Source organism: Sarcophilus harrisii, chromosome 1 (genome assembly GCF_902635505.1).
Source record: "Sarcophilus harrisii chromosome 1, mSarHar1.11, whole genome shotgun sequence".
NCBI lineage: Eukaryota > Metazoa > Chordata > Mammalia > Dasyuromorphia > Dasyuridae > Sarcophilus > Sarcophilus harrisii.
The window spans coordinates 259,899,329-260,476,044 of record NC_045426.1 but is presented as its reverse complement, the minus strand read 5'-3'; the positions used below and the strand labels follow the sequence as shown (position 1 = coordinate 260,476,044).

General features: G+C 37.8%; 4 protein-coding genes and 1 long non-coding RNA gene across 14 annotated transcripts; 3 read left to right on the top strand and 2 right to left on the bottom strand.

The window, feature by feature from the left end:
- Positions 1-98,794: 98,794 nt before the first annotated feature.
- LFNG (LFNG O-fucosylpeptide 3-beta-N-acetylglucosaminyltransferase) lies at positions 98,795-125,545 on the top strand. The gene is made up of 8 exons (XM_031941194.1): positions 98,795-99,574; positions 115,984-116,032; positions 117,567-117,666; positions 118,174-118,327; positions 118,824-118,909; positions 121,699-121,864; positions 122,121-122,206; positions 123,394-125,545. Exons 1-8 carry the CDS (start codon positions 99,080-99,082, stop codon positions 123,458-123,460), a joined length of 1,203 nt encoding a protein of 400 aa, XP_031797054.1. The 5' UTR covers positions 98,795-99,079; the 3' UTR covers positions 123,461-125,545.
- A 75,691-nt stretch (positions 125,546-201,236) lies between these two features.
- On the bottom strand, positions 201,237-378,887 carry TTYH3 (tweety family member 3). Of its 2 annotated transcripts, XM_031941168.1 has the most exons (15): positions 378,327-378,887; positions 274,556-274,725; positions 262,061-262,172; positions 259,540-259,760; positions 257,448-257,543; positions 254,526-254,598; positions 253,370-253,445; positions 226,193-226,248; positions 223,745-223,837; positions 223,232-223,324; positions 221,108-221,244; positions 211,979-212,155; positions 210,242-210,317; positions 208,312-208,416; positions 201,830-201,891 (listed from the first exon to the last, which is right to left on the bottom strand). In XM_031941168.1, the coding sequence occupies exons 1-14, from the start codon at positions 378,447-378,449 to the stop codon at positions 208,336-208,338; spliced, it is 1,584 nt and encodes a 527-aa protein (XP_031797028.1). In that variant the 5' UTR covers positions 378,450-378,887; the 3' UTR covers positions 201,830-201,891; positions 208,312-208,335. The 2 variants fall into 2 exon arrangements, with proteins under 2 accessions (XP_003761586.1, XP_031797028.1); XM_003761538.4 differs by lacking the exon at positions 208,312-208,416 and having other exon boundaries at positions 201,237-201,891.
- Positions 337,735-519,703, bottom strand: IQCE (IQ motif containing E). Of its 7 annotated transcripts, XM_031941142.1 has the most exons (23): positions 505,314-505,474; positions 498,452-498,508; positions 490,829-490,876; positions 489,867-489,912; positions 478,364-478,492; positions 470,560-470,630; positions 465,157-465,270; positions 462,432-462,482; positions 460,992-461,062; positions 452,263-452,335; positions 451,902-451,951; positions 449,895-450,058; positions 446,944-446,999; positions 438,889-439,088; positions 437,787-437,891; positions 436,973-437,063; positions 431,418-431,603; positions 428,006-428,029; positions 426,286-426,396; positions 425,640-425,764; positions 424,546-424,643; positions 423,411-423,527; positions 414,341-419,645 (listed from the first exon to the last, which is right to left on the bottom strand). In XM_031941142.1, exons 3-23 carry the CDS (start codon positions 490,829-490,831, stop codon positions 419,500-419,502), a joined length of 2,031 nt encoding a protein of 676 aa, XP_031797002.1. In that variant the 5' UTR covers positions 490,832-490,876; positions 498,452-498,508; positions 505,314-505,474; the 3' UTR covers positions 414,341-419,499. The 7 variants fall into 7 exon arrangements, with proteins under 7 accessions (XP_031796996.1, XP_031796991.1, XP_031797002.1 ...); XM_031941136.1 differs by lacking the exons at positions 414,341-419,645; positions 498,452-498,508 and adding an exon at positions 337,735-338,097 and having other exon boundaries at positions 505,314-505,476; XM_031941131.1 differs by lacking the exons at positions 414,341-419,645; positions 498,452-498,508 and adding an exon at positions 409,223-409,637 and having other exon boundaries at positions 505,314-505,476.
- On the top strand, positions 505,564-513,185 carry LOC116419693. The gene is made up of 2 exons (XR_004229978.1): positions 505,564-505,844; positions 513,113-513,185. It is a non-coding gene; the product is annotated as an uncharacterized LOC116419693 (long non-coding RNA).
- BRAT1 (BRCA1 associated ATM activator 1) lies at positions 518,299-541,610 on the top strand. 3 transcript variants are annotated; one of them, XM_012542825.3, is made up of 14 exons: positions 518,299-518,392; positions 519,582-519,725; positions 520,133-520,287; positions 525,257-525,404; positions 534,093-534,465; positions 534,782-534,901; positions 536,859-536,950; positions 537,667-537,785; positions 537,894-538,080; positions 538,646-538,719; positions 539,126-539,228; positions 539,478-539,576; positions 539,927-540,102; positions 540,374-541,609. In XM_012542825.3, exons 2-14 carry the CDS (start codon positions 519,599-519,601, stop codon positions 541,109-541,111), a joined length of 2,511 nt encoding a protein of 836 aa, XP_012398279.1. In that variant the 5' UTR covers positions 518,299-518,392; positions 519,582-519,598; the 3' UTR covers positions 541,112-541,609. The 3 variants fall into 3 exon arrangements, with proteins under 3 accessions (XP_012398279.1, XP_031796970.1, XP_023353256.1); XM_031941110.1 differs by lacking the exon at positions 518,299-518,392 and adding an exon at positions 518,666-519,151 and having other exon boundaries at positions 540,374-541,610; XM_023497488.2 differs by lacking the exons at positions 518,299-518,392; positions 519,582-519,725; positions 525,257-525,404 and having other exon boundaries at positions 520,201-520,287; positions 540,374-541,594.
- Positions 541,611-576,716: the final 35,106 nt, after the last annotated feature.

Below are 576,716 nucleotides of genomic sequence, written 5' to 3'. Positions count from 1 at the left end.
AGGAAATTAAATTGGTGTATTAAGGCAGAAACAGTGAGAATGTGGGTATGTTGGGGGTAGGGTAGGGAAGATTGCAAAATACTGAAGGGAAAAGAGAGCCAAACATGGAGTCAGAAGACCTAAATTCTCATCCCAGCTATGTGACCTTGAGTATGATGCTTAACTCTCTGGGTTTCAGTTTTTCCATCCCTAAAATGGGTTAACAATAGGGAGGCAGGCTTTGGTTGATGGAAAGAATACTGCATTTAGAGTTAGTCAAAGAGGTCCAAATCCAGAAATCCTTTTTCTATGTCCTTGAGCAATTTCCTTAAATTTCATGAGTTATAGTTTCTTCAACCATAAAATGGGGATTTGGACAAGATGGCCTTGGAAACCCCTTCCAGATCTGGATCTATGTTCCTGAGAATTGATGGCTACTGTTTTTTCTCTGGAAATTAATCAGTAAACATTTAATAAGCACCAACTGTCTACAAGTATGAGAAGGTATGAGAAAAAAACATGGGAAAATTTTTCTGAACTGATGCAAAATTAAGTAAAGTGTTTTTTGTTCTTGTTGAGTCATGTCTGACTCTTCATGACCCTATTTGAGATTTTCCTGGTAAAACACTGGAGTGGTTTGCCATTTCCTTCTCCAACTCATTTTATAAATGAGCAAACTGCGGCAAACAGGGTGAAGTAACTTGAATCACATTAGTAAGTATCTAAGGCTGAATTTGAACGTAGATCTTCCTGAATTAGGCCCAACACCCTATCCAATTTGTTGTATTTAATGGGTTCTATCACTGAAAACATCAGGAAAAGAGGGAGGGAAAGTAGTCTCTTTAATATGCTTGAGATAATCCTGGTCTTGGGTTGGGTTGGGAATCTTGTTGAGGTTCTATCACTAATAACCATGTCAAGAAGGGGAGCAGGAACTGTCCCAGAATGGGCATTACAAATAAACTGAGGCAGGAGATTATAGCTAAGAAAGAGAAGAAAGAATTTATGAGGCTATTAAAATAGGTAAAAGCTTATTAGATATAAGCCGGCAGTTCCCAGGCTTCTGGAAGCAGTCAAGATGACTACCATATTTAACCTTCATATGACTAAACAGGAAGACTGGCCCTTCCCAAGAATAGCAAGATCATTCAAGGAACAATTTACCTTCTCTAAGAGTATCACAATTTACAACATACTTTCATGTAATTGAAAAAAAAAATAAAATGCTATTAAAATAGTAAAAAATAATTGGAATTGAAAAATGCTTTCCTTTTATCATAGATGCTGATCAGAGAGGGTCTTTGGATGTCATCAATTCTTACTTCATTTCATGATTGATGAAACATAGGAACAGAGACATTAAGTAGGTTGTCCAAGACCAAATAGCTAGTAAGTGCCTGGGACAGGATTTGAACTCAGGTCTTCCTGATTTCACATTCAGTGCTCTCTCCAATATGTTTACTCTCAATAAATGTTTTCCTCACAATAGCCTTATACAGTATATCATGCTATGATGATTGCTACCCTTCCTTTTACATATGAAGAAACTGAATCTCAGAGAGATGAAGCAACTTGTATCATAAAACTTGTAAGAAGCAGGTCTCAAATCTGCTGGGTTAACTCCAAATTTAGCATCATTTCCAAGAAGTACAGCATTACTCTAGTTTCTGAGTTATTTCTAGCTCTTATAATAAAGCTTCTGACAAGAATGAACATCTGTTGTCTTTGTTAAAAGCAACATTTCTTTTTTTTATTTTCCTAATACATGCAAAGATAGTTTTCAACAATCACTTTTGCAAAACCTTGAAAGTTCCGATTTTTTCTTCCTCTCTGCCTCCCTCAAGACAGCAAGCAAATCAATATAGGTTAAACATTCAATTCTTCTAAACATATTTCCATATTTGTCATGTTGTGCAAGAAAAATCAGATCATAAGGGGAAAAAACACAAGAAAGAAAAAAAAAGAAGTAAAATAGCAACAATAAAAAAAAAAGTTGACAATACTATGCTTTGATTCATATCCAGTCTCCTTAGTTCTCTCTCTGGATGTGGATGGCACTTGCCATCACAAGTCTATTGGAATTATCTTGAATCACCTCATTGCTAAAAAAAAAGAGCTAAGTCCATTATAGTTGACCATCACATAATCTTGTTATTGCTGTGTACAATATTCTCTTGGTTCTGCTCACTTCACATAAGGTTCATGTAAGTCTTTCCATGCTTTTCTGAAAGCAAATAGCACTGTGCTATAATAAGGAATAATGAGAAAGGGGATTTAAGGGGAAAAAACATGGTAAGACTTATCTGAACTGTTGCAAAGTAAAGTAAACAGAACTAGGAGAGCACTGAACATAGTAACAGAGATATCTTAAGGATGAATAACTGTGAAGGACCCTGATAAATACAATGATTTGAAATAATAATAATAAAAAAACCACAACATGATGGAAAATGCTATCCACCTCCAGAGAGAAAACAGATGAACTGTGAGCTCAGATTGAAGCATATTGTTTTTCACTTTTTTGGGGGGGAATAACATAACTAATATGGAAATGTTTTGCATGGCTTCCCATATAAAATGGATATCATATTGCTTGCCTTTTCAATGGGTGGGAGAGGAGCTGAAGGAAAAGAATTTGGAACTCAAAATTCAGAAAAATGAATGTTAAAAACAAATGAATGAACTTATAACCAAATAATTTTAAATTTTTTAAATTGTATTTTATTTTTCCAAATACATGTAAAGGTAGTTTTCAACATTCATTCTTGTAAGACTTTGTGTCCTCTTCCTTCTCCCCTTCCCAAGAAAGCAAGTAATATGATATAGGTTAAATATGTGTAATTCTTGTAAACATATTTTCATGACAAATAAATTTTTAAAAAAAGATAAGTCAAAGAAAAAGCTAGGGAGTAGATAGAGCATGGGCCCTGGACTCAGGAAGAGCTGAATTTAAATCTGGCCTCAGACACTTGACAATTATTAACTGTGTTACTCTGGGCAAATCACTTACCCCTGATTTGCTTGTTAAAAAAATTTTTTTTTAAATTAAGCCAAAATGAGTTGGAGATGCAGAGAGGAAGAGAATTTGATTTGGGAGGGATCTTAGAGGTCAGTCTGGGCTTAAATTAAAAAGACTATAGATTCAGAGTTGCAACTGCCCTTAGAGGCCATCTAGTCCAACTACTGTATTTTCAGATGAAAAAATGAAGAACAAGACAATTAAAGTGATTTTCCAGGGTCACTCAAGTAGCAAGTGTGGGGGTTGGGATCCTAATGGCTAACTCCAAATCCAGTGAACTGTCCAATGCAGAATTAAATTCTTAAAAGGGTAGGGTTGTATTTGTTTTCTTTGCCATCTGCTATGTCCCAGAGGGTTAAGAGGCTTAGAATTGCTTTTCATAGGCGGAACTTGATTTCCTCCACTGTAACTGGACCGCCCCAAAGCGCTTTCTAATCGAATCCTAGGACCGGGACCCTTTTCCTAGCAGCACCCCGCCTCAGACACCCAGACTCAAGCCACCAGTGCACTCCAATTACTCTGGGGGCAATTCGTTCCTCTGATTATCCCACCTCAGAGAGACAAGGGACAGGTGGCAGGCGGAGAAAACAGCGCTGTGAGAACATGGCTGGAGGGGATTGGGGAGGAAAGCGGATTGGCAGAATGAGACAGGTGCAGCCCGTGAGAAGAGGCAGGTTGAAAGGTCTCTAGAGATACTACCCCCAACCACCACCAAGACTTGTTTCCTTGGGGAAATCAAACAAGATAACCATCAGCTCCTGGCGCACAAAATGACCCCTTCTTCCCAGGATGGCCAGACGGCGTGGATTCCCACTGTCTTTAATTGGGACAGAGCTGCCCGCCTGGCCCCACCCTCATCACGGGGAGGGGTTGGGTGCTTGACCCCCTGGGCTACACAACAGGCAGAGGGTGGGAACAGGTCCAGGAACCGGCTGCGCTGGACATTGGAGCTGCCTGAAAGCACCTCCGTGACCAGGTGCTCCCCGGTGGCCCCTGGGAACCTGGTTGACAAGGGCTTGGCTGTCTCCAGAGGCCGCAGGGCTGAGAGGAAGAGAAATCTCCCTTTCCCACCCCACACCTACAGAAGGGCCCCCTGAGAGTGGCGCCTGACAGCCCACCAACAGTAGGGCAGCTTGGGGTCAGCTGGCAGGGGATGGGGGGAGGATGGACACAGAAAAGGAGGCAATACTCTGGTATATCCTGCCGTTTCTTTCTCCCTCCCTTTCTCTCCTTCCCCCCACCACATCCCTCTCTGTCGCACACAGACATACACGGAATTCTTAATTTCTGTACCTGTCATATAGAAAGAATAACCTTTCTCCCCATTCCTGACTCTCTAGGGCACTAGCATTACTGTGACAGCTTTAAAGACAAATCTAGTTTTTTAGAGGTTGGACTAATGGGGAACTCCTGATGCAGAATGACATTTTGGACATAATGTGGGAATTTGTTTTTGCTTGATTATGCATATTTGTTGCAAAGCCTTAGTTCCTTCCCTATGAGGGAGGAGTAGGATGCATTTTATAGCAAGGGAGGATTGGGATAAGGTAGAAAAAGGAAAAAAAAAAAAAGGTCATTAAAGCATTTTTTTAATGGTGAGAAGGAAAAAAAAACACAGAAGAAAAGCCAGGAAGAATTAAAGACAACAAGCAGGACAGCTTTGAAAATTACAGGCTAAACCCTAATAGCCTCCTCTCCTCATCCTCCCCCCACTAAAGAAAAGAAAGAAAAAAAAGCTATACATAATAGACTAACAGAGATCCATTGGCTTGCCACAGCTGACAGGTAAGTAATGGAGGCAGGATTTGAACTCAGATCTTCTGATTGCAGTCAGTGCTCAGATCCTGCCTCTGTTGATACTTGGGTGGACTTATACAAGCTATTCCATCTCTCTGGGCCTCAGTTTTCTCATTTATAAATGAAGGGATTAGACTAAGGTCCCTTTCTAAATCTTTCCATCAAAACACATTGCAAGTACATTATCTCATTTGAAACCCACAAGAGCCCTGAGGATAGGAGTATTCCTTTTTATAGAAGAGGAAACTGAGATTCTACCAATTGAAATAACTTGCCCAAGGTTTAATAGGTAAGGCAAAGCTGGACTGGACCAAAACTTCTTAAAGAATGAGTTGCAATCCCCCGTGGGTTCATGTAATTGAGTGTGGGGGTTGTAAAAAATTTGGCAACCATAAAAGGTTTCTCAATGCTCTGGGTCCTACATTATCAAATATTCCACTAATATTTAATTCTTTTTTGTCCTCAATATTTTATTTTTTCAACTACATGTAAAGATAGTTTTCAACATTCATTTTTCTAATATTTTGAGTTCCAAAATTTTTCTCCCTCCAAGCAGTCTAATATAGATTATGCATGTACAATCATTTAAAACATATTTCCATATCAGTCATGCTGTGAAAGAAAAATAAGAACAAAAGAGGGAAACCATGAGAAAGAAAAAGCAAACAAACAAAGGTGAAAATAACATGCTTCTATCTGCATTCAGTCTCCATAGGATGTGGATGACATTTTCCATAAGATTTAATTGTTTACAAGCCATTCTTCAATTGATAAATGGTCAAAGGATATGAACGGATAATTTTCAGATGAAGAAATTAAACCATTTCTAGTTACATGAAAAAATGCTCTTATATCACTATTAATTATAGAAATGCATATTAAAATAACTCTTAGGTACCACTGTACACCTCTAAGATTGTCTAGGATGACAGGAAAAGATAATAATGAATGTTGGAGGGGATGTGGAAAAACAGGGACACTGATGCATTGTTGGTGGATTTGTGAAGTGATTCAACTATTCTGGAGAGCAAATTGGAACTATGCCCAAAGGGCTATCAAAATGTGCATACCCTTTGATCCAGCAGTGTCTCTACTGTATCTATATGCCAAGGAAATCATAAAAAAGGGGAAAGGACCTACGTGTGAAAAATGTTTGTGGCAGCCCTTTTTGTAGTGGCAAGAAATTGGAAACTGAGTGGATGTGTATCATCTGGAGAATGGCTGAATAAATTGTGGTATATGAATATTATGGAATATTATTGTTCTCTAAGAAACGACCAGCAGGATGATTTCAGAAAGGCCTGGAGAGACTTACATGAACTGATGCTGAGTGAAATGAGCAGGACCAGTAGATCAGTATACACAGCAACAAAAAGACTATACGACAATCAGTTCTGATAGACGTGGCTCTCTTCAACAATGAGATGATTCAGGCCAGAGCCATCTCTGCATCCAGAAAGAGGACTATGGGAACTGAGTGTGGACCACAACACAGCATTTTCACTCTTTTTGTTATTGTTTGCTTGCTTTTTTCTTTCTCATTTTTTTTCCTTTTTAACCTGAGCTTTCTTGTGCTGCATGGTAATTGTGGAAATATGTATAGAAGAATTGCATATGTTGGAGTTATATTGGATTACTTGCTGTCTAGGAGAGGGGGTAGGGAGAAGGGAGGAAGAAAATTTGGAACATAAGATTTTGCAAGAGTGAATGTTGAAAACTATCTTTGCATATATTTTGAAAATAAAAAATTATTATTAAAATAAAATAAATTTAAAATAATTTCATTATATAAAAATAAGCACATCCTTCTTGTTAGTATACAAATTTGCTTTCATCTTTAATAAATGATAATAAATTTATTATCAGTAAATATTTGATTCATATTTCTATATTACTGGAGTCACACAAAAATTTCTTTTTTTCATTATTCTTTTTTCCTTCATTTTTATTGATTTAATATTGTATTTTCCTCAGTTACATGTAAAAACAAAATTTTAAATTTATTTTTATTTTTTATTAAAGCTTTTAATTTTCAAAATATATGCACGGATAATTTTTCAACATTAACCCTTGTGAAATCTTGTGTTCCAATTTTCTCCCTCTTCCCCCTACCCCCTCCTCTAGATGGCAAGTAATCCAATATATGTTAAACATGGTAAAATATCACATAAAAATTCCTTGGGTGGAAAGGGGCTGCAAGTGGATAAGGTTTAAGAAGCCCTGGGCTATACCACCAGGCTCTTGGCTCAAAGCCTAGTGTTCTTTGTACTCTTGACTAACATTGATAGCACGGGGAGTATGTTCTGAGCTCTTAAAGGAGCTGTATGAACAAATGGAATGAGGTGGAGGAAGAGAAAGAGACAGAGAAAGAGAAGAAGATAAAGGAGAAGGAAGAGGAGGAAGAGGAGTGGGACATGGAAGAAGAGATTCATTCAAGGCTTCGGTTTATCAGTGTGTGATTGTAAATAGGCTATTTCCTCTCTAAAGACTTTAATTTCTTTATCCATCAAAGTAGGGGGGTGGACTATATCATGCTCTCTTAACCTAGTGAATTTTTTTAAAAATCTGATTTCAACATGATTCAAAAATTTGTATTTCAGTATAGAATGCCTTGTAATCTTCCATGTTGTATTTGATGACTTTAAAAATATTGTTTTGTATCCCAAAGAGATTATAAAGAAGGGAAAGGGACCTGTATGTGCACGAATGTTTGTGGCAGCCCTTTTTGTAGTGGCTAGAAACTGGAAACTGAATGGATGTCCATCAGTTGGAGAATGGCTGAATAAATTGTGGTATATGAAAATTATGGAATATTACTGTTCTGTAAGAAATGACCAACAGGATGATTTCAGAAAGGCCTGGAGAGACTTACACGAACTGATGCTGAGTGAAATGAGCAGGACCAGGAGATCATTATATACTTTCAACAACAGTACTAGATGATGACCAGTTCTGATGGATCAGGCCATCCTCAGCAACGAGATCAACCAAATCATTTCTAATGGAGCAGTAATGAACTGAACTAGCTATACCCAGAAAAAGAACTCTGGGAGATGACTAAAAACCATTACATTGAATTCCCAATCCCTATATTTATGCACACCTGCATTTTTGATTTCCTTCACAAGCTAATTGTACAATAATTCAGAGTCTGATTCTTTTTGTACAGCAAAATAATGTTTTGGTCATGTATACTTATTGTGTATCTAAGTTATATTTTAATATATTTAACATCTACTGGTCATCCTGCCATTTAGGGGAGGGGGTGGGGGGGGGTAAGAGGTGAAAAATTGGAACAAGAGGTTTGGCAATTGTTAATGCTGTAAAGTTACCCATGTATATATCCTGTAAATAAAAGGCTATTAAATAAAAAAAAATATTGTTTTGAAAATGGGGTCCATAACCTTCGCCAAATTACCAAGGAAGGGTCCATGACACCAAAAAGGGTGAAGAACTCTAGAACCAGAGAATTCTAAGGCCTTTTCATTGCTTTGATATGCTCTGAGTCTATGAGTTAAGAAAGCGATGTAGAGTCATGGTTTTGGTTTGGATTACCAAGAATTTCCCTGAATGGAGCAAAGGCAATTCTTTCTACTTGTGATGTTGAGAGTCAGGGAGGAGGGGAACAGAGATGACCTGAGCTCTTGGATCCTGTCCATCAGTCTGGCCTCCTTGGAATTTGCCTAGATTGCTCTGGGGAAGGCACTTCACCTGACTATTATGAACATTATGTAGAATGGAGTTACTAGTAACCCTCTGACCTCTTCTCTTCCCATTAGCCAGTGTGGGAAAGTTTATAAAGACAAAGTTGTCTCCCAGGGATCCTCAAAAGACAATTCTGAGGCTAACCAGGCAGTTCTCAATGTCATCAAAGCAGCCCTGGATTTCAAATCCAGTCATAGATTTCAAATCTGGCTCTGCTATTAACTTAAGTAAGTCATTCATCTGAGCCTCATATTTCTCATTTATCAAATGAAAATATTCAACTAGATGATATCCAGTGTCCTTCCCAGCTCAATTCAAATCAGCAATGCCACAGAATTTTATGTGCAGAAGTTCTCTTCTTCTGCTTTCGCCAAAGATAGCAACCATAAACTGGAGCAACTGATAAAACTTTATTTCTCCAATTGTTAGGTTCTCCAATTTCTCCTGAGCCCTTCCCCAATTTTAAGATGATTTTATTTTGAACTTGGGATAATCCTTTAAAAGTTTATCTTACTTGTAAGAAAAGCTATCCTGGCTATATTCTTTTTTTTTATAATTTTCAAAAAGTATTTTATTTTGCAAATACATGTAAAGACAGTTTTCAACATTTGTATTTCTTCTCTCTCCTTCCCTCCTTTACCACCTCCTCTCCAAGACAGCAAGTAATCTTATATAGGTTAAACATGTGCAATTATTTTAAACATATTTCCATTTTGGTCATACTGTGCAAGAAAAATCAAACCAAAAGGCAAAAGCAAAATCAAAAAGCAAAAAGTGAAAATACCATCTGGTCATATTCTTACTGTAGCCTAGGATCCAGTATGCCTCATTGGACTCATTACCTCACTCTAATATGGAAGGCTGACTTAGGATAATAATAGCTAACATATGTATGGTACTTTAAAGTTTGCAAAGTACTTTGCCCACATTATCTCACTAAATTCTTATAATAGTCCCATTTTTAACCAGATTTATTAAATATCTACTATACTTTAGGCATAGTGCTAGAACAGTGAGATAGTCCTTACTGTCCAGACACTCATCTTCAACTATGAGGTATATGTTATTATTATTACTATTATTCCCAGTTTATAGATAAGGAAACATCTCATGATTTGCCTATGGTCACACCCAGGCAACTAGGTAACACAGTAGATAAATGTCTGAGGTCAGATTTGAATTCAGATCTTCCTCATTTCAGGCCCAGAAGTTTATTTATTTATTGTTATTTGTTTGATTTTTGTTTTTTTCTCATTTTTCTCCTTTTTGATCTGATTTTTCTTGAGCAGCAAAATAATTGTGGAAATATGCATGGAAGAATTGCACATGTATTGAATTGCTTGCTGTCTAGGGGAGAAAGTGGAGGGAGGGAGAAAGATTTGGAACACAAGGTTTTGCAAGAGTGAATGTTGAAAACTATCTTTGCATATATTTTGAAAATAAAAAAGCTATTTTAAAAAAAGAAAAGAGCTGACTGTAAGAAGAGAACTCTTTTTGGAAGGTAAAAATTGAGCTGTGGAAAGGACTAATTCTAGGGAGAACTGTAGGGGAGATACTGCAGACCCAGTTTCTCTAAATACAGAGTCAATAATGTTTTTTCTATTTCACTACAGGTGGGCTATTTCTATAGTTTTTGACTAAGTAGAGCTCAATCCTGTCTTTGTCACCCTAGTGTGCTCTGAAAGCTTATAGTCACCCTCTTTCCCTGGGATTCAATTTCCCAGAGAGTTCAGCAATCAACAAGCATTTTATTTTATGCTTTTGCCCTTTGCTAAGTATTGGGGATATAGATTTAGGGTTACTCTTTCTATAGCCTAGAATGTTAAAGAAGGAATAATTATAGGTAGAAAAGAATCAGTTTCTATGGCTGTACTTTTATGTTTTTTGAGGGACATAGCATGATACATACAAGTATAAAATAGACAACATATAGACAATAAACAGAAGATAAACCAATGGGTAAGAACTCATGCTTTTAATCTCTTATTTTTCAGACAAAGATGCCAGGGGAAGCTACGAGATCACAGAAAAATACTTGGAACTGTCTGTGCCTATTTAAGCCTTCTGTGAGTCCAAGCACCCCTCTTCACTCACTGGTCATGTCTGAACCTGATGAGTTTAGAGAAACATTTTGCTCTAATTAGAGGTTCATTGAGGAGAATTTTAAAATTGAGTCTTGAGTTTAAAGGGTTAATTTGGTAGTGTTGTTTTTCCCCCTGATACCCATCTCTTTCCTTTCTTCTTTACAGTTCCCAGGTAGAGTTGATGGGTTTCCAGAGTTTTTTCATGGGTCTCTTTGAGGATCCTTAGATGTTCAGTGTCCATACTGGAACTTTAGTATTCATCTCCAAGGCCCTGGCCCTAAGCCAGTTTAAGGCAATTGCAATCTAGGCCCAAACATTCCCCCTGCAAGCTGAACTGGAAAACCTGTTCTAAGAGCCGTTGTCTTGGGAAGGGGGGGAAGTGCCAAGGGAGGAGGCTGCATTCTTTGGCAGGTCTGTACACTACCTTGCATCTTCTCTGTCTCCCTGGAGAGAATCTGTCCTGGGCAGGGAGCCAGAGCTCGGATGGGTGTTGGGGGGAAAGGGATTGAAAAATGGAAGTATAGAGTTAAGTACCCCCTTTATCTTTGGATGATAGTATGGGCTGCTTGGGCTATAGTGCAGGCAGCTTCCCCCAACAGAAATGGGGCTAGGGCTAGAGATTAGCGTTGAACTAATTGACCAAAGTGGGACAACTTGTATAACCCTAGGAAGATCATTTAGTCACTAATTTTCTCTTTTATAAAGTGAGGGGGTTAGGCTAGATTCTCTCCAGCTCTAAATTCTCAAATCTCTAAAAGTGATATCCATCTTTAAACCAGGGAGACACATTCTTTGGATGGCAGAATTTTCTGAAGCACAAGCCACTGACCCTGCTGATCTACTTAAGTCAAATCCTAGTCTCTTGTTCTTGTGCCTCACTTTCCTTCAGGATCACACTCTCTATCCCCTAATAGGCAGAGGGAAGGAAGGAATAATTATAAGTAGAAAGGAAAAATTATTCATCATGGGATAGTGGAGAGGGCACTGGATTAAAGATCGAAAGACATCGGTCCAAATCCCACTGTAGGCACTTACTAGCTATGTGACTCAACCCTAAGCACTTTCAGTACCTCAGTCTCCTTATCTGTAAAATAAGAAAATTGTATTTATTTACCTTGAAGGGCCTTCCAACTTTACATGTGATACTGAAATGATGCCCCTCCCCTTTCTTAGTTATTCCTATTCATCCCCTCCTGTTTCCACAATTCCAATGATTAGTTCTGGGGTCCTGTTAAAGGCAAGGAGTTAATGGATAGGGGAGTGGAGGGTTCCCAGCAGCCCAACACATCCAATTTCTTTCTGCCCCTTCCCACAGAGAGCATCTGTTTGAGAGGATTCATTGATGGTGAACCAACTCCTCCCCCAAGCTCAGGCCCCAGTGCTCAAAGTCCTGGGAAGCTATTCTTCTCCCAAAGCCCTAGAGGGAAGAGGGCTCTGATCTCTCTTTAACCTGTTCTCTGGCCATGAAAGGTAAGGGGGGCAAGCTACTTTTCCAGAATCACTTTGTGTTATTGGGCTTGTGGATGGGAATCTTTAGCCTGGGATATATAACCACCTGTGGTTATATATATTTTTGTCCACCCATTACCCCCACTTGTTCCAGCCCACCCTTTCCACTGATTTATCCACTATTGACTGATATCCCCCCATAGACCTTGTTACTTTCTATGTACTTTCCATAATTTCAAAATACTAACCTTCCTCTGCTTTAGCTTCCCACTACTTTCATACATGGGCCCCCTGCCTTCACCTCTATCTCCTTTAGCATTTGACCGGCAGCTCTACTTAGTCATATTGGTAAATGAAACCAAATATGTGACCCAACTGAGGGAGAGGCGCCCACACTTAAATGTGGAGATGGATCTCCTGCCTGAAAGATTTCCTGATCATCTATAATCTTAGGAGAAGGCACTAGAGTAGAGTGTCTTATTTGGACCTGAGACTATGAAGAGCATATTCTTACAGTGAAACAAAGAGTGAAATCCAAAGTGGATAGGCTATTCACCAATAAAGGCTTCCTTTGGCCTCTTGTCTCGTATCTATACCCTCTAGGAAATCTGTGGTTGCAGTGTGTTGCAAACCAGGCTATATTTAGGTCACTCTCCTGGTCTTAGGTTTGATATTGGAGTAAAATGAAATATTCTTGTAAGATGTGACAGTTGATGTCCTTAACCCTAGGAGAAGAACATCCAACAAGGATGTTCAGCATGAATATCGCCTTGATTCAGATAAAAAGACTCCCTTGCATCTGTTTCCTGTAGCCAATCTAGCTATGGATGGGAGTTGGAATGCCTCAAAAACTCTCGACAATCAGGTAACCAGGAAGAGACCAGAAGGTGTGGTGGATTGAATGCTAGATCAGTCCGAAAGATCTCAGTTCAAATCCTACCTTAGACTTTACTAGCTGTGTGGCCCTAAGTCATTGATTTTTTTCCTCAAACCTCATTCTCCTTTAGCAACTTTTAACAGTGTCGATAACCCTCTCCTCCTTAATATTCTTTTATTCTCTAGGATTTTGGTCTTCTCCTTCTCTGTCTTCTTTGCTGGATCCTCTTTCAGATATCATAGTTTCTAGTCATACATATTTCATCCTGAGCTCTCTTCTCCCTCTTTACTACTTCACTTGGCAATTTTATCAACATCGATGGCTTCAATTAACCTCTCTGTGTTGATGATTTTCAAATCTACCTTTCCTATCCCAATCTGTCTGTTGACCTCTAAACTTGCATCTCCAATTTTCTTGATACATATCTCAACTGGATGTTTAGAGACATCTTAAAACTTAAAAAGAACTAATTATTTGTTTAAAACAGAACTCATTATCTTTCCCCCTACCCTCCTACCTTTCCTATTACTGTATTCCTAATTTCTCAGGTTTACAATCAAGAAAACATCCTGGATTCACTGTCCCCATATCCAAACTGTTGTCTGTCTACTTTATCTTTGCAGCATCTCTCACTCCTTCTTTCCTCTGACACTGCCATCACTTTAGTGGGAGTCCTCATCACTTATAGCTGCTGGATTGGCCTATCTCAAGTCTCTCCACACTACAATTCATTCTCCATTCATCATCAAATGATTTTCCTAAAATGCAGGCTCCATCCTGTCTGCCCCTGCCCCTACCCAATTAAATCCAGTGTCTTCCTATTGCCTCCAGGAGCAAATACAAAATGTTCTGTTTGCCGTTCAAAGCCCTTCATAACTGAACCCCCTTCTAACCTTTTCAGTCTTTTTTGTTTTCACCTCCATATAATTAAGTTTTTCATAAATTAAAAAAGTTCAATCTACAACATATCCTATTTTTTTTGAGTTCACAAGATTTTAAACATATATCCTTTAATTCTTTATCATGAAACCACACCTTTATTTTGGATAACATACCTTTGAGGGAATAGCCAATTTTTACAAGACTGACTTTTATTTTGCCCAAAGATTTTCACTTAAATTAATAACAAGTTTCCTAATCCATTGAAGCTCGCTTATCTCTTGATAAATTTCATATGTGTGGTTTGGTACAAGGTAGTATTAGTATTAGTAGTATTCTATCCCCATTTGGCATTTTTTAAAAAGTAGTATTTTATTTTCCCAAATACATACAAAGATAGTTTTCAACATTCTTCTTACAATGGATTCCCTGACATGTACTTTGATTCAGTGACAGTGATTCCTTAGTTGTTTCATGAGCAAGACATTCCACATCTTGACTTTGAGCATTTTCTCTGGTTATCCCCATTCATGGAACACTATCCCTCTTCCACTCTTAACTTCTGTCCTCCTTGGTTACTTTTAATTGCAAAATAAAATCCTATTTTCTGCAAGAAATCTTCTCCAACCCCTCTTAATTCGAGCCCTTTCTCTCTCTTTTTATTTCTTATTTTTCTTGATATAAACTGCTCAGTATATGTTCTCTCCTCCATTAGATTATAAGCTCCTTGAAAGGAGGGACTACTTTTTTGTCTTTTTTGGATCCCCTGTGCTTAGCACAGTGCTTGAATCATAGTAAGTGCTTGTTAAATATTTACTGAATGAATGAATCTGTTTCTTCTTTTGTAAAATGAAGGGGCTAAATTAGTTGAACTCTAAGTTTCCTTCCAGCTTTGAATATATGATCTTATCTTAACAAGTTTGAACTTTAACACTCTGAGTCAATTAAGTGTCAAGTACAATTTCAACATTTTTTAAAAATGAAAACTTAGAGATGTAGGTTTTTGCTTCTACAGGAGAATGGATATCAGCAAATGGATGCACTGATCAACTCATCTGAAGATGGAGGAATGAAGAGAAGAAGAGGAAATTGGAAATTAGATGCAGCAGATAATTATCTGAATCTAAACATCAGAGTTGATTTAAGGCCCAGAAGCTCAAGAGGTGCCATGGATTTAGTGAGACTAAGAGAACATATACCAGAAATGTAGAACTAGTTCAGTGTTAGGAAAACCATAAGCATGATTAATCGTGTTAACAAAAATAGCAACACTTAGGGGTTATCTCAATAGATGCAGAAAAAGCTTTTATAAAATACATTTATTCCTGATTAAAAAACAAAACAGAACACTAGAAAGAATAGGAATAAATGGAACTTTTCTTAAAATGATGAGTAGCATTAATCTAAAGCCATGAAATTAGCATTATCTGTAATGGGGAGAAGTCTTTCTAATAACATAACAGTGAAGCAAGGATGCCCATTATTATCATTACTATGCTATATTGTACTAAAATTGCTAGCTATAGCAATAAAACAAGAAAAGTAAATAGAAGGAATAAGCACAGGAAGCAAAACTATCACTTTTGTGAATGATATGGTAGTTCATTTAAAAACTTTAGAGAGTCAACTAAAAAATTTAATCCAAATAATTAGTAACTTCTGCAAAGTTGCAGGCTATAAAATAAATCCACATAAATCATCAGCATTTTTGTATATCACCAACAAACCCAGCAGGAAGGATATAGGAAAAGATGTTCTAATTTAAAATAATTACAGACAGTTTAAATACTTTAACTCTACCTGCCAAAATACACATAGGAAATGTATGAGATTAAGAGATCAGAGAATTTTAGTGTTAAATGTTTTAAAAGACCCAAAAGACCAAAGGAAAAGTCTTTCTGTATTCTCCCTGGGCTCTATGAAGTTGAATGTGGTACCCTCCAGGAAACTCACTTGGTCAGTTCAACAAAAAATTTTTTCAGAATATTTTTATTTTATTTTCTCAATGTGAAAACAATTTTTAACCTTTGCTTTTTGTCATTTTTGAGTTCCAAAATCCTTCATTCCTTTTCTCCTTTTCTCCCCTCCCCCATTGAGAAGTCAAATATTTTTATATAAGTTATAAATGTTCAGTCATGGAAAACATATTTCCTCATTAGACAAAACAAAATATTTAAAATATTTATTTATTTTTATGAGGCAATTAGGGTTAACTGACTTGCCCAGGGTCAATAGCTGATAAATACTACATCAGTGGTTCTCAAAGTATGGTCTAGAGAATCCTGGGGATCTCTGAAACCCTTTTAGAGGGTCTACAAATTCAAAAATAGTTTTTATTTCCAATATGGTAAATGTCTATAAATATAATCCAGATAAACAAAAATGCTTTGGAGAGATCCTCAATAAATTTTAATAGGATAAAGATACTGAAAACAAAAGTTTGAGAACCACTGTACTACGTTCTAAGGTTGGATTTGAACTCAGACCCTTCTGACTTCAATATCAGTACTTGATCTATTATGTCATCTAGCTATCCCAAAACAAAATATTTATTAAGCACTCACTGTGTACCAGGAACTATACTAGATACTAAAAATTCAAAGAAAAATGGAATTATCTCTCCCTTTTAAAGAGTTTATAGGGGATTGGACAGATATTGTAATGTAGTGGATAAAGGACTGGCCAGTGGTTCCAGGGAGTCTAAGTTCAAATCTTGCCTCTGATCAAGTCAGTTAACTTTCTTGGGCCTCAGTTTCCCCATCTGTAAAATGAGGCGGTTAAACAACATGATCTTTGAGGTCTTTTCTAGTTCTGGATTTGTGATTCTATTATACAAATAAATAAATATAAATTAATTCTAAGTAATTTCAAATGGGAGGGAATACCAAAAGCTGTTGAGAAGGGCCTGATGTGGGAAGTGATACCTAAACTACAGCTTTGAAGGACTCTGGGGATCTGCCAGGTGGAGATGAGAAGAGAATGCATTCTGGTTACAGAGGACTTCTTGAGTAATGGTCTGAAGACAAACATATGAATTTTTTCTTGCTGTCAATGACCTCAATCAGCCAAGACCAAGAGGTTCAAGACCAAGAACAGTATCCTTGAATATTTTTTGAATCTTACTTAACCAATGCCACGCAGGGCACTGAGTTGAATCTCCAGGGGTCTCTAGCTACTATCTTTTGTTCACACTTCCATCCACCAAAAGTATAAACAAGATATTGATCCCCAGTATCAATGGACCAAGCTGTTCCTTTACCTGGAATATGTTGCTGCAGCTCACTTTTTCTCTCTGGATCAAGGTGATCTTAACAGTCTCCTTCCATCTCAATCCTCTCTTTCTCCAGTACCTCACACAGTCCCTCTGAGGCATCCCCTGTATCCAGAAGAAATGACATCCTGCCTGGCCTGCCACCAAGGTGTCCCTCATCAACATACATATTCACATTGTGTCCAGTTCCTTTCTCCAAGCCTCTGTCCCCATTCCCAGCCCTCATTTCTCTCACTCCAGTAGTCCTCAGAAGTAGCTGGTATAGGATCCGCTTTGGCCACAGGCAGCCCTGGTTCCTCACTCAGCCTAATTAAGGCCTGGCCATTGTCCCAGAATTCCAGAGCCTTGTAGGGCAAGCTCTTCCAGAGAATAAGGAAATAAAAGGATCAGTGTGATTCACAACAACAAGCCAACTCTTTGGGTTTGGAACAAAAGAGCTACATTTGCTCGCCTCATTGTCTCCAGAGCAGAGGGTTGCCTTGTCCAGATCCAGAGAAAAGCCTCTTTCTTTAACCCTTCCAATAGGACTCAGTTAGCCTGGTCTGGAATCTCAGAACCAAACCCCTGAGGATGGATGCAAGAGGAGAGGCTAGAAGGACATTAGAAAAAAAAAATATTAAGCTAAATCTCAGCAGATACAGGTGCCAATCCCAATCTGTCACTCATTTCCTGGTTACCTTTGGACAAATACTTTTCTCTGGGCTGCAAAGTCCTTTTTAAAATTATTATTTAATTAATTTATTAATTTTTTGCAAGGTCCTTTTGAAGGGGTTGGACTATACCATTTCTAAAATCTCTTTACAGGATCAGAGATATAGAACTAGAAATCACCTTAAGGATTATTTAATACAATAACAGTTCTTCCAGAAGATCAAAAAAAATTGAGAAACCCCCCTCCCAAGATCAGTAAAAAATGGAGTAAGGAGGTAGTAAGAAATGGAGCTGGGTTTCAAACTCAGGTCCTGGGTCTCAATGAAATATCCCATCCATTAACTTGGGTGGGAATGACCTCCCCAGCAAGACCAGGACTCATTCCCAAAACAAACCAGGATAGAATTTTCAGGAGTTCCAGGCTGCTGCCACTGGAAGAAGGCAGGTATCTTAACAGGAAAGGGGAAAATGCTGGACTTCCTCTATTTGATCAATACCACCTGTCCTTTTCTTCTATCTCTCTGCCTTATTTCTCCTAAATCTATTTAATAATCCTCACTATGACTTTTAATCCCTTATTCCTCCCTCTTTCCTCATCCCAGTCTCCCTTTCCTTCCTTCAGTCTTGATCCAATAGTTGATCAACTCAACAAGACACTGTACTTCTACTTAAATCTCTTGCTCCTTCTTCTCCCCCTGAGCATGCCCTGCAAACCCCTAATCTTAGATTACGCCCGCCATCTACCTTCTCTGTTCCTACTTCTATGCTTCTCAGACCTTTTAGAAGTCTCAAAAATGCAGAGACTTACTACAAATTTATGTCAATCCAACCTCAACTGGATTTTCATTGATTCAAAGCAATCCTATTCATTTAAAATCAACTCTTTTGCATTACTTCTCAGCACTGCTGTTTCAAATCTTCTCTCTCTTTGAACCCTTAACATCAACAAAGAAACAATCGTTGGGCAGATAATCTTGCATAGTATTTTATCCAAAAAAACCCCGGACATCTGAGATCCTCATTTCCCCTGTTCAAAACCTCCTTACATCTTTTCTCCTCTCCTTACTTCTTTCTTAGGTAGCCCTTATTCCTTATCATAACTAACCTTGCTAATGCTTATGATTTCATTTCCTTCTGTCTTCTCTGGAAATATGCCCATCGACCATTCTTTTGTAGCCACACATTCTTTTTTCCAAATCTTCTTGTTTGCTTCCTTGCTATCTGCAAATACATGTCCCAACCTTAATTTTTTTCATTTGATCCAGCTATACCCTGAAGCTAGCATCCTAGACTCCCTTCCATTTCATTGTTAAATTCTCAAAAAAGTATCTGCTTCCACTTCTTTACCACCCACTCATTTCTTAACCCCTTCCAATCTGGTTTTCCACTTCACCATGCTGCTGAAATTGATTTCTCTAAGATTATTGGGATCTAACAGCTATATCCATATATTTTCAATTTCCTTTACTGGTTTTTCATCAACCTCCCACTGTGTAAGTGTGGATATACCTCATAGCTCTGTCTTGGATCCTCTTCTCTTTATATCAGGCAGGGCCATCTCCAGTATCCTGATCTCTCTCTGGCTGCTGGACCCAGATGGCTCTGGAGGGGAAAGTGAGGCAGGTGACCTTGCCAAGCCCTCTTTCTCTTAAATCCAATTCACCTGCATCTCATGGCATCACTTCCCTGATGTCATGGTTCTCTTTGAAAATAAAAGACAAACAACAACCACCTCTATTCTTTTGACACTTTTGTGTCACGGACCCTATTGGCAGTCTTAGGAACTCTGTGGACCTCTGAGTAAAGTTTTTTTAAATAATATTTTATTTTTTCAAATAACATGTAAAATCAATTTTAACATCCATTAAAAATATTGAGTTCCAAATTGTCTCTATTCCTCCCCGTACTCTGAGATGGTAAACAATTTGATATAGGGTATAGATGTGCAATCATATAAAACATTTCCATATTAGTCATGTTGTAAAAGTGAAAATACAGTCCAAAGGAAAATGCACACAAAAACACCCAAATGAAAAATAGTGTGCTTTTGAACTGCATTCATTGAACTGAGTTCTTTTTCTTTATATGAATAGCATTTTCTTTGTGGAATTTTCTGGGATCATCATATTGCTGAGAAGAGCTAAGTGATTCATAGATGATCATTGTATGATATTGCTGTTATAACATACATCATTCTCCTGGTTACACTCACTTCATTTTGCATCAGTTCATGTAAGTCTTTCCAGGTTTCAAAATAATATTTTAAATACACAAAATCAAATATGTAAGTTTACAAAGAACACCATTTGTGTTGATATATAGCATATACTACATTTTAAACCACTAAGGCTTAAAATTGCACTAAGATTTTTGATAAAAGTATCAAAATATATATTTTTTAAAAACAAACTCATAATCTAGGGTAAGAACCCCTGCATATAACAGTGTATATAACTTTCTTCTTTAGTGAACTTATCTGTTTCCACAGGTCCAATCATCATATCTATCTAGATGACTCTCAAATCTATATATCTAGCTGTAATCTCTCCCTTGAACTAATGGAATTCTTATCTTCACATACTTACTCCCATAAGTTACTTCTCTCACTTCCATACTTCTCTTTTTCTGTGGAGGACATTATTATCTTCTGTTCTAATTTTTCCCCTATTAAGAGGAGGAAATTGTTTTGATTATCTGTTCCCAGGAGCCAACACTAGTCTACAAGTTTCTAGAGAGACTTGGGTTTGCAACTTTAGAGTCATCCTTGATTTCCTTTACTATCCACATTTACTATATGTCCTTTACTATCCATTCAGATGTAAGTTCCTGTCCATGCTACCATTACAACTTCTTGGTTATTCATTTCCCCTTCTCAACTTCCATTGCTTCCTCTCTCATTGAAAGTCTCCTTGCCATTTGTCTGAATTTTTTTAAATTTAAATTTAAATTTATTTTTAACAGCCTTCCAAATCTTTGCCACCTCTAATCACTATTCTTTCCATTCCATCCCACACACAGATACCAAAATAAATTTTTTTTAAAGATATAGGTGTGGCCATGTCAATCCTCTAAAAACTACCCAATTAAATTAAATTGTTTCTCCAAGAACATGAGAAAGCTTTTAACTGCTAAATCTGATGATCTTTCCATAATATTCTTGCTTTGACCCAGAAATATATAATACTGGAAGCTATTCTCCAAGAGTTTGTTAAAGGAGATGAACAAGTTTCAAAGGAAGAATTGCAAATTATTAATCAACAACCATTTAAAAATGTTCCACTATGCTCAAAGGGCTATCTAACTGGGCATACCCTTTGATCCAGCAGTGTTACTATTGGGCCTGTATCTCAAAGAGATGTACAAAAATGTTTGTAGTAGCTGTTTTGTAGTGGCAAGAAACTGAAATTTGAATGGATGCTCATCATTTGGAGAATGGCTGAGTAAGTTATGGTATATGAATGCTATGGAATATTATTGTTCTATAAGAAACGATCAGGAGGATGATTTGAGAGAGTCCTGGAGAGACTTATATGAACTAATGTTGAGTAAAATGAGCAGAACTAGGAGATCATGGTACACGGCAACAGCAAGATTATATAATGATCAATTCTGTTGGAGGTGGCTCTCTTCAACAGCGAGATGATTCAGTTCCAATGGTCTTATGATGAAGAGAGCCATCTGCATCAAGAGAGAGGACTGTGGGAACTGAGTGTGGATCACAACATAGTATTTTCACTCTTTTTGTTGTCATTTGTTTGCATTTTGTTCTTTCTTATTTTTTTTCCCTTATTTATCTGATTTTCCTTGTGCAGCATGATAGCTGTGGAAATATTTTTAGAAGAATTGCACATGTTTAACATATATTGGATTATTTGCCAACTAGGAGAGGAAGTATGAGGAAGGGAGGGAAAAATTTTGGAACACAAGGTTTTGTAAAGGTGAATGTTGAAAATTATCCATGTATGTATTTTGAAAATAAAAAACTTTAATTAAAAGATGTTTCAGATAACTAATAGATAAATGAAATGAAAATGATCATTAAAATAAATGAAAATTAAAACAATACTCATAAATAAGAGCCATGAGAAAATCCCTCTCCTCTCTTCTCTCTCTTTTGCAAAGATGTGCAGAATATACAAATGGAGAACACTGCATGTATTTTCAGATTTTTAAAAATGTATTAATAGATTTTGCTGCTTTTCTTAAAAATATTCTTTATTTTAAGGGATGACTCTGGAAGAAGGGAGAGAAAAGGATTAAGGAAGGAATTTAAGTGATGTAAAAACAAAAGATGTCAATAAAAATTATTTTAAAAAAATTCTAAGGTTTTACTTCTTGCTCATCCAATTGATTAATATGCTTTTTAAAAATGGAAATAATCAAATTGTCGTTCTATGATAGGCCTAATTTAGTTCAGTCTAGTGATTCAGACTCAGGCTTAGGACATAAAGAACATTTTGGGGCCATATAATGCAATAAGAAAAAAAACTTTGCTTAAAGAATTGTAAAGGACATAATTATTAAACTCCAGATGCCCTTAAATTCCTCTGTGCATCTGCACAGAACATTTTCCACTCCTAGTATTCAGTCTCTTTTCATTCCTGCCTTTTGGATTCTTTACTTTAGGGCTTGATTCAGATCCTGACTCCTATGTGAAGTCTTTTCTTATCCCTTCAGTTGTCTGATCTCTCCCTTTACCTCTTTACTTCCTACCTGGTAGTATGCCTGAAAAGCTCTGAATAATAGTTTTTTCTTTAATTAAATACGCTATGGTAATTATTTTTCCAGATTAGCTCTATGATTACTACAACTCAAATTTCTGTCATTTTTGGAGACAGGGAAACCAAAGGCTACACTGTGGGGAATTCCTTCTCTGAATTTAGATGTAAGGAAATTTCCCTCTAGTTTCAATTAATAATCCATAGTGGCTCTCTCAGCTATAAATGTATGGGGTCTTTGGGTTTTAAGATATCTCTGGACTCACCTGGTTCAGTTCTTTCCTAAGGAAGTCTTCTCTGTGACTTTTTGACTAGAGGTCAGTGTAGTTCAATGGAGAGAACATTGATTATGGAATTATAGATCTTGGGTTCAAATCCTACCTGATATTTATTCCATGGGCAAGACACAACTTCTCTGTGTCTCAGTTCTCTTAAATATAAAATGAAAGGATTATATTAGATGACTTCTGAAGTTCCTTTTAGTTTCATATCTGTGACACCTCATCCAGCTATCCTTAGAAGGAAAGGGTACAAGCATTTATTAAGCACCTAGGATGCACCAGGTACTATGTTAAGTGCTTTACAAAAATTATCTCATTTTAGAGAACTCCAAATGATTAGAAATTGATGACCAACTGAAGCAATTCACTCCCCTTGTGGATAGTTCCATTTTAGGAGGGTGCCAAAATCTGGCTCTCTGTGGCTTCTTCCCATTTCTTCTCACTCGGTCCTAAAGGTCTTAGTAAAACCAGTTAACACCTCTTCCACATGACAGCCCTTCTCATACGTGAAGACATCTGGTGTCCATGCAACCTCTGTAACCAAGTCTGCTACTCCAGATAAAATGGTTTCAGGATATCCAATTGATGCTCTTGTGCCATAGTTTCCAGTCTCTTCACCATGCTAGTCATCACCTTAGACACACTCTAGTTAGTCAACATGTGATACTAAGAACTAAACACAATCCTACATATGTGTTCTGACCAGAGTGATTCCATCAGGACTTTCACTTTCTTCCTTCTGGACACCATGTTTCTGTTGAAGCATTCTATTAGCTTTCTTAACTATTGGGTCATATTATAATTCTAGAAGCATTTCCCATTTCTACTTTTATGTAGAAATCTTTCTCATTCATCCCAATTTTCTTTTTCTAATATAATTTTTTCAATGAACATTTTCTCTCCTTCCCCCCTCTAGGAAAAGAAAATGAAAATTCTTATCACAAATATGCATAGTTCAACAAAACAAATTCTGCATTAGCTGTATCCAAAAATCTATCCCCTACTCTGCACCTCACGTTTACTACCTCTTTGTCAGGAGATAGAAACATTCATTATTACTGGTTCTTTTGAATCATATTTTTTCAAAGAGAGCTAACAGAGGCTCAGCAATCACATCCTATTCACTAGAATTTTTGGATTTTCCCCCACAAACTTCTCCCCCATTTTGTATTTATGAAATTGGGTTTTTTTAAACCCAAGCGCTGGGTATTATAGGAAGAGTTCTTGTATCTGGCTTAATCTGGATCTGGAAATTCAGGCTCTGGAACTTCCACTGCCAAATCACACGTGAGCTCCCAGGAGAAGTGACAGGGAGATTATAGATTCTGGGAAGACAAATTCAGAGATACTGGCATCAAGGATAGTGAGGAAAAAATCAGGCAGATGGGAGCCATAGCAAAGAAGTAGCTTAGCTACTCATCTAGGGAGAGTACCTCAAAATCAGATGGGTGTCTTCCATCGATTAAGGTTTTACCTCTACTAGCTCCCTAATGTGACTTCATCTTATATGAAACATTTTTCATAGGATATATCTATCCTTTCCCTTACATTTTTCTCTTTTCCTAGAATGTAAGATATCTACATTTCTGTAAAATATGAATGAATAATGGATTGACTAATGTATTGACAGGTATTAGGAATCTGGCCCATCCCTCTCCAAGGGGTGACTATAAATTTCACCTTGAAGGGAACAGGAGAAAATCTGTCACTTGGTCTAGCAGGTCACAGGGATGGAACCATAGGGAAGTTGACTTATTCTTTCTGAGACCATGATTGGGTTGATTTCATTATATTTTTCTGAGAATGAGAGAGGAAGGGTGGGAAGAAGGAGGCAGTAGGTGGTTGGTGTGAAGAAGGACAGTCCCAGAGCTGGACTTCAAACTGACTGGTTTAGCATGGTCTCTAGAGGTTCAGATTGGATGGGGATGCAGCAACATGGGATCTTTTAAAAAAACCAGAATCCCATTTACACATTTTCCCCTCTGCAGTATCTCTTCTGTTCACCATGATTTTTTTAAAAAATCGTGATCAGTAGCTCATCAATCACATCAGTGAGTACTGTTAATATCTTAAGTTTACAGTTTATCCAAGCCTGGTAATTTTAACTCTGAAGATACATAAGGAAGGCAGTGCTAAGTCCTTAGAGTCTGTTTTGATCAGAAATAATTCCTCCCTTAATATATTCTTTTTATTCTCCTTCTCCCATTTCCCCTTTCCCTCTTCTTTCTATGTTGAGTAAAATACATTTCTGTGCCTGACTTTGTGTGTACATTTTCTCCTCATCTAACCCCTTTAAGATGAAAATGAAGATCAAGTGCCATTCACTTTCATCATGCTTATTTTTCCCTGCACTCCATGTGTTCCTTTCATCTTTCTTTTCTTTTCTTCTTTTGAGATCAACAGAACATTAAAAAAAAAAACCTACACAAAACTTTCATGCCCTCTGTCTTATTAGATTCCTTCTATGATCCTCTGATAATGATAGAGTTCTAATGGTTCATGTACCATTTGCCAATATTGGAATATGAATATTCATCTTTGTTTAATCTTTTATAATTGCTCATTCATATTTATCTTTTTATGTTTTGCTTGACTCCTAGGTTTGCATTTAAAAGTTTCGACTTAGCTTTGGTCTTTTCATCAAGAATCCTTGGAAATCCTTTTTCGTTAAAACTCTTTTTTTCCTTGTAGTATAAGCCTTTATCTCTTAACTTCTAGAATATCATATTCTAGTCTTTCTTATCTTTCACTTGATGGCTGGTAAATCTTGTGTGATTTTGTACTTTATTCTTTTCTTCTGACTATTTGCAGTATTTTTTATTTGACTTGGAAATTCTGGCTTTAATAATATTAATTAACTTAATAATGTTTCTGAGAATTTTTTCCTTAATTTTTTTAGGAGTGACTACTGAATTCTATTTTCACTCACCCCTCTAGTTCCAAGAGATGTGAAGTTTTCTTTTATGATTTCTTGGCTCTATTTTTTGCCATTGTGCTCAAATAGTCCAATGATTCTCGAATTATCTTCCTCTGTTTTCCAGGTTAGGTATAGATATATAGATAGAGACAGACAGATAGATCAATGCACACACATACCCATATGCAATACATTATAATTTTTTCTATTATTTTTTCCCATCTTTTGACTTTGTTTTTGATTTTTAACACTGAAAAGAAAGTGGAAAAACCCTCTTGAAAATAGATAATTAAGTAAAACATTTCCACATTGACCATAACCAAAAATATATGTTTTTCTTTGCTTCTTGAGTCCATCACCTGTCAGTTCTCTCTCTTCTGTATTTGGCTTCTATATACTTTTCCACTTCCTTTTTTAATTTCAAGAACTTTATATTCCATTTATATCCTCTGTATATTCCTACAAACTCAGACTTTCTCATTGCTGGAGTATCCTCCTCATTCCAATGTCTCTGTGTCTTCCTTCAAGGTTAAGCTCAGGTGCAACCTTCTCTATAAAGCCTATCCCAATAGTATTTCTCTCTCCCTTTCAATTTCCTCTTCTGATAAACAAAGAAACTGGGTGTGGGAAAGGGGAGATTAGCAAAAGAGATCCCACTTGTGACAGCATGAATATTGGTGAGAATGCTCCAGGAAGTACATGTTGATTTGAAATGACAATTCTTTCCTTCAGAGCATGTTCACCAGGCAAATTTCAGAAAAACTTGGAAAGATTTATATGAACTATTGTTGAGTGAAGTAAGCAGAATCAGGAGAACATTATGCAATGATCATCTATGATAGACTTTAATTTTTCTCAGCAACATAATGTTTCAAGTCAAATACAAAGGACTCATACTTGAAAATGCTATCTATATCCAGAGGAAAAACTATATAGTCATTCAAATTAAAGCATACTATTTTCAGTTTTTCGTGTTTTTCCCCCATGATTTTTCCTTTTGTTCTGTTTCTTCTATCCCAACATGACTAATGTGGAGATATGTTTAGCATGATCACTCATGTATAATCTATATCAGATTGCTTGCCATCTTGGTGAGGAAGAGGAGGAAAAATTTGGAACAAAAAACTTTATAAAAAATGAATGTTGAACATCATGGACCAACCATGGATTTACCCAATGTTGAAAAGATGAATGGTTCTGAATACAGTGTGTTCTATTATTATATACACTTTCCTTTTAAAATAGCATTTTATTTTTCCAAATATAGGCAAAGTAGGTTCTAAATTTACCTTTGTGAAAACTTGTGTTCCAAATTTTTCTCTCTCTCTCTCTCTCTCTCTCTCTCTCTCTCTCTCTCTCTCTCTCTCTCTCCCTCCTTCCCTCTCCCCCCCTCCCTTAAACAATAAGTCATCCGATTATATATGCTTTCTTGAAATGGAAATTTATTATACACATTTTGAATCCTTTCTTATGTTCTGCTGTACACATGACAATTTTTTTTTCTTTTTCAAAAAACAAGCAAACCAATGAATGTTGAAAATCTTTACATGTAATTAGAAGTATTCTGAAACTGTTTTCTCTCTGTAGTGAAGAAAGGTCTTTTGGATGGTTGATTAGCCAGAACTGGTTGGTTGTTGTCCTTTGTGCTCAGGAAGGACCAAAATTACATCTCTATGTTAAAGTTGAGTTACAGTGTGTCTGATTGTGACAGTTTAGACTAATACATACAAAAGAATCCAAAGGAGAATTTGTTCCTTTTCTTTCCTGCTGACCACAAGATATAAGTATAACTCTCTAAATTCTCAAGAGCCAGTGTTGAGGGAGCAAAGGTACCCTTCCCATGAACACATGACCTTCTAGCCAAGCAGTTTGGGATGGGGTCCCCTTCTATTCATGGCTTCTCCCCTCTGGTATAGATCATTGTGAGATCTGGAAAGATTGGGGGAGCCAAGAAACATACGGAAGTTGAGCCTAGGAAGGAGCACAATTCAGAAAAAAATTGCTTGATCCAGCCCAGAAGTGACTAGAACCAACAATCAAGATGCCAGGTCCTATGCCATGTCCTACAAGTAAGGAAGTGGCTCTGTCCATTGGCGAAGTTAAATTCATAAGTTCACTTGGTCAGGTGAATTCTTTGTAGCAATCACTTTAAGTTTAAATTCATTCTCCCAAGAAACCAAGATGACAGAAAGGAAAATGTGTCTCTGTTTGACAGGGAGGCAAGTTTCATATTTTAGTTCTTGCTATATATTTTTTAGCAAATATCTGTTTATTTGATACTATTTGATTAATCAATGTTGAAGCAAAATCAATCGGTGGTACTAATCAATAATATAGATCAGAGGTGTCAAGCTCACAGCTGCAAGCAACCTGCAAAACTTCTAAATGGCTTGAAATTCAGATTAAAATATAATTAGGGAATGTTTAATGACACAAATAAAAATACAATGTAATATAGATAATTTATTTTTAATATGTGGCCCACAGAGTTCCATTTTTATTGATTTAGATGATGTTGAAGAAATATTAACTGGTGACAGATATTGAGAGGAATGCACTTAAACTGGGATTCAACTTTATAGCATTAGGAAAAAAAATCTCACCACCCCTTAAGGTTGCTCCTAAAATTCTAAAGAGGAGATATAACCAGATCTGGGGGATCTGGGGGTCCAGAGTTGATAAGGACCCAATATATCTATTTGATTATGTGTTGTTTTCATTCCCTCTTCATTCCCTGCCCTATCCCCTCCTCCAGTTTATTGAAAGTTCGTTCATTATAGGATCCATTCTCTTTCTGTTTTTGTATTCCTATCCTATGTGCAGAGTGCCTGGCACATGGTAGGTGCTTAATAAATGCATATTGAATTGAATCTGTTTGTGGGTAGAGTTCTGGATCTGGAGTCAGAAAGACCCATTTTCCCGAGTTCAAGGATGACTTCAGACACTAGTAGTTGTATGGCAAGTCGCTTAACCCTATATGCCTCAGTTTCCTCATCTGTAAAATGAACTGGAGAAGGAATTGACAAACCACTCCAGTATCTCTGCCAAGAAAACCTCAAATGGGTCACAGAGATTTGGACATGACTGAAATGACTAAGCAACAATAACAAGAGAGAGAAGGTTCATACATTAATTATCTTCACAGATTCCCCCATGCCCGGCATAGTCCTCAATAAATAATCATGGATGCATGTAAGGCTGGCTCTTGCTAGGTACTCTGGTAGGTTTGGAGAATGCAAAACTGTGATTTGGTGGAAAGAGCTCCAGACTGGGAATAAGTCATTCCACCTTTGTTTCTTCATGTGCAAAAATACTGGCACCTTTGTGGGGGAGAAGAGAAAAGAAGAAAATCTTTTTTAAACTTCAAAACACTATCTTAAAATGAGTTGTTATTAGTACAAGATGTGAAACCGGCCTCAAAGAGTCTATAGTCTAGTTGGGTACACAAAAATTCATTTGAATCAGACCCCAAGTAAATGTTAAACTGTCAGTAGGAAGTTAGACCAGATTATGGTCAGGCAAGACATTTTGGGGAAGGTGAGAATTCAGCTATACATAAGAGGATGGGGAGCATCTGGCTAAACCCTTTAAAAATCTATTTATATTTTCATCCTATGTTACTTCTTAGGGGAAATGAATTCCATATGGTCACTGCCTGCTCTGTGAACAAAGTCATTTATTTGTCCTAAATTTAGCCTCTTCCAGCTTTAAGGAGGGACCCTCCTTTTTCTAGCATTCAGGAATGAATGAATTCCTGAATTTGTGCTTCCTGTCATAATCTCTCACAACTTTAGGCTGAAAAAGATAAACAGAGTTCATGGAAAGCTCTTCTTTCAAAGATGATAGAAAGTTCATCTCTGCTTCTTGCTAGCTACAGATCCTTGACCTCCCTGAGCCTTGGTTTTCCCATTTGTAAAATGGAGCTAATAATATTTGTAGTATTCACTTTTCCAGGAGCATTGTAAGGAAAAAAAAAATTGAAGTTGTAAAATTCTAGTTATAAATGCAAGTTATTTATGTTACATATTAATTATTAGGAGCTGGGTGAAAAGAATATTCATCATGGAGTTAGCAAACTCTGAGTTAAAATCCTCTCACAGACATTATGTGACCCGGGACAAATTACTTAAAGTTTCTCAGACACAATTTCTTCATTTGTAAAATGAAGATAAAAAATAGTGCCCACCTGATAAGGCTATGAGGATTAAAGGAGATAATATGTGTAAAGCAATTTTTAAACCCTAAATCATTATGGAAATATTAGCTAGTATTATCATTCAGGGTAATAATTGCCGTTATTTCCTTTCTGCTTCTGTTTTTCAAGACTGAAGAAGCCTCATCTCCCTGGTTCATTCTCCATCACTGCCTCCACCCATCCTCTTGATTCCCTCTGGGAGAATTCCACCCTGCTCCTGGCTTTCTGACCTCCTTGGCTCTCTGTTTCCAGACCTTAGACCCCGCTGGGCCTAATAGCAAGCTCCACACAGCCTTGTGGGCTTGGAGTTCCTTAGAGGAGCAACACCCCCTTTCCTCTGGTTGCCTCCTCCCACCCCCACAGGAAGAAAGTGTGTCAGGATGGACTCCAGGGCCCACGCCCTCCGCACCGGCCCTGCCAGGTCTCCTTGCTCCTGGCCAGAACTGGGATCAGAGAGGTTACATCCTTCAGGCTCAGTGTGTTTTTTCCTACCTTGGCTCTGTTCTATTCCGAAGGGAGAGCAAGGGCCATCCTGGCTCTTCCTCTGGAAGTCTGTTTACCGGAGGAGAGGAGCTCATTTTCCAGATGTGCTGGAGGGAAGTAGTTATCTTGGAGGCTGCCAAAATACACGTGTGCACTCACACACGTATACAAATGGATGAAGACACACATGTATCTGCATCTGCATAAATGAGTTCACATAAACACACGTACAGGTGTACCTATGCTCCCATAAACACTGAGTGTCTACACAAGCATGTGAATTCACATAAACCCATCTGTATGGGCATAAAAGGGTGCTTTTGTAGATTTACTTTAGCTGTCACCCTTTCATTTTAAAGGTATTGTAGCAAAATGGCATGCTGCAAAGGGGCAGAGATGGAACCCTAACCCACACCTCTACACATGGATAGATATAGATATATAGATATATATACACACACACATATATATACACATATGTGAGATATAAATGCATTGTAAATTTATAGCTAAAGGGATCTTGAAAGGTCATGTAGGTCAGCCCTTTAATTTTAAAAATATTGTAGCAAAATGACTTGCCCCAAAGTGGCAGAGGCGGGATTCTATACATCTGCACATAGACATATGTACACATATATGGAATATAAGTACACTGTAGATTTGCAGCTAAAGGGACCTTTAACTGCGATTCTTTTCATTTTAATTGTATTATAGCAATATGATATGACTTGCCCCAAAGTGACAGAGATGGGTTCCTAATCTACACATCCATGTATACATACACACACACACACACACACACACACACATATGTGTATATTCATACTTTGGTCATTTTAAAGTTCTGTCCAACTCTTCATGACCTAATTTGGGGATTTCTTGTCAAAGGTACTGGAGTAGTTTGCCATTTCCTTCTCCTTTTACAGATGAGGAAATTGAGGCAAACAGAGTGAAGTGATGGGAAGACTGAGTTAGCAGTCTGGTGCCTGGATGCCTTAGAATTAGCCGGAGTCAGGATAAGCAAAAGTCCTTGGTCTTATTCTTGGTCTTTAGGGGTAGAAGTGAACAGGATGGACACAGGATCTCCAAGACTTTCCTTCTCTTCGTCTACCATCAAAATGTCTCTGGCTTGTGTTTCTCCCCCCCCTAATCCTTCCCACAATTCTCTGTATACACCAATTATCCAGCCAGCACAGGATAATGGGAAGGGCCATTTTCCAAGCATATGCTAATAGAGTATTGTCCAATCGGTAATTAGCCTTAAGTATTCAGTTGTCTGATTCCAGTGCACCTACTCAGAGTTTCAGCCTTTTACAAAGTGACTTGCCAAGGGTCACACAGTTAGTATCTAAGGCTAGATTTGAATTCAAGAATGATGAGTCTTTCTGACTCCTGTCTCCAAGCTCTATCTACTGTGCACATGCACACATATAGGAAAGGACTGTAGGGGATCAAGACTGTGTTATAGTCTCAGCTCTGTTACTTACTAGGTAACCTTGGTCATCACTCCTTTCTCTGAGTCTCAGTTTTCTTCTCTGTAAAAGATAATACATACATATACAAATGTCTAAGGCAAGGATGTGCAGGACCAGCTGATAGGTGAATTTTCAGTGTGAATATTTATACTATCAACACCAGAAAATCCTATAAATCAGGAGTTGAAGTATTATTTGTTTATTGTTCAGACTTAATAAAGTGATGGGGAAAATATTAATAATGTAAACTACATTTTCAAATGTCATGCATACTTTTTTTGGCAAGACATTTGGGATTAAAATCTTGTTCAAGGTCACACAGCCAGTAAGTGTTGTCTGAGTTTGAATTCAGGTCCCCTTGACTCCAAAGTAGGTGTTCTATCCATTATAATATCTAGCTGTTCCCCTCCCCAGTGCTCCCCCCCTCTAGAGAGCCAGTTAAACATTTACAAGTAACTTTTTACTTTAAACCTATGGTTATATTTTTTAAAAATATACATACACACATACATATCTGCCCAGAAAAAGAAACATACCTTTTATGCAAAGGATAGATCAACTCAGCAACTAGCCAGCTGTGGGAAGTTTGGGATGATTAGTCCCAAACACCTCTGACAGGATACAGCTTCTGGCCTCTGGTGAAGCCTCAAGCCTGCACAGCTGCCAAGACAAGACCATGGCTGAAGCTGCAGGGACATTTTAAGAGCCAAATGCTTGGGGAAGTGGGGGGAATCAGCTTAGAATGGATTTCTGTCTCCCCAGTTTACAACAGACTTACCTTTTTCTCCACCCTAACAGCTCAACAAGGGCCATCTCCTTTCTATTTTGGAGAGGAAAAGGTCAGCTCTGTTTTTAGCCCTGATGGAAAACATTCAAGGGAAACCAGAGGGAAGATGTAGAAATAATCATGGATCTTGACACAGACCCACTCACTTATGTGCCTCTATTATCACTGATTAAACACATCCTAGCTCTGAGCCCTTTGATTTTTGTTAAGGGAACTCCTAGTGGTTCAGAGCCTTGACATCTAACAGGTTTTGGTCAATAGAATTCTCAATAGGCAGATACCACTGAGTGGATGATGGGCAACACCATTTACCGCCTTCTTGTGATAGGTCTTTCGTAATTTTTATTATTTTTAGTTCGTCCTTTCTATGCTTCAAATAATCATATACATACTTAGTTGTTTATTTATTCTATTCCCCTTGACCTGCCAGTAGAACATAAGCTTTATAAAGGCAAGGACCATCCCTAGCAACTAGCTAAGTGCCTTACATATAAAGGGCATTGAATAAATAATTATTAAATTATTGGTTGTGTGATCTTGGGCAAGTAATTTCAACTCTTTGAGTCTCCTCATCAGTAACATGTAGATAAAAATACTTACACCAACTATGTGATAGGCTTTGCAAACCTTACAACGCTTTTAATATGAGAGCTATTAATAATATAGCCTTAAAAACAAATTCATAGGGCAGCTAGATTAGTGCAGTGGCTTGAACTGAAGTCAAGAGAACCTGAGTTCAAATCCAATCTCAGGCATTTAATACTAAATAACTGTGGAACTCTGAGCAAAACATTTAAGCCAATTGCCTCACCAACAAAAAACAAATTTGTTTTCTCAGCAGTCATCTCTCTCCTGCAGACTTATAATGAATCCATCAAAATCCCCAAGTCTTTCTTATAGGAACCATGGTAAAGTCTGGAGAAAGCTTTAGTGGGAAGGGAAACGTTAAATATGTGAAAAAATGTGCCCTAGAAGCAGGGACAATATGACTGTTGTGTAGGAAAACAGAGCTAAGATCAGTAGAAGGCAGATCAAATAAAGATAAAATTATTACTAATTATTCAATTATTTTTTATTAATATTAATTATTAATACTCAATAAAAGAACAGGCTGATATAAGGATTTGCTACAGTCATGGATGCTGAGCATTGTCCGTGTTAGGGAGATACCAACAAAACATCCCCACTTTCAAGAATCAGCTCAGTAAGAGAGAAAGTATACCACAGAAAACAGGTACTAACACTGACAAAATAGTCTCACAGTCAGTGTTCAGCATACATATCCAAAAAAAGCCTTCCAAAAAGTCATGTAAGGTTAATCAAGGAAGGCTTCTTGGGGAGGGGAATTGAAATCAATGCAAGAATCTAAAGAAGACTTGGACACTGAAGTGGGAGGAAATAGAATGTTTCAGAGGCATGGAGGTGGGAACAGAGGATCTGCATGTGTGAGAGAGCAAGCAAGATTTTTCTTGATTGACCCAGAGAGTCTTAGCCCTCTCATTATGAAAATGAGTTTGGAAAGAGGAGGAAATAATTAAGCAGAGAATAATCTTTTTTTTTAATTTAGTAGCCTTTTATTTACAGGTTATATGCATGGGTAACTTTACAGCATTGACAATTGCCAAACCTCTTGTTCCAATTTTTCCTCTCTTACCTCCTCCTTCCCCCAGATGGCAGGATGACCAGTAAATGTTAAATATATTAAAAAATAAATTAGATACACAATAAGTATACATGACCAAACCGTTATTTTGCTGTACAAAAAGAATCAGACTCTGAAATATTGTACAATTAGCTTGTGAAGGAAATCAAAAATGCAGGTGGACAAAAATATGGGGATTGGGAATTCAATGTAATGGTTCTTAGTCATCTTCCAGAGTTCTTTCTCTGGGCGTAGCTGGTTCAGTTCATTACTGCTCCATTGGAAATGATTTGGTTGATCTCATTGCTGAGGGTGGCCAGGTCCATCAGAACTGGTCATCATATAGTATTGTTGTTGAAGTATATAATGATCTCTTGGCCCTACTCGTTTCACTCAGCATCAGTTCATGTAAGTCTCTCCAGGCCTTTCTGAAATCTTCCTGTTGGTCATTTCTAACAGAATAATAATATTCCATAATATTCATATACCACAATTTATTCAGCCATTCTCCAACTGATGGACATCCACTCAGTTTCCAGTTTCTAGCCACTACAAAGAGGGCTGCCACAAACATTCGTGCACATACAGGTCCCTTTCCCTTCTTTAGTATCTCTTTGGGATATAAGCCCAGTAGTAACATTGCTGGATCAAAGGGTATGCACAGTTTGATAACTTTTTAAGCATAGTTCCAAACTACTCTCCAGAATGGTTGGATCCTTTCACAGTTCCACCAACAATGTATTAGTGTCCCTGTTTTCCCACATCCCCTCCAACATTGCACATTATCTTTCCCTGTCATTCTAGTCAATCTGACAGGTGTGTAGTGGTAGCGGAGAATAATCTAAGGGGAAACTTGAAGTAGAAGAGGGAACTAGATTCTAAAAGACTTAGAAAATAGCTAATGTCTGATTGTTGGTTTTCCCATCTATAGACATTTTTATCTGGGTAATTAGAACCTCAAGAATGACAGAATAGATGAGTGATCAGAAGATTTTTTTTATTATTTTAGCTTTTTATTTACAAGATATATGCATGGGTAATTTTTCAGCATTGACAACTGCAAAACCTTTTGTTACAATTTTCCCCCTCTTTTCCCCCACCCCCTTCCCCAGATGGCAGGTAGACCAATATGTGTTAAATATGTTAAAGTATATGTCAAATACAATATATGTACACATATCCATACAGTTATTTTGCTGCACAAGAAGAATCGGACTTCGAAATAATGTACAATTAGCCTGTGAAAGAAATCAAAAATGCAGGCGGACAAAAACAGAGGGATTGGGAATGCTCTGTAGTGGTTCACACTCATTTCCCAGAGTTCTTTCACTGGCTGTAGCTGCTTCTATTCATTACTGCACAAGTGGAACTGATTTGGTTCATCTCATTGTTGAAAAGGGCCACGTCCATCAGAATTGATCATCATATAGTATTGTTGTTGAAATATATAATGATCTCCTGGTCCTGCTCATTTCAGGATCAGAAGATTTAGAGCAGAAAGGAACCTTAGAGTTCATCTAATCTAACATCTCAGTTTATAGATGGGGAAATCCAGACTTAAAGAGGTGACTTGACTTATGTCACACAGCTGTTGAAGGGAAGTTAGAATTCAAAGGACCAGAAATTTAGAGGTAGAAGGGATCACAAAAATCATTTAGTCCAACTCTCTATTTTATAGATTAGGAAAATGAGGCCAGAGTGACACAGCTACTTTGTGTTCTATTTAGGATCTGAGTTTGGATCTTAAATCCAAGCCCAGTGCTTTTCTCACGAAGTTAGGATTGCTTGTGCATAAAAATAGGTGTGGTGTGGTATATTTGCATGTAATTTCCATGTGCTTTTGTCTGCACAGACATGTGTGCATGTATCTACATTCCTAACAGCAGTCTCCAATAGAAAGCAGATGCTCCAAACTAGGCCATGGAGAGAGAGAGAAAGAGGACAGAGTTAGAGACACATATAGATGAGAGACAGAGACAGAGAGAGAGACAGAGAGAGAGACGGAGAGAGAGAGAGAGAGAGAGAGAGAGAGAGAGAGAGAGAGACAGAGACAGAGAGACAGAGAGAGACAGAGAAAGAGACAGAGACAGAGAGACAGAGAGACAAAGAATAGAGACACAGAAACTGAGACAGAGAGAGACAGGGAGAGAGAGACAGAGAGAGAAGGAGGGAGAAAAGTAGACAGAGACAGAGAGATGAGAGAGACAGACAGAGACAGAGACAAAGAGACAGAGAGACAAAAGGAAGACACACAGAGAGAGAGAGAGAGAGAGACAGAGAGAGAGAAAGAGAGAGACAGAGAGAGACCGAGAAAGAGACAGAGACAGAGAGACAGAGAGACAAAGAATAGAGACACAGAAACTGAGACAGAGAGAGAAGGAGGGAGAAAAGTAGACAGAGACAGAGAGATGAGAGAGACAGACAGAGACAGAGACAAAGAGACAGAGAGACAAAAGGAAGACACAGAGAGAGAGAGAGAGAGAGAGAGAGAGAGCCAGCTATGAAGAAGAGAGCTCCAGTTGGCAGGATGAACCTGCTGATGAGGAGGCTCTATTGTTGGGAGACCCAGACAAAAACCAGGCTGCCCCATTCCCACAGCCTTTGCACAATGGCCACACAACAGGTCCCTCTGGGGACCAAACCTAATCGGGCAGTGACTGAACCCATGAAAGGTTCTTCCTTAGAAAGTGCATTGAAAAGCCTTCCAGCCCACCTTTCCCCAGGCATGGATACCTGAGATGTTTTCTTTGACTCTAACCTCCCTGGCAGGCATTGTCTGCCCCCGCTTCTCTCCCCCATTTTTGAATATCCCACTTGTTCCCAAATCCCATTGTGGGACAATGTCCGGGTCCAGGGGTCTCTGTCAGGTTTTCTTTAGGTAATTGTGAGCCCTATCCCTTTGGGCCTGCTTCTCTGGCTTCAAAGGAGGAGAGCGATGGGGAGACTAGCAGGGGACAGGGAGGTGGCCCTGGGAAGGAGGTGTTGCTCTGAAAGCCACCCTGTTGAAACTGGGTCATGGTGATAGAGTAACAGTCACAGGGGTAGGGGTGGAGGTGGTGGCAGCTGAGTCGGCCCCCAAGGTAGGTTGTCCTGGGAGGGAAGGCACTGAGGCTATGCCCTCTGTCAGGAGAAAAGGAAACAAGACAGAGTTACTCAAAATAATAGGAGTTTAATAAATGTTTATTAATTCAATGAAGGGATTTTAGAGATTATATAGTCCAAGGGGTCATAACCCAGGGTCCACAGAGCCTTTGGGAACATAGATTTCAAGAAGCCTGTGAACTATAATGGAGAAAAGGGACATCTTTATTTTTGTTAACCTCTAAATGAAGTTTAGCATTTCTTTCAATTATTTAAAAATATTACTCTGTGTTGCAAACTAGTTTTACATGTATTTGAAAAATAAAATGCTATTGAAATTAAAAAAAAATTATTCTGAGAAGAGATCTCCAGACAGACCTTCAAAGGGATCCATGACTTACAAAAAGAATAAGAACCTTGGATTTAGTCAGACCCCTTCATAATCTGAGGAAGCAAAGTAAAGAACCCTGGGTATCAGAATAGTTGAGTTCAAAAGCTACCTCAGTCTATATATTCTTAACAGCTTGGACTAGAAAGCCTCTGAGTTTCCTTGGAAGATGACTTGGTCAATGTTCCACAGCTAGTTAGTGAAAGCATTGGGACTAGAGCTAGGGAGAAGCAATGGAAAGCATATTGAATTTGGAGGACCTGCATTCACATCCTAATTCTGCTTCTTACTTGAGCAAATCATAAGGTATATAGGATATAGGGACAGATATAGGCAACAATTCACCTGATCTTCATATTACAGTAAAGAAACTGAAAAGCAGGTATTTGAAATACTTTGTCCAAGGTCACATAGGTAGTGATAGAGCTAGAACTTGAAACTTGCTGACTCCAAATCCAGCTTTGTTTGCAATATTTCATGTTTCCCTGAGCTTCAGTTTATTTATCTTCAAATGAGGAGGGTGGTAAAGATAAGGAAACAGCTCTTGGCCATGGTCACACAGCTCAACTGGGCTTTTCTGTGAATTAAATATACCACTCAATGACAAGAGATTAATGCAAATTTTAAGATAGAAGGGAAATATATGAGGATATTCATTCAAATTAAATTTGAGAAAATTAAAATCTTCAAATTATAAAGTCTAATTTCAGTAGTAATATCATGGCAACCAAAGAACAGCCAGCACCTTACATTAGCACACTGCCCATATTTAGAATTCCAATTGCTTTAAATGTCATTTATATATCATTTAAATGTCTCAGTGTATGTGTGTTGTCTGGGTTAAGGGGAAGGAGACAAGCATTTATCAAGCACCTACTATGGGCCAGGAATTGTTTTAAGCACTTTATAAATGATATCTCATTGACTTTTCACAATAACCCTGATGGTAGATGCTATTATTTTCTCCAATTTTACAATTAGGAAAACTGAAGTAGAGTGGCTAAATAACGTGCTCAGTGTTTTATAGTAAATTATGAGAGGCTACATTTGAACTCAGGTCTTTGCGCATCTGGATTTGAACTCATTCCCTATTTTCAAACCTAATACTCTATCCACTGTGCTAACTAGCTAACTATTAACACTATGAGATGTATTTACACATTCAAGAATATATGAAGTAAGCCAATTTTTTTTTTCAATTTAGAGATCTCCCAGTGTGGGAATTTCCTCCAACAATGAAGATTGTAGCCTATTTAAACTTAGTACATAAATCTTAAGAATTGACCAAAGAGCATAAAAGTCAATTTAATGGTCCAGCAGATAGTAAGTTTCAGACGCTATATTTGAATTCAGATTTTCCTCACCTTAAGTCCAATACTCCATACTGCCTATATTAATTCATACATGTGTGTAGTTATACATATTTATATAAAAATTTCTAGTTTATTAACTATATTCACAATTATTTTTCAAATGTAGAAGATGGCTACTTGGTTGAAATGTGAAAATTCTGCTTATATAAAAAGGTATTTGTTTTAATAAGTAAAATATCAATTTCAATTGGAGGAAAAAATGAGTCTGTCAATTCACAAATATTAAGCCTCTACTATGTGCAAAATACAAAAGACTGGCTCTGCTCATATTCTAATGAGGAAGACAACATGCAAACAACTCTATACAAATAAAATATAAATAGGATAATTGGAGATAATCAACAGAGGAAAGGTATTAAGAATAAGGAGGCCTGAGAAAGGCTTATTGCAGAAAGTGGCAAACTTTAAAAAAGTCCAGGAAGCAGGAGGAGACATGGAACATGGAGTGCAGCCTAGAGGCTCTTTAGAATAATGTTTTTAAATAATCAAAGAAAATGTTAAATTTCAATTAGAGATCAATGAAAATAAAGGTGTACTTTTTTTTCCTCCAAGTTCACAGATTCCTGAAATCTATCCACAGATAGCTTGGGGGTCTTTAAACACCAGGTTAAGAATCCTGAGATGGTCTCTCAGGATCTTCTAGCTCTAAATCCCATAATCCTGTTAACCCAGGTCTCTTGACTCCCAGACCAATGCTCTTTCTATTATACAATGGTTCTATAGAGCAGCATTACCCACTTGGTATAATCAAGCGATAAATTGCATTATACAGACAAAGAAGAATCAAGCCATGGGGTGTGTCTCTTCAGGAAACACTCCGGGTTCCCCTAAATCTCCTGGCCTGAGCTGACTGTCTCTCTGGATAGGCGTTGCCTGGGCTCTCCCCAAGTACTATTTCCTGAATGAAGGGCTAAGGTTCTGACTGGGCAAAGAATGAGACAGGAATTGGGAAGCTGAGAAACCAAACAGGAACAGTGTTCGGTCACCAGGGCCAAAGGGACACCAGGCAGAATGAAGAGTGGGAGTTAAGGGCACTAGAAAGGAGCCAATTGATGAAGGAAGTACCCCATGAGCCAACCAACTCCCTTTGTCACCTTGGAGGTAAATAGGTTTGTGGCTTCAATTGGGGAGGAGAAAGATGGAGAGGGAAGAGGAGAGGGTTGGAGTGCATTTAAAAAAAAATAAAAAGAAAGAAAGAAAAAAGGATCATTGAAGCATTTCTTTAAATGCACAGAAGGGAACAGAAGGAAAACAGAGAGAAGCAGTATAGCTTTGAAAGTCACATGTTGAATTTATTATGTACTTAAAAGGAAAAGCAAGCTGTACATAATAGAGATTTGCAGATTCATACTTTCCTGCTCTGCTTTGCATATGGAAATGTTCATCTTTTTTTTTTTTTTTTTTTTTTTTTTTGGCCTTGGGTAAGTTCAAAAAAATGTTTTAAGGCAAATTTGAAGAACAATTAAAAAAATACAGCAGCTTCTTTTGATCTGAAAATTGCTTCATTCTTTGTATATGAATCTTCAGTGTGGAGTACAATGTCTGGCACACAGCAGACATTTAATAATCCTTGATGATTACATATATGTATATATAGTTATATATTATATATTGGTAAATGGCAAAATGAGAGTGAGTTTCTGGTTATTTCTGGGGAAGGATCCTGATTGAGGGGGAGAAAGACACAGAAAGGAGAGAATGCTAATGACAAACTCTTTCCCTTTCATGAAATCACCAAAGGATCTCAATGACCCTAAATGGTAAACCAGACCCAGTGAAGACATGGAGTATTGTTTCCAGAAGGAAGAGAAGTATGTCAGGAGTTGAGGAGAAAGATATCCAAATAGAACATTCCAAAAAGACAGATAAGGGCAATCAGGAAGGCTTCCCAATAATTGTGAGAAATGCAGGATTCAAAGAAGACTGAATAAACCAAGGAAGGAGACAGGGCACCACAGGTTAGAGAAATGGCAAATTGCAGAGGCAAGCAAGGAAAGCACGAGATTGGGAAGTTTTAGCAATAACGAGTGCTCTCTTCCCCAAGAAAGCCAGTCTAGACAATAGGGATAGATACCTTGAGGGCAATAGCTGGGGACAAAAAACGTATGCTTTATTATTCTTTGTAAAGGGATAACAGCAAATTTAAATGGGCAATAAGTACATAAAATTTTAATGTGAAATCCAACCACTTTATGGCCTATAGATATTTATTTCTTGAGAAAATTAGGACTTCATTCTCCAAGTAATAAATGGTCAAAGGATATTAACAATCTTCAGATGAAAAAATTAAAACCACTTCTTCTGTTCATACGAAAAAATCACTATTGATCAGAGAAATGCAAAGTAAGATAACTTTGAGGTGCACATCTCTCAGATTGATTAAGAAGACAGGAAAAGATGATAAATGCTGGAGGGGATGCGGGAAAACTGGGACACTGATACATTGTTGGTGGAGTTGTGAACTGATCCAACCATTCTGGAGAACAATTTGGAACTATGCCCAAAGGGCTAAAACCGTGCATACCCTTTGATCCAGCCTGTATCTCCAAGAGATCTTGAAAGAGGAAAAAGACCAACATGTGCAAAAATGTTTGTGGCAGCCTTTTTTGTAGGGGCAGAAAACTGGAAACTGAGTGGATGCCCATCAGTTGGAGAATGGCTGAATAAATTGTGATACATGAATGTAATGGAATATTATTGTTCTGTAAGAAATGACCAGCAGGAGGATTTCAGAAAGGCCTGGAGAGACGTACATGAACTGATGCTGAGTAAAATGAGCAGAACCAGGAGATCATTATATACTTCAACAACAATACTGTATAAGGATCAAATGTGACGGAAGTGACTCTTTTCAACAATGAGATGATTCAGACCAGCTCCAATGGTCTTGTAATGAAGAGAGCCATCTGCACCCAGAGAGAGGCCTGTGGAGACTGATTATGGATCACAACAAAGTATTTTCATCTTTTTTGTTGTTGTTTGCTTCCTTTTTTCTTTCATTTCCCCCTCCTTTTTTGATCTGATTTTTTTTTTTTTTTTTTTTTTTGCAACAGGCTAAATGTGGAAATATGTTTAAAAGAATTACACGTCTTTAACATATATTGGATTACTTGCTGTCTAGGAGAGGGGATCAGAGGAGGGAGGAAAAAATTGGAATACAAGGTTTTTCAAGAGTGAATGTTAAAAACTATCTTCACATATATTTTGAAAATAAAAAGCTATTATTAAAAAAATTTTAAAGAGAGAAAATTAGGATTTCTCACTGCCTGAGATGGTTAGTGACTAACTTTTTGCTCCACTGAACAGAGGTCTTGTTCTAGTAATAGAAATGAGCCAATGGTTGGAATGATAGGAGAAGAAAAGGATATGTTATATTATCCCAACCTCTTTCAATCAACACCCCCGATCAGTCTTGATCTCTTTCTGTATTAAGGCAGCTAACATAAGGAAGACAGAGGTGAAAAGGAAACAGCCTTGTCTGGAACCTGAGGTCTCTGATGGGCCAGATTTTTTCATTGCCATGAAGTAGAGGACAAAATGGAATTGCAGTAAGTGGGGTAGAATCATCCCGCTATGGCACATGCATAATGGACATGTGTATATGTATGTATATGTGCATATGCACACTCTCTTGATGGGAGGAGGAGACAGATTGTAAATATGAAATATTTGAAATACAATTCTGTAGCTGGTTCCCCTGTTCCACTAAAAATTAAATCTTTTTATGCTCCCCTTCCCTCCCCCAAAAAGAATATTTGTTTCTTGATTGCCATATATCCTAAAAAGTTTTAAAGTTTCTGTTAGATTGATGCACTAGTCATTCAGTTTTCAAACCTTACAAGGGATATACAAAAGCCTTGTTGCAGCTCTCTTCCCCAAGAGAAACAGGTAATAGGGCTACTTGGGAAAGAGTAAGGGAAGAGAAAGTAAATTCATTTTGTCCACAGCTAAAAAGCCTAAATTTGCCAATAATAAAATTGCCCATTAACAAACTTACTAAGATTACCCCACTCCTTTGCAGATGTGAGGATGAGGGTGGGAACTTCAAGGAAGGAAAATTTCATATATCGTCAGGGTTTTTTATATGTTGTTTGGTTCTGCTGAATTTGTTTTCTCTTATTCCTCTTTTTTAAAAAAAAATTATAAAGTATGACTGTCTTGGAGGGCAAAAGGGGAAGGATGAAGGGTGGTGGCTTATAATAAAAATCTATTTTTAAAAAGAGAAAGAAAAAGGAAACTTCCTAGGAAAGTAATTTGGAATTATGCTTAAAAAGTGACAAAAATGTCAATGCCCTTAGTTTCTTTCCATTGTTAGGCAGACACTCCAAGGAGGTTAATGATAAGAAGAAAAGTTTTCTGTGCATTGAAATATTCATGACAGCTTCTTTTAACTTAGCTAATTCTACTGAAATTAGATATCCATTGATGGGGGCTTGGAGGGATAGGTGGTTAAACAAATGATCCACTTGATTGTCATGAAATATTATCCTAGCAGTATAAAAATAGTGATTTTTTAGCATATAGAGAATCATGGAAAAACTTATGTAAATTGATGCAAAGAGGACTAAGTAGAATTATGGTGCAAAAATATACACAATGATTATACCAATCTGTATGCAAACAACAACCACAAGAAAAATCAAAACTGAATGTGGTGAATTTATAATGACCACATTTGGCCTAAAAAAGAGAAATGAGATTGACCATCCCTCCCTTCTTCACAGGAATGGAGGACTATGGTTACAGAACACCACTTCTTATTGGGTTTGGTTGATGTGCTATTGATTTTTTTTCTTTTCTTTTTTTTCTTTTGTTTTGTTTTTTATAAGGGATGGAGTCAGAAAAACTTGAATTTAAATCTAGCTCAGATACTCATCTGCTATAAGGGAGCAGAGAGCGAAATGGATATATTGGAATGTGAAGTTGATGTTAAAAAAATTTAAAAGAAATATTCCTAAGAAAACTTGGACTATCTGCATGATCAAGGAATAAGCTATTCTGGCTAAAAGAGAGATACGGGGCCTGGTTTGAGTCCTGGCTCTGATATTTACTACATATGTATATTTATAGGTATAGATAAAGATAGAGATATATCTCTATTTCTTTCTATATATCTATATCTATATCTGTTTATATACATATACATATATATTTCCCTATAGAACTTCATATGTGTTCCTTTTTGGACCTGAGTTTGTTCATCTCTAAAATGAAGAATTTGATTAGATGATCACTAAAGCTTTTTCCTACTGTGTCTACAATGCTATAATGTAAGTCTTACATGAATTCTGGGTTTTAAAAGAACGTGAATGGAACAGTAAATGTTTTATATTAACTATATATATATTAAACAGAATTTTTTTATTTAATAGCTTTTTATTTACAGGATATATGCATGGGTAACTTTACATCATTAACAATTGCCAAACCTCTTGTTCCAATTTTTCACCTCTTACCCCCCCACCCCCTCCCCTAGATGGCAGGATGACCAGTAGATGTTAAATATAAAATTAGATACACAATAAGGTCTCTCACAGTGTCAACCTCTACTTGGAGTTAGAAGACCCACCCCAATATTCATCATTCTCTTTTCCTGTCATCCTAGCCAATCTTGGAGGGGATGTGGGAAAACTGGGACACTTATGCATTGTTGGTGGAATTGTGAACTGATCCAGCGCAATCTGGATACTCCAGATCTTCTGACCTTTTTAAAATAAAAAATAGTTCCTATTTTTTTTTCATCTAACCAGCATTTTAGGGCACAACAGAGTACCAGACCTGGAGTCAAGAAAACTTGAATATAAATCTTAACTCAGACACTTCCTAGCAATATGATCCAGAGCAAATCACTTAATCTATTTGCCTCAATTTCCTCATCTGTAAAATACATATAATAATAGTACTTACATTTCAGGGTCATTATGAGGATCAAATAAGATAATAATCATAAAATGCTTAGGAAAGTGGCTGGCAAATAGTGTTATACATATTTTTGTTACTTTATTTTTTGTTTTTTAAAAAAAATTACTATTTTTTAATCTGTCCCTTTCCACCCATTGAACAATTTTTTAAATCTGAAAAATAAAATCCTTGATACAAAGTTAGAGAGCCTGGAAAAACAAATTTCCATATTAGCCATATCTAAAAATATGTTTCCCTTGAAGTTTTAAACTTCATCACCTCTCTCGGGAAGTGAATGGAATGCTTTCTCTTCACTTTTTTTTTTTTGGACTCATATTATTTACCATAGCATTGACCAGACTTCCAAAGACTTTCAATTTTTTTCCTCTATAGTGCTATTATTGTTGTATAAATTGTTCTCCTGCTCACTCTACTTTGCATCAGTTCATCAAGGTCTTCACAGTTTCAGAGGAAACTTCTCATTTCTTTTTTTTTTTTTTTTTTTTTTATAGCCTTTTATTTACAGGATATATGCATAGGTAACTTTACAGCATTAACAATTGCCAAACCTCTTGTTCCAATTTTTCACCTCTTACCCCCCACCACCTCCCCCAGATGGCAGGATGACCAGTAGATGTTAAATACATTAAAATATAAATTAGATACACAATAAGTATACATGTGAGAAACGTTATTTTGCTGTACAAAAGAATCAGACTCTGAAATATTGTACAATTAGCTTGTGAAGGAAATCAAAAATGCAGGTGTGCATAAATATAGGGATTAGAATTCAATGTAATGGTTTTAGTCATCTCCCAGAGTTCTTTTTCTGGGCATAGCTGGTTCAGTTCATTACTGCTCCATTAGAAATGATTTGGTTGATCTCGTTGCTGAGGATGGCCTGGTCCATCAGAACTGGTCATCATATAGTATTGTTGTTGAAGTATATAATGATCTCCTGGTCCTGCTCATTTCACTCAGCATCAGTTCGTGTAAGTCTCTCCAGGCCTTTCTGGAAATCATCCTGTTGGTCATTTCTTACAGAACAGTAATATTCCATAATATTCATATACCACAATTTATTCAGCCATTCTCCAACTGATGGACATCCATTCAGTTTCAGTTTCTAGCTACTACAAAAGGGCTGCCACAAACATTCGTGCACATACAGGTCCCTTTCCTTCTTTATAATCTCTTTGGGATATAATCCCAGTAGTAACACTGCTGGATCAAAGGGTATACACAGTTTGATAACTTTTTGAGCATAGTTCAAACTACTCTCCAAAATGGTTGGATTCGTTCACAACTCCACCAACAATGCATCAATGTCCCAGTTTTCCCGCATCCCCTCCAACAATCATCATTATTTTTTCCTGTCATCTTAGCCAATTTGACAGGTGTGTAGTGGTATCTTAGAGTTGTCTTAATTTGCATTTCTCTGATTAATAATGACTTGGAGCATCTTTTCATATGACTAGAAATAGTTTCAATTTCTTCATCTGAGAATTGTCTGTTCATATCCTTTGACCATTTTTCAATTGGAGAATGGCTTGATTTTTTATAAATTAGAGTTAATTCTCTATATATTTTGGAAATGAGGCCTTTATCAGAACCTTTGACTGTAAAAGTATTTTCCCAGTTTATTGCTTCCCTTCTAATCTTGTCTGCATTAGTTTTGTTTGTAAACTTCTCATTTCTTATGCTACCATCATATTCCATTACATTCACTTGTCACCATTTGTATAGCTCCAAAATAGGAGGATATACCAGCTTAGTCTTTTTTATTTTTTTTATTTTTATTTTTTTATTATAGCTTTTTATTTACAAGATATATTCATGGATAATTTTACAGCTTTGGCAATTGTCAAACCTTTTGTTTCAACTTTTCCCCTCCTTCCCCCCATTCCCTCCGCCAGATGGCAGGTTGACCAATACATGTTAAATATGTTAAAGTATAAATTAAATACAATATAAGTATACATGTCCAAACAGTTATTTTGCTGTACAAAAAGAATCAGATTTTGAAATAATGTACTATTAGCCTGTGAAGGAAATAAAAAATGTAGGCGGACAAAAATAGAGGGATTGGGAATTCTATGTAATGGTTCATAGTCATCTCCCAGAGTTCTTTCGCTGGGTGTAGCTGGTTCAGTTCATTATTGCTCTATTAGAACTGATTTGGTTCATCTCATTGCTGGACATGGCCACGTCCATACCAGTTTAGTTTATAATTAAGGGTCACTATCATAAGAGCTACTATAAATATTTTTGTACATATGGGTCCTTTTTTCTTTCTTTCATTCAATGACTCAAAGACTCTATGATCTCTTCACATTGGTTAAGGATTTATTCACATGTCATTTTTTTTTTTTATTGATTGGCTGATTCAGTGGAGAGATCTGAGCCTTCTGTGATTAACTGGGGTTACCCATTTGTAATCTTATTTCATCAAAATGGAATATTGCCTTCAAAGATGGATGCAGATTCTTATCTTCCTTAATTCCCCCAGAACCGATTCACCTGGCATCTAGAGGGTTTCTTCTGGTTCCTGTAGTTCTCTAAGGCTGATTGCAAGAGACATGAGATGGAAAATGCTATCCACAGCCAGAAAGAGAACTATGGAGACTGAATGTGGATCAAAGATTAGTGTTTTCACCTTTTTTGTTGTTTTTGCTGTTGCTTGCTTGTTTGCTTGCTTGTTTTTCTTTCTGATGTTTTTTTTTTCCCCTCGATCAGATTTTTCTTGTGCAGCATGCTAAATATGGAAATATGTTTAGAAGAATTATATGTGTTTAACTTATATTGGATTGTTTGTTGTCTTAGATGAGGGAGAAGGAACAAAGGGAGAAAAATTTGGAACACAAAAGTTTTGTAAAAGTAAATGTTGATATTTAACATGTATTGGTCTACCTGCTGTCTAGGGGAGTGGGTGGAGGGAAGGAGGAAGAAAGTTGGTAACAGAAGGTTTTACAAAGGTCAATGCTGGAAAATTACCCACGCACATATCTTGCAAATAAAAAGCTATAATTAAAAAAAAATTTTAAGTAAATGTTGAAAACCATCTTGGCATGTATTTGAAAAAAATAGTATTTAAAAATTTTTTAAAAACATTCTGAGGCTGCCATTGTGGTGCTAGCTTGCTGTCTGTCCACTGCCCCTCACTCAGACTAAAAATCTGGCTAAAATTTTGAAAAAAAGAGGTTGTAATGTCCTTGATTGTGTCTTTTATACCATTATTTGAATAACAGTTCACCACTATATGTTATATAGCAGAGCCTCCTTAGAACTATCTTGCCTCTCTTCATTGTCCATGACTCCTTGTAATAATATATTTTTTTCCCAAATGATCATTTTTCATGATTTGACCTCAGAAGTTTGATGGAGGGAACAAAACATCAGAAGGGCTATATTAAATCTAGGTTGCACAATGTACACACGATTTGATGTCAGGAAGATCTGAATTCAAATCCTGCCTCAGACAGATTCTGAGCAAGTCACTTAATTTCTGCCTGCCTCAGTTACCTTATATGTCAAATGCAGATGAAATGGCTGGATGGAGCCTGGAGTCAAGAAGACCTAAATTCAAATCTAGCTTTAGAAAACAATTAGCTATACACTACTGAATAAGTCACTTAACCCTGTTTGCCTCATTTTCCTCATCTGTCAAGTAGATTAGAGAAGGAAATAGCAAACCATTCCAGTATTTTCCAAAAAACCTCCAAATGCTGTCACAAAGACTCAGATATGACCGAAATGACTGAATAATAAGAACAACAAAATGTACATAAAATAGCATCTGCCTCTCAGTATTGTGAGTATAAAATGAAATAACATGTTTAAAGTATTTTTCATTACATAAATGTTAGTTTTTTTCTGCAATTTAATAACATACTCATTCATATATAGGCAGAATTTCCCTTCTCCCACGCCTAAAACTGACTTATAAAAACCACTTGTGGTCTGTGAACTATTATTTTTTTCTTTTGGTATGTGTATTTCCTCTTGAGGGAATTGCCTTTTAGGGGTATGCCTGTATCAATACTAACACAGCAAACATTCTTCATGCACACCCCATTTAATATTTCATATTTTGGTGGAGAGAATTCACTAACATCTAATTTTTATTACAGGAAATGATTTGCATTGGGTGATCTCACTAGGCTTCCATGGAATCCCTTTTGGAAAGTAATGCTCTCTACACCAGAAAAGCTGAAGAGGGGAATGAGTTTCTGAAATCAGTTCTATTCATCTGAGTCCTTCAGAAAATCTCAGTCTGAGACATCCAGGTAATTTCCAGGCAAGGACTATCCCTATCCCCTCATCTCTATACCAGGCCAGATGGGTGGAAGAAGATTGTTTTTCTAGGATAACATTATGGGATTTAAATCGGGAACAGACTCAGAGGCCATCTGCTCCAGCCTGCTCCTCCATTTGACATTTAAATTCTTTAACAATCTGTTTTTAACCTCCTTTCTAACCTTCATGTAACCTATATATTCCTTTTTTTTTTTTAATTTAATAGCCTTTTATTTACAGGATATATACATGGGTGACTTTACAGCATTAACAATTGCCAAACCTCTTGTTCCAATTTTTCACCTCTTACCCCCCCCACCCCCTCCCCTAAATGGCAGGATGACCAGTAGATGTTAAATATATTAAAATATAACTTAGATACACAATAAGTATACATGACCAAAACATTTATTTTGCTGTACAAAAAGAATCAGACTCTGAATTATTGTACAATTAGCTTGTGAAGGAAATCAAAAATGCAGGTGTGCATAAATATAGGGATTGGGAATTCAATGTAATGGTAACCTATATATTCCTGTCTTTTTACTGGTCTCCATAGTAGGAAACATATCATTTTCTACTCTGGGGTCTTTGTATAGCCTAGCATGCATTCTCTCCTTATGTCTACTTCTTAGAATCCTTCACTTCCTTTAAGATTCAACTCAAATGCTACCTCCTACAAGAGGCTAATATGATCCCCCCTCACTTGTACTCTCTATATCTCCTAATCATTCTATATTTATTTTATGTGATATACATATACCCATATAAATTATATGTATATATGGCATATATAGTATATATACTCTATATGTATATACATATATAGTGCATATATACTCTTGTGTGTATTTTTTAAAAATCACTATGCCACAAAAAACTCAGGGAAGTCAATACAGGTAACTTTTAAAGCCTGAACGTCTTAATCTGTCTTTTTCACAACAGTTCTGGTAGTATGGCAGCCTAAAACATCATATCTAGGCAAGATTTCAGAGTTCTTTTTGTCCAGTTCCTCAGTTTACAGATAAATGAGACTTAGAAGTTAAGTGATTCCCCTCAGCAGTAGAAAGCACACTGAAATGGGAATCAGGAAATCTGCATCCTAATCCCAACTTTCCATTAACTAGTAGTGTGACCTTGAGCAAGCAAGACTTCTCTGGGCCTCAGTTTCCTGTTATGTAAAATAAGAAAGTTTAATAAAATGATCTCTCCCAGTTCTAGTAATGTATGAATCTATCTGTATAGCAATGATAGAGAGGCTTTGCCCCTAGACTGACTTCAGGCCCCTTGGCAAATAGCAAGTGGGGCCTCTAGGATGTACATTCATCTTGGTTCTCAGAAATAAGGGGCAGATGGAATGGGCCCTCCCCAGAGCAGAACGGGAGTTAGTCCATCAGGGATAGTGTAGAGCCAGAGATTGACATCAATTGGGTAAGCCTGGGTCTAAGAGAGCAGAGCAGCCGGGGACAGAGTGTCCTGCTGAGAAAGGAACACTAAGAAGTCTGAAAAAGAGTGAACCTAACCCTGCTTCAATCCATCTCTGGCTGTCAGCCAGGCCTCTGGCCCACTTTTCTGGGTCTGGGACTGGAGGCAGTTTCTCTGAAAGGGCCTGGCCCCTGGTTGTCCCTTGGTGAGATTGACAGGACAAAAGACTCATACCTACTCTTGGCTCCTCTGCTACAGGCACTGACTTGGCTATTCGTGTCTCAGTACAAGGACACAGAGGTTCTGGGCACAGATATTTAAAATAGCTCTGTTCAGGAGGATGACAGCCACAAGACAATTGTTCCCCTGCCTCTCCCCACCCTCATGGCTATTGCCTGAGCCGTCTCTTGGGTACTGATTGTAACTATGGACCTCAATTGAACTTAGAATAAAATATACCTATCTTGTGCTAGAATGGCCCCCCCAAATCCAAAAGAACATTTATTAAGGGCCAGCAGGGGCCAGCAAGAAGGAGTATGAGATGATAGATGATGGGTTAAACACTGGCACACAGTAGGAAGCACATTCATAAGTCCTCAGAGTACTGGACCTAGCTTTTCAGTTGGAAAATGGATACAGAGAACTCTTCTATATTACCTTTCCCAATCTGTTCTTCCACTGATAAATGGCAGCCCCTGCCTTCAAGGTCAAAGGGAAAAATGTGTAGTCTATAGAGTTGCATGATATTACTAACTGGGTGTAACAAGCATAGACTTCTAGAATTTATCTCCACTCCCCCTCAGCCCTATTCCAAGCTGTTAGAGAGATAGACTTTCTACTTCACAAAGATTCAAGGAAAAATGCCTCTGTTCCCATGGTAATGTTTTTCTAGTGTGACACACCCTGGATGGATGGTGACCCAGGGTTCTAGTCCTAATTTTGCCACAGCTAGCTGTATGATTTTGGCCCACACTCTTCCCTTTTTTGCACCATCATTCCCATCTCTGTGAAATGAGGGAGTCAGCCCAGAGGATCTCTAAGGTCTCTAGACCTTATATTCTATGACTCTGTGATAGTTATGTGCATCATAAGTCACTTCTGCAGCAAGGTAATCCTTCATCCTCTCCTCCTATCCTCACCAGGAAAAGAGAAGAGTACTAACCACCCACTCAAGTATCAGCTTTTCTTGGATCCAGAGTTGTCCTTTTTCACTATTCTTTCAGCCATAGTCTGTTTTCTCAGGGAACTGTGATCTGTTTTGACTGGCCATTTCCAGAATCTCATGGAAAAGGCCTTTTGATGCTTGGCCATGACCCCAAGACCTTCCTGAGATGATCTAAATCTCCTCATCTCTAGCATTATAAGAAATTTCTACAGCTGATATTGCCTGTTGTAGTGCCTTCCTGACACAATGGAAATTTCCACTTTGGAGTTTCAACCAAGTTCCCTCTCGAGGTGATTGATCATAGTCCCATTAGTCAACAAAACTGACTTTCCTCGTGACTTTGGCCTATTTCCTTTTCTGCTCTTGAGTTTCCTCATCTGTCAAATAAGTAAATTGGATGAGGTGATCTTGTGAGTGCCTTCCAAGGTTAGCATTCTAGTTTCCTCTCTAAAACAACAAGGCACCATAAGGAAGAGACAGAAAGTGTCACGTGCCAGACAAATCAAATTATCACAACTACTCTGACTATCATCTGTATTCATACCCCAGGGAAGATAGCACAGGACCCTGAGCCCTAGAGTCTTAAGAATAGCAGTATCCTCTCTCTGGTCCCTTAAATAGTGGACTTGCTTCTAGCCTGGAGACCCCAAATCATCATCAAGGTAAACAAACCCTATGGAGAAGTCCATCCTTTTCTTGCTATCACTTCTACCAGGTGCTGACCAACTGTCACTATTGGGTAAATAAATCTAAGGGCCTCAGTTAGGGACAGAAACAGCACCTCTCCCCTCTCCCTGTTTCCAACATGACTGCATAGTCATCATATATCAATCAACCTTATGGAGAGGCTAGAAAACTGTTTCTATAGATGTTTCACTCATAGCTACCAAAGACTCAAGGGGAAAAAGTTATTACCATCAAAATCCTTGATACTTTTATATGGTTCAACATCAGAAATGGATATAATTTTTATCAGTGGAAATGCCATTAAAGAAAAGTCATTTCCATCTACTTTCCTATTGTAATCTAAGAACCAAAAGGTCTTTCCATCTGTAGCTGAAAACTTTCATATGTATTGTCTCCTTATTAAAATGTGACATCCTAGAGAATAAAGACTGTCTTAATTTTATATTTATGTCTCTAGGCTTAGTATACAGTAAGTGCTTAATAAATGCTTTTTAAAAATTCACTCATTTATCTATGTCAATTCCATTCTGCCTTAGCTGTCTTCCTATCCTGGGAATCCCCTTCCCCTATTCCCTTTTGTATGTTGTTTTTCTCCTTTTTGCTTGTATTTGTATAAACTGTGGTTGTGTCCCAAGTGTAATAAATACTTAATGAATACTTGTTAGCCTGACTTGACTTGACAATGTTAATGGTAGGACCACTCAAATTGATATCCATATCTTAGCCCTAGCACTTACAAGTTATGTGATTAATGAATGAAAAAAGGATCTATTAAGTTTATTATATACCAGTCATTGCATTAAATCATATGGATATAAATACAATATCGAAAATAGACCCTGCCCTCAAGGAGTTTACATTTTTTAAAAGGGAAACAAGATATTTAAACGAGTAGTGGCCTAGGAAGTGCCATGGAAAAGTGGTTCAGTGTCTTTGTCCATTAAATGGGGACAATTAATAGTCATAATACCAATTTCACAAAGTTGTTATAAAGTATTTTGTGAACCCTAAAGTTCTATAAAAATAGGCCATTAGTATTACTATCTGCTCAGCAGTATGCTGGGAGATGTGAGGGACAATGTACTAGTTGGACCTAGGAGACCTGGTTTGGAGTTTCAGACATCATTAAGTACTTCTCCCATTTGGGATATGTCTGCCATTCACCCTCTTTCAGGCTAGGACTAATTTCCCCCTCTTGGATTGATTCTAGATTTGTGATCTCATCAATGTAAGTAACTTTCAAGTGAGGAAACTCCTTTTACTACCACAGAAAAGCAATTCCTCAGCAATTTTCAATATCTGAGAGTTGCCTGAAGAGTAAGAAGGGATTAAGTCCAAGTTCATCCTGCCACAAGTGTCACAGAGGGGACTTGAACCCAGGAGTTCTTGAGTTTCAATTCAATACTTCATATTATTTATATAATCCTAAACCTGCCTATCTCCTAGAACTTAGAATTAAGTGCAAACCATCAATCAACAAGCACATGTTAAGCACCTACTATGGGCTAGGCATAGGGTCCATAGTATTAGGCAATGGATAATGAGATAATGGAATTTTTAAGAGTTATATAAACAGGAGGGAGTTTATTTCCCTAGTGATTACAACATTAAAATGCAGATGGTGGTAATTGGACTTCATAAATGCTTAATGGATAACATAGTTTCTTCCCTTATTGAGTTGACCATCAAGTTGGCCAGAAAAGACACAGTGACTGCCATGTAGTGAGCACTTAATATAAACTTGTTGGCTAAGTGACATACACATGAGACAAAGAAACAAGCAATACATGAAAAAATGTATTAAATTAATAGTTGACATGCATATACTACTTTAAGGTTTATATATTGCCCCATTTGCACCTCACAAAAGCTTCCTGTGAAGTAGGGACTCTGGGGACTATTATTCCCATTTTGCAGGAGAGACAGTTTCTGAAGCTTTTTGAGCGAAAGAGAAATTACTATATTTGATTTACTCATCCAAGGGCAAATGACTTTGGATGGTCATTTGCATATTCTTCTATATGCAAAGTCCAGCATGTTCTCTAAAATACCAAGGTGAGTTAGAAAAGACCAATATGACCAAAGTAATCAGCAAAGATTTCCTGGAGGGGATGAAAGAGAGGGAAAATCTTGCTGAATCATTAGAAAATGAGGTTGGATAAAAGAGGAATCAATCAATCAGCAAGCATTTGTTAAACATCTACTATGTGCTAGGCATTCTGTTAAAATCCTGGGGATAAAAATAGAATAGATGGAACATCCCTCCTTGTAAGGATATGTCCTGGAGAGGAACAGAAGCTGATTAAAGTTAAGGTGGGCCCAAGCCAAGTTGATGTATTTTGAGATCATGGATCATAGCGTAAATGCTAAAAGAAATTTCAGAAGTCAAAAAGTCCAACCCCCTCATTTTACAAATGAGGAAACTGAGCCAATTAGTGATTTGCTGAGGATCACCCACTTAGAGTATGAAGATTTGGATTTTTTTATTTTAAGTTTTAAATAAAAATCTATTTTCTCTCCTTCCATGTCCACACATTGGAAAGAAAAAAGAAAAAGAAAAGCCCTTATAAAAATTTTACCTAGCCAAGCAAAACACAGTCCAGCATTTGCCATGTCCAGAAAGTATGTATCTCATTTCATACTACATGATTCTATCCATCACTTTTTCAGTCAGAAAGGTGAATAGCATGTTTAATTTTAGGTCTTCTGAAATCAGAATTGGTCATTGATCTGATCAGAATTCCTAAGATAGGAACACAAAGTTATTCAAAGTTGTTTGTTTTTTACAATATTTTTGTTAATGTATAAATTTCTCCTGGTTCTACTCACTTCATTCTCTATCAATTCATTTCAACTTCCCCGGTTTCTCTGAAACTGTCCCTTTCATCATTTCTTACAGCTCAACAATATTCTATCACATTTATATGTTGTAGTATATTCAATCATTTCCCAGTTGATGAACATCTCCTAACTTTTCCTGAAGTAGCATTTCAACCTAAGTTACTCACTATCAATACAATGCCACAAAAAAATGTAATATGAAATATATGGGGTTTGATCAGGCAGACAAGATGGGGAAAGGCATTGAAGATGTCAAGCAAGATGTGAACAAGCTACAGAGAGCTTTCTTACCATTTTTTTAATTTGCCTGAAAAGAGGTTGAAATGTTCATTACTTTATCACCAACTTCCACTTTTGTTGTTGTTTGCCTGGGTTTCTTTTAGTATTTTTCCCTTTTGATTCAATTTTTCTAATTCAGCAAGATGAATATGGAAATATGTTTAGAAGAATTGCACATGTTTAACCTATATTAGATGGCTTGCTGTCTTGGGGAAGGGAGACAGAAGGAGAAAGGGAGAGAAAATTTTGAAGCACAAGGTTTTGCAAAGGTGAATGTTAAACACTATCTTTGCAGGTTTTTAGGAAAATAAAATACTATTTAAAAAGAGAAAGAAATCAAGCTATCGCTAAAATGGCACCTCTTCCATAAAGTATTTCCTGAATCTTTCCCAGATGAAAGTGATCTCTTCTTCAAAAGCCTTATGATACATTGTCTAATCCTTATCATAGTCTACCTTGTATAGAGCTCATTGTTAATATGCAATGTTTCTCCTCTAGTTAAATCCTGAATTCCTTGAGGATTGGGACTATGTCATCTTTGTATCTTGTTGTTTGTCCTTTGTTTCTGAAGAGGGCCAATGGCATCATTGTAACATCTTGATTCTCATGTGAATTGGATTTAGTTAAGACAGAGTTGTACAAAGTCAACAACCTCACTCTGTCTTCCAGAGGCATCAAAGTCCAGTGGTGGGACAAAAAACAAGACAACTTAGGATGATAGTCCAGACCTCAGCTTCTTCTATGTCTGACCAACATCTGAGCTCTCCACAGTGTCCACTCCATCTCTTCATGGACATTAGAACAAACTGTTCTCATCTGTCCCTTCCAGGAGGAAAGTCTTCTTGGGTTAGACTCCCTACTTAATTTTAATTCATCCATTGGTTATCCTCAAGTTATTTTGGCCCATCTGTTGAAACAACTTACTGAGGTGTGGTGACTGTGTATGGTACAGCTTCTTAGAGCCACAGGTGAGAGCTGGGGACCAGGTGGACACCAGAGGTAGCTGAGCAGCCCTGAAAAGGGATTGGCAACCCTCACACCAGAGATGTGAGTCCTTCCTGTGCACCCCACATCCCTTCACTCTCTTCCAAAGGTCCAATTAAAATATAAAGGTTACCCAACACCTGTTTCCTCTGACCCTCTTACATGAGTCAGATTATTTAGTTCAGGGAATCTCAGCCAGAGGTAACAGAAGATTAAAAAGAGCTATGAAGAATATGTGGTAAATAGCTCTATTATATCCTATTGAAAACAATTTCTTATGTGTATGTGCATGGTAAGGATATCAATCTATTTCATTGATATAAAGGAGCTCCCAGGTGAGGAAACCCCCTCTACCAATGTAGGTCGGCACCTTTTATTCAATTTACAATCTTAGAGTTACCTAGAGGGCTGAGAGTTTAAATGACTTGACTAGAGTCACTCAACCAGATGATATCAGAGGCTGAATCTTCCAGCTCTCTACCATTGCCTCTTCCATATGACTGACAAATCCTATAACTTGCTTCTTTTCATATAGAATCGGGATTATGGGGGAAAGTGCTGAGAGCTGAGAAGCTTAAGGAACAAAAAAGTTTGGGAATGAGCTAATTGATACGTCCAGTCCTTGACAAATGGAGAAAAACAAGGGGAGGAAATGGGATGATGAGTGTTATGGGGTAGGATATGGGCAAGTTTAGGATGATGAAGTACTCACAGTGGGGCTTGGCGAGTTAAGCGTCTGGGTGAGGTTTCAAAGACAAAATATGCTCCTCAACAAAATGGGGAAACTGAGGCTTTAAAAGGTTAAGTGATTAGCCCAGAGTCACACAGCTAGTAAATATTTAAATTTGAATTCAGATCTTCTTGACTCTAAGGCTGGCAACTCTAGACACAGTGGAAGGGAGGATTAAAGGTCTTCCTGGAGAGCCCAAGTCAAAGTCTGTTAGAGAGACATACACAAATACATACACCTTTTATTTAATTCAACAGACTTTTTTAAAAGTGCTTTTTGTGTGCAAAGAACTATGTTAGGTACTGCTATTCAAATTATATATATAAATGCCATATTTATATGATATAATTACATATATATCAATCCATGGCATTTCTTTTTTCAGGCAAAATCAAATTAAACAAAATAGAGGAGGGGGACTTTCCTGTCTCTTTTATGAGGATTCTTGAAATCAACAGGGAGGGTGCTGAAGTACAAGGGACTACGGTCAAGAAAGTGTTGCCCCGCTGTATTCCTCACTCTATGGGGAGTCCTGGCAAATCCAAGAGGAAGAGGATGAATGCTGCCAGAAGCAAACCTGGAAATCTACCAGATAAAATATTACAATCTCTCATAATCTGAAGAGCTGAGAGCCAGACGAGAAACTTAACTCAGTTTGGAATATAGCAAAATATGTAACACGACATGCAAATGTCTATTCTCCATTCAAATTCTACTCCAACACCTCTCTGTGGCACTGAGGTGACCCCGGTTTCTTGGAGACCGTACCAATCCAGCAGAACTGTGGATGGCTCCCACCAAGTTGGAAAGGCTTCAAATACTGGCCTGGCAATAGACTCAATGCTTGTTTTTTTTTTTTTTTCTTTTTTCTTTTCTTTTCTTTTTTTTTTTTTTTTTTTTGACTCAACATTTGTTGACCAAGGACCAGCTTAGCTAAGTTCAGAGAGGGTCATCGCCAGTGGATTGCCAGCCAGGACCTAAATCTTTTTTTTTTTTTTTTGTCCCTCTACAACTCACAAAAAGGGCTTAGTGTATACTAAAAGTATTGATACACAAAGAATTCTCTACTTGATATAGCCTTTTTTGGCTCAGTCAGGCTTATTGGAGAATTTTTCCAAATTTTTTATATTAAAGGAATTTTAAAATTACTTAGTCCAGGGGTTCTTAAGGGATCCTCTGAGCTTGTCTTTCTGAAATATTTAAGTATTTCAAAAGAATTGGCTTCCTTAATATTTTTGTGTGATTGTAAATATATAATCTATATTGGATTGCTGGCTGTCTTGGGGAAAGGAGAGAAGAGGGAGAAAGAAAAAAAAGGAAATCAAAATCTTATAAAAGTAAATGTTTGAAAACTAAAGAAGAAGAAGAAAATAAAAGAAAGAATTGACTTCCTTTTGTAATCTCGTGTATTCTATTTTATTCATTTAAAAACAATATTCTGAAAAGGCTTCCAGGGGCTTTATCAGACTGCCAGAGGGAGTACATACAGGGCATAAAATAATAATAGGTAGCATTTATATAGTGATATAAAGTTTGGAAAGCACTTTATAAAAATGACCTCATTTTATATAAAACACAATAACCCTGAGGGAAAGGTGTTATTAACCCTATTTTACAGATGAGGAAACTAAGGGACAAATAGGGTAAATGACTTACCCCAGGATCACACAGCTAATAAATGTCTGAGGTCATATTTGAACTTCTTGACTGCAGGTCTATTCACTGGGCTACTGATCTACTGTTCCCAAAAATAAATTATAAAATAAGGTTAAGAAATCCTATTTTACTCCCCCTATTTTACTTCTCCAAATATTTTTGGTTCTTCATTGTTCTTCTACTGGGTTAGATGGCAATTCATCTGTAACTGATTGCTATAATTGAAATGTTACCAAAAGTTCAGAGAGATTGTGTCTTGCCCATAAACACACATAGCAAGTCAGTGTTAGAGGTAGAATTTAAGGAATGGCTTCCTCACTGTCCTGTATTCTCTCTGGCAGTCTGATAAAGCCTCTGAAACCCTTTTCAGAATATTGTGTTTAAATGAATAAAATAAAATACACGAGATTACAAAAAGAAGTCAAGTCTTTCTTTTATTTTCTTCTTTTTTAGTTTTCAAACATTTACTTTTATAAGTATTGCATAGGATCATAGATTCAGGACTGCAAACTTGTGTAGCTCAACCTACTCATTTTACAGATAAGAAAAATTGAGATACAATGAAACAGAGGCTTATTGGAGCCATTAAGTTGCAAATTTTTATAATGTACATTTATACATCAGAAATCAGAAATTATACTACAAACCAGGGCATGATTTACTGGTTTGGTTATTGTCTAGATAAAAGAATTAATGGAGAAAATGTTAATGCAGATTAAACATGGAAGTATGTCAAGCTTAAAAGTTCCCCAGAGAATCGGTTGTTAAATCATTTGCCAGCACATCTCTGCAGAAAAAGCTTATCTTGTTTTTCAGTCGTTTTTAGTTATGTTCAGTTCTTCATGACCCAACTTGGGGTTTTCTGGCAGAGAAGTTTCCTTCTCCAGTTCATTTTCAGATGAGCAAACTGAGGTTGGTTCTAATGAATGGTCCATAACTAGACCAAAACATCTGGGGTTTTAACCAGGGTGCATACATCTACAGGACTCCCACAAAATTTCCTCAGCATCAGTCACCTCTTCAGCAATATAATATTGGACTCAAGTCCCTGCCTAATATTCCTGTCTCATTTCCTTCCTTGAGCCAGGGATAAACAATCCTTAACTAAAACTGACCATAATTCTGTATGATTTTTAGGGAGCTGTTCAGCCCATAAGGTGTCATTTGTTCATGTCACAAAATAAAGAATGATTGTTTTTCCTAGCAAAGGAGTATTTCATTTATTTTACTGAGTACTCTATTTGGAAAAGATGGGTGGATATAAAGTGGACTGATTGACTCTGAAGAATTATTTGCAGAGCAAGAGTAAATATTTATATGGCTGATTGAAAGAGATCTTTCTTCCTTAGAAGTAGCAATAGGATTTCTGGCTAAAGAATGATTACAGGTGGCCTACTGGAGGCCTGCTGTAAGAGGGGCAGCAAGATTTTTGGTGATGTTATATCAAGATTTCAGAGGATCTTAAGGATTTCGGTTTAAAGAGAATTCCCAGAATTTTCCAGACCATCTCTGTGATTTGTGTTTTTTTTTCCAGAGTGAAATCACTGGCAGTTCAGTATAAGAGAGAAAACAATAGATTCAGGGCTAAAAGAACCAGATTTAAATCTCAGTTCTGCCTCTTACTACCTGAGGGACTTTAAGACAGTGTCTGGGTTTCAATTTCCTTCCCTGTAAAATGAGGGCATCAGACAACGATCTCTAAGGTCCCTGCCAGCTCTCAATTCCTTAGGACAAAAGTTATATGGGATAGCTGGTTGATACAGCAGACAGAATGCTTGCTGGGCCTAGAATCAGAAAGAGCTGAGTTCAAATCCTACCTTAGACACTTACTAGCTGTGTGACTCTGGGAAAGTCAGTTCACTCTATTTGCCTCAGTTTCCTCAACTGTAAAATATATCTGTGCCAAGTTTTTTTGAGCCAAGTGGGGCCATGAAGAGTCAGACTTGAATAAAAATGAGTGAATAATAACAATAAAGTATAAAAAAAGTAATAGTACTTCTCCTCCAGGGTTGTTATGAGGATCAAATGAAATAATAATTATAAAGCACTTAACAGAGTGCCTGTTCACAATAAGCACTACATAAATGTTAGCTATTATTATATTGTTTTGCAAAGGCTCAGTCCTGCAAAGAGCAGACCATAGACTCAAGAATACCCAGACAAAGTCCTTTATGTTCCAGAGGCAAAGAGTACCCTCCTTGTACAATCTCATCCCCCTACCCCTTTGACCACCACCTCATATCTAGGCAGGTATAGACAGAAGCAGAACTGTCATCCTGACAATGTCCCTGGGATCAGAAAGGGTGATTCCAACCTGAAACTGCTGGTAGTTCCCTTCTGTTTGCCTCTGAAAAACATGTGACTTCCTGTTTTGAAGATAAAAGGCCTCTGAATAAAAAAAAAACAAAAAACAAAAAAACAAAAACAAAAACCTGAACTCCCTAGACAGAGCCTGCCTTTCCTCCTCTACCTCCTCCCAAAGAGCTCAAGGACTGCCTTCGGAAACCTCCTGGATGCTCTCTCAGACCCCAAAATGCAGAGGGATTTCAGGGTGCCTGCCCCTCCTACTCCTCCTGCATCTCAACCGGAATGCTGGGAGGGACAGGGACACAGCAGATCTCATCCTGGCTTTTCTTTGTCTCCTGCCACCCCTCCCACCCCACTTCAGGAAGTCTTAGTGCAATCTTTCCGTTGGGCCGGCTTCATTTCCTGCAGCATCCTTTGCCCTAGTCTAACCTCTCCAAGGGCAGGAGATCTTATACATTCTGAGCTGACATTAGGGGGAGCATCCTTCTCTAATTAAGCAATCAACCCATATTTAATTTTTTCAGTAACAGCAACAAACTCATGTTTGATTTTTTCATCATCACCAGCAGCAGCAGCTGTAGTATCAAATATTCACCAAGCACCTACCATGTGCAAGGTGAGAGAAAGAGAACTTTAGGATTAATTGTGATACATGGGACAGGATGCTGGCACGGGATCACCCAGCATCCATGAAGGTGCTCTGTGTTCTAGGAACAAAGCAGAATTAGTATAGTAGTATTCAAATTAGTATTGTAATATTATTTCAAAGAAATACAAAAGGTAGAAATTTAAAGCCATCTCCAAATTTCCACATGGACTGCTTGTGTCAGACCTGTGTGCAGTCTTCTGAACTACCCAACATCAAGTCATTGGTCCTCTTCAAAAATGAAGGACTACCTGTGTGATTATGATGGGAAGTTATTGTTCTGTGAGAAATGATGAGCAGGATGCTCTCAGAAAAACCTGATAAGTTCTCTATAAACTCAAGCAAAGGGAAATGTACTATGTACAAAGTAGTAGAAATGTTGTGGGCTGATGAACTATGAATGACTTTGCTATCCTCAACAATACAATGATCCAACACTACTCTGAAGGATTTAGGATGAAAAATGCTATCCATATACTCAGAGAAAGAACTTATTGTATGTGAATACAGATTGAAGCATATATTTTTAATTTATTTTTTCGTGAGGGTTTTTTTTGGGGGGGGGAGATCTATGTTTCCCTTTACAAGGTGACCTTTATAGAAATGTTTTGCATAATTTCACACATGCCTTCTCAATGGTGGGGAGGATGGAGAAGGAGGAAGGGAGAGAATCTGGAACTCAAAGTTTTAAAAACAAATGTAAAAAATTGTTTTATATGTAACTAGAGAAAATGAAATTTTTTTTAAATGAAGGATCATCACCAACAGCAATAACTATGTGCAAAGCACTAAGCTAAGATACAAGAGATAAAAGATACAAATCATTGGATTTAAGAAGCCAAGAGTACAGTTAGTGAGAAACAAATCAACTCCATTTCATATATATATATTATATAAGCAAGAGTTAAAAGGGACTAGTCATCGAAACCAAAGTTCACATTTTTTAAGATTTGTAAAGTTCTTTATTTCTATTATTTCATTTGATCCTCACAACCTTATGATAATTGCTATTATTTTTTAAATTTTTTGATTAAAGCTTTTTATTTATAAAACACATGCATGGGTAATTTTCCACCATTGACCCTTGCAAAGCCTTCTGTTCCAAATTATCCCCTCCTTCCCCCCACCCCTTCCCCTAGATGGCAGGTAGTCTAATACATGTTAAATATGCTAAAGTATATGTTAAATACAATATATGTGTATATATATTTATACAGTTATCTTGCTGCATAAGAAAAATCAGATAAAGAAGAAAAAAACCTGGAAAAGAAAACAAAATGCAAACAAACAACAACAGAAAGAGTGAGAATACTATGCTGTGGTCCATACTCAGCTCCCACGGTTCTCTCTCTGGGTGTAGATGGTTCTCTTCATCACTGAACAGTTGGAATTGGTTTGAATCATCTCATTTTGAAGAGAGCCACTTCTATCAGAATTGGTCATTGTATAGTCTTCAAACTCCACATTTTTACAGGTGAGGAAATTTGGCACAAGGGAATAAAGATTTATACAATACAAGTCTGTTGTACTGGTCTTGTACTATGTCAGGTATCTTATAAATCTCTGATTAATCCTCATAACAATCCTAGGAAATAGGTGGTGGTGTTATCTCCATTTTGCAGATAGGGAAAATGAGTCTCAGAGAGATTAAGTGGCTTGCCCCAGTAACAGTTAGTAAATGTCTGAGACTAAATTTGAACTCAGGTCTTCCTGACTCCAGGCTCAGGTCTCTATCCACTGTATCACCTAGCTGCCTTCACTTGAAGAATATTGTTTCCCAGAAGCTCAGGTATTGACTCTGGTTTGGATCCAGAATCCCCAGAAAAATCCTCCAATCTAGAATAGATTTCTCAGTTTTTTCCCTCCCTAACCAGGGGAAGCTGATCCCTGGGGAGGAGGGGGTTGCCTAAAGTGACCCTTCTCTAGCCATTGTTTTCCAAATGAACCTTCCCTCCGAGGATTCCTACACAAACAGAATCTCCTTTTCCTTCCTATCCCCTATTTACTAGAATCCTACCTTTCTATTTTAACCGACTTTTTAGTCAACCTGCCTCCTTTGTCTTCCTGAGCAAAGCAAATCCTTCCTGGATTATATTTTAATATATAGTAAAACCTGAAGCCAAGAAGAAATAAAAAAAAAAGGGGGGGGGGGAACCAGCTTCCACATCCTTCTTGCCATCCTCCAACAGTTATTTCAACTCCCAACCAAAAATAATCCAAAGGAAAATGGAAGATAAAAATGGGAAATGAGGGTGAGCAACTGTCATTTCCAGAAGGTAAATGGAATATAAATTCACTACTGTGGAAAAGGTAGAAGATGGAAAGAACTGAAGACAATGGGGCTCCATGAGCCTAGGGATGAGAGGAGAGAGGTTGAATTGAATTTCTCTTGTGTGGCAAATCATCAGTACACTGAGTTCCTATCCCAGTGGTATGCTAGAGCCAGCTCACAGGAGTATCGATCTTTAAATTTTCAGTGTGATTATATATGTCATTATTGTTCAGTCATTTCAGTCATGTTTAACTCTTCATGACCCCTTTTGGGATTTTCTTGTCAAAAAAATATACTGAGTGGTTTGCCGTTTCCTTCTCATTTTACAGATGAGGAAACTGAGGCACAATTAAGTGACTTTTCCAAGATTACTGAGCTAATCTCTGAGACTGGGTTTGATTTCAGGTCTTCCTGATTCCAGATCTGGAACTCTAAATTAGATTTCAATCTTAAGACTTAAGAAAATGATAGAGAAAAAGTTAATGCAAATTGAATTTAAAAGTGTGTCACTTGTCCTCCCCTCCCCTAATTTGTTTTTAAACATTTACTAGGACACCCAAGCCCTGGTCCTGTGCTCACTGATCTGTCCTGCTGAGAGACAGTTAGATATAGATATTGATACATACAGAAACACACACATATATACATTTGCTACCTGTTTCAGGTACTCTCCCCAGAACCATTTGGAAGTCTTTATTAAGATACATGCTCTCAGACAGAGAGAAAACTTACAGGAACATAGGACCATAGATCTAGAATGGGAAAGAACCACAGAAGCTATGGAGTCCAACCCCTTCATTTGACAGATAAGGAACTGAGGCCCAGTAAATCAATCTACCCATGGATCCATAGTAAGTGGCAGAGCCAGAACTAGGAGAGTCTTTTGGCAACCCACAGCTCTTTCCACTATTCCATTGTTGCCTTGACACAAATAGCTTCAGTTTCCTTTATAAAAAAAAAGATTTATTGCTATCTTTTGTTTTTACATCACCTTCGTTTCCGAATGTATCCCTCCTCCTCCCCTACCAGAAAACCATCCCTGTGACAAAGAATAAAAAAAGAGAAAGGGAAAAAAAAGAAATATTTTAGCAAAACTAACCAATTCACAAAAAAAACCATATATATATAAGATTTCCTGCTCATCATCCTCATGGTACAAAAGACAGAAGGGAATGGAATATTTTTGTCTTTTTCTAACTCATCAGCAAACTCATGTATACATAATTTCCTAATCATCCTCATAGCACAAAGACTGAAGGGAATGGAATATTTTCATCTTTTTCTGAGCCACGTTTGGTTGGGTTTCCTGGACTCTAAGATTTCTTGATACAGCAAGTCTTTAATGAGAACACAGAGGCAGCTTTGGGGCAGTGGAAAGAGCTCTGGCTCTGAAGTCAGGGGACCTCAAATTCTTCCTCAATGTTCAGAAAAACTGCACTTGTTTAACCTATATTGATTACTCGCTTACTAGGGGAGGGAGGGGAGAGGAAGGGAGGGAGAAAAATTTGGTACACAAGGTTTTGCAAAGGTGAATGTTGAAAATTATCTTAGCATGTATTTTGAAAATAAAAAACTATTATTATCAAATCCTCCCTCAGATGCAGGTCCTATGTAATCTTGGGTAACCTCTCTTCTTTGGTTTCCTCTCAAAATAAAAAGTTGGACTCAATAACTATTGAAGTTCCTCCTCCTATACCTTTCATCTCAAAAATCTATGATTCCACAATCTTAGCAGAAATTAGTTGATCAGGCCCCTCTACTTATGATGCTTAGAAAGAAAAGAAGTGGATAAAGGGGAGATTGAAGAAACTATCAGGGAGTTAGGAACCTAATTAGAATAGGTGAAAGGAGGAGAAGGAAATGGGAAAGAAAGGAGAAGAGCTGGAAATAAATCTCACAATCTTCATGCTTCTTCACTTTTCTACATAGGATACTCCTCAGGATACAAATATCTAGGCAAGGTTTGCAGAGCACTTTACATATATTTGATACTCTGGGAGATAAGTGCTGTCATTATCTCAGTTTTAGAGATGAGGAACCTAAGATAGACTTGCCTAGGATACACAGATAGTAGTGTCTGAAGCAAGGTTTAAATATGGGTTTCCTGACATAGGGGCAACTAGGTGCACAGAGAATAGAATGGTGGGTCTGGAATTGGGATGTAATCTTCCTGAGTTCAAATCCAGCCACAGACTGTGACCTTGAAAAAGTCCCTTAACCCTATTTGCCTCAGTTTCCTCATCTGTAAGATAGACTGGAGACTGAAATAACAAACTGCTCCCATATCTTTGCCAAGAAAATCTTGAATGGGATCATGAAGAATCAGACTCATCCAAGTCCAGAGTCTGTCCACTGAACCACCTAGTTGTTTCCTAATCTATTAAGACTCCTCCAAGAGCTTCAGTATTCTCACAACTCACTGAAAACAAAGCTAAATCCCAGAGGTCTGGCCGGGCTCCTGCTTTCTGGCTTAGAAACTGAGGCATTAGGGTTCAAGGCACATTTTCCAAAGCTGTTGCACTGACTGGGGGAAGGCGGGGTTGGTGGGCAGGAGGTCAGGACCAGGACAGGGGCGGGGGTCAGCCTATGTGGTCCTCAAAGGCAGAGAGTGGACAAACGCAGCTTCTCTCCCCTGCCCCTCAGGGAGGGGACCTCACAAAAGCATCCTTTCTTTCCAAAACAAAGCCCTGTACAGTGTGTTCTCTGGATCCTGCCCCCATATTATCTGATTGCGGCTGCTTTATTAAATGGGGCTCGCTCAGACAGGCTGCAGACTCATCGGCAACTCTGACCTCCCTTTAGGGGAAGGATGGGTGGGAAGGGTGGGGAGGGTGGGTCCCCCCTCCTTTTTAATAAGGATTGAAAATCAGATTAAACTTATTTTTTGCCCTCTGTCCTTCCTCAGAGCAGAATAGGAGCCCCAGAACAGGCTATGTCCATCCCACACTAGGGGCCCTGGCAGTTGATCATCGTCAATCTCTGGGATTTGCCTGAAAACTCTGTTTGAAGGCCTGAGTCACACAGAAAGGAATTTGGGGTTGGGCCTCCAGAAGCAGACACACTGATGGCTCCAGTCTCTGGCCTCCATGGCTCCCCAGCAGAATCAGCCACATGTGGCTTCCCTGGAACTAGGGCTTTCCCTAAAGGGGCACAAGCTCCGGCTCAGGCCACTGATACCTTCCTCCTTCCATTCTCATTTCTCTCTCCCCAATTCAGAACAGCAACAAAAATACGTCCTCCATAATTTATTAAGCAATATTCAACCTCCTTTTGAGATTGCCCAAAAATAGTAAGGGAAAGTGTTCTTGGTTACTGGGACCAGGGCTATGCTAGACTATGTTCCATTCTGTCTGGTACAATAGACCTTTCCTGCTGACCTTCTATATTGTCTTGGGCAAGAAAACTGTTTCTCTGCATCTTCTTGTGGATTTTGCTCCCTAGAATTTGTTTAGAATCATTATTTAAAGATATTTGGGTGAAATTCAGGTGAGTCCCAGCCTTTACTCTGCCATCTTGGTTCCACCCTCAGGAAAATGTTCTTAAGAAAGAATTGAAAGCCTTAAACACAAAAGCAAAAAGAGGAGGCAGAAGTCCAGACTGATGATCACAATGGCCATAAGAACAGAGATGGAATGCCAGATTCCTGCTGGTATTTGGTCATGAAATTGATTACCTTATAGAAATCTGTTCCAATTCTTTCCCCTTATTTAAAACTCTTAGTTTTACCATTCGATATAAGACTCATTTGCCTCTTTTTTAAATCAAACAATCAATATTTATTAAGTATGCCAATTACTGTGTTAAGTACTGGGAATACAAAAAGAGGCAAAAGATATTCCCTGCCTTCAAAGAATTTAGAATTTTCTGACAAAGGGCATGCCATCTTTTAATGCAAGATCTATTTGCCCAAAATCAGTTTGCTTTGTTGTATGCCATGGACCCTCTTGATATTCTGAACTCATTGTCTTCTTTGGGATTGAATTTAGCAGATTTATAATAAATCATCCTTTCTTTTTTGGTTTAGTCAGTCAACAAGTAAGCATTTACTATGTACCAAAAACTATGCTGAGTACTAGGGATTTTCAAAGAAAGGCAAAAACACAGTCTCTGATCTCAAGGGACTGTTCCAAGTCCACTCTAATTGAGGAGACAACATACAAATAACTAACTGTATACAAGATAGATAGAGAATAAATAGGTCATAGAAAGGATAATGGATTCAGAGTTTGGAAGATACCTTTAGGGTCATGGGAACTGAACTGTTTTCAGGAGATAGATCAATCTATTGAAAAATACCACACTATAACCTGAATACCTCTGGAACCAATTGGGGATCTGCCCAGTATCCTTGTAAACTGAATGAATACCTTCTATTTCCTTAGTGTCTTACAGTACATGGAAAGTAAGTGGGATTTGGTCTGAAGACTGAAGACTTCAATGGAAGGCCAAGTCTATAGCTAGGATTTCCTGTTTCAGATTTGAAAGATTAAAGAACTCTGGTCAATGTAATGCTCAACCACCATTCCAAAAGACCAGTAATGAAATGCGCTACCCATCTCTTGACTGGGGGTAATAAACTCAAGGTGCAAAATGAAACATATTCTTGGCATTACTAATTTATTTGATTTGCCAATGCGTATTTGTTATAAGAGTTTTGTTTCTTTTTCTTTTAGAGGAATATAAATATTTAATTAAAAATAATTAATAATTAAATTTAAAAGCCTGAGCCTTTAAACCCCCTGCCCAGGGCATGCACCCTTTCTGAATGCTTTTCCAGTCGTGTACTCAGACTCCAAGAGGAACCAACTCTGGGGAGCTTGTGCCCCTTTGGGGAGAGCCCTAGTTCCAGGGAAGCCACGTGTGGCTGATTCTGCTGGGGAGCCATAATTAAAAAGAATATAAATATTTAATTGATTTTTTTTAAAGAACCATCTGTTTTCCTTTCTCATCTACCTGGATTTACCTGATTTCCAAAGCCTTTATCTCTCTGCTTGGCTCCATTTCCATGAAGGGCCTGGCTTGGCTTGCCTCAGATGCTACTTGTCACCCACTTATTCCTAGTCTCCAATGCGGTTCCAAGTTTGATTCACCACTCCAGGTGTTCATAAACCCTGGCAGAGATAACCACCAAAAATCCATCTTCTTGGCAGGAAAAAATATCTTTGCCAGGCTATTTTACTGAGAGGAGGAGCAAGAGCGGCTCTTCCCTTTCTGTAGGTAGGAATATTTCTTCTCCAAGTCCCCAAACATTCAAATTGAGCCTCTTAGAATTTACATGTACAAAATTCCTCCTTTTGTGTAGTGCCAAAGAACTGAAAACTAAGGGGGTGCCCTCCCCAGTTAGGGAATGGCTGGACAATGTATAGGAGATGAACTATTATTTCATTAAGAAATGATAACAGGAGTGCCTTCAAAGAAATCTGGGAAAGCTTTGTGAAGCAATACAGAAATTTCTATAACAACAACATTATAAAGACAAACAACTTTGAAAGTTGTAAAAACTGATCCGTTGACCAATCATTATTCAAAGGGAGTGATGATGAAACATACTCCTGCCTCCTGCCAGAGAAATGATGGAATCAAGATGCTGAATGACGTATATTTTTTGACATGGACATTGTATGAAATTGTTTTTACTTATATATGTAAATTAGATACTAGGGCTTTCCTCTAATTTTTTTCCTATTAGGAAAAAGAAGAAAGAAGGGAAAGGAAGAAGGGAGAAAGGTTTGTATTAAGAGAAAAATAATTTTAAGTAAAAAAAAAAACAAAGTTTCAACCTCCTTATGGAAGGGGATGCTCTGTACAGGATGACCCAAGGAATCTCTACCTACATATAGAAACAATGGCAACCTCAACATGGGCATAAAGGATTTGCAAGGACATACAACCTCTTTCTAAAAGTACATGTGGCTCAGTAGTTTAGTGATCCAAGGCAATCCCAATTAACTTTGGATACAAAACACCATCTGCATCCAGAGAGAGAATTATGGAGACTGAATGTAAATCAACATGTTATGTTCACTTTTTTTTTCTTCTGTTTTTTTTTTCCTCTCTTGGTTTTTCTCTTTTGTTCTGATTTTTTCTTTCCCAACATGATTCATAAAGAAATATATATTAAAGAAATCAATGTATAACCAGAAAAAAGTAAAACAATTTTTTAAAAAGTACATGTTGTGACACAGTGAATAAAGTGCTAGGCTTGGAGTCAGAAGTATCTGAATTCAAATTCAGCCATGGAACAAATCACTTAATCTCCGTTCGCCTAATCACCTGAAGGAGATGGCAAATAATTCTAGTATCTTTGCCAAGAAAACCCCATATTTAATAACTAAAAGTTGAACATGACAGTAATTGTATCTCAGTTCAATTGTGCAAAAGGAGCTAGAATACTTAATTGGCATCCAGCCTTCCCCAGCCTTCAGTTTGCCTAGATGCTTCTAGATCATAAATTCAATGAATACAATGAAAACATTCTCTAAACTTTGTATCTCCCCAGTGCTCTACACACAGTAGATTCTTTATGAATGTTCCATTCAGTCAGGACCATAAATCTGAAGCTGGAAAAGTCCTCAGAAGCCTCTGATCCCCTTATTTTATAGAACAAAATAACAAGGATCAATGATTTATTCAAGCCTACACAAGAGTAGAGATCAGAGGCAGGATTTGAACCCAGGTTCCCTGATTTCAGAGTCATTCCTGTTTCTCCCATACGTCAAGATATTCCTACTTTAATTATAAATCATTTAAGGCCATGTCTTCAGTCTATCCCTATTTCCATGTTCATATTTTCCTCTTTCCAATGAAGCCTAAAATGTTGCTTTTCTTCTAGAAAAAATCATCCAATATTGGGTGACAGGGACATTTCTTTCTTTTTTGTAAACTTTGTTGTAAGTTTTATCTGAGTATAACAATAAATTCAGCCTGGTCTTCTCTGTTGCTCCCGGAATATAGTCATTTGCTTCTTGTTTTGTAGTTCATTTTAATTGTGTATGACTTTCGGTGATTCCTTTTGTGGTTTTCTTTTGGTTTTTTTTTATTTTCAAAACATATGCATGGATAATTTTTCACCATTAATCCTTGCAAAACCTTGTGTTCCAAATGTCCTCCCCTTTTTCCGCCCCCTCCCCTAAATGGCAAGTAATCCAATATTTGTTTAACATGTGTATGTATATATATATACACATATATATGTTAAAGCAAGATAATTGTATAAATATGTATATCTATATTTGACTTACATATATTTTACCATATTTAACATATAAAAAATATGATCCTTGCTGATGGTTTTGAATAAATGCTACTGATTATTTTAAGGAAAACTCTCAAAAATACATGTTAAATCCAATATATGCATACATATTTATACAATTATCTTGCTGCACAAAAAAATCAAATCAAGCAGGAAAAAAATGAAAAAGAAAACAAAATTGAAACTAACAACAACAAAAAGAATGAAAATATTATGTTGTGTTCCATACTCTGTTCCCATACTTCTCTCTCTGGGTATAGATGGCTCTCTTCATCACTCAACAAGTGGAACTGGTCTGAATCATCTCATTGTTGAAGAGAGCTATATCCATCAGAATCGATTATTGTATAATCTTGTTGTTGCTGTGTACAATGACCTCCTGGTTCTGTTCATTTCACTCAGCATATCAGTTCACTCAGAGCAGTTCCTCAGCATCAGCTGATGTACAGCATCAGCATCAGTAAGTCTCTCCACGCCTCTCTGTATTCATCCTGTTGGTCATTTCTTACAGAACAATAATATTCCATAACATTCATATACCACAATGTATTCAGCCATTCTCCAATTGATGGGCAGTCACCCAGTTTCCAGTTCTGGCCACTACAAACAGGACTGCCACAAACATGTGGGAGGGACATTTATTTCAAAGCTGGAAGGCAACTCACAAATTTAAGATCTTACATAAAATGGGCCTTTGAGCCCATACCAGTCGGCAGTGTCAACACCAGGCCAAAGCATCCCTTTTAAAGAGATGACCTTTCTCTGAATGATTAATCTCTGATTAATGATGGGTGGAACCTTGCTAATGTTCCTTCTGACAGGGGACCCCGGAAGCTAGTGGAAAGCACCAAGGCAGCAGTTTCGAAACTCAAAGGGTTGAGAAGTTAGGCTTAATTGAGACCAGAGTAAGGACAAGATAAATTTGCTTAGGGGGTGGGGAAGGAAGAGAATGCCTCCAAGCCACCTGATTGGTCCAGAGCCAAATTTAAGTTTTGTAGGAGTAGGAGCAGGACTAATTAACCTAGGGAGCATGTGCCTGCTTTCATGACTTAATTAGGAGCATCTAAAGATAAAATGACTCTGCTTTATTATTTATCAGGTCTCTGAAGTAAAGAAAAATTCCATGACTACTGAATCAAAATACATAGGCCTGGAATTAACTATTTGTATGATGTTGGACTGTTTGTTTCAATGCTCTAAAGTTCAGTTTCCCTATCTGCCAAAAGGAAAACACAGTCCACATTCTAATCCTAATCTAGGGTCATTGTTCCATCTTCCCTCTTTGTCCCCCATGCCTGGATACACTCACCTTGGTTTCTTAGACCAAAAAAAGACCAAAGAGGTCTTTTCTGACCCCACCAGCTGTGGGTGCCTCCCATTCCATATCCCCATTGCTTTGTATATATTTTGTTACTTTACTTTGTCTACATTTTATATATAATTAGAAGGCTTCTAATTATTACTTTGTACATATTTTGTATATAATTAGAAGGTTTCTCAGGTATGTTGGGAAATGTTTAACAACTGACTTTCCTAAAGAAAAAATACACGGTGAGCACTTTTAACTTTAATTGCATTATTAATTTTCTCTATCACTTTCTTAAGTCTAGACAATTGGCAAAACAATAAATTGAGCCCCAATTTTTTTGTTTCGTTTTTTTAAACATGTTGAAAATATATGTAAATCCAATATAGGCATATATATTTATAAATTATCTTGCTGCATAAGAAAAATCAGATCAAAAAGGGAAAAAATGAGAAAGAAAATAAAATTCAAGCAAACAACAACAAAAGAAGTGAAAATGCTGTTTTGATCCACACTGAGTTCCCACAGACCATTCTCTGGGTCCAGATGGCTCTCATCATTATAAGATCATTGTAACTGGCCTGAATCACCTCATTGTTGAAAAGAGCCACATCCATCAGAATTGATTGTTGTATAATTTTTCTGTTGTCAAGTACAATGATCTCCTGGTTCTGCTCATTTCACTTAGCATCAGTTCCTGTAACTCTCTCCAGGCTGCTCTGTAATCATCCTACTGGTCATTTCTTATAGAACAATAATATTCCATTATCTTCACGTACCATAACTTATTCAGCCATTCCCCAACTGATGGGCATCCACTCAAGTTTCCAGTTTCTGGCCACAACAAACAAGACTGCCACAAACATTCTTGCACATGTGGAACCCCAATTTTTAATGTTTGCCAGTTTCTGAAGTAAAAATGTTCACACTGAAAATTGAACAATCCACTCTTTCCAGATAGAATATCTGGCTCCAAAACTCTGCTTGATATATTGAGGGAAAGAACTGTTTCCTTTTTTAAACTTAGCATCCCCAGGGTTTAGCACATTACCTGATGCAGAGAAGGCATTTCATAAATGCTTGGCAATTGAGAAAAATGCTCTGGGAAGTTTAATATGTCACAGAAATGTGAGCCATTAAGTGATTTATTTTTCCTTCCTCCAAAGTCTTAGTAAAATTTTTGTCTCTGGTATGGGAAGAAGAAAAAAGAGAAGATATCTACTTTAAGATTATATCTGGGAAATCATAAAACTCTTCAAATCAGTTTCATTTTTTGTTTTGTTGATTTCTAGATTCAATGGAATGATGGAGAAAATGTTAGTGATAAAAATTAAATTTCAAAATGTCTCTGAATTTGGGGGGATGGGGAGGGGGATAAAATAAATTGTTAAATTTATCAGCACAGCCTTGGAATCCACTATTATATCAGGATAATCTCTGGGAACTGGTGTGCTCAGAAACCCCAGCAAGAGCTGTGGCAATATGACTAGGCAGTTCAAGTGGATATGAAGCCAGAGAAACTGAGCTCACAAATTCTTTTCACTACCAAGCAGCTGTATGATCTCAAGTAAAACACTTCCCTTTTCTGAGATACAATCTCCTCTGTAAAATAAGTAGGTCGGACTTTAATGACTCCTAAAACCTAGCTACTTCTCTAAATCTCATGGCAGAACTCTATAGAGAGGGTCATGGCCTCAGAAGCTTTGCATGGCAGTCAAGTCACTGTGAAGCAAAGAGTTGACAAGGAAGCAAGTTCTAGGTGAGATTGGGTTTAGCCAGTTCCCTTCTATCCTGGGCACATCACTTTTCTCACACTGAAAGAGCAAAAGAAGCAGTGGGTAAATCAAGGATTTCATTTATTTACCAAAGAGATAAACGTTTGACTAGTCAGTCAGCTAAAATTTATTAAATGCCTGCTATATACCAATATATATATATATATATATATATATATATATATATATATATATATATTGTTAGAAGTGGCTCCTCCCCTTTCTTGTTTGATCCCATGGATTCTTAAATAAAAAGGTGTAAATTGTTTAATTCTGGGCTCACAAAGAAAGGTTAAAAAGACAATCTCTTTTCAAGGAACTCATGAGACACAACATGCAAACAACTATATACAAACAAGAGTAAATTAGAGATAATCAACATAGGGGAAGACCAAGAATTAAAGGAGACTAGGAAAAGTGGGGTTTAGCTGGGACTTGAAGGAAGCCAAGGACACCAGTAGTAGATAAGAAGGAAGATTATTCCAGGTATGGAGGACAGACAGAGAAAATGCCCATAGTAAGGAAATTAAGGACGGGTTTTGTGAAAGAACTGCAAGGAGGCCATTGTCATTGGATGGGACCTTAGGCAAACTAAGTATCCTATCTGGGTTTTTGTGTTTGTTGGTTTTTTGTCATATGGAGACAATGATAATATTTACCTTACTGGAATGAGGATTAAATATAATAATGGAAGTAAAAAAGCTTTGTCAAGACTAAACATACTCTGCAAATGTGAAGGATTAGTGTAATTCTGTAGGGGGAAGAAACTAATTCTGAAATCTGCCCTGAAGGGAGTCGAGGGACAGTAGAACAGTCCATCTGCACCCCATTGTCTCTTCCCTTTGTGCCCACCCAAACAGCTGCTCTTCTTTTTTTCTGCAACCCACGGGTGGGCAAGGGACATCTGAACACAGCTGGAGACCTCCTGTTCTTCTAGCGGGTGGCAGAGCCCACCCTGGTTGTAGAAATGGAAATCACTGGAGTGGCCCAGCCCTGCCTTCCATTTCATGGGCCTTGGGTTGGGTATCTGTCCCTGTAAACATTCCATCTCTGCTCCTGCCTCTGCACAATTCCCCTCAACATCCCTATTGATGGAGGCCCGCAGAACCATGAGGCTAGGAAGCATTCACAAGTCCAATAGAACAATCAGAACCAAGGTGATTTCTTATTGCAAGTTAATGTGTTAACAGTTACAGTGATGGCCTCTTTCAGAGGCACCAAAAGACATAAAACCCACCCAAGCCTCCAGAGCTGGCCCCTAGGGAAATCACTGTGAAATTAGTCCCAAAAGCATTTCCTTAGTCAATTCCCTATTTCTCAGTGCCAGTCTTGAAAAAGGAGGGTCTGGTGGGATCAGAACTCCCACATTAGATCCCCAAAGGTAGAGAAAGACAATAGAAAGCTATTCCAGGCTCAGTGGATTTGTATGGTTTTGGGGGGGTGGAGGGAAGGGAGACAACACATTTCCTGCGTCCTTATTGTCACTAGCTCCTCTGAACAATGGTGCCCACCACTAGGGAGAACCTTGAGGAACCGGCCTGGACTGAGAAAGCTTGGGACCTTCCTGCTGTTGATCAGGAAATGAACTGAGGGGGGTGATATTGTGTATTGTTCCCTCTCCTTCAGAATCCTCCATATCCCTGCCCCCTACACACACACAAGCATAGGAACATAATCATGAACCTAGGAGTTTTTGTCTGACTTTATATAATATCCCAAGATTGGTCAGAGAGTGGCCTAAAAACTCAGGTCTGAGACACCCTCACCTCAGGGCAGTATTTCTCCATATTGGATATGTCTAATTATGCTTTTAGCCCAGTGATTCTTAATTTTTTTGTGTGTTATGTACCCCAATTTAGTGAAGCTGCAGGATCCTTTCTCAGAATGTTTTCAAGTGCATAAAATAAAATATAAAGGAAGCCAATTCTATTAAGAGAGTTATCACAATTATTTTAAAAACAAATTCATGAACCCCATGTTCACCTCTTTTTGTATCCCCAGTGCTTAGCACAGTGCCTGGCACATAATAAGTGCTTAATAAATGTTTGTTGACTGATTGATGTTAGAGGTGCTTCCTCCCCTTTCTGGTTTGATCCCATGGATTTTTAAATAAAAAGGTGCAAATTGTTTCTGTGATGGAATCATTCTGGGGGGCATGGAAAAGAGAGGAGGAAGAAGCAGCCAAAATTATTAGGATGTTCAGGACTCTGTTTCTCGTAGAAGAAGAAGAATAGGAGTGTTTTAACACTCTCCTCCTTCTATATAGAATCCCTGGTCTTCAAGACTTCAATGCTACTTTCTTCAAGAGGACTTTCTCAATCTCCTTCCACCACCCCGACTGCTGGGCCCTTCCTTTCCTTTCCAAGATTATCTTCCATGTATGAGGTGGGGCAGTAGACAGATCACTGATCTTGGAGTATGGCTCTGATCCATTGATATATCAATTAATAAATACTAGTTAAGTGCCAGTCACTGTGAGATATGTGGTAGAGATATAAAAGACAAGATCTCAAGCTTACAATCTAATACTACAAATCAACAAGTACAGTTATGGTGGTACAATTAACACTGAGCTTGGAACCACAAAGACTCATCTTCATGAGTTCAAAACTAACCTTAGATACTTACTAGGTGTGTGAGTAAGTCACCCAACTCTGCTTGTCTCAATTTCCTCATCTGTAAGATTAGCTTTAGAAGGAAATGGCAAACCATTCCAATTTCTCTGCCAAGGAAAATCCCAAGACTCTGTGCAAAGCACTGGAAAATGGAAAGAAAGGTAAAACAATAATTACTGTTTTCAGGGAGTTCACAATCTCTTTATCATCATTATTTTTACCCATAATTAGTTTCATTTGATCCTTGAATCCTTCCTGTGGAGATAAATGCGGCAGAAATGATTATTGACATTTTACAGCTGAGGAAACTGAGGCAGAAGGAGAAGGAAAATGGCATCTGAGGTCACACAGAGCTCAGACTAGATTGGAATCTCCCATCAACTCCAATCACTCATCAAAAATCTTCATGAGGAAGGGAGAGGGTCTGTCTCAGTCTCCTTCCGCCCAGGAGATGGATCTGACTTCAACCCAGTGAAGTTGTCTTGATTTAGCTGCTGTCCAGGGACTGGGGCTTTTGAGATCCTGAGATTCAGCCAGAGGTTATGGGATATGGCTACAGCTGAGAAGAGGAGGAGGGGAGCGTGGGAGGGGTCAGCCTGGGAAACGAAGAAAAATTAGGTAGCGCCCCTCTTTGAGGGAGAAGCCTGAGTCTCACACACACACGCACCCCAAAAGGGGACCAAGTAGCAGTATAGCTCCTAAGCCATTGGGGCAGTCTCCCTGTCACACGGACTAGTGGCTGTCCCCACTGGCTGGAGCCAAGGTCTGAGTGAACTTCTCAGAAGATGTGGCAGTCTCTTGCCCCGTTCCCAGAGTCCCCAGCCTCCCCCTCATTTTCAGCTCTGTTTCTAATTCCCAATTAAATTAAAAACTGTGGTGGGCTCCAGTCCCAAACTCCGAACTTCAACGGAGCAATTAGCCCGGCTGAGTGGGAAACAATGCGGGCTTCTCTCTGGAATGTGGGCATTGTTCCTCTGATTGTATATTTCTTCGTGGCCTCAGGGGATGGGGAGGAGAGAGCATGGAGGAGAGATTTGGGGCAAAAGAGTCTAGGGGCCCGGTCTCAGAGGGGGACAGACATTTGTGGGGGTCAAGAATGCATTTTTGTGCTCTGAGTCTGAAAGGATGTTTAGAGATAACAATTCTCCAGCACGGCCCCTCCTCTCGAAGCTAAAATCACCCTCCCCCACCTTCTCTTGCCTCCATATTCCCAACAAGATTGAGAATCCCAGAGTGCTAAAGTTAAAATCATTTTCCACGGGAGGAAACTGAGGACCAGAGAAGGAGGTTAGTTGCCCATGGTCTCGAAGCTCTAACTCGCAAAGCCGGGACAAGAACAAAGCTATCCTGACTCCCATTTCCCCCTATCCCCTAAGGCAGTGTTCCTCCCACAGCATCACATTTCTCTCTGTACAGCAAGGTCCTTTTATTCACCTCCCAGAAACTCCTTTCAGTAGATTTGAAGCTCAAAAGGACCCTAGAGATCCTCTAAGACAGAGGTTCTTAACCTTTTTTTGTGTGTCATAGACCGCTTTGGAAGCCCGATGAAGTCTTCTCAGAATAAAGTGTCTTTAAAAAAAAATTCACTTAAAAAAAAAAGATGCTAAATTTCCTTTCCAGTTAATGAAAATAAAGATTATTTCCCCATCCAAGTTCACCTAAAAACTGTTCATGGACTTCTCTGGTGGCTCATGTAACCCCATTCAAGAACTTCTGTGTTATTTCAAAATCTTTATTTTACATATAAGGAACTTGAGGCTGATAAGAATTACTATCAAAATTGTGAAAATGTGTATAGAAGAATTGCACGTGTTTAACATATATTGGATTACTTGCCCTCTAGGGGAGGGGGTGGGGGAAGGGAGGGAAAAATTTTACAACACAAGGTTTTGCAAGGATGAATGCTGAAAATTATCTATGCATATGTTTTGAAAATAAAAAGCTTTAATTAAAAAAAGAATCACTATCAAAAATATAGTAAGTGGTTGAAAGATTTGAATTTGGATCCTCTTATGTCAAATCCTAGGCACCTTACCTTTTACAACACTTCTTCCATGAGAACTCCCACCAACAGACACTATTACTGTCCTTCCTTCAGAGTATAATGGATAATTTAAGTTCTTAACCCAGGTTGAGGACAAAAATAGGCTTCAAAACCCTGTGCTGGGTTAGGGGAGTACCTACTGAAAGCATGGAAAGATTTCCCCAGTGGGATGGGAGGATGGGAACAATTTCCAGTTTTCTAGTGGCTATGAAAGCAGTTGAAGCAGGTACTTGACCAGACACGGAAGATTCCAATGTCATCTACTGGCCATCACCAATTATCTTTTGTGCCTCCACTGAATTTGGATGATTCAGGAAGAGAGAATGAGTGAGATCATTCTGGTCCTCTAAAAATAAAGAACAATAGCCAATCAACCAACCTTTTCCACTCTAATAACATGAGAGATAAATCATTCTTTTTCCTCACCTCTTGCCTAATTTCTTGATGGTGGGCAATGGGGGGGGGTGATAGTTGGATCAATGGAAATAGATTTTTTTGGATGGGGAGAAAATTGGAATTAAATTAATAAGTATCTAAGGTCATATTTGAACTCAAGTCCTCCTGAGTCCAGGGTGGGTCCATCTAGCTGTCTTTGGAAATAGATTTCTTTTTTTCCCCTAATTAATTAATTTTTGATACACATTGCTTTAAGAGTCATGCTGGGAGAGAAAAATCAGAGTGAAAAGGAAAAACCATGGGAGAGAGAAAAAAAAACAGAAAAAAAGAAGTGAACACAGCATGTGTTAATTTACATTCAATCTCCATAGTTTTGTTTTTTTTTTTTTTTTTTTTTTTTTTTTTTCTGGATGCAGACAGCATTTTCTATCTAAAGTCTATTGGGATTGCCTTGGATGGAAATAGATTTCTTAAAAAATCCAAAACCTTGATTTTGTTTGTGCAACTCTACCTCATTTAAATCCAATTCATCTATGAGTCAAGACATCACCCCATGATGTCATCCTCTTCCAATTGAAGGACACGCTAGCACTAGGATTCTCACAGCCTAGAGGCTGCAAGATGATACAGTACAGAGAGCTATGAATCTGGACTCAGAATACCTATGTTCAAAATCAGCTTTGGACCTTTACGAGGGCAAGTCACTTAAATCTGCCTCAATTTCATCATCTATAAAATGGGAATAATAAAAGTACCCTAAGAGATAAGGTGGTTGTGAGAACCAAATGAAATAGCATGTATACAGCAGTTAGCACTATGCTTAGCAAAGAGTAGGTGCTTAATAGATATGTATTTCCTTCCTTCTCTTTCTTTACCCTGGCTCAAATTCTCCACTCCAAATGAAGAAAACAGCTCACTGTTAGAAGTCCTTCTCACTGCCCACCATTCCACACATCCATAGTCATGTGTAAGATTATGCACAGGCTTCCTCCTGGAGCGTTGTGTGCATAGTAGAAAAAGAACCAAGTCTGAAGTCAGAAAACCTGAATTTGATCCCAGCTCTACTACTTTACTCTGTGGTCCTGTTTCCTCCTCTGAAAAAGGAAGGGATTCGATTAGGTGATCTCACAGATCTCTTCCAGTTCTAAAATTCTATACTACAGTGAAGCAAGCAAGCAACAAATATCTATTAATTGCCTCCTGTATGCAGACTGCCCTCAAGAAGCTTACGTTCCATCCTGAAGCAGACATTCCTTCTCTAGCTCATTTGACAAATAAGGAAACTGAGGCAAACAGAGTTAGATGACTTGCCCAGAATCACATAGCTAAATATAAGTTGTTACAACTAAAAAGGAACCTAAGATATCATTTAGTCCAACCCTGTTTCCTCTTATTTTACAGGTAAAGAATCTGAGGTCCAGCAAGAAGTCATTTGTCCAAGAACATACAGGCTATAGCAGAGCCAGGATTTGAACCCAGGGATCTTCCTCTAAACCCCACTGCCCTCCTTTTAAGGCAACTGGTGCTAAAGAGGTCAAGGTCAAAGGTTCTATCTGTGTGTGGTCCAACTGACTTTGTCCCATGGCAACAAATCATAACCCTCATTCTATCCACCCATTTTATAAATATATGTCTAGCCTTGATTCCACCACTAATTTACTTTGTGCCTCTAGGCTAATCAGCTTCTCCAGAACTATATTTCCTGGGGAATCAGCATGAGTGGCTCATTGTAACTTTCCCTCACCACTGAAAAAACAACTCAAAAACAGTCCTCCTCCCTACCAAGGTCATTGAGTATCTTGGTAAACAGAGGCTGGGTTGTTAGCCTTGAAATTATTTTTATGGATGGACTTTACAATACTTTCAAGGCTCCATTCTTTTGGCTTAAAGGTGTTTCCTGGTTGATTCTCAGGTGTAGTTTGGATTCCAGTAGCCCTGCCTGCCAGGTCACATCAGACCATCTCACATGTATCTATTCTAAGTAGATTGCTAAGAAAATTCTCCCACAGGGCTATGTTGGCACAGAGGGAAAAAGGGTCACCTAATACAATCATATGATCTGAGGGGACACAACCACACCATATTTGCCCCCCGATTCTTCTACCAGCCTATCTGTTATGTCCTTCCATGGGATTTACATTGTCTTCCAAAGAACCTGTTAAAATATAATATCTGAAAAGGGGTCTCCCATGAACACTTCAGGAGGAATTAACCAGATCCACTAGCCAGCAACTGTATTGTGAACACATTGCTATTCAAGACCAGTTTGAGGTCTATAATAGGGTGGTACACAGGTTGGGGATTTTTCTTTTAAATATCAGGGAGAAAGTAGGACAGGAAATGGTTATTTAGGACCCTAGACAGAAGGATCTATGTGTGCTTAGTATACATTCATGCAAATATACAAATATATAACCTATGCATGTATATAAAAATCTAGCTGTGTATATGCACAATACTATACACACATATATACATACATGGATTATGTGCACACTGGACAGACATACAAACATATCACACCAATATATCTATACACCTACATGCACATATGTGTATTTGTACACACAAAAATGATATGTAAATAACAACCATATACACATATATCTATATTTGTGTGTACACACACATAATATATATATATATATATACACACACACATATAGCCATATGTGTGTATATACACACAAAACTATACATACACTTTTATATATGCCTATATACATCTCTCTCTCTCTATATATATATATAATATACACACACACATACATACACCTATATGTATATACATACACATACCTATATATGATATATAGCATCTATGTGTACATACATATACCATGATACCATGGTGCACACATGCCAATATACACTTAATTATATCTACATGTGTGCAATAGTGTACATGTATCCACACACATGTACATACATGTATATGTGTGTATATCCATACACAGGGTTTTTATGTGTGTGTGTCTATATAAACATATAGACACACACACATATATACTTTAAATGTATGTATATACTATTCATTTAGTCAAAATTATTGAATGAGTTTGTACCTGTGGATTGACTCATCTTATAAATACCTTTCATACTACAAATAATGAATCATTACCCTGGGGGAATGTCAGAAGGTAGCTGAGCTCTGGAGGAAAAAAAGGTAGCAATATATTTCTACATATACTACTCCATACTATGTATTTTGCTAGGGAACTCAAAAACACCAAAACATAATCTCCATTTTCAAGAAGCTTACATTCTACAATGAATAGTAGCTCTAAGCAGTGGTTCTCAAACTTTTGTTTTCAGTATCTTTATCCTATTAAAAATTATTGAGGATCTCTCCAAAGAGTTTTTGTTTATCTGGATTATATTTATAGAGTTACCACATTGGAAATAAAAACTATTTTTTCAATTTGTAGACCCTCTAAAAGGGTTTCGGAGATCCCCAGGATTCTCTAGACCATACTTTGAGAACCACTGCTCTAAGGAATATATGAGTTTCTCCCTTATCCTAAATGTAGATACAGGCAGACAAACCTTCATTGCTGGCCTTTCTTTACTCTAAATTCTCCTGCTTCTCTTTCCTGCCCTAGATATCACTCTTCAGAACCAAGCTACATCTCCCAAGGGAACAATTGGATAATTTGGATATCTATTATCCAATCTACAATCTATTGACTGAAAGCAAAAAAAGCATTCCTTAGAATCTTCCTTTTAGGTCTTGGGTTTTTTTAGCATTCATTTTTTAAATAAAATATTGAATTTTATATTTTCTTTCTCTTCCCCTTCTCTTCCTCTTCCCTAAGAGAAAAAGTAATTTGATATAAGTTACATATGTGCAATCATGGAAAACATATTTCCATATTAGTCATATTGTATAAGAAGAAATAGAACAAAAGGAAAAAAACTATGAAAAATAAAATTAAAATAGTATGCTTCAATCTGCATTTAAAATCCATCAGTTCCTTGTCTGGAGGTGGACAGCATTTTCCATCTTGAGTCTTGGTCTTTGTACTGTGGAGAAGACCCAAGTCAGTCATGGTTGATCATTATACAATGTGGCTGTTACTGTTTACAATGTTCTCCTGTTTCTGCTCACTTCACTTTGCATCAGTTCACATAGTAAGTCTTTCCAGGTTTTTCTGAAATTTGCCTGCTTGTCAGTTGTTATAGCATGATAGTATTCCACTACATTCATATACCACAACTTGTTCAAATGTTCCCCAATTAATGGGCATCCCCTCAATTTTCATTTCTTTGCAGTAGTTATCTTCTGCATAAAGCAACATAGGAATTGCTGAGGACTCCAAAAGTGTAGCCTGAATGATTGGAAAACCCAATAACTCCCAAGCTAGCTACTCTTGAAATACCCATCTCAGGAACTCTATTCTATCACCATAGATTAGAAAAAGAAACAGAAAACAAGAGAAGTAGCCAGACACTTGCCTTGCCAAGACCTTGCTGTAGCTGCCACATAGGAGTAGTAGCCATTTTTGCTGCCCAGTCCTCCAAGAAGAGACTCAAAGCATCCTAACTTACTGGACAGATGGGAGGGGTGAGGAAGGAGGAAGGAAATCTGCCTGACCACCCAGAGTTTGCTACATCATTCCAAACCACCAATTACTTCAGCATTGAGATTGTTATCCCCATAAATGCTATGGGAACTCTGCAGACCTCCATTAGATGATTATTGCAGTTTCAGTTCCAAATATGTTCCATAGGATGCTCTCCAATATAACCCCTACTGCCTCTAAATATCAGGAGAAGTAATAGAAGATGCCCAACAGGTTGAGTGCTTTCTTGAGGCAAACTAATGGGAAGAATCTGTGGGATGGGTGGGCATGGATGAGTTATAAGCAGCATCATTGGAAGGAATACATACTTCAGTGAGATCACAGATCCAGCGGAGTTTAATGGATAGCAGTTCTCAAAAAATGTTCTAAGTATATGACAAATTTCTCTGCTCCTTTAAGAATACTACAGGTAGGGAAAGATCCAGATAATGGAGCACTACTGAGAAGGTTGTTGGGGAAGGTGGAGAGGGAAGTGGTTACCGTCGTAACAAGGGGTATTTGAAGATGAGAAAGACTAAAAATACTTACTTTACCATTTTTGCAAACTTCTGTCCCACTTAATCATAGATTCAAATACCTGTTTTTGCAGGCACATGAAGAGGATTAACTGGTTAGTAATGGCAAAACAGCTATTTCAGAGGAAAAGGTGCTACCCTAGAGACCGAGAGAGAAGATTTGCCATCTGACGCTGACACTAATTCTGTGTATGATTTGAGTAAATTGCTTCCAGTCTGTGAGTCTCAGTTTCCTCATCTGTGAATTGGAGAAGTTGGTTCTAAGGTTTCCTCTGGAAGCTTGCCTACCCAATTAGGTGATTCTTTATTTAGCGGGAGCCATCCTCAGACCCCTCCCCATCACTTCCCTCTCCTCCTTTCCCTTCCTCTGGGCACACTAAATCCAGACCTCAGAACAATGAACTGGAGCAGCCCCAAAACTTGTCCTGGCCAAACAGTTTTGGTTCTGAAACTCCCTTTCTTTTTTCTCTCTGTCTGCCTGTCTGTATCTATTTCTGTGTCTCTCTGTCTCTGTCTCTTGAATCTTTCTATGCTTCTCTCTGACTCTCTCTCTCTCTCTCTCTCTCTCTCTCTCTCTCTCTCTCTCTCTCTCTCTCTGTGTGTGTGTGTGTGTGTGTGTGTGTCTGTGTGTATCAGTCTCTGTCTCTCTGCCTGAGTGTATATGACTCTCTCTCTCTCTCTCTCTCTCTCTGTGTGTGTGTGTGTGTGTTTGTGTGTGTGTGTATGTGTGTCTCTCTCTATGTGTGTGTCTTTCTGTCTCTGTGTATCTGTCTCTGTATATCTGTCTCTGTCTCTCTCTGTCTCTATGTCTTTCTATTTCCCTGTCTCTGTCTCTAACTCTGTCTCTCTGCCTATGTGTGTATTGACTTTCTGTCTGTCTCTCTCTATCTCTGTCTCTCTGTGTCTCTCTCTGTTTCTCTGTCTTTAATTATCTCTGTCTGTCTGTCTGTCTCTCTGTAGGAAACTTACCTAGCCCTATCTCACACACTGCTCCTCATCAGCAAAAATACAAAAAGAAAAACAGAGACACACATAAAGATCTATATGTACACATATACACCCTAAAATATACACTTATACAAATAGACATACATATATAGACATAGAGCTATAGTTATGGGAATTTGCTTTTACAAATACAAACAAAAATACAGAAACATACATATATGCATAGAAGGATATCTTTTCTACCCACCCACCCCACATACACTCATCTGCACACAAGGAGAGGAGTAAGAATTAAGGGATTTTGGCACCTTTGGGAGCAGGTCATAATAATAACTAGTGTTTATGTACTTTCCTCACAACTCTGTAAGGTATAAATACTATTAGCAGCCCATTTTATAGATGAGGAAAATAAGGAATAAGAGAAATAAGGAGCTCATCAAAGATCACAAAGTTTTCAGTGTTGTCTCTGCTCCCAGCCTAGATCTATTTTTTTTTTACCATTTTGAATAATAAAAACACTTTCCCCTCTCCTTTATACCCCCCACAAAGATCTCTGGGCTGCTTTTCTGGGCTGAATCAGAGGTCCAATCTCAATCCTGATCCCACCCCACAGCCCTTAGGAATGGGAAAAGGGGGGAAGGAAGAGAAGAGGGGAAGCTGCTATCTCACCATCAGCTCGGCATTTCCTGCTGTCTCTTATGGAGAAGTAGCTCACCAGCAAACAGGACCAGAGACATAGAGATGACCTCTCGTCCCAGACCTGCTGGGGCTGAAGTGCTGAGGTCTATCCCCCTATAAGGAAAAGTTATCCTGTCCTTTGCCTTGCAATTTCAGCCTTTCCAGATGGGACTTATTCTTGATTCCCTGGCCTTGAATCTGGGGTTATTTCCCTTCTGACAAGAGTGGGCATCCAACTGGGCATTCTGAGGCTACTTATTTTCAAGGTATAGGAATTCTGAGAGAGGGATTAGGGCAGGGAATGGTTTTATTGTATCATCAGCCCTTAACCTACTTCTCCAACCTTATTAAGTAGCATGGATGTCATCTGAGCTATACATAGTCAAAGACACTGATAGATACTATCTGGGATATAACGGAATCAATCCCAAATTTGCAATTTACAGTTCTCCATTCTGCTGCTCAGACAAGTCAATTTTCTTTTCTGGGCCAAAGTATTTCTTCCTCATAATAACTAGATGCCTTCTAGTTTTAGCACATTTTCACAGTGATTTAAGATTTGCAATGGACACTTCTCAGCAAACCTGTGAGATAGATAGAGAAAAGTACAATTATAAATAATAAATAAGTAATAATGGTTGGGCTGACTTTGACTTAGGAACAAAGGATGCCCTGATCTTCTTGCAATTCACTGCTTACCTTTGAACCTCACTTCCTCTCCCACAAAAGGAGAGAGAGTTAGATTAGATCAAAGATTCCTAACCTTTTCTTGTCATGGATGCCTTATCAGAAGAATGTTTTTTAAATATACAAAACAAAATACAAATGATAACAAAGATAACCAAAGGTCAGTAAAAATGAAGATACATTTTCTCCATACATGTGCACAGGCCCCAAATTAAGAACCCCTAAGTTTATGAGCTCCCTAACATCCCCTCCAACTCTAATATTAGAATTGTGAACTACCTAAGAAAAATGGTCTCATAAATGGGCAGCTGGAAGCCATGAGAAAACTGCCCACATATGATTAACCTATTGGTTTTTCTTCTCATTTTTTCACTAATTCCTTTGTTCCCCCAAATCCTTACACTCCAATCTCCTGCTCTAGTCCTATGTCAGGACTTATTCCTGACAGCCCTCATTCCTCATTCTCCTCTTCCCATCAGGCAGCTCTCAACAATAAAATGTCAGAACTGGAAAAGACACTGGAGATCATCTAGCTCCCTTCTCTATCTCCCATTTTGCAGAAGATAAAACTGAGGCTCAGAGAAGAAATGACTAGCCCAAAGTCATACAGATAGCAAGCAGTAGAATGGGAATTTCCAACTCCAGATTCAGGACTCCGATGGTATCAAGTAGCTATACATAGTTAAAGAGCCTATCTGGAATACAGTGGAATCAATCCCGAATTTGCAGTTTACAATTCTCCATTCTGCTGCTCAGACAAGTCAATTTTCTTTTCTGGGTTACAATATCCTCTTCCTCAAAACAACTGGATACCTTCTAGTTTTAGTACATTTTTACAGTGATTTAGGATTTGCAGTGACAAATAAAAGATAAAGATAAAACTGAGGCTCAGAGAAGAAATGACTAGCCCAAAGTCACACAGATAGCAAGCAGTAAAATGGGAATTTCCAACTCCAGATCCATGATTCTGATGGTATCAAGTAACAGTGTCTTTCTCTGTCGGGAACTGAGCTTATGGTGAGGGTGGGGGAGGAGGTGGAGATGTGGCATCAGTATGCCCGGGGTCTGGGGATGTGACCAGCCCTTATTCTCCACCTCCCACACACCTCCCCTCCCCCCTTTTAAAATTCTTAGACCTCAAGGAGTCACCACGGAATTCCATTCTCCTGACAGCAAAGAAATCAAATCGTTCTCGCCAGAACCCAATTTCCCCACAAGAATGTTTGGTTGGCCTTTGTCATTGCAGAAGGAGCTGGGCTGATCCATTAATGGGTTTAACTCATTTGTTGTCAGGACCCTGCCCTTCCCCACCGCCCACCATCCTCCCAGACTCTGCTGCTGCCACTCAAGCTGTCTCACCCCCCTCCCATCCCTCCCACTTCCCAAATCTTCACTTCTAAGCCTCCTTGGCCATGGCCTTTTCTAACACACACTCCTCCACTGCTTCTCCAGAGGCAGCTGAGTTTGGAAAGACCGTGGGAGAGAAGAGACCCAGGTTTTATTGATGATAGATATCTCTGTGGAGCCAACCTCTCTGAACCTCAGTCTCTCCATTATGAAAAATGGAGGGTAGTCATACGTCTTCCAAACAGTCACAAAGGATTGTTTCTGGAAGTTAGTCTTGAAAAGATGTTATGATAACACATTTACAGAGAGATCTCTACAAAGCACCTTAAAACAACACTGGGGTAGTACATTTTTTCCCCACTGAAGAGAGAAGTTCAGTTAACATCAGATCATGGTGTGTTGACCTGGAAGGAATTTTAAGAACCAGCTAGTCCAGCCTTTTTATATCATGAACGCTTCTTCTTATTAGTCAGTTCCTCTTTTAAAGAAAATGATCAGTCCATTAATATTATCTCCTTCATATCTTCCTGAACTCTGCATTTAACTCTCCAGTGCTCTCTCTCCAACTGGTCCACAAAGATACATTTTCCCCATCTCACTCTTTGACATTCAGCTTCCTTTATGAATTGATGTCTCCCATTAGAATATATACTTCTTCTAGACAGATCCTGTCTTCTTTTGGATTGGTAATCTTAGTGCTTATATAATGTCCCAGCATATAGTAGACATTTAATAAACGCTTGTTAACTGCATGCAGTAGTTGCTTAATAAAAGTTTGTTGAGGGACTGACTGAAGAGACATCATTCTTTTCCTTATTAGCACATCTATTACGTGGGTCAATAGAAAGAACACTCTGTGGGAACCTGGCTTCTAATAGAATTCTGTCACTAACTTCCTGTTGAGAACTTCAGCAAGTCATTTCATTCTTTTCCACGGTTTCCTTTCTTATAAGACAGAGGTGTTAATAATACTTGTAGTTCTCAAGGTCATTATGAGGAAAGTACTTTGTAAATGCTTGGGGCAGCTAACAAACACGAGTTATTATTGTCAACTGCCTAGCTCCTGAAGACCTTGGATATGTCACTTTATTTCTGGCCTCTATTTCTTCATCGGTGAAATGGGAAAAATAAATAATAATAATAATAATATTACCTTCCCTGCTTATCTCTCAGGGTAAGGATCTGGCATAATAGATTCATTCACTCAACAAGCACTTATTAAATACTTATTACACTAGTTTAGGAAAAACACAATCCATATCCTCATGAAGACTGTAGACTGATATAAGAGGGATAAGACACAAAATACAAATAATTATAACATACAGTTTTTGTTATTGTTGTTTAGTGCTTTTTAGCTGTATCTGACTATTTGTGATCCCATTTGGAGTTTTCTGGGCAAAGATACTGGAGTAGTTTGCTATTTCCTTCTCCAGTTCACTTTACAGAGAAGAAAACTGAGGTAAACAGGATCACACATGTCTTGAGGTCATATTTGAACTCCAGGTTTTCTGATTGTAGACCTGACACTCTATACACTATGCTATCTACCTCTTAAGTATATTGGATTGGTATAAATAAAATATTACATGAAATTCAAAGGTGAAGAGCATCCCTGACTAGGAGTATCAGGGAAGCTTCATGAAGGAGGAAATATTGTGATTTGGGTTTCAAAGGACAAATAAGAATACAACAGGTAAAGGGAGAGAGAGGAATGACATTCTTGGCAGAGGGGATGCCATGAACAGAGGCATCGAAGTGGGAAGGCTCACATTTGAAGGGTAAAAAGTAAACCCATTTGGTTGGAGTATATGGAGGACAGCAGCATGAACAATGTGCTTTCATTCATTTTTCTTTGTCCACATTTTTTTTTTGATACATAGCTTGTGGACTTTACTCAGGAGGTAATAGGGATCCACGGAATACTTTTGAGCAGAGGAACAGCATAACCAGTCCCATGAATAGAAAAGAATATTCTAAGTGACAACTTGAAAAATTATTTCAAAGAAGAAGAAAGTAGAGACTTGTTAGGAAGTATTGTAATGGTAGCTAGCATTTACATATATTTGCTATGTGCCAGGCATTGTGCTGAGCGCTTTACTTTTATTATTTGATTATCTTATTTGATCCTCATATCAACCCTGAGAGGGAAATGCTATTATTATCCTCACTTTACACAGAAGGAAACTGAGGTTAAAGGACAAGCCCAAATTCACTGAGCTAAGTGTCTGAGGCTAAATTTGAACTTTAGTCTTCCTGTCTAGATCTACCACTTTATTCACTGAGCTGCCTAATTACTATTAAGTCCTAAATAGTAGTCTTATTACAATAATGGCAGTGGTGTTTGTGAGGGACTATTAGCTTTAGTGTCATTCAGTGGACAAAACATTTCATTTGTCCTGGACTTTGGTTTCCTGGGTTGACATCAGTAAAATGACGGGATTAGTCTCTGAGCTTGATTTCAGCTCTAGATTCTGTGACAGAGAGCAGTGGCTCTGAACTTGAAATTTGCCAGATGTGAGTCTTGGGTCTGTTAGTACGAAGGTGAGGATGTTGACTGGGGTGGAAGGGGTGATACTGCAAAATCAACACCTAGTTTGTTCCCAGGATAGCTTCTCTCCCCACTCCTCCTTCCTCCTTCTCATTTTGCTGCCTGCCTCTGATTTCTCCTTCTGTGCCTGCAAGTTACTGGGAGTTGAGTTCAGAAAGAAATGGAAACACAGCATCAGTAAGGTCTTGTCCCTTTTATCAGCAGTCTTCCGATGAGTTTTGAGGGTGGTTGACATATCTGGTTCCAGTGTGGCTGGGAAATTAGCTATGGTTTTGAGTTACTCAGACTGCTCCAAGTCTGCCTATAATGGGGATGATACTGAAAAAAGCCAGCCCCAGTAAAGGAAAGTGAAGGCGGATTTATTGCAGGAGGTGAGGTCATGAGAGATTTCTCACTTTGGTTCTAAGGGTAGGACCATCTGCTCTGTGATCCCCCTGCCTGGTGCTGGGGAGACCCCTTGCCTGCAATTAACTCTCAGTAATCCACATGCAATTATCTACTGAAGAGGGGAGCCAAAGAATGGACTTAAATTTTTTTAAAGTGATTCCCATACTTTATCCTCCTCCCAGAGAGTGAATTGACTATCTAGCTGATCCAAGGTCCAAAGTCTGATCTTAGCAATAGCTAGCTTCTTATAGAACTCAGGTTTCCAAAGCATTTTACATCATTTGATCCTCAAAGCAGTCCAGTCCAGGGCCATTTCCATATGACAGATGAGGAAACTGAGGCTGAAAGACATTAAGTTACTTGCCCAGGGTCTCATACTTAATAAATCACTGAGGCAGGTTTGGAACTCTGGCTCCAAATTCTATATTCTCTCCACTTCACCAAAGCCTAGCTGACCCTTGACCATTTAGGCAAAAGGAATTAACTTCCTACCATTAAGCTGATTCTCACTATTGAGCAGCCCTCTCTTCTCCTCTTTAGGACTGTTATTCTTTTTTGGCTGTGGGGTAAGCATTAAGATAGGCTTAAGTGAATTCTTTTCCCAGACTAGACCAGCCTAGCCCATCCTGCTGTCCTGGGAAACCCCCAAATACCTACTCATTATTTCTGATGCTTCTCCTTGTAGAAAGCACCTGGGGCTGAGAGTTTTTTCCCTTCACAAAGTTCTGAGTAAAAAGATAAGAACTTTTAGAAGTGAAACCTCTAATTCACATACACACACACCTGTGGGAAGGGTCAGTCACCAGCCCTGGGGCCTTGACCCCTCATCTGCTCACAAGTCTCTGGGCGTTGCCAAGTAGACAACTTCACTTGTTTCCTCTGATGCATGTGATGGGAAGCTGAACAAGTCTTTTTTTCTCCACTAGTCTCTTTTGGGACCCAGGAGGAAATAGTCTCAGATGCACCCCCTATTGGTATCTCCCTTCTGCCCATAAAGTTTCACTTTCCTCCTATGCTAGCATCTGCAAGAGATAGAGGAAATATGGGGACCTTTTAGATGAATTACTTAACTCATTTTCTGTGCTAAGCACCAGAAGCAAGAGAGGATGATCTGGTGCTGGCACACTAGTATCATAGGAAATTCTAAGAATACATTGCCCTCCACTTCAGAGAACTTCTGGTCAAATGAGGAAATATAGACCAAGCATATATGGAAAAATGAAAAATGCTTAGAAAACATTATTTAACCAAGAGAATTAAATATAATTATTTTTTCAATCAATAAGCATTATATTTTTTCCTACCTTTCCCTTACTCCCAGCTGAAGAGAAAAGGAGGAGGAGGAGGAGGAGGAGGAGGAGGAGGAGGAGGAGGGAGGAGAAGAAGAAGAAGAAGAAGAAGAAGAAGAAGAAGAAGAAGAAGAAGAAGAAGAAGAAGAAGAAGAAGAAGAAGAAGAAGAAGAAGAAGAAGAAGAAGAAGAAGAAGAAGAAGAAGAAGAAGAAGAAGAAGAAGAAGAAGAAGAAGAAGAAGAAGAAGGAGAGGGGAAGGAGAGGGGAAAGAAGGAGACAGAGAAGGAGAAACAAATTAAGTTCAGGAAACATGTATTAAATGTTTATTTGGTACCAAGCATTATGCTAAGCATTGGAAATACGAATAGAAACAAAAAGAAAGTCAGTCTCTGCCTTCAATATGCTTATATTCTAATGGAGGAAGATATTCGTGATAAAAAAAAACTGAGCAGGGAAGTGGGTAAGGAGAAGGTGACTCATTGCATTATGATGAAAAGAAGTTCACAAAGTCGTACAAAGACCAGAGAAATAAAGGATAAAATATGGTCTTGGGTCTGTTACAATAAAGAGGAAGAGTCCCAAAGAGAAAGAAGGCAAGAAAGTTACTTGGGTAGGGTAGCTTTGGCATTTTGCCTTTGAGGAGAAAGAAAAAAATTTAAAACAAATATTTATGGTCAAGCAAAGCAAATTCCCCCCATTTGCTATGTCTCATTCAATGCAATTAAATATAAAGCCGACCAGATCCATGAGTATGAGTAATTGAGGGATAAGAGACAGGTGGGAGTAGATCTGGGAAAAACTTCCTGGAGTTTAAGGCCAGATTTTATAATAAGGCAAGTGGCCAAATGATGTCAGAAAAATGATTAAACTTAAGTGAGGAGACTTGGTTTTTAATCCTGGCTCTGATCAAGGACTCTGAAATCAAGGACAAATTTTTATTTTCTCATTTTCCTCTGTTAGAAGATAGGATAATGAGGTTTAGAAACTCTATCTCTCAGGATTATTGGCAAGTGCTTTGTAAACATTCAGTGCTACCACATATATGTGATGTTATTATTCTAGGTGGGGAGAACCATGGATCAATAACCAAAAAGAGGGCATCCAAAATCTGTACAGTTGATAAGAAGGGCCTACTCCCACCTAGTTCAACTTTCAGGGCCACTTAATCTCTCTGAGTGATTTCATGCTTTGCTGCCTCCCTGAATTCCCTGGATTCAGTATGATTCTATATTGAATCATAGAATCACTGAGCTGGAAAGTACCCAAGAGCTCTCTCCTCCAACCCCCGCATTTTTCAGGTGAGGAAACTGAAGCCTGAATAGGGGAAGTGACTTAGGCAACTGCATGATATAGTATAGAGAGGCCTGAACTTGGAGTTACAACCACTGAATTCAAATCCACGGTATGATGCTTAACCAACTTTGTGGTCTTGGATAACAATCTCTGTGAGTCTCTGTTTCCTCCTCTGTAAAATGGAGATACTATTTGTAGGACTTAACTCAGGGTTACTCTAAAGAAATTCTACCTGAATGTCATAGGATCATGGAAGGGACCTTAAAAGCCAGCCCCATCATTTTAGAGAAGAGGGAAATGAATCCCAAGAGCCACTGACTGGGCAAAGAGATTAACTGGAAAGTACCCAAGAGCTCTCTCCTCCAACCCACATTTTGGTTAGCTTAGCTGAATTCACCCCAGAAGAGCAACAGGATTCAGCACGTGCAAGGTAAATCAAACCATTACCACCACTTTAATTACCTACCAATAGCACAGAATCTTGAACTCACGATTGAACTCAATGAATAGAAGTTCATTCCTACACATTCAAGGATCAAGGGAGCAATTACTGGGGAAACACAACCTAGCAACTTCCTCTGTAGATGCTACAACAACAATCCTCCTCTCCATCCCTTTAGCAGCCATAGTTACCAAAAACATGGAAATAATACCATCTGCAGCTACACCTTGTATCTGACTTGCAACTGAAATATGGTGTGTGTCCTCCTCCCTTAGAACATGAGTTCTTGTTTGTATCCCCATTACTGTCCAGAGTACTCAATAAATTCATTCAGATTATAAGATCGTGGATCTAGAGCTGGAAAAAACCTCAGAGGCCATCTCTTTCAAACGACCTCATTTTACAGGTGAGGAAACTGAGACTTAAACAGATTCAAGTGAATAGTAAGTAACATATCAGGAATATTAAGTGCAAATCCAGTCCACTTTTCCATCTTTAGAGGAGCTCCTGCTTCCCCAACCCACTGCTGTATCCACTAAATGAAGCACACTTTTTCTCTCCCATAAATTCCTGTCATAAAGTCTTCACTATAAAATCTGACACTTCTTCCTATGTAGTGCCTTCTGTTCTTCTCTAATTATTACCTCTGCATTATTCCTTTCCAAATGTACTATAAAATTTTAAAGGGCAGTGGTTGTCTTTGTTTGCCTTGTTCTTCCCATAATGTCAATTATAGTGTTGGGTATACTGCCATGAGGGTTTAGTTGTCAAGGAAGACTTCATGAAGCTTCGGACTTCAGCTGCACTGGGAAGGATGGGGAGATATTCCCAATGGCACCAGCTGAGTGGTCTGGGCTTATGGATTCCGTCTTGCACACAGCTATATTCTTGTTCTCAGAATCCATCCATTCATCACGTCCTAAGCCTTCAAGAAACAGAACTTAGAACTTGAGACCTTGTTTCTTGGGCTGGTGAGTCCTGGACTAGAAATTTGCTTGCCCCTTTAATACACATTATGGACTCCATAGGACACAAACTTGCCATTTCATTGCTGCAGGTCTCAGCACAGGGAAGAGAATGCTAGGTGGGCAAAACCTAGCCCGGTTAGCCACCCAGCAACTCACAACTCCTCTCCATCTAGCTACTGCTCAGTTATTTTTAAGACTTAATGAGAGTATAGGCAATGGAGAGCCATACTGTCCACAAGCAAAATTTGTGGGCTCTTCTTGTAAAGGGGCTCTCTCTTCTTGAACACATTGAAAGGTGGGCTGAGAGAAGAAAAAAAAGAAAGAAAACACTGTTGATGGACTTTGGCAGGAGAGTGGAGAAGCCCCAAAAGGCAAATGTCCCCTCCATCCTTGGGCCATATGGGGGCAGCCTGAGCAGTTTTACTTAGTTTGGTTTCAATAAGGCCCCTTTTGTTTCCCACCCTCTGAGCAGACAGCAAACCCTAAATGGCTGCCCTTTCTCTCCCCCATCCAGCTGTTTTCCACACATTCCTATCAGAGGCACACTCTCAGAGCTGGCCTGTCAGACTTCTCACCCAAGCTTACCCTGGCCAGCCCCCTCAGTCCCAGCACCTTTGGGGCCCTATATCAAAGCTCCATTTTGCCTGCCCTGGCCCCATCTAGGACAAATGTCCCCCACACCAAGAAGTGGGAAAGGGAAAATGGGAGGTGGGGCACACTTCACAGCAGGGGAATCCATTCTGTGTTCTGACACCAAGTTGCGAGGAGGGGCTGAGGATTACTGTTCCTCAGCATCTGGCCCCACAGCTGCCACACATCAGGAAGAAAAAGAGCAAAGCTAATGGGGGGAGGAGAGAAGGGTCATTTAACGTGAGAGCCACTAATATTACTGTATTATCACTATTAATACTATTGATTATTGTCCTAACAACGATAATGATAGCATAGGATATAAATGTCTTCTGTCTGATAGAATAAGTAGGTCTCAAGGATTTCAGGAACTTAAAAGGAGAAGTCTTATTGTCAGCATTCCATTATTTAGTGAAAAGAGTCTAAATCTTCACTCCAGTCCTGATCTGCCAATGACTAACTGTGATTTTAAGAAAACAATCAACTAATCAATCAACAAGAATTTACTGAGGTATCAACAAGAATTTACTGAGGTAGCTGCAAGGGGAAGGAGAAGGAGGAGGAGGAGGAGAAAGAGGAGGAGGAGAAAGAAAGAAAGAAAGCTTAAGGAAGCTAGAAATTCTAAGAAGCAAAGGGGAAGAAAGATTATATTACATTCCAGAAATAGGAGAGAGTTGTGCAGACATGGAAATAGAAGAGGATCTAGTTTGGTTGGAGAATAGAGTTCATGAAGGTAATAATATACAATGAATCTAGGCAGATAGATTGGAGTCAGATTGTGAAGAGCTTTAAATGTCAAATAGAAAAGTTAGTATTTGATCCTAGACACAAAAATGAGACAGAAACTATAGAATAAAAACTCTAGCAACAGCAGCATTCCTGAATACAGCCCTAAACTAGATTAAAATGTAATTGGGAAATATTTGACAAAAAATAAAAATACAGTAAAACATGAAGTCAATATGTGGTAGGCATATGAGATTGACACTACTGCTCTAGAGGACCTCAAAATCTCTTAATTTTATATATGAGAAAACTGAGGCCCCAGAAAATAAAGCTACCTGTTTAAGATCAAATGAGAGCAAGAGAGAAACAAGAGTGACACAGGCAGACCTGTGCTATAGGAATTTCACTTGAGCAGTTATGCAGAGCATGGGTTGGAGAGGAAAGAACCAATTTTTTTCTCTGGATGTCAATTTCTTCATTTGAAAAATGAGAGTAATAATCCTTTCTTGCCAACTTCAAATGATAGTTATGAGGAAATAGATATATACATGTGTGTTGTGATTATTACTGATATTTTAACTTAGGTGGGAAAGGTTAGTAAATCAGCAAAGGCTGGATACTTTCTAATTACTCAGCTCTCTTAGGTCTAAAGCAATTATATTTTGCAATCAGGCCACATGGTCTGGCCAAAAAAAAAAAAAAAAGGCAAATACATATTCCTGTTGCAAAGCCCCATTAAAAGTGCAAGCATGGAATTGTGAGTCCAGAGTTTTAGCTAGGGTGAAAAGATGAAATCTGAAGAATACTTCTCTAGTCACCTGATGAGGGAGGAGAGAGGGCTCAACTTTAAGAGCTCTCAGAAGAAAAGGACTGGAAAAGGAGCTGGAAAACTCACCAGAATAGTAAAGATCGGAGGCTGGAGTTGTATTCTGTGTAGCTGTTCTGCTCAATCACTTCCCTTATGGGATTCTATTCTTCCTCGTGTCTCTATATTTCCTATCTACTTTATATGTATATGTTGTTTTCCCCATAGAATCTAATCTCCCTGAAGGCAAAGAGTATTTCTATTTTTGTTTTCTTCGAAAGCCAAAGCCAGCATAAGACTAGTGTATGCACTTAGTAAGCACGAAGAAGGAAGGGCTCCTTAGTTAATTTGCAAAATGGTTTGGAGAAGCGTCTCTCTAGAGCCGTGAAGTCAGCCAACCTAAGGTACTTTTCGCTTATAAAGGTCACCTCCTTCTCCCTCCGTCCTTGCCTGCGACCTAGGTGTCTGATGGCTTGGGGCAGCTGTGAGGGTAAGAGTACCACAGTTAAAGTCAGAAGCGCTGGGTTCCATATCCCGTCTCTTCTTTCCAACTGTGTTATCTTTTTGAGGCACAATTTCATCATCTGTGAGATGATGATACTAATATTTCTGATATCGGGTCACCCCTCATATGGGGCGTCCCGAGGATCACATAAGATCATGTGTGAAAAGCCAGCGCTCTGTAAATGCGGATTCTCGTCCCCATTTCCCCATTGAATCTGAGAACCTCGCGGTGGAAGGAATTCGAGACTGGGTTGTTTTGCCCAGTCTGCGCCGGAATCTCCTCTACACCACTAGGGACGTAAATGGGGGCAGAAAGGAGAAGCTGTGTGTGCTCCAGCTAGGGAAAGGGCGATGGCGCAGAAAACCAAGTCTGTCCACTTCCCAATTCTGTCTCCCGTAACAAGTAGAGAAGGAGCCTCTTACATTCCGAGAGGCAGAAGACAGACAGAGGTGGGAAGGGGGAGGAGAGAGAGGGGAAGGAGGAACAGTGGGAGGAGAAGAAAAGAGGGGGGGGTGAAAGTGTGTGTGTGAAAGAGCGTGCGTGTGTATATGGTGTGCAAAGAGGGCGGGAGGCACAGGGGGCCACACAGCTGCTCCAGCCGCTTCTCCCAGCCCCCCGCCGAGGACCCACGTGGGACTGAAGGGGACAAGGGAGGGAACGAGCTAGACCTGGAGGCGGAGCCCCAGCAGTGCGCCCCACACACCCCAGCAGACCTAGAGCCGGCTTTACTGGAAAAGAGGCGGGACCCAAACCATAGACCACCACCCCTGAGAGGCGGAGCCAAAGAAAGGAAGCATTAAATAAGGGGGTTCTGCTAGTCGCTGGCGGCTAAAAGCTGCAGCAGAAGAAGCCGGAGGGTCAGAGGCAGTTAGGGCTAGAGGCTGACCAGGGAAGCTAAGGTAGGGAGCCTAGAGTTGGAGGACAGGCAATCCAGGAGTCCCTGAGAGATTCCCCGCGTTGCCATCTCCCCATCCCTTCCTTCGGCTGCCTCTCCAAGCTACAAGGGTGACTGGGAGCTGGATCGCCCTCGGGGTGCCCCTCCAGTTGTGTGTGCACATTGGGCCAGCTGTGTTCTGAGACCAGGCGGCTGGAAGATGCTTAAAGGCTGCGGCCGCCGCCTGCTCCTGTCCTTAGTTGGAGCCCTGCTCGCTTGCCTCTTGGTGTTGACGGTGGATCAGAGGCAGCAGCTGCGACAGCGGTTGCCGCAGCCGCCGGCGGCGGAGGAACTCCCGGGGGGCGAGGTAGGACGTCGAGCTCTGCAGAGTCTGGCTGGTCCCAGCGAACCCCAGAGGCAGGGACCACCGCCCCCGCCGCAGCCCCAGGAGGAGCCCGCTGCCTCGCGGGCTGGGGCGTCTGGTCCCTCCGGGGATGTCCGCAGCTTCTCGGAGTATTTCGGCCAGCTGAGTCGAGCTAGAAGGGACGTGGGGCCCCTTCCTGGGGTAGCCCCGGTGCGCGACAGCGTCCCCAGGCCCCAGATGGAGCAGCTCTTTCCTAGAGACGTCTTCATTGCAGTCAAGACCACCAAGAAGTTTCACAGATCCCGCCTGGACCTGCTTATGGACACCTGGATCTCCAGGAATAAAGAGATGGTGAGTTGGACAAAAGATTCCGGCACTTTCCTTGGACCTCAAAACATTTGGCTAAGGGCATCACATCTTCCAATCACATACACCCCTTCTCAAAAAAAAAAAAAAAAAATCTGGAAGAAGAGCATCATGCTCTCTTCATTCCTCAAAATTTAGGAAATGGGGAAACAAAACACCTTTTCCAAAGCGAAGGGGAAATCTTGCCTCCTTACTAAGGGAAGCAATTTCATTCCATTTTTCTTCTTATGAGAGTCGTATTTTTCTCTTCCGACCTCTCCCTCCCCAACAAAAAAAGACCTAGAAGGGAATATTCACCCCATTCCTATCCTCCCGCTCAAAATCTGTAGCCCGGGGTTGTTGTTTCAAATCTCCCTTCCACATCACCTATTTTAGGCATGAAGGGCCTATGGGGCCCCAGAGGCATAAGGCCTGGCCTTCCGCCTGGCAAAGGTAAGTGGGCCTCGGTGCCAAACTATGCCAGGGATGCGCCGAGTCAAGTGCCGGGACCTGTTGACGAGTGGCGGCCCGCCCGCCCGCCCGCGGGGCCCGTCTCCTTCTCCACTCTACCCCCAGACACCCCCCCTTTTCCAACCAGACACACTTCAAGCCTCTGCCGCCCGCCCCCGCCGCTGCTGCACCAGGGTACCCTCAGGGGGTGGGGAGGGAGTCTTGGAGTTAACGCTCCTGAGGGGTTTGAATGAGATACAATCTCCAGAGCACAGCTTTTCGCTTGGTAGAGGGGGATGTTGGCTCCGAGGGATGGGTCTCACCTCAAGCGACCGCCCACACACATATGAGATTGTACTTTTATCACAGGTGGCTTTTTCGATACCAGCTTCTCTTCCATCCGCCACTTTGATGAAAAAAAACTAGGGTCCTTCCTGAGGACCCCAGCTAATAGGCTTGAAGGAAAATCTGATCCTCCACCCTAGCAAGTTAGCCTTTTCTCAACTCTGCTTCCCCTCAGGGTGGCCTTAGTGACCTGAGGAGGGTCAACTTAGTCCCCAGACTTGGAAACTGCCGGCAGGCAGCCAAGGCAACAGAATGAATGAAGATCTGGGAGACCTCAGCCTAGTTCTATCTGGCTTCAGTCCTCCCTTCCCACCCCCTAGAGGCAGCCTAAGAGAGGGAAAAACAAAAGCCCCAGCGAACCCTTTTCCTTTGGTTGCCTAGGGGCACCGCGGGCGTGGATGCGGAGTCTTAGTTGGGCAGACTGATTATAGCCTGGATTTAGGTTCCTGTTAATCGCTTCCCACATCCCAAAAGTGTACGTGCGTTTCCTAATGTGTTTCTTTTTGTGTTGGGGGAAATGGGTACTGCGTGAGTTTAAAGATTCACCCCCCCCAAAAAAATTATACTTTTTCATGCTTTTAAAATAAAGCCTCAAACCCATAACTTAACTTGAAAGCTGTAAAGAACAGTTGGAAATCAGGGAGGGTTGTCATGACTGGTTTAGGAGGTTTGGAGGAGAGGAGCAACATATGCTATAAAGGCTAGTACTGAACTGGAGTTTGGAAAATCTGGCTTTAGAACGGCCCTATAACCTATAACCAAGGTTGTCTATTTCTCCAAGACTCAATTTTCTCCTCTGTAAAATGGTGAAAATAGATGCAGTTTCTATTTCCCAGGCTTGTTTGGATGGATCCACTCAGATGTTAGCTAAGGTTTGAAATGCTAGTGTTATGTAAATGTTAGCTATTGTTAGTACTTTCTGCTGGTTAATACCTGTAGCTTTCATCTACTTCCCTTGGTACTCTATCTTGGCTGGAGGGCTTTGAATTGTGTTCTGAAAGGCCCCAGGAACTCTATCTTTTCCGGGTGTATGGAGAGAGGTCTTTCATCCTTAAGCTTTCAGGTGACCCCAGGACAGACTCCTTAGTGAAATGATAATCCACCAAAGTGGGGAGCGGAGACAGGCCCTGGTGACAACATCATCCACCTAACTTCTGCTGTTTCAGAGCCATTAATTAAGCTGTGTGAGCTAGGCTTCTATCTTCATCTATAAAGCTGAAATTCTTTAACTCTATCCACAGCCTGGTGTGGGGTGAGGAATTTAGGGATCTGGTCCGGAGTTTGATCCTCTCATTTTTCGATGAGTAAAGCAGGACCAAAGAATGGAACTGACTTAACTTCCTATCACATAAATAGGCTGCAGTGTCAAAATCTGAATCCAGGTCCATTGATTCCTACATGTTGTGCTCTTTCCATGATACTCTCTTGTATCTTGGAGAGAAATGAATCAAGAAAGTAAAGAAGTAGTGAATGGGAAGAATCACAGCATTACAGAAGTTGAGATGAAAGGTCTACAATGACCATCTGGTGTTGCCTTCTATAACACAACCAAATGGCTTTCGTGTCCTTGCTTAGAGACCCTCAAATAGAGGGAATTCCCTTCACTCCCTCCTCCCCCTCTTCTTTAGAGATGGCAGATCCTGAATGGTCTGACTTTGTCTTTCTTACAGCCCCAAGACTGTCATTTTCCCACCAGTTTGTTTTGGGAAATGGATTAGTCCAGAGTCAGAAGTCCCCTCTCTCCACATCAAAAGAGCAAACTGCTACCACTCCCCTTCCACTTTCTCCTAATCTAAAGGAAATAGGCAGCTGGGAATCGTGGCACAGAACAGGGCCTTGCAGAAAGTATAATCTGTGTCACCTAGCAAATAGTAGGAAGATTGGAGGAGGATGAGAAAGATTTAACTCTGTGTGTGTGTGTGTGTGTGTGTGTGTGTGTATTTTTAAACATGCATATTATTTCTGAACCATCCCTCAGCTCCTATTGCTTGGTCCCCCGGAATGGGCTTTAGGATGAGGAGGAGGAGGGAAGGGTTTGTGAACTCAGCCTTCAATCCTGTGGGCACTTAGTGCCTAGTCTTTGGTTACCCTGAGAATGCCTTGGTCCCTTTTCTCAAGAGCTGAAGCTTTCTTGAGGGGTGGGCATATGAGTGGGGGAGGGGGGGAGGCAGGGAGAATGCAGTTTTTTTGTTTCCTCTGTCCTAGCTGTTTGGATTCCCAGAGTCCCCAGGCTCAGCTCTCACGCTGTCCCCCCTGGGCAAGTTAACAAAGCCTCTTTCTCTGGGCGCAGAGAAAAGGCGTCGGGCCTTCTTGTGTGCCGCTTGCCATGGGAACCCGGGAGCTCCGAGCCCCAGTGTCCCGGTCAGGTTGCCTAGAGATAAGGGGGCCTGGCAGGCCTGGGAGGGGGGCTATTGGCGTTCCCAGCATCCCCACTGGGCCCCACTGAGTGACAACCCTTGTGAGACCACTTGAACTTGAGGGACAGGCGTTTGGGGGAGAGTTGAAGCTGTCAGAATCCCCCAGGCTGGCCTAAGAGGAGAGTGTGGGCCAGAGGGTGGGAATCATCCTGGCTCTCCACACTGACCTGGCCTTCAAGCCAAGAAAGTGACCTAGGGAGAGGAGGGAAGATGGCAGTGGGGGGGGGGACGATTAGGGAGGAAGGAGGGGTTCCAGGAAAGGGCTGACAGGCTGCTTTTGTTCCCCTAGCTTCTCAAAGAAGGGACAGCAGGCGTCCTCTCTCAGCCTGGGAAATGGGGATCCCTCAGCTCAAAGGGAAGGGCTGAGGGGGCTGGGCTATAGATGTGTGGATACTGCCCTCTCACACGTCCTCAATAGCCTCTCCCTTTCAAGTCAGCACATGGAGTCATTTACCTACCCTATCCAGCCAACTGGCCAAGTGTTAGAGATTCTAATCAAGTCATCCCTTCATTCTGGAATCTTCAGTGGTTTTCCATTGCCTACTAAATAAACAGAGACTTCTGATGCTATTGATGCTTCACAAACTAACTCCGACCTCCTTTTTCAACCTTAAAGCATCATATCAACTTAAGACATTAGTCTTAACCTGTTCCCTCTTATTGCTCTGCTTGCTCTTGTTCATGTTGGTCTCACATCATCTTCCTTACCCCTTGCACAAACACCCACTTACATCTCATCAACCCCTTTCCAACAGTCTCTTCCTTTCCCACCCTCCCACTGTTCTACCTAGAATTTATCCTTTGCCAGGGTCTCTGCTTTGCATTTCTTGGTTTCCCTTATAGCAAGTTCTTTATGTGCATTCTGGATTCCCATCTGCAGCCAATCCCACTACCCCACCATAAAACTGTAAGCAATTTGAGAGTAGGTCTATACTTTAACCTAATTGTATAATCCATGACCCAGTTCACAGTCTTGCCACAGGTCTCTTGGCATATGATAGGCACTTGTGTCCCAGTGATATTAATTAGCTGGCCCAAAGTCCAAAGTCACACAGTAGCTCATTTTCCATTGTGGAGGATGAATTGGTCCTAGTATTATTTTGGGGAAGGGGCTTTTCATGGGGTGACATGGGTAGCTCTGAGAGGGACGAAAGCATCTAAATTGGAGAGGAAGTGGGTAGACCCAAGCAAGCATCATCAGTTTTGCTTTCTGCATGATTCTATCACGGAAGCATAGGTTAGCTTCCTCATCATCTCTCCTCTTCCTGTTCTGTTCATAAGAGTTTTGACCATGCTTTAGGTAGCAGGCAATCCTTTAAATGATGATGATGATGATGATGACAACGATGATGATGTGTATGTGTGTGTGTGTGTGTGTGTGTGTGTGAGAGAGAGAGAGAGAGAGAGAGAGAGAGAGAGAGAGAGAGAAAGAGATTAACTATTTTTAGGAATGTGCTATGCCTTCTCACCACCTCCCTCCAACCCCCCAAATCTACCCACTGGGAAATCTGCCAGATGAATTTACATCCTGGGGATTTCTCTGGTCGACACGAAGGAGGTAGTCTCCTGTCCTCGTGTAGCATTCAGACAGACAGAGAAGAATGTATAACATTCCCTTATCTCTCCTCTTTGAAGAAAATTTCTCTAAACTGGGACTGAGGCTTGAACAAAAAGAAGGAGGATGTAAGACATTTCAGTAGAAGACCAAGGATAAATATAAACTGTAGGAGAGAAAGGTGAATTCCAGATATACTGGACTACATTTTTTTAAAAATAGCTCCAGACTTAAGTCACTGCAGAATCAATAATCTTTGGGGGGAGTACACGGAGAGCAGCCGTGTCCTTGCTTTGGGGAACAACAAGATCAAGGGTAGTGGACAACAAGTTACTGATGAGAACCCGCAGGCAAGATGCCAGCATCCCAGAATTATCCAGGGCCAATAATTGGCTGATTTACCATGGAGAAGTCAATCACCCTCTCTGTGTCACACCCTATTCCCCACTCCACCCCCAAATCTCTCTGAAGGAAAGGTCAGGATTTTGGCCTTTGAAGATCATCAGATGAAAGCCTTATTGGCTTCCCAGAACAGAAAAAGAAGATGACTTTCCCTGCTGGTTAGAGGGAAAGGACCATGACTGGCTGGCCAGCCTTCCTTCCGGAGCACACGCTTCACTTCCCCAGCCAGCCTGGCAAACTCTTTGGGTTTGGCCCCTGGCCCCATCCTGAGGGCTAACGACTTGGCTTGACTTAACTTAGTTTAGCCACAATCCCCCAGTGCCCACTTGGCAATGACCCCGCCTCTTCCCCAGTAAGGCTAGGCTACTGTGAACACAGCAAACTGGAGTGAGAGCAGCAAGCTCTGGATCTTCCAAAGTTAGGAAGGGGCTACCTGAGCCAGTATCTGGGCTGTTAAGACACTGTTGCATGATACATGATGGGGGGGGGGAGTAGGGTGACCCCTACCTCTTCAATAATTCCCTATCTCCCATCCCTTTATGTAGAGGTAACTACCCTAACTGGGTACATTTAAGGAGCATTCTTCAAAAGATAGAAGTAGATGGGTTGGTTTTAGGGAGCTCTAGAATGAAGGAATAACTAGTATTTACATACAGCAAAATTCTCTAGGTTTGCAAAATTCTTTGTAAATTTTCACTTGATTCACACAAAAATCCTGGCAGGTAGTTTTTTTTTTTTTTAATTGTCCCATTTTACAGATAAAGAAACTGAGGCTGAGAAGTTAAGTGCCTTGACCAACCTATATCATATAGCTAGTGTTATAAGTTCAAACTCGGATGTCTTTAACTGCAAGTCTAATATAGTCTACCCACTTCACCACTTTGCTGCTCCTAGGAGATATCAGCTGATGGGACCTTCAGTCCGAAGCCTAGGGATGTTGCTAATGGCCAACTCAGCAGAAATGGTGATAAGAGTCAGCATACAGCCAACAGGAAATAAAAATGATTCTTGGGTTATGCAAGATGCTGGTAGTCTCCCTAGAGGGATAATTAAAATAATCGGGTTGGGAAATTACGAAGGACCCTGACTTTTCTGAATGATAGTCCATTAGGGGATTCGTGACCCATAATGGGGTAGGGAGAAGAGAGATGCTTCTTAGCCCTGGCAAGCAGAATGTTATACAGTAAGGAGGTGCTTGGCAGCTGAGAACTGTTTCCTCCCCCTCTCTGAAGCTACATGTTCATAAGTGGCTTTTTCAGGGACCAAGGATGGGGAGGGGGGAGAGTAGAGAATACTGTCATTTCCTGATGAGCAATCTGCTTGACATTTGGTTATGCTTTTCCCTTAGATCGAAGAATGGTGGAGGGCAGTATAAGTGAGTGTGAATGAATAGGTCTTCAAATCTAGAAGGGAATTCAGGCAGCTTGTTCTCCTGAGGGCAAAGCCAGAAAACATAAGTTTGTAAGATCCATTTTTACAAGCCATTTTTACAGCCTAAGCACTAGGACAGGTTTCAGAAAGTGGTTAAGGACCAATAAACTATACCTGGTTTGTTCAATGCAGGGGGAGGAGCATCATCTAGACTGTGGGGAAAGATGGATTTTGAATCCTGGTGCTTGCCACTTAACTACTTTCTCATACATGAAACAATAGAGAACAGAAAAATGATTTGTAGCCTGTGGAATTATGGGACCTGGATTCAAATCATGCCTCTGAGACTTTTATTATTTGTCAGATTTTAGGAAAATCACCTTCCTTGGGCATCAGTTGCTTCTTCTGTAAAAATTAAGATTTTGGAGAAAGTGACCTCTGGAGTCCCAGCTCTTAAACAAGTCTAGGATTTCTCTCACCTTTGTAATTCAAACTTTCTCATGTTGGATCTTTTGTGGCAGGAATCTGTTCTGACTGACCCCTCTGGAAGATTCCAAAGAGCAGGGTTCTTTTCTCATTCTCTTTGGAAGGCTTTTCTAGCTTAGACACAAGACTCTCACTCTTATTCTACAGAGAGGTCAAGTTGTTTGTCCAAAGTCAGGCCATAGGAAATAGCAGTCAGGATCCTAAATCATCTTCTGGTTCTAAACAAATAAACAAACAACGGTTTACTGATCCTTTGATAAAACCTCTGAGCTTTCCTAGACCAACCCCTTCCCTTTATAGATGAGGACCCAATCTTATGAAGGTTAAATGACTCAAGTAGTAAATAGGAGGGCAAGACTTTGAACCCTAATTACAAATCTATTTCTCTTATACCCCTTATACCCATGTACATTCAATCATTAAATCCATGAGAGCTCTCATTAAATCAGTGACAGCAAGGGTCAGGAGTTACTTCCTGTTAGTCCATGTTAATTCATCAGTAGCACCTGCCCTTGGACCAGACCACTACTTGAATCAAAGGCCCTAGGGACATCTTGACAGAGAAGAGAAAGCCGGGTAAACCCCTACCTACCACACAGAGTGACAAACTTCCTCTTCCTGTCTTCAGAACCACCCAGCTAAAGACTTAACAGCTTTTGTGAATGGTTGTATCATCAGAGGCCAAGGGCTACCGCTAGGATTGCACAGGGGATGTGATCTCCATCATAAACTACCATAGAAGTAAGAATAGGATGGAGATTCAATATTCCTTCTTTAATCAGAATGGAACTATATCTAGGGACAAGGATGATTTCTTTGAATGTGAGGCTGTAAAGATGGATTAAAAATATTAGGCCTTTTCAGGTAGGGAATTGACAGTATCAAATCCCTTAGGTGAACACAGACTCCATCAATAAATTCTGGTTGATCTAAATTTTTCCCTGGGATCTTCAAGAATCGAATATTCAGCACAAATGAAAAGAGAATCCTAGAGCAGTGTGGGCCAGTGTAAAGGTATCAGAAGACCTGATTCTTTCACTAATTTGTTGTTTTGTTGATATGAACTCCTCCTTCCCCTACTCCTACTCCTCCCTTCTTCTCCTTTTCCTCTTTCTTCTCCTCGTCTTCTTTTTCTCTTTCTCTTCCTTCTTCTCCTTCTCCTTCTCCTTCTCTTTCTCCTTTTTCTTATCTTTTTCCTCCTTTTTCTCCCCTCCCTTCATTTTATAATGAAGCTGGATTATATAATCAACAGCTTTATTAAGCATCTACTATATGTCAGGCTCTGTGCAAGATGCTAAAGATTTTTTTAATTGATTCAGAGAATATCCTTTCTAGTTCTCCATCAGAATTTTAATTTTTTTTAACCAAAGAAAAAATAATTCTGATGATCCTTAGTCTGAAAAAGGCTTAGGTTATTAGTTGCTATTAATTATAGCCATCAAGTATTCAATATCCTCTTCTTCTTCTCCCTCCTCCATCCCCAAGCTTTCAATGAAAAAGACAATTCTTCCCTGGTTAATAGAAGTGGGGAGCCAGGGCTTATCCTCAGGATTTAGGGAAGAAGGCTCAGCTCTCTCTTGCTAGACCAGGGCATGCAAAGGCCAAGGCATTGGCTGGTATTTCCCCCTCCCCATTCCTCCACCTCACTCTAGCAACCCAAATCTAGAGGGAGCCTGCCACCATGGGGGCCTCCTTCACCGAGGCTACAATTGTTCCAAGCCAGAATTTGGCATCCTGTGTTTCTTTCAATTGCAGCTTGTCGAACAATGCTGTTTCCTGTGTGTCTCCCCCACCCCCACCCCCAACAGACAATACAACCAGGCAAGGCTGCCAGAAGTCCCCCGGGGTCCTGCTCTTTTCAGGGACTGGTTACTCAGTGGTCCATTCAAAAAACTTGGGATGAAAGGGGTGGGCCGGGAAGGAAGTGTAGCAGGTAAGCTTAAGAGGGGCCCATCCCAACCCCTCAATGTAGGAGTCATTGCTTCTCTGAGTGGGGAGAGGATAAAGCTGGAAAGTCAGATAAAACCTATTTTCCGCATGGATGAAAGCTACATCTTTGGAATGGGACCATGGGGGAAGATTTGGCTAATATCAACCAGGTTAGGTTCCATGGGGAAGGAAAAGGGAGAAGTGATGGCTTAAGTTAAAGGACTCAGGGAAGCTGAAAAGTGAGGGCCTTAAGACTCCCAGTTCTTTCACTGACAGTGTGCCTTTGGGGGAATGATTTAGAGAAACCCCCTAAATTATATACTTTAGAGCTGAAGGTCGTCCCTGTCCCCCTCCTTTTTACTGAAGAAGAAAACTTAGGCTCAGAGGAATGAATCAAGCCATTGAGAATCATGGCATTTTTGAAGTCTTCTTTATTTCTCAATGGGGAGAAGGAAAGTAAGATGAGGTAGAAGGAGGAAAAAGCTGATTTTCATTCATTGGAAAAACAAACAAAAAAGAAGACATTTTTCAGGGCTTTGCAGTTTCAAAACTCTCCGATATTCAACATCTCATTCATTCTTCACTACAAATGTATCAGGTATTGTCCCCATTTTGCTGATAAGGAAACCGAAGAAAAGAGATTAAAGGATTTGTCCATTATTATATAACTAATGAATGGTAAAGCCTAAACCCCCAGGTTGGGCAGTTAGGTGGTAGAGTGGTAGAGGGGAACACTGGGTCTGAAGTCAGGTTCATCTTTCTGAATTCAAATCTGCTCTTAAAAATTAGCTTTGTGGCTGGGCAAGTCACTTTACTCCATTTCCCTCAGTTTCTTCATCTGTAAAATGAGTTGGAGAAGGAAATAGCAAACACTCCAGCATCTTTGGCCAAAAAAAGCCCCAAAATGGGGTCATGAAGAATCAGACAAACTGAAAATGACATAACTATATCATCTTCCTCCTCCCCCCAAAAGGTCTCTGGTCTTCCAATTTAATATTCTTTCCACTTCTTCCCAGATCCATCTTGAATTATTTTAGAGGCTTCTAGAACAAGGAAGAATCTGCTTTTTCAAAAGCTCTCTTGAAATCTTATATTAGATTTGGAGTACAAAAACCTGGTTTCAGAACCAAGCTCTGCCCTTTTCCTGTGTGATTCTGAGAAAGTTTCTTTCTTTATTATTTATCTGTAATATCTACAGTCCATATGACAATTACCCATCTGCAAGCAGTGTACAGACTTATTTTTTTAAATTGAGGCTATTTCTTATATCATTATTTCCCAGTCCCACCCAACTGAATTCTTCTGTTTAATAAAATTAAGGGTGGAAAAAAGCAAAACAAAACTCTGAAATTAAAGGGATAAGACGGGGCAAAAAGGAGTTAAAACTAGCCCTTTTTTATCAATGAGATAGTTTACTTAGAATATTCTAGGGCATTAACAAGTATGTTTTAATTGAAATCATTTAGCTTTAGCAAAATTGTAGGCTACAAAATAAACCCACAAATCCAAGAGATAATTATAGAAAGGGAAATCCCATTAAAAAAAAAAAAAACATTTTGACCATCTATGTTTGGCACATATCTGGTTCCTCACTTTTCACTTCTACTGACAGGAAGGAGGTGTGTGTGTGTGTGTGTGTGTGTGTGTGTGTGGTTTTTCAGTACTCCAAAATCAAGACTGCCTTTGTTATCAATCTGCGTGTCTTACAGCATAATTCACATAGGCCAACTCATTTAATCTTCAAGACAACCCCTTTAATGTAGATATTGAAAGTATTATCCCCATTTTATACATGAGGAAACTGAGCCTTCCACAGCCTACTCACAGTTACATAATTTGCTGGGCAGCTAGGTGGCTCAATGGGCAGTAAGCCAGGGCTGGGGTCAGATAGATTTGGGTTTAAATGCAAATTCAGACACTAACTGTTTAACTCTGCCCAAGTCACTTAGCCCTATTTACCTCAGTTTCCTCATCTGTAAAATGGGGTTACTGAAAAGTCAGTCACAACTTTAACAACTGAGCAAGAACATAATTAGCAACAGAGATTTCCCACCTCATGGGGATATTCCAGTGTCTCATGTAGTGGCCAGGGCGATTTTGCCTACAATTTCTATGTTTTCCCATTTTTCCCACTGTACACAAGCCAAAAAGGTAGGTTTAAGGAAGGCTGGGGAGAATTCATTCAGCAGAAGAGCTACTGCCTATTGTAGAATCAAAGGCTTTAGCCACAGGACCTGAGTTTGAATCCTTCCTCCCCTCCCAATTTATTGATGTAACCCCCGGCAAGGCATTTAATTACCCTGAGCTGGACTGGCCACCTCAGTTCTAAATCCTATGATGCTATGCACTGTGAGCCAATCATTAAAAAAAAAAAAAAAATGAAACAAAAGTGGAGGAGAGGGGCCGAAATGGTTTGGATTTGAATTGCTTCTCTTGGCTGGCTTCCTACTGCTCAGAGCCCGGAAAGAACTGGGGGGTGGAGAGGAGGGGAGTCAGTGGGGTTGGTGAGGAACCTGCAGGCCCAAGATAGGCCCAGAAAGGTGACACCCAGGGCTCTGGACCGACGGTACCCTTCCTGCCCTGAGCTGTAGGAGACAGGCGGGCAGGCTACAACTTTCCGGAGTTTCTTTTCAGGCGGGTCGTGTGGCCCTTTCCTGTTGGGAGGTTGGGGTGGGGAGGGGGGGAGTGGTGGTGTGGTGAAGCTCTCTGTTTAGAGTGGTGGGGGCCCAGACGGGCTGGTGAGCGCCAGGGTGGCTGGACTGAGTGGTTGTGGTGTGCTGTGTACATTTGTGTATGTGTGTGTGTGTGTGTGTGCTTGTGCATTGTTAAAATAAAAATGACTTTCATCTCCTAGATAGCTGAAAGGATTCCCTTTCTTTCTTTCTTTCTTTCTTTCTTTCTTTCTTTCTTTCTTTCTTTCTTTCTTTCTTTCTTTCTTTCTTTCTTTCTTTCTTTCTTTCTTTCTTTCTTTCTTTCCTGAACCTCTTGGTCTAATTTAGAAAAGAATTTTTCTTTCTTTCTTTTTTTTATTATACTATGTCTTGATGGAACTCATCCCCTTTTGTTGCTCTCCCACTCAAATTCCTCAGTGTGTAAGAGATGGTTTGATAGCATGCATACATGCTTGGGGAAAAAGACAGGATACCAAGGGGGTGAGGGGAGAAAACTGCCTCCTACCTCTCCTAAGGGGGGGGGTGATTTCCCAGACTCTAGGGAGCAGTCTAGATTTTTGTACTCAAAATCCCCATCTCCCCAGCAACCGGGGCTACACTTTGCCCTGAGTGTGATATTAGAGGGAGGGCAATGAAGTCTAGATTGGAGACCAGGTAATAACAGAATAGGGAATTTTCAAAAGCTGACCAGTGGAGCGCAGGGATCTTATCCTAGTTTGAGGAAGAGATGAGGAGCAAAAGAGTAGACGGCTACTGTTTTACATACATAGCCCAGTCCAGCACTTGGGCTCTGAAGGGCACAAGAAATACATAGGAACAGAAGGAACATTCCATTCTGGTGAGCTACACATCCCCTACGGCAGGAGACTTGCTTCTCTTAATCTCTACTTGACTAGAACTGGGGTTCCATGAAAAGCTCAGTTTTTGTTGACACAAAACGATCCTACAAGGCAGTTAGTTTCTTCTTGCCATCCTGTCTGTGTTGGGGAGGAGCCCTGAGGAGGGAACACTGTCAACAAGTAGCTGGGTCTTGATTCTTATACCTTGGGCCTTAGATTTTAGGATTTTGTGAATCTTAAATAATTTTGAGACAACTAGGGCAGCACAGTAGGTACAGTTGGACTTGGAATCAGTTTAAATCCTGGCTCGGATACTAGCTGTATCACTCCTAAAGAGGTCACTTAACCTCTGCCTGCCTCAGTTTCCTCATCTGCAAAATGGGAATAATAATAGCAATTACCTTCCAAGGTTGTTGTAAAGATCAAATGAGAACATCATTAAACATCCTTTGTAAAACTTAAAGGGCTTTATAAACACTAACTTAGTCATTCTCTTATTTAGCAGATGAGAAAACTGAGGCCTGAAATCAGGCATTGACATGTAACCAAGGTTATTCAGGTAAATAAACATTTATTCAATCTTCTACTGTGTGCTAAGCATCAGGTTAAGCGCTTCCTGATAAATAATAATATAGTAAGGTAATAAAGCTAAGGTAATAACAGTAGATAGATCCTCAGTCCTTGAGTGGGGAAGAGGACCAGAATTCAGAGGCTTAATAGCTATGTGACCCTGAGCAAGTCATTTAACCTTGTTTACCTCAGTTTCCTCATCTATAGAATGAACTGGAGAAGGAAATGGCAAACCACTGCAGTGTTTTTGCCAAGAAAATCCCAAAAGGGGTCATGGCTTTAAAAAGATTGAACAACAGTAAGCAATAGCATCAGGATTCAAATCCAAGGACCCAGGACTTTACACTGCATTCTTTGGAAGCAAATAGGGCATTTGTGTGGCCTGGATATGATTTGAAAATTGCTGTGATGCCCCCCCCCCAATGCAAATTGCCCCTGCTGTCAATTCAGGGAGATTGCTTTCATCCCCCAACTGAAGTAATTAATCAATAAACATTTACTAAGTATTATTAGCAGCGTGCCATGAAGGTACTAAACGGGGTGTTTTGTAACCCTTAAAGCAGTATAGAACCATCAATTGTTGTATCTTTAACAAGGTGGATACCTCAGTGATCATCATTTTTGGCATTAGGAATATGTACATTTATTTATGTTTATAAGCACTATTCTTTGCGCTGCTTCAGCACAGGCATGTGCCTGCCTTGCCTAGCGATAATCTTGGCCCTGCCTCTTCCTGGGTGCCCTGCCTCTCTGGGGCCCAAGGGCCTCTTTGTCCTGCCTCTGCCCACCTGGAAAATAACTCCTCTCCTCTTTCCTTCCCTGCCTTCAGGTTGCTTCCCACTCCCCCCCTCAAAAAAAAAAAAAAATCCCGTTGTTTTCCTTCCAAACCAGCTCTGCCTCCAGCCTGCCGGGCTTCCCCTTCCTCCCTCCAGGATGGCTATTTATCTCCCAGAAAAGCCTCTATCGGCCTCCCCAGGGACCTAAGCAAACAATTTTAGCCTTTCTCTCTGTCCCCTTTCTTCCAGTTAACCAACCCAGCTGTATGCTAATGGTGTAGCAAACTATTGCTACTTAACTCTCCTGGACTGAGTAAAAGTTGGGGTGGGGGGTGTGATGGACCCTGGGACATTGTTACAGCCCTCTCCCCTCCCTCTTGCTTGCAAAGCACCCCCTCCCCCTCTGGACAAAGCACAGCCCTGAACAATAGCCTGCTTCCAGTTAGTTCGCTTGTAATTCATCGCTCTAAGGATCCCTGCGCAGCCCCGTTCTCCTTTGTCTGGTTTGGTTTTTTTTTTTTTTTTCTTTTCCCTTCTTCTTCTCTGCCCCCATTGTCCCAAGTTGGGTTTTTTGCTGGGCCTTGGCAGCTGACCAGGGACGCTTTTCTCCTCTACGAGGCTTTTGTCCAGCTTCTAATTGAGATTTTTTTTTTCTTCCCACAACCAAAGCCTCCCTTCCTTCCCTCCCCCTCCTCGAAGCATCACCCTTACTCCACTAAGAAGGGGAGCCCCACCCGGGACAACCACCAGATGCTGGGAATTAGCTATGTAAATAAGGGAGTGCTGGCAAGGCAGGTGGCGCAGGTACCCAGTGGGGGCAGGCAAGGGCCTCTGGCTAGGCTCCAAGCTGCCGGGGCTGCGGATGGCTCAGAGAGTTACCTGGCCGGGGGTGGGAGGGAGCAGGCCGTGTGTCTGTGCGTGTGTGCACAGGTGCAGGCGGGCCGGCCAGGTTGGGCTCGTGCCGGAGAGGGAGCAGCTGCCAGGCGTGACCTTCGGTTGTTCAGCAGATGGGTGAGGCTCACATGGGTGTGGGACGGGGCTCTGAGGCCCTCTCTTCCTAGGGGAGGGAAGCGGGGAGTCACCACAGCTCACTGCCACCAGTGGAGAGAGTCCTCCTCTCTGAAGGAGAGAGAGGGCAGAAAGTTGGTGCCTTTATTAGCGACATAAAAAGTCTGTAGCCAAAACTCAAAAAAATTCAGGTGAAATTATTAGAACTAAGAATACTCAGTTTCTTTGAACACTATCAGGTTAGAAGTCCTAACCGTTCCTACTTCTGAATGCCAATTATCACAACTAGAAAACACTTTCTCTTCTAGTCCAAACATGGACAACAGCCCCAAACCACCCGTTTTTTCTGGAAGGGTTTCCGACTTAACGTCAAGATTCTTTCAGTTAAACCTTGCTGCTCCTATTTCAACAAATATTTATTTAGTACTCTCAAGATACTAAGTGGAGGAAGGAGATTTGGGAGGAGGAAGATCACAATGGATAGAAGATCTGGGATTTAATTGCAGCTCTGACACAGATTTTTTCATCTACAAAATGGGGTTAATAATTCCTTTCAGTATTATTGAGGATCAAGGAAGATAATTATGTAAAGCCTTTTGCAAATTTGAATGGGATAGGGATTGGGAGGGGGGAAAACAATGACACTTTCATTACTTTGCTACTACTTTTGGTTTTTGAGAATTACTTTTAAAAAAAAATGTCCTATTACTAGCCTGGGGCCACAGAGCCCATATGTCAAAGATAGGCTTTGAATCCAGCTTTTTTTTTTTTTTTTTTTTTTTAACTCTTAGGCTCTGCTCTCTATCCATTAAGTCTAGCTGCTTCTGCTCAAACCCAAAGCTTATCTAAATGTGAGCTTTTGTTTTTATGATGTACTTTGTAGGTTTGTTTGCACCCACTCCAATTGTGGAGGTGGTAGAGATCTAGTCCCTGCCCTCCAGGTAAGCAGTTAGGGAGATAGGGAGATAAGAAACAGTTAGAGAAGATGTCAGTATTCTAGACTTCAGAGAAAAGGGAGATTAATGCCCGTTGGAGTGGTCAAGAAAGGTTCCCTGGAAGAAGTGGTAAACTGAACCTTAAAGGGCAAGTAGGGTTTAGATGGGGCAGCTTGGTGGTTCAGTGAATAGAGCATCAGAATCAGGAAGATCTTAAAAAAAAAAAAAATTCAGCCTCAGACATTTAATAGCTTTGTGATTCTGGACTCCTATTTGCCTCAGTTCCTTTTCGATAAAATGAAGAAGGAAATGACAAATGACAAACCCTTTTGCCAATCCTTTTCTCAATTTCTTGGGCTTCCATGGGGTCACAGAGTCTTTTGTCACTAAACAATAACTTTAGACAGGTGAGAGGCTTTAATACTTATATGCTTGTAGGAATGTCTGTAAGCCCCTAATAATACAGCTTCCTCTAACTTTCCTAAGACTGAGAAGAGCTGTTCCTCTGATTTTCAGCACTTTCGTGCCTCAAAGCTCTTAAGAAGAAGAGCTAAAGATCTGAGTGGGGCGTACCTAAATACATAATAGCTAAAAACTCTCAAAATAGAGATTTGGGAACCAGGTGTGTGGCTCATAGAGATGTTTTCTTTTTTCTTTCAGACTTTCATCTTTACAGATGGGGAAGATGAAGTACTGAAGCAACATACAGGTAAATCTCCCAGTCACTGAACATTTATTTTCCTTTTTGGGGAAAAGAATCTTGAACCTCCTAGTTCACTTTCTGTCCAAGTACCAAGGATGGTCCTTCCTCATCCTCTGAAGAAAGAGTAGGGAAAGGGGTTTTAACAGGTTGTGTTAGGAGTGCCTCAAAGGAGGGAATCAGTCTGGGAGTAGGGATATTTGGGGAGGGCGGGAGAATTCTGGCCTTATTACATAGAAGAGGAGGTAATCATTGGTCTCAGGGAGAGCATATACCTTCTTTGCTTAGTCTCCCTTGTTCCAAGAACCTGTCATAGTCAGTCTAATGTTCCCTCCCTGCAAAGGAGAGAGATTCTCTACCGGAGGGGGTGGGGGTGACTGGGTAGATGGGAAGAGGTTTACTCATTGAGTGTTTATTCAGCAGTCCCGCCCCTCCAGTCTGGGTCAGGTCTCCCCATTTTTCTCATGTAAATGATTCCCTTTCAGGCCTTGAATTAATTCCCTTTGAGAGGGCCCAGCAAGTAACAGGTGGCTAGTGCTGGGAAAATGCAGGCTGAATAGGGGAGGGCTGGGCTCTGGCTCCCACAGCCCTCCTGGAGCCTCCTGGCCTTCTTCTCTCCCTTTTCCCTGGGAACAGTCCTCCACAGCGCCCTCTCTCTTGGCGGCTGGGGTCCCCTGGTTCTCCCTTCCCTTCTAATCTCCAACCAGTCTTTTAACTACCTGAACAGAGTGTGTGAGAAAGTGGATCTAGGCCTGAGACTGGCCCTGCTTTACGCCACCCAGAACAATTTAGCTAATTGGTTAAAATCAAACCTGGGACATTTACCAAGTGTGTAGCCTCAATTTTCTCAATGTCAAATGGGAATCATAATAGCACTTCCCTCCATACCATGGTTGTGAGGATCAAATGAGATAATATTTGTAAGAAGCACATAAAACAGTGTTTAGCACATAGTAGGTACTTTAAAAACATTTATTTCTTTCTATTGGCTGTTTATGTTGTCAAATCATTTCAGTCATGTTGACTCTTCATGACCCTGTTTGGGGTTTTCTTGGCAAAAATACTGGATTTTTTGCCATTTCCTTCCATTTTCTATTGGCTCTAAATGCCAGTCTTTGGCTATTATATCTGGGATTGGAGAATCATAAAATGTTGCAGCTGGAAGGGGCCTTTAAAAAATCATCTGATTGCCCACTTCTACCCCTTGAATTTCTGAGACACTAATTATTTTCCTTTCCTTCTCTCATCCCACACCAACAAATCTTTAACATCTAGTTGTAATCAAGTTGGCTAGGTAGTCTTCAGAATTACTAGTTCTTGATATCGTGTGGTAGAAATAGCCCAGGGCAGGAGGTTCAGAAAATTTGTAATACAGTCTTGAAGCCCATTCTAATTTATTGTGTGTTTTTAAACAAATCTTATCCCTTCTGAGCCTGCAAAAAGCAGATATTCCCTTTCTCAGTGAGATATTGCTCTGAAATATATTAAGGATGCCTCAAAGCCCTCAGGGATCATTACTCACAGATGTCTTCTCCCTCCACAGGCAATGTCATCAATACCAACTGTTCTGCGGCCCATAGCCGCCAGGCTTTATCCTGCAAGATGGCCGTGGAATATGACAAGTTCATTGAGTCAGGAAGGAAGTAAGTAACATTTGAGAACTCCTGGAATTCTAGTTCTTCCTATTCCTTCCATTCCTTGTTACCTTTATCTTCTCTTTCCTCTCCCCCACAAGTGCCATTATCCCTATTTTATAGAAGAGAAAATTGAGACTCAATAGTGTATAGCCATTTGTTCAATATTATAAAACCAGTAAATAAGAAAATAAGAAATGGATTCTAGGTCTCTTCTATCATACCTACTGACTTCAAGAGTACTTTCCTCTTTAAAGCATAGTCCCTTTGTGACAAAGGCATCCAAATACAAGATTCTGGATGAACTAGTTCAGTTCAACTGCTAGAATATATCCCTTTTCTCTGCTAGGTGGGGAATGTCTTCCATATATTGTATGGAAGGGAAGAAGGAGATAGTTTTCTGTGGTTGCCCTAAGGGCTCAGATGACAAGCCTTAAGGATATTTAGTTTCCTGACCCCCACCCAGCATGCCCACCAGAATCTCTGTAACCACCTCTCCTCCTATATTTCCTTCAGGTGGTTCTGCCACGTGGATGATGACAATTATGTCAACGTTCCAATGCTTGTCAAGCTGCTATCCAGCTACCCTCACACTCAAGATGTCTACATTGGCAAGCCCAGTTTGGATCGACCCATCCAAGCCACAGAGAGGATCAGTGAGAACAAGATGGTAAGCACACAGAGACTTGGGATGAAGCTGAGACAATAGCCTTAGAATCATAGAAAACTTCAGACCACTTGGTCATCTAGTCTGAACTCATTTAAAGATAGTAAAATTGAGGGGCAGCTAGATGGAGGAGTGGATAGAGCACCAGCCCTAGAGTCAGGAGGACCTGGGTTCAAATCCAGCCTCAGACAATACTTAGTATATGTGAACCTGGATAAGTAACTTAACCCCATTTGCTCACCTCCCCCCCAAAAAAGGACGATGAAATTGAGGTCCAGACCTAAGAGTTAAGTAATAAGTGCCAAAGGTGGTAACTTGCTCAAGATCCCATGGCCAAACCATAGGTTAGAACCTAGTTTTTGTTATTGTTTGTTCTTTTAAATTATCCTGGAACTAGCACATCCCTTTCTGGAACAAAGGGTCTCCATTGCCCCTAGCTTAGAAGGACCACCTACAGATAGTTTTACATAGAAATGACATTGATATGTTTTCCTTACAGCGTCCTGTTCACTTCTGGTTCGCAACTGGTGGGGCTGGTTTCTGTATCAGCCGTGGACTGGCCTTGAAGATGAGTCCCTGGGCAAGGTAAGAGGGTTTCACTCAATGTCTGAAAATTTCATTTTTCTTCAGTAGCACTCAGAATGGGCAGGGTATGGCAGGAGGGTCCAGGGTCTTGCCCTTCTTCCTCCATTTCTTCTTTCTCTGTCTCTATCTCCTGTTACATATTCCTAAGACATTCAGCTTAAAAAGAGGTCCAAGGACAAAGTTAAGGACATGCTATTTGCCTTTTTTTTAAACATACCTCAGTGGATTAGAGAGAGATGCTGATGAAACCTAAGACATGCCCTTGAAGCTCCATTTTGGTGGTGACAGTAGTAATAATCGTAATTAACAAATTATAAAATTTATATTTTATAACTAAATTTTATACTTTATAATTTTTACTATAGTGTATATGTAGCATATATACTTTATAATTTTATTCTATAAAATTTATACTTTATAACATTTTATACTTTATAATTTTATACTATAGTGTATATAGCATATACGCTATATACTTTAAAATTTTATACTATAAAATTTATATTTTGTAATATTTTATAAATTTCCAAAGTACAACTTAATATATTTGGGATAGTAGGAAAAGCCATAGATATACTTAAAACTAAGAGAAGCCTGGATTTGAATATAAACTGTGTGACTTTGGATGAGGCACTTAGTCAATGTGCCTCAATTTTCTTATCTATAAAATGGATAATAATAATGATTGCACTGCCTACTTCACAGATTTGCAAAGAGAATCAAATGAGATAACATTTTAAATGTTTAAAACATCATGTAAATTGGAATGCTCTCTTAGGATTTGGTTAGTTTTGTAGAAATTTTTGAGTGGTTACAGATCAGAGCCTATATGGCCAGTCTTTACTATTGGTCACTAGTGCATCAAAAGAGAGGGTATAAATGACTCTGGATAGTCTGACCCATCTACATCTGGACTTTTGTTTTACCTAACACATATATTTTAAATTATTTTTAACTGGTGTTTTAAATACTCCAGGAGATCTTACCACTTGAGAGAAGACTATTGTGAAGGTTTGTTTGTAAAGCAAGTAATCATTCCCAATTTACCTTTTGTATAATTTAAATTTTAACATAGTCATTTTATTTCAGCTCATGCTGAAAAAAAATTCTGAGAGCTCTGTTATGAGGGTGGGGTGGACTCTAAGTCCAAGCCCCTCTTCAAAAATAAGGGAAACTGAAGCATAGAAAAGGAAACACTTGATCAGAGTCTATAGCTAGTAAATGGAGGAACTTGGATTTGAGCCCAGAATAATAGTCATTTCAATATGTTATGCCACATGTCCTTCTGAGAAGCAAGTCAGTAGCTGTTGCCCATTATTATCATTTCTATATATCATTGTGATTAGGGAATGAGACATTTGTGTTAGTCCAATACTTTGGCTAAGTGGGACTTAGCTGCATAGAACCATAGAGATTAGAATCTATGTAGTGAATGAATTCCCATGATAGTATACTTTATAAGCAGTCACCTATGGGATTATCATTTTTAATGAATAAAATATAATAATTTCCTGGATATGGATTCTCCCAGTACTGATGCATATGCCAGACTTCCTAATCTCATGAGCAATTGTGGTCCCCCAAAAAATTAATTTCTGAGTGGCTAGCTTTCAGGGGAGAACCCTTTTCATACAAGCTTGGTCTTTAGGAGATAATCACAAGATTTATCACTGGGCACTAGATGGCATAGTGGATAGAACTCTGGATGACCTGAAGTCATATTTGTCCTCAGATACCCAAAGGTTAGTTACCTAATATCTCTCAGCCTCAATTTCTACTTCTATAAAATGGGGGTAATAATAGCACTTAACTCAGGAGATTGTTGTACAGATCTGATAAAATGTTTGTAAAGTGCTTTGCAAATTGTAAAGTCCTGTTATAAATTATTATATTACTGTATAAATTATTACTACTGTTACCATTATCATTGTTACCACTACGACCATCACCATCACCACCACTACTATTTCCTCTCCCTCCTCAATGAATTGCTCTAATGTCTCACAGTAGTCCTATCTCATCTATCCATAGCTGTTTACTTGTTCTTTCTTCATTACAGTCCTAGGAAGGAAGCTAGTCAAAAGTATTGTTCCCATTTTACATTTAAGGAAAATAAGGATCACATTGCCTAAGAGACTTGGTGAGGTGCTCACGTTCTGCTAAAAATGTCAAGAGTTAAGATTAGAACCCAGGTTTCTTCATTTACAAGTCCTAACTAACCCTTCTTTCTACTTTATTATACTGCCTCTGAGAACTTCAGGGCTATTTTAAAATTTCTCCTCACTGGAGCTTTTCTGTTAAGTTTTGAGTTTCGGATAAATTGGTCATAATTTGTGTAAGCTTTTATTTGATAGGGTTTTCTAGGCTATATCCATAGAAGTTACTTAATTCTTCCATCCTCTTCTCTTATCTCTCCCTTGGCTGTTTCTCAGATAAACAATGATGCCCTGGGGTATAAATTCGTGAGGATCCAGTAGGTTATAACGTTTGTGCAACACTGTATAAATGTCAGCCACTGTTGCCACTAATGTGGTGTGAATGATGTATAATTTTCCTGGACTTTGCTTTCCCTTGGGATGGGTAAAAGGAAAAGTCATGGGTATACTCACTCTCCAGCCAATTATATTCCTTCCACCATTCTAAGAACAGTCAGTTCTAGTAGGCTAACCTAGGATGGTTACATTCATCTTGCTCTGACTTCTCTGGGGCTCCTCACTGTCTGGGAATTCAGAGTAGGGGTTAAAAAAGAGAGAACACCCTCTACATTCATCTCATCTCTTCTTCCTCAGTGGGGGCCACTTCATGAACACAGCAGAGAAGATCCGACTGCCTGACGATTGTACCATTGGCTACATCATTGAATCTGTGTTGGGTGTGAGGCTCATTCGAAGCAACCTGTTCCATTCCCACCTGGAAAATCTTCAACAGGTGCCCAAGTCAGAGCTCCATAAACAGGTATTTAATCCATAGTTCTCAACTCTTAACCAACTCTTAAAAGCCACAGGAGGGTCAGAAATCAGCCACCAATTGTAGGCTAATAGATTTATTGGCAATTATCAGAAATCAATTATATGCCAGGCATTAAGGATCCAAGTACCAAAATTTTCTAGATAGTCATTACCCTCAAGGAGTTTACATTCTGTGGGCATCATCCTTAACCCTAAAACTGTTGATCCAGCTATTGATTGTTCCTTTCATTTCTGGTCATTAGGTAACACTGAGCTATGGAATGTTTGAAAACAAGAGGAATTCCATTCATATGAAAGGTGCATTCTCTGTGGAGGCTGATCCATCCAGGTAAGACTCAGTTCCCCAAACTAAACCCTTCTTCCATCTATTCACTAGAGGCCCAAGTGCTGAAATACAGATTTTGAGACCAATCTACATACAGTCCTCCCAGAGTCATAAAAACATTCATCTGACAGTCATGGGTCAAGACTTTACCATTTGGGCTAGGTGATATCAGGTTCAAAATAAAGGAAGATTTTCCAAGATTTACTGTTGCCTCAGAGTATGACTTACCTAAAGAGAAATGTAGTGGTGAATTCCTATTATTGGAAGTCTTTTAAGTGGTAATTAGTTGGATAGCTACTTCCAGAAGATCATAGAGGCAATTCTTATTTACTTTAGAGATTGGCACCAGATGGCCTCTGAGGTTCCATTAAAATTTTAAAATCTCAGCATCTTACTTTTTGGGTTTAAAAATATACATATTGACATTGTTGCTAGTTCTGAAAGCATCTTCTGAGGCTTTTGTTTCAGAGAGGGCACTAGGAAAAGAGACATTCCTTAATCCAAGATGAGTTCATCCTGGTTTTAAGTTACATATACCAGCCAATGAAGGCATCTCCTATGCTTTTGCTCCTAAAGACTTTCCACACACAAATTTTTCATTATAAAACCTTTAATTTCTTCAGGATAAATCCACTTTTGTTATTTTTTATTCACTGGAAAAATACAATTTAATTAAATTTTTAAAATTATTTATAGTCTGAAAGAGTTGCTTGGGGTTCTGAGAGCTTGTCAGTCAATCAAAACAATTTATTGAGTACTTAACTGTGTATTAAATAGTGAGGGTTTTCAGAGAAAGGCAAAAACACAGTCTCTACCTTCAAAGAATTCTCATTGGAATGGAGGAGATAGTATGTAAACAAATATGTTCATGAGATAGATACAAAGTAGATAGAAGATAATCCAATAATAAAAAAGGCACTAGTAGGGTAGGGGAAGAGACTGGGGAAGGCTACGTTTCTGGTTATTTCAGATGTGGCCTGGAACTCAGTCCTTTTTGACTGAGGGCTAGGTCTCACTCATGATGCTATATTGCCTTGCCACAACTTCCAAGTTTCTGGGTCTGTGATCTGATGGAGAAGCAGAAAAAGACATATATAAGCAGCCCCTTCATGGTAGCCACATGATGATCTCATAATCTATGAGATCTACGTTCTCAAAAATCACCCTTGCTTTTCTCTTTTGTTCCACAGGTTCCGCTCTATCCACTGCTTGCTATACCCGGATACTCCGTGGTGTCCTCGTAATGTGGTCTACTAGGAGACTTCTCGTCTGTCCTGTAACCCTCGTCCCTGAGTTCCCCTGGTATCCAAAGGGCTCATGGGACCTGCGTCCTGTTCTTGTCCTTGCTGTGCCCGTCATGCACAGTGTGTGGGTGTGTGTGTTTGTATAATAGGCTGCTGTGTGGCCCATGGTTACTGAGCTGGGGTGGGGAGGGAGGCAAGGAGACAAGAGCTGTCTCTCTGGACTCCGTCTACACCATGTCTTCTCGTGCTGGAGGAAGAGGAGACGCTAAAGCCTGGATGAAAACAAAGAAGAATTAGACAGGGGAGGTCTTGCCATCAATGAACTTGGAACACTTCCTGATGGCAGTGCTGGAACTTGTCCCAGGATGGTCCTGGAGCTATGTGCTCTGTCTCCTGTATCAGCTGTTTTCTTTCCAACGGGACCAATTTTTCTCTGGTTGCTGCTGTCTTTAAGCCACTCCTGGGTGACTTTGCAAAGCCTTGACTATTCCTGTGACATCTGAATCATCTCTTCCTCTCCTGCTTCTTCTTGTGTTGTATTCCAGGCTCCGGTTCCTATCCAGATGAAGGTTTTTATTTGTAAGAGGTCAATTGGGGTGGGAGGGGCAATATGAGTGGGAGAGAGGAGGGCTAGAAAATGAGGGGAAAAGATCTCTGTATGTCTTTCCTGGTTTGAAAGGATGGGGATTACATTGCTAGATGCTGCTGAAAGTGAGGAGAGAAGCGGCTCTCTTTTACCCAAGATCCTAAATCTCTTGGGAAATGACATATTAAGAGAAGAGAGAAATAGAGAGAAAGTGAGCGAGTTAATGTGTATGTATGTGTGTGTGTGTGTATGTATGAGTGTGGGAGCTGTGGCCTCCTCTCAGGACCCCAAGTTCACCAAAGGGGAAAAGGTCTGAAAGGAGACAAGGCCTGGGGCAGAGGAAGAGGAGAGCCCAGAATCATTTGCTCCAGCCATTGGGGCTTACTATTATTGACTGAACTATTTTCAGTCCCAGATAGCTATGCAGTATTTATATGCAATTAACCATCAGCGGTTAATTGAAAAGAAATAGAGAAATGTATAATGGTATTTTGTTATTGTTCTAAGGGATGTTAGGTTTAGGGTAGAGAGAGACAGATGGACATATGCCAGGATGCATATCAGTCATTCTGTCTTGGGGTTCAGTATCTTCCTTCAGGACCAGGAGTCTGCCCAATTATACCTTTGGGAAATCTTTCTTAATGGGAAGGGGATAGAAATGCCCTGTAACTTCCCTGTCACTTTTATCAGTTCAAAAGTGAGCTGAGCAGTGCTTAGGCCCAAGGAAAGGACAAGGTCAGCAGTCCAGAATGAGAGCCCTCTTGGGCTGTGGACTCAGTTCCTGCCACCATCCCAAGCTGTGAGGAGCCATTGGGACCTTCTGCTGTTCCAAGCACCTGACCACATCCTGGGGCTGGGGGTAAGCTGGGTCTGGCTACTTCTAAGGTAGCTCCTGAGGTGAGGATCTCCATCTTTGATTATGTAGTTGGGGTCCTCAAGCTAATATCTGAATATTCCTGGGTGACTGATCCCAGAATCTTTGCTTTGTCTCCTTCCAATAACTGGGCAGAGGCAGAGCTGAATATTCCCTATCTGAGGTTGAGTGAATTGGCCCATACTGGGTGCGTCTGTAAATATTGTACTTGAACAGTATTTTTTTTACTGTTATCTTTTAAAAGAGGAGGAAAAAAAAAGAAAAAGAAAGAAAAGTAGTGGTTTTTTGTTATTGTTGTGTGTATTTTACCTTTTCTGTGGATCGGAAAAACAAAAACCAAACTTCTGATAATCTTGTTTTTAAAATGAAATTGGAATATCTTATAACTCTCTACTTATTTATATGTTCCAGTATCTGGAATTTATCTGTTCTTTTTCCTACTTAGTCCCTTTCCTGTTTGTATGTTTTGTTTTTGTTGGATTTTATTGTTTATTGTTTTGTTTTTTAATAAAAACATAGATAGGAAAAAAACAAGGGAAAAAAGTTCTCAGGGAATTAAACCTTATTGTTACTACCATGGTCACCCTGTGGTATCCAGCATTCTTTGCTTTCAATAAAGCAGCTTTATTTGCTGATAACAAATATGCGATGTGTCTTATTTGCCTGTGCTTACTCACTTGTTCATATTCCTAAAGATTCTTTCATGATCACCCTTTGAGGTAGGCTTGAAGATACTATCATTCCCATTATACAGATGAGAATACTTCAGGTTCATGAAAACTGTAATTTGTCATAGGTCCTTTAGCTAATACATGGCACCTGACTCAATCTATTCATTAATCATATGAACACTAGATCACACACCTACATCTATATATGCAACTGAAGCTTTGTACTATTCAGTTTCCTCATCTTAGTTTCTGTGTAGCAATAAAAATCTGAATTGAAAGAACCTCAATAGCCATCTACATCCAATTATAACCAAAAGAAAGATCTCTCCTATAACACAATCTGACAAGGGGTCATATAGGCTCTTTTGGAAGATGTTCAAGGATAGAGAACCCACTACTTCTCAAGGTAATTGGACATTCTGCTTTTGAACACCTTTGGTTGACAGGATGGCGGTAGTGTCTTCCCCAGCAGCCAAAATGACCTTTTTTTTTTCACAACTTTTACTCATTTGTCTTGGTTCTACTTTCTGAAATCAAGCAAAACAAGTTTAATGACCCTTATTTGTTGATAACCCTTCAAATATTTGAAAATTACTGTGAGACTTCTTTCCAGTTAAGTAAATATCCCTTTTCCTTTTGGTGGTCTTGATATGACATAAAGGGCATATATGTAATGCCTCAAAACTGAACACTCACTGTTTAGACTCCACGCACTTTCCATATGAGAGAGTCCAATGCATCTTGGAAACTGAATGGTAGCAAATATGCTTGTGACCTAACCCCAGTGATTGGCAATTGCATGGAGAAATCCTGCAATGCTAGTTCTGTAATAGGGATAAATTAAAACATCTCCTGGGCCAGGAAGTAAGGTGGGAAGAGAGTCCTGTGGAAAGCTGAATAATGAACTGGATTTCCTAATGCACACATGAGCATAAGGTCTGATTACATAAAACAGGTTTGAGAAAAATATGGCACCATCAAACAACTTTAATCAGTTGTTACCTAGTCTGTTTCAGTGTTATGGCATTGAAAGTTAGGAATTACAACTTGTGTTTGCACAGAGGATAAGAGAGGAAGAACTCCTGTTAGAAATGACCATTAGGATGATTTCAGAAAGGCCTGGAGAGACTTACACAAACTGATGCTGAGTGAAACGAGCAGGGCCAAGAGATCATTATATACTTCAACAACAATACTAGATGATGACCAGTTCTGATGGACCTGGACATCCTCAGCAATGAGATCAACCAAATCCTTTCCAATGGAGCAGTAATGAACTGAACCAGCTACGCCCAGAGAAAGAACTCTGGGTGATGACTAAAAACCATTACATTGAATTCCCAATCCCTATATTTTTGCCCACCTTCACAAGCTAATTGTACACTATTTCAGAGTCTGATTCTGTTTGTACAGCAAAATAACGGTTTGGTCATGTATACTTATTGTGTATCTAATTTATATTTTAATATACTTAACATCTACTGGTCATCCTGCCATCTGGGGGAGGGGGTGGGGGGTAAGAGGGGAAAAATTGGAACGAGGTTTGGCAATTGTTAATGCTGTAAAGTTACCCATACATATAACCTGTAAATAAAAGGCTATTAAATAAAAACAAAAACAAACAAAACAAACAAAAAAAAAAAAAGAGAGAGAGAGGAAGAACTCAATCTCTAAAAAGGGAGAGGCATTCCATGCTTTCTCTTTATCAGGCAGCATGGTGAATGTGGGTAGGATTTGAGCATTTTTAAAAATGTTTTCATTCTTTTTTGAGAATAGTATTTGAGAAAGTAGATCTTTTTCTCAGTTGAGTAAGGAAGGATATAGTATATAGTCAATGGAACTGAAGATTCTTGCCCTAGAGGATCTCTATGATCAATTTGGGAGACAAATAGGAAGAAAAATCTTTGAAAGCAATCTTCAGCTCTTCCTCCAAACCACATAGTTGGAGGTCTTTGTCTACAATACACATGATGACGAAGGAGGAGGTAAATACTACCTTTACCCCTTCCCACACTACATGTACACAGAAAGACAGGTCTGAAAAATTCTATTCTTCCCCAAGGATTAGTGGGTATGGCAAAGTCTACCAACTTCAGGGTGATCCATGTACTCATATTGTCTGACTTCTCCAATACTCCACCACCTCTTAACCAAATGTGCCTCAGATGCTTGAATTCCATGGTTTTGCTTTGAGTCCTACACTCCAAAACTCCCCTGTCATATCTTTCAGGAACACAGGCTCAGTCACTACTTTTTCCCCTGACTACTAACAGCAGTCATACACTAAGGAGTAAATAATCTGCAAGACTAAAGACACTTGGGTAGGAGTGAGTTTGCCTCTAGAGTTCAATAGATTTTTCATGATTTGCCATAAGGAACCTTAGAAATAATATGATCCACTTTCCTTCTCCATACAAGGGAATTCCAGATACCTGGATACCTGAAGTATTTCCTCTTGCTCTGTTTTCTTATTTTGTTGCTGATCCAAAAGAGTAGTTAGAAAATGTAAGGTGTATTTTGTCTATTTCAATTGGGGGAAAGGAGAGAACGTTTGTGGAGGAAAAGGAGAACAATTGACAGTAATACCCAAAAGAAAAAGAAAAAGAAGGTCATCAAAGCACTTTTTAAAAATAGCAAATATTGGGGCAGCTAGATGGCGCAATGGGTAGAGCACCAGCCCTGAAGTCAGGACAACCTGAGTTTAAATCTGATCTCAGACACTTAAGACTTCCTAGCTATGTGACCCTGGGCAAGTCACTTAATGCTAATTGCCTCAGCAATAATAATAATAATAATAATAATAATAATAATAATAAATAATTTAAAAAATAAAATAGAAAATATTTTTCCAATACATGCAAAGTATTTTCAACATTCACCTTTACTAAATCTTGTATTCCAAATTTTTCTCCCTCTCTACTTTCTCTCTTCTCCCGAAGACAGCAATAGATTAAACATGCAATTCTTCTAAATACATTTCCATATTCAGCATGCTGCACAAGAAAAATCAAATCAAAAGAGGAAAAAACATGAAAAAGAAAAAAAATTAAGCAAATAACAACCACAAAAAGGCGAACATACCATATACTTTGATGCACATTCAGTCTCCATAGTTCTCTCTCTGAATGTTGGCACTTTCCATCACAAATCTATTGGAAATGCCTTCAATCACCTCATTGTTGAAAAGAGCCAAATCCATCACAGTTGTTCATCACATAATCTTGTTATTATGTATGATGTTCTTTTGGTTCTGCTCACTTCACTTAGCATCAATTCCTATAAGTCTCTCCAGGCCTTTCTGAAATCATCCTGCGGATCGTTTCTTAGAGAACAATAATACTCTATAACATTCATAACTTATTCAGCAATTCTCCAATTGATGGGCATCCACTCAATTTCTAGTTCCTTGATATTATAAAAAGGGCTGCTATCATAGCACTTTTCTAAATGCAGAGAATAGGAGACACTGTGCTAATCACTGAGATTACAAATACAAACAAAAAACCAGTTCCTGCCCTCAAGAAGATTACATTCCTTTTTTCTTTTTTTATAAAGCTTTTTATTTTCAAAACACAAGCATAGATAGTTTTCAACATTCAGCCTTGCAAAATCTTGTATTCCAAAATTTTTTTCCTGCCTCTCTTCTCCTCACCTCCTCCCTTAGATGGCAAATAATCCAAGATATGTTAAAAATGCAATTCTTCTATACATATTTCCACAATTATCATGCTGCACAAGAAACATCAGATCAAAAAAGAAAAAATTGGTAAAGAAAACAAAATGCAAGCAAACAGCAACAACAAAGGTGAAAAACTATGTTGTGATACACACTCAGTCCCCACAATCCTCTCTGGGTGCAGGTGGCTCTCTCCATCACAAGTCTATTGGAATTGGCCTGAGTCATGGTACTATTGAAAAAAGCCATGCCCGTCAGAATTGATCATCACATAGTCTTGTTGTTGCAATATACAATGTTCTCCTGGTTCTATTCACTTCACTTAGCATCAGTTCATGTAAGTCTCTCCAGGCCTTTCATCCTGCTCATCCTTTCTGACAGAATAATAATATGCCATTACATTTATGTGCCATAATTTATAAAGCCATCCTCCAATTGAGGGCATCTGTTCAGTTTCCAGTTTCTTGCTTAATATATTACAAAAAGGGCTGCTACAAACATTTTTGCACATGAGTCCCTTTTTTATGATTTCTTTGGAATACAGCCCCAGTAGAGGCGCTGCTGGATCAAAGGGTATTCAAGGTTTGATAGCCCTTTGGACTTAGTAAGTAACTTACATTTTTAATGGATTAAGATACATATAATGTGAAAGTAAAAAGCTAGATGGGAGCTAGGAAGAAGGCATGGCAGTTTGGGGAGAAACAGCATGTACACAGAGAAAAGTTAATAGAAAATATAGAGAATAATACTGAAGAATGGGAGGGGGAATCAGTAAAAAAAAAAAAAAAAAAAAAAAAAAAAAAAACTTGCATATTAGATAGCATTTGAACTGAACCTTGAAGGAAGCTAGGATTTTAAGAGAAGTAAGGATGAGGGGAAAACTATAAGGGAAGATTGTGAGCTGAGACTGGCCACAAAGTATATAGTTGAGCAGAAAAGGAGCTGTTACTTTTGTTTGTTTGTTTTAGTTTATTTCAAAAGGATATATGCCTCTCCATTCAATTTCCCCTGCAACTCCCCCAACATCTTCTCCACACACAGTGACTGAATTTATAATGAGAACAAATATTATAAATAGAAAAACTCTTAATGATTCCCAGTAAGTCCACTCCTGTGAATATATTAAACATGATAGAATACACTAAGAAATAAGGTTAAATTTCTCAACTAAACAAGTTATATGTTCCATAATTTGATTTAGTTCAGAGCTGTTAGTCTTTAGAAGTTCTGAGAAGCCCCCAGTCCACCCAAAGTTGAGAGAAAGGGCTGACAGTTTAGCTAATTCTATTTCCAGGAGGTCTGACATTGCAGTAAAGCCGCCAATTTAGGGTTTGTGAAAACTTCCTGGACTAAAGTTTACCTTTGATTTGAAAAATGTTTCCTTTTAGTAATTAGAAGTGTGAAGAAAAGGAAAACTGGTCTAGGCCTAGGAGCATCTTTGTTTTCAGAAAACTCATTGATCTGCTAATTATGCATCCTGGAAACACTGTCTCCCTAAGGAATCAAAAACCTTGAATTATAGGTCTGATTCTACCAGTAAGGACTATTTCCACCTATGGCAACAATTTCACTTGTTTGGCCTCAGATTCCCTTTCTAAAAAAGAAAGTACTTGGAGTAAATAATCTCTAAAGCCTCCGGGTCCAAAATTAGGAGATTCAATGATATACTTTATCAAGACAGAGTTCTAGGAACTTCTGTAGACATTAAAAAAAACCTTTTTATTTTCAAAATATATGAATGATAGTTTTCAACTTTTACCCTTGCAAAACCTTGTGTTCCAAATTTTTTTCTGCCTCTCTTTCCCCCCTCCCTTCCTTAGATGGCAAGTAATCCAATATATGTTAAAAATGTGGGATTCTTCTATACATATTTCCACATTTATCATGTTGCACAAGAAAAATCAGATTGAAAAGAAAAAAAATGAGAAAGAAAACAAAATGCAAGCAAACACCACCAAAAAAAGTGAAAATGCTGTGTTGTGATCCACACTCAGTCCCCACAGTCTTTTTTTTTTTTTTTTTTTTTTTTTTTTTTTTTTTTTTTTTTTTTAATTTAATAACCTTTAATTTACAGGATATATACATGGGTAACTTTACAACATTAACAATTGCCAAACCTCTTGTTCCAATTTTTCACCTCTTACCCCCCCCCCCTCCCCTAAATGGCAGGATGACCAGTAGATGTTAAATATATTAAAATATAACTTAGATACACAATAAGTATACATGACCAAAATATTATTTTGCTGTACAAAAAGAATCAGACTCGGAATTATTGTACAATTAGCTTGTGAAGGAAATCAAAGATGCAGGTGTGCATAAATATAGGGACTGGGAATTCAATGTAATGGTTTTTAGTCATCTCCCAGAGTTCTTTTTCTGGGAATAGCTAGTTCAGTTCATTACTGCTCCATTAGAAATGATTTGGTTGATCTGTGTTGAGGATGGCCTGATCCATCAGGACTGGTCATCATCTAGTATTGTTGTTGAAGTATATAATGATCTCCTGGTCCTGCTCATTTCACTTAGCATCAGTTCGTGTAAGTCTCTCCAGGCCTTTCCCCACAGTCTTCTTTCTGGATACAGATGGTTCTTTTCATCACAAGACCATCGGAACTGACCTGAATCATCTCATTGTTGAAAAGAGCCATGTTCATCAGAACTGATCATTATATAATCTTGCTGTTGCTATGTACTATGTTCTCTTGGTTCTACTCACTTCACTTACCAACAGTTCGTGTAAGTGTAGACAACATTTCTAAATGTTTACACTCAGCCTACTGGAATTCCATGATTCCTTCTGTCTGCTTAATTTGATCAGAAAACCATATAGTAAAGATTGGAATTCATAGACAAAAGGCTGTTGGTCAGCTCACCAGGTTCCACAAGTTTAACGATCATTCTATTTCCTAATATAATACCTAGCATATGTAAATACTTAATATATACTTTTGACTCTATATAGATGACTTACAGATCTATGTATTTACCATAGTTTTTCTCTAGAACGCTGGTTCTATTAGGTTGTATATTGGATATTTCAAACTGGATGTTCTTTCTGGAAAAGTGAGCAATCCAAACTCAACCAAAAGAGAACTCATTATCTTTTCTGCCCACTCCTCCTTTTGAATTTCTCTATTTCTGTAAAAAGCATGACCATCTTTCCAGTTCTCCAGCTTTGAAACCTTTCAATCCTCTTACCCAGAATAATCAAGCACTTGCTAAGGTTTGTTGATTTTACCTCCCCTTCTTCCCTTTTCTTTTTACTGATGCAACAGCAAGTTTCAGTAAAGCCATCATTATTTCTTGCCTGGACTCTTAGAGTATGACCTCCTCATTGGTCTCTTGGTCTGAAATCTTTCCTCTTTCCGATTCATCTTCCAAACAGCTGCCAAAATGATTTTAAAAAAAGCACAATTCTTATCATGTTATTCAGACATCTCCTATGATTCCCTATGGCCTCCAGAGTCAAGCACAGGCTTTTTCTGCTTGCATTTAAAGCCCTTTGAGATTTTATAAAATATTTTTTCCACAATAACTCTGTGAGATAGTGAGAATATTACAAATCCCAACTTACAGGAAAGGAAACTGGGGTTCAGAAAATTTTAAGGATTAAACCCAGAGAGGGCTCCAAGCTTCTTACTGATATGAACACATACGCAATTGCAATTTTCCTCCTTTTTTCCTTAAAAAACCCCCCAACATGGCTATCTTTTGGTTTTATGTCATTTTCATTTCCTAGTAAAAGGATAGCCATCCTGTTTCCCCACCCTAGAAAAACCATTTTTTATACCAGAGACAGAATGGCAGAGAAAGGAAGTGGAAAAGAGGTGGGGGAGAGAGACAGAGATAGAGACAGAGAAACAGAAACAGAGACAGAAAAACAGAGAGAAAATGACAGAGACAGAGAGACAGACACAGAAACAGACAGAAAGACACATAAACAGAGGGGAACACAGAGTAAGACAGAGACAGAGAAAGAGGGACAGAGTCAGAGATACACAAAGAGACAGAGAGAAACAGAGACAGAAAGAGACAGAGACAGAGATAGACAGAAACAGAAACAGAGAGATGGGGACACAGAAAAAGAGAGAAAGAGACAAATACAGGACAGAAACAGAGAAAGACAGAGAGAGAAACAGACACATTGAGAGAAAATGAAGAAGGGAAAGAAAGAAACAGAAAGAGATGGAGGGGGGAGATAGGGAAATGAAGAGAAAGAGACAGATCCAGAGACAGAGAGAAAGAGAAGGAAGGGAGGTAAAGCACACTAACATTTCAACCTAGAGTTTACGTAAACTCCAACAGCTCTCCTCTGTGACCTCGGCAAAGAAAAGCTGAAGAGGGGAACACAGTTTTCAAACCTTACACACAAATGACCTGCCCAGATCCTAAGGGCTCCTTTGTCTATATCTGGATAAATCCAAATACCACAAACACCAGTTTGAATAGTTGGATTTAAGAGGAGTTACAGATCTTTTTTTTTTTTTTTTTTAAACACAGCTCACCTCTGTTTTCCGTTGAGAGACTTTCATTGAGTTGATGCTACTGGGAAATGGGTTCTATTCCTTATAGGGCTTGAAAGGGACCCTGGAAGGGAAATAGTAGATGAAAGAGTTTAGGGTCAGGAGATCTGGGTTCAAGTCTTTCCTGTGCTACTCACTAACTCTGTGACTTGGACTGGTGACCTTCCTGTGCTGGGTTTCTGTCAAATGAAAGGGATGGGATCTCTAGGAGATCTTCTCTAAGGTCCCTTTCAGCTCTGACACTCCAGAGCAATATGAAAAGGAAACAATGAAAAAAGTATCACATATCATCATCATTTTACTCAGAAAATAATTTTCTGTTTCTCAGAATGAAATAATGCTGTCAGACAAAAGGATAAAAACTATATTGCTTCTAGAAGATGTTGTAATTAAAACTTTCCACAGATCTTGTCCCCTTCCTTTGACCTCTGAGCTTTCCCCACTTCCTATTAGTGGAGGAGCAGACTCCCCCCACCCTCTGCTTGGGCCATGGAGAGAATCAAACATCTCCCTGCAGCAAACACACGCCCACACACTCAAATTCCCATGAAAAGCCAAACCAAGGGGATTGAAGAAAGAGAGAAAGAGTGAGTCGGAGAAACAAAGAGACAGACAGAAGGGAAAGATAAGAAGAGAAACAGAGAAACAGATACACTGAGATAAAGATAATAAATTGAGATAGAGACACAGAAAGAGAAAGAGAAATAGTGACACAGAGAGGTTGAGACACACAGAAGCAAAGACAGAGAAAGAACAAGGGACAGAAAGACACACAGAGAGATAGAGGTAGAAAGACTGAGAAAAAGGAGATAGAGACACAAAGAAATAGACTGGGACAGAAACAGAGAGAAGGGGAGAGAGAAAGAAAAAGGGGAGGGGAGAGAAAGAAAGAGACAAGGTGGGGAAAGAAGGGGGATGTGAGGGAGAATGTCCGAGCGTGCGTGTGGTTGCCTGAAATGGGAAATGGGCTAAAAAAAAAATTCAAAAACCTAAATTCACACTGCGCTAAGCTCAGGGGGAAAGATTTAGAGGGAAGGAAGTAACAAATAACAAACATTATCATCTAGTCTAGAAGGTCATGGGTGGCAGTGGTAAAGAGGTTAATTATGGCTCGATATCAAGAAAAACTTCCTAACAATTAGAACTGTCCAAAATGGCTTGCCAGGTGAGATCCTTCTCCCTTCTTACCCTCTTCTCTGACCCTTTTCATGTCCCACTCCTCCAAAGGCTTGGTTGGCTCTAAGGTGAGGTATTTAATCCTCAGGCCTGGATAGATCAATTAACTCTGTTTGCCTCACTTTACATAACTGTAAAATTGAAATAATAACACCATCTACTTAGCAGGATTGGGAGGAACAAATGAGATAATATTTATAAAAAAAGACTTAGCAGAGTGCTTGAAATGTAGTAGGTACTGTATAAATGCTTACTCCCTTCCCTCTTTGCCTTTTAAGACCAAACAGAACAAGGCCTCCTTTTTCCAAATAGTAACCCTTCAATCCCTTCACCATCCTAGTTACCCTCCTTCTGACACTCTCCTGATAATCAACATCTTTTTTTAAAAATAATAGTTTTTTGTTTTCAAAATACATGCAAAAATAGTTTTCAATATTTTCAATAAATATAGTTTTTTTTCAAAAATAGTTTTCAATATTCACCCTTGCAAAACCCTTGTGTTCCAAGTTTTTTCACCTCCCCTAAACAGCAAGCATCCAATATAGATCAATATCTTTTTGAAACAAAGAAGTCCTGAGCTGAATTTGGATTCAGGTGTAACGAGATCATAAAGCAGGGGGGTCATCACTTCCCTTTTCTTGGAAGCTGTGCCCTTCTGAATGCAGTCTCAAGGTGATTCTATTAACTTTGGGAACTGCTGCATCATGGTGGACTCAATGAGCTTGTAATCCATGAAAGCCTTCAGGATAACTATTGTCTAACCATTTTGTACCCAAGCAAATGCAAGATTTATATTGATTTCAATTAAAGTTCATCCTATTAGATTCAGCCCAGTGTTTTAAACCTATCAAAATCAGATCCCAAATCATCTTTCTATCCAGTTCTTGCCTTTACTCTGTCTCCTTTCTACCTAGTATTTTACCAGGAATGGTCCAGAGGGCAGGTCTCCTGATAGAGAAGTATACCTCAGGGACTAAGAGAAGGAGCAAGGGGCAAGAACTTGCAGAGAAAATGATCTAATTCTTTTAAAAAATAAATAAATAAATAAATAAATAAATAAATAAAAAGGTGGGCGAGCATCCAAGTTGGGTAATGGATAGAGTCTCCAAATCCAAATTCAGCCTTAGTTAGATCCTTATGAGCTGTGTGATACTAGGCAAATCACTTAACTCAGATTGACTCTCCATGTCCCCCATAAAAGCCTACCCAGAACTTGGCCTAAGATACATCAAACTAGACCCTTTGGATTCATGCTTTGGGCAGCTAGGTTGTAATATAATTAACTTTCACTGCCTGGTGTAGAATAAATGAATGAAAAAAATAGATGAATTAATGAATTTATTTTTAAAAATTTAAGTTCCTATTATATGCCAGAATCTGGATGCTGGGGATACAATTACCAAAGGGAGATTCTTTTAGGGAGAAGACAATAAATCTAGGGGAGTGGTACCCAGGAAAGGGGGTTTGGATTAATATTCCTCTACAATATAAATGAAGTTACCTTGTATTCTGACAGGTGATCTTCAACCTTAGATACCCTGGAATCAGACCACTACATCTCTTTCTGGCCATGGGCATCCATCTGCCTTCCTCCTTCCCATCCTACCTTTTCTTTTTAGAAGGTAACTTCCTTAAAGACAAGGATTGTCTTTCTTGTTCATATTTATACATTGTGAATGCACAGTGCCTGGCTTAATAAATACTTTTATTTATTGTCTTGGGGTTGTATGATTATGCACAAATAAATAAATGCAAAATAAAGTCATCAAATACAACTTGAGGGAGGAAAAGGAGAGCCAGAACCACTTGGGGATGCGTGGGTGAGGGTATCAGAAAGGCTTAGGAAACATTGGAGTTGATCCTTGAAGGAAGTTAGGAATTCCAAGAGGAGAAAGTAAGGCAGGGGAACATTCCAGGCATGGGAACAGGCTTCTTACAAAGCTCTTGTTCAGAAGAGTGCTTATAGATAATAAGGACCTAATGAAAGTTTGTTGAATTTAAATAAATTAGGAACATATGAGCATAAATTTAAAACTACCAGGGACCTTAGAAGTTACTGACAATACCAAACTGCTTATTTTATAGATGAGAATTTTGAGGCTGGTGCAGTTAAAAACAGTCTGAATATACAAACCCAATCCTGACATCAAATGCTTTTGTATGAATTGCCTCTGATTTATAGAAAAGAAGAAACCAGATTGTAATTTATCTATGGTTATTCATGCAGCTAGTCAATGATAGAATACAAATTTCAATTTAGATTTTCTGGCTCTAACAACAACATTTTTCTATCTTTTTAGAACTTTAAAATAACTCTGGGAGGGCAAATATTCTATTTTATAGATAAACAAATTGAGGCTGACAGAGGTGATATGAGGCTGACAGAGGATGTCAGAGAAACAGAATCTAAACCTTGATCTCCTATTTCCAAGTTCTGTCCCTCTATTCACTTTGCAACTCTACTTCCCCCTTCCCCAAGTATTTGAAGGGTGTCATGTGAAGAAAGGATTAGATTTCTTTTATTTGACCCTGGAGGGTCCAACCTGGGGCAATGGGTAGGAGCAGCAAAGGCTTGAAATCAGGGAAATTTTAGAACTATCCAAAAATGGTATGGATTGCCTTGAGATGTTTACTCCTAACAAAATTATGTGATGATCAAATGTGATGGACTCTTTTCAACAATGATGTGATTCAAGGCAATTCCAATAGTACTGTGGTGAAAAATGTCATACACATCCAGAGAGAGACATATGGAAACTGAATGTGGATCAAAATCTAGAATTTTCACGTTTTTGTTGTTGCTGTTTGTTTCCTTGTTTTTTCTTTCTTTCTCATTTTTTCCCTTTTGATCTGATTTTTCTTGTATAGCATAACAAATACGCAAATGTGTTTAGAAGAATTACACATGCTCAACTTACATCAGATTGCTTGCTGTCTTGGGGAGAGGGAGAAAAATTTGGAACACAAAGTTTTGTAAAGGTGAATGTTGAAAAATATCTTTTCATCTATTTGGAAAACTAAAAAGCTATTATTTAAAAAAAAAAGAAAAGAAAAGAAAAAGAAAAATGCATGTTCCTGCATGGTGGTCCTCCAGCAGAATGTGGACAATCATTTGTGGGGTGTGTTAAAGTGAGGATTCCTTTCATGTAGAGGGTAGACTAGATGGCTGCTAAGTTGTCTCCCAACTCTCAAATTCTGTGATTCTTTGCCCATTCTATTTCACCACGCAGCCTTATAAATTCAGCCTTCCCACCCACCCCCCAGCCCTCCTCATCAAAAGCACAAGTGTAGGCCTGTCCTTTGCCTGCTTTGCTCCTGTACTCCTCCCCTTTCCCCAACTCCCCAGGCTACCCTAGTCTGACTTCTCTTGGGAATGAGAGCCAAGTCAGGAGTCAGGAGACCTGTGCTCAATGATGACTAACTGTATGGCCCTGGGCAAGGACCACAACCTCACTGACCCTCAGTTCTATAATCTAGAAAATGGGGCTAATAACTGTGCTACATTCCTCACAGAGTTGTAAGGAAAGTACTTTGCAAACCCTAAAGTCAACATAGCCGTGAATTGTCATTAAACCTGTATCCAAGGCATGCTGGTTTAACAAATGGACTTCCAGGTCCCCAAAGATGTGTGCATGACATACTTTTAACTTTAATCTCTCATTAACATTTCTCCCTCAATTTCTTAAGTCTAGACAATCAAGGAAACAAATCAAGCCCTGATTTGTGGCATTTGCCATTTTCCAATGTATAAATGCTCACACTGAAAATATAATTATCGGTTCTGGGAGATGGTTAGAATTGGCTTTAACATTCCTTTTTTTTTAACTTATAAAACACACAAATATATATATATATATATATATATATATATATATATATATATGCAGATATAAAATATATGCCAAAGTGTTGGGGGCAGAATTTGGAAGAGTGGAAGAAGTAGGTGGGAGTGAGTATCAGAAAGACTTAATGCAGAAAGGGGCATTGACTGAGATTTGGAGGAGTTTAGGGATTCTAAGCAGAGATCAGGAGTCCGTTCAAGTAATGGTGATGGTCCAAGAAAAGACACAGAGACCAGTGTTAAGAGTCAGTCAACAACTTTAGTATCAGGGGTAGCTATGATGGAGGTTGGAGGTTATAAAGGAATTGTTTCAGGGGCAGCTAGGTGGGGCGGTGGCCAGAGCACCAGCCCTGAAATCAGGAAGACCTGAGTTCAAATCTGAACTCAGACACTTAACACTTCCTGGCTATGTGACCCTGGGCAAGTTACTTAAACCCCATTGCCTCAGCAAAAAAAAAAGAAAAGAAAAGAAAAGCAAGAAAGGAATTGTTTCCTCTGGACTCACCATTGTAGAATTATTAGATCCAGAAATGGAAGGGATCTTAGCAGTGAATTTGCCCAACTCCCTAATCTTACAAAGGAGTAAACTGAGGCAAAGATAGAGGAAGCTAACTCATCAAATTCCTGTTATTTTAGTAGCAAAGACTGAACTCATGATCTCCTACTCATTTTAATCCAAACTCTGCCCCTTGGCAATACAGGGTTTAAAGTTTAATGAGATCTTGGAAAAAGCAAAGTGGAGTCCTGGGAAGATCTTTGGTTCCAAAGTCAGATGTTCTGGACTCTGGACATGTAAGTCAAATTACATGTGAACTTGGGCAAGCCAAGTAGTATTTGCTAAGGCCCTACTATGAGCTGGGTACTGTGATATAGTAGAGCCAGATATCTGGTCACAAGGGCCAAATTTGAGATATTGACTATTATAGATAGAGGCTGATGATAAGAGGGCTCTTGAGTGTAGGTCTTGATATGCTAATTAGGCAATCAACTTGTCAGGAAAGAATTCAGCTATGAAAAGAATGAGTTATACTGGAGATCCCAGAGTAACTGGGCTATATTAACCCTGTTAATTCAAAAAACAATAAAAATAATTCCTATTCTCAGGGAGTTTATAATCTAATAGGAGAGACAACAATCAAACAACCACTATGTACAAACAAGATACAAACAGAATAAACTGGGGATCTTCTCAGAGAGAAGGCATTAATATTAAGGGGAGCTGGAAAAGTTTCTTGCAGAAGTATTTCCTTTCATCGAATCTCAGTTTCCTCATCTGCAGAGAAGTGATAGTATCACAGATTTCGAATTAAGAAGAGACCTCAGAGTGAATGGCTGAATGAATTGTGCTATGTGAGTATGATGAAATAATATTGTATTTTAAGAAATTATGAAAAGGATGCTCTCAGAAAAACCTGAAAAAACTTCCATGAGCTCAAGCAAAGTGAAATGTTCTGTGCACAAAGTAATAGCAGTATTGTGGGATGATCAGTTGTGAATGACTTTGCTGTTCTCAGTAATACAACGATCTAAGACTTACTCAGAAGGACTTAGGAAGAAAAATGCTATCCATAACCAAAGAAAGAACTGATGGTGTCTGAATGCAGAATGTAGTATACTTTTTAAACACGTATTTTTCTATGTTTTATTCTTCGAAATGTTTTGCATGACTACACATGTATAACCTATATTGAATGCTCAATGAGGGGGCATTTGGAAAGAGAGGAAAGAAGAGAATCTGGAATTCAAAGTTTTAAAAACAAATGTTCAAAATCGTTTTTACATATAACTGGGGACAAATAAAATATCAAATGAACAAAAAGAGACCTCAGAAACAACCTCATTCAGTTCCATTATTTTTTAATTTTATTTTTCTTATAACCACTTATTTCCCTCTCACTGCCTCTCTAATAAAACTTTTTTTAAAATGCCTGTACAGTACATACATTTAGCCCAGCAAAACAAGTTGCCACATAGACCATGTCCAAATATGCATATCTCACTCTGGATTTTCGTGTGATTCATCTGCAGTCCTCTCTCTCCATCAGTTATCATTGTATCAATCAGAGATCTATGGTAATTCAAAAGTTGTTTTTCTCTATAATTTTATCATTATCAATTGTTTTCAGTTCTACTCACTTCAGTCCGCATCAGATCATAGAGATTATCTCAGTTTTCTCTGAAATTGCCTATTTTGTCATTTCTTATGGCACAATAATGTTTCATTATATTTAAGTATCACAATTTGTGTAGTTACTTCTTAATAAGTCACCCCTTTAATTTCTAGTTTGGGGCTATGATGTAAAGAGTTGCAGTAATTTTTTTTTTTTTTGGCTGAGGTAGTTGGGGTTAAGTGACTTCCCCAAAGTCACACAACTAGGAAGTGTTAAGTGTTTGAGATCAGTCAATTCTACAGATGAGACAACTAAGGTGTAGAGAGTTAAATAACTTTATTCAATGATACGTGTGATACGATAAACATTATTGAACCCCCAAACATAAGACTTTAGAACTAATACTCTTTCCATTTTGTTTCTTTAACAGTTCCTTTTATCTTTAAAGCCTTTAAACCTATAATCCATTTTGTTGTTGTTGTTGGCTTCATTGTAACTTTTTATTTTAAAAAATAATATTTTATTTTCCCCAGTTATATATAAAGGGAATTTTAACATTCATTTTAAAAATTGCATTCCAAATTTTCTTTCTCCCTCCCTTACCTTTCCCTTCTCTGAGATACTAAGCAATTTGATATAGGTTATACATGTTCAATCATCATGCATTGTCATCCCAATCATATATTGTCATCCCATGATGCACTCTTTTTTTAATAATAGCTTTTTATTTTTCAAAACACATGCAGAGATAGCTTTCATCACTCACCCTTGCAAAATCTTGCGTTCCACATTTTTCCCTCCCTCCCCACCTCCCCTTCAGTATAGGAGTATAGGTTAAACATAGCATATCATGCTGTACAAGAAAAATCAGATCAAAAGGAGGAAAGAGAGAGAGAGAGAGAGAGAGAGAGAGAGAGAGAAAGCCAAGCAAGCAAACAACAAAAAAAGGTGAAAATACTATGTGGAGATCCACATTCAGTTTCTTAGTTCTCTCTCTAGATGCAGATGACTCTCTCCATCACTAGTCTATTGGAATTGGCCTGAATCATCTCATTGTTAAAAAGAGCCATGTCCATCAGAATTGATCATCACATAATCTTGTTGCCTTGTACAATGTTCTCTTGGTTCTACTCACTTCACTTACCACCTGCTCATGTAAGTCTCTCCAGGGCTTTTCTGAAACCAGCCTGCTAATCATTTCTTATAAAACAATAACATCCCATTACATTCATATACCACAATTTCTTCAGCCATTCCCCAAATGATGGACATCCACTCAGTTTCCAGTTCCTTGTCACCACATAAACAGCTGCTACAAACATTTTTGCACATGTGGGTCCTTTTCCCTTTTTTATGATTTCTTTGGGATATAGACCAGTAGAAACACGGCTGGATCAAAAGGTATGCACAGTTTCATAGCCCTTTGGGCATAGTTCCAAATTGCTATCTATAATGATAAGATCAGTTCCCAACTCCACTAACAATCCCTAGTCTTCTAGAGACACTTGTACTCGTTTAAGTCACTCAATGTACATTTATTAAGTGCTTACGGTGTTTTAGATACTCCCTGTTTTCAAGGAACTTACAGTCTAATGGGGGAATACAAAATGCAAACAAGTGCACACAAACAAGGTATGTGCAGGATAAATTGGAAATAACAGATTGAATTACTAGAATTAAACGGCTTGAGAAAAGCTATCTATAGAAGATGAGATTTTATTTTATTTTTTATTGAAGTTTTGTATTTTCAAAACATATGCAAGGATAATTTTTCAACACTGACCCTTGCAAAACCTTGTGTTCCAATTTTTACCCCCTTCTCCCACCCCCCATATGGCAAGTAATCCAATATATGTTAAACATGGTAAAAATACATGTAAATCAAATGTAGACATACATATTTATACAATTATCTTACTGCACAAGAAAAACATGATCAAAAAGAAAAAATGAGAAAGAAAATAAAATTCAAGTAAATAACAAAAAGAGTGAAAATGCTATGTTGTGATCCATATTCAGTTCCCATAGTCCCTCTCTGGATGTATAGATAGCTTTCTTCATCACAAGATCATTGGAATTGGCCTGAATCATCTCATTGTTGAAGAGAGCCATGTCCATCAGAACTGATCTCCACATAATCTTGCTGTTGCCATGTATAATGATCTCCTGGTCCTGCTCATTTCATTCAGCATCAGTTCATATAAGTCTCTCCAGGCCTTTCTGAAATCATTCTGTTGGTCATTTCTTACAGAACAATAATATTCCATAGCATTCATATACCATAATTTATTCAACCATTTTCCAGCTGATGGGCAAGAAGGGGAGATTTCACCTGGGACCTGAAGGCAATTAGGGAGAGATTTTTCCACCAAGTGGGAAGAGTCAGGTTAAATGCCCCCGATAAGGAGACCTTATGACAGAAACAGCAAGGAGGCCATGTCACTATCACTAGATTGCTGTGGAGTTATAAGATCTAAGGAGACTGGACAGGTGGGGGATGAGGTACAAGGTCCCTCTGGCTTTGAACGCCCAGCAGAGGATTTTATATTTGATCCAGGAGGTGACAGGAAATTCCTGGAGTTTAGAGCCTGGGAGTTTAGTTGATCACTCCAGACACTGCACTAAATGCTTGTTTGGATTCGATTTAGACCTTCTGTCCCTGCACTTAGCCCTGGCCGGATCGTGCTGGATGCACGGTCAAGGTCCCTGTACAAAGCTGCTGCTTGAAAGCCGGAAGCAAAGGCCCAGTGTACCCCTCCCTTTGCTCCCTCCTCTTGTGGGTGATAAAACAGGGTGCCAGGGGCGGTTGCTTGCAGGGTTTCCGTTGGAGGAAGAGAATGCTTCAGAACATCTAGTCCTGCTGAAGATGTGGCCCCAGATAAGGCTATTGGTGGTGCCCGCTGACCTTTTCCCCTGCTGTGCGCGTGGGGGGAGGAAGTGGGAGGTGGGAGGGAGGGGAAAAGGGGGTGCTGGCTGCTGGTGATGAGTGTGCCATGCCGGGGAGGCAACAAGGGGGAGCGAAGGCCCCCTCTGCCCCATCCCAAGACACTGGGCGTTCTAACTACTCCAGCCCATTTTCCTCATGTCCAGACTGCTCTCTGTCCATAATACAGGAACATTTCCTTTCACCCCTCAAACCATCCCCATTTCCCCCAAGGCAGCCCCTACGTGGAAATGAGTGGAATGAAAAGAACAAATATTGGGAAAGAGACATTGGGGGCCAGCTTTGTCAAGGGGAACCAGAACTGCAGAATTGAAGACTAGGTCCTGCCTGGGTAACTACTAGTGCAAATAACACTGGGAGCCCCCTCCCCAATGCTCTACCTTTAGACATTCATTATGCATTATTTCCCTTTTTTCACTTTGGTCCCCTATTGTTTCTAGCATCATATACAAACTCTTCTTGTATTTAAAGCCCTTCACAATCTGTTTCCATCTTATTTTACTAGTCCTTTCACTGTCTTATGCACTCACTAGTGAAACCAGACTCACTTCCAAAGGTAAGTTTACATCTCTCAGGAACATTATGGGTAAAATGAGGGATCGGACTGAGAGCAGGGAGGAGAGTAGAAAGAATGCAAGACCTGGAGTCAAGAAGACCTGATAATAATAAGCTAATAAGTAGCTGTATGACCCCGAACAAGTCACTTCACCCTGTTTACCTCAATTTCCTCAGGTGTAAAATGAGGGGGAGAAGGAAATGGCAAACCACTCCAGTATCTTTGCCAAGAAAACCCCATATAGGATTACAAAGAATCAGAAATGACTGGACAACAATTATTATTGTTGTTATTATCAACAATGTTAGGGTTCTCTTTGAGACAGAATTGGGAAGGACAAGAATTTTCACACTGTCTGGAATTTAGAATACAGAAGTTTAAAAACTAAGAAGACTGGAAAGATGGAGGCAAGGGGATCCAGGTAAAAATACAAGAAAATGAGTTCTCAAAGGTAAGAGATGAGTTGTTGGGAGTGTTGAATAACAGGATCAGGAATCTATTTTATTAGATAAACAATGAGAAAGTCATTGAGTAAATGATCAATAAGTTGGTAGTGGTAAGATTACTTAGGCAATCAGTTGGGAAATAGCTGAATAAGTTATGGTATATGAATGTAATGGAATGTTATTGTTCTATAAGAAATGATGAGTAGGCTGATTTCAGAGCAGCCTGGAAAGACTTACATGAACTGATGCTGAGAGAAATGAGCAGAATCAAAAGAACATTGAACACAGAAATAGTAAATTTGTGCATTGATCAACTCTGGTGAATTTGGCTCTTTTCAATAATGTGGTGATTCAAGGCGATTTTAATAGACTTGGAATGGAAAATGCCATCTGAATCCAGAGACAGAATTATGGAGACCATGGATTGAAGCATAGTATTTCCACCTTTTATTGTTTATTTGTTCAATTGCTTTTTTTCTTTTTCATGGTTTTTTCCCCATTTGTCCTGATTTTTCTTGTACAACATGACACATATGGAAATATGTTTTAAAGGTTTGTACATATTTTAACTTATATCAGATTGTTCTCTATCTTGGGGAGGGAGAAGGTAAGGGAGGGAGGGAGAACAATTTGAAATCCAAAATCTTACAAAAATGAATGTTAAAAAACTATTGTTATATGTATTTGGAAAAAATAAGATGTTATTGAAGGGTGATAAAAAGATGACTTGGGCAATGAAGTAGAGGATTGATTGGAGAGGGGATAAACTGGAAGCAGGAAGACCAATTAGAAGACTATTATAAAGACTGAGCCTAAGTCCCAAGGATGCAATAGGATTGAAACTGCTTTTATAACGGGCAGGTAAAAATGGGGAAAAGATTTTCTGTGTGGCTACCTCTGGAGTTTAGGATACAGCTCCATGGGAACCATCAATATAGCCCAGGGCTTTCTAAAGATCCTCTGAAGGTCATGTAGACATGGGAATCTCATCCAAACTGCATTTGTTGGGTGTACAATGAAAGAATCAGCATGGGAGAGTAGAGAGGATTTCTTATTAATACGAAGGAGAACTCATCTCATCTACTTTCTGTGTGACCCTGGAAAAGTTACTTCCAAATACTCATCAGCAAAATGATGGGGTTCTCTTCCAATTCTGACATTCTGTGAGTCACATGTTATTCACCACCTCCTACGTCTTTTCACAACTCCCTGAAAAGACCTCACACAACCAGCTTCTGCATCATTAGCCGTAATAACACCTTCTATTTGTACAGTTCTTTTAACTTTTCAAAGTGCTTTTACAACGACTATCTTATTTGATCCTCAACATTCTATGAGCTAAGTCAGGAATTATTATCCTCATTTTATAGATGAGAAAAATGAGGCTCTGAGATATTATATGACTTTCCCAATATCACACATTTAATTAGTGAGAGCAGGAATAGAACACAGATCTTTCATTTTTCAATTCGAGGCTCTTTCACTGATATAAAAGCTCAAATTCTGAGTGTTTATCTAGCAGAGTCCAAGTAGAACTTTCTTGTCTAAAGGTATATATACTTATATTTATGTGTGCATATTTATACATACTTACATATGTTTACATATATGATTGTGCATATATGCAGGGAGGTACATGAGAGTATATAAGAAGTACCCTATTGAGTACTATTGGGGAGTCTGGAAAGCATTTGGCAGAAATCAGGCTTAGATCAGCATCTCATACACATACCAGAATGAATGAGTCACTGATAGAGTATAAAAAGTCACATCACTAAAAAAAATTAGAGAACAAATAAGATACCTTTCATAGTTAAAAGATAAAAAAAAAATTGAAAATTGAAAATCATTTGGATAATGGATAAATAAATAAGTGAAGAATTCTCATCCAAATTAAGATTAGAGGTGAACTCTTGAATTTTTTGTAATAATAATAATTTTTATTAAGTAAAATTCATGAAATTTTTTGTATTAATAAAATCAATACAGATATAATGAGAGAAATTAGGCAGCCAGTGACTTAATGGATAAAGCATGAGAACTGGAATCAGGAAATCCTGAGTTCAAATTCAGCCTCAGATACTTATTAGCTGCATTTAGGGTTGAACAAGTCACTTTGCCTCAATTTCCTCATGTGTAAAATGGAGATAAGACTAGTATAGTACCTAACTTCCCTACCCCCAGAGTTTTTGTGAAGCTCAAACTAGATGTTAAAAAGCACTTAGCATAGTCCCTGGCATGCAGTAAGTGCTATATAAATGCCAGTTGCTGTTATTATTAACTGCCAAATGGGGAGGAAATCTTTGCATCAACAAATGTCTAATATCCAAGATATATTGGGAATTGATAAAAATATAAAAAGACAAAGGATGATTTACCTAATTGATAAGTGGTTGAAGGATAAGAACAAACTATGCTACAAATAACAAATAATAAGAGAAATGCAAATTCAATTACTTCACCCTCAGTATATTGACTAAAATAACAGTCAATGAAAGAGAAACTGTGAGAAGATAGGCATATGAATCCACAGTTAGTGAAACTGGACTGGTCCCACCCATCCTGGAGTTATATGAGAAAAATTACTAAACCATTTATATCTTTTACCCAATGATTCTACTACTTGCTACATGCCCCAAGGTGATCAAAACCTCAGGAAAGATCTATATACTGAAATATCCATCTAGCATTTGGCTGGGAGGAGGGGCGGGGAGGATATACCTAAGAGCAGAAAATAAAGTTAGTGATCATCAGTTGAGGAGCAAATTGTGATATATGAAATAATGAATATGATTCATTGAATCATTATTGTATATTGATGAAAATATTGTTGTATGATGAAATATTATTGTATAATAAGAAATTGTGAAATCAAAGAATTCAAAGAAACCAGAAATTTCATGCAAATTGATGCTAAATCAAATATACACTATAGAATCAAAATATACACTATAACAATGTGAAGGAAAAGAATACTATAAAAGAATTGAACTCTGAGTGACTATAAATACCAATATTTGTCCTGCAAAATAGATAAGATATACTTAATTTTTTCAGAAGAAGAGTGAAAAAGTATAAGAAGAGTATGTTTCATACATTATCCATCCAATGCAGACATTTGTTGGGAATTTTTAAATTAACTTTTTTTCTCATTTGCAAGAGGGGATTTCAGTTACAATGGGGATAAGGGCTTGTATATGTGAAAATAATTTAAACAGAAGTACAAAAGACAATAGAAAAAGGTTCTTAAAGAATATTTTGGAAGATGCTTTTTCCAAGGACAAAATACAGTGCAAACCAGAAAGTTTTACTGCACACACAATACACACACACACACACGTATATCTATACACATCCATACACATACTACAGTATATATATCAATTCTGTTTTTTTTTTATTATAGCTTTTTATTTACAAGATATATGCATGGTAATTTTTTAGCATTGACAGTTGCAAAACCTTTTGTTCCAATTTTTCCCCTCCTTCCCCCCATCCCCTCCCCCAAACGGCAGGTAGACCAATACATGTTAAATATGCTAAAGTACATGTTAAATACAATATATGTATACATGTCCATACAGTTATTTTGCTGCACAAGAAGAATCAGACTTTGAAATGATGTACATCAATTCTGTTTTATTATTATATTTAGAGAATATATATAGTAATATATCTATTTTGTAATATGCAATTACATATTTCAAATATATAAATTACTGTTTTTATTGTGTGTACATAGAGTATGGATATAATATTCTATATTGTATACTATGTATACAAATTATAAATATTAAATATACAGATTGCTGCTTTTATGTAGAAAGTAGATTATGTAAATATAGTAAATTGTTTTATATATAAATTTGTAAATATAAATATTATATACACAAATATATAAATTGCTATTTTTATCTAAAAAGCAAATATAGTATCATCTATATAAATTGCTATTTTTATCTAAAAAGCAAATATAGTATCATCTAAATTGTTTTATATAAATATGTATGTATATATACATATATAATTATATGCACACATAATAAAGAATTTATGTGTGATAGTAACAATGAAATTGCCTCTTTCAGTTGGCTTATGTTCTGGGTTAAATTTATTTAGGTACCATTCCAGAGAGAATCTTGGAAGTTTTAAACAGCTAATTAGCTCAAGATACCAAGTTCCAAAAAAGAGCCTAAGGGCATTTTGTGCTTGTTCAGTATGGGTATGGTGTCTCAAAGCTCTGGTTATGACCTCAAGTCACTCTGATTTTATTAGAGAGAGGTTTTCTGGTCATTTCACCCTATAGATAGAAGCTGAGAAAATCAAGAGATGATTTGGATGAGCTGAAATCCAGAATCTGATAGCAGGGAGAAGATTGGTGATCACATGCTCAGAAGTGACTGTAAGATAGTGGAATGATGTTCCCAGGGGAGTATTGTAGCCAATGGTGAAGAGGGACAGCCAGCAGAAAATAGTGGAAGGCAGCATGACAATATCAGCAGAGGATAACGGCAAAGCTGTAAATATGAATAATCTCTTCTCTCATGTGCCCTTGGCACGTGTATCCCCCCAGATCCTTGGCACTGTCAAATGACTCAATATCAGAAATAGATATGGTTTTATCACTTGAAACAGTACTAAAGAGAATGCTTTTATACATTAGCCTTATCTCCATACTCTTTTTCTCTTAGAATTACAGCCAAACTGGATTACTAGGCCATGTCATTCACCTTATTAAGACAATAATTGCAAAGCACTTCATACAGTGCTTGGAACATAGTAGGTATTTTATAGCTGTTAGCTAGTAGTAGTAGTATAGAGGAACCCTAAAGACCACTGGCCTGTTCTTTTTAAAAAATATTTTATTTTTCCCTAATTACAAGTAAAAACAATTATTAACATTTGTTTTTTAAAATGTAAAATTCTAAATTCCTTCCTCCCTCTTTTTTCTCCCCCATCCTTGAGCAACCAAGTTTATATAGGTTATACGTGTGCAGTCATGCAAAACATATTTCCATAATAGTCATGTCCACTGGGCTTTTCCATCTGCACTTCAACTAACCTCTCCTATATTTATGTATTATCTTGCTATTATTGTTGTTCAGTCATGTCTGACTTTTCATAACCCCATTTGGAATTCTCTTGGAAGAGACACTAGATTGGTTTGCCATTTTCTTTTTCAATTCATTTTAAAGAAGAGGAAACTGAGGCAAATAGGGTTAAGTAACTTGCCCAAGATCACACAGCTAGGAAACCCAAGAATCTTGCTTTGAATTCAGGAAGGCTAGTCTTCCTGACTACAAGTCCAAAGCTCTACCCATTGTATCAGCTGGCTGTTCCTATCTTGTTATATTAGAATGTAAATTCCTTGGGAAGAAGGACTGCTACTTTTTTTTATTATGCTATTTCATTAAGTATCTTTATGTTAAATTCTCATACCCTCTGATCAATAAAAGTAAAAACATCTGTAGCAGTTTATGAGCTGTGGTTTTAAGTATAGACCCTACATTACCTTGAAGTTTAGGTAGGGCTCCAAGTATGAGGGGTCCAGGTGTTATAAATACATAACTTCCCTAGACTAGTTGAAACTCAAAGCAGGTTGTCCCTGCCACCCCCATTTCTATTAACTGCAGAACTTCCCTCTGCCCCTCTATTTTTTTCTTTTTTACTGAAACAAACTTGTTCTTTTCATTTCTGGGGAGGGGAGGAGGGAGGCAATCAGAGTTAATCTTTTCAATCAAACAACTAAAGCCCAGAACACAGTGAAACTCATCGGGCAAGTGAGAATGCAAAATTTCAGTGGTCCAGTTATTAGCCCTTGAAAGGCAATAAAATGATCCGAGGGGCAGCAGTGATATCTTATTGTGTCTCTAATCCCATCTAATTCAAAAAGCATTTATTAGTCACTTCCTATGTTCCAGACATTGGTTTAGGTCAGTACCAGACCTTCATAAAATTTTTGAATGCTTTAAACCCTTAACTATTTGGACGTAAATAGAATAGAAACAACTTACAAACTACATTTTAAAAACTTTTTTTAATCTTTGGTACAATCACTTCATAGAATCAGCTAAGTGGCTCAGTGAATGATACACAGGACTTGAAGTTAGGAAGCTCTATCTTTGTGAGTTCAAATCTGGCCTCCAACACTTACTAGCTGTGTGACCCTGGGCAAGTCACTTCACTCTGTTTGCCTCAGTTTCTTCATCTGTAAAATGAGTTGGAGAAGGAAATGGCAAACCACTCCAGTATCTCTGCCAAGAAAATCCCAAATGAGGTTACAGAGTATCAGATATAACTGGGGAAAAAGTTGATTGAGCAGTAACAAACAACCTACAGCTAGACACTATGTACTCTTATTTTGGATGAAAAAATGAGAAGTAAATTACTTGTCTACTATAGTTCTGGGTTTGTTTGTTTGATTAGACCTGGGATTTGATCAGTGAAGCAAACTCCCATTGAGGAGCTTCCTCTACCAAGACAGATGCTGCGACTTTTATTTTGCAACTTACAGTCTAACATAGAATCACTTAGGAGGCCTTGAGAGGCTAAGTAATTTATTAAGGTCACACAACCAGTGCCAGTTAGAGGTAGGACCTGAACAAAGATCTTTCTGACTCCTAGACCAGCTCTCTAAGTCATTCCACCATATTGCTTCTGCTCTAAATAATAAGATAAATATGGCTTAGGTGAATTGAAGCCTATTAGGAGCTGAGATGAAATTTGATTTTCCCTTTAAATGTAGTCCATAGATTGCTTCTATCATTCCTATAAACTATAATGAAAGTTTAAGGGTTTTAGTCTTTATAAAGACAATATAATTAAAATAAGGTTTTGAATAAAAAAAATCATTGCGTTCTTTGGTTCAAATCCTGACTCAGTGGATTTTGAAAAGGATATTTAAAATTCTCTATTTAAAATTCAGTTTCCTCATGAGGAACATAGATTAAGGCCTCTTAGGTTCCTGGTTTAGATGGATAGACAGACAGATAGACATTCAGATAGATAGATAGGTAGACAGACAGATAGATAGATAGATGATATGACTGAGGGTAGCATGGATAAGTATGATTTGAGGTTTAATCAATCTCTATTGGGAGTGGGACAAGGACTTGGCTGACACTATCAACAGTTTACCTGAGAGAAGGGCACAGGATAGATCAAGGACCACTAAGGTTGATAATCGCTCCTGCAGTATCCAAGAAGGGTGTTGGGCTTAGAATTATACTTATGTGCTATTCCTCAAATATCTCTAGTGTATAGGTAATAGGTTTAGAATGAGAGCCATTTTCCTGAATGCTTAAAGGGAGAGGATAGCCCTTAATCTATATTCACCAGTTCAGCCCCTTCAGAGCAATCAGTTGGTTACCCAAATTATTATCACAAATAATAGAGAAGAAATTATCCTATTTGTTCAAGCAAAACATCAAATAGAAATATGAGCAGTTTTATAGATTAGAATATACCAAAGTGGCACCCGAACAGGGATTCCTGAACGTGGGGTAAAAATTACAAGAAGAACCAGAGCTGTTCGTACAAAGGATCCTTCCGGAGTTAAGGAAGAAGAGCCCTGATAAGACTTTTTTAGTCAGGTTAATTAAATGGGCCAATACAACAAAGGTACGAGCCAGGAGACTGATGAGAGACTTAAATGCTTGTTCTGACTAAAATCCTCTTCTCCATTTGAAAGTTTGCCTCCGTGTTATTTCATAAGATCAATACCTGTTACAATCATCCAGAAATTATAGTGCTGCTTGCATTCCTCAGTGTGCGAGCTATGCTGTGGGTGGGGAGGGAGGAAAGTAACAGCAAAAAACAAAAACTGGGGAATTGTTAAGGGACAGGTCAATTCTCTGAGAGCCTCCACAGCTGTGGATCATAACATCTGAAGGAGTTGCAGGGCAGCCTTTGCTGACACAGGTGTTGCAGACTGGGAATGACATAAATTGAAGGTAGAGGGAAGAGGAGAGAAATCAGACAATGCAATTGCTCTCAGTCAGAGAGGTCAGAGAACAGCAACTGCCTCTCAGTCTCCTTGTATCATCCTCTCACAAAAGGCGATCCATTCTGGGTTGGATCTCCCCCAGCCACTGTCAGGTGGCTCCCGTGTATTCCAACACCAAAGGAACCACGGGAATTTATGAATTCTTAAATTGAGAGTGGGGATGATCTCATTCAGGGGAAGTTCACTCTCAACAGGCTCTAAATTTACAAGCTCTGAGTCCAACTTCCCATACATGTCAGTGGCTGGATTCTGGTTTGTCATTCAAAAGTCTGTTCCTCTTCTCTCTCTCTATCTGTTCTCTGTCTATGTCTGTCTCTTTTTCTTTTTTATTCTCTCTTTCCTAACTGTTTATCCTTCAGATCCTCGAAATGTGTTTCCAATCAACTGAAGTCTCTCCTGCAAATGTGCAGAATCTCTCTCAGCTGCCTCTCAACCATTGTTGTCTTCTTTTTGCATAGACAATGTAAGTCACACAGCTATATTTCAGGAAAACTGCTCCTAACTTGAATAGAAATAAGATTATATTTGTAATGGTCAGCTGGTATTAAGGATATTAGAATTTATGGCTTAAGGGAAGGGATGGGCAAGAAAAAATGCTGCTCGGTATGCATAAAAATGGAGTCATGATCTTATTAGCTCTATTCATCAAATGTTGAAGTGGAGGATTGTTCATGGAGAAAGGAAAAATGAATAAAAGTTTTTGTCCTTCATTTTTTAAAAGGATCTTGATATCCAATTTGCCATTCAATTGGATTTAAGTAAGCCAGAGCTGTGCAAAGTCATCAACCTCATTCTTTTCCAAAGACATCAAAATCCAGTGGTAAAACAAAAGTCAAGTAGACTTGTCAGTGGTCCAGGTTGGAATGGACAACATTGATATCTTAGATGTCTGATAGAGCTCTAAGTATTCCACAACACCAGCTTCAGCTACCTTCATGGGCATTGGAACAAATTGTTTGCATCCACGATTCCTGGGAGGTTGGGGATGAAAATTTTCATATGCTTGAGGTAGACATCCCCCTAACTCACCTACCATTTTTAAGCCTGTCAATTACCCTCAACTTGGTTTAGCCCTATTTGCCCAAATGGTTTTTTACCAGGGTATGGTCATGTTGAAAAACCTTCCTTTTATCTCAGGAGTTCTTAATCTGGGATCTATAAACTTGATTTTTGTTCTTGTTCTTTTTGTTTTTTAACATGTAAAATATTTTGATAAATGTATTTCAACATAACCAATTTTCTTAGTAATCTTGTATATTTGTATAAAAAAAAATCTCTGTTCTACCTAATGATACAATCACCATATAAAGAAAAACAACATTGGGAAGAAAGAGAGAAAATAAAGAAATGTTTTCTAATTAAAAAAAAATTTAATTTAAAGAAGATATGGATTTAACTCCATTAACACTGTGGAAGAAAATAACACTAAATTATCAGCTGTGCTATAAAAAAAATTAATGTTAGAAAAATTTTTATCTGGTATTCTTAATCCCCTTAACTCCCTATAATTAGAAACCATATCAAGATAGGGAGTATATTTCATATCTAGATAAGATGTGTGCTTAGTTCCCCCCAAGAGATCAGAAGCAGTGATTAGATAGAGGAAACTTCCTTTTCTTAACCAAAGGAAGTGTTCTTTACTTGAATGTGGACTATGCTTAGTTAAGAGAATTGACCTTTTGTCTACCCTGAACCTGACTAAAAATGGGAACTCTTTAGGTTTTAGGGAAGGCATTTGTCCAAGGGTGGGCCTTGAACATTTATGTTATTATTGCTCTATTGGGTTAATTTAGAAATAAAAATCTAAACTGAAAAAGGTATCTTTGTTTTTGCTTTGCTTTGTAATTTTATTTTCTATTTCACAATTACTATGAAATGCATTTTGGAAGAGGCTTAGAAAAAAAGGGAATTCCAATTAGCAAATGAATTTTACCAAGCAGAAATGTTTGAATATTAATAAATTATCTCTTAGATTTAGAATTTAAAAGCAAGGCATAAATCCCTTTCTTCCATAATACCAAATTAGCTGTCACTCCATTGAATAGCTAAACTGCACTCCTTCCTCCGGTCAACTGTCCCACAGATGCTGCCCATTGCTTTCAGGAATGGATGAATGACTAGCTAAATAAACTCCACTTCCTATTCCAAACAGGACAGCTAAGTGGAACAAGTAAATTGGGTCTGGATCAGGAAGGCCTGAGTTCGAATTCGAGTTCAAACACTTAAACGGTGATCCGGTGATTTAACCCTGTTTGCCTCAGTTTCCTTATCTGTAAAATGAACTAAAGAAGGAAATGGCAAACTATTCCAGTGTCTCTGACAAGAAAACCCAAAAGGAGGAGTCAGAGGCAACCGAGAAAGCACTCAACTCAACAATAGTACCCCAAAAATGAATGAATTCATGTTTTTCTGGAATTCAATTTAATCCAGATTTTTAAAAAAATCATTAACCACCTATTATATTTATTTGTTTGTTTTAAATTAGCATTGTTCCTTTTATTATATTAGCAGAATTCAACAATGAAAATGAATTTTTTTCAATGTGCTTTTATATTTATATGATTCTTATATCTTCATAGCTGAACTCCTAGATATTTTCTTTTTTTATTATAGCTTTTTATTTACAGCTTGGGTAATTTTGCAACATTGACCTTTGCAAAACCTTCTGTTGCAATTTTTCCCCTTCTTTCCTCTATTTCTTCCCCTAGAGGGCAGGTAATCAATACATGTTAAATATGTTAAAGTATATGTTAAATCCAATATATGCATACATGTTTATAGTTATCTTGTTGCATAAGGAAAATCATATCTAGAAAGAAAGAAAAATAACCTGAGAAGGAAAACAAAAATGCAAGCAAACAATAGCAGAAAGAATGGAAATGCTATATTGTTGTCCACACTCATTTCCCATAATTCTCTTTCTGGGTGCAGCTGATTCTCTTCGTCACTGAACAAGTGGAACTGGTTTAAATTATCTCATTGTTGAAGAGAGCCACATCCATCAGAACTGATCATTGTATAATCTTGTCATTGCCGTATATAATGATCTCCTGGTTCTGCTTATTTCACTTAGCATCAGTTCATGTAAGTCTCTCCAAGCCTCTCTGTATTCATCCTGCTGGTCATTTCTTACAGAACAATAATATTCTATAGCATTCATATACGACAATTTATTCAGCCATTCTCTAATTGATGGGCATCCATTCAATGTCCAGTTTCTTGCCACTACAAAAAGGGCTGCCACAAGCATTTTGGCATATACAGGTCCCTTTCCCTTCTTTAAGATCTCTTTGGGATGTAAACCCAGTAGAAACACTGCCGGATCAAAGGTTATGCACAATTTGATAATTTTGAGCATAGTTCCAAATTGCTCTCCAGAATGGCTGGATTCGTTCACAATTCCACCAACAATGTATTAGTGTCCCAGTTTTCCCACATCCCCTCCACCATTCGTCATTATCTTTTCCTTTCATCTTAGCTATTCTGAGAGGTGTGTAACCACCTATTATATTTAGAACACTGTACTAGGTGCAAAGGATTATGAGAATGAGAGCTTACATCCTTTTTTTCTAGATTAATTTTTTAAGTGAGCAAAAAGTATTTTTTCTCTCTTCCATCTCCTTCCCCGGGGTGGTGGCATAAGGGGAAATAATTCCCTCGTAACAAATATGCATCGTCAAGCAAAACAAATTTCTTCACTGGCTACACCCAAAAATGTTTTTCTCCTGCATCATGAGTCCATCTCTAATCTGTTTAGGAGATGGGTAGTGTGAGTCATCATCAATCCTCTGGGATCAGGGTTGGTCACTATTTTGTTTTTGGTTCTTAAGTTGTTCAAAATTGTTTGTCTTTACAGTTTTTTATTGTTTGTGTTGTTCTCCTGGTTCTGCTCACTTTCCTCTGTATCATTCATACAAATCTTCTCTAATTTCTCTCTCAGATATCTCCTAACACTATTCCTTACAGCACAATCATATTTGCTTATGTTAATATAATTGGTTTAGCTATCTTCCAACTGATAGGCACCCTTTTAGTTTCCAGTTCTTTTACCATTTCAAAAATAACTGCTACAGTTTGGTAGCTATTGGTCCATTTCCTCTTTCTTTAATCAAGGGGCTTCCATTTTTCCAGATGGGTGGGTGGAGACACAACAAGTGTATAGATCAGTGCATATTAGAGGTAATTTGAGGTAACAAACAAACTACAAACAAAAGCCTTAACGGATAGAGGATCTAGGAATGCTATATAGAAGAAATATCTAATGTAGATCTTAAAAGATGATAAAGACTATGACATGAAGAGGCCCCATTAGCACAGAGGAGATAGCTTGTCTGAATACTCGAGGCAGGTGATAGAATGTCAAACTTGAGGATCATTTGGCACAAAACTTCTAAAATTGTGGGTTGCAATCTAATACGGAGTCTGGCAACTGAATATGGGAGTTGCAAAAAATTTGGCAACAGTAAAAGGTTTCTGAACGTTCTACATCCTACAATGTCAAACATTCCATCAAGATTTAATTATTTTTAAAATGTTATCCATATTTTGGGGTTATACATGTATGTTCATTTTTGACATATTTCCATATGAGTCATGTTGGGAGAGAAAAATCAGAACAAAAAGGGAAAAATCAAAGGAAAAAAACAGAAGGAAAAAAGGTGAAAATAGTATACATTGATCCACATTCAGTCTCTATCTCTGGTTGCAGATGGCATTTTCCATCCACAGTTTATTGGAATTGCCTTAGATCACTAAATTGCTAAGAACTAAGTCTATTATATCTTAAAATTTTATTTATTTTTAATACATACTGCTTTATGAATCATATTGGGAGAGAAAAATCAGAGCAAAAGGAAAAACCCTGGGAGATATAAAAAAAAAAAAACCCAGAAAAGAAGTAAACATAGCATATGTTGATTTACATTCAATCTCCATAATTCTTTTTCTGGATGCAGATGACATTTTCTGTCTAAAGTGTGTTGGGATTGCTTTGGATCACTGAACAACTGAGAATAACCATGTGTTTCATAGTTGATCATCGCACATTCCTGCTATTATTGTATACAATGTATTCCTGGTTCTGCTTGTTTTGCTGAGCATCAGTTTATATAAATCTTTCCTAAAATCAGCTTGTACATCATTTTTTATAGAACAATAATATTCCATTATCTTCATGTTCAGCCATTCCCCAATTAATGGGCATCTATTCATTTTCCAATTCTTTGCTATCACAAAAAGAGCTTCTACAAATATCTTTGCATAGGGGATCCTTTTTTCCCTCCTTTATGAATTCCCTGGGTTACAGGCTCAGTAATTGCACTGCTGGGTTAAAGGGTATACATAAATTAAGACAACTCTAAGATACCACTACACACCTGTCAGATTGGCTAAGATGACAGGAAAAAATAATGACGATTGTTGGAGGGGATGTGGGAAAACTGGGACATTGATGCATTGTTGGTGGAGTTGTGAACGAATCCAACCATTTTGGAGAGTGATTTGGAACTATGCTCAAAAAGTTATCAAACTGTGCATACCCTTTGATCCAGCAGTGTTACTACTTGGCTTATATCCCAAAGAGATTATAAAGAAGGGAAAGGGACCTATATGTGCACGAATGTTTGTGGCAGCCCTTTTTGTAGTGGCTAGAAACTGGAAACTGAATGGATGCCCATCAGTTGGAGAATGGCTGAATAAATTGTGGTATATGAATATTATGGAATATTATTGTTCTGTAAGAAATGACCAACAGGATGAATACAGGGAGGCCTGGAGAGACTTACACAAACTGATGCTGAGTGAAATGAGCAGGATCAGGAGATCATTATATACTTCAACAACAATACTATATGATGACCAGTTCTGCTGTACCTGGCCATCCTCAGCAATGAGATCAACCAAATCATTTCCAATGGAGCAGTAATGAACTGAACCAGCTACGCCCAGAGAAAGAACTCTGGGAGATGACTAAAATCCATTACATTGAATTCCCAATCCCTATATTTATGCCCACCTGCATTTTTTATTTCCTTCACAAGCTAATTGTACAATATTTCAGAGTCTGATTCTATTTGTGCAGCAAAATAACGGTGTGGTCATGTATACTTATTGTGTATCTAATTTATATTTTAATATATTTAACATCTACTGGTCATCCTGCCATCTGGGGGGGGGGTAAGAGGTGAAAAATTGGAACAAGAGGTTTGGCAATTGTTAATGCTGTAAAGTTACCCATGCATATAACCTGTAAATAAAAGGCTATTAAACAAACAAACAAACAAAAAAAACAAAAAACAAAGGGTATGCATAGTTTGATAGCCCTTTCGGCATAGTTCCAAATTGTTCTCCAGAATAGTTGTATTATTTCATAACTCCATTAACAATGCATTAGTGTCCTAGTTTTCCCACATCCCCTCCAACATTTATCATTGTCTTTTCCTATCATCTTAACCAATTTGAAAGATGTGAGGTGGTATCTCAGAGTTGTTTTAATTTGCATTTCTCTAATCTATAGTGATTTAGAGCATTTTTTCATATGACTATAGATATCTTTAATTTAGTCATCTGAAAATTGTTCATATCCTTTGACCATTTATCAATTAGGAAATGACTTGTATTCTTGTAAATTTGATACAGTTTTTTATATATTTTAGAAATTCGATCTTTATCAGAAACACTGTAAAAAAATTTTTTTCTCAGCTTCGTACTTCCCCTTTAATCTTGCTTCTGTTGGTTTTTGTTGTGCAAAATCTTTTTAACTTAATGTAATCAAAGTTATCCAGTTGCCTTTCATAATGTTCTCTAGTTCTTCTTTGGTCATAAATTCCTCTCTTCTCCAAAGGTCTGATAGGTAAATTATCTAAATGTGCACTGTTTTATAATATAGTTTTAGGCTTACTACTGCTAAGCCACCATCCTTTGTATTTTTTTTTCATTAATCTCCTTGATATTCTTGATCTTTTGTTCTCTCAGCTTATTTTTGTTATTATTTTTTCTAGTTCTATGAAACAATTTTTTGGCAATTTAATTGGAATGGCACTGAACAAGTAGACCAGGTTAGGCAGATTGTCATTTTATTGTTTGGCCAACCCATGAGCAAGTGTTATTTTTCCAATTGTTTAGATCTGATTTTATTTCTGTGAGAAGTGATTTGTAATTGTGTTCATATAGTTCTTGGGTTTGTCTTGGCAGGAAGATCTTCTAAAATGTTATTTTGTCTATTTTTTCATTTTATATGGAATTTCTCTATCTCTTCCTGATGGGCTTTGTCAGTAACATATAGAAATGCTGATGATTTATTTTGCAGGATATAACAACTGTGAATTGTTTCAGGTAGGTTTTTGGATGATTTTCTAGGATTCTCTAAATATAGCATCATATTATCCGCAAAGAATGATGGCTTTATATCCTCATTGCCTATTCTAATTCCTTTCATTTGTTTTTCTTTTCTTCTTTCTAAAGCCAACATTTCTACAATAATGTTGAATAATAGTGGTGATAATAGGTATCCTTGTTTTTACCTGTAATTTTATTGGTAATGTATCCAGCTTCTCTCCATTACATATAATGTTTGCTACTGGTTTTAGATAGATACTGCTTAATATTTTAAGGAGAGATCCTTTTATCCCTATACTCTCTAGTGTTTTTAATAGAAATGGGTGCGGTATTTTGTCAAAAACTTTTTCTACATCTATTGATTTTATCATATTTCTGTTGGTTTTGTTATTGATATGGTCAATTATGGTAATATATTCCTAATATTGAACCAGGCCTCCATTCCTGGTATACATTTTGCTTGGTCATATTGTATTATCCTGCTGATAAGTTGTTGTAATCTCTTTGCTAATATTTTATTTAAAATTTTTGCATCAATATTCATTAGGGAGATTGGTCTGTAACTTTCTTTTTTTCTGTTTTGGTTCTTCCTGAGTTAGGTATCAGTACCATATTTGTATCATTAGGACTATATTGGCAAGACTTCTTCTTTACCTATTTTTCCAAATAGTTTACATAGTATTAAAATTAATTTTTCTTTAAATGTTTGGTAGAATTCACTTGATTTTTTCTTACGGAGTTCATTAATGACTTGTTCAATTTCTTTTTTAAAATGAAACTATTTATTTCTTCTTCTGTTAATCCCGGGAAATTTATATTTTTGTAAATATTCATCCATTTCAGTTAGATTGTTGGATTTACTGCCACATAGTTGGACAAAATAACTTCTAACTATTGCTTTAATTTCTTTTTCATTGGTGGTAAACTTATCCTTTTCATTTTTGATGCTGGTGATTTTTTCTTTTCTTTTTCTAATCAAATTAACTAAAGGTTTACCTATTTTGTTGGTTTTTTCATAAACCAATTCTTAGTTTTATTTATTAGTTCAATAGTTTTCTTAGTTTGAATTTTATTAATCTCTCCTTTGAATTTCAGAATTTCTAATTTGGTATTTAATTAGGGGATTTTAATTTGTTCTTTTTCTAGCTTTTTAGTTACATGCCCAATTCATTTACCTCTTTCTCTATTTTATTCATGTAGCTATTTAGAGATATAAATTTTCCCCTAAGAACTGATTTGGATGCATCTCATAGGTTTTGGTATATTGTCTCATTATTTTGGATGAAATTATGGATTATTTCTGTAAATTTTTGTTTGATCCACTCATTTTTTAGAATAGATTGTTTGATTTCTAGTTGGGTTTTAGTCTATATTTCTCTGCCCCTTTATTGAATCTGAAAAGGAAGGATTTATTATTTCCACCTTTCTGCTTTTGGTTGTAAGGTTTTTATGCCCTAATACATGGTCAATTTTTGGGTAGGTGCCATGTATTATAGAGAAAAAGGTGTATTCCTTTCTCCAAAGACCTATCATATCTAGGTTTTCAAAGATTCTATAAGCTTCCCTAGTTTGTTTCTAATTCATTTTGTGATTAGATTTGTCTGATTCTAAGAGGGAAAAGTTGAGGTAACCCACTAGCATAGTTTTGCTATTTCTTCCTATAACTGACTTAAAATTTTCTCCAGGAATTTGGCTGCTCTATTACTTGGTGCATATACATTTAGTATTGTTACTACTTAATTGTTTTATCAAGATGTGCTTTCCTTCCTTATCTCTTTTAATAAGATCTATTTTTATTTTCTCTTCATTTGAAAGCAGAATGGTTAGTTTTTTTTTTTTAATATCAGCTGAGTATAATAAATTTTGTAAACAACATATTGCAGGATTCTGGTTTTTAATCTACTCTGCTACATGGGAGAGTTCATCCCATTAACATTCACAGTTGTGATTACCATATCTGTATTTCCCTCTCTCCTATTTTCTCCCCTTTATATATTTTTGTCCCCTCTTTCCATTCTTAGTAGTGTTTTTTTTTTAAACACCCCATCCACTACCTTATCTTCTAGCATTCCTTTCGCTTTTTCTTATCTTTTTTTCCTAGTGTTTTTGCCCTCCCTTATAAACTGTTTCTCCTTTTTCCTTTCTTTTTTCTCCTACTTCTTTATAGGATTAGATAAATTTCTGTACTCAAATGATTAAGTTATTCTCTCTTAGAGCCAAAACTGATGAGATCAAACTTCAGACAATGTGCACACCCCTCCCTTCTTTACCTCAAATGTAATAAATCTTTTGTGCTTCTTCATGTGACCCAATTTTACCCATTATATCTTTCCTTTCTTCTTCCAGTACAGACCTTTTCCTATCCCTTAATGTCTTTTTCTTTGATATCATCACATTAGGAGCCCATGTAATGTTCTCCTCTGTTTTCCCCAATGACAGATAAAATTCTCAAGAGCTACAGATATCATTTTCCCATCTAGAGATGTAAACAGTTTAACCTTTAAATAATACATATTTTCTCCCTGTTTACCTTTCTATGCTTCTTTTGATTCCTGTGTTTGTAGACTAAAATGTCTGTTTAGTTCTGTTTTTTTCCATAGAAATGATTGAAAGTCTCTTACTTCATTGAAGATCCATCACCTCCCCTGAAAGATAATGCTGAGTCTTGCTATGTAATTAGTTCTTGGTTGTTAACTCTAGATCCTTTGCCTTCTGGAATATGGTGTTCCAGGCCTTCTGATCCTTTTTGGAACTTTATTGAAACTGCCAGATCCTAAGCAATCAAATTGATATTTGAATTGTTTTTGTCTGACAGCTTGCAGTATTTTTTTTTTTTTGAAATTGTAGTTCTGGAGTTTCACAACAATGATCCTTGGGGTTTTCCTTGTGGGATCTCTTTTGAAGGTGATCAATGAATCCTTTCAACGAGTGTTTCTCCTTCTGTTTCTAGAATATCAGGGCAGTTTTCTCTTGAACAATTCTATCCAGCCTAACTTCAGTTAGGCTAATCATTTTTAAATTGTCTCATCTGTATTTATTTTCCAGGTTAGCTGTTTTTCCAATGAGATATTTCACATTTCCTTCCATTTTTTCATGTTTTTTTTTAATTTGTTTGACTTATTCTTGCGGTCTCATAGAGTCATTGCCCCATTTTAGTTTTTAATGGGTGATTTTCTTCATTTAGATTTTCTCTCTCTTTTCCCATTTGATTAATTCTACTTTTGAAGGTGGTGTTTCCTTCAGTGGATTTTTTTTTGCATTTGGCCAATTGTATTTTTTAAGTATTGTTTTCTTCAGTCAATTTTTTCCCTTCTTTTTCCAAAGTATTAATTCTCTCTTGCATACCTCCCATTTCTCTTCTCATTTTTTCTTTTACCTCTCTTATTTGCTTTTTTAAATCTTTTATGAGCACTTCTAAGAAGCCTCTTTGGGATTCAGACCAATTCATATTGCTCTTTGAGATTTTCTCTATGGACATTTTGTCTTTATCTGAGTTGGTGTTTTGTTCTTCCCTGTCACCATAGTAGCTTCTTATGCTTAAGATTCTTTTCTATTTCTTGCTCCTTTTCCTTTTCTTTTCTTTTGGTATTTCCTCTTTTTTTACTTTTATGGTCGAGTTCTGCTCCTGGAGTAAAGGGAGTGCTATCCCAAGCTTCCTGTGCAGCTCTGAGCCTTGGTTTTGAGCACAAGGGTCCCTTGTGTCTGCAAGGGATAACTTTGCCTTCTCTTTTCAAGAAACAGCCTAGTTTCCCAGAGTTTGCCTTCTGAGCTGGTACTGGAGGCTGTCCCACTGGTCTGCTCTCTACTGAGCCAGGACTAAAGGTCTCAATTGGTGATCTATTGTGATTAAAACCCTTTCACTGACTTTCTCAGAGTCTGTTCCAGCTGGGCTGAACACCCTTTTCACCCCAGTGAGATTGACTTTTCTTGAAATTTTTCCATTCTATCTTGACCTGAAGAGTGATTTCATTTCATCAGATTCTGTTCAGAGGATTGATTTTATGTAGTTTTTGAGGGAAACTGGGAGAGTGCAAGCAGCTTCCTGGGTTCATTCTACCATCTTGGCTCCACCAGCTAAGTCTATTATAGCTGATCATCACATAATCTTGTTGCTGTGTACAATGTTTTCCTGGTTCTGCTTGCTTCACTCAGCTTCAGTTCATATAAATTTTTCAGGCTTTTTAAAAATCAGATCTGTTCGTCATTTTTATTATATTCCATTATTTTCATAATAATATTCCATTATTTTCATATATCCTAACTTATTCAGTCATTCCCCAATTGACGGGCAGCCATTCATTTTCCTGTTCTTTGCCACCACAAAAACAGCTGCTACAAACATTTTTGTACGTGTAGGTTCTTTTCCCTCTTTTATGATCTCTTTGGGATAGAGACCCAAGATTGAAGAGTAAACATAGTTGTGTAGCCTTTTGGGCATAATTTCAAATTGCTCTCAAGAACAGTTAGATCAGTTTACAACTCCACTAACAATGCCTTGGTGTCTCAGTTATTCCACACCCCCTCCAATATTAATCATTACCTTTTCCTGTCACAAGGCTTAATTCTTTATGTAAAAATAAACAAGCACAACCATCTTATTAGCATGAAAATTTTATTGTTTCTTTAATAAATGGTAAAAATTATATGTATATTAAAGAGTTGTTTTAAAATATATTTCTTTATGATTTATTATAAGTAAATGTTTTATTTGTATACCTATTTCATGTACCTATATACCTGGGGTTGCATAAAATTTTTTTCAGGCAAAAAAGGTGTCATGAGTGGAAAAAGTTGAAGAAGCCCTTATTTAGCAGACCAGTTTTGTTTGAACTTTGAACATAGAATGCTTGAAGGGAAGTAACATAAAATCAGGCTAGAAAAGTCAAAAGGAGACAGGCTGTGAAATTTACATTTTATCCTTTAGGAATTAGGGAACCAATGAATAATTTTGAGCAGGGATTTTCATGGTCATATCTATATCTTAGAAATATAATTTTATCAGTTTTACAGGAGAAAAAAATTGAGAAGGGAGTGACAGGAAGCAAAGAGACCAATTATGAGGTTCTTGCCATAGTCCAGAAGAAAGATGGTTAGAACCTAAAGTATGGTAATGGCCAAGGGAGTAGAGAGCCAGAAACATAGCTAAGTTGGTATGGAGATAAGACTCCAAGGACTTGGCAAATGGTTGGTTATCAGGAATAAAGGAGAAGGGAAACCCAAGGTATCTAATATGAGTGGCCATGGCAGGTAGGTGTTATAGTAGAAAGAGATGGACTTGGAGTCACTTCTCTCTGCCTCAGTTTCCCCATTTATAAAATGTCAATAATAATAACATGTGCCACATAACTTTAAAATCTATACATTTCTCTCTCTCTCTCTCTCTCTCGCTCTCTCCCCCATATGTTAATTATCTAAGTATAAGGAATTGTTATACCTTTTGCAGATAGAAAAATGGAGGTGTTCCATCAGCTGCTTTCAAAAAGTAACCCAAGTCTAGGAATCAGTTGGATTGAGTAACTCATTACTTTGATCATGAATTCTCCTGATCAAACATCCTTTGCCCATTGCATATTTAATAAGGCATTCTCACAATTACTATCTTATTGGATCCTCATGACAGTTCTCAGAAGTAGGTAAGGCATGATAGAATCTTATTGGAGTCTTAAAGTTAGAAGATATTATCAGAGCATAGATTTAGAGCTAGAAGTGATCCTGGATCAAATTCCCTCATTTTACAGATGAGGAAGGTGAGAGCAAGAGTAGCTAGATGAATTGTACAAGCTCACAGAAGTAGTATTTAAGTGGAAGAACTGGGATTTGAACTCAGTTCTTCAGTAACTCCAAATCCAACATTATTTCTGTAGTACTGTATATAAATCATGAATCCTCTTTAGAGTAGTTTCCCAAGAATAGCCTTTACACCTCTACATTCCATATCTCATATTAGGAGAGGCTGATGGACTTGCCAAAGCTGAAGGTTCTATGGATCACTATGATAACTTTTCTCTAGGACTCAGATGACTTTCTCATTTGCCCTAATCTTGGACCTAACTTTTTATTTAACAATGCTTATCCAGCTTTATTTGTTTACTTAATGATGGTTATCCAACTTCTGGAGCAATTAGGTGGCACAATATTATACAAAGTGCTGGGCCTGAAGTCAGGGTCATCTTCCTAAATTCAAATCTGGCCTTAGGCACTTACCAGTTGTGTGACTCTGGGTAAGTAAATTAAACCCTGTTTGATTCAGTTTCCCCATTTGTAAAATGAACTGGAGAAGAAAACAGCTAATGACTCCAGTATCCTAGCCAAGAAAACAGTCAGACAAGACTGAAAAATGACTGAACAAAAATAACATCCAATTTTTGATGATGGGAAACTCAATATTTATTATGGCAACCCAATTCCATTGTTTGAATAGTTCTAAACAACAGAAGAAATTTCTCTCTATGAAGTTCCTACCAATTGTCTCATGTTCTACTCTCTGAAACTAAGCAAAATAATCTCAATAGCTCTTCCATTAGCCCTTCCATTCAAATATTTGAAGATAGGAGACATTCCTTAGTGCACTACTGAATGTGAGCTAAGTTTTCCCTGGTTCTTGACGTGGGCAAATATCAGGAAGAAAGCTGACTATGGGGGTGGAGTCTGGAATTGCAAATTCTCCCCTCTATGCCATGAGTTAAGAAGATCAACGGTTCAAATACTGCCTTCTACACTTGCTGTGTGACCCTGTGTAAAGCCTTAATTTTCTGTGCCTTAGGTTCCTCATCTATTAAATGAGGAGGGTGGATTCAATGGCCTTTAAGTTTTATTCTAGCTTTAAATATATAGTCCTTTAAGTAAACTTTTTTCTTTTTGGTGAGGTAGTTGGTGTTAAGTGACTTGCCCAGGATCAGACATTGTGTTAAAGATCCCAGGCCAATAAATAAACTTTTTTAACTTGAACCAGTGATTTTATTGGCATAGAGAACTAATTCCCAGTGAGGGCCTCCCTCTCTCAATGCAGGTGCATGCAACTGCTCTGAATTTATAACTTAAAGAGAGCAGCCTGAAGTACTGGAAGATAGGTGATGACATAAACAATATGTACCAGGAAAGAGAGGACATGAAACTAGGTTGTCCTGACCTCAGTGCTAATTTTCTCTCCATTATATCATAGTATTTAATATTCAAATCTGATAAACCTAAGTCAGGAAATCAGCAAGCATTTTATTGAGATCCCACTCTTCTAGTGCAGAAGAAACTTTTGGTTTTTCTAGCTTGGTTTTTCTTCGATCCATAAGAAGTCTCCAAGTCCAGCCTTCTACCACCTTATTCCTGCCTTGATCCCTTTTTTGGGAATATCCTTTATCTGAATCCCTTAGATCTAGAAGCTTCCAAACTAGAGGCTTCCACTTTCCCACCTGACTGGTGTCTATCTAACAGTTATGTTAAGAACTCAATCAGACTTAATTGAGAAGGATCCCTTCTCTTCTCCAGATAACACCTGGTATACTCTCATCCTGGAGCTACCATTATAACCCAAAAGAATGAACCCAGTAGTTCCAAGCAGAGCTTGCTATTGTCAAGAGCTGAATCATGGGATTGGCCCCTCACTAAACCAGGAATTCTTATTCTGGGATCCCCAGAATCCCAAAGGGTCTATGGCTAGTTTTCAGAGGTTTTGTGAATATGGATGTGAAAAAAAATTCCATCTTGATTTTTTATTAATCTTTAATCTATTTATTTTATGCATCTAAAAGCATTTTGATATGGGGTCTTAGACTTTAGCAGACTGGCCAAAGGAATTCATAAAACAAAAGATGTTAAGAACAGAAGCACTGAACCATTATGGACTCCTTCTTCCTTGCCCTAACCAAGAGACTGATTATGTATATAATCCTCTGATTTTCTTCCTTCCTTTAGCACTGGAGCTGTTAATTTCAAGCCTATTGGAAAACAGTGATGGTCTCCTCCTGCTAGGAAGTATTAAATGCCCCTGGATGAAGGAAAGGGCGGTGGGTTTTTCTAGTACCTTCTCTCCATCTTGGGTATCCCTGGTTAAGCCTCATTGCCTTTGCTTTTAGGTTTTACCATAAATACCCCAAATAAAAGGACCTGTTGCCTTCAGTCCTGACCATCATGTCTAATTTTTCTTTTTTATTTTTATTATAGTTTTTTTTTTATTTTTCAAAATACATGCAAAGATAATTTTCAACACTGATCTTTGCAAAATTTTTTGTTCCAATTTTTCTTCTTCCCTCCCCTAGACAGCAAGTAATCCAATATAGGTTAAACATGTGCAATCTTTTAAACACATTTCCACATTTATCATGTTGTACAAGGAAAACCAGGCCAAAAAGGAAGGGAAAAAATGAGAAAGAAAAAAACCCAAGGAAACAACAAAAAGGTAGAAATACTATGTTCTGATCGGCATTCAGTGGTTCAGTGAGTTTATTGGAATTTCTGATAAAACCTCATCTTTCAAACGAAGGGAACTGAGCCAAACTTATAAAAACAAAAAAAAAAAATAAGAGTTATAATTTGCACCATGGAAAGGAAATCCCATACCAATGATCTGTATAGTTATATTCCAAGCAAGAGTGACATGATACTTACAGACATCAATACCTTGAGGGGTATTAGAAGGTGCATCTATTCAGTTTTCCCTCCTCATCCTAGTATCTAAAATCCTTACCACTATGCCATCTAGAAAAGAAATGAGCTATGTAGAATAATGCAAAAAAATTATCTTAGAATTTAGGAGAATTGAGTTCAAGACTCTACTGCTTAATTCAACATAAAGAAGATTACAAATATAACAAATTAATAATATGAGTAATAAAAACTATATGATTATAAAAAACAGACAAACCCAGATCTACTAGAATTGGCTTGAATCATCTCACTGTTGAAAAGAGCCAAGTTCATCACAGTTGATCATCACAATCTTCTTGTTGCTGTGTACAATGTTCTCTAGATTCTATTCATTCATTCTATGCCTCTTTAGTTGTAGCAACAAACCCCATCATCCCCATTTCTTTGTATCTCTGAAAGACTATCCTTTCCTTCTTCTTACCCTTTTCTTTTTTTCTTTTTTCTTTTGTAAATTTTTTTTTAATTTACAAGATATATGCATGGGTAATCTTTCAACATCGACCCTTGCAAAACCTTCTGTTCCAAATTTTCCCTTCCTTCCCTCTACCCCCTACCTACATGGCAGCTGGTCTAATATATGTTAAATCCAATATATGTATACATATTTATACAGTTTTCTTACTGCACAAGAAAAATCTGATCTAGAAAGAAAAAACCTGAGAAGGAAAACAAAAATGCAACAAACAGTAATAGAAAGAGTGAAAATGCTATGTTGTGTTCCACACTCAGTTTCCACAGACCTCTCTCTAGGTGTAGATGGCTCTCTTCATTACTGCACAATTGGAACTGGTTTGAATCCCTTCATTGTAGAAGAGAGCCACATCCATCAGAATTGATCATCATATAGTCTTTTTTTAAAAATTTAATAGCCTTTTATTTACAGGTTATATGCATGGGTAACTTTACAGCATTAACAATTGCCAAACCTCTTGTTCCAATTTTTCACCTCTTATCCCCCACCCCCTCCCCCAGATGTCAGGATGACCAGTAGATGTTAAATACATTAAAATATAAATTAGATACACAATAAGTATACATGACCAAAATGTTATTTTGCTGTACAAAAAGAATCAGACTCTGAAATATTGTACAATTAGCTTGTGAAGGAAATCAAAAATGCAGGTGGGCATAAATATAGGGATTGGGAATTCAATGTAATGGTTTTTAGTCATCTCCCAGAATTCTTTCTCTGGGCGTAGCTGGTTCAGTTCATTACTGCTCCATTGGAAATGATTTGGTTGATCTCGTTGATCATCATATAGTCTTGTTGTTGTTGTGTATAATGATCTCCTGGTTCTGCTCATTTCACTTAGCATCCATTCATGTACTTCTTACCCTTTTCTTGCCTGAGACGTAGCCTAGATTTTCATAGGATCATGGATTTAAAATGATCTTAGAGGCCATTAAATTAAACCCTGTCATTTTCCAGATGAAGAAACTGAGATACAGGAAAGTTACGTGACTTGTTTAGAGTTATCCTACTAGTAAAAGCCTGTGTTAGAATTCAAACAGGTCTTCCTGTCCTCAAGCCCAGCATCCATTCTCTAAAGCACAATGTCTCTCACTCAGAAACCTCTGCTCAATTCAGACATGTCTCTGTCCTAGTGGGTTTAGTTACACATGGCTGTTCTCTCCCAGGCCTGAGTACTCTGGGCCTCCCACATGAAATGAAGGAGTCACTATGGAGACATTCCTCCAGCTCATTCCTTGGGACAAATTAGGGAGCCTGAGGAGGGTGGGAGGGAATAGAACTTTCTCCCTTCTGTTTTTCTTTGTAACTTATTATCCAGGGACAAACTATGTAAAAGAACTATCGGCGTGTTAATAAAATGACAGGGACCAGAGGAAAGAGAGTCTGTGGGGTTGCAGAATAGCAACTGAGCTGCTAAGTGATACCATGGATAGAGTTCTGGGGCTGGATTCAGGATGGCTTATTTTAATGAGTTCAAGTCTGGCCTTAGGCACTTAGCTGTATGATCCTGGGCAAGTCCTTTAACCAGTCTCTGCCTCAATTTTCTGCCCTATAAGGTGCCAACCAACATTTGATGAAGTCTATTTTCTCCTCCTAGAGCACCCCACACAATGAAATCACCAGTCTAGTCCCTGTCCCTAATTGTCAATTATAACTCTCTTGAATACTATAGAATGACAGACAGAAAGGCACAGTAGAGTATAGTGGGGAGGGCAATCAATTCAATATATTTATCTATGTGATACTGAACAAATCAATTAATCTATTGGTGACCCATTTGCACAGTCTTCTCTCACTTGCACTCCTTGATGTCATGGTCCTCTCCAAGAACAACATCTGTAAAATGAAAAGATTAAAGATCCTAAAATCCTAAGATCCATTTCTAAATCTAAATGTATGATCTATGAGATGGAGCTAAATGGAGATGAACTTGGAATCAGGAAGACCCGAATTCAAATCCAGCCTTAGATACTTAACTAACCACGTGAGCTATATACCGGGTGCTAACTGGATAAATTATTTAACTTTCATCTCCCTCAGTGTCCTCATCTGTAAAATAGGGATAATGATAGCCACTATCTCCAAGGATAAAATGAGATAATATTTATAAAGCCCTTTGCAAACCTTAAAGTGCTACACAAATGCTATTTATTGTTATTTATATCTTATTTAAGGTTATATATCAAGTTAGTGACAAAAATAGGACTAGAATTTAGGTCTTCTATATCTTGGTTTACTGTTCTTCATACAATGTTACTTATTTTGTAATCTTCTTTCTAATTTTTTTATTCTGAACTTAACAAACACAACATAAACTTAGCATTACCAGGTACAAAGGAAAACCACAAAGAATTTGTACATGAAGTTGTAAATCTCTATTATGTCTTACTTGCTTTTTAAGTATATAACAAATTTAACATGCAACTTTCAAAAGTGACCCATTTGTTTATATTTCTTTCTGACCTTCCTTCTTTTCCCTTTTATACATTTTTTAAGCCTCAGTGACGTTCTTCTTTTTTTGGCAGTCCTATAGCTAAGTTGTTTCTTCATCCCACCCACCCCCACCCTCACACACATCAAAAAGAAAAACAACAAAACCCTTGCAACATATAAGGATAGTCAAGCAAAACTTATTCCCACTTTGACTATGTGTGAAAATATTTGCTTCAATTTGCACCTTGAGTCTGTCACCTCTCTGTCAAAAAGTAGATAGCATATTTCATCATTTACTGGTTGAAATAGTTCTTAAAGCTTTCAAAGTAGTCATATAAATTTTTCTCTGCATTATGCTAATTTTATTCTGTATCAATTTATACTAATCTTACCATCCTTTTCATCCCTGATCCTTTTTAGGGAAGGTAGGGAATAGCAATGAATAGATTAATGAGCCTGGAATCAGGAAGTTTTGAGTTCATATTTGAACTCACTTAGTAGCTTTGTGACTGTAGGTAAGTCACTTAACCCTGTTTGCCTTAGTTTCTCATCGTTAAAAAATTTAAAAAATGAGCTTGTGCAAACCACTCCAATATCTCTTCTAAGAAAACCCTAAAGGGGCCCACAAAAAGTCAGACATGACTGAAATGACTTGACAAAACAAAATACCTTTCATCATTTCTTCTAGAACCATAATAACACATTCTACTTTTATGCCCCACTTTGGTAGACATCCTCCAGTTGATGGGCATCCCCTTAGTTTTCAGTACTTTGTTGTAACAAAAAGAGTTACAATAAAGATAGCTGACATTTATATAACTTTTGTTGGTTTTCTTTTTGCAAGGCAATTAGGGTTAAGTTACTTGCCCAGAGTGACACAGCTAGGAAGTGTCTGAGGCTGTATTTGAACTCAGGAAGATGAGTCTGTACCACCTAGCTGCTGGGGATACCATCATCCAACATTCTATGCAGGGTACTACCTAGCTGCCTTAAGGAAAAAAAGGGACATTCCTAAATGCACTTGTGCTGGTAAATGTTTACCACTTGGCTTGCTGGGAAACCTGTACCAAAGCTACAGCATTAGTATTTTCTACATCACTTTCTTAAGTTTATACAATGAACCAAACAAGAAATCAAGCCCTTATTTGAAGCTTTGCAGGTGTAAGTGCTCACTCTGTATGTTTAACAATCCATAGCTAGCTTCATGAGCTAGCTCCAGCAAAGCTTTTGGTGATATCACACCTCCTTTCACACTGACACCACTAATAGACCTAAGAGATTATTCCTCAATTTTAACAAACCTTTATTAAATGCTTATAATATGCAAGGTACTCCATCAGAGGACTGAGATTATCTTTCTAAGAGGAAAGAAAAATAAAACCTGAATTTCTACTTTCTTACTTTCAAATCCTTGGTATAAATGATAAGATGTGTATGCAAATACATTCAAATTCATCATTGGAGCCACATGCCTGGAACTGGATCTTCCATCCAGCAGTTAGAGAGAATTGAGACACAGCTGAGAGGGCAGGGTTCTACACTGTGTATAGACAGCCAAGATAGGAAGCAGATCTAGAATCTCTAGCCAGGACTGGTCCTTATTCTAGCAACAGGGAGAGAGAATAAGGCCCAGCAGTCAAGAGCTGAGTTGTAGAGAGAATTGTCCTAGGAGAGAAATGACTTGGAGTCCTTGCAATTGCAGAGTTGTGAATTGTCTTGGCCTGTGCACTCTCTGTGCAATGGTGTGCTAACAAATGTTTAACAGCTGGCTCTCCCAAAAAGTGTATAGAGAGGACAATTTTACAATGATTCTGAATTATAAACATTTTCTTCATCACTTTCTTGAGACAGTCAACAAAACTGTAAATTAAGACCTGTCTGATTTCAGAGGTGTAAATAAATGATCACACTGAGAATCTTTTTATTTTATTAATAAAGCTTTTTAAAAATTTTTCAAAACACATGCATAGTTAATTTTCAATATTTACCCTTGTAAAACCTTGTGTTCTCATTTTTTCTTCTTCTCTTCCCTCCACCCTCTCCCCTAGATGGCAAGTAATCCAATGTATCTTAAACATGTGCAATTCTTCTATATATATTTCCACAATCATCATGTTGCACAAGAAAAATTAGGTCAAAAAGAAAAAGAAAGAAAACAAAATGCAAGTAAACAAAAACAAAAAAGTGAAAATATTATGTTGGACCCACACTTAGTCCCCTAGTCCTTTCTCTGGATGCAGATGGCTCTCTTCATCACAAGATCATTGGAATTGATCTGAATCATCTCATTATTGAAAAAAGCCACATTCAACAGAATTGATCATCATATAATTTTATTGTTCCTGTCACACTGAAAATTTAAGTCAACTCTCACAAGACATCAAGGTGGCTCTAACAAAACTCTGAAAGGACATGTATACCCCATACCATTATTATCTATTGAGGTCTACATTTCCAAGGAAAATATGTGTATCTATGAGAGAATACACTCCAAGATTATAGGAAAATATTTTTTATAGCTGCTAGTCTTGCTATACCACTTTCAATACCTTTGCTTAGAATTAATTAGATTACTGGTTGATTATTAATGAGAAATAGGGATTCATGGATTATATTATAGGTAGAAGTGGATTCCCTGGGTTTTACTAGAACTCAAGAGTAGCAACCACCCTGCAAGTATGAATACAAATTGAAGCATATCTCAGACTGGGCTTATTGGTAAATATTTAACAACTGTCTGAGGGGGAAGAGACTATACATATGATACACTTTTAAATTTAATCTACATTATTAACATTTTCTCCATTACTTTCTTAAGTCTAGACAGTCAACAAAACCATAAATCATTTCCTAATCACTGTGAAAATTTAACACTCTTGTGCTGAACTAGCCTTACCTAGGATGGTAACTCAGCAATGAAACTGATTGGATGGGGGTTTTTAATTGTCTCTAGCATCTATTCACAGAATAAGAATATGCAGTCCACCAATGTGACTACATTAAAGAAAACAATACCCATTTGGATGAAGAAATTCTCCTTTCATATGAACAGGCAATTTTCAGATAAAGAAATTAAAGCCATCAGGGCAGCTAGGTGGCCCAGTGGATAGAGCACCAGCTCTGAAGTCAGGAGTACCTGAGTTCAAATCTGAACTCAGGCATTTAATATTCCCTGGTTGTGGGACCCTGGGCAAGTCACTTAACCCCAATTGCCTCAGCCAAAAAACAAAAAAGAAAAAAGAAATTAAAGCCATCTATAGTCATGTGAAAAAAATGCTCTAAATCCATATTGGCTAGAGAAATACAAATTAAAACAACTGTGAGGTACACCTCACACCTGTCAGATTGGCTAAGGTAACAGGAAAAGATAGAATGCTCAAGTACATTAGAGGACACTAATGCATTGTTAATGGAATTGTGAATTGGTCCAGTTATTCTAGAGAACAATTTGCAATCATGCCCAAAGGGCTATACAACTGTGCATACCCTTTGTCCCAGCAGTGCCATTAATGGGTCTGTATCCCAAGGAATCCTAAAGAAGGGGAAAAGACCCATATGTACAAAAATGTTTATAGCAGCTCTTTTTGTGGTAGCAAGGAATTGGAAAATGAGTGGATGCCCATCAATTGGGGAAAGACTTAGTAAGTTATGGTTTTGAATGTAATATTATTGTTCTATAAGAAATGATGAGCAGGATGGTTTCAGAAAATCCTGGAAAGACTTATATGAACTGAAGAGAGAAGAACCAGGAAAACATTGTACATAATTCTCAGCAATACACTGATCCAAGATAATTCCAATAGATTTTAGATAGAAAATGTCATTTACATTCAGAGAAAGAACCATGGAGACTGAATGCAAATCAAATCATGCTGTTTTCACTTTAAAAAAAAAATTCCCTTTTGTTCTGATTTTTCTTTCACAACATGACTAACATGGAAATATGCTTAACATGATTATACATGTTTAACCTATATCAGGTTGCTTGCTATCTTGGAAGAGTGAGGTAAAGGAGGGAGGGAAAAAAGAAAATTTGGAATTCAAAAATTTTATTGCATATAATTTTTATAGCATCATGATCTGAAAAAAACACATTTACTATTTCTGCCTTTCTGCATTTGATTTTGAGATTTTTATGCCCTAATATATGATCAATTTTTGTATGGATTCCATGTACTGCTGAGAAAAAAGTATATTCCTTTCTGTCTCCATTCAATTTTCTCCAAAGGTCTATCATCCTTAACTTTTCTAACATTCTATTTACTTTCTAAACTTCTTTCTTATTTATTTTGTGGTTCAATTTATCTAGTTCTGAAAGAGCAAGGTTGAGATCCCCCACTAGTATCATTTTGCTGTCTAATTCTTCTTGAAGCTCTCTTAACTTCTCCTCTAGGAATTTGGATGCTATAGCACTTAGTGTATATATGTTTAGTATTGTTATTACTTCATTATCTATGGTGTCTTTAAGTAAGATGTAGTTTCCTTCATTATCTTTTTTAATTAGATCTATTTTTGCCTTTGCATGATCTGAGATCAGGATTGCTACCCCTGCTTTTTTTTTTTTTTTTTAACCTCAATTGAAGCATAATAGATTCTGCTCCAGCCTTTTACCTTTATTATAAACTTATCAGTCTGCTTTAAATGAGTTTCTTGTAAACAACAAATTGTAGGATTCTGGCTTTTAATCCAGCCTGCTATCCACTTCTGTTTTATGGGAGAGCTTAGCCCATTTACATTCACAAATAAAATTACTAGCTCTGTATTTCCTGCCATTTTCTTTACTCCCAGTTGTACTTTTTCCTTTTCCCCTTTCCCTCCTCCCCAGTATTTTGTTATTGACAACCCCCTCCCTCAAACAACCCTCACCTTTTGCAGTCCCTCCCCCTTCTTTCACTTTTCCCCTTCTACTTCTGCTCTCTCTTCTATTTGCCTCCTTCCTTCCTTTCCCTCTCCCCTTCCTACTTCCTTATAGGCTGAAACAAGCTTCTCTGTGAAACTAAATGTGTCTAATATTCTCTCTTTGAGCAAAATCTAATGAGAGTAAGATTCACACAATGTTCCCCTCTTTCCCTCAATTGCAATAGGTCTTTTTTTGCCTCTTCATGAAATGGTAACTCCATTTCCTGTTCTTTCGGTAGAATCACCTTTCCTCTTCTAGTTCTTTTAATACCATCACAATAAAATCAAATTATATCTACACCCTCTAACTATTCCTGTAACCGAGATACAGATCTCAAAAGTTAAACAGATCATCTTCCCACATAGGGATATAAGCTTTTTAACTTTTAAAAGAAAGTTTTTTCCCCTTTTTTCCCTTTTTATGCTTGAGTTCTGGATCTGAAGACCAAATTTTCTATTCAGCTCTGGTCTTTTGATCAGAAATAGATGAAATTCACCTGTTTCATTGAATGCCCATCTTTTCCCCTCAAAAATTGGATAGTATAATGTTTTGGTCATGTATACTTATTGTGTATCTAAGTTATATTTTAATATATTTTAACATCTACTGGTCATCCTGACATTTAGGGGAGGGGGTGGGGGGGTAAGAGGTGAAAAATTGGAACAAGAGGTTTGGCAATTGTTAATGCTGTAAAGTTACCTATGTATATATCCTGTAAATAAAAGGATATTAAATAAAAAAAAATTTAAAAAAAAATTGGATAGAGGTGTTATCATCATCCCTATTTTATTGTTGAAAAAATTGAAATCTTCTCTTTGGGGTTTTCTAAGAAGTTTTTGCCAGTCTTAAGTCTTGTGGCTATCACGATTTTTTAACTTTTTAACTATGATTTCATTAATATTGGTACTTCCTTGGGTGATAAAAATTGCCACCCATTTATCCATGCTTGATCATCCTGGACAAAATGTATTTATATCCTCTTAAGTCCTCCACATTCAACATAAAAGGCCTTCCTCTATGAATGTTCTAGAAAAAAACCATTAAATTCTTTCTACATATAAGCACTGTGGATACAAAATTCTGATACATAGAAGTCCTGAGGATAAAAATACAAAAAAAAAAAAAAGCAAAGGGGAGTGGTGGACAAGAAGGGACATTTTGGTTCAGAAAGTTACAGGCATGGTGAATGGGGATTTTGGGATAGTAAGCTGACATATCCCATCCAGTAATAATGACAGAATTGATTTGATCATGGTTCATAGTTTATGATTTCAGCACCTGAGGCTGTGAGGAGCAGGAAAGAAGAGGGAGTAAGAAAGGAAAAAACAGGAGAAAAAGTACCCAAGAAAGAGCAAGGTGCCTAGAGGAAACAGCTGGAGGGGATTTCTCTTGATGTTAAATGGAAGTGATTTTTCACTATCACTATATGACTCACCTAACTTCTATTTCTGTTTCTTTGCCATCTTTTTCTTGTGAAATTCTTGAATGGAAGGGTGTAACAGCCTCTGAAGGAAAAGCAATTTTAAATACTGAAGTAGCTCATGACCCTAGCAAAACTGGAAAAATATTGTTGTTAGGAAGATGGTAGAAGCTTTTGATCATTAAAAGCACTGCATAGCTTTCCAAAGACAATCCAAATTATTCCCTTTCTTAAATCTGATTTTGAGATCAGAAATTGTTCATCCAGAGATTCCCTCCAAGGTAGATTTACTGATATGCCTGCTTTATGGGTTGCCCATCCAATTGCATATTATAACCTGGATAACAAACCTTTTTCACCCATTTTGTTTTTCATATGTGGATAGTTAGGGTGAAATAACTTGAATAGTTATAGATTTCATTTAGGAGGATATGTAATTTCCCAGGTCTTGATGAAATCATCACAATGCCATCTGCAGACGATAATTTGGAGAATTTCACCATCTTTAGGGAATTCCTCTTCCATTTAGGCTCTGGTGGCAAACATCTTGACAAGCATTCATCTCTTTATTTTATGTTTCAATTAATACTACTAATCAAATTTATTTTGTGAGTCATTAGGTAGTTCACTTGTTAATCTGAAGTTATGACTGCTAAAATGATGCTCATAATATCTGAGAAACACTTATTAATAGGATTTCTTGGAGGTTTGGATTCATGACAAAGTGGTATTATTTTCAAGTTATATAATCACACTCAATGATTCAATGAAACCTAACAAGCATCTAGAAAGGAAGGAAACAAATATACGTTGTAACTACTATATGCTAGGTACCTTTAAATGCTTTATAAATATGCTCTCATTTGATTCTCACAACAGTCCAATGAGGGAGGTGCTATTATTATACCCATTTTATAGTTGGGGAAACTGAGGCCAATGGGAGTTAAGTGAGTGCCCAGAGACACTCAGCTAGGAAGTGTCTGAGGTTAGATTTAAACTCAGGTCTTTCTGACTCCAGCCCCAGGTTCTATCTGTTGCTCTAGTTAGTAGTAAAATATTAAGTACCCACAAAGACAAAATGCAAAACAGTCCATGACCTCACAGAGCTTATATGCTCCTGGACCTAGTTATTTGGTTATACTACCTAGCTTACAGGGTCTCTATGAAACTTAGATAAGATAAAGTAAGTAACAAATTTTACAAACCTTAAAGCATTATGGAAATATCTATTGTAATTACTATTGCCTCTATACAGTTAGGGAGGAGAATGGGCCACCATTTTCCCAATCCCATAGGCTTACAACCTCAGGGTCACTTTTGCCTCTTCATTCACAGTTACCACATATATCTGTTCTGTTGTGAAGATTTGTCCTTTTCACCTTCACACATCTCTTATACCTGTATCCCCTTCTCTCCACTCATGAGATCATTTTCCTGGTGAGGGGCCTCCTTCCCTCATACCTGGAAAGCTGAGGAATCCCCACTCAAATCCATCCTTACTCAGCTGTCAAAATGATTTTTCTTTTCTTTTTCTGACCAATTTTTATTTTTTAATAATAGCTATTTTTATTATACAAAGATAGTTTTCAACATTTACCCTTGCAAAACCTTGCATTTCATATTTTTCTCCCTCTCTCCTTATCTCCCCAAGACAGCAAGCAATCCAATATATGTTAAACATGTGCAATTCTTCTAAACAAATTTCCACATTCATCACGCTGCACAAGAAAAATCAGATAAAAAAATGAAAAAAAATCAAGCAAGCAAACAACAACAACAAATGTGAAAATACTATGTTGTGATCCACACTCAGTCCCCCATGGTCCTCTCTCTGAATGCAGATGGCTCTCCCCATCACAAGTCTATTGGAATTGGCCTGAATCACTTCACTGCTGAAAAGAGCCACGTCCATCAGAATTGATCATTACACATAATCTTCTTGTTGCCACGTACCTCCTGGTTCTGCTCATTTCACTCAGCATCAGTTCATGTAAGTCTCTCCAGGCCTCATGTCATGTCAGTCATGACAAGGTTGGGTGACATAGTCTATCAACTTATACAGCCTTAAATTCTCCAATAAAGGCTCTACCCTACTTGTAAATCCATCCCACAGAGTAGTCCCAGACTTGGATCATCAAAATTCAGAACTGAAAGGTTCCTCATACTAGGCAGTGAGGTGGTACAGTAGATGGAGCACAGGACCAGCAGTAAACAAGACTTGAATTTAAATCCTACCTTGGACACTTAATAGTTGTGTGACCCTAAACCAGTTAGCCTCTGTCTCATTTTCCTCAACTATAAAATAGGAATAATTATAGCACCTATCTTCCAGAACTAGTGTGAGAATCAAATGAAATATTATATATTGTATTTTTATATTATATACTTTATATTATATATACTATATAACAGCATACATAATATATAATGTATAACATATAATTATATATTATACTTACAGGTATACTTATCTAGTATACCTACTATGTGCTAGGCACTATACTAAACATGTTACAACTATGATTTCATTTGATAAGAAATAAAATTTGTGAAGTATTTAGTACACTGCCTAGCACATAGTAGATGCTTACATACTTCTATTTTTCAATTCTTTCTCTGGATGCAGATAGTGACTTGCTTCATATGTTCTTTATAAGTTTATTTGGGTATTCATAACAATCCTATTATATCTTTAAACAGACCTAATTGTTTTCTTTAGATGGAACTGAAATTGGACTTCCTATAACCATCACATATTGCTCCTTACACCAGGGACAAGATGACCCAGTGTAAATTGCATAGCTGCCTTTCAAATGCTTGAAAACATAATTAAGGTAGAAATAATGGCTTCATTTCTCCAACTTGAAAATGTCCAGTCCTTTTAACCCATTCTCATATATTGTGTAGTATTCAATCCTCTTACCATTCTATTTGTCTTCCTCTGAATATACTCCAATTTGTCAATATCCTTCCTAAAATGGGGTACTCAGAACTGAATATAATATGGTAGATGTCTTCCAGAATAGTGAAATGGCATAGTATGGGGAATGCTAGACTTGGAGTCAGGAAGATCTGAATTCAATCCAGAGTCAATCATTAGCTATGTGGCTCTAGGAAGATCACTTAATCCTGCTTGCCTCAGTTTCCCCATCTCTAAAACAAGTTGGAAAAGGAAATAGCAAACCATTATAAACCATCTTTCCCAGGAAAACCCCAAATGGGGTCCTATAGAGTCAGTTGTGACTAAAACAATAGAACATGATGTGTTCTGACCAGAACAGAAGACAATAGCATTATCATTCTCTACCTTTCACCCCCTTCCTATTCTATATACCATGTCTCTATCATTGCACCTTTCTGAAATAACCAAGCCCTATAGTAGGTGCTTTCACATCACTCCCCCTATCTTTGTCTTCTCCACCCCAAGAGACTTACCACTCCAGTTAGGAAATTTCTTTTCCTAGCCTTCCTAACTTAAACCCCGCTACCAGTCCTATGCTCATGCTTCTCATTACTTTAAGGATGCTCTACCCAGTTCTCTCTGCTTAATCAAATCCTACACATCCATCAAAGCGCAGTTCAGGTCCTACTTTTTCTAGGAAATCTTCCTCTTCTTTAATCAGAATCTATTACTCTCTTCTATGCAACTCTCAAATAACAAGTTGGGCTCTCCCCATCCCACCCCAAGATAATCTTTCTTCTGTTCTGTATGTATCTTATATAAAGATACTTATTTATCTTTTGATTCCTCCACTAATTAATACATATGTTTTCTGAGGGGGCTGCTAAGTGCTGCGGTGGATAGAGTACTAGATTTGAAGCCAAGATGATTCCTGAGTTCAAATCTAACTTCAAACATTTCCTGGCTGTATGATTCTGGACTTAATCCTGTTTGCCTCAGTTTCCTTATCTGTGAAATGAGCTGGAGAAATCTCTGCCAAGAAAATCCCAAATTGGGTCATGGATATAATTGAAATGACTAAATGACAAAAAACTTCATGAGAATAAGACTTATTTTGTACTTGTTTTCTATTTTAGTCTGGGACTTAGCAGAGTGACTGGCATATAGCAGGCACTTTATAAATGTCTGTGAAATTATTGTTACCTATCCTGTGCTTCAGCATGTCTCTCAATTGTATAAATATTAGTCTCATTACCTCAACAAGATCCTAAGCAGGATCCTGGGCAAAGATCTTGCTTTTTAGGTTTTTAAATCGTAGATCTGGAAGGATCCACAATTCAAGACCCTTAAAAAGATCTCCATTCTAAAACATGACTAGAATAGGTGTTTTCCCCTAGATATTATGATTTTTTTTCAAATATTTCAATAACGATCTCAATAAAACTAGTTTTATTTTGTGTATTTAAAAACATCCTTCTAAAAAGGAGTCCTTAGTCTTTACCATACTGCCTGAAGGGTCCATGACCCAGAAAAGGTTAAGAAATCCCTGTTCTAGAGGCTTTCTCAAGTCCCTTTCTAAGTCTGCCATTCTTTGAATCTAAGCTTGTATTCCAAGGTGGTAGGAAGCCAATTCCTGGCAGTTGGGGGCACCAATCCTGGCAGCCTGGGCTTGCTGCCCCCAATTTGCATTGTAAATGAAAATGCAAATCAGACCATTGGCTTAAAGCTTGAGAAGAGGGAGGGAAGCCCCTTTAGTCAACCGATTACTTAATGAAATGCAGGAAGTGGTGTTGACTCAGAGAGCTCAGCCCAAGACAGGAAGTCTCCTTTCTCTTTGTTGTCTGATTATTTTAATAATCATTTAAAAAGAAAAGGAAGAAAAAAAAATCCTGGACTGCCTTACAATCTCCTCCCCTTTTCCCCTCCTGACACTTTTTGATGTTATTTAGCCTCTAACCCAGAGTTCTTGGCTGAGGTTCAAGAATAAGCAAGAGGATTTTGGGGAGCTCTGCAAAGGCTTCTGGGGAGTAGAGATTGCCATAGATTTACTGGAGGTTCCCTGGGGACTTGCTTTTTAATAATAAGCTATGAATGGAGCAGGGAGAAGCTTGGGCTAGGAAGCTGAAGGACACAGCCCTGGCCAGCTTTTCTTCTGGTCCCAGCCAGCTTGGTCAGGGAGGATGATGTTATTTCCAGCCTGAAGTTGCTTTTCTAGCATCACAGACTTTGAGAAGAGGAAATCAATAGACAAGGAAGGAAAGTAACTGGCTCAAGATTTACCTAAGTCTGGATCAGGGGAGGAGCTTGCACTGAGCCTGGACCTTAAAAGCCTTTGACCAGAAGAGGGGATCTTGGAGGTTTTTGTTATGTTGTAGACACTCTGTCAGATCTGTGGGTCCCTTCTCAGGATAATGTTTTAAAATGTATAAAATAAGACAAATAGAACTGCAAAGGAAATCAATGATAATCAAACAGATTTATATGTACACATGTGCATGTATGTATATGTTGCATACATGCATGCACACGTATATATATTATGTTTAAATGTATGTGCTTGTATGTATGTACATGTACGTATATGTTGTGTATCTGTTTTGTGGTATTTAAGCATTTTTCAGTCTTGTCCAACTCTTTGTGATCCCTTTTACAGTTTTCTTGGTAAAAATACTGGTAAAAAAAAAAAAAAAAAGTGGCTTGCCATTTCCTTCTCCATCTCGTTTTTTAGATAGAAAAAAAAAAACCAAGGCAAACAGAACTAAGTGACTTGTTTAGGGTCACACTAATAGTAAGTCTCTGAAGCCAGATTTTAATTCAGGAAGAGGAGGTCTGCTTCTAGGTCAGCACTTAGATGGATATACATATATACATACATACTACATGCATATGCCCACTCAGTACATGCAGACACACATCTCTACATATGTTTGTGTGTGTGCACATATGCATATATACATATGTGAATATTTATACCTACATGTGTGTATATGGGTGTGTACATATAGATATCCATGTCCATATAACTCTATCTATCTGTCCATTTATGCAAAATTCATGGAACCCCTCAGCTAAAGCTATTCTTGGAGGAGTGGGGAAAAAATTATTTTCTAGCATGCAAGTATAGTTAGATTGAGGAAACAGGGAGAACAACAAGCATTTCTTAAATGTCTGTTATATGCAAGACACCATCTCATTTGATTCCCTCAAAATAAATATATAATTATCCCCATTTTGCAGCTGAGGAAGCTGAGGCATCTGGAATCTGAGTGTTTTGCCCAAGGAAATATCTAAATCTAGTTTTGAACTCAATTCTTCTTGATTCCAGACCTAGAACTCCCTCCACTGCCCCTACACATCCAGCTGCCATTTAGGTTTAGGATCAATGGTTCCCCCATTTTGCACCAAAATGTGTACTTTAAAATCTTCATCCTATCTTTGGCAAGGGAAGAAGAGTCTCCCAAGTTTCTGGGATTTGAGAAATACCTCTCCACAAATTATATTTGAGAATTAGAAGAGAGTCTTAGAGATGATGTAGTCCATCTCCTCTTGGTCTTTCCCTTTAAGCAGGTGTCTTAATTGTATTCCTTATAGCACGGCCAGGGCTGAGAAGCCCGTGGGTAGCCAACCACAGGCATCCTAGATAAAGTGGCCCTGAGCCTGGGTTGAAGCTCCAAAACTTTAGGACACCTGGTCAAAGTTATCTGCAGTATTGGGAAATGGAAAGAACACTCTGACACCTGCTTCATCTCCCTCATCAGACTGTGTTAACTGTCTAATGAGGAAGCTGAGATAGGTAAGCATTTTGAAGGGGAAAAAAAGCATGACAGTCTATAGAAGTGCCAGATGGTGTTATTTACTGTCTTTTACCGAACAATTCAAAAGTATCTTGTATCAGCTGCATATGAGTTCTATTATATAGGTTTAAAATTCAATGAGCCAAAATGAACCTTCTGGGTACTCCTTTAAGTAAGGATCACAATCTGGTATTGAGAAAAAATGGAAATTTAGGAGAATTCCTTATCTCTCTCTCAGTCAGCTTCCTCTTCTCTGTCTTTCCATCAGCCAGCCCTGATTGGGGCAGGACTAGGCCAGGGGCTGTCCATCCTGACCACTCTTGCCAAGCTGCTGTCTTTCAGAAACAATGACCCAGAAAGTAAGCTTGTCAATCATCTCTCCCAAGGGGTTGTTCTCACCTTTCACTAAAGCATTGAGCATGGGAGGGAGAAAGAAAACAATCAATTCTTCCCTACCCCAGCGTGATCTTTTTGGTCCAACTCTCTTGCTTTCCTAGTTTATGGTACAGTAGAAAAAGCAACAAATTTAGAACCAAAGGGCTGGGTTCAAAAGTCTTCTCCTTTCTGGTTCTCAAGTTTCCTTTTGTAAAATGAGGGAGCTGTTCTTGTGATTCAGTTATATACAACTCTCTGAGCCCAACTGGGATTTTCTTGAGACCTAGTACTATATTCAATGTAACAATTAGCTGCCCTTAATGAGGGGCATTGTTTTTGACATATTGCTAGGTAACAAAGTGGATAGGATAGTCATGAAGTCAAGAAGATCTAAGTTCAAACCCAGTTCTAGACACTTCCTAGATGTATTTCCCTGTTTACCTCAGTTTCCCCATCTGCAAAATGGACTGGAGAAGGAAATGGCAAACCACTCCAGTATCTTTGCCAAGAAAATTCCAAATAGGCTCACAGAGTCAGGCACAATTCAATAATAATGACAAAAATGACTATTTAAAATACAATAAAAATAAAATTTAAAATTTAAATCAAAAAAAGATAAAAAAAAATTTAAAACCTTAAGATTTCTTCTAATTCTAGACGTGTGTTGCTATGGCCTTTCTCAAGCCTGCACCTCCTGGGTTGGCAAGGAATTAAGGGCAGGTGTTTGCTGAAGCCCTGGCAACTTCCTTCACTCCACACCAAACTAAGGTTAATCATTGCAAATAGAAACGGTTAATCTGAGCTAGTCAACATTCCCCCCTGCTGCTCCTGCCAGCTGCCCTCTCCATATACCCCCTTCTACTTCCTACCCTCAAAGTGGCTTCCTGGGAAATGGTTCCAATTCAGGTCTGAGGAGAAAGGATAAACTAGGTCACTTGGCTCCCAAACCTGGAGATCTCAACCATACTCCAAGAAGAAACTGTGCTTGAAATTAGAAAACCCACATCTGAATTCCAGTTGAGATACCTCCTAAATCTGTGATACTGACCATATACATTTAACTCTCTAAAGCTCACTTTCCTCATCTGCAAAATGGGAACTATGTTATATTATTTATCTCACAGCATGATTGAAGTTGATGTACTTTAGAAATTTTGTAGCCCTATAGAAATTCGAGTTGCTTATTTTTGTGGTTTTGAATTGGCCTGTGAATACATTAGAATATGCATCTCCACTTAGAAACTCCACCACTGCAAATCTGCACTTTTTCCCCCTTTTCTTCCTTCCTTTCCTTTTCTTTCCTTTCTTCTTCTCTCTGTCCCTGTTTCCTTACTTCCTTTCTTTCTTTTCTTCTTTCTTTCTTTCTTTTTCTTTCTTTCTATCTTTCCTTCCTTTCTTCCTTCCTTTCTTTTTCTTTCTGCCTCCCTCCTTTCCTTCCTTCCTTCCTCCCTCTTCCTTTTTTCCACTCTCTTTCTATTTCTCTCACTCTCTTTTTTCTTCCTTCCTTCTTTCCTTTTCTTTTCTTTCTTCTTTCTTTTTTCTTTTTTCTTTCTTCTTCCTCCCTTTCCCTTTCTCCTCCTCCTCCTCTTTTCTCTTTTTCTTTCTTTCTTCCTTTTTCCTTCTTTTTTAAAAACAATTGCCTAAGGTAATAAGAATTTGAGTGACTTGTCCAAAATTATACAGCCAGCACGTGTCATAGCCAGTTTTTCCTAACTCTGAGACTTCATTTGCAACGCTAGGTTGTTATTATTATTTTTTTTCCTCTGAGACAATTGGGGTTAAATGATTTGCCCAGGGTCACACAGCCAGGAAGTGTTAAGTGTCTGGGGATTTGAACTCAGGTCCTCTTGACTTCAGGCTGGTGCTCTATCCACCACACCACCTAGCTGCCTCTCTTGTCATTATTATTTTGACTTCCCTGATCCTCTCCTCAAATCAGGCTACAGAAAATCTGTAAAGGAGTTTGAAGGTAACCTTCAAGTCTGATCTTTTTAGATAATTAGGAGTTTTCTAGTTCATTCAATTAAACCAGAACTTATTAAAGGCCTCCTATGTACCAGGCACTATACTAAGTACTGGGTGAAAAAGATTAAAAAATGAAAACATTCTTGACAATCTCTGAGAAGTTCACTTTTTTTTTCAGAACTTTTTTCTCAATAGTATTTTATTTTTCCAGATATATGCAAAGATAGTTTTCAACATTCATTTTTTGTCCACTTTTTCTCCCTCCCTATTACCTCCCTCTCTTATCTCCCCCTCCCCAGAACAGCAAACAATCTCATAAAAGTTAAATATGGAGGTCACTTTTTAATTATAGAAGAGCAGACCACAATTCTGCACAGCATTGTATGAATTTTGTATTTCCCTGGTTTTCCTTTTGAGGAAAGGGGCAATCAGTTAAATAATACCAAGTACTTTGGGATGGGTATGAGAGGTGATGTTCTTGATTGGACAAGAGCATTAAAAGAATGGAATAATGAGAACCAGATCAAAAAGCCCAGATGAAACCAAAATCAGTTTGGATTTGTCCTGAAGGGAAGATACCATTCTAGGACAATGAAATAGATATGTTCAATCCAAGAGAAAATCAGTGTAAGCCAGGAGAGTCCTAGAGATTATGTTAGAAAGTCTTGACTGTCACTCTTCTGAGAATCTGCAGCCTTTAAAAGGTGAGACAGCATGACTTAATGGACAGAGAGCCAGCCATGGCCTCCAAGGCAAGAAGATTAGATTCTTGACTCTCATATACATTGGCTATAGCACCCATGGGCAAATCTGTTAACCTTTTAGTGCTCTAGGCAACTCTCTAAAATGATATATTCAGAGAAGGTATTGGTATGCCACAGGGGAATTCAAAGGTGCAATTTCCTATCCCTGATGAGAGAGATATCTCATTTTGGTTCAAAAACCACTGCATTTAATTAGGAGATATGGATTCAAATCTTAACTCTAATACTCATTAGTTAGGTCACCCTTGGCCTCCAGGGGCCTCTTTTCCTTACCTCTAAAATGAAAGGAGATGTCTATCCTACTTCTTTGGGAGAGGGTTATAGTAATGGTGTTTTGCAGATTTTTTTTTTTTGATATGTTGATCAATTATGTTGACTTTCCTCTTCTTTTAATAAAAATCACTTGTTTTATGAGAAAGCTCTCTGGGAGAGGATGGGAGAAGAATACTGGTTAAAATTCTGGTAATGAAAATGATTTTTTAAAATTTATTTATTTAAAACTTAAATGAAAAATAATAATAAAAAAAACAAAATGGAAAAAGAAAGAGAAAGAAAAAATATGTCATGTACCCAGCAAAACATAAGGAAGGATTCTAAATATGTAACAATAAATTTCTATTTTAAGAAAGCTATACAATAAGAAAAGACATTGTATTCATAACTGTCCACATTTTCTTTGCTTTCTTGTGGGTTTTCTTTTGTTCCCTACTGTACACTTTTTTCTTTTTTTTCCTCTTACTAAAACATTTTATTTTCAAAATATATACACAGATATTTGACAACACTGACCCTTGCATAGCCTTGTGTTTCAGATTTTCTCCTCCTTCCCCCATCCCCTTCCCTAGATGGCAAGCAATTCAATATATGTTAAACATGTTAAAATATGTTAAATCCAATATGTATAAAAATATTTATATAATTCTCTTGCTGCACAAGAGAAATCAGATCAAAAAAAGAAAGTAAATGAGTAAGGAAACAAGCAAACAAAAACAAAACAAGTGAGAATGTTATATTGTGATCCACATTCAGTTCCCACAGTCCATCTCTCTGGGTTTGATGGCTTTCTTTAGCAGAAGATCATTGGAACTGGCATCAATCATCTCATTGTTGAAAAGAGTCACATTCATCAGAATTGATCATCCTATAATATTAATGTTGCTGTGTACAATGATCTCCTGGTTCTGTTCACTTCACTTACCATCAATTCATGTAAATCTCTCCAGACCTTTCTAAAATCATTCTCCTGAACATTTCTTATAGAACAATAGTCTATTCCATAACATTCATATACCATAACTTATTCAGCCATTCTCTAATTGATGGACATCCACTCAGTTTCCACTTTCTAGCCACTACTAAAAGTGCTGCCACAAACATTTTTGCTCATCTGGGTCCCTTTCCTTCCTTTAAGATCTCTTTGGGATACAAATCCAATAGAAACACAGCTGGATTAAAAGGTATGCACAGTTTAATAACTTTTTGAACATAGTTCCAAATTGCTCTCCAGAATGGCTGGATCCGTTCACTGTGAACTTTTTACTTTATTCTTTTTTCCCAAAAAAAAATTATTTTAAAAAACAAAAACAAAGGGGATGATCAGAAAGCCAGGTCAGGAGTTTTTAACCTTTTTTTGGTGTTATGAACCCATTTGGTAGTCTAGTGAAGCCTGTAGATTCCTTAGAATGTTTTTAAATGCATAAAACAACATATATAAGATTAGAAAGAAAACCAATAAGATTGAAAGACTAATCAAAATATTTTCAAAAATACATTCCTAATCCCTAAATTTAGAACATTTGGAAATAATCTCTAAAGTTCAAAAGCCTCTGTTGTGTGAGGAAAATAAACTTTCTTCTAGGACTCAAAGGCCATCATTCATTACTTGGGAGATGCCTTTTTTTTTTTTTTGGTGGTTGCTTTCCCAAGATCATACTGGGAAGGAAATGGCAAAGCTGGGATTTGAACTCAGATCCTGTAACTTTCAATTTCACTACTCCAAGGTCAAGGCTATCTCTACTGCATCACCCTGCCTCAGCATAAAAAGGGATGTGATTAAGGTCAGGTATAGGAGACAGGTGACCCCAAGAAGCCAAGCGGCTCTAAAGAGCGTAGATTTGGGGGTTCAATAATCAGGAAAACTGAGCAAAGAATGAAAGCTGAAAGTTTTAGGACCACATTTCTGTTGATGGACACTTTGAAAAACTATCAGAGGATCACTGGAGTCTAAGGTTCAAGACTGGCTCTTTGTACCCTTCATCCAGTCCAGACCTGAGGTCCAGTCGATGGTCCTGCTGGAGAGCTCTGAAATGTCTAGGATCTGTGTAGTAATTCCCCACGTAAGCCCCTGGTGCCACCTAGTGGTGCCTATTTCTCTCTGTCTGGAAAGAGCTTTTAATGCTTCTTTATTGGATGAATTAAATTGTTATCATTTAGTCTTCAACCAATCATGGGCATAGCATTTTATAATTCTAGCACCTCCTTTTTTTTTAATCCCTTTGCCTAGCCATGTGGAAAAGGAGATGACATAGTATTTTTTCTTTCTGATCTTAAATATATATATATATATATATTTTTTTTTTTTTTTTAAATTAGGAAAAATATTTTCTTTCCCTCCCATTTTTTTCTCTTTTAGGGCTAAGGAGTGGGAAAGAGCAGAACCTCTCACAGCATATAAAGCCAAAAAAAAAAAAAAAACAATTCCCACATTGGCTATATTTAAAAATTATACATCTCAATCTGCACCATCATCTCTCTGTCAGGAGAGCATAGTTCATTACCTAGGATTGTGTTTGGTCGTTGCACTGATCAGAGTTCTTAATTTCAAAGTTGTATTTCCGATCTTTTATTGTTTATATTGTACTCCTCGCTTTGTTCATTTAGTTTGTTTCATTTCAAACAAGTCTTTCCAGATTTCTCTGAAACCACTCCTTTCATAACTTCATTTAGCATGCTAGTATTTCATTATATTTGTATTCCAAAGTTTGTCAGCTATTTTCTCATTGATGAGCATCCTTTTGGTTTCCATTTATTTGCCACCACAAAAAACCCTGCTAGGAATGTTTTTGTATTTTTAAATCCTTTTCCTTTTTAAAAATCATTTCTTTGAGATATAGATGCAGTAGTGGTATTGCTGGATCAAAGAGTATGCACAGCTTACTAACTTTTGATGCATGCTTCTAAATTGATTTCCAGAATAGGTAAACCAATTCTCAGCTCTACTAATGGTGCAGAAATGCACCTTTTATTTCAGCCCCCTCCAGCATTTGCCATTTTCCTTTTTTCATCAACTTTGCTAATATTTTGAGAATGCTATGGAATCTCAGAGTAACTTTATTTTGAATTTTTCTAATGTTAGTGATTTAGAGCATTTTTTTTTCCCTAATGACTATTGATTGCTTAGATTCCTTCCTTATAAACTGCTTGTTCATAATGCTTTTTCTCCTCAAGATGGCAGTTAGTTTAGTATGATTTTTATGATTTCGCTTAGGAAAGAGGGCTGATTTTTCCCATTTCTCCCTTTCACAACTAACATATCCTTTATAAGCTCATTTATTAATTAGATTCATGCTGAATTTTTGTTTTTGTGTTTTATTGTATTTTGACCCTGTGTTTATTTTACATATGGATCTCCTGTTAGAATGTCAGCTCCTTGAGGGTCAGACTGTTTCATTTTTGTCTCCCAGTGTCTGGTACACAACAAATTCTTTACAAATATTGCTGATTGTTTGAGGGAAATGAGAGCTTCCCATTTAGTCTTATTATAAGCTAGGTAGGCAGATAAGATTATGAATATATTCTACTTTAATTTAAGGAATCCGTTTCTTCACTTTTGGCTTACTCAGCAATGCAGATGATGACTCGATCTCCAGCTCTTTCCTCTCCCTCATCAAGTATTAAGGGACTGCTACATACTAGGGATTTTGCTAGGTGATGGTGAGAGAAACAAAGACAAACAAAACAACCAAACCGTGTCCTCAAGGAGTTTACATTCGACTGGGGTCAATAACATACATAGAGATAAATACAAAAAATCTATAGTTTCCAGGTTTCTGAGTGGAGTTATAGAGAATTAAGTTGCTCCACTCTTTACAATAATGTGGATTTGATGACCAGTCCCTGAATAAGAGATAGAAAGCACCATTGGGGACTCAATGGAAGGGCAGGTGGGGAGTATCCCTTGTCCTGTGTGATGGTCGGGGCAGTAGCCAGTGGAGTCCTTGTCCCTGAGTGATTATAGAAGGGAATGTGTTTGTGCTACCCAGGCTCTGACCCTTATGCAGCTTTGTCTCAGGGGTAATTTCCCTTAGAAGGTGAGGAAGATGGCCTCATCCACTCTCATTCTGATCCCTCTTGTCAATACTCATGTAGAGATATCCCATTTCTCCCAAGATAGCAACTAATTTAGTAGACTGATTTCTTAGGAGAGAGGGCTGGTTTATCCTATTTCCTTTCCCAATTAACAAGTATATGAAAAGGACTCAAAACAAGGCGCAGAATAGAAAGAATCCCAGGCTCCACAGGGAGTCTGGAGGTAGAACCTGGGTGCAAGAAGCATCTGAGAGTGGCTCTGGAATTCCATTATCCCCATCACTTGGAGATGGTCCAGGGCAGACCCTAAGCTTCTGAAGCACAGGCCATTGCTGCCATCTAGTGGAAACTTTGAATCTAACCACTCAGGGAATGTCAGGATCTGTCCTCTGTGGCAATGATGAATGTCGGGACGCCCTTCTCTGGCTTTTCTCATTTGTCATTTGGCTTCATCAAATTCACCAGAGGCTCAGAGGACGCCATTAACACCTGGATTTTTTTCCCTGTCCTTGTCTACCCTGAAAAGGATGTCAACCAGTCCTCTGGCATTATTGCCATATTTATTCTAAGCTAAATCACTCCATATATTTAGAATGTAGACTGCTAGACCCTATTTATTCCAAGTCTGTAGCTAAATCACTCTGTATATTAGAATGTAGACTGGTAGGCCTGGAAAAAGAAAACAGAAATCACATATCTACCCCTGCTTCTCCATTTCACAGAGGAGGAAACTGAACCCCAAAGGAAAGAAAATGACTTGCCTATGGCCTCAGAGTTCAGAGGACTATGACTTTTGAATTCATCTAAGACAATCCTCTCATTTTGTAAATTAAGAAAGAGATTAGGTAACTTGCTCATGATCACATAATCTATTTTAAGTAAACAAGCCAGATTTAAACCCATGTTCTTTAACTCCAAAGCTATTATTCTTTATAATATTTATCATTTGTAATATATTTAACATATATAAAAATATTTATGCTACAGTATAAGTAAATATTCATGTACACACATATATGTTATAGGTACACACACATACATATATATACAGATATTTATTAGAAAGTCTGTTGGGAAAGAATTAAAAATGGAATATTTATTATTTGTAATATTTACTTAATATTTTCCCCAGTTACATTCAAAACATTTTTACATTAGTCTTTAAAAATTTTGCATTCTAGTTTCTCTCCCTTATTCCCATCTATAATTAAGAAAACACATGTGAAATTCTGCAAAACATTTCCATAAAAGTTGTGGGAAAAAATATATCTAATTTTAAAAACCTTCAAGAAAAATTAAGTTAAAAGAAAAAGACAGAGACAGAGAGACAGACAGAGACAGAGATAGAGACAGAGAGACACACAGAGACATACACACACAGAGACAGAGACAGAGACAGAGACACACACACAGAGTGGGGAAGGAGGGGGAGAGAGACAGAGACACAGGGAGAGAGAGACAGTGATACAGAGACACGGGGGTGGGGGAGGGAAGGAGAGACAGAGACATAGAGAGACACAGAGACAGAGAAACAGAGAGACACAGAGAGAGGTGGGGGAAGGAGAGAGAGAAAGAAGGAGAGAGTAAGAAAAAGAGCTACATTCAGACACATTCTTTGGGTAGGGATAGGATTTTTATAAGTCTTTCAGACGTGGATGATTGTACTACCGAGCGCTATTACCCTTTCTTTGGTACTATACTGTCTCTTTAAAATATGGTCATAGGTATCCCAACTCTTCTTGCAGGCTGTAAGCTCTTTGAAAATATGGAACAAGCATGATGTGGCAGATATAATAACATGACAAAGAATAAGGAGGAGGGGAATCATTTCAACAAAACTAACATCTATTGTATCTTACCCATAATATACATTTAATAGATGGTTATCAATTGATAGGGAAGGCAACATTTCACTTCCACAATCCACCTCTATCAGGGAAGTTTCACTTTCCCAACACTTCCCCCAGGTCAAATTTATTCGTTATAATCAGTGCTCCATTTTTAATCCTTTCACAATAGACTTTCAGCCTAATATATATATGTGTTTATGTATATACTTATAACATGTATGTGTGTATGTAAATATTTATATGGCTTAAACACTATAGTATAAATATAAAGTATATACACATGTATAGTATAAGGTAAAAGCACATGCATGCATGTGTTTACACATGTATTTGTTTACATACAGAATGTATGGGACACCTACATATTGTATCTTATGTACATATATACATTCACACTCAAACACACAGAGTGTCCCAAAGGTGTTAGTGAAGTTTTAAGCTTTGATCGTGTAAGATTGCACCAAGACTTTAAGAATACCCTGAATAGCTCTCTTCTAAGAGAGGCAAGGACTGTGTAATGTACTGTGTAAATGCTGTACCTCTTTTTATTTGCCCCACTATTATCTTTTTTGAATTTCGAAGAGGTCCTTGCTCCCCACTTGTGTAACCATAGCTGTTAATGATTTTTAGAGAATTGTAATATTCCAGGCTTTTTAGACCCCAGGGACTCTTCCCCGGACCTTTGTTTTCACTGAAATGGAAAACTTTTTACATGTTCATCTTCACATACCAACCCAGATTTCTTTTTTCTTCTCTGGTCTGTTTTCTAAAACCATTTACAACAATTATATCACAATTTTCATCTATTTCTTTAGTTTCACAATGCTTTGGACATGGTGCTAAAAAAAAAAAATCCCACCCAGGATCCAAAGGCCATAACTGTGAAGGATGGCTGGGGTTGGGACTCCTCTCTTTTGCACTCATCTGTTAATGTTATCTGTACTACATCCTCAGGGCTGGGAGATGGGTGTGGATGGGAGAGGCTATCTGGAGTAATTCAGATTCAAGAAAATTATATATATACACACATACATATATACATATCTATGTTTAGAGCTAGGAAGGATCTTAAGAGATCTTCGGGCCCTACCTCTTTTTGCCAATGAAAAAGCAGAGGCACACAAAGGCAATGGGATACCATGACAGCCAATGTAGTGCAATCTTGAATTCGGGTCTGCCTGATTTGAAAACTAACATTCTTCACTCATCAATCAGTCATCTCTGCAACTGGGAAAATTTGAAGGCATGGCAGATATCTACTTAGGCACAGAGTGAGAAACACTGGTAGAAATAAATTTGATCTTATAGTCTAGTCCTTTTTTTTTTTTCAGGTTTTACCCATTTCTTGAGTCTTTGTATAAATGCAGGCCCAAAAGATTGGATCTAGGTTATCTGGTTCACTAATAAGCAAATTCAGATCTAGGTCTTTCTATCCATTCTGTTTTGGGGAAAACTAACTCAGCTTTCTCTAGTCATCTTCTATACCATCAAGAAGAAAAAGGAGATCATTTAAGAAAAAGAGACAGCTTATTTCTTTCACTTGTTTATTTTAAAACATTAAACCCAAGCTGAATAGAAACCACAGAAATTACATTGAAGAGATTGTTTTTAGTATTTGCCAAAAAAAAGAAAAAGAAAAAAAGAATAAAACAAAAAGAAATCAACCAAAAAAACCCAGTAAAAAATAGCTACAGTACATCCATGAAACTACCAAGGTTAAAGGAAAAAAAAAATACAAGAACAGGTTCAAGCCTTAGTTCAACCCTCACAATTTAAAAACATGTTGGGGCAAGTTTAGGGACTTGCAGGGAAAAAAATCTAGGAAGTTGAGCATTTTCTTAAAAAAAAAAAAAAAAACCACATATTTATATATTATATATAACGCATATAAAGTGGTATGATATACAACCATTATGGTTAAAAACACAACAAAACAAAATCAGTACAAAAGGCTCAAGGTCAGGATAACCAGTCAAGACCCACTACCACCCTCTTGTCAGAGAAGCTGTTCTCTATGGCCTTGACCTTGGGGCCTGGCCTCTGAGGGGGTCCCTGGGAGCTGATTGGGGTCAAGAGAGGCATCCATTGATGGGGCTTGGGGTCTGGAAGGAAAATGCTGTTTTGGAATTGCATAGTGAGATGGGTAAGGGGCAGTCCTCAGGGATGTTTGTCCTCCCTCCCACCTTCCTGCCCTCAAAGTCAAAGGGAGCAGGAATGGTGTCCTTCTCCTTCTGCATCCTGTATTGTTTACAGCAATCGACCTCTGCCTTTATGGCAAAGTCATGAAGATCAGTTGCTGGGACCAATGGAGATGTTCTACAAACTCCCTCATTCTAAGAACTCAATCAGAACAAAATCAAATTGTGTTCGAGGGTGGAGATCCTCCAGTGATCTCGGACAATTACTCAAGAAGGGTCAGTCTGGGGTCTAGGACATTCAGCAACATCCCTCCACCCATTGGGGAGACTTTGGAGCAAGAAGCAACACACGAGTTAGGGGATGGTAAGGCCGGTGGGTTTGCTGGGAAGCAACCTTTTCCTTGAGTTGGGCTATAATCTTTGAGCCAAGCTGGGGGACAAAGGCAGGATTCACTCCAGGGAGGGACAGAGTGGAAGGACAGGGAAACCTCTGTCTCCTCTCAGCCTAGTGAGTTACTAGGGAGAGAGGGAGAGGATGGAGCAATCCCTGCTCTCTCCCTCACTGGAAGAAATCTGGGCTTATCCAAAACCACTCCTATTTCTTTTCATAGCCCAGGATTCCTAAGTACATCCTGCATATGACTCAGGTAGTGATTCTCCCTTCCCTCAGGCTGGACCACTTGGAGGAAAATGTGAATTAATACTTTTTATTCCCAAAGTCCAGTCGGAGATAATCAAAACTCCCTCTCAGGCTTTCTCTTCCCCATTCCTGTGTTGCTTCTTGGGCTGAAATCAGATAAAAAGATTTCCACGCTAAAGGGAGAACTGGGATGTTTCCTTTCCTATTACACCAGAATCAGTCTGACTATGGGCCCCACAGTGAAGCAGGAATCTGTGACTGCCTGGTTCCTTCTGGTTGGGTAGGAGGAGAAGGAATGATATACTGAGAATATCATAGACATAACTAGTATTGTTTGTCTCTGATATGGGGAAAGATTACCTCAGTTGAGGGGCAGTCATCAGGAAGGTAGGATCCTGGGATAGTTTTTTGGCACCCTCTAAATCTTAGAGCCTTGGGGGGAAAGTCCCAACCACCTTGCCTTTGTTACAGCCCTAGAACTACTTCTCTTTACCCCACCAAGCAATGGCCATAGAATCAGTTCCATGGGACAGATGGAAGACACATTCACTTCTAGGATAAAGAAAACTCATATTAGAAGTCAGGTTGGGATCTGAGAGGGACAAAGGATACATTTGGGGGGGGATGGGTTAAAAACAATTCAAACCAATCTAAGGTAGCAGCCTAAGGCACTTTGCCTAGGATGCTAGTAAGGTATTGCAAAAGCCCCATTCCAAGTGCTGAGTTTTCGGTTTGAACCCCCTTTTTTTCTTTTCCATATAGGCAAGTAAAATTAACTAAGTTAAAAGATTACAGACATGATACAAACACTACAGTTAAAGATTCCCAAGACAGCACGAGAAATTCACAGCCAAATCTGGAGTTTGATTTCTTTTAACGAGTACAATGCAGTCTTGAACACTGGACCCAGGAGTTCGACATGCTATTTACATTCACATTGTGGAGATGTCCATGTGCTTGGGAAAAAAGTCCACAGGCCCCCATCCCTCCCTGAACTGGAGGGTTTTTTGTTTTTTTTGCTTGTTTTGTGGGAGATTGGTCTGATCAGTGGTGGCTTTTTTTTTTTTAATTCTTTTTTTTTTTTTTTTTTTTTTTTTTTTTTGCTCATGAGGAAAAAAGAACCAAACATACCAAACAAAGCTGATAATTAATATTTGTGCTTCTAAAAAAAAAAAAAAGACATAGAGACAGCTAGGCTCAGTCACATCCATGTCCAGAATGCAGGATAGAAGGGAAGAGAGGAAACTAGAGATGTTTCACACAGAGGAAGGAAGTTCCTGACGGCAGCTTCCGAGATGTCCTAGTGATAATGTTCAGGAGGCTGTCTGTGGCCCAGAGATGCGAGGCCAACAGCTCATGAGTGGTTTTAAAAACAAACAAAAAAAAGGTCCAGATGAACCAACAGGAAATTCTTGCCTTGCTCCTAACTCCACTGCTAGGGATGCTGGAAGGGAGCTGGGAGCTATAGCAGCATCCCCCTGGGGAAATGGGCACCTTGCTAGGCTTAGAAAACCATGGTTCCTTTCCTGAAGGAGTCTGAGGTCAGAGAGGGGCTGAGTAAAAGGATCTGCCTTCCAGATACCCCCTGAGGTTCTCAGTGGTGCTGGAGGACCACCAGCTGATTCTGAGTTGTTGTGCTGTTGCCATCCTACCCCGACAGACTTTGGAGCAGGTCTGAGAAGAGATGGACCACATCATCATGGTACAGGTTGATTTCTCCCCTGATGTACTGATTTCTCTCTTCTGGCCTCTGAAGCACAACCTCCGTTTCCAGGAGCTCCATTCCAGAGGTGGTCTTGTCCTGTGCATTGAGGAGCTGAGGTCTCTCTGGAGAGAGACTGCCCTGCCTGCTTCCTTTTTGAGTCATCAGGTGGAGTTGTGGGGGTGTAAAGAGGAAGAGGGGACAGCATGTAGTCACAGCTCTCAGTGATGGGTATTTGGTAGGGTTTGGTCACTTAAACCCCGGCTCCACATGGGACTCTTGTCTTCCTGCTGCTGCCATGAAACTAAAGACCCTTACATCCTTCTCTAGACAGGCCACGCCAACCCCTTTGCATCCTAGAAACTTTCTTGTTGTCAGAAATGGAGACAGCCATTGTGATCCTCCCTTGTTTTTTTAGGCCCAGGGTCTGAGGACCCTCTTACAACTTTCTTAAAAATTACTAAGGTCTCCCTCCAAAGAACTTTTGTTCATATATGGGTTACATCTATGGATGGTCACCCATGTTAAAAATTAAAACATTTTGGAATAATGAAAAGTTTTTTTTTGATGATCCTGTGAGGTCCCCAGACCATACTTTGAGAATTGCTGTTCTAAAATGACTCAAATGCCCGAGGACCAATAATGAGGGATGGGGGTATACAGATAGGTGAGGAAAGAGTTTTAAAACAGCCCAGGGAAATGTCAGCATTGGTCATTTCCAGTAAAAACAGGAATGTAGGTCCTTTCATCTGCCTTCCACGGAAAGGACCAAATCATATGAATTTATAGTTGATGTTTATTCTCTTCACTACACAAAACTTTATTTAAAGCTCCCTGTGGCCTGTAATAGATGGGACTCGGGCATGGTCCCCAACCCTGAAAGTCCATAGCTCCTCCCACTCAGTGGTCAGCGACTAAATCCTGGCCTTAATGCTTTGGATCTATTCTAGGCTTTTTGGGCCCAGACACCTTATATAAATCTCTGGTAAACAGTTTGCCAAGTAGGTAGATGATATGAGGGACAGGATCTGGGACAGAGGAAAGGGAGAGCTTTCTGACAAAAAGGACAAGGAAGGCAGAATAGTAGACTTATAATGTGCCACAAATCTTCTGTACACTGAGGCAGCAAGTACGTTATGGTAGATGTCTCATTCCCATTTCACAGACAGGGAGACTGAGACACAGAGCTTCAGTGGCCAGCCCTCACTCATTCTTCAAACCAAGGAACTTAGATGCCTGTTCAGTTGTTTTGTGGGATACTCTTCTCTCAGGTCTACAGGGCAACTACAGAGAGGCCATTCAGAATGGCTGAAATGACCAGGAACGGTTGGAGGCAGACTGCTCATAGCATCTCTGAACAAGGAACATTGTGGCTGCTCCTCTCTCTTGAGCACTGTGCTGAAACAATTTTACCCCATCAGTAGAAGGCCCAAATCTCTCCTTCCTCCGTGTATCCAGATTTGTTGCGTTCTCCATGCTGGAAACCTCAATGTGGGTAATGCTTCTGGATGAGGAAGGGGTGCACGTGGAAGGAACTCTCTCTTCTAGGAGCAAGGACCTTGGACTCGAGCTACCCTCAAAGCCACTGGTCCTGGCCCTGCTCCTCTCTGCCATTCAGGCCAGTGATTTGCAAGGAGTCCAGGGACATGTGGGATTAGTAGTTAGAGGCAGGAAGATCAGGAGGAGGGAGGAAACACAGATTCCCCGTTTCACAGCGGGCTCGTGAGTCCTTGGCTTTCTGTTTCTGATGCAAACAGAGGCTAGAAAAGCAGGGACCTGAATCCCCATCTCCCAGAGAAATCTCTGAGAGAGCAATGCTTCTATTCCTGGTTTTAAAAAGTGAAAAAAAGGAGGAGGGAGCAGGGAAATAGATCAGCAGCAACTACTACACTCTAAGGATCTCTCATCTGGCCCATATATCTGGAAAACCATTCGACTGTTCTGCCTAGAGATTACAAATGTGATTAGTGCAAAAAAAAAAAAAAAGCTGGCAAGTATTTTGCTAGAGGGAATTTGGCACCAAGGTGGATGGCCAGCTCCTGCTGACTCTTGGTCGATCCTGGATGACCACACCGGAGAGGAGACGCTGCAGAGGGGCAACCCAGGATTGGGGGAAGGCCAGGGAAGTGAAGGGCCCAAGCCTTCAGTTTGGCACCAGGCACCTGATGCTCACTCTAACATGGTCGAGGAATTTAAACACTTTTGTCTCAGAGGCCCCGGAGACAAAGGTGAAAACCAGGAAAGGGAAAAGAGAAGGCAGTGAGGGACTGACCTTGGCTTTGAAGGGCAGGGGAAGGAGAGGTTCTTACTGAGACTCATAAGCCACCTCCCCATAGATGGAGACTAACTTTCTGGAGTAAGGCCTCTAACCAGAAGCTAAAAGTGGTGAGCTGGGGAACATGGACTGTGTGTGTGTGTGTGTGTGTGTGTGTGTGTGTGTGAGAGAGAGAGAGAGAGAGAGAGAGAGAGAGAGAGAGAAACAGAGAGAGACAGAGAGAAAGAGAAAGACAGAGAGAGAAAGAGAGAGACAGAGAGACAGAGAGAAAGAGAAAGAGATAGAGAGAGACAGAGAAAGAGAAGCAGAGAGAGACAAAGGGGGAGGGAGGCAGGGGAGGAGGGAGAGACAGAGACAGGAAAACAGAGATACACAGAGACAAAGTGTGTGTATGGGTCCCCTCATGGGTGGGAGAGGAGCTTATATTTGATGGCAAAAAAAACATGTGTCAAAGTGAGCATCTCTCTGGTCAGCATAAGGACATATATTTAGATCAATGAGGGTGCTTGGGTCAGCATGAGCACGTGTACATCTGAGTCAGTGCGTGTATGTTTAGGTCACAAAAGGATGCATATGAGACCGTTTTCCTGACCAGGACAATGACGCCCCGGTCTCAAAGCCCTCCTAACTTGAAGCTGGTCCAGAATGAATGAGAGAAGCACCGTTAGGAATCACTCCAGAGCCCAGACCTCCAAAGCATCCTTTCCTTCTGCAGAAGGGACAGAGATGGATGAGGCAGAGGAAGAGGAGTAGGAAACTGATCTATTAATATTCCCATCTGGCTTATGGAAGAAGCACATGAATCTGGGCCCGCGGCCTGTGCAGCTCGTGCAGCTGGAAGGTGAGTCCTTGGCTGCTCCAGGAGCCCCTGCCCGCTCTCTGGGCTCATTCCCTGGCGGTCCTTGGCCTTTCAGGGTCCCAGATGCCGGGAGCAGCAGAAGCGGGAGGTACAGCGCCAGCATCAGGAGGAGTGGAGGGAGGGAAGCAGAGTGGTTTGGCAAGGGAGCACGGGGGACAGGGGGCAGTTGGCACATTTGCGATCGGTGTCTAATGCCCGCTGCTGGAGTCAGGGCGAGGTTGGTTGGTAGCGAGGTATTTGGCTCTCATGCTGGAGGTGTACTAGAAGAAGAAACAAAACAAAACAAAAAACAGAAACAAAAGATCAGTGTCGTGACAGCTTGGTCGGGAGGGAGTGTGTGTTTGGAGCAAGCCCAGCTTTGTCAGCGCTCTGGTCCCTGATCTTTGTGCCCATCCAACAACAGCCTCATCAAGAGCCACAGCCGCATATCTGTCACCCTCTGAATCCCTCCCAGGCACCTTTGAGCCTCCTTACCAGGGGTCAGCCTCCACCCAAAGGAGAGCAATCAAAGTCACCTGCCAGTCCCACAAAGGGAACAATCTCCTTGGCTTCAGTTCCTGAGTTCTGGGGCCACAATGGGCCCCAGAAGAATCAGAACAGTTTTTGCTTGTTGTACTTCTGGCTTATTGTTACAGGTTTTGACTTGTAATTTCATTTCATTTGTACGGGAAAGTAACAGACAATAATTTCCTCTACTAGTGAAGACCAGGACCTTCCCTGTGATTCATAATCTTAGAGAACTAACTGTCCAGGGCACTAAGGAGGGTTATAGATATGCTGGAAAACACCAATTAGGATTTGAACTCAACTTCTCCCCATTCCAAGTCCAGTTCTTTGTTTACTAGGCCATGATGCTTCTCTAGAGGCAGTTTGGAATCTCCACACCTGAAGGGCAAAAAAGGCCATACTCTGTCTATCAGATAAAAGATGGAGGCTCTGGTGCCTTATAGTAGGAATCCATAGAGACCAACCCACTCATTTTCTCCCCCTCTCGTTTTATTCTCTTTTGCCTCCTCTCTTCTCTCCCCCTTTCTCCTCCTCCTCCTCCTCTTCCCCTTCTTCTTTTTCTTCTTCTTCTTTATCTTCTTCTTTCTACTTCTTTCTTATTTCTTCTTCTTCTTTCCCTCTTCCCTCCCTCCTCTTTTCTTTCTCTCTCTCCCTACCTAGGTGCTGGAGTTGGCAAAGATATTGGTAAGGGAAACAACTAGTCTTCTATAGAGGCAAGACTACTCAAGAGAAAGCAATGGCCTGACTTCTAGTAGTACTCTGGCCTCTAAACTGGGGGAACCTCAGATGTTTCTAGGACTTCCTAGAGGAGAGGAAAAGAGACTGCAATAGACTCTTATAGTCAAAAGACTTGGATTCACTCCACTCCATGTTTACCACCAGTGAGATCTTGGGGCAAATAATCTAATTGCTCTAGGCCTTAATTTCCATAAAAGGGGGATGTTGGAAAAGATGAGCTTTGAGGTCTTTTCCAGTTGTAAATCTCAGTGCCCTATAATGGGGTATTCAGAGCAGAGAACATAGGGAAAGCCTATAAGCAAAGGAATTTTTACATTATTGCCTAAGGCACTCTTCCAGTACTCAGGCCAAATATCCATAGTGGTTCCCTTGTAGTTCATGGAAGAGATGACTCTTTCATATCCTCCAGTTTCTTCTTGAGATTATTCCTAAAAAAGATATCATCAGAAAAAGAAAAGGGGAAAGGCTGAAGATACTTCCCCTCCAATCCACCATGGAAATTTCTCTTAAGCAAGATACAACTATCAGCTAGTGCCCCAAGAAGTCACTCCTTTCACATTGGTCCAGAGCTGTGATAATATTCTATAATTCCTGGAAAAATTGTCTCCAGCATTTTCCTTTGTCTCATACCGCAGTTTACAAAGAAAGGTCAAGAACTAAAATGCTGGAAGAAATTTCTTATAGTTGAGGAGATCAAACTCATTCACCTTTAGGCAGAAGAAAAGCGCCCTCCCCCCCAACAATCTACCAAGGCCAGATAATAACCTGTTCTCTTCTTGAGGTTCTCCAAGGTGAAGAGAATCTACAACCTCCTTTCACTGCCCCTATTCCATTGCTTTTTGGCCATGTGGAAAGCTCAAAGGATTCTATTTCTCAAAGAAAAATGAGCATCACCCAAGTGGAAGCAAAATTTAGAAAATGGCAGAGAAAAGGTGAGAGGACCATACTAGTAATCAGTATCTTATGCAGGAAACTGGCCTTTTGTCAAGGTTTATGGAGGTATATCAAGTTACAGACTAGATATCAGAGAGGCTATTGAAACGAAGAGAAAAGATGAAATTATTTCTTGTACACTCAAAACAAGCACAGGAGAATCTCCTTCTTGAAGGTTGAGGGTAAAGTGGATGCCTCCATGACTGAGACATTATGACTAACAAAGGAACTAGGGAACTGAGATCAAGCATTTGAATACCGCTATGATGAAATAGGAGGTTTGGTTGGATGACTCTAAGGTTTCTTTCAGACCTAGATTTCTCAGACTCTATGAAAATGGTGGGGAAGAGATTAAATTGTGCTAAAGCAAAAGATAGGGTGTCCTTCCTGATGGCCACACAAACCACTCCCAAGCAAGAGGAAGATGGACCCATGATGAGACATGATAGGTCTGAGAAGAAAGGAACCCAAAGAAATTTGTCAAAGTCCATCAAAAAGATGCTCCTGAAACAATATGTGAAAGACCCCCAAATTAGGTGAAAGGAATAAGTGTCAAGTCCATAAGAAAAACATCAAACAAACAAGACCATAAATCCTATCTCTCTTCTGTTAAGTCAATGTCGAACAGATTCGTGGAAAAGTAAAGGCAGGATAAGATTCCCACAAAGTCAAATACCATACATCTAAAATATCCTGAAACCTTCTGTGCTTCAATGGCTAAAAGAATAAAAGTTGGACTTCACCCTCCTAACTATAAAAAAAACCCTGTGGCTAGAGCTACTGTGGGACTAGTAAACACTTGATGAGTGGATGGAAGGATGGATGGATGGATGAATGGATGCATGGGTGGATGGATGGATGGATGGATGGATGCATGGGTAGATGGATGGGTGGATAGGTGGATGGATGGATGGGTGGATGGACGGACTGGAGTCTCAAGGATACAATCAAACTTTCTCAGCTATAATCCAGAACCCTAATCTAAGAAGATGAGGAAAACTCTACCTATGAAATCTTCTGTGCTCACCCAGCAGTAGGCTCTGAGGTCAAACCTGCAACTAGTCTGCTTAGGGTGACTCAGGGATGATAAATTCTTGTAGGGTTTATGACTTCTGCTTTTCCCTTCTTTTCTTCCTGAGTCTCCTTCAACTGCATCTCTGCTGAATGGTATTAAGCATAAAATCAAGTTCCTAATAGGCTACTTTGTTGCCCGTGAGTAGTTCTGGGTCAAAGGAAACCACTAATAAAATGGAAACTTCTGAATTAAATAATTCAGGGCCATCAAGTCACCCCCAGATTACTTTGTCTCAACTGTCTCATTGGGATGATGATGATGGGGGAGAAGGTGAATAGACATTCAAGAACTCTGTGCACAGGGAAGAGGCTATCATAGAGATAAGAAAGCCAGTGGCTGGAAAAGGTAATTTTTTGCATGACTTGTTTTGTCTGCAGCCTGCAATCCATGTAGGAAATAGCAGCTTATAGACTATGCCAGGAAAAAAGCCCATAAAAGCCTAGTCCTGTGACCACTAGCTGTTATCTCTATGTGAACTTCTCAGGCTGGCTGGCTCTCAGTTCTCTCTTGCAGAGGGCTATCAATGGACCACAACATGAATCATGGACTATAACATGAAGCCAAAGACAAAGGAGGTTTCTGTGCATGCATAAGGGGAAGGAACCCCTTAGACAATGAAAAGCTTCCAAGTGGAACCTCCACCAATAATAAAGCAAATCCAATCATCTACTGCATTAGTACAGTGAGTTTATAACTTTCCAAAAGTTCTTTTACAGAGATTTTTTTTCATTTTGCTTTCATAAATATTCCCCCAAAAGGATCATTTCCATTTTTATAGAAAAGGACACTGAGGCACAGGAAAACTAAGTAATTAGAACACATGAAGCAGAGGCAGGACTCAACACAGGGCTCCCCACTCTTAGCCCAATATTTTTCCTATTAGAACACAGCTGTTAGAAAGAGTTAGTTGCTTTCTCAAGTGAAGAAAGACTAAGTCTATATAAGACCAGTCCTAGAATAGCATGCCCATCACAGCGGGGCTGGTGATAATACCCAACCCAGCCCAGGCACTTCCAGGGCACCTGTGGGGGTAAGGAAGAAGCAAGAAGCGCTCAGAGCAGATGGCACAGGAAGTGGTAAGGGGGAGGAGGAATGGAGCCAGGTCATTCCACGAAGCACCAGCAACATGCAGAGGGCAGGCCAGCCCTTGGCATTCCTGCCCATGCTCACCTCCAGGTGCCCTGGAGCTGGGGAGCCCCTGTCCTTGAGAGCCCCCCAACCCAGCAGAGCCCCCATCCAAGATGCAACCCAAGCAGGCGACCATGGCATCCAGAGGGAGTTGAGAACAGAGGTAGGAGAAAATTAGGGGAAAGGACAATGAAGAGGGAGCAACTCAGACCTTCTGACATACAGATGGGCAATGTGAAACAGACAGTGACCTAGTATGGCACCGACACCAACCCCACCCTGGCTCTGGGGGGAAGGCCCACCTCTCTCCCCATGGCTGCCCTTCTCTGGGTGAGCTCTCTTTCTCTCTCTCTCTCTGTCTCTCTCTCTCTGTTTCTGTCTCTCTTTATCTCTTTGTTTCTCTCTGTCTCTGTCTGTCTCTGTCTCTCTCTCTTTCCCCCCCTTCTCCCTACTTGCCCTTAGTTCTATTTATCTGAGGTCACACCTGGCTAATCTCACTGAGTTAGCAGAGCTGTAGTGCCTGTAACACTTCCTTTCTCTTTCCCTGGGTACCAAGAATAAAGGGAGTTTATGTGCTAGAAAAGGCCAGAATTATGAACTGAGAGCCTGAAGGTAGGAGGGAGGCAGAATCTACAAGGAGGTTGGAATCAGGGGGTTTCACAGGGTTTGGAGAAATGAGCTTGAAAGTATATCTCTTATTTTTTTTTTTTTTTGGGGGGGGAGCAATTGGGACTAAGCGACTTGCCCAAGATCACAAAGCTAGTAAGTTTCTAAGGCTGTATTTGAACTCAGATTCTCCTGACTCCAGGGCCAGTGCTTTATCCACTGGGCTACCTAGCTGCCCCAAAAGTATTTTTTAGTAAGAATACTTTTGTTTTTAATTCTTGGTATAGTCAGAATTTATACAACTACTTAAATTTTTTTTATACCTGCTATAGGTTTTTTGAATGGTGTTTGTATTACCATGCTATTCATAGTAATAATAGTAATTTAAACAATGCCTTAAGATTTGCAAAGCAATTTACCTAGGATGACTCTTTGATTCTCACCACAACTTTGTAAAGTAGGAGCTATTTTTTCTATTTTATTTTATTTCTATTTTACAGATAAGGAAACAGGTTGAGAAAGGATAAATGACTTGATTAAGGTCACACAACTAGGTATGTATCAAAAACAGGATTTGAATTCCTGATTCTAGGTCCATCATGTGCTGTCTGGCTATCTGAATGATAATCACAATAATGTCTAAGAAGATGTGACATTAGAGATTTCTCTTGTGGGATTACAGACACAGAAAAATGCTCATTTTTTGGAAGCATCTGGGATAATATTTAGGTAAATCTGAGAGCTTGAATAAAGCGCTTTCTCCCACTCTGCTTCACATACTACTGGGGAAGGTTCCCTTTGGCCCCTTTAAAGGGACTAAGAGGGCTCTAAGACTTTTGTTAGAAAAATGAGGCTCAGAATAGAAAGGGAATACACATCAGTCCTGTACTGAGATAAGGGGTTCCTACTGCTTTTAAAAAGAGGAATATATGTAGTTTTCAGGTGCCTAAGATACCACTAACAAGTCCCTCGGAGGTGTGGGTGTGTGCAGAGCCCTGCAGAATTGGACATTATGTGGACTGGAAAAGTCCTTCTCTTGGTGACAAGCAGAGAAGGGCCAGAGTCAACTGGAATGGGCCAACACTACAGATCAGGCTTTGATTTAATGTTTTGCTAATTATTTCAAATTTTAAAAAATGATGGGGAAAGTGTTAATGTGTATGTATGACAGCTGCTCTTGTGGTACTGTTGATTTTTCAGAGAAGTGGATCTTACACATTTACCAGCACATCACTGGTGATATGGATCAAGCATACATCAGTCCAGCAAGGGGGCCATGTGAGGTGATGGGGCCAGGAAAGAAATCAGGCTCTATCTGATCCTAGCATGTCCTTAGGGGAAAGGGGACTTTTCTCTCACAATGAGGACAAAAGCAGCAGTTCACGAGCTCCAGACAGAGTACGAGTGGAGAGAGGGGGCATGACTAGGTGCCCTGCAAGCCCAGAGACCCCTGGGCAGCTGGGGCCTGGGAGCCAGAGGTGGATGCTGCCTCCTTCACCAATCACTGGCTGAATCCTGCAATGGGCTTTGCCCCTGGTGAGAAGGGTGTGGAGAAGGAAGATGCAAGGATGGAAGTAAAGGTGAAAAGTAAAGGCCTGGCCAGAATGGGGAGAAGGAAGAGGAAGAGGAGGGAGAGGAGGAGAGTGCAGGGATGAAAGGGAGAGGTGGAGCGAGAAGGACCTTATTTCAGTACCTGTTCCATTTGAGGGCGCTGCTGTTACCAGTACGTCCTTGAACTGTCCGAGGGCTTAAACTGCCAGCTCATATGGCTACTATTGTCCAAGGCAGCCAGATATAGCTGTGATGTCGCAGGAGAGAGAGAAAAAAAAGAGGGCAGCCTCAACCGGAATGAAAAACACAGAGCAAGCGAGATGGGTCCATGATGGGCAGAAGGGCAAAAACCCCCTGCAGGAATGGAGAGGGGGGGAGGACAGAAGGATCAAGGGAAGGAGGACAGGAATGATGGGGGTATAGGGGAAAAAGGAGAGAGCAGGAGAAGACAACCAGAACAGACTCATCCATCATCCAGCCGCGTCATTGCAGTACTGCCCCAGTGGGGAGTGACTTCTTTCCACCTCTCCTTTTCCCCTCTGGCAGTGGAGGCTGCTGAAATGTCACACTGGTCATGCTGCAGGGGTTTGGGCCCTCCTCTCTGCCTGGAAGATCTTACCAAGTCTTCAAGAAACCCAACTCGACATTTTCCTTCATGAAACTTGGTTTTTTGACTATTCTACCTGCCTACCAACCACTGCGCTCTTCCTTCTGGAAGCTCTTATAGTATCTGTACCAATCACTTTGGCCCCTCATGACATACTGTCTTATATTGTCATGTTCCATCTTATCCCAGATAGACTACAAGCCCTCTCATATACTTCTTTCCTACCTTACAGCCCAGGGCACAAGGTAGATACTCATAGTGTATCCATTGAATGAATGAATGAGTGAAATGCCTGAGTGACTCTGGCAGCCCATGTAGATGGGTTTCGGAAGGGAAGGGTATTCTGTCCTGTCTTTCTGAAATTTTTTGATTTGGAAAACCACAAGAAGATGACTGGGATCACTATATCAAGTAGAAAATTCTGTCCCTTTTCAGGGTCTTCTCCCTGCTTCCCAAGGGCAGGAGGGAAGCTTCCTGCCTGGGAGAAAACCGTATAATCCAGCTTGTTAAGAGATCCAGGAGCTTCTTCCCAGATGGACAACTCTCTTGCCAGTGTCTCTCCCCCCCAAACCAGATCCCGCAACTTACATTCACCTACATGTTGAAATTCATGAGTAACCACCTAATTCAACAGATGAGAAGTGCAGGCCTGTGGAGAAAAACCCATTTGTCTTGGTGGCAATGGAAGTCATGAGGCTGAGAAAGGAAGAATTTCCCCTTTTCCAGAGGGGAAATCAGAACCAGGACGATGTAATCAGAAAGAGAGGGAGAAGGGACTGTATATCTGCCCACCCTTTGGGGTCCATGGAAGAGGCCCAAGTGCCCATAGTTCCTCGCCTACTCACCGTGCCATTTTAAATTTTGAGACCTTACAGTCTCCCGAGTCTGTGGATCTCTGATCAGCAGACCTCAAACTCCTGAGGCCAGTACTAAGCGCAGTAGACTGCGAGGGTGGCCAGTCTAGCTTTGAGATGGCTCAGCACTTTAACCAACCCCACTGCCTAGGCCCAATGCCCCCGGCATCAGGGCTGCCTGCCTGAACCTGGATGTGAGAAGAAATAAAATCCGACTCAAGAGGAGACATTCGCTACGCCCAGTTGGAAACAGGAGCCTTGTCCGGTCTCTCCCCCTTCATCCTGTGCCAGAGGCTTTTTCACAGATGCTTATAGGGAAAGAGCCATCCATGTTACCCTCCCATCCCTGCTTTCCCCAAGACATAAAACCACAACTGAACAAAAGGCAAGTCAGAAGAGAGAAAGCCGGGTGTAGGGGGTAACCTTCCCCCATCCTGGAGGCCTCCGTGTGCAGCCCGGAGAGAGGCCTGGGGCGGACCCCCACGTAGAACTCTGGATACAAGTGATGGAGGGAGACACGCAGCTGGCGCTCCCCAGGGTTTAGATGTGCCAGAGGCTGCAGGCCACGGCTCTGCCTTGCCTCTTAATGCTCTGGGTAGAGTTAGACTTACTGAAGGCGGTGGGGATTCTCGGCCAATCAGAGGGGTGTTCTCGCATCGAGGATTCTGGAAATTCGCATTCTGGCTCCTGTGGAAAAGAGCAAGAACGTGAACTTGTGGGAGCTAAGCATGGCCCTGAAAGGTTTCTGGGGGGATTCCTCCTTCCCATACCCCACAACTGTTGGGAAAAAAGATATTTCTATTACTTCTTTGGACCTTGAGGATCCTGCTTCACAAGAAATGGATATTTTTGTAATCCTACTCCCCAAAATATATTTTATTGATATTTTATTTTTAAATCTCTCTTCCTCTTTTCTCTCAAGAGACCCATCTCTTACAACAAAAACAATTAAAGAAAAAAAAAGTGGGGAGAAAGTCAACAAGATCTTTCAATACTTTGAAAAAATAACATTCTGTGTAAGAGTCTATCTTGGGGGACCCACTTCCCAGCACCTCTGCAAAGGAGTGAAGGGGAAAGATCTTCTCCTGTCTTTTCTTTGGGACCAAGCCTGTCCTTGGCAATGTTGCAATATTCATTTTGGATTGTTTTGTGGGGGTTGTTTTTGCTACTTGGGCTGCTGGATTGTGTATATAGTTTTCTTAGCAATATTTAATTCATTAGGTATTTTGATGAGATTTTCAATCATGGATTTGAAAAAATAGATACCTGTGCTGTCAAGGTTGGAGGGAGGACATTGGGGAGGAGAAGGAAGAGACAGGTCCTGTTCCTGCCCAACTAAACCTCCAGTAATAACCAGACTTCCAGCACAGACCTGTGGCTCACCAGCCTCTAACAACAACTCTCATTGGTACACCAATATGTAGTTAATGCTGTTTCTTTTACCTGTGAGATAGGCAGCTCACAGGTTATTAAATATGAGAAAATTGGGGTTCAGAGGGTTTGCTGACTTGTTGATAGTTACACAGCTAGTAAAAGGAGAGCCTGGGTTCAAATTCAGGTCTTTGAAGTCCAAATCTTAAGTGTTCTCCGTCTCTCTGTCTCTTTGTCTCTGTGACTCTGTCTCTGTCTTTCTGTATCTGTCTCTATTTCTGTGTGACTCTGTCTCTCTCTGTGTCTCTGTCTCTATCTCCCTGTCTCAGTGTGTCTGTGTCTCTCTCTCTCTTTCTCCCTCCTTCCTTGTCTCTATCTCTTTCTTAGTTCCCTTGATGGGGATTAAAGATGATTCTTTAATCATGATACTTGTTAGAGCGAGAAAGGACTTGGGGGATCATTCAATCCTTCCCTTAACATGATATAGGTGAGCCAGAAATGGAACCAGGTTTTTGGAGTCTATATTCAGCTCTTTCTAGGCCCCATTTTAATGCCCTCTGTACATTTAAGGGCTAGCTAGGAACACTATCCACAATCCAACAGGTACCTACGTGGTACAATGAGAGAATAGTGGACAGATTCAGGAAGATCAGTATTCAAATCCTGTTTCTTTTTTTTTTTTTTTTTTTTTTTTTTTTTTTTTGCTAGCTGTGTGATTCCAGGCAATCTATTTAATTCTTTTAGCTTCAGTTTTTTCCTTCACAAAGTGGAACCATAATAGTACCTCCACCAGAAAACTATTTGAAATGAAGAAATATGAGGATTAGGAACGATGTCCAGCACTTTGCAAATCTGAAAGTATTATCTGAATTATCTGAAGCATTGGGTCAAGAGTTAGAGGAAGGGAGGATTGTTAGCTCAGAGGACTTCAAGCTCTGGATGTTGGGGGTGGGGAATACTCTGCCCCATGGACTCACATGTACTCCGTGACAGGGGCATTGCTGACTGTGTGTGCTGCTGCAGGGATGCTGGTCTCACTACCATAGCTGCTCCCACAGCTGTACAGACTGGGCATGTGTACTCGATACAGGTTGTCATGGGTCTGCCTGGTTCCTGGAGCTGCAGACTCTTCCTCCCCATCATCATCAGCAGCCCTAGATGAGCAAGTCGCATTGGGAGAGTGAGTGAGGGTGGTCAAAAAGGAAAAGGTCTTACAGCACATAAAAGACTGGCACTGGAAGGTCAGGCTCTTGTTTCCCTGGGCGGCATCAATTAGTCAATCAAAAAACATTCATTAAGCTTCTACAATGAGACAGCTACCATGCTAGACAATGGAGATATTCTCTTCAAGAAACTTACATTTTTGCACATGTTTAATTTATATTGAATTGCTTGCTGTCTTGGGGAGTAGAGATGGAGGGGGAGAAGGAGAAAAATTTGGAACACAAAGTTTTGCAAAGATGCATGTCGAAAACTATCTTTGATGTATTAGGAAAAATAAAATTAAAAAACAATAAAAAAGGTGTATAGAATACAAAAAAGAAAAGAAAAGAAAAACTTGCTATTGGAAGATGCAATATGTATACATGGGAGCATATGTATTCAAGATACATTCAAGGTAAATACAAGATAATTATATCATTTCTAGTTATTTCATTTTCCAAAGTCCATTTTCTTAATTTGTGAATAAAAGTACCTTAGAGCAGAAGTATCAAATTCCTACTTCCTCCACACACATACATAAACATTCCTGAATTCAGCCCGAACCAGATTAAAATGTAACTAAGAAATGTTTAACAAGATAAATAAAAATACAACAAAACATAGATAATGTCAATATCTGTAACTATTAGGGACCCCTTTCTATTTTAGTTTGATGCCACTGCTTTAGAAGACAGTCCCTAAATCATTGGAAATAGTGTTAGATTTGGGGAAACTAGAACTTTGTGATATCACTTCCCCTTCCTCAAAGTGGACTAAATAGTCTCTCAGGTCTCTCCCAGCTTTGACACACTACAGCCTACATGCTGGATCTAGCTTTATTCAAAACACAGAATTAAGACAGATGTCACATCAAATATCTTCTCTGTTTCTATCTTTCCACTCCCTCATCTCCCATACCTTCCCACCACTCCTTTCTAATTCCAGGTCCATAGATTCTGAAATTCCTTTTTTTTCTGATTGTAAGCTTGTGTCATTCCACCTCTCCACTGGCCTTATCCCCCTAACACTGATTTTCTTCCTCATCATGACCTTACTCTATTCACCCCTAATTTCTTGCCCTATGCTCACTATACTCTTCCCTCTCTTGATCCCTTGGTGAACCAGTTCAAATCTGTATTTGAGTACTATGCCCCCTTCTTACTCATTATGCTTTGCTAAGCCCCAATTATGGATTATTTCTAACACCCTCTGCCTTTACTTTCATTCTTGTGCTGCTGAATGAAGCCCAATAAAAATCATAAAACCATACTGGGTAGATCCTTTGCAAATTTACATTACATAATCTCAAATGGGCCTTCACTGCAGCAAGGCAATTACTAATTAATTCACTGTCCCAGTAACCATAGCAATTATTCCAAACCTCTTCATCCCTTTTCAAATTTCTCATAGCATTCATACACCCTTAACCTTTCACCCCCACCATAAGAACCTTGATTCATATCTCACTGAAAATACTTGGGTCACTCCTCCCCTTTAGCTCATATTATATCACTCATCTGTATCCTCCCATTATTTCTTTTGGCCTTTCCTTAGAAACAGAGAAGATAGAAACATGAAAAGGTAGTTCTTTTCCTTACCAAGACAAACCCCTCTATGTTTACAATGACCCCATTCTATTCTGTCTTTATTAGCAGATTGCCCCTTTATTTCTTACTCTCATACTAATCTTCAGTTTTCCCTGTCAACTGGCTTCTTCTCTGCTGTCTATAAGATACCTGTATCTCTCGTCATCCTTGTCTTTTTTTTTCTTTATAAACTTCCTTTCAAGGCTAAACTTTTTGAGAATGTCATCTAAAATTAATGCCTCAATGCAATGACTCAAGATAATTGTAAAGGACTCATGATAAAAAAGGCTATCCATCTTCAGAGAAAGAATTTACAGTCTGAATGCAGATAGAAACATACAGTTTCTTTAATTTCTTTATTTTTCTGGGTTTTTTTAAACCATTTTCTTTCACAGCATGGTTAACATGGAATTATGGCTTGGATGACTGCACATGTCTAATCTACATCAAATTGCTTGTTTTCTCAAATATGATAGGGAGGGGAGGGAAGGAGGAAATCTGGAACTCAAAAAAATTTTATAAATGTTAAAAATTGTTTTTTCATGTAATTGGGGGAAAATAAAATATCAAAATAAAAGTGATATTCCACGTATAACCTATATCAAATTGCTTGCATTCTCAATGAAGGGGGAGAGGAGAGAGAGAAAAAAAGAATTTGGAACTCAAAAAATTTTAAAAAGAATGTTAAAATGTTTACATGTCATTAGGGAAAAAATATTAAAAATAAAATTGGTGTCTCTCCTTCCTCTCCTTTTATTCTCTTCTAGATTCTCTGCAGTCTAGCTTTAAAACTCATTATTCAATTGAAATTGCACTCTCCAAAGTTACCCAAGGTCTTTTCTCAATGCTTATCCTTCTTGACCTCTCTGCTGGGGAAAATGACGTCAATCACCCTCTTCTTGGTTCACCCCTCCTTCTCAGCTTGTTTAAGTCTTCATCCAAGGTTCTGTCCTTGACTCTCATCTTTTCTTCCTCTATACTATCTTGGTTTGATCATCTCCTCAAGCTCTCACTGATTCAATCATCATCTGTATGCAAATGATTCTCAAATCTATTTATTCACTCCTAATCTCTCTTCAGACCTCCACTCTTCCATCACCAAAACCGGATATATAACAATGGACATCCCACAGATATCTTAAATTCAAATTCCCTGCACCTGGAACTTTACCTGCCCTGCCCTATTATATTTCTTTCCCTATTTCACATTTCCCTATTATGGGGAGAGTACCTCTCTTTTCCCAGTCTCCCAGGCTCACAATTTAAAGGGAAGGGGGAAAAAAATGAACATTTATGTAGCATTATTATATGTGTCAGCTATTATACTAATTATTTTACAAATATTATCTCATCTGATCCTTACAACAACTCTGTAAAGTACATTATTATACCCATTTTACAGCTGGAGAATCTGGGATAAATTGAGATTAAGTGACTTGCCCAGGTTTGAATTGAGACCAGATTTGAATTCAAGTGTTTTCCTGAATGCTGTGTTTAAATAGCTGTGTGACCCTGGAAAAGTCACTAAACTGCTATCTGCCTCAGTTTCCCATCTGTAAAAAGGGGATAATAATAGCACCAATCTCTCAGGATAGTAGCCAGGCAGTGCCATAGTCATAGAGTGCTGGGCATGGAGTCAATAAGACTCATCATCCTGAGTTCAAATCTGGCCTTAGACTAGCTATGTGACCCTAAGCAAATCCCTTACCCCTGTTTGCCTCAGTTTTCTTGTCTGTAAAATGACTGGAGAAGGAAATGGCAAACCACTCCAGGATCTTTGCCAAGAAAACCCCCAGTGAGGTCACAAAGAGTAGGACATGATTGAAAACAATTGAACAATATTTCCTGACTCGAGGCCCAGCGCTCTAATCTACTGTACCAACTAACTGCCATCATAATAATAGCTAACATTTATATAGTGCCCACTATGTGCCAGGCCCTGAAAGGGTGCTACCTAGCTGCCTCAAACATCATCCTCAATGTCTTCATTCACATTCATTCCAAATATCCAATCTGTTACCAGTTCTACCTTCACAATCTCACTCAAATACATCCCATTCTCTCTCCTGGCATTGCTAATACTCAGGCCTTTACTAGTTCTCAACAAAAATATTACAACAGACTTCTGCTGATCTCCCACCTAAATTCTTCTGCCATTCCAGATTATCTTCTACTCATCTGCAGCACAGATCTGATTATGTCACTTCCTTATTCAATAAACTCTAGTGGCTCCTTTCAGAACTTAAAAAAAAAATTATCCTCTGGTTTGCTTTTTAAATCCTTTCCAATCTGTATTCCAGAATAATTATAAAGGAGGAAAAAGGGCCTATGTGAGCAAAAATGTTTGTAGTAGCTCTTTTTGTAATGGCAAAGAATTGGAAAGTGAGTAGATGCCCATCAATTGGGGAATGGCTGAACAAGTTACAGTATATGAAAGTAATGGAATATCATTGTTCTATTTAAAAAATGAACAAGCTGATCTTAGAAAGTCCTGGAAAGATTTATACAAACTGATGCTGAAGCAAAACAAGCAAAACCAGGAATACACTGTACCCAGTAACAGCAATTCTATTCAGTGATCAACTATGACAGACTTGGTTCCTCTCATCAGTTTAGTGATCCAAGGCAATCCCAGTGAACTACAGGTGGAAAACATCAAACACATCCAGAGAGAAAAGTGAATGTAAATCAACACATGCTGTGTTTACTTTTGTCTTCTGTTTTCACTTCTTTTTCTTCTGTTTTATTTTTCTCTCATAGTTTTTCTCTTTTGTTCTGATTTTTCTCTCCCAACATAATTTATAAGGAAATATGTAAGAAAAAAGGGTGTACATGCATAACCAAAAAAAGGTAATTTTTACCTATAACTGAGGAAAAAACAAACAAACAAACAAAGGACAGAGGGTGGGAGGAAGAGAGAAAGGAAAGAAGGAAAGGAAGGAGGGAAGAAGGGAGGGAGGAAGGGAAGGAGGGAAGAAGAGAGGAAAGAAGAAAGGGAAGGGAGGGAGGAAGAGGGAAGGAAGGAAGGGAAGGAAGAAAGGGAGTGAAGGAAGGAGGAAGGAAGGAAAGGAGTGAAGGAAGGAGGGAGAAAGGAAAGGAGGGAGAAAGGAAGGGGAAGGAAGATAAAAATAATATTCTTCCTAATCTGGTCCCTTCCTACCTTCCTAGTCTTCCTGTACTTTAGCCCTTTCCACATCCTGTACAATTCAGTGCTCCCTGCACATAACAGTCTTTCTCCCAGCTCTCTATCTTTTAACCAAATGTTCCTCACACCTGGAATGCCCCCCTTTCTCATCTCTACCTCCTCATTTCCTTCCTTCCTTCAATATTCAGTTCAATCTCTTCCTTCTGCAGGAAGTCTTTCCTGCTCTTCTTCCCACACTGCTAATGCCTTCCCTCTGTGATGATGACCAGTTCACTCTGTATATACTTTGTACATGACTGTTAACATATTGTCTTCCTTTGGATGTGTGGGCAGGGACTGCTTCTGCTTAGCCCTCAAGTGCTAAGAGGCACTTAGTGCCTCAAATAAAGCAAGCACATGCCTCCTGGTAAATATTCTCATGAGCTCACTTTCTTGGACTTGCCCCTACTGCGGGCACCCTTCCCATGTCTCTTTCCACCCAACATACAACCAAGAAACCCATAGATAATTGGAACAGATCACAGTCCAGAGAGAGCCTTCCAGGAGCCCTGTTTCTTTTATCCATACAGCTCTGATCAGATAACAGGAACTTATCTGAAGACCTTACTCTCAGCCACTCAATCCCCTTCTGTCCTCTTGACAGCTAGAGCCTTTCATTTTCCTTGGGTGTTTAAAACACACACACACACACACACACACACACAACCTAGTGTGACAAAAATGTTCATCCCAGCTCTGCCTGAAAGTGGGGCAGTCATCACAAAGGTACCTGAGTAAACCAACAAATTCATATTGTGGGACTCAGACCATTCTTGCCCCACCCCCCCAGACAGCAACAAGGATAGGTCATCCCACAGCCACTCCAGAGTGAACCTCATGTATTGACCAAGGCCACCTGTCCAAGACTTATAGAAAAAATACTAGATCTGCTGTGAGGGACCTTGGATTTGAGTGCTAACTGGCTCTGTGATCATAAGACATCATTTTTCTTTGTCTCAGCCCTAAAAATGATAAGAATACTACCTGAATTGCCTGCCCCATAGGTTGTTATGAGAATCAAATAATCACATAATAAGCATTTATTTACCAGACACCTTGCTGGACCACAATAATACAAAATGAGCTTACATTTTACTGGGGAGAAACAACTGTACACAAGCAAATATGGAAGACATAAACATACATATTACATATGCTACATATATACATAAGTATGTACATCTATGTACACAATATATATGTGTATATTTATACATACCCACAGATATACAACATATAAAATGTTATATATGCACATATATACATGTGTTTATATTTTATATATATATATATATATATATATGCATATACATATTAAATAGGTTTTTATATATACATATATGTCATATATCTATATACACATATAAAATGTTTTATATATACATGTGTGTATATATACATGCACACACATATATTAAATGTTTTACATATAGACAGATATATGTATATACACACACACACATATAAACCATATTAAATGTGTTTTATATGTACATACATCTATGTGTATCTATCTACACATACAAATACACACATATACACATGCATAAAATATTTTATATATACATACATAAATATATGTGTATGCCTATATACACACATATAAATATATTTTATATATATACATGTGTGTATCTCTTTATATACATATACACATACACATATATAAAATGTTTTAAACATACACATATATGTATGTACATTTATGTATACATAAATGTGTGTATACTTATCTATACACACACACACAGACACACACACACACACACACACACACACACACATATAGTCAACATGTCCAAAATAGAGTCTATTATCTAAGGGGTGAAGTGGAGAGAGAACAAGACCTGGAGTCAGGAAGACCTAAGTCCAAATTCCACCTCAGATGAGTGTATGAGTCTGGGCACATCACTTAATTTCTGTCTGCCTTGTTTGTAAAATGGGGATAATAATAGCACTTACCCTGAAGGGCTGTAAGGCTCAAATAAGATATTAATTATAAAGCATTTAGCAACACTGACTGGCACATAGTGAGTGCTATTATAAATGCTAATTATCATCATCCTCATTATTATTACTATTATTTCTCCCAAAGTCCAATACAAGGCAATTGGGGGGAGGGAGGGAGGAGTGAGAGGAATACACAAACAGTTGGAGGAAATAGAAGAAAGCCTCGTGTAGTAGGTGGCCTATGAACTAATATTTGAAGGAAATTGAAGATTTTAAGAGTTTGAAGTGAGATATGTATAACCTCTATCAAACTGCTTGCCTCCCCCCCCGCCACCACCATCTTTAAGGGAAAGGAGGAGATGGAGGTAGGGAGAGAATTTGGAACTCAAAAAAATTTTTTTAAATGAATGTTAATTTATAACCTATATCAGATGGCTTGCTGGTTTTTTGAGAGGTAAGGAAAGGAAAGGAGGGAGGGAGAAAAAATTTTTTTACAAAAATGAATGTTGAAAACTATCTTTACATTTACATGTGTTTGAAAAATAGAATACTATAAAATTGAATTGGGAGAAAAATAAAATATTAAATTAAAAAAGAAAAGAAGTTTGAGATGAGAAAAGAATGTCATTCCAGACAAGGAGACAGCTTGAACAAAAAGGGATGGGAGAAGGAATGTCATGTGTGAAAGACAGAAAGGAGGTCAATCAATTGGAGTTGGAGGGTTAGAGATGGCATACACAAAAAGCCTGAAAAAGTAAGTTGGAGCCAATTTGTAAAGGGGTTTAAATGCCAGAGAGAAAAGAGCTACTGGAATTAATTGAGGAGCAGTCAATAACATGGTCAAAGAATGAGCTTTCGGAATATCATGTTAGCTACTGTGAAAGACACAAACTAGGGAGGGAAAAAGACTTGAGACAGACCAATTAGGAGAATTTTGCAATAGTTTAGAAAGAAGGTTATGAGGGCCCAAATGAAGTGGGAGCTAATGGAGAGAAGGAGATGGGTGTGAGATGCTGTAGAGGAAGACTCGACAAGTAAATAACTAGACATGTGACATCACAGACAGTAGGACTATGGGAAGAATGGTAGCACCCTTGACTGAAAAAAATAAAAAAGAAATTTGATAGAGGGGAAGGTTGTGGGGAAGGGAGGAGATCAGTTTTGTTCTAGACACATCCAAAATGCCAATAGGACATCAAATTTGAAATGTAAAAATTCTTTGAATATTAAGAGTGCAACACAAATATACAAGATTATTATTACTTTTCAACAAGACTTGATATTTTCCCATGTTATATTCCAACTAGCCAGCAGGTGGCAGGCAAAATCCAACAATGTCAGATTAATATTCTAGTACCTGGGCTCCCAAATGAAATCTTTAAATATTAAAGAGCTGAAATGGTTTTAATTGTAATTTAATTGTTATAGGGAAACTTAATGTAAGTTGGTACTATTATTTCAACTTATAATCTTATAGAATTGATGGGGACATTCAAAAGTAATTAGTTCAGGGTAATTGTCAGCATATTCTAAAGATAAGATGTGAACCCAGGAGTCACAAATAGTGGAGATCTCTCTCCATCCCACTATGCCACCTTAAAAGGCAATATATTTTTTAAAAAAATTTTTACTACCTCTGGGCTTGATATTATAATCTGACCCTCAGATGGAATATGGTAACTTAGAAGTCATAATTTTGTCAATTCAAGAAATTTGAGGAGGAATTCCACAAGGACCTACTATAATAAAGGTCCACTTAAGGATAACAAAAGGTCTAAACAAAAGACCCACTTAAAGATAGGATAATTCTGTCAGTGCTCTTCTCTATTTGTCTTAGGGAATAACTTGGCTTCCAAATTATTAAAAGGCAATTTAGATCCCTTCCTGGAGGCATGGTTCTTCCATATAATATTCTTAAATAAGGAAACCATAATTTGAACATCTGGGCTATCAGAAAACTCACTACCTAATGAAGCAACTTTTTTTGGGGGGAGGGCAATTTTTTAAAATATAAAATGTCTTTCATAGTTTATTGAGTCAACATCTATCCGAACTATGCCTTCAATTTATCTGTCCTGGGCTTTTTTCTGTAGAGGCTAGAATTTTACCTCCAAATAACACAAGTGCCCATTCCTTGACACAGTCCTTTTCCTGTATTAGCCTCTAGGTTTCCCATGTCTCACCTTTTCTGCTGCCAGGTATGAGGAACACTGCACACGATAGAGCTGAACATGAGGGCAGTGACAAAAGAGAAAAGCACCAGGTAGATGAGACCCTCTACTCCATCATAGCAGAAGCCAGTCAGAGCCTGGACATAATCCTAAAGAGGGACAGAATCAAAAGAATTCTTAGTTTAGCCAAACCACCTTTTCTCTAAAACCAATGATCCTGTATACTTATTTTGTATTTAATTTATATTTTAACATATTTAACATGTATTGATCAACCTGCCATCTGGGAGAGGGAGTAGGGGGGAGGAGGGAAAAGATTGGAACAAAAGGTTTGGCAATTGTCAAGACTGTAAAATTACTCATGCATATAACTTGTAAATAAAAAGCTATTTAAAAAAATAAATAAATAAAATAAAACTGATGATCCAAGTATCTAAGATTCATATTGGTCTATAACCAATTTTGACATTTTTTGTTTGGGAGCAGCTAGTTGTCACAGTGGATAGAGCACTAGCCCTGGAATCAGGAGGACCTGAGTTCAAATCTGGCCTCAGACACTTAACTCACTCTAGCTGTGTGATCCTGGGCAAGTCACTTAACTCCAATTGCCTCAGCAAAAAAAAAAAAAAGGACTTTTTAAAAAATTTCTTAGTCTTGTGTAGCTACTCTTATTTGGAATTGCTTTCAAGGCCATATATGCTATTGTTATTCTGGCCCACGGGGCTTTCTTGGCAAAAATACTGGGGTAGTTTGCCATTTTCTTTTCCAATGGATTAGGATTTGGAGTCAAAGAACTCAGACTAAAAACCCCAACTCTGCTATTAAACTAATTTTTGATTTGGGGCCTTGTTGTGAGCCTCAGTTTCCTCCTCCATAAAAATGGAGTAGTTATGTGGCCCAGTAGATAAAATGATGGTTTTGGAATCAGGAAAACATATTTTTATGAGTGAAATTCAGGCTCAGACATTTACTGTGACCCTAAGTAAGTCATTTAACATTGTTTGTCTCAGTTTCCTCATTTGTAAATGAAATGGAGAAGGAAATAGCAAACTGCTCTGGTATCTCTGCCAAGAAAACCCCAAAATAGGGTCACAAAGAGTCAGAGACATGACTGAAACAAGTGAACAACAAAAATTACAAAGTTGGACTAGATTAACTTTAGGGTCCCTTCTAGCTCTGACATCCCATGATCCTACAGGTCCTTCTTCGACAGCCCACAGACCAAGGTCTAAGCCCACTCAGATTCAACATGTATGGTATGAGCCTATTATTTTAATCAGCTTTGGGGGAACCGAACCCAGAGCTGGATCAGAAATGTTCACCTTCTGAAAAGACAATAGTAGAGAGCAGAAAATCAATTTATGAACCCTTCCAAGCTTTTCTAGGCCTTTGCTCATGCTATTTCTCTTGACTGAGATGTCTTTCTCTCTTCTATGCTTATTGAAATTCTACTCATATGAGCATCTAGATGGTAGAATGGATAGAGGGCAGAACCTGGAGTCAGGAAGACCCGGCTGAGGCAAAGAGATGATTGACTGCCTGTATATATCCTTCAAGTTAATTGTCATAGAGAATAATAACAAAAAGGAAAGAGAATTGCAGTTGAGATACCCAGAAATTCACAAGAAATAAAATCTAAGAAAGAAGCCAGAGTAGAGGTCACGGCTTCAAATATTTATACAAAATGCTCAATCTTGAGCTGCTGAATGGTGCAGTAGATAGATCTCTGGGCATGGAATCAAAAAGATTCATCTTCATGAGTTCAAATCCAACATTAGACACTTACTAGCTGTATGTCGTCCAGCTGTCCCATGCTACCAAGTAGCAAATGGCATTTCTCTCTTGCTATGGTACTACTATTACCATATTAGTCCCATTTTACAAATGATAGAAATACCATCACTAACCTCAGAATCCAGTGGAATAACAGATGTAAATATAAAAATAATATTATATAACAACACAATATTATATCTTTATCTATAATGTTTATATATGTGATAAATATAATTTTATATAAACATATATACAAATATATATGTGATGTAGATAATGTATATTATATAATCTACATTTTATATAACATATATAATCTATATAATATTATATAGCGTAACTTCCATAATGGATACTCACCAGATGCAGGCTACGGCAATCCACCAGTGCAGTCAAATGCTGTAGATTGATTTCTGTGGAATTCAGAACTTCTTGGATGCGTATTAGATAATCCTGGAAATAATAAGGTAGGAGAATAAAATATGACCATCTTTAGACCCAGAGGGTATGCACTGTGTCTATTGTGGATGAGTTATGGGACTGGGATGACTTCTTCCTCCTCCCATCAGTGATGGGGATGAATTATAATTAATCCATTCATACCCTCTCACACAGACTTCTTCAATGAAGATGTGATCTGTCTAAGATAAATAATGAAGGTGATGGCCACCGAATAGAATAATGTTAACCAGCTCAACACTTGGGGAGGGAACCCCTAAATATGCTCAACAGCATTGTGCTCTAATTGCTAAATAAACTAACCACCAAAAAGTGACCATTAAAAACAGAGTGGAGATTTGGAGAGGGAGTTTATCACCTGTTTATGAGTAAAGGAGGGTTTAAGAAACTATAGGACCTTTTCCCAATTCTTACCTTAGAGGTGGGGTATTCTCTAAGTGCAGACCTTAAGAGCTCCAGAACATCATCTTGCATTTCCACCAGAGCTTTGTGACTCCCAGACAGCTTCTGTTCAATACAAATGTAGCCAGTTCAGTCCCCAGAGAGAGAAGGAGCTGAACTGTTTTTAAACCTCTCCCCAAATGCCTCCCTTATGTCTTAGGTGAAAGACTTTCCCACAAAGGGAAGGACCAACTTCTTTATAATCACTTATCTATTCACATCACACACCCTGGAATTATATCACCCAAAACGTCCCTCAAAATAGGATCAAAAGATAGGCTGTGATATGACAGCTAGTGGGTTTGCCACTATAGGTGACAGTCTTTTCCTGCCCTCCTTGTACTTAACTGGTTGCCAATTAATCACTTCTCAGAAAGTAATAAAGGCAGTGGAAAGAAAACTGAACTGGTAGTTAGTTACTCTGCCATTTTAAGAATAATAATAACAATAATAATGATAGACAGTTATATGGTGTAGTGGACACAACATGGGGCCTGAAATCAGCCTTCTCCTAGCTTTGTGATTCTGGGCAAATGACTTAACATCTGTTTGCCTCAGTTTCTTTATCTGTAAAAAAGGAACAGAAATAGCACCCATCTTGAAGGGTTGTTGCAAGGATCCAATGAAATAATATTTGTAAAGTACTTAGCATGATACATGGATATAACATATATAAATATTACATATATATATGTATATATATGTAAATGTGAGCTATAATGATGATCATGATGATGATGATGATTATAATTGGATCCTCACAACAAACCTTTCAGGTGGGTGCTATTATTATCCTCACTTTACAAATAAGAAAATAAATCAGAGGGGCAGCTAGATGGATAGAACACCAGCCCTGAAGTCAGGAGGACCTGAGTTCAAATCTGGTCTCAGACACTTAACATTTCCTAGCTGTGAGACCTTGGGCAAGTTATTTAACCCCAAATGCCTCAGCAAAAAAAAAAAAAAAAAAAAAAAAAAAAGATTAAGAAAACAAATCAGGAAGAAGTTAAATGGTTTGTCCAGTATCACCTATAGCTAAGTAAATATCTGAAGCAGAATTTGAACTTGAGTCACAATGACTGCTGATTGGGGACACTTACTCACTACATCACCTTGTGTTCTACAAGTCACTTAATCTTTCCAAGACGGTTTTCTTCTGTAAAATGGGTATAATGCCACTTACCCTATCTAACTTTATGGACTGACCATAATAAATAATCAAATACAGTAAAGGATGTGAGATTGCTTTCCCAATTCAAAAAAAGCACTGTAGTAAGTAATATAATCCACTACCAGGAGTAGAAGACTCCCTTTCTTTCTCCATTCTCTGGTTATTTCCCTTCTCATTTTAACCATGTTGATTTTTCTTCTACAAAAGCTTTTTAAATTTTATGTAACCAAAATTGTCCATTTTCCTTTGGTCATCATTTCTACTCATTGTTTAGTTAAGAACTCTGCCTCTATCTATAGTAGTGAAAGGTACTACCTTTTCCCTCCTCCAATTTGCAATCTGACTTTTTATATTTGGGTCATTTTATAGAGCTTATTCTGACATACTGTGTGTGACAGATCAAGCTAAACCTAATTTCTACCTTCTGGCTTTCTGATTTTACCAGAAGTTTTTGTTGAATAGGGAGGTCTTACTGCAGTAGTTGATGTCCCCTGGCTTTTTAAAATACATTTGATTATTGCCCCCTCCCCCCCCCTCCCCTTTCACTATTGCCCACTGCTGAGACTTATTCATGAACAGTACTCAACTTCCTCCAGAGAATTTGCTACTACAAGTGATCAGCAGTTCCTTTTCTCACAGGAACTCAATCTTAGCATGCTATTGGGCTCAGAGCAATTTTGTGAGAATCAATTCATCCCCGTGGCAACCTCATCAGTTTTCTCACTGGTACCCATGAGCCAGGGCTCTCTCTAAACTTCATAAGAATAAAACATAAGAGGCAATGATCATCATAAGAGATGGAATGGTCATTTCTGGAGAAAAGCTGGATCAGCCTCAAGAAATCAAGATAAGATTCAATAGGAGGGAAGGTTCCCTTACGGAGAAGCTGGCCTGTCCCAAGACTCTACTCAGGCTTGCCTTCCCTATGACAACCCAGTGACCTCCTGATACCATCTGGGGTTCTGTTTTTTACCACAAGGACAATCATGTTTCTGAGGTCTAAGAGTTTCATCTTTGAATGGATTTGGCAGGGGGAGGGGAGGTTAGGATCAAGCTGGCTCAGTCTTTGAGTGCCTTCCCTCTCCATTGGGAACCAGAATAAGAAAGGAAGGCTATTTTGTTCCTAGACGTGGTGAAGATCAGATGGAAAACTCCAAAGATCCCCCTTTCCCAGAATGCTATGGTTTTAGCGTATAAGTAAGTATATCTGTCCTCAGAGAAATACAGATCATTGCCAGTGAACTACTCACCTGCTGAAAGGGGTTAAGGTATCCAGCAGAACAGTCCAGGTAATAGTGAAGGATCTCTGGGAAAAGAAAGAAGAGACTTCTGAATGCATCTATCATTGCCAATGGATAACCACTGATTACCCTTGAGGAAGCATGTATTAGGCAGACCCTCATGTCTCAAGACACATAGATGAAGCTTAGAAGGCCTAGTATCCACAACACTTGGATCCAGATCTAGCCTCAGATGTCTACTATTTGGGTGATTCTGGTCAAGTCACTGCTTGCCTCAATTCTTCAAATGTGATGGTGAGGTTAATGATAGCACCTAACTCCCAGGGTTGTTAGATCAAAGGAGATATCTGTAAAATATTTAACTTAATGCTTGGCACTGTATGTACTTAATAAATGCATATTTCCTTCTTTCCTAGGGAGTAAAAGGAACGTTAAGAACTATTTAATCCAATTTTAATCCAATTGTTTTATGATGAGGAAACTGAAGTTCAAGGAGATTATGTGACTTGTTACTGATCACACAGGAAATCATAGATTTAGAGAAGGGACCCTAGAGGTCATGCAATTCATTCTCATCTGCCATTCCAAAAGAAACATTTGATCTTGGGCAAGGCATTTCAGATCTCCTGGCCTCAGTTTCCTCATCTGTAAAATAAGGAGGATGAACAACGTGAGCTCTGAAGTCCCTTTTTGCTCTAAAGTTATGATGTGTTAATTTTCTGAGAAATATTCAAGGACTTTCCTGTTATATATCATGAAGCCAAAAGAAACCTTTACTTGTGTTGATATATTTTATTTTTATATCATATTCATTTCTGAAAATACTCCTGCCCCCACTCTCCTATTTGATAAGTCTTACCTTGTAACAAAAGCCAAAAAAAAAAAAAAAAAAAAAGGCCAGTAAAACAAACTAACATCTCAGAGAATATATACCATTCCTCAATACTAGTCCCTTACCTTCCACATAGGAGGGAGATGGCAAAAGTTTTAATTAACTAGTTATGTGACCTTAGGCAAATCTCTTTGTTTCTGTAAATTTTAGCTTCTTCGTCTATGAGACAATAATACTAAGAAACCTTGTAGGTTTTTTGTGAGGAAAGTGCTTTATTAACTTAAAGGGCCATATAATGTGATGTATTGTTATTATCACTTTCTACAATATAGACAAAGCTTAATTATGCACACTATGGAGAGGTGGCAGTGACATGGATAATCAACAGCATTAGATAACTTGTGATAACACTATTTGACTTTGGAATATAATCGGTGATTAAAAAAAAAAAAGTTGAACTTCCTAATTATGCCTTCTCACACCACCAGATGGTGTGCTCAAGCCTGGAAGTATTTGTGTCAGGCAGAGAAATGCCAGTTTGGGATTTTACAGATGATCCAAAGCAATAAGCAACAGGTGGATAATGGAACATTTACTTTAAAAAATCATTCAATAAAATAACCTTCATATGTTCATGGACAAGGTTTGCTTTTAAACCTCGCTCCCTCCCCATTCATTCTATGATTAAAAAGAAACATAACCAAGCTGGGGACATGGGACAAACCAGGATGCTATAGAGATAGAGGACATTCTGGCAAGGTTTTTTGGAAGGAGGCAATAAGATGGCTCAGTGGATAGAGCACTGAGCCAAAAATCAAAAATATTTGAGTTCAAATCTAGCTTTGGATACTTATTAGCCATGTGACTCTGGGTAAATCACTTAATCTATATTTACCTTAACCACTGGAAAAGAAAATGAAAAACCATTTCAATATATTTGTCAAAAAAAAACCAAAAACCTTCTAATAGGGTTACAAAGAGTCAGACACAACTGAATAATCACCATAAGGATTCTCAGAAAAGAGGGATGATGAGCCCTCCTGTTCAGTCCATGTAGGGTTGGACTAAGGGAGGATCAAAAGGGATGACAGATGTGAAAGCACAAATGCAGTCTTAGTCTGCAGGACTTCTAGTTGTTTTCTTAAAATATTCCTGCCTGGTACCACTAATTCTCCATCTCCATGTCTCATACTGAATATGAAGAACCCAAGAAGACTTGAGTTCAATCTAGCCTTGAACACTTACTTAAAAGTCATTTAATTTAATTCCCTCATTTTATAGATAAGGGAACTGAGGCAAACAGGTTTAAGTAATTAGTCTAGGATCACACAACTAGGAAGTATCTTAGGTCTGATTTGAACTCCAGAAGATGAGTTTTCCTGACTGTAGGCCAGAGACTCTATTAACTGTGCTACCTACTTGCTACATTGTAGCCAGATTCATAAATACAAAATATATACCAAGTAAATGCAAAACTATTTCAAAGGTGAGAACAATTATTAGCTGAAGGGAGGAAGGAATTAGTAAAGGCTTAGTATAGGAAGTATCACTTCTGTGGAGCCTTGAATTGAGTAAAAGGATTCCAAGAGGCAGAGGAGAGAAGCAAACAGAGTCCAGACATGGAGGAAAGCCTGTACAAATGCACCAGGCTAGATGAGAGCAGGAAACACAAAGTCATGGTGGCTGGAACTGGATGCCAGAGTTAATATTAAATAAGTTTGAACAGATAGACTGGAGCCAGTCTGTGAAGGGCTCTAAATGCTTAAGAGCAGCATCATACTTAATACAAAAAGAACAACCCAGTCCTTGTGAACAAGAAATTTTCATTCATTGTTTCTAGCTCCCTTAGCTTTCTTCCTCATTCATTCATTCCATCAAAAACACCTACTATATACTGGACACTTGGAATACAAGGACAAAATTAAAGACCCTGCCTTCAAAGAATTTTTATTTAATACACAAACACAGATATAAGTATTTACAAAATAAATAAAAAGAAATTGGGAGATAATGATGATAATAATACAAAGGAGAAAAAAGAGAAGAGGAAGAAGGAAGAAAAAAGAAAAAAGAGGAAGAGAAAAAAAAAAGAGGAGGAAGAAGAAAAGGAGGAAAAGGAGGAGGAAGAGGAAAAGAAAGCACTGTCCATATCATTTGATCCATTGTTATTAAGTAGGTATTATCATTATCCCCTTAATCAGAAAAAGGATCAGAAAAGGCTCAATATACAAAAAGGAGTTTCTAGGGATCCAAGAAAGAAGTAAACAGAGAGTATACTACAGACATTGGGAATATCGAACATGTGGTAGAACTGTGACTGGATCCAATCATTCTGGAGAGCAATTTGGAACTATACCTAAAGGGTTATCAAATTGTGCATACCCTTTCATCCAGTAGTTTTTCTACTGAACTTATATCCCAAAAAGAGATCTTAAAGGAGGGAAAGGGATCCACATGTGCAAAAGTGTTTCTGGTAGCCCTCTTTGTAGTGGCAAGAAACTGGAAACTGAGTGGATGCCCATCAACTGGAGAATGGCTGAATGAGGTAAGGTATGTGAAGATAATGGAATAGTATTGTTCTGTAAGAAACGATCAGCAGGATGATTTCAGAGAGGCCTGGAGAGTCTTAAATAACTGATGCTACGTGAAGTAAGTAGAACCAGGAGAACATTTTACTCGACAACAGCAATGATCAATTCTGATGGATGTGGCTCTTTTCAACAATTCAGACCAATTCCAATGAGCTTGTGATGAAGAGAGCCATTTACACCCAGAGAGAGGACTGTGGGAACTGAATGTGGTTCACAACATAGAATTTTCACTCTTTTTGTTATCGTTTGCTTGCATTTTATTTTCTTTCTCATTTTTTTCAGTTTGATTTGATTTTTCTTGTGCAGCAAGATAATTGTATAAATATGGTGTGTGTGTGATTTAACATATATTTTTCACCATGTTTAACATATATTGGATTACTTGCCATCTAGGAGGGAGAGGGGGGAAAGGGAGGAGAATTGGAACACAAGGTTTGGCAAGGATTAATGTTAAAAAATTATCCATGCATGTTTTGAAAATAAAAAAGCTTGAATAAAAAAAAAAAGAAATAGCCAACATGAAGTCTAGAGATAGGGGACAGAATGCTCTGTGTTCACATATACCATTGTATCTACTCCCCTAGACTTACTTTATTAATATAGACTGTCTACTTTGATAATAAATAAGAACTAGCTCTTGGTATTTATTATGAGTCATAGTGAAACTGGGATTATATCCCAAAGAGATTATAAAGAAGGGAAAGGGACCTGTATGTGCACGAATGTTTGTCGCAGCCCTTTTTGTAGTGGCTAAAAACTGGAAACTGAATGGATGTCCATCAGTTGGAGAATGGCTGAATAAATTATGAATTTATGAATTATGAATATTATGGAATATTACTGTTCTGTAAGAAATGACCAACAGGATAATTTCAGAAAGGCCTGGAGAGACTTACACGAACTGATGCTGAGTGAAATGGGACCAGGAGATCATTATATACTTCAACAACAATACTAGATGATGACCAGTTCTGATGGATCAGGCCATCCTCAGCAACGAGATCAACCAAAGCATTTCTAATGGAGCAGTAATGAACTGAACTAGCTATGCCCAGAAAAAGAACTCTGGGAGATGACTAAAAACCATTACATTGAATTCCCAATCCCTATAATTTATGCACACCTGCATTTTTGATTTCCTTCACAAGCTAATTGTACAATATTTCAGAGTCTGATTCTTTTTGTACAGCAAAATAACGTTTTGGTCATGTATACTTATTGTGTATCTAATTTATATTTTAATATATTTAACATCTACTGGTCATCCTGCCATCTAGGGGAGGGGGTGGGGGGGTAAGAGGTGAAAAATTGGAACAAGAGGTTTGGCAATTGTTAATGCTGTAAAGTTACCCATGCATATATCCTGTAAATAAAAGGCTATTAAAAAAAATAAAAAATAAACTGTTACAATAACTTATTTAAAAAAAAATGAGTCATAGTGAATTGTTTTAAGTGTTATGGGAGAGATTAGGAAAGAAATGATTTGAGTTCTACCAACAATTGGAATATGAAGATTCCATAAGAGTCTCAAACTTAAGTTTATGAATGTCTGTAAATTTAGGATGCTCAGATTTGTTCAGTCTGCTTCACCTTGGAAATAGGTGAAATTGATTAAGTATCTAAAGATTTCTTAATGATGACTATTTTCAGCGTTGAATACTTTAAAAAGAATGAGTTGAAGGTCTGTTTTTTTTTTTCTAAATACACTGTACAAGAGTAAAAGCATTTTAGCTACGGGAAGATATTAGCAGCATGGCCTATAAAGAGTTGATCATTTGGCAAGGGCAAACATTTTCTCTGCTAATTATCATGTTAATATCTTCTTGATTCCATTCAGCATTTGAGTCATTGCATGTAGAATATAATAATGACAGCAGCTAATATTTATATGGTGTTTCACTTTGCAAAGTGCTTTGCAAATATTATCTTACATGAGACTGACAACAACCCCAGAGGTAGGAGCTATGATTTTCTCCATTTTACAGATGATTAAAATGAGGCAGACAGAGGTTAAGTGACTTCCAGCTAATATTTGAGGCCAGTCTTTTTGACTCCAGATCCAGCACTCTGTCAGTTACATATTGACTTATAAAACCACAAATTAATATTATCAATTTTATGGTATATCAGTCTATTTTGTCAGACATTTCTCAAAAGCAACTTAATCTAGTTCAGGCTGCACTTAGGAGTACTGGGCACTACAAGTGGAAAATTTGACACCTCTAATTTACTAAATTGCCATTATCTGGCTGTTTCCTGGTCCACTTAGCCTCAGAGACTGGACCAAAGGGTAGAAACTCATTATTTAAAAAAAAATACTTTCTAACAACTTTTTTTTTTTTGGCTGGAGTGGGCAAGCATGATGTTATATAACCATTTCATCAGGTTTGAAACTCCCTCTAGCAAGGCAGATCCACAACCCATCTTCAAGAGTTCCTAAAAACAGTGAGTTAAATAACTGCCCAAGGTAATATAGCTAATATATTATCAGTAGAATTTGAACTCAGGTCCTCTTGAATCCAAAGCTGAGCCTTTATCCACTATGCTATTCATTTCTTAATGGTCAGTAGTTATACAGAAGTAGAGTTTACCTCCCTTTTACATTGAAATAATTCTTAGTAATTTGGGTTGGCTAAAAACTAATCAAAAGTAGAATGGGCCACTTTGTGAAGTAACAAGTTCCCTATCAGTATTCAGAGAATGGATGAGAACCACTTGTCAGGGATACTGGAAAAAGGCTTTATGTATCACTTAGAAGAAGTTGGATTAGATGATCCTTGTCATTTCTTCCAACTCTGAAATGCTATGAAACATATCTGATCCTTCATGACCCCATTTAGGATTTTCTTGGCAAAGATATTGGAGAGGCTTGCCATTTCCTTTTCCAGCTCATTTGACAGATGAGGAAACTGAGGCAAACAAGATCAAGTGTCTTATCCAGGGTCTCACAGCTAGTAAATGTATTTAATGTTTATTATTATATTTAATTTTAATGTATTTACAGCTAGACTGTTATTTAAACTCAGGAAGATTAATCTCCTTTGCCTCCAGCCAGTCATGCTATTCATTTTACTACCTAACAATAACTACCTAACACATAAGGGAGAGACCACATTTGGATTAAAAGAACAGGAAAAGCTGCAGGAAGGTGGCATTTGAGCTAAGTCTTGAAAGCAGTTTTCAACAGGTGGTAATCATCACAATAAATGGCATTCATACAGTGTTTTGAGGTTTGCAAAAGCCTTTATATTATGTCATCTGATCATTTTAACAATTCTATGAAAAGGTATTATCCCTATTTGGCAGATGAGAAAACTGAGGGAGATTACAGATCATAGAATAAATAACAAAAGTGAAATCTGAACTCAGGTTTTTCTTAATTATTGATACAGAGCTCTTTAACTACACACACCTCTCTCAGAAGATGGGAAGAATCAAGAGAAAAAAGAAATGTTTCAGAAATTAGTGAGCAAAGGCAGAAAAAATAGGGCAGCTTGGCTACCCCTAGAACACATGAGAGTAGGGTCAGAAAGGCAGAAGAGCGACTCAGAGAGACATCAAACAACAAAGCAAGAGCGGAACTAACTGCTTCATCCCTGGATTCTTTGGGTTCTCCAGTTCAACTACAGCCCAGTTTGCAAACTTGACTGATTCCAAATTCCCAAAGCACCTACTGGCTGGTCCACTTCTTGGGTACTTATGAAAATGCTGCCTTGTGACACCTTATGTATGGCTGTCTTATGTCACTATTTACCTTCTCAAGTGTGTGTCTTGTACTCCCAAGGAGATTATAAGCGCCTCTAGAATAAAGACTGTCTTCTTCAGTAACCCCCAACAGTTCCTGGCATATCACGGATACCCAACGACTGCTTGTCGAATGAATGAGTTTGTTGGCTCAATAATGCAGGAAATGGGCTTCCCTCCCTTGTTCCCCGGCCTCTGTGGTCTGAGAGGGAGGAAGGAGGGAGAGAGGGGGCTGCCAGCCAAAGGAGATAAAAGCCCCACTCTCTCAGCAGTAATAACCATCATCTGTCTCCATTGTGAAATGCTTCCATCTGAAGAGTGAAAAGCACTTTAACTAAAAACACCATCCATCATTGAGAGCTGGAGGCCCCCTCTCCTCCCCCCAGAGAGCCTGGGAACAGGGCAGGAACAGGATCACTATCACCTAAAGGAATACCCAGCAATTAGTTTGGGGGATCAGTCACACCCACTTGCCATATTCCCTTAGGGGAAAAACATAGCCTTTCCACCTGTCTCCTTGGACCCTGGTATTTTTTCATTATGTTATTTTTTTTTAAATTTACAATAATATATTTTTTTATTTTTCAAAATACATGCAAAGAGTTTTCAACATTCACCCTTGCAAGACCTTATTTTCCAAATTTTTCTGGCCCTGAGAGGGAGGCCGTGGCATAGTGAAGTGGGCCACACTTTGAGTCTGCATTTCAAGTCAATTACCTACTATCAGTATCACTGTGGGCAAATCCCTTAGGCCTGCTGGGCCTCAGTTTCCACATCTGTAAAATGAGGGGTCTGTAGGTCAACTAATGGCACTATGGGCTCCCAGGTGTGTGTCTGGGGCCTTTCCCTGCAGGAACAAAATAAATACTTTCTCTTTGTACCTGAAGATGTCTCTGATCAGTTAAGCCGTCTAACACCCTCCCCACACAATACTCTCCAAAATAAAAATCCTGATCTTGATTCTCTCATGTTTTCTTTTTCATCCTTAAACTCCAACCTCTGCTCATGACCTTAGTCCATAACCTAATTTTGTCTTCTATTTTGTTCCTTCTTCTGATTTCAGACCCTGACCACACCAGGCATATTCTCAACGGGCACCCAAACTTCAATGAGCAGGAGCTTTTAGAGACAAGGAAAGAAGCAGGGGAAGCAATATGGAACAGGAGAAGAATTCAAATTTCCGTTTTCCCACTGACTGTCAGCTTGACCTGTTGCTTAACTGGATAGGGCCTGGAGCATAGAGAGATTGCATTAGATAGTCCCCGAGGCCCCTCCCAGATCTGTGATTCACTATTACCTTAGACCTTGGTTCCAGCAGAACATACCTCCCAAAACTGATTAGATTATAGGATCAACAAGCTGAAATCTAGAGCAGAAAAGGACATGGAAGGTCATCTAATCCAACCTTTTATCTTCCTGAGAATGGATAAGATTATAGGACAAGTTCAAGGTGACAAAGCTGAAATTTGAATTACTCTCATTCAAAATCCAACTTTTTTTTTTTTTAATTGCATCACACAACTATCTCCAGATGTCCAGGAATAGTTGGGATCAAGAAGGGTCATCCCTATGAAAAGCAGCTATTCGGTACAAAAATAGAGCAATAGGCCTTAAGAAAATCTGAGTTTACGGAGACTGGTGTGAACATAAATGAGCAGAACCAGAAGAACATCATACACAGTATCAGCAATATTGTGTGATGATCAACTATGAATGATTTAACTCTTCTCAGCAATACAATAATCCAAGACAATTCCAAAGGACAATGAGTCCAAAGGACTCATGATAGAAAAATGCTATCCATATCCAGAGAAAAGAACTGTGGAGAATGAATGCAGATCAAAGCAAACTATTTTCACTTTTTTTTTTCATTTTTCCCCCCTTTTGATCTGTTTCTTCTTTTACAACATGACTATTATTGAAATATATTTTACAAGATTGCACATATATAACCTATATCAAATTGTTTACTGTCTTAGATGGGGAGGGGAAGAAGGGGAGAAGAAAATTGGAAGTCAAAATTTTTTTTAAATGAATGTAAAATTGTTTTTACAAGTAGTTGGGAAAAAATACTACTTTAAAAGGGAAAAAAAGTAAACCTGAGTTCAAATCCATCTTCAGACTTTTACTAACTAGACTCTCTCAATCTCAGTTTGCTTATCTGTAATAAAAATCATATTACCTACCTCCTAGGAAATAACAGCACCTACCTCCCAGAGTTGTTGCAAGAATCAAGTAAGATAACTTTTGAAAAGTGCTTTACAAACCTAAAGCACTATAGAAATAGTAGTTATTATTATAGTAAGTATCTTTCCCCTCAAATTATCCCTATACTATCTAACATGGAAATATGTTTTGCATGATTTCACATGTATAATTAAAATCATATTGCTCACCTCAGTAGGTAAGGGAGTGGGATAGAAGGGAAAGAATCTAGAGCACAACATTTTTTTAATGTTTAAATAATAAAATTTTGAAAATTATTCATATTTACTCATCTTTGCATATGCTGTATTTTCCTAGTAAAGGCAAATTCCTTTGCAAGGAGGAGGGGGAGGGAAGATAGGGAAGAGAATGATTTCTTTTTTTGTCTTTGTATCACCAGCCCCTTGTGTAGTGGCTCACAGAGTAGGCATTTTACTAAATTAGTTAAATTGAAATAATAGTAGTATGTTATAAATTGTGGAGGATGCATAGAAACTACTGGGCTCAAGGCCTTCATTACTCTTCATTATCTACCCTTCATTACTCTTTGGTTCAGGAACACTGACTTCCTTGATTCTCCTTGTATTGATTCTCTATTTCCCAATTCTCCAGGTATTTTTATTGGTGCCCTTCTTGTCTTAACTCTCTCCCTCCTCATCTCCATTTCCAAATTTCCCTCATTTTTTTCCAAGTCTCAAATAATATCCCACTAATATTCCTTAATCTCAGTGCTTCCCTCTGACAATATCCAATTATCTCATCTATATCTTGTTTGCACACCTATTTGCATGCTGTTTCCTCCATTAGATTCTGAGCTGCCTTGAAATATGATTTTTTTTTTTTTTTGCCTTTCTTTGTATTCCCAGCACTTGGCACAGTACCTGGAACATGGTAGGTGTATAATAAATCCTAGTTGACTGCCTGACAAAATGAGACTGTTGAATTGTCATTTTTGTTCAGCTATGTCTGACTCTTTGTGATCTCATTTGGATTTTTCTTGACAAAAATACCAGAGTGGCTTGCCATTTCCTTTTTAGTTCATTTGACAAATAAAAAAACTGAGGCAAGCAGGGTTAAGTGCCTTACCAGGGTCACACAGCTAGGAAATATCTGAGGTTAGATTTGAACTCAAAAAAAGGAAGCTTTGTGATTTCAGGCTCAGGGGTCTGTCCATTGTGCCACTGACTGATAACAAGAAGAGAATATTGGATTATCTAACTTTGAAGGTCCCCTTTAACTTTAACATTCTGAGATTTTTCATTTTAAGACTTTTCACTACCATTTCTGCCAAAAGGGAGCTAAGCGTCTCATGAGGAAGGCAAAATTAGATTCATGAAATGATAACAGCAGAAGGCAATAGCTGACAAGTGCCAAATAACTGGCACAGACAGCAAGCAAAGGGATTAGACCCTGGGCTTTCCCATCAACTGGATGACTGGTCATAGGGGATAGACATCCTCTGAGGGTATACAAAGCATCTGATGTTATGGAATCTCATAACAATTCCTTTGCAGCAAATCACTCTAAGTCACAAAAAGGACTCGGAAAACTAAAGGTTGGGTGGTCTAGCAGACATTCAATGTTCAGTGACTTTTAATTTGTGTCTTATTCTTTGTGAGCCCATTTTGGTTTGGTTGTTGTTTTGACAAAGATACAGGAGAGATTTGCCATTTCCTTCTGCAGTTCATTTTACAGAGGAGGAAACTGAGGCACACAGAGTGAAATGACGCTACATTTGAACTCAAGAAGAGGAGTTTTCCTGACTCCGGGACCGGAACATCCTCTGACTGCCCTTTGACAGAGACATTAAGGATGTTCATATGAGAATATTAAGTGGTTGCTAAGGAGGATAGAGCTCTGGGTGAGATTCTGGTGTTAAAAAACAGGCCAAGTCTAGGTAAAGAGAGGAGAGGTATAGAGAGAGCTATCTAACACAAATGCATACGGTGTATATTGTTCTTTAATGGTTTCCTGGGTAGGAATATGAATAGCTGGATAAACCTTAGACATAGTTGTGTGGCTCTGTCAAATTGATTAAACTCTTTAAGTCTCAGTATTCCCATTTGGAAAATGAAGGAATTGAATTCAGTAATCTCTAAAATGTCTTTTAGATCTAAGTCTATGATTCTATGAATTTGTCTGCTTAAAATTATAGAAGGCAGAGATCTGTCTTAGTATTCCCCAATATACCTAAGCATACAGCTAGGCACCGAGTGGTATCTGGTGAATATAAGTGAATTCTTTAGATTTTAGGGTATATAGTATCATTTTGAAGGGGGAAAAAACACTAGTAGATTCAAGAAAGAAGAAGAGAGATGGACACAGTGAGGACAGTGAGTAAACCTCTAGGACAAGTCATAGTATAAAACCAGCACACCCTTCCCTCAGTTAATTAAAACTGAGCTCCCTGACTAAATTTTAACAAGGTTGCCATGTTTCCTTCCTCTGTCTCTGAGTTTCTTTTCATATCAAGATGTATGAGCAAACACCATTGAGTTGCCCAATAGTATTGCCTATGGGGCAAACAATGGCAGCTGTTACAGAGACACCTCAGCTCTGAAAAGCGACTGAATTCCCCTTCCCATCCCATCCCCACAAACCCAGTGGATAGTTCCTTCCCTGATACTCTTGGTAATTTCTCAGTTAGGAAAAAACTAGTTCTCATTCAGACAGCTGAAAGACAAAGAAGAATCAAGGTTTGTCCCTTGGCACCAACTGGGAAACTCATAAAAGATACTGATGATTAAGTCAGTGAAAAGTAGACTGGGTTAGGAGTCAGAAGACCCAGGTATGGGCCCCAGTCTGTTTTTCACTGTGTAAATAACAGAAGTCTCAAATTCCTTTTCTATGAAAACAAGGAGTTGATCCCTTCTTTGCAGCTGGGGAGTGGGATGGGGTAGGGAATAGCACATATCCCATATTGAACAATATTAGTTGGTTTTGTTGATTTGTTGTTTTTATTGTTTTCCTTGAAATATTATTTCCCAGGATGGTTTGTTGAGGGGATAGAGGTTTGTTGAAAGGGTAGGAATATATCTTGACATGAATTTGATGCAAAAGCATATATTAATAACATTTTTTTCCCAAAGAAAAAGAAATGATGGAAGTACTGAGATTAGCTCTCAGGGCCCTTCTAGCTTGAATATTCTATAAGCATCCCTGGCTCAGGAAGTCATAATTGCATAGATCTTACAGTTGATGGTCAAGGCCTCTCCCAAATGGATGGGACAGAACTCAAAGCATCATGCCCCTTCTAAGTTTTGTACTTGAGGCTCTTTTTCATGACCTTGGAGAATCCAGAGTCATTTTTGTGTCACAATGGGGCAGAAGAATATTTATTTGTCATTCCTCCCCATACACTCATACATATTCTTTAAAAAAAAATTTAATAGCTTTTTAATTTCAAAATACATGCAAAGATAGTTTTCAATATTCATCTTTTAAAAATCTCAACACACTCTTTTAAAAAAGAAAGCCATGAACCTTAAATTATTTGCAATTTGTTTAAAAATATATAATTATTATATATATATATATACTATAATGTAAATTAAAAATACACTTCTGTAGTACTTACTATGTGCCAGGCATTGTACTAAGCACTTTATACTTACTATCTCAATTTTATCTTCACAACAAACCCTGGGAATTGCTATTATTATCCACATTTTACAGATGAGGAAATGGAAGCAAACCAGAGCTAAATGACTTGTTCAGGATCCCACAGCTATTATTTGAAGCCAGATTTGAACTGCTGCTCCTGATTCCAAATCCAGGACTCTACTTACTGCAATCACCCAAAAGCTGCTGTGTGTTACATACACTGTGCATAAAAAGCTGACCTGAGATTCAGGAGGATCTGGATTCAAGAGGATGGCCACTTACTAAAGATGGTGAAAAATGCTTCTGCTAAGGCATGTGAGAGACAAGATGGTCCAGTAGCTGGAGTGCTAATCCTAGAGTGAGAAAGGCATCTGACACAAACTAGAGGGGTAACAAGTCACTCAGCCTTTAAGGACTGGAAGACCATTTTCATAGGTGAAAATGAAAGCTGCAGAAGGACTCTATCTATCTCCTGCAAATAAGTAGCCACATGTCAAAATAAATCATGGAAAAAGAGGCTGGAATGGGACAAAAGGTAGACCTGACCAGAGAAATTGTCAAAGGCTAATGTCATAAGTGGGATGGGTAGAAGAGTCCTTCTCCAATCCATTCAATCTTTAACACATTGATTTTGTTTGTGACAGAAAAAGATAAAAGTGTATCTCTTTTGGGGAGGGAAGGAAGATGCCCACCTTCAGATCCTTCACAAATTCCCATTCTGCCCCTACAGTATGCTGAGGCAAGGGGTGAGATTGCCTCCTGTTGGGAGAATAGAGAGGGGCAATTTCCAAATCAAGGGAAGACCTTCTTGCCTTTTAGTAATGCAGGCTGGAGATGGAACCCGACAGCTGTTATTTATGATTCATTAGACCACTCCCAGGCTGCTCACACCAGCTGCCACCGTTCTCCCCATTGCACACATCTCTCTGGGACAACGTCTGTCTAGAGCTCATCAGAGCTAGTAAATGGCAATTAACCAGGTCTCAGCTAGGAGAAAGAAGATGGAGAGGGAGAAGTAGGGCTATGGGTGTGTTTTTAAATTCATACCCAATAGAAGATAGGATCCTTGCAACTATCTTCCAGTGGATATACCTCTCATTGCCATGAGGGTTATAGAAAAAGCATGTGACCAGGAGGCACCAGATGCATATCACCCTATTCCATTTCAATTTTGGATAAACTCAGGAATTCTTTCCTTTATCTACAAGTGAGTTAAACTTGTTCAACTTCTCTCATGTGATTATCATAAAAAAAAAAAAAGATAATTAATGTACTCTGAAAAACTTTATGATTTTGAACAAATTTAAGTTATTAGCTATTTTTTTTATAAGTAATTACTTGTGCCCAGAGTCAAACTCCCAGCAATGCCTCTACACCAGGGATACTTAATGAAGGTCTATATACTTTAAAAAAATTTTTTTTCTCTTTTAATACTATCATTTTATTTTAAAGAAAATCCAAACAAACTAAAACCAAAACCAACAAAATAAAACAATCTTAGCACTGGGGAGGAGGAGTTATATTTTCATAACTTTAATATAACTGGCTTCCTTGGTAATTTTAGAGCCTTTTTTAAAAAGTATTTTAAAACTTTCTGAGAAGATCCATAGGCATTATCAGAAATCAAAAAGATTGATGACAAAAAGGAAATTTCAAACCACTTCCCCAAAAGAATATGCTTGGTTAGAGCTAAAGACATGATTAGGGAATTGAGCTATAGGGGCTCAGCTCCTCATGAGCACAGCCTGGGTTCCTGGTATGTATGAGTAGTCTGAAAGAACAATGGATCTAGAGAGCTGCATTTAGATCCTAGCCTGGTCATTTAATAAGCTATGTGATCCTAAGTAGTTCACTTAATCTCTAGGTGCCTCAGTTTCCCATCTGTAAAAGTAAAAAGGTAAGTTTCTTGAGAAACTTGAGGCCATATCATAAATATGAGTCTTCCTGAATCCAGGCCTGACCTTCAAAAACCTTAGCTTTCTTTCTAATTCTTTGTTAAAAGACTTGGCAGAGAGAGAACTATGGAGACTGTTTCCTTTTAAGCCTACCTAACAAATAGCCCTTAAGAAATGTTCTTCCACTGATTATATAGATCTTGCTATGCCAAAAGAAATAACAAATTTCAAGAATGCAGAGAAGCATCTAAGAATACTTGGTGAACCAATGCAGAGGAAGTAGAGCCAAGAAAACAATATACACAATATCTATAAGAATAAATGAACTAAACAAAATAAGCTTATGTATATTATAAAATCATGACCAAGTTGATCCTCAGGGAAGAGTTGAGAAAATAAACTTCCTCCTTCCCTCTTTTTTTTTTCTTTCTTTTCTTTTCTTTCTTTCTTTCTTTCTTTTTTTTTTTTTTTTTTTTTTTTTGCTTTTTGTTTCAGTCTGAACATTGGTGGTAGAAAATACTGCATTTACTGAGAGACATGGTTGATATAATGGCATGTTGTTGATATAATGCTTCTTCCCTCTTTCTTTCTGTCTTCCTTCCTTTCTACCTCCCTCACTTCTTCTCTCCTTTCTTTTTTGTTGTCTGTTTTCCAGTTATGTACAACTCTTCATGACCACATGTGGCATTTTCCTCTCAGAGATAATGGAGAGGTTTGCTATTTTCTTCTCCAGTACATTTTACAGATGAGGAAATTGAGGCAAAGAGACTTAAGTGACTTGCCCAGCATTACATAATTAGTATCTGAGGCCATATACTCATAAATATGAGTCTTCCTGACTCCAGGCCTGACCTTCAAAACACTGTAGTATCTTAGCTTTCTTTCTAATTCTTTGTTAAAAGACTTGGCTTACATCCACAATCAAAGAGAGAACTATGGAGACTGAATGTGAATCAAAGCATGATATTTTCACCTTTTTTTTTAATGTTTGTTTTTTTCTTTCCCGTGATTTTTTTCCCTTTTGGTCTGATTTTTCTTGCACAACATGACAGATTTGGAAATATGTTTAAAAGGATTGCACGTGTTTAGCTTATATCAAATTGCTTACTACCTTGGGGAGGGGGAAGGGAGGGAGGAAAAAAAATTTGAAACGTAAAATCTGAAACAGAAAAATGAGGCAGAATTCACTTAGAAGTTTTTTTTTTAATTATTATTTTACTACAAATTAAAGATACAGGAGAAAGAGTTCTGAACTGGCTATTCAAAGCAATCTGGGCAAAATTAATCCAAGCTTTGTTACCAATTCACCATGTAATCCTGAGTAAGTTACCTACACATTCTGTCCTAACCTGGTATGGATGACTAGACAAGGTATTGTTGTCAATTCAGTTACTTCTCTATGATGAGGCATCAACATATTTATTTGTCTCTTCCATACCTAACCTTTTAAATAAAAACATAAATTCTAAGTTATTTACAACTGTTTCAAATATATCCATTCATCAGAGAAGCAATTATGGTATATTAGGTAGGGAGAGCTAACCTAGGAATCAGGAATTCTGCTTGTGCTACAGACTAATTTGCAGGAGCTTAGACAAGTCATTTCACATCTAAGTGTGACAGATATAAAACTGAAGAGTATAAAATTTCAGCGCAATTACTGATCTACATTAGTAGAGGAAATTTTCTTACCAAGAGTCCCCTTTTACTGATCCATTTGAAAAAAAAAAAAAATGTGCACATGAATAAAACAATTAAAATAAAAACAATAAAATTAAATAAACAACACAAAACAAAATGATTAAAAACAACTTGTAGTATCTTCCTATTTAACAAAACAACACTGTATTGATGTATTTTGCTTGTAATACATGTTCTAGTCTGAATATATCCCTTCTCCATCCAGCTAACTTTCCCTCATAACAAAGGTTTAAAAAACAACAAATAACAGTTCAGCAAGGCTAACTGCTACATTGTGTCTGACAGAAAATTCAGCACCCATAGTTCTCTACCTTCCCAACAATAGAAATGAGTCACATATAGTTAGTTTCTCTTCTCTGGAGTCAAATTTGGTCTTTAGAATCACACTGACTCACTCTTCTGATCTCTTGTTTTTGCATATTTTTGTTGTTGCTGTTGCAGATACAGTTGTTACCAATGATGAAATTTTACATAATTGTAGTCAGTTTTACATCCTTATTCTGTTTTCTTTACTCAAGATTCTTTCATATGCAACCTATACTTGTTATTTCTTATGGTACAATCCTCTACCATACCCATATATCACATTTCTGTAGCCATTCATTCTCCAGTCATTGAACCTATGAACCATTTTCAGTTTGGGGTTTTGAGGGAGGTATAGGCTATCATGGATAAAACCACTAAAATCTATTGCCTTTCCTCCCTCCTTTGCAATAGCATTCTTAAGGGATAGAGAGATCGCTGAGTCAAATGTTGTACAAATACTTATTGTATATGAATATTGCTTTTCAAAAATGCTGCACCAATTCACAGCTCTAACAACAATATTAGTCTTTCTACAACCCTACCAATTCTAAATTTTATAGATTTTAACTACTTTTATCAATTCAAGGTTTACCTCTCAGAGTTGTTTTAACTTGAATTTCTCTTTGTTATTAATTCCTATTTTTTCCAGGTAGTTATTAAAAATTTGTTTCTTCTTTATAGAACTTCCTATCCATATCCTTCAACAGCTTATCCACTGGGGAATGGTTGTTAATGCTTAAAAATTTGTGTAAATTCCTTACAAGTTTTAAATACCAGATTTTTCACGGAAGTTATTTACGGCTTAGACTTTTCCCCATTCTGTTTCTTTCCTTTTTATTATGAATTTTGTTATTTTCATATGAAAATCAAAATTGCCACATTGAATCAGACCAATGATCATCCAGATTTGTAATAAGGTCTCTGATTAAAAATATCTTAATCTAGTGACAATAATGTTGTACATCTTTTTTTTTTTTTTTCTTCAAAAATGGAAGTCTAGAAGTATGGAATTATGCATATTCTTTTAGGCACAGTTATGCTGGTTTTGAAGAATTGTCTTTTTTTTTCCTTTTTTTTTTTATCCTTTATAACAAAGGACAACTTGTTATATGGGGAGGAGAAAGGATATGTTTTGAAATTAAAATAATATAAAAATATATTTATCAATCAAAACAAACAAATTTTATTTTGGGGGATTGTTTTGGGGGAAAGAATGATGAGATACAAGTCAGGAATTATGGGTTCATATTCTGGTTCCAACACTAACTTAAGTTAGGTAAGTAGGTAATTTTACCTTTCTCAGACTGTTTTGCCACCTGTTAAAGGGGGATATTAAATTTGTTTTACCTAACTAATACAGGTTTTTTGTTTTGTTTTGGTGAGAAAAGCACTCCATCAACCTTAAAACTTCCTACTTCATGTCCCAAAAGTTTTAGTGCTATTAAAACTTAAAACTGTACTGTGGCTTTTGGGACACATTCTATAGATGTGAGAAACTATCAGGGGAAGATGAAAGGAAGAGAATAAACATTTATTAAGCATTTACTATTTGTCAATCACTGTGCTAACTACTTTACGGATACGTCTCGATTCTCACAACCATCGTGGGAGATAGGCGCTATTATTTTCTCATTTTACAGGTGAGGACACTAAGACAAGCAGCAATTTAATGATTCACCCAAGGTTACACTGCTAATAAGTGTTTGAGGGTGGATTTGAACTCAGGTTCTATGTCCAGTCCCCTATGCGTTTTGCCTCCTAACATTACTAAAAGTCATATTGGAGGCAGGTTGGAACAGGGTTGTCCAACACAGTTCAGCAGAAAGTGCACACAATTATTCAATTTTCTCAATGGATTGGATGGCTTCTGAGGTCCATTCCTGTTTTAAATCTATGGTCTGGCTCTCATATTTTGTTGGTGGAGTTGTGAACTGATCCAACTATTCTGAGAGCAATTTGGAACTATGCCCAAAAGGCAATCAAACTGTGCATACCCTTGACCCAGCAGTGTCTCTACTAGGTCTGTATCCCAAAGAGATCATAAAAAAGGGGAAAGAACCCACATGTACAAAAATGTTTGTAACAGCCCTTTTTGTAGTGGCAAGGAACTGGAAACTGAGGGGATGTCCATCAGCTGGAGAATGGCTGAATAAGTTATAGTATATGAATGTTAAGGAATATTATTATTCTGTTAAAAATAATTAGCAGGATGATTTCAGAAAGTCCTGGAGAGACTTACAAACTGGTGCAAAGTGAAGTGATCAGACTCAAGACAACATTGTACATAGCAATAACAAGATTATGAGATACACTTGGCTCTTTTCAATAGTGATATGACTCAAAGCAATTCCAATAGACTTGTGATAGAAACAGTCATCTGCATTCAGAGAGAGAACTATGGAGACTGAATGTGGATCAAAACATAGAAATTTCACCTTTTTGTGGTTGGTTGTCTGCTTGGTTTTTTCTTTCTCATGTTTCCTTCCCCTCCTGTGCCTCCCCGCCTCCCCCCCCTCCCGCTTTTGATCTGATATTTTTTGTGCAGCATGACAAATGTGAAAATGTGTTTAGAAGAATTACACATGTTTAACCTATATTGGATTACTTGCTGCCAAGGGAAGGGAAAGTGGGAGAGAGAAAATTTGAAACACAAGATTTTGCAGGGGTGAATGTTGAAAACTATCTTTACAAGTGTTGGGAAAAATAACAAGCTATTATTATTAAAATAAGTAAATAATCTATGGTCCCAGGATCTTAATGACAACTTCCCAACGTTAGAGAAAGATTTCCCAAAAATTCTAATTCCTCCTGAATGTACTAAGTCTCTCATCCACAAACTTATCTAACTCTTCCCTGAACTCTATGATCATAGAATTGTGTATCAACTGCCACCCCCTAAAATGAAACCTCATAGAAGGGGAAAGTATCCAAACACGTTGAAAGATATCTCTGATTAAAGGTTGTACTGTAGTGATATGATATGTCTATTTTCAGATACACTGAGGCAGTATAACAAATTCTGTAAGAGATTATTTATTGTAGCCAGCTGGACTTCCTTTATTTGTCCTCAACTTATCTTTTTGAAGGGATATCTCTGTGTCTCATGCTTTTTCTTTGTCAGTTTTCACATGCTGATCATTTCCCCTATCTTTGGGGGGGTTTGTTCTTCCTCCACCCACCACCCTCAGGCCCTGTGGCACAATGAAAAGAGATCTGGCTTTGCAGTAAGAGGTTCAGGTGATTTCATTTATCTGACTTTAGAGGAGAATATGAAAGGGGATTGATTTCATTGATTAAAGGAAACTCCCAGATGAGGAAAGTCCCTCTACCAATGCAAATTGACACCTTCTCTATACTTTAAAGAGATGTCTAGAAAGCAATGAGGTTAAGTGACTTGCAGTCATTTGCAGAGGGTTGGATGTAGGTCAATGTGCAAAAATAGGACCCAAATCCAGATTTTTCTGGTTCCAAGGCCAGCTTCAGTCATAGGTCATACTGACTCTCCTAAAAAATAAATACAAGATCATTTTTGGGGAGGAGCAGGGAATCTCAAAGAGTCAGACGTGACTGAAAAGCTGACTGAAATTTTACTGATAGCATAGTGGGTAGAGAACTAGGCCTGGAGGAAGGAAGACCTGAATTCAAATTCAGCTTGAGATATTTATTAGCTGGGAGAACTTGGGCAAGTCAATTAGCCCTGTGTGCCTCAAGTTTCCTCTTTTATAAGATGAGGTAGAGAAAGAAATAGCAAACTATTCTATTATCTCTGCCCCCCCCCCAAAAAAAAATAGGGTCATGAAAAGTCATACACGATTGAAAATGACTGAATAATAGTTTGGGGGGTAGGAAGTCACCAGTACCCACGAAAAAAGCCAAGACCTATTGTAGGATAATGGCTTTTGAGCTAAATTTTGAAGGAAATTTGAAATTTTAGGAAACAGAGATGGTATCTATTTCTCTATCTATGCCCAGTTTCCTTAATTAATCTCTAAACTCCATTAGGGCAAGGAACAATTATTTAGCCTTTGTTTTTCTCCCCCCTCCTCCCAGCTCCTGGCCCAGGTCCAGGCCCAAGCCAGAATGAGCTCTCTTAATTGTTCTGAATGAAAGCTCAGTGAACCGTGAACCCCCGTGATGGAGAGGAGGAGGGAGAAGGAGGGAATGCTCTCTAGCTGCAAGGACAAGGGGATAGGAAGGGTTGCCCCGGGAAAGAGAAGGGTGAGATCCCAGGACAGCATTCTCCACTCCCCACCCCCCACATTCCAGTTTTATAGAGGACACAGTCTAGAGTCTGAATCTCAATAACTATCCACACAGAGGCTGGAAGGGCTGGTCTCCAGGCTCTCACGGCACTTCCGGGTAGACAATGGAGACAGAGCCTGGCTTGTTCTCTCCCAAGTGGCCACTCACTTTCCCTGGGGCCAAGTTCGCTCCCAGTGGAAAGGAGAAGCACACCCCCAACAGACATCAGACCCCACCTCCCAACAGCTCTTCCAGGCTGAGCTCACTGGACTCAACTGTTTAATTTCATTGAATAAATCACCCGCAAAATTGCCACATTGTCAGCGGAAATGACTGATTAGACTGGAAAATAAGTCTCCAAGCCTGTAAAATAAAGCTGCCATTGTACCTTTGTGTTTATTTTCCAACAGGAAACCAGGACTCAGGCCTGGGTCCGGTTTGTCACAAAGGCACCTCAGTTGATGAAAGCAAGCTGGGGGCATGCCGGAGGCTCCCTAGCCCTGGGGCAGCTTGGTTAGAAAAGCCTCAAGCTATTACCTGACTCTGTAGAGGATCCTATCAAAAACAGGGTGAGAAGGGTTTGAGGGTTGGTTGTTGGGGCTTTTTAGATCAACCCAAAACACATTAATCTGTCAGTTCCAAAAGGAAAGAGGGTGGGGGTTCATCCATAATGGACCATAACAGATTAATTCAAGGTCATTAATTCTGCCTCATTATTGGACAATTGGTAGAAGCAGCTGAAAGAAAAATGGACCTCCATCTGTCCCTAATGTGTTTGTTCATGGAATCCCATGGTCAAGGTTGTGTCTCTGAACCTTGTTTCTCTGCTTTAGGGCAAAGGAAACAGTCTCAGCCCGATTGCGGGGAGGGGCTAGTTGTCAATGAAACCTGCTAGAGAGACTTATGTTGCCATGTATCTGCTCTGTGCTATACTTCTGACTTGCCTTGAGGAAATCTTGTAAAAAAAAATCCAGCATTTCCACCCCACATGTGTATACTTATCCACCTACACTGTACAACTGACTGCTCATCAGGGAATAACAATAATAACAACAATAATTATTATTGTTATAGCTCAAATTCCTATAAACCCTTAAAGTTGGCAAAGCCCTTTACATATAATATCGCATTTGACGCAAACATATTGTTGTTTTCTCGAAGAGGACCATGACATTAGGGACATGCAAGTGAACTGGATTTCAGTGAGGGAGGCTATGCAAGGACATACTTTCTTCCCCAGAGCCATCTGGGTCCAGTGACCAGACATAGATCAGGATGACTGGAGATGGTCCTGGATACAGTGGGAGACCTTGGCCTTTTTAAGCTCAACTCTTACTGGTTTCAATTTGAGGTTAATCACTTAACCACATAGTGCTTAAGGCCAGGTAAGAGCTGAGGCAAAGAATGGCCTTTTTCACTTTATCAAAAACCAATCAAACAGGCATAAATCTAAATAAATAAATCTGAGAGGGAAAGACCCTCAGGATGTAAGTGTTTATTGACTTTTGATTGTTTAGTCTTTTTTAAGTCACATCCATGTCTTCATGACCCCATGGTACAAACATAGGGACACAGATTTAGAACTCAGAAGGGATTTTAGAAATCAGCTAGTCCAATTCTCTCTCTTTTTTTTTTATTAAAGCTTTTTATTTTTTCAAAGCATATGCATGAATAATTCTGCAACATTAGCCCTTGCAAAACCTTGTGTTCCAGTTTTTCCCCACCTTCTCCCACCCCTCCTCCCCTAGATGCAAATAGTCCAATATATGTTAAACATGATAGAAATATATGTTAAATCCAATATATGCATACATATTTATACAATTATCTTGCTGTACAAGAAAAATCAAATCAAACCAGAAAAAAAATGATGTAGAAAATAAAATGCAAGCAAACAACAACAGAGTTAGAATGCTGTTGTGAACCACACTCAGTTCCTAACCAATCCTCTCATTTTACAAAAGAGAAGACTGAGGTTCAGAAAAATTAGGTGACCTTTTCCAAGGTCACAAAGGCACAAAATAGCTGAACCAGGTTTCATATCCTGGCCCAAATGATTGCAAGACTATCCCAATTTCTACTGAACCATGTTGAATGAATAGCAAAGTGTACTCTTCTACTCACATGATGTCTTCTGGGACCTTGCCTAACAGGATTGTGGAACAATAGAAAGAACATGAGTTTGGTACAAACCCTTTACCCATGTGCTCTTGGGCAAATCACTTTGTGTCTATCTGGGCCCGTTTCCTCATCTGTAAACAAAGGGATAGGACTAGCTAGCTTCTAATGTCCCCTTCTGGCTTTGAATTTGTGATCCTGAATAGGTAAGGCATAGTAAACACATTACCCCTAGATCTCGAGGTCTCTGTCTATCTGTCTGTCTGTCTCTGTCTCTGTCTCTGTCTCTCTCTCTCACACACACACACACACACACACACACACACACATACACACACACACCCTTCCTCTGCCAGCTTCTCCAAAGACTTAACCAGAATCTTTTCATAAAGAAATGAGTTAATGTCCCAAAAAGAGGTGAGGGGTGGAGAAACAAGCATTCCCTTCGGTGGGAAGCAGACCTGGCTGAGCACTCCTACAGAAGCCTTCCCGTATGTATCAGCATCATAAGGGCTCTGAAGATAAAGGAGATGGGTCAATATGCCAAGAAGATAACTTTTCTGGCTGGCTTACCAGTCACCAGCAAAATAACCCAAATGGGGAGAAGTAACAGGAGACAACTCTTATTTGTCCCTTCGCTTTCTCACTTCTATCCTTGCTCTCCTCCACCTTTTTAAAAATCTTAGAATTATAAAATGTTAGAAAGGAAAGGGATTAAAAAAAAAAAAAAAGGTATTCTGGCTATGATCTGGCAAATCTCCCCATTTTTATAAATGAGAAAACTAAGGTTTAAATGAACAAAGGAAAGTACATCCAGGCAATAAAACTGGAAAAAGGGACTCGGCTCCTGTGCTTGTTTAATTTGGTGTTTTCTTGGTTGCTTCTTCCTTTTTTCAGAAGCTATTCCCTTTTTTCTCAATATACTATTTTCTGATTATCTCTCTTGCTTTATCCTCTATAGACCAGGCTCAGTATCACTGAATCCTAACACTAATGCTCTTTCTACAAAACAACCAGTGTCCTACTTTAGCTTCCAGCATGTAACTTAGAAAGCATGTTACCATAGGTAAAATATAGGATATTTAATATCAAGGTTAGATAAAATTTCCAGAGCAAGCAGGAGCCTAGAGACATCAATATTGATTTTTAGTCTTATCTCACACATTCATTCATCTACCAGGACACTAGAGCCCATGGCCCAGATACCTTGCCAAATGCCCTCCTGAAGTCTCCCCCCCGCCCCTTTTCCCTCACCAGGAGCAGAGACTCTCCAGATTAGACCTCTTAAAGACCAGTTCTCCATTTCCACCCTCTGTGCCCAGGGGACTTAATCTCAGTTGGGTCATTTCTGGATTGGAAAAACCTGAAATCGAAGTTCATTCAGAGTTCTAGTGACTGCTCAGAGCTCTGGGATTCCAGCTGTCATTCCCACAATGGTGAGGAAATATTGGTCTCACTCCTGCCAAAATGCAGTGAAGAGAGTTCCATGGTACCATATGGCCCTTTCCCTTGTGACACTGCAAAGAGAGACAGCATCCTTCAGAGCACAGATGTCCTTCCTTCCTCATCACACTGAGTTTCTAGGCATATCATAGAATTCAGAGATGAAAGAGACCTTGAGTTAGCATCTAATCTAAGTTTTCCATTTTAACTAAGGTCCATTTTACGGATGAGAATGCTGAAAGCTAAATTACTTGCCTAAAATCACACAAATAGCAAGTTAGCAACATTTGGGACTGAAATCCTAACAGTTTCTATGGCTGTGAACTCTGGCTTTATACTTGACTCATGATAATCATTCTGCCTAGTGTGCTCTCTCTAAACCCATACCTGTCTTCTTAGATAAATTCTACCCCAAATATAAAGACTCAGATGAAACGAGGCAGCTAGATGTTGAAGTGATTAGGGGACTGCATCTGAATTCAAATCTGATCCCAAATTCTTACAAGGCAAATAAATTTTTGCCTGCCTTAGTTTCCTCAATTGTATAATGGGGATAAAATAACATCATCTTCCCTCCAGGATTCTTGCAAGGATTACATAAGTTAATATTTGTAAAGTGTTTAGCACAGTTCCTGGTATGTAGTAAGACTTAATAAATACTTGTTTCTTTTTATAATGCCTCTAAGCTTAGCTGTCAGGTGATAATTAATAAATGAGGTAGGCAGTTAGATACAATAATAAGTGCTCTGGCCCTGGAATTAGAGGACATATTCAAATTCTATCTCTAAAGCTCACTCCTGTGTGAGCAAAATCACTTAACCCCTCTGACTTCATTCTCATTTGTAAAATAAGGAAATTATAATAGATGGCTTCTAAATAAGTTTCCAGAACTAATTCTAGAAATGGGACAGAAGGGGAAGAGGAGAGAAGAGGCAAATTAATCTAGTAGAAGGAGTTGGGGCCTGAGTTCCCATCCTCACTCCAACATTAATATGAAGCTATTTCATCCCTGCAGACTTTGGTTTCCTCATCTGTAAAATGGAGGTACTTGCTTAGCCCTACAGAAATAGGAATATTGTGAGAATCAAACCAGATAAAAGATTATAAAAGTGTTTTCGGGATGTTTTCAGGCGATAATTTCAAGTGCTTTCTTCAATCCTTGCCTGTTAAATCCCGGGTCACAATGACCTCTCCTCTTGGAGGTCCTTAGAGCTATCACATTCAGAATTGAACAATGGGGGACTTCATTACACATTATTATGAATACATGTAGTTTTAGGTATTCTGAAAATAGACGACATACTGCTCAAGAGTAGGGCACCAATCTTAATCAATTTTTCCCCTTCCTTCCAACACAACAGAGACTCAGAAAATGGACATAGAATTTCTTTTCAATAGGCAATTCATTTTTACCAATGCTGTGTGTGTGTGTGTGTGTGTGTGTGTGTGTGTGTGTGTGTGTCTATTACCAATATACAACTGCTCTGCAACTGAAAATTTTAGAAAAGGATAGTTTTTGTCTTTTTTTTTATAAAGAGTCTTTAACCTGAGATCTATGGTCTTTATATATTTAATAACATTATTCTAAGACAAAGTCCATAGACTTCCAAGCATTCATTCATTTCAACCAAAGGATTCCATGACATACACAAAACAGTTTAAAAAATAACATAGAGAGTTTTTTGTTTTTTTTTAAACTGAGGGGGTCAGAAAACCAGTATGTATCAGAGACAAGATTTGAACCACAAATCTTCCTAAGCATTGAAATCAGGTCTTTTACCATATACCACATTGCCGCTCCCCTGTCATACTAGCTCACTCAAATTCAAAAAATGCCAAAGACTTGTCAATTTAAACACCATGACGCATTCCAACTCCCCTCCTTCCTCTAGAACCTTAACAAGCTACCAAGGAACATTCCTCATTGGCAAGGCCAGGCACTCTAATACAAAGGCTTTTTTTTTTTTTTTTTTTTTACTTTGTTTGTTATTAAAGCTTTTTATTTACAAAACATATGCATGAATAATTTTTCAATACTGACCCTTGCAAAGCCTTGTGTTCCAAAATTTCTCCTTCTTCCCCCCCCCACCTCCCCTAGATGGTAGGTAATCCAATATATGTTAAATCTAATATATTTTCACAATTATCATGCTGCACAAGAAAAATCAGATCAAGAAGGAAAAAAATAAACTGAGAAAGAAAAAAAATGCAAGTAAATAATAACAGAAAGAGTGAAAATACTATGTTGTGATCCACACTCAGTCCCCACAGCTCTGTCTGGCTATAGATGATTCTCTTCATCACAAGATCATTGGAATTGATCTGAATCATTTCAGCTGAAAAGAGCCATGTCCATCAGAATTGATCATCCTAATACAAAGACTTTCATGTAAACTCTGGGCTCAGCCTATCAGGGGCAATGATTGTGTCTCAGTTTCTTCAGTTCCTTTCTCCACTTGGATAATTAATACCTATGAGGGCATTGACAGGAATGGAATCAGCTTACCTGCACTAAGTACTGAGTGATCGTCCACCATCTTAGTCACATAGGTATCAGGGTCCACACAAAAGTCACTGGAACCCTAGAGCAAGGGGAAGGAAGGGAATGAAGATGTTAAAAGATTGCTATGAAAAATGGAACAGGGGCCTTGGAAATAAGGGTCCCTACATCCCAGGCCCAGATTTTACTAAGCTGTCCCTGGAAAGAAAGCAACTTGCTACATGAATTCACACTGTAATATGTATAAAGGCACATGCATATGTATAAGTGCCCATATCCCTCTTGGGGATGTGTGAAGGGCCACCCAAAGCAATGACTCACAAATGGCAGAATTTCAGACCTTTTGACAGATAGCTGGAAAAATCTGAGGGTAGACAGACCAGACCGTTTCCAAAACTTTCTGCCAAGTTGTGAAATGATCCAACCAAATGATTCTGGAGAGCAATTTGAACTATGCCCAAAGAGCTATAAAACTATGCATACCCTTTTTATCTGACAGTGCCTTTATTGGGTCTGTATCCCAAAGAGGAGAAAGGACCCAAACGTGCAAAATATTTGCAGTAGCCCTTTTTGTGTGGCAAAGAATTGGAAAATTAATAGATGCCAATCAATTAGGGAATGGCTGAATAAATTATGGTGTATGAAAGTAATGGAATATTATTGTTCTATAAAAATGATGAACAGGCACATTTTAGAAAAGCCTGGACAGATTTACATGAACTGAGTGAAACAAGCAGAACCCAGGAAAACATTGTATATAGTAAAAGCAAGATTGGGCTATGACCAACTATGGCAGACTGGGTTCTTCTCAGCAGTTCAGTGATCCAAGGCAATCCCAATAAACTTTGGATAGAAAATGCCATTCACATGTAGACAAAGAACTATGAAGACTGAATGTTAATCAACACATGCTATGTTCACTTTTTTTTTCTTGTTTTTTTTTCCTCGTGGTTTTTCCCTTTTGTTCTTATTTTTCTCTCCCAAAATTATTCATATGTAAATATGTAAAAATGAATGTACATGTATAACAAAAAAAATGTTGTTTTACATGTAACTGGGGAAAATAAAAATTAAGGGAAAAAAAAAAAGATTTTCCACCATTGTAGTCAGCCTCAGAGTGACTATTTAGGGAAAAAGATGACTTTGGCATCAGATCACTTACCACAGAGACTGCAAGCTCAAGCCCTAGAGATCCCCAGCTGATCACCAAGGCTAACACACCCAGCAAACATACCCTAAAGAGAAAGACAAGATATGTCAGGAGGGTCCCATATCCCATTTCCCCAATGACAGCTATAGTTCCTTACCCAGCTACTCCAAGTGAGATGATTTCCCAAATTTGGTGAGAAATAAAGTCTGATTCCTGGTGGAAGCTGGGTAATGGGAAATGGGAGCTTTATTTGTTAGAGAATTGGATCATATTTGCCTTCACCAAGAATTTTCACATAGTAAATAATGTCTGGGCATAGATAAAACCAGGGCCTGGTTCAGAGAAGCTAGCTTTTCCTCTGTGCTCAGTCCTACTCGCCAACTCCCACAAATAAACTAGCTTAAGAAGCCTTCTGCTCTGGGGGTGGCGAAGGTATTCCCTCATTTATCCCAGCCAGTTGTATATATTCCAGTTGTCCACAGCTGGGCCGGGTTCCAGCACAGACTACATGACTTAAAGGAAGTGGGAGTAGCCAGAATTTTGCTCTTACCCCATTCAAGTCACTCCCTTTCTAAAAAGTTAACCTACCCTCAAAAGGCCCTCATTTCCCATTGTTGGGGGCAACTGTGGTGTGCACGAGACATACCCCCAACCCCCAAGCAAAATCTTGGTTTTTGCTAAAACAGCTGCACAAAACTCTGCTTGCTTACAAAGCAGCTAGCAGAGTGATTGACTATTTGGAAGCATTCAGCCAAAAAGGAAATGCTGCTGAGTACAGGACAGCACATACGTGGCGTGGAAAAAGGAGAGCCAGACCGCCAAAATGATGAGTCTCTCTCCAGATCTGGCTAAGAGCTCCGTATATTTCATTTACTTCCCCTATGGTGAATACCAATTTTAATGTGAGGTGAGAAGGGCAGGAGACGGTATGAACAAAGGCATAAGCTATCATTTCTATAGAGCTGTCTTTCAATCTTTCTCTTCTACAGGTCACAAGCTAGGGTTCCCAAGGGGTATAACATTCAAAGCTTCCAACCCTAGTTTACAGGTACCCATTAAGAAGAAAGAAAAGAAGAGGGATCCAACAAGAATTTTCAGTTGCAATCATTTCAAATATTAAGAGCCCCTAGCATTGTGCTAGGGTCTACAAAGACAAAAACCAAGTATTCCATATTTTAAAATATATATATATATATATGTATATATATGTATATATATATATGTGTGTGTGTACATATAAATGCACAGATATATGTATGTGTATATATGTATGGATGTGTGTATCACACATGGCCTCATGGAGCTTATGTTTTGTTGAAAGAAGAAACAGAAAAATATGATAGAAGGAGCTTGGGGTTGGATTCTTGGAGTTTCTCTGGCAAGTTAGGGAGGTCACTTAAGCTCAGAAGATAGAGCCAGAGTTGGGATCTCCTGTGACAGTTACTGGCTATGTGACAAAGGCAAGCCACTTAATCTCCAAGTGCCTGAGGCAACTTTTTTAGTCAACAAATTGCAAAGATGCCAATTTATATTATATAAATAGATAGGAGGAGTTTTCTAGGAGTTAGTTCTAGATACCAGTGAAATTCAGGTCTAGTCTATCCCTGTCCTTTCTAAGAACATTGTGAGGATCAAATAAATAAAGAGATGTGAAAAGTGCTTTGTAAACATGTCAGTCATTTCAGGCAGATAGTGTTGGTTTCTTAGTTAAAGAACAAAACAAATTTTTAAAAAACCCTGGGCTCTCCAATTATACTTGAACCAGGAATAGGAGCTTAAAGCAAAAACCTCCAATTTCATTATGTCTTGTATAATAGTCTCATGTGCAAGAGATCTTTCTGTCCTTTCCAACAAAATGTTTAGAACTGTGGGCTCACAAACATGCTGATATCTAAACCTATGGGACAGGAAGAATACACAGCACTGCGGAGACACACAATCTCACTTGGTCTGTTTCCTTTTCTGAAAAATAACAGGGGGTTACTTCTTTAATGAGACTTGAGACAGCACGTGTGAAATAAGACCTTTACTGTCAGACACAGTTGAGCTTTACTAGTTGGTTTTGCTGACCTGACTTCCCCTCCTCCCTACCCTTTTCTTATTTTATTTCTGCTCAAAGGGAAGATCTGACAGATTGTAGGGCAGGAACATTTTCATAAATTAAGGGAAAGTATAAAAACAAAAAGGTATCAATAAAAATATTATTTTAAAACAGGAAGTGGTAGTTAGAATAAAACTTCTTAAACTGTGGACTCCAACCCCATATGGGATTATGTAACTGAACGTGGGGATCACAAAAAGTATGATTTACAAATCATATAATTCATAAATTATAAACTAGTGAATGTTTGATCTGTATATCTATTTTATATACCTATATATCCAGGGTCATATAATAATTTCTCAGCTGAAAAGGGCTCAAGAGTGTAAAAAGTTTAAGAAGCTCTGCAATAAATAGATGAACTCCAAGGTTTCTTCTTGTTCTGACATTTATGATTCCAGATTGATAAATCATCTTTCCCAGTTTAACCAATGTCCGCTGAAGAACCAAAGACAATTTGTGGGGTTTTAAGTTGTTACTATATAGAGATTACAAAAGTAATCGATTATATTGAGATAGTTATAAAAAGATTTTTAAAAACAGGTTCAGAAACTCCAGGTTAGGGAACCTCTGCCTATAGGGGAATATTTTTTCCAAATTTAAAACCCAACCAAGTCCCTAGAGAATATCTTTATTGGACTTTCTTTTCTATAATCTTTCTGGGTGCTAGGAATCTGGCAGTCAGTCCCATTAATAGTTGGGATCATCCTAGGGCCTAATGAAAATTAATTGATTGGTGAGATCAAAGCAATCCACAGCCTTCCCTCCACCCATCAGCAGACACCTTCCCATCCCAAATCTGCTGAGCTTTAGTCAAGCTCCCCAGGACATACCCTACAAGGATGGCCTTGGAATTCCGGATGAGTCCAAATAGCACGAGCAAACAGATCAAGACATCAAAAAGGAGGAGGCCCAGGTACCCCAGCCACCTGAGGATGAGGAAGCAGACAGATACAGGCTTTCTGAGAATACCAGTACTGCTGAGACAGAGGCTGCCCACTGCCTGTATCAGCCAGAATAAATATATCAACCTCAAGAGAGACTGATTGCATTTATTTTCATTTTTCTGTCTCAACATGGAACATTCCCACTCTTGTTCCAAAATTAAAACTTCCCTTCCCCACTTTCCCTTTTCCAACTCCTATTCCTTCTAGATCTATATCTCCAGTTATAGGAGAAAAAGGTAGCAATCTTAATTTTATAATAAAGTTTTGGAAACCTAGTAAGTTACTCCTTCAAGGAAGTATTTTTATTTTAAAAGAGCATATCAGTAGTTTTCTTCATCCTAAGGAATGACTTCCTTAATTGGGGTTCTTAACCAATTTTTTTTAATAACCTGGATCTTTTTGGTAGTTTAATGAAGTCTATAGATCCTTTCTCATATTAATGTTTTTATATAAATAAAATACATAGAATAACAAAAGAAACCAGGAATATTAAAAATGCAATCTTTTTTTTCCAATCCAACTTCACAGACCCCCTGAAATTTATCCACAAACTCCTTAGGTGTCCATAGACTGAGAGTTAAGAACACTTGGTCTAAATAGCAAATTTCCATGCAGAGAAAAGAACAGAAAAAAAGCCAAAAGTAGGCCAGCTTTGAAACTTACAGGTTTGAACTTCTTGTTGTTGTTATTGGTTAACAATAATATGTGCAACTTGTCATGACCCCATTTTTGGTTTTTCTTGGTAAAGTTTGACATTTCCCTTTCTGGCTCATTTTACAGATGAGGCAAACAGAGTTAAATGTCTCACCCTAGGGTTACAGAACTAGGAAGTGTCTGAGGCCAGATTTGAACTCAGGAAAATTCTAAGCCCTATGCTCTATCCATTTTGCCATCCAGCTGCCCTTGAATTTCTGTATTTACCACCAAGAAAAAAAAAAGCAATTGTACACAACAGGGATCTGTAGTCTTATGTACTATTCTCTTTTTCTATTTTACTGTGCATCTGAAAGGCTGCTAGATGGTACAGTGCACAGTGTGTTGGGCCTGAGTTGAAAAATCATCTTCTTGAGTTCAAATCTGGCCTCAGACACTTCCTAGCTGTGTGATCCTGGGCAAATCACTTCACCCTGCTTGCCTCAGTTCCTTACCTATAAAATGAGATGGAGAAGGAGAAGCTAGAGACTACAACTGATCTTTGTCCCTAAATGGGCTCATAAATAGTCAGACATGAGTAAAACACTATTGAAAAACAAAATGTATTTGGAAATGTCCATTCTATTTGATACGTGTTAAATTCAAAATTAAAAAAAAAATTAAGTGAATTTTGGGTTTCAGTGGGAGAGATCTTTGTTAGCAGGTACTTTACCAAGAACCAACCTCTGACAGCAAAATATTTTGAATCTTCAAGTGATTAAAACACAAGGAAATCTGAAATGGACTGATCTTCCCAGGGCTTAGGATCTACCCTGAGGCTCAACACTTTCAGCAGAGAAACAACTTCCATTAAAAGATAAAGAACCAGGCAGAAATCATAGAGGCTGGTACTCCAACCAAGCTAGAGGTCCCCTAGAATTGATCTCATTCTCTATCACTGTTATGTCCAACATGAAAACTAAGGTAGAAGAGAATTGGAATGAGCAAAAACGGGTAAGCAGTGCTCAGAACAGAGAATTGAAGAAAACAAAAAAGCAGATCTCCTCCCTGACTCCATCCCAAAAGCCTCCATCTCCTTCCAATGTAGCTACTCCATCCCCATGCCCACCCTGAGGCTACTATAGTCAATACTCTTCCTTCCCCCTTTCTCCCTGGTCCCACTCTCTCCTAATTCTCTGCTTCTGTCCATCCAGAAATTTTTTTACTAGCCCCCACTCAATAAGTTGCCCAAACCCAGCCTGGTAGAGGAAAATAGACCTCAGAAGGCAGCTGCTCTAACTTCCCAGCCACTCTGAGCCAGAGCTTAAGAGAAAGCTGTTTTTACCTGTACCAGTCATAGAGGTCAACCTGCACAGCCAGATCCTCCAGTGATACTGCGTTGTTCTTCCAGAAGGGGATCTCTGTGGTCTGCCGCACCAAGTCATACAGAAGCCCCTGGAGCTTCTGGACAATGTGCAGATAATCAGTGTGCTTTGTGTACAGCTTCTCCAGGGTCTGAAGGCTGGTCTCCACTGTCTGATTGAGGGCCATTGTGGTGTCTGTCACCTGAGAAGGAGAAATCGGGGCAAAGAGATTAGGGAGAAAGAGGATAGGGCAGGTGATGAGTTCTGTCTCAGTGAGCGATGGAGAGGGGCAAGGGTAGAGTTGGTCCTGGGGCAAGTTTCAGAAACTTACCACCTCAAGAGGGTATTTTTATTTAGAAAGAGAATACCAATAGTTTTGTTAGGGGACTAGGGAAGTCAATTTGAAAAACTGGGAAATTGATATCTCTTATTCTATGAAAAAATGGGGTTGGAACAAGGCAATTGGGTGAAGAAGTAAATAGGGTGCTGGAATTGGAGCCAAGAAAGTCTGACTTCAAATTTAGCCTCACACACTAACTGCAGCCCTGAACAAGTCACTTAAGACAGTTCGGTCTGAGTTCAAATCTGACCTCAGAGAATTACTAGCTGGGTCACCTTGAGCAAGGAGGCCTCATGTATAAAACAGAGACAATAATAGCATCTACTTCCTAGGTTGTGAAGAGAAAATGATATCATATTTGAAGGGCTTGACAATTCTTAAGCCACTATATAAATGCTTGCTATTATTAGTTAATGGTGGGAAGAGTGCTGGATTTTATGCTCTGAGTAAATCACTTCTCCCCAAGACATAGCTCATGTGAGGGGTCTACTTTAGATAATCTTGAAAGCATAGGATGACAGAGATGAAGGACACCTCAGAAGCCATTGAGTACAAGGCTCTCCCCCATTTTGAAGGCAGAAAAATTAAGGCTGAAGAAAATAAAATGGATTACCTAAAGTCACAAATATAGTTTAGAAGAATTACACATGTTTAATCTATATCAGATTGCTGTTTTGAGGAGGGGAGAGGGCAAATCACTCCAATATCTTTGACAAAAAAATCCCAAATGGGATAATGAAGAGCTGGACATGATTGAAAAATGACTGAACAACACCTGAAGTTCAAGGAGGGTGACTTGCCCAAAGTCACAGAAGTAATAATTATCAGAGATAGGACTTGAACTCAGATCATCAGATTATAGGTCTAGAATTAAAAGGGACCTTGAAGGTGACCACATAATCCAACCCCTTCATTTTACAGATAAGGAAACTGAGTCTTAGGTTAAGTCAACTGTCCAACATCATACATGAAGCATATATCAAAATTTGGACTTGAATCCAGCTCTTTTGACTCTAGGGTCAGTATTCTTTTCTGTCCAACATTTAACTTTCTTCTATTCAGAGGTCCCTGTGAGAAGAAGGGAGTGATCACTTGCTTCAGCTAGAGGTCAGGAATAAGGCAAAATGGAAACTCTCTATGCCCACCCCAATTCAGGAACTCCAAAGATCTGCTATTCAGTTAACATTAAATACATCACTTGAACAAAACCACTCATTAAAGAGTCTCTCCTGACTAATGAAAAGGTAAAACTCTGGTCGTTGCTTTTCTCAGGAGTGTTAGCCATCCTATTCACACACCTCCTCTTTTCTCTCTCACACTCCTACAAAACCCACCTTTCCCTCTCACTTCTACAATTGCCACATCTCTTTTACACATCCATCCATCCCTCCCCCCTTCTCCTATTTATGCAAATCTATCTCTGTCTCTCCCAGTCTGCCTTTGTCTTTCTTCACAGATCATGGAACTGGAGCTAGAAGATACCTCTGAGTATCATTTAATCCAATTCTTTTGTTTTATAGTAAGGAAACTGAGGCTTATAGAGATTAAATGATTTGTCCAAAGTCACACGGGTAGGAAGAATTAAAGATAGAATTTGAACTCCCTTCCTGAATTTCAGAGTCAATGTTTTTTCCATTATAATTATATTATTATATAACATAGTATATGTTATAACATAACATTTAATCTATGTTATAGGCTATATATTGTATTTCATCAATTCCATAATGACAATTACATTTTATATAATAATTATGCTATTATTATATAATAATTTCCATCTCTGTCTTTCCATTACACACACATACACACACACTTATTTTTTCGTACATAAAACTAAATCTTCCACTAGTCTTACCCATAAATACTCTAAACCTCACTTCTCTACATCTCCCCCTTACACACACACACACACACACACACACACACTGTCAGTGAAACATATCCTTTGATTGGCAAACTGCAGCACTCTCAGCATGAGGTTTCTTGGGAATGGGAAGAAAGAAAACAGCAAACTCTCTCTCTCACCAAGGCCATGGCAACCCTCATTCTGAAGGCCAGAATGGAGAGAGATGAGCTGAACATCCTTCAAAGAGATGGCTTCTCTTGGCTTCCCCTAAACCCTACAGCTAGTTCCCAGGCCCATTCTTCCCCTAACTTACCCGATCCTGGACTCCAGCCACAGTGCGGTTTGCATGGCGAAGCGAATATGTGACCCGGTGAATGCCGTCACTGGTCTCTCCATTGCCATAGAATCCCACTGCGATGCCAGCACTAAGAAGAAGTTGAGGAGCTGGTTAGGAAAATGCTATTCACCAAGAATTGACAAGCTCTCTTTCTCTCTCTTCCACCAGGAATAGCCTTCCTGTCATATGAGCTGAAAATACAGTTAAGAAAACAGAGGAAGCCAAGGTAAGACTCCCCAGCCTTCTAGAGGGACCAACTGACTTCACCTCCAGGTAACAAGAACTACAAATATCCAAAAGGGAAGGAATTTAAATCAATCAAATAACAAATATTTATTGATGGCCCACTAAATGCAAAGGGTGGTAGGGAATTTGCAAAACATAAAACAAATTAAATGACAATTTGTAGAGTATTTTAAAAGTCTACAAAATACATTACATAATCAACAAGCTTTTATTACACGCTACCTTTGTGCCAGGCACGGAGGAAGAGCTGGGAATGCAAACACATAAACAGCTCCTGCCCATAAAAAGCTTAATTCTAATGGGGAAGACAATATATCATTAATATTAATATCAATTAATTACTTAGTATTGATTTATAATTATAATAGTATTGATATACTTCTCACAACAATCAAATTATCAACAAGCACTAAGTACACTCAATCAAATTATCCCCATTTAAGAGAAATGGAGACACTAAGGTTCAAAAAGAGGTTAAATGATTTGATTCTTAATCCCTCGGTTCTGATCTTTTGAATTGTAAGGGCCTCTTCCCTCCCATTACCTTATATTTATTTTGTTAATATTTGTTATTTTCCTATATGTTCTGTGAGTTAGTTAGCTTCTTAAGGATAGGAACAGAACACAGCAAAAGGAGCATGAGATCATAGATTTCAAAGTGGAATCCAATCCTTCATTATGTAGATGAGGAAACTGAGATTAAGTGACTCACTCAAGGTCACAACTGGAAGGAGTGGGGTGGAAATAGACCATCTCTATGATGGCCAGAGGCTAGGGATTGGAATCAGAAGATCCCATCAAAGATGGAACCTGAAAGTCAGGCTGAATTTAAATTGACCTACAGTAGAGGAAGCAAGCTATAAAGTGAACAGGGCATTGGGTTGTCAATCCAGGTTATTTTTCAGAGAAGAAAACTGAGGTAAACAGGGTTAAGTGACTTGCCCAGGATTACACAGGCCTAAAGTTTTATCCACTGAACCATCTAGCTCCCTACCCCCAGGGCTATCTAAGGATCATCGAGTCTAACCCTCTTATTTTAAAGAAAATTGAGACCTCTTATTTTATTTTTTAAATAATAGCCTTTTATACAAACATATGCAAACATATACAAAAATGGTTTTCAATATTCATCCTTGCAAAACCTTGTTTTTCAATTTTTTCCTCCCTCCCTTTTTCCCACCTCCTTCCCTAGATAGCAAATCATACAATATATGTTAAACATGTGCAATTCTTCTAAACATATTTCTATAATTATCATGCCGCACAAGAAAAATCAGATCAAAAAGGGAAAAAATTGAGAAAGAAAACAAAAAGCAAGCAAACAACAACAAAAAAAAAGTAAAAATACTATGTTGTGATTCATATACAGTCCCTATAATTCTCTTTCTGGATGCAGATGGCTCTCTCCACCACAAGTCTGTTTGGAATTGCCTGAATCTCAAGTCTTCTTATTTTAGAGGAAACATGAGATCAATTTGTCATACAGATATTAACCATTAAGGAGTAACATTTCAACTCAGGTTCTTTGACTTTATAGGTAGTGCTTTTCCCACTGTACTGCCTGCACCAAAATACCTCTGTAATCATAATTAAATCATAACTCTATAACTAAACTTTTTCTCCATCCTGCCCTGCTCCATCCTAACAAACCCCAACTTAGAATCACAATTTCTTCACACTGATCCAATCTGCCAACTCTCTGGGAATGAGAACTAAGCTATGAAATCAAGGCACAGGAGTCTCTTTGGATTTAAAGTTTATCTGTAGCCATTCCTTTCCTATCCCTACATATTCTTCAATCCAGTGCTTGCTCCTCCTTGAAGATGACATCCCATCTCCTAACTCTGGGCATCTTCCTAGGCTCTCTTGGACATGTGGAATACTCTCCCTCCTCATCTCTGCCTCCTAGTTTCCTTCAACTTCTAGCTAATTCCAGAGCCTTTCCTATGTTGATTACTTCCTATTCTGTATATAGTGTGTTTCTACATAGTTGTCTTCCCCCACTGGATTGTGAAGGTGGGGACTGTCTTTTGTTTTCTTTGTGTCACTGGTGTTTAGCATAGTGCTCAATACATAATAGCTTAATAAATGTTTACTGACTTGATTTTTTTTTGTTCAGTCATTTTTCAATCATGCTCAACTCTTCATGATCCTTTTTGGAATTTTCTTTGCAGAGCTATTGGAATGATTGGCCATTTTCTTCTCCATGTCATTTTACAGATGAGGAACTGAAGGCAAACAGTTAAATGACTTTCCCAAAGTAAGTATCTGAAGTCAGATTTGAACTGAGGAAATTGAGTTTTCTTGACTCCAGGACTGGTGCTCTATCCTATATGCCATCCAACCTCTCCTTTATGGACAGGAAATGAGAAGGAAATGCTATTGATTCACAAAATAATAGCTTCTTTGAATAAGAAACAATCTCATAAAATCATATCATCTCAGGGTCCTTAACCTTTTTGTATGTATCACAGACCCCTATTCAGAATATTTTTCTAGTATAAAGGACATAAATATATGTATAAAATATATATATTTATATATAAAGCATATTATGAAATACAGATTTATATATAAATATATGCACAATATATATTTATATATAAATATACATATAAAAAATAAAATAAAGGACACCAATTATATTGAAATGCATTTTTAAAAAAGTTTTTTTTTAAGTTCAAGGATACCAGGTTAAAATGTCTGATAGTTAAATTCCCTCATTTTACAGAGACAGAAACTGTGACCCAAAGATCAATTGGGACTGGCCAATCCCACCTTCTTCCCTCCCCTCTTTTGACTTAAAGAATCAAGCAATACCAATACATCCTTAATTATAGAACTTTTAAGGCTGGAGGCCTTCAAAGGCCTTCAATTCTCAGGAGAAGCATTAACTAATTTGCCTGTGTAATTACCACCTTAATACTCCAGGAGGAGAGGAGAGACACTATTTTGGAAAACCCTTTCTCACTAGCTCTGCCCCTCCCCAATTCTCCCTCCCAATTTTATTTCCTTTTAGTTGGGTTACTATTATACACTGACAAGTGGAGCTTCATATCTTTGACACTCCATATCTTAAAACTACTGTGATAAAAGTAAGGGTTGCCCTTTTGCCCTAGGGTCCACCCAGCCACTGAGAATCATAGAGATTTGGTCTCCACAAGATAGGGAAGAAGAAACTTAGAATGAATTTGCCCAAGGTTCCATCATAATATTTGAACCCAGGTTTCCTGATTCTCAATAGAGAACCCCTTCTCTTACGGAGAAATTAGGTCAAAATGTCCTCCCTGGCAACAATCTAAAAAGTCAGGAAATCTCCCCATCTCCCTAAATATTCCCAATAGTGTTTATAATAATATAGAGTACTAGACTCAGGGTCAGGAAAATCTGAATTTATATCCTGCCTCAGACCCTCACTGATTGTCTAACTTTGGACAAGTTACTCCATTACTTTCAACCTCAGATTATCTATAAATTGGGAATAATTTTAGCATCTCTCTCACAGGGCTGTTAATGAGATCATAACATATATAAAACTCTTTGCAAACCCTAAAGCACTATAGTGCTTACATATCATATTATTTTATTATTATGCCTTATATATTAGCTGTAACCCAGTGTTTTATAACTCATTACAACTTTGCCTTCCATCATTTTCTCTAAATCTTCCTTGAAACTATTCTCCATATATTCTCCAAAATATTTTACCTCAGAGTTAAAGGTTATATAAGTTTATTCTCCATTATATAAAATGACATCTTTTCTTTTATATTGTTCTAAATTCATTTTTTTTGGAGTTCAAAGAAAATAACCTCCTAATTGTTAAATTAGAATTTGGGGAACTAAGTCCACCATCATCCTTTACATTTTTTGCATCCTATCTCTATATTCCCAAACAGAATTGTTGGGGGCATGCTATAAAACTCGCAATAATAATAATAGTAACAATCATAATAATACTACCTAGCATTTATAAAGTGCTTTAAGGTTTGAAAAGTCCTTTACAAATACTTAATTTTTAACAAATAAGTATTATGAAGTACCAATTAGGTACTGTGATAAGCCTCAGTCCTCAGAGGCAGGTACTGGTATTATCCCCATTTCAGAGATATGGAGATGAGGAAGACAAAGCTTAAATGACTTACCCAGATCATAGAGCCAGCAAGGTAGGATTTGAATTTGGGTTTCCCTGGCTCCAGGCCCTACTCCCTGATCATGGCACTACCTAACTTATTTAATAATCTATTGGGTATATAAGGAAGAAGCATTAAAGATAAGAAAAGGCAAAGACTTTCCATTGTCTATTGAATAATGTCCAAATTCTTTAACCTTCCATTCAAAATCTTTCATGATCTGGTTCCAACTTACCCTTAAATCCTGCCTCATATTACTTCTACTTCAGGTGTATAATATGTCAACCAAGCCATTCAAACTCACCATTTTCCAAACAAAACCCTGTTGAAATGATTTGGATTCATTCAAATGTCTTTGTCATAAAGTCTTCTGTCATTCCTGTCTATGACACCAAATCAGTGATCCTTCCTCTGATTCCTGGAAGCACTTTGTTTAGAACTCATTAGAACCCTTAATCAAGAGCTCTGTACTCTAGCCCTAACTCTGTCATTGACTATGTGATCCTGAGCTGATCATTTCCCCTAATTACAGTTAATTTTCTTTATCTGTAAAATGATGCCATTGAACAAAATTATTTACATATCTATGTTTCTTTCCATGGATCAAAGGAAAGGCAACTTAAAGAAGACACAGAATGAGTGAGATTCTCCACAGGGGCAGCTGCCTCTAGTTCTCTGGATTTTAAGTGTAATATGCAGCTGTCCTAGGCCACAATCTCATATCAAGATTTCAATCATCTTTGATGTCCACTTACTACACATACAGTATAATCCCTTTATGCTAGAATTCTGATTGGCTTGAGGCAAATAAGGTTTTGCCCAATGTCAATGATACTGGAAGGGGTGGAAGGCTGAAGTAAGAAAATATTTCTAGCTTGTTCCCCTTTTCAGCCAGTGATTATAGCCCTGAGGTCAATTATTGGTACAACTATCCTGGACTAAGAATAATCTGAGGGGACAACTCAAAATGTAACTACCTCCAAGAAGCCCTCCTTGACTCTAGTAATATGTGATTTCTCTATTATTAAGGATTTCAATGATACTTAGGCCATCTATTATTTGTCAAAATGTTGTTTTGATACTTCAGGAGCTGAATTAATCAGTGCGGGTAATCAATTACTCAAAGTGTATATTTGGAGGGACTTGCAGGCATTATTATTCTGCCTTAGTAGAGAGGCAATGTGCGTTCCTATACTTGAAAACTGTATCACTGTGACCCACCTGGCTATGAATCTCTCCAAAGTTAGCTAAAATGGTCTATGAACTGTACGTCTCTGTCACTAGGCAGAGGGCATTTTTGTTTGTGTGTTGTTTGTTTTTTACTTTTGTTTTTAATAGCATTTTGTTTTCTCTAATTGCATGTAAAGACAATTTTAAACATTCATTTTTCACTAAGATTTTGAGCTTCAAATGTTTTCCCTCCATCTTTCATCTCCTTCCTCCCTAAGATGATAAGCAATTTGATAAAGGTTACATATGTTCAATCATGTAAAACATATTTTCATATTAGTCATATTGTGAAAGAAGAAACAGGCCAAAACAAAAATCAAGAAGGTAAAAATAATATGCTTCTATATGCACTAAGACTCTATCAGTTCTTTCTCTAGATGTAAAGAGTCTTTTCTATCATGAGTCTTTTGGAATTGTCTTGGATCATTGCATTGCTGAGAACCAAGGGAATCATAGTTTATGCTAACACAATGTTACTGTTCCTGTGTACACTGTTCTCCTGGTTCTGTTTACTTCACTTCTCATCAGTTCATATAAGTCTTTCCAGATTTTTCTGAAAGAATCTTGCTTGCCATTTCTTATAACACAATAGTATATTATACTATTATTTGTTCAGTTATTCTCCAATCGATGGACATCCCCCCCAACTTCCAATTCTTTTCCACAACAAAAAGAAGTGGTATAAATATTTTTGTACTTGTAAGTCCTTTCCCCTTTTTTATTATCTCTTTGGCATACAGACCTAGTATAGTGGTATGGTTGAATCAAAGAATATGCACAGTTTATTTTCATTTGGGCATAGCTCCATATTGTTCTCCAGAATAGCTGGATCAGTTCACAACTCCACCAACAATCAGAGGGCACTGTTTTGAGGGGGGTTTTGCTTGACAACTGGGGTTAAGTGATTTGTCCAGGGTCACATAACTAATAAGTGTTAATTGTCTGAGGCTAGATTGAACTTAGGTCCTCCTGACTCTAGGGCCAATGCTCTATCGACTGTGCCATCTAAGCTGCAATATTATTATGATTTTCTAATATTTTATAGGTTTATTTCAGATACCTAATGACAAAGCATTCTAGGCACATCCTGACAAAGAAGTGATGGATATCAGGTGCAGAGTGACCTATTTTTGGGACACAATTAATGTAAGAATTTGTTTTTTGTCTATCCATAACTGTTTTAAAAGAGGGGACTTGTTTTTCCAAAGGGGAGAGAGAAAGGAGGAGGGAAAAAACAGATTTTTTTTTTTGTTCATTAAAAAAAAAAAAATTACTTTAAAAAATTGTTTCATGGGTATATGTATACTTTAACTCCCTCAACCAGATTGTAAACTCTTTGAGGTGTGGAACTGACTTTTAATTATTATATAACTAAATTTTTTCTCCATCATGCCCTGCTCCACCTTAACAAATCCCAACTCAGAATCACAAATAAATGTTCTTCTTACTGGAAGAAACCTTAGAGATCATTCAGTCCAGTTTCTCTCATTTTATAGATGAAATGGAAGTTAAGAGATGTTGTATGTTGTCTTGGATAAAAGGGATAGAAAGGAGCAGAGCTGAAACTGGAAAGCAGGTCTGACTCCCATCCAATGCCCTCTCCACTATAGTCCCAGTGCCTCTCTCAAGGCCCAGTAGAGAGCCAAATTTAATGGTAGAAGACTATAGATTTCTTTTGTGTCTTAGAGCCCTTTGACAGTTTGTGATTCCTCAGGAGATTATTTTTAAATGCATAAAAGACATAAGATTACAAAGGAAAAAAGTATATTGAAATGCAGTTCTATATGTGTATATATATGATAAACACAGAGACACATACATATTATTGCTTGTTCTTCTTTCTCGAAGATGACTATGACATAAGGGAGGTGATGCCATAACGTGCAACTAAATTGGATTTAAGTGAGAGAAGGCTGTTAAAGGTTACCTCCCTCATTTTCTCCTTCAGAACCATCTGGGTCTAGGGTCCAGGTATCAATCAGGAATGATTGGGATGGCTCTGGAGTATATAGATATAAATAAAAATGATCACAGACTCTAGATTCAGAACCTTGTCTGAATTAACCCCATTCCTAGGCACAAAAATCTCTTTGTCAAATTATTTCATGACTCATGAAGATGACCAAGATATTAATAAATAAGCGAGACAGAACAACAGAGACAGGGATTGAAATAAGCAAAGTGACAGAGATACTTTGTTAATCCTAACATTTTGTTATTGTTTCCTAGAGCACTAAAAGGTTAAATGACTTTCCCAGTATTTTCCAGAGGTGGTATTTAAACCCAAGTTTTCCTGGAATCTACGCCAGCTTTCATCTACTACACTATACTATGTATCACAGATGAAGACTGACATCATCAGAGATAGGAAAGAGATTATGACCAAATTAAGGGGCTGGCAAGTAAAGTAGCATAGCATAGTGGGAAATCCACTAAATTTGGAGTAACAAAATGTGAGTTCGACTCCAGTCTCTGTCATTTAAGACTTTTGTGACAACTTTTTAAAAATAGTATTTTATTTTTCCAAATACATGTAAAAATAGTTTTCAGCTTTTAATTTTTTTTAAGACTTTGTGTTGTGACACCTTTGTAATACTTTGGATATAGCACATAACTCTTACTATCCCTTAGTTTCTTCATTTTAAATAACAGACTTAAATAAGACTTAATAATGATTCAAATCTTTTCTACACCTAGATTTCCTTATTTTACAAAATCAAAAGCCTTTGGAAGAGGGGCTTAGTTTTAGGGGCAACAAGCCTCCAGTTCTACTCGGATGAACTTAGTTCTATATGGAGGAAGACTAAGAAAGCAAGAACAAGGAGGGAGGAAAGGAGGAGGTTCCCAGAAAACTCCTGGTGGGCTCCCCCTGAGGCTCCAGTGGCAGACTAGGGAACCAACCCTCCTACTGACACAAAGGGAAGTTTGCCATGAATGAGCCAGGCAGGGGCAAAGAAATGGACCCTGAGGTGCCGTCCATCTCCACCAGAGCAGATCAAATAGATCCTAATGCTTACTGTGGAAGCACTTAGCAGCAATAATGGGCCTCTGAGGACTCCTGAAGAGGAGAACCACTGGAGGCCATTATCAGAGAGAGGAAGAAACTGTGCTGAGGGGTAGCAATGTCAAGACAGAGATAAAAACAGGGGTTAGGGGGAGGGGCAGTGAGAACAGTATTTGGAGACAAACCCATTAGGAGAATAGGACAAAAGAATCTACGGAGTACTCCTTCCAGATTTAAAGCTTTGACTTGAAGTCCCCGATCTGTCCCTTGTTATTAACTGTGTAACCACAGGCAAGTCACAAACTTTCTGAGATTCACTTTCCCCATCTCTAATTCACTACTTAACCTCATAGGGCTGGTTTAGGGAAAGTATTTGAAAATCCAAAGAACATCATATAAATGGGACTCACTATCAGGAGAGGCAGTACAGTGCAGTAAATGAAAGCTGGCATAGATGCCAAGAAAATCTGGATTCAAATTCTCTCTCTGGAAAATACTGGGAAAGTTATTTAACCTTTTTAGTGCTCTAGGAAACCTAAAACCTAAAAGAAAATAAAGTTGCAAAGGAGGTGCTGACCGGCATCAGTTGAAGGAGTTTTCTCACCTGGGAGTTTCCCTAAATCTGTGAAATCACAAGTCCGGTCCCTATCATGTTCATCATTCATGTAGGTTGCTAGGTCATTTCACTTTTGAGTGCCTCTTGAGCTAAACAGATCTTTGACTCTATTATGACAAAACAAGTTAAAGGTAGGGACGAGGACCGCAAAGGCTGATGAGGAATTAATAAAGGTAGAGTAAAGGGGAATTGGCTCCTCATTTTACCTTTTGTGTACACTGGAAATGTCTAATACCCTGAGGCTAGATTAAAATGCAATTGGGAAATGTTTAACAAAGCAAACACAAATACAATAAAACATATATAATGTAATGTTACATTTTGAAACTCAATGTGCAGTTTGTGGGGATTTTTGTAGCCACTGAGTCATTTCAGTTGTGTCCAACTCTTCATGACCCCATTGGGTTTTATTTTTTTGGCAAAAATTCTAAATTGATTTGCCATTTTCTTTCCCAGCTCATTTTACTGATGAGAAAACTGAGGCAAACAGAATTAAGACTCTTTCCCAGGATCACAGAGCTAATAAGGGTCTGAGATTAGATTTGAACTCAGGAAAAAGAATCTTCCTGACTCCAGATCTGGTACTTTATCTACTGCACCATCTAGTTACCCCATATCTGGATTAGTGGCCACAACTACTATTTGAGTTTGACACTAGTAGCATATATTCCCAGTGGCAAGCAAGAATGATGATGGTGCAGAGGAAGGAATCAATTATCGCTTTCACCTGCATGGTTCTGAAACACTCCCCTCATGTCTTACCTATCCCTGAATCCTGGACCATTCTCTTGCCAGGCCCAGCAAGCAGTACCCCTGCCTCCTCTAGGTTGGGGTCTCCCTAGGACACTCATTCCATGTTAACAATAGCTTCAGGAGTCTGCAGGCAGGGTAGCAACAGCAGCAGTCTCCAAGACATTGCTACCACCAACCATCAGGCTAAAAATAGAAGTGGGGAGGCCTACTGGAAGAAAGGGTGAGGAACTATGGCACCTGCAAAGGATCAGGATTAGCTCTTGTGGCAGCTGATGCTAACTAGCTAGAGGAAAACCCTCCAGTTCTGGCAAGGATGGAGAGTGTGGGAATTCTCTCTTCCTGCAACCCTGCCTTCTCTAACCTTAGCCATGGTAATACCAGGTAGGGCATCCTAGAAGTGCAGGCTAGGTCAGAGAGGCTGCCACTCCCACCCCCACCCCCCAAAATCAGGGATCCTGGGCCTCCAGAGGCTGATCCATCTCTGGATTTTGCTGCACCTCCGTGCTACGGATTCGCTTGGTGTCTCAGCAACTGTTCCTGCAAAGGGATGGGGGGACAGGGGGCTCCCTGTTGCCTTTGACAGTGCGTTTTGCAAAGGAGGACCGAAAATACCCAAATGATCAGAGCTAACCTCAAGCAGAGCAGCCTGGCTTTGTCCCTAATGAGCACTCCTCAAAATCCAGGGTAACCTATCCACAGTCACGTTGCAGGCAATGAATCTGGGAAGGGACCTATTCCTTCTTAGCCTCCTCTTTTTTCTCAATCAACTTCACAGTCACCCCTGAAATCTATCCACAGATTCCTTGGAAGAATATGGCCCCCTGGTTAAAAATAGTCCTAAAGGAAGCTAGCACCCAGATGGGGAATGTACCTGCAAGACTAATGAGTGGGGGAATAGTTCTTCCCTCTCAACCCTCCCCCCAACACACATATATTGATCCATAGAGTCACTTGCCTTTAGAACAACAAAATATCATTCTTATACCAATAACAAGACACAGTTTAGTCTATGCTGAGTAAATAGATGATAAGATGCTCTCTGAGCTGGAGATGTTGGGAGGAGCCATTTAGTCCATCCCTATGCCCACACTCCAAGCAGAGCCAAATACCTAGATTGCTAAGATTCTACCCTGACTTTTCTGAGGTTTTCAGGAAAAGAAAACTCAATCATCCATGCTAAAGCTTAAAAGCCATCAGACAAGCTTGCTTTAAGTCTAACCCCAAGTTTCTCATGATGCAGGAGCTTAAAGCTGAACTCTCTAGTTCTGCAAAAACAGAAAGGACCAACACTAGTTACCATTCTCTGAATGGCAGTTTCTCCTAGGTGAAAGGAATATTAATAAATTAAAAATAAGTCACCTGAGTATCTACTGGACAATAAAACTGGAAATTCTTTATCACAGGGGCCCACAAATCCTGCCTTCCAGGGAGTCAATTAATTTCTTTTTTCTTTCCTTTTTTCTGTTTTTGGAAAGCAATTAGGATTAAGTGATTTTCCCAAGGTCACACAGCTAGTAAGTGTCAAAGCCAGATTTGAACTCAGGAAAATGAATGAATATTCCTGACTTCAGGCCCAGCAGTATTCACTACACCATCTAGCTGCCCACTTAATAAATACTTGTTGATTAATTGGGTTCCACCCATATACAGATAGCATAAGTAGATAGATGTGCTCTTTGGTACTATTGGGTCCTTCTGAGCACCTCCAGTGATCCTAATTTGGGTCTAGACATGAGTTTAGGAACTAATATATCAAGTCAACAATAATTTCTTAAGCACCTGCTATGTGCCAGACACTATGCTAAGAGTTAGAGATATAAAGAAAGGGAAAAAGTAGTTCCTGTTCTCCAAGAGATCACAGACTAATGAGTACGAATAAGCAAACAACTACGTATGAACAAGATACAAGCAGGATAAATTAGGGGTAATATCAGAGGGGAAGATCTAGGAGAGTCAGGAGAAGAGATGAGGAGGGAGAGAGTTGAAGGCACTGGTTAGCTACAGAATGTAAGGAAGCCAGTATCTCCAGATTACAAAGTATACGAAGGGGATTATTCATGCATTACAGGAATATTTGGTTTAGCTTTCACAAGCCGTCTCCTCCAACCCACACAGATCAGGAAACTGAGGGCCAAATAGCTAAAGTGATTGTCTAGGGTTAAACAGATAATAAGCATCCAAGGCATAATCTGACACCTGTTGCAGCTTGAGAGTCAAAACGAATGTGTTCCCTGTTTTAGCAAATCTCCAGGAAAAAAAAATAAAATAAGGAGGCTACTCTATGAGAACCTCCGCACACCATGCCCCATCCAACCCATCAGCATTACCACTCCCCAGGCCTAAAATCTTGAGTTCAAAAGCCAGAGATCTATCTTTGTAACTCCCACAGAGCCAAGCCCTGCACCTGGCACAGAGGAGGTGATTTGTACATGTCAAATGAGAGGAGGGCGGAGACGGAGAAAGGAGGGAGGGCCAAGACAAGAGCTCACCTGCAGACCAGGGTAGCGATAATGACACACCAGGCTGTACAGCAACAGTCAGCATCGAGATGTTCCTCACTTTTCCGATGGCGACAACACAGCCAGAAGGAGTAGAAGAGGAGGAAGAGGAGGTCCAGAGCCAGGCAAGATAGGGCTACACTACCCAGCAGCAACAGGGCCTACGAAGAGAGAGAGGTGGGAGATCTGTTAGAAAATCACCGGCCATCAAGGTCAACCTCTGGATTTCACAAATGAGGACAAGGGGACTTAGGAGGGATTAAGTGATTTGTCCATGGTAAGTATGTTATACAGAATTGGAACTCAGGTCCTCCTGACTCCAAACCCAGTACTGCATTTGTTAGTCAAGAAAAATCTATTAAGCACCTACTATGTTCCAAGGACAAAGCTTGGAACATAGCAGGTGCTTAATAACATTATACCATGTAGTTCCTAAATATTATACCATGTATTCTTAGGGAAAGGGACATACTGGAAGATAATATCCTCCTCACCCCCAAGCCATTAAAGAACTCAGAAATGGAGGTAAGAGCTAAGAAGAAAGAATATGATAGGAAGAAGGGAAGGAGAACAGGTTGGCACAAAGCTGATGACATAGTGATTTAGATATAAACAGCCTGGCCCACTGGCCTATTTCTTTCAAAGAAAGATGCCAAGAGCAAACCAATAATTAATATTGAACACACAGGCAGCTCTGCCTATGTGCAAAGTGCTCCAGAATCGTTAATTAATCCAACTCTAGGCCATCTGCAAACAAACCCCTCCTTCTTATTTCCAGATAGCCCTGCCTCCCTCCAACTGAACTGTAAGTGTCTGGGGGAAAAGTTCTACAGAGAACTGATATGATATAAATAAAACTAGCTTCCTGAAAGCTTGCCATATTGTTTTCCCACCTTCTTTGACAGTTTTTTCAGTGATGTCAGTACCACTGGCAGGCCAAAGGTACTGGAAGATGGGGGTGGGAGTGAGGAAGGGGAAATAGGTGAAGGAGGGATTAAGGAAGGAAAAGAAGAGAGAAAAAAGAAAGGAAGGTGAGGAGAAGAGGAAGGGAAGACATACAGAAAAGAGAGATAGAAATAGACAAAGTGGAAGAAGGATTGAGAAATGGGGAGAGGAAGAGAAATAGAGAGAGGAAGACAGAGGAGAAGAGAGAAAAGGGACAGAAACAGAGACAACGACACAGAGAGAGAGACAGAAAGAGAAAGACAGAGAGAGAAAGAGAGAGAGAGAAAGAGAGAGTGAGTGAGTATTCGGTGGACCACTAACTGATTGCCTGCCTTCATATTACCTCTCTCCCTAATCTCTTAACACCCTGATCCTCTCACTATGTGCTTAGTGTTCATTTATTTCACACAAATTTGCAACTGGCCTGTTGCAGTGCCATATCATGGCATGAGAACATTCACTGGGTTCCCAAAAGCTATAGCCAGTAGGGCACAAACTCTAACAGGTCTTTCCAGATTGGAACTTGGTTCATGTATGGGCTTAGTAACAGATTGTGTGTCATCTGCGGAAAAGCTGAATACAGAGAAAGTCACTCTCAAAAGACTGGCCACAGGGTGTGGAGAAGTGATTTGTATGGATGGACAGGAAAAATCCATACCAAAGAAATCAAGGTTCTTTGGCATAATGGTGTATCTGTGTGGGTACAGAACAGGTGACCCAGTTCCTGCCTTCTAGGAACTTGTAGTCTATTACCAACCTTTTTTCTAGGTTGTCTCCTCTCTACCTCACTTCCTTGGGAATCCCCTTTTTTGTTTCCAAGTGAATACTGGAGCTATGCTTTTGAGGGTCGTACAAATTCTTTCTGAGTGGCATCCAGCACAAGATCACACATAATAGCACCTTAGTAAGATTTCCTATTGCTGATGAAGTTTACAAGACAAAGCATTTGCCTGCACACTTTAGCAAGGATCACACTAGCTCAGAGGGAGATGACTTGCCAGGTCTCTATCCATCCTTCCAAAGGTAAGAGAAATGAAAGGTAATTCCCATCAGAACATCCCTTGTTTCTCCAAAACTCATCACTCATCCTTCCCAACCCCCAGTCCCTCTAAGCTAAGAGGGAATCTGACATCCAGATAATGATAGTGATCTCACCGCTACCTACCCTCCTAACCACAAAGAAATAACAATGAATCACCCAAGCTGAGAAGTAGGACACTCCCACAGAGCTTGTGAAAGCCCATTGTTAGACTGTCTTATAGTAAATGCTTGGGAAAGATTCAGCTTTTCCACTGGCTCCCATTCCAGGGTTAACTGTTTTCATACAATTGCCAAAAAATTTTTCCTAAGGCATAAGTCTAACCATATCTCATTCCCTACTCAATAAATTCCGATAGCACATTACCACCAGGATATGATTTACACAAGTGCTTTACAACCTGAACCTTTACTATCTTTCTGGGCTCACATTTTGCACTTCCCATCTATCCCCCAATTACTTTATAATCTAGCCACATATAGAACTATTTGTTGTTCCTTGTTTGAGACATTTCCATCTTCCATTTCCATGTCTTTTCACTGACTTTCCCCATTACCCCTACCTGGTTGGTCTTTTAAGATCCCAGGCTTCCTTCAAAACTCAGCTCCAACAATATCTTCTAGAAGCATTAGGTCTTTTTTTCCCTCTCAACTGTTAGGGTCTTGCTCAATACATAGGGCTGCATTTCACCTACTTAGTATGAATCCAGTATATTCCTCTTTTTTGTCATCTTCTACCCCATTAGAAACTTGTAAGCTCCTCTAAGGCACAGGCTATTTTTGCTTCTCTTAGAAGCACAAGAACATAGCAGCAGAGTACCGACACATATAATACTTAACAAATGCTTGTTGATTCTTTAGCCCTCCTGTACCAGTCCTCTTCAAAATCTGCCAAGCAGAGAAAAACAACCTAAGACTTATCAGGGAAACTCAAAACTGCTAGCAGAGTTTCCAAGATTGCCTTTCTTACAGATATCACTTCTCCCTTCCACAGGAAGGGGAACCTCCCATTGTAGCCAACTCTCCTGAGAAGGCACATCCCCTTCCAACTCTGTAGTACAGGAGGAACGCAAACCTTGCTACCTGGGGTCTTTCTCCTCCCAGAGAATATTGGAAGGGTAGACCAGTAGGTTTCTTTCTCACTCCCCAGAAGTGCTAGGGTGTCAATGTTCTTCCCAAATCACTAATATGATGGACCATGAGATTATTGCATTTAGTGTACATGTGCAAAGCATTGAGCTAGGTGCTCAGATACAAAGAGGTATAAGATAATGAATGAATCTGGCTCTATGAGACTTACAACCTGAGAAAGAACTTTTTATATGCTAGCTGCTAAATGGATGCTTCAGACAATACATCCTGAAGATTAAAGAGTAACGCTGGCAAAGCTCACCAAGTTAACCCTGTGATGCTTTGGCCCCAAATCCAATTCACTTGCATGTCATGGCATCCCCTCCCCATTCTTAAATGAATGAAGGAAATTCAACAACCTTAAAGTTAGAAAAGACAACCTAAGACACTAAAAAATTATAAAGTACCATTGTAAATAATTAACATCATATAATCAGTCAGCCACAAACAAGGTCTTGGCTCAAAGCAAACCAACCTTTTACAGTCGATCAAAGGAGCTCTGTTGGCTCCAGTTTCCCAATGCTGGCAGGACCATGTTATTCCCTAAGCAGGCAGAAGGCCTAACTTCTGGGAACAAGAATCTTTCTAAGTCAGGCTTTAGATTAGGGAAAAAAAAAAAGAAGAAGAAGAAGAAGCCTAATTGAAGAATGCGAGAAAGAAGGGAACAAACATTTCTATAGCACATACTCTATGCCAGGCACCATACTAAGCTTTCTCTCATTTGAACCTCACAACCTTGCAAAGAAGGGACTGTTATATATACTATATTGTACTAGGTACTATTGGTATGCTTATTGCTACATTTTACAGTTGGAGAAACTGAGGCAAACAGAAGTTAAATGATTTGGCCAGCATCACACCACTAATAAGTATCTGAGATTGTAAATAGTGGCTAGAAGAAAATGCAAGGGAAAAGTGGGGCTGAGAATAAGGGGCAGGAAGTCCCTTTCCAGATTCTGTAGTTTCTTAGTTAAGGAGAAAATCTCTTCATCAACTAGTAAATGAATCTTTTTGAGTCCCTGTGTCCTTTCCTTCCAAAATCTCTTTGGTTCAGAATTAGCCTCTGTTCACTTGTGCTGCCAATCACTCCCCAAAATTACTACAGACAAGGGCTGATCTCAAGTAATTGAATTGTGACACATACACTCACCTTACACTCTGCCTTTTGCTTCCCAGATTCTTATCTACCCACAAAATTGTGAAAGGTTGCTTTTTGGGGGGGGGGGAGGGGAGGGGGGAATAGTTAGTAGTAAAAGATGTTTCAAATGGTAACTCTTGAAGAAGAAAAATCATCTTCCAGGGACAAGTTCATTTCCACCCACACAATTCACTTTGCAACCATTCATAAAACTCTTCCTGTGCTTTAAATTCTTCACAGTCATTTTTACCTTACGGCAAAATAATAATCTGTCATGAAGGTACCGTAATTCGTTGAGCCATTTCTACCCTCTATTTCCTTTGTTTAGAAAATATTGTGATAGTTTTTGTTTTTACATCACTTTGACTTTCAAATATAGCACACCCTTACAATTCAGTGAACCTTGCCCTACAACAAAAAAGAAAAAAAGAAGGGAATAGGAAAAAAGTAGTTCAGCAAAAGTAACCAACAAACCAACCAAGCTGGGTAGTCTATGTTATGTTTAATGCATATATAGTCCCCTGTCTCGAAGGAAGGTTAATTTTCTGATCTCTTCTTTGGGGACAAGCTAAGTTATAATTCTTGGGCTCAAAGATCACTGCAGATGGCAACTGCTGCTATGAAATTAAAAGACACTTGCCTCTTGAAAGGAAAGCCATAACAAATCTAAAAAATACCAAAAAAAAAAAAAAAAAAAAAAAGGCAGAAACACCACCTTTCCAACAAAGATCCATATAGTCAAAGTTATTATTTTTCCACTAATAATGTATGGCTGTGAAAGCTACACTATAAGGTAAGTTAAATGGCATCAAATCAACATTTTTGAAGTATGGTGTCAGGGAAGACTCAAATCAGTCAAATCAGAAGAAGGAGTAATAGATGGTACGGGTAGATAGAACACTGCCCTGGAGTGAGGAGGACCTGAGTTTAAATTCAGCCTCAATTAATATTCACTAGTTGTGTGACCCTGGGCAAGTCATATAACCCCAAATGCATCACCAAAAAAACAAAACCAAGATTTAAAGAAGGTATATATCTAATATTTAAAGAAAATCATCAAGGAGACCAAATAAGTCAATATTTAAAGAAAATATTTCAGACTACTCACTGGAAGGTCAAAAAGTGAAGCTGAAAGCTTAACTATTTTGTTTACATAATGAGAATACAGGACTCATTAGAAAAGACTTTGATGTTGGGAAAGATTGAAGGTGAAAAGGAAAGGGGAAAGCAGAGATGAACTGGATAGATAGTGCCATGGAATTAATGAACATGAACTTGGACAGACTTTGAAAGATAGGATAGAAGGGCTTGGTATGCTATGTCATGAGGAATATGAAGTATTAAACACAACTGAATGACCCAACAACAAATTTTTTGTTTTTTTTTTCCCCACTTACTTTATAGTCGTTAAGCATATTGTTGTTTTTTTTTATTCTAGTCACTTTATTCTGCACCAGTTTATTACTCTTCTCAAGCTTTTCTAAATTATTCATATTTATCATTTCTTATAGCATACCAAAATTCCATTTCATTAAGGTTCCACAATTTTTTAGACATTTCCCAATTGAAGGGCATGAACTTTCCAGTTCTTTGCTACCAGGAAAAGTTTTGCTATCACTATTTTGCTGCAAATCTATCTTTCTAGCTTTTTTTTCTTTCTGATATACTCAATAGTGGGATCTCAAGGTCAAAGAATATGGACACTATTCTACATTTTTAAGGGAGTAATAGTTTGTTAGGGACCTTCTACACATGATTTTAGAGATCCTCTATATCTCTGCAAGGTAAACAAATAAAAACACAATTCTTCCTCCTTCCTCTAGAATTATTCATCCCACTGAAGACCAACAAATAGAAGGAAAGCCAAAATGAAAGTTCAACTTTCTAGAAGTTTGCTAAGATAAAACGGTGAGATTTGGACAAGGACCAAACTTGATACAAGCAGACAGTTATTTTATTCCACAACATTAACTCTCTGAGGCTTCAGGGTTCTCAGGAAATTAAGCAAACTGCCCCCACCCCTTCCTTTTCCCTCCAGGGGCCTCTGGGTCACTGAAATATGTCAATCAGGATTCAGCTCTCAAAATGCTCCCATGGACCCCTGAAGGGCACCAAAAGGACACAGCAGTGCAAACCCACAGAAAGGAACAGAGACCATCTCACAGCTCTATGTAGACTATGTTCCTTTTTCTGCATTCATGAAAGATATGTCCCCCATTTGTGGAGTATATTCTCTCCTCACCTCACACTTGTCTAGTAGGACCTCCAAGCTTTCTTCAAGGAATAACAGGTCATTTATGATTACACCTCCTCCCAACCCCCCAAGTAATAACATTTTCTCCCTCTGGAAAGGACTCTGTTAATTATTCTATTGATTTATTTAGGGCATATTATACACAAAAGAGAATGTAAGGGGCAGGGGCCTCTCTGTAATTGGGCTGTTATTGTGGTGGTGGTTGTTTTTCCCCTAACCTAGTATATAGCTTTGTACAGAGTAGGTGTCTCACAAATGTCTATTATAAACTAAACCAAAGAGCTATTATTTATTAGCTTATTAGCTGAATGACCTGTTTGCCTCAGTTCCCTTATCTGTAAAATGAGCTGGAAAAGAAAATGAAAAACCATTCCAATATCCTTGCCAAGAAAAGGCCCAAATAGGGCCACAAAGAGTTAGACATGATTGAAACATAATCGAACTATCAGAGTTGTTGTGAAAATGAATACAGAATCTTTAAAGAGATTTACAAACATTAAAGTACTATGTAAATGGTAGCTATTTGTATATTCAAAATATCTGATAACTGTATTTCAGCATAATTGATTTCCTTTGTGATCCAGGATATTTTATTTTATGTATTTAAAAACAATCTGGTAAGGGGTGTATCTATAAGTTTTACTAGACCTCAAAGGGGATCAGGCCACAAAAAAAGGTTTAAGAAGCCCTGCCACAGTGACAGAGTCCTTCAGAACACAGAGTCAAGTCCATGTCACAGCCAAGCATCAGAGTAAGACTTCAATGGAAGATAATTCAATCATCAATATCAATCATAATAATCAATCAATTATCAATGAGAATAGAATTTTTATTATTAATGCTATAATGAATAAGAACTATCAGTTTGTGCTTTCAAGGGGTATTTTCTGAGAAATTTCCTATCCATGACCTCAATAGAATGTCATGACATCCCCAGAGATCCACATGGTAGGCTTAGTCCTGCCATTTGACATGTGAGAAAATTAAAACCCAGAAAAATTACCTGACTTGCCAGGAAATCGTGTAGCAAGCTAGTGGTAAATGGAATGAGTCCTACCTCCTGATTCCATGTTTAGGTCCTATACTCTTTCTATTCCACATAGAATATACACTACCAACCCAAATGGGAAGTAGAGAGAAGGGAATCAGTGACAGAGGAGACAGATCACAGAATGGCAGATTGTATCCATACCCCTTCCTCTTTTTTTTTTTTCACCCAAACTGATTTCATTGGTATAAGAGAGTTACTTGGGACATATGGTTTGCCTTGGGTCTCATTAGTTCAAGGTGGGAACTTAAAACCAAGTCTTCTTGACTTCAGAAACCAACTCTCTTATTGATCCGCCTGTTTCTTTCCCTCTTTCATTTTTTGGAGGAGGAAACTAAAATCCAGAGTAGTGCTAGAATAATTCTGTTCCTCCACTTCCAACCAAGGCTCAGTGTTATATCCCCCTTTCCCACCTCAGGAACCTTGGATTCTGAAAAGTGATCTTTTCAGTCACCAATGGCTATCCTTGATGCTTAACAGTATGCCTTGCATAAATCTGGCACTTATTTATTATAAGTACTTAGATACTTAATGATAATTATATTTACAATGTAGGTATTTTAATACTTATCCATTCATTCATAGGGATAAAGTTCAATTAATTCAGTAAACATTTATTAAGTGCCTACTATGTGCTTGTCCAAGATCATACAAATAGCAAGACTGGGACCTAAACTCAGTTGCTCTGAATACAAATCCAGGACACTTACTATATCACCCTTCCTCAACAGGTCCTTATAATGCTTCTTCTCTTTCAAATAAGTGTCCAATAGTCTCCCTTTTGCAATTAGTCTTCTTCCTCCTCATCTCAATATTCACCTTCTTAGGTCCTTCTCCTCATCCCATGATCACATTGGGGTCTTTATCTGCCTTCTTCTCTCATAAAGTGCCTTTCTTTTCCCCTATTCCCAGACAGGAACGATAGTTCATCCCATATGTGGCATGGGGGGAAAGCCAATTCCTGCCAATGAGCAGCTGCTCATCGGAAGGCAGAGCAGCTGGGTCTGGGAGAATGGCTTAAAGCACAACAGCAAGGGACCCTTTGCTTTTAGAAAGCCAGATCCTTTAGGAATCCCTGGAAAGCAGCAAGAGGCGTGACTTGTTTCAAAGGCTCAGTTCTTCTGCCAGCTTCATGGGAAAGCAGTCACTGTCCTGCAATTAGTCATTTCCATTTTCCTTACAACTGGCCCTGGGGTGAGGAAGGAGAGATAGGGGAACAGCTGAATTCAGTGGTCAAACACCAGCTATTCAGAATCAGATGAGGTCCTACATCCTTGAGTAGGTATGAGGAAGTAAAACCACACTCCTGCTCCCTTCCCACTCATTCTCCCATCTGCCTCCTTCACCACCATTCCCCTCTTTGACATTTCCCACTGATCTGTTCCTTCCTCTTTCTTTGGAATCAAAGCCTATTAGTTAAAAAGAAAACAGATTGATGGAGTTATTTTTGTTCTGCTTGGCCCCACACATCACAACTGGAAAGACAGGTGAAAGATGTCAATTGGAAGATTCTAGTTCATGTAAGGGAAAAACACACACACACACACACACACACACACACACACCCCTCACTTCCCCCCAAATTAAGTGGAACAGACTACTGCAGGATGGAGCAAGATTTCCATCCCTAGAGACCTTCAATCAAGACTGGATGCTGTAAAGGGTTTTTCTATTAAGGGATCGGTTTAAATGAGATGACCTTTGGGGTCACAAAAAAGAGGTACCAGAAGTAAGTGAGTTGCTTAGGTAGATGGGAGGAGAAGATAAAGGAGGGAGTTTTAAAGGAGTGAGTAAAATAAGGTATAAGAGAGCAAGGGGAAAAGATAACATAATAGAGATAGGATAAAAAGAGAGAATAAAAAAGAAAACAGAAAAAATAAGATGGAAGGAAATTCATTAATAGTAATTAAAACTTTGTCAAATCTATGAGAATACAAATCATTCCCCACTTGATAAATGGTCAAACGACATGAACAGGCAGTTTTCCAATGAAGAAACCAAAACAATTTATAATCATAAAAATGCTCTAATTCATTATTGATTAGAGAAATGCAGATTAAAACAACCTTCAGATATCATTTCACACCTACGAGATTGGCTAAAATGATAGAAGGGGAAAGTGACAAATGTTGGAGAGGATATGGAAAAAATGGAACATTAATTCACTGTCTGTGGAATTGTAAAATGATCCAACCATTTTGTAAAGCAATCTGAAATTATGCCCAAAGAGTTATTAAAACACCTATGCCCTTTGGGCATAATAAAAGAATACTGTGCACAGAAACAGCAATATTGTTTTATGAGCAACTTTGAGCAAACAAGTTATTTTATCTATTATAAATACCCAAATTAACTATAAAGGACATATGAAAAAAGATGCTATCTACATCCAGAGAAAGAACTGATAATCATAAGTATGTATATTATAATTTTACATATTATGGTAGCCATCTCTGGGGTGAGGGGGGGAGAAAATTTACATGATAATTTTGTTGTATATTTGAAAGGAATAGCAAGTTGTGCATAGTAGATTTGCAGTTTCATGTAAATCATCGTTTTTATTGTACTATGTTTATAGAAATGTTTGCTTTATTTCATGAATTAAAAATAAAAAACTCTCAAGATAAATTTAATTTGTTGTTGTTCAGTCATTTCTCTTTATTCACTTCAGTCACTCTTTGGTAAATCAAAGATATGGGAGTAGTCTGCCATTTTTCTCTCCGGTTCACTTTATAGATGAATAAACTGAGGTAAACAAAGTTAAGTGAGTTGCCCAGGGTTACATAGCTAGTGTCTGAGGGCAGATTTGAACTCATGTAGAGGATTCTTCCTGAATCCATATCCAGCACTTTATCCACTGTGCCACCTAGCTGCCCTTAGGAGGTGTAGGAAAGGATTATTAAAAGTAAGACTTTAGTTAAGACTTGAAGGAAACCAAGGAGACTGTGGCAATGAGTAAGAGAATGTCAGACACGATACTGAAGGTTGGGGCCACAAAGAAAAAGTTAAGGCAGACCCTGCCTCAAGGAGCTCACATTCTAATAGAGAACTCAATATGCAAATAATTAAATATATATAGGATATATATATATATATATATATATATATATATATAATACCGTAAATTGGAAAGAAACTCAAACTTCAAAATGTCTTCATATATATATATATATATATATATATATATATATATATATATATATCTCAGAACATGTTTGGGCATTTCTCTCTCAAGCAAGACAATGCCTGAATTTAGATTAATGCTAAACCAATAAACATTGTTTGTGGCAGACTTGTGCCTTTAATGCAGAGTATAGTATTGGTATTTTTTTCTTTGACACATCAAAATACATTCCTGAACAGAAATACCTTTTATGATACCCTATGATTAATCAATCAACTTCTACTGGAAATGTTTTAGTAATGGGATATTTCTGTTCTGTAGTCATTCTGCTTTTGGATAAGTCTAAATATTGGGAAATGGAGAGGCAGCAGCTATTTGTTCCATAAATACGGAATAGAGTTATATAGAATAGAGTACCAGGTTTGGAGACAGAAGACTCACCTTCCTAAGCTCAAATCTGATCTGAGTGATCTTGGGCAAGCCACTTCATTACCCTAGTTATCTCAGTTTCCTCCTCTGTAAAATGAACTGGAAAAGGAAATGGCAAACCACTCTGGAATCTTGGCCAAGAAAATCCCAAATGTGATCATGAAGAGTCAGACATGACTGAAAAACAACTGAATAACAATTGTTGAGAAATGTTTTCTAACATTAAGCCAAAAATCATTTCTCTCCATCTCCCACCCATTTCTCCTTAGTTCTGTCCTATGGGACCAAACAGAATAAGTGTAATCTCTCTTCTGTGTGATAATTCTTCAAATACTTAAAGCTATCATGTTTCCCCTTCCCCCTACTCTTCTCCAAGAAGAGAACTCCCTAGTTCTTTTAACCAATCCTCATATGATCTAGTTTAAAATCTCCTCACTATCTTAGTTGCCTTCACTCTAGAATTACTGCACTGTTAATTTCTTTCTTAAAATATAGTACCCATAATCTAACACAATAGTCTGATTCTTTTAATGAATTAAAACATAAAAAGGGCAGTCAAGGACAGAAAATAACCTCTGCCATGCCCATCCCCACCCCAGGATCAGATCTGTAGTGACTGTGAGAAGGGAAGTCTAGTTGGGGGGGAAAAAATCTGACTTCATTTTCTGCCAACTTCAAAAAATCTAGTTGAGAGCCAGAAAGAGTAGTAGAAATAAATCAGAGATATCCCAGGAAATGTGAAGAGTAGCCAAGAACAAGTCTGTTAAAAAAAAAAAAAATCAGAAAGCTTCCTGCTTTAAAGTTTAAGATAAACTATATTCCCTTCTTGGGATGCACTAAATTTCCATTGTCCAGATGACTTCCTGAAATCATTTGGGATGACCCTAAGTTTGGTCCCCCAGACTAATAATAATTCCCAGCTGTGCTATCCTGGACCTTCTCTCTTTAGTCCTTCTCCTCCCATCCCTTGTCCTCATATCCCCTTCTCTGATGGTGGAAGGGAGAAAAGAGTTCAGAAGACTCAGACTAATAGCCAAGAAAAAATAATCATCATCAAAATTCAGGCTATAGCAGTCATACCATTCATACTTGTGGTAGTGATCTTGAAAATAATCACCATTTTATTTTTGGAGCTATGAGTCCAACTAGGTCATTGTAGTGTACAATGGGGATTTCAGATGACAGAAGCCAAAAGAATCTTTTTGCAATTCCGGGGGCCTTAATTTTTTCTGGTCAATCAATAGTTCCAAAGGATCATTTGCCTTATTGTTCATCAAACACACACACACATACAGACACACTTCCATGAAACTTCCTGGAGGGAAATGAAATCATTATTGTGACAACATTGTTAAATCCTCAGAATTGGGAATTTTCAAAGTAAAATTTTAATCTATAATAGAAAATACAATGGCAAAACCTCTTTGGGTGAAGGGTCATTTGGGGCCCTAGTCTGGCCACACCCAAAGGGTCCTTGTATTCACTCATTGACACTGGGATAGAATTCTGAATCACAAGAGCCACACAGAGAGAGCCAGATCAGGAAACTAGGCATGAGTATTAATATACATTGTTCCACTGGGGTAGGTAGGGGAAAGATTACTGAAGAGTTCAAGACTTCCTCTTAAGCAGAAACCTTGAGATTGAGCTACCTTTCAACAATACTTCATCTCAGCAACATCTCCTCCCTTCTCTCTCCAAAGCCCCCCACAACCTTTTAACCTTCTTTTTGATAGCAGTCATAGATCCAGCCTGGGCTACAAGAAAATGCTCAAACATGATGTAAAAGTTGGGGAAATAGAGAAATATGTAGACAAAAAAAATTAGAGATAAAGACTAGACCTGTGCTCAAAAGGTGAAATCCCTTTTATCAATGTAGGTCAGTACTTTCTCTGAAACTTATAGTCTTAAATAGTTGCCTAGAGCAAAGTGAAGTAATATAGCCAGGTTCCCACAGGCAACACTTGAACTCGGATTTCTTCCTGGCATTTAGGCCAGCTCTCTAGTCAATATACCACCCTACCTCTCACTAAGAAATTTTGCCAAATGAAAGTAACAGAACATTTTGATTTTGCTTTGATTGTTTTTGTTTTTTGTGTAAGGAAAAACGTTTAGGTGATATAAATGTAGAGTCATAAAGACTAGAAGAGAAAATGAACAATTGATAAGCTGATATTTCTTGGTTTAAGTATGTCTATGTTCTGTTAAGTTATTTGAATTTTAACTGTGCCATTTGTTTTTTTTTTTTTTTCTGTAAAGTTATTTAACTTTAATGAAAAAAGAAGGAAAGAGACCATATCTTCAGGGAAAAGAGTGATACAGATAAGATTTCAGGCCAATATTGGCAAAGTCTTGGACTCATATTAGGGATTTCATCTGAGGTGAGTCTTAGATGACTCAGAAAGGGAATCATATGGCAAAATTAGCATCAGTTGGATTTGTCATCTTTTAGTAACTATTCTTCCTCCAGCACTATAGGTAATCCTCCACTGTTAGTTGAAGCTAAAGTCACTCCAACAGTTCCAAATCTCCCTTTGTAATCCATAGGAATCTGCCACCTGTTGAGAGGTACCTCAGGGAAAAGAGAAGTTTTGGCCTAATACAATGAAGGGATTTTAAAGTTAAAAATCTACAGTTTAGCAAAGCACAGGATTCCCCATATCAAAGCCCTCCCTATGAAAAATTGATATATTTCCGTTTCACCAACCACATACAGAAGTTGGGGTAAGTAGATATCTAGAATGGTGTGATACTGCTATCTATTGTACCTTCAATTCTCAAAGAATTTCCCATGAGGCACTGCATGCTAGATGCTCACCTATGCCCTGAAGCCACTCAGGACTGAAATCAAAGTAGAAACTAGACAGTCCTCCCTAGACTATTAAGAATTTCCTACCATGTTGCTTGTGTTCCCTGTTGTGTTCGGTGAAAGAGAACCAATGCTTGGTGACACTGGAGAACTGAGAGAAAAATAAGGAAAATCCCAATAAAAAAAATAACTGTAGAGAAACCAGTGAAAATCAAGACTAAGCTATTCATCCAGATTCTACCTCTAACTCAAACTCATCACTGTTCATGACAGATGTAGTTCCTCAGAAGTTATTCCTAGACAGTGGAAAACTTCACTAGGCTCTCCTCTTTGAAGACTAAATAGAAAAGATACAAATAAACCTACTCGGTGTGATGGTAACATCCAAAATGGAGTATATTTCTCTTAGCCAACAGAACTTCCCTGTTTTCAATTTAAAAAAAAAAAGATTTATGATTTCATTGGTATGCTTATTCATGCCACAGATGCAGATAATCCATCCCCCTGGGCTTTTAATAAACGGTTCTTCATATGTTACTATGGCCAAAAAATTAGTCACTTGGTGGTCAATTTTCTGGTGATAATCTTTGCATTTAATTGTGATCTGAAGACTGTTCATATGAGACACAATCTACTTCCTATGGTCCCTCCTCAGTTTTTATAAACATTCCTGCTCCAAATACCAGACTAAATTGCCCATTTGTGATATCTTTTCCCCTTTGAAAATATCTTTGTTGTTCATTTTAACTTGATTTGACCTAAATTCAATATGGCAGAAGATGGAATATTCATTATGATTTGCCCTAGTGCTCTTCACTAATTTTGGGATGAAACTTGGCAGCAAGGGGAAGGGAGATGGGAGCATTTCTATAGCACATGCCAGATACTGTGCTAAAAACTTTACAGTTATCATCTTATTTGATTCTGGCTCATTTTACAGATAAGGAAACTGAGGCAAATATGGTTAAGTGGTTTGGCCAGGATCATACAACTAGTCAGAGTTTGATTCAGATATGATTCTCAGAGAGCCTAGTAATCACTTTTATACATACAAATACATGCATCCAATCCACTCTCAGAGAAATTATTTTTATTTGTTATATAGACTTTGTGCACACCAATCTTTGTTCATGTTATAAGCTCCTCGAGGGCACAAATAGTTTCATTTTTGTTTTTATATTCATAGGCATATCTCATTTCCAAAATATATAGAGAATTAACTCTAATTTATAAAAAATCAAGCCATTCTCCAATTGAAAAATGGTCAAAGGATATGAACAGACAATTCTCAGATGAAGAAATTGAAACTATTTCTAGTCATATGAAAAGATGCTCCAAGTCATTATTCATCAGAGAAATGCAAATTAAGACAACTCTAAGATACCACTACACACCTATCAGATTGGCTAAGATGACAGGAAAAAATAATGATGATTGTTGGAGGGGATGCGGGAAAACTGGGACATTGATGCATTGTTGGTGGAGTTGTGAACGAATCCAACCATTCTGGAGAGTAGTTTGGAACTATGCTCAAAAAGTTATCAAATTGTGCATACCCTTTGATCCAGCAGTGTTACTACTGGGCTTATATCCCAAAGAGATCATAAAGAAGGGAAAGGGATCTTTTTGTGCACGAATGTTTGGGCAGGTCTCTTTGTAGTGGCTAGAAACTGGAAACTGAGTGGATGCCCATCAGTTGGAGAATGGCTGAATAAATTGTGGTATATGAATATTATGGAATATTATTGTTCTGTAAGAAATGACCAACAGGATGATTTCAGAAAGGCCTGGAGAGACTTACACGAACTGATGCTGAGTGAAATGAGCAGGACCAGGAGATCATTATATACTTCAACAACAATACTATATGATGACCAGTTCTGATGGAGCTGGCCATCCTCAGCAAGGAGATCAACCAAATCATTTCCAATGGAGCAATAATGAACTGAACCAGCTACGCCCAGAGAAAGAACTCTGGGAGATGACTAAAAACCATTACATTGAATTCCTAATCCCTATATTTATACCCACCTGCATTTTTTATTTCCTTCACAAGCTAATTGTACAATATTTCAGAGTCTGATTCTTTTTGTACAGCAAAATAATGGTTTGGTCATGTGTACTTATTGTGTATCTAATTTATATTTTAATATATTTAACATCTACTGGTCATCCTGCCATCTGGGGGAGAGGGTGGGGGGTAAGAGGTGAAAAATTGGAACAAGAGGTTTGGCAACTGTTAATGCTGTAAAGTTACCCATACATATAACCTGTAAATAAAAGGCTATTAAATAAAAATATATATATATATATTTATAGGCATATAATAGGTTTTTAATATATGCTTGTTGATGGTCACTGACATGACTAATTTGTGACCCTTTTTAATAGTGACAAAACAATTTCTTAACAACCAATCCCTAAAATGGATACTACTTATTATTAACTCCATTTATAAACGAGAAAAGAGGTTTCAGATGGGGTAAGTGACTTGTCCAACATCACACAGCAAGTGAATAGATGAAAGAGATAGGAGTCACATCTACCTAAGGGAGGGTCTTGATTATACTAGACTAGCATTCAAAGTTCTATCATTCTCCATCTCAAGACCAAGAATTCTCCCACACTTAAAGTGGAATCTAGGTCCTCACTTTTTGTCTAGACTTCAGGGTAAGTCTAGTTGGATACTCCAACCACCATGGTGATGAAAAGAAAGAGTCTTTCAGCAATTTTCCCCTCCTCCCAGTTTTTTCTTGTGGTTCTCTTTCTTTCTCTTAACTCAGCTTCAACTGACAGGTCTCCACAGACTAAATCTTTATTAAATGAGGCTTAGCACAAAACTGGCAGCTTGTCAAATGGACAGTCTCGGTGAAAAGGCAGATTTTCCTTCCTGAGCCTTTGCAAGTTCCTGTTCGTTTAAATCCAACGGAGGCTCCCCCAGACACTCAACTCTTCCATTTTGGAACCCCCTCCAATATGATCTGGGCACATGAGATCTAGGGGGTGATGGAAGACTGCCACATGGCCTAGCAAGCCAAAAATTACTTCCAAACTCCCCTTTCTAGCCCTTCTGTGGGATCAGCAAGGAGTAGCTGCTAGTGTTTCCAAGAGGACAAATGTTAAGAAGGAAGCTTCTGGCCCAATTCAAAAACAGCATCATGTAGTGGAAAGTGGGCTAGACATGTTTGCATTCTGCCTCAAGCACCGACTGTGTAATCCTGAGCAAATTACATAGCTTCTGTTTGTCTCAATGTCCCCATCTGTAAAATCAATATCTATTTCACAGAGGAGTTGTTATGAGAATCAAATATACAATGCTTATAAAGTATTTGCAAACTTTAAAACATTATACAAAGTCTATTATTATAGTAGTAGTAGTAGTAAATGTAGTGGTGGTGATGGTGATATCATCATCATCATCTGCCTCTTATAATTGCTAGCTGTTGAATATAGGTAAGTCAATCTCTCTGAGTCTCAATCTCCTAATTTTTAAGAGACTAATACTTACACTACCGACCTCACAAGGTGGTTAGAAGGAAAACATTTTGTAGATCTTAAAACAAAAGATAGAAGTGAAGTCATTATTATTTTCTAGAAGACTAATTCAAAACTGGGACAAACACTTTCTCACCTCCATTTGATGATCTTGGGAATCCCTACTGTGGACTTGGTCTTGATCTTTGTGTCTAAGTGTCATATGCCATACACACACACACACACACACACACAACCAGGCATAATGGGAAAGACCCAGCTGGAGAGTCACTAAAATATGGGGTTAAATCATAGCTCTGACACATACTAGCTACTTGATATTTGGCGAGAGATTTAAGGAAAGCAGCTAGATGGGTTTTCTAGTAATTTTGGCAGAATCCCAAGGTCATTCTACTCCACCTTAAGAAATCATAAACAGATCTATAAGACTTAGAACCAGATAAATTTCTAGAAATCATTGCATTTGACTCATTTTACAGAGTAATTGTGCCAGAACACTGGACCTGGAATCAGAAAGACTCACCCTCCTAATTCAAATCTGACCTCAGAAACTTCCTAGGCAAGTCATTTAATGCTGTTTGCCTCAGTTTCTTCATCTGTAAAACAGAATGCAAGGGGAAAAACTCCAACCACTCTAGTATCTTTGCCAAGAAAACCCCAAATGGAGTTATGAAGAGTTGGTCATGACTGAAATGATAGAACAATAACAACAACAGAACAGTACTACTGCACCATGTCCTGGTCAAGCCACATCTGGGGTATATTTTGTTCATTTCTTGGTACCACAATTTAAGAAGGAAATTTGAAAGGCTTGAAAGCATGCAGAGGAAATCAAGTGAGTGAGGGACTCTGAGACTAAGCCATTCAAAGATTAGATGAAATAACTGAGATTAAGGTAATTTAACCTGGAGATGACTGAAATAGCTCAAGAAGAAGAGACTTAAAGCTCTCAGTTGCCTGGGCAACAAAGATTATAAGGATAGAAGGTTCACAGATGTTGAATTAGAAGGCATGGGATTTTAGAGAGCATCCCAGTGGTTCTCAAATTTTTGTTTTCCGTATCTTTATCCTATTAAAAATTATTGAGGATCTCTCCAAAGAGTTTTTGTTTATCTGGATTATATTTATAGACATTTACTATATTGGAAATAAAAACTGTTTTTGAATTTATAGACCCTCTAAAAGGGTTTCAGATATCCCTAGAATTCTCTAGACCATACTTTGAGAACCACTGATCTAGTCCAACCCTCTCATTTCACAGAAAAGAAAACTGAGGTCCAGAGAAACAAATGACTACCCAAGATCACAAAGTTAGTAGCCATCGATTTTTCCACTGTATACTGTGCTGCCTCTCAAGCAGTGGTTTAGATGATGATATTCTAGATGATAATGGTATTCTAAATGACTAGTGGTCACTGGTAGTTCTGTCAATTGATGAAATCACAGACACACACATGTTACACACATGCTTATGGCCCTAACATACTGTGTGATTTGTCTTAACTGGAATTAGACAACACTTTAGAAGTCCAACCAAACTTAACTTTTCTGGGCCTGAGTATGTCTCAACCTCCTCAACTGTAAAATGAGAGTCGGACAAGAAAATCTTTATATTCTCTTCAGCCTCAAAATTATACACATGTGGCTCTTACATGATCTCTTCCTTCTCATGCTCCAAATTTGAAGGCTTTTCTAGTAATTTTGGCAGAATCCCAAGGTCACTCTACTCCACCTTAAGAAATCATAAACAGATCTATAAAACTTGGAACCAGATAAATTTCAGAAATCATTGCAAGTGACCCTCCCACTTTACAGAGGATGAAACTGAAGTCTTGAAAAAAGAAATGGCTTGCCTAAAATTCACAGAGGCAGTAAAGTCCCTAGCATAGGGCTCAAATCCAAATTGGACCCCAACTTCAGCACTAAGTTCTCTATACCATGCTGGTATAAGTGTAACTGGATGGGCTTGGAGGTGAGTTTCTACGATTCTGTGAAATTGTGGCCAAGTGCTGACACTTGTTAGTATGTTCCTGAAAGGGGGTTAATTCAGTTGTCTCTTTATTTTAAATTTAAATACAAGGTTGAGCAGGCCAGATCCCTTTTTCTTCCTCCTTGGTTCCGCTCTGTCCCAGGTAAGTATTCTGGTCCCACCCCTCTCTCCATGAGACTAAACTCATGTTCCCTGGCTCATTTCTGATTGCTTAGTATGAAACTAAGCTTTCTCTGTTACAGACTTGTTTATTATTGATACACTGTTTTTTCTTCTCTCCCCTTCTGTTGTCTCCCAGGGAGTTATTTAAACTCCAGCTTGGAAACTATGAAATTCCTTCTACCAAGAATTATACGTTCCTTATATTTCATGTCAGCTTTATTTATAATCCCAGTGACAGCTATCATTATCATCAGGATAATACCTAATAAATACATTGGTGATTAACAGGACAAGCAGTAATAGGGTACTGTCTGGAGGGAATCCCAAATTAGGAGATGAGGACTCAGTCCCCCAAATGGGGATGGATAACAATGATGGGAACAGAGAGTTGTTGGGGGAGGAGCTGAGATGGGCAAAAATGAGTAACAACACCTCCCCTTCCATTTACTTCCCCTCTTCCGATCTCACTCATTTTTGTCCCCTAATCAAGGCCAGAACTAACGTCCAAAGATTACTAGTTTCACAGGCCACACACACACACATAGCTCTTTGTTGGAAACAGGATTGGATCTGGCTGTAGCCCAGCCTTGTAAGATTCTAATTTAACAGATTGTATGGGAGAAAGGGAGGGAAAAGCGCCCCAGGCCTCAAGAGACAGCAACAAAGCGGGGATAGAAACTAAAGCTGTCATTCTTTCCAGGATTGGCATCCTCTGGTATTCAAGAGTAAATTCCCAGAGTTCATTTTGCCCTTGAGCAGGAAGAGATATGAGTCCTTATAGTCCTGTTGGCCTCTGTGTTAGGAGGCGGGATGGGAGCATGACGGTACCTACAAATGGGCTACAAAGGCCAAGGAACTGATTTAACTCCTTGAATAGATAATGAGTAGATGAAGCTCTCTAATTCTTGGAAGGAACATCTTTAACTCTCCTGTGCTGTTTCTGCCATTGTTAATGCTAGTTCTCACAATGAAAAGAGTCAAGGAATCTCTTAACTATTAGTTAGGAGAGTTCCCAGATGTCACCTAATCCAGGATAAATCAGGAATGAGCTTTGTGTGTGTATTTTTTTGGAAGCAATCCGAGTTAAATGATTCTTCAGGGTCCCTGAGCCTTGTATATTTAGAGTCACTGTGGCATGTGGCTAAAAAGCTGACCTCAGAACCAATAAGAACAAAGTCTCACCTCTCATACACAGCCTGGGAACTCTGCAATTTCTTAACAGTATAAGTTGCAGAGAAGGAGGTACCATCTACCATCTACATTGGCAGAAGGAGCTTTTTTATTTGGGAGTTCCTCTTAGCAATAAAATTACAGGTTCAGTTCATATCCCTCTACCTTAATGTGTAGTCATGTCTGGGAGGAACAAAAGATTTAGAGGGGGAGGGAGGAGGGTGATTCATATGTGTCCCTCCATTGTAATCATCCTTCCCTGGTGGGGCTGGAATTTCTATCTCTTCACAGGCTAAGGCAGCCAAGCTGAAAGTGATACAAACATAGATGATATTGGGTCTCTCCACCCCATTCCACTTTCATGAGGGTGGGATGACTGGAAAAAAACACCATAGCTCTGATCAACTGAAACCAAGTTGGGTGGGTAACCTCCACCCTGTGGCTTGAAAATCATAACAATAAGCATTTATTAAACTATTACTATTTACATGCTTAATAAAATGTATGAAAAAAGTAAGCCAGTATTGGGTAGTGAGGTGGGAGAAGGATGCTATTAATAGCTTCTCTTCTCCCCTGTTTGGCAAGACCAGCCCCTCTTATTCCCCTTTATATGATATTTACCTGGTTAGGCATTCATACATAGATCTGTGGATCTAATTTTTGTTCTTTTTTGCCTACTTCTTTCTTTCCCTCTTTCTTTTTTGAAATATGCATTTTTTCAGTTAGCAAGCATTTCTTTTTCTCCTTCCCATTATCCTCCCTTCCACTGAAACAATTAAAAAACTCTTCTAACAAATATGCATAGTCAAGCAAAATGAATTCCCATCTCAGTCACATCCAAAAATATGTCTTATTCTGCATCTTGAGTTCATCACTTCTTTGTCATGAAGTGGCTAGCATTCTTCTTCACTGGCCCTCTGGAATCATGAGTAATTGTTGTACCTGTCAAAGTTCTTAAATCTTTCAAAGTTGCGCATCTTTACAATGTTGTTATTGTATAAATTTTCTTGAGGAACAGGGTAAGGAGATGCCTGGGAACCTTCTACCAAACTCTAGTTGCCTTTAACCCCAAGATCTGAGGTAAAGCTAAAAATCCAAAGCACTTCTAAGAGGCATTAGGGCAAAGGGCCCTATGGTGGTGAGAAGTCTGGATGATGACCTCATCAGGGTTTGGTGATGGGAAAGCCAGGGAAGGAGACAAAGACAACAGGAAGCAAAGAGGAAGGGCAACCAGCCAACTAGCTATTGGTAAAAGAATCAAGAAGCATGTTCTTTTTTCTTCAGTTGAGACACAACCTGATACAAGGGAAGAAATATTTATACTGAATGGACAGCTGGAAACATTGGACACAGACCCTTTAGCTTCCCTCTATGCAATTGTACAATAGGATTTCCTGACTGGGGAAGAGCCTGTCTTCTGGACAGGATGCAAAGGGATGTGCTTATTTCTGAAATTGCTTAAGAAAGAGAAGCCTCTCACTGACTTCAGCTCCCAAGAGGCTGTTCTTCCTTTCCCCTGTGAACTTCGAGCAAGGTCAGCCTCTCCCCATAGAGTGTGAGATCATAGGCAAACAGAGAGGTGCCTGGAAGATGGGATGTTCCATTATTTAGAAGATGATCCAAAAGACTATCTTCCAAAAGAAGTCACTTTAAGGAAAGATCACAGTTAGATAGCATAAGCAATGGAACATTAGCCTTGTCCTTAGGAAAACCTGAGTTCAAATTCTTCCTTAGACACTAACATAACTGAATATGTTATTTAACCTCTCTTTGCTTCATTTTCTCATCTGGAAAATAGGGGTAATAACAACATAATATTATAAGTTCCATTATATAAATATTAACTATTTGTGTCATCATTATTGGAGTTCTGATCTTGGAATCAGAGATTTGAGCTCCCTCGGATATAGGCATAAAGTAGCTGGGTTGATCTGAGCTTGTCACATAATATCTGTAAATTAAGAATTGTATTCAATAAGCCCTAAGCATCCCATCTAGCTTGGAATTTATGCTCCTATGACTGATGAGAGAATAAATATTTACTTTTTAATTTTCTTTTACATTTCTCTAACAAACTCTATTTTTTCTCTTGCTCTGTTCCTCATTCTCATGAGAAAAAAAACTGAAAATTTTGTAACAAATATGCAGTCAAATAAAACAAATTCCCATGATGGTCATATGTATACTCACATGTATGTAAGTTTCATTCTATATCCTGAATCCATGACCTCTCTGACTCAAGGTAGGCAGCATGCTTCATCATTAGTTCTCTAGAATAATGGTTAGTTATTGCATCAACCAGAGTTCTTAAGTTTTTCAAAGCTGCTTCTTTTGGCAATGTTTTTGTTGATATACAAATGGTTCTCTTAGCTCTGCTTACTTCACCCTATATCAATTCATACAAATTATGTTGTTGTTTTGAGAAAATGAATTTTTCTGAGATGTCAAGGTCAAGAGATTCAAACTGGAGCGAATTTCTGGGATTATCTAATCCAATGACTTCATCTTACAGATGGAGAAACTAAAAGATCTAAAAAGTTTAATAGCGGATATTGGGAGGGATAGTGGGAGGTATTAGAACCCATAATTATAAATTACTCATGGATATGTTTTGTAAATAAAAAACTAATAAAATAAAATTTAAAAAAAAAAAAATTTTCCAGGAAAAAAAAAAAACTCATCATTATCACTCAAAATTCAGCATTCTCTGCACATCACAATCACAGTCTTGACTTTTACTGGATGTGCTGGGAGGTGAAGGACAGAGCTAAGAGTGGACAAAAAAAGGAATGGGATCTTTTTAATGGCCCACTTAAAGCCCACTTCCTCCAGGAAGTCATGTCTGATTAATGTAGCTAAAACTGAATACTTTCCTGGCTACTGATAGCACCATATTATATTATCATGTTAAGTGCCTGAGGCCAGATTTGAACTCAGGTCTTCCTAACTTCAGGGCTGGTTCGCTACCCATTTCGCCACTTACCTGCCCCTATAACATATATTTTATTACTTAGGAATAGATTGTTTTGTTATACATTTCAAGTGAATCAATTTTGTCTTCTTAGCTAGCCTGTGCAACTAGATAAAGGGTTCTTAACCTTTTTTGTGTGTCATGAACCTTTTTGGCAGTCTGGCAAAATATAGGATCCTTTTCTCAGAATAAGGTTTTTAAATGCCTCCAATAAAACATAGAGGATTCCAAAGGAAAGACTTTCCAAGTTGATGGTCCCCCCTGAAATCTAGCTCAAGATAAGAATCCCTTCTCCAAGGAAGACTTATCATCTACTTTTCTTATATGACCTTCACAGTGCCTAAGTAATTCCTGCTGATTTAGGTAGTAGAAGTTACTGAAATGAAAAGTTTTACTTTCTCACTCAGAGGGAAGAATAATTGGAGAAATTTCCTGAATGCTGAATAGATAAGTTTCTCCATAAGACATTCATTCTTCTCAAATCAAGGTCATGGATTAGATAATGGGACCATGAAGAAACCCCTCCTGAGAAGCTGATATTGAAGGCTCAACTTAAGAAATCAAATAGTTCCGAACTGGGAAAGAGGGAAATTTGATCAACAAGTAGAAAAAGGTGATGGGGGTGGGGGCAGAGATAAAGCAAAGAGCAGTCTGGAGGGAGACTGCCCCACCTAAGAGATGCCCTAGTGATCTTCAGGGACCTATTTAGGATTGTGCAGACCTGATGTCTCCTTTCCTTCTGTCCATACTATCCTAGTATTCTATATCAACCTCTAAAACTAGAGACTCTAAAGTATTGTTTCTCCACCAGGGTACATGATGTAATGGTAAAAATGATGATTCTGAATTCAGAAGGCATGAGTTTGAGTCCCAGCTCCAACACTTACTAGCAGATCAACTATATATGTTACTTAACAATAACAAGTTACTAAACATAGTGTCAATCAATTAACATTTATTAGGTACCTACTAAATTCTAGATGGGACAACTAGGTGGCAAGGTAGATAGAGTAGCCAGGCATGGAGACACTCATTTTCTAGAGACTGAATCTGGCCTCAGCCACTTATCAACTATATGACGCTAGGCAAGTCATTTAATCCTGTTTGCCTTAGCTTCCTCATCTGTAAAATAATCTGGAGAAGAAAATGGCAAACCCCTTCAATATTTTTGCCAAGAAAACCCCAAATGGGATCATGAAGAATCAAACATAACAAAAAACAACTGAAAAATACACCCCAATCAGTTTCTCTTCCCTCCCAAGTATATTTATCTCAAAGAGCTATTGGGCAGTTTTACACACACACACATACACACACACACACACAGCATTGGTGTGTGTGTGTGTGTAGATCATTTCTCCTGAGTCACTACATGGATAAATCAAAGAGAGCAGAACGGTATTCACAGATTTATCATAGACCTAAAAAAAAAAAAAAAAAAAATACAAATGCCACATTACATATCACTTTCCCAGTAAAAAGAATACTAGACAAAAGCCAAGGGATCCACTCCACAGGGACAAGTGAGTCACAAAATCCACTTAGTGCCTCAGTTTTTCCCCCTATGGAAAAAGAGCCAAGCCTTGTCTGCCAAAGGACCTTCCTTCCCAAGGGTGTAACAAAGAACAACAAGACAACCCCTCCAAGACAGGAGCCAAATTCCTTAGAGGAGTTCTGGATCAGCACTATGCCTAAGAGAGGGAATCCCTGATGGTAGAGACATTAAGCTCAGTAAGGCAACTAAGGGGAACTTCTGTTGAAATTGAATGGAAGAAAGTAATGCAAACTAAGATGATGGCCCCAAAAGAACAACCAAGAGAAAGAAAAAAATCGCTGCAGAAACAAGAGATGTAGCATGGTGACGAAATCCCCAAATCCATGCATTTGAATAAGACCTAATGTGAACTACTCCCTTACTATCCCAACCCATTCCCCATTCCATCCATCCTCCAAAAAAAGTTTAAAGGAAAGGAAAGAAAGAAGGAACAAAGGAAGGAGACCAGAGAGTAGATGTGACAAGTATGAGCTTCACCAAGGCGAGGCTTTGAAACAATCTGCATCTAAATCCAATCCTCTTATTTTATAGAAAAGGAAACTGAGACTCAGAAAGTGAAAAATCACATAGGCATTAAGTATCCAAGGTAGGATTTGACCCTCTGAGAGTCCCAGAACCAGTGTTCTTTCCATGTTACTATGTGGCCATGTAGGGCCAAAGAATTTTTTCAACTTAAGACATACTGGCCTCAGCCCCCCAGAAGGCTATACAATGAAGTGAACAGCTGAATTTTCTGCTCACATGAGCTGGGAGAAATTTGCATAACTGGAAAAAAATCAGAATACAAAGGCTTTGACAGGAAGGAGAAGCCTAAAGAACTCTCAGCTTCCCTTCTCATACCACCTCATTCCTCTTTTCCCACCCACATAGTCTCACTATTATCACTCCCCCATCACAGCCCTACCTCCACCCCCCAGGACAATTGTATAATCTCTTCCTTATCCAAGTAGGGAGATAGTGACTGCTGATACTTCAGTTTTAAAACCAGAACAACTTTTCCCTGCTGTCTGGAACATACAGGAAGCAGTAAGATCAAAAAACAATCAAAGGCAGGGAGCAAGACCCACCACAGTCTGAGCCAAGACTTGAGTTTGGTGGGTGGGGAACAAAAGGAACAGAAATACCAATAGCTGCTTCTCTCCACCAATATAAGGACACCACACTCCCTTGTAGAAGTTCTTCCCAAAGACAAAAACAATTCCTAACCCTTTTCCAGTCCTTACAATACTTCTCAAAGAGATACCTTAGCTATCCTATGTGATGAGGGTAGGACTAACAGTATTCCCATTTTTATAGAAGAAATTGAGACCCAAAAAAAGTTACACGGGAAGGGGGGTGAGGGGGAGGAGAGTGTGTGGGGGAAACAGAAATAGTTAATGGTCAAACTGTGATTAGAACTCAAGTCTTCTGACCACCCACTCCTCACACTCAGAGCTCTTCCCACCAAAAGTACCTAGTATATAGAGACCTATTCCAAAAAGAATTAAAATCAAGGCAGCTAGGAGTTGTAATGGGTAAAACAAGGGACTTAGAATTTGATCTGAATTCAAATCCTGCCTCAGATATCTACTAACTCAGAGATCCTGAGCTTGTCACTTCTGTAAATTTCAGTCTTCTCATTTGTAAAATGAAAATAATAATAACATAGCACCTTTGAGAGAATAAAATGAGATAATATATATAAATTGTTCTCCATACCTTAAAAGTTTATATAAATGCTAAGTATTGCTAATTTTAACAGTATTTTATTTTTTTAATATATAAAAACATAGTTTTCAACATTTTTGGCAAAACTGTGTTCTAAATTTTTCTGTCTTACCTTCCCCCTCCCCAAGACCGCAAGCAAACTGATATAAGTTAAATATGTACAGTCCTCTTAAACATATTTCCATATTTGTCAGGATGCAAGAAAAATCAGACCAAAAGGGGGAAAAAAAGCCACAAGAAAGAAAAAAAACAGACAAAAAGGTGAAAATATTATGCAAGTATTGTTATTTTTTTAGACCCATGAATGGGTTTCCATTTTGGAAGTAAGGTCTATACATATGATCACAGCTTTAAGGCTAGAAGGAATTTCAGAAACTACTCAGTCCAACCCCTTCATTTTAGAAATAAGAAAACTAAGGTCTAGTGGGATTAAGTGATTTGCCAAAGATCACGAAAGTTATAAGGGCCCAAAGTAGCATCTGAACATGGGTCCTTTCACTCTCAATCCACTTCTTTTTCTCCAGCGAACAGAACAGAGAAGGCAGAAGGGTTGTTTCTACTGATGGGAGTGCCCCTACTTGCCTGAGGGATTCTATTTCAAGGACAATTACAATCAGGACAATTGCAGCAAACATGAGATATACCACATGAGAGGGAAGAGAAAGAATAATGAGTAGACCTCAGATCTAGCCTCACTTCCATTAACTAGCTAATTAACTATGTGGTTCACCTCTCTGATCTTCAGCATCCCCATTGGTAAAATGAGGAAATGGAACTTAATGTTTTCCAGTCTTTTAGATTATAAGCTCCAGGAGGGCAAGGGCTGTTTTGAATCTAAATTTATTGTTTTCTCACAGTGTTTTATACACAGGAGTCCCTTAATAAATTAAAGTTACCTATTTGGCACCAGTTCAAAATTCAAGGCAAATAATGTTCTTTATTTAAGCCACCTACTATGTGCCACACTCTAAGGACATGGAAACAAAGATGAAATACATAAGGAGCTAGAAGGATTAGAGAGAGATACAGCGTAGACATATACAAATATATACAAAGTAAATGAAGGAGTTGGATACCAGTAACAAGGTAAATCAGGAAAGGTTTCAAATAGAAGATGGTACTCAAGGTTACATAGTCAGTGTCAGAGTCAGGATTCAAAACCAGGTCATCTGGTACCAAATCTAGACCCCTTTCCACTATACTACTCCCTCCTTGTTTGTCCTGAGATGTCCCAAACATATATAACAACTGATATATCAATGTGGTTTTCAAGTCTCCAAAGAACTTTTTCACAACTCCAAGAGGTAAGTTCAGAAAGAATTACTTCTTTCTTACTTCTTATAGACAGCAGTAAGCACTGAGGCACAGAGAAATCAAGGATCATGCTGAAGGAAGTGTAAGAGCCAAAATCCAAGTTCACCAACTCCAAGAGGAATGCCCTCTCTTATACAATGAGGAGCAATGCAGAGGTAGCTGGTTCCAATCTGCAGAGCTCTGGGAAACACTGGCCATGCACTCTGCATCCTGCAGGCTAGATGCCAGCTCAACCAGCAGACACTTTGGAGTAGAGATGGAGGTCTTCAAAGGACAAAAGAGCAGGCAACTGGGGTCCAGAGAAAAGCTCTAAGAGAAGGGGCCAACTGTTTATCTGGAAGAGAATTTGCTAGGCAGCAGGACCACAGCAATTAGCCCAAATTAAGGGTAATTTCACCAGGTGATATCAAAGATACTATGATTTCTTCCCAGCTGCTGTTAGGCAAAAACTTTATTTTTCCATTAACTCTGCCTTAGTTTGGTGAATTACCATTGTTCTTCCCCTTTTCTATATCTTCAACCTTCTGTGTGATTCTGGACAAGTCATTTAAACTGCCTCAGTTTCCCCAGTTTTCAAATAAAACCTAATTTTCAGGGTAGTTGTGAGCACAAATTGAGACAATATTTATAAAGTATTCTACAAACCTTAAAAAGCTATATAAATGTTTATTATTATTATATTATTTTAAAATTCTCTATATTCAATATCAAGAGGTAATGGGGCTTAGTGAATAGATAACTGACCTTGGAGTCAGGAAAACTTGGATTGTTATCTTTGAAATATATTGGCTTGAGTAAGTTATTCAGCCTCTCACTTCTTCCAGGCAACTCTCTTAAGACTAAGTTCTCTGTTCTAGTCAAAGAAAATTGACTATTTAAATGTGAGTTTATTAAGCAAAAAAAAAAAAAAAGAAAAAAAAAGACTAAATTGTAGAGCAAGTGCCAACCAGCATTGGATTGGATTGGAAAAGTTTCCTCACTGGGAGTTCCCAGAGCAATGAAATTATAGAACAAGTTTTTTAAAAATTAAGCTCTTCCTAATATAATTGGTTTCTTTTGTATTTTACTTTATGCATTTAAAAACAAAATTTTCAGAAGTGATCCCTAGGCTTCCCCAGACTGTTCAAGGAGTCCATGACATAGAAAAACTGATGAAACCCTACTCTTCCTCCTACCCCTTGTTGAGGCAATTGGGGTAAGGGATTTGCCTAAGGTCACATAGCCAGAAAGTTTTAAGTATCTGATGCCAGATTTGAACTCAGGTTCTATCCTTTACAGCAACTAGATACCCTTGAGAACCCCCTACTCTTGATAAAAAACTCAAGACTAGGTGTGCCATTTCAATTCAATTCAATAAACATTTGTTAAACGACACAACACCAGGCACTGTGTTAAACTCTGGGGATACAAAAAGGGGCAAAAGACCTCATGGAACTTACAGTCTAAAGGGGAAGACATGCAAACAAATATATACAAACCTAGCTTGCATACAGGATAAACAGGAAATAATTAATGCACTGGAACTAAAAGGTTAGAGAAGGCTTCCTATGAAAAGTAGGATGTTAGGGGAGACCTTAAAGGAAGCCAGGAAGGTTAGAAGTCAGAGTGGAGGAAGGGAAATATGCAAGGTATGAAAGGTAGCCAGAAAGAATGCTTGGAGTGGGGAGGTGGAGTGTCTTTTTCTTGGAACAGCTGAAAGGCCGGTATCTGTTACTGGATTAGAATCCATGTTGGGAAATGAGACGTAAGAAGAAATGGAAAAGAAGAAGTGTGCAAGATTATAAAGGACTTTGAATCCTAAACAGAGCATTTTGTATTTGCTCTTGGAGGTGACAAGAAGCCACTGGAGTTAATGAATAGGGGAGGTTACATGACGAAATATGTGCTTAGGAATATCACTTTAGTGACTAAATGGAGGATGGGATTAGGGGAGGGGAGACTTGAGGTAATTAGACTCACCAAGAGGCTAATACAATAATAGAGGAGTAAAGTGATGAGGACTTACATCAAAATGGTGCCATTGTCAGAGGACAGAAAGGGATGTTATTCAGCAATAACAGGGAGCAAAGGAGAGTAAGAAGTCCAGCATGAGCTTGAGGGGCAAGAAGGCAATAGAAATAAGGTAGGAGGTGGAGAAGGAGGGTTTGGGAGAAAGATAATGAGTTCTGTTTTGGACATATTGAATTTCAGATGTCTACTGGACAATCAGTTTGAGATGTCTGAAAGGCAATTGGGGATCCCAACAATAAGAATAATTCTAGTCAAGTGGGCAGGGCAGTGCCTTAAAAATAAGTAAATAGATAAATAGATAGACAGACAGACACAAAGACACATAGACAACAGAACCAATTGCCAAATCTCACTAGAAAACCAAGCTGCCAACAGACAGCATTAGGGGAAAAGAATGTTATGGAAACAGAAGGGACCAGAAAATCTCAGGAGCCACAGATTCCAGTCCCAGCTCTGCCACTAATTGTCACATGCCCTTGAGCAGGACTCTCTCAGGGTCTGCCTTTCTGGGGGGGCCTATACTAGATTATCTCTGAGGTCCCTTCCAGCTCTGACATTCTAGGAGTCCATGATCCCTGGGTTTCAGCTGGATACCCAGGCATGTCTGAGCTGCCCTGAAGCTGCCTGTCTCCCTGTCTCTTGTCTTCTGGCCCATGATTGGCTGCCTGATTTTACAGCTGCATAGCAACATGCAATCTCAATGAGGTGTGTGAGTGGGAGGAGAAAGGTGGGTGGAAGAAACACAATCAGGGCCATTCCTGTATTCCTCCCCGGAAAGGCTTATTTTGTATTTGCCATCTCTCCCCACTGAAGCCCACTCAGTGGATAGGGAAATGGAAGGACCTAGCTTAAATGCTGGCTGCTGCTGGCCAGGGAAGTCGGTGATACCTTTAGTGGCAAAAATGAAGTCTATTTACCCTGTTTCCCTCATTCCCAGTGCGCGGGAGACATTGCCCTTTCCTACAGGGCCTCCAGGGGTCTGATGGAAAGGAAAAAAATTTCCCTCACAGCTCAGCTTACCATCTAGCTATATGCACTGGGAGCTCAGCCTGGGAAAGCTGATGGCCCCTGCTTTCACAGAACTGATGAGGACAATCCATCCTCCACACGGCTGCCATAGTGATCCTCCTAAAGAATAGGTGTGACTTGAATTTGATGATACCTATATGTGAATGGTGTCTGTTTTTCATTGAAAGCCATGATTTCATTACTTTAGGGAATACCAGTACGGAAACTCCCTTTACTGATGTAGATTCGGCACAGGTTAGCAGCAGGTAGGAGGGAGTCAGAGTACAGGTGATCTTTCCCCGATGAATGTGAGCTCCTTGAAAGGGGACTATTTTATTGATGTTTCTGCATCCCCTGTGCCTGGCAAAATGCCACACACATAGTGCCTGCTTAATAAATGCTGGCTGACAAGGACCTTGGATACATAGCTGAAGTTTTGGTTTCACATCTATCCAAGACATAGGAAATCTCTTTCAAGTTGGTAAAAATCCTAGTGAGGAGAAAGGCAGAGGGACTGAAGCAATCCAAGTCTGGGGGTGTCAAAGAGACTAAAAACATAAACAACAAAAGTATCAGAAAATGTTAAAGCTGGAAAGGATCATCCAGTCCACTTTTATTGGTCTGTTATTATGAACTTAACTAATGACAAAACAATGACAAATGTGAACGTTTCAATATTTTAAAAAAAAAATCACACATGAAATTGTGAAGTTCTGTTATGCACAAGGTTATATACAATTGTAATATACAAATTACATTTAACAGAACCCTGGACTGAATTCAAATCTTGCCTTGGACACTTATGAGTTATATGAAATTAGACAAGTTATTTTAGTTTAAATGGGTTCCAGCCCCTCATTCTGGAAAATGAGGATAATAATAGCCCCTACATCATGGGATGTTTGTGAGGATCAAATGAGATAATATGGAAAGTGCTTGCTGAGCTTTAAAGAGCTATATAAATGCTATTTAAACATAAAATATTTGTTATCACCATTATCATCATTTACACTAGAAGATTCAAACTCTGCCTTGTGTCTAGTGAACTTTACAGAAGAGGAAGTTGAGATTCTAACAAAGTTAAGCAACTATCTAGAAACTACTCTATTAATCTCCAAACTCTCAATTCAATGTTCTTTCCACCATACCAAGCTGCCTCCCTACAGGTCACAGACTCTACCACTTTTCCAAGTCAAAAAGGAAGCTAAAGAACAATGGAAATTGGGTAGATTCCTGTCCAACCAGAGAGAAGTAGCCTTCTCAACCTTCGCTTGCATGTGAACAGATTCATAAAGTAGAGACACGGAATTTCTCTGAGTTCCCCTTAAGACAATGCTTCACTCAGATGGAAGTGAAGTATAAATAAGTGGTTACTGATCAGATGTTTGAGTGTCCCTGGGGATGCCTCCTCCAAACCTCTGGGGCCATGCCATTACCTGATTAAAGAGGTGATTCTGTAGGAAGTCTAGTGGACTGATGATCCGAGTGATATCATTTTTGGATAAAAGACTAGATTCTCTTTAATGGTGGAAGAGGTTACCTACACCTACACACAAAACATTAGCAAAATTTTTTGAATATTTTTCCCCTAATGACACGTTAAAATATATTTTTTTAAAGTTTTGAGTTCCAAATTCTGTCCTTCCCTTCATCCTCTCCTCTCTCCGAGACAATAAGCAATTCTATATGGGTTACACTTGCACAATTGGGTAAAACATTTTCATATTGTACAAAAAGATTCAAACAAAAAAAAAGTGAAAAGTAGTATGCTTTAGGTTTCTCTACATGACTACACCTGGGGGAAGGTAAAGTCAAGTAATACTTCACTAAAGAAGCTAAAAACTCAGCACCTAAGAAAAAGAATGCCTTCAACTTACCTATACAACTTCATTGACTCTTTGGTTCCCCCAATCCAGTCTAGACAAAAAAGCATTCTTCACGTACTCCTCTGTACTTATCTATATATGTATCTACATATATTCTATATGTAGAAAGATATTCTATATATATTTCAGGGCACCTCCAAGTGTCTATTGGATGGCTCAGATTAGATATCTCTGCTGTTGTTTAGTCATTCCAGTCATATCCAACTCTTTGTGACACCATTTGGGATTTTCTTAATAAGGATACTGGAGTGGATTGCCATTTTCTTCTCCAGTTCATTTTACAGATGAAGAACTCAAACAAAAAGGATTAAGTGACTTATCCAGGGTCACGTAGCTAGTAAGTATTTGAGGTCAGGCTAGTCACTTCACCACCCAGTTGTCCTTAATACCTCATAGACATATTAAATTCAACATGTCCAAAACAGAATTCATTATCTTTCCCAAAAACCATCCCTCTCTTCTAACTTCCCTATTACTGTTAAGAATACTGCTCTCCTCTGGATCACCCAGCCTCAAAACTTATGTGTTACCTTCAACTTTTCACTCCCTCTCATCACTTCCCCCATATCTAAGTGCTTTTGTTTCTATTTTCACAATATCTTTTTATATGCTTCCTTTCTCTCTTATGTCATCCTCCATGTTACTAGCACAAGACCCTCCATCTCCTGAACTCATCACCTATCTCATTGACTATAGCAATAGCCTCCTAACTGGTATTCCTGCTTCAAGTCCCCTCTCTAGTCTGTCCTCCACTTAGTTCTTAAAGTGATCATCCTTTAGGGCAGGTCTGACCATGTCCCTACTTAATATACACCAGTGGCTCCTTAGTGCATATTATTTCCAGGCTCAAATATATAATCCTATTTGGCTTTTAATTTGTAAGCTGGCCCCTTCCTACTTTTCCAATCTTCTTATATCTTACTTTTTCCCAGTGACACTGGCCTTCTTGTTGCTCCTGTCACATGATGCTCCATCTCCCCATTCTGGGCATTTTCATTGGCTGACCCCATGCATGGAATCTCTGTCTCCTTGACTGATTGTCAAGTCTTAATTAAATGCCATATTCTGCAAGAAGCCATCTTAGTTCTCTATAACCTTGGTGCTTTCCCCAAAATTATGTCAGAGGGACAGCATTCTCTCCCTCCCATCAATCAAAAAAGATAGATCTCAAACACTGGTGACACCCAGTCCAGTGTTCAGGCACATGTTTTTGCCTTTTCTTGGACCCCCAGTGCTTAGCACAGAAGCTGGTATACAGTAAATACTTCATAAATGCTTATTGACTTGACCAGAATCTAGCCTCTTTTATAAATTCTTCCCTGACAAGACCTCCTTTCCTGTGTGGCCAACACACTGCTAGGTCCACAGAGAACATTATATAAATATTTTCTCATTGATTGGTTCTCTGAACTTCCAATCCATTTACACAGATCATTAAATACCGTCTCCTATTTTCTTTCAATTATTTCATTTTGGTCCCCTTGGTCCCTACGCCCAACTCCTTACCAAGGACACTAAGCTTTTTTTAGAACAGGATCTCATCTTTTGCTGGAAAAGTGCCAAGAAAGCTAGATTTGGACTTAGGAGGCCAGGCTTCTATCCCTGCTTAGTCACTTAAAAGCTCTGTGGTTAGCCTATTTAAGTCTCAATTTCCTCCTCTGTAAAATTTCAATTGTAAACTTCTTGAGGGTAGTAACTATTTGTTTTTGGGGAGTTTTTTTTTTCTTTTTTTGTATCCCCAACATATAACACAGTGTCTGGCACATTTGTTGTTGAGTCATTCAGTCACATCCATGAGATAGATGTTTTCATGAGATAGATGATTTCTTGGCCAAGACATTGGAATGGTTTGCTGTTTCCTTTTGCAATATGTTTCCATTTTACAGATGAAGAAATGAAGAAAACAGGTATTAAGTGACTTGTCCAAGGTCACACAGATATTAAGTATCTGAGGCTGGATCTGCACTTACATCTTCCTGACTCTGGGCCCAATATCCTATCAATTGCACCCCTAGTTGCACACTGGCGCGTAGTAGACACTAAAAAATATTTGTTGATTGATAAATTGAGAAAAAAAAGACCTATCTTTGACTCCTCAGGGTTGCTATAAGGATCAACTGGGATAATTAATCAAAAGCTTCTTGCAACCTATAAAGTGCAAATGGACATATTAGGTATTCCCACTCCTCTACATTCTCCCCAGGTACAGTTTAGTACAAGATTGGACATATGTGAGGTACTCAATAAATATCTTGGGTTTGTTTTTTTTATTTTTTAGGTCAGTCACTTTCCTCTGACCACTTTGTAAACTTCTGCATCTTCCAAGTGGGAAGAAATGAGCAAATATGTTCCCAGGGACTCTCTCCTGAATAGCAAAGAGAGTCCAAATTTTGCCTCAAACACTGTAAGTTATATGACCTTGGGAAATGACAGCCTCTGAGTGTCATTGTCTTTATTTGTAAGATGAGAGTGCAATACAGCGCCCACTTCACAGAGCCATTGTGAGGATCAAATGAAATAAATGATTATTGATATTTGTTCAATTCAATTATTTTTAGCTTTTTTATGATTATTTCTTGTTTTTAAGTCACTTCATTTCCAGAATAAATCATTTCACACATATGAACACTGACCGAGACACCCATTGTAAAAAAAGAATGAAAGGAAGAAAGAAAGGAAATGGAAGGAAGAAAGAAAACGGAAGGAAGGAAGGAAGGAAGGAAGGAAGGAAGGAAGGAAGAGAGGGAAGGAGGGAGGGGGGGAAGGAAGGAAGGAAGGAAGGGAGAAAAGGAGGGAGGGAGAGAGGAAGGGAAGAAGGAAGGAAGGAAGGAAGGAAGAGAGAGAGGGAGGAAGGAAGGAAGGAAGGAAGGAAGGAAGAGAGAGAGGGAGGAGGGAAAGAAGGAAGGAAGGAAAGGGAAGGAGGGAGGAAGGGAAAAAGGAAGGAGGAAGAGAGGGAGGGAATAAATGGAAGAAGGAAAAGAGGGAGGGAGAAGAGAGAGGGAGGAAGGGAGGGAAGAAAAGGAGGGAAGGAAACAGGTTGGAAGGAGAGAAGGAAGGGAAGAAAAGATAGAAGAGAAGGTGGGAGGGAAGAGAAAGGAAGAAAGGGAGGAAGGAGGAGAGTAGTTGGGAGGGGAGAGAAAAGGAGAAAGAAAAGAAGGAAGGAAAGAATGAAGGAACGAAGGAACAAAGGAATGAAGAAAGGACTTCAGCAAAGCTACCTAACACAACTATCATGTCTGAAAATATATGCAATATCATACACTACACGCCTCCATAATATCCCACCTATGCAAGAAAGGGAGAAAGGTACATCTTCTCCATATTTCTCTAAGTCAAGCTTGGTAATCATTGTAGTCACATGGAATTCAGTTTCTTCCCCTCCCCACCCCCTACAAACATCTATTATGTGCAAAGCATTATACTAGATGCTGAGAATCTTTTAGATGCTTACTAATATAGTTCACATTTACATAGCCTTATATATTTCATAAAAAGCTTGTCTCAATAGCTCTAAGAGGGGAAAGTAAATATCACTCTCAATATAAAAATTAAATTCAACAAGTGTTTATTAGATGCAATGTATTGCAAAGGATGCAAGAGACACAAAGAAAAAATATAGATACTGATATAATATTAACATGCATTTATATATAAATTATATATACACACATGTCTACATTATAACCACCTCTATGAGGTCAAACAACTAAAATGAAGAAATTCAGACAAAATGGGAGAAACCAGCGACAAAGTACTTCATGAGAGTCAGGCAATGGTTTCATAAAGAAAGGGAAAGAATTCAACCAAGGAGATGTTGGGAGTGGGATAGGACAGAAAATACTCCAGGGTTGGGGAATGAAAGATTAAAGGTAGGAGGTCAAACTGGAAAGATAAGAGCCCAACCACTAGTCCAGTCCCATCATTTGACAGAAGAAGAAACCGAGGTCCAGAGAACTCAAATGACCTATCCAAGATTAGAATCACTACAGGATCTGTATCCCAAAGAGATCTTAAAAGAGGGAAAAGGTCCCACATGAGCAAAAATGTTTGCAGCAGCCCTTTTTGTAGCAGCAAGGAACTGGAAACTGAGTGGATGCCCATCTATTGGGGAATGGGTGAATAAATTGTGGTATATGAATATAATGAAATATTATTGTTCTCAAAAAGTTATCAAACTGTGCATACAACTTTGATCCATCAGTGTTACTACTGGGCTTATATCCCAAGGAGATACTAAAGAAGGGAAAGGGACCCGTATGTGCAAAAATGTGTGTGGCAGCCCTTTTTATAGTGGCTAGAAACTGGAAATTGAATGGATGCCCATCAATTGGAGAATGGCTGAATAAATTGTGGTATATGAATGTTATGGAATATTATTGTTCTGAAGAAATGACCAGCAGAAGGATTTCAGAAAGGCCTGGAGAGACTTACATGAACTAATGCTGAGTGAAATGAGCAGGACCAGGAGATCATTATATACTTCAACAACAATACTATATGATGATCAGTTCTGATGGACATGGCTATCTTCAACAATGAGATGATCCAAATCAGTTCCAATTGTTCAGTAATGTTCAGAACCAGCTACACTCAGCGAAAGAACTATGGGAAATGAGTGTGGACCACAACATAACATTTCTACTCCTTCTGTTATTGTCTGCTTGCATTTTTGTTTTCTTTCTCAGGTTATTTTTACCTTCTTTCTAGATCCGATTTTTCTTGTGCAGCAAGATAATTGTATAAATGTGTGTGTGTGTGTGTATATATATATGTATTGTATTTAACATATACTTTAACATATTTAACATGTATTGGATTACCTGCCATCTAGAGGAGGGGGTGAGGGGGAAGGAGGGGAAAAGTTGTAAGAAAAAGTTTTGCAAGGGTCAATGTTGAAAAAATTACCCATGCATATGTTTTGTAAATAAAAAGCTATAATTAAAAAAAAAAAGAAATATTATTGTTCTGTAAGAAATGATGAGTAGGCTAATTTCAGAAAAACCTGGAAAAACTTACATGAACTGATGCTAAATGAAGTGACCAGAATTAAGAGAACTTTGTCCACAGTAACAACAAGATTATTTAATGATTATGTGTGATAGATTTAGCTCTTCTCAACAATGAGATGATTCAAGGAAATTCCAATAGATTTGGGATGGAAAATACCAACAACATCCAGAGAGAGAACTATGGAGACTGAATATAGATCAAAGCATAGTATTTTCACCTTTTTTCTACATGAAGTCCTTCTTTTTTCTAAGTAACCAGTAAGTGTCAACGGTAGGTCTTGAACCCAGGTTTTCTATTTCCTAATTTAATTTTCCTTCCTCCACACTTAGATGTAGTTCTTCTTCTCCATTCCACTTTACCTGACCCTACCAAAAGCCTCGGGAAATTAGTCTGGCAGTTTTAGACCTCCATCTCAACACAGGAGAGGGCAATTCAAAATAAAACTAAAGTTATTGTTCCCATGAAGTCATGGGAATGATGCTTACCCTCCCCCTCTGATGCACTGGCAGTCAAACCACCAAAGCTTCCCTCCTCTGGAGCAGATAGAGGGATAAAGGGAGGGAAGAGGGAGGAATAGCCCAGCCCAGACCCTATGTCAATAACCTGAGGGAATCAACATTAAAGATGCTTAGCAATTTAATAAGGCCTTTCATCAAGCTACATCAAAGAACTCAACAAACTCTTCCTAATCATTAATAGAGCTCCATAAAGCTAACTACCCCTCTACCCTCCATTTTTCAGATGAGAAAGCTGAGGCAGAAGAAGATAAGCATTAGCCACAGGGCAAGAGTCCCAACCCTCAAGTTTCTCAATCTAATTATTTAGTCACTTCTCCCCACCCTATTTTTCTGGCCTCTCCCTAGCTCCAGATTCAAGGAGACAGGTCTGGAAAACTCCAGGATGAAAGAAGCCTTCAAGACTGAGCCCTAAGAACAAACGGAAAGATACTTCAATATCGACTGCATGCAGAGGGGAGATACAAAGTAGAGATAAGTTATAGTTCCTGGGGAATGAGACAAATATAAAACTATAAGACACAATATTACAACTGGTCCATTAGAGTTATAAAACTAAGGTATATATATAAGAGGTAGAGGGAGGTGAGAACTTTACAAACCAGGGGGATCAGGAAGGGTTCCATGAAGAATTTGGTATCTAAGTTGGGTTTCAAAATATTCAACAAAGGTAAAGTAGATATTTTAGATAGTCTGAGCAAAGTCACAGGGGTTAGGGAGAAGGAGATGGGAAGAGAAAGAATTCAGATCTGGGATGGGAAGGCCAATAATGCCTCACAAAATGATATGATTCAATTTATTCAGTACCTACTATGTACCAGGCTCTGAAAATACAAATATACAACTGAGGTCATCCTTGCCTTCAAAGAGTTTACATTCTACCAGGGACCAAGAAGCCCACAGCAGCCTCAGTAAAATGCCTGCATCCACCAGTTCTCTCCCTAACTTCTCTCCATTTCCAGGCTCAGCCTCCATCTTTTTGAGGAAATAGCAGACTGGACCTCACAGAAAGAAAAGAAAAACCTCCCTTCTGGCTAGCTCCCATGACTTCATTTTGAGATTTTAGGATTTTTTAAAAAACCTATAAGGGGAGATAAGAAAAACCAACAGGAACTAGAGGGTCATCAAAGAAAACCTCCTTTGAAAATACATTCAAAAGCCCCAACATGGCATTTGTAAGAAAATGTAAGAACACAACTGGTTTCACTTTAATAAGTATCTAAGCTGTGACCTGTGCTTGAGACTAAAAATAACACATTTAAAATTGCTGCTTAGCAGAAGCTGGGAAAAGGGGGAAAAGTGAGAAATGAAAATGAAATGAAAAATTTAAAGAATAACCTGAGCTCCCTAATACAGAAACCACAGGTTTGAGCCACTTGATTTATTTTAAGCTACATAGATTTCCTGCTCAGAGATGTGGGTCATATGAAACGAACTTTGAGCTAAAGTTAGGATAGCTTTGCCAACACTACTTCATGACTTGGTATGGGCAAACACACTCTTTCAGGATCTCATTATCTCCCTTTCATGAAATGGGTCTAAGGTGGTCAATGAATGGCTTACAGATGGAAGGAAAGACCATCAACACAAGTACACTCAGGTATTGCCAGGAATAAGACAAAGATAACAAGTTGGAAGAAATCTCATAGGGCATCTAGTCTAATTACTTCATTTTATTGTTATTGTCATTGTTGAATTGTGTCCAACTCTTCACGATCCCATTTCTGGGGTTTTCTTGGCAAAGATACTGGAGTGCTTTGTGATATCCTTCTCCAATTCATTTTACAGATGAAAAAACTGAGAACCAGAGAGATGAAGGGATTTTCCCAAGAGAGCATGAATAGTGAGAAATGGGATTTAAATATAGGTACCAGATCTGACTCCAAATTCAGTGTTCTTTCTATTACAATATGCTGCCTCATTCCCTAACAACTGGAGCTGTATGAAAAGGTTATATGGATTGCCTTAATGGAGAACCATCATCAAAAGTCTAGATGACTGGAGTCACCATCACACAAGTTATTATCTTGGCTCTTGGTGAAAAAGCAGTGTGGTCCTAGAGTTTTTAACCCACTTATACAGTATCTACAACCAAGATCTCATAATTATTTCTAATTAGATTTCATTACTTAATGAAGAGGAGGCTCTACCTTCTTGGGATCTGACCAAGAGTCTGCTCTTCAAAACACACTCTCTTCAAAAGGCCTAAATCTTTGCAATCTAAAGCCTTTAGGACTGCTTCAAAAACCTAATTAACCCACAAACAGTCACAACCACCCTGGAAACAATGGCAACAACCACAGACAAAGGCTGCCCCAATCACAATTAGGTCAGGAGCCACTCTACAAAATAGAGTCTCTCCTCATCCAAGATCCTGTGGGTTTTTTTCTCTCACATATTTTTCTATTATCCATCATTCTCCAGGCAATCAGGTTGCTCACTGTCCAAGAAGAGGACTGTTCCATTTGGCAGGCAAATTCGTCCTGACTGGAAAGTTCATCTGAATCCTATGTGCCCTTCAGGACCCAAGTCAAGGATTACTTCTTTCATGAAACGTTCCTAGACTGCTATAGCTGCCATTAATCTCCTTGCCCTGAACTCCTATAGCATTCTATGGTCTATAATAGTAATGATCAACTGTGATGGACTCTTTTCAACAATGAGACAATTCAGACCAATTCCAATAGACTTGTGATGGAGAGATCCATCCTGCATCCAGAGAGAGGACTATAGGAACTCAATGTGGATCACAACATAGCATTTTTACCTTTGTTGTTGTTGTTTACTTGTTTGTTTTTTTCTCTCTTTTTTTCCTTTTTGATCTTATTTTTCTTGTATAGCATGATAAATGTGGAAATATGTTTAGAAGAATTGCACATGTTTAACCTATATATTCAGCTATGACTGAAATCACTCAACAACCTATATATAATTGTCTAGGAGAGGGGGTTGAGGGGGAAAATGAGAGAAAAATTTGGAACACAAGGTTTTGCACAGCTTAAAGTTAAAAACTATTTTTATATGTATTTAGAAAATAAAAGGTTATTATTTTTTTAAATAGTCTATAATACCTAGGTGGTTTAGTGGACTTATTTTTGCTATTCGGTCGTGTCTCACTCTTGATGACCCCATTTGGACTTTTCTTGGCAAAGATACTGGAGTAAGTTGTCATTTCTTTTTTCAGATCATTTTATACATGAACAAACATTTATACAAGGAGGCAGAGTTAAGTGATTTGTCCAGGGTCTCAAAACTAATATGTGTCTAAGGCTGGATTCGATCTCAGGAAGATGAGTCTTTCAGGCCCAACACACTATAGTAGGTATCCAACTCACTTAGTAACATCTGAGTTCAAATGTTACTTCAATCATTTACTGGCCGTGTGGCTGCCCAAAAGTCATTTAACCTCTTTCGATCACAACTTCCTTATCTATAAAATAGGTATAACAATATCACTTATTTCCCAGAGTTACTGTGAAGATCAAAAGAGATAAAATATGCAAAGTACTTTGCAAACTTAAAAGCAGCATATTAGCTATTATTATTACCCCAGAGCCCTAATTTTCATGCCTAAGGGACATTGAATTAGGGAAGAAGAGGCAAAATTGGGGATGGAGAAGAATGCAGTTAGGAAATAAAGTGGATAAAGTGCCAGACTCATCTTTCTGAGTTCAAATCTGGCTTCAAGCATTTACTGGCTGAGTGACCTAGTCAAGTCACTTTGCCCTATTTGCCTCAGTTTCCTCATCTATAAAATGAGCTGGAGAAGAAAATGGCAAACCATTCCAGTATCTTTGCCAAGAAAACTGCTAAGGCAGTCATGGAGAATTGGCTATGACTGAAACCACTCAACAACAAAGTATTAAATCATTTTATTGCCTAATAGAATTCTAAATTCCTTGAGGGAAGTATCTATGCCTTCTACTTCTCTATGTTCTTCACTACATCTAGTATTAGACTAAGCACATAGTAGGTGTCTAATTATCTATATAAATCAAAGAACTGCCCACTACCCTTTGTGATTTTTTTCCCCCTCTGAGAGCCCAAATGGTTTTCCCCCTTTTACCAAAATGGGCCCATTTTCACAGCTACACAGACAAGCAACACTAGTGTCATTTTCAACTCCTCATTCACTCTCACCCCACATAACCAGTCTGTTGTCAAAATATTGTCTCTTCTACCTTCACAAACTCCCTAAATATCTTCTCTCTGCTTATAAAGCCAGGTTATCTCCTTAGGAGAGAAAATTATCACCTTTTGTCTGGATGATTGCAGTGGCCTTCTAAATCACTCCCCTCTCTTCAAGCTTCTGCCCTTTCTAATCCTCCCTTCAGCTGCCAAAATAATTTTTCTAAAGTGCAGGTCTGACCATGCCAGTCCCTGCTCCATAAACTCCAATGACTCTCTATTATCTCCTGGATCAAATATAAAATCCTCTGGTTGGAATTCAATGCCTTCACAATCTGACTTCTTCCTCCCATCTCAGTCTTCTTATATTTTATTCCCTTCACATATTCTACAGTCCTGCTAAACTGAGCTACTTGCTGTAATGACTATGTGCCTTTGCACTGGTTGTCCTCAGTGTTTGAAATGCTCTCTCTCAATCTTTGTCTACCTCCCAACTTTCTTCAAAACACAGTATAAATCCCAGATTTTGCAAGAGGTCTTCCTCCTCCCCCCCCCCCCACCCCACCTCACTCATCACCCTTGATGCTCTTCCCTCACATTCTCTCCAAGTCTGCTTTCCATCTACTCTGGAAATATCTTATAGGTACATAGTTATTTGCATCTTGTTTCCCCTAATAAATGCTTGTTTCCTTGAACCTTTCCCCACTGTAGCTCCTAAGACATGGTAGGCTCTTACACAGTTATTTATATCTTGTTTCCCCTATTAGAATGTAAGCTCTTTGAGAGCAGAGACCATGTTTTTGCATCTTGTAGTTACAAAGAGGCAGCTAGGAAATACTGTGAATAGGTCACTCAAATTTCATCTGCCTCAGTTTCTTCAACTGTAAAATGGAAACAACAGTAGTACCTGCCTTTCAGGGTTGTAAGTATCAAAAGATAATATTTGTAAAGCACTTAGCATAGTGCCTGGTATATAGTAGGAAGGCACTTAATAAATGCTTATTCTGTTGAATCTTTCCCCAGTGTAGTTCCTAAGAAATGGTAGACTATTAATAAATGCTTATTGATTGATTAACTGACCATAATCACTCCCATTCAAACCCTAGGATCTCAGTAGAACTTAATTACATTCCATACCATTCCTTCACTTAATAGCCATTTGCTGAGCCCCTGCTATGTGCAACATGTTGACAAGCTAGGGGATATCTAAAGATATTTAAGATATGATCTCTGTCTTCGAATTATAGTTAATGATCGGTCAGCAGTATATAAAATTAGTTTAGGGTATAACAAAAGCATAAGAATGGTACATAGAATGCTATATGAGATCAAAGGAAGGAAAGATTTTCTGACAAAGAAATGTAGGAAGATTTCTTAGAGAAGTTAGCAACTAAGTGGGGGAGGATTTGGAAGTCAGACAGAAGGAAGAGTATTCTAGAAAAACGAAATCTCAGAAGCAAAGTCAAGAGTGCAGGAAAAGATAAGACATGTACAAGGTATGCACATAATGGCAGGGAAAGAGTACTACATTTGAGGTCTCTGAGCCAGAGTTCAAATCCAGACTATCCTTGGATAATCAAAAGTCAATAAATAATTTAAGATCCTCTCCTAGATGCTACATTTAAGGAGGGGGTCCCGAGCAGCCATTTCATCATTTCACACGAGACTTACTAACTCATGTGTAACAACTCATCTTCAACTCAAATCTTTCTGATTCCAAACTGCCTGTCCACCAAATAGTCGGCTCTTAATATTGACTGACTATTGAAATAAAGGTCTAATGTTCTCCCCATGTGAGTTCACAGACCTCTTGTAATATATCCATGGATCCCTTGGTCATATGTGGATGGACTCTAGGTGAAAAACTCCTGTATTTCCTCCTCACAGATTGCTTTCCATTGATTCCATATACAACTTATATAGAACTAATTTTTTTGAATGTTGACTCTTTCATTAGATTGTGAGCTCCTTGTGGGCAGAGAATGCTTTTGCCTTTCTCTGTACCCCTAGTGCTTAACACAATGCCTAACACATAGCATATACTCAATTCACTGCTTGTTGACTGACAATGAAGAATATCCTTTGACCACAGAATGCAGGGGAGAATGGAGTGTGAAAAACAGGAAAAGAATACCGAGACTTTTGCAGTAGTCCAGATGGCCAATAATGAGGGTATGTGGTAAATGGTAGCAGAAGGAAAAGAAAGATAGATGAGAGGGCTACTGCTTGGAATAGCATCTTATTTATCAAGATATACAGCAAACCTTTTTAGGCAGTGAGCAAGTTGCAGAGGTAGTCAAGAGAACCCTGAGAATAAAAGGTGCTGCTTTTGCTGCTGCCCATCTGTAAAGTGAGAGAATTCTCAGAAAGCATTCTATATATATTTTCTAAGAACCATTTTGTTCTACAAATGTATAGAGCACATACTATGGCCAAGACCAGGCAGTGTGGGACCAAGCCAGTCAGTTTGGGAGGGGGGGGGGGGGAGTGACAATAATAATTAATAATAATAATAACATTTTATTTGTAGTTAAGATGTGTAAAGTATTTAACAAAGATTATCTCATTATATTCTCACAACAATCCTGGAGATAGATGCTGTTATTACTCTCATTTTAGAGATGAAGATGCTGAGACAGACAAAGGACCCCAGTTACTCTTTCTGTCACCTAAAAAAGTCAATCCCCTCAGAATTCCAAAGCACACAACTCTTTCCGAGGATTGTCTGAACTTGCCTGTGTGGTTAAATGGATGAGCCAACCAGGTCTGCCCAGGGAGATCCTGCTCATGCAGGTGTAAGATATCACTGCCCTCACCTATTCTTAGCACTTTTCCAAGAGGAAAACCTTCACATTACTCAGAATATCAGTCTCCAGAAAGTCTTCATTTCAGATCCTAAGATCTAAAGGTTCCATATATTCTATTACTGCTGACCTGGTGCTCCTTTCCTTCCACTTCTGACTCCCCCTATCCCCCTCCCCTTTTGATTCTTTACTCATTCCATTTGTAAACAGGGAAGAGACTTGGACTGACATCTGGGCTGTAACTGAATGGAATTTTCCATCTGTGGTTCAGTTGATCTGCAAGTCCAGTGAAGGTGAATGAGATGCCTTTGCCTTATCACGCTGAACTATTCAGACTCCCCCAATACTCTGCAGAGGCACCACCTCCCAGGGCTGTACAGAGGATGTGGTGAACATGGCCTTCATATATAATAATGATAACAGCTCAAGCTTATGTAACATTTTAGAATAAACAAAATTATCCTTCTCCCACCCACCTTGTAGAATATTGCAGGTCTGGTTTGTTTTATCTTTCAATCCCTATTTTACAGAAGACGAACCCAGAGAATTGAAAGCTTATATGACTGATAACAGATGGCATTCTTTCTAAGTGTATTGATCTGATTCTTTCTAAACACACACATATGAGTGTTTATACACACACACACACACACACACGTGTTAATGTTTGATCATTTCATAAACATCCAGCAGAATGTGGACTCCAAGGGTCACATCTTCTCCCCCTCCCAACCCCCCACTCCTTCCCTAAGACAACAATGAGGTTAAGACAAGCTGGAATTCTAAAATAAACCCAAACTTCCCTGGTGGGCATGTTCCCCACTCCTCGATCTTAATCTCTTGCCCCAACACAAACCAGTCCAGGTTATAGGATTCATTTTCTCTTCTTCTGTCTCTTCCTTCTCCTTCCTCTCTCTTTCTTTTTCCCTATTTCTTCCTTCCCTCTCTCTGTCTCTATCTCTCACTATGTGTCTCTCTCTGTCTCTTTCTTTGTCTCTCTCTCTCTGTCTCTGCTCTATTTCTCTGTCTGTCTGCCCTCTCTCTTTCCTTCCCTCCTTCTCTCTTTCTCTCCCTCTCTCTTTCTCTATCTATGTCTCTGTCTCTCTCACTTTCTCTATGTCTCTCTCTGTCTCTCTGTCTTTGTCTCCCCTTTCTCTCTTTTCCCTCCCTCCTTCTCTCTCTCCCCATTTCTCTCTCTCTCGTTCTCTTTCTCTCTCATCTTCCCTTCCCCATCTCTGTCTTTCTCTATATCTCTCTGTATCTCTCTCTCCCCTCTCTTTTCCCTCCTTCCTTCCCTCCCCCCCCATTTCTCTCTCTTTTTTCTCTCTCCCCTTTCCTCCCTTCCTCTTTCCCTCCTCTCCCCTCCCCTCCATCCCTCTTCTTTCTCCCCCCCCCTGTCGATCTGTCTCTATCTCCCTCCCTAACTCCTACACACACAACACACACACATACACACACACAACACTAATAACTTGTATTTTTCAGAAAGAAATTTAGACCAGAAAGAAGCTATCCAAAAAAATCAAAGACAAGTGACTAAGATCAACAGCTTCCTAGTGTCTCTAGTTACACAAGGTTTCCATCTTCCTGTCCAGTGAGTTTTCTTCCAGTCACTCCAATGCAACAGCAAGTTCCAATCACTGCCATTCTGCCAGATGGAAGGAGAGTTTTTCTTCTTGTGATGACATTTCTCTCATTCATCTGCTTTATCTGGTCATTGAACCTTCCATGGTCTCTGGCCCTGACCCTTACTTCTAAAATCACCTTGCTGAATTTATTTATTCATTCTAACCAATAGATACTGAGCACCTACCTTACTCTGTGAGCAATATAAAAGACACCGTGTGCCTACTCTGTGTAGGGCACAATACCAAGAACAGAATAAGATATGAAATTTATATAACTCCAATTTTGTTTTCATGAAATTTATAGTCTAACAGAACTGCGACACTGGGGGAAAATTGGTTCTTACCCTCTCTGTCACTGCTGTAGGTAGTGATGTTGGCAACAGTTATGTGGTGTAGAAGACAGCGTTCTGGGCTTGACATCAAGAAAATCTGAGTTCAAATCTGGCCTCAGACAAGTACTGTGTGACCCTGGGTAAGTCATTTAACCCCATTTGGCTCATCTATAAAATGATCTGGAAAAGGAAAAACATGTTTGCCAAGCAAACTCTAAATGGGGTTTATGGCAATAATGCCATCTCTCTGTCACTCGGCTTCCTTTAAAATTCACATTCATCTTTCCCTTCTAAGGGAAGCTAGGTGACACAATGAATAAATCTTGAAGTCAGGAGGACCTGAATTTAAATCTGATCTCAGACATTTACAAGTTGTGTGATCATGGGCAAGTCATTGAATCCTTATTGCCTAAAAAAAAACAACAACAACAACAACAACAACTTTCCTTTCTTGATTCCCATTGTACTACAATCTTAATTATATATTTTATCTGCTAATTATTTCATGTGTGTTTTGTCTCCTTAATGAGATTCCTTAAGGATTGGGACTGGGTCTTATCTTTCTAGCATGACAAAGCTGAGTGCACAATAAGTGTTCAAAGACTTGTTGAATGAAATGAGTCCCACCCAAAAAATGGGGGTGGAAGGAGAATGGGAACCATATCACTGGAAAGTTCTGCTCCCCATGCCTTAGACAACAGACTGCAGGGAAGAGGGGGCAAAAGCCTTTGAGTGACAGCTCTTCTGGCCCTACAGTTGTTTTAAACTTGATAACATAAGTCATTTCCTTAATGCTGCACAGGTATCAATTTCATAAGAAATGGTTTCTACAGCCCCTCTTGTTCTATCCAACCAACCTCAAACCACTTAGTACACAAGCCTCTAATCAGATGTCTCCCATCTCTTACATATCAATATTTCTCTAGATGCCTCTGGCTCTGGGAGGAAGGAATAAGCAGTGGCCCAGACCTGATGCAACCCATAAGTCTGCTGGGCAGAAAACAAACTGCTGATTTGAGGAATCACAAGACCAAAGATCCTAGATTAAGAGAAGGGCTGCAAGGGTGGGGCTGGTTCCAAGACTTATGTTTAAATTCATTTTTTCTTAAAGGAAGGCAAACTTAGTACTCATGAGGCCAGGGAAAGCTTAAGTGATAGCAAGGGAATTGGACTTATGGGACGACACAAGGCTTAAGCTTTCAAACTCCTGCCCTGATATATTGTTAGGAAGGGTTGATGGTGTGGCTCCCACACTATTCCTTCAAAATACGTCACACAAACCCTGAAACCAACTTCCTGGAAAAGCAGAAATACCGCAATCCCAAATCATTTTTCCTTACCACAGATCCCAGCCACCAACCAGGGCAATTTAATAGCTGTTTCTTTCAGCATTCACCTTTTGCACAGCACTTATTGTACTAGATGCTAGGGACAAAAGAGGAGGAAGGAAGAAGAAAAAAGAGGAAGAGAATGAGAAGACAGAAAAAGAGGAAGAGAAGAAGGAAAAAGAAGAGGAAAAATAGGAGGACAAACATTTATATAGTTCTTAAAGGTTTACATAATGCTTTATATGTTATCTCATTTGATTCTCATCTACATTTGTGATGCAGAGGATTTCCTTAACTCCATTTTTACAGATGAAGAAACTGAGGCTAAAAAACATTAAATGACCAGCCCAATGCGTGGGTCTGTATCCCAAGGGGATCATTTAAAAAAAAAAAAAGGGTAAAGGACCCACATGTGCAAAAATGTTTGTAGCAGCTCGTTTTGTAGTGGCAAGAAATATAGCTAAATTGGTGTCTGAGGTACAATTTGAATTCAGTGCTTCTGACTCCCAGTCTAGTGCTCTAACCAAAGATAAAAAAAAAAAAATGAATGACACCCTCCTTACCTTCCAGTCTAGGAGAGGTCTGAGTGAGACTAAAGATCCAAGGGGGCAATCATTCCTAGCCAGAGCAAGCTTCTCTAAGGGGAATCAAACTCAAGATTGATTTCATTAGGGGAAAGACAGACAGACATATTACAATGGAAAAAAATCTAGATTTAGAATCTAAATTCTACCAAATTTAGATTTAAATCCTACCAGATGCAACTACTTTCCTAATCCCAAATATATTGATTTGTTTGTGTATTACACATATATAGCTATATGTGTATAGAATTTGTACCTGCTATGCACACATGTATGTGTACACACTTGATATATAACACACTATATAGTGTGTTCTGCATACATGTTTTTGTGTGAATGTAAGAAATGATTATATACAATCCATCTATCTCCCCCAACAATCCTAGATTGTAAGTTCCTCCTGCACAAAACTGGTTGTATTTTTATCTTTGCCTTCCCACCTAGCACAAAGCCTGTGATATAAATAAAATGATTCCAATGGAGAGAGGAGCTTGCCACAGGAGTCTAGCAGGTCGAGCATTTAGCATTGCACCTGGTACATAGTAATTGCATACTAGACATTTATTGACCAGCCTACTGGGTCCAAAATATTTTAGTCTTAAGGGAAGAGGGGCTCAATGGCAAAAATGTAGAAGCAAGGTTAAGCTAAGGAAAAGAAAGGCATTCTTCCTCTTCTGCCTCATGACTGAGAACCACTAAATATCCTTCCTCTTTTGCTCCCCCCTCCCAATCCCCCAAATATCAGAAGGTCTGTGATTATGATCCATGTTAGTGATTTCTGATCTTTCTCACTGAGGAAAAGTCTATAAATCTACTGAGATGCTACTTAGTATAATGGAAAAAGCATTGGATTTGATTTAAGGGGACCTTGGTTCAAATTTCAACTCTGAAAACTTTCAGCATGTTAAGATTATGATCTCATTCCTCACAACAATTTTGTGAGGTACATTCTATTATTATTTCCATTTTGCAGACAAAAAAAAAAAAAAAAAAAAAAAAAAAAATCAAGACAAACAGATTAAGTAATTTGCCCAGGGTCACACATGTGGGAGTATTTGAGTCTAGATTTGAACTCAGTTCTTCCTGACTCTAGGGTTAGCAGTCTAGCCAATGATATTAAAATCACAGTTATCAAAATATGTTTAAAATAAATTAATATATTAATATTAATTATTAATAATATTAATAAATTAATAAAATATTAATTTTAAATTAAATAATTAAAAATAAAAAATAAATTAAAATAAATTCACAACTGGTTCAACCATTCTGGAGAGCAATTTGGAACAATGCCCAAAGGGCTATCAAACTGTACATACCTCTTGACCCAGCAGTGTCTTTACTGGGTCTGTATCCCAAGGAGATCATTAAAAAAAAAAAAAAAAAAGGGTAAAGGACCACATATGCAAAAATGTTTGTAGCAGCTCATTTTGTAGTGGCAAGAAACTGGAAACTGATTGGGTACCCATCAATTGGGGAATGGCTGGATAAGCTATGGTATATGACTGTTATGGAATATTATTGTTCTATAAGAAACGATCAGCAGGATGACTTCAAAAAGGCCTGGAGAGACTTACATGAAATGATGCTGAGTGAAGTGAATAGAACCAACAGAACATTGTACAGGGCAACAAGAAGATTACACGATGATCAATTCTGATAAACATGGTACTTTTCAATAATGAGGTGATTTAGACCAATTTTAATAGACTTGTGATGGAAAGTGTCATCTATACCCTGAGAGAGAACTGTGGGAACTGAGTGTGGTTCACAGCATCGCATTTTCACTCTTTTTGTTGTTGTTTGCTTGCATTTTACTTTCTTTCTCCTTTTTTTCCCCCTTTTTGATCTGATTTTTCTTGTACAACATGATAAAAGTGAAAACGTGTAGAAGAATTGCACATGGTTAACATACATTGGATTACTTGTTATATAGGGGAGAGGGTAGGATAAGAGAGGTAGAAAAATTTGGAACACAAGATTTTGCAAGGGTGAGTGTTAAAAATTATCTTTCCATATATATATATATTTTTTTTTAAAACAAAGTGATCCATAAAGTTTATTTTAACAATAATCATAGAAATAGCTTTTATAATTATTATAGCTTTTTATTTACAAAACATATGCATGTGTAATTTTTCAATATTGACCCCTGCAAAACCTTCTGTTCCAGCTTTTCCCCTTTCCCACTCCCTCCCCTAGTTGACAGGTAGTTCAATACATGTTATTTTAAAAAAAAAGAAATTCATAAATCCAAGTTATAAATCCCTTGTTTAAGTCTTATCTCTTTCTTTAAGGAAAGTGTCTAAAAGAAAAGCGAAGGATCCAGAAGATACGTTAAGGGCGGTAACCAAATTTAGAAGAAGAAATATCTTAGATCTAGTTAAGATCTAGGTATTCCCCCAACCCCTGAAAAAATTAGAGTAATGACTCATCTGTGAGCAGCACCTTCCTTCCCCTAATCCCCGAAGGGATTTGAGTAAAGGAGTAGATCTGATTACTTCAGTTATCTGCTTTGAGATGGGGGAAGTGGAGAAAAGCCTAGCAGGGAGAGTGATTAGAAGAGGGATTAGGTAATTTTAGGAGGATGATGCTCCCAGGATATTCCCAAAAGATTAAGTGACTTTCCCAAGTAGAATGTTAACATTAGGTAACTAAACTTTGTCATATTGTGAAGTTATACAAGATTCCAAGATGTCACTTCAAAATGTCTCATGTTAGACTCACCTCTCAAGGCATGGGGGCAACCATGCAATGTTTTTGGACATTTCTGTAAACTAGAAATGCCCAGATTTAGAATAATGATAAATATGTAAAAACTGTTTACAGAAAACTTGTATCTAAAACACAGAACACTGTATAAATATTTTTTCTTTGACATTAAGGATGGTGCTATATACAAAGTACATCCTTACTAGAAGGCTAAATTTAGGCATGTGAACTCTTTGAAAGAATGGGGTGTCTTTTACACCCCATTGTATCCCCAGATTTTAGCATAGAGTCTTGCACATAGTAAGTAATTACTGAGTAATTTAGGAACTCCCCTTCCTCTTTTTAAATGGTTTGCAATTCTATTCTCTTTTAGAGTGCTGGGATGATCTCTAGATCTAAAGGGTTATGTCACTGCTTCCCCAAAATCTAAGACTAAGAACTGAGGTCTAAAAATTTTTCTCTTGAACTTCCTGTGTAAAGAAACATCCAGTTCACATGTGTCTGCCCCATGATAACCATTAGCAATTGCTAATATATATGGAGTGGGGAGAAAAGTACAACCCCCATCTCAGATCCAGGTCTAGTCCTAACTCTGCCATATACTGATCTGTCTTCCAAAAAGGAGGAGAAGGTGAATGGAGAGAGGAAAAAAGAGAAGGAAGGGAAAAAGTCAAATTTCTAATAGAAAAATTCTATCTTATGATCAATTCTGATGGATGGAGCCATCTCAAGCAATGAGATGAACCAAATCAGTTCCAATAGAGCAGTAATGAACTGAACCAGCTACAACCAGGAAAAGAACTCTGGGAGATGACTATGAACCACTGCATAGAATACCCAATCCCTCTATTTTTGTCAGCCTGCATTTTTGATTTCCTTCACAGGCTAATTGTACACTATTTCAAAGTCTGATTCTTTTTGTACAGCAAAATAACTGTTTGGACATATATATACATATATTGTATTTAACTTATACTTCAACATATTTAATATGTATTGATCAACTTGCCATCTGGGGGAAGGGGTGGGGGGAAGGAGGGGAAAAATTGAAACAAAAGGTTTGGCAATTGTCAATGCTGTAAAATTACCCATGCATATAACTTGTAAATAAAAAGGTATAATAATTAAAAAAGAAAAGAAAATTCCACCTTAAAAGCTAATAAAAATGGAACAGCTCCTCCCAAAATAATCCAAGTCAATTAGATCATATAAAGTCACTGAGACCCATTTTCCAAGATAAGCTAAGGGGGTGTGTTCATATTCTCTATATGAAAATAAAAACTCCCTAAATGTTAACAAGCTAACCAATTTTTTTTTTGTCCTCAATGTGTAAGGTGTTTTTTTTTTTTTTCAGGGTATTTTTCTTTTTTCTTTCTTCTACATTAAAAAAATTCCTCCAAACTTTCTAAGAAATATGCATTGAATTTTGCATAATTTCACACTTGGTTTCTTAATTATGCATGGACATAGGGGAGAGAACCTAGAACTGAAAAAAATTTAAGACATGTAATTTTTTTTTGTTTTCAATGGAGCTGGAGGAAAATATTAAATAAATAAAATTTTAAAAATACAAAAAAAAAAAAAAAAAAAAAAAGAACTATGCATTGACAATGAAATTAATTCCTGTTTTGCCATGCCATATCCATATTGTTCCATGCCCTGAGTACATCACCCTGGGTCAGGAAGTAGATAGCTTGTTTTATCCTCAGTTCTCCAGAATGACCAACATTGCTTCAATAAGAGTTGTCTTTCCAAGTTATTTGTATTTATAAAGTAATTGTTATTGTATAAATTGTTCTTCTGTTTCTACACACTTTACTCTGCAACAGTTCATACAAATTTTCCATGTTTCAATTAAACATAAGCATTTCTTCATCTAAGTACTAATTATATCTCCCCTATCCTCTCAGTGAAACAAATTCTCACCCTTGTTTGAGGGAAGAAAATGTTTCTAGCAGTCTGGGGTTTTTTGTCTTTGTATTCCCAGGACCTCATGTAGTGTTTTGCATATAGTAGGTATCTTGATAAATGTTTGTTGAAGAGATTTTAAAGAAGGGAAAGGGACCCGTATGTGCAAAATTGTTTGTGGCAGCCCTGTTTGTAGTGGTTAGAAACTGGAAATTGAATAGACGCCCATCAATTGGAGAATGGCTGAATAAATTGTGGTATATGAATGTTATGGAATATTATTGTTCTGTAAGAAACGACCAGCAGGATGATTTCAGAGAGGCCTGGAGAGACTTACATGAACTGATACTGAGTGAAATGAGCAGGACCAGGAGATCATTATATACTTCAACAACAATACCATGATGATCAATTCTGATGGACGTGGCTCTCTTCAACAATGAGATGAACCAAATCAGTTCCAATTGTTCGTAATGAAGAGAACAAGCTACATCCAGAGAGAGAACTATGGAAAATGAATGTGGACCACAAGATAGCATTTCCACTCCTTCTGTTATTTTCTGCTTGCATTTTTGTTTTCCTTCTCAGGTTATTTTTACCTTCTTTCTAGATCCGATTTTTCTTGTGCAGCAAAGTAACTGTATAAATATGTATACGTATATTGTATTTAACATGTATTGGACTACCGTCCATTTGGGGGGGTGGGGGGTGGGAACATGGGGAAAAGTTGGAACAGAAGGTTTTGCAAGGGTCATTGTTGAAAAATTACCCATGCATATGTTTTGTAAATAAAAAGCTATAATAAAACAAGCAAATAAATACATAATTGTTTGCTGAATTGTTAGGTTGATATCATACTTTAAGAAGTAGAAGAAATTTTAGATGTCATCTCATTTTTAATGAGGCAACTCAGTCTATAAGAAGTAAAATGTCCTACTCCACGTTTCACAGCTAGTTAATGACATAGCCAGAAGTAAAATATGGGTCTCCTGACTCCTGATTTCAATCCTCTTTCCAGTTCATTCCATGATCCTTCTCAAAGAAAAGAAACAGGAAATATAGTCCAATCCCTCAGGACCCTGATGAATTAACTATAAATTCATTACCAATGTTCTATTCCAAAAAGAGCTAAGCATTTGACTTGACTCCTATCTACCCAGCCCTTAAAAAGACATCACATTATCCCTGTCTCCAACTGGCTGAAATAGCTGGTTTTATCTCTCTGCATGATATTTTCCAATCCTTGTATTTGATTAACTTTGTGAAAGATGCACTAAACCTTGGGCACATGCACGTGCATGCATGAACACATGTACACACACATACACACATGCTTTTAAAATCCTGAAAGCCTAACTCTTCATTCCTACCTTTTTGTTCATTCTGCTCCCCAAGTCCACCCTTTGTCCAAGAGGAAGATAGGACATGAAGAGAGATATAACATAAACAGAATCCAGAAGTTCCTAGTTTCTCCCAAAGCCTCAAGATACCAATAATTCATTTATTCCTGACAGGTAATTTCCTGCTCCTTTGTCCAAAACCTCTATTCTGTATGTGACTAGCTTCTCCACTGCCTTCCCCAACAAAATCCACATAAGTTCCTTCTGCACTGACTGGGGAAGACAATCTTGCTCCCACTCAATATCAGACTGATATTGGAAAAGTCTACACTAAAACTTATTGCTCTAAGGATCACTCATTCCCATTATCCATCCCTACTTCCAGTGTTGGAAGGGTCTTAAGCCAGATGCCAGTGTCCTGAGAGATTTCCCCAGCATCTGGATCCCAGAGAGCAGGGACTGTGCCATTTTACCAGATGTGGTAAAGAATACTGATCTTCAAGTCAGGAGACCTGAGTTCTATTCCGTTGCAACAAAAAGAGAACCAGATTTGGCCTCTTGTTTTGTTGGTGGTTATTTAGTCAGTTGATTATGTGTGATTCTTTGTGACTCCATTTGGGTTCTCTTGGCAAAAGAGACTTGGATTGATTGACCATTTCCTTCTCTAGCTCATTTTATGGAAGAGTAAACTGAGGCAAACAGGTGAAATGATTTACTCAGGGCACAAAGCTAATAAGGAATTTTCACTGGGGTCATAAAATGAAGATCTGCCAGACATCAATGTGACTGCTTATCCATAGTTCTTAAATAAGGGGATATAGAGGTGATGGGGATACAGAGAAAGTCCCTGAAGTAGTCCCAGTGAAAAAGGGAAAGTAATGACATAGGAAGAAGGCTATACACACAAAGACCATCTCACTCACAGGCAGCAAAGTAGTGCTATTCTCCTTCCCCTTCCTTTTTCCCATTCCTACATTTTCCCCAAGCCTTCTAAACCCATCTTTGCTTTAGAGACACAATGCCTCCCAAAGGGAAACAGATTTTTACTACTCTACTCTATCAAGATGAACACCTTGGTATCATTATGATAGTTTTCAAAATACATAAACCCCTAATCTTTAAATTCTTTCCCCACCCTTGATCCTCAACTACAGACTCAGAAAACTTAAAATTAGATACTCTAGGACCCAGCTCCTTAAATTGTGGGTCATGACCTATATGGGGTCTTGCAACTGAATGTAAGGGCAGGAAATCATGATTTATTATCAGTTAATAAGTGATTTGTGTATCTATTTTATATGCCTATATACCCAGGGACACGTAAAAATTTCTCATGTGCAAAGGGGTCACAAGTGGGAAAAGTTTAAGAAGCCCTGCTCTAGGACATAAAGAGCCTCTTACTTCTAGTCTCTGGGCCTCTGTTCACATCTTTTTCTAGATAGAGAATGATCTCTCTTTTATCCTTCTGGGAGCTTCACATGTTGATCATCCATCCAATCTATCAAAAGTCAAGTTCACATACCACCTCCTCCAAGAAACATTCCTTGATATGTTGGTTGGAAGGGATGTATGACTTCTCCTCTGAGACATCACTTTGTTCCACTCAGGGTAACACAATATGTGTCATTCATCACATTTATACACACAAATGTTGTTTTTAGGCATATCCACCTAATATCTATCACAAATAATACACTAGGCAAAACAGTATTACAGAAATCAGAGAGTTCTATAAGAAAGATGTTCATGTACACAAGTAATAAGGTAATAGTAAATGCTGCAGAGGAGTTAAACATTAGATCAGATGATCACAGACTTGAAAAGTTGGCTGAAAAACATTACAGAAATGTCTCATGATATTATAGTAGAGTCTGGTTATAGTATCTTAATGATATTTTAAAATATTATTGATTAGCACAATGCTTTCATGTAGAGTCTTTTATTAAGCTATTAATTCCTTGAGGATATTAATTAACTGTACCACTTACAACAATGTCAACATTTACTTAATTCACCAAATTCAACATTTATTGGGGGGGAGGGGGAAGAGAAGGAACAAGCATTTTTATTTGTTTTAATTTTTTATTTGGTATTTTGTTTTTCCCAATTACATGTAAAAACAATTTTCAACATTCATTTTGAAAAGTGAATTCTAAATTCTTTTACTTCCTTCCTATCCTCTTCATTAAGGCAAACAATTTGATATAAGTTATATATGTGTAGTCATACAAAACACATTTCTATATTAGTCATATTGCAAAAGAAAACACAGATTAAAATAAAAACCCAAGAAAAATAAAGTAAAAGAAAAAATTATGCTTTAATCTTATTCAGATTTCATAGTTCTTTCTCTGAGGATGAATACCATTTTTCATCAAAAATCCTTCAGAGTTGTCTTAGATCACAATATTGTTGAAAATACCTAAATCATTCACAATTGATAATCTTACAATATTGATATTACTAAGTAAAATGAAATAAATATTTCTTAAGCACCTTTCAAGCGTTAAAACACTTTACAATCTTATTTGATTCTCACAAAACCCCTGGAAAGCAGGTGCTATAATTATCCCTACTTTAAATTGAGGAAACTCAGGCAGAGAAGCATTAAGTGACTTGTCAAGGGTCACACAGCTAGTAACTGTCTGTGGCTGGATTTAAACTCAGCTGTTCCTCATTTCAGATGTTATACCACCTGCTACCTAACTGCTAGGTACTGGAGATATTATCACATGTGCCCTTTTTAAAACCCTCCCCCTCCAATTTCCTTATACCTTACATGTCACCCAGCTAAATCCCACCCTCTATAGGAAGCCTTCCCCAATCCCCCTTAATTTTGGTGCCTTCCCTTCACTGACTATCTAGTTTACCCTATATGCTTGTATGTAGTAGTTTGCACATTGTGTCTCTCTCCTATTAGATTGTGAGCTCATTGAGAATAGGAACTGTCTTTTGACTTTCTTTGTATGCTGAGTTCATAGCCCAGTGTCTTATACATAATAGGCACTTAATAAATATTTGTTGACTGACTGACAATAATTCCGAGTTGTCTTGATCTATATCTTGCCATGATTCTGGTGGGGAAACTGAGGCAAGTGACCTTACCCAGCCCTCCCTCACTCAAATCCAATTCCCTTGCATGTCATGGCATTACTTCCCAGATGTCACGGTCCTCTCAGGAACAATGGATAAACAACAACAATAATTGTAGTGATTCAACCATTTTTTTTATACTAAACCCCTTGGGCAGTCTGGGAAAACTTGTGGACCTCGCAGACTCCAGGTTAAGAACCCCTCCCTTAGAGGCAGCATGGTATAGTAGATAGACCCCTAGAGTTGGAGTCAGGAACACCTGAGACCAAATCCTGCTTCAGCCACTTACTAGTTCTAAGAATCTGGACAAATCTTTAATCCTCCAGTGACCAGACAGAGATCAGGATAACTGGAGATGGCTCTGATGCAGCTCTAAAGTCCAATTGGGGGGATAAGAACACCAGATAATAAGGTTATTAAGTGACCTTCTGATTGCCAAGAGAATGATGCATTTACTACATACCAACTGTCCATGCAAAGTGGAGGAAATGGTGATGATGGTGAGGATGATGATGATATTTCCATGGCACTTCTTTTCTGCTGAGTGGGAATGAGACTTGCAATTTTGGAGGGTTGAAAAATTCCATCTTGCCAATGCTCTCAGCAGATTTTTACTCAATTAGACCCAGGTTCTTTTTCTTTCTCTCTTTTTAGTTCAGTCTTACAATTTCATTCATAGAGGAAACTCCAATTTGGAAACTCCCCATCCCATTCCATCCCAGAAGCAAATTGGCAATTCATCAGTAATTTATAGTCTTAAAGCAGAAGTTCTTAATCTTTTTGTGTCTTGGAACCCTTTGACAGTCTGGTGAAGTGTGTGTGTGTGTGTGTGTGTGTGTGTGTGTGCATGTGTGTGTGTATGTGTGTGTGTAATAAAATACATAAGATGAGGAAACCAAATTACATTGAAAAAAATCATAAAAATATTTTCTAAAAATTTTTTAATCTTAAAAAAACCTGCACCCCTCAAATCTATCCACATATGCCTTGAGCTCCAGAAACCTCAGAATAAGAATCCTTATCCTTAAGCGTCACCTTGGATATGAAAAGGTCAAGTTAGTGGTAGGTCACAAAGCTGTCAGAGATGCTGCTGACTCCAGGGCCCACTCTCTCTCTATCTATTACTTCCAAGCTGTTTTTCAAGTTATTCAATGAAATAACCTTAGCATAGTTGGGGCAAAGGTGAAACTCAAGTCCTACTTTCCCATATTACCTGACCATTTCCTTTTACATTTACCTCTACTGTATTATTATCTTTCTGTATATACATATATTGGTTCAATATCTGGTAAGTACCTAAAGGGTGGGAATTATCTCACACACCTCTAAAACTCCCACCAGTACCTTTAGCTCAGTTCTGGGCACATAATGAGTGTCTGATATATTTATTCAATAGTTCAATAAGCATTAAATAAAAGTGGTTTTCCTATTTTGTGAGCTGCACCATGTAAGCAAAGGTTGAAATCTAACAGTGTAAGGGAGTACTTGGTAATGAATTTTAAGTATTAATATCTTAGCTCAAACATGCTTTCTCACATATACAAAAGACCTAAAATGTGCATTGAGCAACAGGGGTGACAAGGGAATCAAGGATGGGAGCAGGAAAAACCATCAAGCACTTTGGAAAATACACAGCTCTTGGCAAAGGATGATGGTGGAAATTTAGCAACTGGCACATCTAGCTGGCATACTGTCTGAATGCCCTATATATAAACACGTATCTCACTGATGTAAAAACACACTAGTGCAGCTGCTGAACAGATGACACATGATTCCAGAAGCCTTGGGCTCACCCCTTTCCAACCCAAGAGCTGTTCTTTCCTAGTTTGCTGCCCACAAACAAGGATGCTAAAATACAGGTTGGTTTGGTGGTGGAGTTTTTTTTCAAGGCTCTTGTCAAACCAACGACATGCAGCTCCTTCCATTGCCAAGCCACAAAGATCCAACTATAGGGTTATTAAATTCAGCAGAATGAGGACTTTTGAGCCTCCAAGTGTAAAAGGGGGCTAAGCCCACGTTGAGGGCAGCGCTTTCTGACTCCCACCTTCCTCCTTACAATAAACAGTCCCTGCATGAAAATGAACATGCTCTACCCTTTGTTTCAGCATCAGCTTACTTCCTTTGCCTTTCCTCTGTCACAATCCTGTTTGTGACATCACAACCAAGTAAACATGAAGAGAAGAAACAACAATGGAAGAAACTGAGGGTGCCAGTCTGATCAAAATGTTTTTAGGGAGTTAAGGAATTGAAGTTTATTTTAAAGTACACAATCCTGCTAACAGCTGTGCCCACATGAGGTCCTATATGAAGCTGCCATATAGCACTGGGCTCACAAGTGATAGATTTAAGAGCTGGAAGAGCCTTTAGAAATCAGAGTTTAACCCCTTCATTTTCAGATAAAGAAATTAAAGCACAGAGGTTACAGGATGCAGCTACTAAGTGGGTAGGGGAAAGGGAAGAAGATTTGAACCCAGGTTCTTCCTGACTCCAAGCCTAGTGCACTATCCATTACAACTCCTTTGTTCCCTCCTACAGAGGTATGCTAATAAATGGATAAGTCAGCTTTCCAAAAAGACTCAACAAATTTTAATAATAATTATATATATATATATATATATATATATAACAGCAAAACAATGAGTTTAATTTTCATTATTATTTTCTCCATCACTTTCTTACGTCTAGACAATCCATAAACAATAAATCAAGCCCTAATTTAAAGAACTTGCTAATTTCCAAGGCGTAAAGGCTCACACTAAAAAATTTCACAATCAGCCAGCATATTCTTGCTGTGCCAGCAGGTACTCAGGTTCCTGGTAGTCCTTTACCTCAAGTCCAAAGGGACAATGACAACTAATACCTCAGGCTCAGATCCTACATGCAGAGGAGACCACAAGTCCCTAAGAATTTTTAATTCATAAACCCTGTGCCTGAAAACATCCTTTGTTAGATTATCCTCCTTTGCTATGGTGGAGAGCTGGAGAGAAACACACTGCTTCAGATCTGAGTGACGGGCCCTTAGAACTGCATGATTAACCCAGCTACGTGCTCAGAATGCTGGTTCTACTACTCCTGGCCAAGGAGAGGCTTTGAAGACAGATACAGAAGCCTGGGGTATTCTGACAAGAAAGCCCTACAACCTGGTCTATATCCCTGCCTGACTCAATGATAATAATTGCTCAAATCAGGATTATTATAGACATCTCCCATGGCACTCTCTTCTCTGGGACATCTAGAGTCTGAGTGGAGAGTGTGAGCAATCTGGAAGATCCACATTTCTGAATGAAGGTCCCCCTGTCATTGTAGGTAGGGTCCTGCCTCACCCTGCTCAAGAAGCAACCCCTCCTATTCCCCTACCCTACTCCACACCCTTTCCCCCAAAGTTTTCCCTGACTAAACTAGCCCTGCTAGCACATATCACGGAATCAGAATTGAAGGCTCTCCCATGAGTTTTTAACCTTTTAAGAGCCAAAGATCATGTTTGCAAGAGTAGTGAAGCCTACAAACTCCTTCTCAGAACAATGTTTTGTTTTTTAATTTCTAATGGAAGGAAATGCTCAATTTAGTGATATTAGTGAAAATAGAGATGTAATTTTGTAAAAATTCCATCCAAGCTCACAGACCCCTGGAAATACAGGTTAAGAAATTCTAATTTAACTCAACATCTTTTTTCTACATGTTAAGTTTCCACATAGAGGCAGGTATGATGTTATAGATGACTTCCTGACTTTGGAGTCCTATAGACCCAGTTTAAGTTAGTAAGGACAATCCATTTCCAGACTTCAGGGATTTCCACTGGCTGTTTTTCCCCCATACCTAGAATATTCTCCTTCCACATTTCTGCTCCCTGCCTTCCTTCAAAGTTCTAGCTAAAAATCAGGGGTGAAACAAGGTTGCCCTCTATCACCACTACTATTCAATATTATCCTAGAACAACTGTTAGCTATAGCAATACGAGAAGAAATTGAAAGAATTAAAGTAGAGGAAACAAAATTATCACTCTTTGCAGATGATATGGTAATATACTTAAAGAATCCTAAAAAATCAACTAAAAAGCTACTAGAAACAATAACTTTAGCAAAGTTGTAAGACATAAAATAAACCTACATAAATCATTGACATTTCTGTATATCAACAAGTTCCAGCTAAAATGTTACCCTCTATGAGAAGCCTTACCTGATCTCCCTTGATGCTAGCAGATTCCCTCTGTAGATTATCTCCAATTTTTCCCATATAAGACTAGTTTTTATGTTTGTTTATATGTCATTTCCCCCACTAGACTGTGAGCCTCTTTAAAGGCAGAGGCTGTCTTTTGCTTTTTCTTCATATCCCAATTCTTAGCATGGTACCTAGTGAACTTTCGAACAATACAGAAAGTCCCAAATGAAGACTAACACTTTGGGGACATCTTATATTTTGAGTTCCTACACTGTGCTGGATGTTGCTGCATGCTTTATGTTTTTCATATCCTTTCAAAGGCCCATTTCCCAATCAACCTCTAAGTCTATGAAGATCACTGAGATCAGGGACTCTTACCTACTTCTTTTATCATCTCTCCCTCCTACCCCTCCCCCCCCCCCCCCCCCCCCCCCCCCCCCCCCCCCCCATCTTGTCCAGAGCTTTACAGAACAGAAGGTATACAAACATCTGAGAAAGGATTTCCAGGTCAGGGAGAGACTATTCTTTTTATCATTCTCTTTCTCTCATAGGTATTTTTCTCCTCCCAATTTGTTTCCTGGTTTGGAAAACTAGGAGAGGAAGTTCACATTTTCATTGTAGGCCTTCTTTAGCAAACAGTTTAATCAGCCATCACTACTGGATTTGTCAAGACAGGAACAGAGTTTTAAATGAGATGCTTTAAATTAAACCAATTTAATACATTTCTTCTCTGGTTCCTTCTTTCAGCTTTCCTTTTATCGTACTCCAAACCCAGGCCTGGGTTTTAAGGCGCCTGGGAAATGATGGATCTAAAGAACAAAGAAAGAAATTGGAAACTGAGTGGATGCCCATCAGTTGGAAAATGGCTGAATAAGTTATGGTATATGAATGTTATGGAATACTATTGCTCTATAAGAAATGATCAGCAGGATGATTTCAGAAAGGCCTGGTGAGACTTACATGAACTGATGCTAAGAAGTGAATAAAACCATTGTACACAGCAAGATCATACAATGATTAATTCTGATGGATGGGGCTCTTTTCAACAGCAAAGTGATTCAGGCCAGTTCCAATGATCTTGTCATGGAGAGAACCAACTGCATTCAGAGAGAGGACTGTGGGAACTGAGTGTGGATCATGACATAGTATTTTCACTTTTGTTATCGTTGTTTGCTTGCATTTTGTCTTCTTTCTATTTTTTCTTTTTGATCTGATTTTTCTTGTGCAACATGAAATATGTATAGAAGAATTGCACATGTTTAACATAGATTACGAGCTGTCTGGGGGAGAGGAAGAGAGAAAAAATGGAACACAAAGTCTTGCAAGGGTGAATGTTGAAAACTATCTATGCAGGTATTTTGAAAATAAAAAGCTTTATTTAAAAAAAAAATGCAGGTTCCTAGTAAGAATACATTAATAATAGCTAGTATGTATATAGTGCATCAAGATTTTCAAAGCATTTTGCAAAAACTATCTCATTTTATCCTCACTACAACCCTAGGAGGTAGGTAATGCTATTATTCCCATTTTACAGATGAGAAAACTAAGGCAAGCAAGGGTTAAATGACTTGCCCGGAATCACACAGCTAGTAAATGTCTGAGGTCACATTTCACATTTGAACTTAGCTCTTCCAGACTTAAGAAATATAAATGATGGTTATAGTACATCAGAAATGAATACAATCCACTGAAAACCTATTGTACCATCTAGCTACTATTCTTTGGAGGTTTGTTTACAATGTTCCAAACTCTCCTATGCAGCCACTATGGGGTAAGAGTCTGGGGAGGCAAGAGAGGCTGAGATCCTTCCCCTCCTCCTCCTCTTGTAATCAGAGTTCATCACCTGCATTGATCGACTTTCAGGCTGTGCTTTCTTGGGCATAAAGTCAAGTGATCTCCAGTCAAGCAAACATTCTACACAGAACAGAGGGGGCAAGATTTGTAAAGGAGAAAGCTAAAACCTGAACAGCTATGGAACCATTTCAATATTGCCTCTTCTTATATCCAGGAGAAACTCTGAATCATAGTTAACTTTATTTTTTTTAATTAAAGCTTTTATTTACAAAATATATGCACGGGTAATTTTTGAATATTGATCTTTGCAAAGCCTTCTGTTCCAAATCATCCCGTTCTTCTCCTCACCCCCCCCCCCAGATGGCAGGTAGTCCAATACATGTTAAAAAAAAATATATGTTAAATCCAATATACGTATACATATTTATATAATTATCTTGCTGCACAAGAAAAATCAGATCAAAAAGGAAGGGAAAAAAAACTGAGAAAGAAAAAAATGCAAGCAAATAACAACAGAGTGAGAATGCTATGTTGTGTTCCACACTCAGTTCCCACAGGCCTCTCTCTAGATGTAGCTGACTCTCTTCATCACTGAACAATTAGAACTGGTTTGAATCATCTCAGTGTTGAAGAGTCACATCCATCAGAATTGATCATCATATAGTCTTGTTCTTGCCGTATATAATGATCTCCTGGTTCTGCTCATTTCACTTAGTGTCAATTCACATAAGTCTCTCCAGGCCTCTCTGAAATCATCCTTCTGGTCGTTCTTACAGAACAATAAAATTCCATGACATTCATAAACCATAACTTATTCAGCCATTCTCCAATTGATGGGCATCCATTGAGTTTCCAATTTCTTGCCACTACAAGAAGGGCTACTACAAACATTTTTGCACACGTGATTCCCTTTCCCTCCTTTATGATCTCTTTGGGATATAATCCCAGTAGAAACACTTCTGGGTCAAAGGGTATACACAGTTTGATAACATTTTGAGCATAGTTCCAAATTGTTTTCCAGAACGGTTGGATTCATTCACAATTCCACCAACAATGTATCAGTGTCTCAGTTTTCCTGCATCCCCTCCAACATTCATCATTATCTTTTCCATCTTAGCCAATCTGAGAGGGATGTAGTAGTATCTCAGAGTTGTCTTGATTTGCATTTCTCTGATCAATAGTGATTTGGAGCACCTTTTCATATGACAACAAATAGTTTCAATTTCTTCATCTGAAAATTGTCTATTAATATCCTTTGGCCATTTATCAATTGGAGAATGGCTTGAATTATTGTAAATTTGAGTCAATTCGCTATAGATTTTAGAAATGAGGCCTTTATCAGACCCTTTGAATGTAAAAATGTTTTCCCAGTTTTTTTTTCCCTTCTAATCTTGTCTTTATTAGTTTTGTTTGTACAAAAACATTTTAACTTAATATAATCGAAATTATCTATTTTGTGATCAATAATGATCTCTAGTTCTTCTTTGGTCTCAAATTCCTTCCTCTTCCACAGATCTGAGAGGTAAACTATCCTATGTTTTTCTAATTTGTTTATAATATCATTCTAGATCATGAACCCATTTCAACCTTATCTTGGTATATGTTGTTATGTGTGAGTCAATGCCTAGTTTCTGCTATACTAGTTTCCAATTTTCCCAGCAGTTTTAGTCAAATAGTGAATTCTTATCCCAAAAGCTGGGGCCTTTGGGTTTGTCAAACAATAGACTGCTAAAATCATGGATTATTTTGTTCTGTGAACCTAACCTATTCCACTGATCAACTGCTCTATTTCTTAGCCAGTACATAGTTAACTTTAAAGAAAAAAATACAAAAGCCACCTGCACTCAGAGAGAGGATAGTGGGAACTGAATGTGGACCACAACATAGTATTTCACTTTTTTTGTTGTTGTTTGCTTGCATTTTGTTTTCTTTCTCATTTTTTTCCTTTTTGATATTTGTGAAATATGTATTGAATTGCACATCCTTAACATATATCACTTGCCATTGAGGGGAAGAAATGGGGGAAAGGAAGGAAAAAATTGGAACACAGTATTTTGTAAGGGTGAATTTTGAAAATTATATATTTTTTCATGTATATATTTTGAAAATAAAAAGCTTTAACTTAAAAAAAAAAAACTTCACTAAGAAAATTCAAAGAAGGTTAGACTTGAGACATCTCATGCCTGAGAATGTGTCTTCTATTCTCTCTACTCAAGCAGAACAAGCATTCCGAAAACTGGCACTGTACCAAATATCCAGAAGGTTCACACCTGTCCTGGGGACATTCTGACACCACCAAAGTACAGCCCCACTTCAAGGAAAGGTGAGGAGGGGAGGGTAACAAACAATGGATACTGGAAAGAAGCTGTCTGAACTCCAGGAACAGGAAACTACTGAGAATACCATGTGACAACCACAAGACAAACATTTCTCTGAATGAAATGTTTTGCCAGTCTCTTTCATAATTATCAGAGCTAGTATTTATATAGGATACTTTAACATTTGCAAAGCATGTTTCATATATTATCTCATTTGCTCCTCACAACTATCCCATGAAGGAGGTGATATAATTGCACCCATTTTACAGATGAGGAAACAGAGATAAGCAGAGGTTAAGTGATTTACCCAGAGTCACAACTGGTAAGTGGCTTAAATAGGATGTGAACTATAAAGTTCTATCTAGTGTGTCTTTCTCTGTTAAGCTTTGCATTCTAAACAAGGAGGAAAAAGCTGCCGAGAATACTAAAGAATAAATTTAGACAGCTAATCTCTGGATATGGTTTCATCAGTAAATCACTAAGGTAGACTTAAGAGTTTTCCCCTCCCTCTAATAAAAAAGAAGAGGCTGCTCCTTCTGCACTATCCAATCTCTTCCCTACCCCACAAATTATACGTCTTAATGTCCTTGAAATAAGAGTTGTCAACGTCTGACTTTGTTATTGTTGTTCATCCTTCTTTAAAAGAGGGCCAATGACATCAGAAGGATGACTTCTTGATTTGTAAGTGAATTGGATTTAAGTGAGGTAGGGCTGGGCAAAGCCACCCACTCACTTTTTCCTCTAGAATTACCAGAGTTCAGTGGCACAATTAAGGACAGGATGACTAAAGATGGCTCTAGATGTGGTAGGAGACTTTTTTAAGCTAAGGTCTTTTCCAAGCCTTAGTTTGTCAGAAGCAACACCCATTTAGGGATCAACAGATCAAGTAACAGTAATATTAGTCTGCCTTCACAAAGATGACAAAATTCCCAAAATGCTGGAGCGGGAAGGACCTCTGAAAACCATTTACTCCAATGCCCTCGGTTTAACAGAAAAGGAAACATGAGACAGAAAAAAAGGAAATGGCTTGCATATAGTCCAGTTGATGGCAAAGCCAGGATTAGAAGAACATAACTGTGCCTTCTTTTGACTCCTATATAAGGGAGTTGTATGGAACCATAGAAAGACCATTACTCAGGGAGTCAGAGTACCTGGCTTCACATTTTATCTCTGACATTTATTCCTATACAATATGGAACAAGTCACTCTTACCTCCTTCAGCCTCAGTTTCCTCATTCATGAAATGAGGGGGTTGGACTAGATGGCCTCCAGGGCTTTTCAACTTGAGGTATGATCCCTATGAGTGTATCTTTCAAAAACTAAGAGAAAAGTAATTTTTTAAAAAGCATATTAGGGTTGGCTAGTCTAAAATCAAGTCAACAGAAAACACTGAATGGCTCTTGCATGCTCAGAATCGACCCACAGGGATACAAGAATTAGGAGACAATTCTTGGCTTTCATGGCTGTAGAACTGAAAGGGATCTCAGAAGCTATCAGTCAATCCATCAATAAACATTCCTTAAGTACCTATTATGTCCCAGGCCCTGCACTATTTTAGGGATGAGGAAATTAACTATGTCAGGAGACTGCCTATATGATAGAAAATGCCAACTCTAAAGTCAGAAGAACTGGTTTCAAATCTTGTCTCTGATACTAAATCTTGTCTCTGATACTTATTGCCTGTGTCACCATGGGAAGGTCAGTAAATCTCCTCGCACCTTAGTTTCCTCACCTACAAAATGAAATGTTTTCTAAATGTTTTTGAAGTCCCTTTTGGAGCTAGATCTTATCAGTAGGCAATACAATAGAGAGACCCTTTCTCAGACATGGTACCAGACTTGGGTAGTCATTTAATCCTCAGTTTTAGTATCCTCATCTGTAAAATGGGGATAATAAATAGCACCTACATCATGAGATGACTGTAAGGCTCAAATGAGATAATATATGACTAAGGCTTTGCAAACCATAAATGCTAGTTATATAATAATAATAATAATTACTATTATGTGATGGTATTTTTGTTTTGTTTTACCAGCTCATATGTGCTAATCTTGCCCAAATAAGTGATATAGATTCAGTTTCTTTTTCTGCTAAAATAGAAGGCTAGACTAGATAATTGATTAGGTTCTTCCCAGACTGAAATTCTGTAATAAATGCTATAAAGAGAAGGGAGAGATTACTGTTAGTCTACATTCCCAATCCTGTGCTAGGTACTATGGAAAATTCAAGGGAAATATTATTTCTGAAATAATAATGCTTACTATCTAGAATTTATATGGTGCTTTAAGATTTGCAAAGAGATTTACAATCATGAGGAAACAGGTAAGGAAGAGTATGTGAATTGCCTAAGGTCACACAGCAAGTAACTATCAGAGATTATATTTGGACTCGGGTCATCTCGACTCCAGAACAATCATTCAGGGTCCATCCTTTACTCCTTTTTGTATCCCCAGGACTTAGCACAGTGCCTGGCACATAGAAGATGCATAATAAATGCTTACTAAATTTTATTTTGGAAGAGGAGATAAGACAACCATATTCAAAAGATAAAACACCAAATATAAAATAATATAAAAACACCAACAATAAATGCCGTAAGTTTCCAGAGAAGGGAGAGACAGACGTAAATTGGAGTACTCAAGAAAGGAAGCCAGCATGACAAGAGGTGGAACTACACTTGAACTTAAAGCATGATTTTTGTTTTTCTTCTCGGGTTATTTATACCTTCTGAATCCAATTCTCCCTGAGTAACAAGAGAACTGTTTGATTCTGCACACATATATTGTATCTAAGATATACTGTAACCTATTTAACATGTATAGGACTACTTGCCATCTGGGGGAGGGGGTGGAGGGAGGGAGGGGAAAAATCGGAATAAGAGTGCAAGGGATAATGTTGTAAAAAATTACCCTGGCATGGGTTCTGTCAATAAAAAGTTATTAAAAAAAAGATAGGCTTTGAGAAGCCAGAACCAACTGCATGCCTTTGGGGGGGGTCTTGAATTTTTGCTTATATAAAGAAATAAAAGAAACCAAGGAGAAAACCTCAAAAAAAAAGAAAAAAGAAAAGAAAAGCATACATACCCAATACATGCATACTTATTTTATTTATAAATTAGTTATATATTTTAGTGTACTAATAATCATATATTTATATATTTAATTTATTTGTTTAACATTCATTAATGCATTAACATCAATTAAAATTATATTAATATTATATTTATAACATATTTATATAAAATATTGATATTTGCATGTTTTATAAATTATATATTTGTATGTTATAAAGGTTACTGAAAAACTGACATTTTCAAAAGATGAAATAAAAATAAAATTATTTAAAAAAAAAAAGAAAAAAGAAACTTAAAGAATGGATAAGATTGAAGCCAGACAAATCCCCAGGGTTCTTGACCATGAGGCAGCTCCCCCATGGAATGACAAAAGCACTATCACCTCCTCCCTATTTCTGTAAATACATAAGTTCCTATTAGATTATTACCCCTTGTCTTCTTCATCTTTGTATTTCCAGCAAAGCCTAACTCAAGACTAGACACACTGCCCAAAGCTTAGCAAATAGTTGTTGAACTGCTGAATCTATCAGGCATATCCCAGTTGCTCCTGAGGAATACCGTTTCAGCCACGGGAAGGGGTCCTCATTAGCACTGCAGTCCCATGTATATGACCCAGAAAGACTATCACCACCTTCTCAGGCTGAAAAATGAGCCAGGCAATGGAATGTTGGCTCTGGTCCATACAAAAGGAACAAACATGGCTAACCCACAATTCTATGTTAATATTTTAGGGATTCCGGAGTACATTACTGATTTAAAAAAAAAGTAAAACGGCAAATATCCAAAGCCTACTGCATCATGCATGGCATAAAGAACAAGAGCCAAGCCATGACCTTCCTCAGAACGGCCTAAAATAGACACTGGCAATGGTGTTATTTGAAGTGATGCTGCGTCCTGGATCAGGAGAAGGCCGGACAGGGTCAGATGAAGCCTTGATATGGGATATCATGGTGCCAAAAGAGTTTCCAAGGCTCAGGTTACCAAGGATCTCTCCTCATCCCAAGAATTCAACTGAATAAACAATTAATAAAGATTTCCCTAGGCCAGGCACTAGGATTACAAATAAAAATGACTAACTGTCCCCTGGACTCAGGAATCTTCCAATTTAATGGAGAAAAGATATTAACATAAATAACTATAATACAAAAGAGAGAGATGATGGCAAAAGAGAGTTCCAGAAAAAATGAGATATTTTTCTCATATAGAAAATATGAGAGAATTCCCAATCCCTATATTTTTGTCCACCTGCATTTTTGAGTTCTTTCACAGGCTAATTGTACACTATTTCAAAGTCCGATTCCCTTTGTACAGCAAAATAACTGTATGGACATGTATATATATATATTGTATTTAACTTATATTTCAACATATTTAACATATATTGATCTACCTGCCATCTGGGGGGGGGAGGAGGGGAAAAGTTGGAACAAAAGATTTTGTCAGTGCTGAAAAATTACCCATGCACATATCTTGTAAATAAAAAGCTATAATAATAATAAAAGAAAATATGAGAATTCAAAAAGATCACTTTCAGCTTGGAGACAGGAATAAAGGAAGAGAAAGAGAAAGAATCAGGAGACTTCATTGAAGGGATGACATTACCAGAACTAGATTTGAAAGAAGAAAAGAGGAGTTTCAACAGATATTAAGGTTTTCAGACTTTTCAGAGTCCATTCTAGTCTCTAAAGTTAGGGTCTTAAGCAAAGACATAAAGATAAGAGTTGGCTGTAGTTTCAAAAGAAATTGGGGAGAGAATAGTGCACTTTGGCTTAACCAGAACATATAAAGTGAAATAGTATGAAATATAATTAAAGGGAGAGTTAGGAGAGTCAAATAGAGGGTCTTGAATACTAACTACTCATCTACATCCTATCCTAAACACTCCACTACTTTCTAAGAAAACCTGAAGAAACATGAGAAAATATCACCAAAATAGACGAATAAGATGATCAAAACAAAACAAATATACACAAACTCCAGCTACCTTTCCCTAGGGGTTCTTGCTACCATCTGTCACAGAATACCTTCAGTAAAAGGGAAACAGGCCGCCTTAGGTAATGGTGGATTCCTCCTCACTAGAAGGTCAGACACAGGCTGAATGATCATGTGTCTAAGTAGATTTTAGAAAGGAATTCTTATTAGATACAGTTGCTTTTATTTCTATATTACTCCACAAGCATTTATTTAATCACTTATTTTGTTGCCATGCACTCAGTTCTGGTGGGGGTGGGGGCAAAGAAAAGCATATAGACAAGTTTCATATTCATAGACAGTCAGGTTTATAAAAATTTGGGTCAATCATTAATGTTTGTCTATTGTAACCTTCTTGACTGGAGCAGGAAGCAAGAATAAATCTCTACATTCCTCTCTTTCCCTTCCAGTTCCTATGCAACTTTGGATAAATCTCTCTGGGTCTTAGTTTCCACCTACAAAATACGAACAACAAGGCCAGAGCTATTATGTGACATAATGAATAGAGTGATTTGTAAGCCATAAAGTTGCTATATATATGTCAACGATCATTAAATTACAAGGGCCAAAGCAGTCTATGAATCTCAACAGATCAAGTAACAGGTTTCTGGGGAAAGGCTTTCTGATTGGAACAGGCCCAGCAAGAGATGGTGGGAGTGGGGATGGTGATCCAGAAAGAAGGATGATGGAGTGATGGGATTCTAAAAAGCTGCTGGTTGGTCACAGGGGTGTCTTTTACCAATAGATTTTTCAATAGGCCCTCGAACCCTCAGCCTAGATGCTGTTGTTCCAAGGTACTTGCCACCTGGACCCTCCTTTAGAACCATTTCTTTATTAGTGGGAAAGCGCTGGGAAAGGAGATGGCCTAGGGTATATATGTGTGTGCCGGGGGAGGAGAGAGTGACTAAGAATCTAAGGCTGAGGTCACCACTCCATAAACTTCCCCTTCACAACTCCCCTCCTCCTCCCTAGAGCTACTGAAAGCAAGAAAGCCAGCTGCCTTCCCCCTCTCTCCCTAAACTGCCCCATGAGACAACAGGCTTCCAGGAGAGGAATAAAACCCTGCAAAAACAGGAGCTCCATCTGAAAAGGGGAGAAGAAAATGCAGCAAGCCTGGAAGGAAGGCACAGATCAGATAGTAAAGCGGCTCATTTACAGAATATTTTATAACATAACGGAAAACACTGTCCCTGCCACACAACATACTTTCCCATTTTAAAGGTGAGATAACTGAGTTTCAAAGAAAGCGGATGATTTGTCTAAATCACACTATACACTAAATGTGAAGAGATGGAAATAAAAGTCAGAGCTTCTGAAAACAAACTCTGAGACCCTTTCCACTATAACACTGGTTCCCCCTCCCCTCCTTCAACCACTGACTCAAATCAGAGTTTGTATATAGTACAGTTTAGGTTAAGTAACAAAAACAAAACAAAACAAAAAATGAGTTTAAGTAGCAAGTCCATTTTCCAGGGCCTCTCCACTAAAGGAGTGGAGAAAAGGTGAACAGAGAACCCCAAAAGAGAATTTGGCAGGTCTGAGGTTTACAAAGATTTATAAAGCACATTCTTCCCACCAAATCTCAGAGTGGGGGAAGAAGGAGAGTAGGAGGTAGGTAGCCCAAGTGTCATTAAATCCATTTTACACATGGAAAACCTTAGGTGAGAGCAGGATAGGACCTAAATAAATGAAATGGAGTCAGATAACTATATACGTGGAGTTATTTGAAATAAAGTATCTTTTATAATGGATTTGAAATAACTTCCCTCCCTTCTAGAAAACCGAGCTTTATATTTGCAATTGCTATTAAGTCTGCCAAAGCACTAGCCTAAATGATCTCATTGTCCACGTCCGGCCTTCCACAATCGTAGAGGGGGGGAAAAAGGGCACATTATCTTCCCTTAATAGATATGAACTCCAGAAAACTTTTATATTCCAGGGGGCTTTCCCAAGAACTCTGGAAAATGACTCATTTTGCTGCCTGACAGAATAAGATGAAAGTTTTTCCATTGTATTCTGAGCATGGCCCAGGCTCTTCAAGAACCTGAACGACTAAGAGAGTGTGAAAGAAACTGCCCCATTTGACCAAGATCCCATGAGCCATGGGTCTAGGGTTCCCAGAGCCAAATTCAACTGTCCAGGGAAAGGCAAGAATCAATTTTTTCCCAGCATGCCCACACACATCCTCTCCCATTCCCCCCAAAAGGATGCTCAACCAATAAGGCTCAGCTTGAGGGAAGGCCAGCTGTGCAGGGTGGAAACTGGGCTCTCCAGAATGCTGAGTCGGCAGCTCTCTTTCACCCAGTTTTCTCCCCTCCCCCCAACAATTACAGTTCAGTCTGAGGCTCTCAGAGAATGGTCAGAAATTGAAAACAGATTTCGACTAAACCCAGGATTGGGTTTCATGAATTCCATTACTCTGAGCTCTCTCAGCATTTCCTGGAGCGAATACTAAAAGGGGGAGTGGGGAAAGGGAATGAAAAAAGAAGGGAAGGACAAGAGAAAGGAAAAACAAAAGGGATTTTGCCTTTTACTATTACATCCAATCTTCTTCCTACCAATGTCCTGGAAACCGGGACTTGAAGCTCCGGGAATCTCTCTCCCATCCAAAGGAGGAACCATGGTTGATGAATACCTACTAAGACCCAACCAAGAAACTCTCTTCCAAATTACTAGTGTCTAATACTTCAGGAATCACCTGGTTACAAAGGGAATTGAGATGGCTTTTGTTTTTCTAGTACCTATGTATCCAGGTCAAAAGCAAAACTTCAAAAGGGGAGTTCAAATTCTGCAAAAAACTTCATAGACCCTGGGTGGGTAAGAGTTCTGTGTAAAATGACTGAAAGAGCATTGGACTGAAACTAACTGGTCACATGGACAGGTAATTTCCCATCTCTGAATGTGGATAATAACTTATTTCATAGGAATGATAGGAGCATCAATATTTAAGCTCCTGGAGGGCCAAAAGCTGTGTGGCTCATTTTGCTTTTTTTACTCTCAGGTTTTAGCATAATGCTTTGCAAAGCTTAATATATTTGTTGAATCAAAATAGACAATACATGTGTGAAAAGGAAGAGGAACCAGATTTTTATTTACTGGAATAAGGAACACTCTCATGTGGAAGTTCTCTTTATCAAAGCAAGTTCAAATTGGCCCCTTCAGTTGTTTATAGTCTTAAAAGAGTTGCCCAGAGCACAGACATTAAATGAGCTGTCCAAAGTCACATAGCCAATATATGTCAGAGAAAGAACTTGAACCCAAGTAGTTCTCTATCTACTATACCACACATTTCTTCTTGTAAAGTATTTGGGACATTTTATCATCCTTAACTCCACTTAGATGGAAAGGTCTTTTCCTTTAGGCCCAATCTCAGATTAATGGCCCTAGTCATGTAGCTAGAATTGAATAGCTCCTCAGGCTCACATCCCCCCTTTTGGTCCCCTTCACCAATCAGAATTTAGGTGATATTCTCTGGACTGTTGGTTGGTTGAAAGAGGAGAATCCAGAGCTCTTTTCACATTACTCAAACAGCCCAGAAGTCCTAGGTGTACAGAATTAGAAAAGGAAGAAATCCACACCATCCAATAGTGTTACATCTCCCTCCTCCCAGTCTCCACCTCTATTTACATCTAGTGAACATTAACTTCACTTGGTGTATTTTAAATGTGTCTATTTTAGTTCCTCATTTTAACATGTCTCCTAGGGTGTGAATTTAAAAAGAAAAATTAAACCTTTTATATTTTACAACAAATTCTTTTTTTGAATCGTTATCACCAATGGTGAGGACCACCTAGCAGACCAGGTCAGGGGGCAAGTCTCTCGGCCTACCACCTAGGAGTTCTGGGTAATGAGTGGTCAAACCTGTTTTGCCTTTTCTCCCATGTTTCCTACAAGGCCTGTTTGGACTTGAACCCTGGCTTTGCTAGGTTTCCCTTAGGGCTCAACCCTGCAGAGGCCTCTATAATCAGCAGAGTTCATGGGATCTTACACACAAAAAGGCCACTCAAGCAGGCGGTGGAATTAGGAGAGGCCAGGGGAAGGGGAGCTATTGACTAGTATGAAGTGAATCCCTAAATCTATATTAGTTCAAGGCAAAGACCCATTGACAGACCTAAAAATAAAAGTGCAAAGTGAGAGGCAGAGATAGGGAGTAACCAAAGACCCTCAGGTTCCAGCACTCCAAAAGCCCCCTCTCTTCATAGATTTGTAAGGTTCCTCCTACCACCATCTTTTAAAAAATTTTATCTGATCTGGGCAATCTCTCCACTGGCACAATTTCGAGTCATATCTCCACCTACACTTATCCAAGCACAATGGCTGAATCAGCATTGCCTCTCACCCATTGAGGGCCCAAACTGCCAATTTAACAATTGGGGGAAGAGGGCAGGAGGAAGGAAAGGCTGAGATTGTCTTATGGTGTACGCAAGGAAGAATGTTAAATCTCAACAATCTACTAGGGCTGAGATTGTCCAACTTCTTTGTTATGGAAATCTAAGAAAAGACAACTGGTAGGGTAGGATCTCTCTCCAGGGAATTTGGATTTGGCAATTTAACACCACAATTGTCCTCAAATTGAACAGCGGCAGCAGAATTAGGGCAGTACTGGGTCATGGGATTATAGAATCACACACAAACTGGAAGGGACCTTTTTCCCTCTGACAATATTTTTATAATGGCTCCCGGATCACTGTTTCACCTAACACCATATGTAAAGTTAATTAACTTTTTTGTAGGGTGGTATATGCCTGTTCTTGCCTTCTCCTAGTCTCTCTGGTACATTTCTGGGCTTAATCAGTTTTCTCAGTTCACCTTGACCTTGCTTTTCCAGAAGCTCTGATCTCTATGCTTAGTTGTCAGCACATATTTATGCCATAATGAACCTATGAACTCATCAGTGTTAGTCCTCCTTCCTGATCCTATCCACTCACACCTTCTCTTCCTATTCAATCCTGGTCTTTGTACTTCCTTAGCTCCTCTACAGAGGATCTATCCAGTGTGCCGGAGGACATCTCCTGGACATCTCCTTATTAATATTCTGAAGATATGGGTGGAATGTGGAGAATTAATTGTGAATAACACATGACAGATTAACCTAGTCCTTTAATGCCTATTTATTAGATAGGTGCTACAGATAGATAATGATGCAAGCAAAGAACTGAACTGGAAAAAAGAGAAAAGGCTGGGCCACATTTGGGAGAAAGCATAACACTTACAAAGAACCAAGCTGCTCTCTGCTGTAAGAACCATTTTGAATAATGATATTCTTACAATGGTGGTATATGGCTTCAAATCACTGCAAGAGGTCATGTGTATGTGTGTGTGTGTGTATGTGTGTGTGTGTGTATGTCTGTGTGTGTGTGTGTGTGTGAGAAATATGTCAATGGCCAGAAGCATATTGTCAATAATGATTTATGTGTGAAATATGGTACAAAAGATAGTAATAGTAATTAATCGACAAACATTTATTGAGCACCTACTATGTGTCAGACCCTGGATATTCAAAGAAAAACAGAAACAGTTCCTACCTTTCAGGAGTTCGCATTCCATAAGAGGAAACTGCATACACACACACACACATATACATTAACAAATATATGTGTGTGCGTATACTTATATTGTATTTAATTTATACTTTAACATATTTAACATGTATTGGTCAACCTGCCATCTGGGAGAGGGGATAGGAGGAAGGCGGGGAAAAATTGGAACAAAAGGTTTGGTAATTGTCAGTGCTGTAAAATTACCATGCATATAACTTGTAAATAAAAAGGTATAATAATTTTTAAAAAACAAACAAACAAATATATGTGTACGCATACAGAAAATCATGGTGGGGATAAGAAAGTTCTCATGTACAAAATGGTGTTCAAGTTGAGTTTGAAGGATGCTTTTGTTGCTGTTGTTCAGTTGTTCCTGTCATGGCTGACTCTGCATGACCCCATTTAGAGTTTTCTCAGCAAAGATACTAGGGTGGTTTGCCATTTCCTTCCCTAGTTCATTTTATAGATGAGGCAAACAAGAGTTAAATAACTTGGCCAGGGTCACACAGTTAGGAGCACTTTCTCCACTGCACCACCTGGTTGTCTTGGAGGATGCTAAGGATCCTAAAAGAAGTGAAAGGGAATGCATTTCAAACAGCCAGGAGGATATAGACCAGCATATGTGAAGAATAGCAAGAAGATAAGACTGATTGGACTATATAATACACAAAGGTAGACATGTAATAAGCCTGGGAAGGTAAGCTATATCCACACTAACATGGGTTTTAATAATCACCCTGTAGGGTTTATATTTGATCCCAGTAGCCACAGGGAATTACTAGAGACTAGTAGAATGGGAAATGACATGACCAGATTGTGTTTTAGTAATATCATTTTGGCAGCTGTGTGGAAGAGAGACAGAGAGAGCAGAGACTTGAGATGGAGACCATTTAGGATGCTACTGCAATAATGGGCCAGGTAAGAGGTAAAAGGGTCTGAACCAGGTTGGCTGCTATGTGAGTGAACAGGAGATAGATGTTAAGACATGGCAGAATTAGCAAGAGATAATGGATTGACAATGGATTGGGTATGTGAGGAGAGAGGAGCAGATGATGACTGAGGTTGCAAATCTGGCAGCAACATTGATCTTGTTGTTCCTCCCACACAATACTCCCTGTCTCTGTATCGCCTGTCATTCATGCTTGGAATGCTCTCCCTCCTTACCTACACCTCCTGCCTTCCTTCAAAACTCAGTTCAAATCCTCCCTTTTGTTACTGCCTTATTTCTGAGATAACCTTCCACTTACATTATACAGCTTATATACACTTTTTTTTTCAATTGTTATTTCCTCCATTAGCAATATGCTCCTTGAGGGCAAGGAGAATGTTTTTGCTTTTCTTTCTATCTCCAGTGGCTGGCAAATAGTAGGTATTTGATAAAATGCTGATTGACAGACATTATTAAAGAGGTATATATGATTGGAAAAGCACCACATCATATAAATAAAGGCATAGCAAGTGGGCAAATCAAATGTTCCTTAGAAGATACAAAATACTTATAAAATAATGTTCATGAAATTGAATTAGTTCTCTCCTTCAAGAAGCTTCTCATGTATCTGCCTCAGTTCTCCAACCCCAGGTGAAACTAGTATTCCCAGGAAACTGAAGAAGCAGTGCCCATGGTCAGATCCATGAAGGCCCAAGAGAGCTAAGAACATTAGGTGGAAGGTCAAAGGTACTTTATGTAATCTCACTTCAAAAGGGAATTCGGACTTCTAAGGAAGAGCTCCATGTCAGCAATCAGATACAGGGACTGTTTCTAAAACAAATGCTTTAGAAACATACTGGGATGATAGTGAAGGCTCAAATTGGAGTAGTAACACCTTTGTGTTACTCTGTATCAGTGTACTCTGATACAGTGAACCCAGGGGGGCTTAGAAAGTGAGTGCCATACAGTTTAAATGGAACCAAAATCCAGCAAGAAATGTAACTAACTTGTTGCATTTCCAGCCAAAGGATCCAGCTCTAGTTTCCTTACAACCAAGAAGATGGGGTATTATGTTTATCTAAATATAGACTAATTCTGAATATAGGGCAGTGCCTGAAATCAGGTCTCTCCAAAAGGAAGAATACTAATAGTAATTATAATAACAACAATAACAACTACTAGCATTTATGTTTCAATGGATCCAGAAACTCATCAGTGTTGACACTTCCTACAGATTGCATGCCATTCACACCTTTTCTTCCAATATAATTCTTTCCTTGTACTTTCATAAATTCTCCATAAGTGATCTACCAGAGGACTTCCCCTAGCTATTTATTTCATTTGCAAAGGTCTTCACGTATGTTAACTCATTTAATCTTCAGAACAACCTTGTGAAGTGGGTGCTGTTTTCATTTATAAATGAGGAAACTGAGACTGAGTGTGTTTAAGGTCACAGAGCAGTGTCTGAGGCAGAATTTGAATTCAGATCTTCCTCACCCCAAGTCTAACACACTATCTACTGATACACTAATTAAAAATTATACAGTCACACTGGAGAAGGATTTACTGTGGAAAAACTGGGCCTAATATTCATAATGTATTTATTACACAGAAGCCAGGGATATGAATTCAATACTTGTCCCTTGTAAGTGGCAAAGCCTACAAACTTTGATCAAAATGTCATCATAAAATCAGGTCTCCTGTATATTTGAATGCCTGGGGAGATGAGAACAGAGAGATGCATTTCATACAGTAGTTCTCATTGTCTTCAACTTGTGAACCTTCCAAACAAGATTTAGATTCTCCAGGGGATTTTTTTGAGAAGAGCAGAAAAAGCATCTCCGAGCCAGCAACTCCAAATCATAAGCTCATTCATTCAGATCTATTAGGAGCCCAAAAGGTGCTCTTCAACCACTTCATTATAAGCATAAGGAAACTGAGACCCCAAGACTGGACCTGGCTTGAGGTTGTAACTAGCCATCTAAGTCAAGTCAAACAATAATTCTTCTCTGGAATGATCATCAACCTTCGGCTTTTCGTAAGCTAACTTTTTTTCTTCCCAGGTGACATTTTTGGACCATTCTAATCCATGGGAAATGTCTTCCTTATACCAAGCCTTGGAGCTGAGTCTTTGCAGCTTCTACTCAATGTTCCTACTTTGGTCCTCTAGGGCCAAACAGAACATGTCGAAGCCTGCTTCTATTCAAACCTAGTTCTTCTGACCACAAAAGCCAATGCATATTTTCCATTGCCATGAAAGCCTTCTTCTTCCCTCCTTTAGGCATGCAGAAATGCAGGGAAAAAAATACCAGGATGTATTCAAGTCCAGGTGCTCCTTGTTTATTCCAAACACCCAGAGGAGACCTTCCTAACTCTACACCTTAGAACTAGAACCAGCTCTTAATTTTTCTTCCAATACTTACATTTCTCTAATAGTTCTCAAGATAAACTCAGAAATGGTGGCTTTATTTATTAGTTTACATTGGTGTGTCATCAGAAACATGATTGAAGCCATTAGATTAGGCTTCTTGTTTGTGTTCAATTGCTTTAAATTGTGTGACTGTAACCCCTTTTGTGATTTTCTTTTGACAAAGTTACTAGAGTTTTACCATTTTCTGCTCATTTTGCAGATGAGAAAACTGAGGCAAATAGGATTAAGTGACTTTTCCAAAGTCACATAGTAAGTATCTGAGACTGAATTTGAACTTTGATTTTCTTGGCTTGAAGTCTGGTGGTCTGTTCACTGCACCACTCAGCTGTCTAGTCTAGACTAGGGATCAACATTATTGTAGATTTACCTTAAAAGGGAATCTGACATGGTGATTATAATACCTGGACCTGAAGTCACAGAGATCTGTCTGGATTCAAATCCTTTCACTGATATAACTGTTATATAACTATTGGGCAAGAAATTTAAATTCTCTGAGTCAGTTTCCTCACCTGAAAAGTGGTAAAAAATAATAATAATAATAATAATAAAAATACTAAGAATAACTAATATTTATATAGAATCTACTATGTCCCTGACACTGTGCCTACACTTTACAATTATTACATTATTTGATCCTCACATCAACCATGGGAGGTAAGTGCTATTATTATCCCTGTTTTACAGATGAGGAAACTGGGAAGTTAAGTGATTTGTCCAGGATCACATAGCTAGTAAATGTCTAAGACTAAATTTAAATTCTGATCTTCTTGATTCTGTCTCCTGTGTTCTGCCCAATGCATCATCTAGTTGTCTCTACATATAGTATAAAAATAACTATGGTGTCTATTCTATAGGTTTATTTTAAGGCACAATTGAGATAATATGTGGAAAGAACTTTGCAAGCTTTAAAACACTAATAAATGCCATTGATAATGATCAAACTGTATGTTATAAAGTGAAGTTGTCTTGGATTTCAAGCTCCAGAGGCAAAGATTGGGTCTAGGAATGTCTCTGAGTGCTATGAACAATTAGGGTGGGAGGAAGAAAAGTTTGGAATATAGTTTTACAAAAATGAATGTTGAAAACTATCTTTACATATATTTGGAAAAACAAATACCATTTTTAAAAGATTCATGATTTTTTTTTTTTTTTGATGTAATCACTTCTTCCATTGTCACCGGTCAAAAGTCCTCCAACTCTTTAGTGGAAGATCTTCATGAGTTGCTAAGAGACAGATAAAGGCTCTAATTAAGCCAAGCAGTGTACTGGAGATACAAATACAAGCAAACAAGATCATCCCTACCTTCATGGAGGTAGCTTGCATCCTAATGAGGCAAGATGACATATAAAAGGATTGTGGGTCAAGGTGGCAAGTAAGAAAGATGAGTCATGAATGCTTATATATTCATTGTATAGCACTGAGAATAAATTGTGCATCTATTTGAACTAAGAGAAAATGGGAGGGAAAAGAGCTTTTAGGCAGCCTGGCACTGTGCTAGGAATTCAAATACAAATAAGCTAGACAGTTCCTACTCTCAGGGAATTCATACTCTAATAGGGGAAGAGATGAAAGTACGGAGGATCAAGGTGGCAGGTAAGGAGAAGTATGGACACTGGCATGAGAGAAGTGAAGCTTGTGTCCTTCCTAAAATGGCGGTCACTTAGGAGAGATGTACCAATCAGGAGAGGAGAATTTCAGGGCAGAGAATTAACAGCTGAGGGAAGGATAAGTCCCTGGAGAGCTTACTGAAGACATTCTGATTATAACAAAACAGACATAGCTCTCTTTTCTGCTTTGCCTTTTGGCTCCATGTCTGAATACTTTCTTATAACTATCAGAAATAACTGTTCATGGAAAAGTTCAGAATCAACATGAGCAGAATCATGTTAAGGAAAGCCAGAAACTTGGCTCTTGATAAAAAGGGATGGTTCATGGCAGCTCTTTTTGTAGTGGCAAGAAACTGGAAACTGAAGGGGTGTCCATCAGTTGGGGAATGGCTGAATAAATTGTGGTATATGAATGTAATAGAATATTATTGTTCTGTAAGAAACAACCAACAGGATGATTTTCAGAAAGGCCTGGAGAGACTTACATGAACTGATGCTGAGTGAAATGAGCAGGACCAGGAGATCATTGTACATGGAAACAACAAGATTTTACAATAATCTATTCTGATGGACGTGACTCTTCTCAACAATGAGATGATTGAGGCTAGTTCAATTTGAATTTTATTTTCTTTCTCATTTTTTATACTTTTTGATCTGATTTTTCTTGTGCAGCAAGATAATTGTATAAATGTGTATACATATATTGGATTTAACATATATTTTTACTATGTTTAACATATATTGGATTACATGCCATCTAGGGGAGGGAGTGGGGGAAAGAAGGTGAAAATTGGAACACAAGGGTCAATGTTAAAAAATTATCCTTGCATATGTTTTGAAAATAAAAATCTTCAATTAGGAAAAAAAAGGAAGGATTGGTCAATGAGGATGAGTAGTCTATTAAGTCTTGTATCTCATAGAGCATGAGGACAACTTATTTGGAAGATGAATTGTGAACATGAGTTTATGAAGCCTGTGAACACCTCAGCTCTGAAATAGAATAAGAAACACACACACACACACACACACACACACAACACATACACATACACACACTTTTATATTACTGGGTTAATCCCATGGTCCATTTGGCCCAGGAATTTGTCTATGAAAGAAGAACTCAGAAACATATGATTGGTTATCCTTCCTTGGGATAAAATCCTAAAAAAAAAAAAAAAAATCATAGTTTCTTTTATTAGCCCATAGTCAACAATTATAACAGACCAAGATAGAAAGAGAAAAAGAGAGAAACACATTGAGACAGAGTTTATTTAATTTTTTCAGACTGAAAAATTGAAGTAATGAGTTAATTAGCTATAAGAAGCCTTTTTCTTTTTGATTTGGGCATGTTAACTCTCTCTACCAATGCAGATTCACAACTGCCTTTTAACTTACTTGCCTTACTGAATCTTACTGAAAGATTAAGTGATTTTTCTCAGGCACACAGCCCATTTGTGCTGGAGGTAGGAAGACCCAAATCCTGCAGGCTCTGAGACTGGCTCTCTATCCACTATGCCTCATTTCCTTTAATTTGGCCCGAATTTATCCTGTTTCAGCTTTAAAGGATGCTCTCTGAGTCTGGCACATAAGAATTATCCAACAAGTCTGTGTTTACCTCATTTGTATCCTTCGTGGTTTTATAGACCTCAATTATATCCTCTCTCTTCTAGCCTCTACTCTTCTAGATTATAGGGTGATGATTTTTTTCAGTCTGTCTTTAGAGGACAGATTCTGTTTTATTGAGTATTACATCAGAGGGAAATGGGGTTCCGTGGAGACAGGTAGAGACAGTCCCTTCTAGCTCTAATCTTCTGTGATTCTTCTTCTTTTTTTTTTTAATTTCTTTTTGCCAAAGAACCCCTTGTCAATTTAAGGAAGTCCATGCATGGATCGCTTCTCAGAATGTTTGTAAACACAAAAGCAAAATGCAAAGGAAAATACAAAGGATTACAAAGGAAAGGATATTATATCAAAATGTATTAAAATATATTTTTTTAATTGTGCAGACCCCAGGTTGAGAACTTTAGCTCTAGACAATTCTCATAAACTATGTATCTACTATATATGCACAAAGATAAAAAAAGATTAGGACTCTAGTCTGGAAAGATAAAAGGGAAGAAGAGATATAATGTAAATGAAGTTTACAAAGTCTGGAGATGAGGGGAGATATGCCTTAGAACAAGCAAGATAATGTTTGCAGCTTTGTTAGTAACATCTTTTCCAAATGTTAAGTTGGAACAGAACATGGTGTTGGGGGAGCATTGGTTCAGGGAACCAATTGTCCAGGGGAACATTTCAAATATCTGTAGAGGGATCACAGGGGATGAAAAGGTATTAAACTGAGTGTCATATGGTAATAACTTTTTGTTTTTTCAAAATATATACAAAGATAGTTTTCAACATTACAAAACCGTGTATTCCAATTTTTTCTCTCTACCTCCCCATTTCCCCCCTCCCTAGATAGCAAGTAATCCAATATCAATTAAACATGTACAATTCTCCTAACTTATTTCCACATTTATCATGCTGCACAAGAAAAATCAGATCAAAAGGGAAAAAATGAGAAATAAAAAATCAAACAAACACACAACAATAAAAACAAATGAAAATACTATGTTGTGATCCACATTCAGTCCCTATAGTGCTCTCTCTGGGTGCAGATAGCTCTCTCTATCCCAGATCTATTGGAATTGGCCTGAATCACTTCATTGTTGAAAAGGGCCAAATCCATTACAGTGGAACATCACATAATTTTGTTGTCGCTGTGTATAATGTTCTTTTGGTTCTGCTCACTTCACTTAGCATCAGTTTGTGTAAATCTTTCCAGGCCTTTCTGAAATCATCCTGCTGGTCATTTCTTATAGAACAATAATATTCCATTATATTCATATACCATAACTTATTCAGCCATTTCCCAGCTGAGGGACATTTACTCATGAACTGAATGTTATATGAACTAGGGTTGACTTCTTAGAACTATAGATTAAGAGTGGGCAAGAACTCTGAGACATACTACCAGGCTCAAAGAAGCTAAGTGATCACACCTAAGGTACTGGAGTCATAAAGAGCAAAGCTAGAATTTAAATTTAGGTCTTCTGGTACACAATTCAATACTCTTTCCTGGGTTTTTTAAAAAATAAACCTAATTTTTAAAAAAATCAATGTATATCCCTGCCACCTCGCTTCTCTCTCTTGTTGAGAAAGAAAAACAAAATCCACATTGGTCATATACAAAACAAATGTCTCTGTACTCAGAGTTCATCACTTTTGTGAGGAGTTGGGTAGGATTGTTCATGTGTCTCTGGAATAAAGGTAAGTCATTGTATTGACCAAAGTTTTTAAGTCTTACAAAGTTGTTTGTCTTTACATTATGGTTGCTAAGGGGTAAATTGTTCCCTTGGTTCTGCTCACTTCATTTTGCAACAGTTCATATAAGTCTTCTCATTTTTCTGTGAAACCATCCATTTCATGATTTATTACAGCACAATAGTATTACATTACATTCATATATTGTAATTTAGGGCAGATACAAGGTGCAGTGTGGATAGAGCACTGGCCCTGGAGTTAAGAGAACCCAAGTTCAAATCTGGCCTCAGACATTTAACACTTCCTAGCTGTGTGACCCTGGGCAAATCACTTGACCCCAACTGCCTTGCAAAAAAAAAAAAGAAAAAGAAAAAAATATCATATGATTCAGATCAGTTCCAATAATCCTGTGATGAAGAGAGCTATCTACACCCAGAGAGAAGACTGGGAACTGAGTGTGGAACACAGCATGGCATTTTCACAGCTTTTCATGCTGTTTGCTTGCATTTTGTTTTCTTTCTCAGTTTTTTTTTTTTTTTTTTTTTTTTTTTTTTTTTTTTTTTTTTTTTTTTTTTTTTTTGCTTCTTGAATTGATTTTTCTTGTGCAGCAAGATACTGTATAAATATGTATACATATATTGGATTTAACATATATTTTAACATATTTAACATTTATTGGACTATCTGCCATCTGGGGAGAGGGTGGGGGAAAATTTGGAACACAAGGCTTTGCAAGGGTCAGTGCTGAAAAATTACCCATACATATGTTTTGTAAATAAAAAGCTTTAATAAAAAAAAAGAAAAATATATCATAATTTAATCTCTTTAGCCTGGGAGCAATTAGGTGGCACAATGGATAAAGCACTAGGCTTGAAATCAAGAAGACTATGAATCTTCCTGAGTTTAAATCTGACATCACATATATATTAGCTGTGTAACTATAAGCAAGTCACTTACTCTGCCTCAATTCTTCACTTGTAAAATGAGCTGAAGAAGTAAACCACTCCAATATCCAACAACAATAGCAAACAACAAATAACAAATACTTGATTTCCAATTCTTTGCCATAACAAAATGCTGCCCTAATTATTTTTGTATATATGGATCCTTTTCCTCTTTGATCCCCTTAGAAGCATAAGCTAGTCATGGTATCACTGATCAAAGGATATGCACAGTTTAATAACTCTTGGACAAAGCTCCAAATTGCTTTCCAGAATAGTAAAGCAACAGTTTATTACTGTACTTGTTGTGTCACAGCTCTTCAACATTTTTCGTTTTTCATTTTTATCAACTTGGCCAATCTGATTAGTGCGAAGTGATAACTTAGAGGTTTTTAAAAATTACTCTTAAATTTGTATTTAAGCTGCATTTTAATTTGCATTATTAGTTATTTAGAGCATTTTTTTAATATAGCTAATGATAGCCTAGATCTCTTCCTCTGAAAATTGCCTTCAACAATTTTTTCCAATGTACCACATAGCCTCTTCTCTGCCAATGACCTATGACTCTGAATAAGTCTTATCATTATATAAAGAAAGAAAGGTTAGGAGATTTCTTCAAGATTAAAAGTTCAATAGATAAGCTGTGTAGATAACCTTTCAAGTTCCTTCTTACTCCAGCCATTCTATTGGGTGTGCAACCTTGAATCCCAAGACCAAGGCTTGGAGTCTATCATCTAACTTCACAAGGTTATTGGTTGTTTTGAGGATCAAATAAAATCATATATGTAAAGCACTGTGCAAACTTTAAAGCACTATATTAATGTTATCTGTTACTATATGTCTTTGCTGCTGTTTGTCCTTCGTTCTCAAAGAGGACCAAGATATTAGGGAAGTGAATTGGACTGAAGGGAGCGAGGGCTGGGCAAAGTCACTAGCCTCACTTTCCCCTCCAGAGCCATCTGGATCCAGTCACCAGATATAGATCAGGACAAAATGTCCTTGGATGCAATGGAAGAACTCGCCTTTTTAAGCTAAGGGCTTTAACAGATCTGACTGAGGCAACACCCATTTAATGATTAAGGTTGGGTAAGAAATGATGCAGATTTTTTTTATCTAGAGCACAAACAAGGAATCAGGATTTATATCTAACTCCTAAATATATTATCTTATATTTACAAACAGCAAAGCTTATGCTTTGTGAGGAGGATTAGGAGAATTATTTTTTAAAATTTCTTCTTAAGAATTACACATTTCTAATCTACATTGGATTGCTTCTATCTAGAGGAGGGAGGAAAAGGAAAGAGGAGAAAAAAAAAACACTACGTTTTGTAAGGGCGAATGTTGAAAATTATCTTTGCATATATTTTGAAAAGTAAAAATATATTATGAAAATTTAAAAAATCTTATTTTAAACTTAACACACACCAAATAAAATGGGCATTTCCATGTATATAATGAAAAAAAAAGAATTTACATGAAAATCTGGATTTATGGATAGCTGGTTTTTCTTTTAAAATAAACATAAATTAAACATGCAACTTTCAAATCTATCCTATTTGTCTATGATTCTTCCTGCCTCTCCTTCTGCTCTTTTAGGAAAAGCACTAAAAGGCTTCTGAGAGCATCTAGACTATGACAATAGCCTAGCCACTTAGTGGTATCAAAATGGCTTAGGGAACAAGTATATTGCCACCAATTATCAAGGAGCAAATCTTGGAGGAAAAAGAACAAAAAAAAAAAAAATAGAATTTTTTTTGATCTACAGACGGGGCCCAACTACAGCTGGGAAAGAACTAGACGAGGTGCCAAAATTTGGAGAGTCAGCCCAAGACATCAGAAATAAAGCCACCCACCCAGCACACGGGAGAGGTTTCAAACCAACCCTGGGAGCTATACAAAATATTTGTTAGCATTTGGAATTGTCCACCCACAATCTTCTAAAAATGGGATGAAGAAGAATCAGACATGTTAGGAAGGTATTCAGGAATGCACACAAGGCAAGCTAACATAGACCCCTCGCCTAACAGAAATGAGGGTTGGTCTCAAAGAAACTGTACAGCAGATGAGTTAACCCTTGGACTATAAACCAATGGTGTCAAACCCAAAGAGAAGGAGGTTCCACTGAGCCTATATAAGGATCCCTTCAGGCTGCATACTGAGCAAGAAAACAACTTATTATTATTATTATCTATGTTTTATTGGGACTTTTATTTATTTTGTTAACTATTTTCCAATTACATTTTAATCTGGTTCAGAATGCCTTTGAGAGAAAAGTGGGTCACAAATGCATCTCTGCTATAAACATAAGTTTTCTAAAAACAGAGATTGTCTTTTGCCTTTGTCCTTCTAATGGTTAAAACAGAGTCTGGAACATAGTAGGTATTTAATAAATTCGAGTGAACTGATTGATTAAATAATTAAACATATAACCCAGCACACTAATATTTAACATCTTCATATTACTTATGCCTGGTATCACTGGAGATATTGCTAAGTATAGGAAAAATCCAGAATAGGTTGCCCCAAAGACCAGTGACCTCTATCTACCTGAATATCCAGAGGAATTAATTTTAAATTTTATTTATTTATTTGATATTTTCTCCCAGTTATATTTAAAACAATTTGTTTTTAAGATTTTTGACTTCTAGGTTCGATCCTTTATCCCCACCCACAATTAAGAAACTACATGTGAAATTATATAAAACATTTCCATAAAAGTTGTGAAAGAAAATATAGATCTCCCACCCTAATGAAAATAAAAACCTTCAAGAAAAATTAAGTTTAAAATAAAGAGAGAGAGAGAGAAATTCTTCCATCTATATTTAGAAACAATCAGTTCCTTTTTCTAGGTGTGGATAGCATTTTTTACCATAAATCCTTCAGAGTATAAGTATACTTCAGAGTATAAAGTACTACTGAGATTAACAGTCATTTACAGCTGGTCTTGCCAGAACATTGCTATTACTTTGTATACAATATATTTCAGTTTGTTCATGGAGGACTTTTCAGGTGTTTTTTTCCTCCTGAGAGCATCCTACTATTGCTAATTGTATTTACCCCCATTTATTCTCTCTTTACTTTTTTACCCTGTCCTTCTTCAAAAATAGTTTGCTACTGACCACTCCATCTTCCAATATGCCTTCTCTTTTATCACCCTCCCTCCTTCCCATATTCCATTCCCCTCCTATTTTCCTGCAGGATTAGATAAATGTCTGTACCTCTATTGAGTATGTATGTTATTTCCAGAAGAATTAATTTTGTCCTAAGACAACAGAAAAAGGCTTTTAGATAACACAAAGGTCTTCTACTATATGTCTTTTTCTGCGTGTATGTATGTGTATGTGAGGCAATTGACGTTAAATGACTTGCCCAGAGTCAAACAACTAACATAAGTGTCTGAGACTAGATTTTTTTTTATTAAAGATTTTTATTTACAAAACATATGCATGGGTAAGTTTTCAACATTGGCCCTTGCAAAACTTTCTGTCTCAAATTTTTCCCTCGTTCCCCCCACCTCCTCCCCTAGATGGTAAGCCCAATACATGTTAAATATGTTAAAATATATGTTAAATCCAATATATGTATACCTATTTATATAGTTATCTTGCTGCACAAGAAAAATCAGCTCTAGAAAGAAAAAAAAAAAAAAAAAAAACCTGAGAAGGAAAACAAAATGCAAGCAAACAAAAACAGAGGGAGTGAGAATGCTATATTGTGATCCACACTCAGTCCCCACAGTCCTCCTCTCTGATTCTCATCACTGCACAAGTGGAGCTGATTTGAATCATCACAAGTAGGGTGCTCAAACAGTGAATCAAGCTTCTTGAGGAAAGAGACTGCTTTCAAGTTTTAGCAACTCATATCTCATCCATTGACCCAGACCTGTGATTTCATTGGTGTATGGCTCCTTATCTTAAAAAATGCTCCAATCTCTCACTTTGCATTGAATAAGTATAAATACTTATATTTATTAGTGTTAGTTGAAAGGAATATATTAGTAGTAATGTCAAATTAAAGAGAAGAAACGGCATAACAATTGGACATGAAGTTGGTAAGACCTAGCAAAGAAATCTGACCAAGGACACTTATTAGCTATGTGACCTTTGGCAGGTCAATTAACAATGATTCAGTTTTCTCATCTGTGGAATGAAAGGTTCCTGATGGCCCAAGGTCCCTTTTACATCCCAGGAGCACTAGTATTACTTTAATACACTCACATAGAAGATGTTTTACAATGCTTCTAAATCTTGAGATAATTCCTAAAGAAAAAGAATTACATTAGAAAATTTTTGCACTCATTTTTACTCACTGAGGGGCTCTGCGGAGTTGGACAAAATTTCTAAAGAACCCTCACATTATTTAGGTTTTATGACTCTATGAAACTAATGCCCAAGATTCCAAGAAAATATGTCTAGATTTCTCTCCTCCTCCCCATTCCCACATTTCTTTCCCTATAATCTCTTTTAAAAAAAAAAAAATTCTGCATAGAATTGCTGGTCCGTAAGTGAGCCCAGAACTCGAATAAGAGGCTTTCTGGAGAAGAATGCATGATGCCTATGACATAGGTGACCCCAGAGTTGTGTTTTGGAAATCAATTCCTCGGGTTTTTTTCCCAGGACCTCTTTGTTCCTTATGAGCTACTTTGATAGAACCTAGGAAATGGAGGCTAGCAGTGGTGAGAGAATGAGCTCCCTATGTGGGACTAATTTTTCTCCTGGGACCATAAAGCTTAGCTAGCTTCTCAGGGAAAAGGACAGGACAAGGAAAAGAGAGGGTCAGGACAGGACAGGACAGGAAAGGAAAGCAAAGCAAAAGAGAGGAAAGGAGAGAAGAGGAGAGGAAAAGGAAGGGGAAAAGAGGAAAGGAAAACAAAGCAAAGCAGAGGAAAGGAGAGAAGAGGAGAGGAGAGGAAAGGAAAAAGAAACAAATAAATTGTTGACTTAAAAATGTTTCCCTCTTTCACAGAGTACACACACACATCTACCTCCAAACACACACACACATAGCCTGACACCCTGGAAAATCTGGCTAATGGCTTGAATGTGAAGAGTGCCTCAGCCTGCTCAGGAAGGTTGTTCCACCCTACTTCTGAAAGTGAATTTGTGGACGAGAATGTGGGGGAAGAAATAAGAAACAGAAAAACAGCTTCCACCTACTTATGCCCCACAGAAAAGAAGAAGAAAAAGAACAGTTCACAGGTGTTCTGCTGGTGAAAAAGAGAATATGGAATTTTTTTTAAATGCAGTATTAATTTACCAGTGCTCAAGGAACACCCTCAAACAAGGAAGCAAGTGGATTGGATAATGTTGAGTTTCTTTCTGCACTTAAGTTCTATAACTATGAAGCCTAGAGCTAAAGAGTTATTCTTCAGTGAGGTTTAAGTAATTTCCCTTTCTTAGTATCCTACCCTCCTTTTCATTGGCCCTCAGTAATGAAGGTCAAAATGCATTGCAGGGCAAGATCTGCCTCTTGGAAAGTTTTATGGTGGATGGGAGTTCAGGGTCCAACTGTCACACAGGTGTTCTGCAGAGAGACACACACTTGGTGCAAATAAAAGAAACTTAAGAGTAAAAGACAAGTGTCAGGGTTATAGTGAGGAGTGTACATCAAGATCGTCCATGCATCTAGTGGAGAGCTATGCCCTAGAGTTCATTTCAAACTTCTTTGAATACATAGTGACTGTGTAATCCTGTCCAAGCCATTTAAAATACTTTAGACAACACTAAGCCTATAAGTTGCAAATAAGGTGTCAAATTATATTAGTAAAGATAATCTCCTTATCCACAAGTTCAGATAGATAGATAGATACATATATATATAGTATGGATATGTATGTATATACAAATAAGTGTATGTATATATACATGTACACATACATATATATATATATATATATATATATATATATATATACATACATATAAATATATGAAAATGATAGGTCCAATCCTTATCTCCAGCCTATAAACCCTGGTTCCAAAAATGGGGTCCTCCACTACTCCCATGCAAAGTGCCTTAAACTCACACTTCAAACATGAGAACAAAGCCACACAGATAGCTATTCTTGATTTCTTATGTCAAGACTAATAAAGAAATGGTATTCTTGATCTATTAGGATCTTTGGAGACCACACAAATACACACACATACATCCCAAACTCCAACAGTAATCTGCCTCCTTCATTATGAACAGGTCAAAATGCACATTTTAAAGCAATAACCTGGTCCCAGACAAGTATGTGAAAGGGTGTTGTTTTTTTTTTTTTTATCCAAACAGGAAAGAGGAGTGGAGGGAGATGCAGAAGTACACAATGATAGGAGGGAACTACTCACAATATAGTGTAGTCTCCCAAACACATGCCCTCTGATAACCCAAGTGAATACTGGGCTAATATCTACAGGAAACAGCTCTCAAGGAGCAGGATAGTAGCTCATCTCTTACTTTCAAGTCATTCCAAAAACCCTCAAGAACCCCAAACCACACCTTATCATTACTTCTGAGAAGCAGCTTCAGATTATCTATTATTCCCAGACACAAACTTCTCTGGCTTTCTCCTTTCCAGGCTTCCTAAAAAAGAGGAGCTGAAGATTACAATTTTCCATTGGTTCTTCCTCCACAGGATGAGACTCTGGCTTTGCAGGACATTCTCTTCTCTTCTCAACAAATTTTTAAGTTTCCCACAAGGGATAATGAAAGCAAGAACAGCATCCTTTAGTCCCAATGCCTGAAGTAAAAAAGAATGAGGCAGGTTTCTCTACTGCTTCTCTTCATGACATCTCAAAATTATCCAGCTACCTAGAAGAGGTCTTCTTCGTTGAGAATTCATCTCACTTCATTCTTCTGCTTGTCCATCTCCTTTCCAAACAATTCAACAGGTTTCTTCAGAAGAAACAGATCACAACAGGTGCCAGGGGTGGTTCAAATACAAGATACAAATTTTTGGCTTTAAGAAGCTTACTATCTTAGTAGAAAAACAAACCTAACACACCAGAGAGCAAACAACAGGAAAATGCTACAGAATGCTAGTTTATAGAAGACAGAGTTCAAAAACCAATCTCTACAACTCAAAACTCTCCACAGATTGGTTCCAACCTACCTTATTTTTTTATTTTTATTTTTTTGCTGAGGCAATTAGGGTAAAGTGACTTGCTCAGGGTTACACAGGTAGGAAGTGTTGAGTGTCTGAGACCAGATTTGAACTCATGTCCTCCTGACTTCAGGGTTGATCCTTTACCCACTGCGCTACCTAGCTGCCCCCAACCTACCTTTTTAATCTCATCTTTCACTTTTCCCATTTATGCAATCTATACCCTAGACAAATAATGACATTATCGCTACCCCCAACCACCTTTCTCATCCAGTTCACTCCCATCTAAAGTTTAGCTCATTGTAACTTCTTCTTGAATAGCCTCCTCCCATCTCAATCTACTGAATATCTTCCTTCCTTCAAGATAATCTCAGATACTACCTCTTCCATGACACTTTCTCTGACTACTAATTGAAAGTGATGTTCCCTTCCTCAAATTTCTCCTAACCTTTTGTCTTGTATTATAATGATTTGTGGATCTGTCTTTCCCTCTACCTTCTTATCCCATATACATCTTAAAAATAGGGACCCTGAACTGCTACAGTTCCTTGAATTTAATAAGAGTTGATTAAATGTTTTTGAATTTGGATTGTGCTAAATATTGGCAACAGTAGTCAGGGAATGATTCATGAAGGAGGAGGCAGCCTCAATTGGGCTTTAATATAAGTAAAGACTCTAGGCAGGGAATATTAGATTGTGTGCACATGGATAGCTGAGACTGTTTTGGTCTTTTTGTTTTGGGTTTTTGTTGTTGTTGTTTGTTTGTTTTTGGTATCCTCAGTCATAAGCACAGTTTTGGAATGTGCAGGTACTTAATAAATGTTTATTGACTGACAGATGAACCAAAGTAAAGATGAGAATGAGCAGGAAGTGAAGAGATAAGCCTGATTAGAGCAGAGTGTTACTTTAGGGGAACAGTGAGAGATATAATTGCATCTAAAGAAGAATCTAAATTTGAAGGTTTTAGGACCTTAGGATGAAGACTGTAAGTGATGGGGAGACATTGAAGGTTTCTGAGCTGGAGAGGGACAGCATTTTAATAAACAGAATATTTACCCATGATTTTCTTCTATATAGAATAGATAGCTATGACAGTTAAAATAAAGGCCGCCAGGTTCTACCTACCCTCTTGAAAGGCAAAAAGATTTGATGATATTTGATGATAGCAGGACTGGAAATGACCCAGCTTCCAAGCTTTGGATCAATCCCTCCTTTCAAAGATGGGTTGTGGGTTCAAATGAGGAACTTCCTGACATATTTGTGAGTATGTCTGCTTTCTTCCAACACCTGTCACAAGCAGGGCCATGACTGCTTGCAGGAGGGTGAATTCCAAAAGCCAGGAGGAAAGCTGACTATTAAATCCTACAGCAGGTGAGGTGAAAGGTTTTACTTTACTTTATTCTGACATCTGCCTAAATTGTTAAAACACACACAAACTCATCCCTATGGTATAGTAAACCAAGGCAATTGTTCTGGGCTCTGGACTTTGGGAGCAGTTCCAGATGGCTGGAGGGGTGGAGGGAGTGAAGGAGAAAAAGGAATTGACTTGGACAGCTAATATTAAAAAAACAAACCAATCTTCTCCCCCAACTTCAGTCTATGTATTTACCTTCCCACAGCCAATATCCCCTCCCTTCTCAAGGTTATTTCATTCATTTCAACAGACATTTGACCTCCATCAAAATGTTAAGGGACAGAGAAAAGGATGTCCACACAGAGTGACTTATCCTCCCCAGGGAAGGCTGAGATCACATACACTATTTTCCATCTATTCCCTCAGATTCCCTGCTTCTCTCACTAACAGCTGGGGTATGGATAAGGGTGACTGGCTCCAGGGGAATGAAGGGGTTCAGTTGAGAAATAACAAGATCCAGGGGGAAGTCCAGGGGTTGATTAGATACTTGTTATTTTTTTTCTCATTCTGGTTTTAAACCACCATAACAATTCCCTGGAGCTATCTACCTAAGAAGCTGAATGGTCTCAGAAAATATACATTTAAAAGTCTCTATCTAGCCCATTCCTCATCCTTCCTCCTATTAAACTCACTAGCAAACAGTCCATCAGAGGATAACAAGTAGAGGTTGAAATATTTATTGTTATTTAATCATTTTCAGTTATAGCCAACTCTCTGTAACCCCTATTTGTGGTTTCCATGGCAAAGGTACTAGAGTGGTTTGCCATTTTCTTCTCCAGCTCATTTTATATATGAGGAAATTGAGGCAAACCGAGTAAAATGACTTGCCCAGAGTCACACAGCTAGGAAATATCTGAGGCTGGATTTAAACTCAGGTCTTCCTGCCTTCATGTTCTATCCACTGCTCTCAATGAAGTCTGGCTCTTCTAATATACCCTTCATTCATTCAACCCAGTCCTCATAAGGACTTAGAATTGCAAAGGACTATATATAGAGAGAATTTAATCCGATATCCTCTTCCAAATGAAAAAACTGTGGGTTCCCCAGGGTCATATAAGGAATATACATAATAAAGCAGCATTCCTACATCTTTCTTTCCCAAATCCAAAATCTTTCTTCTCTGAGTAACAAGGTGTCTCTTTTTGCATTTGACATTTATTTATTAAGCACTTATGTGCAACAGTGTCCTAGGCACCAGAGGAGATGATAAAAAGTAGAAAATCCTTCAGTATTTATTGAACACAAAATACAAGACTTCCTCTCACTTTATGATCCTAACAATACATTCTGATTTGTGTTTCTCCTTTTTGACACGTCAGTCTTCACAGCAAGAGTTAAGCAGACTCTGAAGAAACCCACAAGGCAGCCAGGTGGTTCAGTGGATAGAGCGGTATCAGGAAGACCTGAGTTCAAATGTAGCCTTAGACACTTACTAATTGTGTGATGCTGGGCAAGTTACTTAACCTGTTTGCTTTATTCTACTGGGAGAAGGCAAAATGGCAAACCACCTCAGTATCTTTGCACCTTTTCTCCAAGCCAACCCCTCTCACCCTCCCCTACGGCAAAAAACAAAACAAAAACATGGCCAGTACAGCATGATATAGTCCATGGGGTCACAAAGACATGCCTGAATGACTGACCAATAACAAACAAGAAACCCTCATAGTTCCCAACAGGAGCTACCACCTCCCTTTTTTACACCACCCCTAAACAAAGCTGCTTAACACAAAACTGCTCTCACCCCCCCCCCCCCCCCAACCCATAACAGAGGAACTACCATTTATCTAGGTCTAACTGGCATTACTGACTGAATCAGGATAAAACTTGGAAATCTCCACAGACTCTTTCTGGGATAAGTCCAGAGGTCATCAGAAGTATACAGATGTTAACAGCTATTAAAATCCATAGGCAGAAGGGAGAAACCAACATTGATTCTCTTCGCCAGCCTCCCTTTATGAGAATTCTGAAGGGGAAAAATGAAAAGAGATGTTCTGGTCTCAACTCTGTCATTAAATAGTTATGTGACTAAAATGAGATGTTCAATCTTTCTTCTCTTCAATGTTCAGATTAGTAAATCCGGGATACCACGCCCTTCTCTATGCATTTCACAGTAATTGAGAGGATAAAATCTGAGATAATATGAGAACACACATTGAACAGATTTGAATGCCATACACAAAATGACATCATCATCATCTATAAAGTAAGCCCTCAGATGTTGGCCATTAGATAGTATTCCCATAGCTCTCAGTTCTATTGCTTATAAAGAGACTCTCTCCATCCAAAGACCCCACCCCACCCCCATCCCCAAGAACAGATCATTGCTTTGAAAAGAGCCTAGAAACAGAACCAGATCTGGTAGGAAACAAAGCATACAACTCAAACCCTGTAAAAGCCAAAACTACATCGTGACTCTGAGCCAGCTGGGAGCAGGACAAGAACACGTCATCCCGGACGTGCACGGGCACACATGCTTCCAATATGCAGGAGAGAGGTGCCAAGCCTATGGGACTTGGTGAGAGCCAGTACAGTAGAGACAACAGAAGATGCATGGCTTTGGAAGGGTAAGCCTTAGCTCTAGAGTCTAATCCGTACAACTCCTGGCCCAAAGGACTCATTGCTAAGAAGACCAAATCAACGGCTGGCTGTCCATCCAAATCCATTAGCCAAAGAGGATAGACTGGGCAGCTCCCTGGTGTTCAGTCCTAAGGTAAAAACACTAGACTTTGAATCCAAATAATTGGTTTTTATAAAAAACTTTAAAGTTCACAAAGCACTTTATGTACATTTCTTCATTTGAGGCTTACAGGCCCTCCAAGGGATGTGTGTGTGTGTGTGTGTGTGTGTGTGTGTGTGTAGTATTTTCCTCATTTTGCAGCTGAGGAAACTGAAATTCATAAAGATAAAGTAATTCTGTATTAAGCACTAAAAATAGTTCCAAAGGAGTTCAGAAAAAAAGATGAATAAAGACTGAAGTTACCAAGAAAGGCTTCATGGAGAAGGTAGGACAAAACCAGGAGAAGTATTAATTTGAAAAGGTAGAAAAGGCCATCAAAGGTGGCAAGACCTAAAAAGTAAAATAGCATAAAGACAGGAATGAGCATGGCTGCTTCATGAGATAAGTGAAAAGATACTCAGAGCAAAATCTTCCATTGCTGTTCCCTGATAACCAAAACATGACCACCGAGAAGACATCCCTGACCACTGCTTCTAAGCCATAGGTGCAATTTATCTAGACCAGGAGAATCCTCAGACTTTGTTTTCCTGATTGGTAATGTAAAAGGTGAAAAAAAAGATCATCTCCCATTGCATCCAGGCCATCTGCAGGGCTCCTGATCTGTATCTTGCCACTGGACTAGAATAACTCTAGAGAAAAGAGTGGGGCTGATGACTTTGAACAGCCCTGCCTCAATTAAATCCAATTCACTTGCAAGTCAAGACAGCAGTCTTCTGAGGTCATTGGTTCTCTTTGAAAACAACAATTTTAAAAGTATGGAACACACAGAGTTCTAGATACACTAAAGCTGCACAAGGAACCACAGAGGTATCTCAGCAGCATCAGCTAAGACTAATGATCCCTGATTCATATGTCTCTTAGAAGAAGTCTCTGATTTACACCACTGAGTTACAAGTCAGGATTTCAGCCATGTTTTATCAATCAAAAAAGCATTTCTTATGTACTAAAGGAGAGAATCTGGAACGCAAAGTTTTAAAAACAAATGTAAAAAATTATTTTAAATGTAACTGCGGAAAAAAACAAATAGAAATATAACCAAAAAAAAAAAAAAAAAGCATTTCTTAAAGCTTATTTGTATAACAAAGATGCAAAGAAAAGGGGAAAAAAAAACCATAGTCCTCCTCCTCAAGAAAAACAATCTAATGGGGACTGTGAACAACTAGATATATACAATGTAAACGAGAGGGAAAATAAGTAGCTTAGTGGATAGAAGAGTCTGAGTTCAAATTTAGCCTCAAACGTTTAGTAGCTGTGTGATCCTGGGCAAGTCACTTCAGTCGACTGTAAAATGAACTAGAGAATGAAATGGCAAACCATTCCAGCATTTTTGCCAAGAAAACCCCAGATGGGGTCACAAGATACAACTTAAATGACTGAATAACTACAACTGAAAGGTAATCCCAGAGGAAAGACTCTTGTAATAGAGAGGTACAGGAAAGACTTGCAGAAGATAGGATTTGAACAGTTTTGAAAGAAAGTTTAAAAAATGCAAAGATGAAGGTGAGGAAGATTTATTTTATCTTTGCAGCCCCAGTGCCTTACAAAATGATGGAATTTAGGAGATCCTTAATAAATACTTGCTGATTGATTTTAAACATGTTTCTTAAGATTTTTGTGCAGATCAGCTCCCAGAAAGAGACCAATCAAGGCTTGGAGGGAAAGCCTTGACAGCCTCTAACCCAATTGTTCAGCGTGTCCCTACCCCTAGGAAAAAGGGAAGCACAGAGAAAGGAAAAAATAGAAAGGATAAGCTTCCTCCACCGGCTGGCTTCCCCATTCCCTCCCCCTCACTCGGGCTTATCTCTCCCCAAACAATAAGAACTCTTAGCTGAGCACTGCAGTATGACTCAGATGAAGTCCATTCCCATCTCCAGATACAACTCCCTTTTTTCTGGAAGAATTCATCCAGGACCAGAAAGTACTTTTCTGGAGCTCCAAAGGGCAGTATCAGGACCCACACAAATATTCCCAGGGGTGAGTATGGCCTAGAGTTTGTGATCCATCATCAGTGTAGCTACTACAGATATCCACTCTGACTTCATCATCTAGAGTGGTTACTGGGGCATAGCTCACAACTTCCTCCCCCTGAGCTTGTACCCATAATCTCCTGCAAAAAAGACCGAGTTTGGACCAAAGGACAATGCAGGATTGTGCAAAAATCAGGGAGCAGTGAGCCCCCAGGAGAAACCTAAGATGAAGGATATCTAACAACCCCTGTGTCCCTAAAGTTGATTCCTCTTCAGAGAGCATTGGACCTTAAAGTAGCTGGATACACATGTACCATGAATGCATACCTACATACTCCTATACATACACACAGAGAGTCCGTCAAGGAGGACCCAATGACAAATCAAGCCACATATTCAGAGCTTTCAGCCCACCCACCACCGCCTCTGACGACCACCCCCCAGGACCTCTGCTAGAATGCAGCTGCCATCATGAGTAGCTTTCTCTCCTGGACACTTCAGACAAAGGCAGCTGCCCCCAGCGGACTGAGTGGGTACACAACCCCAACCAGCTGTCTCCAGGCAGAGGAGATACTAATCAGGCCTCCTCCTAAGAAAAGCACCCATAAATCACAAGCAACAAAGGATGCAACTCCCTCCCTAAGGGAGGCTCACATACCCCAGCAAAGCACTGAAGACCATTACTTGTAATGCCCCCTTTTGACATGAGAGGATACCAGATTGAAGACAGCTTATTCCACGGGACATTTGCCACAGGCCTGATGTGCATCAGCACAGCCTCATTGCAGAAGCCTTCTCCTCAATTTTGCAGAAACTCCAAGGTATGAACACCCCCCCCCCCCAGGCCTCTTGACTCATCCCAAACCTCGTATGCCCATTTTCTCAGAATAGTCGGACTCCCAGATTTGGACAAACTGAACAGTCAAGCCTTCAGCTCCCCAAAAGCAAAGGAATCATTTTCCTTGCCATGCTAGCATGACTAAATTTAAATAACCTCCTTCCTTCTTTTGTTTATGACTGTTTTACTGGAGTTCAGCTATTGGCTGGTCCAGTGTCAAATGGAGGAATCTTTGATGGCTCTGAGCGGACAGTCCAGCTTCTCTCTAAACCCTGCACACATTCATTTTTTGGTACCAGCTCCCTACTCACTCTAAATAAGAAATCACCTCCAATCCACACAAAGCAGAGCCCAGATCCTTAAAGTTGCCAGTATTAAAATAAGAAATTAACAAATGCGCCCTAATATCTCACCAAAGGAGAGCCTCTGTCTTGGAACTTCGAGGCCTCAGTATACTCCTCTTATTTAATGAGGGGATCCCAACTAAATGATCTCTAGGAGCCCTTCAAATTCTAGCATTCTGTGTTTCTGTAAGGCTATGATTTAGGACAGAGACAGAGATCAAAGGGAGGGAAAGGAAGGAAACATGCATTTATTGAGCACCTATTATGTGTCAGGCACTATGCTAAGTGTTTTACAAATATTATCTCATTTAATCCTCAAAACACCAACAGGAGTTATTATGTTGGTGTTATTATAATGTCCATTTCATAATTGAGGCAGAGAGAGGTTAAGTGACTTGGGTAGAATCACCAGCTAGTTGATATCTGAGGCAACATTTGAACTTAGATCTTCCTGATTCCAGGCCCAGTTCTTCATTCACATTTCAACATTCAACATGGTTGGCAGTCAGAAGACCAGGATTCAAAGTCTGCTGTGCAACTCATTAGCACAGACATCTGTTTTCTTATCTGAAAATCCAGGAGGTTGAATTAGATCATCTCTAAAGTTTCTTTCTGATTTAACTCCATGATCCCATGCATTTAAAAGAAGCAGAACCCAGGAAAAAAATATATACTTTCCTCCTTCCTTAGCAGAGGTAGGTGCATATGGGTGGGGAATATTGTACATACCATCAAACAATTAATGTGTTTATTAGTTTTGTTGAATTGGCTTATGGGGAAAGGAAATAGGAGAAATATATTCAGAAGTGAAGATGATATAAAAACAAAAGCTACCTATAAAAGCAAAAATAATTTTTATAAGGGAAAAGGCAAGAAAGAATGTCATCATTTGCAAAGAGGATGGGAAGTAAATAAGGAATGGCAATGTTTCTCAAATCTAGTCGAGAGACCAGAACAACGGAAAACAGGAATTCCTATGAGAGGGCTATACACAAAGCTCCTTGAAACAAGGGAGTCTGGCTGTGCCCTAAGTTTATCAGCACTAGTGCCAACTTTCTTGACTAACCACAAACCACACACAGCCCTCAAGTGGTATGACCATTGTGAGTACACAAGGCAAGTCTGCCTTCTGGATGGATGCCAGTCAGTCACTCCCGCATAGATGCCTGAATTCTGGCCAGGGAAGACAGAAGAAGACAGAACAGCAATTGACAGGTGTCACCACCCAGGGCAAGAAGGATGTCCAGCTTACTTTTTAGACTTCTCCCTCCAAAACAGTCCCATGAAACTGATCAACAATCCCATTAAGAATGATATAATCAATCAATCAACACTTATTAAGCATCTATTATGTTCCAGGAAACCATACTATCCAACCAATAACCATAAGACCCAGAGGAGATGGTGACTCCTACAAGAAATAACTGATAAAATCCAGAATAGCCTTAACCTCCCAGAGCTACTGAAATTGGACACCACGAACAAATGTGAACACAACTGTCTTCAAGAAAAAAATCCCAACCACCACTCCCCATTGGCCACTTCTTGCAAGGGGAAAAAAGTTGGCTTTGCAATTGAAAAGTCATTTGAGCTTCTGGGATTGGGTCAATGATAAACTCAAGGTTTGTCTTGGGTGCAAGACTAGTCAAGCCTCAGGTCCAAAGGGGAGGCATTTTAGGGTGACTTTGTTCTGATGCCCACAGAGATTAAAATGGAATTCACCATCAGTTTAGAGTCCCGACCAGGTCCATGGTTAATCTGTGCAAACACTTCTGCATCTTGTGTAGAAAGTACCCAAGAAGGCAAAAATGGTGATCAACCAAGGAAGGAACACAGCTCAATAAGCCAACACAAATCACTGCAGCTCCTTCCAAGCCCTGAGAAGAGACAGGGCCCCAGGCACCATAATGTGGTTTCAAGGAGACAGCTGGTCAGTGTTAACACCAGGCCAAGAGACATAGACTGTTCTGCAGAGACCAGGTTCTCACACAGATTTAACTATTATTACCTTCCACCTTTCTCTTTTGCCAGGGCACTTTGTTTACACTGTTTAGAAGCTGTCCTCACCACAGTCTCAGGGAGGAAAACAAAACCTCCAGAACCACAAGAAGGGGACCATGTCCAGGAGTCCTGCTACCTTGAGATGGGGAGGGTGGAAAAAGGTAATCCACCTGATGGAGTCCAAAGCCGGGGGTTAGGAGGGGCGGATTTGAAGGGAAAGGCTCAGAGGTATGAAAGAGCTAGGAGCTAGCCCCTTTTCAAGCCCTCCACAGGGAGTCCGTTCCTATGATGGGAGGCGGGAGGGGGGAGATCAGCGGAGGTGGACTGTAAAGGAAGAGATGAGAGGTATGGAGGAAGAAATGAAATAGAATGGGGCATATTTTCATCTTCCTAAGTTACCCTCAAGCTTTGCATTAAACTATGATCCCTAAAACTGGACGTGGGGGATTTTTCTGTCCCGTGTTTACCAAGTCAGATTCTATACCCCCTTCCTCATCAATACCCAACCACCGTATTCTCTGGAAAGGCCCCACTCTGGCTAAGAGGAACCCAGATTGCAATATTCTTCCCAAACCAAAGTGTCTAAAATGGAAGAGTTCTCCGCAGTCCTTAGTCAGTTCTAGCCTCCCCACCCCACCGTGGGTGCCGCTGGAGGCGGAGCGCAGGAGCATTGGGGAGGCTGCCCAATCACCCCCGCACGAACACAGACACCCGTGGGGGATGGGGGAGGTGACACTCACCTGCTGGTATTCCGTGTCCTCGGGCCGGAACTGGCTGCTCGTCGTCTCCCACTGCAGGTTGAAATGGGGCAGCCGGTGCAAGAGATTCACCCACCAGGGCGCGGAGTAGCTGACCCCGGCCATGGGCCCGGCTGTCCGCGGGGGATTCCGAGGGGTGGGGGGTGGACGGCTGGGGGTGGGGGTGGAAAAAAAGTGGGGGGAGACGCCTGCCTCCTGGCCGCCTCTCCCTCCCTCCCTCCTCTTCCTCCGCCTCCCCTGGCTCCCCGGCCCTGGCTCTAGGCTCAGCCGCGTGGGGCCCCGGCTGCCATCCGGCTTCTACTTGTCTCGGAGCTCCCGGGCAGGAGGGCTGATGAGGGGAGGGTTAGGGGGCCAGGGTCCCCCGCTGCCCGGCCGGCATTCTGCCCGCTTCCCGCATCGCGGTCTGCAAACGAGCCAGCAGCCTGAGCGCCCCCGACGTGCTGCGCCGCACTCCGCTGCGCTCCTCGCCGATCCTCTCCTCCCCACCGCCTGCTCTTTGTTCGCAACCACTGCCACCACCACCGCCGCGGCGAGAGCTGAAGCTCCCCGCCTCCCCACCCCCCGCCACCCCCGCCCCCGCCCCCCTTCCCCCCGCCGCGCCCCCTTAGCCTCCATTGGTCCCGCTTCCTCGGAGCCACACCCCCTCCCGCTTATGGGACGCGCCCTCTTTTCCCCCCCAAGACCCGCTGCTTCTTCCCTAGCTGCCTTTCCCTTCCCAAATTCAATATAACCCTCCTGGAGTCGGTGAGCGTTTCTAAAAACCTACGCCGTGCCCGTGGGCCGGGGTTGCTGAGACGGAGGTCCGCCCCTTGGGAAATGGGATTTCGAGGACTATGGACTATGTAGTGTATCCATACTGGCTTCTTTCCAAGAAGCCGACTTTAACTGAACACAAAGCATTGTAAACATTTAATCTTCACGCTGTATGTCCGGTATTGTCGGAGTTCATTAAAGGGCTCCCACCCGCCTGACCGCAGCCTCCTCGGCTCAGTACTGTCAGGGGCTGTCAGCCCCTGGAGGCCTCAGTCATCCTGCTAACCTAAGAAGCGTCCGGTCTGGGAGGGCCCACCACTAACCAAGCTTGAGGGGTTCGTTTCTTTTTTGGTGATGCTGCTATAGATAGACTCGTAGTCAAGAGGTCTGAGTTCTAGTCCGTGATCTGACATGATTACCCTCCCTTGTCTCACCTGCCAAAAAGAGATGATCAATACAGCCTGCCCTGCCTACCTCACGGGGAAATAATAAAATGGCGTAATATGCAGATAGGTGACACAATAGATTATTTAGCCTGGAGTCAGGAAGACAAATTCATATATGATCCAAAACACTTATTCTATGACCTTAAGCAAGCAATTTAATTCTGTTTGCCTCAGTTTCCTCATCTATAAAGTGGAGAGATAATATCACCTCTTCCTAAAGTTGTAATAATGTAATATTTGTAATGTGCTTAGCAAAAGTGCTACGCAAATGATTGTTCTCATTATTAATAAATTTAAAAGAGATATATTGTGTCCAACTTTTTGAAGCTACATTTCAGGTTTTCTTGACAAAGATACTGGAGTGCCATTTCCTTCTTCATCTTATTTTTATAGATGAGGAAAATTAGGTAAATAGGGGTAAGTGACTTGCCCAGGATCACACAGTAAGTAAATGTCTGCTGCAAGATTTGAACTCAGGAAAAGGAGTCTCCTGATTCCAGAACTGGTACTCTTTCTCCTGAGCCACCTAGCAGGCACATAGTAAATATTTAATAAATATTTGTTGATCTATTTTTTTAAGTCTATACCTAAATATTTGTATTTATACTTAAAAGCCCTTATCTCTGGATTGATTGTAGGGTGTCCCTAAACTTGGATGAATGGTTTTAAAAAATAGTTTTTTCACTAATTTCTAACTGAAATGAACCTTTTCCTTCAACTATTTGAAATATTATTTTTGAGAAGTTTAAAGGGCTGAAACTCTGAATAGGTGCACTGGAATCAGACAACCAAGCTTTTAAGACTAATTACAGATTGGACAATACTCTATTAGCATATGTTTGGGAAAATGGCCCTTCTCACTATTCTGTGCTGGCTCAATCTTTTGGTGTATACAGATAATCATAGGGGGGATTAGGGGGTGGAGTGAGACAAGCCAGAGTCACTTTGGAGGAGGATAATGAGAAGGGAAGTTGGTGGAGAATTTGTGGCAGTTTTGTTGATCCCTTTCATTTTTCTCCCTAAAGACTAAGGACTTTTGCTTATCCTGACTCCAACTGTTCCTGAGGCCTCCAGGGAACTAGCCTGGACTTCACAGAGAAAGAATCCATAGATTTTCATCAGGATGCCAAAAAACGATCAACTACTCCTATATAAATATAACTCCCAAGACTGAGAGATCTCAATAGATTTTAAACTCCATTTTACAGATGAGAAAAACCAAGGGTGGGTAAGTGACCTGATCCTATATTAATCCCCAGACGACCATCCTAATACAGAATAGCTCAGAATAGCTCGTTTAGTAGATGGTTGACCACCAGGATAATAATATTTTTTAGGCCACAGTAACTCATAAAGGTCTACTAAGGTGTGGAGAGGTTATAACCTGCCTGGGTGGAAGGAACATCCATACTGATGAAATTGCAATCTTCTGAAGTAAAAAGCATATAGAGATAAGGAATTATGACTGTTATTATCATCATAAGCCACACCCCTGGGACCTTGTCTGTGCATCAGTTCTGGTTAGTAGTCCCTGCTGGGGATTTTTAAAAGCCTTAAGCCTTCTAGTCTGGTATTAGTCACTGCCATGTTCTATTTCTGTTCATCCCATTTTCTGAGTCATGGGCTTTCCAACTCTGGGGTTTTTTGCATTTTCCCTTCCCCAAAAATATCTTTTGGGATCTTTTCCCCAAAGTGCTTGTGAAGTTCTGTATTCTCTACAGAAGGGAAAGGTGGCACTGACTTTGGAAGTGCTTTGGGCTGCAGATCAGCTTCTCTCCTAAAAGCTCATATTACATTTTACGATTTACAAAGTGCTTTCCTCACACCTTTGTCAAATTTCACCCCAATGTCATTTTCTGTCAACCATTTTTTTCAGTCATGTCCAATTCTCCATGATCTCATTTGGGATTTTCTTTGTAAATCTACTGAAGGGGTTTATCCATTTCTTTTTCCAGCTCATTTTACAGATGAAGAAACCAAGGCAAACAGGATTAAGTAACTTGCCCAGAGTCACAGAGCTAGTAAGTCTAAGGTCAAATTTGAACTCAGGTTTTCCTGATTCCAGGTCCAGTACTCTGTCTACTGCACTATCTAGCTGTCCCACAGCCTAACGCCTGTTTTCCAAATCTGTCATTATCACAATCCCTCACTTTCCCTGATGATATCACTAGAGAGATTTCTCTCTGTCCCACCATCTGTTTCTTGCCTACTCTAATTCCAAATATAAGATTTCAGTCCCCTGATTATTTTCTTCTTTTGGTAAAGACTCTATTCCAGGGGTTCTTAACTCTTTTTATATCATGGATGTCCAGTGATATGCTCACAAATGTTTAACAAACAGTTCTTCAGAAGAAGAAAAAAAATACATACATATATATGTATATATTGTAAGTCGCACTTTCAAATTTAATCTGAATTATTAACATTTTATCTATCATTTACTGGAATGAATAATCAATACAACAATAAATCAAGTCCTGATTTGTAGCTTTTGCTGATTTCAGAGGTAGAAATGCTCGCACTGAAAATATCATAATTGGCTCTCCAAAGCTGGAGATCTTTGGTTGTCTGGTGAAGTCCATGAATCCCTTATTTTTTTTTATTAAAGCTTTTTATTTTCAAAACATATGCATAATTTTCAACATTCACCCATGCAAAAATTTGTGTTCCAAAATTTTTCCCTCCATTCCCCTCCCTGCCTCCCCCAGATGGTAAATAATCCAATATATGTTAAACATATACATATTTCCACATTTATCATGCTGTACAAGAAAAATCAGATCAAAAAGGAAAAAATCAGAAAACAAAATGCAAGCAAACAACAGCAAAAAGAGGGAAAATACCATATTATGATCCACAGTCAGTTCCCATAGTCCTCTCTCTGGGAGCAGATGGCTCTCTTTCTCACAAGACTATTGGGACAGGCCTGAATCATCTCATTGTTGAAAAGAGCCATGTCCATATCTGATCATCGTATCATCTTGTTGTTGCCATGTACAATGATCTCCTGGTTTTGCTCATTTCATTTAACATTAGTTCCTGTAAGTCTCTCCAGGCCTCTCTGAAATCATCCTGCTGATCTTTTCTTATAGAAGAATAATGAAATCTAGTGCTTTCATTTTACAAATGAGGAAACTGAGGCAAACAGGGTGAAATGACTTGGCTCAAGTTGCACAAGTTAGTATTAGAGGACAGATTTGAACTCGGGAAAATGAGTCTTCATGACTCCCAGCCTGGCACTCTCCCCACTGTATCACTTAGCTTCCTTGTTCTCAAGGAACTCATAGTCTAATGGGACAGTCAAGGTGTAAACATGTAAACAATTATGTACAAATAAACCACATATAGGATCAAATGGAAATAGTCACCAGAGAGAAGGTACTAGAGTTAAGGAGGACCAGAAAAGGCTAGCATTTTAGCTGGGACTTAAAGGAAACCAGATGACAAAGATGAGGAAGGAAGGCATTTTAGAAATGGGGAACCACCAATGAAAACAGCAAGAGTTGGAAAAATTCTCGTGACTGAATCTATGATCCTGTGAAAAGTCAAAGGTTAATCATTGTGAGAGGAGGGAAATTGTAAGGTTCTCTTGGCAATGATAATGAAGGGATTTGCAATTTCCTTTTTTAATTCATTTTACAGATGAGGAAACAGAAGCAAATAGGGTCAAGTGACTTGCCCAGGGTCAAACAGCTAGTAAGTGTCTGAGGGCATATTTGAACTCAAGAAGATGAGTCTTCCTGATTCCAAGTCCCTATTTATTGTGCTACTTAGCTGTCCCCATCCTAGTCCGCATTAGATTTCTATCTTTGAGGTGAGTGAGTTTTATTTTTCTTTTCTATAGGCAAAGAAAGTGAAATTTGGAATCATTAATGATTGGCCAGAACTAAAGAAAATGTTAGGCAAAGTTCAAATTCCCCATTTCTAGGCCACCTGCCCAGTTGTCTTTTAATTTACAATGGTTAGGATTAATGAGAACTGGGAATGATTTATTTACTAGTTTGTATGGCTCTAGAGTCTTGGCACTTAAGTGCTCCAAAGAGAACTTGAGCTGCAAACCTATAAAGTCATCTCAAAGTGTGAGTCTAATAAACTGCTGCGTAAATCCCACGTGGACAAGGCACAAAACTCCACATTTCTACACAGACAATAAAAGTGAATGGGGAAAGGAAAAGCACGTAGAAGGGCTAGGTGCCAAAAAGAAGGAACACAGGACTAGGAGTTAGGCTCAGCAGCAGAATACAGAGTAAGAGTGATGATCTGGAGCTGTCACAGTATCGACAGTCAAATCAATCAGTCAGTCAGCGTGTATTAAGTGCCTACAGTGTACCCATGTCAAATTCTGGGAATACAAAAAGATGTTTAAAAAAAAAAAACAGCCTCAAGGAGCTTAAAATCCAATAGGGGAGAAAATGTGTAAATAAATATATATTTTTAAAACTATTTACAGGATAAATAGGAAATAGGAATTGAGAGGGATTGCAGAAGGCTTTCTGAATAATGTGGGATTTTAGTTGGGACTTAAAAGGAATCCAGGGAGATCAGTAGTTGGAACTGAGAGAAACAACATCCCAAGTATAAGGGACAGCCAGAGAAAAGGCCCAGAGATGGTGAGGTGTCTTTTCACAGGACAGGACAACATCGCTAGCTTTAAAAAATATATGTTGGGGAGTAAGAAAACTGGAAAGTTAGGAGGCTAGGTTAGGAAAGGCTTTGAATGCCAAACAGGATTTTGTATTTGATCCTGGAGGCAATAGGGAGGGTTTTTTATTTTGTTTTTGAGTAATGATCAGAACTGGGGTTAGGAAAATAATTTTAGTGGCTGAATAAAGGATGAATTGGACTAAAAAGAGATTTGAGAAAGGCAGATGCACCAGCTGGCCATTGCAGTAATCAAAACATGAGGTGATACACTTGAGTGGTGGCAATGTCAAAGGAGAGAAGTAGTGTTTTAAAAAGATTGTAAACATAAAGTCCAAAGGCCTAGGCAACAGCTTAAATCTGGGATGAGGGTAAGGAGAGAGCAAAGAGTCCAGGCTGATTCTTAGATTGTGATCCTTAAGGACTGATACTCAGTTCTTTTTTGGACATAATGAGTTTAAAATGTCTACTACACAACAAGTTTGAGAGACATAGAAATGAAAAATTGGCAGTCATCTGAGAGATTATAGATTAATCAGCATACAGAGAGTAATTAAATCTTCAATTGATTTAGCTCAACAAATGAAGTACTATAGAGGGAGATGACTAAAGAAAGAATCTTGAGGGACCCTACAGTTAGAAGATGTGATCTGGAAGAGAATCTAGCAAAAGGGATAGAGAAAGAACAGAGAGAGTAGTGTCTGACCCAAAAATCTAGAGAGAAAAGAGTATCAAAAGAGGAGTGACCAGCAGAGAAATAAAAGGAAGGAAAAAGAGAGAGGTCAAAGAGAATGAAGATAGAAAAAAGACTGTTATATTTGTTGCCACTCTGAATCTATTCTCTCTTTCTGGAAGATCATATATTTACTATGAGTCCTTTAGAATTATAGTAGATCATTTTATTAATCAGAGTTACTAAGACTTACATAGTTGATTTTTCTTACAATATTGCTGTTATTGTGTAAAGTGTTCTTCTGATTCTGTTCAACTTCACATGGGTCTTCCCAGATCTCTTAGAAACCATCCTTTTCATCATTTCTTATAGCACAACAGCATTCCATTGCATTTTATAATATGTTTGTTCATCAATTCCTAATTGATAAGCATCCCCTTCAGTTTCCAATTCTTTGCCATCTCTCTCTCTCTCTCTCTCTCTCTCTCTCTCTCACACACACACACACACACACACACACACAGTTGCTAACAATTCATTGTTTTTGCCGGCAAATCCACCCTTCTCTTATAAATTTCCCTATTTTGGTTGAAGGCACCACCATTCTTCCAATCACCTGGGTTCCTTAGCATGATGCTTGATTCTTCCCTTTCCTTCATCCCATGTCCTATCAGTTGCAGGATGTTACCTTTTCTGCCTTCTCAACATTTGTCATCTCTCTCTGTTTTATTCTCTCTACTCAGGTTCTCATCATTTCATGCTGAACTCATAATAATATTATTAACAATAATGATGATGATTATGATGATAGATAACATTTACACTTACAATGTATCAGGCATTATACTAAGTATTTTGTAAATATTATCAACCTTAATCCTCACAGCAACCCTGGGAGCAGATGCTATTACCCAATTTTATAGATGAGAAAACTGAGACAAATAGTAGGTAAGTGACTTGCCCAGCTAGTAAGTGTCTGAGACTATATTTGAATTCAGGTCTTCCTAGTGCTCTTTGCAATAGCCTCTTAATTGAACTCTCTCCTCCCAAGTCTATCCTTTACTCAACTACCATATGACATTCTTTTATTTTTAATTTTCAATAGCATTTTATTTTCCCCAATACATAAAAAGATAGTTTTCAACATTCATTTTTGTAAGATTTTGTGTTCTGCTGATTTTTTCTCCCTCCTCCCCAAGTAATCTGATATAGGTTAAATATTAAACATTTTCATATTTGTTGTGCAAGAAAAATCAGATCAAAAGAGAAAAAAACAAATAAAAACAGTGAAAATACTATGCCTCAATCTACATTCAGTTTCCACAGTTCTCTTTGGATATAGATAGCCATCCCAAGTCTATTAGAATTGCCTTGAATCATTTCATTGTTGAAAAGAGTCAAATCCATCATAGCCGATTATCACGTAATCTTATTGTTACTGTTTACAATGTTCTCCTGGTTCTGCTCATTTTACTCAACATCAGTTTGTATAAAGCTTTTCCGGATTTTCTGAAATCAACCTGTCATATGATATTCTTAAAGTGTAAGTGTGACCAAGTTACTCTCTTATTCTGTAACCTCCCATGGTTCTATAATGCTTCTAGGATGAAATATAAATTGATTTGGCATTTAAATCCCATCATAACCTGATCCAAATCTACCTTTCTAGACTTATTATATGCAAGACTCCTTCTCATACATTGTCAAATTTGCCTTCTTTATGATTAAGAGAGAATATTTATCAAAAAGCCCTTAGCTCAGTGACTCAGATACTGCGTAAATGCTTATTCCCTTCCCCTACATGACCTTCTTCATCTTCTGCCTCCATGTATTTGCTCTGGTTATATCCCATGCCTGGACTTGACTTCTTCCTCATTTCTATTTCTTGGAATCCCTTGTTTAACTTTAAAATTCAGCCCAAATACTACCTTCTAAATGAAGTTATTCCAGATCTTCCTCTTCACCAAAATTACTTTGTATTACTCTGTAATCACTTTTATGGGTATACATTGTTTCTTCAGTAGAAAGTATGTTCTTTATGAGCAGAGACTGTTCCTTTTTTTTTTTTTTTTTTTTTTTTTTGGCCTTTGTGTCTTGGGATACTGGACTATTGTCTGGTTCAGTGGTTGGTTGATGAATTTCTTCATCCCTACATACAGTCACAAATAGGTTTTCTATGTCCTACTTCAGGCATTCCTATAAGATTATGTACTTAAACTCCATCTATTTTCCCTTTCCAAAGTTTCCCTGAATCTCCTAACCATGACCTGTTAGAATGGCATTGGTGAAAAGTCTCCATTAATTCTTGGCTGTGAACATTCTAAAACTAGCTCCCTTATCTTCATAATTATCTTCTGATAGTCCACTAGCTATTAGATGTGAACCTACAATCCCCAGGAATTGAAGATATTCTGAACGATGTATCCTTTTTTTCTTTAATCATCTAATCAAAATTTATCATGTATGTCTGTGATTTTTGGTTTCCTTAGTTCAAAAATGTTTTTTAGTGAATACAAATTTATTTGCTTTCCTTACTACCTTCTCCCACATTGGAGGAAAAAAAGAAAAACAAAACTCCTGTAACAAATATGCATCATTAAGCAAAACCAATTCCCATACTATCCACATCCACAGTTCCACTCTGAATAACGTATTTTACCTGACCATTCTTCATTTTCTGTGGTGGACAAGGACTTAAGGTTGTAATCTGGATTCAAGGTGAATCTTCCTTAATTGGTTACTGTCCTTCATTCTCGAAGAGAATCAAAATAACAACACTATGTTAGAGTAAAGTTAAGAGTGTTCAACTGTGGCTGATCAGACTAACACAAGCCTAGAAGGCTCTGCTTCAGGTTGACACAAATAGTCCCTATGAACATTTGGGGTAGATTCTCTAACTTTGCACATCTCACATTTCTTCTGGGTTAATTCAATTCTGCTTTGCTCATAGAGCACAACACCTTCTCTGATGAGGGCATGCCATTCTGAGTGATCCTGAGGCAGTCTCCATGTCATACAATCATTTCTACGGTTCTTAAGAGAAACCTTGAGAGTGTCCTTGTATGGCTTTTTCTGATGACCTTGTGAGCACTTGCTCTGTAGAAGTTCTCCATAAGATAGTCTTTTTGGCAATCATACATTTGGCATTCAAACAATGTGGCCAGCCCAATAGAGTTGTGCTCTTTACAGTAGAGTTGGAATGCTTAGCAGTTTAGTTAGAGAAAGGACCTCCGTGTTTGGTATCTTATCCTGCCAACTGATCTTCATTATCTTCTTAAGATAATTCAAATGGGAGCAATTCAGTTTCCTGATCTGGTGATAGTATACTGTTCAGGATACAAGCTTACAAAAATGAAATCAGCATAGCCATATGTAGAACCATTGGCTTTAGCTAATGGAGAAGTTTTGAATGCTATGGATAAGTTCACTTACCTTGGCAATATACTTTCCAGAAATGTACACATTGATAAAGATGTTGATACATTCATTGTCAGAGTTAGCTCAGTGTTTGGGAGACTCCAACAGGAAAGTGTGAGAGAGAAGAGATATTTGACTGACTATCCAACTGAAGGTTTACAGAGCCCTTGTGCTGACCTCATTGTTGCATGCCTGTGAAATGTCTTAATAAAAGAACTATGGAATGTGGAGTGATTAGAGCGTGATAAGAGTCTTTAATTTGTTCTTATTCTAGCTTTTTTAGTTGTAAGTGCAATTCATTGATCTCTTTATGTTATGTGAGTAAGCATCTAGAGATATAAAATTTCCCCTTATAATTATACATTTTGGCTACGTTGGTAGCCAATTTTGGTATGTTGTTTTATTGTTGTCATTCTCTTGGATGAAATTATTGATTGTATCTATGATTTGCTGTTTCATCTATTCATTGTTTAGGATTAGATTATTTAATTTCCAATTAACTTTTGGTCTATTTTCTCCTGGTTTTCTGTAATTTTTATTGCATTATGAGATAAAAATGCATTTACTATTTCTGCTTTTCTGCATTCAATTTTGAGGTTTTTATGCCCTGACACATGGTCAATTTTTGTTTAAGTAAAAAGTAAACTCCTTTCTGTCTCCATTTAATTTTCTCCAAAGATCTATCATACTTAACTTTTCTAACATTGTGTTTGCCTCCTTAACTTCTTTCTTATTTATTTTGTGGTTCAATTTATCTACTTCTGAGAGAGTAAGGTTGAGATATCCCCACTAGTATTATTTTGCTGTCTATTTCTTCTTGTAGCTCTCTTAATTTCTCCTCTAGGAATTTTGATGTTATACCACTTGGTGCATATATGTTTAGTATTGATATTGCTTCATTATCTATGGTACCCTTAGTAAGATATAGTTTCCTTACTTATCTCTTTTAATTAGATCTATCTTTGCTTTTACTTGATCTGCGATCAGGATTGCTTCCACTGTTTTTTTTTTTTTTTCCCTCACCTGAAGCATAATATATTCTGCTCCAGCCCTTTACCTTTACTCTGTATATATTACTATGCTTTAAATGTGTTTCTTGTAAATAACATATTGTAGGATTCTGGCTTTTAATCCAGTATGCTATCCACTTCCATTTTATGGGGGAGTTTATCCCATTCACATTCATAGTTAAAATAACAAATTCTGTATTTCTTGCTATCTTATTTATCCTAGGTTATGCTTTTCTCTTTTTTATCCCTCCTCCCTTCTCCCCAGTATTTTGCTTTTGATGATCACCTCCTTCAAGAGTTCTCCCCCTTTAGAGTTCCTCCCCCTTTTTTTACACCTTTCCCCTAATTCTTCTGTTTTCCCTTCTATTAGTCTTTCCCTTTCTTTTCCCTCTTTCCCTCCTACTTCTCTATAAGGGGAGACAAGGTTTTATGATATCAAATATGTCTGATATTCTCTCTTAGAGCCAAAACTGATGAGAGTAGGATTCATACAATGCTCATCCCCCTCCCTTCTTTCCCTCAATTATAATAGGTTTTCTTTGCCTCTTTGTGGGATATAATTTCTCTTATTTTACTTTCTTTTTCCTCTTCTTCCACTATTATCATCTTTCTACCTCATTTCTTTTTCATATTATCATAATAAAATCAAATCATACTTGCATTCTCTAAGTATACCCATAACAGAAATACAGTTCTCAAGAGTTCTTTCCTTTATACCTTTTTATGTTTCTCTTGAGTTCTGTGTTTGGAGATCAAATTTTTGTTCAGTTCTGATCTTTTCATTAGAAATAGATGAAATTCACCTATATCATTGAATGTCCATCTTCTTCCCTGAAATAATGCTCATTTTAACCTGATAGTTTATTTTTGCCTGTAATCCCAGTTCCTTTGCTTTTCAGATTATCAGATTCCAGGCTCTTTGATTCTTTAAAGTGGAAATTGTTAGGTCCTAGGTAATCCTAATTGTGGCTCCTCGGTATTTAAATTGTTTCTTTCTGGCTGCTTGCAACAAAGAAAGTATATTTCTTTGGTACTATAGTTCTGAAGTTTAGTCACAATATTCCTTGGGAATTTAATTCTTTCAGGAGGTCATCGGTGGACTCTTTTGATGGCTATTTTATCTTCTGATTCTAAAATATCAGGGCAGTTTCCTTTTATGATTTCCTGTAAGATAAGGTCTAGGTTCTTTTTTTCAATCATGGCTTTCAGGAAGCCCAATAATTCTCAGATGTCTCTCCTAGATCTGTTTTCTAGATCAGTTGTTTTTCCTAGGATATATTTCATATTTTCTTCTATTTTTTCATTTTTTGTTTTGTTTGATTGATTCTTGAAGTCTTATTGAGTCATTCACTTCCATTTGTTCAATTCTAATTTTTAGTGTATTTTCTTCAATTACCTTTTTTCAGCTCCTTTTGCAATTGGCCAATTAAATTTTTTTGTTCATTGCATTCTTTTTCCATTTTTTCCATTCCTTCTTGCAATGATCTCATTTCATTTCTCCATTTTTTTTCTCTCTTTTAAGATCCTTTATGTGAAAAAAAAAAATTAAAAAAAAAAAAGATCCTTTATGTGATCTTTGAAGAAAGCCTTGTGAAATGGGGACCAGCTCATATCTGTCTTTGGGGCTTCTTCTGGGGTTGCTTTGTCTTTAGGAACCTCAGGATTTGAGGTCTGTTCTCTCTCTCCATTAAAAACTGCCTATGGTGAGAGTTCTTTTTTGTTTTTTATTCATTTTTTTAAGACTTGAGGCCTGCTCAATGCAAAAGGAGCAATAGCTGTTTTAATTTGTCCTGGGGGAGTTTTGCTGATTGATTTCCACTGCTGGGTAATGGGGATAGGTTCCTCATTCTTCCAGGGTTCAGTGATTTACAAGTTGTCTTTTACCAAAGGCAGATCTGCCAAACCACCTGCTTGCAACCAGAATAGAATAGCCTAAGAGGTGCACAGAAGATTCCCAAGTGCGTGGAAGCTGCAGCGATCTGACTCCCAGCTCCAGCTCCTTGCTCAGTCTCCCTGTGCTGTGATCTGGGCTCTGCAGACTGTTCCCCTGTCCATTTGAAACAGACCTGTTCTGAAGTTCTTCCAAGGTATCTTCTTCTAGAAATGTGTTGTACTCCAAATATTTATGGATGCTTTGATTTCAAAACCAGTTTAGAGGCTTACTCTGCTGTTGGTTTGAGAGAGTCAGAGGAGATCACAAAGCGTTGAGTCTGCTTTCCTCCATCTTGGGCCCACCACCCAGTAGCTATCCAGATCTGAATTTTTAAATCAGTAAACTTGCATACAGATTTTTAAAATTTTTCTTTTTTTGTTTTGTGTTTTTTTTCCAAATAAAAACAATTGTAAAAACAATTTTTAACATCCATTAAAAAAAATTGTATTCCAAATTTTCTCCCTCTCGCTTTTCCTTTCCCCAAGGCCAGAAATATATACATTATATATGTACAGTCATGCAAAAAATATTTCTACATTAGTCCTGCTAGGAAAAAAATAAGAAAAAGTGAAAGAAAAAAAAACCTTGCTTCAATCTGCACCCTAGTTCAGCAATTCTCTCTCTGAAGGTAGATAGCATTTTTCATCATGAGTTCTTTGAAACTGTTGTGGATCACTATATTAACCAGAATAGCTAAGTCATTCACAGTTGATTATCCTTAGTGTTGCTGTTCCTGTGTACACTGTTCTCCTGGTTCTACTCAGTTCACTTTACATCAGTTCATACAGGTCTTTTCAGATTTTTTCTGAAACCATCCTGTATATTCCATCACAATCATGTACGACGACTTGCTCAGCCTTTCCTCAATAGATGCTTGCCTACAAATTTTAATGTCCATGAACAATAGCTGAGAGTGAGTTCAACTTATTGGAGAAAAAAAAAAAAGTAATGGCCACTGGACTTGGTCTCAACTAAGTTGCTGAGTGGTCTGAAGATGCTTAAGATTCTGATGGTAATAATGGCCCCTTGCCTTCAAAGATGATACCTCCAAACTTCAAATGTGGCTTTGATGAATTTCTTCTTCTAATCTATATAGTTTTATTCTGCAGAAGTACAGGGCTGGGTAGTGTGTGACCTATGATGTTAACATCGGATGTGCTAGTCTCTTGGATAATGTTTCTGAGGATCTGAGTATATATCAAGAAAGGAACTGATTTTTCAGATCATTGCCTGTACCTTCTAACTCTGGGATGTACTAGAAAGCTTCTGGATGCTTCAATGAGTTGGGGATAGACACCATTAATGGGGAATTTAAAGATAAGGCAGTAGGAGAACACTTCAGAGCCAATAAACCATTGCAGATCCTTTGTGGAAATAGGGATGCCCCCAGTGCAAGGTATCCGTTTTGCATATATCCCTTACAATTCTGGTAGCCAGTTAAGTATCCCCAGAAATCTCACCTTCTCTTTCTCAAATTGCCATTTCTCTACTTTGACAAATAGCTGGTGCTGGCGTGGGTATTGGAGAATGAGTAAGAGCGGTCTGGTGTGCTTGGCAGGATCCCAAGCATAAAAGAGACTGTCATTGAGGATATCCTCTCCTAATGTAATACATCACCCCCTGGTGGAGTAAATGTTAAAATACCAAATACTTGGACCCCTGAAAGACTGCAAGGTTACTATATGAAAATCCAAAAAAATACTCTGGTATTCATTTAACCAGTATAAGGTCTAATAATCCATCTTTCATTCATCTCTTCACATTTGGACCATGTTTATTGTTCCTTCAGAATTCAATTTGACGAATATCATAGCCCCTACCAGCTGGCCACCAGGGGTGCTAAAAAAAAGATACAAGTCTCAAATAATGGTGGCATTCAAGGTTCTTTAGTTGTGACAATCAATTAATAAATAGGTATTTATCAATCACCTGCTATATACCAGGCACTATGCTAAGTGCTGGAGACACAAAGAAAAACTGAAATGGCTCCTGCCCTCAAGGAGTTTATAGTCTAACAGGTAAATAATTCATGTACTCATATCAGGGAATAAAATGTAAAAAAATAAAGGCAGTGCAATTTGGGGGAGGAAGGTGCTAACAACTGGGGAAATCATGTAAAACTTCAGATAGAAATTTGTGCTTGAGCTGAACTTTGAAGGACACTTCTAAGAGAGAGGTAAGATAGCATTTCAGGCCCTGGGGACATCCAATGCAAAGGTTTAGGGAATTAACAGGGCCATAAGATCATAGATTTAGAGTTGGAAAGGACCTTAGACTTAAATAATTTAGCCGGATCATTTTATACATGTTGAACCTGAAGCCCAGGGAAGTGAAATGATTGGGTTCAGGTCAAACAGAGATGGAAGATTGGATATACAGAGCAGTAAGGAGGTCAATCTGATTATAACAGTGCATGAAGGAGAATAATGTATAATAAGGCTTTAAAAGCATGCTGGCACCAGATTGCAAAGGGCTTTAAATAACAAATGTGGGGGGGGGGGGAGTATTTTATTTTATTTAAAATTTTAACAATAGCTTTTTAGTTTCAAAATACGTGCAAAGATAGTTTTTGACATTTACCCTTGCAAAACCTTGTGTTCCAAATTTTTCTAAGGGAGTTTGTATTTGATCCTAGAGGCAAAAGCTTCTGGAGTTTATTGGGTGGGAAAGTAGAATAGTCTGATTTGGGCTACAGCAAAAACACTTGGGCAGATGTTTGGAGACTGAATTAGAAAAGAGAAGAGAACCTGGAGAAAGAAACCCAAAGAGAAGAAAAGTGGGTCGTAACTAGTGTTAAAGGCTTCAAATAGTTTATAAAGGTGGAAGATTGAGAAAAAGCCATCAGATTTGTCAATTAAGAGATTACTAATAACTTTGAAGAAAACAATTTCAGTTTGAGACCATTCAGTTTGGAAGGCAGAATGCAAAGCTGAGAAGTGAAAGTGGAGTCAACAATGAGAATGAACAGCTTTTTTTCCCCCTAGGAATTTGGTTTTGAAAGAGAGGGTCATAGCTTGTGAAGATGGCTGAGTTTTTTGTTCTTTTGTTTTTTTAAGTTTTGAAGACATGTACTGATGGGCAACAGGAAGGGAACTAAGGAATGGGAGCTGAGTGTCCAAGTTCTAATTAACAAGTCATGGAATCTCTTGGGCCTGAGTTCTCTAAACTATAAAATTAGTGTCTTTGAGGTCTTTTTTCAGCTTATGTGTATTCTGTTTGGACTGCTTAGCATAGCAGCAGGTACATAGAGAGCATGAAATAAATGATCATTGATTAGCCCAGAAATGAGTTCATAAAATTTGTACCAGGACTGTTATTCACAATACCAAGGGACCTTTGGGCTAATAGTAATATAGTGGTTAGAGAGACTTGAGTTAAAATCTTGCCTCCAATACTGGTATCACCACAAGCAACTTACTGAATTTCTCTGAGCTTATATTTTCATTTGCAAAATGAAATAGGAAACGGCAAACCACTCTAATATCTTTGCCAAAAGAACCCCAAATTAGGTCATGAAAAGTTGACATGATTGAAATAACTGAACAAGAAAATGGGACCACATGTTCCACACAAGGTTGTTGTAAGCCTCAAATGTGATTATGAAAAAAACTGTACATACTTCCGAGTACCACATATAAATATTCACGATTATGATTATGATTATTACCTAGAAGATCAAAAATAGGTTATGGAATAACGGTATAAAGAGTGACTGATTAGGCAATATGTGTGTGTCAAGAAGGGGCATTGTCCCTTATACATATTGGGAAGTAGGCCAGTCCATGAGGTGGTACTGTTTAGGTGAAGTTCATTGTCCAGATGATTGGAGTGGAGTGGATAAGTCTTCCCCAATTCTTTCCTACCTGGCTCTCAAAAATTGATCCACCAAAGTAGGAATATTACATGCTCTAGTCTCTAAAAGGAAAACATATATTCTTCTGCTTGTGAATCTGCTGGTTAACTAGCAATTTTTGCTCTAAGGCAGTGGTTCTCAAACTTTTGTTCTCAATATCTTTATACTATTAAACATTATTGAGCACCTGTCCAAAGAGTTTTTGTTCATGTGGGTTATATTTACAGATATTCACCATATTAGAAATAAAAACTAATTTTTAATTTCTAGACCCTCTAAAAGAGTTTCAGAAATATTTCCTCCCTCCCCCAAGAGTTTCTGGATTAGACTTTGAGAACCACTGATGTAAGGGACAAAAGTTCACCTGAGCTCTCACAGATCTACAGTGATAGATTCACCTTTAGTGAATTTGGGATTGGGTCATCTTCGTCATCTGTCTGGGATATAGGATTTTCAAAAATCTTAGTGTAGTTTTATATTCTTAAAGCTTTTATTTTCATTTAAGCAATTCATTTTAACTTATTTAAGCTATTAAAACTGCAGTAGGACTTTTGAAACCCTCTACTAAGGAGCTAACTCTCTAGCTTATCAATTCAACTGCATATCATAGACCACAGGCATTACTCCTGGCTGGAGTATATTGGCCAAACTCTTTGGAGTGATTGTGATCAGAATGATAGTGATATGGGATGCTCAGCAATGTTCGAACGCTTAATACATCTTCTTTATGTCATCTAAAAACAGGAACATATGAAGGACCTTCTGTGTCTTCCCACACACACACACACACACACACACACAGTACCTTATCACCTCTTCAACCTACACCCTGCATTGTTTCTCCTCCATGAGAGTGGTCAGTGCCTTGTTGGGTATGAGTTCTCCTATTACATAGTTCTTTAGACAGGGAGTGGTCAAAGAATCTTTTGTATATTTTGAAGAATTTTGCGAGATTATTAACATTTACACAAGAGACAACTTGTTGAAGAAGAATCTTTAAGGAGTGTTTCATTCAACAAGCAATAAGCTCAGTGGCATTTATAACTTTCAATCAATTCTATTAGAGCAAAGGTATGGATAGATATGTAATATATAGTAATATATAGACATCTATATATATAATATAGAATGCAAATTATACTGAATTATCTTTAGTATATTATAGAGAATAACCCTTGTGCTTACCAATCCCCTTCTAATATCCTCTCCAAGGATGTCCTCTGCTTTGATGTATATTTGCATAAAAATTTTATATAGATTGGAAAGAAAGCATATTAGAGAACACAGTTAGGTTCTAGCTTGCCTCAGTCAATTGGGAATCATCCCTGGGATGGGTTTAGGAGTAGAGAAAAGTCTAGGGGACTATCGGGACAAGAGCAGCTAACTTCTTTTTTTTTTTTTTTAATTTAATAGCCTTTAATTTACAGGATATATATATGGGTAACTTTACAGCATTAACAATTGCCAAACCTCTTGTTCCAATTTTTCACCTCTTACCCCCCACCCCTCCCCTAAATGGCAGGATGACCAGTAGATGTTAAATATATTAAAATATAACTTAGATACACAATAAGTATACATGACCAAAACATTATTTTTCTGTACAAAAAGAATCAGACTCTGAATTATTGTACAATTAGCTTGTGAAGGAAATCAAAGATGCAGGTGTGCATAAATATAGGGACTGGGAATTCAATGTAATGGTTTTTAGTCATCTCCCAGAGTTCTTTTTCTGGGTATAGTTAGTTCAGTTCATTACTGCTCCATTAGAAATGATTTGGTTGATCTTGTTGCTGAGGATGGCCTGATCCATCAGGACTAGTCATCATCTAGTATTGTTGTTGAAGTATATAATGATCTCCTGGTCCTGCTCATTTCACTCAGCATCAGTTCGTGTAAGTCTCTCCAGGCCTTTCTGAAATCATCCTGTTGGTCATTTCTTACAGAACAGTAATATTCCATAATTTTCATATACCACAATTTATTCAGCCATTCTCCAACTGATGGACATCCATTCAGTTTCAGTTTCTAGCCACTACAAAAGGGCTGCCACAAACATTCGTGCACATACAGGTCCCTTTCCCTTCTTTATAATCTCTTTGGGATATAATCCCAGTAGTAACACTGCTGGATCAAAGGGTATGCACAGTTTGATAACTTTTGAGCATAGTTCCAAACTACTCTCCAAAATGGTTGGATTTGTTCACAACTCCACCAACAATGAATCAATGTCCCAGTTTTCCCACATCCCTCCAACAATCATCATTATTTTTCCTGTCATCTTAGCCAATCTGACAGGTGTGTAGTGGTATCTTAGAGTTGTCTTAATTTGCATTTCTCTGATTAATAATGACTTGGAGCATCTTTTCATATGACTAGAAATAGTTTCAATTTCTTCATCTGAGAATTGTCTGTTCATATCCTTTGACCATTTTTCAATTGGAGAATGGCTTGATTTTTTATAAATTAGAGTTAATTCTCTATATATTTTGGAAATGAGGCCTTTATCAGAACCTTTGACTGTAAAAATATTTTCCCAGTTTATTGCTTCCCTTCTAATCTTGTCTGCATTAGTTTTGTTTGTACAAAAACTTTTCAGTTTGGTATAATCGAAATTTTCTATTTTGTGATCAGTAATGATCTCTAGTTCTGCTTTGGTCATAAAAACCTTCCCCTTCCACAGGTCTGAGAGGTAAACTATCCTATGTTCCTCTAATTTATTAATAATTTCATTCTTTATGCCTAGGTCATGAACCCATTTTGACCTTATCTTGGTATACGGCGTTAAGTATGGATCAATGCCTAGTTTCTGCCATATTAGTTTCCAAGGAGCAGCTAACTTCAACTATCATCTGGACTAAGAACAACAAATGTACCTCCTAGAACAGCTGGTTTCTCAGAAGTGTTGACCAACAATGTCTACTGCTCCACAATCCCAAGAGGTCCCTAGCCAGGTAACTTATAATATGGCCCCTGGTGCTGCCATTGTCAGCAGCAGGCAACCTATTTATAAAATCAGGTAACACTACCCTGTCCCTTTGGAGGGAAGCCAACATAGACTGGTCATTAGCACAAGTGATAATGCTGGGAGGATCTGGGACTGCATCAGTTCCAAAAAGAGTAAATCAAAGCTCTAAGATGATTGGTTTCTTGAGTTTCTACGGAACACTTAAATCCAAGGGGATGAGATAGAAAAGAGAAATCATTTGGGAGAGCAGAGATTCAGGCCAGGGGATCAATACTAGGAGATAAAATACAGAGGGTATTTGGAGAGCTAATTATTTCTATGACTCAACCTGTCTCCTCAAAGTTTGTCTTTGACCTGGGAAGGGGGTACTGCCCTTATCCTGTGCTGGCATACCATTAGTTTTTTGGGCCACTATCCTCTCCTAAGTCAGTAATAGGGCCACAGACTTGGAAAATTCTAGGCAAAGAAAATAACTGTACAAAGATATGAAGGCAGGAAAGGGACATGTGTACAGGGGACAGGGAATAGTCAATTTTAATTGGCGAATAGAGTATGAGACGGAAATGTGGTAAGACTAGAAAGACAGCGTTGGCTCTGGTCAGGTATGATGGCCTTGAATACAATTCCAGTTGGAATGTTAGTGGGCCATAGTAAGCTATTAAAGGCTTTGGAGGAGGAGAGTGACATGAGCAGATCTAGGCATAAAGAACTTGCTTAGAAGTGATTATGAAGAATAGATTAGAGAAGGGAAAATGAGACCAAAAAGTTTCCTAGGTGTTGGCAAAGACTACATGTTTTGATCATGAATCATATTCTGAACTGTATAGATTATAATGTAAAATTATATTTTTCATATATATGCATAGATCATAGAGCTGAAAGGGACCTCAAAAATTATCTTGTTCAAATTGCTACCTTAGGGTATAAAATTTATTATCTTCATTTTCAAATGGGGGACAATAAATTCCAAATTGCAGATGGGAGTAAAAGTTCAGATTACTCAGGAGCTAGTTGTTGGGCTATGTTGAACCAGCTGAATAATATGAATTAAGGCATTTGACATCTTTGAGTTTCAGTTTAATGACTTGTGAATTTGGAGAAAATAATTGTTCATCCAAATTTACTTCAAAGATATCTCCAAAGAAGATTTCAATGAATATGAATTCAATCATTTGGAGTTTCCAGAAGAGTATGCCATCCAAGCAAGATGTGGGGTGGAAGAGCAGAGAATAGTCTTTATACCTCATAATTAACAGGAGAATGACAAGGAGTTTGCTAGGGGAAAAACAGTGCTACAGAGTTGAGAGTAGAATAGAGCTTTACATAAATTTATTAGGCAAAACTGGAAAACAAGGTTCAATTGTATCAGGGAGGTGGTGCTTGATCAGGGATAGAATAAATTCACTGTCAAAAAGGTTCACTGAGACAAAAGGGAATTACATTTTCAAGAGTAGCCCTTTGTGATAGAAGAAACCTGCTGTGTGCTTTTTCTTTGGGGCTCTCCAGGACAAGAAAGAAAACATTTTGATCAATCCTCAATAACAATCCTTCTAGATTTGGCAGGATTACACATCCTATAGAGTCCAACTGAAAAACAAGTCAGGACCAGTTACCAACCACCAGTCTGAGCATTACAGTGGGAGTCGAAGCAACAGAGAAAGCAAATTCACTGCATTTGGACCTATTCCAGTGGAGTTCCTATTTGCTATGAAGTTTAAACTTGGGAGTAGGAAGAAGAAAGCAGACAGAGATGAAGGGAGCTGTCTCCCCAAAAACAGACAAAAAGAGGGAGACAAAAGAAGAGAGAGATATGTAGAGACAGAGACATATTTAATATATGTACATATATAATATTATATATATGGAGAGAGAAAGAGATGGAAAGAAAAAGATTTTATATATACATGTTGCCTGTCCTTCGTTCTCAAAGAGGACCATGACATCAAGGAGGTGATTCCATAACATGCGAGTGAATTGGATCTGAGTGAGGGAGAGCTGGGCAAGATCACCTGCCTCATTTTCTCCTTCAAGTCATCTGGGTCCAGTGGCCAGACATAGATCAGGACAACTAGAGATGGCCCTGGATGTAGTGGGAGACCTGGGCCTTTTTAATGAAGGTCTTTAACAGGTCTCAGCAAGAGATAGAGACAGAGAGAGGGGTACAAACACAAAGACAAAGTCAGTGACAGAGACAGAGACACAAAGAGACACACACACATAGAGACAGAAAGAGACAGAGATACAGAGTGACGGAGACAGAGAGAAAATACTGCAGAAGCTTCAGGCTGATGTTCTCATGTGACAAGAATGTCTGTGGGTAATTGTGCTCTGTCCAAGCTGAGCCAATTCATACGCTCAGATCTTGCAATTGCTCACTAGGAAAACTGTGTTTATAAGCACTCAGACTGCACTTTGCCCTTGCTGGGTATTATTTCCAGCTCCAATTGTCTGTGACAGCTTAGAAATGTGTTTCTACAGTATTGCGGTAGAGCTGCTGATAAAAGGTACAGTACAGCCAAGGCCAAACACACTCAAAAGGAAAGTGAAGCCAGCCTAGTGTGTATATTCCCAAAAGGAAAGGAACGGCCCCTTTACGCAGGGCTAATGCTTGTTCAACAAATTGTACAAGGGGGAATTCAAGATCTGACCTTAGCAGTGCAATCAAAATTATAGATGAAGAAACTTCTTAGATTCGTGGTGAAGGATGCTTCCCATCTTGGCAGGGAGGTGATGGACTATAAGTGTGGAGTGGGGCATACATTTTCAGCACAGCCAATGTGTCCATTCATTTTCTTGAACTATGTTTCTTTGTCATAAGGAAAGTTCTATTGGAGCTCAAAGGGGAGTCATTAGGAAGTGACAGTAATGTTGAAAATAAAAACAGCACTCAACATGATTTATAAAGAAATGTGTATTTAAAAAATTAATGTACATGTATAACCAGAAGAAACAATTTAAAAAGGAAAGAAAAACAGCAATAAACCATTAAAAAAGAAACCTCTGAAGGTATAAAGATTTCAATAAACAAATACGAGACTTCTCTGCAAATTTTTTTTGAATTAGCAAGACACAAAAGTCATAATTAACATTTATATAGAATTTGCTATGTGCAAAGTACTTTACAATTATTGCCTCATTTAATTCTCACAGACACTCTGGGAGATAAGTGCTATTATTATGCCTGTTTTATAAATGAGGAAACTGAGGCAGAGAGATATTGACTTCCCTTGGGTCACAGAGCTGGTAAGTGTGTGAGACCAGATTTGAACTATGGCTTTTTGACTTTAGGATAAGTACTTATTCACTGTGCCAAAGTATTTTATTCACTGTGCCACCTAGCTGCCTCAAGTAGATGTCCTGAGAACTTAAATTGAGGATTTTACATTTCTTAAGGTATCAAGGATAGAGGCTAGCACTGACCAAAACATCTTCACAGAAGAGAAATATAAAGGACCTCAAATCCTCACCCAGTCCAACCTGTACCTTATCAAGCATCCCTTCTAAAATATCACTAATATTGACTAACCTACACTGAAAGATTTCCAGGGAGGGGAAAAACCAGTATAATTTACCTTTGGAGAAGGTTAGCTGTTAAGAACTTCTGCTTTTCACTAAGGTTAATCTGGTTTTTGGCAATTTCCATTCATTTTTAAAAGTCCTATGAAGCAAAGCAAGTGTAATCCCTCTTCTATATGATATCTCTTTAAATATATGAAGACACCATCTCTGACCTCCTCCTCTTCTCCAGGCTAAACATCCCCAGTTCTTTCAACTGATCTATGTACAGTATGGTTTCTAGTTTTCTCACCATCCTAAGCTGACTTCTTCTGGACAAGCTCCAGCTTGTCTGTGTGTTTCCTAAAAACAGGCCCAGAATGCAATACTCTGGAGATGATTTCCTTCAAAATGGACAACTCTGCTTTTTTTTATATTGGTGGGGTTTGTTTGCTTATTTTTTTTAAAGCTGTAATTCATATTGTAGATTCATTTTCATTTGCAACTTATTAAAATCCCTAGCTCTTATTCACAGAAACTACTTTCTAGTCATACTTCTTCCTCCATCTTTATTGATTTTTTTGTAGGGTGGGGAGGAGAAGACCAGCAAAGTGGCAAAAGGGAAAAGATGCTGGCTCCCGAGTCAAGGAAATCAGATTATAAATCCCAGCTTTGTCCCTTATTATCTACCTGGCCTTGAGCAAGTTCTGTAACATTCTGGGGTCTGTTTTCTTATCTGTAAAATTAGGTGATTGAGCTAGATGATGCCAGAAGATCCCACCCAACTCTAAATTTCCAATTGTTGAACTTAACATTCATTCATCCTTATGAAATTTTTCTTATTCAATTGATTTTCCAACCTGTCTGCATATTTTTGGATCTCAGTTCATTGGGTTAGTAGCCCTCCGAGCATTAATCACCTATAAATCTGGCAAGTATATCATCTGTGACTTCATCCAAGTCACTGATAAAAATATTGAACAGCACAAGGTCAAGAACATGTCCCTGGAGTATTCCATTAAAGTGCTTCTTCCAATATTACTGTTCTGTAAGAAATGACCAACAGGATGATTTCAGAAAGGCCTGGAGAGACTTACACGAACTGATGCTGAGCGAAATGAGCAGGACCAGGAGATCATTATATACTTCAACAACAATACTAGATGATGACCAGTTCTGATGGATCAGGCCATCCTCAGCAACGAGATCAACCAAATCATTTCTAATGGAGCAGTAATGAACTGAACTAGCTATGTCCAGAAAAATAACTCTGGGAGATGACTAAAAACCATTACATTGAATTCCCAATCCCTATATTTATGCACACCTGCATTTTTGATTTCCTTCACAAGCTAATTGTACAATATTTCAGAGTCTGATTCTTTTTGTACAGCAAAATAACGTTTTGGTCATGTATACTTATTGTGTATCTAATTTATATTTTAATATATTTAACATCTACTGGTCATCCTGCCATCTAGGGGAGGGGGTGGGGGGTGGGGTAAGAGGTGAAAAATTGGAACAAGAGGTTTGGCAATTGTTAATGCTGTAAAGTTACCCATGTATATATCCTGTAAATAAAAGGCTATTAAATAAAAAAATAAATAAAATAAATAAAATAAAATAAAGTGCTTCTTCCAAGTTGCCATTGACTTATTAATGATTACTCTTTGGATCAAGTCATTCTAAAAAGTCCTAAATCTATTTAACTATACAATCATTTAGAGACATTTTCTCATCTTGTCCATAAGGGGGGCATAGATGACTGTGTCAAATATTTTGTTAAAACCTAAATATTCCATTCATTTAGCATTTAGAGAATCAGTCAACAAACATTAAGTGCTCATTATATGCCAGGCACTGTGATGAAAAGAAGGAAAGGAAGGGAGGGAGGAATGAATAAAGAAAAGAAGGGAGGACAGAAGACAAGAAGGAAGAAAGGAAAGAAGGAAAGAGAAAAGGGAGAAAAGGAAGGAGAAAGAAAAATAAAGAAGAAAGGAATGAAAGGAGGGGAAGGAGGGAAAAGGGGGAGGGAAGTAGGGAAGAACAAAAAATGAAATGAGGTTTGTCCAACATGATTTTGTTTTTGATGAAACTACCTGGCTGGGAGTGATCAGTGCAGCCCTTTATAAATGCTCACAAGTTATCATAATATGCTATATAGAACTTTGCCAGGAAGAAAAGCCTTGTCTTAAAGCTTTCTTTAAGAAGGGGTCATTTTATTAGAATTACAGGATGTCAGAGATGGAGAAATGTAGACTGGATAATAATACCATTTGGTGGATTAAGAATTGGTTGAATAACTAAGTCGAAAGAGTACTATCATCAATCAAGTTGGAGAAAAGTCTCCAGTGGATTGCCCAAGAAATCTGCCCTTTGGCCTACTCTGTTCAACATTTTTAATTAATGACTTGGATGAAAATATAGATAAGCATGCTTATAAAAACTTGTAGCTGCCCCCAATTAGCAAAGCTAGTTAATGCATTAGAAAGCACAAGATTCCCAAAGATGTTAGTTAGAATAATGAATCAATGATAGCTTTTAATAGGGACAAATACTTATAGTTCCACATTTGAGTTAAAAAAATTAACTTCATATGTATAAAGGAAAAGGAGGTGCAGCTAGACAATCAGGTTCTGTGAAAAAAAAAAAATCTGGAGATCTTAGTGGATACCATGTGGTCTAGATAAATCAACAATGAGATGTGGAAGTCCAAAATACTAATAGAATCAATCATAGTCTGTGTTAAGGGAAGGAAGGATAGTGTCCCTGAATGATAGAGGTGAAGTATATTGCGGGGAAGAGGCATGTGAGCATTCTGCTCTATTCAATTCCAGTCAGTTACATCTATGTTGGCAAAATGGAATGTGTCCAAGAGAAAACGACCATAAGCGTAAAGTTTAGAAACTGTGCCATAAGTAGATTGTTTGAAAGAACTAGGAAAGTTTATCTTGAAGAAGAAGAGACTTAGTAGGGATAGGGCAGCAGTCTTCATGTACATGAAAGGAATTTTCTCTTCATGGAGAAAGGAACTTTTCTACTTGATCTTGGAGGGTAGAATTAGGAACAAGGCATGGAAGGTATAGTTCAGCAGGACATCAGAAGTTTTCTAAAAATTCAAGCTGTCCCCCAAAATAGAATGAACTGCCACAAGAAAAAGTAGCTTCCTTAAAGAGATATGCTGGAGCCACTCAGCTTTGCCAGGGAGGGCAGACTTAATTGTGAAATTTTCAGTGTGAGCAAATACCTTGGAAAGGAAACCAGCAAATACCACAAATCAGGGCTTGACTTATTATTGTTGATTGTCTAAGCTTAAGAAAGTGATGGAGAAAATGTGAATAATACAGACCATGATTAAAAAGGTGTCATGCAATTCTTAAGGACTTATAATGAAAAATTATATCCATACCCAGAGAAAGAACCAATGGCATCTGAATACAGATTGAAACATACTTTTTTTTTTTTTTTGCTTTATTTTTCTCGAGGGTTTTTTTGGGGTTTATGTTTTCTTTTACAACATCACTTTTATGGAAATATTTTACATGACTACACATGTATAACATCTATTGAGTTGCTTGTCTTCGCAATAAAGGGGAAAGGAGGGAGATAAGGAGAGAATCTGGAACTCAAAAGCTTTAAAAATGAATATTAAAACTTCTTATATGTAACTGGGGAAATATAAAATACTAAATAAATGAAAGAAAAAGAAAAAAATAAAAGTATGTTGTACATTTTTTTTTTTTTTGATGGTGATATCTTTGATATTTAACAGCACAAGCCTGCTTCATTGTCACCAGAAGCCTTCAAGCAACAACTGGATGACCAGCTGAAGTGACTCTTACGTTCACATTTTCAAGTTTTAATCTTTAGTTCTGTGATAAATTTCGTTCAGGAACTAGAAGTGAATTTCAAGATTCTCTATAACCTAGCCTAATCATATTACAGATAGAGAAACAGAATGAGAGGTTAATCAGAAAGAGAGCTGGACTCAAAATTCAGTTCTTGTAATTTCTAGTCAAGTACTGCAAAACTTTTTCTTCAGAAAAATCAAACCTTATGTGTACAGAAATCTAGGGTGACACACTGGACCTAGAGTCAGGAAGATCTGAATTTAAATCCAGCATCAGCCACTTAGTAGCTGGCTAACTCTGGGCAAGTCACTTACCCACTCACTGCCTGTTTTCTCACCTATAAACTGGGGATAACAATAGCACCTACCCCTCAGGTTGTTGTGAGGATAAAATGAAATATTTGTAAAGTACCTTACAAACATTAACGTGCTATATAAATGTTACTATTATTACTGGAAGCTTATCAAAACACCAAATTCATTGCCAATGACAAACAGGAAGGTTGGTAACTTTTTTTTCCTCCATGGTAAATCCAACAAAAGATATATCCACTGATATCTCTAGCTTTGTGAGTGAATTTGAATTATGATTCAGAGAGATTCTGCTTGGTTTTTCCACTCTTAGCCCAGACATCTCCCATAGATTTTCCCAGGGCTACACTGGAAATTATTCACTGAGAGCTCATTTCTAAAGCATACAATCATCCTAGTCTTCACAAAGAAAGGGTGACAAGTTCCTCTGTGAACTAAAGCCAGAGCCAAAAATACCCTTATACTGGAGGACATGAGAGTAGGAAGGAGGGAAGTAGATGGTGCTAAAGTAATTAAGAGCTCAGCTATACTTGGATGCAGGCCACTCCCCAGATGTTTCTGCTCCAACAGATCCCTGTATGGAGAGTAAAGAACAAGTGAGCAAGCCTTCAGTCTCCACAGAGGTGCTGAGGTTTTGTGTTTTGTTTTGTTTTTTTCTTCAGTCCTCTAGCTTTTGTCAGCACTAAACTGAGCTTGGAGGGCTGACAGCTGCAGCAAACACTTGAAATAACACAGAGACCTGGCTGGATAGAACTGATGTAAATCACCCATGAACAGTTTTCAATCTGCTTGTAATATAAAAAAGCCCAGTGCTATTAATGGCTGGAAGAAAGACTACACTGTCTATGGGAGGATTTCAAGCATCTTGCACAGAATGGAGTAAAAGACTTAATACTGATACTGCCTAGAGTTGAGGTGAGGTGGTCAAATGGTGGAGTTATGGAAATGTTAGACATGAAAAAGGACCTTATGAGATTATCTAGCCAAAATGAAGGAACCAAGACCCAAAGGGGCCAGGTTAGTGACAGAGACCAAACTTAAATCCAAGTTTCTCTGCTTTTGGGTCCAATACTCTTTCTCTTACTCTATGCTTCAAGGATAGAAAATCTTCAATTATCTGGAGGTGACTGCTCCACCAGCCTCCTTTCCCTAGATTATAGTCAACAACCAGGAAGAAAGTGGGAGAAACACAGGCAAAATGAGATGTTACAAAGTCCATCCAATATGTGATTTACTCAGCCCCAAATCCCTCCCTCAAAGTCCATTAACTTCTATTTTACACACTATCCTAACAAACTTATTTCATTATGTAATAGACTAGAAACAGCAAATGAGAAAGGGCTGGGGGACAGAAAATGCTAGAGGCAGATATGACAACAATCAGAAATGAGAGCTGATGGGAAAAAAAAATAGAAAAATCCACAAGAAGCCAATACTAGTACAAAAAAGTCCCAGGAGTCTAAGGCAATTAATTCTGTGACATACCTCAGTAAGGTCTGAGGGCATCTCTTTATTATTGAACAGGATATTTACAGAAGATATTCCAAATAGCTATGGAAGCATATACTGTCAGAGTCAGAAAGCACCATATTTCTTTTCAGATGAGGAAGCCGAGATAAATAGATGTAAAGAAAAGGTTATAACCACGCTAATCCCTCCTAGGATTTAATGGCATCAAAGCTTCATTTAGCATTACAATTTATATTAAATAATGTGACCTTTTAGATTTATATAAGCTCTCCATTTGGAAATTATTATGGCTAGTGGTATGAAATGCTGGATGAAGCCTAATTTCCGTCAAATTGGTTACCAGTTTCCCCCTAAACACTTGTAAGTAGAGAATCTTTCTTTCGGTAGCTAGTATTTATCATACACTAAGCTTCAGTATTCAGTTACTTCTGGGCCTTGTCTGGTCAATTCCTATTCCACTGATCTGATTTTCAGTTTTTAAATTAATACTAAAAGTTTATATGATTACTGCTTTATGATTGGAGCTCAATAAAGAGTTCTAATAAAGTTAAGGTCCAGTGTGATTATTTCTCTTGAAAATCCTTTTCCTTTTGTTTTTTTAAATGATTATTACTTTATCCAGTTTGATATAACACTAAGCCTGTAAAATATGTTGGTATGGCTTCTTCAATTACAATTTTTTATTTTTGCAGTGTTTTGAAGTTGTAGTTATATTAACTCCTGTGTTTTGATAACATCTCCTCAATATTTTATATATTTTGTAGTCATCTTGAAAGGAATAATTGCCTCCTACTATATGCTAATCCTGTATAGAAATGCTTATTTTTGTGGATTTAGTATATTGTGATTTTGCTGAAGTTATTAATCATCTTGATTAGTTTCTTCACTGATTCTGTGGGGTTTTCTAAGTAAAAAATCATATAATTTGCAATAAGATAATTTTATCATTGAAAGTGCTATATCTTAAAGTTATATTTTTCACCTTGTTAATATATTATTTCTAGAATTGTCTAGAGGAAAAGAGGCACTCTACATTTAAGAAAATTTTGAGTGTTTGTATCATGCAAATGATACACTTGGTTTTAGATGGGCTTTTTGTCAGTTTAAAGAAACACAATCATAGACTTTGAGAGTTGGAAGGAACTTCAGTAGCCATCTAATCTATTTTAAGAAGGATCCTTCCTTAAGCCTATTCTTTTGGGATTTTTTGATATGAGAACTATATTTTGTCAAAGAGTGTTTTCTCTTATTGAAACAATTATATTTTTTGTTTGTTTCTATGCTAATTGTTTTATTAATGTTGAACTATTCCTACATCACTAGCATAAATTCAACTTGGTTATAATGAATAATTTTTGTATAGATTGCTATAATCTCTTTGCTAAAATTTTTACATTTCAGAATCAATATTCTTGTGAGACTGATCTATAATTATTCTTCCTCTACTTTATCCCTCCCTGAAGTTGTATTAAAACAGATGTGTCTTCATTGAAGGAACCACTATCAGTTGTTATTGCCTCAAAGCCCTACCTATTACTTAATGTGTTCCTTCCCTGCCCCTTTCCCCCACCCAGGCATTATGAAGTTACTTTCTCAAAGTCATGATTCTAAGTCATGGGAGCATAAAATCATAAATTTAGACCTGGAAGGGTCTACTGTTGTTTCATCATTTCAGTGATGTTTCTTAACAAAGATACTAGAGTAGTTCACCCTTTCCTTCTCTAGGTCATTTTACAGATGAGGAAACTGAGGCAAACAAGGTTAAGTGACTTGTCCAGGGTCACACAGCTGGTAAATGTCTGCAGCTGGATTTGAACTCAGGAAGATGACTCTGACTTCAGCCTAGCACTCTATCCATTGAGCCATCTAGCTGCCCTAGGAAGAGAGCTAAGAGATCAGTTAATACAATAAGGCACAGGTGAGTTGCCCAAAGTTAAATGGATAGCCAATAGCAGGATTCAGGATTTTGAACACCTAATCTGATTCCAAATCTTTTTACCGCATCAGTTCTGTTCACTCTACTCTGCTTATGAAAATATATTACATTTTAGAGAAATTTTCATCCAAAATGGTTTAAAACAAAACAAATTTTGGCGTTTAAAGGGACAAGCTTCTTATATATTGCAAATGTACTTATGTGGAACAGCTCATTCCCCTGAAGATGTTGCACAACGCAGGCTTTACTGAAGCTGGATTTGGCCTGTGAGTCTCCATTACAAGGAAGAAGATGAGCATGGAAGCAGGCTGGTGACTGGTAACATATAAAATCCACATTGTGTCTTCCTGGCAGCCAGTCACAAGTGCCAGAATTCAGGAAAGCATAAAAAGGAAAAAAATATGGTTCTTATCCTCAAAATTCTGTAATGAATTTGTAAAATTCCTGCTCAGCAGCGGCCAGAAGGGTCTTGGAGACTGAGGAGTTTCCGGTGATCACTTCCTCCTCTTCCTGCTGTTCTTGCCAGTTCCTCCCAGCTCAAGGAGAAAAAAAAGACATGTGAAGAGATAATCAAAATAAAACTGATAACTGACTTAGATATACGGCAACAGATCCAATGCCTGGGACCCTGGGAGACGAAGGCAAACAATAGGATAGCAAAGAGTAGTCAATGAGAACTTTACCTCTCTACAGCAATATACTATTTCAGGGTGGGTTACATCCAAGGCAATCCCTACTCCATCCTGCTGCCTCCCTCCCAGGGGTAGGACACCCCCCAATTCCCGGCAATAATACTTGACCACTGGGTAGGGAGTGAATGACTTAGGCAGCCAACCGAATGAGAAGAGGGTTCCTTGAGCTGATTCTTAAAAAAAGACAACAAAAAAGACAGCATGGTATGGTACTGGATGAATCTGGAGACCTAGGTCTGTGTCCCACTCTAACACTAACCAGCTGTGTGACCATGGGCTGAGTCACTCTTTGGACCTCGTTCCTCATTCATGAAAACGATTGATTTGAATGATTGAATGATCATTGAATTGAATGATAACCCTTGCATTAAATAACTCATGGTATTGTTGGTTAAGAAAGTGCTCCATAAACTTCAGTGCTATAGAAATGGGAGTAGTTATTATTATTAAAGAGATCAGACAATGATCTCTAAGGTCCTTTATGGTTTTTAATTCTATGAAACCTAAGGTTCAGCTACAAATAACCGATCCCATAAAATGTTATCCCTTTCTAAAGTAAAATCAGGAGAGACCATCCCTCTCCCTCTCCACTCTCCTCTTCAACTCTATACCCATGTTCTAAAAAAATACCCATTTTTGTGTCTTCTTCCCTGCTTTAAAGCTATCCTTGGGATTCATTATAATCTGATTTCATCAGGGAATAAAGGACAGAAGGGAGGGAAGAGCAAAAGGGGACAGTGTGACCTACCCAAAGTCCTCCTTGTACTACACTAGGGAGAACTTCAGTTACATTGTTTCCAGATCTCATTGTCCAGGACTTAATTATGTAAAGGTTCATTTTTCTTACTCCATCTATAAACCACACATTGTAAAGGGAAGGTACCTCTGTCATCAGGCTAATTAATCCCTGTAAGCACATAGTACAATACAGGGACATGACTAAATCCCTTTCTATGACATTAAAAATCAATTACAATTGACTACTGAGATAGACTGCTTAAACTCCTGATCTCTTCTCACTGAGCAGCACGGTTGTTTTCATAAGGAGGCAGCTCTAGTGAACATTTCATTTTGTATTCATTGAACTCAAATCAAATGTAACTTCTCTAATCTCCTCCATAGCCAAATTTTCCCAGTTCAATTTCCTCCCACAGTGATCTGTCTCTTCTAAGGCAATCATTGTATTACTCATTCAGCACTTGACATATCATTACACATTTATACATATACACATACATCACAACTCCCTTCCCTCAGCTCCTATGAATCCAGGTCATATACACACACATACATATCCACCCATCCATCCATCCATCTATCTACACATATTACATGAGAGGCTAGGTGGTACAAATACTGCTAGATATGGAGTCAAGGACCTGGGTTCAAATGTCAGACAGGCTATTAATTGTGTGATCCTGGACAAAGCCTTTAGTTTCTCATCTATAAAAGGTCCTCAAGGGTCTCTCTCTATCCCTAATACCTAAAATAATATTTGGCAAGTTAAAGGAATTAAGGATATTTAGAGAATACTAAATCAGGCTGGGGGAGTTAAGTATGTGTTTTTTCAAGTATCTGAAAGATTTTCACATGCACAAGGGGTTCGCTTGACCAGAGTGAGCAGAATTAAGACTCATGGGTGGAAGTCTCAGGGAAGTAGATTTCTACTCAATATAGGAGACTTAACAGTTATATAAAAAATGAAATGACTGCCCCAAGATAGTGAGTTTTCTGTTTCTAAAAGTCAAGTACATGCTAAATGACTCTTTATTCAGGTAATTTTAGATATATGCTTCATAGAAGTCTTAGGTGAGACAACCTCCAAGATTCCTTCCCTAAAACTAAGATTTTGTAATATTAGGGAAGGATAGGAAGCATTTAGAAGCTAGCTTGGAAACACAATCAAGTCCCATCCTCACCAGCCTGCTCAGGGTCCTGTACTAAGGAAATAGAGGTGGTGCAGTGGATAGAGAATCGGCCTTTTAATCAGGAGGACCTAAATTCAAATCTAATGTGTAGCTGTATAATCATAGGCAAGTCACTTAAAAGAGATGAGCACAAGGGAAGTTCAAGTTATTTTTATTCCTGCCCTAGTCTCTCACTTCTTACATTGATAACCTGCTCGAGATAACCAGAGTAGAGTAGTATAAAACAGTGAGGATCCCTTAGAATTGAAAGGAACTGGTTGGCTCTAGGGTAGTTCACTGGTGCCTATATTTTCAAGCGCTCCATAGGACCCAACTGAGTCATGTGTATACCAGCTACATTTTCTCTTAGTTTGCATTAAACATTCCCCATAATCCGGATTCCTTGTGGAATCTGGGGGCATCAAAATAGTTGATGATAGTGAGACTTGTAAGGACCCAAGACTATGGGTGCGGGGTGGTGGTGGGCAGGGCGATCTGCTAATTCGGATGCTCATCTCACATCTGGGCTCTTCTGATATTGCAGCTAATATCACAACTGTAAGCATTCTTCTTTCCTCTTTTCCAGCGGCACCTCTGCAAGCCCCGTGGATGCTTTTTATCTTCTTAAGGTGGTCACTCTTAAGATCTCTCCCCATCTTGCAAGCCTTTCCAGCCTCATTGGTGTGTGGAGCTTGCTGCCTGCTTCTTTTGAATAAGAAAGCCTTTTACTCCAGTCCACTGACAAGGGTGACTGAAACTGAGTTGTGGCTAGAAACATGGTTTAAGGACTGCATTAAGGGGAATGGCTGGCTTAGCTTCCTACCTCGGATTGGAACACTGCTTCTTACAGTGGGCATGAATTTGAGCTTTTCCTTTGAACCTCAAACTATTATGCTGCTGGCTAATTAAAATACTGGTCATGCTTCTTCTACTCCACCCTCCGCCTTTCTCCAATTGAGACTAGTACCATGGAAACAAGGACACTCAGAAAACTAAACTTTCTGATATTCCTTAGGTCAGCAATGTCTAACAGACATGCCACTCAGAGATTAAATTGGGCCAGATCAAATAAGATATTAAAGCAGCTACTTTCACCTTGACAGGTTGAGGGGGGAAAGAGCTTTTGGCAAGGAGTCATAACATGAAAGGAAAAGATTCCCCCACTCTCCTTGCACCTTAATTGTCAAAGTTCTGAACTCTCTAAAAATAATAACAGTCCACATTTACACAGTACCTTACAATATAGTCTAGGAGGGATAAAACATCTATACAAATAACTATAATACAAGTTAGAAAATGCTTAATTGCATAGGTGTCAAATATAGTTGTTTAAGAAATGCAAGAGAACATCCATTGCATATACACAGAATCCAAGCAGTAGCACCATCATTTTATGGGTGAGAAATCTGACACATGGAGAGGTTATAATGCCCACAATTCAATGGCTGAACTTGAATAGAGATTTTCTAACCTCAGACCTAAGGCTCCTTCTACTGTAAAACTGGCTTTTTTTTTGGAAATCCAGAAAAGAATGTTAAGGTAAGGAAGTACATTTTCCTTAGATATCTGAGGGGCTCGTACATTCTAAAGTACTCTGAAAAATGGAATGTGGGGATAATGTGAGGGATTCCATCTTTGGAATGGACATACTAGTAGGAAAGAATGTTCCCAGAGGTACATGGACTGCATCACAATAGGTTTTTGCTTTCCCATCTGGAGAACAGTCTAGAGCAAGAATGGAAATTCTTCATTGTGGGAACCCTGAAAGTACAATTGTTAAGTCATCTGTAAATGGCTAAATGCATGTTAAAAGTGGGTGGTCCCACCCTCTACAAATCCAGTGCAGAATATTCACAATGTAGAATATGGCTTTCTGCTAATAAATACAAGTCTCATTGAAATAAAGGAACTCTTTGGGAAGATAATAGGGTTGAGGCATTAAGCTCTGAGTCTAGAATGTCATTCTTCCCACCAGTTAATGCAGAATCCTACAGATCTTTCTTTCTTTGAGGCAAATCACAAAATTTTCCAAATGAGCAACTAACCATCAGATAACACTAAAGGGAACAAGGATACTGCCCAGCTTTCTAACACCAGGAACAATTTACAAGGTAATCTTAAAGGGATTAAAACAATATAGACCTAGGATTTAAGGGGTTAGAGGTTAGAAGGGAATATAAAAAATTTAATCTGAAATCATCTTGTTGCAACCAAACAAAGGAAAACAAATACAAAAATTAAACCCGTCAAGCTTTTTTTTGGTACGGACATATTTGAATATTGTTTGAATTCCAAGGAAAAGTTTCTTAATTGCTCCAGAAACAAATATTCAGTCAAATTAACAGAAATATTCCTGGACTCTTCAGTTTCTTACAGCTCCTCTCCTCCTTTGTGTGCACTAAATAGAAGATTAAAAGATGGAACAAGGAGCCACCAATTGAAGTAGACCTTTTTATGTTGGCAAGGAGACCTACCAATATCCTGCCTGCTTCTAAATTTCAGGACCCATGTTTATGACAAGAACAAAACTATGTAATTCAAAAAAATAGGATTTCTAAAGTTGTGCCATGTGAGTTAAAGTAATAGCACACCTGGAAGTAATTTAAAAAAAAAACATTTATATGGCAATCAAGACAATTATTCTGCAAAACAACTTTTATTTATAAAGAATAATGATGAGGCAAAGTAAAAATCTTTCCCATTCCAAGAGATTTACATGTAAATTGTTGACAAGATTAGAATAGTTCTAAATAAAAAAATTTAAGAAACCAATGCTCTTTCTAGCAATTCAAGTTAACAGATTTACAATTCCTTCTTTTCAGAATTTTCCTAATTTTTCCAACTTAAAAAATATTATTTAACCATGATCAGCAAAGGACCGGGTAAAACAGTATACCACATTTATTAGGTTTTAGGCACTTGAAGATGGGACAATGTGAGAAATGAAAGTTCAGAATCTGGTCAGGGCATCATGCTGTTGTACATGCTGCATCACACTCTTGCTTCCTCAAGCCTGATGTAAATTGCTATAGATTATAGAAGAGCAACATGCAAGCTGAGCTTCCATAACAAAAAAATGGAGCCTTTGCAATTAGATAAGTTATAGTGCAGTTTAATTTTCATTTGTACCTTGAAGACTTTACAAGGTCATTGGTCTTTTCTGCAGAGAACATTTATTTCTTGGACATAAGCCTTGGCTGGACCTGTCTTGATAGATTCAAGCCAAGATGGTCTTTTTCCTAAATAAAGTTGGTTTTGTCATTGGGAAAGAGGAAAAGGGAGAATGGACTCTGACCCATTTGGAGAACCAAGGTTATACTTCTTTCTTCCATTTTTCTTTTTGGGAATAATGGTGAGTGGACATCAAATGAAATCTTTTTAATTAGAATCATTCATTTCTTTTTGCAATGTTTCTTTAACAAGAATGGTATAAGAAATGTAAACATTTCTAACATCTTAAGCTTCTTCCCCTTATATCTCTACCTTGCTTCCTATCTTCAAGTCTAAGCAGTTTTATAACTATTATATTTCACAGTCTGTTGGAAGATATGTTCTGTTTAGACACCATTTGGTTTGACTCTCTAAGTGGGCACTTCTTCCCTTTGCTGGCAAATCTGATACCAAAGAGTCAAGCTACACCTTCCACTGCAATAGTTTCCCTTTCTCTGGGTTTTAGAAACATAAACATGTCCAGTGTTTTAGGCTTAACTCCATTTAAAACATTTTACAATTCAGTTTTTAAAAATTGTGTGTCCTTGTACTGGATTCTAATGTGGTTTGCTAAGTTTTGCATTGCTGTCTAATTCAGTAATGAAGTCCCCTTTTAATGGTTTGCATTATCTAAACACTCCCTAACCCAGAAAAGACTATGAAGCTACATCACTCTGGCCTCAACACCTGTCTATTCCACATGACCCCACTTTCTTTTCCCAGTATTCCCAAGTCTAGTGGGTGAATCTGAAGCAAGTGATCTATACAGAGGTACTAGCACTTAAATTAACTAGAAGTCACTCCCACATAACTCTAAAGGCATCTTCAAAAAAGCTAATTGAGCTACCTATTCCTACCTCCTGAGAAGGGTGTTTCTCTCCCCTCTCCTCCAGTTCCTATAGAAGAGAATAATTATGGTTATGAAAGCTCAGCAGGAGTAGTAATACATCCAGTGAGGAAGACTGGTTCCACAGAATGGGCAGTGGTGGGGATGGAGGGTTCTCAGAGGCAGCCCATAGAAACTGCTCAGGCAGTATTTCCACTGAGGGGATAAAATGGAAGCAGCCTCATTGTGAAGTAGCCACTCAGTTTCCTTTGGCTGAGAATGCTGATATGAGCTATGATAAGCAACAGATTAAAAAGTCCTCTCAATTCAATGGTTGCTGACATTAAAAAAATAAACAAACACACGTTTGGGAAAAAAATGATGAAAAGTTCCATAACTAAAATTAAGCTTTCTGTTCATGGATTATTTCTAAAATATCTGAAATTGAGAGTTTAGGGTTTTTTTCCTTCAAAATTAAACTTTTTACATTCTAAAAACAGTAACATCTTCTTTCCTTATATATTTTACATTTTCAAAGGAATGCCGTGGTATTGGGGTGAAAAATGTTAAGCAAATAGGCTTATGACCTGCAGTCCTATTTATCCAGAGAGGAGGTTCAGTTGTTGTCATTTTTCAAGCATGTCCAAATCCTCATTACCCCATTTGGGGTTTACTTGGCAAAGATACTGGAATGTTTTGCCATTTCCTTCTGAAGATGCAGAAGATAGCAATATAAGTCCTCCCTTCAAAGGTATGAGCCACCATCTTCAGAGAGGTGGTCTGAGTCTCAGCCTACCCATGGAGACTATCAGAGCATAATTAGGCTTTTGTAATGTGAAAATATGATCTTTAGAAAAAAAATCCTAGTTTATTCCACAAACAGTGAGAATTCTCACTTCAAAAATCTTCACCTATAGACTAATCCAGAAACACTCATCCAGGCACTTGGTTTTCTTCTGAGGTCTTTAAATGATTTTCAATAAATGCAACTGTTTTCTGCTCAGACAAATGGACAATTTTCTAAGATACTCAAATAAGGGTGCAAGTACATAGATCATGGAGGGGGTCATACTCTAGGCAGCAAAATAATAAAAGAGATTCTGTTTCAACTGAAAGAAAATGCACAATCTGGAGAAAGAGGCCTATTTTCTTCAGCTAGGAACATCAGCCCGAGAAGCTTCCTTTTCTCTTCATATCCACAAGTCACACTTGGATTTGGCACATCTCTTCCTGCCAAACATTGCTAGCAGTTTTTTCTGCCAATTTTAACTTATGTGGCACACAATAGAAAGGACCATACATAGAATGGTACCCTTAAGACCAGAAGCTGAAAACATCCTATGGTTTTCTCCAGGAAAAGAACTATAGAAATCCTCAAGCATAGGCATTTAAGGACACAAGACTAGTACATACCCCTCTTCTGCTAAATGGGATTTTCTTGTTCTAACAGAAATGCAAAGCGCACTTGCTCCCTTAGAAATCTCTTTGTAGATGAAGTTTAGGTAACAGAAGGACTAAACATATATTGACCTTTTCCCCTCAAAAAAAAAAAAGCTCTTAAATTCAATATTTAAGTATAACATACAGAAAAAAATGATCATATTTACAATTCCTAGTGGTATCCGCTTGAAAACATAAGCCTACCAACAAAAATAATTCTTTTTATCGTGTTAGAAATGCTGAAGAAAATGGGTTGTGCTTTCTCCCCTCCAGATTACATTATAAAGGCCATTTGTAGTTTCTTCCAGTCTCATTCTTGACATTCTAGAGAATAATCAAACTTTTCTGACTTGACAGAGGCATGCTGAGCTTGTTTGCTCTGGTAATCACTGTCTGGGTTGACAGTTGCCTGTTATCCTGTCACCCTCCACAGCCGTATCTGGAAAAGAAGCTTTGGGCTCAAAAGAAGATACAACCAAATCTCCTAAGAGGAAAAGGAAGGCTATTACTCCCTCCTCTTGCTCAGGAAGTTATAAATAACTTCTTGGATCATTAATTCCCAAGAATTAAAAAGCAGACACAAAAAGCAATTGACTATTTTTTAAAGTGGGGGAGTAGTAAATAGAAATTTTAATTTTTAAGCTCTAATTTTTAATCTGAGTAGTTACAGACAAGGATTTCTTGGATTTAACTGAATCCTCCTGGTACTTATATCTCATTGAATAGATTAGCTCTGGAAGCTAATGAAAGAAAGGAGATCACAAAGAAACAAATTTAAGCTGAATTCCCCAAATGCGAAAACCACCATATAGTTCAAATCAAGCCACCAGTCAAAAAAATTTGATACCATGAAAATTAATAACAGTGCAAAAAGATTTGGGTGTTTGAATGAATTTTTTCATTCAAACTAGTTCTATAGTTCTATAAAAACTGCCCAACTGAATGATGACTGCAGAAGACTCTAAATACTGAGTTGACTTGATTCTGTCACACTTATGACACACTTATTTGTATGGGGACAGAGTATTGGAGACAGTCTATCTGGTCACTAGATAGAATCTCCATGTAAATCAATCTCTCCTGCTTGCTTCCCTGATGACAGTGCTCATACTTTAAGCTACAAGGAAATGCAGAACCAGGAGTTTATACTGGAACCCTTAGAATAAGATTCTAGAAAGCTGGGTATCAATGTAACAGTTTGATGTTGTTTTCTAAAAATGCATTACATCTCTTCTGATCAAGGGGCATTGTGAAGTTTCATCCCCTTCAAATTCTAACACATAGCAATTTAAGGGGAAACTAGGTCTGTGTGTGTGTATTTTTAAAGAAAGAACTCATCTGTGATTTTCTAAGTGAAAAAAAAAAAAAACATTCCTCATAGAAGATGAGGCGCTCTTCTGACACATGTAATCCCCAATGTTTCAACTGTTCCTTCCAAGCATGGCCACTCTTTCCATTTGGGGCAGCTGGATTCTGGAAAAATTCAGCAGTTGGCCTACTATTAGTTATAGCTTAACTTAACACTTAAATGTTAGGGCTGTCCAAGATTTAAGGGTAGTCTTCAATGTATAGTAGGAACAAAACAAATGATGATGAGAACCAAGAGTTTTTTAAATATCAGAATAGGATGACTTCATTTTCACTTTGTGATCAGGGACTTTTCCTCTCCTCAACCTGCCACACCAGTAGCTGGGCTTTGTAAGGCCACCTAGCTAAGCCAATCTAATACATTTTCAAAAATAATTTTAATGTAGCTTCTTCAGTTTATAATTCAATCTAATACATTTTCAAAAATAATTTTAATGTAGCTTCTTCAATTTGTAATTTTGTGTTTTTTACTTTTCCTCCCCCCCCCAGTAGCATAATCACCCAGCTCCGCTCTAAAGAGTTGTAGTGTTGCTCAGTACAGAGCTCTAAAGCAGGTGGTAGATATGCCCAAGAATACGGGAAGTATCATGTCCACAAGAGCTTTACTACAAGAAACTGAAATTCAGCTTTTGTTCATTGAAATATAGCTCTCAGCTGTTAAGAATGCTGATAATGATGCTTTCAAAAAAAAAAAAAAAAAAAGAAAAAGGGAAAAAACTACCCTGGACTCTACTTGAAGCTTTCTTTGATCCTCTACCACTCATCATAACTTTTGCATTGTGGCTAGCTTATGCTTTAAATCTCTAAGAAGAGTAAATAGATGTCATTTCCCTACCAATCCAACTGCTCTTCCAGCATTAGAGAATAAGGGTTCAAGAAGTCCTCTATGCTTTTAGCCTTAACCTCATCCAGGAATAAAGAGCAGCTGTATGTGTAGGGCCATTCCTGTGGGTAGTTACAAGAGCCTAGAGCTAACATGGGGAGAGTTTTTTTTCTTCATGGGCAGAGATGGAGAGATGACAATATCATCGGAATCGTCGGAGCTTACTTCATCCACCGGTGGAGCAACAATGGACTGCAACCGGGTGTGGGAGGAAACAGCTGAAATTAACCACAAAGAAAATGAGATTCAATAACACCATATAAGCTCCTCAAAGAAACAATTCTCTCCAGGCAACTGAAATTCCAGAACAAAAGGGACCCATTTGAGACATACAAACATTATCAGCTCTCCCCCTACAGGCAGGAGTAAAAGAGCAGTACAGCATAGATCATTGGCCAGGATTAATTGGTTTTATCAAGAAGTCTTCTCAAATCATTACAAATACTACTCCCAAATGAAGGAATCTGGAGCTGAAACACCAGAACCGTGTCTCAATGGGGAAAATGGATCCAGTGAAAAACAGGCAAAGTCAAAATGGGATGTTTCAGTCCCTTCCAGATTGAGGCCTGACTAAGGAACAAAAGTGTCTTTAAAATTACAACTGTATAAGAATGTATACAACAAAACAAGTGTTGTGCACAGCTGAAAGTGTTGCACTAGGACGACCAGGAATAGGCTGACTACTTATTACTCATGTGATCTTGGATCAAGATTGTCATTTACTCTCTCTTAGCCTCAGTTTCCTCACCTGTAAAATGAGGGAGTTGAACCAGAAGAATGCTAAGGTCCCTTGCAGCTTTAAATCTTTAGTTCTTAAGAATTGTCTTCAAAACCAGGCTGTGAGGCATGCAAGAAAATCAGTTTTGTACTTTAAAGGACCTCAGGTTTAGAATTAGAAGAAACTTTAGGAATCATCTGTCTGAACTCCTCAATTTACAGAAGGAGAAAATGGAGGACGAGAGTAAGCTGACTTGCAATCACACCTTTAAAAATGCACAACTTGAGCAACAATAGACAGAAAAGAGATCAACTTCATTACCCACCTTATTTACCAGACTTGGCTCCAAATGATTTGAGCTATTTTAATGAATTAAATCCATACTTAAACAGTTAAATTTGCCATCACCCAAACTATTCAAAAAAAAAAAAAACAAAAAAACTTGTCACCTTTTTCTGGTAACAAATAACAAGAAACAAAACAGATTCATAATGAGGAATAGCTAAACATACTGTGGTATGTGAACATAATGGAATATTATTACACCACGAGAAATGTGTTTGAAGAATTCAGAAAAACTTGGGAAGACTTATGTGAACTGATCCCAAATGAAGTAAGCAGAACTAGAAAAATAAATACTTAATAGTTATATAAAGCAATGAAAATGGAAAGAACAAAAGAAATGAAATTTAGTGCCACATAATTATAATAACTCAGCTTGACTCTGAAGAAGAGATGAAAAAATCTCTCTGTTGCAGATGTGAGGGACTAGGAGCGGAATGTTGCATAAATTACAAGACTTGATTAATGTGTTGGATAGTTGTTCTGAATTCTGCTTCTCCCTTCCTCCTCCCCCGACCCCCACTCTTTTTATTCTTTATTAATAAAGGATGGATCTCTAGCTTGGGGAGGGAGAGGGATAGATTCAAAAATAAAGATAATGTAAAAACAAGACAAATCAATAAAAATGTAAAAAAAAAAAAAAAAAAAAAAGGGGAGGGGGAATTCCAAAGGCAACTCCCATAGAAGAACTGTAAATTTATTTGCAATAAACTGAAAAGACAGTGAAATACAGTGACTGCTCTGAAAAGGACTGTACTCATTTGAAAACATAAGATCTAGTATGTGTATTTTTAAAGAGTCTTTTCAAATAGTTATACTTAAATGAAATGAAAAAAAGATGATTCATAAAGATGTAAATCATCTCTCCAAATACTCTGTATTGCAATTATAACTATTTTTCTTCTCATTTATATTATGTTCAAAACTTTTCAGTTATTCTCAGAAAACAATTCTACAGAACTAATAAGAAGGGCATTCTGAAACACTACTTTGAACAACTCCATCAATACTATGACTCTTAAAAAATCAACATAATTATTATTGAAATTTAACAGTTTAGATGATATAATTGTTTGAAAAAAAGGTGCACTCTCACACACCAAGAAAATTGGTTCATAAAGATTTAAGGATTAAGATGATTAGACGCTTAATTGAGATATGAGTATGGCTTTCTGAGGACCAATTACATGGAAGTTCATCATAGACAGACCATTTGGTGATGAATTCTTTGGTCATGGCAGATATGATGTTTGAGATACAGAGAAGAAAATTATAATTGAATCCTGCCTCAGATATTTTATTTATTCTCGTTTTCTCTATCTCTCTCTGTCTGAGACTGACTCATTTCCTAAGTGAAAACAGAATGATAAAAGTATCTGAATCACATGAATACACATTAATTTTAGGCATAAGAATAAATCTTAAGTTTAGAGCAACTCTGAACAAGAAGACTAATGGGGAGCACAATTATATTCTTTCACAAAAATTTAGCACTGATTTTTAAAAAAATTCTAAGGGACATAAAAAGTCAATAAGAAGCTGTAATGCCAGAGAAACTGAGCAAAGTAGAAATTAGAGAACAATTTAGTAGTTTATTTAAAAGGGAAAGATTGGTCCCAGGGCTGAATGAGACTATAGTCTCAAACAAGAACAATGACATAATGGGGGAAGTATCTGGATGGGGTTGACCTAATGGGGGGAGGAACCTAGGATGAGGATGACTTAATGGAGGCAGGCACCTAGGATGACACAATGGAGGGAGATACTGGAGAGGCTCCTAATATTCTAATGATGTCTAAAATGGATTAAAACCTTTATCCCATCAAACATTAAGAAGGAATAAGTATAGCCTAAGGTCTAAGATATAAGACCTTTTTCCTATCAAACATTAAGAGGGAATGGTTATAACCTGAGGCAGAGTAACTGAAAAGGACAATTAGGGAAACTGGGTCAGGACATTAAAAGAGAACTGTGGCACAACAAAGCTATGCTACTCAAACCTATTTAGAAGTCTGAAAGTTATTAAAAGGTATTCTCAACATTCTGGTACACTGGAAACTAACAAAGCTTTTTGTACCTTAAGTACTTTTTTACCCCTTTTAAAAAAATTCTTATGCATATATAGTGACTGTATGTGTATGAGAAATAAATAAAGAGAGAGATAGAGAAAAAAACAAAGTTGTGATTTAGACTGTGTTTGGGTCACTGGTAGTTTCAGTGACATGTCCATGGTTATTGTGCTATTCAAGACTGGCCCTCTGTCTACTACACCCTGAATATATTAATTAATTAAAACAACTGACATTTCTATAGCAATTTATGGTTCACAAAGCTTTTCTCACACCAACTCTGTGAGGGAGTTAAGTGCAAGTATTGTGATCCCCACTTTACAGATGGGGAAACAAAAGCTCAGATAGACTGAATGACTTCCCCACGGTCACACAGTCAGTAAAGGTAAGAGCCAGAAATCAAATTCTGCTCTCCTTATTCCAAGTCCAGCGCTTTCTTCACTAGACCACAAAGCTTGGACAATTTGGTCGATTTAAGAGTCTCAGAATTCAGTTCTACAAGAGCTGGAACACTGGTGCAAATGAACAGGAATATGACCTAAAAGGCAGTGATCTCCCTGAAAGTTATCCTGAGCTTACTTTCTGGGGGCTTATGGCAAGTCAGCCAAGAAGAGCAGATGAGGAACTCAACTACTAAAAGGACTGATCATAACACCAGTGTGCTCAGATAAGTGAGTAAGCTGTTCTATCCTATCTTCTCACCCAAACTGTCTTGTCTGTTCTTTCAGCCAGGTGGATGTTTTCCAGTCAGCAAGCAAAGAGACAACTCCATGGCCAGAGAAACCCTGACTCTGTGAAAGAAGAGACTGCTCAGGCTCTTTCCTGAGATTCACTGAGTGTATCTGGACACTTACCACAAAAGGCTTGTTGATGAGCCAGTGACTTCAGGTCTTTGGGCTGTATACTCTCATCATCATCAGCTGGTAATTCTTCTGCAGCTTCTTCGCTACTAACTTCACTATCTTCTTTACCTGGAATAACTCAAAAGTCAGAAACTTCAAAGATGTACATCAATGGCAAAGCAAATAAAACTCCTGTATTTATAATGTATTTCATCTCTTCCTCTGCACATTTTGATTTTACTAGTTTAGGAAATTTCATTTCTACCTGCCCCTGCCCACCTCCAGCCCCCGGGTGATGCCACCTCTTAGATTAGAAGAAGCTACAGTAAAGTCTATGACTGACTCTGAACAGCACTAAATGAGAACAGGACTATTTGTCTAAAATGCCATCATACCAGAAGATCCCTTGTTTGCCCACAGTGATATGTTCACAAATGATCAAGACTATATTTTGTGATTTAATGGTATCTCAAAATCTCAAAAGTTTCACTTATAAAATCAAATAGTTCTCATTGTTCTTGGAAAGCATTTTTCTGCTTTCACATCAAAAACAGCAAGTGAAGGAACTCAATTTATTATTGCTCCTCAGTGGGCAGAAAGAAGTCTATGCTTCATTCACAGATTTTTGGAAAGGATTCTCAGGATTATGTAGTTAAGATGCTAAATATATAATTAATTGTAGTATAATACTACTTTGAGCTTTAGTAAAATAGGAATGGAAATTAAGAGATATTTTCCTTAAAAATCAAACAAAAAAAGCCATTAATCAAGGTAGAGAAACCATTCTTTTCTGGTGAGAGGTAGGTCTAAAAATATAAGGAAAAAAAAAAAGAGCACACTGGATTAAGTTAATAAACAAGATACCTTGATAACTAATATCAAAATATTCCTATAACCTAAGTAACCTACATATATAGTATAAGCTGTAACCTATGGGAATAAGTTGGGGTTTTTTCCTCCTGCATACATTTTAAAAAGGGATGGGATGAACTGTGATGATCTGACAGGGTATCAAAGATAAATCTCAGTGTTTAAAGAATTATTTAGGTCTTGTTATTTTACTGTATAAAAAGGAACTTAGAACAACTATCCTCTTGGCTAAAAATAAACACTCCCTTATATCTAATTTTTTAAAAAATGAGATTACCAAGAGAAGATGGTGCAGAGATTAGAGAAGTTGATTTCTTGCATACTGCTGAAATAGGATTCTTTTCATTTATGGGAGAATCAAAGCCTGTTTTTGCACTGGGGAAAAAAAAAAACATTAAAAAGTTTTTTAAAGGACATATTATAGTGGTTTGAGGCCCAAAGCAGGGCTCATTATTTTGCCTGTGAGGATGAAGAGAAGGATCTGGAGAAAAATATAATCAATGAAACAATTCAAACTTTAGCAAAAAGGCTATAAAGGCTTGTTTATAGACTCATAGAATGTTCAGAGCTGGAAGGTACCTCACAGATCATCTAGGCTAATACCTCATTGTACAAAGGAGGAAATGGAGGCCCAGTCTGTTGAGATTTTGTAAAAAAGGCTTTTTAAACCACCCTTTCCCCCCTTCTTGTCTTTTGGTGCATTATGTCTTTAGGTAGCCCCAAGGCTTTGCAAAGGTCAGGGAGAGCACTGTAGAGCAAAGGTAGGAAGAAGTGAGATTGGACAGAGTCACCATAAAGCCCAGGCAGAGATCAGATGATGGGACTATTGTTGAAAAAAGTCTGTGCAATGAAAGAAGGAATCTATTCTGGGCCTTTTGGGATATTTCATCTGTTAAATACCAGAATTACACATTAAAAAAAAAAAAAAAAAAGCAGTAAGACAGGAAGTCTACAGACTCATGGTTACCTGGACCAAGAGGTGACCAAAATATTATCTATATATTTTCTCCCAGAACAAAAAAAGCAAAGTGATTATGGGATGAGATGATGATCCCAAGGGCTCTTCAAATCTGATCAAGTTAAGGCTCACCACATGTCCACAGTGTATTACTATCTGTTCATCAAAAGAATTGGAAAAAACAAAAAAACAAAAAAACTCAAAACTGTGGCTTTTGTTCTCAAATAGCTGACATGTTAACTTGCTGTATCACACTGTCTGTCTAATGTCTAAATGCTATCAGGTGTTATTCTTGGGTTATTGTGGCAGTGGCACCTTTTCTCCCTTTGAGTCTTAAATTTCCTTTTAATACATCAGAAATAGGCCTAACAAAAAATCCAAATCACACTTTGAACCAGCTGCTTCTGACTTACTGGTATCCCATCCGTGTTGAGTGTGCCCTGAAAATCGACTGGATGACTGCAATAGCCTCCTCGTCTTCCTCCTTGTTATCAGCCACCAAAATTGAGGAACTATGACAGCGGGATGTGTTGGATCTCTACAATGTAATGATATCAAAGGAGCAAAGTAAAGGTTTGACATCAAACCTTTCACAATAAAGTTAAGGTTTACCACCCTGGAAACAAGATAGACAAAAAAGCAAGATCTCCTTCTTTGGGTGGTTCACTGGATTACTGAGGCTATTCAGTGAGCAACCACCTGATATAGATTCTTATACTCTGAAAGCTGTTAAGATACAAGTCTTTTCTTATGGGAGGTAATAACTTAGATAGGGGTTCTTATATCTGAGTAACAAGGTAAGATATGCTGCTTTATTCTCTGGCTCCCAAATAGCAATCTAACCTCAAATCTAGATTTTCTTTGGCTGGGCTAGAGGCAAAATTAGTGAGGTCTGAAAATATACTACATCTTGGAGCATAAGGTTAAGCCCACTGGGTGAGAATTCTTTTCAAGACTAAGTTAAAAAATATCTAGTACTTCCCCTAGTTGACAAATTGCACCAAAAGAAGAAACAGAGAGTGACATATTGAGTCTGTGTCCAGCTGTCTTGATGGCTACCTTATTTGGAAAGCTGGGCATGCTGGGAGATTCTGAACCAAATGTATCGCTCGAAAACAGCTTCTCCCGTGCTAAATGTCCCCTGAAAACTGCCTGCAGCACAGCAGCCGCCTAGCAGGGAGAAAGAGAGAAATGGATGTTAATTCCCTGGAAAGCTGGCAGCTACAAATTAAAGCAGATTCAAGAGGGAAAAGGTAGAATTGCAAAGAAAACATATTCCCTTACTGTTGCATATTCACAGAAATATTTAAAAAGTACTTTTCTCCCCCTCACTCACAAAATCTACTGCAATCAGAAAGATCCCAATCCACACTGAGAATAAACTCATTGATCATTGACCCAATGATCAAATTGAATCCTGAAAATCTAAAAATGATGAAGTACTTGTCAATGCAATTATATTCTAGCTGCTTATTTCTGACCCATATTTGACAGCTCAAGGATGTACTAATGTTTTCATGTTAGAATCTAGTTATCCAAAGGCTCTGGCTACTCAAACACATAAATCAGGCAGTATCTGGCAGGTTCTTGTGGCATGGCAAAGAAAATGTTTTGGTGTTTGTTTTTTTTCCTTCTATTTCTGGAAGTCAGTATGGAGACTTCATAGGTTCTACACTTTTATCTCTGGAATAGAGGTGGGATTAATATATACCTACCCTGAATGAACCTATCCTCATTCTTAATTAAAAATACCAAATGCTTGACAAGGGAACTGAAGCTCTCATCTCATTTTAACCAAACAATAGACAGACATACTGAGCACAAACTCTTAACATTCCTTTTAAGATCCAGATATTTTTGTCATAACCATTATGTAAAAGGCAGGATTTAAGGCAGGATCATGGGATCATAGATTTATTTGATTGCAGGACTGATTTTTGATGAAGGTGAGGAAATTGTCATGTACAATGTAAGTAAAAAAACAACAAAGAAAAGTACCTGAATATAGGTGGTTGAAGAAAAAAAAAAAATAAAAGCAATAAATTTTGGAACTAACCTAAGCTACTTGGGCAACAATCAAAGGTCAGTCACTTTTCTTTACTAACATCCTGTTTGCCACCATTAAGAGGATAATACTCCTCAGATTAATGGTAAAGCAATTGCGATAGTTATGCTTAACCTCTATAAGTAGAAGAAATCTTTCTCCTTTTAATGATCCAAAAGGTCATACATTCTGGATGAACTAAGAATAAAACTGATGATCTACGGAAGAAACCCAAGCAATACCTCTGAAAAAGAAAAGAAGGAAGTGAGAAAGTAGGGGAGGGAAGAGTAGGGAAATTTCTAGGACTCCAAAAAAACCCAAAACCCACATACATCAATCTACGCTGTCTACTTTTTCCAGAAAAGATGACTTGGTTTTCAATAAAAAGGCAGCTGAGAAGTGCCACATCTCTGGAACTCTTTCTCTCTTTTATATTGTGTGTGTGTGTGTGTGTGTACATACACATACAGACATAGAGTAGTTTTGAGAATCGTATTCTTCTTCCATTCATAAAGAAACATCAAAATCATATGTTTGGGAAAAAAATGGAAATAACCTTAAAAATCTCACTGTTAATGTCACTTTTTCATTCTAAATTTAATAATGGAATTTGTTTTAATTAAAATGAGAACTTAAAGAGACGCCTTTGAAAACCACACAAATTTAGTAAACTTCAATATTAAAACATCCCCTGATGTTTCATGTTACCTTACTGGTGTAATAACCCACACTTACCTCATCCAGATTAGCCTCTTTTTTCTGAAATAGAAAAACAAATTCTAAATTAACATTAGAAAGTCTAGCAGCTTTTTAAAATCACATTCTTCCCCCAGAGGATTTCATTTTTCCTCCTTACCATTGCTATTTGATCAACTAAGGGACTGAAAAATATAGTTTTTGTGGAGATAAAAACAAAAAAGATAACACAACCTGGACTGAAAGAACAATGAACTTTTTCTTCAACACTAGGTACTTCCCCCGACCAAAGCAAAATGTAAATAGGAAGGCAAGTCTACTGACTAAAAATTCTCAAATTAAAGTAAAAGGTTTCAGTAGTATTTGCCGTTTGGAGCAATAGTACTCTCTATTAATGTTTGTCACTGAGATGAAAATTACATTAGCTAGATGATGTTTAATAATAACTAACTTATCTAAGTAAAAAGCATCACAAGGAAAAGATCTGTCCATCAATAAAACAAGAAATAGATAAGGATAAAGAGCAGGATAATGTGGGATGGAGAGAAATAAATCTGTATTTTAATGGGAAGGCGAAAGGAGTGGGTACATGTTACAATGATGAGGTCCAAGGCATATAGAGGACAAAAGATCATTTAGCACATTACAGAATAAAAGCTGAAGATATATCAGTAGAATATAAGTTCCTTTGAAGCAGGGGATATTTCATTTTTATCTCCCCAGCATCTTAAAAGAGTATTTTAGAAAAAGTAAATGCCTTAATATATCTGTTGAATTTGCTCAAACTGTCACAGTCCAAAGGAAAAAAAAAGAGTAATAAATTTTGGAATAATCTTATTATTACTTGATGAAAATCACTTCCATTTTGCCACTTGCCACTATTAAGAAGGGTAGTTACCTTTAGCACCACTATTCCTCACTCTAACTTTAATATCTACAAAAATGCTGACTTTTTGAATATATGCTGGACATAAGCCAAGAGGCAGCTCATGTGGAGACTAACCAATCATTAATTTCAAGTTTAGTTGTGGCTTGGACCTTAGATATAGTAAATTAAAAGAAAACCTAATGCCTTCTATAGACTCAGAGCTTTGTACAAGCATTAATATTGGAAGATTATATACTGCACTGCTTTGGGAAGCAGTGAGTACTCCATTACTGGAGGTCTCCATATAGTAGTCACAGAGGATTCCTTCTCAAGTCACATTAGAAAGAGTATTCCTTTTCAGATGCAGGTCAGACCCAGATATCTCTGAGGCCCATTCTACCCAGAGATTCTATGATTTTATGCTATTTTTATTTTACAAACATTGGAACTGAACTTAAGTATATTATCTCTTAATAATAAGCATTTATTTGTCAAGCACCTACTACGTGCCAGGAACTATGCTAAGCACAGGGTGTCTCCATAGGCAGATTGAATTTTTTTGATCACCTGATTAAAGATGTAGGTTTTACAATAAACAGGCCCAATACAGACAAATTATATTCAGATAACCATATTAGTAGCATCAGATTTACATAACATTACACACCTTTAGCAAAATAAATTGAGTTATCAGAATCTGAATTCTCTTAATATTGTCTTAGAATTTGGAGAGGGAAAATCCCAACCTATCTTGTTAGTCAGTCAATCAATAAGCATTTGTTAAGTACCTACTATGTGCTAGGCACTGTGCTAAGCAATGAAGAGATGCAAAGAAAGGCAAAAGACAGTCCCTGCTCTCAATCTAATGGGGGAAAACAACGCACAAACAATTATGTACAAACAAGACACATCCAGTATAAAGTGAAAGTAATCAATAGAGAAAAGCTACTAGGGATTAAGGGGGAATCCAGAAAGACTTCTTGTAGAAGATGGGACTTTAGCTAGGACTGATTAACTTTTTCAACACCTGCAGAGTAAATAATAGAGGAAAGCTGAATGAAATTGAAGAACTAGGTGGCTACTGAAGATTAAGGGACATGGGAATAGAGACAGTATATATTCTGGGTTACAACACTGCTCTAGCAACTCCATTATTTTTCGACCAAAATGGAAAGGCTTACTATGATTTCCAGAACAGCAATATATAGCTTCAAAAAAGAGAAGGGGATTACAACTATTCTTTGAGGACTACACAAGTAGGGAATCTAATGCAATGGAGCAGATATCAGTGTTCACAACTCCATGGTCATTTTAGAAAAAAAAAAAAAAATACTGACAACTCAACAAATCAATTATATATTTTTTCTCTAAGATCCTTTCTTACAAATTTAGTGTAAACAAGTAACTCCATGGTCATTTTAGAAAAGTAAAAACAAAAATAAAATACTGACAACTCAATAATTACATTTTTTCTCTAAGATCTTTTGTTATAAATAGAGCAATGTATATATTGCAAGGTTTCGTTCCCATTCTCTCTTGTGGTAGATTAGTTAAGCTTTAAGATTGTTTGAATTCCTAGTATTCACATCATGTGTAAGTTTCCATAATTCCTACACATACTTAATTTTTTTGGCATTCTTAAGAGAACTTTTTTAGCTTCTCTGTGCCCATACCTTTCTATATAAGTAGATCAAGTAAACAGTATCTGTCCCATAAAAACCAGTCTGCACTCCTTTAATAGAATTAGAGATAAAGTTTCCAGATATAAGAGTTCTAAAAACATTTATCTGTTATCAGAGGCCTTGACTATATGGTCAGAAATACATTAAAGATAGTTTAATCTTAAAGAGTTCTCGAAGAGTTAGTTCAGTTGGTTGACCATGCAAATGAAGCCAAGGCTAGAAGGATTGATCTACATAACAGTCAGTTAGTTTTCTACCATGAAAAACTGAGTTTTATTAAGGCAGACTGAACCCCTAACTCCAATTAATCATTTCACAAATCACATTTTCATTCATCTGATTGTCAGGTGAGTAGATGAATGGTTTCAGCAACACATTCTAGAAAAGTAACTCAAATATAAAAATAACTCAACCTTTGGATACTATGGATCAATAGCATTATTTTTCTGTGGGCAAAGCAAAAGTCCTGTGATTTTTACATGAGTTGAAATGAAAAGCATCACACAACCTTCTGACTATAGATTCTAGGTCTATTAAGAATTTATATGGGAATTAAACTCCTCTATCTCTTACTAGGAAGACTTTTGGGATAATGCCACTCACCCATGTGCCAGCAGTGGGAAAGTCTGGGACAGCACTCAAATGGGAATCAGATTCTGCTGCTGATTATCTGTGTGACTTTGGGGAAATCATTTCACCAGGCTAGGCCTCAGTTTTTTCACTAATAAAAACAAAGGGCTACACGCATTGATGGCTGGGCTCTCTAAATCCCTTCCAGCTCTAAGAGTCTATGATTCTAGGAGAGTGCTTTTTTAAGAACATTCATTAAGAAGCCAGAGAGTCTAGAACAGAAAGAGGTAACAGCTATGTAGAACAGTATTTCTTTTCAGGAAATTATCACCTTTCTTTTAAATATCTTCCATTGATTTTGGATAATTCTGGCAGCTTTATCTCTTCTGTGCTCTTTGTTTCTTGTAGCAGACTGGAAAGTGGGAGGCCAAGAGGACACATTACTTGAACGCGGTACAGAACTTTGCCGAGTCTGGATACAGGTAATGTTGGAGGAGATAAAGGCATCTTCCTGAGCCTGCAAGAAATTCAAGACAGAAAAGAATGAGTCATGGAAGGAAATGAATAAGTAGAAGCAGGGTAGATAACTATCAGGTAAGGTGGCAGGATATTACTTCACATGATAACAGGATATTCTGATCATGATTTTTAATTTGGAGAAAATCTGTATCCACTGCTCAACTTGACAAAATCTTTGATGAGAAACAAAGTACAAACTGTAAAATGGATTCAAAGTCATTTTTCATTAAAGTCTCTAAACTTCTTTCTGGCAGCACTCTTCTTGTCGGGAAAAAAAAGAAACAAAAAACCACGACATCACTTGTGATCCTGCCAGCATGGCAATACTTCAATATTTTTCTGGTGGGTTTCAAAAAGCCTTCCAGACATGATTAATTCTTCTCAAACCCCAAGGAGATTAGTAAGTGAAAAATATCAGCATCCCTAATTTATAGCTTGAGAACACTTAAAGCACAGAGAGGGTTATTAATTTTGCTTGAGGTCACAAAGCAAGTTAGTAGCACCAATGAGGATAGAACACAGAATATCTGCTTCTTGGGTTATTTAGTGCTCTGACAGATCAATGGCAGCATTAATGATACCTAATATCAAAAGGATGGGCCAAATTCTTCTATTGGAAAAAATATTTCCTATGATTGGGGCAGAAGAGGGTAAGTTTTGAGTTTGAATTAACCTTCTGAAGCCAAGATGCATTTTTAGCATTACCACTATTTCCAGAAGCCTGAGTCACTATGCCTATATATGTCTATATGATTTTAAAAAGATAATCATATCTTAAATTAGAATGAATGAATAAAAGCAAATTTCTGATGTTATAAAGATAAAAATTGGAAAAGCCCCTTCCCCCTTTTTTTATTTAGGTTTAATAAACAAACTACATTAGGTGAATTTATTAATTTAATTTATTAATTATCATTAATAAATAGAAAATACAGATAGAAGAATTAACTATGGTAAATATCAGTTTTGATTTAGGTGGGAAGAAAGTTTTTCCATTACAATTATCAAATAGTTATTGTTTCCATATTGTTATTAGTTTTCTGGTACACATTTTCTGTTAATATTTCAATGTCATATTTCTAACAATGAAAATACTAATCTCTAAATTCAGCAGAGACAAAGTTATTAGGAAAAGATCTCATGAAAGAAGCAATTCAGAACATTATGAAAAATTTATAACTAGGTCAAATGTCCTTTAACAGAATACTGTCAAGAACAATTGGCTTCCATCACATCTGTTGGCTAAGCCCACCAACCTAAATTCTCCCTTTCCCCAGAGTACTATGATCTCATGGACAATGATGCTCTACTGAAGGGAGCAACTTGCTAATTTACTAACAGTGATGATAAGAAAGAATGGTAATTACAATTTCTTCTGATAACAGCCTGCAAGGTTTTTTACCCTTAAAATATATTAATGCACTTCATACTTGACTAAAGAAAAGCAAGTTAACTTAAGCAACTTGGCAGCAAGTTCTAATTTTTCAAATCATAACACATTTCAATTCCTTAAAGTCCAGAGTAAATAAACTGGATTACACTGTTTTAGAATGATCACTGACAATTAGTACTATTCAGATCTATCTCTTGCCTATTTAGGACTACTCAAACTCTACCCAATAGCTTTACCTTTCTTTGAATCAACACTAAATATTCTTAGCATCTCTGCTTAAAAAAAAAAAAAAAAAGGTGTTGGAATAAAAACGTCTTATGTCAATTACTTTACTATTCTATTTTCCAGAGATATTTTCTATTATCTGTTTACAATGTTTACTTATGAGAGCCTCTAGTAAGTAAATTCAATAAAGAAAAGGAATTATCAAGGAAAAAAATAATCAATAGATAATCTCCTGGTAGAAGCAAAGGGATCTTAAATTTCTAAAAACAGAATCCATTGTGAACATCTTAAATATAACTATACAGGGATCTAAGCTATAAGAGAGTTAAAAAAAAATCATTATCTAGCTTTTTACCTTCTTATAGGATTTGATTCTCAAGAGTTTGAGACTGTCCAGTTTTAGAAGAAAAAAAAATGGCAAAAAGAAAAACACAAGAGTTCAACTGTAAAGTCACTGGACAAATTTCCTCAAAGTTTAGTCAAGAAAAATTTGGTTGCTGACTACAGGCTTGAATTCTTTGAAGTCAAGACAATAACTAGGGAGGCAAAAGTTAGGAGATCCTGCTGATATGGCACCTCAGCATTATAGCTGAGCTAATAAGAGAGTTTCAATGCCAAATTATCAAAATTAAATAAAAGGATGAAATCTCTTCATGATGAAAAGGGGACTAAATATATATACCTTCATCCTTTAAGTTCATATAACCAGCCATAATATCAGATCCTTAAGAAAATGAAAGGAGAAAGAATTTAAATATAACAAGAGAATTGTCTTTCTTGACTGGTTCTAGATTCTACACAATGGTACAAAGACAGGCATTCATTGCATTAAAGCCATTTCTTCTCAAAAACCTCCAAGTTAACATGCCAAAAAAATAAGAAAATAGGACAGACATGTTTGTCTCTTACTTTTCTTTAATGGTCTGGAGAACATCTTATGGGGGAAGAGATTAAGGAAGAGCTCCAAATTTGTATGAGCTTTAATCTAAGAGACACTAAGAAAACACATTCCCAAATATGTGGAAAATCCTAACTCCTCAAGGAAATGGAATTTTTCTTTTAAAGGGTTAAAATTCTACAAAGAATATCCAAATTTACTGAAGGAAACTGGAGAACCAAAATATGGGTTTCACAGGACTAAAAATTTTTCAAGTCCAAATCAGTCCCCAATTCCTTATTCAACAGCGTTGATGAATGTATGAGGTACAAGATAAAATAAAAATAAAACAGTCCCTACCCTCATAGTATTTATGTTTTTAGAGAGGAGATGTATAAGTCAGAACCTGTTATATACAAAAAAAGAAGTGTGAACAAGATGCTATAAGAAATCACAGAGGAGATAGATACTGTTTTTAGCAGGGAAGGCATCTCTATGTCATTCAAAAAGATCTTCCTAAAGTCAGCATCCCTTTGTAAACATTTTTTCTTTGCCTCCCAAAATAATTATAAATGTACACTAAATATTAACTTTATCTGTAACCTAAAGTAGGGGGAAAAATACAACTTGGTTACATATAATGCCATGTCATTCATATGATTAGAGATCCTGGTGTTCTTAGGATATAGAATAGGGGACTTTGAATTCTGCTTTGCTGCTATGTTGTTTCAAATTGGAGATCCTGCCTAGTATTAGAAAATTTTTTATAGCAAATTAAGCATTTAGTCAAACAAAGGAGCTTTTGAAAAATGACGAATTTTTCTAGTTGACAGGAAAAGTCATTTGTGTATTACTCAATATGTAACTGGGAAAACTGCCTCAAAAAAACATCTTAGATATAGTGTATCAAAAAAACACCTAGATATAGTGTACAAATTATGCTTTATTCATTAATGAAAAATATTTTCGAGGAAGGACTAAAACAGAATTAAGTAAAAGGATGAAATCTCTTTAACAGGTATTTCTCCAGGCAGCTGTCAATAATAACAAGATAAGGCAGAAGTCACACTAGCCTGCTCTATAGGAAAACCTGATTTTTGCTGCTTAGCTGTTGGATTTGTGGCTTATCCAAATTTGCAATTAAAACAGTGCTAGTGAGGCTTTCCAAATACTTAGTAAAAAAAAATTTTTTTTCTTCTATGCCAAAAGTTGAGATACTTAAGATCCAATGCTTATTACATGATAAGGAGCCAAAAAACTAAAAGCGGCACATAAATGAATCAATTTTGTTAAAGAAAAACTAAATACAAATTTAATTTTCAATTGGTGGCATACACAAAGAAAACTTTGGCCTCATTAAATCCTTAGTTTTTAAAGGCCCTGAGAAAAACTACATAGGAATGCAGCCTTTAAAAAAAACTTGTTTTTTACTCAAAAAAATAAACCCTTGAAACTAAGATATGTTGTAAATGTGGTCCTTGTGTGCCAGATAGAAACCAAAGATATTGGTCTACCAGCTAAGAATTGATTTCGTCCTTCCAGTTTTCTCTAACAACAATGGACAACAAAGTATTGCCAAAAAAAGCAAAGATTCTGTGGGATAAACTACTTCCCTATTTCAGGTATGTGTTTTGGTGACAAACCAGCTTAAACTGTCCTTCTCTGTCATATGCACACATTATGCTTCTTTCAGAGCATGTAGCAGCCTGAGGGATTTTAACACTTAAACTCTCAGTCTGATCTGGGTTCTGCTTTGGCTTTCTATGGTACAGATTTAAAAGAATCCAGGAATGAGCTAGTAGGGAGATAATGAAGAAGCAGAGAGACTCATGGAGCTCAGAGCTTATCTAGTTCAACCTCTGCATGTACAAGATACTTTGTTTTTGAGGCAATTGGGGTTAAAGTGACACAGCTATAAAATGTTAAGTGTCTGAGATCAAATTTGAACTCAGATCATCCCGATTTCAAGGTTACTGCTCTATCCACTATGCCACCTAGCGGCCCTCTCCATCTCTGCCTGAACAGAAGGTTACAGCTCTAGAAGGGACTTCAGAAATTCTCTAGTCCAATCTCCTCCTACAGATGAAGAAAATGAGGATGTCTGGAGAGGCTGTGACTTTGATAGTGCCATACAGCAAATCAGGCAGCCATTACAGATGCTGCCTAAGAGAAGAAGGTTAGACTTTTCTGACATGGTCAAGGTTGACAGGGGCCAAACCAGGCTACCTGCTGGCAGAAAAAAAAAAGAAAGCTTCTAATCGCCTAACCCGACTGCTTCAGAATCCATATGTGTAGGTCTTTCAACAAAAAGAAAAAGGGGTGTATGTCCCAATGAACATCTTTCTGCTCTCCCAGACCTGCACAGAGATGTACCCATCTTCTCATTTCTTTTCAACAAGAAGATTTTCAATCTAACCAAATCCCTGTCTTATTAAGAGTCATATCCTAATGCATTTCTCCTCTAAGTAAATTACTCATTTGAAAAATTCCATAATCTTGAACTTTTTGCATATTGGAAGAACACTAGTAAAGCAAAGTGCCAGAGTGAAATGTATCCTTGCTTGTAATTCCTTACCAATGTACTGTCCTAGAAAGAAATGTAACTGAAGAGCAAAAGCACCTCTTGAAGTAAGAGCAGGATACTGATTCAAGAAGCCATCTTGCTGACAATACATTCATTACAAACTTCAAACTATAACATAATATCTTAAGATAGAGAAACCTGTTAGGATAACAAATGAGAAATTCATTTGGGAAAAGCCAGTCAAGAAAAAGTTTCAATCTGAGAAAAAGTTAGAACCATCCCTTAAAACTAGCTTGAGAAATCCTCAGGGCCTGAACATGGGGTAGGGAAAATACAGCTACGCTATACCTCATGTGTTATCTCCATGGGGTCATCTTCAATTTTTCGTGGGTCTACTTCCGTCTCTTGCAACTTCTTGGTAAGTCTTTGAATTTCCTCTCTGAAGTGGTAAGGGCAAAGATCAAATATTACTTGTAATCATAATCTTTCTTTTGAATGGTGGAATTTGATGAATATCCCACAGTGAGAAATAGGCACTCATTAGGTTGTCCTGACACATTGGGGATGACCTGGGGATAACACAGTCATGTTGATATTAATAATGTGTTTTGTCTGACCCCAAAATCTAATGAAACAAAATGAAAATTACACAGGGACCAGATACCAAACCTGGCTTGGACTCAGACCTAGCATTAACTTAAATAAATGTAAGCCTGAGAGTAGGAACTACATGGTTCCCTTATAAAGTATTATCCTAATAGGTTAAATGGTTGTAATAAGCAATGAGAAGAGGAAAAATATAATTCCTCATTACAAACACTGAAGATGAAAAGAGAAAACATTATTTTTGAGCAAATATATCCTTTCCTCATTTGTTTCAATTCCCACATTCTTAAAAAAAAAAAAAGTTAAAGTACTATTTTATTCCCTTCTCTCTCTCCACCCCAAACAAATCAAGTTGTCCTCTTTAACTGATCATTTCCAGGAATTTCTTAGTGATGACTCTCAATACAAAATATTTCTGTTCAGCTTCTGCTTTTAGTTCATCAATACTTTATGATTAGGTCTTCACCTTTGTGCACTTTTTTTTGACCCCATTCAAAAAACACCAGCATGCATTTTGCATTCTCTTTACAAATTCAGGACACTTCAATCCATTTACCTCATGGTATCTTCATTCTCTTTTCTGTCTTTTTCTGTATCCTCCACTTTTTTCAGCTCCTTCTCCAAAGCAGCTTTTGCCTGTAGTAACTGCTTCATTTCCAAACTGAATATACAGGATCAGAGGGAAATTTCAGTGTTCATTTAACATGTTCTTACTTATCATTATCTAGCTTAATCAAATGATTATAAAAATTATTTGCTACTCAAAACAATTACCTTAAATACCACCTATTTAAATGTGAATTTTTCAAATTTGGATTTAAAGAGTTTCTTTATTCATATAAAATATAGTTTAATTATAAATAGAAGGACAATGGGGAATAACAGGATTTAGTTTCTAAAAAGACAGAACTTAGTGGGCTAAATCAACAGGACCAAAGTAAACTGAAACAAATAGCATGATACTCAGAAGCTATGTGGATAAACTCAATCTCTAAAACTTAGATTTATCCTGACCTGATCAGAATTATAACTAGACAGAGTAGAAAAGTATGTAATTACAAACCCAGAGGAGGCACCACATTTCAATTAAGCCAAAAAACAAGGTACCAGAGAAAGAAAACTGAATAGGAAAAAATTCAACTTTTTTTTTTTTTTACTTTACCAAATTCTTATAACCAAAAATTAAAAGGATACAAAATTGGATCAAATACTGTTATAATGGTAAGAAAACAAACAAACAAAGAACCAATTCAATCAATGGCCTGTTTATTTCAAGCAACATATGATAAAATTTCATTATGAAAAAAATTGGAAACTCCTTTGGAAATCACTGCAATGTGATGTGGCCTGGATTTGCATTTTTAAGTAATTTTTCTAATAGTGTGATTTAACCCATTGATATATTGTAATTTATATGCATTAGGGGTAATTCAGCAAATGTTTTATTACCACTAAAGCAGAATTTGAAGCCAAAGTCTAAGAAATTTCAGCATAGTAAACAATTCTTTATTGAACACTGTCAGTTTGGGGCCTAGAAAACGGATGGTTTTCTCCCAAACCAAACTAGATTTACTTCAGATGCAAAACTGTTTAACACGAAGAAGCAAGAACTTTTTCACATGGTGGAAGGAGGGTAGCTGTGTTGCAAAGAGACGTACTCTTTATCAGACAGCTGAGCTTGCAGAGTACTCCTGTCCCCCTTCAACTTTCTCACTATCCCTCGAAGTCGATCACACTCATCAGAGTGCTCAGATCTCAGTAGATCCTGCGGTGCTGTGTTTGGTGCTGACTGAATCAAAGGAACCAATCTGACCTGTTCTGGGGAATGAGATCCTGTGTTCTCGAGCTCACCCACTTTCTGAAAACAAACACAAACACTTAGCTATTATTTTTCTTATTTTTAGGTTTTATAGCTTTACAGCTGGAAGTGATCTTTAGAGGTCTATAAGTCTTATACTGACATCTCAAGATGGGACACAGACTGCTCAAATTCTTACATTAAGTAGCAATGGTGGGATTCAAATCTAAGTCTTCTGATTCTAAACTCAGTGTTCTATACTACTACAATTATTTGATGGAGCCCAGAGCAAGTACAAGAAACCAAAAGGAAATTAGTCTTACGACATAGGGAACTTTGCCTGTTACATAGTTTACTAAAATAATAGAGGTTGTAATTCACTAAAAATTCTGAGGTTTTAGCAGTGTTAGCTGAGATAATTTATGAATTGAGGAAAAGATTCTTGTGAAAAAAAGTAGACTCAAAAAGGTAGCAACAGAAATGCAAATCAAAAGTTAACTCTGGATCATTTAATAACATTAACTTTATACAGTTTACAGGAGACTTTCCTTATAACAACACTGTGAGAAAGTATAAGTATTATTATCTTCATTTTACAGCGAGGAGACTAAGGTTTAGAGAGGTTTGACAGCTTATACAAAACCATACACAGCTAGTAAGAAAGGAAGTAGAATTTGAATTTGGGTTATCTAATCTAAGGTGAGTCCTCTTTCCATTCTACTATGGAGCTTCCAGGAGAGGATATATTAGAGCTCAGGCTTAAGAGTCCTACATAGGTAGCAAGGGTTAGCAAAGTAGTCAAAAACTGCTATGAAAATGAACTGTAAACTGGTAAGCCAAAAACTTTCAGAATTTTTGATGCAATCACTTGCTATTTCTCATTTTCTTCTGATAACCTATAAAATCCTTCTCATCCTTCTGATAACCTATAAAAACTAAAATTTTAATTTAAGAGAAAAAGATTTGTTCTGCTAGTTATGTGAACCAGAAATATCTTAGTTCTCCATTTCTACTGCATCTTCTCTAAAACTATTTAATTTCCAGATATAGCCCCCCAAAAATTTTATAGCCACTTTTTTGGGTAAACATCTTAAAAAATTATTTTTGAGATATTTTCCATTTATCCTAAATATCTGCTTTGTTAGGAAAAAATTTAAATTTTTCCTCTAAAGTGTGTTGACATTCTATTAAATTCCAAAGGAATTAGTTCGGTTGCCATATTTGTATTAAAGATTTAGAAATGCAAGTTAGTTCATAACACTATATATTGTATATATGAACAGAAGAGAAAAAAAAGAAAATAAAGTTATAACTAAATGAAAATAAGTATTAATGAGGCTATATCTTGAAATGATAAGTTTTTTAAGAAGTCACATCAAAAATAGCCAAATAAAATTGGCTACCTGTACTATTAGAAATTAGAAATGCTAAAAGCACTTGTACTGCATCGATGAGTGATCTGAGCATGATGCTTAATTTCTCAAAAGTCTTGTGCTAAAAGATTATTTCCCTACGTGCAGGAAAACATAAAAAGAATATGAAACCATGGCTTGCATCATTTCATACTATTTGCTTTTTTAAAAAAGCATATAAGAAATTCTACATATTACTGTCCTGTTTGTTCTTCCTTCTGAACTTTTCTCTTCTGTGTTTACATTTTTTTGGCCTTCTCAATTAAAAACCAAGAAAAAGAAAGGAGAAAAAAATCTGCAACAGATAAACATAAATCAAGCAAAAACAATGCCCACAGTGACCATACCTAAAAATATATCTTTGAATCTTGAGTTTCATCAGTTCTTTATCTTGACTAATATGCTATATATCATAGGTTCTCTGGAGACACGACTGGTCATTGAATTGTTCAGGGTTCTTCAGAATATGGCTGAACTTGTATAAATTATTCTCCTAGTTTTGCTCACTTTTTTGTTAGTATATACTATCCAGAATTCTCTGAAATTTTTCCTTTTATCCTTTCTTATAACAGTTTGTTTCTCAATATGAAGAATAAGGGACCTAGACAAGATAATCTTTAAAGTCTCTTTTCAGCTCAATGATTCCAATGCTTAAAAACACTTTTGTCTGCTACATTGCAATCATTTAACATGTTTAGGGTTACTTGTTCAACATTATCAGTCCCTCTGAGGCAAGCAGCAAGATTTACAAAAATAGCTTTATATGGCATAGACTTTAATATCACACATTGATTTGTTGATTCTTAGTACTTTAAAAAGATTGTAATGTCATGATTATATAATTTTAAATATCAATAGAATCAACAACAAAAAATGATCTTCAGTTGTTATTTTTAAAAGTTAACAGTTATAAGATAACCTGCCCCCAAATCACCTGCATTTTTCACATGAGTAACAAAAAACTAGAAAAAAAAAATTATAAAATGGAGGAAACCATTTACCAAATGACAATAAAAGTCTAAGGACATTAAATTACTAAATCATATACATATGGGATGGATTAAAAATTTTTTTAAACAGCTTTAATAGAAATAAAGGAAAAATAAACAATCTATATGTACATTAGATAAGTGGTAAAAATGTCAATACACTCCAAGTTTATTTATAAATTTATTCACTGTTAATCAAAACAACAATTAGGCAAAGCTGAATGAGATAAAAGTAACATTTGTATAAAAAATAGTTCAGGATATCAAAAGAAATTATGGAAAAATATTTATGAAGGTGGATGATTTCCTCAGCCCGATTTTGAAAATACATTATTAGGTCAGTAAATAAGCATTTATTAATCTGTTGCTATAATGCCAGGCATTGTGCTAAGTACTAAGGAAAGAAAGACAAAAACAACCCCTTACCCCTAAGATGCTCATCTTTTAATGGAGAAGATTATAGTTAAATAACTAAATTCACAAAGTAATTTCCAGGCTACATCCAAAGGGCTATAAAGCTATTCATACCCTTTGATCCAGTGGTGCCATTATTGAGTATGTATCCCAAAGAAATCATAAAGGAAGAAAAAGGACCCACATGTACAAAAAAGTTTGTAGCAGCTCTTTTTATGGTAGCAAAAAATTGGAAAATGAACCCATCAATCGGGGAAAGGCTGAATAAGTTATGGTATATGACAGTAATGGAATATTATTGTTTTATAAAAAATGATTAACAGGCTGACTTTAGAAAGGCTTGGAAAGATTTACATGAACTGATGCTGAGCAAAACAAACAGAACCAAAAAACCATTTTACACAACAAAAGCAAGATTGTGCAGTGATCAACTATGATAGACTTGGTTCTTCTCAGTAGTTCACTGAGGCAATTTCAAATAAACTTTGGATGGAAAACACCATTCAGGAAGTTTTCTTTCCTTTCTATGGAAACTAAATGTAAATCAATATATGCTATATCTACTCTCCCCCCTTCTTTTCTTTTTTTTCCCCTCTTGTGATTTTTCCATTTTGTTCTGATTTTTCTCTCCCAACAGAATTTATAAGGAAACATGTAAAAAAAAATTAATGTACATGTATAACCAAAAAAAAAATGTTGTTTTTCTGTGTAACTAAGGAAAATAAAAATTAAAAAACAAAACAAAGTAATTTCCAAGAATGGCAACCCGGAGAAGGTGAGCTTTTATCTGAGTCTTGAAAGAAGATGGGGAAACAAAGTAGCAAAGGTGAAGAAGAAAAATATTTCAGGCAAAGGGGAAGGGCAATTAAAGGGTAAGGAGAGAAGGGAGATGAAATATGGTATATAAAAAACAGGTAATTGGCCAGTATAACTGAATTATGGAATGAAATGTAAGAACACTGGAAAAGTTAAATATCTATGTTGTAAAGAATTTTATATATCAGAGAACTTTATATTTGATCCTGGAAGTAATAAGGAATCATTAGAATTTAATGAATAGGTAGAGTAGAAATGACAAGATTTAACAACTGACTGGATATGTAAGTTAAGGAACTGAACATTGCAATGATGTTGTCTGGAGGTGTCCTTGACAGTAACAAGGAAGTTCAAAAGAGCTCCAGAGGATTTGGAAGGAAGGTAATGAATTCTGTTTTAGACATGTTGAATTTGAAATGCTATGAGTAGAGATGTACAAAAGGCAACTGGTGACAGAGAACTGGAGTTCAGGAGAGACATTAGGGCTGGATCTAGAAATCTTGAAATCATTTGCATAAGAAATGATAATTGCACCAAGATTGACAAATGAGATAGTACTGAAAGAAGGCCCAAGACAAGCCTTTCCCCTAGTCAGTAAACATGATAAAAAGTAACACAAACTGAGAAGAAACTATCAAATAAGTAGAAGAGAACCATAAGAGAGCTGTGTCATGAAAATCCAGAGAGGAGAGTGTATACAGGAGAAGAAATTGATCAAGACGGTCAACTTTAATAAAATAGAGAAGTGTTATTAATAATTCAAAAGAGGGAATAAGGAAATAGAACCAGATATAGGATTCACATTCTATAAACTCAATAATATAAAAACCATTAGAGAAAGGAATTCTAAAAGAAAATTTATCACCTCAATTTTGAAAGAGAAAAATATCTACCTTTTGAACATTTTTGAACATAGGAGAAATGACAATATGCAGTTTGTAGATTTGATAATATATTAAAAAAATTATACATCAAAAAGAAATATATTCAAAATAAAAAGAAACAGGAAAATCCTGCTATATTGTAAATATAGCAAACTAACAGATTTTTAAAAAATTATTTCTGAATCCATAGGGAACTGACACAAATTTGTGATAGTAAAATCTATTCCCCAATATATGAGCAATCCAAAGACATGAACAGAAAAATTTCTAAAAGAGAAAACATAAACTGTTAATGATCATTTGAAAATGTTTTCTAACTTTTAACAATAAGAGAAAGGCAAATTTAAAACAATTCTGAGGTACCATCTTATATCCATTAAATTGGCAAGAAATGTAAAACAATAAAATTCAATATTGGGGGCCCAGGGGAATCTATGCATCTAGAAGTATATAATAAAAATAATAAAATTTTGATCCAGTGATCTCACTACTAGGGACAAACTATAGATATTACTAAAAACTGTTACTGCTACTTTGTTTGGAGTAGTGAAAATCTAGGGGAAAAAAATATGCTGATATACTCAAGTTGGAAAATGGTTAATTATGATGTAGTACATCAATGTAATAAAATATCATTATAACATAAAAATTACATCTATAACAAATATAGCATGGGCTGCTAGACTTAAAATTAAGAGATCTAGGTTTGAATCCTAGTTCTCTTAGTATAGTACATCAGTTAACTTTCTTAAGGTTCAATTTTTTCCTCATCCATAAAATGAAGATAATACGCGTATTATCCTTTCACAGGGCTATTATAAGAGAAATGTTTTATACATGTGAAACTACTATTCAAGCATATGGAAACTGATACAAAGAAAACAGAATCAGAACAATTTTACACATTTTAACACTATGAAAACAAAAGTAACACAACTTAAGAAGTACATAGATACCTGGCACATAGTAGGTATTTTAAGAAATGCCTGTTTACTAACTGATTTTAAAAAAGAGATTGGAAGAGAAGATAGGAGAAAGGGGGAGGGGGAGAGGAAAGTCTGCTTCCAACAATCCAAGATAGAAAAAAGATCACAAGAAAGACCAGAAGGAGTCATAGCTGGATGGCTTTGAAAGTTATGTATTGAATTTATTATTTATTTTTAAAGAAAAACAAACTTTATATACAATCTTTTCCTGTTCTAATAATACATATGGAGGTGTTCATTTTGTTTGGTATTTCTTAGTTTCAGAATTTTAAGAAATGAAAATTCATAAAAAGAGAGAAGAAGAGGACACAGTAAATAAGTTATTGTTAATAATGTGTTGGAGAGTTGGCTTTGGAGACAGGAGAAACTAGGTTCAAATCCTACTACTGCAGAGAAGTTTTCTGTCTGCCTCTGGAGGCAATCAAGGGTAAGTGATTTGCCTAGGATCTCATAGCTAGATCAAGTGTCTGAGTCTTGATTTGAACTGAGGTCCAGTGCTCTGTCCACTGAGCCACCTAGTTTCCCCATTCTTAGTAATGCTCTAAGCTACAGAATAATGGCTGATCTCCACTACTAAAACTTCCTCACTTTGAGTTCCTTACACCAATGGCATTAAAAATCTTGACCATATTAAAACAATTGAAATTTATCAAGATGACTAATATTTCCCAAAGAGATACTAAAGGAGGAAAAAGGACTTGTATGTGCCAAAATGTTTGTGGCAGCCCTGTTTGTAGTGGCTAGAAACTGGAAAATGAATGGATGCCCATCAATTGGAGAATGGTTGGGTAAATTGTGGTATATGAATGCTATGGAATATTATTGTTCTGTAAGAAATGACCAGCAGGATGAATACAGAGTGTCTTGGAGAGACTTACATGAACTGATGCTAAGTGAAATGAGCAGAACCAGGAGATCATTATATACTTCAACAACGATACTGTATGAAGATGTAATCTGATGGAAGTGGATTTCTTTGACAAAGAGAAGATCTAACTCAGTTTCAATTGACCAAGGATGGACAGAAGCAGCTACACCCAAAGAAATAACACTGGGAAATGAAATGTAAACTGTTTACATTTTTGTTTTTCTTCCCGGGTTATTTATATCTTCTGAATCCAATTCTTCCTGTTCAACAAGAGAACTGTTCGGTTCTGCACACATATATTGTATCTAGGATATACTACGACATATTTAACATGTATAGGACTGCTTACCATCTAGGGGAGGGGGTGGAGGGAGGGAGGGGAAAAATCGGAACAGAAGTGAGTGCAAGGGATAATGTAAAAAATTACCCTGGCATGGGTTCTGTCAATAAAAAGTTATAATTATTAAAAAAAAAAAAAGATGACTAATATTTCACCCAGTGGGCCAGTTTTTAAAAAACAAATTTTATAATGATGATTGTTGGAGGGGATGCGGGAAAACTGGGACATTGATTCATTGTTGGTGGAGTTGTGAACGAATCCAACCATTTTGGAGAGTAGTTTGGAACTATGCTCAAAAAGTTATCAAACTGTGCATACCCTTTGATCCAGCAGTGTTACTACTGGGATTATATCCCAAAGAGATTATAAAGAAGGGAAAGGGACCTGTATGTGCACGAATGTTTGTGGCAGCCCTTTTTGTAGTGGCTAGAAACTGGAAACTGAATGGATGTCCATCAGTTGGAGAATGGCTGAATAAATTGTGGTATATGAAAATTATGGAATATTACTGTTCTGTAAGAAATGACCAACAGGATGATTTCAGAAAGGCCTGGAGAGACTTACACGAACTGATGCTGAGTGAAATGAGCAGGACCAGGAGATCATTATATACTTCAACAACAATACTAGATGATGACCAGTTCTGATGGATCAGGCCATCCTCAGCAACAAGATCAACCAAATCATTTCTAATGGAGCAGTAATGAACTGAACTAGCTATACCCAGAAAAAGAACTCTGGGAGATGACTAAAAACCATTACATTGAATTCCCAATCCCTATATTTATGCACACCTGCATTTTTGATTTCCTTCACAAGCTAATTGTACAATAATTCAGAGTCTGATTCTTTTTGTACAGCAAAATAATGTTTTGGTCATGTATACTTATTGTGTATCTAAGTTATATTTTAATATATTTAACATCTACTGGTCATCCTGCCATTTAGGGGAGGGGGTGGGGGGAGTAAGAGGTGAAAAATTGGAACAAGAGGTTTGGCAATTGTTAATGCTGTAAAGTTACCCATGTATATATCCTGTAAATTAAAGGCTATTAAATAAAAAAAAAAAAAACAAAAAAAAACAAATTTTAAAAACATAAGTCATATCACTTAAAAAATTAAAAATAGTATAAATTAAACCAAAAATTAAATATAAATACAAAATAAAAAGCATAAAAAACTTTTAAAAATAATTATGTCACTCACCTTTTCCAACTCTGAGATTCGTCTCATTAGCCTTTGTTTACTCCATTCACTATAACCTAAAGGGAACAACAATGCCTTTAATAGACAATCAATCAGCATTTAATAAGTCCCTACAATATGTCAGGTACTGTGCAAGGCTGGGAGGATACAGACAAAAATGGCAGACACTCCAGAGAAGGCACCATATATGAATAAATAAGTATATACAAAATAAATACAAGACAAAAGGGGGGAAGAGAAAGATGTAGCAATAGAAGCACCAAAAAGAAAAGCTTCATGTTTAAGGTAGTGTGTTGAAGCAAATGAAATGAGGGATGTTAAAAGGTGCAGCACATTATCAGGGTGAGTTACAGTCAGAACAATAGTGCAGAGGTGGGAAATGGGTGTTTTGTATGGAAAACAGCAAGACAGATAGTTGCCAGACACAGGATATAGAAAAGGGATAAAGGAAGGAATAACAAACAGCAATACTCATTTCAAGGGGCTAAATAAAACTCAACTTTCAGAAGCTGATATAAAAGATGAGATAACGGGGAAGGAAATTACTTTTATATAGCACTTACTATGTGTCAGGCACTCTGCTGGGAGTTTTGTAAATATTTCCTCGTTGGATTCTTACAACAACCCTATACTGTAATTATCCCCATTTTGAAGTTAAAGGAACTGAGGCGAATAGAGGTTAAATGACTAATCCAAGGTCACACAAATCAGTAAATATCTGAGACTGGGTTTGAACTCCAGTTTTCCTGACTCCAGGTCCAGTGATCCACCCACTGTGCCAAAAGCTGACTCTTTAACACTGAAACCTTAAACACTATTCCTACACCATGCTAAAATTCAGAAGGCATATTTCAAATTATGTCAAGATTTATTACTATTTGGAACTATGGCCAAAGGGCTATCAAACTGTGCATTCCCTTTAATCCAGCAGTGATTCTACTGGGTCTGAATCCCAAAGAGATCAAAAAAGGGAAAAAGACCCACATGTGAAAAAATGTTTGTAGCAGTTCTTTTTATAATGGCAAGGAAACGGAAACTGAGTGGATCCCACAGTTGGGGAAAAGCTGAATAAGTTATGGCTATATAATTGTACAATATTTCAGAGTCTGATTCTTTTTGTACAGCAAAATAACGGTTTGGTCATGTATACTTATTGTGTATCTAATTTATATTTTAATATATTTAACATCTACTGGTCATCCTGCCATCTGGGGGAGGGGGTGCGGGATAAGAGGTGAAAAATTGGAACAAGAGGTTTGGCAATTGTTAATGCTGTAAAGTTACCCATGCATATAACCTGTAAATAAAAGGCTATTAAATTTAAAAAATAAAAAAAAATAAGTTATGGCTATAAACGTGATGGAATATTATTGTTCTATAAGAAATGATCAGCAGGATGATTTCAGAAAAGCCTGGAAAGACTTTACATGAACTAATTTGAAGTGCAGTGAGCAGAACCAGAAAAACTTTGTATACAATGACAAGATTATGGGAAGATCAATTGCGATGGACATGGTTCTTTTTCAAGTGATTCAAGGCAATTCTAATAGACTTGTCATGGAAAGAGCCATCTGCGTTGAGAGAGAGAACCATGGAAACAATGTGGATCAAAGCAGAATATTTTCACCTTTGTTGCTGTTAATTTTTTCCCTCATTTTTCTTTCACCTTTTGATCTGATTTTTCCTGTGCAATATGGTGAATATGGAAATATGTTTTAAAGAACTGTTTTTTTCTGGTTTTACTTGCACATTGTTTTTTTGTTGTTGTTGTTGTTTTTTACACATTTCCTTGTGAATCATGTTGGGTGAGAAAAATCAGAACAAAGGGAAAAACCACGAGAGAGAAAAAAAAAACAGAAAAAAAAAGAAAAAAAATGAACATAGCATGTGTTAATTTATATTTAGTCTTGGCGTTTTCTATCAAAAGTTTATTGGGATTGTCTTGGATCACTAAACTGCTGAAAAGAACCAAGTCTGTCATAGTTAATCATTGCACATTATTACTGTCTGTATACAACCATTCCTAGTTGTGCTTATTTCGCTCAGCATCAGTTCATGTAAATCTTTCCAGGCCTTTCTAAAATCAGCTAGTTCATTATTTTTTAAACAACAATATACTATTACTTTCATATAACATAACTGATTCAGCCATTCCCTATCTACTCATTTTCCAATTCTTTGCCACCACATAAAGAGCTGCTACAAATATTTTTGCACATATGAGTCCTTTTCCCTCCTTTATGATTTCTTTGGGATACAGACCCAGTAGTGGCACTTCTGGATCACAGTTTTATAGCCTTTGGGGAAAGTTCCAAATTATTATCCAGAACGGTTGGATCAGTTCACACCTCCACCAATATATTAATGTTCTAGTTTCCCCACATCCCTTCTAACATTTATCATTATCTTTTCCTGTCATCTTAGCCAATTTGAGAAATATGAGGTGGGACTTCAGAGTTGTTTTAATTTGAATTTCTCTAATCAATAGTGATTTAGATCTACAGTAGTTCTAAAAATTGTTCATACACTCTGATGTTTAGAAGAATACATATGTTTAATCTATATTGAACTGTTTGCTGCTGTTTTTTTTTTTTTATGGGACAGAAAAATTTAGAGCACAAGGTTTTGCAAAGGTAAATGTTGAAAACTATCTTTACATGTATTTGGAAAAATAAAAAGTTATTAAAAAAAAAAAAAAAGATCCACTCGCCTAATGGTAAAGATATAGAGTCATATTAACTGCATGCTTTGACTTTTCAAAAGATAAATTCTCCCCAAAGCTTTATGGCCTTGTTTCAGATACTAGCAATATGCCAAAATAAATCATGTGGCTGGGCAGAGTAAAGGCTGAGACTCCTGTGGCATCCTTGATCTTTACCCTCATGGAAAAGCTGAAGTTAAATCCCCCTTCATTTGTAAATGCTCTTGTAGATGATATTTGTAGATGATACCTTTTGCTTTATTAGAAATAGGGGAATTGCTTAGCACCCGATCCAAATCTTCTTTTAAGCTTTGGTTCTCCTCTTGAAGTTCCTGAACATTTCTAGACAAGTGGAGAACAGTAGCACTCAATTTCTTCTGCCTTTTCTGAGTTGATTTCTTGTCAGTTGGGGACCTATGTACAAAACAAACCAAAAAGTAAAATATCTCAAAGATAAACAAATGATTTCTAAACAAATGGTATTACCATTAATGTCATTAATCAGGAGAAAAGATTATATTTTTCTCTTCTCAAATTATTTAAACTAAAACAAGTCAACTAGTCAATCTTTTCAATATCCAAGGTAAAACTTACCCCAGGTTTTATTTTTCCTATGCTTTAAAAAAAAAAATCACAAGAGAGCTCTCTGGCTTCATATTTAAAGAGAGATTTTATTAATGCTAAAATACAGGTAGCTAGCACAGAGATAGGGGTGGAAAGAGAAACACTGTTTTTGAAAACACTTCAGTGGGTCCAAAGCTATGTTGTTCAGTTGCTTTTGTTCAGTCATTTTTTTAGTCATGTCCAACTCTTCATGACTGCATTTTTGGTTTTCTTGGCAAAGATACTGGAGGGGTTTGCCCTTTCCTTCTCCAACTCTTAGCAATGAGGACCTTCTGAAGCAGAGTTATGTGACTTGTCCAGGATCACACAGATAATAACTGTCTGAGGCCAGAATTGAATTCAGGAAGAGGACCCTTCCTGATTCCAGGCCCAGCATTCTGTGCACTATGGTGCCACCTAGCGACCCCCAAAGCTACAGTGTTCCTCTTAAGACTTTCTTTGAAACCTTCTGATTTGCCTTTAAAAACAAAAACAAAAACAAACTATAATTGACATTAAGAATAGTGAAGTTCAAATGGAATGTAGAGTTCAATAGAACGTGGAAGCAGATAATATGGAAACAGTGCTCCAAATGGTGCTAAGAAGGGGAGAACTTTAAATCAAATCAAGGATCCAAAAATACGATAACTAGAGCAATAAAGTAGAAGAAATCTATTTTAAGACAGAATCTATGCTAACTCATATCATATCCGCTGAACCATGGGAAGGGGCTTCTGCCTGGCATTTTATGTCCATGCCAGTCTGGTTCCAGCTTATCTTTCCAGGCTTATTGCCTAGGACTCTTTTCCATCTACTCTTATGTTCCAACCAATGTGTCCCTGACTGAAATGCACTTTCTTCTAATCTGTAATTTATACAACTGATTTCCGTCATCAAGGTTCATCTCAGATGTCTCTTCCTAGCGAATATTATACATGCACTTACTGGTATTCCTACTGTTTCCCTGTTTCCCCTCAAATGGAAACTGTTGTGTTATCTTTATGATCCCAAGATGTAGCATGATGCATTGCATATAATAAGCACTTAATATTTGTTGGATGAATGAATAGAATGTCTGGTATATTTCCAGATAATATAAACTGAGAGAAATTAAAGTGGGAGAATAAAATTGTACTAAGATGACAGCTTATGTGACATAGTGGGAAAAGCAATGGACTTGAAAACAAGATCTAGGTTTTAATCCTGACTCCAATAATTAACTGTCTGACCATGGGCAAGCCATTTAACCTGACAGTCAAGTTTCTTCATTTATGCAATGGAGATGATAATGATGATGATATATTTAATTCAGAGCTACCGAAAGTAAAATTCTTTGCAAACCTTAATGCATTATGTGAAAGTGTTATAAAACAGGTGGAGTTTAAGAACTAGCATCTTGATAACAGACCTAATTAAAATATTATCAACAATTAAAAAGCTAATAATGAGAATCATCTCTGTGATTCGAGAAGCTCAGATGTCTAGATGTGAGAGGTCTAATTCTAACTATTCTTTTTTTAAAAAAGAAAGGTGTTTCAAGATGCTTCAAAGTAACGGATATCAAAAGTTCCTAGATGATTATTTTCTTTGTTATAACAGTTTAAATAATGTGAATCAATATACGAAATATATGTCCCCAAAGAAACTAACATACTTCTTTCCTGTAGTTTCAGTATTTGCCAAAAGAACCTGGAGACGATGGATCTGCAAAATATCAAAGTTAGAATGCATTTTAAAAAACACATCACTAGCATCGAAAAGAGTTTCCTTTGAAGACACTTCCACTAGAGAGATCTGAGTATTGCTTAGGACCAAAACAAACCAAAGTGTGTTTTCACCTAAAAGTCATGACAAAGTAAGAGAGCACCCAATTCCAGCAATGCTGATCTCAGCATCAAGACTCTAATTTATATAGTCCGTTCAGTTTTGGTTAGTATAATCAGAATATTGCTTTCTGTCCATAGTTTGTAACTTCCCCTTCCCTTGATATTGCATTAGGAAAAAGAGCTTAATACCTCCTCATAATAAGTCTCCATGGCAATCCTCATTTCCTCCAAATTAGTCATCTTTATATCCGTCTGAAGTTTACTGAAAATCCAAACAAAAAGTTAGCATGGAGGTCCTGGTATTGCAAAGATGAGTCCAATATCCTGATGGTCTCTCTGATACCAAGATATGGCACAAACATTCATAGAAGTCATATCATCTTAAAAAAAAAACAGGAAAAGAAAGAAAACTGGATTTTGTTAGCAATTTTGTCACAGTTTAACTTTTTGACTCAGATTCTTCCTCTATGAGTGGAAACAACAATAGGGATATTGGGAGAATATTGCATTTTTCTAAGCATTAAAAGTAAACCTATAATTATGCCGAGTATTAAGAATAAGTAAACCATCCAACTATTCTGGAGAGCAATTTGACACGATTCTCAAAGATATAAAACTGTGCCATGCAATATCCTTTGATATAACAAAACCACTACTAGGTCTGTATTCACAAAAGATTTTTTTTTTAAACAGAAGGACTCACATATATAAAAATACACAGCAATTCTTTTAGTGTGGTAAAGAATTAGAAAAATGAGGGGATGTCCATAAATTGAGGAATGGCTGAACAAGTCTTGGTATGTGATTATATAGAATACTAACAAGCTACAAGAAATGATAATCAAGATGCTTTCCAAAAAACCGGAAAAAACTTACTTGAACTAATGCTGTGAAGTGAGCAGAATCAGGAGAATAGTGTACATAATAATAGTGATACTGTATTATGAACAACTGTGAATGAATTAACTATTCTTAGTAGTACAATGATTCGTGAAAATTCTGAAGGATTTATGATGAAAAATGCTATCCAGCTCCAGAGAAAGAACCGACTCTGAAGTGCAGATTAAAGCACACTATTTTTCACTTTCTTTATTTGTGTATATAGGTATGTTGTGGGTTTTTTTTAGTCTGTGTTTACTTTCACAACATGACAATATGGAACTATGCATGATTGCACAGATATAACCTGTCTCAAAATATGTGCTATCTTAGGGAGGGAGAAAAGGAAGGAGAGAGAGAATTTAGAACTCAACATATTAAAAATTAAATGCTTAAAATTGATTTTTGATGCAATTTGGAAAAAAAAAGTTGTTTTTTTTTAAGAGGTAACATTTGAAAATGTTGATATCCTTAAAATACTTGGAACATTTTAAGAGGCAAATATCATTGTGTGGAAAGCAACAACAAAAACACCCCCCAAAAAAAGCTCTGACCTTCAAAATGTGAGAAAAATGATAACCACTACTAGGTTTAGACCCCAGATATAAGAGGAAGAGCCTAAGCCTAAGCCCTAAGCACACAAATATTTATAGCAACATTGTAAAAAAAGTAAATGACTATTAACTGAGGAATGGCTAAACAAATTTTGATAAGTGAATAGAATAATATTATTATTATACATTAAATAACAAAAGGGATGATTTTCTAAGAAACATAAAAAAACTTCTATAAAGTGATGCAAAGTAAAGTGAGCAGAACCAGGAGTACAAGTTATACTATAACAACAACATTGTAAAAATGAACCATTTTGAAAGACTTAGGAAGTTATTATTATTCCAGTGGTCAAATGATTAAGTTTATTATCTACTTCGTCTCAGAGGTGACGTGCTTACAGATGTAATACAAGACACATTTATGGTCATGATCATATGGAAATTTGTTTTGCTTGGCTATATGAATTTGTTACGGGATTTTGTTTTTCTGCCTATTTTTCTTTTTAATTCCTTGATTTTAAAAATTCTTACAAAAACTATATATTTAAATTAACTAGCATTTTTTTTTCTCCTTTTCACTCACACCTCTCCACCTCCAAAAAAAAGGACACAGGTACAGAGTCACAAATCTGCTCCCAACCCTGAGGTCACTTACAAAGCTAGCAAGATGAATCTTTAAGAGCCACCACCAGGCATGATCACCGTTTTGTTTTTTTTTTTTTAATTAAAGTTTTTTATGTTGAAAATATATACATGGATAATTTAAAACATGTGTTCTAAAATTTTCCCTGCCTTCCTCCCACTCCTTCCCCTAGCTGGTATGTAATCCAATATGTGTTAAACATGCACAATTTTTCAATACAATACAATTATCACGCTGCACAATACCCACAGTCTTCTCTCCAGGTACAGATGGCTCTCTCTATTCTCTCTATTGGCTTAGCCTGAATCACCTCATTGTTGAAAAAAAGCCACATCCATCAGAATTGATCATCATATAATTTTGTTGTTGCCATGTACAATGATCTCCTGTTTCTGCTCATTTCACTCAGCATCAGTTCACGTAAGTCTCCCCAGGCCTCTCTGAATAATCCTGCTAGTCGTTTCTTACAGAACAATAATATTCCATAACATTCATATACTACTATTTATTCAGCCATTTTCCAACTGATGGGCATCCACTCAGTTTCCAATTCCTTGCCATTACAAAAAGGGCTGTTACAAACATTTTTGCACATGTAGATCTTTTTCTCTCCTTTATGATCTCTTTAGGATATAGACCTGGTAGAAACACTGCTAGATCAAAGGGTATTATGCACAGTGTAATACCCCAGTTCCAAATTGCTCTCCAGAATGGTTGAATCAGTTCACAACTCCACCAACAATGTATTAGTATTCCAGTTCCCACATCCCCTGCAATATTCATCATTATCTTTTCCTGTCATCTTAGTCAATCTGAAAGGTGTATAGTATGGCTAATCTTTTTCACCGCTGGCCAAGTTCCTCTTTCAATTCAATCAGAGAATTTTTTCCATTTTGTAAAGAAATGAAAGGACACTCATATTTTTTGAGTGTCTTTTTTGCTTTTATCATCTCATTATTTGCCTCTTACTTTCTGAAATTATATCTTAGGTTGGGGATTAGTCAGGGACCAACTTCTCCCACTTATAAAATCTTTCATTTGATTCTGCCATCTTTTCAAGCCAAGACCTTAGACCTCATGTCCCTTTCAAAACTAAACTAGAAAAAAAACCATCTACTCAATTCCTTTACTAGATATTTACTTCAAAGAGAACAAAGGGATTGGGAAAGGTCTCATATTATAGCAGCACTTCCAGCATAAAAAACCCAAATGAACAAATAAAATTGGAAACATACCAGACAGATGCTTGATACTTAGGGAATTTCTACAGAAATCATGCTGTAGCAATAACAGAGCTCAGTGTAACAGGAAACAATGTACCAATATGAACATAAAGGATTATTTCTGTGTCACAAGAAACTTAATTTGAAAAATTCAGAGAAACATGAAAAGATTTTTCTTGAGTGAAGAATACATACAATAATATAAATGAACAAACAGCCAAAGTTTGATTAATTATGGTTACTATTCTTCAAGCTTGGAAAATTAATGATCAAATACACTTCCTTCCTTTCAGAAAAATGGTAAAAGATTACAGAATGTTATATACTTAGTATATAAGATATAAGTATAGTAAGTATTTAAGTATATATTAGTATATAAGTATATAAGATACTTAGACAGTATCTATGCTGACTGGTTTTGGTTTTTCTTTTCAAAAAAGGAGTGTAAGTTCCATAGAGGGATGGAGGTGGAAGTGGGAAGGGATACAATATAAAAATAAAAGAAAACACAAACTTTTTTTTAAAGTTGCCTATCCTTCTTGAATTCATTTCTTTACTTCCCATTCCCTTCTCAGTTCTGCAATGTGGCTTCAAAAAATAACTACTGCTCTTCCAGGCAGGTAAATGGCAAAGTGATTAGAGCACCAGCCCTAAAGTCAGGAGGACCTGGGTTCAAATCTGACCGCAGACACTTAATACGTCCTAGCTATATGATCCTGGGCAAGTCACTTAACCCCAAATGGCTCAGCAGAAAGAAAGAAAGAAAGAAAGAAAGAAAGAAAGAAAGAAAGAAAGAAAGAAAGAAAGAAAGAAAGAAAGAAAGAAAGAAAGAAAGAAAGAAAAGAAAAGAAAATGTTCTCTTCAATATTAGCAATAATTGATCTTTTAACTGCTAAAATAGTAGACTTTTTTCATTCATACTTTTTAACCTTGCTATAGTTTTTAACCTGGGCTGATCAATACTGTCCTCCAATATATTCTCTTTTCTTTCAGATTATGTAAAAATGCTTTGTTTTGGACATGGCTCTTTTCAACAGCAAGGTAATTCAGGCCAGTTCCAATGGTCTTGTGATGAAGAGAACCATCTACACTCAGAGCGGGACTGTGGAGACTGAGTGGATCACAACATAGTATTTTCATCTTTTTTATTATTGTTTGATTGCATTTTGCTTTCTTTTTCATTTTTCTTTTTGATCTGATTTTTCTAATGCAGCATGATAATTGTGGAAACATGTATAGAAGAATTGCAGATGTTTAATATATTGGATTACTTGTCATCTAGGGAAGAAGGTGGCAGGAAAAAAATTGGAACACAAGGTTTTGCAAAGGTGAATGTTGAAAATTACCTATGCATATGTTTTGAAAATAAAAAGCTTTAATCAAAAAGAGAAAGAGGAGGGGGGAGAGAGAGAGAGAGAGAGAGAGAAAGAGAGAGAGAGAGAGTGAGAAATGCTTTGTCTTGGTTCTCTTACTTGTCTGACCACTATGTCGGTCTTCTTTGCTGGCTCAACATTCATATTCTGCCTCCTAACCCTAAAAAGGTTCTGTTTTAGTGTCTTCTATTCTTATATCTTCTCTCAACAATCTCTTCAGTTCCCACAGATTCAATAATCATTCTAGGTATCTAGCACTAATCTCCCTCCTGAGTTTTTCAGCCCTATATTATATTGTTTGTTAATTGTCCATTGGACCTCTCTACCTAAATGTCCTATAGGTATCTCAAACTCAACATGGAACTCATCCAAAAGGGAACTCATTACTTTTCCTCAAAAGCCATCTCTTCTATAAACTTCCCTATTCTTATAAAGGATATTTGTATTGCTAAGTCCTTCTGACTACCCAACTACATCCTAATTGGCCTCTCCAAACTTCTCAGATTCCCTCTCTTCAACCCAGCTTCTAACTGGATGCCAAGATAATGTGATCATTCCACTCTCTTGCTCAAATCTTTCTTTACTTACTTCTTTTATTTTAAACTACCTCAAAGTACATTGACCAAAGATATGGAGATTGGGAAACACATAAACCATATAAGGTTGATCCAAGTGTCAGGGGAATTCTACATGATAAACTGTTATTCTGGCAATAGCTTCCAAGTGATTTGAAATTAATCTGGTTAATAAAGGAGATAAAGATAAGAGTATAAAGATAGAGATTAGCAGAGGATATAACAACTGGCCTACAGGTCTCTGACCTATTTATTCAAATATATGCCAAAACCAAAAGAGTGGTTTAAACAAGACGTGATAGAACTCACCAATGAAGTCTGAATTAAGTATCTGTCAAACCACTGTTTGGTATTACTCTTCCCTGCAAATCTAGTAGACCCACATCTCGCGTTTAAGGATGCTGACCAGGGGATTGGTACTTAATTTTGACCCCAAAAGGGCTGGACAATGTTTTTACTACAATTTTGAAATATATACAATGCCTCCATTCAAGCATAGAAACCATCATTAGCAGAAGTAATCTTAGCAGGTTGGCACTGGGAAGCCAAGGTGAGGCCAGAGCCTGGATTTCTTAGGGCTCATAGGAAATTAACTCCTGCCCCAGCAAGCATTCTCAGATCCTTTCTACCTAGACACATGGGATACCTGTACAGTGATGACAATAACAAACAATTTCTCACAATGCTAGACAATGCATCCACAGATAACAATTATATACTAGGTATTTCATCAAGAAAATCTGAGGCATGTACCTCTACAGACTCTGCACTATGAGTGAGAAGAGCTATTCATATCTGAGTTATATCATAATATATTTGAAGTTTCCCAGAAAAGTCATAGGTACCACTGAAAAGGTAGACACCATGGATCCTGGTGTGTCTAGACACAGACAACATTTCTAGGGCTTTTGTATTTATTAGAATTAATCTCAGACTGTTCAGAGTATTATCAAAGTACCTCAGGCAGTAAGGAGAAGGAATGAGCTGAATACTCTAACCATTCACAATTAATGTGAGAAGCTTACAATAGACCAATCAACAAGCATTAATATTAAATACCTCCTGTGCTGATACAAAATCAAAAATGATGCTCTTATGGAGCTTACAGATTTTAAGAGAGGAGGCTTACATAGTTGTGCTGTCCAAAAACCTCTACATTAATAGTGTACCCTAGGTTTTAGGTACAACTACTAGAAACAATTTTATTTCATTCACCTAACATTTAAGCATTTTTAAGCCAGAGAGAGAGCTGTCCAATCTGGCATAGCTCTTTTCCCCTGACTCTATGGCCTCAGATATCATTCTCTCACTAGAAGTAAACAGTTAACATTTATAGGAATCTTGAACAAGAAAAAGACTAGGATATATTAAAATATAGTTTTGGTTTAAATGTTCCTGAATAGCTACTTTTTCTGTTGCTTCCTTGAGGAAGGTAAATTTCCTCTCTGAAATTTTGCCCTCCCAAGAAAATACAAGGTAACAGATCCAATGGAAAGTTTATTACTGTTCAGTCATTTCAGTCATATCCAATTCTTTGAGACCCCCATCAGGGGTTTTCCTGGCAAAGACTTTGAAGTGGCTTACCATTTCCTTCTCCAGCTCATTTTATATATGAGGAAATGGAGGAAAACAGGGATAAGTGACTTTCTCAAGAGCCACACAGCTAGTAAGTGGCTAAGGCAGGATCTAAACTTGATTCTTTCTGACTCCAGGCCTAGTGTCCTATCCACTATGCTACCCAGCTAAAGGAGAAATCATGATTCCATATATGGCTGTTCAAGAGAGTAGACATCTTACATTACAGAATTGACCCAATAAAAGATTAAACCCCTTAAAAGGAAATGTATCATAGTGATTAGCTGCCCATAAGGGAGTTACTCAGGTTAGAGAAAAGAATGGGAAGTGTGGGAAAGCTTGAAAATTAAGTCCCACCAGGAGATCATTATATACTTCAACAACAATACTATATGATGACCAGTTCTGATGGATCAGGCCATCCTCAGCAACGAGATCAATCAAATCATTTCTAATGGAGCAGTAATGAACTGAACTAGCTATGCCCAGAAAAAGAACTCTGGGAGATGACTAAAAACCATTACATTGAATTCCCAATCCCTATATTTATGCACACCTGCATTTTTGATTTCCTTCACAAGCTAATTGTACAATATTTCAGAGTCTGATTCTTTTTCTACAGCAAAATAACGTTTTGGTCAGGTATACTTATTGTGTATCTAATTTATATTTTAATATATTTAACATCTACTGGTCATCCTGCCATCTAGGGGAGGGGGTGGGGGGGGTAAGAGGTGAAAAATTGGAACAAGAGGTTTGGCAATTGTTAATGCTGTAAAGTTACCCATGTATATATCCTGTAAATAAAAGGCTATTAAATAAAAAAAAAAAAAAAAAAAAAAAAAAGAAAATTAAGTCCCAGGAAGATTTATCCATAGACAGAGAAAAGTCTATATAAGGAAGATTCAGATAAAAATCCAAATGAATTTAAGAGCATCTATAAGCATTAAGGAAAGATGCTAGGGCTTCTTTAATCTGAGAAAGACTTTTACCTAGTCATGGAGGGGTTTACATCTGGTTACTCCAGCTTTGGCAATTTTTGAAGGCAACAAAGACCTATGGGTCTGACCCTTAGGGGCAAGGATAATTTTATTAACCTTAGGTTATCCATAGACTAGAATTGGCACTTAAAAGTAGTTATCCAAGGACTTCTGTGGCCCAACAGAAGATAGGAAGACTGAATGTTCAGAAGTGACAGTAAGTCAACATCAGTGCCCAGATGATTTGTTCAGTGATCTGGCTAAAGTACAATGTTCTTAGAGATGAGGAACAAGCATGTCATCCTTCGACATTTGCTGGTACAGGGCAATATAATACTGGGTCGAAGATGGCACACAGAAAAAAAAGGGGGATAGAGTTACTATAGTGTGACTCAAGGACTGTATAATATGAGATGCCTCATAATCAAAATCTTCATTAATTAAACATAACTCTGTGACCCACAGAGTTTGTATCTATATAAATGGGACATGTATTAGGTATAATGGAAGGGATTACACATTTTTAGGTACCTAAGTATCTGAGTAGATAGTATTGGGCTTGGAATTGGAAAGATATGAGTTCAAATCTAGCCCAAGAAACTCCTGCTCTCACAGTAAGCAAGTCTCTTAACTCGTCTGATTCAATTTCAACTGTAAAATGGGGATAACAACATCTACTTTGCACAGTTCTTGTGAAGATCAAATGAGAAATCTGTAAAGCACTTGGTGCCTGGCACATAGTAGGCACATTTATTCTTTTCCCTCCCTTTCCTTCAATTGGAAAATTCATTTATGTTTGTGTGAAGGGGACTCTCAGGGTACTAGCAAAATGGGGGTTACTTTTAAAAAGAACCGTGAGAACCAAGTGGTAGAATACTACACAGGGACACTGGTGAAGGTCAGTGCATTCATATAGTACCCAGAGAAGCACTGGGTGAGGATAACAACAGAACTGCAATCAGGGTCAGAGATTCTGAGGGTGCAAAATTAAACTGGAGTCTGAGAAAAATCGATAGATGACAACTTTAAAAATAAATGCAGCCTCTGCTAATGATATAGATGATTCTCAAGATTTTCCCCAACCCACACAAGAGCCCAATGCAAAAGTCTCCATACGTGATAGTATTGTCCTTTTCTTTGCACTGCTGTTCCAACTTTATAATCCTCTGTTTTAGTCCATTAATGACCTGCCAAAAGAATATAAACATATCAAGCCTGGAGATTTCTAATATACCTATTCCATCAGTCTCCTCCTGAAATTTGGTCTTTTTCATTCTATCTAGTGTTACATTTAAAAAAAACATTACAGACAGCTATCAGCACACCAAAATAGAAATGAAATCCTTAACAGGTTTATCATTATCACTAAGAGAATATGTAGGAACAGGATAATAGATTTAAAACATTTTTAAGTTAGCAACAGCTCTCTGGAAATTATTTATTGGATAATCCTGTTCACAGTTGCCAAATAAAAAGAACAACCCTTTATAATTTATTCACAATTTTCAGAGTTGGAAGGGAAGACATAACAGATATTAGTATACCTGAAAAGTATACTGAAAGAGTGCTGGGTAAAGCCCTGTTGCCTTAAATATTTTAAGAGTAAGTGTTACTGATGTCTCTGATTTTTGAATCACAATCATTTCTGAATATACTTCTTTAACATTTCCTTCACCACCCTCTCCACCCCCAAACAAGCCCTTCATTTGTTACAAAGAAAAACAGTCAAAGAAAACCAATACAATAATTGTGTCTGATAATATATAATACTCCTCTCTAGTAGGACCCCACTTTTTTCCTCACTTGCCTTAAATATTAAAAACATAACTTGCAACTATGTGTACATCATGCACTGTTAGTATCAATTTTGGAAATAGCATTTGCTTTTTCCTTAAACAATATCCTTTCAACAGCCTGTCACACATATTAGGAGGGTATTGACTAATCTCTTTTATTAAGTACCTCAAAGAAATCCACTTTACCACAAACTGTAAAGAATAGTCCAGAAAGACTCTGGAAGGAGTGTCTCCCTTTGACACCTTTCCATCTGTCTTTCCTCGGGGTTCTGATTGTAGTTCAGATATACAATTATTATTGTCAGGCCTAAAAACCTTTCCTGTGACAAGATTAAGGCCTATAATAATTCTCAACAGAACTGTTCTCAAAATCATGCAGGAGCAGTGGGAAACATCATCTCCAAGGTTAAAAGTGCTACCTCCTCAATTTACTACAAGTTATCCTGGAGTTTCTGACCATTCTATAATCAACTCCTAGGTAGTGATTAAGGAATGATGAACTCACAGCACACAAAGAAACAGCAGGGTCCAGAACCCATGGTACTGTGAAATTAATTCTCTCCATAAATTATAGCAAGAAAAAAGTCTTCATTGGGCAAAGACTGTTCACATACATTCTGAATGAGTACCTCACTGTTCTTCCTCCACATCTATCATTGTAATCTCTTTAAGGAAGGAATAGCTCTCATCTGAATGTTGATTGGCATTTTAATAAGGTTTCAATAGGAAAGTTATTTGCCTTCCTGGAGATCACACTTACCCAGCCAGTACCAGGCCTTTTGTCAACCATACTCCGGGCAAATTCACAGCCCTGTAGCAAAAAAATAATATTTTAAAAAAAATAGTCTTTGCAATTCAAATTTTATTTTTTTTTATTTCACCTAATCTGAGGAATTGAAATTTACTGTTCCCTCAATTTTAGGGGTTGACACTTCAAATGAAGAATTGAACTATGAGTTAAGTGAATGTACCCAATTACTGTTGCCCTTGGGCAAGTCATACAGTATTGGTAGATGCAAAGGGGCATTTAAAAACAGGCCTGGGCATTTATAAGCTATGTCTCCAATATAATTTATTAGCCCTACAGTACACCAACTAATTGCTGACCCCTTGTACTTGGTTATAACTATAGATTATCCTATTTTTACTGAAACTCAATCTAATTCCTAAACTGATCTTAAAGTGTGTGCAGTAATCTTTAGACCTGATCCACAGCTGATTCTACTGGCTATACTATTCAGCTTGCTTACATTATGGATTATAGATTACATTATGGATAAATTATGAACTCTCAGTAATTCTACTCATCAAAAGCGCCATTTTATATGATCATCCCATAACTATCTCCCTTTCTCCTAATTCTAGGATAACAATGGAGAAAGCCAAGTCACTTAAGACTATGGGCAGACAATTTCCAAGGATGATAGATTTGTATTTGAATTGGTCAAAGTGGTGACTCCAAAAGAAAGAATGAATACTTTCTAAATGCAACTAGATGAAATAAAATTTGAAAATTACAATTTGCAAGGTGATATGGCAATATTAAAAGGGAAACATTGAGCATGCCCAAAGTATCTGCCCAGCCAAATAAGCCCCCGGGGAAATCCAAGAGGGAGGCTGAAGAATTTGCTTCCTTGTGGCTGAGGCCACAGGACTTTCTCACCAACCAGATGAAAGTTTGATTCCCATTCTATGGTTACTGGTCATGCTGCCTGGCATTCTTGATTGGAAATAGTGACCTGCTAAAGAGGTTCAATGATGGTATGACAAAGATCCCATAAAGTTTTAAGAGGTCACCATTGTCTAAGGCTGCAAATCATTAGATCTAGTAGTACTGACAAAAATAAGATTTGGTAGGAAGACTCTCCAGCTTGTAAACCACAGAGTTCCTACATAAAGCAATCTAGGAAGTCCTTCTGGATGCCCAGGAATATTTGTCTACCCCATTCCAGAGCCCCTCTAGCAAGTCAAAGAGAGAATCTATCCCTGATGGGCTATGTACATTCACTTCTGTCATATGTTTCCTCTGTCTCTGTCATAATGGGTTGACTAAACAGGATATGGAAAATCTTTCACCTGGCTACCCAGGTCTTTTGGTGGCCAAACCTCATTTCAACTAACAAACCTCTTTTACAAAGAATCTACTCTGTGCAAGACACTGATAAAAGACAAAGAGGTCATTAAGGAGGCCTCAGATCTCCCTGGATTAATAATAGGTTCAAGGCTGAAGCCAAGAACCTAGTTGGAAAAACTGTGGAGCTTGGATCCTGCCACGGAATTTTTTGAAAGTACTTTGTATATACTTCCCCAATCATGACTGACAAGTGTTCTTGGATTTCATTACAGATCTGCCCATTCCAAACCCTGGTCTTCATTATGATGGTAGTAGACATCCTAGAAGTAGCACTGGGTAATGGTTAAAAGTATTGGTTTTAAATCCAGGAGAAACTGAGCTCAAAATCCTCCCTCTGACACTTAATAGCTATGTAACTTAAACTAGTCACATGACCTCAGATTCCACATCTATAAAATGAAGGGGTTGGACAGAATAGCCTCCAAGGTCTCTTCCAGTTCCAAATCTATAATCCTTTGTTATGATTATCACACTGGTCCACTTTCCCCTAAGTGCTGGATCTCCAATGCCATAAAGACCACTTATCTACTCTTTTAGGAGATCTTTTACTCAGATCACCTTTCCATATATAATAGGCTATGAATCTCATATGTCACACATTCTAGGCAACACTTTTCTGGACAGTCCTCTGAGAAAAAGTACATCCTTCCATTATATAATTAATTCTTAACTGAATGAATAAGTTGTACCCTGGAGCAATAATACGCCATACATTTAGATCTTCATTCTACCCTTAACAGAACTCCTCTATTCTATGCAGGCTCCTACCTAGAACATATTCTTTTTTACCAACTACTGGTTTTATTTCATTTCTGGTACTTTCCTTCATTCACACTCTGGTACCACAAATTCTGTTTCCCCTCTCTGCCTATGGTCACTACAGCTGCTCAAAGAAAACTCTATTATGACCATCCCTTATCAGAAGTTAGAAGATGGGCTGTTGTGAAAGACCCAATAGTTCTAAGTGATAAGTTTTACAGCTTTTCCCTTGACTCTACCTAAATAAATGCAGATGTCATTCCAAAATTTCCAGGACATGAGCATTCATCTGCCTGTTCCATAGCTCCCTTGGTAAGGGTACATGACTAAGAGGCTTCATGATGGCTCTGTGGCCAACTCCAATATCTGGCAGAATGGATGGGTTATAGATCAAAGAGGATTATAAATGGCAATCTGCCCAAAACATCCATACAACTATGTCTGTCTAGGCCTTTCAATGACAGTAGCCACAAAAATCCTAACCTAACCTAACCTAATCTTGATCTATAGATCTCAATACTCTCAAGTTTTGATCTGTGTGAATAACGATTCCTTACAGGGGAATTACAACAATAAAGACTATATAACTTACTCTATTAGGATCCAGGAGGTGTTCAATCTGCCGATCCTTTCTGCTGTTTTCTTCTTCTAATCGTCGAAGTTTTGTTTTCATAAAATCCACATCACCTTTTTGAGAGTGTAATGACTAAAAGGAAAAAAATCTACAGGTTTGGCTTTTTTTTTTTTTTTTTGGCAATACACCCCACAATCAAATACAAAGATGTACTGTTTTTAATCCTTACCCACAGTCCTAGTTTGGGGCTAGATAGCTCAGTCATCTAGTGCTCAGCAAGTCAAATTTGAATTTGATCCAATTAAGTAAGCATTTACTAAGTGCCCATTATGTGAAAGGCACTCTGGTAGGCACTGGCAACACGAAGACAAAAATGAAAGTCACTATCCTTAAGGAACTTACATTCTACTGAGAAAAATAATATGTACACATAGAAACATACATATTTTATATCTATATAAAGACATACATATATGTATATATATACATACATATACACACATAAGATATATATAAAATAAATTTATAAAGGATAATTTGGGGTCAATAGTTGGGAGAATAAGGAAAGGTTTCATAATTGCATATGAATTATGGAGGAGGAATAAAGAGGGAGTGTATCCTCAACTTAAGGGATAGCTTGGGCATAAGCAAAGAAATAGAAGAAAGATGAACAGTTTGAGTGGACTGTGGAATTTATAAAGAGAATGCTTGTATGATAACTCTGAATGATAAGTTGGATATGGGTAGGGAAATGCTTGGTTTAACAACCAAGTTTTTTTGGGAAAAAAAATGTCCACAAGATACTTTTAAATTTAATCTATATCATAAAAATATTTTTTCCCATCACTTTCTTAATTTTAGGTAATTAATAGCCACAAAAATCCTTGATTCGGAGCATTTGCCTATTTCTGAAATGTATTTACAGTGGAAATTTAACCAATAGCTCTCATGAATCTGTATGAACTAGCTCCAATACACTCCTGCATCTAGGTGGAAAGGGCTCTAAATGTCAAAAAGAGGCATTTGCATTTGATTCTACAGGTAATAGAGAACTGGTATTTACTGATCAGAAGAATAATACAATCAGAGCTATACTTGAAGCAAAGAGATCAATCAGGAGGCTTATTAAATTGTATTGATGAGAGACAATGAGGGTGTGACTAGAATTATTCCCATCCTATCTTACTTACTTACCTCACTACCAAATTACCTAAAATTTGGTTAGTGATTATAATTGCCAAAAAGAGGTTGAATAATAAATTAGAAGGCTCAAAATAATTCATCATAGTTATTGGAAAGATAATTGAGAAGCCATATCCTATGAACACTCAGCCAAAAGGATCATCTTCAATGTTTTTAAACAGAATGCTAAAAATGATAAGATAGTAGGATTATATGCAAATAATTGCAGAGGTGAAGTAAATAAGAGATATCAAACTAGCTGTCCATAGCTATCTGAACCAGACTGAAATGTATTTGGGAAATGTTTAGCAAAATGAATAAAAATATAATACAATGTAGATAATGTTAATATATAGTTTTCAAAGTCAATAAATATGCAGTCTCAATGTTTCCATTTGATTTTGTCATCACTGATATAAATGACTTAAAATGACTACTTAAAAAAAATTCAACAATAAAAATTCTGCATTGATGCTCTAATGTCCAATCGAAAATATCTGAAAAAGAATTCTTTTATCCAAAATAAGAAGTCCATGTGAATTTTATTTTCCTTTGCTTCTAATTCTGCCCTCTGAGCCTAGAATGACAAGTATAAACTCTCTTCTCCATGACAATCCTTCAAATATATGAAGCCAGTTATCACATCCCTCTTAAATCTTCTCTTTAAAGGATAAATGCTTCCTCTTTCCTCAAATAATTCTTGTAAGGCTTGGTCTCAAGGTTCCTCACTGGGTAATCTTCCTTTGGATATATTCCACCTTGTCAATCTTCTTCCTAAAATGTGGTTCCCAGTACTAACATAATATTTTTCACACTATACAGGGGATCCTCGCAACCTGAGTTCAAGAGCAGTCGCTCATACATAAAACTTTTCTTCTTCACAGATGTTAGTGCACTTCTCAAAGGATCTTATATTTATTTTGAACACACTAATTCCATTCATTTATTCAGATGTGTCTGTTTATGACTCCTTGGACCATAGTATGCCTTATCTTTATCCTCTCCACTATCTCCTAAAATCTGCCCAAGGTTATATTTGTTGTTTCCATGACACTCTCTCTCCGTATCATTTTCTGCTTTCCCTTTTTTCCTTTCATCTTTTCCAACATTAGGGACAATGAGTCCTGTCTGCTCCCTATGTAGCCAAAGTTTTTAAGTTTTAGCTTCAGTACTTATCAAATGAGTAATCTGAATTATTTTTTTTCAATACTGATTTATTCTCTTTGTTGTCCCAAAGACTCAAAAGCCTTCTCTAGCACAATTCAAAAGTGTAGATTCTGCAATGCTCAATTTTCCTTACAGTCTAATTCTCATAGCTGTACATTGCTCAATGGAAAAACCAAAACTCTGACTATAAGGATCTTTGTCAGCACAATTATGTCTCTGTTCTTTATTATGTTGTCCAGATTTTTCATAGCTTTCCTTCCAAGTAATAAGAGTCTTTTAATTTCATGGCTGCGGTCACTGTTTGCAGTGATCTTTGAACTAAAGAACACAAAATCTGATACTACTTCCGTTTCCTTTCCTCTATTTTCCAGTAAGTGATGAGATTGGTTGCCGAAATTTTTGTTTGTTTTTTAATATTAAACTTCAAACCAAATTTCATACTTTTCTCTTTCACCCTCATCAATTCTTCTTCATTTCTGCCATAAGAGTGGTATTGCCTGCATATTAGAATATAGATATTTCTCCCAGCAATCTTAATTCCAGTTTTCGATCCATCCAGGATAGTGTCAGAGGAATGAATCCTATTGGGTACACAGTGGATAAGGCACAGATGATGATCCAGAATAGAATAGGGAAAAGAAATGGACAGACAAGAGAACTATAAGACAGTAGGGGCAGGAACATTCAGAACAGCATTAAAAAGGAGGGATAATCAACATCAAATGCCTCAGGGAGGTTCAAGAAGGATGAGAACTGAGTAAAAGTCTTTGAATTTATAGTAAGAGTTTTTTGGTCATCTTGGAGAGTATAGTATCAATTGATTGGCAGGAACAAAAGCTACAAATACAAAGAGTTAAGAAGTGGAATAAGAAAATAAGTGTGATACAATAGTAATAACAGTGAATCTGAAGTTAGAAGACCTTCATTTGAGTTCTCACTCTGCCACATACTATCTTGAGCCAGTTATTTAACTTTTCTGGATTAGTTTCTTCATAAAATAAGGTGTTGAACTAAATTACCTTTAATCTCCCTTTCAGTTTTTTATCTATGATCCTACCTGTTCAAGGCAGAGTTAATAAGTTCAGATAATTTTATACAGGCATTTAGCTGTAAAAGAGAGAACTATGGGACATGATGTGAGAGCATGGCAGAGTCAAGTGAAGGATGAAGAGATGTGGACTTGTTTATAGATATCAGAAAAAAATCTAGTACATAAAAGAATAACTGAAAATTTTAAAAAGAGAGAGAATGATTGTAGGAACAAATGTCTACAGATGGAAGTGGAGTACATAAAAGGGACAAGTAGGATTATAATGGACAAGAAGGACTACTACTATTAGTTTTCCTGAAACTTAAAATATGTCTTTAATTGTTTCAGTTGTGTCCAAATCTTCATGATCCCATGTGGAATTTTCTTAGCAAGAATACTAAGAGTAGTTTGCCATTTCCTTCTCCAGCACATTTTACAGATGAGGAAACTGAGACAAACAAGTTTAACTGATTTGCTTAGAGTCTCACAGGGAGTGTCTAAGCCTGGAGCTGAACTCAGGTCTTCATGACTCCAGGTGCCACTCTATTCCACTGTACCATCTACAGCTGAACTCAGGTCTTCATGACTCCAGGTGCCACTCTATTCCACTGTACCATCTACCTGTTGTTATACCACCTCGCTGCCCCCAACTCAAGGAGATAAGTCTTTATGACTCCAGACTTGGCAAGCTACATACTGAATCATCTACCTTCTCTAAATATATGGGATTTTCTTATTGTTATTTGGTCATGTTTCACTCTTTGTAAACTGATTTGGGATTGTCTTGGCAAAGATACTGGAGTGATTTGCTATATCCTTCTCCAGCTCATTTTGTAGATGAAGAAACCTAAGTAAACAGGGTAAAGTGACTTGACCAGGATCACAGAGCTTGCAAGTGTCTGAGGCCAGATTTGAACTCAGGAAGATGAGTCTTCCTGATTTCAGTTGGCACTATATTCATAGTCTCACTTAACTCATATAAGAATATATTTATCAGAAATGTGAAATGTTAATCAAATTATATATCAAACTTATCAAAAAAATTTATCAGTAACACATTTCAGTGAATACACATCTTAGTTAAATGAACTCATGTGGCTACTAGTGACTATAAGTTGAAAATTCTGGTCTGTTCCTGGATCAATATACACTTTGTACATCATATATCAACCAATAAGCATTTATTAAGCACTACTCTGTGCAAGACATTGTGCTATATGCTGAGGATAAAAAACCAAGGCAATGCATTTTTGATTTCCTTCACAGGCTAATTGTACAATATTTCAGAGTCCGATTCTTTTTGTACAGCAAAATATACTTATTTTGTATTTAGTTTATACTTTAATATATTTAACATGTATTGGTCATCCTGCCATCTAGGGAAGGGGGTGGGGGAAAAGAAAGGAAAAATTGGAACAAAAGGTTTGGCAATTGTCAATGCTGTAAAATTACCCATGCATATAACTTGTAAATAAAAAGCTATTTAAAAAAAAAAAAGGCAAAAACCAGTTCTTTTCCTATAGATTAGAATGTAGATTTCACTCTAATGGAAGAGACATGTATGAAAACAAGTACTGAGAGAGTATATACTGAGTAGATGGAAGGTAATGGGGGAAATGAAAATCCCCATGTTGAAGATAGTACATTATGCCATAGCAGGTAAAGATGTATGATATAAAATGGGATTCCTGGCTGCTAAAGAATTTAAGGGGATTTCTGCCTAGTAAAAGCTAAAGTTTTGAAGAAAACCAGAGATTCTAAGAGATTGAAAGGAGGTGGAAGAGTTTTTGAGGTATAGGGAGAGCAGCCAATGTAAAGGCACATAGAATGACTATGCAATGTCATCTGTGAGGAACAGCAAGTAGACCAGTGTGCCCACATTGTAGATGTCTGGAGGGAAGTAAGGTATAAGGTTAGGAGCTTTAAATGGAAAATGACTTTACATCTGATCCATCAAGAGTTCCATCAAGAATGAACTTTTTTTATCCATTGCCAGAAACTTTCATTGTTCAAAAACAGTAGAGAACAAAAAGAAATACTACCTTCTTCAATTCAATAATCTCATCATACATATCTTCCTTCTCTCTATAAACAGGGGCCCCAGGACTATGACCTAGAAAAAGACAAAAAGCAAATTAATTATAAAATTACTTGGAAAGGAATTACAATCTTTAACTTTAATATAACCAGGATTTCAAAGACCACAATACTTCATTGACAGAAGAAAAAAGTTTTTTTCTCATATAATATAAGCAATTCATAGGATTTTATAAATAACCAGTATTATATCATATAATCAATTATACAAATTCCTAGAGACAGAAAGAAAAAGTGAAATTCAAGAAAAATGAGGATGTAAATATATAATTTATAGCCAAGGTAGAATAAACTATAATAGGAATAAAACATTTAGACTCTGTTTAACATTTTAAAATTTAAACTGTTCAGATTTAAAGCTCCCAAGATAAAGATTGTGAATCCTTATTTCTTTGTTGTTTAGTCATTTGAGTCATGTCCAACTCTTTGTGACCTATTTGGGATTTTCTTGACAAATACATTTTTAGTAGTTTGCCACTTCCTTCTCCAGCTCATTTTTATAAACAAAGAAAGCGAGGCAAACAAAATTAAGTGGCTTGCCCAGGGTCATACAGTGTCTGAGGTCAGATCTGAGATTAGGAAGATAAAATCTTCCTAATCTCAGATCTGGGCACGCTGATCTACTGTGCCATCTAGCTTCCCAAATCCTTCTTTCTAAAGGATAATTAACATGCTGATATTCAAAATATTTAAGCTTAAAATATAATTACCACAGCCAAAAAAAGTAAGTAACTCATGTATAAGACATAATAAAGAGGAATTAGAATTTATATAAGGTTTTAAAAACTGAAGTGATTATCCTGTGGTGATTAAAAGAAAAAAATAAATGAAAAAAATTAAAAGTTTGAGGAAGTAGGCAAATATAAACTCAGTAAAGATTTACTGACTATATTAAAAGTCTTTCTTCAGTAAATCTAAGAAGACTATAGTTAATTTAACTTTTATTGAGCAGGAATCACTCTTAATTCCTAAGTGAGCAGTGACCCCACATCATATCTTACTTTCAATTTGCTATAGAATAACATGAATACCTGAAGTAAAAAAATTTCACTATCATAATTGTAAGGGGCCCTGAAAGTCCATCTATTCCAACCTGTACCCGAAAAAGGGTACCTTTATACAACATTTCCCAAGAGTGATATCCTCTAATCTTTTCTAGAAGACCTCTAATGAAGGAGAATACACAACCTCCTGGTGGCAGCCCATTCTACTATCACAGACTATTTTATATATTCTATTTATTAGCTGCTATAAAGTTTTTTCTTGCATCAAAACTACATTGCTCTCCTACTCCATCCACTGCTCCTAGATTTGCTCTATTCTTTTTTTAACATGTCAACTCTTCAACTTAAGACAAGTATCACATATCCATATAAATAGATGATACAATGGTAGAACACAGGACCTAGAGTTAGGAAGATCTGAGTTCAAATATGGCCTCAGAAACTTATTCTGTTTGTCTCAGTTTTTTCAACTGTAAAATGAGGACAATTATAGTACCTACCTCTCAGAACTATAATGAGGATTAACTATTAAGATAATTATAAAGTGGGGCAGCTTAGGTGGCCCAGTAGATAGAGCCCTGGCCCTGAAGTCAGGAAGACATGAGTTCAAATCCGGTCTCAGACACTTAACACTTCCTAGCTGTGTGACCCTGGGCAAGTCACTTAACCCCAATTGTCTCAGCAAAAAACAAACAAAAAGATACTTATGAAATGCTTAAGATAGTACTTGTCATCTAGCACATACTTAATAAATGGTTGTTTCCTTTCTTCCTTTTCTTCTAAGACTAATCATTTCGATTTCTTTTTGTTCTTTCATTGTTTAGTATTTTATTTCCCCTAGTAACATGTAAAACATGTAAAATAATTTTTAACATTTGTTTTTAACATTTGAAGTTCCAGATTCTCTCCCTTCCTTCTTCACCCCACTCCATTGAGAAGGCACATGTGAAGTCAAGCAAAACATTTTCATAAAAGTCATTATGTGGGAAAAAAACATAAGAACCCTCCCAATCCCCCAAAAATATATAATAAAATAAAGTTTAAAAAAAAGTATGCATTTCTAGTCATATGAAAAGATGCTCCAAGTCATTATTAATCAGAGAAAAGCAAATTAAGACAACTCTAAGATACCACTACACACCTGTCAGATTGGCTAAGATAACAGGAAAAAATATTGATGATTGTTGGAGGGGATGCGGGAAAACTGGGACATTGATGCATTGTTGGTGGAGTTGTGAACGAATCCAACCATTTTGGAGAGTAGTTTGGAACTATGCTCAAAAAGTTATCAAACTGTGCATACCCTTTGATCCAGCAGTGTTACTACTGGGCTTATATCCCAAAGAGATTATAAAGAAGGGAAAGGGACCTGTATGTGCACGAATGTTTGTGGCAGCTCTCTTTGTAGTGGCTAGAAACTGAAAACTGAATGGATGCCCATCAGTTGGAGAATGGCTGAATAAATTGTGGTATATGAATATTATGGAATATTATTGTTCTATAAGAAATGACCAACAGGATGATTTCAGAAAGGCCTGGAGAGACTTACACAAACTGATGCTGAGTGAAATGAGCAGGACCAGGAGATCATTATATACTTCAACAACAATACTATATGATGACCAGTTCTGATGGACCTGGCCATCCTCAGCAAGGCGATCAACCAAATCATTTCCAATGGAGCAGTAATGAATTGAACCAGCTACGCTCAGAGAAAGAACTCTGGATGATGACTAAAAACCATTACATTGAACTCCCAATCCCTATATTTATGCCCACCTGCATTTTTTATTTCCTTCACAAGCTAATTGTACAATATTTCAGAGTCTGATTCTTTTTGTACAGCAAAATAACAGTTTGGTCATATATACTTATTGTGTATCTAATTTATATTTTAATATATTAAACATCTACTGGTCAACCTGCCATCTGGGGGAGGGGGGTGGGGGGTAAGAGGTGAAAAATTGGAACAAGAGGTTTGGCAATTGTTAATGCTGTAAAGTTACCCATACATATAACCTGTAAATAAAAGGCTATTAAATAAATTTAAAAAAAAGAAAAAAAAAGTATGCTTCAATTTGTATTCAGACACCGTCAGTATTGCTAGTCAAGTCATTCACAATTACAATATTGCTGTTACTTTGTCCACAGCACATTTATTTCCCCTTGCATCAGTGCATGGAAGTCTTTTCAGGCTTTTCTGAGAGCATCCTGGTCATCATTTCTTTTTCTTTTCTTTTCTTTTTTTTTTTTTAAGTTTTTTATTTTTAAGATATATGCACAGATAATTTGACAACATTGACCCTTGCATAGTCTTTTGTTTCAGATTTTCTCCTCCTTCCCCCCACTCTCTCCCCTGGATGGCAAGCAATCCAAAATGTTAAACATATTAAAATATATGTTAAATCCAATATGTATAAACATATTTATATAATTCTCTTGCTACACAAGAAAATTCAGATCAAAAAAAGAAAGTAAATGAGTAAGAAAACAAAATGCAAGCAAACAACAACAAAAAGAGAATGCTATTTTGTGATTCACATTCAGTTCCCACAGTCCTCTCTCTTGGTGTAGAGGCTCTCTTCATCACAAGATCACTGGAATAGTGAGATAATAGATAATTATCTCAATGTTGGAAAGATTCACGTTCATCAGAATTGATTGATTGTGTTGATGTTGCTGCTTGTTTCACTTAGCAACAGGTCATGTAAATCTCTCCAGGACTCTCTGAAATCATACTGTTGATTGTTTCTTAAAGAACAATAATATTCCATAACATTCATATACCAAAACTTGTTCAGCCATTCTCCAAATGATGGGCATCCATTCAGTTTCCAGTTTCTTGCCACTACAAAAAGGGCTGCCACAAACATTTTTGCACATGTGGGTCCCTTTTCTTCAAGATCTCTTTGGGATACAGGCCCAATAGAAACACTGCTGGGTCAAAGGGTATGCACAGTTTGAAAATTATTTAAACATAGTTCTCTCCAGAGAACTCTCTCCATTCTCTCCAGAATGGCTGGATCTGTTCACAGTTCCACCAACAATGCATCGGTGTCCCAGCTTTTCCATATCCCCTCCAACATCTGTCATTATCTTTTCCTGTCATTTTAGACAATCTGAGAGGTATGTAGTGGTATCTCAGAGGTGTCTTAATTTGCATTTCTCTGATCAATTGTGATTTAGAGCACCTTCTCATATGATTAGAAATGGTTTTAATTTCTTCATTTGAAAATTGTCTATTCATATCCTTTGCTGGTCATCGTTTCTTATAGTTCAATAGTATTCTATCATAATCACATACCACAATTTGTTCAGCCATTCCCCAATTGATAGATGTCCCCTCAATTTCCAATTCTTTGCCCTGAGAAAAGAGCTGCTATAAATATTTTTGTACATATAAGTCCTTTTCCCTTTTTAAATAAAATATCTTTTAAGATATATGTTTAATAGTAGTATTGTTAGGAGAAATGGTTTTTATGTTTTTATAGCTAGTTTGGACATAGTTTCAATACTTTATAGAAAGGTTGAATCAATTTGTAATTCTATCAATAATCCATTAATGTCTCATTTTTCCTACATTCCCTTCAACATTTGTCATTTTCCTTTTCTGGCCTATTAGCCAATCTAAGATATGAGATACTACTTCAGAATTGTTTTAATTTCCATTTCTCCAATCAATAGAGTTACTTAATTTTTTTATATCATTATAAAAAACTTTGATCACTTAATCTGAAAACTGTTCATATCTTTTGATTAATTGTCAATTGGGGAATGGCTCTTACTTTTTATAAATATGACTCAGTTTTCTATATGTTTGAGAACTGAGGCCTTTATCAGAAAAATTTGCTTAAAATTCTTTTCACAATTACTACTGCTAACTATATTCCCCCTCTGATTATTCTATTTTCTCTTTTCATTCTGTCCCTTCTCAAGAGTGTTTTGTTTGTAACTTCTTCCCCTTTCCACAGTCTTCCCTTCCTTTTATCATCCTCCTCCCTTCTCAGATCCCCTTCCTCTCCTACTTACTTTTACGGTTAAGATAGATTTCTATACACAATTGAGTGTGTACCATCCCAGTTTCTTCAACCCATTTTCATCTGGCATGATCACCTCACCATCCTGATTGCTTTCTACTGGATGCACTCTAGATTGTCACTATAATGCTCCAAACTGAGCACCATCCTGCATATATGTACAGTACAAGATCACTGTCTTCCATGGCAAAGGTACTAAACCTCTTAATGCCCCTTAAGGCTTAATGGAGTTTTTTTAAACTTCTCTGTTTTCAGTCTAATAAAAACTCCAGATTATTTTCACAAGAACTAGCCTCGCCAATCTTGTATTTGTGAATTTTTTTTCAAACTAAACAAGATTTTTCATTTACTTTGTTAGATAAATGTTTTATCTTAATTAGATTCAGACTATGATTTCCATCTGTTAAAATAGTTTGATATTCTTACTTACACTTACTAGACTTACTATGTCTAAGCTTCATGTGTTATCTGCAAATTTGTTTAGCTCAGTGGTAAAAATCTTAAACAGAACAGAGCTGAGGACAGACTTCTCTATCTATTCAAGGCTTTCTTCTTCCTTGACTTTAAGTCATAAATGGGTACTCTTTGGCCTTCATCACTTCACTAGCTCTCAGTAGGTGTCACTCTGATGTCTTCTACTCTATCTCTCTCTCCATCTACTCCACAAGTAAGAACACAAAAGATACTGCTATGGTGATTAGAATGCTCAATTTGGAGTCATAAGAATTTGGGGTCAAATCTCCGCCTTGGCATCTGCCATGGGCTAGCCATGTAACTATAGGAAAGTTACAATCTCTGAGTCCCATTATTCTCATTTGTAAAATGGGGAAAAAAATGCCTGTAGTATCTACTTCACAGAGTTATTGTTAGGGTCATATGAAATGGTGCATATAAAATACTTTGCAGAATTCAAAGTGTTATATAAAATCAGCTATCATTGTTCTTGTGATTATTTTATAGACTTCTCTACCAATCTAGTAATGCTATCAAAAACGAAAATGAGATTTGGCATGATGTTTGATCAAGACCATGTTAACTCTTTAAGATCATAGTTTCCCTTTGCAGATGTTCACAAACTATCCTTTTAATAATGTATTCCAGGGGAGAGCTTGATGGCGCAGTAGATAGAGCACTGGCCCTGAAAACAAGAGGATCAGAATTCAAATCTGGCCTCAGGCAATGCTTCCTAGCTGTGTGACCCTGGGCAAGTTGCAGGTCACAACCCCAACTGCCTCAGCAAAAAAAAAAGTATTCCAGAATTTGTTGAAAATTATAGTCACTCAGTTCTATTTTCAATAGATTCTATTCTTTTCACTTAAAAAAAAAAAAAAAAAACCTTTTCCAGAATTTGCAAAAAATTATAGTCACTCACAGTTCTATTTTCTATAGTTTCTATCTTTTTCACTTTTTAAAAAACTAGTTCTTTTCAATACCCTAGGAGGTAGTTTTGTCTGGGGCTGGTAATTTGAACTCCTCAAGAGCTATTAACTTTTTGTTTATCCTGTATTTCAACTCTCTGTTTAAAAATGTGTGTGTATGTATACATATACATGTATATGTATATGTATGTACATATGTATGTATAAGGGCAGCTAGATGGCATAGCGGATAGAGTGCCTGGTCTGAAAGTCAGGAAGATTCATCTTCATAAGTTTAAATTCAGCCAGACATTAGCTGTAGGACCCAGGGCAAGTCATTTTACCCTGTTTGCCTCAGCTTCTTCATCTGTAAAATGAGCTAGAGAAGGAAAGGGCCAACTATTCCAGTATCTCTGCCCAAATTGGGGGAGGGGGGTGTCACAAGAATGATACAGCTGAAAATAATTAAACAAATTATTTTTATCTCTCAATTTTTAATTATTTTCAATCTTTGGATTGACCAATGATCATAGTACTTGCCAGAGTAAATGAAAGCAACACAAAAGTTGAATAATTTTGTCTTCTCTCCATTGTGTTATTTTCCTATTCACCCAGAGAAATGGTTTATCCCTTCTTTAGTCATTCTCTCACCCCCAGAAAAATGGCTTAAAAAATCTTTTATGTTGTTCTTAACATTCACTACTAGTCTCTGTTTAATCCTGTCTTCTTATCCTATAAGTCCTGACAGAGATAAATCATGCTTTTGCATCCATTCTTTATCTGCCAAAATCTCACTTTGCCAAAGGTCACAATAAATCTAAAGGTTCTATTGTTTTAACTCATGAAAAGTGACTTTTATCTTCACTGACAAGCTCGCCACTGTTAAAGAATGTTTATACTTTTGACTTTTAATTCCTAATACTTCTTTCAAATATTTTGAGGTTAGTCCACACATGTCCTAAGTCCTCAATTTGATTTTGTAGGCCAAGTCAACTTTCCTGAGAAGATAACAGCATGAATTTAATGTGATACTATCAGGACAACATAGGGCAAGCTTTACCCTATATTAGCTGACCAATTTCTGGGTTAAGGGAAGCTGTGTCAATTCTCCTAAATTCATATTATCCCAAAGCAGTGTATAGTCATCTAGTTTGAGAGAACATCATATCTTATAAGTCATGACATGCTAAATGCTTTACAAGTAAATAAAAGTTATCTAATGTTTAAACCATTAGGATGAGCTGCAATCTCTAATAATAAATTGCATTTTTAGATCATTTTCCAAATTTTCAGAAATCACTCTAGGGGAATTTCTAAGCAGGGAAGCAATGAACTGAAGTAGTCACATACCTTGTTTTGAGGGTCCAAGCCATAGCTTCTGTGGGGTTAAAGCCATCCTGCCACTAAGAGGCATTGTCCCTGTTGCCTTTAAATATCTCCAAGACGCAATCTGTTTAGGCTTAGTATGATAGGGAGACTCTAAAAAACAAAATAGATGATGTTGGAGTGATAAAATACCATGTTTCCCCTCAATAAATTTGCTGTGGAACAAAAGTTTTGCATAAAATAAAATTTGTATAAAGATAATACCTTCAGGCAAAATTATTCTACTCAAAATAGTTATATGAATTTAGAACTATAAATGTATAAATAAGCTAAGAAAAATTCAGAAAAACAATTTTCCCTTCAAAAAGCAAAAAAAAAAAAAAAAAAGTTTGCTTACTTTTTCCTTTATTTTCTACATGTCAAGTATCATAATTCAAAGAGACCAAGTTCTATATAATATATTTTATATCTTTTATAAGGTGACTGCTTTTGAAAACCTGTATTTGGATGTTTATAAAGACCAAATACAAAAGCCAAAAGGAGTGTCTAATCAAATAAAGCTAGCTTGATCCAGCTTGAATATTCATAACACCCTCAAATGCTTACTCTTTCAGGGATAATAATGAGAAAATGAACATTATAGCTGAAAGACCAGAGAGATGATTCAAAACTGAGAAAGTTTAAAAATGTGAATATTTGCACATTTTAACCCCATACTCACATGATCTTTTTATTTAATGATACAGCGAACTCTCAGATTTATTTTAATGGAGAATAATATAAAATAATAATAGAAAATAAAATTGATCCTAAAATATAATATTCTTAGGGAGTAGTTTACCTTTTTAATTAAATCTGGCTCAGGCTAATATAAAAATGAATCTGTACTCCCCAAGTACACGCCAGACAGAATTTACCATGATGCAAAAGGAAGTCAAAATATAATTTAAATTGTACTATAGATAACTCCTAAGTAAGTGATTCATAAACAGTTAACTGAGTTGGTAATATGCATTTTACAATAATATTAAATGTAAAATAGGACAGATATATATCACATGTATTCATAAATATTATTCTAAATTTGATTATAAAAACATATCTTTTACTTATATGCAAATGACAGTTTTAGCATATCAAGTTATTTCAGTAATGATATAGAGGCTATGAAGGAGGATAAAGAAGCTACTATTAATCTGATTAATTATCTGATTAGCTATGCTTTAAGACATCCAATAATATTATTCACACCATATGTACATGAAAAATAAGCTATTTATATATGAAAATAAAATTTAAGTCAGAGAATTAGATATTAAAATATAGTTAAAGAAATATTAAGTTCCAGAAAGAATTGGGTGTTCTTCTTCTAAGGGTTGACCTATTGTGGGGAGAAAACCAATTGAGGTCTACAAAGAGAGTCATATCATCAATTCACATTATATATACTACTTGTTCAACATTAAGTGCTGGAGACACAAAGATGAAAATAACACTTGGCCTTACCCCTTAAAGAACTTATCATCTAAAGAAAGGGTCAGGGAAGGGAACAAATAAGTATACACGTAACTATGATAAAAGGCAAAGAATGACTAAATGAATAAGAAAGGACAAACAAGGTGCTGTAATGGGCATAAGTTGGAAGGAGGAAAATTTAGGCTTCAGGTAATGTAAAAAATCCTAACAAAGTTATCCAAAAGTAGAATGCACTGCCAGAACTAGCAGGTTGCTCCACATAAGAATACTCTAAGCAGGTACTGGTTAAACATTAGTGGTCGTTATATTGTATAAAAGATCCCTTTCATAAATAGTTGGACTAGGTCTCTTTCAACTTTGAGATTCTGTGAAATATAGGAGAAAACATTTCTAGCTAAAAGGATCAAGAAAAGCTTCATTCATAGAGATAGCTGTCCAGGGCTAGGCCTTCAAAAGAAAGATTTCAGAATGTGTAAGAGTGTCTGCTTCAGAAATGGGGGAAAAAAATTCTTAGAGCTAGGAGAAAATACAATGAGATTTAAAAAGTGTCAACTGTCCATTTAGCTGGAGCATAAGAATACTTGAAGGGAAGTATTGTGAAATATAATGAAAAAGGAGACTAAAGCTAAATTATAGAAGGTTTTGAAAACCAAGCTGAACTGTTTGCATTTTACTCATTTGACAATGGAATAATCACTAGACAAAGTTTTAAAGTAAGAGAAAAATAACAGAATAAAAAATATACATTAGGAAGGTTACTCAGGCAGCTGTATGATTGATAGAGGAGGGAAACTAGAGGCATGCAGAACAGTTAATTAGAAGGCTACTACAAAAATGTAGATAAAAGGTATAAAGAGCCCTAATTAAGATGGTGGTGGTAAAAGTGGAAGCCTAAATGTGAAAGTTCAGAGGCAGAACATAAATAGATGACTAATTTGATAGAAGGGGTGAAGGAAAAGGAAAACTCAAGGATTACTACAAGATTTTAAATGGATGACTGAGTGAACCTCAACCAAAACAGGGAAGTTAGGAAGAGAGATGATTATAACACTTGTGAAATGGCAAAATAGTGATAGAAGCTGAACTCTGTACTCCCACCAAATTAGACTACGAGGTGACAGTAACACCTGACCACTCAATCCTATTTTAACACCTGACCACTAATCCTATTATGGTACTCCCCATACCAAGCATGTACTTCCTCTTAATATTTGTCCCTTAGTACCCTTTTTTTCTCAGACTCTGTATAGGACAGACTTAGCTCTTTTCAGCAGTAGAGTGATCGAAGGCAATTCTAATAGACTTGGGATGGACTTGCAATAGACATCTGCATCCAGAGAAAGAACTACGGAGACTGAATGAGGCTCAAACTATACAGTTTTCACTTTTTTGTTCTTTCTTAAGGATTTCCCCTTCTGGTTTTTCTTTCATAACATGACTAATATGAAACTATGTTTAAAATGATTGTACATATCAGATTGTTTACTGTCTTGGGGAAGAGGGCAATACGGAAGGAAAGAGTAAAAATTTGGAGTTTAAAATCTTACAAAAATGAATGCTGAAAACTATCTTCAAAATTTAAGCCATTTAGAACCAAATCAGTTCCAATAGAGCAGTAATGAACTGAACCAGCTACACCCAGGGAAAGAACTATGGGAGATAACTATGAACCATTACATAGAATTCCCAATCCCTCTATTTTTGTCTGCCTGCATTTTTTATTTCCTTCACAGGCTAATTGTACACTATTTCAAAGTTTGACTCTTTTTGTACAGCAAAATAACTGTTTGGACATGTATACATATATTGTATTTAACATATACTTTAACATATTTAACATGTATTGGTCTACCTGCCATCTGGGGGAGGGAGTGGGGGAAGGAGGGGAAAAGTTGGAACAAAAGGTTTTGCAATTGTAAATGCTGAAAAATTACCCATGCATATATTTTGTAAATAAAAAGCTGTAATAAAAAATAAAAAAAAATCAGTCATCTAAAATCATATGAAAAAATGCTCTAAAGAACAGTTAGAAAAAAAAAAAAAAAAAAGAACAGTTAGAAAAATTCAAATTAAAACAACTCTGAGATACCATTTCACACCTATCAGAATGACTAAGATGACAGGAAAAGATAATAAATATTGGAGGGGATGTGGGTAGAATTGTTAAATGATTCACCTATTCTGGAGAACAATTTGGAATTATGCCCAAAGGGCTATAAAACAGCGCATATTTTTTGATCTAGCGGTGTCACTACTGGATCTATATCCTAAAAAGATCATAAGAGAGGGAAAAGGACCCACATACACAAAAATGTTTTCAGCAGCTCTTTTTGTGGTGGCTAAGAATTAGAAATTGAGTAGATGTCTATTGGGGAATGAGTGAATAAGTTATGGTATATGATTGCAATGAAATATTATTTTGTAAGAAAGGATGAGCAGGATGATTTCAGAAAAGCCTGGAGATACTTACATGAAAAGATACTAATAAGTAAAGTGAGCAGAACCAGGAGAACATTGTACACAGCAATAAGATTATGTGATGATCAACTATGATAAGACTTTTCTTAGTAATTCAGCAACCCAAGGCAATTCCAATAGACTTAGGGGAAAAAACAGCATCTACATCCAGATAGAGAAATGTCACTGAATGTGGATTGAAGCAAACTACTTTCATCTTTTATTTTTTGTTTGCTTTTTTCCCCTCATGGTTTTTCCTTTTAGTTCTGATTTTTCTTTTACAACATGATGAATATAGGAGTATGTTTGGAATGGTTGTACATGTATAATCTATATCAGATTGCTTGCTGTCTTGGAGAGGGAGAAGGTAAGGGAAGTAGGGGGAAAAAAGAACTCAGGGTCTTACAGGGGTGAGTGCTAAAATCTTTGTATAATAAGTGGAAAAAATGCTTTTTTAAATTTTAATTTTTTTAATCTGAGATATAATTACTTACCTGATTTTAAAAATTAAGAATTTGGAAAATAAAACAAACATTTAAAACTATAAATCTCTTCCATATTTTGAACAATTACAAGTAGAAATTTTAAAAAGAAAAGAATGAAAAGGAAAATGATTATTACCTGAGGGAAAAGAGGAAGCCAGAGAAACAAAAAAAGAAAAAGAGAAAAAGTGACCCAGACAGGGAAAATATGACATCACAGAAGAGGTGAGGGTAAGGGCCCAAATCAGTGAGACTAAAAAAGGAATGGTAAGAGAGAGAGGTTCAAGAGAGTCCCAATTTTGAATAAACAATTCTTTTCACAACCTTCAGTTTATTCACTAGAACTTTAGGATAAAAGAGTGTATCAACTTCTTAACTTGCCCTTTTTATCCTTAGAAGCCTTTCAGAGGTTTCTACTCCTGACAGGATAACACACCCAGCAATAAAAAGTATAGAAAAAAGTTTATCTTTTGCTAGTAAAAAAAAAAGTCAAATTTTGCTATATCCAAATTGTTGCTATATTTGAGTCAAAATTGCTATATCAAAAGTCCTCATCCCTTCCACCCCATTTCCCAAAGAAAAATGTGAATTGATCTCAAGTTCAAAGAAAATTTCTGCAAGAACTCAAAAAGGATTTTAAATCTCAAATAAAAGTGAGGAACAGGAAAAACTGAGAAAACAAATAAGAGTGATGTAAAGAAAATCATGAAAAAAGTTAACAGTTTGGTAGATACACACACACACACACAAAGAAGAAAAGAACTCCTCAAAAAAACAGAATACACCAAATGCTAAAAGAGGCACAAAATTTACTGAAGAGAAGTACTATTTTAAAAACAGAATTTCCCAAATGGAAAAAAGATGAACAAAAATTCACTCAAGAAAATTACTCCTTAAAAAGTAGAATTGGACAAATAAAAAAGGCAGTTCAAAAGCTCAATGAGGAAAATAATTCCTTAAAAACTAGAACCAAGTAAGTTAAGCTAATAACTCCATGAGACTTCAAGAAACAATAAAACAAAGTTTAAAAAAAAAAAAAAAAGAAGAAAAAAACCTGTGAAATACCTTATTGGATAAAACAGTTAACTGACTTGTAAAATAGATTCAGGAAAAATAATTTAAAAAAAAAACAGTATTTTTTTTTTCCAATTACATGTTAAGACACTTTTAATAAGAGTTAGAATTCCAATTTTCTCCCTCCCCCCAAAATGTCATGCAATCTAATATAGGTTATATGTGTGCAACTGTGCTAAACATATTTCCACATTAGTTATATTGTGAAAGAAGAAATAGATCATAAGGGGAAAAAATATGAATAAACAAACAAAACACAAAAAATAAAAAAAAAACATGAAGAGTATGCTTCAAGCTACATTCAGAAATCATTATTCTTTTTTTTTCTGGATATGGAGATCATTTTCCACCATGAGTTTCTTGGAACTGTCTTGGATCATTGTATTACTGAGAAAAGCATCACACAATTTTGCTGTTACCGTATTATTGTTTCAGAAGAATTTAAGAAACATTGAGCTATCTAAAAGCCATGATCAATTAAAAAAAAAAAAAAAAGCCTACCTTTCAAGAAATTAAGAAAAACTGTCCTGATAGTCTAAAACCAGAGGGTAAAACAGAAATGGAAAGAAATTGAGTAGATATTCACCAATCATCTCCTAAAAGAGATGACAAAATGAAAATTCCAAGTTCAAGGAGAAAATACTGCATATAGTCAGAAATTCTGTGGAGTCACAGGCAGGACAATCCAAGATTTAGTAACTTCTATATTTCAAGACTGGAAGACTTGAATTCTGATATTCCAGAGGACAAAGGAACTAGGATTACAACTAAGAACCAAGATTTACCCAGAAAAATTGCATATAATCCGTTAGGGGTAAAAATTTATATTTAATGAAATAGAGGGCTTTCAAACATTCTTGATTAAAAAAATCAGAGCTAAATAGAAAATTTTACTTTCAAATACATGACTCAAGAAAAGCATAAAAAGATAACAAGGAAAGAAAAATCATAAAAGGATTCAGTAAGGTTAAGCTACATTCCTCCATGGGAAGACATTTGTAATTCCTAAGAACATTATCATCATTAGGGCAGTCAGAAGGAGTATTATACATAGACAAGTAGTATTATACACAGACAGAGGTCATGAATTGAATGATAGGATAATACCTTTAAAATTTTAATTTAAATTAAGGAGTGAGAAAGAAGAATTCACTGGGAGAAGAAAGGTAGTTAGAGATAGAATGGAGTAAATTATCTCACATAAAAGAGGCACAAAAAGAGTTTTTACAGAAGGAGAAAAGGGTCTTGGAGAGTTCAGGGGAAGGGCAGAGAGCTTGAATCTTATTCTCATTGGAAATGGCTGAAAATAACAAACATACTTAGTTGGATACAGAAATCTATCTTACCCTACAGGAAAGTAAGAAGGAAAGGGGATAAGAGGAGGATAGGGTGCTGACAGAAAGGAGGGTGGATTATAAGGGTTAATAATCAGAAGGAAAACACTTTAAGGATGGACAAGGTAAAAGAAGAAAGAAAATTTGGATAAACAGAAGGAAACATAGGATAATGGGAAATATAGTTAGTAATTTATAACAGTGAAAAAAAATTTATAGCAAGTTTCCCAGATAAAGGCCTCATTTCTCAAATATGTAGAGAATTGAATCAAATTTATAAGAAAACAAATCACTCCCCATTTGGCCAATGGTCATAGTATATAAACAGTTTTCTTTTCTTTTCTTTTTCTTTTTTTAATAACTTTTTATTGACAGAATCCATGCCAGGGTAATTTTTTACATTATCCCTTGCACTCACTTCTGTTCCGATTTTTCCTCTCCCTCTCCTCCCCCAGATGGCAAGCAGTTTTATACATGTTAAATAGGTTACAGTATATCTTAGATACAATATATGTGTTCAGAACGGAACAGTTCTCTTGTTTCACAGGGAGAACAGTTCTCTTGTTTCACAGGGAGAATTGGATTCAGAAGGTATAAATAACCTGGGAAGAAAAACAAAAATGCAAGCAGTTTACAATCAATTTCCAGTGTTCTTTCTTTGGATGTATATAAACAGTTTTCAGATGAAGTAATCAAAGTTATCTATAGTTATTGGGGGAGAAATGCTCAAAATCACTATCAACTGAAGAAATACAAATTAAAACAACTCAGAGGTGCTACTCCATACCTATCAGATTAGCTAATATGACAGAAAACAACAATGACAAATGTTGGAAGAGGATGTGGGAAAACTCAGAGACTAATTTATTGGTGAAATTGTGAAATAGTATTCTGTAGAGCAATTAGGAACTATGCCCAAAGGACCATAAAATCATGCATACCCTTTGACCTAGCAATGCCTCTATTAGTTCTATATTCCTAAGAAATTAGAAACAAAAATGGACAGGAACCTTTATATATAAAGAAATATTTGTGGCTGTTCTTTTTGTGGTGGCAAAGAATTGGAAATTGAGAAGATACCCATCAATTGGGAACAGTTAAACAAGTTGGGCTAAATGATTGTAATGGAATACTGTCATGCTATAAAAAATGACCTGGAAAGACTTATGTGAACAGATAATGCAAAGTGAAATGAGCAGAACTAGGAGAACAATGTACACAGTGACATCAATACTGTATGAAGATCAACTATAAATTATTTAGCTATTCTCTTTTTATTTTTAAAACATATGCACAGATAATTTTTTAACATTGACCCCTTGGATAGCCTTGTGTTTCAGATTTTCCCTTTCTTCCCCCCACTCACTCCCATAGATGGCAAGCAATCCAATATATGTTATACATGTTAAAATGTTAACTCCAATATGTGTAAACATTTATACAATTCTCTTGCTGCACAAGAAAAATCAGATCAAAAAGGAAAAAAATGAGTAAAAAAAGAAGATGCGAGCTAACAACATTAAATACAATGAGAATGTTATGTTATGATCTACATTCAGTTCCCACAGGCCTCTCTCTGGATGTAGATGGCTTTCTTCATCACAAGATCATTGGAACTGGTCTAAATCATATCATTGTTGGAAAGAGTCCATCAGAATTGATCATTGTATAATCTTGTTGTTATGTACAATGATCTCCTGGTTCTGCTCATTTCACTTAGCATCAGTTCCTGTAAGTCTCTCCAGGCCTCTCTGAAATAATCCTGCTAATCATTTCCTTTTTTTTTTTTTTTTTTTAATTAAATAACTTTTTATTGACAGAACCTATGCCAGGGTAATTTTTTACAATTATCCCTTGCACTCACTTCTGTTCCGATTTTTCCCCTCCCTCCCTCCCTCCGCCCTTTCCCCAAAGATGGCAAGCAGTCCTATACGTGTTAAATAGATTACAGTAGATCTTGGATACAATATATGTGCGCGGAACCAAACAGTTTTCTTGTTGCTCAGGGAGAATTGGATTTAGAAGGTATAAATAACCCGGGAAGAAGAACAAAAATGCAAGCAGTTTACATTCATTTCCTAGTGTTCTTTCTTTGGGTGTAGCTGCTTCTGTCCATCCTTGATCAATTGAAACAAAGTTAGATCTTGTCTTTGTTGAAGAAATCCACTTCCATCAGAATACATCCTCATATAGTATCGCTGTTGAGGTATATAATGATTTCCTGGTTCTGCTCATTTCGCTCAGCATCAGTTCATGTAAGTCTCGCCAATCCTCTCTGTATTCGTCCTGCTGGTCATTTCTTACAGAACAATAATATTCCATAACATTCACATACCACAATTTACTCAACCATTCTCCAATTGATGGGCATTCATTCATTTTCCAGCTTCTGGCCACTACAAACAGGGCTGCCACAGACATTTTGGCACATACAAGTCCCTTTCCCTTTTTTAGTATCTCTTTGGGGTATAAGCCCAGCAGAGACACCTGCTAATCATTTCTTATAGAACAATAATATTCCATAACATTCATATATCACAACTTATTCAGCCATTCTTCAACTGATGGGTATCCACTGAGTTTCCAGTTTCTTGCCCCTACAAAAAGAGCCGCCACAAATATTTTTGTACATATGGGTGGGTCCTTTCCTCCTTTTAAGATCTCTTTGGAATATAGGCCAGCAGAAACACTGCTGAATCAAAGAACTTAGTTATTCTCTCTCTCTTTTTTTTTTTTTTAATTTATTTAATAGCCTTTTGTTTACACGTTATATGCATGGATAACTTTACAGCGTTAACAATTGCCAAACCTCTTGTTCCAATTTTTCACCTCTTACCCCCTACCCCCTCCCCTAGATGGCAGGATGACCAGTAGATGTTAAATACATTAAAATATAAATTAGATACACAATAAGTATACATGACCAAAACGTTATTTTGCTGTATAAAAAGAATCAGACTCTGAAATATTGTACAATTAGCTTATGAAGGAAATAAAAAATGCAGGTGGGAATAAATATAGGGATTGGGAATTCAATGTAATGGTTTTTAGTTATCTCCCAAAGTTCTTTCTCTGGGCATAGTTGGTTCAGTTCATTACTGCTCCATTGGAAATGATTTGGTTGATCTCGTTGCTGAGGATGGCCAGGTCCATCAGAACTGGTCATCATATAGTATTGTTGTTGAAGTATATAATGATCTCTTGGTCCTGCTCATTTCACTCAGCATCAAGAACTTAGCTATTCTCAACAACACTAATGAATCAAGACAATTTCAAAGGACTTATGAAGAAAAATGCTATCAAAATCTAGAGAAAGAACTGATCAAAACACACTTTTCAAAACTTTAAGAAAATGTCTTTTGTGTTTTCTTTTACAATATAATTAATAAGATAATGTTTTTCATGACTGCACATGGATGACTTATATCAAACTGCTTTGCCTTCTTAGAAAGGGAAAAAAGAGAATTTGCAATTTAATTTTTTTAAAAAATGAATGTCAAAAATTATTTTTATGTGTAAACTGGGGAAAATAATAAAATATGAAGAAAAAAGTCACTAAAGTAATATTTTAAAAAAAATTTTCAATATCAGGAAATTTTACACTAAAGTATCATTCTTCACCATGATACAAAGATTCTCAAAAGTTATGCCAGTTACCCAAGATTAGACAAGCTCATATAGCCACCAAATGGTGAATTACTTTGGCAATGTCCCTGAGGAATTGGAATACAAAGACAAATAAAATATTCTCTGCCCTCCAGGAATTGCTATTCTGTAGGAACAGGCAAAATGGACACAAATATAATTATTACATACATTACACATAGCATGCCCTCGGGTCATTCCCACAATTCGCAACCACATTCATAATTTGGGCCCCTAAAATACAGCTAATACTTCTACAGGTTTTAAGGTACCTTATAACCACAGCTTCCTACATTCAAGTGTTAGCCTTTAACAGGTAGTCAGGAGATACGATTAGCTCTCAGTGACAACATGTACTCACAGAAACAGTAGTTACAGAATATTTTTCTGTCAGAAATCTACTACAAATAGAGTAGCTATATTTCTATAACTATTATAGAAATGAGGTGAAGGGGAATATCATGAAATAAAATTTGAAAGGTTGGCTGAGGCCAAACCATGGATAACCTCAACTGCTAGGCTGAAGAGTTTCTATTTCATCCTAGAGGCACAAAGTTGATTGATGTTTCTGGACATGGGAGTGACATGACCAACACATCACTTTAGGAGGAAAGATCGTTGTGAAAGCTATGGGAAAGATGAAGTGAAAAAATGAGACAGAATGGGAAAAGGAGAGTAACTTGGAAGTTATTGAAGTCATTTAAGAGATAGGTGATGAAAGCATGAATTATGCGGTAGGCAACAGGTAAGGAGAATCAGTTAAGGAAATCAGGATTTCCAGAGAAGTTGGACTAGATGACTTTTGACACTGCTCCCAACTCTAAAATGATACAATTCAATGAATGCCTAAGTCTCACTCCAGAGTATACTATAAAGATAAGTCAGCTAATTGAGCTGTCTGATTTCACTTATCTGCAGAAAGAAATTATTTTGACATACTACCTAGGTCACTTGTGAAGGACAGTTTAATGAAAAAACACACAACACTTCCAATGTAAAACATTTCTTGGGTGTCTCTATACATATATGATCAGAGGAAAAGAACTGTATCATACTTACTTGGTGATCTTGGTGGATATTTGTGAAAAGTTTTCTTTTTTGATTTCTGAAAGGCAGAAGAAATGATGTGAAAACATGTGTTTTTCTTTTACAAAAACAGTACCACTACTGAATCACTTAATATGTGGCCTGTAAAAGAGTTCAGAATAAGTTGCAGTAATATGTCAGAAGAAGTCTCATTGCAAAAATATGGGCAATTGATTTATCTGACCTAAAGGAGATGACTGAACAAAAAAGAAGGCTTACAACACAATGATCTATCAAAAGGAGATCAGATTTAGTTCTCTCACCTAATCCTAAAACTAAATGGGAATTCAAAGACACATATATAATAATACAAAGGAAAAGTAGAAAGCATGACAACTTAAAAAGAATTATGCAGATTAGAATGCTACGCAAAAAAGGATCTCAACAACTCCACAACTCCTTGTCCACAATAACTAAGTAGTTATAATTGGCAGCTTCTCCTACTGCTCTCAATATAGCAAGCTACTACCCCTATAATCAAGTATAAGCCCTATTAATGAAGAAGCAACAAAAGCAAAAAAAAAAAAAAAAAAAAAAAAGTATTCTGAGACTTTATTTCCAACATAATAAAGTGGCTCGTTATATATCTGTAGAAATTAAGACATCATGAGAACATCAGTCTTTCTTGCCTGAAATTTGAATGTTCTTATTTTCTAATAGACAATGAACTTTTATCATTTATTTGAACTCTGCTAATGAAAAGTATTCATGCTTATAGATGAAATGTTGACAATTTTATTTATTCAATTTGTATTCCTCTTAGCATCTCAAACTTGATTCTTTTTCCCAAACTCAAAGGGAATATTTTAAATTTTTACTTTAGAACCTGATCTATACATAGTAAAAAATGGGACCAAAGAACTGTCTAGGATGTTTGCAAGAGTGAATCTGCCAGGGTACTGAAGCATACAGCTGATTGGAAAGTGTACACTTACCATCTCTAAGTCTGATTCGTAGGTAATCGCAGATAGACTGTCATCTCCCTAGAAAAAAGAGATGTGTACACCATCATTTTATGAATCCAACTTGGCTCCTAATGCACCCATTTCATAAAATCTCCTAAGCTAGCAACAGTTTATTTAACTATACTAAGAGAAGGAACCAGACCTGGGAATACACACACTAATCTAGGAAACTTTCAATAAGCAAACTCTTTCTTCCAATGTTATCCATTCATCCATCCATCCATTCATCCATCCCTGACATCCTGCCATAGGCCCTGCCACTCCTCACCCCTACCCTACCTGGAATAACACAATCCAGAGTGGAAATCCAGAGACCCCTTTTCCCTTCTCCTCCCAAAAAGAACTAATATACTCAGTTTTTAAGAATTCCCAACCTGTGGCTGATCTTGATTGACAAAAGAGTGCATTCAAACTCATCTAACCCAATACAACTAGCCAGCCCCAGGTCATATTTAATATCCCAAGGAGCTTTCTGCCTTATGCATCTGGCTAACCGGCCTTTCTTAGGATCAGTAGTCTTTTCCCCTTTCCACAAACTGCTTTGGGAAGAATAAGAGAATCAGTACTACCATTTCTCCAGAAAATGATATGGAAATGAAATGACTCTCACTGGTCTAGGTGTTCCAAGGCCAAAACTCCCTATCCTGGTGACCACACTAATTGGTATCTATCAGAAGATAAATTGGGCAGCTAGGTGGCACTGTGGAAGAACCTGGGCCTGAAATCAGGAAGACATCTTTTCTAAATTCAAATCAGGGCTCAGACTAGCTACTATCCTGGGCAAGTCACTTAAAAGTCTCATTGCCTCGATTTCTGCAAAATCTGTAAAATGAGGTAAAGAAGAAAATGGCAAATCACTTGAGTATCATCATCAAGAAAATCCCAAATGGGGTTACAATAAGTCTGACATGTCTAAAAGACAACTGCAAAGAGTGAATAACAGAATATAAGCCTCTTGAGAGGATGATGACTATTTCCATATCTGTATAATCCATTAAAAAAAAACCCTAAATAAATGTTTTTCATTCATTCAATAGATTTGTACCATAAAGGCAAAGAAAGTTCCCCAGAACAGTAAATTAACCATCTTGAGTTTCAGAAGAATCTATGTTAAAGGTAGAAAGGACTTGAACTCAATTCATCTTCCTGATTCTAAAGCAGTCTCTTTCTGCTCTCAGACTCTCAAAACACTGATCTGAAAAGAAGAAAATCTCATAGGCCAAATATCTGCTAGCTTGTTCAATTTTGCTATCAGTATAGAGAAAAAGAAAACTGCTTCATATAGTAATTTAATGGCAATGAAATAAATTAACAATTGTCTATGAAAACCCTAGAAGTCTTTATAGTTCTGATTTTAAATTACTTCTAAATAAAAATGTTTTGTTTTAAACAAGAGTTGCTCTTATTTTCTTCTTCAATGAAGTTGGTGATGAGATAAGCCACAAAGGAACCTCTTCTGTTAAAACACTTGTTGAAAATTCTTTCTTAAAAACTCAGTGACATTACCACATTGTTTAACAAGAGACTTCTATTTATGAAGGTCCTTTTCCATTCCTAATCTTTAGAGATAACATATTAGCTGAGTATGTTGTCAAGACTGGATTGCCAAGTAGGAAAAAAAAACACATTTTTCACATGGAAGAATATGTCATTATACCCACTGCTAATTCAGTCTCTCAGAAACAGAGAAGATGGAAGATTTTCAATCCGTTTAAATATAATAGATTGCTTTATCACCAAGTGCTGAAGATTAGAACAACCATATTTTAAGACTAACAATGTTATATTCAGATTTTATAATAGATTTTTATATTTCATGAGACATGCTTTGTCTTATGTATACTATTCAAGTCCAGGTAATAACACACTGTTAGAGTACTAATGCATTTCAAATGTATGCAAGTTGATAAAAAAAATCATCAATTAAGTTAACTATTTATATTTCATGCATAGTACGATCATTTTATTCTTCCTATAAAATTTATTCAGATGTGTGTGGCAATTGTTATAGCTGATCAATTTTATAGTTGCTACATATTTCTGACAATTATAATATGTTATTGATGTATACCCTAAACTATGCTAAAAGGAGCCCATCATGCTATTATCAATCATAATTAAATATAAAAAGGAATCTAGTTCTCCTAGATTATTCTGTTTCTAAAAAGGTGAAACTCTTAATATATGAGACCAAAACTCTTTAATAGGCTCATATGTTCTCCAATGCCTAGAACTCCAACTCTGAAACTGCCTAGTTAGTATCTTTAAAAACAGTCACAACATTTGAGATTTGATTGGTTTATCTTTAGACAGGTCTTGGACCTGGTCAGTTAGGTGGAAGCGACCTGGCTCTTCCTTTATCCTGCTTTTATTTTCCCAACTCTCCTTTGGTTTCTCCCCATTACACCACAGATCTTGCAGCTACTTCTTTACTCACTGTTAAAAAATTGTGTTTTCCCAAATCAATTTGCTCATTGAGTATAACTGTTTTTGGGGTTGTAATTGCTTGAGCCTGTGAAGCTATTTTCATGTAACTAGAATAACAATCCTTTATAACCTGTGATGGATGTCTGTGACAATTTCTTTATGCCACAAACTGAATCTCTATTATGCTATTTTTATAAAATATTCTTTTACAACTATTACTCTCCCAAATTTATTTATCCTGGTGCCTTTAAAAAAAAAAATTCACAATGGTGCTTTTTACCACTTCATTATTACCTGAATTTGGATAATATCCAGAAATAAAAACATCCGCTATAAAACCTGATCTTCAGCATTAAGTGCTGACCTTAAACAGTCAAAATGTTCAACTCATGCCAAGCAAATGTCTGATTGGAAGATTATGCATAAACATTTCAACAAAGAAAAAAATATAAGGTAATTGCAGTATCTACTAGGGGAATCCATCTGTCCCAGCTTTTGGTATAGTGTCCCTAAAAATTCTACACCTTAATTGACCCTAAAAAGAAAGAATCTCATAATGGCCATTATGCCAACAAGGAAAGAAGGATGGTCACTTAGTTGGCTTGAAACTAAGATTAGTATTAAAACATTCACATATGATGAGGATTTAAGTTATTTTGAGGTAAAGTACATTATGTTAAGAACTACTAATTTTTTTTTATCTGCCCAGTAATTTCTGAAAGCTTGTTTCTGTTCAAAATTTAATTAAGTTACCAAATATCAAACACTATGATATGTTTCATAGTTCCAGATACAATATAATAACTGTAACAACCTTCTTCCTTTGTGATTCCAAATCGTAAGACTTAGAGCTAAACCTCTGAGATTATCTAGTTCAATTCTTTCATTTTACAGCTGAAGAAACCCAGGGCCAGGAAGGTGAAAGTATCTGTTCCTTATTCACACTGAAAGTAGTAAGTGGAAATGGGATGTGAACCTAGGCCTTCTGACTCTAGATGCACTACACTCCAAATTATTCAAATGAAAGCACCTTCAATGGGCTGAGAAGATTCCTCAATCTCATATTTAAGTTCTTCCAGTAGAATGTAATAAGCTTCTTCAGGGCAGAGACTGTTTAATCTTTTGTCATTATATCTATCACCTAATACAGACCCTTGACACTTAATAAACTTCCATTGACTGACTGATTCCAACATTCTAAATAAAAGTCTATGCTTATTGCTTTTGCAGTCAATTTCAGTGTTTCTGTTCTTTTCATGGTTTTTTCTGGTCATCATCTCTACTTGATTAGAAGAGTGGTTTTTTTAAAAGGATGAAAATGAGAACCTGGTGAATTAAGGAAATGTTAGTGGGTAGAGGTAAAAGAGGAGAATGAAAGACATCATTTATTGACACAGTTTCAGATAGAAGGAGGACAAGTACCACATACAGTGTTTAATTTCCCAAAGGAAGAATTCCTTGTAGCATACCTATCATGTTATTACTCAGCTCCTTTATTAACATATTACTACATCTCTTCAGTTAATCATTCTTCTCCCTGCTGTGATAACTCTATGCACAATGCCTAAACACGGACATGATGGGTTGCTTCACAGGAGGAAGACAAAAGACCAAAAAAAAAAAAAAAAAAAAAAAATCAGGGTATTTGCATACTGTTAAAGTATTTCTACACCCTTACTTTCAATTTCTGGAACCTTTACTTGACGGTTTTGTGGAAAAGATGAGTAAAAAATCTGATGTCAGTGAAGCAAGCCAGCTTCAGTGTTGATAATTCCTTTGATGATCAAATTAAAGGCTCAATCTCATTATTGTGAAGTTACATTATTTTGCAATCTAACCTAGAGATAACTTCAAGACTTAACTACTCTAACCAACCCTTTTTAATTTAAACTATTGGATAAAAAGAAGGAACATAAAATATAAACTCCTAATTAGAAATTCAGTGAGACATATGAAACTCCACAAATATACCCTTATACAAGTCTAGGTAACTAGATCCCTCTTAATTCTCCTAGAACATAACTGGACAGCAAGGGATTGGATGGAGGATGTATGCATACTACAAGATTTCAAACTGGTGCTGCAATTCCTAGCAGGCTTGAGAGTTAACTATATTAAGGTGATGTCCTCTGTTATTTAACCCCTCAGTCCATTTCTTCATTTATAACATGAGAAAGGGGTTTAACTCAACAGCCTCTAAAGTCTGTTCCAGATCTAAATCTATGATTCTATGATTCAGGCATATCTTATTCATTTCTTTCTCCCTTGAACTTTCATTATTAAAACACCATTAAGTTGATTTTACCCATTAAAAATTTATGGTTATAAAAGGTAATTTTAGGAAATAGGGTGGTTTAGTGGTAGTTAGAGCCAGCCCTGAGGAAGACCTGTATTCAAATTCTGCCTCTAACATGGACTAGCTATGGGAGAATGGATAAGTTACTTCTCTTCTCAATGTTTTCAGACAACTATAAGTATTATTTATCAGTTACTGATCTATATTAGTAAAGGGAGTTTCTATACTGATGAAATCACAGATCTGGACATATCAAGACAACTTAAACCTAATCCTTTCTTGACAAATCTCTTGAGCTACAATTTCAATCCCCTAGAAAATTCTCCAATGATTGTTCCAAATGTTTTCTTCTTTCAAGCTTCCAACCTGATTAGAATCCAAGATACTTTTCAGCTCTTATCTATTATCCTATGAACTGTATCCCCAACCTTAATATTTATAGGAAATTATAATAACCTCTTACTTCATTGAAAAGACTAGGGCCCCCAAAATTTTTTTAAAGGAAAGACAAGACTAATGCCATTCAAAAGAAGAACCCTCAACTCCCCCTCTCCATATCTCATAGTTTCTCAGCATCATCTGGATTTAGGAAGAGCACTTTGGCAGCTAACTGGAGAATGTATTGAGGAGAGAGAAGACAGAAGTAATTTAAGGATTTGACAAAGGTGTGAGAGTCATAAGACACGAGAGCAAAAATCTAGGAAGGAGAGAATAGTAGCGTTAGACTTAAATGATCAAGATTATTAAAGAAGGAAATTGAAGCAAAAGTGATAAACTGAGGAGTAAAATGTTTACCTTCACAGTGAAGGTAACAGTTTAGGAGTAGTAAAGCAATGCAAATAACAGGAGGTTATGATTTGATAAAAAGAATTTTCTCTTGTAGCATGCTTGTTCTTTATCACTGAAGTAAAATACTCAGAGATGATGGTGAGATGAAGACTGGGTTGCCTAGGGGATTCTGGAAGGGGAAGTAGAGGAATGGTAGGTCATAGAAATTGGAAGAAATTGGGAAACTGGATATCTGAGGTGTTTGAATATCATTAATTAACTAATCCTTAAGTCCCCTTATGTAAGAGAATAAGGGGTTGAGACAGTGAGAAAGTCTTTGAGTCAAGTACTGACTTTCTTGAGAAGAAAAGTGATATGGGAACTAGTTGAAAAGAACCATAGATTGTACATTGGATAATGAATTTAGATAAGAGTGAATTTCCAAAGAGAAGTTGTTAAATCCTGGGAGTGGAGGGAAAATATGGAAATAGCAATGAGAATAAAACAGTATTTCAATTTCTCCTCAAAGACGAATGTGTTGGAAGAAATGAGAGGCAATGCAACCAGTAATGGAAAAGATAGCCACAGATGTAATATCATCTCAGGGAAGCCAACTTTGAGAATTGCAGAAGGAAAAAAGAGTAAGCTCTTTAGTTATGAAATGGGAATTCCAGAGGCAGAGCTGTAGTTTGTCACTGGAGGGAAAGAGTTAAGGTGGAGAATAAGAGAATAGTAGAGTTTGGAAAGGATGATTGTTATGGGCCAGAACTCTGAACTTGAAACAAAGGATTCTTACAAGGTGCTGAGTCCATGGAATTGACAGAGACAATAGTTATCTAATTTAGCATGGTTCAGTATGATTGATGTAATCCTACAAGAAGAAGTTCTAGGCCAGAACTTGAAACAAGGTACTAAATGGAATTGAGGAGACAATGGTTAAATCTAGTTTAGCACTGATTTACTCCTACAACAAATAATGACTTCCTAGTGATATAATGATTTGGTTTGTATTCAGCATGCAGCATATATGCTAGAAGCCTCAGCCAGAGAGATTCAGAGACATTTGGAAAGATTCAGAAGCCAGAGAAGGCAGGCGGGAGCTCAAGCTCTCAGAACCAAGGAAAGAGATTGGCCTCTAAGAAAACTCACCAAGCCCCAAGTGAAGGAGATAAGATTTTGAAGGAGATAATAAAGGATTTGGACTTTAACACCTGGCTGCACTTGTAGTGATTACTGAACTGAAATGAAGGCTGCCTCCAGAGACCCCAAGAAAACACAACAAGAAAACATTACATTTTGGGAAGAACATTACATTTTTGGCATCCAAATATGGAGCTGACACGATCCTGATTTCAGTGGAAAAGCTTCTGATCCTGATTTCAGTAGAAAAGTCTCTGATACTGATTTCAACGGAAAAGTCTCCTTGACCCAGAAATTAGGGTGAGTACAAAAATAGACAAGGAAACTGTTAAAGGGCTAAAGTAGTACTTCAGCTAAAATGGGGCAGATGTTTAGAAAACAGCCTTCTTTTCCAATTCAAGGAAAATGTGTACAACATTGTCAGACTTGTGAAAAACCAAGGTTTGACTGTAATTTGGGAGCAGATCATTGAACTTTTAGAAACAGTACAGTACACATCTCCTTGGTTCTCTAAGGAAAAAGAATTGAATCCAGACGAGTGGAAATTAGTAGGAGAGCAACTATGTCAATACTACAGTGATAATGGACCTGACTTTAATTTCCAAAGAAACACTTTATACATATAATTTAATACACCTAGCTTTAAGAAACTATATGAGTATTAGAATAAGAAAAAAAGAAGAGCAGGAGAGGGAAGATCCAGACAAACTAGGTGAAAAAGATAGACAAGAATGGAGTTAAGTACAATTCTGAGTGTGGTACTTCACAGCAGGAGAAATTAGGGCATTCTCCATCCCCTGACCTACCTCCCTCAATTAACCCTTCATAGGTGGAGGGACAAGGAGGGGAAAAGGCAGTAATACAATCAGCACCACCTATGAAGCAGCCTATGACAAGATTACAAAAGGCATTAATTAAGGCAAAAAAAAGGACAAAATAGATCTGATTTAACAAATGCATACCCTGTGATTGAAGATTACTCTTCAGGTCAACAGAGGAGAAGATACACTCCTTTTGATCTGGAAAAAAAATTAAGGATTTGAAAAAGGACTGCATTCTTTATGGGGCTACATCGTCTTATGTTAAGATGTTACTAGATAATTTGGCTTATGAAATCTTAACCCCTAGTGATTGGAAATCCATAGCAAGGACATATTTAGAACCTGGACAAAATTTGTTATAGCTTTCTGAATATAGTGAATTATGCAGGATACAAGTCCAATACAATAAATAAACTGGAGTTAACATATAAATCACCTTTGACTAACTAGCAGGTGAAGGTCAGTACACAGACAATTTAGCATAGATTAATTACCCTATAACAACATAAGAGCAAATTGCTACTGCTGCAATAAAAGCTTGGGGCACCCTCCTAGGGAAAGATTGAGGAGAAGCCTTCACAAAAAGAGAGCAAGATCCCAATGAATCCTTTGTGGATTTTGTGGGATGTCTGCAAACAACTATCACAAGAACCATTGGAGAAAATGCAGCTATAAGAATTATGATCAGACAACTGGCTCCGGAAAATGCTAATGAGGTTTGCAGAAGAATTATATGGAGACTACACAAAGATGCTCCTTTAAAGGAGATCATAAGACACTGTGCCACAGTGGGCACAAATGTTTATTATACCCAGACTATGATGAACATGGGAAGATGGGGTCCCTTTTGGCAAGGGACTTCTAGAGAAAATTGTCAATGTTTTCAGTGTGGAAAACTAGGACATCTGAGAGCCCAGTGTAGATAGAGAGTGAGAGGACAGGGTGAGAGAACAAAACCCAAAACCCCATGTATAAAATGCACCTGGGATTTCCATTGGGCCTCAGAATGTAGATTGACCCAGGGAAATGAGAGGCGGGGCCCAGCTTCAGGGTCCCAGGTTTGGCATGATGTCAGCTGAGGTTACACCTTTAGAAGTTCAGGGCTCTGATGTGATCAATCAACCAAAAAGCAATCATATGGGAGAATGGGATTACATGATCAATCAGCAAAAAAGCAATCAGATAGCAGAAAGGGATTACATTTGGGGAGAATACAGGCTTTTTTAACCCAACAGTAGGGCAGTGTCCAGTGCAAGCAGCTCCAACGTAATTGCCAGATGATGAGAAGATATTTGGAAAGTGGTAAATAGAAGGGACTAGATAGGTTAACTGCTTGGGAGAAAGGGGTTGCTTGTATCTCTACAGATGAAGAAGGAATCAGATGGTGCCAATGAGCACCTGGAGACAGAAAAAAGAGAAAAACCTCGAAACAAAGAAGACCTAAGAAACATCTGATACTGATAATGAGACTGTTATAGAACTTTAAAACCCTCAGGAATCACTGGATTTCCTGAGATAAAAAATTGTTGATAAGACTGTTGCAGAACTTCAAAACCAGCAGGAATTGTTGGATTCCTGGCACATGAAGTAATGGACAATAGATTCCTTTTGGACTATTTCTAGGACTTATGGACATATATAAATCCTCATGTTGATTCATGTTACTTGTTACATCACTACTAGACTGTATTATATTGCTATATGCTTATGTAATTTATGTAATTATGTGTAATACCTCCCATGTTGATGGATTTAAGAATGAGACCCTTCAGAAACCCACTAATCTAGTTTGATTCCCCATTTCTTTTGTTGTTTTCATCTCCCTTCCCGAGACATCAGGGAGGGCGTGATCACCTCCTTTTATGGTGTTTTCACCCCTTTTTTGAGCAGTCAGAGAAGGCACGATCACCTCCTTTTAGGGGATTCTCACCTCCTTGTTAAGTCAGGGAGGTCATGACCACCTATGTTCTAAAACAAAAGAAAGTGGGAGATGTTACGGGCCAGAACTCTGAACTTGAAACAAAGGATTCTTACAAGGTACTAAGTCCATGGAATTGACAGAGACAATAGTTATCTAATTTAGCATGGTTCAGTATGATTGATTTATTCCTACAAGGAGATGTTATGGGCCAGAACTTGAAACAAGGTACTAAGTGGAATTGAGGAGACAATGGTTAAATCTAGTTTAGCACTGATTTACTCCTACAACAAATAATGGTTTCCTAGTGATACAATGATTTAATTTATACTCAGCCTGCAGCATATAAACTAGAAGCCTCAGCCAGGGAGATTCAGAGACATTTGGAGAGATTCAGAAGCCAGAGAAGGCAGGCGGGAGCTCAAGCTTTCAGAACCAAGGAGAGAGATAGGCCTCTAAGAAAACTAGCGGAGCCCTAAGTGAAGGAGATAAGACTTTGAAGGAGACAATAAAGGATTTGGACTTTAACACCTGGCTGCACTTGTGGTGATTACTGAACTGAAATGAAGGCTACTTCCAGAAACCCCAAGAAAACCTCAACAGAAAACATTACATTTTTAGAGAGAATATTCATAAGCAGCAGAATCTTCACTAGGATTGAGAAAACAGGGCATGGAAAGGGTAGCTAGGTGGCACAGTGGATAGAGCACCAGCCCTGGAAGTCAGGAGGACCCGAGTTCAAATGTGACCTCAGATACTTAACACTTCCTGTAACCCTGGGCAAGTCACTTTACCACAATTGCCTCAGCAAAAGAGAGAGAGAGGGGGAGGGGGGGGAGAGGGAGGAGAGGGAGAGGGAGAGAGAGATATTGAAGTTAGTTAACCATAAAGAAGTAGGACTTTTTCTATCACAACTGGCTTGGTGGCAGAAGAGAGATGGTACTGTGCCACTATATAGCCTCATGGGCAGACTATTGTGGGTCTCTCTTCAGTGGTGAAAGTATTCTGGCTGCATCAAGCCTTTGAATCTTCAATCACCTTAGAAGCCATTGAATGGTAAGCCTCTATAAGTACCCATAGAAAGCTTTCCTCATTCTCCTAATTAGTCTTCTCTCTTCAAATTACTTTGTATTTACTTTACTGTATTCAATCTATCAATAAATATTTATTAAGTGTCTACTATGTGCCAGGCACTGAGGAAACAGACAAAAATGAAATTACTTCAGCCCTTACACTTAATATCCCTCAAATAAATACATAATAAAATATAACCTCACTGAGGATAAGGATGGCTTTTTTTTTGGTCTGTATTTCTAGAAACTAATATAGTGCCTTACACACAGATGGCACTAATTTAATGTATGTGACTTTAGACTAAATTCGATCTCTTCTCCCCTTCACCTACAAACTTCTGGAAATAATTTATCCCTAACCTTCACTTCCTCACCGTCCATTGTCTCCTTATTGCCTTGCAATTTGGTTCTGTCCATATCACTCTTCTAAAACTAGTCTTTGTTAAAAAGCTCCTAATTGACAGGTAAAATGATCTTGTTTTAGATCTTCTCTGACTAACTGGAAACTGAATGGATGTCCATCAGTTGGAGAATGGCTGAATAAATTGTGGTATATGAAAATTATGGAATATTACTGTTCTGTAAGAAATGACCAACAGGATGATTTCAGAAAGGCCTGGAGAGACTTACACGAACTGATGCTAAGTGAAATGAGCAGGACCAGGAGATCATTATATACTTCAACAACAATACTAGATGATGACTAGTCCTGATGGATCAGGCCATCCTCAGCAACAAGATCAACCAAATCATTTCTAATGGAGCAGTAATGAACTGAACTAACTATACCCAGAAAAAGAACTCTGGGAGATGACTAAAAACCATTACATTGAATTCCCAGTCCCTATATTTATGCACACCTGCATCTTTGATTTTTCACAAGCTAATTGTACAATAATTCAGAGTCTGATTCTTTTTGTACAGCAAAATAATGTTTTGGTCATGTATACTTATTGTGTATCTAAGTTATATTTTAATATATTTAACATCTACTGGTCATCCTGCCATTTAGGGGAGGGGGTGGGGGGGGTAAGAGGTGAAAAATTGGAACAAGAGGTTTGGCAATTGTTAATGCTGTAAAGTTACCCATGTATATATCCTGTAAATTAAAGGCTATTAAATAAAAAAAAATAAAAAAATAAAAAAATAAAAAATTCAATGATACACTTAAAAAAAAAAAAAAAAAAAATAGATCTTCTCTGACTTTCTATGCCATTCCTTTTGAATACTGACTTCTCTCTTGGATTCAGTTACCAAACTCGCCTATGTTTCTCCTACACTATACTGTGTCTTTTCCCAATATCCTCCTCCTTTTTTTCCTCATTCCTTAAGATTAGTTTTCCCCCAAATTCTATCTTTTGACTTTCTTCACTTTTTTTCTTTTTGCTATTTTCTTGTAATCTCAACAATCTCAACATCTATGAAGATGAATCTTAACTGATTTGACCTCTAGCTTTGATCTATCTTATGTGTCAGACTCTTTAGAGTTCTCTAAATGGCAAAAAGATACTTTCACCTTGATGTTCTACCTCAAATTTATCATGTCCAAGTCAAATTTATTACTGTTCTTGGCTTTACTTTCTTTCCATTCAACTGGCCCCTATATTTGAAACTATATTATTCTTAGCTCTCCCTCTCTCACATCTCATATCCATTCCATGTTCATCCATTTCCTAGTTCTTGCTTTTATCCCCAAATCTTACAAATAACCTCTCAATTCTCACAATTTCCATCCTAATAAGGGATTCATTACTATATTCCTGTATTATCATAAAAGCTCCTTCATAGACTGTCAGCTTTCACTCTTACACTCCTCTAAACTATCCATCTACTTACTTCTACCAGATTAAGTAGTGAGAAATCTTGTCACTACTTAGATCAAAAACCTTCAGGGACTCCCCTTTATAAATGGAATAATGTTTAAACAAACTTGTCAGGCATTCAAATCCTCCAGAATTTTGAACTACCTTATCCTGTCCTTCTCCTGGTACCCTATATGCCAATCAATCTGAACTACTCTTTGCTACTTTCTGAAATACAGTATCTTCTTGAGCTATAGTCTTCTACTGAATTCCTCCTGAGTCTTTAAAAGCAACTCAGAAGAAGCCTTTATCTGTGGGGTCTCAGAGAATTTTTAAAAACATTTTCTGAGAGGATGCCCATCAGTTGGAGAATGGCCGAATAAATTGTGGTATATGAATATTATGGATCTGTAAGAAATGACCAACAGGATGATTTCAGAAATGCCTGGAGAGACTTGCATGAACTGATGCTGAGTGAAATGAGCAGGACCAGAAGATCATTATATACTTCAACAACAATACTACATGATGACCAGTTCTGATGGACCTGGCCATCCTCAGCAATGAGATCAACCAAATCATTTCCAATGGAGCAGTAATAAACTGAACCAGCTACGCCCAGAGAAAGGACTCTGGGAGATGACTAAAAACCATTACATTGAATTCCCAATCCCTATATTTTTGCCCACCTGCATTTTTGATTTCCTTCACAAGCTAATTGTACAATATTTCAGAGCCTGATTCTTTTTGTACAGCAAAATAACAGTTTGGTCATGTATACTTATTGTGTATCTAATTTATATTTTAATATATTTAACATCTACTGGTCATCCTGCCATCTGGGGGAGGGGGTGGGGGGTAAGAGGTGAAAAATTGGAACAAGAGGTTCGGTAAATGTCAATGCTGTAAAGTTACCCATGCATATGACCTGTAAATAAAAGGCTATCAAATAAAATAAATTTAAAAAAAATTTTTTTTTTTTCTAAAATTGCAGTGGCTAGAGTGCTGGGCCTGGAATTGGGAAGACTCTTCTTCCAATGTTCAAATATGACCTCAGACACTTAGTAGCTGTATGACTGTGGGCAAATCACTTAATCCCGTTTGCCTCAGTTTCCTCATCTGTAAAATAAGTAGAAGGAAATGGCAAATCACTCCAATATCCTGGCCAAGGAAACATCAAACTGGATTACAAAGAGTCTGACAGATCTGAAAATGACTAAACAAAAAATACTTATGTTTTATAGTTGTCCAAGTAAGAAGACAGAGATATGACTTCTCTAAATGCTAGATCATTCTCTAGTGCTCTAAAGTTTAGAATCTAATAAGTATTTAGTAAGCCCATGAGTTAAATGTCACGGAAGGCTTAGTAAAAGAGAGGGAAGTGTGTTGACAATACAGTCCTAAAATACAATTTCTGACCTCAAGGAGAATAGGCTAGATCCAAAACAAACTTATAAATGCAGTATTAAATAAGATAAGCAATAGGAGGCCTTGTGATATAGTGAAAACTCTAGTTAAAATGTTAGGCTCTAATGCTTTTTTTGGTTGCTTGACCTTGGGTACCACCTTTTACAAAATGAAGGGCTTGGTGAAAGATTACCAGGTTCTCAGTCTGAATCTTTCTGATTCAATTTTGCCATTTATTTCCTTGGGAAAAATCACTTCTCAGCCTGCCACCCTCCCCGGCGTCCTCTTCTGGAAAATAAAGATTTGGATAAGCCAATAGATCCCCAAGGTCCCGTCCAGCTCCAAAGTCTTTTTCTTTTTTTAAATAACTTCAAAGGAAGAATAGATGCAAGAGCCACTTCCTTTGCCGAGACCAAAGATAAAAACGCTTACGGAAATAAAAAGCATGTCATAAAAGCTCCTGCGCCTTTGCAAGCTTTCATGGCTTAACGTAGAGCTGTAAGCATTTACAACTACAGTAAAACTTTTGGGACATTCCGCTTCTTTTAATTATAACATCTGCAAGGACCCTCGGGGGCTATTCAGGTCCCTTCTCTGCATCGTACAGAGGAGGAGACGGCGGTCCGATTAAGTGAAGCGCGGGAGTCAGCATCCGAGGCAGACTTGGAACCTAGGTCCTCGGACCGCCCCACTTGCGCCCATTCTCCTCACGGGCCCAGCATGCACCGCGACACGGAGCAGAGGCTGGCAGTTGAGCATGTCGGGAGAGGCCCCCTCCGAGTGGGCCCGCTTCCTTCCCTTACCGCTTCCGAGCCCTGCTCGCTGATTTCCTGTGACATAGCGGCGGCCGGGTGGGGGGGCCCTCGGGACCCGGGAATGGCGGGTTCCCCGCTATAACAGGTTCACGGCATCGGTGGGCCCCAGCGCCACATGCCCGCCATGCCCCCCACCCCCGCCGCCGTCGCCGCCGCCGCCGCCGCCGCCGCCGCCGCCCGCCGTGTAGGCTGCAGGCAACAGCGCACGACCCGGGCCGGCCCCAGCACTTCCGGACGACTGTCTCCATGACAACAGCAAGGCGCCACCCAACGCAGCTCCAACAAGCCCGCCTCCGGCGGCTCCGGAAGCAAGGGGCGACTTTCCGGAGAGAGCCGCAGGGCTCCCTGGGAAAAAGGAAATGGACGGAGGCGAAAGTGCTTGGGGCTGGGTCGACTGACTGAGAGCGCGCTCCCGGTTTGGATCCTTGAACTGGAAGAGGAAATGTCCTGGAAGAAACGCCCTCGGATGGGCTCTTAGTTGTGACTAGGGTTCTGGAAAGTGGGGAAAAGGAGAGAAAGGTGAGAGAGAGGAGGGAAAGCTCTGCGGGGCACGACTAAGGATACTAGGGCTGCCTCTGTGGTAGGCGGATTGATGGACGCGCGTGTAAGGTTTGTGATGTCTGTGCGCTCCTAGTGTGTATGTGTTCCTGTTGTCGGGCCTTCCTTTCCCGAGAGGACCGGGTCTATCGCGAGGCGGTGTCTTCGCTTGCTCTTAAATTAGATTCAAGGGAGACTGAGCTGCCCAAGGCGCCAGCCTCCCGTCTCTTCCAGAGTCGGCCAGACCCAGATCGTACAAGAGCCAACACTGCTGGTCGTGGCCCTCGGGGCGGTGAACGCTCCTGGCGTCTTGGATGTCTGACCCCACATCCGAGCCCTCCACAGCCTCTGCTGTAGCTCCTCGTGGCAGTTGGGGCAGGCATAGTCTGTATCGCACGCATGATATATTATGTGAGCTGTTATAGTTTTATTATTTATTATATATCCTATTATATTGTATAATATATTATATTGCATGTATGAGCAGCAAGGTATCACAGTCAGTGGAGTGCGGGGGCCGGAGTCAGGAAGAGCTGGGTTCAAATTTGGCTTCAGACACTAGCTTTGTGACCCCAGCCAAGTGATTGGCTGTTTGCCTCCATTTCCTTATCTATAGAAAGAAATGGCAAATCACTCCAGTATCTTTGCCAAGAAAACCCCGAATGCGGTCATAACCAAAAAGTACTGAACAACAACAAAAGTAGTGTAAGATGTATTGTAAATGATATACGAAAACGTTTATATGTATTTTGAGTGTTTAGGATATGTTCAATATAATAGTGTTTGTATTATAAGGATTTGAGTTTAAGTATTTTATATTAAAAGAGAAGAAGCAATATTACCTTTGTTAATAATATGGTGGCATATTTAGAATAGCATAGTCACTAGCACCTAAGAAGCACTTAATCAATGTTATTAATTTCTTGATTTGCTGAAGCTGTCCAAGAGATTCAACAAGATCAAAACAATAATTTCAGTAAAGAAGCAGAATAAAAAAATGAAGAAAACCAGTAGCCCTTTTTGGATATCAATATATATCAAAATATGTATATTAATAGTAGAAGCTAGGAGAAATATTTTTTAAAATCTATACAAAATAATGACAAAATGCTCAAAACACCTGAAGTAAACCAACAAGCACACAGAAATATTCATTGTTCATGGCTACAGTGAACTAATATAATAAAAATGCACAAAACATCCTAATTTAATTTACAGATTTGAGTCTTCTTACTGAAGGACTGCTTTATGAAATTGGACAAAATAATGTTGACATTGAAAAAAACAAATGATTATAATAAAACAATGAAAATGCTAAAATGAATTTATACAGAAATAAATCAGTGGAATTGACTAGCTAAACTAAATGTAAAGGCAAATGAAAACAGCATACTATTCAGTCAATCCCACACAAACTTACTGGAGAAAGAATTTATTACAAAAGAAATGCTGAGAAAACTGGAAAGTAGTTTGGCAGAAAATAAAATTCCTGATGGATAAAAGACCACAAGATGAAGGAAACATCACAATAATTAGATAACTAATTAGATATAATTAGATCTGTGGCTAGATTGAGATTTCCTAATCAAATAACAAAACAAAAAAACAAACAAACATTTTTATTATCTAAAAAACTTTTGCATGAACAAATCAGTAGTCAGAAAACTAGCTATAAATCGGAAACCCACAGATATAGATGGATGTGAATAATGAAGTAAGCACAACTAGAATACTGTATACACAATGACAACAGTTAAATAAATGAAAACAACCTAAATAGGTTGTTTAACTTAGCTAAATGCAAAGACCACTGATTCCAGAGGCCAGGTTATGAAATACTCCTTCCTGTTAGTAGATAGATAGAACAGGAATTATACATGCTCATTGTAGAAAATGTATGGAGATTTAGGTAGATAGATGGATAGATAAAATACTGCTTTCTTGACCAGTTAGCTTTATTTACTGTTTTTATTATAAGAAAGGTTAGAGGGCAGAGAATATTATGAAATGTATTTTTAAATGGCAACAAACCTTTTAAAAATAAGGTAAAAATGAGGGTGAGTAGATTGTATCACTTAGTGGCTCCCTATGCTTACTGAATAAAATACATATGCAGGTTGGTATTCAAACTCTGCCTCCATCTTGACATTCCAGCCTTCTCTTTACATCTCTTTATTTATTCTATGTTCTTTCCAAAGTCACCATTAATACTTCAGTCTCATCCTATTCTGTCTTGTCTCTATTTTTTTGTATAATACTGTGAACTATGTCTAGACTAAACAGCTCTTTCCAAACAGATTCTGCCTATTCAGTTCTTCACTTTCTTCAAAGCCAAGTCCATTTTCTTCATGAAACCTTCCTCTAGGTATATTTTTGTCTCTCTATTGTTTTTATATCACCATTTCTATACCTCCTCTTAGTAGTCAGGTCTCCTGTCATTTAGGAAAAAAAGTCTATCACTTAGAAGAATTAAAAAAATGTGAAAAAACAGTTGGGCAAAACTAACCAACACAAAGAAAAGTTTTGTTATTTCCCATATTCCTTATTCATAATCTTCTAGCTCTGCAAAAAGGAAAAAAAAAAAAAAAGACAACCATATATCTCTTTAGGGGCACCAAGCTTGGTCTTTGTAACCACAACCTTCATTTTCAATTGCATTGTTTTTTTCATATATACTGCCATAGATATTTGGAAAATGGTAATTCTTGCTTTTGCTAATTTAATTTTTTCATCAGTTCATATATCTTCCCATGCTTCTTTATTTAATCATATTCATCATGTTTTACAGCACAATAATATTCCATTATATTTCTTTAACATAAGATGCTTGGTCCTTCTACAATTGAGTCAGTTCTTTATGAATATAAAGAAAAAAGCTGCTAGAAATATTTTAGTGCAAATGAGATCTTTCTTTTTATTACTGACCTCTTTAGAACATATGCTTAGTAATTGACTCTCTGGGTCAGAGTACCTTTCTGTGAACGTTTTAGTCACTTTCTTCATATACTTTTTCTTCCCACATTGATTGTATCAATTTTCATCAACAACAGAGAATTAATTATTCCCATCTTTCCATAACTTCTCCAAATTTTGACTTGTCATCCTTTTGTCAATTTTGCCAGTTTGCTTGGTATGAAATTGATAGGTTAAACTTCTAGAGAAGATGTAGCAATAACCCTAAGGCCACTTGGCCTTGGCAGTGATGTACTTGGAAATGATATATTTCTTCCCCATGTTATTCTGCCCCAGTTTACTCTGTATGACCAGGCTACAAATGCTGACTGTCAGATATCACAACAATAATGAGGTGCTTAAAGTTGATGCAGGCACAGAACAAAATTGGATGTCTACCACATGATCTAGTGATATTTCAAGCCTAAAAACACACCTCCAGGAGCAATATGGAACTATGCCCAAAGGGCTGTCAAATTGTGCATACCTTGTGATCCAGCAGTGTCTGTACTGGGTCTTTATCACAAAGAGATCATGAAAAAGGGAAAAGGACTGACATGTGCAAAAATATTTGTGGCAGCCTTTTTTGTAGTGGCAAAGAACTGGAAAGTGAGTGGATACCCATCAGTTGCGGAATGGCTGAATAAGTTATGGTACTTGAATGCTATGGAATATTATTATTGTTCTATAAGAAACAATCAGCATCCTGCCGATTTCAGAAGACCTGGAGAGACTTTCATGAACTGATGCTAAGTGAAGTGAATAGAACCAAGATAACGTACACAGCAACAAGAAGATTATACAATGATCAATTCTGATGGACATGGCTCTTTTCAACATTGAGATAATTCAGTCCAATCCCAATGATCTTGTGATGGAGAGAACCATGTTTGCTGCATTTTGTTTTCTTCCTCATTTTTTTCCTCTGATTTTTCTTGTACAGCATGATAATTGTGGAAATATGTATAGAAGAATTGCATATATTTAACATATATTGGATTACTTACCATCTAAGGGATCAGGTAAAAGGAAGGGAGGGAGAAAAAAAAAGTTTGGAACACAAGGTTTTACAAGAGTGAATGTTGAAAGGTTTTTACAAGAGTGAATGTTGAAAACTATGCATATATTTTGAAAATAAAAAGCTTTTTAAAAAAAACACGTTCAGAAGGTCCTCCCAGGAGTTCTGTCCAGGGAATTATGGGTATTGCACTTGTGCACAAAGTCAGAACCAGACCACTCCTCAGCTCCACCTCTCAGCTTAAAATTAACATATCAATGACATGGTGCACCTGGTCTCAATTTTTCTCTATAAAGTTATCTTCTTGCCCCTGGTTCTTCGCCAGCTTCTTTTGGAACTTAGCCTGCTTTAATTGGCATTACAATTATAATAAACTTTGTCCTTTGTTTTGGAGATGGACCTAAGCCTGCAAATTCTTTTGAGACACCTTTACCAAACCAGTATAGAACTACAACCTTTTTGAGGTCCTCTGAACTCCAAGAAGATGAAATGATTTTGTTTTGCATTTCACTTATTGTTAATGTTCTTCCAACTCCAAATAGAACGAATAGATTGGATTCTCAGAAGGCAGTGTCTACTGTTCCCCTCAAAGTTTTTGTGTTCATCTCTGATGCTTTTTTTTGAGTCCCCTCCTAGTATGCTTCCTTCAATTTAGAACAACTAGCTGATATCAATTAGCTATTATAAAAGGAATTTTTACCAAGAGCATATTGCAAGAATGATAATTACAAGACAATCTTCACAAACTTAGGGGTACCTTCTCTCCTTGAATATACAGATAAGGTCTCTGGAAATCATGGGCAAGTACTGTTTTTGTGTTTTCTTTCACAATATGATTAATGTAGAACTGTTTGTATAACTTCACATATATCACCTATAACCTAAATCAAAATGCTTGTCTTTTCAATGATTAAGTGGGGAGGGGAGGGGGGAGAAATGAAACTCAACATTTTTAAAAAATTAATGTTAAATTTTGGTTTTGCATTGAAAAAATAGAACATTAATTTTTTAAAATAAAAAAAATATTAAAAATCATTAATATTCCATCTGATAAAAGTAATTTAGTCCACAATTTAAAAAAAAAAAACACACTAAGTGAAGAACAGGTAAAGAATATATGTAAGGCACTGGGAATTTTCTCTTCTTGGAGTCTCCACCAAGTTTGCTTCTCAATGTTAATTTTTTTGATGATTGAATCACACTCCCTTACTTAACTGGGTTAGTTCCTTTAAGAATTGGTTTCTCAATGTCTTGGTCAATCAACTGTTGAGCTGGATCAAGCATGTTACTTTTTTAGGATCGGTTCTTTCTCTGCACTCAACCACTGTTCCCATTTCCAATGGTTTCTGCTATCAACTCTGGTTGTTTTTGAGACTTTGGATAGTTTTAAAATTTTTAAAACTTCCAAGGTCAGAACCCATTGAACTTTATTTCCAGATAGTTAATCACTTAAGACCTGGAAAAAGTAAACAAAAAAGACAAAAAGAAACATAGGCACCATGCATTCACATACACATGTTGGTCTAGTAGGAAATAGAACTTGTGGCTCTGTCCTCATCCAGCTGAACTGAATTTCAGAGCTTTAAAGCCAGTTGGTAAACTTCACAAAGCATCTCATCTCCTCAGCCTACTGGCTTAACACTTAACCATGTGTTAGGTTGAAACAAGACAAGGAGATAATGTAAATGCTCCAAGTAACTTAACAGAACAAGCAAATGAATTGGTGTTACAGGTATTGGGCCCTTGTTGGCCAGTTTTCTTAGTTATTCTATTATACAGTTATTCATAATACACAGTCATCTATTATACACAAATCTACTGATTTGGAACATTCTTTTATATAATTGTTCATTTGAAATTTTCTTGAAAACTGTTGGTTCATATACTTTGACGATATTGGGAAATGCCTTATATATTTTTGTTAGTTGCCTATAAATCTTGTATATCAGCCCTTTATCAAAAGTTATTTGGTAACAAAGATTTTTCCCAGTCACTTCTTTTGTATTTTATCCAAATTGCATCCATTTTGTTCATACAAAAGTTTTCAATTTAATATTATCACTTTATTTTTGTTGACTCTTTATTATTTGGGTAAGAATTTACCTTCTAGCTCTTTTTTTTTAAATTTGAAAGTTGATCTTTTTTTTTTTAATGATGTGACCTTTAATATTTAGATATCCATTTTGAGTTTATTGTGGTATCATCTTGTATAAGATGTTGTTCTAAATCTAATTTCTATTAGATTGCTTCCTTATTTTCCTAGCAATTCTTGTCTGATAGGGCATTCTTTCCTGTCATAATGTCTTTTCAGGTACAGAGAAGATATGCACAGTGATGATGTCTGCTAGTCTGGATATAAATCCCACTGTGTTTCTCTGAACCCTTAAGAGATTAGGTCTGCCATGGACTTTTAGGAGCAGGCCATGATTGACAGATGAGACTTCCTATGGTGAAGGGAAGGAAGGGCAGAAAACCATTGCCTCTGAGCATCTAAAATGGGGAAGAGAGATGAACAGGAAGGAAACAGTGCAGATGATTCTTTGGGAAGCTGAATTAGGACACTGGGAAAGCAGATCCTCACTAAGGAAGTGAAAATGAGATAACCTCAATGATGTCAACAGTGCTTGAGCCATGAATCCTGTCTGGACAAATCCTATCTTACTGAGATCATCCAGAGAAAGAGGCTTAAGACTGGGGATTCATTTCTTCTTTCCTCACTGGTTGGGAAAGGCTTATTTTCTAAAAAACCAATATCATTAATGAATATTCAAAAAGTTTACCTAAAATCCTAATAAGACTATCAATAACTTGTCAAAAAATCATTCACTCTCATCAGGTTAGATTTATACTAAGAATCCAAGGATAATTCAACATTGGGAAAATTAAAAAATTCAAATTAAAAAACAAAAATAGCCAAAACCACATGATTATATTAAGATTCAGAATAAGCCTTTGACAAAAAGTAACATGCTTAAAAACTACCAATAAGAATAGAATATTTTAATATTACAAAGTGTATCTATAAAACCAAGCAATTTTTATTTACTAAAGTAAGCATTTCATTTAAGGGGAAAATAATAAAAACCTTTCTGACAAATATGGGAATAAATCAGGGATATCTATTTTCCCTGCTTTGAAAATGCTAGCAGCTCAATAAAAGAGAAGCCAAGTTGAGAAGTTAGTAATAAAGATGGGCAAAAGGGATAGAAATTCATCATATTCACGTTTCATAATTTGTTTAACCATATCTCCATCAACTGGCATTTTTTTTTGTTTCCAGTTCTTTAGGGCTTTCCAAAAAGTGCTGCCACATGATAAATATGGAGAAGTATGGGAAGACATAAGAATGGATACAAAATGAAAAATGAACACCCAAGAAAATAATATACACAATGACTATAGCAATATAAATTGGAAAGAACAGCAGCAATAAACCATTGAAACTGAATACTTCAACCTTATGACCATGTATGACTGTAAAGAGATATGAGAAGGCACCTTGCACTCTTATTTGCAGAGGTAGAGGGCTATCGGTAGAAAACACTGAATACTCATCCATATTAGTTTTGTGGAACTTTTTTTTTTCTTTCAAGAGATGGGAGGAGAAGGAAGAGCAGATACACTGAGAAATGTAGACAATATAAAAAATATAGCAATAAAATTAATTTCAAAACAAACAGTGCCAAGTTGAGAAGTAGTATGGAGTGGCGAATAGATTGCTATATTTGGTGTCAGGATTGTTGTTTGTCCTTCATTCTGGAAGAGGACCATGACATCAGGGAGGTGGTGCCATGATGTGAAAGTAAATTGGATTTAAGTTGAGGGAGGGCTGGGCAAGGTCACCTGTCTCACTTTCTGCTCCAGAGCCTTCTGGGTCCAGTGGCAAGATCTACATCTGGACAAATAGAGATAGTCTTGGATGAAAAGGAAAAATGAGTCTCAGTTTGACTGAGGCCACACCCATTCAGTGATTAAGGCAAAGTTGAGGCAACGAATCAACTATTTCACCCAAAAAAATACACATCTTGGAGAAGACCCTTTGTTTTCAGACAAAGCAGAAATGGTTGCTATTTACATTCAATCTGAATCAGGACCCCACAAAGACCAAAAGGAGCTTGGCCTCGCTCCCATTTAATGGTGGCCAATGAAAATCAGATTGATTTTGGCTTAAGGCATGTTTCTGAAGATAGAAATCTAACCTCTATTTAATAGCTAATATTTATGTAGCATTTTTTCAAAGTTCTTTAAAAATCCTCTTATTTCATTTGATCCTTACAACCCTGAGGGATAGGTACTATTGTTATACTCATTTTACAGGTGAGAGAGGCTCAAAGAGGTGAAGTGACTTGCCAAAAATAAGATAGTTGGTATGTGTTGAGTGCAGGATTATAATCCAGGTCCTAGTCCTGACTAACAGATTCAGCACTATTTTCACTATATAACAAATTCTGTTTCTGATAGTTATTACTAATAATGTGACTAAAGACAAAAGATTCTTCATCTGTTAAATGAAGATATCTTTAGTTCTCATCTCATTAGGCTATTAAAAAGTTAATAGAAGATAATCTATGTGTGCCTCCCTCTATCCCTTCCCCCCATGGAACATGTTCAATTGTTATTTCTAGGACTGTATGACTATATGGAAAATGGAGGAGGGGCAATGATTAGGAGCTTGAAACTGTTTCCAGTTATACTGTGCAGCCAGAATTGCTGAACGTGGCTCAATGGATATTATAAAAGGGAGCAGCCTGCCCACTCACCTCTCCCTTCTCCAGCTTTGCAATGTCAGATCCCAGTGAGAAAGGAAACCCAGTTACGGTGAGACCACAAGCATATCTCAGCGAAAGTTTGACTGCTGAGACTACTTAAGTTGTCCTTTTTATTTCCTTTCATTAAATTGGTGACTTAATCAGCATACTCAATTTGGATTTATCTAGAATTGAGATGACTTATGGAGCTTTGGCAAGAATGGGAGGGCTCTTATTTAGAGAACACTGAATAATGATGTTTCACTTTAATTTTGTTGATCTTTTTTTTTTTTTTTTTCTTTTTTAAGAGCTGTCTCTCTGGTCCTGAAGGTCCTGTGTTCTCATGGAGTTAGAGATGACTAATAGCAAGTACAGTTTAGTCTTTGGAGGGCATGGCCACTGACAAAATTACTGGCCCAAACCTGGCTGTTTTATCAGCAAACACACCGAAAATAGTTTGTTTGGACAGTGCCAAGAAGAAATGTAAACCTATTAGTGGTCCTGCAGACTGATTTATGTTCTGATGATATTTGAGTATTACCCTCCCAGCTAACTGTACCAGTATATAAAAGTTAAGTTACTGAATTTTGTTCTAACATGTGTTTGTGATATATACATATATCTGCTTAGCATTTCTTGCATATATAGGAATAAATTACCTATTCCATACCCAGGTCTTATAAATTGAGTAGTTTTACAACTTTTGGCAAAACCTAGATACAAGTCATATCCTGAGATACAAGTAAATCAATTCTGGAGGTGCCAGGATAGAGGATTTAATAAGCAGATGAGTGTGAGAAAAGGGAACCTAACCCCCTCTAATTAGAGTCCTCCAGGACTAAACAGTCCAAACCATATACCTGGGGACAGAACACACAGAAACCTAGGCCCTTATAAGAAAGCCAAACTTCCTCAGAACAAGATGTGTATTTTGTAAACTATAAGCAAGATGTAATAGTCAGCTAACATTATTATACAGCATAGAAAGTTAAGTAAAAGTGGTCAGCTACATAGGAAAACCAGGAATTGTCAAGGTCACAAAAACCACAAAGAGGATGGAGAACATCAGAAAGGTGTGATCAACAGTGTCAAAATTGTTGAGAGATCACATTAAATCCAATCAGTTGAATTGGGTTAGTTAAACTCAAGACCTTTATCTTCTAGTACAAATGAGGGTCTCTTTGACAACTGAATAATACCACCACCCAGTGGTCATTTCCTATTTTGCAAAAATTTCATATTTTTCTTGGGATTTATTAAGCACCTCTATTCAATGTACATTCATGTCATATACTATTAAAAGCAAGGCATTCCACTGGGTGTTGGAGATGAAAACTAAGAAATAAGTCTCTGCCTTCAAAAATCTCATTCTATTTAGTATATAGCAGAGAAATATAGAAAGTTTAACTCAAAATTTTATATGAGAAAACTCAGAGCCCAGAAAAGTTGAACAATTTTACTAAAGGTCACCCAGATCACAAATGACTCAAAATCTGAATTTAGGTTCTTGGGATACAAATTCCACAATTCCCTTTACTAGCACCATACCTAACTATTACAAATTTCAGAAAAGATGTTGACCTGTACTAGTAAGATTGTCCTAGTAAATTCCTACACTAATAAAATCATGTCGTATTCATATTCCTTTCAAGATTATAGTAAAATTACTATGATGACTCTGTAAATCATTGTCACATTAAAATACAAGGATCCATAAACAAGCAGATAGTTATGAAAATTAGAAATTCTTGGTCATATCTCCTTGGTAGAGGACAAAGTGGATAGATAAGTATGGAAGCAATGAATATGAGATTGCACAGTTAAGGAGACAGTGGAGGATAGAAAAGCCCAACATGCTATTGGTTCATGGGTCACAAAGAATAGGACACAACTGAACAAGTCTCAAATATTTCAGTGATATTTTTGGTACAAGTTACTGCATTTTATTAAATTATGAAGGAAAGCCTGTTCAATCAGACAAACCCATAAAACTACTGGGTTGAAAAAAAAACAACCCAAAACATTTCAGTTGGTTCTTCAGAAGGATTTTTTCCCAAACTGTTCTAGTGAACAGTTCTAAAATTTTCCACAGCTGCAATCTAATATATGATTTTTAAAAAGACTTCTTAAGTACCAGATTGAAGCAATGAGTAAAAGAACATTCTTCATAAACCAGATGAGAAAGGAAGACAGGGATGTATAAGATTTTACAGGTGGAAAAACTGAGGCTCAGTGAGGATAAGTGAATTACTATTGATCACCTAAGTGATGCAATCTAGATTTTGGCTCAGATCTACTGAACACAAGACCAAGAACCTGTGCTTGGCTCTGTTTAATATTTTTATCAATGACTTTGATAAAGGTATAGGTGAGATGAGATGCTCCTCAAATTTACAGCTGACATCAAATAGGAAGGATGCCTGATACATTGCAAGACAGAGCCAAGACGCTAAAGGATTTTGCCAGACTCCAATATTAGGTCTATAATTCATTAGGGATAAATGTAAAGTAGTATAATTAGGTAACAGTTCTGAAAAAGGTCTTGGATTCCAAGCTCAATATCAGTGGGCTAATAGGGATCCTAGGCTGCATCATGAGGGGTAGAGTTTCTAGGAATAGAGAGTATTTGTATCTTCTTTTCCCTAATCAGACATTTTCTGCAATATTGCATTATATGTTTAAGGAATTAAGTCGGAGAGTGACTCGCCCTGGAGCCAGGGGGCTTGCCTTCTGATCCCCTATGTGCGATTGGACACGTTTTAATTTGCCTCAGTTTCCTCATCTGTAAAATTGTTGTTGAATTTGATGGTTCTCTTCCATCCAAACTCCAAATTACTTCATGCTCTAAATCTACCATCTTGTGAGGATCAGTTGAAGAATCTGGAGTTTATCCTGGGTAAGAAATGACTAAGGGTATGAGGACAGGAAGAGTAGGAGACATAACTAGCTATTTATTGTTCAAATATTTGAAGGACTTCAATCTGTGGAAGACAGAAGTTCTGCTCTTTGTGAGAGATCAGACTTGCTGTTTGATCCCAAAGGTCAAAATGGAGGGTTATTTCAAAGAGGTCACTATTTAGGCTTGATGAGGGAAGAAATTTACCAACAATTGGATCTTTCTGCGAGAGGGATATGCTATTTCCTCCTGTTGCCCTCCCTACCTCCGCAAAGTGATGAGTTCCCCCTCCGAGGTAGTGGTGCTGGGCACATCTTTCCTGTATGGAATAGACCATATGGCCCCAACTTTCAAAATTCTGCAAACTGGTGCCTGCAGGCCCAGCAGTCTTCCCACTACACCACAAAAAACAATTCCCTTACCCACTTTTATTTCAATTGCGAAGTTGAATTCTCTGGTCTCTAAGGTCCCTTACAGCTTTAAATTCTTTGACCCCCGAATTTTGCTTGGTTCTCCCTCCTCACAATTTGAGGATTCGGCGAGACACACGCTTTCCTAGACGGACAAAGCCCCGCCCCCGTTTCATGTAACCACGCCCACTTCCTAAAACGTGGTCCCGCCTACTGCGCATAGCTTTGGCATCAACTATTAGGTGCGCAGGTGGGGGAGTCCGGTAAAATGCCTCTTTCTTTGCGTGCCATTGCAAAGATATGAAGAGAACCAGATATATCAGAAGACAAGAAGACCTTTCATTCCGAAATATTCCTTTTAAAAATCTTGATATGTTTATCCGACGAAGTTTTTTTTTCCTTATTCTCCCCCCCACCGCTCTCTGAGGTGGTCTGAGCCGGAGGACCGAGCGCGAGGGAAGGGGCGGGGCGAGGCGGCGCCGAAGGAGCAGAGTGTAGCCGAGCTGGTGAGGGGCTCGGGGGTGGGCTCCACACTCTAATGGACGGGTTGCTCCTTCCCGGGAGCGGCGGGGATGGTGGGATGAAGGGGGGTGGGCCTCAGCCCAAACCAGGCTCGAGAGGAGCCGTAATTGGGGACGGCTCGACCTCGGAGTGGCCTCCTCTGCCCGGAGATCCAAAGCCTCCCTGAGTTTGGTAGACAACCCCCCCCCCCCCCCCCCCGTTGTCCATTCACCTTCCCTTCGCCGAGCACTCCGCGGCCCCCCCCCCCCCTCCAATTCAGAGATACCGCTTTAAGATCTTGATAGGTCTCGTGCTCGCGGGCAAACGGGCTATCCGTGCCCTGTATGGGAAGTGCCCCTGGCCCATTCGTACACTGGACTCTGTTACAAACCCCACAAATATCCTCCGAAACCGGGCTCACATAAAGACACCCACGGAACCACCTCTGATGCTTAACCCGGCGGAAGGAGTGGGGTCATCTAGGAGGCTTCAGTTTAACCACTTAACTTCCCGGAGCCTCAGTTCCCTTAGTTTTTAAATGAAAGGATTGAAATACATGGACTTATGAATTTTCTTCCAACTTCTGGAAATCTATGACCCTGTGAAATATAAAGCTTGAAATCAGCTTATTCTTATACTTCTACCTCTTCTTTCCTCCAAAAGAAAGAAAAAAGTAAAAAACAACCCGGGGTAAAAAGAAGGACTAACTAAAGTTATAGAGTCCTTATAAAACTAATTACAGAGATCTTATATCCTCTTTCCAGGTCAGTCCATAATATTTTTTTCTTGATAACTTTTATTATGATCCTTAGGAACTACCTATTCAGGATTATGATCAAGCAAACCTTTATTTAAGAGCCTACTATGTGCCATATTGGTACTAGGCCCTCAAGATACGTATACCAAAGCTGGCCAGTCCCTGGCTTCCAGTCACTATTTTATTAGGGAAAGCTAAGTAATCACAGGACTCCAGCCATAGACTGGTTAATATCTCTGGCTCATTCCCCACACTGGCCATTGCATTTATAGATATTTGAAGAAACAAGAGATGAAGTAATTCTAGCCAAGTATACCAAATCCCATAACTTGAAGGGGCTTCCAAAACACTGCTGTGACTACTCGGCTTTGAATACTGGGTTCTAAGTGTTTTTTTTTTTTCTTGTTTTTTTTTTTTTTTTCACATTTCATTAACAGGACCCACTGGATTCACTATGGACATTGAATGTTCACGGCTCCTACCTTCTGTCTGTGCAGTTTTGGTAGACCCAAAGCAGTTTGTGGCTGATGATACCTGTTTGGAAAAACTACTAGACTGGTTTAAGACAGTAACTGAAGCAGGTAATTGTGGTAGTGTATGCTCCCTGTTTACCCATAGGCTGATGGATGTATTTAGAGAATTATGACATGGTACATGATGACTCAACAGTGCTCCACATGTCTAAATAAATGGATTTGGTATCCATCATACTTTACAACAGATTCTAAGGAAGTGAAGGCAAGTTGGATTGAGGGAATTGTAAGGGTTGTTTGTATTTTAAATTCTAATTTAAGTAAAATTAAAGAGAATCTTCAATTTATAATAGATGACTGTTATGAATATAGATGGGCTTTTAGAAGAGGAAGGATGAAAATTTCTTGAGGGAAAGGGGTACCTTAATACTGAAGATGATACAAAATAATTTCCCGCTGTTTTCAAAAATGATAAAGGAATAATTATCCTTTTCTGATGCTTGCTTATTTCACAGAGTCCAGTCTGCTGGTATTACAGGAGAATCCCTGCCTTACAGAGCTTCTATTTCATGTGGTGAAACTACAGGATGTGAATTCCAATATCCTGTCTTTTACGCTACGACTTGCAGGAATATTTGCAGCCCATGAAAACAGCTTTCAGTATCTCCAGGTGAGTTAAGTGTTGATCTCTTCAATACTATGGTGGCTCATAAAATTCAACTTGGCTGATAGGTAGTTGTAATTATGTGGGGTTTTATTTACAGGAATACATATGGACATGTGTACCATATATTGTATTTTTTACATACCCTCTTGAGTAAATACATTTTCATTTATATGGATACAGCTTCCATTGACAAAGATTTCAACCCATCTATGTCTTTTCATTCTATGTAATTCTTGTCCATTTTTTTTTTTTTTCTGTTTTCCTACAAGTTCTTTAGCAGAGTGTCACTGAAACCAGTGCTGGCCCCCCATTCAGCTTTAAAATTTCTTACATTGATTGAAGCAGAGTTTTGGCCATTTGTTTGAGACATATGCCTCATATATTTTCTGATCTCCTGCTTGACTAAAGAAGCAGGATGTCCCCAAAGTCTGAGTGCTGTTTTATAGCTTCAAACCGGTTCAGTTTTAGAACACCTTGAATATATATATATACACACAAATCATACATGCATATATATATACCCACTTATACACATACATACAGATGTATAGCTATATACATTCATGTATGTACATAACTCAAAGAAGTCTTTAGTTGTAGTTATTATTGTGTATCTTTTATAGTAGAGTGAGATTTTGTGTGTAACTCAATCCTCTAGCTGGGTTCAGTATAAATTATCTTGGAGTATGGTTTAAAACTTGGCATTCTTCAAAAGTGAATTGATGATATTTGATTTAAAATGTGTGGTGTGGCAAGAAGGGCAGATTTGAAGCCACTTAACCTAGGTTCAAGTCCTGTCACTGACTCATACGCACTATACAATCCTGGAATAGTCAAGTAAACTCAGATGAAATGCCAGCCTAGATTAATAGAGGGAGTTTTCTCTTTGAAAATTTATAACTATAAAATTATAACTTGTCTCTATTCTTTTCTCTATAGAATGACACAGTGATTAAAAATTGTTTTAAAGGTTTCTGCATTGGTATTCATAAAATATTTTAAGACCAAAAGGGAGACTTCCACTACTTTATATATACTTTATGAATAATTTACAAAAACATGACTTTAGATTTGGCTCCTAGATTGATGGTACATCAAAACATTTTACAAAATCCTTGGGAAAAAATGTAGAGATGGAAACTAGATGGTGGTACAGACCATTAGATGGACCTTAACCTGGGTGCATGGCAATACCCATGGCAATAGTCGTTATTGATTTTATATCAACATGGAGAGTTCTCCAGTGGAGTGTCCTAGGAAGCCATGTGCTATTTAACATTCTTACCAAAGAATTAGATGAATGTATAAGTGACATGTTTATTGAATTTTAGTTGACATAAAGCTGGGATAGATGACTAATGGTAAAAAACAAAGTCAGGATTCAAACAGATTTCAACAGGCCAGAATAGTGGGTCAGATCAAATGGAATGAAATATAGGAATACATAGTAAAGTCTTAACACTAGTATTGAGAAAGTAATTTTCACCAGTATAAAATTGAAAAGTTGTGGTTAGATAGCAGTTCATCTAAAATGATTTTTAAGGGTTTTTGTGAATTGCATGCTCTGTATAAATCAGTAATGGAGTCAAGGAGAATACAGTACAATACAGACTGTATTGATAGGCAAAGAATTCTGGACTGGAGAAATAGTGGACTATGTTTTGATCAGACTACATCTGGAATATTGTCTTAAGTTCTGGGGGGGCCACATTGTAGGAAGATTGCTCTTAAATTAGAGATTGCTAAGAGCAGAACATCCAGGATAATGAAAGGTTTTGAGATATTCCATATGGGAATCAGTTAAAGGGACTAGTGATGTTTAATTTGGCAATGAGAAAGCTTAGGTGGGGCATATGATAGATATTTTCAAGTTAGACCTTGTAACCTTAGAGGATAGAACCAGAAATAAAGGATAGATGCTTCAAAGAGATAAATTTAGGCTTGCTGAATAAAATCAAAGTTGTTTACAATTAATTACCTAAAAGTAGAATAGGCTATTTTAGGAGTGGGGGGAGTCTTCCTTTGCTGAAAGTCTTTCAGCAAACACTTGAATGTCACTTTGTTGTTTTTGATGTAGAGGGAGCTCTTGTTCAACTATGGCCTGTATTATTAAATAGACTCTGAATCCCTTCCCAGACTGTGATTCTGTGAATGGACACCCAAGGACTGCTAGGTCCTAGAGGGAATGTGGTTTAATTAAAGGAAATGGTTTAGTGTTTTGTTTTGTTTTTTTAAATCCCAGACTCACCAATTATTAACTTGTATGAACTTTGGGCAAGTAAATTCAATTTGAACTTCAGTTTTCTTATAGAAGGGGGATAGTAACCTATTCACCTCAGAGATTTGTTGTAGGGAAATTGTTTTGTAAATTTAAAGTTCCTGAGCAATAGCTTATGCTATTATAAATTTAAAAAAAAATTTTAAGGGGTATCAGTCACTCATAATAAGTATTTTATAACCTAGAGAAGAAGGAGTATTCAGGAGAAGGAGTGGTCAGTGGGGGATTATTAGCAAGTCAGGAAAACTTCTCACCTTGCCTCTGACCCAAATTAGCCTTGTAACTTTGGCATGTTGTTTACCTCTGGTGCCTCAAGTCTCAGATTCTGTAGTTTCTAGAACTATGTGCTCTAGAACAGGTACTGCTCTACACTGGGAGAGGGGATCTCCTCCTGTGAAATTCTTTACATCAAAGTAATCACAGTTCTGGAAAAATGAGCCTCTTGCCCTTAGAAAACCTTTACCTTGCAATATATCATTTCCATTCATGTTTTTAACTCTATGGATAAATTAAAAATAGTATGAAAATGGAAATTCCAAGCTCATAAACAGGATTTTCCAGGGTCACCTAGCTGATAAATAAGTTCTTGAGGCCATCTTTCAACTCAAGTCTCCTTACTAGAGCCAGAGCTCTATTCACTGAACCACCTAGTTGTAGTACATTAAGAGAGAAAGACGTAAGAGGACTGGAAAAATAAGAAGGAATTAGGTTGTGAAGGGCTTTAAAAATCAAATAGATCATTTATCAAAGAAAAAGAAGGGTCCAGAAAATACCAAAATTCTTTGTAGTGGCAAAGAATTAGAAATTAGATAATTACTCATTGATTGATGAATGGCCAGAAAAACTTATTTGGAATATTATTGTGCAATAAGAAATAATATGGATAATTCTGAAAAACTAGTGATATATAAACTGATATAGAGCGAAGTTAAGTAATACAAATAAAAAAAAAACTACTGTACTTATGCCTAACGATGTAAATGTATATTTTTGTTTTGTTTTGCGTGATGGCATCATTGCAATTCCTGGGTTTTGGGTTTTGTTTTTTAGAAGTACCCAATGCAAAATAAACCGTTTCCTTTGTTTTTTCTTCTTAGTTAGAAGTCAACTTAATTTCTCCTTTGTATCTTTCACTTCAGCTTGATTTGTTTTTGATTTTCAGTGCTTTGTTTCTAAATAGATTTTTTTTCCTTACTCTCTTCCCTTTTGTATCTACTCTAGACTTTCATTGTTTGATTCATAGGTCTTAGAGCCATTTCTTCTTTAGTCTCTTTATTGCTTTTGGAAGGAGGAGGAGGTGTAGTGGTAGGTTCAGTTGTAATAGATAGCATTTGTATAGTTTCTACTTTGTGCCAGGCACCGTGCTAAGCACTTTATTTATATATTACCTCCCTGATCCTCACAACAACCCTGGGAGGTGGGGACTATTATTATCTCCTGCCAAATAAAATATAAATTGCTAAGCCTTGTCTCAGGGCCCTCCACATCTGCTTCAGCATACCATTTCAGTTTTATTTCTTGTAGTTCCTTTTATGTACTTAGACTTCCCCTTTCTCATTCTGCCCTCTTCTATCTCTTTGCAGACTGTTTCCCATCTTCATCTACTGATATATTTCTCTGCCTTTGAGGTCCGATTGGGTGCTACTCTTGTGTGGACTGTACCTGCTATCTTTCCCCCCAGTTAGAGGTGTTTTCTTATACCTTGACGTCTCTCAGATCACTCTGTATATTCTTGCCAATTTTAAAACATATTAAGCTCATTACATGTCTCATCCCTCTATTTTTTTTTTTTAAAGTTCTTTGAGAGTAATAATGACTGTGCCCTTTTTCGTTTTTGTATCTGCAGTATCAGAAAAAAGCAGTTAGTGTTTGTTGAATTGAATTGAGATGAAGAGACTGAAGATTGAATGTTAGGCAGAAGATAACTAGTGAAGGAGAGGAAGAGAGAATTCTGTCTAAGGTGATTGAGTGAAGGCTTCATGAAATATCAACATTTTGAGTTAGTACTTAAGAAATAAGCAGTATTTCATCAGGGAGCAGCCAGAAAGGCATGAGGACAGGTAGGCCCCATGTATGGGAATTGGAAAGGAGTAGGTTTTACTGAAGTGTGTGACTTAAGAAAGGGTGTATCCTGGGAGATAAGGCTGTCCAGGCAGGTCTGATTATGGAAGGTTTTGAATTCCAGGCTTAGTGGTTTATACTTGTCCACTGGGTATGGAGAACCATTGGAAGTTTTGGATGAGGGGCTTGGTGTAGCACATTACTTTGTACTACTAATTAGGTAATAGTTTTTTTTGTGGATGTGGTAGTCTGAAGTGTTACTTGTCTTCCTCTATTAAAGGTAAAGAGAACACTAATGGAGCTGTTTTTACTAAGACTTTATGGGGGGGAAAAAACTGCTGCCTTGAACAAGTGAACATAAATATGTGTTTTTGCTCAGACATATGGAATGACAGAGTGATTTTCTCAGTGGCAGTTACCTTCATTAGAACATCTAAATCATAGTATCTAGAAAAAGTCCTCAAATTGGATTTAAGCAGCAGGACGTTAAGATATCATCATGAGACATTATGTCGGAAACATTTTGCAAACCTTAAAATGTTATATAAATGTCAGCTATTACTCTCTCAGCTAATATGTAGGAAATGTTGACTGGCAGGTCCTCACGGTGCTGCTTCTTTTTTGTTGAGTCAGCAGGGGGAGGTGTTGCTCAGCCTTTTCAGTGAAGCAGGGCCCCTCAGCAGGCCCGCCTGGGAGGATCCCTCTGTGCGCAGCGGCTGGATCCAGGGTGTGGGCAGCATGGTACAGCATGAAAGGGCCGTGCAGTTCCTATGTGACTGTGGTGAGTACCAGCTCCTCCAGCTTCCCAGGAAGCAGCTCCCTCGGCCATTGGCTATATTAGTTGCAGACGGGGCAGGCAGGGGGGTGACGGTGCTGGGAATTCCTCATCTCCCCATGCCAAGTTCAGAGAAAGCCTGTCGTGATGGCTGCCCTTTATAGGTAAAAATAAGGACTTCCAATAATATGTGGAAACCTCAGGGGGATAATCCATTAAGCCTTACCAGCTTTTGTTATCTTAGTATGAATTAGTAGGTTATAGCCTTTCTAATTGGATAGTTACCTTAGAGCTAACTTAGATAGTTACTTTCTCAGGAGTCAAATGTGCTTTGGCTTGATGGAGATAAGAGGAAAGAGAAATTCCATTTAGAATTTATGTCCCATAAAGCCTTAACAGACAGGTTGCTGGGTGGTGACAGAAGTGCCAAGAGGTTATAGAAGAAGCCAAAAGATACTTAACACTGGGCTTGCTGGTGGTTTTGGAAATATCTTTTAAATTAATCTTGGGATAGTAATATAATATGTACTCCCCAAATGCAACAAGTTATACAAAATCATACAATAACAACCACAGTGTTTATGGGAAAACTGGGATGAGGGACACAAAGCTGAAAAATTTCAGTGACATAGAAGATATAAATCCATAAAAATAAAGCACAATATACACATTAAGTGATTTAGAGATACATAAATACTATAATAAATAATGATGGTCTTAGGCAAGTCAGTGGTCAAAATGCCAACCCTCTGGACTTCATAGCCAGGGTCTGGGTAAAACATATATGTGAGGTGGTGTTTGGACTATCCCTCTTATTATGGCCACTGTCTTGTTGTACCAGCAAATATCCAATAAAGACAACCTTTTATCTTTAAAAAGATCTGAAGTTTGCTTGTGGGAGTGGGCCTTGGAAGGGTTGTAACTTTTTAATTGTTATGAAGAGGCACTATTTTCTATATTCTCCCTGTTTCTTGGGAAAAAATTATGTATTAAAAGTTATGCTGGGTTCAAAATATTTTTTAATATATCCATTGCATTGGAATAAATTCCAAGTTTTCAAAACAAGCATTATAGAAAAATTGACTATAGTTCCATTAAAAAATTAGTATATGAATTTGTAGAAGCATAGAAATAACAATCATCTCATTTAATTTGGCATAATAGGGAAATTTCTCAATTTTTGAAAAATTAAATCATAAGTGCTTAGACCCTGAAAAGATTGTAAGGTAAGCTGTCCAGGGAACTGTCCAGTGTTAAATTCCCTTCCATACCTATGCATTAATTTTTTTTTTCACTTAAAAGAATAACTTTCCACAAAAGTCCTGTTTATATTGCCCTCTTGTGACATGGAAATTATCCCATGTTCTTGAAGGCTATGCCAGTAAGACTCCAGTATCCAATTGTACCTGTTATACCAGAGGTCCAGTTAAGTGGAGAGAGTTTGGAGCTTGTCTCTGACTCAGTAGTTCTTTGACTACAGCTATTTATGAAAACAAGAAAAATACCAAATGGTCCTCAATCCTATGAACTTATGTTTCTATAACACTATGACAGTGGTTAAAAGTGAAGGATACTAAAATAATCATGTAGGTTTTAGAAAAATGTGTAAACATTAATCTGTTGACTCATTAATTTTTGTCTAACATAAGAGTGGCGAAACTGAATCATATCACTATTGACATTATTATTACAAATAAAAACTAAAAGCTTTATAGAAAGATACTTTATAGGTTCTCCTTGGAATTGAGTGTGTTATTTATCGAAAGAAAACAAGAAGTACCATTTTCTGGGATGCTGGGTCGTTTTGCCTGAATATGAGCATTAGCAAAAACAATAACTAGAAACAGAATTGAACTTTATCTGCCAACATATGCTACAGAAAATGATGTAGAGAAATTCTATAAAGATTGTCATATCAGACCTTCCATATCAACAGATGCTTTAATATTTGGTGACTTCAGTCCAAAAGTGGACAGAGGGGAAAGGTATACTGGAAAGTCATATGGAGAATTGATACAGGAAAGGCCAAAAACTTAGGCCATGCAGAAGGTTTAAACCTACATATGAATACTTCTTTTTTTTTAAAATTAAGAACTTAATTATCAATGGAAATTGTGTGTGTGTGTGTGTGTGTGTGTGTGTGTGTGTGTGTACAACTCCTTTTTTTATTATAGCTTTTTACTTATAAAACATGCATGGGTAATTTTTTCATTGACACTTACAAAAAACCTTCTGTTCCCAGTTTTCCCCTTCTTCCCCTCATCCCCTCCCCTAGATGGCAGGTAGTCCAATACATGTTAAATATGTGAAAATATGTTAAATCCCATATATGTATACATGTTTATACAGTTATCTTGCTGCACAAGAAAAATCAGATCTAGAAAGAAAAAAAAAAATGCCAGAGAAGGAAAACAAAAATGCAAGCAAACAATAACAGAAAGAGTGAAAATGCTATGTTGTGATTCACACTTGGTTCCCACAGTCCTCTCTCTGGGTGTAGATGGCTCTCTTCATTACTGAACAATTGGAATTGGTTTGAATCATCTCATTGTTGAAGAGAGCCATGTCCATCAGAATTGATCATTGTATTTGTCTTGTTGTTGCCATGTATAATGATCTGGTTCTGCTCATTTCACTCAGCATCAGTTCATGTAAGTCTCTCCAGGCCTGTCTGAAATCATCCTGTTGGTCAAGAAATATTTTTTATTATAAATTTAATAACTATCAAGGAAACATGCAAGATCTTATTCCCACATCCCTTGCCTTTGGCAAGATAAAACTAAAAGAATGAATAAATAAAGAAAATGCTTTTTTTGTGTGTGTCCCCTTCTAGGCCTGCCCACAATTCTATTAATTTTGGCCCTTTCTTCTTCTTAAGAAGAGAGTCAGAATTAACAAAAACGTGAAATTGACTCTATCTTAACAGATAGGAAACAACTATTAGTGATGTGACAGATATGTCTGAATTTTACCTGATTGTGTACAATCACCTAATATCACTTGTTAAATTGGAGATTAAAATCTGTCTTTTTTCACATTTTTGAAGAAAGGATAAAGATGAGAAGATATTCTATGCAAATAAAAATAGTTCCATCCTAACCCATTTTGACAAGTTTTTTTTTAAAAATGGAAAATAAAGCATCAGATATTATACAGATGATCGCTATTTACTACAGAAATTCATCTGATGTAAAGCAGTTTGCTACAACAAGTAGACTAAAAGAGGAAAGAAATCATCCCAATCAGCAAATTCTTTTATATTCTTTTCAAGCAGTAAGATGTAGCCGTCAAGCACAATGTAATTTTACAGTATAAATTCATTTGTAAGACTTCTTGGTAGAGACACTATTGCCCATAAAACAGTAGGAAATAGTAGAAACAAACAAACAAACAAAAAAGACTTTGCAGAAAATTTGACATAGGATTCAATTAAGCCCATTAAGGAAACTTTTTTTCTGCCAAGGGCCTTTTGGATATTTGTGACATCATTCATATGCCATACAAAAATTATCTTAAGAGTATTTCAGGATGAAATTGAAAGGATATCAGACAAAGAGTGGAAGAAAAAAAAAATATCACCAGTTCCTTAAAATCTGTTAGGATATGGATACTAATAATAGTGAAACTACCACTAATTTTAATTTTAATTCTAACCTCTTAATCCCTAATGTGTCACATGCAGAAATAGAAAAAGCAAGTCAACCAGCCCTTATTAAACACCTTTTGTGCTAACTATAATCCTCAGCATTGGAGATACAAAGAAAGGCAGAAACAGACCCTGCCCTCAAGGAACTTAATAGAGACTAAATGAAAGAAACAACACACAAATAAATATGTACAAACATGATAAATTGGATATAAATTCAGATGGAAGGTATTAAAGGGGATCAAGAAAAGCTACATGTGCAGGAGGTAGAATTTTACTTGAGGCTTGAAAGGGAAGCCAAGGAGACAGATTTGGAGAATGAATTCTAGGTATATGGGTCAACCAGAGAAAATGCAGGAATCAGGGTGTGATTGTGTGAAAAACAGCAAAGAAGCCAGTGTCTTTGAATTGCAAGATGTACAGGTAGGTTGGAAGGCAGAGCAAGAGCTAAGAAGGCTGGAAATGTAAGAGAGAGGCAAATTACAAAGGGCTTTTACATTTGATCCTGTAGGTCAAGGGTGAAGAACCTTTTTCCTGCCAAGAACCATTTGGATATTTGTAACATCATTCATATGCCATACAAAAATTAACAACTTAAAAAACTCGAGCAGTGAGAGGTTGTTGTACTTAGCTTTCAGCTCATCATTACTTACAATTGCCTTGGCAGATGATTTTGGTACTTATGTTGCCTGAAGTGTATATTCCCTACCCCTGCTGTGGGCAATAAGGAGCTACTAGAGTTTATTGCGTGTAGCTAGATGACAGGATCAGATCTATACTTTAGGAAAATCATTTTGACAACTGGGTGGACTAGTTGGAAGAGGCTTATGTCAGAAGATTATTGTGATGATCCAAGTATGAGATGATAAGGATGATGCTTTTCCTAAGGGGTAGGTTTCAATTGCCATTTTTTAAAATTTTGTAAATTTTCAACATGCCTTCTGCTATTTGAACTCTCACCTTTCCATTTAAAAAAATTACATGTGTGTGTATATATTTTAATAAGCAAAAATTTGCCTTCTCATCCTCCTGGTTGACTAAGGAGAAAAAGACCCCTATTTTTAAAAAAAATCTGTCTACCTATCTTTATATACACACGTATATATAGTCGAGGAAAATAAATTTCTGTATTAGTCATATCTGAAAAATATTTCTTGTTCTATATTCCATCTTGTCCTTCATTTCTGTCGGGGAGGTAGGTACTGTGTGGGACAAGACCACCAGCTCAAATAAATCAAATAAATTAAGGAGATTTCTCAAGGCAAAAGCAGAAAGGAATTTTATTACATCTCTAGAGAAAGGGCATCTCCCCCCACCCCCCCACAAGCAGTTAGGTAAGGAGAGGGGAGGCCCAGGTAAAAGACAAGAATTATATAGGGGCCTGGGCTAACACTCCCTATAGGCTGGGTCTTTGCCCTGATTAGCCAGGATAAATGACCTCACATTCTAAGTCACAAGTGAAGAAATACTTAACGCAACCACATCTTTAGGATTACTAAATTACCTTCTATGGGAGTTCCAGTGCCAAAGTGGCCCCACCTTAGTCTCACAAAGGTCCCACTCCTTGTAAACCACTTGATTTCTGGAGAAAGAAACCTGGCCCTGGGGCCCAGCTGACTTTCACCCAGTCTTTAGAACACTGTCTCCATTTTGTGAGACAGCTTTCACAGTTTATTTCATTCAGTATCAAGCTTCATCATTAGTCCTCTGAAATTGTGCTTGGTAATCTTTTCAGAGTTGTCTTTACTATATTGTTGTCATTGTGCATTAATAATTTTATCAGGCCTATTCACTCTGAATCAGGTCATACAAAATCTTCATGGATTTCTCTGAAATCGTCCCCTTTATTATTTCTTATAGCATGTAATAATATTCCAATACACACACACACACATCCCCCATAACTTGTTTGGCCATTCCTTAATTTATGGACAATCCCTCAAATTTCCATTCTTTGTCATTTCAAAAAAAAAATTAATAAATATTTTTGTACATAGCTAAAGTTTGTTTTGCTTAGGATTAATTCCTTCATTAATCTGTCCTCCCTCTTACATTTCCTTCCCCCTTCTCTTCTTTCCCTCTTATTTTTCTTATTTGTATAGATATCTACTTCAACACTCAAATTATGTCAAATAATTTTCCCTACTTTTCCCACCCCCAAGCATATTTCTCTTCCTCTCCTTTCCATTCTTAAGATCATTAGGATAACTCGGAAGAATCATTTTTTCTTCTCTGAGGCAATTGGGCTTAAGTGACTTGCCCAGGGTCACACAACTAGGAAGTGTTAAGTGGCTGAGGTCAGATTTGAACTCGGGTCCTCTTGACTTCAGGGCTGGTGTTCTACCCAGCTGCCCCCAGAACTTTTAGGCATTGTCAAATTAGACTCCTTCCATGATCCCTGATGATTTTATAGTTGAGGAGAGACACATGTATCATCTTCCCTGGGTTTGAAAGTAAGCAATCTGTCCTTGTTTTGTCCCAGTGATTATTTATTTCTGTTTACTTTTTAATGTATCTTTCCACTTCTGTATTTGAACTTCAAGGCTTTGGTCTTTTCAAGAGGAATGTGTAGAAGACCTCTATTTTAATAAAGGTTCATTTTCCCCCTTGATTATGCTGTTTTTTCTGGGTAAGTTATTCTTGGCCATAAGTCTGTCTTGTCTTTTAAAGTATCTTGTTCCTCTTCTCCTTTATAGTAGTGGCTATTAAACCATGAGTGATCTTTACTGTGTTTCCTTCATTCTTGAATTTTTTTCTTTATGCTTCTTGCAGTTATTTTTCTTTCACATGGAACATCTGAATTTTGGCTATCATGTTCCTGGGAGTTTTCATTTTGGGATGTCTTTCAAGAAAAACCAGTATATTCTATTTTCACTTTGCTTCTGATTCTAAAATTTGGGCAGTTTTCTATAAATAGAATGTCTAAACTCTTTTCTGTGATAGAGGTGGGGAGTAATCTTGGTATTTTAAGTAATTTTGTAATTTTTACAAATTTTTTCTCCTCTACCAACTTTCCAGATCAGTTGGTTTTGCTGTGGGATACTTTACATTTTCTGTTATTCTTTTATTCTCTTTATTTTGCTTTAATATTTCTCATTGTCATATGAAGTTACTAATTTCTATTTGGGCTATTCAGATCTTTAGGGAGTTTGTTGGGTAAAATTTTGTATCTCTTTTGCCTTACTACTTCCTTTCCAATACTTTCTTTCATGGTTTTCCTTTCTTTTTCATTTTTTTTCCCCTTAAGAACTCTCATTTATAAAAAATATTTCAAACACTTTAAAAAACTTTTTTTTAAATCTCTTCTAAGAATTCTAGTAGAATATATGACCAAACTATATTTTTCTTTGATGTTTTCTTTGCTTGTAGGTATTTTTAAGTCATTCTTTTCAATGTTTGTTAATTAAGGACCCCAATACCACAATATTCCTTTATGGTGGAATTTTGTCTTGTGTTCTTATTCTTCCAGTCTATATTCTGACTTTTAATTTTATGTTATTGCTGAGCTCCACACACTTCTAAGAGAAGATCTGATTTTGTCTTGTTAATATTTTTTCCATATTGAGTGTTGTATTTTTCCAAGATCTCAGGGACAAGCTGGTGATCTGTAAGCTTTCAGTGCTGCTAAAATGGCCTAATTCAGGACAAATTTCTTGCTACCCATCCTGGTCTGAGCTCTCTAAGTTCCCTGTCTGAGTATGAATCACAGCAGACTTCTGTTTGATTTGGCCCTTATCAGCCAGGTGGAAAGCTTGCTGATTCAGAGTAACAAAAATAAAGGCTTTCCATTGGTGTGGGATTTTTGCTTTGGTAACAAGACAGGCTTCAGACTAGTCTAGAAGCTGGAACTGAGACTCTGCTCTGCTCCTGAGGTCTGAGCCACATCAGATACAAACTGGTTTCTGAATCTACTCCTTTCTTGGTTCTTAACCTGGAACTTCTCTAACTAGGAACATTATCTAGGGTGGAAATCAGTCCCCTTCTCAGTCCCTCCTGGCTGGATCTGTAAACTGGAAATGAATAGGTCAGCAAAGCTGCCAGTTGGCACCCATTCCTGCTCTCTTTAATTGGTGTCCCAGTGTAGGTCTGTACCTTCCCTTGCCCCATGTCCTTGCTGCATTGTTTTATGCAATCAGATCCCATCCCCACTGTCTGCAGATCTCTCCGTCTCTCCCTATGCTTATCTGGCCTGGACAGGATGTCCTATCAGGATTAGAACTGTTGCTTTTTTCCAGATATGTTTGAAGGAATTGTGCTTTTAGTTGTTGTTACTGTTGTTTGTGGGAAGAGTTCACTTGCTTCTTGCTACTCTACCATATTGGTTCTTGTCTCTCATTTTCATTTTTAATAATATTTAATGTGTCATAGAGGCAATCAGTATTGTAGATGAAGGATGAAGCTGAGCTTAAGTCATGAAAATCTCATTTCACATCTTATCTTTCACACTTACCAATTATGCGATTTGGAACAAGATTTGTGGGTGTTGATAAGGGAAATTCCAATATTTTCATATATGAAGGAGTAATAGATGACAGTCATGTCTCTTATTTTTCAACCTCGAGTTGTTATAGTTATCTGTCTTAATGTCATATCCCCCATATTTGGACAGTAAACCCAGATTGCTCAGTGGATAGTGCACTGAAACAAGGATCAGGAAAACCTAAGTTCCAGTCTAACTTCAGATACTAGCAATGTGACCTCAGTTTATTTCAGTTTCCTCAATTTTAAAAAGGGGAACATCATAACACCTACCTGCCAGGGTTATTTTGGAGGTCAAATGTGATATTTGAAAAGTGCCTACAGTGCCTGACCGACCCATAGTAGGTGCTTAAAATTTTGATTTTTCCTTTCATTATCTAAACTTTTTTTTCTCTTCCAGTTCCATACATAGTAGACCCTTTTAAAAGTATTTATTGAATTGAATTTATATGTAATATAAATATAATATATAAAAGTTTTATATGTAATATAAATATAATATATAAAATATAAATTTGAATTGTAGTTCAGTAATTGAATTGTCTTTTTCTTCTCTCTACTTTTACCAGGTGCTATTGATGTGATCTTCTCTTTACAAGGAGATCCCAGCCTGTTTGTTGCTTCAACAGCTAGTCAGCTGCTTGTGCATATTTTGGGATTCACCATGCATTCCAGGAGAGCTGTGCCTCTCACTACTCAGGACTGTGACTGGCCAGTGTGTGCTCGAATGATTGTAGGGCATATAGAAGAATCCCTTCGCTCAGGGACAGTCCCTCAGATCACACAGGCATTGAATGTACTGACCACATTGTTTGGACGTTGCCATGAATCTTGGACTGAAGTTCTTTGGATGCGGATGAATCCATTTGTGGGATCACTACTGGAGAAAGAACCCCTTTTGGCTGCACATTCACTAGTGGATCTCTTCCTTAGTATGGCACGGTAAAGTTATAAAGATAATGACTGTTTTGCCTTGGCTAAATCATTAGTAAAGAATAATTCCCTATAGAAATAGTTTGTGAGAGACTGCAGAATGAGAGAGCTTGCCCTGAGAACTTCCCTTTAAATGAGAAAAAAGATTGAAGGCACAGATTAAAAACAAAATGTTAAAAAAAAAAAATCCTGGTATCAAAGAAAGTATGTTTTGCTGATACAAATTGGGGATAAAAATTACAGAGGGGCTTGCCTATGCTATTTCTGCATCCATGGGATCTCTGTAGGGCAGGATATTACTGCCTCTCCTTGTTTGTCTTTACAGCTCTCCTGTATTCAGCCATCTGGAATGTGATCTGTGGATATTATCAACACGGGCTCTGAATCGTCTAAGCCCAACCCAATCAGGGCCCTTAGCTTTAGGAATTCTCAATCTCAAGGACTGGTATGGATTCTTGTTTATTTTTAATCATTTGATCAATCAAAAATATTATTTAAGTCAGATACTTATTAATTACATGTAAGAAGTCTAAAACATACACCTTCCCCTTGAGAAACTGATTGGGAAAATAAGACACTGGGATAAAAAAATATAAATCACAATATAAGATATTATTTAATTGAATTTATTGAATTGTTGTTTTATTGGATTATTATTTGAGTTATTATAAGGCAGTCACATGCTGACCAAATAAATGGTAATGAAAACAAGTATTACAGAAGTTTAGAGGAGAGATCATCATGATTGGTCAGGGCTAAGAATGGGTCTGAAAGACTGGAGTGGATTTAGCTAAACAGGGAGAAAGATCAGACAGGAAAGTGGTGTGAGTCAGAACACAGAATCAAGGAAACAAGATCAGTTTGACTAGCAAAGGCCAGAGTTTGGAAAAATGACAAAATTTCCTGTGGCTTAGAATAGCTTAGAAAATTTGTTCTTTATGCTCATAAGGATACAAAACTGTGCATACCTTTTGATCCAGCAATGTCTTTAATGGGCTTTTATCCCAAAGAGATCATTAAAGGGGGAAAAGTACCCACATGTACAAAATTGTTTGTAGCAGTTCTTTCTGTGATGGCAAGAAAATGGAAACTGAGTGGATACCCCTTAATTGGGGAATGGCTGAATAAGTTATGGTTATGAATGTGAAAAGCCTGGAAAGACTACATGAACTGATTCTAAGTGAAGTGAACAGAACCAGGAGAACATTGCATATAGTGACAACAAGATTATAGGATAACTGACAGACTTAGCAAAATAATGATCCAAAACAATTCCAGTAGACTTGAGATAGAAAAATGCCATCCTCATCCAGAGAGAGAACTGTGGAGATGATTATGGATCAAAGCTTACTATTTTTACCTTTTTTTGTTTGTTTGCTTGTTTGTTTGTTTTCTTGGTTTTTTTTTCCCCCTTTGGGCCTAACATTTCTTGCAAAACATGACAAATATGGGGATATGTTTAAAAGGATCATTCATGTATAACCTATATCATATTGCTTGCAATCTTGGGGAGGGGGAAGGAGAGAGAAAAACTTTGGAACACAAAATCTTACAGAGATGAATATTAAAAACTATATGTGTACTTGGAAAAACACTATTGAAGAAAAAAAAGAAAATTTGTTTTTTATATCCAGCTTGATTTTTGCCAGCAGAAGCAGAATGACATAGTGAGGAGAGAGCTATCTTGAATTGAAGAAGACTTGGGTTCAAGTCCCACCTCTTACACTACTGGGCACAACAGTTAAACTTCGTGCTTTAGGCATTTCTCTAAGACCATAAATTGCAGAGAAAGGGCTAATCTGCATTGGTAGAGGATTTCTTCATTTGGGAAATTCCTTATATCAATGAAGTCCCAGATCTAACCCCTATTCCTATTCTGTCCCTTGATTTTTGCCAGGTTCAAACTGGAGAGGATTGATAGAAGAGCCCCAGAAATACTAAAGGGACGGAAAGTAAGCCCTCTGTAGAGAGACTATAGGAATTTGAATAGTTAGCATAAGATAAAGCTAAAGAATAATAAATAGTCTTAAAATTTATAAAAGACTTTTGTAAGGATATGGCTCTTGTTCCTTCTGGGAACCATTTGAAGAATATTACTTAAATTATGCCAAAAGATTTTTTTAATTCAATTTAAAGAAAAACTTTGAGTCTTTTAAGCATGACTGAAAACACAAATAGCTACCAGTAGAAGTTGTGAATGTTGTCCCCATAAGACTTTAAAAATAGACTAGATAATCATTCATCTTAGGATAGTAAGGTGTTTACCTTCACCTTCTTAGAGGCAGAATGAAGAAAGGGATGACTATTTAAGGTTCTTTTCAGTTTTATTATTCTGTGAATTGTTGGTAGGCCACTTTAATATTAAGAAGGGAAATATATGTTCTTTCTTTCTATTTTAAAAGCCCACAGACATTAAGGACTAAGGCTTTTAACATCCTGCTTCAGCCACTAGCTTGTGTTCTGCAAGCTGCCTCTCAACCTACTGGATCTCCAGGTATGCTACTATGATAGGACAAGACTAGGAAAATTAAGATTATGTGAGTCCAGGAGGGCAATGTGGAAGATTTAATTATAGAATATATCAGCTATCTGGGTAAACATAACAATGGGAATGAGGATCGGTAATGGCTTTAACATATATATCCTCTTTCCTTGGTGCTGGTATGTCACTGAAGCATTTGTTTTTGAATAGAGATAATGAATAAGATATGAGTTTCTAATAAGTGACCCAAATGGCTACTTTGGAAGTGGGACGGTTCTTCCATGGGGTGTTGGAATCATATATCATTGATGTTAAAATGACATCAACTTCACTTGTGAGCATCTAATAAGATGGACAGCTCTCATTGTTCAAAAGATTGATATGTTTTTGGTCCTTATACAATTGATCATTTCAAAATTCTTGAACAGTACATGGACCTGACGAGTAAGTACACCTGGGCCTAGTTCTTGGACCTTTTATGGGTCATACTCAACAATTTGATTTGTTTTACTTGTAAAGTAGTTAACTATTTGTGTTTCTCAAGCTATATGATGTCTGAAATATACTTGGAACTTCTTAAAAATGTGGTCTGATATAGGTTGATTATCACTAGTATAGGAAGCCATAGAGGATGTTGTGACTTTTTCATGGACTTTTCTTTGTTTATGAATGTTGCTCTTCCTGTGGTCTTTATTGCCTTATGAAACAATTCTTGTTTGTCTCTCAAGGTTTGCTGGATGAATCTCTGAATGACTCTGTGATCACTGATATCCTCCTCTCCTCTAAATCATCATGTGCTGGTCTCTTGTGTCAAACTTTGGCCCATCTGGAAGAACTACAACCTATGGTATGGGAACATAGGGAACTTGCTCTATGAAATTCATCCCTAATGCCCTGACAATCATTGTATTTGTGCTAGAAACTTGTCATTGAGTTTTTCTTCTTTGTCTTTCAGAGTCATTTACTGATAGATTGGCCACATGTTCCTTTGCTCAGTGCTGTAATGACCATATTGCGGTTCTGCAGTGGTCTGGCTACCCCAGCTTCCAGTGTTGGAGATAGGCTCTGTGGGATATTGATTGGTTGCTTCAGAGTTCAGCGATCAGCACTTGATTTCTTAGGGACCCTTTCTCAAGGGCCAAGTAAGTAAGATTTTGTTTCCTTTTCTTCTGAACTGAATGTGTTGAGTAAGCTCCACAAGCCTATTGTTTTGGTTAATGAAGTCCAAATTAAAGTTTTTAGTTTTTTATCTTTTCCCTGTAAAAGGGACTTGAGGCAGCCCCTTAAAAATTTTTGTTTGTTTCTTTCTTTTTTGCCATTTGTAATCTTTTAAAGAATTGGTCTATGTTTAATCTGATATGTAGATGGTGACTTTCTTCTTAAGACTTATATTTTACCAGCATGACATAGAGTCTCTTGGTACTGATTTGGTGTGAGATAATAATTGGATAGAAGGAATACTGGATTGGAAGGCATTATTTTGGGAGCCCATTACTTAATAATTTTTTTTACTTTGTCCAAGTAATGTGAATCTCAGTTAATTTCTATATAAAATGAAGAGGTTGGATTAGATGCTGTAGAAGAATTCTTCTCACTCTAATAGTTTGTGAATCATTATGTGTAAGGTCCTGTGTAAACTTTAAAATGCTAAATAATAAATATGAACAGGTGGTGTTGCTGTGTTTCATACTCATGTCTCTGTTTTAGGCCCCAGTGAATTGATAAGAGGAGTTGTTGAGATCCTTCTGGTGTATCTCAAGAGCCCAGATTCTAGTCCTACAGTAAGTACAGAATGGAGGAAAAAAGTGGCTCCAATTTTTGTTAACAAGTTAGATATTATTAGCTCTTCACCTTGCCTTTCCTTGACTCTACAATACAATGATCATGAGGGCATTAGAGATGAATTTCATAGAATATGTTCCCTATATTCCTGTACCATAGATTGCAGCTCTTCTAGATGGACCAGTCTGACACAAGAGACCAGCACACAATGATTTAAGGGAAAGGAGCAGATCCAACTGCTTCTACCTTATAGAGTGGGAACCCACTCTATCCTTAAGTCATTGTTGAGAATTCATGTGTAGCAGATACTAAAGGAGCAATATTAACTAGCAGTTGGGCTGGAAGTACAGCACACACACACCCCACCCCACCCTGATTTTTACAGTCTTCTTTGCCCTATTCCAGGTTCTGAAGAAGGCATTTCAGGCCACACTCAAATGGCTGCTGAGTTTGTCCAAAACCTCTACCTCCAGTGACCTCTGCCCACAAACCCAGCATTTCCTTAGAGGTAATTAAACAGTCGCTATTGGTGTAAGCTGAAAAGGAACCACAGCTACTGAGTGGTTTAGTGAGTGACTGATCTTTGGTAGGCTTGTCCCACCCCATTATGAATTCTCCATTAATCGTAATTGGCCAGGGACACTCAAGAGTAATCTGCGCAATGGCATTCAAGAGAGGTAGATGTGGACATTGGCCCAGGAGCCCAGAGCTCCAACCCTGAGTTTGGGTTTGTGTCCTTCCTTTCATTTTTGGACAGATCTCTTTCCAATACTGCAGAAGCGTTTGTGTAGCCCTTGCTGGGAAGTAAGGGACTCAGCCCTGGAATTCCTTACGCAGCTAACGAAACACTGGGGAGGTAAGTGTCAAGGGGAAACTCAACCTGGCAGTGCCTGAGCAGGGCTCCCTTACAGAGCCTGTGATGCACACCAGGCTGGTCTCCAGTCCAAACAAACCCCTCCCAGGGTGTGGCAGCTGCCTCAGCCTGAAGACTCAACTCCCTCCATCTCAATGTTTGGAAGGTGAAGCTACTCAGGGGGTTTCTGGCCAGCCCTGAGTTGTGGGATCCAGCATGGAGCAGTGTGGCTCTTTGGCAATGGGGGATGCTCTCAGCTGGGAGTTAATAGGACAGAAAGGTGTTTGCATTGGAAACTGCGTGGCTGCATAAACCATTAAGCCTTGTTTTTGTGGCTGAATATATGTCTCCAGGGCGGGCTGGATTCAGACAAGCTCTCCTCTCTTCGGAGGTGCCAGAGCTTGCAGAGGATCTCCTCCGAGATCCAGAGAGTTACGTCCGAGCAAGTGCCGTGACTGCCATGGGACAGTTGTCCAGCAGAGGCCTGTGTTCAAACCCCATTGGCACCGGGAGCAAAAATGATGAAAAGGTAGGAGACAGGAGGAAACCTTGCTTCTTTACCTTAGGTGAATGCAGTTTGTTTGTAGTTATTTTGTTATTTGATTTATCTGACAAAAGATAGTACATTGTGGCGGTGAGAGTTAATCCAAGAGCATTAATTTTCACTGCTTTTAGGCAAGTTGAGTGGTTCAGTACCACAAGAGTTTTAACATGAAGATAATGTATACTTCTATTATCTATCCAGTTCGATACTCTGCCTCAGTCTTGCCCTTCTTATTCCTTGTATTTGCTCTCTCTAGAAAAGCCTGTTCTTGGAACTTCTAGAAATCCTCTCTACTGACTCAGAAGGCTTCCCTCGGAGAGCTGTGATCCAGGTTTTCACTGAGTGGCTGAGGGAAGGTCACACAGATGTGTCAAAGGATAAGGAGCAATTTGTAACCAAAGTGCTCCAGGTTGTGAGTTGTGACTTAGATTGGGAAGTCAGAGTTCAAGGATTAGAACTGGCTTTGGTATTTCTTGTTCAGACCCTTGGGCAGCATGAGACTGAGTGCCCCTATGCTGTGGAAATGTCCTCAGTGACTCAGTCTACCCAGCTTACTGAATCATTGCAGATGCTTTGCCATATGAAACTGTTTGACTTTATATTTAGCGCCTTATGTGACTGTGACAGGCCAGTGGCCCGTAAGTCCTGTGATATCCTCCTGTATTTGAAAGCCAAACTGGCTCATCATGGCAGCCTTCAAGGGAGTGGGGAAGCTTGTACTGAATCCTTAGGAACCCAAAACACTGCGTGGTTGGAAACAACTCTGAGGAAGTGGAAAGCAAGGGATCAGGGTCAGCCCAGTGAGGTTGCAGACAGAGGTGATTGCCAAGAGCCTGATGATGTGCTAGAAGTCCTAAGGTCAGTAGATTTGGAGGGACTTCGAGGGACACTAGCTAAGAGTAGTGACCACATTGAGAAAAGTCCTCAGTCCCTCTTGCAGGACATGCTGGCCACGGTAGGAATCCTGGAAGAAAACGAAGCTGACTGCTACTAATTCAGCAGGAAATAGCATATCCCAAAACTGAGAAACAGCTTCTCTGTAAGGTTATGCAAGAGGTGAGCATATAGTTTACCTTGAGGTCTCCTGGACAGTAGCAATTACTTGAGATTGTGTGGCTAAGAGCAGGCTCAGTGGCTTGTTTCTGCACATGAGTTATCTGAAGATCCTGTTTAAATCAGGCTGTAGCTTAAAGCCTACCTGAAGAAGGCAAACCATTTGACAGATGAGGACTAAACACACACATATTCTATCATTCTCTCTCTCTCTCTCTCTCTCTCTCTCTTTCTCTCTGTCTCTATCTCTGCCTCTCTGTCTCTCACTCTCTCTCTTTCTCTCTGCCTCTCTCTCTCAACACACACACACACACACAGCTATAAAATTTCAAGCTATAAAATCTTTAGATTTCACAGGTAAAGAAATGTCTTATTTTTTAAACAAAATAAATTTTATTTGAAAACTATATGACTGTGTAGTTTGTTTTGAAACAAGTTAAGTTTGGCTTCACAATCTGCTTTGGTCATTTCTCATGTGTTAGCTGGAACATTTGCTTTGTGATATAATGGATGATTTGAGATTTAGAGAAGACCTTGAAAACACAGAAATGCATCTGAAGATGGATCCCAGCCTCCAAGCTTGCTGAACACTTCTTGTAAGGGAATACTCCCATCTAAACCCAGAACTTTATCTCTGTTTCTAAAGGAGAAGAAATAGCTCTAATAGTATGCACCATTACCTTAGTCAGACCCTAAGGCTAATATTGTTTTCCTATAACTTCAGGGAAGATAGCAGAATTTTCATGGTTGTTTTTGTAAAAGTCAGTACTAAATATTAAGTACCTATTATGTGTCATACTTTGTACTAAGTGCTAGAGATAGTTTTTTTTTGTTTTTTTTTAAGAATCCTTGTCCTCAAGGAATTTAAAATTTAGTGTTTAAGAAAATGAATTCAGTTTTTATTTGGAGATGGTCCTTACTTACCTTCCCGCTCTAGCAACTCTGGGCTAAAAGAAAGTGCTTGTTGGTTGGTAACTATATGAAATTTTAACTTTGATTTTAGTTAAGAACAGAATTATCAGAAAGCCTAAATTTTTTCCTGAAAGGTACATCAAAGACAACATGATTGTCTTTAATATTGTTCTGGAAATCAGTCTCAAAAATTAGAATCATTGCTATTATCAAAGTCTCCCTTATTAGTTTAATCAAAGTTAAATGTGATTTAAAAAAAAAATCAAAGAATTTCATCTTGAGTGAATGTTTTTGTTTTATTATAGAAACCTTACTAGAGACACATGTGTTAGCCACATAGCTATTATTTTTCCTGTTACTTCCAAGTGTGAAGTTCTTCCCTCTGGCTCTGTGGAGGTGCTTAATTTCACACCCTTGTTTCTGTACTTGTCTTGGACCCTGTCAACTTGTTCACAGTTTTGTAAACCAACTGGTGTGAAAACCTCAAATTCATCTTTGGCCAGGAGTGCTACCCAAATGTCAGAATAATAGCCAGCTGCAAAGATACTATCCCCAATGCTTTGGGTGAAGGGGGACACAAAATACCTCCCTCCTACAGGAGGGGAAAAATGGGAGTTGTGAAGGTCTATTTTCTTTGAAGTTAGCATTCTCTTTTGTGACAGATGATGGTTTATGATGCATAGTGAATATTCCATCTTATCTATGAATGATTGCCCAAAGGGGCCTGGGTATTATCTCTGTTAGATTAAATTTCATCATACAGCAATCAGTTTGAGATAGGGGGTAAAAGGGGAGAGGACTATTAATTACAATTCTCTTGAATAGAGATCAAGTACTTAGGTGCCAGGCATTATGGGGGATTACAAAAGAAGTAAATGATAGAATTTGTGTTCTCAAGAAACTTAAAACTTTTGGGGAGAAGAAAAGGACATTCACATGACACTATCAGAAATAGTATAAAGATACAAAATAATTCAAGATGGCACCAAAGGCTATGGACAATCAAAGATGGGGGAGGAGGACAACAGAATCAAAATTCGGTAGTACTGCAGAAGCAGAGGACTATTGTAGAGCAACATGAAATGATGGCCTCTCATTTGATTCTGTTTTGTAATGGGATATGAGAGAGAATATTTTGATCTCAACATTGTAGTCTTTCTTGGTATGTGGAGAGTAGAAAGAAAAATGGAATAGTTTGTTGAGTTTATAGTTAAGCAACTGTATCCAAAGAACATTAATTATGAATTGATGGGAGGCAGTGTGGGGCAGCGATCTCATCAACTTCCGTGGATTCAGTTGGCACTCTTTGCTGATGAATTCTAAAAAGTTTTTGTAGTCCTCTCGCTGTCTGTCCTCTAACAACTAAGACTGGGGGGCATCTCCATCACAGATTATCCAAAAGAGAGCTCTTTGTTTCTTCTCCTTCCTCCACAAGCTCCTCCACTTTTCCAGACTCTGTATTCCTGTCAGGATGTTATTGCCACCCCCGGTCCCCAAAGCTCATACCTTCAGTGTTCTCCCAACTCTTCTCAGTCCACAGCCAGTCCACTGCCAAATCTTGTTTTTGCCTTGTTTCCCAACATCTCTTATGGGTGCTCTTCCATGCGCACAAGCCACCTCCCTTGTTCACCATATATTTGTGCTACTGTAATAACCTGCTAATCAGTCTCCTTCAAGTCTTTTCAAATCCATTTCTACTCAGCTGCCAAAGTAGTTATCTAAAGTAAGTATGACAGTGTCAACCAGGTATCTTTACTAAATCCAGCAACAATATGGTGATCTTCTGAAAGTAGATTGGATGGAATGGCTTAACTATCTTGTATCACTGTACTATAAAAACAGCTGTCACATTGAATATAGAGAAGCACAGAAGGATTTATATGGAATGATACAGAATGAAGTAAGCAGAGACATGAAAACAGTATACATAGTAACTTCAACAATATAAATGGAGAAAACCAACACAAAATCAAATGTTGCAGAATTACAAAGAACAAATATGGCTTCAACATAGAGAGGTGAGAGGTCAGTGGATATGGAAGAAACATATTTGTAATCAGTTTTGCTGATATTTTTTCTTTAAAAAATATTCTTTTTTATATGGGATGACTATCAAGGTGGAGAGGAATGAATAGTGGGAGAAATTTTAACTATATGAAAAGAAAAAATAATAAAACATTATTTTTTTTAAAAGATCCTCAGATCCCACCTCTATAGGAAGTTCCCTCTCTCCACGAGTCTATGAATATGCATATGCATTTACAGGTGTATATATTACATGTAGTATACTAATTATCTACAGAACTTTCTCCTTTAGAATGTAAACTCTTTCAGAGGGGGGCTGTTTTTGCTTTTTTAAAATATTCTTGGAACTTAGATCATTGCCTGACAGATAATGAGTTTTTACACTGTATGTTCTTTGGCTGATTACAGTTTGTAAGAATGCTGAAATGGGGGTCACAGGTCCTGAATCCTATCTCTACCACCAAACTTTGGGCAAAACACTTACTTTCTCTGTATTCTCAGTCTCTCAAAATAAAGGCTTAGACTCGATGACTTCTAACGTACCTTCCAACTCCAAATTTATGATTCTATGATGTCAACCTCGAGGGTGGTTGTTCATGGGTGGCAATATTTTTGTCAAATTTTAAGAAAGTCAAAATAAACATGTTTATCACATCTTCAGATTACATGACTGAGAATATCTAATACACTGAATGATAAGATTAAAAAATATCTCAGCAGGCCCCCTGATGAATAAAAACTAATATAATGAAATAGAATTCATATAATGGCCTGCCCTTAGGTTGAATAAGTCAACAATAGAACAGGATGGGGAAACTACATGATTAGATATTTATATACACAAAAGACCTAGGGATTTTATCAGCCTGTCAGCCTAATGTTTAAGTCAAAAAAGTTAAGTCTCTTAGACTTTGTTAATAACATGGGGGCAAATCTCTTCCTGGTCACAACCCATTTCTTTTGTATGCAATCCATGTGTTATGTATGCGAATGTGTGTGTATGTAAAATATAATAACACATTTTAAGAGGGACAGTAGCATAAAATGAAGTGCATACAGGATGGTGAGTAGTCTGGAAACCATCATACAAGGAATTGTTGGAAGTGTTTAGCCTAAAAAAAGGGAAGACTTGTGGAAGATGGATTAAATTTATTCTGTATGGCTCCAGAGTGTCTTAGAGCAGACGACAGAAGTTACAGAAAAGCAGATTACACAGATGAAACCACAAGTGAGGTAGTGAACTTGTTGCTGAAGGTATTTAAAAGGAAACTGGGTGGTCATCGTATCAGGGATATGCTCCAGTAGAATCCTGCCCAGGAGAGGAAGCTCAGTTAAATAGCGTAGCATAAGGTAAAGGAAGCCTTCCATTTGGAGTCGGTAAAGTATAAGAATCCTGCCTCATACACCTATGTTAAGTCCCATAAGGACTCTATAAATGAGGACAGTAAAAGTACCTATGTCACAGGACTGTTATGATGATCAAATAAGATCATAGATGTCATTCACTTTGGACATTTTAAAGCTCTATAAATGCAAGGTCCCCCCTCCATTCTACAATCTCTGGTTCTATAATCACCCTTTAGATGTTGGGGGAGGGGTTGTGTGTTAGCATAGCAATGTATAATGTCACTTTTTTTTTTTTAAGATAATGGAAAAGGTCTTAGGTGTGTATCTCAAATGCATGAATTGGGAGATATTCAATAAAAAATTGGTGGTTGATTGCTCCTTTTTATGACAGGGCTGAGGCAAAATGATCTTAGTGAAATTGTTGCTAGAATAAAATGGAGGACATTCTGCCTAAAGGGAGACATCATTCATTGAAAACAGTACGAGCTTAAACCTCTTGTAAAGCTCTCACAACAAGCCTGTTTCCCAGGGACTTTCTAAGAACTTTTAAGACTTGAATCTACCAAACTTGACTTCCCAATATTCTGATCTAGGGGGTTTAGAGAACATTTAATCCAACACTATTAGCAACTTGAGGACAGGGATTTTTTTTTTCCCTTTTCTACATTTAAACAGAGTACCTGTTTACTAAATATTTGACTCATTTTGCTGACCAAGATAACTATGCCACCCATTCGGAGTCTAATGCCCCTGAGGTGGCCAGTTGCTATTTCATCACAGTGCCATTGAGATCCAGTGACATGGCAGCCTTGCTGCTTCTTCCGCACAACACCCCTTTTCCTGAGGCTAGCCATTTTCTCTGGCTGCTCCCCATCCCTAGTATTCTTTCTCCTAGTCATCTCTGCCTCCTGGCTTCCTTCAAGTCTCAGTTAATATCCCATCTTCTGCAAGGAGCCCTTCCCATTCTCTCTTAATCTCCCTGATTTCCCTCTAAGATTCCCTCTAATTTATCCTGTCCATATCTGGTTCATACATAGTCGGTGTATTGTGTCCCCCATTAGACTTTTGCTTTTCTTTGTATCTCCAGTCCTTAGCACAGTACCTGGCAGGTAATTGGCACTTAATAAATGATACTAATCTCTCCCAACCTCAGTGTATCCTTCACTCATTTGGCATTAAATGCTCTTCCTAACACTCAGGTCTATCTATGTATAAACGCTACTGGCCTCCCTATTACCTCCAGGATGAAAAATAAGATCCTGTTTGGCATTCAGGGCCCTTTTAACCACTGCCCCTCTACCTTTCTAGTTTTGTTACAGAATACGTACTCATCCTCTGCCATTTACTTCTTAATCATTGGCCATTGTCAAGACATCCTCCTCTGATGTCATTTGTGCTCTTTGAAGATGAAGGACGAATGAACATTATTGACCTCTCGGTTGTTCTTGGACGAGACGCCCCCTCTCTTGACTCTGGGCATTTTCACTATCTGTTCTCCATTCATGGGATGTTCTCTCCCCTCATCTCCATCTCTTGACTTTTCAGCCTTCCTTCAAGCTATAATCCTACCTACCAGAAGCCTTTCCCAGTCACTCTGAATTGTAGTAACTTTCTTTGGTGATTATTTCCAAGTGATCTTGTGTATAGCTTGTTCGTACCTAGTTATTTGGACTAAACTTCTAAAGCAAGTTTGCCCTTTGTGTTTGTATTCTCAGCATTAACACAGTGCTTGACACGGTAGGAACATATTAAATGTTTGCTCACTAGCCCCAAACATGTACAAAGAATCTACAGGCCAGATAGGAAGTAAATAAGAGAGGGAAGGCACTAGCATTTTAATTGGGACTTAAAAGAAGCCAGAGAAGCTGCTGGGAGAGATGAAGGAGAGCAATCCAGGTATGGGGGAATCCCCGGAGGTGAGAGAGAGGGTCTTGTTAGTGGAACATCCAGAAGACCCCTGTTACTGAATCAGACTCTCAAAGATCGAAAATGTTGGGGATTAAGGTGTAAGAAGACTGAAAAGGTTGGAGAAAGATAGCTTTGAATACCACAGAGAATTTTGTATTTGCTCCTGGAAGAAGGAGCCACTAGAGTATATTTAATAGGGGTGATGACACAGATCTGCATATTTTTTGAAAATCACTCTAGTGACTGAACAGAGGATGGATTGGAGTGGGGAGAGACTTGAGGTAGACAAGTCCATCAGCAGCCAGTTATTACAGTAGTCCAGGGCGATGAAGACCTGCACCAGAAATGATGAGAAAGATAACCCAAAGGGGAAATCTAGAGACCTTGGTAACAGCTTGGATATGGGGAGGATATGGGGCGAGAGCTGGTGAGGAGCTGAGCATCGTGAAGTTGTGGTCCTGAGGGACTCAAGGTAATGTTGCACTCCACAGATTTAGGGAGTCTGGACTGCCCTATCTGAAATCCAAAATCTAGACTTAAGTCTCTCCTTATCCACAAAGCCTTTCCTGAACTCTTCCTCCTCAGAACTTAAATCTGAATTACTCAAATGGCAGCATATGTTAACTTTTAAATTCAACATTTACTAAAGACCTGCCATGTGTCAACAATCTTGTGACAGTAGGAAACAAATTTCATGATTCATGAATGCCTATTTTCTCCCCTTCTCAACTGGCTGAATCCCTAGAAGAATATCTAATACACTGAATGATAAGATTAAAAAATATCTCAGCAGGCCCCCTGATGAATAAAAACTAATATAATGAAATAGAATTCATATAATGGCCTGCCCTTAGGTTGAATAAGTCTTATATAATATATAATAAGTCTATATCCTTCTAGGACCTGCTCAGATCTGCTCTGCCATGGAAGCTTTCTTGACCATTACAAGATCTTTAATGATCGCCATGGCTTCTAAGTTCCTCGGATACTTATCTGTACAACTCATATAGTAGTTGCTCGCCACCTTATTCAATATATAGTGCAAATCCTCAGCCAGGTTGCCTTTACAGAACAAGAACACTAACTTGTACTTTCTATCCCTCATGACACTCTGTTTGTATAAGTCACTGAGAAATTAATTGATTTTGTTTTTGGAAAATAGTGTCATTTTTCAAAATAATATTTTATTTTTCCAAATACATGCAAAGCTAGTTTTCAATCACCTTAGCAAAACCTTGTGTTCTGAATTTTTCTCCCTCTCCCTTTCCCAAGATAGTAAGCAATCTGATATAGGTTAGAGTTTCCCTTTTTGGCCTAGGAAATGATTGGCTCTTGTTTTGGGAAAGCACAGAATAATTTATAAAAGAGATAGGATTAAAGATTCACTCTATGAACCCATAATTGATAAGGTATTTGTAACAAGTGTGTGTTTGTTAGTGTGGGAATATACACACAGATCTTCAATCAAAACGGTTGAAAACATTGTATAATGAGTCTTTTGCCGTAGTTCATCTCTTCTGATTTTTTCATGGTCCCTTTCTCCTGAGCAACCCTCACTTATACCCATGTAGATTTCCTAAAACATGCTTAATGGGAATGGCTCTCCGGTTTTATAGTGGCAAGAGTGTCTAGGTATCAAGCTGGTTCTCTAAAAAGTGGAAGGCCACCTCCAGCACATCCCTTCAGAGGTTATTGATACCGGACCAGAGAGCATATGCTAGAGTACATGGGCAAAGTGGGCATAAATGAAAACACAAAGCAGATAAGTCATTAGTCACCACAAAGGCTCTCGCTTTTCCCACTGTGCCTTCTAGTAAAAGGGATTTTTTAAATTATTTTTTATTATAGCTTTTTATTTACAAGATATATGCATGGGCAATTTTTCAGCATTGACCCTCGCAAAACTTTTTGTTCCAATTTTTCCCCTCCTTCCCCTCACCGTCTCCCCCAAATGGCAAGTTGACCAAGACATGTTAAATATGTTAAAGTATAAATACAACATATGTATACATGTCCATACAGTTTTTTGCTGCACAAGAAGAATCAGACTTTGAAATAAGGTAAAATTAACCTGCAAGTGGACAAAAACAGAGGGATTGGAAATGCTATGTAGTGGTTCACACTCATTAGGGATTTTTATTTTGAAGAGCCAAAAGGATGGGAAGAGGGAAGCATCCCTTTTCTGCATTTTCTGCATCATTTCTGAAAAATCACATAAAATATTCTGCAAGGGTCAGTCAGGATAAGGATAGGGAATGCATTTATGATTCCATTTATATAGGGTATTCTCCAGGAAAGGAAACTCCCTCTACTAATAGAGATCAGACATTTTTTGCAATTTATAATGGAGAGTTGGTTAAAGTGCTGAGATATCAGGTGACTTGCAGGGATCAGACATAATGTTTGTATCCAGAATGGGACTTTAAGCCCTAAGCTTCTATTCCAGGGTGCCTGGCTGCCCCTCTATGCATTGCACCTTGATACTCTCACAATTTGGGGCATGTAGAGGTGAGACAGAAAAGCAAAAACACTACTTGCCTTTCTAGGATTAAGCTTAAATCCTTCTGGTTTTCTATAGAGGCTGGCACCTGAATTGAGTCTTAAAAGAAGCAGTAATTCATCCGTAATTTTTCTGTCCTTCACAGTTGTGAAAAATATAGCTAATTCTCTATTTTAAAAAGGCTTTTAAATATTTAGAGTAATTCATTTGGAATTTATGGTGGTGTGTGATATAAGAAATTGATCTGCTCTTATTTTTTGCTAACTGCCATTTAGTTTTCTCAACAGCTTTTTCTTGATTAATGAATATTTCCCTCAGAATTTTGTGAACTTAGGTTTCTTGGACACTAAACTATTCTATGCATTTAATGCTAACTCATTATTTTCCAATTTGTTCTACTGATAATAGCTTTCTCTTTTTTAGGCAGTAATATTTGTGATAACTATTGTTTTTAGAGTAAAATGTGAACTCTGGCAATGGAAGTTATTTTTTTTCTTTGCCTTTTTCTTTTTAATTGATAAGGCTTTACCCTTCTTGAAATGACATGATAGGACAAAAAAAGTGCTGAACTTTGAATCCCAAATTTTTCACTTACCATCCTTGAAAAACCAGGGCCCACTAGACCACACTAGGCCTGAGTTTCTTTATTTGCAAAATGCTATCTTTGACTAGATTATCTCTCATGTCATTTTAAACTCTAAACTTATCTAGTTTTCTCTTTTTTTTAGTCAGGGACAGTTTTAATAATTATTTGCTCTAGAGTAAAATACGAACTTCAACAATGTAAGTTCTTCCTTTTTCTTTTTTGTATTTTCTTTTCCACTGATAAGGATTATCCTTCTTGAGGTGACGTGATAGTGCAGAAAGAGTACTGGCTTTGGGGCCAATTCACGTGGGCTTGAACTTCAGGTCTTTCACCTGCCACCCTTGCCAAGCCAGGGCTGAGTATATTCCAGGGAATGTATTCCAAGCATGGCAAAGAACATTTCCAGTCAAAGACCTGGAAGTAAGAAATGACAAACCTTTTCAACCTTTAAAATCAAAAGGTTGAATCAGATGACCTCTACAATCTCTTGTTGTTTTAATGGGCTATCATTCTAAAATGACTTTATATCTAGGAAAAAGGCTAAAAAGAGATGTGATTGAGGATATGAATCTAAGACTTTAGTGGTGGTGGTGGGCACTAATGAAATCAACAATTATATTGCTAGAAGTCCATCTGGGATTCCAACTTTTTCTTCAAACTCAAATCTCTTCCCACTAAAAGGATCTAAGACCTCAGATTGGCTGCAATCCTGGGAATATTTATTTTATCAATCCTACATGATCAACTCAAGAGCCCCATGATAGTGGTAAAGACATTGTGATGGCTGAAATACCCCACTGTTTCTGGCTATTAGCACTGCCCACTTAGGAAGAGAACCTTGTTGGCCCAGAAAGGCAATTAAATGGGTAAAGGTGTTTTTTGGTTTTTTTTTTGGTTTTTTTTTTTTTGGAGGGGGGATGAATATGATATGGATTGAGACTAATAGCTATATTTCTAATAAATTAATTTCTAAAGAAGCTGGAGTTTTCAATTTCATCCAAGTTTCCAGATGTCCCCAATAAGAGGTCTCTTGTGGGGAGCTTGAGTGATATAAGGTTGGTACTTTTGCTCCTGGAGAAAGAAATTCTGACTATATTTCATGTCTGAAAAAGGGACAAGTCTCAGGTTTGGTACGACTTGGGAAAGAGAGGAGAAAGATATGACTTAATGAGCTTACTTTCAGTCAACAAACATGTGCCAAGGACTATAGTTCTAAAACTTTTTGATCTCGGGACCCTTTACATCCAAAAATTAAGGAACCCAAATGGTGGGTCATATTTATAGATCTTTAACATATTAGGAATTAAAACATTTTAATACCATTTTATATTTAATTTTGGGAAGAATGTGGATTGCAAGTGGATTGCAACTTCCTAAAATAGCTTTTGCCTTATACGAAGGGTCTCAGAGAGTTCCTGGAGTTCCAGGAAGTTCCTGGAAGGACTAGTGTGTTGGGGATACTAAGAAAGGCAAAAAAACCTTCCTGCCCTGACAGAACTCACATTCCCTTTTTTTTAAAACTTAAATTTTATTTTATTTTTCAGTTCTACATTCTCTTCCTCCCTCTCTCCTTCTTCACCTATTGAGAAATCAAGAACTATGATACCCATTAAGCAAATTTCTGTAGAAGTCATGTTCTTGGGAGGAGGGGAAGCAAGAAAAATAAAGGGAAAATAAAGCTCCAATCAATCTGTACTCAGAATGCATCATTCTTTGAAGATGGGTAGCTTCTTATATCATGAGTCCTTTGAAGCTGTGATGGATCATCCTACTTGATCAAACTAGTTAAGCCTTTCACAGTTGATCATTATTGCTATATAATACATGTTTCTGTAACCCCTTCTGAACTTTGGTGCTCATTTATATATATATATATAATGTATATATTGTTTTCATGGTTCTGCTCACTTCAATTTGTATCAATTCATAAAAGTCTTCCCAGGTTTTCTTGAAGCCATCCCCTTCATCATTTCTTATACCATAATAGTTTTCTATCACATTCATAACATCAGCTTGTTCAGCCATTCCCCAATTGATGAGCCACCCCTCATTTTCTAATTCTTTACCATTAGTGAAACAGCTGCTATAAATATTTTTGTGTATGTGGTCCTTTTCATTTTTTTGAGGATAAAGAACTGTAATGGAATGGAGAAGTCACATCTTATTGGGGACAATAAGCAAAAAAAAAAAAATATGTATATACAAGACATACATTGTAAATGTTATGTAATCTTGGAAGAAAGGCACTAGCAATGGAAGTGGGAGGGAAGAGCAGGAAAGGCCATTTGCAGAAGATGGATTTGAACAGTCTTGAAGGAAGCTAGGAAGAGGAGACAGGAGAAAGCAGAGAGGACTGCTAGTTGGGAGACAGGGCATTTCGTTTGGGGAACAGCAAGATGAATGTCAATGGACCTACAGTACATGAAAGACATTGAAGTGTGAGGAGACTAGAAAGGAAGGAAGGGGCCAGATTGTGAAGGACTTTAAAATCCAAACTTTCTGCTCTTGACAACCCAAAAATATTTCAGGAAGAGGCACAGAACTACAGAGGGGACAGCAACAAAACCTGGAACAAGGCTCAAAGAAAATACCCAAATGTTTCGAAGAGTATTCAGAGGATTGTAGATGTAGAACTGGAAGGACCTCAGCCAAATCTAGTTTCTCCTTCTTTATTTTGAGGTCTATATCTTTTTAGTTATTAAAGCTTTTTATTTTCAAAACATGTACATAGATAATTTTCAACATTCACTCTTGCAAAAGCTTGTGTTTCAAATTTCCCCCCCCCTTCCCCTCACCTTCTCTCCTAGACTGAAGTAATCCAATATATGTTAAACATGTGTAGTTCTTCTATACATATTTCTACAACTATCATGCTGCATGAGAAAAATCAAATCAAAAAGGGAAAAAATGAGAAAGAAAACTAAATGCAAGCAGATAACAAAAAAGTGAAAATACTATGTTATGATCGACACTTGGTCTCCACAGTTGGGGTGCAGATGGCTCTCTCCATCACAAGTCCATTGGAACTGGCCTGAATCCTCTCATTGCTGAAGAGAGCCACGTCCATCTGATCATCATATAGTCTTGTTGTTGCCATGTACAATGATCTCCTGGCCTTGCTTATTTCACTCAGCATCAGTTCATGTAAGTCTCTCCAGGCCTTTCTAAAATCATCCTGCTGGTCATTTGTTACAGAACAATAATGGAATATAGTGCTTTCATTTTACAAATGAGGAAACTGAGGCAAACAGGGTGAAATGACTTGCCCAGAGTCGCATAAGCTAGTATCAGAGGAGAGATCTGTACTTGGAAAAATGAATCTTCATGACTCCCAGCCTGGCACTCTCCCCACTGCACCACTTAGCTGCCTTGTTCTCAAGGAACTCATAGTCTAATGGGACAGTCAAGGTGTAAACATGTAAACAACTATGTACAAATAAACCACATATAGGATCAATTGGAAATAGTCACCAGAGAGAAGGTATGAGAGTTAAGGAGGACCAGAAAAGGCTTCCTGTAGGAGGTAGCATTTTAGCTGGGACTTAAAGGAAACCAGATGACAAAGATGAGGAAGGAAGGCATTTTAGAAATGGGGAACAACCAATGAAAACATCAAGAGTTGGGAGATAGAGTGTCTTGTTCAAGGAATCCACACCTCAAAAAAGCAAGCTCCCTAGCTTTCTAGGGGACCTAGACAATTTGTGCCTTCTCTGGAGAACCAAAGAACCTCAAGAGTTGTAAAGGATGTATTAGAGACCATCTTGCCTAACGTCCTCATTTTATAGGGGAATACACAAAACTAGAGAGGGAAAATAGTTTTCCCAAGAACACAATTAGAAAGTAACAGAGCTGGGATCAGAACCCAGATTATTATTCTTCCCACTGTGGTAAGAGAAAACAAAGGAATGAATTGGGTTTCTGAGGGAGCAATAGTGAAGTCTGCTCTTGGACTTATTCTTCTTCTAGACCATAGTTATGTTGGATCTCCAGGGTCATCTGGACTCTGATCTCTTTTACCTTCTGATGGGTCAGTAAAAAGAGTTGGAAGTCAGAAAGCTTGGGTTCAAACCTTGACTCCACCATTTATTGTTTGTATGATTGTGGATGCATTCCCTTGCTTCTATGGCCCTGAGTTTCCTCATCTGTAAAATGGGACTAGTGATCTCGTGGTCTAGGATTCCAGATGACTTAGTGGCTAAATGGTCTAGGGTTTCTTCCAACTCTAAATCTATGACTATGGTCAGGAATTGAGGTTTTCATTTATTCTCTTTCTGAAAGTTACAACTGGTGCTTAGACAAGGAAAAGGATCAACCAAAGAATACTTTTCAGAAGAAGAGAGGGCATTAGAACTCAGATCTCTCCAATTTCCAGTTATGAGATATTTCTCACTGGTCTATGAAGCCTCTCTTCAAAATAGAGGTAGGCAAAGAAAAACAAAGGAACGAGGCTAAAAGCTCCCACGTGAGTCTGAACAATGCTCAGTAAGGTTAAATATGAGATAAACTGATGCTGAATGAAGTGGCAGAAGCAGGAGAATATTTTACACAATGACAGCATGATTGTGTGAGGATCAATTATGAGAGACTTAACTCTTCTCAGCAATACATTGATCCAAGACAATTCCAATAAACTTGGAGTGGAAAATGCTAACCTCATCCAGAGAGAGAACCATGAAATTGAATGTAGATTGAAGTATTTTTCACCTTGTTTTTATTTGTTTGTTTGTTTGCTTTTTCTTTCTTGTGGTTTTTTCCCTTTTAGGTCTGATTTTTCTTTTATAAAATAACTAATGTAGAAATGTCTTTAAAATAATTGTATATGTCTAACATATCAGATTTCTTGATGTCTTCAGGCAGGGGGAGGTAAGGAAAAGACAAAAAAATGTGGAACTCAAAATCTTGCAAAAATGAATGTCAAAAACTCTTTACATGTAATTGGAAAATCAAAATATTATTGAATTCAAAAAAATGTGAGAAGATAAAAAATCAAAAGCCATATTTATAAATGGGCCCTTCAACTCCTACACAAAGAAAGATAGGAATAAACATTCATCTCTTCTTTTTCAGTCGTATCTGACTCTTGGTGACCCCATTTGGTTTTTTTTTTTCTGTTCTCCATCTTATTTTACAGATGAGGAAACTGAGGCAGTCAGAGTTAAATGACTTGCCTAGGGTCACTACCTAGCTAGTAAATATCTGACGCTTGGCACTCTATCCACTGAGCCCCTATCCATGACATTGCTAAACATTTTATATTTTTCAAAGCTCTTCTTGGATCTTTGTGGCCCTGTGGGATAGATATGGAAAGCATTAGTCCTGTTGTATAGGGAGTTATCCTGAGATAGAGAAATGAAGCCACGTGACCATGACTTTTCCATGGTCACAGAACTAAGTAAATTAATAATCTCTCCCTCCAAGTCGCCAGAGCTGGATGGTTTTGTAATTGTACCCCCATATTTACAGGGCTCACAAGTAGGACAGCACCAGGGCTCAGGCACTGAAGAGAACTTGCCATGTTTCCTGACTCCACCTATAGAATAGTGACCAGCAACGTCCCAGCACACTGCAGGGATTCTGGATCTTCCAGCACAGGGAAGCTTTCTGGCCTCCAGGACATGGTGGCTACAAGGGAAGACCAAGACTGAAGTGTTCTCAAACTGTCTTCTGTCTTTGGCTGATGTGGTTTTGGGAATAAGGAAATCAGCCTTTAGATTCGCCTCCTGGGGAATAGGGGCAGGATTATTTCTGCAGCCTGGGTGAAACTCTCTAAGACAGGACCATAGAGTCCCTCGGGGAGATCAGCTGATCCACATGTGGGTAAAGGGAGGCTCACACAGTCCGGAACTCCTTCTCCTCCCTCTCCCCCTGTATTCATCCAACCAGAAAGAGCCTCATCTACCAGGGGCCTGCACGTCAATTTTATGAGGAAAAGTGCTATGGGCCCCAATTTATGCAAAAGTCCCTTACCTCTTTCCCCAAATGCTGGAGGTCTTACCATCTTATTTTTCTCTCAGTTTGGAAATTTTCTCCTATCCCTCATTTATTCTGATTAGATCAAAGACACGTCTCCATGGAAACCTCTTGGCAAAATACACAGAAAGTACAAGGGCCGAAAATTGTTAGTTCCTGATTATGAATTCTCCAATCGGTTTCTAGCTGCAGGCCCTCCTGATGACACCCATAAGGCAAAGGGAGAGTAAATATGCATTGCTGCAGGAGTCTGGAGAGGGGTGGTGTGAGTGGGTCTGACTGAGGGAGGGGGTGAGTGGGAGTCTGGGGAGAGTCAGAGAGAGGGGAATTTCTCAGCTCTCTCCACCATTTCAGAGCTGATCATTCAGGCAAAGAAGGGAGATAAGAATTCGGGAATGAAAACATAAGAATATGGAGTCACTGTGTCAGAAATACCCAAGAGTGTGTGTGTGTTCCAAATGGCAGGATTAACCTTACTAAAGAGGCAAAGCTAGAATGACCATGACCATGGAGCTACACAGCACGGAAAAAGTCAAGCAAATAGGGCTGGTGGCCACTACATGCACGTAAGGAACGCAGGGGCTCATGTTGCCTTTATTAACATTAATTACGTTTTATTGTATTTTTACTTAATCTGATTCAGGTCACATGGGATGATGTCAAGTCCCACAGCAATGTGTCTGACACTTTGCAATAAGGGATGCGGGGGCAGGTAGACTTTTCACATCCTACAGTTATCCCTCCCTATCAAGGGAGTCAGAGGTGTGCTATCCCTACAATCTGGAAAATCCATGTACCATTTTTTGGCCCAGAGAAGTCTGATTTTTATTTTTCTTTTATGGGGTGTTTTATAATACTTTATTATAAAAATTGGGTTAATATTTACACAATACTATACATATATTTTATACATTTTTATAGATTTCTGAGTTTCTAAACTTTTTCTGTTATCTCTTTGCCTATACATGTTATTGGTGGAAAACTCCCCCAAAATTCCCATTTTCTTTCTTTCTTTCTTTCTTTCTTTCTTTCTTTCTTTCTTTCTTTCTTTCTTTCTTTCTTTCTGAGGCAATTGGGGTTAAGTGACTTGCCCAGGGTCACACAGCTAGGAAGTGGTAAGTGTCTGAGATCAAATTTGAACTCAGGTCCTCCTGACTTCAGGGCTGGTGCTCTATCCACTGTGCCACCTAGCTGCTGCTCCCCCCCCCCTCCATTTAATTTCTTACACTACCCTGTGATATATCCAAACTGTGACAGGGAAATTTGTGATATGAAAGGGATGACTGTACACTGATTCCTCATCCAAGCATGTGTCCTAGCTCAAGCAAAAGGGGCAGAATATAAAGGCAAGTCTTCTGACTCTAAGTCCATAGCTTGCTCTACTATCAGTGAATGGCAAGCTGCAAGGAGACCCTCACACAGTCTCCTTCTGTGACAGCAAAATGAACTTTCTGGGAAGGGAGGAGGTCACAACTTCTTCCCTTCTCCACTTTTTATAGCCAGCTCTGACTCACACCCCCTCACCATGGAACCAGATGACCAGACAAAACCGGGCTCTGGCTGGGGATGGCTCTACTCAGATGTGAATTCAGATCCATTCAGAAACAAATGAAATGTTTTCCAGATGAAAGTTGAAAAAAATTTAAGAATATTAAGTACACGTATAATGGTGCCCAAATTTAGGAGATACATTTGTGGTTTTCATGAGTCTTTAGCCTTTAAGAACTTTGATGAATTAAGGTAGGGAAAAAAGCAAACCATAACAAGATGACAAGTACAAGTTAGAGCCAATAGTCCTAATGCTTCAGGGGTCCTACATCTTTGGACATCTTTGTGTCTATTTGTCCATAGGTACCTAAGTAGGTACCCGACATCCCAGTCGTTTTACCCTTCTCTCTCCATCAGGGATGCCATTGTGCCGAACAAAATACCCTAAATAAATAAATGACGTAAAAGAGGGTGGTTAGATGGTGCAATGGATAGAGCAGGAGGACCCGAGTTCAAATCTGACCTCAGACATTTAGCACTTCCTGGCTGTGTGACCCTGAGCAAGTCCCTTAACCCCAATTGCCTCAGCAAAAAAAAGAAAAAAACCCCAAACTCCTAAATAAATGGATGTCATTTCAAAGTCTGCCTCTCCCAGGCCCTTGAACATTAAATTGCATCCCCCAGAACAAAGACATCCAAGCTGTTGCTGGGTATGGGTTCTTCACCTAAGGTCTGTGAAATTTAAAAAAGTTTTTTTTTGATAACTGCATTTCACTATAAGTGGTTTGCTTTCTAATCTAATGTGTTTTGTTTTTTGCATTAAAAAAATTGTTCTGAGGAGTTCGTAGACTTTATCATACTGACAAAGGGACCCATAATACACACAAAAAAGGTTAAGAATCCTTGGGCTAGAGGAAACCCCAAAGGAAAGGCTGCTGCCAATATAAGCTGAGAAGTCTGGGGGCACAAAATAACAGAAGTTGACACTAAGATTTTGCAGTCTATGACGTCACCAATGTCCAACTCTCTGGAAGCTGAAGTGAGCAGAGTAAAGTTAGCATGGAACAGATCTGAGCATTAGCATTGGGAGGTGCAGCAGGGAGTTAGAGGAAGGCTAAGAATTTCTTGGGTTTTACACCCAGAATTCTCTTCATGGAAAAGGATTTCAAGGAGTGAATAAAGTCTCCTGCCTTCCTCCTTCTGGGGAAATATTCCCCCTTATACTTGTATTCTCCTAATAGGAAACTTTTCTAGTTCTCTCTACCCTTGTACCCTTGTTTGTATAACCTTTATTTTTTAGAGACATTCATATTAAAAAACCAAAGGTGGTAATATGAGAAAAATTAATAAATTGTTTTACACTCTTTGTCTCAGATCCCATTACTAATACTATACTTTAAGATCAATTCAATAAAAATTAAGTTTCTATTGAAGTCTTTATGTAATATAATTAGATAATATATCTATAGTTTCTCTCAGTGTTCCTTTTCCTCCTCTCCCATTCTATATATCAAACAGCATTTTTTAATTAAAAAAATTTATTTAAAAGCTTTTGATTTTCAAAACACTTTCAGTTTTCATCATTTATCTTTGCAAAAACCTTGTGTTCCAAATGTTTTTATCCCTTCCTTCCCTTTGCTACCTTCCTTAAATAGCAAGTAATCCAATAAATGTTAAACATGAAACAGCATTTTTTAAGACAAAAAAAAAAAAAAAAAAAAAAAAAAAAAGAGGAGCAGCAATGTGATTCATCAATACACTAAAAAAGTCTGAAAATATATTGAAAATATATTCAATATGCAACATTTGTGGACCTGCCATCTCTTTGAAGAGACAAGAGGGAGATGACTTTGCACATCTCTTTTTTTTTTGAGGCATGCTTGTTCTAAAGAATTTTGTAACATTCATTTTGGATGTGTGTGTGAGTGTGGTGTAGTTCTTTCCATATGCATTGTGGTAATCATTGTGTATGTTATTTTCTTTGCTCTACTTACTTCACACTGAATCAGTTCATATAGATATTTCTACGCTTCTCTGCATTCATGATTTTCATTGTTTCTTATAGCACAGTAATTTTCCATTGCTTTCATGTACCATAATTTAACATTTCTCAATCAACAGGCTTATGCTTTAATTCCAATACTGTACTATTTTAAAAAGTGTTTCTATGATATTTTAGTGTATATAGGGACTTTCTTGTCAGCGTCATCCTTGGGATTTAAGCCTCATAATGACATTCTGTGTCAAAGAGTATGGATATTTTAATAACTTTATCAAATAATTCTATATTGCTTTCCAAAATGTTTCATACTCAATGGGTGTTTCAAACCTCCAACCACAATGATTATTCCCATATTTTGTTATCTTTGTATTTTAGCTCATATCTGCCAAAAGCATTCTAGCAGTACTTTGCCATGAGTGCCCATTGGTTAGGGAATTTCAGTCATTTTTGAGTGGTGTCCACCTCTTCATAGCCCCATGTGAGGTTCCTTTGCAGAGACACCTGCATAGTTCACCATTTTCTTCTCTGGCTCATTTTACAGATGAGGAAACTGAGGCAAACAGGGTTAAGTGATTCAGCTAAAGTGTCTGAGGCCAGATTTGAACTCAGGAAGATGAGGCTTCCTGCCTCCAGGAAGGGTTCTCTATGCATCATGGTACCACCTTGCTGCCCTAGTTAGTGTATAGCTGAATGAATAAAATGGAAAATGAAAATAATGGCATATTTTGTGCTCAGAAAATAATAACTAGGAGGAACAAGGAAAACTCATCTGAATCGATGCAGTAAATAAAGCTAAAAAACACTACAATGAAGGAGAATGCCCATGAATGTAACTATTAATCTCGATCTCACTTCATTGCAGTGTTTTCTTTCTCTTTCAGCCCTCCTTTTTTCTCAGTCCTCCTTACTGACACGGAGTAGGCAATCCTGCCCACCTTGTCAGATAGTTATTGTCCGGCTGTTTTACTTCACTGTTTCACTTGGCTAACCAAGAAGGCTTATTTAGTGGTGGTGTACATTCAGAAATAATTATTGTGTCAAAACACAAAGAATCAATCAAATTAATGTTTCAAAAAAGGGTGAAATGCAAAGTGTGGTGATAGCCCCTAGCAGCCTCCTGTTGTCTGAGAGCTGTCACTGGAAGTCACCCTGGGATTGTGCTCCTGGCTCTCAGAGGAAAGTTTGAAAGGAGCTTGGAGCAGTTGTAATTAGGCTAGAGGAGAAGCGGGCTTCCCATTGGCTTCAGAGGAAGGAGGGGTGATGTGGCCATTGGCAAGGTCCCCATGAGAACACTAGGCCCAGGGCTGAGCGACTGCTCTCCCTTCAAGACGAAGGAGGATGGAATCAGCCCCACTGCCAGCAGACACGGATAGTGAGAGAGCTTTGTTCTCCCAAGAGGCAGAACAAGCAAGAAAGGGAGAAAGGGAGACGGTGTCTGCTTGGTGCCCTCCATCCCCACTGAACTTCTGCAGGAGACAAGAAGGCAGGTGACTTTGCCCGGCCCTGCCTTGCTTAAATCAGTTCGTGAGCAAGTCAAGACATCCCCCTGGAGAGTCATTGCTCCTCGAGAATGAAGGAGGAACAGAATTTCTAGAGAGGCTTTCGCTAGCCCAGAGTGCACTGCCTGGGGAAAGAGCCCAGTCCTGTCACCTACCTTGGAAGGTCTCGGCAGCTGCCCCACCGAACTCTTGGATGCTACCTTGGACCTCCCTGTGCCTCAGTTTCCCCATGGGTCAAATTGGACCAAGTTCACAGACATGATGTAATGATCAGAAATGTGAAAACATCATCAGTAGCCTGCCAAGTGACCACGGAAAACAAATGGAATAAAAGAAATTTTCAGTGGCCCTCTGTGATTTTTTTTGCCCTCTTCTATTTCTATAGATTGACAGAGTGGCAGAAAAGTAACCAGAGGGTGCTAACTATAGTGAATAGTTGCGATATTGCTAGGGAAGATGCTTATGAAACTTAACTGTTTGGCTATGAATAAAACCAAAAGAAAATAATGAAAGATGATTCAAAGGATTTTCTCCTTATAGAGAAAAAGAAGATAGTTGATGGAGTGCATTTTTTATTGAATATTTTTATTTGTTTATTTATTTTCTGAGACAATGGGGTTAAGTAACTTGCCCAGGTTACACAGTGTTAAGTGTCTGAGGCAAGATTTGAACTCAGGTCCTCCTGACTTCACCTGGTGCTCTATTCACTGCACCACCAGCTGCCCCTTTAATGAATGTTTTTTTTCTCCATTATATGTAAAAATAATTTTTAATAATAACTTTTTATTTTCAAAATACATACAAAAGTTTTTTCAACATTCACCCTTGTAAAACTGTAAAAAACAAATTTATATTCATTTTTATAACTTTTGAGTTCCAGATTTCTTCTCCCTTCTTGGAAAAACCAAGCCCTTTGTTTGTATGTATATACATTTACACACATATATATATATTTTATAAATGTACATCATACATATATTTATATGTGTACATTATACATACTCATACATAAACATAAATATTTGTTTTCTATATGTACATTATACATATACTCATTTTTTCTTCTATTCTTCATTGCTGGGACTGTTCACTTCACTAAGCATCAGTTCATGTAAGTTTTTCCAGACTTTTTAGGAATAAGACAACTCATCATTTCTTACAAAACAACAATATTCCATTACATTCATATACTATAACTTATTTAGTTGTTGGGTTTCCCCACCTCTCCCCTGTATCAGGCTACCTTCTGTCTCTGATTCTCCTTATCTGGATAGTCCCTCTCCATACAGCCTCTTCATCTAGAACCCTCTCCCATCCTTTTCCCTTCTCCATGGCCGCTGTCCCTGACGAACCTCTGAGACCTCAAACATATGAACCCCTCTAGCACTTATACTCTGCACTTAATTTTATACTTTCTTTTAGAATTCTTTCCCCCTATTTTTTTCATGTTTATACTTGTTTTTGTCTCTCTCATCTCTACTTGGGACCAGGGACCTTATTCCCATAGTATTTAGCACAGAGCTGGGCCCACAATAGGAACTTTATCCCTGATTGATGAGGATGATAACAGTAAGATCAGAAAAAGGAGAAATTCCCAGAGCCCTCGGGCCTCCCTGACAATCTTTACCTCTTGGTGTGCATATCTGAGCACCAAATTGACTACTGTCGTTTGATCATTCAGAATTGTCTGACTGTGAGCCTGTGGATCATGCTGGTCTTCGGATTTTCTTGGCCAAGATACTGGAGTGATTTGCCAGTTCCTTCTCCAATTACAGAAACAGGGTTAAAAGCAACTTGTGCAGGATCACACACTAGTAAGTGTCTGAGGTTATATTTGAACTCAGGTCTCCCTAACTCCAGATCCAGCATTCTATCCACTGAGCCATCTACCTACATCTACCTGCCCCATGGAACAGCTGTAGGATAAAGGAGATCTTTGTTTTTCCAGGGGCTGTTCTCTGGAAATCAAGGTCTTAGATACATTTTCGTTCTTCCTTTCTTTTCTTTTCTTTTCTTTTCTTTTCTTTTCTTTTCTTTTCTTTTCTTTTCTTTTCTTTTCTTTTCTTTTCTTTTCTTTTCTTTTCTTTTCTTTTCTTTTCTTTTCTTTCTTTCTTTTTCTTTCTTCTTTCCTTCCTTCCTTCCATTTTCAGCTTCCAGTGTCTCTTTTTCCCAATTCATTCTTCACCTAGCTGCCAAGATTCTTGCTAAAACATAAGTCTGACCATCTTACTTCTCCAGCACAAGAATGTTCAGTGGCCTGTTACTGCCTCTAGAGGAAGGTGCAAATATGGCCTTTAGGGCCCTCCGCAGTCTGCCTCCCTTTCCTTCACATACTCTAGGTTTCAGCCAGACTAGTTCACATAACAGTACCTGGATTTCAACATTTCCTAGTCTCTGACAGGTCTTTGTACAGAATAGCATCTCTCCTTGTCTCCATCTCTTAGAATGTCTGGCTTCCTTCATGGCTCAGTTTAAGTGTCACTTATTATGGAAAGCCTTTTTGGATTCCCTTCACTGTTCATGAACTCTCCCACGTACTCAAATCATCAAATATATATTATATACATTATTTATACATGTGATATATATGTGTGTATGTAGATTTACATATTCATGTGTGTGATATATATGATGGTAAGAGATGTAGATGAATAAACAGTTGCTCCAGGTATAGGGAATAATAATTCTGTATAAAGGCTCACAGGCTAGAAAATGGGGACTTCAGGGACCATTAAATGAGCCAATATGGATGAAGGGGACTGTTCCATTTCCAGGTAGATTGAAGACAGTCTGTGAAGGGGAACATTAACACTCATATACACACACATAATTATTTGGGAAGGAAAGAAAAAGGATTGAAACCAAGAGAAAATCACAAGATAGATCAATGGTCAGATAGAAAGAATGGATAGATAGATGGAGGGATGTATAGATGGATGGATTGGTGGATAGGATGAATGGATAGATGGATGTATGAATGAATAGATAGATAAATGAAGAGATAGATAATTTGTGGATGGATGGATGTATGGATATATAGGAGATAGATGGGTGGGTAGATGGATAGAAAGACATACATACAGACAGATATAGATAGATAGAATAGCTGTTTAGATATGATGACTAGATAGATGGTTAGATGACTAGCTAGATGGATGTATGGATGTAGATAGATAGACAAATAGAAGGATAAATAGATAAGACATAGAATAGCTGGATAGATAAGGATGGCTGAATAGATGCATGGATGATTAGCAAGATGGAAGTATGGATGTAGACAAGTAAATGGATGGATAGAAGAATAGATAGATAAGATAGATTTATGAATGGATAGATCAACAGAAAAAAGGGATGAAGTGATAAAAGGATGGATCAATAGATCAGATGAAAGAATAGATAGATGAATAGAAGGATGAAGAATAGATTAATAGATGAATAGATAGACAGAAGGTAGATATATGAATGGCTAGAGAGGATAGAAAAAAGATATTTGAATGGATAAATGGATGGATCTATAGATGATTGATACATAGCATGAATAGATGAATATATAAATAGCTATAGATAATTTATTAATAATAATAGTTAACATTTCTATAATCTAAAGTTTTGCAAATCACTCTTCATCCATTATTCCATTTGGTTTTCACAGCCAATTCTGTGAGGTTGGTATTATTATCCTCATTTTACAAATAAGGAAATTGAGATTGGAGAAGAATTAAGTGCCTTGGCTAAACTCACTCAGCTAGTTTGAGATTTTAGAGGTTTTTCTGACTCCAGATTCAAGGGTCAATCCTCTATGTCATGTTTACATCTCCCCTATTAGAGTGTAAACTTCTTGAGGGCAGGGATTATATCCTCAGCTTCTTGCACTTTGTAGGTATTTAGTAAACACTTAACATTGGTTTCTTCTGATCACTGAAGAGGCAGGGAACAGGATCCAAAAGAGACTGGTCCTCAGACCATGCTGGGCTGCTAATTGCCTAATTGTCTTCATATTCATTCACTGTAAAAGGTAAAAGTGAGCTGCCATCAGCTGAGAGAATGTAGTCTGCCCTTCTGATACCTGGGATGAGATGGTGGGGATGAAAGTGGGAAACCCAAAGGTGACCTAGCTCCTGGCATTTGCAGAGCCTTAATTAAGGTGTTTTCTCTTTGAAAGAAGATTGTATGTGCCCTTCTTTATTTCCTCAATGCTAGTTTGTGGGAAAGAGGATGGTCACTCAAGAGTATTTTCTTTAAAAAAAAATCAAGTTCATTATTTATTTATTTTAAACATTCATTCAAAAAAAATTTTGAGCTCTAAATTTTCTCCCTCCCTCCTTCCCATTGCCACCCATTTAAGAGACAATTACACAAGTGAAAGCATGCAAAACATTTTCATATTAGCCATGTTGCAAAAAAGAAAGAAAAATAAAAAGTGGAAAAAATATGCTTGAATCTGCATTCAATATTCACCAGTTCTCTCTCTGGATGTAGATAGAATTTTGCATCATGGGTCCTTTGGAATTGACTTAGATCATTGTCTTGATCAGAGTAGCTAAGTTGATCATCACAATATTGTCATTACGATGTACAGTGTTTTCCTGTTTCTGCTCACTTCATTCTGCCTCAGTTCATATAAATCTCAGGTTTATCTGAAACCATTCTGCTTGACATTTCTTATAGCACAATAAAATCCAACAACTTGTTTGGTCCTTACCCAGCTGATGGACATCCCCTAAATTTCCAATTCTTCACTAACACAAAAAAGAGCAGCTAGAAGTACTTTTGTATACTAGGTCCTTTCCTTTTTATTTAATTTCTTTGGAATATAAACCTAAAACTGTTATTGCTGGGACAACAAATATGCAGTTTTATAGCTATTAGGGATTAATTCCAAATTGTTCTCCAGAATGGTTGGGCCAGTTCTCAACTCTGCCAACAGTGCCTTAGCAGTTTCAGTTTTCATGATCCCTCCAGTATTTGTCTTTTTACTTTTCTCTCATGTTAGCCCCTCACTTAGGGGCATTTTCAAAGAAACTAAACTTAGCTCTACAAAACCTGGCTGTGCAGCATTATCATAGCCCTGGTTTCAAATCCCAGTTCTGTGCTTAGCACAGTTGTACATGATAAATGTTTATTGACCATGTGAACTCGGACGAGATATTTAATTTTGTGGAACCTGATTCTCTCCATGTCTCAAAAGGGAAAGCAGGACTCAGGCCTTTGGGGAGCCCTTCGGGGTCTTGGGCTGCACTCCTGTGCTTTTAAGGGCCATTGGCGTGGGTTTCTGGAAGGACAGCTTCATAGAGAACCCTCACTTCAAGGCTGCATTGTAGATGAAAGACATACAGCTTCCAGCTGAAGCCCATATGCTGTTATGAATACCAATCGTTCAATACAAAGAGGTTTGGCTCAGAAATCTCATAGGCTGGGTCCTGGCCAAGATTCCTTCCTTCAAAGCAGCTCACAGAACCCTCTGTGGAGATTCCCCGATTGTCTTGCCAGCCTGTGGGACCTGTGGACCCCTCTTTTCTGCCTCCCAGTCTCCCTCCTTTCCAAGGTTTGCTAATGACCAGGTACGTTCAGGAAGGATGTGCCTTTGTATCTCTGGCTGGTTTCTTGGTAGAGATAGGAGGAGCCCAAGGCTGGGACATTATTACCTCCAGTTGCTATTCTAAACCTCTCTCAGAGACATTTGTCCCTGGATCACCACATGTTTGTAGTGTTTGATCCTAAGTTCCTCAAAGGGACTCACCTGAAACATTTAAAACCAAAAGGTTCGCTGCATGACATTTGCCTCTGGATTACATGGAGAATTAGAGGCTCCCCATCACCAGCTCAGTTGTGTACAGTAAAAGCAGAAAGAATACTGAGATGTCACCAGACACAAGTGAGAGACTGGAGCTGTGCCTTTCCTGGGCTAATTCATCAGGATGCAGCTCCTCTTACTAATGAGCGATCCCTCATCTTGATTTCTTAAAGCACTGAGACCTAAGTGCTATTAAGTGACTTACAATACAAAAGTATTCTGTATGAGAACTTGAATTCCTCCCAAAGAGGGGCTCATTTAATAATGTGACATAAGGTACTTATAATGAGGTAGTTTCTTCCATATGGTGAATGGTTCCATAATGGTGACCTTGAAGACTATTATTTCAAGACTCCAGTGGACTGAGCTAACCAGCATATCCAGTAAATGCTTTATAATCATTTCTGATTAACAGCCACTTAAAATCTTCTATTTTGTTCCAGATCACTATAAGTAAGAAATATGCAAATTACAATTATTCTGAGGTTTTATTTTCTACCCATCAAATTGGCAAAGATGAAAGAAGGTATAAATCGTCACTGTTTGATGGGCTAAAGAAAGATGGGTACACTAATATGTTGCTTATGGAGCTATGAAATGGTCCAATCATTCTGGATAGCAATTTGGAATTGTTTTTTTAAAATTAGAAAAAAATTATTTAAGTTATACTTGCCCATTTTAAAAAAAACTTCCACATGAGTCATCTTGGGAGAGAAAAATCAGAACAAAAGGGAAAAAACGCAAGAAAGAAAAATTTAAAAAGAGAAAACAAAAGTGAAAGCAGTATACTCAATCCATGTTCAATCTCCATAATTCTCTCTCTGGATGTGGATGACATTTTCTATCCCAAATCTATTGGAATTGACTTAAATCACTTCATTGTTGAAAAAAGTCAAGTCGGTCACAACTGATCATCACATAATCTTGTTGCTGTGTACAATGCTCTCTTGGTTCTACTCATTTCAATTAGCATTGATTCATGTAAATCTTTCCAGGCTTTTCTGAAATCAGCCATTTCTTATAGAACAACAATATTCCATTAAATTCATTTACCATAACTTATTCATCCATTCCTCAATTGATGGGCATCTACTCAATTTCCAATTCCTTGCCATCACAAAAGAGGAGCTACAAATATTTTTTGCACATGGGGTCCTTTTCCTTCTTTTAAGATACAGCTCTGTATCTGATTCTTTTTGTACAGCAAAATAACGTTTTGGTCATGTATACTTATTGTGTATCTAATTTATATTTTAATATATTTAACATCTACTGGGTCATCCTGCCATCTAGGGGAGGGGGTGGGGGGGTAAGAGGTGAAAAATTGGAACAAGAGGTTTGGCAATTGTTAATGCTGTAAAGTTATCCATGCATATATCCTGTAAATAAAAGGCTATTAAAAAAAAAAAAAGATACAGCTCTGTATCCGTTCTTTCATGTATTCCTTCATGGCTCAGTTTAAGTGTCACTTATTACGGGAAGCCTTTTCTGATTCCCTTCACTGTTCATGAACTTTCCCATGTACTCAAATCATCAAATATATATATTATATACATTATTTATACATGTAATATATATGTGTGTATGTAGATGTACATATTCATGTGTGTGATATATATGATGATAAGAGATGTAGATGAATAAATACTTACTCTGTGTGGCACTGCTGGATCAAAGTGTATGCAGTTTTATAGCCCTTTCAACATGGTTTCAAGCGATTTGGAATTATGTTAAAAAGGAACTAACAGATTATTAGATGCAGAAATCTCATTGTTAGGAACATAAGCAAGGTTGTCAAAGACAGAAAGAAAGGGCACGCATTGACCCAGATAGTCAGGGTAGCACTTTTTGTGACACCACAGAAGTTGAAATAAAGTAGATGACCGTTGGGAACAGCTACACAAATTGTCATACTGCACTACAATAAATTATGAATATGAAGAATTCAGAGAAGAATGGGAAGACATGAATTGTTTCAGACTAGAGAACCAGGAAAACAAGAAACAAGAACAAGGCAAATGGAGATACCTCCAAATGAAAAACATCCCCAAACTAAACTAAATACTGTGTATTTATAACAATCAAACTTGACCCCAGAGAAGATTTAAGAAAGTGTATCTTTCTTTTTTTTTTAGCTGGAGGACATTGGGTATGGACTGTCAGACACAGCTGATAGGCTATTTGATAAACTACTTTTTCCCGTTCCCCTTGAAATCTTTGTTATAAGGGGTGGCTCATTGGATAAAGAGCACTCATCAAATAAAAGCCTGAGTAACATTAACAGTGAAGAGTAGATTCATAATCACATACCAAGAGAAGATAAGATAGCAGCCCCTTCCAGGCTTGCAGATACTGAGTACCTGAGTGGGATTACATCTGCCAGAATTTAGCCCCAAACTGGACCCTAGGATTATAAAGGGAAGACAAACTGGTTCACAGTACTCCAAATGTTAGAGACAATAAAAGACACTGAGCCTGGTTAGAGAGGTGGGATCAAGTTATTTTGGAACAGAAGAAGATGTAAACTTATGGTGGGAGATAAGGAAATGTTTCTGACCATGGAATTCCAGATGCTGGCAGAGAAAGTGCTTTACATCCATCTACAAGAAGCAAGTGTCTGATGTAGAAAGAAGATATCAAAGACTCTTGTGTATTCATCTGTACAGGGCCAATTTTGGAAGAAGACATGTATATATTTTTATTTGTTAAAAACTTTGTTTCTTTCAAGCAAAATCTAAGTTCCTTGAGGGGAGACATGATATTTCAGTGTCTTGGTATCCCTGGCACGTCACACATATTAGGCACTAAATAAATGTTTACTGAATTCAATTAAAGTCATGAGCCCAGAGTATATCATAGGTGCTGCCAGAGTGAGGTCTCCTTGGTGAAAGAAAGGCTATAGGCATCCATCACCTTCCAGTCTCCATCCTCGGATCTGGGTTTGCAAGTGGAATCCTTATGGGAAAAAAGTGGGGAGCACAAATATCACCCAAAACACCATGTGGTTGGTCCCAATATCAGTGAACACTTTGTTTGACTCCTTAGGGAATGAAAGAAGTGCTGGCAATCTGATCAATCAATCAACAAGTATTTTAATTAAATGCCCACTATGTAGTAGGCACCACATACACTATACTAGGTGGGGATAAGCAATTCTTACTTGAAAGAGGCTTGCATTCTACTGTTGTCCTGTAAGAAATGATGAGCAGTTCAAAGCAATCCCAATAGACTTTGGATAGAAAATGCCATCTGCATCCAGAAAAAGAACTAAGGAGACTGAATGTAAATCAACACATGCTATGTTCACTTCTTTTTGTTTTCTCCCATGGTTATTCCCTTTTGGTCTGATTTTTCTTTCCCAACATTATTCATAAAGCCATGTGTATTAAAAATAAATAAAAAGAAATTAAAAAAAGAAATAATGAGCAGATTGATTTTAGAAAAACCTGGAAAGACTTACATGAACTGAGTGGAGTAGATAACTGCAACAGTAAGATTATGTGATGATGAACTATAATAGTTAGCTCTTCTCAGCACTGCAATAATACAAGACAATTCCAATAGACTTGTGATGGAAAATGCCATCTGCATCCAGAGAGAGAACTATGGAAACTGAATGTAGATCAAAGCATCCTATTTTCACTTTTTTTCTCATGGTTTTTCCCTTTTGTTCTGATTTTTTTCACAACATGACTAATATAGAAACATATTTAACATTACTGTACATTTAAAAAAGGGAAGCTTACATTCTGATGTAGGAGATAACAAGAACATATAAACATGTATATATACATACACACATATGACATAAATAAAAAGTTAACAAATAAATTGGTACATATTTATACACACACAAAGTAGTTTACTACAAGGCAGTATGGGAGGGAAAGCACTAGCAGTTGGGAGATTGGAGAAGACTTCATTTTATTTTTTTATTTATTTTACAATAGCTTTTTTATTTTTTCAAGTATTTTCAAAGATACTTTTGCAAAGCCTTGTGTTCCAAATTTTTCTCTCTTTACCTCCTTTTCACTCCTCCCCTAGAGAGCAAGCAATCCAATATAGGTTAAATGTATAAATAATTCTTCTAAACATATTTCCATATTTTTCATGCCACTCAAGAAAAATCAAATCAAAGGGGAGAAAAAAAAAAAAGCATGAGTAAAGAAAAAAAAAAATAAGCAAACAACAACAATAATAGCAAAAAGATAAAATACTATGCTTTGATCTACATTCAGTCTCCAAAGATCTATCTTTGGGTGTGGATGGCACTTTTCATCACCAGTCTTTTGGAATTGCCTTGAATCATCTCTTTGTTGAAAAGAGCTAAGTTCATCACAGTTGATCATCACATAATCTTGTTGCTGTGTACAATGTTCTCCTGGTTCTACTCACTTCACTTAGCATCAGTTCATATAAGTCTTTCCAAGCTTTTTTGAAATCAGCCTGCTTGTCATTTCTTATAGAAAAATAATAATTCATTACCTTCATATACAGAACTTATTCAATAATTCTCCAATTGATGGGCATCTACTCAATTTCCAGTTCCTTGTCACTACAAAAAAGGGCTGCTACAAACATTTTTGCACATGTTCGTTCTTGTCTAAGGCTTCATTTAAAGAGGCCCAAAGAGGCAAAATTAAGGAGGAAATGTATCCCAGACATGGGGGATGTTCAAGGTAAAGGCAGACGAGAGAAGGAATGTCATAAATGAGTGAGGGACAGAGAGAAGCCCAGTTGGGTTGATTACAGAGTGTGGGAGGAAGAGTAATGTCCAATAAATCTGGAAGGGTAGGTTAGAGTCAATGTTGTGTAGAGCTTTAAAAGATAAACAGAGGAGTTTAGATTTTATTCTAGATATAAATGGAGTCTCCTCTGAGGAGGGGAGTCATATGGTCATTCAAGGCAAATTACTTTGGCATCAGTGGGAAAAAATGGACCATCATGGGAAGAGATTTGAGGCTGGGAGTCCAATGAGGAGGCAATAATGTAGGTAAGAGGTGCTCAAGGCCTGAACTAAGAGGGTAGCTGTGTGAATAGAGGGTTCATGAAGGTAGAAACATTGATCGATGTCTTCTACCCATGTCTCTAACATAAACCATTCCCATCTGTGGCAGAGATGGGGGAATTTTTGTAACAAAAAGAAATAGAGATCATCAAATCTAAACAATATGCAGTCTCAGGGATGAAAGAATAGAATTTGGAATTCAAAACTTTATTAATTAGTTCAATAGTTTTTTTTACTTTCAATATTTTTAATTTCTCCTTTTAATTTTAGAATTTCCAATTTAGTATTTGATTGGGGGTTTTTAATTTGATCTTTTTTTAGTTTTTTTAATTGCAAGCCCAATTCATTAATCTTTTCTTTCTCTGTTTTATGCAAGTAAGCCTCTAAGGATATAAAATTCCCTCTTATTACCGCTTTGGCTGCATCCCACAAATTTTGGTATGATGTCTCATCATTGTCATTATCTTGAGTGAAATTATTAATTGTATCTATAATTTGCTGCTTCACCCAATCATTCTTTAAGATGAGATTGTTTAGTTTCCAATTACTTTTTGGTCTATTTCCCCCTAATTTTTTGTTGAATGTAGTTTTTATTGCATCATGATCTGAAAAGAAAGCATTTACTATTTCTGCTTTCTTGCATTTAATTTTGAGGTCTTTATGTCCTAATATATGGTCAGTTTTTGAATAGGTTCCATGAACTGCTGAGAAGAAAGTATATTCCTTTCTATCTCCATTCAATTTTCTCCAGAGATCCAACATACCTAATTTTTCTAATATTCTATTTACTTCTTTAATTTCTTTCTTATTTGTTTTGTGGTTTGATTTGTCTAATTCTGAGAGTGCAAGGTTGAGATCTCCTACTATTACAGTTTTGTTGTCTATTTCTTCTTGCAACTCTCTTAACTTCTCCTTTAGGAAGTTGGATGCCATACCACTTGGTGCATATATGTTGAATATTGATATTGCTTCATTGTTTATGCTACCCTTTAGCAGGATGTAGTTTCCTTCCTTATCTCTTTTAATTAGATCAATTTTTACTTTTGCTTGATCTGAGATAAGGATGGCTACCCCTGCTTTTTTGACTTCACCTGAAGCATAATAGATTTTGCTCCAGCCTTTTACCTTTACTCTATATGTATCTCCCTGCTTTAAATGTGTTTCTTGTAAACAACATATTGTAGGGTTCTGACTTTTGATCCAGTCTGCTATCTGCCTCCTCTTTATGGGGGAGTTCATCCCATTCACATTTACGGTTAGAATTACTAAATCTGTATTTCCTGCCATCCTAATAACCCCAGATTCTGCTTTACTTATTCTTGCCTCCCCCAACCCTCTTTCCCCCTTTTAAACTTATGTACCCCTCTTGTATCACGATGCTTACCCTCTTTATAATCCCTCCCTCCCCCCTTTGAGTCTTTCCCCCTTCCTTCCCTTATTACTCTTTTTCTTTTCCCTTTTCCTCTACCCCGTTTTTAATGAGGCGAGAGAGCATTTTCTCTAAAACAAATGTCAATTATTTTTTCTTTGAGCCAACTCTGATGAGAGTAAGATTCACACAATGTTCCTCCCCCTCTCTAAATTCCCTCAGATATGATAAGTTTCCTTTGCCTCTTTGTGGGATGTGGTTTCCCTCTTTTTATCCCTCCTTCCCACCTTATTCTGCCATCATCCCTTTTCCATATCTACTTCCCTTTTTTATGTTATATCAGTACAATCAAATTATACATGTATTCTTTTTGTACATCCACAACAGAAATACAATTCTCAAGAGTTATTTTTACCTTTTCTGCATCTCTTGAGTTCTATGGTTGGAGATCAAATTTTTTGTTTAGTTCTGGTTTTTTCTTCAGAAACTGGAATTCAAAACTTTTAAAAAAAAGAAATACCACACACATAGTTAAAAAATATTTTAATATATAATTGAGGAAAAAATAAAGATAGTCAAAAAAAATTCAATCCACAAATAAAATCTAAATTGCCCTTCTGTATCCTATACCAAGTCATCTTCTATCCTTTTCATTAATCTTGTTTGTCACTATTGTCTAACTCCAACTAATCACTCAAATTGGGCAGATCTACTTGCTGCCCCCAGAAAATGACTTGTTTATTTACATCTCTTTATTTCTGGGGGCCCCCAACCCATCCTTTCCCCTTTTTTTCCATATTTCCTTCCCAACTTCAAAACCTGGTTCAAAACTCCCTTCCCTCCTCCAGCAGGTTTCCCTGATCAACCCTATTGTAGCACAATTAGATCTTCTACCCTGTCTTCCCCCAAATTGATGCATTAGACCTATTAACATATTATTTTGTTAAATCTTTTTTTCATGAGTATTCACTCCAGTTCCTCAGACTTTAAAAAGTGACCATAGAATAGAAAGTTTTTTATCTTTTCTTTCTTTGTTCCTCTGATAGGATTCCAAACACAACTGATGCTCAGAAAATGTTCTCTGAGACTTAAGTACTTTACAATAAATTTCTGAGGTGTGTAGGCAGCTGATGAACTCCAGATCACATAGGTGGGAAATAAAGACTTCAGAAAATTCAGCAGGGTGTCCACACAGAGCAAACTAGTGTGGGGTTGGGACACCGAGTCTACTTCCTCAACTTGTGCCTCAGCACTTCAGGAGTCAGTCCAGTCATTAGGGTTTATTGGTCTTTGGTTTCAAAAACCTGGTATCTATATTCCACATCTCACTTATATAATTGGCTCTAATTAGGTGACTTCAGTAGCATGAAAGCCAGGAATTCATGTCAAGACTACAATGGCCCTCATCCCTCCAAGGGCAGGGGATGGCTGTGCTAGCTATTTTCATAGCCAGAACTCAGTGACCTTAGTAGTTTCCAACACTGTGTTATCAGAGTGGGAATTTGGTCACTATGTGCTTGCAGTGTGTCTGGCACTTATTACCCACATAGCTCAGTGTGAGAGAAAAAAGAATCTTCATAATAAGAAAGTGGTATCCAGACCTGCAGGGAGGGCCTGGATGCTGCCAGTAGGGCAAACCCACCTGAATTTCCAATTTCACTTGCTAAATTGGCAGAATGAAAGGAGGTCAATACTCAGGGAGAAGATGTCACCCCAGGCTTTAAAATTAATTACAACCCCAACTGTTCCAGTCCCTTCCCATCTGCAGCAGGGACAGAAGGGATTCCATAGCTTTTTTGGATTTCCGTAGCAATTTTTGCTATCAGAATACTGAAGTTCTTGGAGACACTAGATTTTCTTTTTCCCACTAGAAAGTAAAAAATGAAAAACTGCGAGGTCGTGGGAGAGCAAAGTACAGAATAATATAGCCATTGGTGGGAGTTGATGGTGAAAGCGTGTGGGGAGAGTGTGTGGGTGGGTGGAGATGATTCTAAATAACAAAGAAAGGCTAGATGGAAAGGGAGTAGGCTGCCAGGAGAAAGTACAGTGAGATTTGACACACACACACACACATACATAGTAGAGGGAAAAAAATTGGCACTGAATACTCCTTCCTCATCATAAGGTTCTTTGTTTTTGTTTTGGTGGTGGTAGTGGTGATTTTTAAGGGACTGGCTTTAGAAAAAGTTAGCCAGAACATTATTTACAAATATAAAGATAATAATGCAACTATTTGCCTTCAGTGTAGAGTATTCTTTTGAGTTCTTTTTTTTAAAAATAGTATTTTATTTTTCCAAATACATGCAAAAACAGTTATCCACATTCACCTTTGCAAAACCTTGTGTTCCAGATTTTCTCCCTCTCTTTCTTCCTTCCCTCTCCTCAAGATAGCAAGCAATCTTATGGGCAAGTCTTCTAAACTTATTTCCATATTTATCATACTTTGCAAGAAAAATAAAATTAAACACGAAAAACCCACAAGAAAGAAAAATAAGCAAATAACAATAATAAGATGAAAATACTATTTTTTGATCCACATTCATTCTCCATAGTTCTCTCTTTGGATGCGAATAGCATTTTCCTTCACAAGTCTATTGGAATTGCCTTGAATCATCTCATTGTTTCAAAGAGCCAAATCCATCATAGTTGATGATCAACTGTGGTTCTGCTCACTCAGCATTAGTTCATGTAAGGCTTTCCAGGCTTTTCTGAAATCAGCCTGTTCATCATTTATTGTAGAACAATCATTTTCCATCACAGTTATGTACTATAACTTATTCAGCCATTCCCCAACTGATGGGCATCCACTTTTGAGGGTTTTTTTTTTTTTTGCCAGCAGTGGTATGAATTTGCATTGAGCTAAACATACTCTCTCAGGAGTGTCCCTTAGGAGCAACGGTATGGAGCAAAACCATTGGGTTTATGTGGTGATTGAATCCATGACCTTGGCTTCAGTACAGTACAGTAGATGGCTCTAATCATTTGAATTAAGTGTCTCAGCAACACTGACTGAGATTCAAAGTCATCAAAAACTCTAATAAGGAGATCAGGATTGAAGGTCATCAAAAATTCCAATACAGAGATCAAGGGTGCAAGCTACGAAGGGTGTCCCATCCTTGCAGAGTGGGGGGAAAAAGT

Excerpts from the sequence above, each read along its gene's own strand:
- TTYH3 (XM_031941168.1), bottom strand. The coding sequence starts at position 378,449 with ATGGCCGGGGTCAGCTACTCCGCGCCCTGGTGGGTGAATCTCTTGCAC. Across the intron at positions 254,599-257,447 it reads TCCAAGGCCATCCTTGTAGG|GGTATGTTTGCTGGGTGTGT; the intron begins GTATGTCCTGGG and ends CTTTCTCTTTAG. Across the intron at positions 210,318-211,978 it reads GCCCCTGTCACGGAGTACAT|GAGCCAGAATGCGAATTTCC; the intron begins GTGAGTCCATGG and ends TCTTTTCCACAG.
- BRAT1 (XM_031941110.1), top strand. The coding sequence starts at position 519,599 with ATGGACATTGAATGTTCACGGCTCCTACCTTCTGTCTGTGCAGTTTTG. Across the intron at positions 520,288-525,256 it reads ACAGCTTTCAGTATCTCCAG|CAGGGGGAGGTGTTGCTCAG; the intron begins GTGAGTTAAGTG and ends TTGTTGAGTCAG. Across the intron at positions 536,951-537,666 it reads TCAACCTACTGGATCTCCAG|GTTTGCTGGATGAATCTCTG; the intron begins GTATGCTACTAT and ends TTGTCTCTCAAG.
- IQCE (XM_031941123.1), bottom strand. The coding sequence starts at position 505,349 with ATGTCACAGGAAATCAGCGAGCAGGGCTCGGAAGCG. Across the intron at positions 452,336-460,991 it reads GAAAAGGACAATACTATCAC|TAAACTTCAGACGGATATAA; the intron begins GTATGGAGACTT and ends TTGGATTTTCAG. Across the intron at positions 426,397-428,005 it reads AAGAGGCTAATCTGGATGAG|GCGGCTGCTGTGCTGCAGGC; the intron begins GTAAGTGTGGGT and ends TCTCCCTGCTAG.
- LFNG (XM_031941194.1), top strand. The coding sequence starts at position 99,080 with ATGCTTAAAGGCTGCGGCCGCCGCCTGCTCCTGTCCTTAGTTGGAGCC. Across the intron at positions 117,667-118,173 it reads TTCATTGAGTCAGGAAGGAA|GTGGTTCTGCCACGTGGATG; the intron begins GTAAGTAACATT and ends TATTTCCTTCAG. Across the intron at positions 122,207-123,393 it reads GTGGAGGCTGATCCATCCAG|GTTCCGCTCTATCCACTGCT; the intron begins GTAAGACTCAGT and ends TTTGTTCCACAG.